This window comes from Rhea pennata, chromosome 2 (assembly GCF_028389875.1).
Source record: "Rhea pennata isolate bPtePen1 chromosome 2, bPtePen1.pri, whole genome shotgun sequence".
In the NCBI taxonomy this organism is placed as follows: domain Eukaryota; kingdom Metazoa; phylum Chordata; class Aves; order Rheiformes; family Rheidae; genus Rhea; species Rhea pennata.
The window spans coordinates 105218042-105794757 of NC_084664.1; the positions used below are offsets into that span (position 1 = coordinate 105218042).

General features: G+C 35.4%; 2 protein-coding genes and 1 non-coding gene across 7 annotated transcripts; 2 read left to right on the forward strand and 1 right to left on the reverse strand.

Moving 5' to 3' along the window:
• Positions 1-5235: 5235 nt before the first annotated feature.
• CCDC102B (coiled-coil domain containing 102B) lies at positions 5236-191836 on the reverse strand. Of its 4 annotated transcripts, XM_062568105.1 has the most exons (6): positions 191798-191836; positions 172452-173066; positions 167078-167298; positions 162334-162442; positions 123426-123471; positions 112392-112430 (listed from the first exon to the last, which is right to left on the reverse strand). In XM_062568105.1, exons 2-6 carry the CDS (start codon positions 173037-173039, stop codon positions 112423-112425), a joined length of 972 nt encoding a protein of 323 aa, XP_062424089.1. In that variant the 5' UTR covers positions 173040-173066; positions 191798-191836; the 3' UTR covers positions 112392-112422. The 4 variants fall into 4 exon arrangements, with proteins under 4 accessions (XP_062424088.1, XP_062424089.1, XP_062424090.1 ...); XM_062568104.1 differs by lacking the exons at positions 112392-112430; positions 123426-123471 and adding an exon at positions 5236-5390; XM_062568106.1 differs by lacking the exons at positions 112392-112430; positions 123426-123471 and adding an exon at positions 120089-120157.
• TRNAI-AAU (transfer RNA isoleucine (anticodon AAU)) lies at positions 180956-181029 on the forward strand. Its single transcript has one exon. It is a non-coding gene; the product is annotated as a tRNA-Ile (tRNA).
• Positions 191837-224074: 32238 nt separating the features above from the next.
• TMX3 (thioredoxin related transmembrane protein 3) lies at positions 224075-253634 on the forward strand. 2 transcript variants are annotated; one of them, XM_062570070.1, is made up of 16 exons: positions 224075-224144; positions 224376-224433; positions 228417-228456; positions 229713-229836; positions 232264-232309; positions 233170-233250; positions 234249-234348; positions 234589-234666; positions 237297-237363; positions 239240-239338; positions 241341-241398; positions 242312-242365; positions 242692-242748; positions 247159-247288; positions 249601-249669; positions 250624-253634. In XM_062570070.1, exons 1-16 carry the CDS (start codon positions 224087-224089, stop codon positions 250888-250890), a joined length of 1386 nt encoding a protein of 461 aa, XP_062426054.1. In that variant the 5' UTR covers positions 224075-224086; the 3' UTR covers positions 250891-253634. The 2 variants fall into 2 exon arrangements, with proteins under 2 accessions (XP_062426054.1, XP_062426055.1); XM_062570071.1 differs by lacking the exons at positions 241341-241398; positions 247159-247288; positions 249601-249669; positions 250624-253634 and having other exon boundaries at positions 242692-242716.
• Positions 253635-576716: the final 323082 nt, after the last annotated feature.

Sequence of the window (576716 nt, forward strand, 5' to 3'; positions counted from 1 at the left end):
GAAATCAGTTTCCCTCAACAATTCCAGCAGAAGCTATGCCATTTAGAATAAAATATGTATTTATTCAAGATTTTATATATGCCTGACTATAGAGTATTTTTAGTTATAAATTACAGAGAAAAACATAACATTTTATTGAACATATTTATACTGGAGTTAAATGAATTTGCAAGAAAATTCTGAAACTAGAAAAAATAGTGTCATCACATAGTATAATCTGTTCTTTAACCTGTGGATGATATCTAGGTTATACAAAGTACTTGTATTTTATGTATTATTTGTCATAGAAACCCATAACATGTTCTTTGGAAACAATTTACAATGTAATTTAGTAGTTAAAAATTAGATAAGCTTTTCCAATGGTTGTATCACCCTGTACTCTCACTTTTCATTGCCAATTAAAGCAATGAATAATGGCATTGGAAACTGCTCTTATGAGCCGTAGAGAACAATATTAATTTTGATCACTTTGAAACAGTTCAATATACTGCAGCACAGCTAGGATTGTATTTAATAATTTACATATCCCAGAGAGAATTGACACAATGGTTTATAAGAGATAATAACTATAGAATGATACTAACACAAATCTATTTTGTTTAATTAATTAAGGCAATGGAGGAGGTTGGCTCTGACTTGTGTTTTATCTGTTGTTCAAATGAGTCCATAAACAAATGTTTTACTATTGGCAAGTACACACTGCAGAAATAGAATCTGATCAATGATCAGTTATGCCTAAGTATATATAAGTGATTTAAATTAGAAAACAAATCGTTGCTCCATTAAATGTTATAAACTGTTATAAACTGTTTGAACTCCCTAGTCCACTCAATATGATTATTAACAATATGAGAGTCAATACTTAATGAGAGTAAAGGCACAGAATTAGCATTCAGCAAGGGAAAAACAAAATATGTGATTAATCATGCAATTTTGTAGTCTTGCATCAAAGAACGGGTGGGATTTTTGCTTTTTTTTAATGTGAACATTTCAAAATATGTATCTGAGATATGTCAATAAACAGTTGAGATGCTGTGTATCTTTATTTTTGTTTATTTTGTTTTTGTTTTTGTTTTTCTTTTTAAGGGCAGACATGAATGAAATCTGGCCTGCCCCTTTATTTTGACTTCTAATTACTTTTCTTAGAGAGTTACCATGGCACTAACTAACTACTCGACATCATTTTTTTTTTTGAGAGAGATTTCCTCAGTTTCATTGAGCTCTAATCAATGCCTGTAGGGCATTAGGGAACTACTACAATAACCTTCAGAAATACGTTAACATTTTAAAACGCTCAAAGCTGTACCTCTTAAATTCGTACTATTTGTTCCTAACAACATAGTGCAACATGTAATGTGAAGCTATGTACAGTGTTGGATGTCACATCCATTTATATTCTTATTGATTATCCGTCTGGAAAAACTGTGTTTATTCATTGACAGAAATATAGTGCATTGTGCTTGCATTGTAGCACTGTGTTAAGATAATGAGATTAACAAATCCACTGTTATCTTCTGATGTGTTCACTGATCGACTGAATGCAAATACATCTTTATTTTAGAATCTCCTGTGAGAGAAAAAAAACCCCCAAAGCCTAAATGCTAAACAGCATAGCTTAGTTTATCCTTTTCATAGCTGCATTTTTCCCTTTCAAATGTTAATAACCTAATGAATTATTATATCCAATGGCAGCATAAGCATTCGTTCATAGCCTTTTTCTAACTATGATCAATTGGCTTCTGAAATGGCATTGATTGGAAAATATTCTATTTATAATTAAAGCAGTCAGATCACATACACACTCTAATATGCTTATATTTGTTGAACATTTTAAGAATATCACTTAAAATAAAATGGTTGATCATTTTGTTTTAGATATCTTGAGATGACCCCTCAACCGAGATGGGATTTAGACGTGAAAGTCGTGGAGGCAGTAAAATTTGGGACACAAAGAAGTAGAGATTTCAGAAGGAAAAAGTCACAATGTGTAATTAAACTCCGAGAGTTCCCAGCCCACAAACAGAAAGCTCAGGTTGTTCCTCACATGCTCTTCATATTCATTCTGTTCTGTTTATGAGGTGAATTGTAGAGTAAGAAAACATTGTTTTGGCATGTGTCTTGGAAAGTGTTTACAAAGGTGCTGTAGAGGGAGGCTGAGAATATATTTCAAAAAATACTAGCATTGAGCTTTTACCTCAGTGCTTTACCTAGGAAGGAGGATATATAATACAGTGTTAACGACTCTTTCCCTGTCAGCGGCCAGATGATGACTAGACCACATGAATCATACCGCTTCATTCTTTTCTATCTTTCTGACCCCTTGAACGCTTTTGTACATACATGAAATAATTGCCACATTGGTACTACAGTAGTAAATAATATGTAACAGAACTTGCTAGTTGTGGAGATTATTTGTGTATCTTTCTATTACTGTGCTGATGATCTGTTTGTAAAAACGATTCACATACAACAAATGATATTTATGTTAAATATTACTGCTATTTAGCTGTTAAAATGAATAACATGAAGCAACAGGTTTTGTAAAGTTTTTCTAGGGAAATTCCCATCTTAAGGCATCACTCATCTCGTTCTCTTTACAAAATAAAGCTGAACAGCACAATAGTTTGTGGCCAGACTTAGGGTTGGGAGTTCTCCCTACTCTTTTGTATCTATTCTAGGTGGCCTTAAACAAGTCATTCTTCTTCTAGACAAATCTGTTTGTCTTCATTTCCCAGCAGTTAAATGAGAAAGGGAATATCAGAAATGGGATAGGAGTACTGAGACATAGCAAGTATTACAGAGATATATTTAAGAACAGGAGATATTCTAGCATTATGATGAAAATGTCATAAATTAACATTTTCTGACATTCCCGGTTACAGTCAGGTCAATCACACGTCATCATCTTTTGACTTACTTTCAAGTCAAAACATTACGTGTTTTTCTTACACATTTGGAGTTATAGAGATGGAATGACAGAATCCTAGTTTCTCCAGTAACTTATACAGGTATTTGACTTCATTTTTTATCCAAAGATATTATTGTAGGTTGAAAAGAGCTCCCGGACCTTAAACAGATTCTGCCCAATTACTGAAACCATAGGGCTTTATCTCTAAAAACCACATATTTCTACACCTTGTCAGAGAATTAAAAAATAATAATAATAATAAAAAAACTCTCTAAAGCCTATAAGATACAAGGCTTTATCAGCAAGCTTGTTGTGTGACATGACTGTGTTTTTACAGGCCTTCATAGTAACCATAGTAGCACATTTGGCTGTTAAAGCATTTGAAAATCAATAATTATTCACCTTCCATTTCTATTGTGCACACTGACATTTTCAATACTGCTGTGTTGCATGCTGGGGTGTGATGAAGATGCTGGCATAGTAAAAGTAGATGCAGCTTTAGAGAAAGTCCGTGTCTCATTTCACAATATCAGGAACAAGGGTGGAGCTGATCTTGTTTGTATCATATAAAGCTCTGAACTAGTAAGCTAAGAAAGGGAGGATAAGAAAGGAAGTTTGGATTTTAAAAGTAACTACTGTGAATCCTTGGTCATTTTCAGTTACCACAAATTTTAAATGTGTAATCTGTGCCTGAAAAGTAATTGCCTCACAGTATTTCTGCACCTTGTTGACAAACTTGTATCAGCTACAGATGCCAGAGCTACTACTGAAGTTCCCTCACCACGCACCCCTTACCTCCCCTGAGTGATAATGTCTGTGATGAGCAGGCTGGCATTTGTAAATACAAAAAAAGATTAGGAACCTAACATTGACCATACTAGATCAAAAAAAGAGATCACTCTTGTTCAACATCCAGCCTCCAGCAGTGGCCAAAAGCAGGTGCTCAGAGGGGACCATCAGAACAGGTAAAGCCTCCTGGTTGATACCAGCCTCCAACCATTTGCACTTCAGGGAATTCATGGGCAAAATGCAATTCCTATGTAATTAGTACCCATTAACACTTTTTTTTCTTGTGAATTTACCCAATCTGCTTTTAAACCTATGCAAATTTTAACTATTCACAGGCTGTCTTCAGAAAGACTCCCATGACTTGGTTACCAGTTGTGCAGATAATCATTTCTTTTTGTAGAGTCTTATACAAATTCCAAGAAAAGATCAAGAGGAATGCATAGGGTCTATGAAGCAGGCTTAAAAGGAGCATGCAACGTTTTAACAAAAGGAAAAATATTGTTGGATTTAACTACAAACTAGAATCCTCTTAGAAGTTTTAAGGGACATAAAGTAAGAAGGACACAAGTGTGTGGCTGAGCTGTCAAAGTTCACAGAATGCTTGTGAAACAGAATCTATATTTACTCATTAATGGCTCTATATGGCAACCAATCCAACAGAGCATGTCTGGTTTGACAACTGAAAGTCGCTGGTATTTTTTTAAGTCAAGATTTTTTAAAGGAGAGATACCTAAAACTCTCAATATCTGCTTTTTGGGGTTGTCTTAATATATTCATTTTGCTTCCTATGTGACATTTACATTTTTTACACAGATAATTAAGATAATTATCTTATTCTAGACTTGAATCTAATTCAAATAAAAATGATACAGGCATCAGGATAAACTTGAGATGAATTATTTCTATGTATTCCTATTTAGTCATGAGTATAAGAGACACAGACAGAAGGTGGACTTTTTAATCTAAATGTATAAATAATAATATTTGGATCTTTTTAATATAAGAACCTCTTTAAATGTTAGAATTTTTTATGAAAGAAAGGAACTATCCCTATGTCAGTCTGGTAGATCTGTGAAACAGAGAACCAGAGTTACTTGCTCTGCAACAAGCAGACAAGCAAACAAGCAAGTAGTCTCCCTCCCTCCAAATTCCTTCCCCTCTTTCTCCCTTCCCCCCGCCCCCCAGGCACTAAAGCAAGGAACAGCGCATTGATTTTCACCTCAGAATCACTTTCTTCCCAGGACAGAATTTGAACTGTCTGCCTTTTACTGTGTAGATTTTAAATAAATTTTTTCTTCCCAGAGATAAAATATAGGCCACATTGAAGTCCACCTTTTGCCTTAGAAGTCAGTAATTAAGATAACTGGAAAGGAAGAATAGACATCTGCTGACTAAAATTCTTGGTACACACTGACTTTAGCATATTTTCTTTGATTTTTACTAAAAATAAGAATCTAAAATAAAAATAATACATATAGTATTTATATACATATAAGTCTGGCATGTACTTCCTCATGGTAATTTTCTGAAGCCTTTAAGTCCTTTGATCCTTTTCATTACCGTTTGTCTTGTCATGGTAGAGATCAGATAATCTCTGTCGTCTTCACTCACTGTCTTGGTGGAGTCTCCAGCAACATACAAGGAACTTTGTCTGGTCCCAAATCCTGAGTTCACTTCCTTTTATCTCTGTATTCTGAAATGAATGTTTTTAAAAGTGTGACCAGAGTACTAAGTATTTTAAATTTAAAACAACTGCAGATCAAATTTCTTCTGAGAAAACAAGTTTTGTAATCCATCAATAATAGACCACTAGAATTTAGATGATGCAGAATTTTTCGGTAGTGTCAGCTTTAAAGTACACACTGGATTCTTTTTCAACTGATTTTTTAATAAAGAAAAAAAAAGATAGCGTTTTAGAGCAATTACTTGGAATTGTCTTTCACAGTGAGGAGCAGGCTATCTTTGCTCACTTAGTTTCTGATGACTAGGAGCCATTATTTATTGACTGACAGTTCTGAACTGCACTACTACTGCTATTCAAGATACATTTAAAGCACTCACATACAACTCATGAGCCTTTTTTTATTGGAAGAAAGGCCTACAGAGAATAGTGAAAAAGATCAAAGATATTTCAAATCTCTCTTTTGACAGAATTCCAGTCACTAGTCCAGCATAAAGACTTCATATTATACTAACAGCAGGAGGGAAAGATTATTTACAAAAATGTAGTCATCATAAAAATCACCATTAAAGCATAACCATGACAATACTATATTGGTTTTGATAAATCTTTCTATGATAAATCATGCTTTCAATAATAACGTGCAGCAGAGCAAGAGCAACATTCAAGTTGGGCACCAGAACAGAGCTAATAACCTCTCCAGAATTCAGAGTACAGTGACCTGATACCCAACAGCTCTGCATGGAGCAACACAGATTTATCAAGGTTTATGAGCTCAAACACTGCCTAAAGGTAGCTACACTACAAACTGATCCCAGAAGACTTCATATAAGTGCTATATGTGATTTAATACCTGACAGACCTGACAGACCTGAGCTGTTTTGGTATATTACTAGCTCCTGTCTCACTCAGGGTTAACTGAAAACTTCCTGTGCTTTAAATTTAAGGACATGCATCTTCAATTCTATCCATGGCATCTCTGTATTTTCATTGAAATCCTGCTGCAAGCCTATTCCACTGCTACAAAGCACAATTCCTATGTTTCTTGCCTTTCTTTAGGCTGATTTTCAAATAGGTTTTCTGAAAGGGAATTTTAAAAAATCTTTTATTCAGTCTTAAGTCTGGGAACCTAAAAGTCTTGGGAGAAATGTCTGAACAACATGGCACAGAGCCTGAGAGTTTTAACAAAGCTCTGGAGCGTGGAGACCCCAGATACTTCTGGGTGCCTGTCACCATATTCCCAGCAGCGTGAATGGGACAGGCAAGCTATTACGCGTACACATGTCTAATAGAATATGTCTATCATTTGGAAGGCTAGATAGCCCACTGATTTTCTTAGAAAAGCTCAGCATCACTTGTCAAAATCACTCTTGGTTAAGTGAGCTGTTAGGGTATAAAAGCTTTTGAGCTAACAGTGTGATTGCTGAGAGTGTCAGAGACCCCATGATGCTACTGTCTACTGATGAACTTGTTCACTAAGTAGTACAGATGCAGCCACATTTCCACGCTCTAAATCAGTTGAAACCAACAGGTCGGCAAATTCCGCGCTGTAATTGGATACACAAGAGTAGCCTGATAAAAAGGTTTTTTGTTGTTACTGGCTTTCACTGGACATTTTTTTGAAAGAGGCGGTTGTTTCCTTTTCAATTACTTTAATTTGATGATTTTCTCTAATAACTTTACCTTATTGAAAATTCTAAGCAAGCTCTATTAACAATTCATTCTTATTACAAATTTTTATGAATATATTAGTAAAAATGTCATTAATTGTGTCTTTCTTTTCCATTCATGTTGCAAAAAAAGATTAATTTAAAAATATTAAACTACACACTACAATATTATAAAATTAGCAACTGAAAAAAGTTTTTTTTTTAATAAACTAAAATATCTAAAATATATTAATCATAAGTCATACATATGGGCTTAAATTTTATCTTGTTCTCATAGGAATATATATATAGTACATTTTCAAGATCAATCAAGCTACTTTAAAAATATTTCTTACTTAAACATTTTAGAAACATTTAATATGGTCTAATGTCTGCATAATAAAAGAGAGAGTTTCAATGTGAATGTTTTATTTCATGACCAAATTAATATAATCACACATACCATGGACTCTTAGTAAAAACAGTACTTGAATACTTAGAATGGTAAACTTTGAGTAATAATAGACAAGAACATAAACTTATTAGAAATCACTAGCATATAGACAATCTTATTTAAAAGACTAGTCACCATCTGCAATGAATCACAATACACAGTGTCTATTGACAAGCTAATGTATAAGAACTTCATCTCATTTCCACACTTGCTCACAGCGATCCACAAATATCTTCTACAAGAATTCCTAAGGTCACCACTTTCTTTAAGAGAATTTTTACCAAGGTATACCTGAAGTATAAATACAGAGATGTCAAAAGCGTTTGGCTCTTGTCTATTTACAAGATATAATTCTTCTGAAGTAGTTCTGCACTTCCATGACTTCAATATCTATATTACGTAATGACAGCAGTAATGACCTATTTAAGTGTGAACGTTTATAGAACATGTGTTAATATGCTCCAGATAACAGTTAATTCCTGATGGAGTGATGCTGCAACAAAGCCAAAACACTTACTCTGGAAGTCTCTGCACAATGCCACAACCCAAAATCAGATTCTTGTTATTGTTATTGCCAGTATACAACATTGAAAAATTTAAATAAATAATAAAAAAGATCTATGCTAAGGTCGATCTTAATTCTTAGAAGAATTAGTAATATCAGCTTTTCTACCACGAGTTAAAAAGAGCAGAAGACTGGATAATAAATGGCCTCCTCATTTTATTTCCTTAGACTTTGAAAATAATTGGGATCATCTAACGCATCTTTGCCCCACCTGAGTCCTTATAGGGGGCCGAAGCAGAAAACCAGTTCAGGAACTTCTCCATGTCAGTATGCCAATGCAAGTAGCCTCAAAAAAAAAAAAAAAAAAAAAAAAAAAAAAAAAGATAGGTTCTTTTTATATACCCAGCACAATTATTAGTGGGACATAAGGAATTACAGAACTACAGAAATGCAAAAAAGCAAGGAGGGTCCTTGGCCTTACAGAGGCTGAGGCAACAGTGCCACAGGTCTCCCTACACAGTATCAAAAAATACTGAAACACTACCTTGAGTTCATCTAAGCATTTATGGCAGATCTAGTAAAAGTTGTAGCTTATGAGAAAGATGCGTTTTCAGAGATGCCAATGAATGAAGATGAGAAATCCTAGTGCAGTTTAATATTCATATTTCTAAAGTTAATATTTCTAATTTTCAGCAAAGTTTCTGTAAATGTGTTGAATCTTGTCTGGTTTGTTCCAGTCAGCTACTATCCACAAATCTTTTTCTGTTTAAACAGAACAAGGGAACTGACTATCTTGTATGTGGCAAATGCACCAAGTTTGTCCCTTTGTCCTTTTCCATGGATGCCGTCACGTGAAACACATTGTTCGCTACAGCTCTGGATAAATCTGATTAAAAAACAAAACCAAAATAAAACCAAGAAAAAAAAAAGCACCCTGTTTCTCCCTTATAGGTCCAATTTAAAAATGAAATGAAAATTTGCTATAAGTTAAGCCAGGGAAATAATCTTTCCCTCTGCAAATCTGCACCAACTGCCCTTGGCATCCAGCAAGGGAGGGGCAAGTAGCTGTTGTGGGGTAGCACTTAGGGACACCTTGACAGCCGGAGCCGAAGTGGGAAGACCTTTGCTTCCACCTCAGGTGTGCCAGAGGCCCCTGGGGGCAGGTGGAGAACCGAACCGGTGGCCCAAGCCCTCCTCCTGGCTGCTGCTGCTGCGGCTGCCTTAGCAGCTTGCTAGGACAGTGCCCAGAGTGAGTCGAAACCCCCTGGCACGTGGAAGGACTATACAGCAGTGCTCCAGATTTTTACCAAGCAGGGACCAAAGCTGTGGGAAGCCTGCTAATAATAATAATTGCAATATACAACTGCACTAGAAAGAGTGGTGAAAACGAAGAGGCAAAACAAAATGCGTATGTTTTGAGCTCCAGATAAACAAGCAAAATGTTTCAAAGCTGTTTGCCTGGCAGTAGATGGATAGAAAGTGCTATCAAAGTCAGCCAACACAAGCATGGAAATACACAGGCATATAAACAGGCAGCATACCATATGTCCACCAACATCCAGTACAATAGGAACATTAAGAAAGCCATTAAGATAGTGTCCCCATTGTGCCCAGGTATACAATAACATATGGTACATTTCCTGCTTAACTGTGCATTTCCTTGCTTTTGTTGTATAGCATCACTAATTTTGAGCTCAATTAGTATAGTTTGGATGTGAATTTCTCTGCAGAATATTTTCTAATTCTTTGCTACTGCTTAAAATCAATCTTTTATAGTGCAAGTGCATAAGAAGCATTAATATAGGGTAGGATTTTATTTCCCAAATTTAAATTAAATGGGATACCTAGATGGAATTATTTCAATGTAGCTACACACAATATATAAACTATTATTGTCTTCTTATTAAAGTCCTCATGCAATTTACTATAATGTTGCTACCGAGAAACATTACAAGGTTATTGTTGGTTTTAATCAGTGCAGACTTCCCAAGGACAGGAACTCCAATAGATATGGGTACTTCTCAGAGGTGTAGATTAGAGGTAAAATAGGAAGGGACTAATGTGCCAGTGTGAATGGAAATATAACAAGAAGAGCATATTGACCATATAGATATGAAGGCCCAGCTGAACCTGAGGACAACAGAGGGAGACCAGGATTATGAAAATTAGAGAGATCTCAAAGAGAAACTGAGAATTCTTCAGACAAAACAAATTTCTTTAAAAAATTCTAATAACCCAATGCATGTCTAAGTGGTTGTATGTCTGTTCCAAAGAAATATCACAGAAAATATTTTCATTTCACATGTTTGCACCTCTTTTTGTGACTGACTAACCAGGGAATTTCTGTGAATTGGTGAGATATTGAAGAGGTCGCTGTGGTAGGTGAAAAACAGCTTAGATTATGAACACTGACAGGCAGCAGATAACTGGCTGTATGTGTATGTGTGGGTGAATGTTTGAAACTGAACTTTTGAACCCTCAAACAGAAGTCTGCTACTTGCAAGCTGCAACTGATGGGATCTGCATTTAAATCTTGGTAAGAGCTGGACCAGGGGCACCTCCTGAATTCTCCAATTAATGATGAGACATGAGGCAAAGAACAATGGTTAGGAGGATGCTCATCCATTCTGCTTCCGCACGCAGCCCACTCAGATTCAGGAAACTGAGACCTTGGGAGGTCAGCAAGAAGAAGGTGAAGCTCCCAGCCGGAGGAAAGATCCTGGAAAAGGGGAGGCATCCTGCAAACCAGGGAGATGCATGGAGACAAACTCTGGGGGATGCCAAGGACCTTGGCCACCAATGCTCAAGGCTGGCAGCTATGAGCAGCAGCACAGATGAATGGGATCAACGTGAATTTCTGCTCCACCTTCCTGAAGCAGCAGTGACCTCCTTGCTGGGAAAGGGATACCTAGTGAATGCAGTACTTCAGGGAAGTGAGTCAGGGAGTGTGTGAGATCATCGAGTAAAAGCTCTAATCTGGTGGTTTCTAAATAAACCTCAGCACCCAGATCCACAGTGGGTTAACATTTATTCTGTCTTGCCTGTGACATTGGCACTATTCATGACTGTTTGGGAAATTGTATACAGTTCATGTAGAAGTGTGTGCGGAGAAGGAAGGGGTCTCAGGTATGAAGCCAAATTAGAATGAAGAAAGGAAATCACTGCAAGATTTAGTTAGTATCTTCACTAGTGTAAACTATGTTTCAGTTTTAGACATTTATCAATGTCTAAAAATATTTAATGCTCTGAATGGTGTTAGAGGTTCATCTCCAGATTATAGTAACATAAATTTATGTCAACTTCTTATTTATTTAGAACACATTTGCCCTTTAATATTAAGGGACTGCACAGACCATGAGTAAACATATGCATAGCAAACTAGGTTTCACACCTTTACAAGACAGAAATCTCCTAGACTCTGAGTAAACTCATTCCTTGGAACTTATGAACAAATTATACATATTTTTTAATTTTGTTAAAAGGATTTGATTTTGCTTAAATTATATCTCCTTTAAGTATTAAAATACTCTTCTCAAAATGAATTTCCCTAGTATATTTCTGGGTACCATGTATTACTATAGAACCCCTGAAATTTACTGAACAATTACATTTAATATTTTAAATAGGGCAAAAAATTTGAGTTACTTGTAGTACAGCAAGCAAGGAACAATACTTTGTAAGTTAATCAATGCTGTCATACAGATCAGAATCTGACATTAAGATTTCTGGATATCAAATAATTTAAGTTGTTTAGCAAATACTGTAAGTGTGGCAGAAGATATGTTGTACATGTTATTATACAAACATTATACAGTGAGTAAGTAACAGAGGACTCCTTCAAATGACCGTTCATAAATTCGGTATTGTTAACAGTTACAAAAAGAAGAATCATGCATATTTACAATATAACAATTTGTTCTCGCACATAATAAGAATTAAGCTAGCCTTTAAAACATCTGGTTTTGCTTAAATTATTTTTCCTTCTCAAATAATCACATATCTCTGCTCAGCTGACTTTGCATAATAACTTTATTCTTCAATTGTACCTTTTACAATCTGATCATACTAGGGCATGGCATGCTCAAATAGAATAGCTTTTATGAAGAAAATATTTCTTTCCAGCTACATGATCGAGGAAAAAACTGTCCATCTCCAACAAAACAGACACAATAAGAAATGAATACTTCTAACTCTTAGTGAATTGCCAGTAACTTTTCAGCTTTCCTGGCTTTGTTTTTTATAATATTCTGAGCCCGTTGGAATGAACCAGAATATCCATACCATTAGTTTTACAGTGCAAGAACACAAAAGCAGGTATATTTTTCACAATGTGCCTGAAGATGCTTTTTTTTGTGTGTTTGTGTGTGTCCATCTCTGCTTATCACTATCTCATGTGCCTATAAATATGTATTCCTTCCCTATTACAATAAGAGAAATCAAAATGTTCTTTAGCATGAAGAAAGCATGCCTTCCTTAGCCAGTTAAGGCTAAGTTCAAATTGTTTCTGCATTATTCTCTTCAAGTCATTGTGTTTGACATTCATATTGCAAGCACTCAAAATTTAAATATCTCTAAAAGCAAAAATTTAAAAAGAGATGTCAGAAATATTGATTAGTCATGAATACATAATACAATCAACATGCTATTACTTTTTTTACTACAGTCGTATTAAAAAAGAAAAAAAATGTATTTTTTTATCTAAATGGCTTACTTATAGTTAAGAAAAACAGTCTAAAGTCTACCTGAGAAATATAGTGTAGGAGTCATTTGTTTAACATGCTATAATAGCTCTTTACAAAATGGCTCCTGATTTCTGAACGTAATAGGAACAGTTCTTCCAGATCCTAACAAGCAGATAATACCAAGAATACTTACAATCTCTTCCTTTGGGTTTTAAAAAAGTGAGAGTTGCATGAAAGATTTTTTGCATTTTTTTTAACACTTGAGAATGAGGGTGTGAAAGTATGCTTGGCACAAGCTATTTTTTCTTTCCCCTTTATACATTAAGATTCACTTTCAGCAGTAATATTTTTACCTACATAATCTTCCGGCCAATAAAAAGCATGATCATTTTCCTTCCCAGTAATTACATGGTTGCCAGATTCAATTTTGTTCCATTTACCATTTCAGAATTCTTAACTTTTAACAGTTGCTCAATATGCATCTTCATTACTTTCCCTTTTACTTCTCCCAGGTATAAAAGTGTTCAGCTCTGTAGCAGATATTAACTTTTTGTCCCTTATCCACTTCCAATTCCCCCTCTGAATTTGTCTGGAAATTGTGTGGACTAGCTCGAGAATCATGTCATGTACCTTCTTCGCTATGTACTGCTTTTTCACATTGAAGATTTTTTGTTTTGTTTTGTTTTCTGTATCAGGAAAACACTGTACTTCACTAATGTTTAAATGGAAAACAAAGTTCTCTTCAAAATAAGAAAAAAAAGTACACTCAACAAAATAAACCTTTTGATTTCTGAAGAAAGCACTTACTATACTGCAATATCATTCAACATTATGCCTCCTAGAGGCACTACTTCTCGAAATTGCTTTATAGTCACTGAACAAAAATTATATGAGAGTTCTGGGATGCACTATATTCTGCGATGCACCATATTCTGCCTTGGCCCTCTGCCCATAACCCACTGCTCATCTCTGTCAATATTAAACTCTGATATCTCTTGAACCGGCTCGAGTAGAAACAAATACCACGCATCACTGCAGGACTGTGATTAGGAACTTTGCAATGGTGAACACATTTATTTTGAAACTCGTACGGCTGAGAGATAAAATGTGAATGTGCACATTACAATTACTTATTCTGCCCTCTTCCATTCCTCCAAGCTCCAAATACTGACACGATAGCAGCTACTGTCTCACAAACTGTTAGAGGTAGCACACAGCTGCAGAATTGTCTGACTGGAAGTTTGGCTTTCAAATATCACAAAGTGCCAATTTCTTAACTCTGTGGTTTGCAAGGTTTTGACTGTTGAAATCCTGTGGGAGTTGAAGCGGAAAAAAAATGGTGATGGCAACCTGATGATGTTAAAGTTTCATTATCTTAAGACCTACCATGTCTGATAAAAAAGCACAAGTGCTCTCAGGGCCAGTAAAACTATCCAGGTATGTGAACAGCAGGGAAAAAGCAGTGATCCTAAATGACAGTAAAGCAGTCAAAAAAAAAAAAAAAAAAAAAAAAAAAAAAAAAAAAAGTAAAGCAATTAAAGACAAGAGGTAAAATACTGTTAGATAGAAGATAGAGTGCTTTTTCTTTCTTCTTTTCCTTGCTCATTTTTTGCAACATTATCTTTTTACTTACATATATTAGAACAACAAATCAGTATTTCCCAAATATCAAATATAATTTTGATTTCATATTGAAACAAAATGGATGTCTTCTAAGATTTTCAATAATAAAAGATTTCTGAAGTTTTCCACACCTCAATTACATTTGTACCTACTTCTCAATACAGTCAAGAGTAGTCCACCTTGCATTTATAAACTCCTTTAAAAAATCTAATTTTAGTGTTTTATGAATGGATTTTCAAGTGTATCTTAATGGATAGGTATTTTTATACACTTTATAGATTGCTCAGATGTTATTTAACTGCAAGTCATTCATCACAATTTATGGTTGATACTCATTAAGTCCAACTAGCTGCATAATCTCTGGTTCTGGTTGTGGTAATACCAGAATTCAAGCTGGCTATGTTTCTACAGTTCATTCTTCCTGCATACCCCTAGCATCTATTGTAACAGCTGAGAGTACATCCTTGCTTAGTACTTCTCTTGCCCTTCTTGAAGATAGGAGTGACATTTGCTTTCTTCCAGTTACCAAGACCTTTCAAAGACCATTGACTATGACCTCGTAATGACATCAGCCAGGTCCTTCAGCATTCGTGATGTATCCCATCAGGTCTCACAGACTTCTGTGTGTCAAGTTTGTTTCTATCCCGATCCTCCTCTACCAGTTGTTAGTTTTCTTTGCTCCAGACTTTCCCATAGATCTCAGGGGCCTGGGATTCCTGAAGACAAAACTTATCAGTAAAGACTAAGGTAAAGAAGATGCTGACTGCCTCAGCCTTGTCCATGCCCTCTGTCACCATGTGTACAGCAGGCACACATTTTCCCTCAGCTTTCATTTGCAGCTGATATACTTGCAGAAGCCTTACTTGTTGCCCTTCATGTCCATCACCAGATTCAACTCCATGTGAACTTTAGCTTTCTTAACCCCACTCCTGCGCTGTCAGACAGTGTCCCTATATTCCTATATTTGGGTCACCAAATTCTTCCACCTTCTGTGTGCTTCCTTTTTGTGTTTCAGTTTAGTCAGGAGCTCATTGTTCATCTATGCAAGCCTCCTGTTTTTGCTTGATTTCCTGCACACTGAAATAGATCATTTCTGACGATAGAGGAAGTGATCTTTGAAAAATCAACTTGCTCTCCCGGACCTCCTTCTTTTCTCCAGGACCGTCACCCATGAGATTCTTCAAGCAGGTCCCTGCACAGGCCAAAGACTCCTCTTCTGAAGCCCAGGGCTGGAATCTTACTATTTGCCTTGTTCCTCCCTCTCAGGATCCTGAATTCCAGCACCTTGTGGCCACTGTGGCAGGAGGAAGGTTGCCCCCAAGCTTCACATCCGTAACCAGTTATTGTCTGTTTTTAAGTATGAGGTCCAGTAGAACACCTCCTCTCATTGGCTCCTTGATCACTTGTGTCAGGAATTTATCATCAGTGAACTCTGGAAATCTAGATTCCTTGTATGCTGTTGTGTTGCTGCTCCACAAGTATCAGTGGTTAAAGTCCACCAGGAGGATCAGGCGCTGAGGGTTCTTCTAGTTGTCTGAAGAAGGCCTCAACTTCTTCTTTCTGATCAGGTGGTCACTAGTAGATGTCTGCCACAACATTGCCCATAATGATCTGTCCTCTAACCCTGACCAATAAGCCCTCAGCTGGCTCATCATCCATCCCCAGACAGAGCTCCAAGCTGCTCTCTCATGTAAAAGGCAACCTCCTTTCTTTGCAGTCCTGGCCTGTCCTTCTTAAAAAGCCTGCATCCATCCATTACAGCACTTCAGTTGTGTGAACTATCCCATCATGGCTGTGATCTGGATGATGTGGTAGCTCTGTAACTGCACACAGAACTCTGCTCCTGTCGATTTCCTATGCTGCGTGTGCTGGTGCATAGGCACTTTATATGGATATCCAGTCATGCTGTTTCCAGTAAGGGTGTGAGAGCTTCCCTCAAAATGCTGTCCTCATCGTACTTCTTTATTTGTGTACATATGCTTGGCACGCGATCTTTTCCACTCTGTTTTGTTGTTTTCACGGTGTTTCCTGTCTGTGTCATCTCATACCTTTCATTTGCCAATTTGGGCCACACACTCGTTTGTTTGTGGGTCATCCTCTCCCTCCCATGTCATTCTCTTCTCAACATGCCACCTTGCTGGCAAAATGTTTTTGACTCATTTGATCAGGAGGATCCTGTCTCTTCTCAGCAGTCCATAGTTGTCATAGAGTACTCCATGGTCATAGAAATGGAATCCCTGCTGTCAGCTAATTGTTGACCCATAGGATCCATAAACTCCTCATTGAGCCCTTTGGCTTTATCATTAGAACTGAGAAAAAAAATCACTTGGTCCACCATGCCCTTGACCACTGCCTACAGAGCCATGTAGTCACATTTGATAAACTTTAGATCTATGCTGGCCCTCCCGTTGGTGCGCACATGGAACGAGCACCAGGGAGTAAGCAAGGGCTTGACAAGACTCACCAGCCTTTCCACAATGTCCCAAACCTGAGGCCCTGGCACACAGGAAACATCCCCAAACAACAAGTCAGGTTCGCAGATGGGGGGCTTCATTCCTCACATCAGGGATTCACCTAGTACTGTCACTCACTGCCTTCTCCTGTGCTCTTGTGGCCAAGAAGGCCAATGGTATCCCAGGGTGCATTAGGAAGAGTGTTTCCAACAGGCTAAGGGAGGTCCTACCCCTTTACTCAATCCTGGTGAGGTCACATCTGGAGTACTGTGTCCAGTTCTGGGCTCCCCAGTACAAGAGAGACATGGAGCTACTGCAGAGAGTCCAGTGTAGGGCTACAAAGATGATCAGAAGGCTGGAGCACCTGCCCTATGAGGAACTACTGCGAGAGCTAGGTCTCTTCAGCCTGGGGAAGAGAAGACTGAGGGGGGATCTTATCAATGTGTATAAGTACCTGAAGGGAGGGTGTCAAGGAGGTGGGGCTGGACTCTTTTCAGTGATGCCATTTGACAGGACTAGAGGCAACAGGCACAAACTGAACCACAGGAAGTTCCACCTGAATATGATGAAGAATTTCTTTCCTATGAGGGTGAGGGTGTGAGGGGGGACTAGATGACCTCCAGATGTCCCTTCCAACCTCAACCATTCTGTGATTCTGTGCAACTGTGAGCTGGGCTGGCTGCTCCGGGAGTGCTGGGCACTGTGCTCGGAAGGACATCACTGCCACTGCTGCACATGGTGACCTTGCTCGCAGGGTCCCTGTGTGAGCTCCTGTGTGCCCTTCTGTGCTAGCTGCTCTCCTGTCGCCTGCCTGTGTTGTACTCTCCTCTCAGTTCAGTATTGCCTAATTCTCATGCTACAGGCTTTGCTGTGCTGGATGCCATGCTCATCTTGTCCACTGCCCTAACTCTCATTCATGTCTCTCTTACCCTTCTCCTCTTCAAGCCAGAGAGTTCAAGGACCTTTATTCTCTCCTTGAAAAGCAAGTTGTCTGTCCTCTTGATCCATTCGAAAGCTGGCATATAAACACACCCTTTTACTATGTATTTATGCTCAAATGTTAAAAAAAAAAGCTTTTATATGTTAGGATGGAATATCAGTAGTTCAAATTATGTGTAATCTAAAGGTTAATTTCATCTGTCCTTTGAAAGCTTATTTTTAACTTTTAGTGAAATAAAGTTTTTTATACTTTAACATTCTCACTTTTAGTATCAAGTACAGAAATCTTGTATTGTTTCTTTTTCTTCTTGATAGATTAGTTTTATTACTGTCAAGATTCTCTCTTCTTCTCACTGTCCCAGTTGTTTCTGTACAATTCTTTGGTACTTTGTATCTCTAAATCCTCTGCTACTTCCAAAGACTAGATCTATCACACTATCTTTAGATGCCTGAAAACCTCTACTTTTAAGAATATTGATGCAATGCAAAAAAAAATGATGTTTATCATTTTCTCTATGGAGTATAAAATTATTAGAATATTGCATTGGCATGCTATGAATTTTTTTTTGAACAGAAACAGAATCAGGCTTTTTGTTATCTTGTTAATATAATGGATTCAGTATATTCTTTTTATTTCCAGAAAATCATAGTAAGTGGTTTAGTGTTCTGTTGGGATCAGAAGTAAAAAAATCTGTCTGAGAAAATTTTCTACTTGCTAGATGTTCTTAGATTTTGGGAGTTTTTATGGGATTTTATAGAAGTTACAGTCTCCACATAATCATTAGTAAATTTTTCAAGAAAAAAGCAAATGACGCCACTATAGAATAAGGAGAATTCAAATGTATGTACATGATCTTTTCTAAATTTTAGAAAAATAAACAAAAAAAATAGAGTGAAAAAAATGTTCTGTACATCATATGGTTCTAAACTCTACATATGTAGATGCTAGATTTGATGCACACTGCACAAGTCTAATTCCACTGACATCATAAACTGATATAAGAACAGTATTAGATAATGTAACAAGAGACTGTAATTAGATAATGTAATTAGAGAATGTAAGCTTTCTTTTTTAAATCTTTCCTCTTTAAAACCTATATTTAAAAACAATATACAAGTAATATTAATAAAGACAGCTAAATGCAGACTTTTATAATTTTTCATTTTGGCGCAGGTTTCAGTTGAGAACTTTTCTGGCAACTGTCACTGCATTGGGAAAGGAAAGAGCAGCTCCACTAAGGAACCTTGTCTATCTTCAGAATAAGCACTGAAAGTCTCTTTGAGAAAAATAGGCTTGTACTCTCCAGGTCTGAGGTGCTGCTTGGCGTTACAGATTTTAAGACAGAGGGAAAAATACATCCCCAGAACATCCTTCCTATAGATTTCTTTAGATTTGAACCTAAGAAAACTATGAACCTCTGAACACCACTTGTGTTCAATTTTTGTAGTTAAAAATATATGTCTGTGTAATTATGGTGTACCATAATGATTAGAAAAAAAAATACATAACTTTTTTACCCATAAATGTAGAAAGAACTAGAAAATGTGCAGTAATTGGAGCTGTGAATAGACCCAAAAAATAATTTTGCACGTGGATGTGCACAAGATGGATCTTAATTGGGCATGATGATGTAGAAAAGAATAATCTTTTGTTGCTTTGGACTTCATCTTTTGAAAACAAAGGAAATATGAACTAACAACTTGGGTGCATAATGACATAATTTTTATTTTATAATTATATTCTATGATATTCTAAAATCTCTTTCAGATCCTTCATAGATTCCTATAAAGTTAATAAAGAAATTGTGCAAAATTTCCAATTTTATATTACACCTGCAGCCTTTCACATTCTTTGCTATATGATTTGAGAATGGCCATATATACTTACAAGAATCTTTTTTACTAATTATGAAAGTAACTCTATGCATACAGCTAATTAAATCCCATGTACATTTATATGCAAATTGGATTTGGATTTTGGACAGCTGGCAGGCTGCCCAATAGGTAATCAAAATTGAAAAACTTGTCTATTGCTGACCTAATGTAGCAAAAGAAGAATTTTAAGAAGATGCTATAACTAATGAAAAGGAAGAAAAAGTTAACTTGTGATATTCTGACAAAACTGGTAAACTTCCGTTAAAAAGTTACACACAGAGAATATTTATGGAAGAATTATTTCCCATTAGTCTGTATTATGTAGCAGAATAAAGATGTTCAGATTGGGCTTTTATGCCAAATCCAGAAAATACTATCAAAAAATGTAACAAAAAAGTTTGTAGTGAAGAAAAAAACCCAAACTAAACTGAAATGGAAAGAGAAACTAACGAATCCTTTAAAAACAGCCTATAAATATGTTAGTTACAGGTCAGTTGGAGGTCAGTGGGGAAAGTGAACCAATATTCAAAGAGAGAGAGAGAGAGAAAAAGGAGTCATACAGGAATAGCTAACTTCTGATTAATTAAAGATAAGCATGTCCTAATAATCTCAAGGCAGGACTAGAAGAAAAAAAAGACTTCTGAATTATTCCAATTTTAAAACTAATTGACTCTTTAGTTACCCTTTTTTCAGTAAGAACCACATGTTGCTGTCTGCCTGGGGTGGGAGGAAAGGCGTTAATTATGCAGAATTTGAAAAGAGCTAAGAAAATGTAACAGTCAGAAAAAAAAAAGAAAATCAGATGTAAGAAAATTAGATGTCTGGAATTATTAAGAAAGGAATAGAGAACACAACAGGCACATCATTTTGTACCTGTACTAAGCTAAAAAGTGACCACATATTCATATTGAATTCATTTCCTATATCTGAAAGGTGATTATGTAAAATAGGAAAAGGTGCACAGAAGTCCATATAAAATAGGAAAAGGTGCATTTAAATGTATAAATACATTTAAACAAAGGTACAGAATGGCTTCCACAGGAGGGATGACTGAACACATGTCAGGAGGGATATGATGGGGTGAACAGGAACTCATCACAGGCTCTTGCAATAAGGGAAATAGGAACATCAGATTAAAGCTGAAGGAGACAGATTCAATGAAAATAAAGAGTAGCTTTTAGCAGAACATGTAATTAAATCTTGAGATTTCTTAGGCTGTTACTAAAGCTTTATATAAGTTTAGAAAGCTATCAAACAAATTATTCAAAGAAAATGCCGTATAAGGCTGATAAGACACTGTCTCTGACTGAGGAGTCTTTGACCCTGATTTTCCTAGAATTGGGCACAGTATTCCTGGGAAGGATGTCTGCATGTCTGCTTTGCTCTTACAGTCTAGCACAAATTCACTTTTGTCCATCACTAGAAACAGGATAACAATTTAGATGGACTTTTAATATGTCCTGATGGGCTATTTTAATGTTATGCTCTTTAATGTAATAAGCACACAGAAAAATACTTGAAATTAAGATTTTTCAAATCCTGATTTATCATTGCAGCAAAAGAATTACAAATGCAAAATGTAAAATGCTCTCTGCTCAGAGACTTCTAGGATTTGGCGTAATTTTTGCTTCAGATGTTTTATTTTTCCAAATACATTTAAAACATACCTACTTACTGACTGGGGAGAAGTTTGCAAGCTGGATGATCAGCCACATAAGCCTGGGTTTCTGTTTTAGACAAAATCAGTACCAATGTCTTAAAGTGCAGGAGAAGAGAGCACCCAGTTCAGTCTTTCATATTTCAGATTACCTTTTGTCTCTATTCTATAAAACCAAGTGGTATTGGGCATACATTATGACTTCAAGTATAAGATTAAGACGCAGTTTCACCTTTGGAAATAATGGGGCTATCTTCATTATTTTGCCTTCCAATGCTAATTGTTCTCATTAACTTAATTAACTTAAGTCATTCAGACAGCTATAAGGTATTTTATTTTGCTTTCTGAGATGAAGTCTGGCCTAGTAAAATGTCAAAGTAACATCTTCATATTTCTCACTTACAAATTAAAATATGTTAAAATAGCCCTGGACTCCAATAAAGCTGCACCTCATTAAAATACGTAATACTAGAAGCATCACAACTCTCTTGCACTTTTGCCATGTGCACTCTCATACAACATAGTTCATTTGACACAAAATTTGCAGGATTGCTTTTCCAGCTCTACACTTTACCATCATTCAATCAGAAGATGATAGTTCATTTTTCATATCTTACAGAACAAACTTTAGCTGCAAGCTTCGTCTTTAAAAGGGGCCATGACACTGGAAGGTGGAAATAGATCATCTAGGTACTTATGAAAATAATCAATCATTAAAATGACAGGTTTCTAGGACCTTATGCAAAGTGCAGTATTGCTTACAAATCCTAGCAGTTGGTCATACATCACTTCTCCAATTAGTGTAACTTTTTCATACTGTTTTCCACATTCTCACTTCTCTATTATGTCTGTGTTGTAGCTGTGTCAATGAAATTATTATTTTTTCTTAATTCATGTACTTGCAACAAAGGATAAGTTTTTGGGTATTTCGTTTCTGATTAGAACTATTACTTTCTCATCTAGCTCTCAAATGCAATTTTTTTTTGTGCTTCTGAGTAAATGCAAAATTTGTTTATTTAAAATTAGAATTCAACGTAGATTATATTTTTAAAATTAACTTTTTGTTTCTTAAATTAAATGAGCTATGTGATTTCATGAAAACAATGGAAAGCAAACAATTTTGGCTAAAATTATGAATTGTACAGCTTCTAAATTATTCTAAATATTGATCATCTTATTTCTTCATTTTTAGGCCATTGACAACACACAAAGAAGTTTTACCGAAAAGTAATTTTATTACAGCTACTATTGTGATGGGGAAATACCACAGTGTGACACATTTGTTCAATTTTTATTGTGTGAAAAATATAGATGAATATTGATTTTTAATGGTGATTACTACTGTGATCTATGATGATGCTTCAAAAATCTTCCATGCTTTTTTGCTTGCTGCTATGTCTTTAAACTTACTTCCTATGTGGGCAAGCAGGCTACTCAGAAGCTTCTTTCAAGAAAAATAATTGATATTTATATATAAATTTATATACATATTTTTTTTTCCATGTGCCAGTAAACGCATATCATAGCAGAAGGCTTTCCAGTATGGACTTGATGGATGATAGACACATTACCCCAGAAGAGTGTATGCAATGTAAGTCTTCACCTTTTGGAAATATTGTTGAAGGAAAATACTCACAAAAATACTGCAGATAACTATGTAAAAACTAGAAGAAAGTCTCTCTTCTGGTTTCCAGAATAAAATATATCTGAAATATGCACTGAGAAGTGATAAGCACATCTAAAAGATTTAATTAAAGCTCTCGGGAATAAAGAAAAGAGCTACTGACACAGAAACTGTCATGACAAATTGTCTGTGGAAGGATCTTTACGACCAGAAAATGCACAGTTGACTACAGAACATGTTTTAAAACTCTTATTGAAGACAATTAGCTAATCTGAGCCTTGATACATATTCATAATATTCGGTATGAGGTCACTCACTGTGATATGTTCAGAAAAGCTGAATTTAAAAATGATTTGTAAAAAGAAGCACTTTCATTCATAATTGATAGGTAACCAGGGTAGATCTTAAAATTTTTTTTATGTTACATTTGAAAATTATAATTTTTAGTATTAGCAGTAGAGCACTTGGCTGGTTAATTACCAAGTTAATAATTCCATTAATCATTCTACAAATGATATTTGTATTTAGTGACAGAACAATTTCAGGAAAGATCAATGACTCATTTTAAGAACAATTATGGTAATATTCTGCCTTTTCTGAATCCTATATTTTACAAAGTCATCCATTACTTCTCGTTAGCTCTCAGAATGATATCCATTGTTTATCTCTACTCTTTATAATAACCATTGAGCAAATTCAATCCCATGGAAAAAAATGAGTTATTCCTATTGATCAGGAGCTCATGCAAAAAAGTAAAAATCACATATTGAATGTAATTGCTTGTTCTCTTTAAAATATTAGCGATTTTACAAATACACTAATGACCTAATCACTTATAAATAGTAAAGCAAAATAAAGAGGATCCACTTGTGTATGGTGCGTATGTACTGCTTTCTCCCTTCCCCCCACTATCTCTCTCCCCCTGCTTATAGAAAGATGTCAAAAAGTCTGTGATTAGAGGGGTTTATATTCAGATAAGATAAAAAATGTGTCCAGAAGAAGATACTGTAACAAAACATTCTCTGTAGCCAAGTAGATGAGCATACAAATATTACAGATATCGGAGATAATTAGCATAACAGAATAATATCCTCGTATATTAAATTTATCTAAACTCAAAGAAGTGATGTGTGTGTAGTACACACTACAGTATTAAAAAAAAAAAAAAAAAACAGATTTGGATAATCAGATTCCTGAATCTTTATTCTAAAATAGAAAGTTACCTCTGCGCTGAAATAGCTCATGTGCTAAATAAAATATTTATTTTAGTTCTTTTAATCCCACATAATAAAAAGCTACTATTCTTCAAAAAAGATGGAGATACTGACTAGCTTAATAGCTTAATCAGATCAGTCATTCTGAAAAGTCAAGTTCATCTTTGGCTCCTCCCATGCTCTTGGAAGCAATAGACTGCTCCTGACCCATTTCGGTTTTAAATCAAATTCCTAATTTGTACCAGACACAAAAAATAGACCAAGACAAAACTCTCCACAACCATACTGAGGAAAGGGAAAAGACAGTATTGCAAAAGCCACCCTCCCTCAACACGGTGCAGGGGCAGGAAGAGTGAAAAAGTTGAGTGGTGGAGGAAAACTATCAGGGAAATGTAAGACTTATGGATATACCATCCTATTGTTTATTGATACAAAATCTATAAAGGTTGCAAAATCAAAAACTGGAAAGGCTAGAAAAGCCAGAATTAAGGTCCCTGGAATTTTGGTACACCCTTCTGTTTTACACTCTTACATCCATGGTTTAGGATTATTTCCCCTTTTCCACGTGTCCTGCTAAATGCCCTTCCTTTTCCCGCTTTCCTTCTTTTCCACTCCCTTCTGTCAGTTGCTTCTTTTTCCCTTCTTATTTTGCATCCATATCGAACTCCTCCATTTGGCATTGTGTCAGCTTCGGCTCCGCTCTTCTTTGCCAGATGAGGTTGGCAGGGGCTGGAAAAGTCTGCATGGCAAAGTCTGCCCCATCCCATGTCCCACATCCTGCATCCGGTATTTGCTTCCACACTTCATCTGCTGCTGGCAGGAGCACATGCAGTAAAAGATGTATTAATTACCTTGTCCCTCAGGACTGATGCACACGGAGAACATGTAGAATCAATGAAGAATTTAGCTCTAGTAAAGCTCTGTTGAATATAGGGAAGAAATATCTAAAGGCTTCAGCAGCATGGTCAGGTTTTCATGGGAAAGGCAAGATATATGCCTGACAGCAGAAAAATCATTCAGAAATTATTTTATCAGATGTAAAACTGTTTTTTCCCCTGATTTCTTTCTTGGAGATTGCCAAGCCATTTATGTCAGCTCAATGCACGCACACACACACACACACGCACACATGCACACACGCACACACAAAAGACAAAAGGTTTGAACTGTTAAGGACAACCTTACTTCTCATTATTGGAACCAGGTGCAATGGCTGTTATAAGGATAAGCTGTTTCGTAAGCACACCAGTACAAAAATAATGTTTTTTTCTTTATACAAGCAGCAGTAGGATAATTTGAAAATAGAATAGTCTACCTTATATGTGTCTGATCCATCCAGCACTCTGAATATCAAGATTTGTCTCTCCTGTTGTCTACGAGCTTTTCATTCATGCTATCCTGCTACTCTTTTCAACATTTATGAGTACAGTTTTACTGATGTCGACAGGGGACTTGTGCAACTCTCTTTGTTACCAGGAAGTTCCTTTCTAATCTACTAAACACAGAGATAAAACTGTACTCCTCACACAGCTGTATTTTTCATTAATTTTAGAGAACTGCAGGTTTCTTAATAGCCTCTGTGGTTTCCTCTGGCTTAAAGTCTAAAGTGATCAAAGGACATGAAAATCTTGGCATCCTTCCTGTGTGACTTGCAGGAGAGGAGGACATGAAGCTATGACATCCTTTCCAGCGTGTAATAAAAATCACTGTTATATGGTCACTGATGAAATTAGAAGGGAAAGCACTGAGACAATGGCAATGTTGATTCATGGATTTCAAAGGAAAGAAACAGATCTTGAAAGGGAAAGCTCAGCATTTTCTTCCTGATCCTGTTCTAAAAACAAATCCGCAATCTGAAATATAACCTTCCACGTTTATATTCTATATTGTATCACAGCACGCTTTTGGGCACCATTCAAATTCATTTTAGTTTTATTTGGTTTGGTTCACTTTGTTTTCCTTCTTTCTCTGCCATTGCCTACTACCTATAAGTACATTGGAAATACACTAGAAGAACAGCTTGTGAGAAAGCAGCATCGAAGGACAAATGAGTCAAGAGGCTGAAGTTCAAAAGGGATGAGACTGAAAGATGGGCCAATCAAAGTGGCGTGGACTTGCCAGCAAGCTGCTGAACTCTCAGTCAAAACTAACCAACTAAAAATGATGACGTGTTTGAGGAAGAGCACTCTGGTGCAAATGAGGTGGGAGAAAGTATGGGATGATTTGGCTCTCTTTTTCCTCTAGGTTCTAATTGGCAGTAATAATACTATTGTAGCAATTTAAATGAACACAGCACATTGAGAAGGTATCAATTTAATCTCTTTTCTTAAACTACAGAATAAACTCTAGAGATAGCACTAAGGGAAAATGTATAAAGCTGAAGATACATGCGTCTTCCAGAAAAATTGTCTGGTTTTCCTCCACCATTTTAAGTTTTAATATACTTTTACTGAATTTTTCAGAAGACATTCACCAGGACAGAAATCTGGGGATAGCAATAGGGCTATGTGGAAAAGAGTTGACAGCAATCTGTGCTGCCTGTACACATTCTGTATTCACCTTAGTGAATTAGTAACAGGCAAACATGCTGGTTGTAGTCATAACAATGTTGCCTAAAAGACAAATGTCACTGTTGAAGACTTGAGATCTATGGTTAGTAACAACAAGGCACTCTAAAATACTTGATCCTCTATATTAAAATGGTGTCTCTCAGCTTTAGGTCTAGGACTGTGCTTATAGAAATTATTATCAAATAATATGGCTTTCACGCCATAGTTTCAGCTGTTCTATGCAAAAGTGAATTTATATCAGTTGAAACAGGATGACTCTTACCACCACGGTTAGTGTGGTCCCTTCCCAATCGTAACTCTTCTGACTCTTTCTGAGACTTATTTTCTTTCTGCGCTGAATGCAGATGTCACTAAGTGCTGGTACAAAGCCGAGCACCATCGCAGTGTGGAAGAGGAAGCACACACTACAACAGGAACGATTTTTGGTGCCTGCACAGGTGCTCGTAGAGTGTGCATGGTGGGATGGAAAGGGGGATGCTCACCAGCTAAAAAGCATCAATACTGCTACGGAGTTAAAATAAACTTAAAATTAATAAACTAATTAAAACTTATAATTCAAAAGTTGAACATAAGCTTTCTATCCCCTGAAAACTAAAGCTTAAAAAAATCCCACCATAGGATTTAGGAGGTTTAGACATCCTTCCCAAATGCTTTGTTTGCATATGCTGACTCAGTCTTGTTATCCACGCAAATGTCCGATCTCTTTTAAGTCTTGCTATTGCATTTGACAGTTTATCCTTCAGCATCAGCTCTGCCACATGCTTGAAAAATGCCTCCTGGTGATGTAAGCCTGCAAACTATAACACCAACATCTGTTGTTTACAACATAGGTTAGATGTCATTAAGATACTAGAAACTCAGTGAATAGCATTATATGATATAGCTTTATTCTTTAGTTCTACATTGATATGAACGTGTTCCAGAAAGTGATTTTTGCATTCCTGATACCAAGGCTTTGCTACTAAAATGTGATCCTTGTTCTTATAATTATTATTTCGCTCCTTGTTCATTTTATCCTCTGTTGTACAGCTGTATTAACACTGGAATGCTTATGCCATTCCGTCATGTTTCTCCAGGTACTTTGAGCTTCTATTTTTAATGTAGATGTTTCAACAACTCCAGACTATGTCCATTATTCACAGTTGCTGTGTTGCAAATGACAACAGCTATCATCTAAGTTGAAATCCAAGCAAAACCACAAAATCCTAAACAGCAACAAATAACAATTTAGAGACATTATGGGTCTTAATCTCTGGACAGAAATGCTGTTACTTCTCACACTGCTTCTATGTTCATGAAAATGCCACTTCTTACTGTTTGAGAATACAGGATTAAATTACTTTATAACACACCCCAGAATGATGTCTGTGTGCCCTCACTACAGTGAAGTAGTACTTTGACATTTCATTCTATAAAAAACAAGCAAAGGATGGCTACATTCAGGACTGATAAGTGCTGAGATACAGTACATAGCATAAACCACTCTTCTATAATTTCTGTGGGGGCAGCCCTACAGTGCTCAGCCAGCATTCTCCTGCTCTTTCTGCATTACAGCTTGCTGTTCCCTCACACATATACTTCTCACCTACCAGATACAACATACAGTAGCCTGTTTGTAGTGTTTGTTTGCTTGCTTTTTCCTTTGCTGAACTCTATAATGCTATTTAATGTCTGCTTGTTCCAGCTGAGTATTTTCAAATATGTCCAGAAAAGCACTGTCTACCCTACAGTCCTTTTACATCAAGTGTAACTGGCTATGTCATTAATGGAGGCTAGGAGTAAGATCAAATTCTGAATATGGAAAACAATTCCTTTTTCATCGCTAATGCATTAGATGCTAATTAATGTAGACAAAAGTTTAGGATAATTAGAATAAAGGGACTGTAGTCAAAACAGACAAAACTGGAAGCAAACTACCACCATTCAGCAGACAAAATTGCATCTCCATATCCTACAACTCTACATTTGTGTACCTATACAGAAGTTGTATCTCTTCTCTAGTTTGTGGAGGATTTTTAGCACAGTTCAAAATTGCTGCTGCATTTTGATAGATGCATCTATTTTGGACAGGTTCCTAATTTATTTTTGTCTTCTATGAATCAATTGCAAATTTTAATAACTCAGTCCTATTAATTTTCTGGTGGAATAAGTACAAGCAAATACATTAAAAAATACAGAAGTGTATTGATTTCAGAATACGAGCTCGTTCTAAATTTTTAAAATAAGATTGTTAGAGTCCTACTGTGCCAAGCTACAAAATGGCAGAAGCAGGTGATGAGCGTGGCTTTTCCGCTAACAACTTTAAGACAACTCATTTTCCTTCATGTGCTTTCTTTTCTTTTGTCTGAGATGGGAAGAAGAAAGGATTATTTTCTCAGTTTGTCTTCAGTCCAGAAGATTTTTACAGAGGGTGTGAACATTTTTTTATTAACACTGCTTATAGCAGTCTGCCTGCAGCTGCAATAAAAGACCAAAAGACCCTTCACTGAAGAAAGGAAAATTTCAAAGGAGATATAAGAAAATTAGTCTCAAATACTAGCAGTGGTCATATCAATTCTATTTATAATTGTTAATATCCTAGCCAATAGAACCTGTTTAGTTTTACAAATATAATTGCACAGTAAGTGTGACATGAAACTTCAGTGTATGCTCTGGGGAAAGACACAGCAAGGAAAAAAGGGTCACTAAGAACGAAGAAACACGCAGGGAGGGCACCATGGAGACCCCCAAATGCTTTCAAAGATGAATTCCCAGACCCAGAAAAGTATTTGCACAACATAAAGGTAGTATAACAAAAATAAGTTAACAGAGACTAGCTGAGATGGTGGTGGAGGAACAGGGCAAAAAGTGGACAAAGCTTTTCTAGGATCCCAGTATGATCAGGAAGAAACAAATAATGAATGAGACTTTGCTGTCAAGGTTTATTCTCACACCCTAGGAGCAGTGCTGTTGTTGAACCAGTGCAATGAACTTAAAACAAAATGGGCTCCCGTGGGAAGCTGGATTTTTTTGTTTTGTTTTGTTTTGTTTTTTAAAGACAAGAAGCAGAATAGTAAAATATGTGTTGGAAAGCTGAGGGCTCTGGCATCCAAACTGACATTAGAGGTTTTAAAGACATGATTAGTTGCAGAGCACATGACTGCAGTGTACAGGACAAACAGTACAGATTCTGCAGAGTGACAGCCCTGCACATAATGTTTCCATATAAAACTGCACAGTCAGAGGAAAGGCAATTTGGTGCAAGCTCACAGGCTTCACTTAGCACATAAGAGACAGAGCACATATGGACCAAACTAAAATGCAGATATCATGACCACATGAATAAGGAGAGCAACAAGGAAAAGAAAGAAAATATCTGGCATATAGACAACTTGCAGTGAACAGGGTAAAAAATTGGAAGCCATTCTTGTCCCAGTAGAGGTTTTCCTCCTTTCTGGAAACTATAGTCACAAAAATTGGAATATGTGTAGAGTGACTTAACATAAGATGAATGATATACAGGAACTATGGAAGAAAACTAAGCACTATTCAGCAGACAAAATTGCATCTCCATATCCTACAACTTTACATTTGTGTATCTATACAGAATTTATTTCTCTTTTCTCGATTGTGAAGGATATTTTGCACAGCTCCAGACTGGTGCTGCATATGATCAGATAAGACTTCCCCTAAAACACTGACCACTGGGGACTTGACACAGAGATGCCCGAGTAGTTCTACTATGCCAGTTGTGTTTGTAAATAATGGATATGGATATGGTCTAATGAGGTTTATGATTTGAACAATATTTTCCCCTTCCACGCTTAGCTGAAACTTGGGGAACCTTAAGGCAGATAATACAAAGAGAACCAGTGTAGCAGTTAAAAATTAGAGATTCTGAAGAATGAAGAAAACAGTAAGACTTGCTCCATGTGGAGCAGAAAAAGACTCCCCGGCGCTCTGTACAGCTGCCGGAGTCAATGTGGACATATAAAGGGGGAGCAGGGAGAGAAAGAGCTCTTGGCTGTGCTTTTTTTGCACGGCCTGTTTCACCAGTTTGTCTTCGGCCATACAGCAGATGTGCAGTCTGAGCCGCGGCTATGAGAATATATCATGAGGACGGCGCAGCTGAACGTCGTGCCCATCTAACTGCAGCCAGCTAGGGCAGAGCTAGCTCCGTAAGGTGCGAATAAGGCACAGCCCCGGGAAAGCAGCACTGCTGCCAGATCCAGTAACCAATTTCAGAGCACCCACAGACCAAAAGAATCAGACAGTATTTCTAAAATATAGGAACGTTAAAAAAAAAAAAAAAAAAAAAAAAAAAGGTGCCATACCTGCTTGAGAAGCCAAACTTAAACTGTACACGGATCTGAGATAGGCGCTCACCGTGACACTGTACTTTGTGTGATGCTCAGAAAGTGCCCGGTGATGCTACTTTCTGCCCGCCCAGTCTCTGAACGTGTATGGATCAGAATATAATAATATAATAAAGTCAAGTAATAAAAGTAAGGTTTTAATATACCATATTCGTCACTTCTGTACTTGTTTTCTCTTTCAACAGTTAATTTATGCAATGACGCATGGACCTGGAATAAAGGTCTGCATTAAACACAAGGCACATAGATCTTGCAGTGACACAGTTAGTAAAGGAATATGCAAGAACAGATTGATTATAAAGCACTAACATGTTAACAGTTCCATTGTATGATCATATCTATTATGGAAAAATGTTAACGAGTAATTACATTTATGTACTATTTTCCTCATAGCTTATCAGTTCCATGCAATTGTAAATATAATTTAGACAATTTTCTCAGAGAAATATTCTCTGAGATACATTTAGTTTAGCCTCCAGGGATTTAGTTTATGTACACTTGTTATATATCTGTAGAAAAATCTAAAATGAATGATGTCTCATCAAGATTAATTAAAGAAACTTTAATAAGCAAGAGCTCCTTTCAACAGGTTTCACACTGCAGCTAACACATTATTGATTTAGAAGACAGCTATTTAAAGATTTACCCACATATTGCCATGGAGGACTTGGAATAGTTCATGTCACAATTAAAGGAATACAAAAATGTTCTGATAATTTGAAGAGAAATATTGTTGGAAAACTACTGACAGTGCAATGGCCAAGAATCATTAACAATCTGGTACTTATTTTTGAACAGGTGTACAATTTAATTATGAAAGCCAATGGGCAATATTAATGCCAATTTCAGAGAAGCAGAACACTGCTGGAGCTTCTGAGCCAACAAGTGAATAAATATCTCATTTCAGTCAGACAATCTAGGATAATCAGGGGTAGTCAACAGTCCTATGGAAAATACTGCAGGCAAGAAAAAAAAAATGGTACTCTGTGGTAAAAATAAGCAGTACTTGTCATACCAACACATTCCTGCCAGAGTGTTTTGCCCTTCATTAGCCCATGAGACAATTCCAGATCTCATGCAGAATTACAAAGGGCAAGATCTAAACAGAAAAGATGCAAGCAATTACTACACGCAATTATTTGGATCCTTTCCCCTTTTTATTTAATTATATTAAATGATGTGCTTCTACAAATTTTGATTTAGAATAGTTTCTTCAGGAAATCAAATATATGATCCTAGTAAAGTATTTTAATTAATTGAATTTTTTTGCATTATACAAAATATATTTTTGTTTAATTCCAGTACAAATTCTGTTAGTATTCTTGGACAATATTAATAACAAAAAGAAGTATTCCCTTTGTAATATTAAAAAATGAATAAGAATTTTAAATTATTTCTTCTGGAAAAGAAGATCTCATTCTAACAGATTCTTCCATCCCAACTTTTTTAAGTTTCTAAAATTTCAAAATTATTGTATTCATAAATACACATTGCTTACAAATAATCTTATTCTGATTTTTTTATATGAAATTTAAAGACAAAAAGAACCTACTCTAGTCTACACTCATATATCAAAATCTAAAACCACTGTTTGTTAAGAGAATAATTTAGCTTTCTTATTCATGTCCACAGTACTGAAATAAATTTTTGTCCAGGGGTTCTGAAATGAAGAATTTTCCTCAAATTTCCCTTGGTCAAATTTTATAGTCATTTGTACCAGAAAGCCTTACTGGTATTTTGGGTGTCTTATAGCATGAGAATAACCTTAATTTGCTCCTTTTGCCAGACTGTGATATTTATATCTGCAATATGCATAAAACATACAAAAAATTGAAGTTAAATTTAAATAAATTGAATCTAAAAGTCTTTTCTGGATTTTTCTACTTAACATGAAATATAAAGCCTGTGGCATTTAGTGCATGGGTGAGGTGCAATGAGTTTCAGTAACCAGCCGTGCCAGTGGCTCTACGTAGGTCAGTGTTCTGCGACCTGCGGAGGAAGCGTTACGTAGTCTGCGGAGTTAGGTACGCGCTGATTTACAGCCTGCTCCTCCTGCTGCTGCTGCCACAGTTGGAAAAAGCAGTATTGAGGCTGGTGACCCCTTTCCTTAAAAAGGAAAGGAGGGAAAGAGAGGGAATGGGGGGATAAAAAACAGAGGGGAAAGAGGGGAAGAGGAAGGAAGGGGGAAGAGAGCAAAGGAGTGGGAAGATAGCAAGAAAAAGGAGATAAGAATGAGAGAGAGGAAAACAGAAAGAGTGTGAGAGAGAGCATAAGAGAGAGATAGAAATGAGCTATTGGCAGTTTTATCCTAGCACCTCTCCATTTTTGTAATCTTATTTTTATCTGGCCGAAGTAGGACTTTCAGGACACTGAAAATACAGTTATCCCCTAAATCTTTGGCTGGAGCACCTCCATCCCTTGTAATTTATGTAGTGAGTGTGAAACATACTGCATCATGAATATACTGCTCTTCTAATTAAAAAAAAAATCTTTAAAAAGTATTTAAGCAGATGCTTGTTTTAACAGTATCACATACTACTCATTAAAAAAAAAAATAATTCTGTGCACTATACCATCAAGATATTTCTAGAAACTTTAGATGACAACTGGCAGATTAAAGAACAAAGGATTTTTAAGTGTGCCAAGGGTTTTGTTATCTTAAGCTGCTTTTCTTAAGAGATGCAAATTTTCCTAAATAACTGAGAGATAGTTTGTAATCTCTGTATAACACAGTGTGCTAGAATGGTCCTTAACTATGAACTAACCCTTATTTGCTCCTTACATGGAGCAAAAAACTTTCTGGTAGAAGTTTGTTACTCTTTTTCCATTAATGAATAACTCAGGTGGATAAGTGCACAGAGAGGTGCAGAAAACAAAGTAAAACCTCTAAACAGGTTAGCAAAGAATCTAAATTATATTTGAATCATTTTTTCCATAATATATGATACGCAGGACTTACTTTACTCTCATATTTCAGAAAAATGCATTATTCTCTTAAATTGCTGAGCTGCTAAGAAATATAAACTTCAAGCAACAACACTGTGATTGTCTCCTAAACTCGAGATAGCATTACTATAATTTTTAAACACATTTTTTTCGTACACAACAATTGTGCTAATAATAGGACCCTACACATACCTATGCTTTATAAGAAAAACAGATATTTTGGAGAGAGAGAGAGAGGAAAAAAAAAAAAAAAAAAAAAAAAAAAGACCAGGCTATTTCCATTACTACCCAGTTATTGTTTATATGAAAACAGAGAGACTACACCCATTAAGTACTATTAAGTTGATGAGTTCAGCAAAGTCTGATCTATCAAAAAAGCACAAATCCTGCTCTTTCTACCCTTTCCTTCCCCAATCACTTAATATCTACTGCAATTTAATATTCCATCAGACATAGCCTATGTGCTCTGGGTACCTTACATTTCTTGACTATTCTAATCTCTATGAATTCATTTGGCAATATGCAAAAGACAGTAAAATCCAGCCTAAGCATCTCTTTATATAGACTATTCTGTAAGTAACTTCATAAGTTGCTTAATTGCAATGTTTCTTTCTTTTGTAGAGTGGCTGTGACTACTTTTTAACCTTTGTGTTTCCCAATGTAATTTGTGTGCTATAGTGAAGTCTGTTCAAAATGTTTTTTTAAGCTTGAATAAGGACTTGTTTGCAGATTTTCTTTGGGTTTCTACAGACTCTCAAATGAATCCTGACTTTCTTCAATGGCTCTTTTTAAAAGGGTTTACCTCTAGCTTTAATCTTTAGGTCAAGAACTTATCACACTGATTATTCATATTAGTCCTGATTACAAATTCAAATAAGCAATTAGAAAGTTTTTTGGGAGCATAAGCCACGTCATAAGGTGAAGTCAATAGCAGAAGTAAGTTAAGGTGCCTGCAACATGCTCTTGTTTCGTCTTATAAGGTAAAACAACACAACAAATACAAAAACCTATTTCTGTGGTGTGATGCAAATATACTTCAACAACATTAGAAATAAAAAAAGTTGGGGTTTTGTTGCTGCTCTTTCTGCTATGTAAAAACTAACAAAACAGATGTGAAACAAAGCCAGCAGTCCAGCTAATCCAAAACGTTTAGCTCTGAAGAAGGCATTCTCAACTATAACAACTTAATTAGCCAGTCTTGCAGTTTAATATGTAAACACAGCTATTATAGTAGAATAGAAGAAAGAAAGTAAATAAACCCAAAGCTCAGCCTTCTCACTCAACAGGCTGAGTGGTGTCACTCCTGACAGTAATTATATGGTGCTCTGTTACAGACAGAATACAAATGCAAATAAATTTGCATTTAGTTGATATTTGTCAAATATAAAGAAAACAAAAGAAAACAAAAAAAAGCAACCATAATTTTGAACCATACACTTTAATCATTGTTTACGTTACACATTTGCAGTTCATATTAATTTTAAAGAACTGCATAGATTCCCATTCAGCAAAATTCTAATTTTTTAAAAAGTAAAATAATTGTATGTATGCATGTACATATATACATATACATATACCTTGATAGTGTACAAGCATACCTAGTGACCTCCAGCATACAAATGTGCATCACTCTGGAGCTTATAAAATAGTAGTGGAAAATCACAAGGACCTAAGTCAATGCTAACTGAAAATGCAAGAATAACTGATTTTTTTTGCAAGTCACAAAACTACCTGCCCACTGTCTGAGAGTCTTTAATGTGTACATACGATATTATAGTCCAAGAGAGCTAAAGATTTGACTGTTCATGTCTGAAATTACACTTTTTTATATTCTCATGGATTTTCTGTTTGTCCAAACTGTTACCTCTGTATCAGGACTAGGAAAACCATTGCTACTTTCTGATGAGACTGTGTATCCGTACTATGTGATACCTGGTGGGGATGGTCCATGTTGTAACTTTTGGTGCCTAGAACAATACTACTGTGTTAAGCAGGATACAAATAAGTAACTAACAAGGTCTTGGAAATCTGTGAGAAAGAACAGCGGTTGGTCACATATAGATTCTGCGGCTTCCAGCCACAGAATAACCATGAGAAGCAGTCGACATGAAGGTCAGAAGTTGAAGAGTAATGAAATAGCCACCCCCAAAGTCAAATGTGGCCCCCGAAATGAGTCTGCACGCGTGCGCAGTATCATAGCCCAGTTATGCAACTGGGGAGGAGTTGGGCTAGACTCCCCGCACTTGTTGGCCCCAGGTGCCGGGACTCCCGCCTACTGCGAGTAATCATAAATGCCAGAGTTTTTCCAAAGGAGAAGAGGCTGCTACACAGCAGAGGACCACGTTGCCTCCTCGGGGATGCCCGGAAAGATCGTGCCTGCTGACTCTCATTGTGCAGACGATCGGGACAAGCATTGAGGTGGTCCTTCTCGAGATTACCATCGGTCTGTTTGTAAGCATCTCCTAATAAACTGCTTGCTACTGTAGAGTGTTTGCATGTGTGTGTGAGTTTGTACTGGCTTGCCAAACTGGACGTTTGGCCCCCAGGAATCTAACTGGAACAGACTTCCACAGAAAACATATGTTAAAAAAAAAAAAAAGAAAAAAAGATACAAAAGCTTACTATATTGTGAATGTTTAAGAAATCTCTTTAGCTGTTGGAACAGAATGAAAACTATGACAAGGTTAATCTATGTTATAGGTAAGACCTATCCAAATGAATTACATCATCTTATCTAATTTTAGGATGTACACTGAATGCACGTAATCTAATGCTGAAGGATATATCATCTTGTATTCCTATAACACGGTCTGTAGGGAGTGAGCCTTGAGTTCCTAAAAACCTCTAGCCATTGATCGTTCTGAAATCTGTGCACATTTTAAAACATGGTGTCATTTGCAACGCAGCTCAGATGTAATATGAAGACCATGTTTTTAATAGCCATAACTATGAATGCCTGATAATTATTAAGTATACTTTCCTTCTTCCATCATCTAATTTCCTACTGGTGACAGGACAGAAACCACTCAGTTCATTTTTAGGTCAGTAACTCTGAAATCGAAAGCTCAGGAGCTGAATTACCTCTTGCCCACATATCAATCAAAATTAATCAGAGGCAAAAATTGTTGATAGATTTGACCATTTAAATGATATGAAAGCACTTGGCCTGTATAGCAAGTTTTTCCACATGTAATCTATTACTTTTTTCTTTACATCTTATGCAAGTATCACCAATATTATTTTTCTAATGGCTAAAATGAAGGGGGTTTGAAGATGTACTGCTTTAAGAAAAGGTGCGAAACGGAAAGGGAGACCACAATTTAATCATCATTCACTAAAGAGAGGTTACGGGCTGGAATGTGATGCATTTCTTATCAGTTCCCACTCACAGTATTCCTTTATCTACAAAAAATCATGCTGGCAACTAATTTATGCACTACATCCAAACTTCTGACCAAATGGCTATTATAGAATATCAGTGTAAGAAAAAAGCTTCTCTTTATTTATTCTATTGATTTCCTGCCAAATATATCCACTGAAGTAGAGCAGGTTTAAAAATAAACATGTACCTTTTTTTTATGATTCAAAAATACCACCAGTGAGCATTTATGATATTTGCAACATTATTACAACCACATTTTACAAAATAAGACATCTTCTGTACTGGAATTATCACTGAATATGATTCAGCCAAAAGGAAATGTTCTCATAGAACAGAGGGCGGAGATATGCTCTGAAGCAGGGGCTCCAATATCTGCTTTTCAGTTTTATAGCTAGAATAGCAAAGTGCTAATCTGAGTAAATCAAAGCAAGAACCCAGTCTGTGGTCTCCTGATGGGTATGGTAATCACTGGTACATAGGAAAACATAAGAAATTTCAGAGAAAATTTTTTGTAGGAACAGATGTCTTTAGTCCATAATATTGAACACAAAATTCAGTGAAAAACTTCCTTCCAGATCTCTTTGTAAAGATATAACTCTTATCTGACTAAAGTTGTGGTGTGAATAACATGATTGGCAAGAATATGCTATACAACAATGAACCTATGTCTACTGTAATCCTGTCTGAGATGGTTATTAACAGATTATTTTTGATTAGCAGTATTATTTATCTCAGACAGTGTATTTAGTCATACCTACTTCTAACCTGGGAAACAGTCCATAATACTTTTTTTGTTAGTGGTGTTAAATGAAAATGCTTGCACTTTTTCTAAAAGACCTAATCTTGGACTAGGGTTTAGTGGGCAAATCAAATTCTCACTTTCCTTGAGCTAGTTAATCTACATTTTTGAGGTGCATTTTTATTCTTTGACCTATGAACAATTTCTCAGTACTTTTAGCTATGAACTGATATACTAAAATGCAACACCGTGAAAAAGTAGGTTATTCTAACTCCCCTTATAAATTCAGGGTGATGGAATCCCTTCATCAATCCTTTTTTCAATTCACACAGAGAAATCATAGTCTTCACATTAGTGGCTACCTTAATGAGATGAAGAGTTGGGGTGGAAAAAGAAGGATTTCCCCTCACCTAGAGAGTTGGACATAATGTAGGAAAGACAGTGACTTCAGGATGCAGTGTAATAAAAAATAAATTGGAACTTAATTGTAATAGAAAGAACCATCTGAAAAATGATATAGTCAATATTTTGCTTGTCCTCTGATACAGGTGCTTCCACATTAGATTTCCGTGTTAGAAAACTGTTAGCAATCTTATGCAGGGATACAATTAACACTGCGAGGCTAAATCTCCTATTCAATCAATACACAACATAACACTGAATCTGTTTAATATGTTCAAATATCATTCTGGTATCTGTTTTTCCCTGCCTCCTCCCAGAAGGCTAACTAGAAGATACTAGAAAATGCTTGTAGGTTTTCCTTTCATAGTCTTTCAACTTTCTCCACTTTGCAAGTGCAAACACTCAGTCTGAATTATTTAGATGACTGCCTGTGTTATAAATTAGAACTGCCAGAGGAAAGTAAGGTTATCAAGCTATGAATAAGATAGTAGTGTTGAAATATCTAGCTGGATGTAATATTTGGATGTCAGGTCTTCTCTACAGAAATGGATTGTTTTGAATATGAATATTGCTTAGTGGAAAAAAATGTATAGAACAGTTCCAATTTATTATTCATATAAGCCATGAAACACCATGTAACAGACCTTTTTTATTAGTATGAATTCTCATTAGACTACAAAATATACCTATGCACAAGCTCCACCAATTCCTGACTGACGGAAAAAAATGGGAAAAAATTATGTACTCTATTTTACTTTTATTTGACTGTGTATATCTCAGGTTCTTCTTCTCAGCAAGAATTTCCACCAGTCCAAATTTCATGCCATTACTTTATGTTCTGTGTATAGTCCCCACCTTGTGCTGTGCATTGTTCATTAAGTCATTAACTTTTATGTCAAAGAAATACAAAGAATAGCAATGGGACCTCAATTAGATGTATATCATGTCCAGGTACTACATATCTAGATAAAAAGATTCTGTTTCTGTTCTCTGAAAATCTACAGGCCTAGTTTTGCTCAAAGAGTACAAGTGGATTTTGCAATTGTTGCAAAGTATAAAACTCTGGAAACTACATATTCAGAGATTGCTCTTTTGAATTTTCACTTCAAGAAAGACGACCTTGGTCGAAATCTGGCCCTATTGAACTCAATGACTTCAAAAGAAAAAGATTTCAGCCTCTATTTTAACAGAATTGATATTTCCCCATTAACTTGTCTTTCTTTCCTCAGGCTGGCAACTGGAACAAAAAATGTTCTTTTCATAACTCAAAATGCCTACATTCCCTACTTCCATTGATAAAAGACCCTTTTTTTTTTTTTTTTTTTTTTTTTTTTTGAATCCTACATTTGCATTTAAATTGCTGCTGTGGAATATGGGAAACACATTACTATTTAACTTTTTTCTTTTATTAAAAACTTGTACTATCAATATTCAATTAGTGTGTTTCTTTCAGTATTAGCACAGCAGTACAGTGAGTTAATTAGTCATTTTAATAAAATGTGACTGTTCCTTAAAAGATAATTATTAAGTGGAAAATTATGGCTTATCAGCAAAATAGTAGCTTTTCCTCCTGAAAATAATTTTAATACTGATTTGTCTCTATAAAAGATCATTATATGCCTTTAATTTTCTCATATTTTTCCTTTGTTGTAATTTTTATGCTAAAATTGGACTTTTTTTTTTCCAAATTACTTTTTATGGTGTATTAAGAATTCTTAAGAGAAATAGTATTTTTACTTCAAAATTATGTATGCTCATTGAATGCTGATGTGAACACGTAGATTCAGCTTTATGAAACAACACAACTTACCTAAATTACCAGGTCAGTGCATGTATTAAGTGGACATTTTTTTATCTTTCCAGTTCCTCACAAAACTTTACATGTGGGCTAGATCAATCATTAGCTATTCTGATGAAAATTGTCTAGCATTAGGAAGGATCAACAGTTCAATAACAAATTCAAATTCCTCTGAAAATATGGCTGAGTGTTTTCCTTTCTTAATACTTATGTTTACAGGATTCCTTTTGTGCATCTTTTTAAAAAGTGAGGTAGGGAAAAACTATGACAATACTGAACAAATCATCACTGTTGCCATTTTCGTTTGCTCATCCTTAGTTTTATTGTAAATCTTACAGTTAGAGTATTAATATTCTAAAAATAGTTATTGGTTATTTTATGCTTGTATGAAGCAAGAAATCATTACTAAATAATAAAATACATATCTTGTTGACATAACCAAATTCCTTCCTCTCTTTACATTGCTTAGATTCTACTATATTCACAGTCTGAAAAAGAAAAGGAATAAATTAAAAAAAGAAAAAAGATAGTTATTCTATCAAATAACTGCCTTTGCCTTTTTACTTTAATTTTAAGAAAGACGTTTTAGAACTTCAATACCATCATTTTAATGATATTCCTTCTTTTTTTATTCCTATCTTTTTCCCTAAAAAAAGCATTTTTCCTCTTTTTTTTCATTATTTTTTGTCTCCGGCATTTTCAGAAAGGACATCCACATCCACTTGCTGACAAACACTGGTACAAACAAAACTCATGATCATTTTGTTGTAAAATGAGCTAAGATATAAAATGTAAAGCCTAGTCAGTTCACTTGGCTTTAGAAAGTGACCATATTTGCCAACCAGGTTGGCCATAAAGGTAGACCTACAAACCCTACCATCCCCAACCTCATTACTAACCAGGTAACAGGGGTGGAAGACAACGTAATCTACAAAAGACAGAATATATCTGACAAATGTATATATTCTTCTATATTCCATATTTTGCAATAACAAAATGGGATACAGCAAGATTTCAATGTAGCTAAAACATAGTTTATTATTCTTATAAAGAGGTTTAAAAATTGTGCTAAAATCAAAACATTTTAAATACGTAAAATGTGGTTCACTCCTCTCTACCATAAGAGTGTCAGCATTGTCTACTGACCAGATTATTACCTTGTAAACAGATTCTCTCAGCCTAGCCATGATTTTTTTTTCTTTAATACAAATGAGAGTTACATGTTAAATTGTTCATTTTTATCTATTTGCTCAACATAAAACATAGCTAGACCAACCAAAAACCATTTTTAATGTATTGATTTTTTAAAAGATTAAGATGCATCAATAATTTAATTATAACCTAGCAATAGCTTGACATAAAGAGAAAATTTAATAATTTTACTGATGCTGTAATAAATTCCAAGCTTACAGAATATTTAGGTTTTTCAATATCTAGCTCTTACAGCATGCTTTCCTTATGGAAATTTAAATAAAAATGCTAAAGCAATACTGAAAACTAATCTTTCCTGAACTATGAAAATATTTAAAGAAAAGAACATTATGTTATATGCCTTCTTAGTTCTAGCCAAAAGAAATTTGTTAATTTGCTTAACAGTAAGTATTAAGAAATCTTAGACACTATTCACAAAGTAAACAGAAGAAATTTTTTAAAAGGATCCTTTATGACCGGATGAGAAGAACAGATGGTAGGTGTGTACAGATGCTACTGAAGGCAGATGACGACTGCTCAGTTCAGGTCTTGAAGTAAACAATAATCTAATTACTGGCAATGGATTGTCATTATAATGAGAGTAAACAGTAAAATAAAACTGAAGCATATTCATTTTCAGGAGCAGATGCATGCTCTAATCAAGCTAAACAATACTAATTATTATATGTAAATTTGGATAGCATCAAGATATGACAAACTATAAATGGAATTGTTAGGATAACAGTTACAAAAAAAATTCCTCCCTTGATGTGCAGACAGGCAAAGATGCCATATGTTACAAAGAAAGGGCACAAAAATGTATAAATCAGAAAAGGCCCACATAAAGTAATAGGCATGACTATGGTATGGTGATATTCTAATGGGTGTGCTTACATATGAATAGGAAATATATACTTTTGGTAAAGAGGACTGAAACAAGAATATCTGCCAGGAAAGAAGAGTGGAAAATTAATTTAATAACATCATGAATTAATCTATCACAGCATATCATTCTGGTGTATTTTTACAAAGCAAATAAACCACAAAGACTCAGAGAGGTATTTTACACAGAGTAGTTACTGAAAGGGTTGTATTTGAAGTCTTTCCTCTACTATTTCTTTTAATCTTTCTTTTATTAACTAAAAAAACTAGAGAAAAATTTTAGACCAATATTAATAAATTGTTTCTAGCTAACTAATCTCACAATGGGTCAGTGCCCATTGCTTCTCTTGATAAAAACACAAAGAAGAAAATATTACCATTTTAAAAAATTAAAAAGTATAAAAGAAGACCATTTAAAGAATCACTGTAAGAAAGAGAAGTTTTTCTTCTCTTCTTTCTAGCTAAGTATAAATGTTAGGATCAAGATTGATGACGTTACTAGCCACAGCACGATCCAAAAACTGTATTAGATTTCCAGATGAAACACAGAAGATATGTAACACATTAGTTACAAAGCATTTAAAAATTTTATTTCAGAAATAAGACAATAGATATATCTGAAAAGGATATGTCATTTATAATTGTGCTTGTCCAGTTCAGAAAGACTACTTAAAGATGATGGTAAAATTAAAGGAAAAACTGTCTCTCAAATTTCTTCCTCAGGATACATAGCCCAAGAATTTAAGTGTATATTTGAATCTTTGATTTTATGACTTGTAATAATAAAGACTGTCACAAGTCTTTTACAGATGTTTAACATACCTCTGAAAGGTATGAAATTTAGTAGAGCACAGTAAAGAGATTTATATTATTGATAGATCTGAATGCTGTCAACGGCATCCTCTGTTAGTGAACAGTATAAAATTCCTATTCAAAATTTGCAGGAAACGGCATCTCCAAAAAGGATGAACAACAGTGTAAGGGAAGTTACAGGTCAGCAGAATAGTTAAAATAAAACTGTGGATTGATCACTTTACCTGAACTTCCAATTAATGTAGATGAAGGGAATAATGCAATCCTGGATACATACATACATACATACATACATACATACATACATATATATATATAAAGTGGGAGAAGTCATTTTTAGATAAGCAACTTTTAACTTAATAATTATTGGAATATTATCTCCATTTCTGATATTAGGATCACAACTAGGATGTTGAAAATTGGAGAACATACATAAGAGAGTCAAGAAAATGACTGGAGTATTTGGAAGGACTCAAGGAACAAAAATCAAAGGGCTGAAATGATTTATAATCTATAAGAATGTATGAACAGAAATGTGACTGTAGAAATGTTTTCAGTCAGGAAGATGAAGATACAACATGATATATCACTCATTGCAAGCTGCAATCTGACAAATTTGAAAGAAAATGTAGCTTTTTAATCAATAAGGTAATTTATCTCAGGAATAATTGGTAAAATTTGTTGAAAATTCATCAGTTTTTGATATTTATTTTTTCTTAATGAAGATTCACTTTTCTAAAGCATGAGTTAATTTTCAGAAGCTGTATGGCATACACTTTGCAGCTTTCATTGATTTCAGCCATTTCATTCTAGCCCTACAACCAAAGGAAAAAATACGAACATCATCCTATGAGTTAAGTCTTTAAACCATAGTCCATTAAATTTATAAGTTCTTTAAAAGTTTGAAAATATAAGTCTCATCCTTGCTTCTAACTCAGAACAGGCCACATGTGAGCCTCCATCTGCAAGTTCCAGGCCAACTTTGTGTACAAAGCTTATTAAAAGTACTACCCAGAGAGAGATACTTTCCTTCCTTTTCCCTCTAGGATGAAATAACCCCATGCACCAGTACAGGCTGGGGGCTGACCTGCTGCAAAGCAGCCCTGTAGAGAAGGACCTGCGAGTGCTGGTGGATGACAAGTTTAACCATGGGCCAGCAGTGTGCCCTTGTGACCAGGAAGGCCGATGGTCTCCTGGGGTGCATCAGGAAGAGTGTTGCCAGCAGGTTGAGGGAGGTGATCCTGCCCCTCTACTCAGACCTGGGGAGGCCTCATCTCAAGTCCTGTGTCCAGTTCTGAGCTCCTCAGTACAAGAAAGACATGGAGCTACTGGAGAGAGTCCAGTGAAGGGCTACAAAGATGATCAGAGGGCTGGAGCATCTGCCCTGTGAGGAACAGCTGTGAGAGCTGGGCCTCTTCAGCCTGGGGAAGAGAAGACTGAGGGGGGATCTTGTCAATGTGTATAAGCACCTGAAGGGAGGGTGTCAAGGGGACGGGGACAAACTCTTTTCAGTTGTCCTGTGTGACAGGACAAGAGGCAATGGGCAGAAATTGGACAACATGAAGTTCTGCCTGACCGTGAGGAGGAATTTCTTCCCCGTGAGAGTGACAGAGCACTGGACCAGGTTGCCCAGAGAGGTTGTGGAGTCTCCTTCTCTGGAGATATTCAAAACCCACCTGGACGTGATCCTGTCCAACATGCTCTAGGCAACCCTGCCTGAGCAGGGAGGTTGGACTAGATGATCTCCAGAGGTCCCTTCCAGCCTTACCGATTCTGTGATTCTATGATTCATCTTTTGGAATAAATGTGAGATAAAAACGGAATATCATAAGGCCATGAATAAATGTTGCACAATTGAACTAGTATTTCTTTTAAAAACCCTTCTTCCATATTCATGGAAGTAGTATAAGCAGAATGGACAAGAGAAGGAAAAATCTTGCTTTGAATGATGCCTCTGTTGCATTTTCTCCATTAATTTGCCACGCTTTAACTGACAGCAGCTATTGGCATAAAAATATAGCTAAGTATTACGTCAATCTCCTATCACTGTTTAATTCCCCATTTCTAAAAGCACCCATGCTTCTGAAAAATGAATACTATGTCATCCAGTTCTTTATTTTAGGCATCTCAGTAATAGCTTCTCATATTAATTTTGAATGTCAGTCTCTAATGAAGGGCAACTACTTTAAAATGGAAGAGTAAATATGTTTAGCTACGAAATTCATTTAACCATTTTGCAGATGGAACATTTAGGCTTGGATCACAGGGAAAGAGTGCTGCAGTAAGCATCCATGGTTTGGTCAGCTGCAAAAATGATGCATGTTCGTTATGACTACAAGGTAATTGTTCTGTTTGGAAGATAAAGACTAATTTTTCTTTTCCCCTTGAGAGACTAATTCACTTTCATATGAGCCAAGAAGCTATATTGACCATAGATCAGTCTTGATCATGATATTATATATCTACCATCTTGCTTCAGCTTTAGTCCCTGCACATACACATCTTTCTCCTTTCCTCAGTGTTACAGATAAATATCTTCCTCTACTTCTCTGACTGTAACAGAAACAGTGTTAGTCCGAACCCCAAAAAGTGCCAGCATCAGATACCAGTTTTGAACAGTTTCTTATATTAAAGAGAACTTCTTATTTTACTCTCACATATTATGTAAATAGCAGAGTTGTCTCTTTCATTTTCTCAAAGATTTTCCTTCACCTTATAGGACTGGGCCTTGAAGCCCAACTCTAATTTATGCTTTCAATATTTTCAACAATCAATAGTTGCCATAATTAATGCCAATGAGAAAAAAGTTTATCAGAAATTTTATATAAAAGTTAAATAAATGCTCTTAGAAAATAAAATAAAGCATTATAAGAAGACATAAGTGGATTGAAAACCAAAGAAAAAATGAAAACAAAACCCATCACACTTGGGGATTGGACTACAATTGACACAGTTTAAGGTAGTTCCTAAGCTAGGATAAAAACACATTACTCTGACTAACCCAATGGCATTATGCTTGTTTAAACCAGATATGAATTTGGTCATTTGTCTTTTACCACTTTCCCATCTTTCAGTTTCCTCTTAAAAACTGAGCTTTGCTATATTACCACAGCAACTGTTGTAAATAGGTAGGTAGTTAGCATGTGAAAAGCAGACTTTGCTTGTCCCCTCAGACAATATTCTACCTCTCATTTTTTATCAGTAGTTAGCTTCCTGTCAGACGCTTGGTGTATGTCACGTTTAGGACAGGGACTGTCTCATGTAAAATTCCAATGAAACAGGTCATCTAGAGAAGCTGTGGAATCGTTGTTGGAGATATTCAGACACCGACTGGATATGGCACTGAATAACCAGGTCCATCTCTGAGGAGATAACCCCCTGCTTTGAGCACTGGGTTAGATAAGATACCTTCTACAGGTCTCCGCCAAACTAGGTTACTCCACATTTCTAAAATGGTATTGAACCTTGTCTAAAACATTCAAGACTGACTAAAACCCAAAATTTATTTTTTCAGCTTTTCCTTCTGCTAAAAAAGTAATGATCGTTAATATTTGGAAAATACAGCATCTTCACTTTTTTATCAAAGGTTTTAATTTCAAATAAGACACAATATTTGACTCTACAACTAGGAATGTTACGTATGGTTCATACATTCATTATTTTCCTGTGCACATAACCAGACAATCTGACTCAGACTACAGGCTTTTAATGGTCTGATTTGAGCAAATATATTAGATTGATATTAAAAGAGAAGATTATTTGGATGATCATCTGCAGCTTAGTTATTGCTACAGATTTTAGCTTACGTATGATGATGTTTGTAGGTTGAGACTCCAACAGTATCAGATTTGAGCCAAAATTTATCAGTCAAAATTAACTGTATTTGAACAATCCTGAAAACGTAATTTGATTATCTAAAATATACATGAGTTTCAGAACTTAAATTGTCTTGTTTATAAATTTCTGAAGGAGAGAGGATTTAGATTTTCAAAACCACAAAGCATGAACATGAATTTGCTTAAATAACATTTGTAAGTTACTGTGAATAACCAGATCTTCTTTTGTGCGAACTTAAAATCTGTACTATCTTTTAATAAATTTGTTAAGACTTGAAAAAACAGCAATAGAAACAGGATTTAAATAGAAAAAAGGTGACATATAATTTCAATAAGAGACAATGATCTTCTTTCAAAATCCTCCCAAAATTGTAGCCTTTTTTCGCCTCTCAAACCTTTAACCTAGAATGATTATTTAATTGTCAGTGTCTACACAAAAAAAGTCTCTGGACAATTTTTATTAAAAAAAAAAGATATGGAAACACTGATCATTCATCTTGATCAGTGGACGATTAAGTGAAAGGGACAACTTGCATGAATAGGTATCATTCAATATGTAGGAGTTCACAATTTAGTCTCAGAGATGTAATATACAGAGCATGGGACAATCTAAACAATCCCTTTTAGAACAGAATTGCATCTAAGATATTTACCCAGATAATGGCAACTGTAATGGGATTTTCTCAAAATTGCTCTGCTAGCATGCCCTCACATGTCATATATTCTGATAAGAGCACTAGCCCTAGGCTCCCTGCTGAGACTGCTAAGAAAAAAAAAAGTTGGCAAATCGAATTACAGATTTTATGGGTTAACTATTTGCCCAGAAGAAAAAAAAGTAGTTGATTTCAAAGCATTTTACATTACAATGTAAACATCTATCTGATGTTATTTTTATTACAAAAAAGGACATTTTGGTTACTGTCGTCAAATATGGATGAAGAAATGCTAATGAAAAATATTAATATACAACTGAGCAGAATGAAGGAACCAGAGTCTGTTTTTTTTGACTAACTGTGAAAAGGCAGAAATGGAGATATGCTCAGATAATAATGTTGTTTCCTGGGGGAAGATGAACATAAATATATGTATGTGTGTATACATATATATGTGTGTGTGTGTGTGTGTGTGTGTGTGTGTATTGCTCATGAATTTAGTTTTGCATCTTTGTTTAGAAGATATGCTTAGAGGGTGTTTTGTATCAAAACAGTCAAATGCAAGGTACACTACCTATCATAAATGAGAATAGCCCATTGCAAGATTAAGAGTGATGAATGCTGAAATAAAAAGGAAAAGGAAAATAGAGATCAAAAGATACCTGTTGCTCTCTGAAAGAGAACAGATCAAAGTGTAAGATTGGATTGTTCAGGTTGGGGAATAAAAAGGTGTAGCAAAAAAAAAAAAAAAAAAAAAAAAAAAAGTAAATGAAGGATTTGGAAGAAGAGGAAATGGGAACTATTTGGTGTTAAACAGAAGTGTTAAATAAAAGTCAGGAAAATACTCTCTCATGAGGAAGTGAAAATGAACATGCTATACATGAAGGAAGCAAGCTAATACAAGCCAAATAAAAGGACTGTTAAGAAATAAGTTTGAATTATCCATGTTTCCATGTACCGGCCCTGAACTTGTATCCTAAAATGGTATTTCTAGTTTGATTCCAGGTTGCACATAATGTCTGGATCCAATTAGTCGAATATAAAACCACTAGAATTTGGGGTGTTTAGAAGAAATGATGAACGAGGCTCTTCAGAAAAGGAAAATACTGATAAACAAGACTATTTTATGTAGTAACAGCAAAATACAGAAGCTATAACAAAGAGAAATACAATTAAAATTTCTATTACTGCACATAAACCATGGATCTACAGGTTTATACTGCCAAAATTTGTAGAGGCATAAAGCTGTGTACTGGAATAGACATGGTTTTCAAAGCAGTTAGAAACATTTTATCCTCACTAAATAGACACAAACAAAAAATTTAATTTATCAGTGAACTAAGAATCTGATGCAGTGAATTCTCTGGACTAAAAATCCACTTTTTGGAAACATTGTATCCTAGCACAAAGGAAAGCAAAAAACATAGATAACCGAGCTTTACCATATAGAACAAATACTGAACTTGAAAGTTCACAAGAGAAAGAGCAGTATGAACTTGCAAAAGTTTAGAAATATTTTGTTCAAATGGTTATGCCATAAAGGGCACAGCACCATTCGCTCTCTATGCAATGAGCAGATCTACATGAAACTAATGATCTACAAAAATTGAGGTTGGCAAGCTAAGATACTGTGAACAAGAGCTGAGCCTAAGCAATTAAATCCACAGTTTTTAATGCTTTATGAAGGATGTCCTTAAAAAAAAAAAGTGATAATCCTAAAGTAGAGATCGTAGAGATCAATACTACAAGAAGGGAATAACTTCCTCCCACCCTAAACTCTCCATAGGTTAAATAACCAATACTCAGATATAACAGTGGTGACTGTAGTCTATTTATTGTGAGGACTTTCATTGTAAGTCAAAAGCACCCTAAAATATACTAAAATCATTATATAACTCTGTATTATCAGTTTATGTCAAACCAGTTGTCACTAAAATGAACCAGTAAGCATTATTAAGAATGCGAAGTACACATGAAGAACCTTTAATTAGGCAAGGCTAATAAATGGGAGAGTGTATGAGGTTATCAAAAACAATTAGAATAGCTATTTGCAAATGCAAATTTTAATTCTGAGAAGTTTAATTAAAAATAGGATTTTCCCCCTTATCTTTTATAATTCACAAAAGGAGATCATAAAATACTAACTGATCCACACCTCTTTTCTTGAGCAGGAAATGATTCTTCAGTGGCAATTCATTACTCTTACAGGTTTGGAAAACATATACTGCTCTTAGGGATGTCTGGAAGAACAGCGTTTGCATACACACAGATAAATAATTCTGAGGTTAGAGCTCTGGTTAGAGCTTTAGATTCAATTCCTTCTCTTCCTAAACACATTTGAACCCACATTTCCCCCCTAATGGAAGTCTAATCTACAAAGTAATTGTCTTAAATCCATTGACTGTGTAGCACTGCAGTTCTGTTCTAAGTGATTAAGTTAAAATACAATGCAAGAGTAAACAAGACTTTCAAGACTGCTCATCTAAGAAGGAAGAATCTTTGACTCCATTTGTCATGACAAGGATTGTCTCATTTTTTTCAATAATTTATTATTTGATTTAAATATAAACAAACAAACATGGGTAAGGAATTTCAAGTCTCTGCTTTTCCCAGAAGGATCTATTATAAATAGTTGTGATATTAAGAGGAGTATCATTTTCTTCTTAATAGACTGAAATGTATCTACTAAACCAAGTGCTTTACATAGTTTGATGCAAATTAGATTAATTTGGTGAAAATTAGAACTGAGCATCTATTCTGATAAGCTTTTTTTACTCAAAATACCCCTAATAAGAAAATTACTAGTAACAGCAGATACTATGACTCAGTAAATTAAGTTCTTTAATGACATAATCTAGGGAAAAAAATATAAATGAATTCCGTGGTTAACATGGACACAACATATATGAACCTTATGTTTCTCCAAGAGCTTCCAGAATAATTCTGCATTTTCTCAGACAGAACTGTCCATGAGTTTTACATGAGTGATGAGTTCTACTCAAGAAGAGTAAAAAGAATCAGACCATTCATACTGATCAGAAATATTTCACTGGGAGTACTTAAAGGATTTTCTGAATCAGTAACAGTGCCTTACGATATACATACTTTAAAAAACTGCATTTATCCAAAGCTGGTTCCAACTGGAAACCATTACATGTAAATGAAATGCGTATTTTCTACAAATTATGATGAAAAATAATATATACACTACTGATGAAAATAATCATACATTTTTATTAGGTATTGTTCACATTATTGTATGCGCTTTAAGTGGATATTTTGCCCTATATCACTTACAAGTGTTGGGTATTTTCTTTTATATACTATTTTCTACTTATAGGAAATTCATAAATCTTCACAATTCTTCTTTAACCTTCACAAACACATTATTTTAAATGATGATTAAATAAGAAAGCCTTTGGCCTTGGAATGATTCTGAGAAAAACTATGCTGAATCAAGGCAATATCTTTATGTGGACTTGTCCTGTTTACATCAGTGGGTTTATTCTTTTTGTAAGCTGTGTACTCTACCAAAAGTTCTCAAAAATAAATATTCTAATAGAAAAGCTGCAGAACTTTATGGAAAAAGTACAATATCAAGTGCAAAGGTCACTTTATCCATACATTAACATTTAGTTCTAATAATTATATTAAAGTCCCAGACAAAAAAGAGTTTCAAGATATTGTCATTTGTAAATTTATTTTTTCCAAGCCAGAACACCTGTATAAAATCTTTGTAACTCGTGAGAACACTGCTTTTCCAAAGCTGCCAAAGAAAATATAGCATTTGCAGGACCACATATATGAAAAGATTGTGGATGTAGAACAAAAAGTGAATATAAGTTTAGAAAACCACAGAAATGGTTCAGCTTGATCATTGTGTTACTGTATAGTTCATGGAAACATATCACAATCTAAAGCCATGAGGTTCTGAAATGTTTTTCTTCATGCAATTCTCCTAACAGAAGTATGAAAATACTTTGATATATAAAAGATGATGAAATAATGAAAGGAGTTCAAAAAAGGGTATATATTAACGATTTTAGGGAACATGAAATGTTCTTATTATCAGCCTCAGTAGTGCTAATGTAAGTGCTACCTAACTGCAACAATGAATTCAAATCATTTTGTTATATTTTAGAAAAAGTAATTAAGATTTAATGTACAACCTGATTATTCATTCATGAGGCTTGATTAAGTCTAATTATTATTTTAATTCCTTTGTGACATAATGAACTCTGGCAGTAGACCATGGAGTTTTTTAGACACTCTTTGCAGCTAATTCAAGCAATAAAATTGGAATAAAGTTTATATTTTTTTTTAAAAAAAACAAACCCCTAACATAGTAACAAATTGATAGAAATGGGAATTTCTTTCTTGCTAAGATTTCTGATGGCCTTGCTAGTTATAAATCTATGTCTGCAGACATTCAGGTTTGTAACAAATATTTTATAGAATTCCTATACCTACATCTTCTCAACCTATGCCCATCTAGCAAACACAGTTTGACATTTTGAAGATCAAACATATTCAGTTAAAATCTTCTGTTTTTTTTCTAGTTTTAAAGTCCAAACTAGGAAAGACAAACTATTCAGTACTCTCATTGTAATAGTTTCTATCCTCACATCAGCATCCACAGGCTCCTAAGAGAGTGCTGCTTGAGCAACGAGAAATTTGTTTGAATGTATATCAGTTTCATTTTCTGAACCTTTTGTTTCTTATTATTCTGCTCCATTTCTTTGTCCGAATTTTTAATGAGTGATCTTACTGTGTATATGGTTTCCCATTTTAATAAAACCAAAGAATGGCAGTATGTCCCCTCCTTTCACTAGAAGTCTAGTTCCAACTGGAGATTGGCTGTAGAAGGTTAAAGACATGTTCTAATACTTACACTAAATTTAAAAATTTTCTCTGTCAGGATTAGTAAAATGACATTTGCTTAACAATTCCATCTTTAAGATCATATCTGTGAGCAGATTCAGAATGAATACAAAAGTTAAAGGACACAGGAAAGTCCATAGCTTTCAAATATTCCAATACATAGTACTATTCTAAGCTAGAACAGGTTAGTTCCCTTATTGAAATGTAGCTCTATACATCTGAAACTCAGCTACTTGTATTTTGGTTTCATATGCTACATAAATGTCACACAAGTAGATATTTTATATAATGAGAAGAATGAAGCACTCAGAATTGACTAGAAAAATCATTAACATAAAATCTGTTTTCACTGAAGCATTTCGTATTTTACTGGAGAAATTGAACATTATTTCATTATCAACTATCCAAATAGCTATTTTAGCAGCTTCTTTGTAAAACATTTCCAAATTTCTACAAAATGATTTAAAAGTAAATCATTATATGTAAGTATTGTATGTAGGTTCACATGAACACCTTCCTTCTTATCCTCCCTCACTCCAGATAGTCTTGAAACCTCAGAATTTTCTCACAGAAATTGAGTAACATCAGTAAAAAAGTAATCTTTAAGCATGTCTTGATTTTGTCTTCTAAAATTTCTGGTTTCATTTTACAAGTCCAAATTCTTGTCAATGAAAACAAAAATATTTGAAAACTGATTCAAAATCTCACAGCAACTGTTCATCGCGATTTGAGGATAGAAAACAAATCACATAAGAGCAAGACTAGAAAGTATGTGGAACACAGTAAGTTCAACAGTTTGGGTTTCACCTTAAAATTTAATACAGTTCAAATAGCTGTATGGACAGGATTTAAAAAGTGGAAACCGAAATATATAAAAACAGAGGAGTAACAGGGTAAGAGAGTAAGAGTATATCAATGCTAATAGCAGATTATATTGAAGTTCAGAGTTATCTCACAGAGGAAGAAGCACACTAGTCAGTGCTCACAGGTGTATTTCATGGGCTCTGACCCTGAGCTCAAGGAAGAAAAATACTCCAGCACACACTTAAAAATATATAAATGGTTGGCTATTGTAGCACAGGCTAGTTGGCAACACAGTGCCTTAATGAGAAAATGGGAATGCAGGTGTTTATGGATGATTTACTGCCAGCATCCTTTCTAAAATGAGATAAAATGTCCGGAGAGATACACAGTCTACTCCCTGACCTTGCTGAGATTTGTCATATGAGCAACAGCAGATTCTTAAAGGATACAAATAACATATTTATGATTTACTTGACCTTATTTAATAGAAAAATGGTTAGCTAGTGTTATTGTCCTTTCCTGTGAATAAAAGTACCCTGGAAAGTTAGTAGGACCATAAAGTACTGAGAAATGTTGATACATGAAATCCATAGCTTAGTTAGTATTACAAAGAAGACCTTTGAATTAGGTCAGCAAAAAGTAAATCTAATCTTTGAACAGGTTTATTTCCTTATTATTTAGTCAAGAGAACAGAGTTATAGAAAACAAAGAACATATGGAAAATTTATCCATAGGGAGACACTGAGGTAATATGTAACATTCTCAGCTAGCTCATCCATCCTTTTTAGATTCATTGCAAAACTGATATCACAATAGAGTTATTGTTGCAAATGTAATACAGATTTAACTAGTATTATAATTTGTATTTATTTTAGTGCAAGGCTGGGACCCTCAGTTATATTTTTATAACTCAAGTTGAAAAGTCACTCAAAATATTTTTGTGTTCTTTGTATAAATTGTAGTCAGTCTATATTGTATCAAGATACACAGATTAATCATAAGATATATTGCTAAGTATCTTCTGTAACTGCCCAGAAAACTGTATATATAAGATTTTAACCATTGTGCTTTAATAATATGACCACGAGGGATTAGAACTATAGCAAGATTTGCTCAAAATCTTTGCACAAAATTTGCACATTTTTATTAGCTTTTTCCCTGAGGCATTTTGAACTGTTTTTTTGACTCTCTACTCAAACATCAAAGTTCAAAAATCAGTACCTCTTATTACATGTAATGTTACTTCTCCAGCACAACACAAAATACAGCAGATAGTATTAATAGTGCCTATTTTTGTCTTCAGGTGACCATGAAGATGTTACACTACAAACATTGCAGACACAGATTTTTCTCTTTCCATGTTTAAGAATACACATGGAGTGAACTATCTGAATGCTTGGTTAGCATTTGCTTCCAAAATGACTGGTCCCAAACTCACAAAAATCAGCAAGAACATCAGAGTTCAGATCTTCAGGGACCCCTGTTTTGATACGTATTTTATGTACTGGTAGAGCTATTTGAATACTGATATCTGGATGTGGTACCAGGGTAACCTGTTTTTGAGAACATCAGCAATTTCCCTTTTACATTATCTAACATTTTGTAACATCGAAATTTCATGAAGTTATTCCCATGATATCAAAAGACCTCTGATAATTTGTTGTCTGTTCTAAAATGAACAAACAAGCAAACCCCGAGCAAATGAAACTCGAAGGCAGGATGGGGAGTTACTGCCTACGTGCTGGCAGAACGAAATCATCATGGAATTGGAGGAACCAGCAAGCTACCACGCAAAATGGAAAGGCCTTAGTGACCGTGTAAGAGCACTGGCAACGAATGCTGTAAGACAGCACATCGCCTTTCCTTCTCCTTTGACAGGAAAAATGGCATTTGGGGAAAAAGAGAGAGAGAGAGAGAAAGAGAAGGAAAGGGGGAAGTTAGGGAGAGAGAAAGAAAGAGACTGAGAAAGTAGTTGGCTGCAATAGCTCTCTTTGTCCCTGAGATAACAATTAAGAAATTGAAATTTAGATTAGCCATCAACAATAAAATGTAGAGACATTCTGAGAGAAACTTTGCACTAAATATTTTAGAATCTGGTTCTAAGCAGTGGTTTAATTTTTAGCATTGATTTGGGAAAGTACTTATTTTATTACAAACACTTCATTTAACTGTAATTATCACAACTTCAGTGATTTTAAAGCTCTCAGGAACATTTTTAACCTGAAGTGCTAAAATGTATTCAACTCTTCAACAGGTAATTAAAAAAGCATTTTGTTCTGTGTCTGAGTCTGCTTAACCTCTGCCTGCATTATCGACTGTAGATTAAGGAAAGCTCCATATGTTTTTTTCTCCAATACAATATATTTTTATAATACATTACTTCTAATATTTATAGTATAGTTCTGATGAAGAAATAAGTATTGAAAAATAAATTTCAAATAAGAATGCATTCCTTTGAAGATCCAAGTTATTTCTAACATTTTTATAGAACTGTATAAGTCTCAAATATCTCCAGTAACTGATAACTAGCTCAGTAAAATGCTATGGACTTTAAATATGGAAAATTATATTAAAAATAGCAACTACTGCCTTGTATCAATGTTTCTACATTTTAACATTACATTCTGAAGAAAGAGTCTCTTGTATATGGCATTATACAAATATTTTGAAATTATCTCAAATATTTATTTTTTCTCTCTTCAAGTTCTCAAAAAAGATCTATGTAGGAATATTTATTTATCTACAAAACAATGCAGCTGTAATAAACATTATGGCAAAATAAGGAAGGTAGATTATCTACTGACTGCCCTTTTTATCTGTTTTGTTAAGCAAATTATTTGGAACAAGGACCAGGATCACCATTTCTATGCTATACCTCCATTGAAATAAACAAACTCGTATTCATTTTCATCAGGCTCCTGGGAGAAGGAGAGAAATATACTGTTTAGATTCTTACACTACATATTACTCAGATATTCTAATTAAAAACAAATACCAAATTATTTTAAAATTTCATTCAAGTTTCATTCAAAATTTACTTCATTTTGCTCATTACCTCCAAACTGTCCACATATACAATGGCATAAATTCTATCCCATTTGTATGAAATATTTTTATTTAATATATTCTTGAATAGTCTTTTTTTTTTTTTTTTTTTTTTTTTTAGAAGAAGAATTACAAATGACTTTAAATCCCTAGTGCCCTAAATGTTACCGATGTTACAGAAGTGGAATAAAGAATATTCCATAATCTAAAAAGGCTGGAATCTAAAATAAAGAGACACAGAGGAGACACATGGGGGAAAGAAAAGATCCAGAGAACTGATTTATACACTGCAAAATCAGAGGCAGAGAACAGCATGTAAATCTCACAAATCCTACTCACACTAGCAGATTGGCAACCAAGAGTAATGGCATTCATGTCACCTAAAGGGAAAATATATGAATATATTTTATCCAACAGGCATATATAACTATACATAATGAGGGACTGAAAGAGAATTATATTAACATTAATACACTTTTTGTATGTAAATCTATTTCTTTTTCTAAATCATGATGCTTCAGATGACTCTTTCGAAGTCATATAGCTTGAAAGAAACTGAGATCTTCTTTTACCTAAAATCAAAGCAACTCCAAGGGAGGCTTTTTTTTTTTTTTTTTTTAGTTTTATGCAGATTTTAGGAGCTCAGACACTCTTCAGTACAACCCTAATATAAAGATCTGTCAGATTTGGATATCAAAAGACACACTTATCACAGACACATTGATTCACATTTTTCCTGGAAAGCTGAAATTTATTTTTCTAGACAACCCTACAAAGAGCCACCAATCTTAAAATATCGGCAATGAACAAACTACAGAAGAAGAAGGTAATGAGCACATCCATCTACATCCTAACTGTCTAAAGACTAACCTATGAACACCCTATGTCAATAGAAAGTTTCTTCGACTGAAACTGAAATGGAGAGTTTCTCCAGCTGAAACCAGTGGAGGAAGATGTTTACTTAGGACTTTAAGATTAGTCTTTTTGTGCAAAAGTAGGGCAAAAATTGGCATAGCAACATTGTCCATAACAGTTTTTCACCTTAAACTGAAGCTATTATTCTACTAAGTCTAGCAGACATTAAAAATCCTTTTTGAAGGATTTTTGAAAGCATTTGAAATATTCCTTAATTTATTATTTAAATGCTATATAATTCTAAATATAAAACACAATAACTGAAGAAAGATCAGCCCAAAGCAGTATGACATTTTCAGCATTAATAAATATCTTGAACTGGTTGGCAGTCTGGGAATAAATTTAAAAATTCAAAATTCTTGAATGTATAGATGGTTGCACATGAGCGTTGAACACAGTGCTTGACATGCAATTATGGGTACAATGCAACATAACTAACATTATACAAACTGTATGAAAAATACTACTTTATGAAAAAAAAGTACTTAACACCTACTGGAAGGGACTATTCTGAAGCTGTGAACAAAGACTGAGATGAACATGTAGAGAAAAAAATCCGTGTATTACAATAGCTACTTAGTGGTCTGTGACAATTAATGTCTTAAATTTATTTACTGTATGATAGGACTTCATGAATCTATTTATGTAACTTAACATTAGTGGTAAACCTTAATTTTGACCCTGGTTGTTCTACTGATACTCAGTAACACTTGTCACACAGAAAACTGCATCTTGATGCAAAAGTATCAGTATTTCAGATGAAAAATATCCTAAAAAATGTCCTGAAATATTTTTTTCCTGTGTTCTCTGTTACTTAAATAAAAATTTTTAATAGACTATAATGTGTTCTATTTACAATCGTTCCTTTTCTTGAAACTGAATTTCTCTTATATGATCACAAAATTTTTATGTTAGACCATTAGGTTTTTAGAGCATGTAATGACTGATTTATGAGCGTTAATCAATTAAAAAAAAAGGAAAAATTATGAAACATATACCCATTTTCATTCAGATGTTCATAGAAAAAGAAATGCACCTTGAGTATTTCATATACATGTATTTGATAAAAACAGTGGATAGATACACTGTAAAATAAATACACAGCAACATGGCATTAGGAGTGTTTTTAAAAGTATGTTTTTAGATTCAAAATAACCAAGGATACAGAAAAATAGCTGGTCATTAAAAGTTCATGGAATCAAACCACTCCAGCAGTGGCCCAAATTTTTACTGCAACCCTGCATTTTCAAATACAATCCCATCTGCTGCCATGGATAGAGAGGTCTCCCATGCGGTCTGGAGCTTTTCCAATACCTGCAGATTCTGCCAGAAGTACACCACAACCCCACAAAGACTTCTGCCTATTTTACTGTAAAAATTAACACTTTCTTGGTTTATTAAATCCATGAGCTTTTAATCATCCTAAAAAATAACACCACTAAACAGCAAGAACATTGCTGTTTAAGAGCCTAACTATTTCTACCACCAGTTTCTGTAGTGTGGCTGGCAGCAGGGACATTAACAAACCTCACACGGCCAGCTGCCCTGTGTTTACTATAGTAAGGGCAAGATACCAAAAGAACATTTATAAATAGAGTTTTTCTTTTGCTTTAACGCATTGCTAATTGTCTCTCTAATAAAGGAGCTTCCATTAGTAAGGCTTAAGCCTTAGGAGATCTATAGCATTTAGACTTTCTTAAAGCTGCAAAGTACATAAATATCCTGTTAGAAAGAAAAGACCAGCTGTTGATTTTATTGTGTCATAAAAATATTTGTATTACCACGACACTGTGCTATTTCCCTGACCTTTCACTGCCTACTGTGCTGAACATCCATCTCTGTCAAAAACATGCTATCATGTTTATTGGTATAATCTGGCATTACAAGGCTAACGTTTGGTATATAGATATTTCACCAAAAAATTAAAACATTCCACTGAAAAATATGGCAACTGACCAATACAGTGTATCCAATAAGACTGAAATTAATTTCAAGTGTGATAACAGAAAGGATAGCAAATTTTTGACTGATTTGGAAAGCTTATATAATGTTATTAAACATATCAAAACTATGTTTATACAATGAAAGTATACTACAGTAAACTTAATATAGTGACTAGGTGTACTGCTGTGGCAATTCAGGGCAGTTAGCTCAGTCCTAGCATCAGCTATAACCTGTAGGAGAAATAGGTCTGTGCAGACTTATGTTTGCTCCTGCACAAAGCTGAGTCAAATAATTTGCTGAAGAGGCTGTTTGCAGCTCATTATATTTCTTTGCCAGGATGTTATTCCAGAACATAATCATTCTAATGAACATCCAGAAAAATTAAAAATTTTCTATTACCTTATAGTGGCATAGCTTTAGTATTATTTATCATTTTATTACATCCAGCTGTTTGGGAATCACTGCTCTCAATTTAGCTTAGGATACCTTTGAGGTGGTACTCTATGTTGAGCAGCAAATGCAAACCCACTGTTATCTGGGTTAATTTGAGGGGACACACTTTCAAAGACAGATTTTTCAATTATCATCTTCCAGGTCAACTTTCTTTCAATTAGACTTTTTAGTGCCATACAGTTTATTATGGATGCCAAGTATTGCTATCCATACCACATATTTTAATTCTTTCTGAGAACAACCAGGCACAACATATACAGGCACAGCAGGCATAACTACAGCTCAATTGCCTGTTCAAAATTTCTTTCCCTCATGAAGTTCCCTCCCCAAGAGCTTGATTTTTTTCTTTCAGCAACACCACCCTTTTCTGTACTTCCTCTTAACATTCTCACAACTGACCATGAAAATAGCTTTTTTGGTTTGAAACACTGATGCAGAATAGCAATATAAAATAATAAAAACCACTCACTTTTACTATTAAAGGTATTGTTGTAAACTTGAAGCTAATTAATGTATATATAGTACATCTTCTTTTAATTTATCTATTTTAAAATTATCATCCAGGTATCCTTCACATGTTTTTAAAATAAGTAAGCTGAATTTGTTGATTGTCTTTTACTGCTGTCTGCTCACTCAGAGATTACTGTAGCTTTTGAATCTGGTTTTCTGAATCGTCATACTGAAAACAAAAAAAATATGGTTTTCAAATATCTTTACTTGGATGTTGCCTATAATGGAAAGTAACATCCAATAATATTTGAAACTGTTCTCTACATATATTCATATATATTTAACTTTCACTTTTTAAAATGTTTAACTTTGAAGAGTAACATTCTCCATTCGACATCTTAAACTAAAATTGTCAGATTTTATTATATGTATATCACTGTACTGTATATTCCAGGCTATACACAGAAATCCCATTTTCTTACTTACCTTGAAATTCTTCCATTAAAACGTTATGTGACACTTTATGGACAATAAGACATTACATACAACTTTCCCCTAATCATAGACAAGGACATTTCTTTATCTTAATGTATTTCTCCCATTCGTGTGTCACCACCAATAAAACACACATCACAAAACTGGAAAAGCAATATAGTACAAAGATGGTTTTAAAATAAGCCATATATAGCTTTCAATTCAGAACTGTAATTTGAGCCCTATGAAACCTGTGAAACCTTTGCGATGAAAATGATAATGGACGAAATTCTTCTTTTTGAACGGGGGGGGATGGAGGGGGGGAATGATAAATAAACAACTGATATAAGACCAGCATTTTCATAAAAGTTTTTCCAAATATATTTCTTCTGAGCCTGACTGCATTTCTGTGTCCCACTGCTCTGTGTACTTGTAGAAAAGAGATGAACGTACCACATGCTCATTTTCTGCAATGCCCCCTCCCCAAATCCCAACACTGATTTTATTTATTTATTTCTCTTTGTAAATAAATAAGCAAACACCCAGCCAAATCTTATGTTAAAATTTAACATCCAGTACAAATAACTGTGAAAAGTAAGATCTGATCTGCCTCTAAGGAGTTAAAACATGGCCATATCTTTTTGCCATTATTCTGTATTTCTCTACAATCTCTAGCAAGCAGGTTACCATCCAGTTACACTGGTCTAGATTCCGATTTCATCCTCCAAATTCCCTCATCCTCCTCCATTTTTTTTTTTTTTTTTTTTTTTTTTTTTACAATTCACATTTGACTGTCTCAGAACAGGCAGCAAAGGGCAGGAATTAAGTCTTTTGCCAAGTTATTTCTTAAACTTATTTTATGTGCTGTTAGAAACTGATACATATCCACCATTTAACCGTAAAACTCCAAGATGGGACTGAAAACAGGTCAAATTTGATTTCCCTGTAAGGAATTCACACCAGCTAATCACATACTAAAACATAACCAAAGTTGTCTTTCCATAAAGCTTGTATTCCTTGTAACTTGATCAAAACCTAAATAACATGTTCCAAAACAACTCCCCCATTCCCCCTTGCTAAAAACAAACCCTTGGGTAAGCACACAGATGACCCCATAGACAGATGTGTTTACTGTGGCAGAATAACAAAACACCTTGATTTTAAGGCTGACCAAGCACCAGAGAGAGCTGGGCAAAGTCTTCCAGATACATATTTTTAAATTGGTTTCACATGGATTTAAGCTAAAGCTTAACAAAATAACAGGAAGACTTCCCTAACTCATTGCTCTTTCTTCCAAATTCTCCTCACTTACTTTAATATCATGAATTTCACGCAATTTTATTGTAATATTTTGTAGTTTTGCCACTCTAAAAACTATCAGACTTCCAACAAAGTACCCCCCAAAACCTTGAGGCTTGACATCATAAACCAGCAAAAATTTATATTTATTACTGTAACCAAATTTAAACATGGTTTTAAGTACCTTTCTAGGACCGTTTCTTTTTCTTAAGAATTAAGGATATATACTTGTAGTGTCATTATTCAATTTAAGAAAATGCTGAGGGCTATCTATTCTATTGTATACGTAAAAATTCTATTCATATTAATCCAGTTACACACAGATGAAGGGAAAACGCCCGAATCTGTGATTAATGGTAAATGAATCTTCTTGTACTATATTAAAAATTAAAGGAAAGCAAAACAAGAGGAGTTTTCTCCCTAAATTTTAACAGCAGGGCTTTCAGCCAGCAGACATACAGAGCGGTGGTAACTATGTGTGTATTTCCTTATCATGTGACCAATATGTACCAATTTAGAATAATGTGACCCAGTCTTCTTGCTTTTCAGAGCTGTGGTCAGTCCAATGATTTTGAATTACCATAGGCTAAACTTTCAGGATGGATATTTCAAGGGTATCTTCTTCTTCTTCTTCTTCTTCTTCTTCTTCTTCTTCTTCTTCTTCTTCTTCTTCTTCTTCTTCTTCTTCTTCTTCTCTTTCTCTTCTCTTCTCTTCTTTTTTCTTTTCTTCTTTTCTTTTCTTTTCTTTTCTTTTCTTTTCTTTTCTTTTCTTTTCTTTTCTTTTCTTTTCTTTTCTTTTCTTTTCTTTTCCTTTCCTTTCCTTTCCTTTCCTTTCCTTTCCTTTCCTTTCCTTTCCTTTCCTTTCCTTTCCTTTCCTTTCTTTTCTTTCCTTTTCTTTTCTTTTCTTTTCTTTTCTTTTCTTTTCTTTTCTTTTCTTTTCTTTTCTTTTCTTTTCTTTTCTTTTCTTTTCTTTTCTTTTCTTTTCTTTTCTTTTTTTCTTAACCTTCTAGACCTGGATTTTCTATGTACCATACCATGTTGTTGTTATTAAGTGCCACTTAGAAAAGTTGCAACAGATCCTTGATGTCTTGGACCTATTTTCCTTGAAACATAGACATTAACAAGCCAATAACTTGTTTATGAGTAAGTCTAATTCCGATGTTCATTTTTCCTTTCTAAAGGACAAATCTTTGACCTGTCTTGACTATCTTTGAAACAATTGCTACCTACAAATTTACATATTGTAACCTTATCTTATTATGTGAAGAGTTCGTTCTGTTCCAAAAATTGTAATCAACCTGTAACTAAAGAACACCACTGAAGATCTCATATTTTAAGGGTGAAATATTTTTTTCTTTCATTATTTTGTATTTCAAAGAGGAAATTTATTAGAGCACAGTGAAACCTTTTCCCCATTTTTGAAATGAAGTCCAAAGCCATTAAAAAACTGATTTAGCACAACAATATTCAAATCCTGTTGTTCACAAAATAATTTGATAAAACATGTTCACAGTCATCACTGTGTAAGATGATGTACTGGGTAGATGTAATTCAGTCCTTCTGGTTGGCTCTTTCCTATTCTGCTTAGCCTGTGACTAAGGATTTGCGTACTCTAAGTCTGCTGGTTAAATCCAAATTGATTAAGTTTAACTGGGTTAGTGTTTCAGGATATTTTAAAGAGAAATATGAGTGGTTAAAATTAAGTAATGTAAATTTTCAAAACAGCTAGCTCCATTTGTTATCATGGCACTTCTTAGAGACGGTTAGGATGCTCACATGCCTGGTAGGAGACTTCTGCTTTGGATATTATTTAAGTGAATGTTTCTGTATGTACGCAAAGTGAGCAATAAGTAAGCAGCTTATCCATTAAGCATATTATTTTTAGGAATGACTGTGGGTTTTTTGTGAATTTGTGATCAGGATAACATGTGGCAAACAGAGTTTATAAGTGACCGGTTTTAAAATAAGAACTTCATACTTCAATATTTGTTTTGATGAAATGTCAAAATAAAATTGTCATCAATTACAAGTTTTGAAAAAAATCTCATTGGAAACGGAACCAAAACCACTCGATATATCTAAATTAAAAATATTCCACTTTAGTTTGCTAAACTGACATGAAATTAGATATATCAAATCAATTCAAATATTGTTTTTCTGGATTGGTACTCAATAGTAGCTTAGTCTCATGGTCTCATTAGGCAGATTTTATCTCCTACTGAGTATTACATGAGACAAACTTACGCTACAGGAGATATGATTCAGCCATGAAGTGTGATCCATATTGGAAAAGTTACTTGAAATACTGTTTTAAGTGGAAAGAAAATTTATATTACTGTTCAGTTTTCATTCCAATAGCTAGCAAATAAAATTATTTTGTATACAAAATGGTATTTTAAAAAAGTTATCTTTTAAAAAATGAATTTCAGTTTAACAAACTGTACTGCACAACTTCCAGATCTATTTTTGCATTCTTACGACTCCATAGTGCAAAGCTTTCAATCACTGCAATTATATCGTACTCCTGAGTGATCAGTGACAGTTAAAATGTCTGTTTTACAGATACTTGAGTACCTTGGAAAGAAGAATGAAATAATATACTGTCAGCTGTAAGGTAAATGACACTGACGTTTTGGATAAAATTTCATCCCAAGAGTTTATCAGGACAGTTACTTCTAACTTTGCAGTCTTGTTTTGTGTATTTCTCTTTGATCAAAATCCGAATGCAGTCGTTCAGTGACATAACTCTTTTGTTCCCCAGTTGACTCATTGGTTTGAAAGACAGGAGCTTAAAGTAGTCTGTCACTCCGAGAAAACGAACTGAGAAGAATAAACATATCTTGTCTTTAGGAATTTTGCACATGATTGCTTAAGAAAATAAATTTCCAAAATGATCTTCTAAATTTCAGAAGCAATTCTTGATTTTTTTTTCCCTTTGATTAGAGCTGGCAGATTCTTACTCTCCCTGTGGAGAAAGTCAGTATTTTCAGGGAAGGGCAGACCTTTCAAATAACAATGAGCTTTTAGGAGCTGTCCTACCAACCTTCTATACAGCCAGCTGACAAGATCACTAAGTGTCAGCTTTCATTAATTTCGTTTACATCCATCTTACTAAATCCTTTCAGTTTTGTTGTTGGAAAATGTCATAGGATCCAATCTCAAAAAATTAATTAAAGTATCTTTTCTAGAAAATTATATGTGAAATAGATATAATTTAGAGGTGCAAAGAAAAAAATCAACAAAAGTATAAAAATATTTTTAGAAATATGAAGCACATATATCTTTCTGGTGAAAAGATGCTGGTAGGTCACCAGTTGAAAGTGCTCTAGCTGACTATTATCTTTGCTCTTGAGTGAGCTTTGCCTCTCTTCTTGCAAGTGTTCGGTCTATTCCTTTCTGCTTAAATAAGATTAAGCAGATTGTGTAAGCCTGTCTTATTTATGCACAGTCAGAATGAGATAAAACAGGCTTTTTGTCCAGTATTTGTACAAATGGAATGGATATAATGCCTACTGGAAATCTAGGGAATGTTTCTTATCAGATTATTGAAATTATTCATGAAATTGCACTTGTTTACCAAGCTGTGAGATGTAAACACTCCAGAACTGTATTTAACAGGACACTGAAAATGGATGTGAAAAGATACTAAGCAGATTTACTTTCTTCCCACAGGTGGAAGGCACACAGAATTCATTGTGTTTTGCACTATGTAACGTAGTGTTCTCTGACCTCATTTCCTAGTAGAGAACATTTTGGCCAAATCTGAAAAATTCCTGCATACTGAGTGTTAAAAAATGCTGAGCATCCATTAACGATATACATTATTTCTGCACACAACTATTAGTTAGTTAATACTAATTAACAAATTGTCTCATTAATTAACTCTTCCTGTATTATTTATGTGCATTTTCTAGGGCTAATCTGTGAGTCATTGTTTTCATGAGAGAATCATATCCTGATAATATGGTCCATTATCACAGCCTGACAGAAATAAGAGTTATGGAAGAGCTAGGATGAGAGCATACTAGTAATACTATGAGGAAAGCAGTTTTCTACAAGAGATTGAAGAAAACAGAAGAGATTCACTGCTAATAATAAAAAGAATGTAAAACTTCTTATTTGAAGAGTCAAAAACAATTAACAGGAAGTGTGAATAGGAGAGAGAAAAAGGAATCGTTTGTACTGTTTTCTCAGAAAAATGAAAATAACTTATCTGAAAGGAAAGCAAATAACAAACATGGGCAGTCCAGATTATAAAATAGAGATATTTTTTCCAAAAGCATTCATAACAATGTTTGAGACTTTAATAGTATGAAATTTAACAGACTCAGAATGGGGAGAGCATAAAGCAAATTTAGTGTAAAAAGTTTGATGAGCTCCTATATCGTGTATGGATGAAATGGACAAGTCTTGAGTTTAAAATACCATATGTGTTCACCTTCATCTCTCAGATTATCTCCTATGGATATACCAAGGTGATTCATCTGCCTCACCAAGTCCACCTGAATGCTAATGACAGTAACTAGTGACACTAGTGACACTGGCTAGCTCCTGGTGGTCAATCATTCCCTTCGCTTGAGTTTCCAGAGATCAAGCAAGTCCCTTCGACACATAATGCAGGTCAGGAATGTCGCTGTATACAAAGTACAGCAAATATAGCTCATTTCGTCCAAAGCATATCTGTGCTATTTCCTATATATTCTGTTCACTCTGGAATAACATTATCATCATATCTGGGAGGATCCAGCTAACTATCATTTCAGCAAGTTTACTGTGAACAAAAGCCACAAAAATGAGCCATGTTAACCTAATCCCTAAGAAATAATAAAACACGTCCCAGCCAGATGGTTTAGTCACAGTAAAGGAGTCAAGAGAATAGAGCTCTTTAAAAGCAGAGTAATTAAGAAAGCTAAAGATATGTAACTGTCTTTTCTAATCATGACCTCTGAAATCCCTGAAGTTATGTTGTGAATTTCTGAGCAGTTACAGATAAATGGGTTCAAGCTGTCTTCTTTTATTAATGCTGCACATAACTCAATTTCTTAATAAACTGAATCTTCAGCTGTAAAGAAAGGAACATAATCACTCTTGATAGCTCCATGCAAACACATGTAGAACTACACAAATTTATACCGATTATATCAATGAAATATAAAGGTTAAACTTGCGAATTTTGTGGGGCTATTTTACTTTTTTAATAATGGAGGGTGTTAGGGTGGTCAGAAGAGCTAAAAAAATATATAAACAGATAGAAACTGGAAAAGCTGATTAGTAACTAGTAATTAATTAATAGTGAATAATTACTAGTGCCTAGTAATTAATAGTCACTAATTAATTATTGATAATTATTAATTATTGGAATCTTATTGTCCCTGGATTTAATTTAAAGCTAAAGTTGTATCTGTAGCCAAATAGTAAAGACTAAATAGTAAAAACCTCAAACTAGTTTCAGTATCCTAATGTTTGTAAAAAATCTGCTGCCAGCATGTGAAGTGAAACTTCTTTTTTGATACTGAAAAGAAAGATTAGAGGAGGAGCAGTGAGAATTCTTCAAGGGATTTTGAAAAGGACATTTCAAAGATAATGTTAATAGCTATGAGATCAAGGCTCTCAGTAAGTCTACGTAGTTCTAGACTGATTTGTAATCAATAGAATTGCTTATTTTGGCAAGTACTTTGTTACCACATATAAATGTTTGTTTTTCTGCACATATATATGTTCATTTCCTGTGATTTCATTTCTGTAACAGATTTATTGTGGAAATTATGTTCCCATCATACTTTAGCCCAGAACTTATGACTGCATTTTTTTATCTTGCATCTGATATTTCTGACTGCAATCAAGAAAGGAGTAAAACAATCCAGCAGTAATGCATTTTGGAAGAGATTAATAAAAAATGTAAATATTTTTCCAGATTAAATAAGTGTCACTTGGTGGCAAGATGATTTATTTGAGTTTCTCTGCAAAGTACACTATCTTTAATTCATTTTGATTGTGAGTGATGGCTATTACAGTGATAATATTTTTGATGACATTATATATACAAAGGTCCCAAAGAGACTTTAATATCCTAAGAGTATAACAAAATTTGATTCAGATCCTCAAGACCTGCACTGTGTTAGGTTGTCTGTAAATGGATTTTTAGCATAATGTGAATCTGTTGTATTGCTATAAACAAAAAATTCTGTTTAACTATAGAAAAATATTATCCTAATATCCCATACAACAGAAACACAGGCTCCTCAGGAAGGAAGGCCACACAGCATTGGAATAAATGAAGAATACTGCATTGAATTCCCTATTTAGAAATAGGCCAGAGTAACACCAGACAAATTCTCCTTTCTGTTAAAGTCATAAAATCTCACTAAAACCAATGGGAAGAATTTGACTCAAAACTGGTTAAACCCTTTGAGCTATAGGAACTAATAACTGCAAATGGTTGGATGTGTGCCTCTTCTACATAAGGAGTAATGTTCTCTCACTGTCAAAACATCCAATATATTATCTTTAAACAATTGACCTACACAAGTCTTTCCAGTCTTCTAAACAGTAAGAAATTTCTATTATCAGAACAAATATCTTAGGAAATCACCTGTCATATTTGGGGCAGGGAGGAGAAATCAGGCAGGCATCACATCTGCAATGCTCTGTATCTTAGATTGGTAACAGTTTGAAGTGTGTGTGAGAATTAAAATTCTGAAAGAAAATTTATTTCTGACTTTTTTGTCCCGTAGTTTGGAGCCAGTTTGAACTGTACTTCATAAAACCCCAGTACATCATAAAAGGTTTGGCAAAAGAAATATATGCAATTACCTCTATTTAAAGGATGTCAATCTGAAGCACAGGGAAGGGAGGTGACTTGCTTGACATCATAACTCCTCAGCGGTAAAAACAGAATGACAATGCAAGGTTTTTAAGCCTTAATTCAGTGCTCTACCTATGCATAGTAATGCCTTCCATGATGTGAAATATTTCTTATAAGATTTTATGACATTTATCTAAACATCATTTAAAGAAAAAGTTGACTTAATCTTAGTTTTAATGTATCTCTGAAATTTCTCCTTCATCTTAGAATTCTTATCTTCAGCTCTGTCCAGCCTCCTTTAAAAGACTCATGGTTCAACAAATACAGGATGGGTTTTAATTCCAAGTGGAGAAAAGTGGCCATCTCATAGAAAAGCCTTTTGCAAGGAAAATTACTATGCTTTTTCCATATTAGAGCTGCTTAGACCATGATAGCAGGTTTATATTAAACCTTTATCCACCCAACCATAAAAACAAAATCTAAAATCCTGCATACACAACAGCACACTATTACATATACCTGAATAATGTTTGTGTTTGAAATGCTTGAGGGACTTGACACACTATACCATAGTGGATATATATTAAAATAGTCTGCCTTATGGCAACTGCTGAACGCAGATAAATGTATTGAAACATTTTAAGAGTAATATTAACAAAAATCTATAATGGATGTAAAGTTGTAATGTCCTTTAAGTCAGTGAAAAATATGTAAATCTGTGAGAATTATATATTAGATCTTGAAAAGCATACTCAGGGATATGATGCTAAATACATGACATTATTCCTTGAAGTATGAAAGACATTAATTCCTATTTTCAGTAAAAGCTGCTATTGAACAGAAACATTGTAGAGCTCGCCTCCTGTAGATGAGGCTGCTACCACCACCAGTCCTGAACCCGGCCCCCATGAAGAGCAGCAGGCACATCCTGAAGTCCAAGTCTGCAACAGTAACAGGTCTGCCAGGTCTGCGGATCATGTTATGTGGTTTATCACCATCGTCTATTGGTCTTCTTCCATGAGCAGCACGTCTAAGTCCTGCTTGCTTCCCTTGGTCCCCAGCTGTCAAACAGTCTCATTTCTGCTTGGACATCCTGGTCACTGGATTTTCTAAGGGTAGGTAAATAGGATGCTGGATATGAGTTTGCTCCATTTCTCCACAGGATTTTCCATTCAACAGGGAAACATCTGAGCTCTTGGTGAGTTCCTACTGTGGTTCTCTGAACTTGTGAATGGTGAGTCTGGGGCACGCTACCTCCACCCATGCTGCAGGCCAAAAGAATTTGTGTATCTTTAGCTTTTGCTCTCTTGTATATCTTTGGGAGCCATTATATCTAGCAAACAAACTGTGTAATCATTATCAAAGTTTGAAAAGCATGAGTCATGATCTGCCTAACAGAAGTATTATTATCTCATTTGCAACTGGAAGCCCCGAGGCTCCAACTTTGTGCCACTTATCAGTCTGAAGGCACTCTATTATGTCAGTTGTTTCTGTGTTGCTGCACACTATACTGTTCTGAAATGAATCATTAATTACTGATACCTTTGCAGTGGAGTTATTATTTATTTTACTTTTTGTATTTCATTCTGTGATGCTCATACCTCAAAACACAAGCATTCCATTGATTTGGTCTTCACACAAGACAGTTGAATAAGAAAAAATTTCTACATACTTCTAGTCTAAAATGAGTATTAATCAGTTTTAATATAGTGATGGGTTATTTTAGGTATACAGCTGGTTCTAACTCTCACCTGTTATTCTGTCACTTTCAAATCTCTCATGATTCATTGTTATCTGCTCCATCAAAAGAGAGGGTTGTATTTATCTAACCCTGTTTGTCATTCTTTCCCCTACACTGAAGATAGATCAGGTAAATGAACAAGACTTCCTGAAAAGAGCTGATGATTTTCAAGAATTTTCTGTTCATTCTATTGCACATTATCCACAAGTCTGCTTTGGTTACAAATCTTCCCCACAAAATTTTTCTTGTCCATTTACCACTTGAGTGACATCAACAAAAATATTTAAAATAGACTAATGTCTGATATATGACTGTAGACTATATCAACACTGCTTAAAATTTTCATATATTTTAACATAAGAGAATATCCTATACATACCTTTGGTAACTAATTTACATATCAGGACTTCTACATATCATACATATATTTCAACCTGTATTCTAGAATATACAGAGCAGAACTTGCTCAAGTTTGTGAATGAACACATAAGAAACCCCCATTTCTCGTAGTTCTTCCAGACAGTAGTCTCTTTAGAGAAATTTTAATCTAGATTTAATTAAATGATTTAAAGTGGCATGCCTAGTTCATGAAAACTACAGTTATTTAAAAGACAAGTAGATTTGATAGAAATTAAAATGAATAGGTACTTAAAAATAAATTACAAAATATCGTTAAAGAGAAGATAAAGTGTGTAGGAGATAAAAAATGAGGCCCTTTACCACAGTGAGAAGTAGAATTGGATCAAAAGCAGGCAAATACAGCAAGGAAAGAAAAACAGTCATAGTATTCAAAGTTTTGTCTGCTTTTCAATGAAAGGTTAACAAGCTTTTTTCTTGAAATGTTTCCAGTGATCATCAAATTGAAAAGCCATTATGACAAGTAGCTAATCTTCAAAAAGAAAAGCCACAAATCAGTTTAATGATTGCAACTTGGGCAAACGCAGGAGCTGTGAAAGGGCATTTGAAAAGAAATGGCTGAAAGGGAATGTTCTGTTATTCATTCTCCAACCAGCTGGAGTACATAACTCATCGATGAGATTTCAGAACAAGATATAACTCGCAAGTGAATATTTCTGAGATGATCCACTCTCTTTTCTTGTATGATTTTTATATAATGAGATAATGATCACTGTATATGTAGACTCTGGTTGGGATCTCAGTAAACACAAAACTAAACCAACATCTAGAACCATGCTATATTTGCTGTGTTCTTCCTGTCCAAGTTGGAGCAACCAGTCATGGCTGATCGCTTCTCATCTTCATCTGGGACTGTCAAGGGAACACAACTCCTTTCTCACATGCTTTTCTCTTCAGAGGATGTAAGAAGTTATCTGAGAAGCTAATTTAAGAGCTACATTATATCTACAAAATAAAACTTCAGAGCTGTAATTCCTTCATAGTACACCTCTTCTTTCTGTTTTATATATGAATTTAAATACACAATTTTGCTCTGTATTGCGTGATGATTTCTTCGTCTTGTGAAGCACTCAAAGGAGTCTGCCAAACACAGTAGATGTTTAACATTCTGGCCATGGTTCTAGTAGATGTAATTTACCTTAAAGCCCACCTTTTGCACAAAAAAAAAGAAAAATAATAAACAGAAAAAAGTGTTTATACAGTTTAATTAGCTCAATTAGTGGCACATTTCCCCAAGCACTACTGTGAGTTTAGAGAAATAATGTTTATTGTCACATAGTTGGTGAGGGATCTTTGTCAGATTTATAAGTTTATTTTTAGTCTCTACTAATCTAAGATGCAAGTTAGATCACAAAATCACCACCAAAACCAGACATTTTCCAGCTAACAACTAAACAGGTCCCCCTTAACAACTTGATCAAGTTGTAATATGAAATGCAGGCAGTAGAAGAAAAACTTAACTGATTCACACACTTTTTATCCTCTCTTTCGAAAAAGAAAATGGCTTGCAGACTAAGTTTTGACTGTAGAACATAAAACATGGTATATCATTGATGGGAGAGAGTAGCTGAGTCAAGAGGATTTGACTACTACTCCACAGCACCACTTAGGCTAGTAGCATTTGATCAGAAATGTCGTGTGTTCAGAAGAGAAACAGAGTTCAGGAAGAACCGCTTCCTTCTGCTCAGGTGAAAAAGCTCCTGTAAGAAGTTATGGGAAGCTTGTCTTGGAAAGATTCTTGGAAGCATGAGGCTTTGGCTAGCTGGAGATAAAAAAGTGAGTTCATTGGAGGTTAACTTCCAAATGTAGCTTTTCATATTTTTTTCACTTGTTTGAGTGAAATAGAGAAAAAATGATTTTATTCTAGTTGTGCAAATACAAACTAACCTAGCAATTATATATTTTTGCCATGTTTACTGTTTCTTAAGATAGATAATTCTTAACTGCAGTTCAATTTAGTGCAATTTATGCTATCTGCTTATCCTGATAGTAGAAGTTCCCTGCTACTTTATAATACAAAGTAGGGAGGCATAATATGCAATAGACAGATGGAAGCATTGAAGGGAGATGGAAAAATGGCAGTAATCTACCATACACAAACCTTTTTTTTTTTTTTTTTTTTTTTTTTTATCTACAAACAATTTTGGGAAGAAAATTGTCCTATATATGACACTTGTCTGATGAATTAATAATTTATATTAACACCTGCAGGCTACTACTAAAAGCACAAAACACAATATTAGATGCAATGTCTAAAACAAAGATGTGTGAAAATACACTGCCTGATGTAGCAAGACAGGCACTGTTTAGCTGTAGAACAAGCCAAGGAAAGAGTTGACAAACCATGAAATATCAGCCTACACCTAGACAACCCGCACAAAGCAGATTCTGAAAGGGAAGAACTAGGATTAAATTGATTGTTTACGTATATATTGCTCTGTACTTAGGCTGCACCTTTTCAAGTAAAGAAACATATTTTATCCCCAAATGTAGTACATCAGTTTTCATGCTTTTGCCTACTGAACATAGTTCTTAAATGAGCTTAGTTCTTAAAATATCATGAGAATGATATCTTGAGCAACACTCCAGGGAAGAGCATACATTCTTTAGTGGAAGTAGGAACTAACAGTAAAAAATAGACAGCCTGCATTTACATCCTGCATTCCAGGGTTGTCTGAAGTTTATCAAATTAAGCAAACCTTATGAACACTATTCAGAACCCAGACTGAATATGTCCCTAGAAGAACATGAAAACATTAAGCCCAGATTTCACGACAGAAGACCGACCGGATATGGCCAGTCATCCCCTGGATGTTCACCACAGAAGACAGTGTCAAAAATAAGTCAATTTGCAAGCTCTCCTAAGGACTTGGTAATTACGCTATAACTAAATATTCTTCTCATACAAAAGTACAACTACAATTTCTGTCTATCTACTGTCCCAACAATACAGAAAGATGGAAGGAAACCAAAACAATAGAAGTAGAAATAAAAAAGAATGGAAAAAAAAAAAGAGTGCTAATTCTCTTGGCTGAGATGACTTTCATCAGATCCAGAGCAAAGTCATGAAATTCTCCTCAACCAAATGGAACTGCTATCTTATTTCAGGATAATGGCTATACTCTATCTTCTTCAGTGAGAGAAAAATAGTTTCAAACCTAAATTTAGTATGCAAATTCACTGATAAGAAAGAAGAAAAACACTGCAAGTTTTTACTCTTTAAAGCTGAAACCTATGAGCCTTATAATTTGTTTTGGAAAAAAAAAGAAGAAAAAGGGAAGGATTTTTAACTGAGTAAAAACTAAGTTTTAAAAGACTCTCTCTTACCTCTTTATATACAGCTTAAATCTGTTGCTGCATATCTCCTAGATAGATTTCAAATCAGTTCATGTCAGTACTTGAACTGTATCCTTGAGCATGCCATATATGTGCTTCGCAAGAATAATTTAGTGGGCAAAAAGAAATCTCTCTACATACTTTCTGTTGAACATTTCTTCTTGAAAAAAATCAAAGTAATAGCCATAAGATTTAAACAGTGATGAGGCAGAAAGCTGTCCACAAAGCCAGCTATCTATGAAAAGCCTTTCTTTTGATTGTATGTTTTAGTTAGCCATACTCATAGGAAAGTCTTCAAAAGATTCACGTAGGTATTCCAAGGCCAAGAGCAAATTTCTGACTGTCACATCATACTTGCTATACAAGTCTCTGCTATAGCTGTTAGTACAAGTACAGACTTGGTTACTATGTTAAAATGAAAGTTAACCATAACACAAAGCCAACATATGGTCATTTTTTTTATTCGGTTAAAGAGAGAAGAGATAAAACTATTATAACAAGTAATGAAAATGAGCAAGTCTATTTATACGAGAAATATCACTTTAAAATAAGTCTGACTATAAGACATTTCAAGAACTGTTGAAGAGGGAGGGACACACTTTTCAAAATCCATCTTTTCCTCTAGGGTAATCTGTATGCTTTGAGACAGAGTTGCAAGCTTTTCCCAAAAGTGTAAATGTAATTTAGAGAATTAAACAAAAACAACAACCAGAACAAATCTTTAACAGTTTAGAGTTTTTTATTTGAATTACTTTAGAATTTCCTCAGTTCAGTCATCAGTGTGGAGTCCTGTACATTCCAATATGGATTTTCAACAAAATAACCTTTACAACACAAATCCTTCAATTAAACTAAATATTTTATTTCTCAGATCTAAGTAGGCTATTAGCAAAGAGAAGAGGAAAATTATGGGTCTGTGTCTCTTGTAATGCCAGATGAGATTTCTGTGCATAATCCCTCCAGGTACATTTTACCGCATCCTGCAGAAGTCTTTGAAAAAAAATTATTGTTAAAGGTCTAATTCCTCTCTTTCCCACAATGGATCATCAAGAAAGCATCCCTGAAATCAGATCTTAGTATATCCTATTTTCCACCTATAGATTTACTGTTCTTGTCTCTCTGCCTTTTAGTTCCTATACAATTTCCACTGTGGTATCCTTCTTTCTTTGTTTTTTCCTTTACCATTCTATCTGCCAGTTTTCAAATACAATGCAAAAAGGCCTGATTTCAGCAAAATTGAACACACTAAAGATAATGTTTAAGAGTATTTCCTGTCATTGAAAGATTTATATCTGTTCAGCAGCTTCAGTCAAGGCACAAGTCTTTCTGCATCATTACTTGTATATTACAATCCTAAAATACATGTGATAGGCTGAACCTACCCTCGACATTTCGTTCTTAAATTTTTTGTTTAAATAAAAACATTCACAAAATATTTAACACAAAAAAAAAAAATATGGAGCCATGCTAATTTCTAAAATAATTACATAAATAACACCCCCCTATTATTTTCTCACTGAGAGGAGAGACCACAAGCTGTCATAGACATCACAGACCAAATGAGAATTATAGAAGAAAACGAACTAATAAAGCAGTGGCCTGCAACAACCCTGCAGTATTATGAAAATAGAATTGTTGACAGATTTTATTTTCTTGACAGAATCAAATAGTTTTCTGCAGAAAAAATCCCTTTATTCCTAACCAGCTCCATACAATGTTTTGGGGCTAAACATGCTGTTTGTAAATAATTGCTATTTCTTACTTTTTGCTCAGTGTGTACTCTAGCTGCACACGCACATTTTTATAGGGAAGGAAATATTTGATCTAAATCTTAAAAGGAGCATGTTTTTCTTCTCTGCTGAGGAAAATACAGTTCTAAATACATCACAAAGACGGCCATCCTTACATAATTGTCATCTATTTCACCACATGATTAGAAGCTAAATACTTATAACCAGAAGAGGAAGGCAAAACATGCTGCATTGTACAGGAAGATACTATAATACTATACTATATACTATAAAAATAGTATATATACTATATACTAATACTATAATCATGGGCTTTACCCATAGATATTTTATCAGAAACAACGCAATATTACTATTTCCAGCAATTTCTAGAGCTGTACATGCACATAATTTCACAGAAAAAATTTAAGTGCTACATACTGTTACTGCACATTTACTTTACTTAAGAAGTACAGCAAATCTAAGAAAATGAAGCAGTTCATCCTTGAAATGGGAAAGAGGAGTTTATAATCACTGAGGATAACATCTGGAATCCCTCTCACCCCAGAAAAACCATCATCAGTTCAATGTCCTAAACAGTATATTAAATAATGAGAAAATCTTATAGCAGCTCAGATTGCTGCATTAATCTACATAAATCAGATTGAATATTAACTGTGTGTCTATCATGTATTGAAATATCCCTTCAAAATCTGCTTGGTTAGGCTAGAGCTGTATAAATGAACTCCTAAGAGTTCCAGTGAAAAATAATATGATCATATCATAAAATAAAAAAGAGTAGAGTCAGAAGGACTGAGAACTTTCCATTTTCCTATGGGTTTCAAAATAAAAATAATTAAATTTCCCATTTCACCTGAACACACGAGATAACTTCCTGGCAACAGAACATAGAAAACAACAAACTACTTCTGTGGTGTGTTAAAGGCATATTACTTGTAATTGTACAAACAGAATTCTTTTGTGCAATGTACATTAACATTCAGTATACCATAGTTAAGTGCTACCTGAAGAAGAACATATTAGCATTTAGTCTTTTCCATTTATTTCTACCACTCAGGTTTAAGCTAAAAAGAAAGTCTTCATACTTTTGCTAAATCAATGATAAGCTGCTTCATCAGGGGAATAGAAAGTGAGTGTAAATTTGATAATTCATCTAAAAATACAAGATATCGCTCTCCCTTTTAAACAGGACTTTTTGTAATAAGCTATAAAATAACATATTACTCCGCTACTGGAAGCATTTGTCTTTTGTCTTATGATCCCAGAAAGATGATCAGAAGAAGACTCTGTTACTAAGCATCCGGAAATTTAGTAGGAAATAACCACTCCACTGCAGTTCCACTATTGAACTTGAAATCTGCTGTTCACTCAACAAAAATGTTTCAAGATGAGTTGCAGCTGTAGAAAACCCCTCTTCAGTACCAAAACTTGCATACTGTAATAAAGAAAGTTAAATGGTTTTGTAGCAATTCCCTATATAATCCTTTGCTGACCCTTCTGGCAGGCGTGCCAACTAATTTTAGAATCACAGAAGGGTTGGGGTTGGCAGGGATTTCCTGAGATCATCTGGTCCAACCCCTGCTCTAGCAGGGTCAGCCAGGGTAGGTTGCCCAGGACCACGTCCAGCTGGGTTTTGAATATCTCCAAGGATATTCCACAACCTCTCTGGGCAACGTGCTCCGGTGTTTGATTACCCTTACAGAAAAAGTTTCTTCTTTTATTTAAGTGGAAATGATTCTTCCCTTTGTAACTACTGGACCTTAATCAGGATGGGTCTGATGTTGTGCCTGCCTAGTAAAAACTGAACTGATTAACTTCATTTTAAATAAGCAGCTGACTTGTCAACTCACCAGGATTGTGTGGGTAGCATTGTGACCTGGAGTGAAAATTTTAATTTGGTCCCCAATAAGATTAATTCTGTCTTAAAATATTTTTTCCTGAATTTATCCATTGTATATTATCCATCCTTTACAAACTATATTGTTGCTTCTTTAGTTTAATGCACAGCAAATAAGGAGGAGCTCAGCAATAAAGTGCTTCAGCAAAATGCAGTTATGACAACAAGGAGATGAAAAACAAAAAGAAATCCCCCACATGTAACAATTCTCATATTACTCAATATGGTTGTTTTATTTTTAATGGGTGATCCATATAAATTAATAGTATCTTACCTTTTTTCATAACTTTTATTTGAAACTTCTTGCTCATTACCTGTGCAATATATTACACTTTTTATAAAACTAAATTATGTTTCTTAAGAAATGAAAGCTGATTTTAGAGATGCAACTTCTGTGAAGCTTTCCTTCACAGAATGAAAACACATCAAACAGATGTTGTGGAAGTGCTGCAGAAACAGAATTTTCAGCTAAGAACGGGACACTGCTGTAGCTGCATTTTATGGTTGCTATTTATTTTTTCAGCCGTTACTGATAAAAATATAGGTACATATGGTTCGTATAAAAAATGCCAATTTTGTAGAAAACCTCCTGTCTGTATTCCTATCTATTATGCAGTCAGTGTCTTCTCTCTAGAAAGATAATCCTACTGTCTGCATCTGGAAAGTTAGTGATACTTGCTACGCAACCAAGATTTTTGTGTAACTTGTAGTCTGTGGCAGGTAAAGTTGCTAGCAGTTGAAAGTGTGCAGCAAATTTGCAAGAGAGCTCTTGCTCTCTTGTTCAGGCAGAAGTGAGATTCAGATCAAGAGTGTGGGAGATAGTAAATAATGAAGCTACAGTGCAAATTTCAGTTATTCCAGCTACACTGAAGAGGAATTTAAGTTTTAAAACAAGCCTATATTTATACTAAGAATCCAATTAAAAAAAAAAAAAAAAAAAAAGCATCTCTCACTGCCATCCTGTACCTGCCTACTAATCTTATCTTTTCTTTGAGATCTGTTTGTTTGACTCTCCTCTTTGGGTGTGCTTCACTCTCAGAAAGCCAGACAAAAATGAAAATCTTTCAGAAAAAAGCTCAAGGAAAAAAGCTGCTTATTCTCCATGCTGAGCCAGAACTTTTTCAGCCCCTTCTCCCTCCCCTTGCAATTGAGTTTTCACATATTGTGTTATTTTACAGAGGTCATATTGATTGCCTGATATGAAAATGTTCATCATCATACACTTCTATGCAACAAAGAAATCTCAGAGGAGAATGTTAGGGAGAGGTCATCTCTACCCTATATTACTAGGTCATCTGGCTACGTCTACAGAAGAGTTTTTATTTGTAATAGATTTTAAAATGTAACTAGTGATTAGTGTCTACCCCTTTCCATGCATTCAGAAGAGGAGGAGGAATATATGTTGTCCATGCACTTCTGGAGGAAGAGTCATATTCAAAATGAGATGTGATAATATAAGTTCAAATATTTTACAGAGAAGGGGAAGCACAACTATTTTCATGAACTAAGAACATTTTAGTCAGAAAAAGCCTTTCAGTCTGAGATTGGTGAGAAAGCATTTTTGATACTGGCCTATTTTCAAAGAAGACAGAGTAAACGGAAGAACACATATACTTTCACATACAGTTTTAAATGCAAAGACAAATCTCATAATGCCTCTTTTGAAACAAGTATAAAATTAACCATTGATGATAATCTTAAACCTAAATTTAGACAAACTGCTAAAAATGATTTACAATTACAGTTAAGACCTTAAAAAAGGTCTGTTGCTTATGCTCAGCACTATTCTCTAGATATCAAACTTTAGCTAACTCACATTTCATTAGCAATTTCAGTTTATAACTCTTTTAGTCCCCTTCAAAGTAAATTATTCTGGGAACGGAGCAATAATCAACTTCTTATAATCTATGCTAATAGGAGTGTCAAAACTAAGCTATTCACTTTAAAATACATATTACTCTTTTACTGTAACACAATATGGTATTTTGAAAATTTTCTTGTCCTGGTCTCACTGACATTTTACAAAACATAATAAAAAAATTGGAAATATTTGTGTGTATATAAATAAATGTGTGTATATAAAAAAAAATGTATATACACAGAGCAAAGAGGAGAGATAGAGGGAGGGAATGAGGGAGGAAAATATGTGGATATACTTTAAGAAAGAACACTCTATATCCAATTGATTAACCGACTCTAGTCTAAATTCAGAATATAATTCTTAATCCGTCATTTACAATACATATCATTTTGCAATGTTAATAGTATTGATTTTTGATATGCAAGTCATCTCCTTCAGACAAAATATTATACTAGTCACTTCAAATTTGATCTACCTCATCTGCTGACTGGTTCAGCTCCCTTTCTAAGTCTTCCACACGAATTCTCAATATTTTAACTTCAGTTTCATACCGTTCTGCTTTTAAGTTTGCATGTACCAGTTCTGTTACTTTTTCTTGACACTCCTTTTTCAGTTTGATGTAAGTGCACTGTAGATTTTGGAGCTCCTTTTAAATAAGAACAGAAAAAATACAACTGAGACCCTAAGACCTTGTCTATAGATATGACAAGAAATCTCACCATTGCTGGGGAAAAAAAGCATTATAACACTTTCCAGTATATGTGAACAAAAATGTTGTAAAATGGCATAGAACTGAAATATATATTAAGTCTTTTTTTTTTCTTTAAATAAAAATCCTATATCTGGCCAAATTTGCTATGTCATCAGGGTTCCTTGGATGAGACTTTCAGAGACAGATAAGAAAAAAAAGGAAAAAGAAAGAAAGAAAGAAAAAAAGCTGTAAAAGCAGCCTTCTAAAAGAAAGTGTGTTTTGACTGCAAGATATTAAAAAAAATACAATTTTATTTATTCTAACAAGTACATTTCGTATCTGAGATGTGGTCAACAGCAGAGATTATTTGGAAAAAAGAAGGGGCTTTAAAAAAAAGACCACACAGACTTATTTACGGCTGGTGTAACTTGTCAAAGTTCGCTGAATACTTTATCTTGACATGGTTATTATTCTGTTCCCAGTACTGATAAAAAAAAGAATAGTTCTTTCAGCAAAAAGATTACAGAACTGTCTAGCTATCACTACCATCCTTGCGTTTTCCTACCAATCCTGGGCACAGTCTGCCATTCCCTGCTACCTACTAGTGTAGAACATGAACATTGAGACAATAACATGTCTCCCCTGTGATAAAAGTAAAGGTATCATTTGGTCAGAAATCTTAAAAATCAGTGAAGGTGGGGAAATGACACTTTTTTTGGTTCCTAAAGCTAGGGTGTGTAACCAACTTTTATAAGAGACAAAAAAACCCAACTGCACACAAAAGCGATTTTTCTGGGAACAAAAAGGTCATCTTATTTTTTTTTAACTCAACCTGGCACTTGGACTTCCAGCACCATTACGCTATGATAGGAGCAAAAGGAAGAGACAAATTAAACTGAAATTAAAATCTGAAACTTCTTCATAAGCTGTAAAGTTGCGCTACAGTTAGCAGCTGTGACCATACTGTTGATTCTTCTTAGTACGGAGAAAAATCACATTAGTGATTACAGAAATAATTCCCATCTCTACTATCTATTACTGTAATTTTCAGCTTCTGTAGTTCTTAAATGCTCAACAATATGTTTGAATGGCATTTTCAATGACTGAATTGAATGAAATTTGTTATGAGCCTCTATGCAGAATGAGCTAGTCATTTCTAGGCCTTGCACACCCATACTTCATCCACCATGTTTATGTTGCATGTGTGGCTTGTTGGATAACAGAAACTTTGAGACATCCACTTCAGGATGAAATGAACTGTATCCTAAAAGAGCCCTTTCTGCTAAATTAAGGTGAAATGAGTTTCATCATTTGCATGTAAAGTTATATGTAAAGCCTGAGTTGCATTCCTGTAGGCATAGAACTTGTAGGCAGAAAAATGTTTTAAATATTCCTATTCAGTTTCCGTAGCTATTATTATTATGGTGTAACATAGCCACCAGTGTTACCAAATACACTCTCTGCTTTTAAATCAATTGCTCTGTTATCAGCCCGCATTCAGAAGACTAAGAATTATGCAACTCAATCTCCTTTCAGAGCTAATAAAGCATAAACAATTTGCTCTATTTCAGAGAGCCTCAGATAGACATTTATCGCTAATTTTCAATTAACTAGTAACACTAATTAGAACTCTCCTTCTATTTAGTATTAGCAACAGTTAACTCCCCTGTCCGCAATGTGTAAAGCATTGCCAGTAAAAATGGCCTGAAATAGTTTAAAAATATTAACTTGAAATAGGCTAGTGCATCCAAGATTTTTAAAGTTAAGATTCACTTCAGACGCTTGCAAATATTTATGTCTAATTCTCTGACAGAACCAGAATGCACTTGAGAGATAGCAGTGCCTGTAAAAAGCCAGGAGAGCTGTGCACTAGAATCTATCATATGAAGTTATGATTAAGTAAGACCTCTTGCAGCAAATTAGCAAACAAAATTTCAGGCAGTGAATTCTGAATGTTAACAGAAACATAATTAAAAAAATATTGTTTTGTCTCCCTTATATATGTATTTATCTTTTGCATATCAGATTAGGTGATATAAACAGAAGCGTTAATATATCTGAAACAGCTGACAGCCTTTTTGGAAAAATCTGCTTTATATTCCATATCAATTGGTCTAAGAATACTGACCAGATGAGAACAGTTGTTTTTACTTTTGAAGTGAACGAAACATGGATTTTATAGCTTCTATGAACTTTAAGAGCTCTTGAAGAATCACAGGAATTTAATGACCTAAAAATCAATCTCAGTTCCCCAAAGGATCATCAGTTCCCCAAAAAGCATCCATAAATGGACATTTTATTTCTTATTCAGGTTCTTCTCTAAACATCTTCACTCAGAGACAGATAAACAAAATTTCATTAATAGCTAGCACACTGTTTACTTTTGGAGTGGCTGAAGAAAAAGGCATTTTTAAAGGGTGATAGTAGTCAACTTCTACTCTGTAAGTCAAATTTGTAAAAGAAGGAACATGGAGAGTGAAGCATTGGCATGCAGTGCAATGAGACTATTTATCCACACTAGAATACTTCAGCCCTACACATATATGGAAATATAATCATGTTAAAAGTGACAGAAGAAGGAAACAGAAGTGATCTTTCAATATGGCTCCAATTTCCATTTGGTAATTACAACAACACATTTTGCAGTACAGTACCATAAGTTTTGTCAAGGCCTTGTGCTCTGCTCTGGCATGTGGAGTATACTAGGCATACCAAATAACTGCAAAAATGTTACCTTTTGCTACCTTCTTTTGCTTCTTCTTTTGCTGCCTTCCCTAGGTGCGGGATGCAATCATATCCATTTAGGTTATAAGATATTGAACAGTCGCGATAGTCTGAAGATCTGCATATATTCTAATATTTCTAATACGCATTTGCCAAGAAAAAAAACAACTATTTACTTGAAATGGTAACACATTGATTAATCCTAGAACTTTTATCCATCTTACCTATCAGAGAAGCCAACAGAAAAAGAATCTCATTACAGATAAAGCATGAAGTGCAGGATGCCTGTGTGTAAAAAAGCAAGAAGTCTTGCAGTGAAGCTAACACTTGCTCAGCAAAAAAATAAAATCTAACCAGCAACAACATTTGGCTGCTATTTACACTTACGTTAATTACTTACAACTCTCCACTGCACAAGAAAGGGTTACAAGGACCTCTGTCAGGCAATGAAGGAAGGAAAAGGCTGCATATGCACATGAAAGAAAGACAGAGAGACAGAGAGAGAAGGAACTACAGAGGACTAAAACAATAAGGTCTGCACTGCAGTATGCACATGCTAGAGTAAAGTAATTTCGTTTGGAACTGTGCAACTCTTCATCAAAGTGAAAATTTGTACACAGTGGGCTGGTGAATACATTCCATCTAAATTCAAGTCAATCTGAAAGTAAAAGATGGCAAAAAAATCAGCTTTAATAGCTGAGCACCACTGCATTTAGCTGTAATGTTTGAAGAAGCTGGTGCTATCTCTGACCCCCATGGTCTTGCTCATCTCTTAGTTTATATCCCTGCAACAGAATCAGAAAGAAGAAATGTACATCTATTTGACTCCTCCAATTCATAATTTAGTTGTTAATTAAGTTGGTGTGATTTTGAAGTTTCACACTAGTTTGTGAACTTAAAGGATTCAGATAGATGCACCTCTTGGCCACCGGCACTACAGTAGGCAGTAGTATCTTCTAGGAGGCAAGACAGCACAGGCATGCTAAACTCACACAGTGTCACTGAAAAACATCAATGCTTGGATTATTTCTCCTGACTCTACAGAGCTCTTATCATTCCTGTTACAATGGAGATTTATATGGGTTCCCATACTGTATTTTTTTTTTTTCCTCTTTCAGAGGACTCCTCCAGGAATCATGATTATAACATGCACTTTCTGGTACCACAGAATTTTTTAACTAATGTAGAGATTTTTTTTTTTTTCAGACAGCTAGGAGAGTGAATTTGATATGCTGTGGTTCTACAGGGCTGAACATCGTGGGCCACTGTTCCCTGATTGACAGCTTAGCTATTACAGCACTGAAAATAAATACTTATGTGGAAGTACACCTTTGTCTCCTTACTCTGCAGTTATCAGTTGACCTTTTAGCTTATTTATTATAAAGAAATTATTAATAAATGCTCTAATAGGAATAGAAAATAGAAAATATGATAGAAATGAAAATACAATAGAAAATAGAAAACTGACAATAACTATTCTAGCTATAATTGCATCCACCAGATGAAAGGATAATAAAATTAGGTGACAGCTGTCACTACTCATGAAATATCATTCCATAATGAAGTTAACTTTCATGAATTTTAAATATAACGTTCTGCATTTATTAACTAAATAACCATTCCTCCTCCAAGATGTAGTAGCAGCTTTATTTGCTGTTGCAAGATGTGGTAAATCATGAAAGGAGTAGGAGAAAGAGGAGCCTTCTTTGCGGTTCAGAGGAGTCGTACTTTGACATTAGTTTCTTTTTTGGTCAACTCAGAAACTACTTCAAATTAATGGAGTGGCAGAGGTTTGGAATCAACCTTACTTTAACCAATTACCCAAAGTATTTTTATAGTCAATTTTCAGAGAGTGATTCAGAGCAGGGAGAGAGCTATTAGAATAGCAAGCTATATTGGGAGCTGGATTATTTTGGGTTTGTCTTAATGATATATACAGACATTACACTGTTGAGATTTAAATCTTCAACACCTATTACTAGATCCAACAGAATTTTTCCATGTTCTTCTTCCTTGCCCACGCTGCTCTCCTTCCAGGTGTTAACTATGTCATATAATGCATTTTTGCATTTGATCTTATTCCCATCCATATCTTTTCTCCCTTACATTTTGGATAATATTTGGTAGCTTTTAACTGCTATCACTTAAAAGCCGAATAAAGTATAGGCAATGTCACAGCAAATTTAAATCACCGTCATCTATAAATCTAGTCTATATAAAGATTCTTTTTTGTTGTGATAAGATTAGGAACAAAGCTTTCCCTTTGGATAAAAGCTATGGTATGCAATTACCTTTCCTTAACAAAAAAGATATTCTAATATTGTTTTTAGGGTTTGGGAATAGACAATAAAACTGTAAGTATGCAAATTTATAATGGTAATACAGTTTCACTAAATTAGAAAAGAATATATAGGAGCAGGCCAAGTTGGACCCTCTAACAAAAAAGGCTATTTTAGAGAGATGTGATTTAATTTCTTCCTGATTTGGGCTTTTTTGAATGACTCGATCATGTCAGCCCCACATGACTAAAGGAGTGTCATTTGCAGTTACAAATAGTACAATTATGCTATTTTTAAAGAGAACCTGTTTGCAGATAAATAATTATTTTTTATTTGACAATTGCACTAGAATCACCCCCCCAAAAGTGAGTCCTGTTTGACTGCATTGTGGTGGCAGGCTTGTTACACTCCAGATGGCTTTAACGTGGGCATATAAAGGAATGATTTCCTTCCATGGAAACAAGCTGACTCAAGTGCAAAATTTACTAATACAATAATCAAAACTGTTATCTGAAAAAGAGTTAGACACATCAATCAGAGGTCAAAAAGAAGCACGTAACAGGAATGAGTAACAACAGCAGACAATGCATTATGCTGAGTACTAAAATAAGCCTGGTGTCTTTGGACTCAGCCTAATCATATTTACACCTCAGTTTCAGCCAAGAACACTGGCACACAAAAACTTCATTAAGAGACTAAGTCTCTGAAGAGACTTCATTAAGCCCTTTTTAATCAAACTGTCTCTTATCATTATTAGTTTTGTTTATATTAAAAAATTACATTTCTTCCTTTGTTATCTCAATTTAGAAAACCTACAGCAAGACTTTCATAAAATCAGCATGATAAGTTGTTCTACTCAGCCCTGGTGAGGCCTCATCTCGAGTACTGTGTCCAGTTCTGGGCTCCCCAGGATCAGAGGGCTGGAGCACCTGCCCTGTGAGGAACGGCTGTGAGAGCTGGGCCTCTTCAGCCTGGGGAAGAGAAGACTGAGGGGGGATCTTATCAATGTGTACAAGTACCTGAAGGGAGGGTGTCAAGGGGATGGGGACAAACTCTTTTCAGTTGTCCCCTGTGACAGGACAAGAGGCAATGGGCAGAAATTGAAGCACAGGAAGTTCCGCCTGAGCGTGAGGGGGAATTTCTTCCCTGTGAGAGTGACGGAGCACTGGAACAGGTTGCCCAGAGAGGCTGTGGAGTCTCCTTCTCTGGAGATCTTCAAAACCCACCTGGACATGATCCTGTCTACCATGCTCTAGGTGACTCTGCTGAGCAGGGAAGTTGGACTAGATGATCTCCAGAGGTCCCTTCCAACCTTACCGATTCTATGATTCTGTGAAGTCAAGAGAGCTACCCACTAAAAAGTAATAGCATACAAGCCATTATCAAAAACTACTTTAAAGAAAAGTTCTATTTAGTCTAACTTTCAGTTCATGCTTTGTAGAACTTAAGAACTTAACCTCAAGGAGGTTTCTAAAGTATATTTTATTAATAAATGAAAGAGATCACTCTGAAAGAGATCCTGCTACTTGGCAGTTGCAGAAAGAGAACAACTATGTAAAACTGAAATTCCTGTAGGAAAAGGGGAACAGAGGAGAGAGTCAAATGAGACCACTAATTTATATCCAGTTCCTAAATGCCAATTAGTTCTTAAATCACTGCATTGCAATATAGAATGTGTACCTGTATTAAATAAGGTTTGTTTTTAGGGAGTTATTATTTATGTCTTACTTCTTAAAAGCATTTTCCTTTATTCAAGGAATGCGACTATTATATACAGTATAAGAATATTTACAACATATCTCTCGGTAATTATTTATTTGCTATTTTACTGTTTTTTGTAATCTTCTATGGTGCTTGGTCCTTCTACTCTGACCCCAATTTATTTACAGATGTTTATAATTTAATATTCTCTCATCTTTGTTTCTCTACAGATTAAAAGAAACTGCCAAGTCATTGTTAATCTTCAATTAAATTTCTTTCACTCCCACCACTGGATGCTTTTAGTTCTGCTGCCAGCTGCACTATTTCTATTACATGATTAACCAGTGAGACTTAGGTAAGAATATACAGCATTTCTAGCAGGATAGCCTGAATTACTTATTATGATGTTATTTATTGATACAGAAATTGTTCATAGTAGTTCAATGCCTCAGCTGCCACATCACATCTGTTTTTTATTTTTTTCCTTTTTTTTAAGATCTTTTCTCACAGTCGGAACTTCTAGTTTAGACGCAACATAGTATTCTGTCCCCCTTCTCACTTACAGCTTTGATTCTCTGTTCAGAATATCACGTATCATTCAAAATGAATTCTTCAATGAAATTCAGGTTTTAAAGAACTACTGTATTTAAGAACCTACCTTTTAAACATACTTTCTAGAGCTTTATTACACAGAAAGTTCATTTAAACTCTAATCTATTTAAACTCCAAAAGAAGTATAAACTGTAGTTTAAATTTTACTGTCAAAAATCTTTTGGGATATAGTAGGACTTCACCAGTGGATTTTAATTTTCCAGATCCTAAACTGTCCCCTAATTATTATTATAACTTTTGTCCTCTGAACACTCATTTCAGCATTTTACTACTTTGGAAGAAATACATTTGGTGTGGGTTTTGAAGTCACAAAATGGTTCAGGACATCATCTCATCACTAAGGTGTGCGGTTCTGTACGTGTGGTGCGGTAGTATGCTCTTGTGAAGTAAAATGCTCTTATGAGCAAACCACAAAAGATGTGGTCCAAATAGAAGACAGCAAAATTGTTAAGAGTCAGTAACCTACAATCTCATTGTAAAGGAACTTATACACTTTCTTTGTATGAGGGCAGCTCATTCAGTTTCCTCAGACATTTCATTTACCAGCTTGTGGAATCAAGCTTGAACACTAATTTCAGTATTATGAAAATTAATGTTACTGCTATACATACACTGCATACTGCTATACACAGCATCCTAGTTGCTAGTGATATCTGCTAATAATACCAACCAGGTATGCAAAGCATTACCCAAACTGCCACTGATTGCCGTATCCATAAATCTATTCACAAAGAAATGTCAAATCATGTTTTTCTTGGTTGCTTCACCAGCAATTAGAAATTATGTAGACTTTATTTATAACAGTTTTTAATTTTCAACTTTTCACTTTTCTTTGGGGTTAAAAAATCAGAATATACAGGAATCTGAAAAAGTAAATCAGTTCATGTTTCCTTTTTTTCATTACCTTCTCTAATGCTTCATAAAATGTAACTTACACGAGTAGGAATCTGATTTTCAAGGTATTTCTACATTCATTGAGCAGTAATATTTTAGGACTACTTTACTCCCACAGATGACTGCCTAATGCCCAAAGAGGCCATACAAAAAGTGTACAAGCTGATAAAGATAGTGGTAGTCTACAAACACGTCTGTTTTTTTGCCTTGAAAACTGGTACTGAATGGATTTTCCTATACTGGTATTCTGAGATCACTCTCTGTAGATAAAATTAATTGCTCATAGTGTTAGCACTATTTCACCTACTTGCTTTTGTGCTTTGAAAGGAAATTTTTTTCAACTCCCACCTTTAGTTAAAATAATGAGCCAGTTGTCCATATAATCTTGAACACATTCTTACATTTTGTTTTGATCTTTATGATACATCACTGTATGTTTAGGAAATAGGTGTGTATTCCCTAGCAAACAATAATCTTTGTTTTGCTCTGCAAACCATTTGGATGTTGATATTATTATATAATCTCTACATTGAACTTGTACATGCTGGAGTAATCAGGAATCAGTTATTATACTAATAATCAAGGCTCAAAGTTGTTTATTTCCTACTCTGATGATTTCTTGAATGAAGAAAACTGGGGAATGGGTGGGCAGAAGTTAAAATACAAATTAAAATACTAACTGATTAGAGGAGAGGGGAGGGGACCAGACCTTGAATACCCAAGCAGGCTGGTGGAGGTTAGGTGAGTGGGAAAAGGAACATAGCAATAGACTGCAGCCTTAATCATAGAAAAAGAGAGATGTCACAGGATATTTGAGATTGGAAAGAAAAAAAGACTTAAGAATTAAGTTGCATTCCTGACTCTTGAGGATCCCTGCATAATAAGCAGTGAAGCAGGGTCTTGTAGGATTGGAACTGTGGAAAATTGTTCTAATCACAGAGATTTTGTGGGAGGCAGAATACGAAGGAGATTGTCAACATTAGTCTACGGGCCAGGGAAAATGGGACCATTAGGTCCTGCTTTCATTAAGGGATAATCAAGTCTGCACCTATTACATTTTATTTATCACACTGAGGAAAGCTTGAACAAACAAACTTCCCTTTCCCCACTATTTGGCAAGATAACAAGTGAGCAGGAAATAGCCTTCTTCACCTTAGAGTTAATCCCTGTGGTTTTTCATACCAAGTAATTTCTCTCAAATGCTGATAAAATGGATGTAATACCATGGTAAGAGTTTAATTATCTTCTCAGATAAACTAAGGTAGCCGTTTGCTGTTTAAGTCCTTGTAAGATCATTTTCATACCTTCCATTTGGCTGCTTACATAAATTGCACAAATTTATTTTGCTTTAGTTTTCTAATATACCATTTATAATATTGTATAGTATATTAGACAAAACACTAACACAATACACGTAGGAGGTCAGAGCATACAGAAATGACTAGCTTTATCAAACTAGTTAATCTAATAGCTATTGTTCATTTTAGAGGGGGGAAAACACCACAGAAATATGTGAATACCTGCTATAAATTTTCACTAGTTTATGAAAACTTTTGTTATGTCTAGAGAATCCCCAGCAATCTAAAATGAAATGGCCTACCTCTGAGGTACTATTAGGATAAGAATAACTTACAGAATAAGCTTTGCATGACATGCAGAATCAATCATTTTTACTATTATAACCTAGACAAATTCCCATTAGAAACTATGCTACACTTACAAGCATCTATTTTAAATTTTTATATACTTGGTGTGCCCAATATAGCAGTACTGTGTCTCAAATTACTTTTGTAAATCTAATTGATTTAATAAATTCACATTTAAATTGCTATTCAATTACTTACTCTTCTCTTCAGCAATTTTACAATCTTGAGCATATAGCAGAACGAGAATATAATTAGAAGGCTTATTCATTAAAGAAATACTTGTCTGCTGGTAGGTCACCTAGGTTTTTCCTCAAGACATTCAAGCTACTTCTCTGTTAAAAAAAAGTATTATGGAAAACTAGAAAAGCATAAATATTTGATAATACACAGGAGGGGAAATACCTTGCCATAGAGTGGGCATGAGGAATTTATATATTTATATATCATACAAATATATGTATACATTACAAACTCGTTCATAATGTTTACTAAGTGTATATCCATGAGCTAAATATACATTTTTTCAATTTATTTTATTTTCTTTGATATTTTGCAGCTTTAAAAGGGTGACAGCTTCCATACAGTTGTATATATGAATGATATGTAATTAAAATCAAACTGCAAAGTTCATCTGCATGTATATATACAACATTGAAAGGTAAAGCTATTCACAGCCATGTATGCATCTTCCAAAACTATTTAAAAGACAAAAAAGAGTGTGCCAATCACATGGAAATGATCACAACACAATGAAGAAAATACTTGTATATTTGTATTTTAAACTTCTCTCCAGTGTCCTACACTCACAGTCTCTAAAAGCCCTAAAAGCAGTAATTTTAGCCCATAATAAATTAACTAAGTAGGAAAGTATCATCCAATCTGATTGATGAGAAATCTGAAGTAGAGGTTTACTACCTGTCTTCTTCAAGCCTGTACAACACTGAATATACAGCTCAGATCTATTAATCATTAGGACAGTACTTTGATCAAGACCACCACATACTCTTTATTATCAAGAAACTTGTTTCATCTTGAAGCTGCAATAAATCTTGCTCATGTGAGATGTTAGATCTCTGAGGAGAGCCAGACTGTCTCTTCCCTGCAAGCAAACTTAACCAGCAGTCTGCTTGCTTTGCACTTCCAGCTTCCTTATCAGCATCGGTTGGAGCGGTTTCCTGAACAACAACTGCTATCGAAAGTAAATGCCGAGAGAGAAACACTGGCCTTAGTCCTGCCTACCGGGCTAAGCAGACTGCTCCACAGAACAGCCTGGCTGTGTGCATAGGTGGTGGATAAGCTACCTGAGCCGTCTGTGCACCTCTGGGTTCTTCAAATCCCTAGCACTATACGTGTCTATATATCCATCCATGTGGATCACTGAACTTCTGTTCAACATGGCAGGTTTTGCTGGTAAAGGTAGTACTACAGCAACAAGTCAACTTTTATTAGACCATCTAATTTAGCTGGGAAAAAAAAAAAAAAAAAAAAAAAAAAAAAAAAAAAGCTGCCAGTTGCAGAACTTTCTTTAGAATTTCTTTTCTTAAGTGATCATGATATTAGCATATAGCTCTTAATCCATCATGGCTATTTACTACACTTTTTTCCCTCCTAACACATATGTTGGCTAAAGGAAAAACTTCGTAGTGTAGAATTAGCAGTTCAGTAAGATCAGGTAATTTAACTATTTAATTAACTAATTAATTAATTTTTTGCAATTTGACCTCAGGTGAGCTTATGCTGTTATTGTATGTTATATTTGTGATGAAATATGAGGAAGCAGAAGCCCATCTGAAGAAACAATGACATAGTGGAGAAATCTGAATGACAGGGCTTATCTTGAATTTTCAGTAAAGTTTGAGTATTACATATCCTACTCTTATAGATGTCCATATACAGATAAGGACTTGATAGCCTTTTCTACATTCGACTTTTTGCATTTTGTTTATTATAATAGAATCTTTATGGTGCTCAAAGATTTAAGATCAGATTCAAAAAGAATCATAAATAGAAGATGATTTTTCTCCTTATCTATGAAAGTAACACTTTAATTTAGGACATATTGAATTCACTAAGTGTATTTACTTTCAACAGGATCAACTCAAAAGAAAAAAAAGCCCCAAAATAAGAGTTCAACGAATTCATCACAATCTTTCTTGTGAAATACAGACTAATAAAGATTATCAAAATATTTTGTTGGAGTTTTCCCAAGATATTTTAATCCTACAAACCAGTTATTTAGCATAGATCCTGATTTGTTTACGCTAATAAATAAAATAAAAATTAAAGCAAATTTCACTTTTGTATAAATAAACCTGCTTAGGAGTATTAAGAACTTTTGAGGTTTGAATCACTTCATAAACAGTACAGAAGTTTAGAAAAGGTCTATATTTTAGGCAGCAACAGATTTAATGCCATAGTTTTTGAGATACTTTGAACAAAGCTTTATGCTTGCATCATACCTGACTTCTGCACAAAGCTTTAATACCATAAATCTACTCCAGAAAGTGAAAGAAGGGTTCAAGGGTTTCAAACACGACTATAAGAAAAAGCTTTATCTTCAGTGTTATTAGTTACCTTGACATTTTGATGAACTTTTTCCCTCCCACCTCCTGGCCAAACAAGTTAAACTTTTGTATTGCCATATCTGACTGTTAGATAAATCTTACAAAAGGATTACTGAGGCAATGAGGAATGATTCTTCTGTTCTATAGAATCTGAATTGGGTTATACCCATCCATCATCTGCATGCATCTTTAGGTTTACACACTGACATTGGGCTCCAGCTGGACTACTTGCAAATGGGATACCACTTTATTAGCATTTTTGTTTCCCTGGAAGTTGCTATATTTGATTAATAATAGTACACTCTTATCTTACATAGTATATCTCTGATATACGAAAACAGAGTAGGTTGACACTTTTGAATGTAATCTTCTTTACAGAAAATAGTTTTAAAAACCTGGCAATTTAGTGGGTTTTAGTCTTGATGACACATCAAAGAAAGATGAGTTTCGTTTCCAGAAAGAACATGTCACCCATACCCACATGCGTACTTTGCAGGCTAGGTTCCCTACTCCAACCCTTTCCCAAACAGAAAATAATTAGGCCGAAAAGTTAAGAAGGATCTTAAAAAGATTCTGAAAATGTCAGCATCATCTTCATCCCTGACATCCTTCATTGACTCTTACTACCCTGACGAACAAAAAATGATCTTGAAGTGTTATGAAGATGATAATTTCCTATTTTGAATAATTAAAAAATTGAGTGAATTATAAAATCTCAAATTACCAACTCCTACAATTTTTTTCTTTAAAACAGGGAGCCAAGAGCTTAAACAGAGAAAAGCATTGTGGTGCCATATCAGAAACAGTCATTCAACCAGATTGGACTCAAACTGCTAAGTCATTTTAGGTCAAAACAAAACATTTTAATCATCACTCAACAGATTGATTAGCAGTCAGCAGAGACCGAGAAACTTAGTGATCTTTTTTCCTTGAAACACTGTTCAGTAATTGGACTCCCTCTCATTTTACAAGTCCATCAATCATGAGAACCATGACAAATTCTCATTTTCATTTCCTCTCACATAGAAGGTGTCACACCGCTATATTCTGCTGAGCTTTGGCCAGGTGAACCTTACCAGGTGTGAACGTATGGGCAGCAGCAGACACAGCGACATACAAGGGTTAGCGCTTCGGTGGCCGGAGCCTGAACACCCGGCGCCGCGCCGCTGGCGTGCCCTTGTCAGCCGCGGCTTACCCCACGGGAGAGAAGGGGCAAGCAGAGGCAGGAAAAAGTGCTCCCCGCTGCTTTTTGGCTCTCGAGCAAGTGCCGGGCAAGCGCCGGGCCCTTCTGAAGTTCAGCCCTGCCGCTGCAGTCTGTGGCTTTGTCAGATACATCTCCAACTTGACTGTTTCCACAGCAACCAGCTAAACGAAAGAAACTGTTGATATTCCACTGCTGGCTGCTGCCAAGAAAATGTTAGTCCATTACACATTTCTCTATTCTGCCCACATCTCAAGCCTAATTGGCTGAGGTTACAAGGAACTTTTGGTGTTACAAGAGCTGTTTGCCTTGGCTGACTCCTCACGTAGTCGTCACCCAAGAGCAGGCGCTGGAGAAGAAGGCTCTGCCGTGCACCGCGTTAGAGTCCAACACATCCCCTTTCTTCACGCAAGCGTTAAAGGGTGTTTGGAACAAGTGGCTCATGTCTCCCTGCTCAGCCGTGGTGTGTACAGTAAAGTAATTGCTGCGGATACAGTTCTCGTGTAACCCACCTAGGCAGGGCACCTGCAAATCCACAGGCTGCCACGTGGTGAAGCAAAGCGTGACGCACTCCCTCCCTTTCAACGGCACCCGTACCCGCTCCACGTAAATGAAACATTTCTGGTTGACTGGGAACTTTATGAAACACGAGGGGATAAAAACAGGCTCTGCACTAGTCAAGGTACAAAGTAACGGTTATACTAACTTATTATTTTTACACAGCCATTTCAGAGACCAAATACAGTTCAGTAAATAGTGGAATTAGTCTGTTCTCCTATGTGCGATTTGTTCTTCAACCTCCCTCATCTCTCACAGGACACATACTGGTAACAGACACTACATACTGTGACCAACGCAGAATTTATGTGCAGTGCTGACTGGCTGGTCAGCTGCTGCCACAGATAACAGATAACACTAAAATCTTGCTTTTTTTTCACTCTTTTTTTTTTCCTTCTCACAGTGAGGAGCAGGAAGAAAAATGAACTTGAGTCTTTTTCCTCTATCAGATAGGGCAATTTTCACAAAGCCTGCAGAAACTCAGTTATCACAAAACATTTATCATTTGATTTAAACATGTGAGTGTTATTCATTAGTAGGCTCCAAAGTTATTGGAAGGAAAGCACTGACATGTGTAGCCTTACTGTTATTCTTTTGAACAAATGAGGATACAGCTAATAAAAATCTTGGGAAATTGTTCAAGTGATGCAAATGTACCTGGGCAGCAGTTTCTAAGGCTAGGATAGAGAAGGACAAGTGTTCATGGTGAAAACTGTAGAAGAAGAACAGATCAATTTCTTTTCTTGCAGGAGGGTCATGCCAAGTAACTAGCTGTTAAGTAGCTATAGCCAAAAAGATTATTTATAACCAGACTGACTGAGCCAGCTGTTAGTAGGGCAGTATTCAGGTTCTCACAACTCATATGATGATATCTTTCACTTTTGCTAATCTGTTCAGCTCTTTGTTGTACAGCTCCTCCGGTCGGAGGACACTTCTGTGTCATGAAAGACAGCTGGGTGCTCTGAGTGACACCTGAAAATGTCTACGGAGCTGTCTCTGAATGGCACTCATTTTAAATACCCAGAGGAGATGACCTCACGGTCCTGTCTGCATTTATTTTCATATTATAGACAGGTTGATATTCTCTCCTTGTTCTTTGACAGTAGTTAGCTACTTAGCTGTAGAATATTTTTCAAGATGGGTAATATACCTTTAATGTTCACAGCACAGTTTAGATTCTTTTCCAGCTTTCATATTTCTACATTTCATAAGGACTGAAAAATGTTTTAGAATGTGAATATGGCTTTTAAGAGCTCATTTTCTCCATGCTAATCCAATAGGTTGCTTAATTTTTCAGCTTCATTTCCTCCTCTTTAAATAGAAAACTTTGCCATATTATCAAAGTTTAGGTATTCTCAGCATGATCGATGTGCAGAATCACACCGATTTCGGTATATTTCTTATAAACTAAAAACCACAGGGTTGGAGTTTTACCAAGCTCTACTTACTTTTATAACTCACTCTGAGTACATAAGTACTTTTTTTTAGTTCAAAGTTGTGGAAAATAAGGAGATATCTATTATAAATTAAATGCAATTAAAGATCAAGATAAAAATTAGTCCTTTTGCTTAAGAGAATTTGTATTAGTGGAGGCTTGCCAAACAAAGTTTAGGTAAAAAACAAAGTTACATAATGCATTTTTTTTACTAGCAACAAGCAAAGCATTAAAAATTTCATCTTTAAAGGTTCAGTTGGCCTTAACATACTAAAAGAAAATGTTACTTCCTCTTCTGTGAAAGGTCTAGGCCAACATAACATGCTGTGATAATAAAATTAATTCCTTTTTTAGTAGAACAATCTTATTTTCAGGGAATTTTACAGAGACAAGTCACAGCTTTAAGAAATATTTTGCTATTCAGTGCACAGGAACATTTTGAACTTGAATTTCTAGAAGAGTCATCTGATACATCAGTCTTTAAATTAAAGCTCAAAATTGGGACATAGAAAATATTTTGGTCTCAGTTTATGAAAATCTGTACTGCCTCATTTTTTTACAGCTTCTGTAATTTCAAATGACTCCAACTTTAAGTTTCTTAGCCATTTCTTGAGGCTTTCAATGGATACACTTGTCCTAACATGAATCTATATTTGACCATCTTGTGAAATGCATCTAGTAAACAACAGGACTCTGTAACCACTTAAATTAGAAGGCAAAACATTTCCATAAAACAACATCTCCTGAAGATGAAACTTCAAATCCCTGAATTGTATGCAGCTTGCATGTTTAAAGTAGATGGTTTTGGGACCAATAATTTTGAAAAAGCAAGGAAAGATTCTGAAATTTAGAATTGGAGTCTCTTATTCATTGAAAGGAAAACTTCTCCAATATTTTTTTCATATTATTTACCATAATAGTTATAATTTCTATTCAGGAATTCCTTTTGCAAAATTATTCAGCAGACTTAATTGTTTAGGTCAAAAAATTCACAGAAGACATGGAAAGTCTAAATCTAATTTATTGAAATATGTACTGAAATACATTTAAATGTTTTAGAGATGAAAATTTAGTTTAATTAAAAATTCTTAAAAATAAGGTTATACTTTTCCTGACTTCTTTCTTACTTTGGAATAACTTAATATTGAACATACATAAGCCAAATGTTCACACCAGAAGATCCTCTGATCTTTCACCTATATTTCACCCTATTTTGTCGCTTTAAGTGACAGTAGCACTTAGAGAAGAATCATACAGGTTAAAAATTTTCCACCCCATAATAGGGACTGTAGCAGAGGTTGAAGCTACCTACAAAACTAAAAGTTTAAAACTTATTTTTTTTAATTAGTTTAAAAAATCAGTGTCTTGTAAAGACCTGCTGAATTTATTGAATTACGTATGTTATAGTATATCAACTGCAAAGCAAGACAAGAATCTTTTTCTACTTTACTTTTATTCCTATTATATTCATAGCAGGCTATTCTTTGCAGCTTTCTATGTTTCCCATATTCTATTTCCCAGCCATAGTTGCCCGACTGTGTAAATGTAAATCAAGTGTAGCTCCCACAAAATACAGAAAACTAAACAAATCTCAAATTTAAACTTTACTAGTGTGAGTGTTGTTTTAAATTCTTATTCAGATGTATCTTGGAGCTACAGTAAACATAGAAAATCTTGCAGTTCCTTTGACACTGCTTATCCAATATCATAAATTCTATTTCTATCATTTTTTGCTGATTAAGATCAAATTCTGAACAACATTTAACTAAATATTTTAACTTTCACTTATATCCCCTAAGCTCCCTATATTCATATTTTGGGTAGAAGTAAACTTTATTTGGCAATCAGTTTTACGAGATATAGATATTCAGCCAGCAGAATTTGAGAAATTTGAAATTTGGTACACTGAAAGATTAAGTTGTGCTGAATGAGTGATTTACTTGAAATACAGCATACAAATCCCTTTTGATCCATTAGAAAAGGCCGTTGATTCACTTTTACAGAAGGAAGTGCATGAAGGACTTAAAAATTCCTAAGGCTTAGTTCAGCACTGCTTTTTTGAAGAACAACCTCATTAATGACTTCCAAAGAATGTTTTTCAGCAATACCTTCAACAAGACCAGTCTGCGTGAGACACAGAGGAGACATACAATTGCAGAGTTCAGCAGACTGGGAGTCCTCTTCGGCTTCAAAGATCTGCAGGAGTCTGGAGACACCTCTGCAATACTGTGTCTTTCAAGTTACACAATCCTCTCTTCAATCCTCAGCTCCAAATGAGCTACGACACAAGTGGTTCCTCTAACTATAGCAGTAAGTCTGACAAAAAGCCTAAGCAAGGCCATCTACAAAGATGACAATGCTGTGTCAGGGTGCACAACATCATCCCCTACTGAATAAGGAGAGAAGGGTGAGAAGAAAAGGGTAAACTGCTTACTCCAAACAATAGAGCTGCTGCCTTGCAGACCCCAGATTTCTGGGATGCCCTTTGTGAAGGACATGGACTTGAAGTAGTATCTGACACTTTGTCTTCTCACCTGGTTTGTCTCCACTCCAAAATTTAATATGGCATGAGGAATTCAAATCATCCTCGAATTGTACCAATAAAAATCACTTGGGATTACAGTCTTGGTCTCTATATTTTGAACTTGGGAAGAAAATTAACAATATTAACTGTATTTTGAAGTATATAATACATGGAGAAATACCATGCTGACATATAGCTATACTGAGTGCTATACGTTATGTATAGAAGAGTTTAATACATTGATATGGATTTAATCATATGAGGTAGCACTACATATACTAAAAGAATAGAATAATCCTCTATGAACAAAAGAAACAATCTCTTCTTTATTATAAGATGATCTACGTTTTCTGGGTACAGTGTTTTTCAAGTGAAATCTTAAAATGCAAGTTGTTTGCAACCACTTAAAAAAATAGACAAAATATCAGAAATTGTTCCATTAAATAAAAATAGGAAATTACTACAGCACTTAACAGATGATGTATATAGTTTAAATTATACGCACTCTGTCATCCAGATGAAAACTTACTAGCTTGTAAACAAGTCTGTGAGAAGTTCTTGTCAAATGGGCTGTTGATTCTTATTACTGCATGCAAGTAAATTTCACTGGACATGTAAACAAATTGCACTTAACGGTACGCTGACACTAAATTCAGAGAAAGTGTTTTCAAGCATTTGCAACCCCAAGAATTTTAATCAACAGATTAAACAGAGAGGAAAATACTGTTTGCTATTGAGAGACTTCCTTTTTTTTATATATTAATAAATGAAAGAGCATTTGAGAATAAAAATTCCCAAAGTATAATTTATACATTACTTTATTGAATTTATCTTCAATTTATGAGTTTTTATATTTTGTTTCATTAATATTCTTTATATTCTTAAATATGATAACCTAGGCAACTCAGTAAACTGGTAACTAGATTGCCACAATGGCTTCCAAAATACTGCTTTGTTAAGAGGATACCTAAACTTGGGATTCCAGAACTCCACCTAATGACACCTACCGAGGCAGAAACAAAATCTTGGGGCCTCCAAAAAGAAATTCAAAAGCTCAAGTCATTGAATCAGAAGATCCTTTACAAACAGATAATTCAAAACATTGGGTGGGATCTAGGTTTCCAAGTGTGACTCCCTATCTCTAAATAACATAAGACACTGGAAATACGAAAACACTGATCTAGTTTTCGTTTTACCATGGGAAGCATTTGTTTTGAAAATAGTACATTATCTTGCCTTTCAAAAGTATAGTAGTATCATAAAGGTAACACTGAATTCTCTTTGATATGACTGCTATGTGGAGACTTATACTCAATTTTAGAAGTACCATCTTATTTTATCTATTTTAATTCAAAAACTTTAGATACAGGAAAAATAGTGCAGTTCTCCAAATTATGTCATATTGGTGCCATGCAGATATTTATGGCAAATACTGTTGCAACCTTCTTCTAATACCTCTGGTTGAGGACTGCTGTTGCTGTCATGCTTACTCAGGAGCAGACAAACAATAGTGAATTTTTAGAGTATTGTACAAAAATGACTGCAAATAGTTCATTTACTGATGTAACTTATGTGCAACCCTCTTACAATGCTTTATAATCCTCCAGAGCAGTGCTAAGTGGTATACAATACAGTGTCTCAAAACCTTCCATACTTACCAATTGTCAGCTTAGCTGGTGCAATAAATCAAAACCATATATAATCACATAGTTTAATACTTTCAGTACACCGAATCTTTTCTCCAAGCTACCATTAATTACTTTTAATAAAATGATTTCTGATAACTCCCATAGACACTGTCAACACTAATAATAGATTTGTCAAAAAGAACAAAAAAAATTACAATAAATATATACTCCACTCTTTGGAATGGAAAAATTATTTATTCAGTCTGATACCCTCAATGTGCAGAAACAAGAGTAAGAAATTGATGCTACAAATCTTTCCTTAAAATAAAATCTCTTAACAGATCCACAAATGGATGTTAAGTTCTCGTATACCACAGAGAGTTCTAAGGTTAAAATGTTTGAAGCTGAGTCAAAAGAGGCCGCCTGTATTAACTCTATTTTAGTAAATATATCTAGATGGGGATTGAATTCAAACTAAAACTCTCTTGACTTTGTATCTGACTTTTGCTAAACAAGGGCAGGTCTCTGCAGGTGTAAAATGTCAAGTAGAAATTCTGTTTGTGAGGTATGCAGTGTACATTATATAGTGGCCAAGTTTACCAGTGTAAACATTCTAAAATTAGGAGTCCCTTTCCCATTAAAAAAAATCACACAACCATTATGATTCATTTGTTCAGCAAATCTCTAGAATTGTTGCCAACAATTGCTACAGGATGATAAGGAGAAACAACAGAAATTTGTATGTAATCATTCAAATCACAAAAACAGAAAATAAAAGCCATCACCAATCATAGCTTTCAAGATTGAAGTACAGAAGTTTATGGTGGTATAGTGATCTAGACATGCAAGGGTGAAACTGGTATAATTTGTCTGGTTGTTAATTAAAATATGACCTAAATCACAGCATTGAGTTAGTTCTACCCACAGGAGAGGATGGAGTATCAGGCATCTAGATTTTCAAGTTAAGAGAATTATTGTCCTCCCACTACTCAGGAGACGTAAAGAACTGCTGGTATATTAGTTCCAAGAATACTCAGCTTTATGGAATCAGAGAGAAAAAGAGGGAAAGTGTCTGCAATTGCTACAACCCTCTACTCCTAAAATACTTAATACTGCAAATAGAAAACTAAATGCAGATAGCAACTAAATACTATTTTAAAACTTTTTAATATGTATACACTTGGATTACAATCTTCTTTTCTTGATCTTCTTATGCTGATAAATGAAAATGTAAATATGATTCGACTGTTTCAAATCATTCAAAGTCATTAGAACAGGACTGAAAAATAAAGGTAAAGGTGTTTTGTTAAATTGTTATTTTTTTTTCTCTTCTGTATGTATTGGTCAGCACTCATGAGACAGATCTTTTAAGGTCCTTTTCACCTTTGCCTCAGCCACAGTCTGAAAATACCACCCCTTAATACTTAATGTCTCTGTATGAAATCCATGCCAAGTCCAGGACTACTAAGGTAAGCACAACGAGAGTTCACATTTATGAATGAAAATGTGAATGAAGTAAAAAGAAATTCCAAAGACATACTAGAGGCTTTTAATCATGAATAGTTGCTCAAGAAATGTTTTAATAGTCAATAACTTCTACATTGTTGGTTAGAAATCCTTCTATCATTTTTTCTTATGTCTTTAGGGATAAATAAAAATATAAAAATAATTAGGAACCTTCTGATCCTCCTATTTATTCTGTATTAAAGTAACTACACCTTTCTATCTGTGTGAGTTTCCTAATTCTAAACATATTCATTGGATTTGCCTAAAATTGAAGAAGGCCAATGAAAGACAAGAGTGAAAAGGAATTCAGAAGAAGCAGTTTTAAAGTTTTAAATGCCAGTCCAGTGTCTGTAAGAGTGTAGGTGGACTATTTGTTGTAGAAGAAGAAAAAATAAGAATCTACAGCTTCCAAATCAGCAAAAGTGGAAGTCCTCCCAGGAATGATTTATATTTCCTTATGCTGCTTTTTATCTTTGAAGCCAGATAGGTCAAAGCTGACAACTGAATTCTCTTCTCAGTCCAGAACAACACTAGGCTTTTTCTTTATCTTGCATTATGATCATAAACTGAATTATTCCATTATAAAAGCACTTCTGTGGCCCAGTGAGTCCCCCTCTCTACTTCGAAGCCAATCAGAAGAATTCACATGCTTCTTTCAGGTATCAGCTGAACCACTTCCTGTCTTTTATATATCACAATTTGATCAGATTCTGCTGGGATGTGGCATTTGAGGCCAATGGTTTAACTCAGTTGGTTAGAGTGTAGTGCTGCTAATGCCAAGGTTGCGGGATCAATCCCTGTATGGGCTACTTGTTTGAGGGTTGGACTAGATGATCTCCAGACATCCCTTCCAACCTTACCATTCTATGATTGTATAAACAACTACGTATGGATTTACAATGAGCTCACTTAAAAAAAAACAAAAAAAAAAAACCAAAAAAACTTTGACTCAGTTCTTCGTGTTCCTTATTTTCAAACCCTTTGTAGCTAGGGAAGAGACACATAGTGTCAGCTGTATGTTAGCTATATTTTACATATAGAGTCAGCTTTGTTTTGCCCTCACAGTAAAAGTAGGGAAGGTAAAAAATGAGAAAGGCAGATTGTTCCACTGAAGAGCTATTTAGTTTCACAATATACCTCTCTTCCCTTTACTCCTCTTAAATGAAAAAAAAAAAAAAAAAAAAGAAAAAAGAAAGAAAAAAGAAAAAATTGTCATCGAGTAAACCTGTACAATACCATGCCTTTCCAACTTTTAAAAAGTAGGAGTGAATATATGCTGATAAATGGTTTTCCATCTGCATTTTATATTGAGCTATATTTTTACCTTATTTATTCAAAAATTAAATTTTTGTCAATATATTTCTCCCAAATACTCTTAAGCTGGTGAAAAGGAACTGGTCTGCAGTCACATTTTAGCTGGAAACCAATGTAGAAAGAGCAAATAAAAATACAGTGTTTGAAAACATACAAAGATAACTCCAAGCAGATTCAAGACTGAGAAGAAACCTTCATCATCAATAGATTACTCCTCCATACAAAGAACTCAGGATGCAGATAACTTACTGTAATACTACTCCCATACCATCACTCCTGAGGAAGACTAGAACCATTGACCTTAGATACTACTGCAATACGAGAATGATGAACAAAACATAAGGGAAAAAAAAAGGTGGAAAAATTAAGTAGTTTTGGAATAACAAATTTAATTTTATTACTATTGAAGCTTTTCTATATTAATTAGCTATTTCAACCTGCAAATGTTAGTGTCATTGTAACTGAGCTAGTAGCAGTAATTATATGTTTTGACTGGATTATTAAGATTTTAATGAAACTAACAGTAAATTCTTGGCTTTGCATGTAAGGTGTGTTCCTTTCTGCCCTTAAAGTTTCAAGCTTTATGCTCCTTTTGATAGTATAAAGTAGTGCAGAGCATATAGATAGTTAAATGGAAATGAGAGTTTCTGAGTAAATGCAGCTCCTCAAGTAGTGAAATCACTATGTTCATCTCCTTGCCTACTGTTCCTACACCACATACAACTAGACTTATTCCTTTAAGATAAAACTGTTCATTTGTTCTGTGATATATAGGAAATAAAAAGTGTGATCAGGCATTTTAAAGAAGTGATTATTTTTTACCCCAGAAAAAAAAAGTGTGTGCTGTCATCAAACTAACTCACGCTCTTTTGCAATTCTTGCCTCCAAGGAATAGCTGAATAAGGTCTACAATTTCTGCAGTAAAGCTATGAGTACGTTTTTTTAAGAGATGGTATTTCCTTCACATTTATTTTAAAATGCAATGTTCAAAACATAGGCAAGATGATGAATAGTTTATATAAAAATATGCAAAGGTTTTAAGCTAAGGCACTATTCTGACTCCTATCAAAAAAATATCAGTAGCTTTTGGATGGTAGGTCTTTAGATGTGTGTTATCTGCCAGAGGTATTATAGGCTAAATGTGGATGAGCTTCCTTGGTTAGTGCCAGCAACATATGCATCTCCTAAATGTCAGCATTTCTTCATTATGAAATCCCTTTTCCTCCTCTTTTCTTTCTTTGTTTTATTCTGATACAGCTACCACCTCACAGTATTTATCATGGGCCCAATACGGTATCATTTACTCATAGTTTTAAGAACCAAATCTTAAAGACAGTAAGTTAATTTTCTTTTAAGTATGTGACACAATAGCACTTAACTCATGATTTCATGATGGTGTCAATGCCATTACCACAATAAAACAAAAATGTGGATCAGTATTCTAGGGAAACGGCATATTTTTCTTTCTAGATTCAATTTTCCTTTTCTAGCAAGACAGATGTTCTTCTTCAGACCTTGAAGTAGATGCATGCTATCTAAACACATACTAGAAGTTGTTACTTTAGCTATTCTATTGCTTATTGATAGAATTTAAAGCAGAAAAAACACCACCAGTAGTAACATTCCTTCCCTGGCTTCTGCCCCTCCTAAATAGAAGAAGAAAACTAGAGAAATGTTTATGCAAAATTTATTGTTGTGAATCAATGAGAAAGTGAAGTTTGAAAGTGAATGTCCTCATTAGCTTTACTAAAAAGACCCACATATAGTGCACAGGTAAAGAAACTTTTTTGGATGGATGGATGTTCTATTTATTAAGCTAATAATAAACTCCCCTGGGAATGGGAGAAGTGTATGCATAATACTTTGGACTACTTTCAATTAATAAGCAAGCAGAAAATGTGGAATTCAGTATCAAAGATCTCAGTTGTACTGCACTTGGTAATTGATAAGCACCTGTACAATAACAGAAACTGCATCTGCATTTCAACAGCCGCATTTTGTTTTTGTATTCAGTTTGAACAACCTTAAATTTATAATTAAATGAAAATTTTAGGGATATCATTAACATTTAACACTAACAAATAGAAATACCTTCAACATTTAATGAAACATGAAATTTACTCGACTTTATTGTTAGGTACCTTATTTGTGAGCAAAGTATTCATTTAGATGTGAGAAAAGAAAATAAAAACCACCATTGACTGCAGTCAGCTCCAGCTATGAATATCTAGCAGTACATAGATGCCACCACTGCTGCATCAGTGCCAGAGCTGGTGCTGATGCTGGAACAGCTATCACAACTGCATGTGCCAGCTCAGAAACCTTTAAGAGGAAAACACTGGAAGAGCTGTCACACATCTCCACGCTTTGTTCCTGCTGGCTATGGCTTGGCCTGTAGGGTAGTAAACGGGGGTGCAGCATGCTCTGGTCATTTGTTTGATACAGCTCCCAGCTCATCCCTCCTGCCAGAGAGCTGCTGCAAGAACATGCCTGACTTGATCACAGCTTGCTGAAGGAGACCCCTTCACAAGTGTCCTTTGCTGGCATCTTTGACATCCTATCAGCAACGCAAGCAGTCCAGACAAGGCAGACCAATCAAGAGTAATACTTGTCTTTCCTGATGCTTTTCAGGGTATAAACATTTTGACATTAATCCTTCCAAGAAGATTCAGGTGATTACCGCTCACTGCAGAATCATGTGCTATTGTGGTGATTAGCCTCTTTCATATTTCTAGAACGGGAGAAAAATTGACAGACCTGCTTGGCATGGCAGACCTGATCACACACCTTCTGCTTTACCCCAGTCTTCTTATTTTAAAATGCAAAGGAATACTTTGGATAAATATAGAAAAGGTGCATTTCATGACAACCCCAAAGAATAGGAAGAGAAGGGATTTAAAGAACAATGTAAAATATTATAAGGGGACAAAAATTGGGGTTGTTTCTCTTTTTCTCTATCGTCAGGAGCGGAAGCAGTCTTAAGATGGTAAGTGCCTGAAATGAAACACTGATGTGCACCTAAGATTAGATTATGGAAAAGAAGGAGCTCTCCTGAAAAGATGACTTTTCAAATATACTTGAGTGATAAGAAACAGCAATAATATTTCAAGATTTTTAAAAATAAGACAAATTTTATATCAGAAGAATTACTAAATAGGAAAAAAAGAAGATTTGTTAGACTTTCAAATATAAACTCTAGAGAGAAAAAGTAGATATAGTTTTTATTATTATGCAAGGGGAATTTCAATTTTGCTTTTCAAAAAAACTTGATGTGTACATACATGGAACAGCATGGAGTAACTATGGCAATTCTAGTGCTTCCAGAGAACAGAACTGATTTAATTACAACTGCTAAATTAGGCTAATTTCATCAATATTTTAAATTTTCATTATGTTAGAGTTTAAACATAAAACTTATATAAACTGAACTGATAGCTGAGACACTATCCTTTTATTCATGAGGAGCATGGAACTTCTGGCATACTGGAAAAGGGTTTTCCAGAGTTTAGGATAGAATTATTCTTTAAATAGGTAGAAATTCAATTTTATATAAAAATGAAGGTTCATGTCCTATTTAACTGATAATGTACAAATTTACTGGTCTCTTATGCCTTTAGTTTGGCTTTGTTAAGATGGAATTTGCTAGAATTATTATACTAGCAATCATCAAAAGCTATTCTGTCCACACTGCAAAATGACATATTACTACAGCATTAACAGAATGTTACCACAAACATTATTGATTTAGATCAATAAAATAGTATTATTTTACCTCTGAATTTATTGTAATGGAGTACTAGTAAACAGAACTCCACAGTCCCTCTGCAGTCATCTTTAATCATACAAAGAGATGGTACTTAGAGATGGATCTTAGGTTTGCTATTGAAACCATATGTTATGCCAATAAAACAGCAGATGGAATATATATTCCTGAATAAAAATGAATATAGGAATCCTGGTCCACCTCCAGACCATAATAAAAACTTATTCTAAAGTTTGTGGTTCTATATCTGACAAAAATTTACTATTAGAAGCAGATGTCCAATTAGAAATAGGTAATGACATTTTTTCCACAAACAAAAATGCTGTATATATTCTATAGTTTGGTCTGTTTACTGCTTAGATTATTCTATCAACATAAAGAACTAAAATTATTTAAGTAGATGCTTTAAACAGGCAAGTAATGTTTGTTTTTAAGCAAAGCAATAATTTTTAAATCTGTTCTTAAAAGATTAAAGGGGGAAAAAAAATAAAGAAAGAATGCATACGCGTACCTTGCCTATGTAGCATTAACTCTAGCAGGATTACTAAGACAGCTTTCAGCTCCTAACTATAGTATCTGGAAGCAAGACTGCACTAAAAATGAAGGAATGTAACAACAGTCAGAAGCTCAACGCACCATATGAAAGGAAAGGAAGGAAAAAATGCAAAATTGCTCCAAGAAGCATCCACTCAGCACATCACTGTAAGTACTTCTGGGGAGTCTCATGAAACCGACTACATTCATTTCTCAAGGTCTGTTCTGTGACTTATGATTTGGTGCCATTAACTAAGAGCTACTTATATTTAAGATTACAGAATGATGCTAGAGAAGTAATTCAAATCATCTATTGTATCATAGCCAGCCATTTCTTGAGCGTGTGGGAAAACCACATGAGAAACATCTGTCTTTTTCATTATTTCTCTCTCCTATTGTCATTGGTCTCAGGAGGTCACAGAGATCTCTAGTATTCAGCAATATGTATGTGTGTCCTGTTTAGCACGTGAGTACAGAAAGTCAATGTTTCCAAGAAGTCAGTGGTGGTTATGAGGTGCACAGATAGCATGAGCACTTTCAGGAAAGCTAATACATTTTGCTCATCCCAAATCTACTGTGTATGATCAGGTCAATGGTGCAGAGCATCTGAAATACAACATCTGCATTTCCCCAAATCATGGCTTCAGTGCACTGCTCCTGTGAAGCTGGCCTGCATAATGGTCCTGCAGATGTTCAGTCATGAAAATTTCCAATTTTCCAATTTTGTAATTTCATTGCTTTTACTTTGAAAAAGACAGCCCTCAAACATGTCTAAACAAAACCTTTGATTCCATGTGAATATAATTTTCAGTAATGCAGGGGAAAAGGAACGGAATATATATATGTGTGTATATATATATATGTATATATATATACACATACATACAAATATATGTATGTATGTGTGCATGTATGCATGTGTGCATATCTCTAAAGGTCCCTGAATAAATGAGTGCCTTAGCCTATTGTGACAATAGAATTTTCATTTGTTTCATTGTTTGTTATTGCTTTTCCTTGGTTTTAATGCAGCTGCAAGGAATTTTGTGCTACACCTTGAGCTAGATGATATCACATTGACAAAACATTAGTTTTCCACAGTATAGTTGTATAACTACAGTCCTTCTGTAAGTACAGGTATACATTGCCTATAAATCTAAGGCATTCCAGTTAGGTCCAGTTCAATTCACAGACTCCACAGAACTGCTGCATATTTAACACATTTAAAAGTTAAAGCCAACCTTGCCCTATAAATTACCTTACTGAATTGGGTAGATAAAATCATACATTTTTCCTAAATACACAGTAGAATATTATATTAGTACATTAGATTATTATATTCATACTTGCTCCTTAAACTTTTCTTTCCTTTTGATCCACAATATTTGACTATATTTGTCAACTGAGAGCTACCCTGTGCCACTGTAACATCAAATTTTGATGTTTAGTTAGTTTGTTTGCTTATGAACAACAGATCTCTGCAGTAATCCCCACAGAAATGCCACCTGGTTCAAGGGATCAGGAGAAAGAAAGAATGCTGTATAATTCTTACAGAGTTCCTGAAAGCTATTCAGTTAGTACAGTGTGATGGAAAGAATTTACAATAAGCAGTCTTTAGAGCACATGTAAAGCCTTATTGCAGGGTAATGCACCAACCGCTATGTTATTTCAGATCTTGGAAGAAGAATATACGAAGCATTATTCTTCTGTGAAATCACCCAGAAGGTACCTCTAATGCGCTTGTCACGAAACCAGTGAGCACTTTTGTCAGCTCTCTGAAGCAATTATCTGAGGACTATTCTCAAGTAGAATAATTTTCCTGTCAACTTTGGTTGGTGTCACCAAGGGAGTTACAGATAGGGTGGCAGCAGGTTAGGGTAAATAGGTAGGGAGACACAACACAGTGACAAAGTAAAAGGGTTCAAGACAGCCATTTTATGGCATTATCCTTGGTTTCTGAGGGCTACATATGGGAAGGGCCAGCTGTTTCAAAAGTTCCTGGCTAGTACATATGCTTTCCCAACATTTCTCGTATGTAGTTTTGCTATCTAATCAACATGTAAGGGATCAGAAATCATCTTTTCCCAGACTAGAAAGGTCCATTTTTCCACTCCAGAATGAGGATCCTGTCTGTTTTCTTTGATTCTCTTTTATCTAACCATTTCCTACCACATTCATGATCATGATCTCCTTTGCTTTTATAACTACTGCTGTAGCAAAGGTCTTAAACTGACTGATCCTACACTATTTTTGAGTTTGTGCCTTACAGATACTTACTATATGTTGGCTACAAATTATGGGAATTATCTTATGATCTTTTTATGGAAAGTTTTTAAAAACAAATATAAAGACATTTTCATGCTGGAGTCACTCACAGAGGAAAAAAAATAAAAACTTGAAAACTTATAATTCAATTGATGTACATACCCCTCTCTTTTGCTCTAATAAACTCATAAATAAGATTAAAGGAACTTTTTCCCTAGGTATTTCTACCATAAGTATAAATAGTATAAATCAATGAACCTGAGAGACAAAAAGATATATGTATGTTTAAAATCTGTATAAAATGACTGACATCAATGTTGTGGCAAACACTGGTCCAATAGATATTTGAATATGGTAAATAATATGCAAATGTGCTAATGGGAAATAGTCTAATTAAGAATAAATAATAAACAATATATTTCACTTGTGCAAATAAGACATACAGCTATATAGGACACTGGATGATTTTGAATTTGAAAGATATCCAGCATGCACAGATTGTGGCGGTTTCAGATCATGAAGACTGGAAACTACTCTGTATTCTTTATTTCTTAATTTTTGTTCTGTTCTGTTCTGTCTGAAATGAAATGTGGTCGTAAGCCACAGATACTGATAACCAGAACACAAAACATAGCAAAAATAATAATGGTAAATCAGTTTTTCTTTCTTTGGAGATTCTCTACAGCTTATTTTCATATTATCCATAATTTGTGTATAAAAGATAATACATGACTAACCAGTGCATAAAAGGTCTCTACAAAAGTAAATCTGCTTGCAAATCCAATGATTTATTTAATATCATTTAAAAATAAATCCCCCAAATAAGCAAAAGGTATATGAACACATAATTTCAAGAACGGAAAATCTGAATGAAACATTATATTTACATTGGGACATATTAGAAAATGCCACCTTATTTTAAGTGACATTTCTAAAAAATAAATTTGGCAGATTTTATAAAATGCACATCCTGTTTCTCTAGAGTCAAACCAAGCAAACACTCTAGAACAAGGGAAATTCCTTTGGCCTACCATATCGTTTAAGACAAAGTCTTATAATTTTGCTAATAATTAAAAGGATATAAAATACTAGAACACTTACATACATGCCTAAGTTAGACTCTATCAGCATACTTTCACTAGTCCAAAAACACAGTTTACTGTCTCATACACAAAGTACGTTTTTAAAAATCTTTTCAGATTTTATAATGTATCTCCTGTTAAAAGATACATATATTGTACAGAATAAGGAATTACACAATATCTTTAAGGGTTTTTTTTCAGAGCTCTTAAACAGCATCTCTCAAAATAAAATTCTGTGCTTCATGATTCTGCTATCACACTATTTTACTGCTTGGAATGGTAACAAAACAAATTCAGGTTAATGTACTTGAATTTTGGAACATGCAATGAATTGGCAGATTCAAACTTTCCTTGCAGTTCCCAACTATTATGAAACATGTTTGTTTATATTTATATATAATGTTGTACAGATATACAGGACATAGCAGGGCAGATTGCTTTCTCTGTCATTCATATTAAATGTTTTAACTTAAAGAAAAAAAGTACTTGTGTTTTACCCTTGAAACAAAAACTATTCTGTTATAATTATATACCTTTCGTTTTGGAACAGTCCTAATGATAAGAATAATGATAAGAATAATGATAAGGCACATCTGCAACACGTTGTACATTTCCAAAACCCTAACTGTTTCATTTCCACAAAACAGCCCAGCTGTGCTTTGCAATTGTTTTTACCAACTTATTTTACTTTATCATTTAAATATATGAACACATCTTTAGAAGGTACCAGGATGAATATGCCTGTTCAGAAAATTATAGAAGGCAGCGTGGCACATATTTTAATATTTCACAATATTATGTAGGTCAGAGCATCATATCTAAGGTCTGGAGGCAAATATTTTTTTTGTTAAGAAGGAAAATAGACTTTCTTTTCAAGGAGCATAAATGGGATTTGAAACTGCTACAGTCATTGCTCCTCATAAACCCAAGTTTCACAACTTGTGTTTGATTGGCATTTGACCTTGAGCGTTTCATACTCATGAGACTGATTTGTTCTTATGAAATTTAATATAGGAATATCCTGGACTACTTCATTTAACATGTCTGTGAGGATTTCATGCATTGTTCAACAGAGCTAACTTTTCTGCATCATGAAGCCAGCAAGCATCACACACTGAAACACCTCCTTGCAAACCTCCTGTGAACTGTCATCATATATTTGGATCACCAGTAATTAATCCCTGATAAGCTGAATTTCTTGATCTGTAAGATTTCCAAAATATAAATACTTGCAAAAAAATGTTTGTTTCCAGGTAAGAAATAACTAGAATAGTGAAGAATAGGCCTAGGAAATCAAATAATGTGGTTTCTAATCCTTTGTTATCTAATTAGTACCTCTAACTCTCTGTTACCTACCTAATAATTTATTTATTACAATTAAATGCAATAAATTAGTGAGATGTAGTCAAAATAGCTTCAGACCATACAACTTAATTAACATATGTATTTCTTCTATTTCAGATAATACATAAATTCTTCAAAAAACTGTAAAGATTCAGGCTTTTAATAATTTTCAATTTACTTGATCTTTAGTGTTAGCAACATAATCTTTCAGTTTTACTGAAGAAGTCATTATTCATTGAAAAAAGAAACAGTTTGGAAGGTAAAAATCTTGTGAAATGGTTTGAAAACAGAAAAGATGAGAAGAGTCAAACCAGGTTTTGAGGGAAATTTTTCTTTTCATTCAAAATACAGTATTTTTTTTTTAGTCTAACTTGCTTTCCCTCCTCCTCCTCTTTACGTCTCCTGTTGCAAATACACTCCTCGCCAAATCACCTTGGGAATCTTTAGCACTATGGTCCAGATTTTCACTATTTTCCTGCAAAACAATAACAGAATCAGAAAGGTCCTCTACAAAATTAAAGTTCTGTTAATAAATTGTCAATGGTCTTACTGTTCAGTTACTTCTGTTTGCCTAACATCTGGGATATTCTTATTTATTCACTCATTAGAATTTATTCTTTCTTATGTAACTAAAGGCCAAATGAAAATTCAGATCATGTTTATACTACTATGAAGTAACTAAGGATAATGTAGCTAGGGAAATACCAGTTAAGCAACCTTCCGGTAAAAAAAGAAATCATTTATTATCAGTATTTAGAATAATATTGACCTGTTGGATTTGCATGGGTAGATTTGATTTATGAGCTTGTAGCCTCACACTTTATATATATATATAAATCATAAATCTCAAAACAATCTAGAACCATCCATCTTTCTGCATATATAAAAAAGTATACATATACCTCACCTCCCTTAATCAATAATGTTTGTTCTGTAATCATCTAGTGATTTTCAGGTATTTGCAGTGAACTAAGGGCATAGAGTTTTGTCAATTCCTTGAATATTATCACCATCATTTAACTTGTATTGAATGTTAATTATTTCTGAGAACAAAATATGAATTTTGTTCTCTTCAGTACTTATGAATATCCATAAGAGAAGTGATTCCATATTCATATATGACTACAGATATATTTCTCTTAAGTAGAAAGAAAGCAGGGCAAACATTTTGAGTATTGTATTTTTTAGGATGAACTAGGAGCTGGATGAATCCACAAATGCAGGAATAACAAAAGGACATTGCTATATGTGCCTACAACTTTGATCTTGCCTCATAGGTAGACTTGGACAAATTGCTTTCTTCCAGCTATGTTCTATAAGAGTTTCTGCAATACTTACGACAAATACCTTGAAGTTACACACTATTAGCATGCTTCAGTAAATCACTATAAAACCCAGTTACAATCCATTATCAGCAGATATCAACTATCAATGAATCAACAGCTATACTATAAAGCATTTTGGCTGTCTACAAAGGACATCATGAAAACTGTACGTTAACCTTTCACATTTTGTTGTGCAGTTTTATCTTCTATGCATCAAAATAACACACTTTGTTTTTATTGAATAAAACATATCTGAAGTAGACAACAATTCTTAATAGTTATAGCTACTGCTGTATCACAGATGTGGCAAATCAGGCCTATTTTAAGATAATCCATCATCGATCGTTTTGTTTTACGCTTCAGAACAACACCAAAATCCATGTGTATTACTTAGACTTCTTCCTAAACAAAGACTTTAATCTCCAGGTGCTAAAAATGACATTAAGATGAATCAAGTTTAATAAAATGGAACTTGCCTATCAAAGTCATTTTCATCTTTGTTACAACAAAATTCTAGAAACATTCCACTCTACAGTATTCATAACTCTATAGATTGTAATATCATTGGAACATATTTCAGTGTTCTTCTATATGATAATTGCAGTAAAGTCTTCTGGACTCTTCAGAACCTCATTAATACGGCTTCTTCTTCTTCTTTTTTTTCTGTTAATTTCAGTCTACTTTTCTTTTTCTAAGAGTATTGAATCAACACATGTGCAAGCATCCAAAAATATCCATTTAAGTTACTTCCTACCTAAATATTATCATTTTATTAATGTTTCAGATAAATAATGAAACAAGAAAATGAAGCAAATATGTTACTGGAGGGGAGGAAGAAAAAGTAAAGAGGAGAAATCACAAAATGATGTTTCTTCATTTCAGATGTCAAGCCAATGGTCACAATTTCTTCCATTTAGATGTTCATTTAGGATGCAGCTCCAAACTCAATGCATCAATGAGAAGTAAATCTGCAGTTTAAATAACTCTAAAATTTCCATCAATTTAAAACAACATTCTAGGTTTGATTTGACTAATTAGCAAGGACCATTCAACTGTATTCTGGGTATATCATGCACCAAAAGGGACTAATTTCCTGAATATCATTAAGCACATTAGCAGGCATTTTACCTTAACCACAGCACCTCAAAACTGAAAAAGCTTTATTGCATAGTAATATATGCAGCATATGATACTTTAAGTTCTGAATCAAATGCTATTTCAGTAACTGGCTGCAAATTTAGTGTTTCTGTGTATTTAATTGATCTAGTGCTCAGTAACAGATACAATTCCCCCACTTTCTTGCAGAGTAGAGGAGAAAGAGAGCTAAATAGTTTTCTTGGAATCCGAAAAGGAGTCATATATGTCCACAGAGTAGGCAAGGGTCTACGGCTAGTTTTGTTGATATCAAGACAAGCTGCAAGTTGTATTACAGCTTACTATTGATTAAATGACTCTTGATGACTAGGTTTCATGTCAATATTTCATTTTTTTTTCTATTGGGAAGGAAGAGAGAAGAGGAGAAAAGGAAAAAGATAAAAGTGTAGACAGTATGACAAACGCATCATTATAAAAGTAACCCTCAGCTCAAGCTATATTGGATTTATTGTGAACAGACAAGTTAACAGATGTTTCCTCTTCTATTCCTACAGTTTGTCTCAAGACAAGAGTAGTATTAAGAATTCCAGCAGAGTTTTAGATAACCTTCAGAACTAGTCAAATAATCAATATTTTGTTTCAAGCAAAGGGAATCATGGAACTGCTGACCACCATCAGCAAAGTACTCAGGTTCTATTTATTGTGCTAAAAATGTGCTTATTCTTGTGTCCTTTGCGGTATAAACTACACAAGGTAATTCTTTAATAGCCTACTATGGGAGAAAAAGTCTGTACAGACCATTTTGTGTATAATTTAGAACTCACAGTCTTATGGTGCTCATAGGCAGCAACTATGGCAAAGGTCTAGCGGGTTAGACTCTATTCAAACAGGTAATGTGATCAAGTCTTTATCCAACAGAGATGTCAGTCTAACAAAACTCTTGTGATTACTTGCACTCAATTTTTTAAATATAGTCATCTTCCAAATACAAGGAGAGTGCATGGTCTCTATCATAAAAAGCTTTGCAGTCTAAGACCCAGTTACAGCAAAGATTTATCTATTTTCTTCATCTTAAATAAGCTGTCAAGATTATCAAATATTTTCTGTTCTTTGAATGACTGCTCAGAGGCTAGTCTAGGGGTGACCTTCCGAGCTTGTCACCTTCCCAGCTTTCAGGATGAGGTGTACTCTGAAGCCATGTCCTCTCACCCTGGAAAAGAAGATAACTATGCAAGCCAAAAGGTTACTCAGCTGATGGGTGGCCCAGGACTGTTTGGAGTGCTCTGTTGTTTGGCCTAAATAATGCCTCAGAGACATATCTTTCCACCTAAGGAAACAGCTTCTGCCTTTTTATATTTTCTTGTTAATGCCACAGAATTGGCCTATAGTTACGGTACCTAAAGCACATTATTAATAATGATTTCTAGATATTGTAAACTGACTTGTGGCAAGAGATGAGTGAGGTAAAATATACACATTCTCTCTTTTCATTTCTTTTTAATAATGTTATGCAAATTAATCAACATTCTTAAACAAAACAAAACAAAAAAGCCTCAGACATTAGCCACAATGAAGGATTGATTAAGGAATCCAAAAAGCAAGAAAATAAAAATGAATCGTATAGTGGTCCTGTGGTCCATGTGGTCCTCTAACAGTCCTCTGCACCTATGAGTTTAACTAGAATTGCATGGATGAAGTAACTCCAACACTAACAGAAATGAGCATAAAAGGCACAGATTAGACCAAAATCAAAAAGAGTTCTGAGTAGATCACTCTTGCTATATCCTAGCAAGAAACATAAGAAACATTACGAGGTTTTACATGGAAACATACCTTTTACATAAAAATTGTATAAAAGCCATAAAGAAGGAGAGGGCAGTTTCAGAGAGAATTGCCCAGTTCCTCACGGTCTCCTCAGTGAACAGAGCAACCCAAGATCATAGAATCATAGAATCAGTAAGGTTGGAAGAGACCTCTGGAGATCATCTAGTCCAACCTCCAGACAGCTGCCCTGAAAGCAACAAGGAGCAAAGCAAGACAAAACACAGGTTATTTCAGGCACCTAGCGCTGGTTGTTTAAAAAATGGAAATTTCCAGAGTTGCAAAGAAATATAATAAACCACTGTTCACACCTGTGAGTACGCATATTTAAGTGGAAAACAGCAAAAGAAAAGTCCCTCTTTCTTTTTCCTAGGGTGTCAAAAGAAGTCCAAAAAACAATCCTGAAGCATTCATTCCTGATTTAGCTATTCTTTACTGTTTTAAATGAGAATTTATCAACAACTAGAGATGAATTTGAAAGTCTGCTACTTCAAAGAAATTGTTTTACACAAGTCAGGAGTTAATTAGAAGAACTCCATTCAGCTACTCAATAACTCTAAGAAGTATGTTACCGACTCCTTTATGTATCCCAGGAAATACCAGTGGGACACTGAGACAAGATTACAAATAGTCTGCACAAAGCCAAAGTTTCTGCCTAACTCAAAAGATTAAATGCTGAAACTGTCAATTTTGAATTTAAAAGACAGAAACTTGAATTGAGCATCAGTAGACTTTGATATATACATTTCCCCTTTATCAAGTGACAACTTAATCGTGAGATTGTTTATGACAAAAAAAAAAAAAAAAAAGAAGAAGAAGAAGAAGAAAATTTCTGATCTTCTAGAATCATCGGTAATGTGAGGGACATATCTTAGAAGCGAACAAAACTGTGGGAAAAAGCAGAATTAAAAAAAAATCTCAAGTCTACTTTTATCACAGATATTAGAGAATAGTCTGAAAATCCAGTTCAAAAAGGGAAAAAACTTAACTCCATTTCTCATTCATATATTATGGTGTACAGTCTAGTGTATTTAATTTTCCAAAGGGAATCATACAAGATATTATAAGTCATAACTATATAAAAGAATTAGTAATTGAAATTGAAAGGAAGCTGCAAAAAATATGAAATTAAATATTGTAGCAGGCAGTTCCAAGAATATACAAAGAAAAGTTTGGAGGTTTGGGGAAATTTTGTCTATCAGAAAATGTACAGGCAACAAATATATTTGGCTTGTCTAACTATTGCAGTAGACAGTTACCAAAAATGAAGGCATACAAATTTGAAGTGGTTTGCAAAAGAGAGAAATAGTGCTGGAGCCTTTTTTTATATGGGATACATCACAAGATCTGTCTCAAACTGAACTGAAAATAGAAGATGTTGTTAAACAAACTGACAAAATGGATAGTGACAGATCCCTAGAAACAGAGATTAGTCATTCAAGATTTCAAAAGGACTAGAAAATAGATAACATGATAACAATTATTAAAATGTTTCAGCGGCAGATCCAGATAAAGAAACCTGATATCAGGAAAAATGATATTCTGAATTAAAAGTATGTTTGCACAGGGACAAATAAGATGTATTGAGGAAGTGTAAAAACAAGCTTTATGCAAAAAAACTTATAATGCCTTATAATGCCTTATAATGCCTTATCAAACTTATAATGCCTTATAAATCTATTACATTTCTCTGAAGGAGTCAGTAAGCTCAGATAAAATCTATATGAAGGGCTGGGTAAAAAGGTGTGATTGGCCTTCAAAAAGGCTTTCCACAGTGATTCTGACGGAAACTAGGCTGAGATGGAAAAGAGGAAATGCACTCATAACGGTGGAATACTTAGTTATTAAATAAGGAGGGGGAAGAAAAAGAGAAAGAGGAATAAATGAGCTTTCCTACCAATTGTAGGAAATAGATAGATACCCACAGGGAACCACACATGCTTCAAAATTGTTAGGAAGCTACCTATATGCCAAAGGACACAAAATTTACTGCTGATATAAAGGTATTAAAGGTAAGAAGGCAATAGGATCAACCAAGGTGCATCACAGAAAGACAGAATACATAGTGAATGATGAAATTTAACATACAAAATATAAAGCAATGCAAATCAAAATACAGTTCTGATCTTACTGATACATTTGCAGCTCTGAGTCCACCACTGTCACTTGACATCTTACAGTTATAATAGGCTTTTTAATTTAAAAATAGCAAGGTTTTTTGTTTTTAATTGTGAACAGCAGTGCAAAAGTAAAGGTTAAGAATTATTAAGAGAAGAATAGTAAGCAAAACAGAAAATGTAAATACACCACTAGAATATTGTATATTTCTCTTTTTACTGTCACACACAAACATTTATCCAGTTAGAACTAGAAAGACATAGAATAAATTGATTGCAAGGGGAATTGCTGATATATGAAAAACTAGGATATATTCGTCGGAGGGAGAAAGGAAACATCAAAACACTGAATAGGAATATAGGGTGCTGGGGTAGATGGAGAGGATGATTATGGAACTAAGTTCATTTTCTCTGCCCAGAAAATCAAATGAAACTGCAGGTGCAGGTTTAAAGCAAACAAAATCAAGATGTCTTCACTCAATGCAGAGTTAAACTCAGAAGTTTTCAAGAAAGGCCATGGTAAATGATTGATGTTTACATGTGTTCAAATAGTGAACAAGTGTACATATGAGAAATTCAGATGAAGTGAATTATTCAGTATACTGAATACTCTACTGAAGAAATATTCAGTAAGAGGTATTGAAGCAGAAGAAATAACACTCTCATTCAGGAACCTTGTATGCCTCCCATGCCATAGACTGGTAAGAAGTCAGGAGAGTACTCTGGAAAATACTTTTGCCTTGTTCTTAATAGTCTTAATACCCATTTTTGGTCAATATCAGAAGTAAGGTACAGGACTAGATGAATATTTGATCAGATGTCATGCAAATAGTCTTATGTTGCACTCAGCTAAAATAAAGAGGGTAGCTAACACTTACAGGCAAGCTTCCCAACTGTCTGGAAAATACTTAGGGAAAAAAAGTGCAATAAAGTTGAGAAATTAGAATCTTTTTCTTGATCAGAAAGGTTTTTCCTTTTCTTTTCTTACTTTTTCACTTGGTCATTGTATCTTGAAAAGCTGTGTAGAAAAATGAAGGAAAAAAGAAACATAGTATTACAGTATTTATTTCACACAATTTGTAGGAAAGAAGAGCCCAAATGTATTCTGAACTGTGAAAAAACTCTTATTGTTATAAATATGTAATTTATTACTTAATGAAAACATCTTTAATGATTTTATTGAAACTTTGCACTTTGTAAGCAGCTATCACCAGAAGGAAGGTGTGGGTGGTGATAGTCAGATAGTCATCAATTTGTTATACATTTAAATGGAAGACAACAGTGAGAAAATGAATGTTAAAAAAAAAAAAAAATCTAACTAGTTTTCCCAATGACTTTGTCTCATGACTGAAGTCAACTTGTTCAAGAGAACAACTTGGTCTCCTCCAACTAGACCTTCTTTACTTGTATAATAAGAGTTCATCCCTTATTAAACTATCATATGTTATACCTTTATGCTAATGTGCTTATGCTGCTCAATTTATTTCATGAAAGCTACAGAGCAATAATAAATGTGTACCTTCAGTAAAATCAAATTCTTGTCCTAGTTAAGAAAAAAGACAATAGAGAATATTTGATCATAGACATCAGCAGAAAATTTACTTCTTCCTCTTCTATATCAAATGTATAAAATGTGAAAGTCAAACTTTGATACAGTTTTTGCAAGTTTTATTACTGCAACTTATGGACTTGGATGAAAATTTGAAGAGTGCCAATACTAACAGTGAACTTGGAAAAACTTAAAATTAGGTCAGTAGTCACATGCAGTGACTTTTTTAATCTGTAACTTGTCTTTCGTTGTCAAATGCTTCATCTCAGGAATTCTGGATTAAATATTGCAGGAACTGGAAGGTGAGGAAAGCAAAGAGTGTTGAGTATTGATAGTATTATTTTTGCTTTTATTCAATATCAACATAATTAGCTAGAGGAAATGAATACATCTGTAATATTCCTTTTTTATTTGGTTTAGCTCTACTGTCTAGTGAGTTTTCCAAGGGCTTGAAATGAGTGTTTCAACGGAAATGCAATTAAAAACTGTATAAAACAATAGCATCCCAAATGCTAACTCTAACAAAACATATTGCATTTTAAAAGTCTACTGAAGGAGGAAATTGTGCAGCCACTACTGCCTAACCAACACAATAACACCACTCTCTCCCTCCCCTCCCCGAGGCTTGCACTGAAAAAAAAAAGATAATTCTCTGCTGGGTGAGCAATATTAAAATGAAGTATCACAGTATTTAACAACAGTGCCACAATTATGTCCTTTTTTTAGCTTTATTCTGCTGGAGAGTAAAAAAATAAATTTAAAATTCAAACTGAGAGATCTGCAACACAAAACCAGGAATGAAACACATGGCAATTAGTATAAACCATTAGGACTTAAATTTCTCCCACATCATGCAGGCAAACTATAAAATCATATCTGCGCCCCGTGGTGCCTTGTCCGAACCCCTCTGAGGGGTCCCATGCATTCAGATAACAGGGCAGACAGATCCCACCCCATGATCACTGCTGATGGGGTAACAGTTTGCAACTCCTTTTGCATTTCACTGTGTTCATGTAGCAAGTCAGAGCAGCATCAGTCAGTAAGTAGATCACAGCGGTCGGCGCAGAGGCCCATGCACAAACACCCCAGAGTTTTCCTGCAGCCCCAGATTTGCCTGTGCCCGCGGCCAATGGTCCCGGTGGCCTGAGGCTGTCCAAATCCTGAGCATCGCTGCAGCCCGTTGCACCACTTATGCCCTGGAACGACAGCAGTGACCAGCCGAAGCATGGCTTCCCAAACAGGCTCTGTCGAGGGAGTTACGCGTGCACCCAATTCAAGTGGAGATAGTTGGGGAATTTGCCTTAAAACCACCGTTATTGCTTTCAACTAAAATGTTATCAGCCAAAATGTGTATTAAAGTAACAGAAGCACTTGTCACCCTATCTCATTCCACTTATTTTTCTCAATCACTTGATAAATTTTATTTCACAACTGTAATTGTAAATACTTTTTTTAGCTAATAACTTATTATATGTTGGTATGGAGCTTAGTGAAATAAGGCTACATAACATTAACTCAATTAAATAGCAAATGGTCGCTACAAAAAAGCTTGACCAAATATTTTCTTAAAAATCGTTATAGATCAATAAACTTTAAAATGATCCAAATGTTTCTGGCAATAATAAAAAATAATATGAATAATCTTTTAACTACTTATAGTACAGTATATTTTACATTATTTTTCTTAGTAAAAGAAAAAAAACATTTAATGCCTGATTTGCCAAAACTGTAACTTCATAAAAAATAGTATTTGAGATAAATAAAATATCAAATTTAAATGTGTGTTACTAAAATATGATATAATCTAGCACAGTGTGATCCCATGGCATTATAGGGAAATAGTAGTAACCTAGAAACCTAGGTTTCTAGTAAGAAAGCAGACACTGGAGACAGAGTTCTGATATGTTCAACAGTCTTAAAAAGGTCTATTTCTAAGTAGGGATGAAAACTAGCCAATGATATTTTTCCTCAAATCATGAAGAAATGCATCCTTATATTACCACAAGTTTAAAACAATGATCTTTGCAATTTCCTTTCCTTGGAATTTTTCAAATATCCCTGAACTTACAATTCTTTTTTTCCTTCCAGTTAACATACTCAATACTTCGATCACTTTGAACATCTTCGTCACACATTCGTACACTAAGACAGATTATAATACACATACTTTGGTAGTCTGTTTCAAACAGTTGCTTAATATACAGAGCAAGAAAGAAAAAGACAAAATATTGATAAATCTGGAAACGAGTGATATTACTACTTGCTTAGTGATTAACTTTGTTTTTCTAAAAGTAATACTGTTTGATCACAGTAATTTACTTCAACACTTGACTTTCTCCATGCAGGCAGGATGCTCTTAAAGATCTAATCTATACAAAGAGAAAGAAAGGCTGAGAATTCTTGAAAAATTTTTTTTTAATGGACTCAATATCTATATACTTTTGCACCCTAAGCAGCCAATTTGGGTGACTTTTCTGTTCTCCTCTCCTCTCCCACCCCCTTCCTGGTTTTGACTTGTCAGCCTCAGCAGAAGAGTATCGTTATCGTTATCATTTGCCTTCTGGATTCTGAAGGCAAAGACTACAAATCCAAGCTCTGCAGAGCTAAGCAACATGCAGCAAGAAGCTAGAGCTGGACCCTACCTTGCAGGCAGGCAACAAATGTACGCTCTGGAGTAACATTATTTGCAGAACAGTACTCCATGTTGAGATAAGAAGGAGAAGAGGAGAACTGGAAAATGCTTAAAGAACAGAACAGTGAGGACTCCTCAAAATAGAGAATGGAGTATGACCAGAACAACTGGCATCTGACCGGAAATCACTTAGAGAAACAGAGAAAAATGTGGCATCAGTTAGCATTACATAATAATGAATCTGTATAACCAGAAATATATTGATAAGATGAGAACAGAAGTAACTTCGAAGTAATTGCATAACTGTAAAATACAGCAGTTAAATTTTAAAAAAGGCCTGGATATAAGAATATAGACAACCAATGTTCAAATCCTATGGGTACTTAAAGTCTATGTAATATTTATGCTGAACAATCTTGTTAAAAGAAGTGCATCCCCCAAAAGAGGGAGAAGACTGCAAATAATAATTTTACTGGTATGAAGAAAATATTAATCTGGCTGTGGTGCAGTGATACACATCATCTTGCCCTTTAATATGAGATAAATCTAGTCTTAGAAATATTGCCATGTGCTTCCCCTGAACACTCCTAATCAATAAAATGAAGGCTCTAGAGGTGAAAGCTATAGAAATAGAAGATGAACTAAGTAATATGTCCGTAGTTTTCCAATTAAATCATTAGTCTCATTCAATATAACTCTGTGTAGTAAAAGACTGTAGATGTAAAAAATCTGTATTTCCATGCATCATGACATTTGTAAAGAATCTAAAAGTAAAATTTTTGTGAATGTTTCACTTTCTACTAGCTTTTCCACTCGGAACAGACATAACAGTTCTACTGAATAAGAAATAGCAGTTTTTTTAACAATTCACTTTTCTTCTCACAAGCTCTTTAGGGTCAGAAGGCATGGGAAAGGTGCTCCAACTACTTACTAAAAGTGGTCCCCTCTGCTCTCTTTGCAGCCATGAGCCAGGAGCCCTAGAGACAGTGAGAAAATATGTTTAGGTCACTGGTAGGCTCTGGCTAAAAATTCTGTCTCCCTTTTTCCCTCTTCTCTGGAGGTATTTTCTCTGATCCATATAGGTTGTCTGAATGCATCGTACCCATTCCCTAGCACTGGCTTTTACTACCTTCATTACCTTCTCCAGTTCAGCCTGGAGAAGAGGAGGCTTTGGGAGCTAATAGTGACCTTCTCAAGCCTATGAGGAGGCTATCAAGAAGATGGCCTCAGTGTTACAAGATGAGATGTCAAAAGACAAGAGAAATAAATTGAAACAAGAGACATTCTAACTGGATGAAAGGAAAAACTCTTTCACTCTCAGGACAAGCCATCCATCTGTGGAACAGAGAGGCTATGTTGCCCAGAGAGGTGGTGCAGTCTAAAACTTGGAGGTCTTCTTCAAGACTCTGTGGGTTAATGCCCTGAGCAACCAGGTCTGATCTCACTGTTGACCCTGCCATGAGCAGGAGATTGGGCTAGAGACCCCCTGAGGCCTCTTCCAGCCTGAATTGTTCTGTGATTCCATGACTTGCAGTTCATGTGAATTGTAGAGGAAAACATCTGCAAATAAATCACCCAAAGACTAGGTTACGAACTGATGTTAATTGCTGTCAGTACAGCAGATGATGGTTTACATAATTCTACCTATTATTAAAATATCTTTTTAAAAATTTTTATTTTCTCATTTAAACCAAAGATTGCCAAATAGCCAACAGTTTTGAAAACAAACTTATCCTAAAAGCACAAGCAGTGAAGAGATGGACACCACCTGTAACATCCTGTGTGCATTTACTGATTTTTCTTTTGCTTTCATTAATACAGTTTCCATAATCCTAATGGAAGTGGGAACTTCTGGATTACTAAACTATTGATATGGGAAAACATAAAATGAAGGAAATACCCACATCTAAGAGAGTCTCTGAATAATTTATCACATCATTGTTTTTACCAAAAGACTAAGGGTTACAAGCATATGGATCTTTAGAGAACTAAGAAATAACAAATAAGGCTCTTTCCTTCCATTCTCTCCTAAGAAGTCATCAGTAAGACAGAGAAATGACTTGTCTCTCAGCTTCTCTGCTTTGGTCTTCATCAGGATCCTCAGCTACCAAAGCTTACTTCTCTCCTCTCCTGTCCCTCCAGGCTTTCCTTCATGAGATCCTTTCAACTGTCTTCTTCATTTTTGCTCCCTAGTCTTCTCCTCAGTCTTCCCATTTCCCTTTGCACCTTACCTCATCCTTTTCTCAGTCTTGCCATTCCCCCCCTGCACCTATCAAAAAGGAAAAGAATCTTCTTTCTGTTTCTATACCCTACAGAACAACCAAAAGAACGAGACAGGAGCACATAAAAGCCTTCACGTGGTGAGGCTAAGGGCAATCCCCTTCAAGTTTCATTGTTTCCTGGAAAACTACCTGAGTTCTCCATGGTTCACACAACTGAACTGCTTGAACACAATTGAATTGCTTGAACTTCAAAAGAAAATGAAAAAAAAAAAAAAAAAAAAAAGAGAGATTCAGTTTTTCATTAGTTGCAGCTTTACAACAGTACAACAGTAAAGCATAGGTCACATTTTAAAAGAGTCACTGGTAGCCAAATCTTATTTCTCTCCCTATTATTTGTGGAACAACAGTCTTTTAAAAAGTCAATACAAGATTTTTTTTAAATAACACTGGGACTGACCTAACTTCAACCTGACAGTGTCAGAGTCCGCTTTTTATTCATAAGAAGATGTAATGTAAGCACATTTTAGTTACAGTCTGTTCATGTTTTTGAAAGACAATAATGAATACTTGTTAAACTAAACTTCTAAATCGAGTCTTCAGTACCAGAGGCCACTCTCCTAATAATCAGAGAAAGCATTTTTAGATTTCATGCTACACTGTTTCTTGAGTTTGCAATTATTAGTCTTACAGGAAATACTGTCCTTTATGATCAAATTTAACATGTTATTGCCTTTATTAAGGATAATCAAATTTTGTTAATTCACTAATCTAATCCAAAAATAGGAGGAATTAAATGAGGTATCAACAAAAAGCCATGTTCTTAACTGATAGAACACTATCATCTCAGTGTAGATTTTATTTATTCTTCAGAGACTACTGCAGAGAGGTTATATCAAGGATGCATCAAATATTCTTCAGATTTCAAAAGAAAACAAAATGATTTTTGCAGACACTTATCAGGTACTAAGAGATACTGTCAGAAGATTATTATTAACAGGTAATTATTATTAACAGGTTATTATTATTAATAAGTACCTATTGGAAGATTAAAACTGATTAGAACAGCTTAAAACTTGTGAAAGTGTGAGATTCCAATTATTTCAGCTGTGAAAAAAAGACAGGAAGAGAAAAATATTAATATACAAAAGTTAAAATACTGTTGACTTGGCAACCTTCAGTTCTGTGAAAACTAGAGTCAGTCTTTTGATAAAAATATAGGGACTGATGACAGCGGAAGGCACTTTTTTTCTGAAGAAACAGGAGGCCTGAGCCAACGAGGCATTAGAGTCAGAAGTGTGCTTTTACAGTCATTCATTACTTTTATTTTAAAATCCGTGGGGACAAATAATGTAAAGCAACTGAAATGAAGGAGAGAGGACGAAGGTGTTATAGTATCAGAGAAATTTGATTTAGAAGTCATTAATTGTAGCAACGTGATTATCTAGCTAAACCAAATAATAAACCTACCTGTTTTCCACCTTACTTCTAATCAAACAAAACCAATTAAAAAGTTCAGAAACACATTAAGGACAATGTATCCTGGTGGATTAATAATGGCATATGGAATTTTCTATTTCTAGTTCTCTAAGGCTCTTGTCCTGTTAATGTCCCATTAATTGACAGGAAATGTTCTCAATAATAAAACTAAACAACTGCAAAGCACTTGTAACTAAAGTCCAGCCCTGCAAGTAAGCATGTGGGGTCGCAATGATGCCCTTGTGTTAAAGAGTCTCTACAGAAGTGCAAAAAACAGCTCATACAGGTTAAATTGCAGAGTCATAGCCAGACTGCAGTTCTTACTGGCAAATCAATTCAGCAGTGTTGAAGCCTGGTTCATGCAAAAGAGTAATACAGGGCACGTTAGACCCCTTTCTCTGTGCACAATGAAACCTGCTTTTTAGTTTGCCTGGTCTATGGCGATTTTGTAGAAGTTCTGTGATTTAACAGACTCCAAGGAAGGATCAAAAATTTATTGTGTAGAATGTTAAATTAAAACATTTATCAGCTCTAAATAAAACCAGTAAATGGCAAAAATTGATAAATTGAGAAAAGCTGTCCAATCTTACATTTAATTATTTTTACATCTCACCTTGTGCAGTTACACTGAGTCAGCTGCTCCTCTTTTCTTCAGAGACAATCATATCTTCAAGAGAAAACAGCTTATGTATGTGGGAGAACTAATAAAAGAAGCTGAATCACATTTCCTCTGAAAAGTCAATCAGCTTTCCAACTGAGGCTGAACTTCAGCCAGATAAGAAAAGGATAAGTATATTCTAGTCTTTCATCTAGTTAAAGATAGATCAGTCCTTGGTAAAGGTCTTCCAAAGCAAAAGTAGACATTAACAATGAGTCACAAAATTTTATCTTCTTCATATTACTTCATCATATTTTATACTATTGGAGTTTTCCTAAATAATGGGCAAAATGGGCTCATTTGTTACTCCAGGGGATGAAAGGCCGGAGAAAATATGAAACAATAGGCATAACAGTTTATATTCACTTAGAGGCATGAATCAAAATGCAAGTAAGCAAGGAAAGAAAATCATTAACCGTCAATATCTTATTAAAGAAAAATCTGTGAGGATTTCTCCAGAAAATATTTCAAATGTCAGAGGATAAATAGCCTTTCAAAATATATGTATTGTATTAGGGGAAAAAAAAGTCATTTAATTTGTTTATTAATTCCCATTTTCTTGGATTAATTAGGGGAAAGAAAGGGAGACAAACATGGCAACAGAACAACTTAAATACCCATCGATTTGCTTACTTTCTTCTTGATTTCAATATAGTTTTCCTGTATGTCACTCTACAAAGTTAAAAAGGCTCATTCAGATTTTCAGAGGAAAGTAGAAATGATTTGTGAGTGTCTCTCATAAGGACAAAATCATACTTGATAAGAAATTACAAGTGACTATTTTCTAACAATTATCATAGATTTCATAGATTTATTCCAGGTATTTCCTTAGTAAGCATTCTAAAAATGAGAAACAAGAGAATTTTTCCAAAGAATGCTCAATGCCATCTACTAATACATAAACTTATTCTGTAACAAATAATGGCAACATACATTACTTAATGTAGATAGTAATAAGTTAATAAATGAAGTATACCTAGAGTTATTTATCAGAAATAAAGTGTTGCAGAGAATTCATCAAGAGATTTCCAGTGGACCATACGTAGCTACTAATTTGATAAACATTTAATGAAAAAGGTTAAGGTTCTGGTAATTCCACTTTTGAGCTTGTTTGAGCTGTCCATTATACTTTGAGAGAGAAAATTATTACTGGAAATTATTGTGAAGCTATGGTAACAGAGAGACGTACAAATCCTTGGGAGACAAACTACCGCAAAAAGCTAGCCTGACCATTTGAAAATAGTCAGAATGCAGTTACCTAAGCACTTAAGTAGGAGGAAAAAAATACTTCACAATTTATCAGGTTGCTTCTTCCTTCCTGAAGACTGAGTTATTTAGAAAAAAGAGACAGGTAGAAAAAAAGAAGAAAGAAAAAGAAAGAAAAAAAGAAGTAACAAGAGGTGCTTCTTTCTCCACAAGTTTCATCTTCTCATAATGAAGACCAGTGTAAGACAAATGGCAGTGCTGATGTTTCAGTTTCTGTGTGTAAATTAACCCCCAACCATGAGCTGCTCCGTTTGAAAATGAGGTCCTTGATATTCAGTCTTACATTATGCAGCTTTATGAACTGGGCACTTTATGAACAAAAGTTGCACCAAAATATTAAAGTAAAACCTTGGAAATAAATGGGAAAGCAAAGATAACGGCATTGCAAGAAAATAACAACGTGATTAGTAAGTTCATTAGAGCCATCTCTAAATTCTGCATCTAAGCCAATTCACAGAAATACAAAGCATGAGTAAACAACTAGTTCACATAGAAAAATCAATTATCAGGGAGTTAAAAACTGGATTATATTTAAAGGCATTTTATTCTACCAACAAAAGATAATTCCTCAGACTGTTATCACCATATTTACAGAGCAGATTTGCTCCTCTAATAAACTTCCCAATCAACTAAATAAAAAATTTAGGTGTAAGACTTTAAATATTTCTGGTCCAAAACACAGAATTCCTACACTGAATTTTCTGGTCTTAAGACGACTATATGTATTCGGAAGTTTTATACACTATTGGAGGGTAGCAATTGGAAAGAACTCTGAATCCATTCTTAAAACTAAAATATGTCTTTGATCTAATGCTAGGTAAATTAGCATGCAAAAAAGAAAGGAATATATTCCTTTCATGCTCTGCACCATCTTGGCAGCCTAACTGGGAACCAATTTTAACTTTTCAAACCATTACACTATTCATCAGTTATCTTTACATTAGAGACTTGTTCTTGTATGAAAATACTTTATACAACTATCGTTTTTTGTTTTTGTTTTTGTTTTTTCTTCCCATCTGGGTAGAGTAAGATGTAACAGTGTGAAAGGCCCACGTATTTCAAGCTCAAGTTCCTTTACAGTCTTTAGAGGTTACTTACCAAACTCTCTGGTATGTGATAAACACCTATACTAAGATTAATTAGGAAATTAAAGTAGGATGATTTGCACCTTAATGTTTTCTCCATGTTGCTCCTAGTGATAGAAAGAGTCTAAACAGCTAACTCCGGTGCTCAAGTCAATGTTGTATGCTCACATGTTCCTAAAGCCATCTTTAAAACTCTAACGAATTCATGTACACCAACTGGAAAAAGAAGGGGTCATACAGCTCTATTGCAACCACATTTTGTTTCTCAAATTAAGCAGATTTAAAGTTATTAAAACAGTTTACTGCACTACAACCACAAAAACTGTATTTTATATAGTATACAACATACAGGCATAATGTCTTATGAGCACATGTGAAAGATAATCCTAAATTCTTACAGAGCATCTGCCAAAAGACTTGACTCAAATTTTCTAAGCCAGAAAATTCACTTTTTCACAGTAGTGACACTAATCAATACTAATACATTCTTGGCTGACTTCAGGTAGAGAAAAATCACAAAGCCATCCAAGATTGAATTTCAGGCAGGCAATTAAACACCTAAGCCAGGTGACTACTAAGCCAGGATTTGAAGTAAAAGATACATTTTCTTATCTATGTGTCTGTAAAATTTCAATGCGTTGCACCCAAGATGTCTACAAACTCCAATAATAAATCTAAATACTTGATATACCATATGCATAAGGCTCTCTAGAAAATTCACAAAAAATATACTAAAAAAGTGTAAAGTCATTAATAGACAAGCTTAGTAACATTGATTTTAGTATAACTCATTGCCTTGCAAAGTAATAGAAGTTCTATTTTCTGAAATATTCCATTGGCTAGTTTTCAGAGCATTAGTAACCATGACTGGCTTGCTGTTCATTAGAGTTCTTCCAATCTATATCTTATGCTTATTTCAAATGACACCTTTCACATAATGCTCTCAAAGGAAGTATTGGCTTCCCCTTCCCTCTTTGAGAAAATGGGCAAAGCGTGATGCTGGATTCCAGCCTTCGGATTTCTATTCAGGCCACCAACCATGTATGACTTGACTGAAGTGACTCTGTCACTTCCAGGTAAAAAGATCAACTTTTTCTTGAGTGGATAGAACTCATCTCTAATGTGTGCACAATGAATTCTAAATCAGATCATGCCACAGATCTCCCGTCAGGGCCCTGAGCACACTCTGCAGCCTCTCTGGGCAGCCTGTTCCACTGCTCAATCACAGTAAATAAGCTCTTTTATGTTCAAGTGGAATTTCCTATGTTTCAGTTTGTCCTCATTGCCTCTCATCCTGTCACTGGCCACCACTGTGAAAAATCTGGCCCTATCGTCTTCTCATCTTTCCATTAGATATTTATAGACATTTATAAGAATGCCCCCTGAAATTTCTCTTCTCCGAGCTAAACAGCCCCAGCTCTTTAAGCCTCTCCTCATATGAGATGCTCCAGTTCCTAAATCATCTCTGTGGCCTTTTGCTGGACTTACCCCAATAAATCTGTCTTTCTTGTCCTAGGAGTCCAGAATTGGACCCAGCACTCCAGATGTGTCCTCACCAGAGCTGAGGAGGGGCGAAGAATCACCTTCCTCGACCTACTGACAATGTTCTCCTAATGCAGCCCAGGATTATTTTGCTCTTCTTTGCTGCAAGGGTGCTTCTCTGGCTCATGTTCAACTTGGTGTCCACCAGGATTTCTAGATTCTTCTCTGCAAAGCTGCTCCCCAGCTATGCTCTCCAGCTCCAGTATGTAGTGGTGCCTGAGGCTGTTCCTCTGAGTCCAGGACTCTGCATTTCCTTTTGCTGAACTTCATGAAGTTCCTTTCTGCCCATTTCTCCATGCCTATCAAGAGCCCTCTGAATGGCAAGACAAACATCTGGTGTATAAGCCACAATTTTTTATCATATCCAGACTTAATGAGAGTGCAGTCAGTCCCATCATCCAGGTCATTAATGAAGATATCACTGGTGAGATAATCTCTCATCTTTGATTCTTGTCTAAGCTACAGTGCAGCCATGCCTGCACCTGGCCACATATCCCACTAATCTGGCCCGGGACACTGACCACGATGGACTTGGTTTCCCAGACCTGCCACATCACTGTGGACTTGTCCAATGACCTGCAGCCTTCACCACTATCACCTGTGCTGCTCTGCTCACCTCTTTTGAGGAAGACTGTGGGACTGGACCCTGGCTGGTGACACCACTGCCTCTGCCTTGCTACTCCCTGGCAATTCCCTCAAACATACACGTCTCTCATAATATATAAGCAAATGAATGATGTGTGTTGAAGTTAGTAAGCACAGACCTTTGAGTAAAATGTTTAACAGCTTGTGTTAAGATTGAAAAAAAACAACAAAGACATTTCAGAAAGATAAATTAGGCTTTTAGGTTCCATTAAGAATTAATACTTTTAAAATATTGATAAATAATCCCCAAAGTGCTGATTTTACAGAATATAGAAGCACAGAACAGTGTGACATCATTTACTCAAATTTGCTTTTGCATGTTACATATTTGCATTCAAAACAAAAAGGCAGGAGAGATTCATAAAAAAGTAATATAGATTGCAACAAACAGTTTTGATTTCCCTGTTCACATTATGAGCAACACAGACATTCCCAAACCAACTAAACAGTTTCATTTTTCTATATAAATACTCCTTCACATTTTAGTATTTATTTTGAATCAAATAAAATTAATGATGTGTCTAAGATCATGCATTTTAACTCATTTAGTGGAAAACTGAAGTATTCCTGTTAAGTAGGACAGAAAGGAGATTTATTTATATAAATATGAAAATAAGTAACAAAAGCATCGGGAACATTTTTGCTAATTCGTCCTTCTAAAGTAGGGAAAGATGAACATATATATCTTCATAGTCATTTAAAAATATTGTTTTACATGACTGTGAATTGTTATGTTCTATCTTAACAGGTAATTTAATTATGTTACAACATTCTTTAAGAATGATGCTTCTGACCTACAGAACTCAGTACAAGTAAGGGTAGATAATAGCAATTATAGAAGAACAATTCAAGTATAAAGGATAAATGTTTGCTATCTGCTGTCTAGACTTCACAGAATAAAATCTAATCAAAGATAACCTTGGCATCAGCCCTAATATTTTGTTTAATCATATTTTCAAAACAATTTGAATAACACTGCAGCAGTACAGGTAGTTACATTACCCACTACTGCATGGTTCAGATACAATATGTCTTTCCTGTGCAAGCTCAGCTACTTGTTCAATGAATTTGCTTCACACTTTTGACTCAGTTAGGAACTAAAGCACATCTTAATGGCTCATGATAGAAACAACAGTATGATCATTACAAAGAAATAATGTCTCAGAAAACTTGCAAATATGCTATATTGCTACAGCTTTTAGAAGTGTGTTTGAGTATATAGAAATGAAAGCCCTAAATATTAGCTGAATCAATTTCAGTGATGCATATTAATTTCTTTAAATAAATAAATACAAATTTAAAGTTATAATGTTATATTCTCTTGCTGTTCACCTTGATTCAAAGATGAAATACAGATATGCATGGCAGAAGTGCCTCATTCAAGAACTGTGTTACTGTTTTGCTAAAGAAAGCCCAACTTCCAGGACTGCGTTTTTAAGAGAGTGAGATTCATACAGAACACACAAAGACTTTGGAATGTAGTCCAGACCTCTTCAGCCCACTTTCATACATTGTAAGAAGGATCTTTTTATAATTCAATGTTTTAGCTTCCATAGAAGATTAAATGCAATGTTAGGCATTAACTCAGATTTTTGAGAACACACTAAATTCATGAAAAAACAAGCAAAACAAAACAAAACAAAAAAAAGTTTCAGGGATCTGTTTCCCTCTGGAATCAAGGCTGAAGTAAAAACTGAAACAAACAAAAAACAAACCAACTAACATGCTTGTGCTGATGGGCTCCGCAGACTACTTCATAACGAGTGACTTAGCGAGGGACCTATTACCCCTCGCTGCTCTAGAAGGCACCTGTGGGCTCTCATCACCTACTCCGTGCTATATGCAGTTTGAAAAGGCTGAAAATTAATTGTGCAAATACAGCTTGCACAGACCTGCCTTCCTTTCTACTCCACAGTCAGAGAAAAGAAGCTTTTGAGACCTAATTCAGCCGGATGAGGAACATAATTAGCAACTTCTATTGTACTTCTTTCTCCATAAGAAAGTTGAGCAAGAAAATGGAAATGTAACACAGGGCAAACATCCAAGAAGTCTTAGGTGTTTTGAAACCTGTAATAGAATTTCTTTATATATAAATACACGCACACACACACGTACTATAAATATACACACATACACACACACATGCATCTTTCTGTGTTTCTTTAAAGGATATCTGTCATTTTGATTTCTTTTATTGCATGGAAAAAAAAAAAAAAAAAAAACCACGCCACTTATCTATTGCTGCTTTAAAGTCTATTCTCTCCTTTGAGTGCATGTGAACTGCGTATATTTGGGGCCAAAACCACTTCACAGGAATAGTAAAAAATTTTTCATTTTGAAGATTTTTATTACTGAAACTTTAATTTTGAAAATAAAAAGATTGAAGGAATAACTGTGATCCTTACTCACATCTACAGCAAAAATAATTTCAGGAGATTTTTCACATAAAAGATCTACAGTCACATGTGTACAGAAAATAAACATTTTTGATGATCTCAGACAGAACTTTAGGAGTTTTATTATTTCCAAAGGTGTTGAAAAGCTAAGAAACACTATTTGCAATTCCATGTTATATATATATATATATATATTTTTTTTTAAATCAGAAATATGAGTATTCAAATATGAGTATTTTCTCTCCAGAAAATTTCTTTATATACTCAGGTTGAATTTAACTTTTCAATAGAAAGACCAAAACAATGGTGGAAGCATAGAGTGAGGTCAAAGGGTTGTAAGTGATGTGGGTAATTGTTAAGGTGAACAGTGGAAGTACAGTTCAGTGTACTGATGTTTTGAAGCTGGATAATTATGTCCCAGAGCTAACCTACACCTTTTTATGACTAACATCATAAAAGACAGAGATGCTGAGAACAAGAAGCACAGAAAAAGGAAATGTTCCTGATACAGTTCATTAGCAGAAAAATCTTGAGGTTATAATTCTATTTAAGACAATGTAAGAGTGGTTGAGCTCAGAAACTTGTATTGAAGCAAGGTTTTCTCCCTGCCTTCAGTCAAGGGAGGACAGAGCAGGATGAAGGGCAATATGTAACCTGCCTACCCATTTTTAGTGGGAGTGATGAGAGCAGAAAAAGGATGATGAGATGGAAGAGTCTGGACATATTTCCAGATTGAAAGTGAAAAATGGAATAAAACCCAACACATACCCCTCAGGAGTATGGTGGATTAAGAAAATAGTGTTCTTTTAGTAGTTTTTTTTACCATAGGTTTTGTTAATTTTCCTAAAAAACTATAGACAAAATTAGGAAAGTGTATTTAAAGATCTGTGATCTAAAACGCTCAACAAGTAGCATTAAAATACAGATAAATAGGAAAACAAATATTATAATTAAAATGTTGTTTTGATTTGATCTGATACAGACTGACAATGATATTAGAAATAAAAAATGCCAAGAAAACTAGAAATCTCCTTAGTAAAAGGTTTTATTTTTACAAAACTGGCACTTTTTAACAACAACTTTTCATCAGAAAGATTCTCCAAAAACATTTAACAAGAAATTTATTCATGCAGGATGCTTCACATTACATTCAAGGCTTTTTGCAGAAGAGAATTGACTAATAGTTTCTACAAACCGGGGGGAAAAAGAATCAATAATAGTTTGTTTATTTGCAATCTGAACCTTCTATAATCTCACTGAAACTTTTAACTTCTATTGTTATCTGTCTACATACTGATAATCTACAAGCAAACCTAATATGCCTTAGAGACTTTTGACCCAAAGAGGCAGGAATTCTTGCTTAAACTAATAAAAAGGAGTCTCAGGCAGCCTGAGTCAATATTCCCAGAACATCTGTTTTCACCTTGCACAGATCAACAATGAAAACACAAAATCAATATATTTTAAATAACTTTACAGGTTAGGAGGGTTTTTTTTTGTTTTGTTTTGTTTTAAGTATCTAAAGCAGGAGGACTGCATACACGTTTTAAAGATTTTTGTTATCTTCATTTTATACTGCATTGAGGGTATTTGCCCTCATCTAGGCCACAAATTACTCTATAAACTTGAAGCAAGAATTAGCTTGAATTGGAAATTAAATAAGTCACAGGTTGATTACAAAATAAATTAGTGATCATGTCATCTACCTAAAAATCTACAGAAATAGATATAAAGCATCCTAAAGAGATCTTATGGAACTTTTTCCCCACACAATTCTACAGTTACTTACACAATGCAGCACAAGAAAGCACTTTGTTTCTGAAGCAAATATTCCATTTCTGTAACACACACAGGACTATTATCTTTCAAAAAGTCAACACTTTTAAGGGTCTTTTCAAGCCAGAGCCCAGAACTTCAACCATTTTGCTGTTATACCAACAATATTCCAGAGTTATTATACAGTCATAAGAAATATTAGGGCAGAGAAACTGCCATTTTTTTGTAAGAATTTTGTGATTTATGAGTTGTCATTGACTTTTAAAGTATGTTAGTATTTTTCTATCTTCTCAGAATATACATAATACTTTGAATTTCTGATTTTTTGTTGCAGCTGCAAGAATGAATGACAAAGTGTTATCCACTTGAATTTGGCAAGCGGATGGATTGGATCAAGTGAATTAGAAATAAGTTATGCCTGAGGAGTGCACCGCTTAGTGAAAGTGTCGAGTTCCTTCATTACCAGGAGAGGTTTGTGCAACATGGTTACAATTTGTCACAGGGTTACAATGCTGGACTCCGAAGCTCTTGAAGCAATAGTCTGAATGGAATGGCATCAAACTATTAAACCTAAAAATACTCTCTCTGCACAATTTGGAGAAGCTCTTTAATTGGGAACTTAAGAAAAACCTGATCCAAGTAAAGACATCTTCAAAGAGACATTATATCCAAGCAGAAAAGATCAGGTAGATAGCTGAATCTGATTCCCTCAAATACCTTTCAGTTTTAGGTCACAAAGTCTACAGACCATTAACTCAGTGTAATGATAGTCTTTACAGAACATTTCTTAATATAATAATTTAAAAAAAAAAGCCACAATATTATAAAAAGACATCAGGAAATACTGAGCTCATCAAAAATATTTTAAGCCCCTGAAATTTTCTTTTTGGAGCCCTAAGTGTACAAACAGGTTCTAACTGCCCTGACCAGCTCTTAACCATCTTTCTCTATGATTTTGCTCTACAACATCTTCCACTCAACCCATCATCCCTGGAGGTGTTTTGCTGCCTGTGCTCAAGGCCTGTAGCTGTAACCTGGGCTGAGACTCCTGTGAAAACATCTGACCTAAGAGAAAGAGCATGGAGGAGCCTCACCTGGTGCCACTGCCCTTCAACTCAGGAGCTGTATCTGAGCTCGGGCTCTCATCCCTGCCTCAGCCACACTGTCACTGTGCAGCGCCTGGCTCCTGCCCTGCTGTCCCAGCTCTGTCATCTTGGTTTGATTCCTTGAACTTGCTTCATCTCTGGGGACTTGTCCTGTGATGGCCAGGCTGGTGGCTGACCCTGGCCACTGTCACCAGCCCAGCTCTGCTCTTGCTAGGACTATGGCCTCATGTCGGGGAGGTCCCTGCCCTGCTGCTTTGCAGCTGCTTTCGGCTCCTGGGTCACATCCCCTTCTGGAGCAGACCACTCCTGCTCCTCCCTGCCAGGCCTGTAGTAAAACTCCCAGAACTTCTCCTGAAGGAGACCATGTCCCACACTACTACACAAGGTTATAGTTTGCCCTATGGGTGAAGTCCACGTGAAGAAAATCAGTGCGAAAAAGAATGCTAGATTGCCTTACAAATGAAATTCACTACTTTTACATTTTTTTCATTTAAAATTTAATTCTGTGCATTTTTTTAACATTTTAATTGATTGATGAAAATGCATTAAAATGCTGTAACTATGAAAAAATTCTGATCCTAGGGACACTTTTGAATGTAGGCAAGATTCCCAAAGTTTCTTCCAAAAAAGAAAAAGAAAATATACTGTCTGGGATTTTGAATTTAATTTTCCTGCAACATAATGCTTTCCTTACAGAGAGAGGTTTAACTGTTATCTAGCATAGTAATTCTCTCTCTCTATATATATGTGTGTGTATATATATATATACACACACACACACTATATATGTATACACACACACACACACACAAAAAATCTGAACTAAAACTAAATTCTGAACCGAAACTAAAACTAAAACTAAAACTAAAAAAAAAAAAAAAAAAAAAAAAAAAAAAAAAAAAAAAAAAGATCTTGTCTTGTCACAGGGAAAAAAATGTCATTTGGAGGAAATCTATCAGAAATGAGTGTCTAAAAATTACTGAATGTGAGAAGAATTTAAAGACACTCCATTTTTTGATCTGTTTATTTATATACTACTTATTTGTCTTAGGAAACACGTATCATGAATATGGCAATAATGAAAGAGTGCTGTTCCAATACCTTTTGCTTCACACGCTAATGCTTTTTAAGAAGATCTAGTTTGGAATTCAGTTTATTTAGGAACTCTGAATACTCTTCAGGTTTATTTCTAAACCATACAGACTGTGTTAAAGTAGAGCTAGATGCACTGGTCTTGCTTTGTTTTTATATAACTTCATATTCTTGATAAAATATCATATAGTTTGAAATCCATTTAAATGATAGGATACATACAGGAATGTCAACAAAGGACTTTGTCATGCTTTGACAGGCCAAGATTTTTTTTGTATACCTTAGTACTAGAATGTCTGAACTACTTAGCTGTTTCCTAATTTATCTTTCCTGCGGTAGAGCTTCCATATGCTTATTTTGCAGATGGAAACTGGAGTCTGCACAGCTAAAAATTAAAACCAAAACTCAGCCATAATCCATTGAAATATTCAGTATATTCCTAGACCTCTATTTATCATAAATGTCTTGATTCTAAGTATTTTATCATATCATTTTCTTTAGTCAAATTTTACATATCAGGGGTTATTAAAAATATGATTTTGAATTGCCAATAGCCATCCTAGAATCTAGATTCTAATATCAACAAATTTAATCTAGCAATTTTTGTGCAACTGCAGGCTTATTTTTTCCTTAGAGATGATGATCATTCCATTTCACTGCATCCCTCCCCTTAAGAGAAGCATAGAGGAAGTGTTAAGGAAGAAAGACTTCATGTAAGCTAGGTACTCTTTTCTGCCAAATGGAGAAAGAATACTGTGGTCTTGGTTACCTGTAATATGTGGAGGTATATTAGTTCTCACTTATTTTTCTACTGTTAGGCTTTCTATTTCATTTTCAGTTCATTTTATTTGGTTTGAAATTTCTACCACTACAAGAGCTTGGAGACATCTGGAAAAGCTCCTGGTTCTGAAAGAAAATCCACCAGCTGCCTGCTCCCAAGCCCTGCAGTGCTGTGCACAGGTTGCTGGCAAAGCTCTTACTATGTGTGACAGTAGGCAGCTTTGCAATGACTATTTACAGTATGTGTGGCTGTCTCTAGATATTTTTCCTCTTTCATCCAAACAAACAAAAAAGAAAACAATCAAAGACTACCAAAATCCATAGCATTCCTTCCACTGGAAAAGGGAAGAAAAATGTTGGCCACCTTCTTATTTGACAAGTACCTCAAGTAACAATTCAATATAAGAAAAAAAAAAATTTTTGCTCTGCTCTTTTTCTTATGGTAAGCAAGTCTGCCAAGAACACCATTTAGTCCAACAGAAGCTATATTGAATGCATGATAAATGTTATTGTTTCTGACAGCATCCTGAGACACCAAGCCTTGCAACAAATTGAACTTTTTAATGAATGTTTATATTCACAACAATGTATGCATCTGAGCTCCAGCATTTTTAGTAATCAAATATTTCTTCCTTTCCTTCCTGTACTACTCAAATGTTTGAGGGTTCTGCAAGCAGATATTTCTGCACTACGTTAAAATCAAAAGAAAAGTTGCTGATTTATTGGCATTTATTTTCCTCTTCTCCATCTGCTCATAAAGAAAAACTCTCTTGTGTGTACAATTAATTTACCGCCACTAATGATTGGTGCAGGAGTCTGTTGTCCACAGACACATAAAACTTGTATGCTGAAACTGCACAATAATCACAGTGTGATGCTTGCAGAGGGATATGAATGGGTTCAAGAAAAGGAAAAATGCCCAGGGCATGGGAATTACCCTTCTCTTATCTCACAAGTTTTTCTTTATATGTTGATTCTGGCATTGATTTTATTGGATTATTTCAAGTTCATTTTGATGTAGACTATGTATTATGTTATTACTCACTTTATCTCTCAAATGTAGCATCTGCATGGATTGCTGAATGCATTTGATGGAACCCCGCTTAAATTAATGATTTTTTTTATAAAGAAGTAGTTTAACTTTGAGTAGCTATTGTTCAGGAGAATTTGATATGCATTCAAGGAAAACCATTTTTGTTAATGAGTATCAGAGAAAATTTACCACAATGCCTGTCCAAAATTCTACTTTCACCAATTACCTGAAAATAACTAGAAGTCTTACATTAACTATTTTTACCTATCTAGTCTCTTGAGACCTGTAAAGAGAACATTAACATAATATGCCCTCATTTTTATTGTAAATCTATGAAGGGCTCGTGTTTTGTCTGGATTATTTTAACCAAGAAAAATATTCATATTTTTCAGATGGGAAAAGATAGGAATATATCCACATGTCCCAGTTGACAAAGTTATTAATGCATATGAAAAATAAATGATGCTTTTTATTATCTTTTAGAACTGAACTTTTATACCCTCAGCAAGTTGCCTCAGTTGAAGAGGCAAACCTCATATGTTATTAGTCCAGAAAAACATTTGTCTTTGTCATTTGTATCAGCTAAGTCACAGACAAAACAGATTCCAAAGTCTGATGTATATAAGAAAGCATACTTGGTTATTATGAGCACGAAAACATCTTGCACATGAACATTAAATTAGTAAAAACAATAAAATCTAACCATGGTTATCCCCAGCCACCTTGTAATATAAAACAGAACATACAGCCTTATCTCAACGTTCTTAAAGTTGCTCATGGTAGAGCTTGGTCTCATGCTGACTAATATTAATATTGAAATATTGTAACACAATTCCCAGTTGGAGATCTCTCAGATTATATACATATTTACAGTCAAAAAGGTTGCAAGCCATGTATTTGCTTACATTGCATTTTATCACCTATATTAATGCTGACTGAATTTCTAAGTAGCCTAGATGAAATAATCACTGTAAGTACACTCTATAGCATGGAGCCGAAACATTCTGTTTAAAATCTCTATTCCTCGGTATTTTTTCCCCCTTTTTCAAAGTGTCTATATTTTACTCTTCTCTTTATCTTGCATTTTTGTCTCTGCATAAGACATAAAATGATGTCACAAATAATTATTACAAAAATAATTTTGTCTCTGCTTTTAAAAGTTTAGTGCTACAAGAATGAATTTGTATTATTCATAATTAATGTCTGTGATTTGCACAAATTCAGAGACCAAGCAGTATGAACATAGCCACATTATTTACAAGAAGAAAGTTTATCTTACTTAATAGATCAATTAAATGTAGTACCTTAAATGTAATATAGTTTGTCAGTCACCAGAAAGTATTCTATTATGTAATAATGCCCTATAAAGAGAAAATATGTATATATAAATATATCAAAGTCTGGCAACAAAAAAAGATCTGTTTGAAAGTGTTTAAGGATTAGTACAAATGGTTATAATTTTAATCTCATGTATGTAATTCCATGATTTTTCAATAAACTATCATCTCTGATATGCTATCAAGATGTCAACACCTGCTCCACTCTTAAGACTCCACTAATCATCATTGAGGAAATGTTCGAGCTGTTCCATATTTGGAAGAATTCTGCTATTTATTATACATGGCAGAGAGATTATTTTACAGCCTACAAAAGCCTGTCAGACAAGGAAGAAAAATCTCCACAGTACTTCAGCTGTGGAACATGGTGTTACGTGGCCAGCAGCAGTGCATGGACCTGCTCTACCAGGCATCAGGCTCTCTGTTTCCTTGGCACAGCCAGGTTCATAGCTTCCCTTGTACTTCTCTTTCAGATCTTTCCACTATTTTCCATTGTGCTCTACTAGTTTCTGCTCTTGCTCCCTACAATAATCTCATTTTTCCTTCATCTCCTTTAAGGAGAGAACTTTCTGCTCAAACCTCATGTCAAACCACATTCTGGATGTCATCTCCAGACATATGGAGGAAAAGAAGGTGATCAGGAGTAGTCAGCATGGATTCACCAAGGGGAAATCCTGCTTAAACAATCTGATGGCCATCTATGATGGAATGACTGGCTGAGTAGATGAGGGGAGAGCAGTGGACATTGTGTACCTCGACTTCAGCAAGGCTTTTGATACTGTCTCCCAGAACATCCTCCTAGAGAAGCTCAGGAAGTGTGGGTTAGACGAGTGGACAGTGAGGCGGATTGAGAATTGGCTGAAAGGCAGAGCTCAGAGGGTCGTCATCAGTGGTGTGGAGTCTAGCTGGAGGCCTATGGCTAGTGGCATCCCCCAGAGCTCAGTACTGGGTCCCATCCTGTTCAACTTCTTCATCAGTGACCTGGATGAGGGGACAGAGTGCCTCCTCAGCAAGTTTGCTGATGATACCAAGCTGGGAGGAGTGGCTGACACACCTGAGGGCTGTGCTGCCATTCAGAGAGACCTGGACAGGCTGGAGAGTTGGGCAGAGAGGAACCTCATGAGGTTCAACAAGGGCAAGTGCAGAGTCCTGCAACTAGGGAAAAATAACCCTAGGTACCAGTGTAAGCTGGGAACTGACCTTCTGGAGAGCAGCTCTGCAGAGAGGACCTAGGAGTGCTGGCAGATGACAGACTGACCATGAGCCAGCAATGTGCCCTAGTGGCCAGGAAGGCCAACGGTATCCTGGGGTGCATTAGGAAGAGTGTTGCCAGCAGGTGGAGGGAAGTGATCCTGCCCCTCTACTCAGCCCTAGTGAAGCCTCATCTCAAGTACTGTGTCCAGTTCTGGGCTCCCCAGTACAAGAGAGACAGGGAGCTACTGCAGAGAGTCCAGTGTAGGGCTATAAAGATGATTAGAGGGCTGAAGCACCTGCCCTATGAGGAACGGCTGCGAGAGCTGGGCCTCTTCAGCCTGGGGAAGAGAAGACTGAGGGGGGATCTTATCAATGTGTACAAGTACCTGAAGGGAGGGTGTCAAGGGGACTGGGACAAACTCTTTTCAGTTGCCCCGTGTGACAGGACAAGAGGCAATGGACAGAAATTGAAGCACAGGAAGTTGCACCTGACCGTGAGGGGGAATTTCTTCACTGTGAGAGTGACAGAGCACTAGAACAGGTTGCCCAGAGAGGTTGTGGAGTCTCCTTCTCTGGAGATCTTCAAGGCCCGCCTGGACACAACCCTGTCTAACATGTTCTAGGTGACCCTGCTGAGCAGGGAGGTTGGACTAGAAGGTCTCCAGAGGTCCCTTCCAACCCTACTGATTCTATGATTCTGTGATTCTACTTGAGCCTCAGTTTAAAATCTAAATGATAAGATGTGGCCTCAGCAGTGTTGAGTAGAGCGGAAGGATCAATGATCTTCCTAATGCAGCCCAGGATGCTGTTGACCTTCTTTGCCACAGGGACACGTTACTGGCTTAAGACTGATTTGCCGTCTGGTAAGACCCTCTAGGTCCTTCTCTGCAAAGCTACTCTCCAGTCGGGTAGTCTCCAGTCTGTACTGGTCCATGGGTTTTTCCTCCCCTCTTGGCATTTTCCTTTGCTGAACTTCATGATGTTCCTCTCTGCCCATTTCTCCAACCTGACAGGGAGACAGGTTCATTCACTCTGAATGGAAGCATAACCACCTGGTGTATTAACTAGTCCTCCCAGTTTTGTATCATCTTCAAACTTGCCAAGGCCGTCTTATCACCCAGGTCACTAAAGACAGCATTGGCCCCAGTATCCACCCTGGGATACACCTGACTCCCAGCAAGACTTTATGCTACTGAGTACAACCCTTCAAGCCCAGTAGTTCAGCTAGTTTTCAGTCCTCACTGTCCACTTATCTAGTCCATACTTCATCAGTTTGTCTGTGAGGATATTGCAGACAGTGTCAAAAGCCTTACTAAAGTCAAGATAAACATCTGCTGCTTTTCCCTTGTCCACTGAGCCAGTCATCTCATTGTAGAAGGCTGCATTGTAGAAGGCATTGTAGAAGAATAATCATGCATTATTTAGGCATGATTTCCCATTTGTAAATCCATACTGACTACTCCCAATCACCTTCTTGTCCTTCAAGTGTTTGTAAATGTTTTCCAAGATTTGCTTGACCACCTTCCCAGGGATTAAGATGAGGTTGATTGATCTGCAGTTTGCCAGATCCTCCTTCTTACTCTTCTTGAAGATAGAAGTGACATTTGCTTTTTTCCAGTCCTCACAAACCCTCTAATAGCCAAGATCTTCTAAAGAGAGTCAAAAGTAGTTTCAACAATGACACCAGCCAGCTCCCTTACAAGTACATCCTGTCAGGTCCCATGGACTTGTGTATGTCAACTATGTTTAAATGCTTCATAGCATATCCTTCTCCACTCAGGATATGAATTCCTTGCTCCAGACTTCCCTTTGGTCCCAGGGGCCTCAGATCCCTAAAGGCAAATCAAAGCCAGTAAATGCCTTCTTTGCCTTGATCTTATATACCTCTGCATTTTCCATATTATTTGTCACCAGGTCCCCTTTCCATTCAGTAGTGGACTCATATTTTCTCTTCTTTTTGCAGCTAGTACAATGGCAGAAATCTCTCTTGTTACTTTTCACAACCCTCGCCAAATTCATCCCTAGTTGGGTTCTGGCTTTCTTTGCAAACTCACCTATTTTCCTGCTGGGTCACCCACCTAACCCTTCTTCCACATCTTTTATGTTTATTAGTTGTTTAAGGCAGATAATTCAGAAAACAAGATATGTGTCACAGTCAAGGTACTGTCCTGATTGCTGTAATGTGAATTAGTCTGTATCAGCAGATGTTTGCCTAGCTTTCCATTTGTAACTAGTACGGACTTCCCTTTCTTGCAAGTCCTCACTATCAGGCTATTACTAGGAAGAAAACACAGCATTCATCACTCAAAGGGAACTATCTTCCTCTTTTCCTCCAGTCTCTCCACCAATTCAGTCAAGTTCTAGAGATCTTTTTGAAACAATGAAAGTTATTCAGCTTAAAAGAATCCAGGAAGATTTGGTTATGTCATAATGTCGTGTGCTCACTGCTGACTAAGTTATTAGTGAAACACACCTCTGCAAATGGGGCATACAGCCAGCAATGCTATCAAAGTTTCAGAAATTATTTTTATTCCTATTAGTGTATAATAGGAATGCAACTAAATCTGATACAGCTAAATTTGTCTGCATTCGCTATATTGCTTATCTGGACAAAATCCAAAATAAGCAGTGCATCTTTCTTTACAGAGATCCATTATACGGTTTGCCTAGAGAATGAGAAAACTTTTGCCAAGATGTAAGATCATCAATAGAATATTTCTCTTTAATAGAATTTCAAATATACATTGCTGAGTTACAGTTTGTTGCTTGTCACATGTAAGAAATTTATGTGGCTGTATGAAAAGAAAACATTCTTAAGGATCTTGAAGATTTACACAATTATTATTGTATTATATTGCATAATATAGCAGTAGATAAGTGTATTTTATATACATTTTTATTTTCATTATTGAGGAATCTAGGGTCTTGAAGACATATGCAGGATGTCACTGTGCTCTGGTATGTACAAAAAGTATGTGTAGGAGGAAGTGGGGAATGCCATTTATCTCAAGAATCTTATAATCAAAGCACAAGGAGGAGGAGCATCAGAAGACAATAGTGATCAGTGTGACAGGCATTCATTTCATTGTTTCTTTGAAGAATATATTTAAGAAATGTCAAAATACAAAGGCAACTGGAAAATGATTTTCATTTCTAAGCTACATTCGGCTCCCAAACTACAAGGTGAGAAAGCATCCAAAACCAATTTTCACTAATGTGGTACAAGGATTTGTTTCTTTAAAATTTCAGCATATATAGACTGTATTCAATCATTATTTTTAAAAATACATTAGACTGCATCCTAGGTAGAATCACTGCCCCTATACGCAATATCTAGATATCTAAATTAGAAGAAAGATAATGAATCTCTAGAAGATGTTTGAGTTCCAGTCCTCCAGTTCACTTGAGCCTTTAAAATTTCTACTAGTATTTTTGGAAAAAACCTCTATACTATTTCTTTTTATATACACCAAACAAATATGTGTGTATACACACACACACACACATATGTTCTTATTAAATATATATATATATATATATATTTTATAACCGTATTGCATTTTTGTCTCACAAAGATGTGATATGGCCATAAAATCAACTGGCTTGCCTACATAAAATTGTATATGTGTACATGTAGGTAAGCCAGTTGATTTTACGGCCATATTGCATTTTTGTCTCCAGTAGATGTATTGAAAGATTTTAGTTGAAGATAAAGTAGAGGATATCTTATCAAAGACAATTCCCCATCTCCCTTTGTTCATTCTGTAAATAGCAACTTCTTCTCATTTTACTCTTATCACATTTTGCTCTATGTTTCTCTTTTCAGACAGTGTTCAAACATATTGCCCTCCCACTTCTTGGACTTGGCTATAATTAAAAAGTAGTACTTGTATAGCAACTACATCGAAGGTCATATTGATCTTAATCTGCTGAGCTACAAAGATGTTATACTAGTTTGCTATGGTGACGTCTCAGCAACTTTTACTGCATGATTTACGAACATCCTTTTTTTCTACTGGTCTTTCAGGCCATTATTAACTTTCTGATTGGGATCAATTCTAGACTACTTCTTCCTCACACCAGATACTTCTAAAAGCTTTCCCAGTTCCTGGAAACTGTTCAAAAATAACAAGTGCCAAACACTTTCCATCCTTATCTTGCGCATTTATACAAATCTGAAGACGCTGATCCTCAGAGTAGCTCCTCACAGTAGAAACCTGAAGTCTGAATTGCCAAGGCACAAGAGAGTACTCCTTCAAGACAATACTTACATATCTGCATAAATGCAAAACACAACAGAATTTGGTGATAAAGCTCATAGTTTAATTTTAGGGCTCCTCTAAAGTGTCCTTTGACATGCAAGTTATTTATTGACTAATGACACACACATTCAAGGGCTTTCCTTAATTAGAAACATATAAACTGAACCTAAATTATAGCCATGTTTTGTGTATATAGGGCATCTTTTTAAAATCCTTTTTAAAGTAAGTTCTTCAAATTATCTTTCTTTATGTTTACAAAAACACTGATGTTTGGGCATGAAAAAGTTTTTAAATAATGAATTTACAATGTAAATCTTTTGAACGTCATTACTGTGGTATATAGTTCATTCAAAATTTCTCATCTCAAATTCTGAAATAACCTTACATAAATCTGTCATGTACAATACATCTATCTGATATATTTCTAAATACAAGTGATATTTAAGATGAGATTAATATGATTTAATTTTCAAACTACATTTATTTTTTTTTTACCTAAAGATGAATATAATAATTATAGTTCTAACCAAGAATAATCTAAATAAATGTTATATATGGGTTTAGATGAACTTATTTGTTCATCTTGTTCAATGTTTTCATTAATGACTGGAGGAAGGGACAGAGTGCCTCTTCAGCAAGTTTGCTTATGCTACCAAGCTGGAAAGAGGGGCTGATACACCTGAGAGGTGTACTGCCATTCAGAGAGACCTGGACTGGCTGGAGAGTTGGGTGGAAAGGAACCTCGTGAAGTTCAACAAGGGCAAGTGCGGGGTCCTGCATCTAGGGAGGAATAACCCCATGCACCAGGACAGGTTGAGGGTGGACTTGCTGGAAAGCAGCTCTGCAGAGAAGGACCTGGGTGTCCTGGTAGAGAACAAGTTTAACCATGAGGCAGCAAAGTGCCCTTGAGGCCAGGAAGGCCAATGGCATCCTGGAGTACACTAGGAAGAGGGTCATCATCAGGTTGAGGGAGGTGATGCTGCCCCTCTACTCAGCCCTAGTGAAGCCTCATCTCAAGTACTGTGTCCAGTTCTGGGCTCCCCAGTACAAGAGAGATATGAAGCTGCTGGAGAGAGTCCAGCGTAGGGCTACGAAGATGATCAGAGGGCTGGAGCATCTGCCCTGTGAGGAACGGCTGTGAGAGCTGGGCCTGTTTAGCCTGGGGAAGAGAAGACTGTCAGGGGATCTTAACAATCTCTTAAGGAGGGGGTGTCAAGAGGAGGTGGCCAAACTCTTTTCAGTGGTGCCCAGCAATAGGATAAGAAGCAACAAGCACGAATTGAACCACAGGAAGTTCCATCTGAATAGGAGGAGGAATTTCTTTCCTGTGAGAGTGACAGAGCACTGGACCAGGTTGCCCAGAGAGGTTGTGGAGTCTTCTTCTCTGGAGATACTGAAAGCCTGCCTGGATGTGATCCTGTCTAACGTGCTCTAGGTAACTCTGCTTCAATGGGGGGGGGGGGGGGGGGTTGGACTAGATGATCTCCAGAGGTCCCTTCCAACCTCAGCCATTCTGTGATTCAGTGATCCCGTGTGACTTTGTGTAAAGTGTACTCTACATCTCAGTCAAGAAAAGAATCAGCATTTTAGCTACTCCTTTGAAAGTACCTCTTGAAATTCATAAAGAACTCATATCAACCAAAACATTCACATAGCAGCTTTTGCTACTATGCAAGGAGAGTCCAACTCCTTTTTTAGGGAGGTAAACAATAAAAATATACGTGTTAACAAGCAGCTGATCTAGAAAACATACCTGAAATTAATTTCTTGAAAATCATACCTTAATTTTTGTTTTTCACAGATGAGCAAGTGAAAACTGGAACTCTTGATATTCACACCAAAAGGAGTTTTTTTTGTTTGTTTGCTTTACAAACATTACCATGCTTTTCTTATAGCTGATTGGATTATGGCAGAACACAGCAGGCATGGCAGCGGTGGCAGTGGTGATAGATTAAACAAGCTGTGTTAAAAAACATATGTAAATGGCAAGGATTGTTTTAGGCATAGGGATTATAGCAATTATTTCTCCTAAATTTAATTTTAAATCTCAAAGGGTAGCTGCTTTGGAACATTCTTAACTAAAAGATCTGAAACAAAGCATGAGCTTTCATCCCTTAATTTGCCTCAGTAACATCTTAGCTTTATGAAAAAACAAAAAGTTCGTTCACTGATTCCTCGCTGTGCTGTCAAGGTTCCATATTAGACATTCTGGTTTACATTTCAAAAGAGAGTGGAACAGGCCTCTGCTGAGAGCAACTTTTTCTCTTTTTTTAAAAAAAATGACACTTGAAAACTGGTAATAAAATGTGCTTATTTCCCTTGTTAACCAAGTATTGTTGAAACAACAGACTGAGGTTTCTCAGTTTCATGATCTGAAGTTGGCCTACTTCTGCTGTTAGTGCTGGGGGCTGTGGCTGGGGTTTTTTTTGTTTGCCTTTTTTTTTTTTAAACATAATTCTACACCTTACAGAGCTAAATCTGACTAGCACAAAGCCTTCCCACAATCAAGATGAAGGACAGGTAGATTTGTCAGCTAATATTCCTATAGAAATACACACTGACAGTATAAATAGATTTTTATTCTATGCAAAAAGTATCATAAATGGTCAAACTATAATTTAATCTTAACTCTAAAACAGTGATACTTTATCCTTTTAATTTCAATTTTGTACTGGTGAACAGCATAGAAATCTAATTGTAAGGCCAGCCCACTGGAGAGGCTGCCTCACTTTCCTTCCAGTAGTTATCCATTGTTGTGTATTTACTAATGCGCATAAACTAATTCATCCAGTGGAAGAAGCCGTGAGCTAATCTAATAACTGCTGCAGAGTGAAAAGAAAATAATCTTACTCAAAAATCACAGGGATTTGTCACAAGAAGATGAGTATAGGCAATCAGAAAATCATCTAAAAATCCCAATGCAATAAATTGTTTTTTTTTTTTGAAAGTTTTATTTGTTAATTAAGGGTAATCGATAAAAAAAATCTTTTTCTTTCCATCTGATTCCTAACCTGACCTTCCATGCTGATTGTAGTTCCTTATATTGCTGACTTGAGTCAAACACGTAGATAAATTAGGGACCATAAGAAAATAATATATATTTTTGTATATACATATATATATATACACACACACACACATACATATATATATATATGTATATATACTGGTTAGCATGACAAGAAACTGTCACTATAAGTTCAAATTCTGATCAGTTTCAGGAGTTTCCTAGTTTGTATCTGTAGGATAAGCTGCAGATCAGAACATTGTTCAACCTAACTTAACAGAAATTAGATCTATTTCTTAAATGTGTTTTTTTCTCATAACTACCTAATAACTTTCTTGTAACTATGTAAAATTGTTTCAATTTACAGTACACTTTCCAAAATAACTGTTAATGAATCAGGCCAACAATACATCAAAACTGACAGCAAAAGTCAAAGCACATTACAAATTTATTTCAAGTCAGTGATGTGAGATCACTTTTATCTTACAAATGATAAAGATTGTTGACTTTGCAGATTAATAGGTAAGTGATGTTGGGAACAGGATGGTTTGCTCTAATTGCTGATGCCTAAAAATAAATACTGTATTACAAGAATAGTAATTACTAGATAGTGTGAAGCCAAGGTAGAGTTTATAGTCATTACTTTCCTATAGGCAAAAAAATCCATATCAAAACATTTAACAAAAACTTTCAAGTCTCATCTGGCATGTATTAAATTCTGAGGAAAATAAAGATTGCATCCAAGCTGTTTGATTAATTCAGGAGGAGAATATTATACTGAAGTTATTTAAACAACAGGAGACTTATGCCATAACGTATGCCATACACTCGGATGCTAAAATTGCCATATTCTACTGTGCTAAACTTTCTCCCTAGAGCCTATGCTAACAGGGACAGACGAAGTCAATATTTAAGTTTACTTCCTCTTCCTACCCTACCATCAGATCAATAGGAGGCAAGGAATACAGGAGCTGACCTTTTTCAAAGAAATTGTAGTGTTATGGTGCTTAGATTGTGGATGAATATGGCATAGGACATTGCCACCACATGCGTTTCGTCTCAGCACGTGAGCCTGGAATATACAGATTTAATCTAGATAAGTGATCTAAGTAAGTAAATACATAATCTTATTTCTATAATTCAATGGTCAGGTGGTAGGTGTCTTTAGAAACGGGTTCGCAATTTTCATTATACACAGCACTTCCATTTTATCTGGAATGTACCAATAATGATCCATTATCTTGGCATTATCAAGTTACAAAAGTCCCTGAAGACTCTTCTGGCATAATTTCTATCACCTATTAACAGACACTCAGTTCAAATTAGAAGCTGATCCAAAGTTCACTGACACCAACAGATTTCTCATTGACTTCAGGACATTTTAAATTGCTCGTTGTTTTTTTTTCTCAAAGAAAAATGTGGTATTCTACTGATGTAAACAAAGAAAGACTTTGACTGTATCCAAACAAAATATTCATTATTTTTCCCTGTGATTGAATCCTTTGTCTTAATTAGAATCTGAAAACACAATGCTACAGCTCAAAGGCACTTATTTCAAAGCCAGTCAGTTCTCTACCTTAAGCATGTAAACAAAAAAGGCAAATTTCTATTACACATTAAGCAGAGAGGGGAAAAAATAAAAAAGGAAGGAAAGGAAAAAAAAAAAAAAAAAAAAAAGCATAAGGCTTTTCCCTTCCTCCCTCCCATACTTTGTTCCAGAAGTGATACAATTCTCCTGTGCATGCCAGAGCTGAGTGATAACAAAATTCCTTTTCAACGACCACAATGGAAACACTAATCCTGACTTTTTTCCTACACTCATGAAAGTTGAGAAGTGAAATTATTTAACCATCTTTAAAGGTGTATGAATTGGAACTGTACACTAGGTGAGAGGCTTGAAGAGACACTAGTTCTAAAACCCAATGTTTAAGTACTATCTTCATTTCATAGATCCTGATAAGACTTTTAGATGGAGAAAATGAATTTCAGTTCTTCCAGATTTTCTGTTCAAAGGTAGGCAAAAAGCTGATATAGTCCATCTACTATATAGTCAACCTATGCAGTAGTAGCTTTCACAAGACTTCATGACTTCATAGACTTATGATTCAACATAGACAGTGATCCTGGCAGTCCTGCTCTGTCTGCAATAGCAACTGTTAACACGTTAAAAAGTGTTAGACCCTGGGTAAGTAAAGTACCACTTACGCACATTTTATTAACAGAGAGAGTTATCATTAAGAGGCCAAGAATTGAGCTATATACTGTGAAAAGAGCTTGCAAGGATTATTTTCCATGGAAAAAAATCTGAGAGGTATGAACCTGGTTATATCTTTTCATGAAAAGAAAAGCTTTTTATATATTAGAAAGACCAAGTATTTATCATGCCTAGAAAAGTAAAAGTAATTTATTTTCGAAAATTAAGAAAGAGAAGATCTAAGACTATTTTCGTGATTAAAAAACCCATAAAACAATTGGATGTTTTTTTAAATAAATAAGATATTCTGTTCTGTAACTGGATAAGGATGGACAAAATGCAGCAGCAATATGAAGTACAAAATATTTCTGTCTTTAATCCAATGGCTTCAGCATGCCAGACATTAAATATTTATACTGAGTTTATTTTTTTTACATTCTATGATTTGTTATATTGAATTCATTATCTTAAAAAAAAAAAAAAACCTAAAACTTTGCTTATTTTCCCCCAAGCTGATTTTATGCAAATGAATAACAAGTGGCCTTACTGGCAGGAATATTTACTGGAGCAAAAAACTAAGTGAATATTAAAATATAATCCTGAAAGGCAAATTCTGACTATATAAACATATTTCACCTATCAGATTTTTTTTAAAAAAAAACACTTAAAAAGGAACCCAGAGCTCTACCTACTGCACATAATTCATTTCTAATACAGAATCATATAGAGCTGACAATACCAATACACTGTGAAGAAGTGCTTTAGTCATTGGATTGTACTTTTCGAGAGATCTAAGCTATCCAAAATTATTCTTGTTAAATAAGCTAACCCTTAGGAAAAATATTGCTTCAGTTACCTATACAGATGTACCACTCTCAAAATACCGAGTATACCATATCGTAATTGTTTCCCCTCTTGTCTTCAAAACACTTCCTCACCACTTTATATTTACTGTTGATGGCAGACCAACAAATGATGCAGCTTTGACTTGGTAGAGTATATATGTATATACTTTGGCTTTCTTGTATATATGTATGCATATGTAAATATACGCATATGTATAAATTATATATGTTTCATCACAGAAATAAGTGTAAATTTTCAGTGTAATACTGAGGACTGTTCTTTTTAGCTTTTGATCTTTCTGTTTTAACAGAATACAGTTATGTAGAAAGAATTCTGGTCTTGATATGTTTTTTTTTTTTTTTTTCACTGCCAATGATGCAATCATTTACAAATGTGGAAAATAATAATAATTATGTTCCTGGATGACAAACTTAGTAGCAGTTTACTCGCAATTTTCACACATGGAAAGGCCTGTACAAAGGGTAAGGTGTGCATGGAAGCCAGTTGTTCAAATTTGTTGACAAATTTTGTCAAACTGTAGAAAGTCTTTTTCAAATTTAGAAAGGCACTTCCTGCTATCAAAATATAAGACATTCTGGAAAGGTAAATCACAAGTTTTAATACTGAAAATGCTGCAGACAATGACTTTAGGATAATAATCTTACAATAATTGAGAAAAAATGAGGAAAGAAAAAAACTAATATTCTCTGCATTATTCTTTCAGGTTGTCCAAATGAAATCTAATCTTAAAAAGTACAGTTTAAATTTCTTGTTAGAAAATATGGGAAAAAAAGTCAATGAACCAAATGGACACTTTCCGAATCACATTTGTAGGAAAACAGGCAACAACAAGAGTACAGAATATTGACCTTATGTGCCCTCAGAAATTATACTTTATGGTGTACGGGAAGAATATTCACATTAAGTTAAAATTTCAAGAATTAGTCTCTGACAACACTAAAGAGGAACTTCTGATATCTATTTAAGAAATCTGTCAGATTTTTTTAAGTGAGACTGGAAAGTATAATTTCTGCTCTTCTACACAAGATTTCTTGCATAAGCACCAGTTCATTTTTTCCCCTCATTTAGGCAAGAGAAGAAGAGACGAGAAGGAAACACGTATATCTGAAGTAATTTTTAAAGTACTTTTATCAAACCAGAAGTCAGATGGGTAGTAACTGCATCATCCCATTTCACTAATATCTGAAAATCACACTGGCCTCTCCAACAGATCAAGGATTAACCTCAGAAAGGAACATGCCAAATTCTAGATCTAGATAATAGATCTAGATCTAGATCTAAAAATAACCACATTTTAACACAAGGAAATTAATATTATTGTATTTATCATTCTATAAGGTCATTTGAGGTCATAATTAATCCAGACAACATTTTCAGAAAAGTGGCTAAAGATGTATTAAAACTCAGCCTTTCAGGATTCTACTGTCTTTATAAAATCTACTGGCTTTATAAAGATTCCTTTAGCTCACTCAAACAGATTACCACTTGTTTTGCGATCTATAAAATGATCAAAATTCTTATTTTCAGATCTATGATATGCAGTTATTCTATGATAGTTATTCAGATATACAGTATTTCTGTCCATCTTAGATTAGGAGTAAATAGAACAATCCAGAGTAGCTAGTATAGCCATTAAAGATATCATTTTATATCTAATAATGATTATGCTTTCTGTAGGAGTTACGAGACAAGGAGGATGGTTTGAAGGAGGTCAGAATCTGGAAGATGGTAGATAAACACACATAGTAGGCCATCTAAATTTTTTTTATGATTATCATAATAGCACTATTTCTATTTTAGGCATACATTATGTGACTGAAAATGGCAACTACAGCATCTTCACCCTATAGGGTAATTTCAGAATAAAGATTTCTGGAAAGGTAGAAATATGCAGAATTTCAATTTAGCAAGAACTAGCTGATGAACAATCTGAATCTCCAAAAATGCTGTTGCATTATGAACACCATATAAATATCTAAACTAAGATGTAGAAGATGTGATTTGTCCGGAAGTGTTACTTGATACAGTGGCATTTCTTCCACCTTGAAAAATACCAGGAGGGTACTGTTACAGTTCTCCTAAAAAATCAATGATGTGCTTTAGTAACTACTGCATATAAATAAATAATACCATAGCCATAAACTATAGTGTACAAGCTATCTATATACTGAGAGAGAACAGCAAACACTTTTCTTAAAGGATGTTTAAAGATATTTATTTGGCTCTGGTACTAGTGCAAAACCCACAGCAGCGCTGACTTAGCTTCCACGCTGTGCAGAAAAAGAACAGAGGCGGAGCAGGATTTCTACCTGGCTCCTCAGGTGCCTCTGCCTGAAGGTCCAGAAAGCTGCTTACCCTGTATACCCTATCAACTCAGAATACTCCTTTCGGTATTGATGGTTCCACAGCCTTTAAATATGATTTCTTGTAGTGTTTGCCTCAAATCCCTCTAAAGCGGCTAATAATTTCCTTCATTTATTTTCAGCCCACTAAAGAATCTAGAGTGCGTGTGCTCTCCCCACTGCAGCCGTCAGAGAATGGCTTGGAACAGCGTGGAGGTCACTGCCTAGGCACTGCATTTGTAAGTCTACAGTGCACACCAGTGGCAAATAGCAGCACATGCATGCTCTTCACTGCTTTTAGTATAATGTAGCATCGCTTTGTAAATATGCCGTTTTATCTGACTTTTAAGCCACCAGAGAAGTTTGTCCTTCAGAAATGATAAAGATAGCTGTAAAAGGTTGAGGAAGACTCACACTGTGTGTAAACAATAATGTTTTACAGTGCGTGTTATAGTATTAAACAAGAACTCAAAACCACAAAACTTTAAGAGTCTTGAATCTTGTTTACACATTTCAGTGTTTAGGGAGCTCCTGGCATGTTGCCCTGATACTTGCGATGTTTAAAGAAGAATCCAAAGATTTAACTAATCAGAATCTGATACACTTTTTGTACTAAATAATTTCAGGATGTGAAAGTAGTTAATAAATACCTAAGCTAACAAAAGCTGCATCTCACAAAACTTTATAGCCCATATCCAGGAATGATTATTGACAGTCAACTAGTAACACTGTCAATGTCAAAATTTTCATATTCTCCAGAAAGTGTAACAAAGGTTCCTAATCCACCATGTAAAGTTTACTTTAGAAACAGACACAGCTAATGGCAACCCCCTTTACTTATTCAGTGGTTTCACAGACTTGATCTTTGCCTTTCTGTATATTCTGGTGCAAACACAACAATGCAGAACATTTACATGGAGCAAAATGGAATGTTTACATGGAGAAATAATTTCCCCCTTCCTAAAGATAAGAAAATATTTTACAACTGTGAAGTGGTTAATTCTAATCTGTGTGAAAAGCAAGGTAAAAAATGTATTAAATGATTCAGTATCCCACTAAGACCTGCATGCTCTTCTAGAAGTCAAACTGAAGACTCTGAACTAAACAGTACACACAAAACCAGTTTTTAATAGATAAGAAATGCAAACACATAAATATTAGCTTAAGATGTTATCCTGTGGACCAAATACACTGCAACAAGGTCATAATCAAGTCTCTCCCAAAGCCCCAGAACTAGCTAACTAACTAACGATTCTCTGTAACTGATGCATTGTTAAGGCAGTTCAAAACAACTAATGAGATCGACTCCAGGTAGGGTAGTACATTTTTCCTACAAAGAAACAAAAACGTAATGAAGAGAAGCTCCATTTTTATTCCTCCTTTTTCCCTAGGAAAACATTTGGTGAATATAAAATCTCAATTCACTAGATGTCTAAAGCAAGCCAAGGCAAACAATTTTAACAAGCTAGTCAGCCAAGCAGGATAACATTAAGCCCCAGTCTGGAGTGAGAAAGTAATCTGTTTAAGTAGGATAGCCAGCGAGGATTTGGTTTGAATCTGTTCTAATGAAGGAATACTTGAAATTAAGGAAGGGACAGAGAAAGCTAAAAAAAAAAAAAAAAAAAAAAAAAAAAAAAAAAAAAAAAAAAAAGAGGTCTGATTAACCTCAGAGAAACAAAGAAAATCCTGTGCAGTTGCAAAACACAGGATGTTTCACTGCTTGCATATTAAGGAACAGTGCTATCATTCAGGATTTGAATTATAAGCCTTTTAGTGTCTGTGTTAACTTCTTATTTTGCTATTAAGAGGGAGAGAAGAAATTTTATAACAGTGAAAGAAAAGACTGATTTCAATGTTAATGCAACTTCCTGTTGTAACTGTTAAATAACCTCGTTTAGGACTCTGAACAGGACAAATTCAATGCTACAGTCACACATAAAAAACACTTTGTGTTTGCAAAAACTACTCAAACATCATATAGTCACTTTTTGTAGTGAACTCAATAAACTGGAAACTTATTTACAGTTTCCAACTTTATGTAGAATAAATAAATCTATTTTTAAAAAATTATTTTTAAAAGATGATTGATCAAGAGTATTGAAGTTTTCCATTTTATTTAGTTTAAGATGTGGAGTCAACCATTCTAAAAACAGAAAGTAATTAGTTGCTTGGAGCACTAATACTCAGATCTTGGCAGTTCTGAATCTTTTAACATTACATAAAATCTTTCAATCTTCTAAAACTAGCAGAGCTAACTAGCACTAAAAATGATTAAATTAGCAGTGTCACTGACACTGGCAAACCACTTTTTCACCCCACATTCCCAATGGAGTTCTCAAGTGATCTACCCAAAGAAATAAAGGATTTTACTTTGTGCAGAAAGCCTAAAAACAAAGGTACTGATTAATTTGTTTTACAAATCTCTTTATGAGTTAATCTTACAACAGTGTATATGAACCAGATTCCATGCTTAGACAAGTCTCACAAGAAATTGTGAGCAAGATTGTTATTGATGGTGGAAGGCATTTACGTTTCTTCACAAAGGTTGAACTTGGCAGCTGTGAACTTCAGCAGGACAATGAATCTGAAGGTAGCCAACACTCGTGAGAACAGCATGTTCCACGTGCAGTTACTCTATGAATAGCTGTACTAATGTTGCTTAACAAGTCTATAAGAACAATAAACTGCTGAAAGTTATATTTACAGTCATAACTGATAGAACTTTGTGAATAATCAACTTTCTGCTTTAGTATGTATGGAAAGAAATTGAAAACATTTTGGTTAGGCCATTTTGTATCAAGCCAAAATGCAATGTCATCTACATGAAGCTAAACATGTTACTCCCTTCTGGAGAAAAAAAAAAAAAAAACAAATAACTAAAAATCAGATGGGCTTTGGTTGCTTTTCTCCTCTTCTACTCTTTTCCTTAAATTCCTCTTTCAAAGTATTGGTCAGCCTTGAAATCAGACAGCTTGACTTTTCCAAAATATAAAACTGAAAAGCACGACACTAACATTAGTCCTAATCATCATTTAGTTGCCAACTTCCAACAGCAACTGAAATTTGGTTAGGAAAAACATATATTTATTTTTTGCAGAGAAGTGATTCGTTTCTTCCAGCTGACACCTGATACCTTTAAGAAATGAAGATTCCACACACAAGTCTCTACTCTTACCTTCTTCAAGTTGAAGAGCTTCTGCTGTGTAACTGTGCCCACTGGTAAAGACAGCAAGAAATTTTATCAAAGAATGCATAGATTCCATGGTGAAAACCTATAGATCACACTGGAATCAGTAAAAACAAATGGCATGCACAAGCAGAGAATGAATACATAGCACTCTACTTGAGCATGAAATTTATAAAATTGTGGCCTATCACTTAAAATTTGTTGCCTAGTTCTGTCTGCATTTTCCCATATTTTCCTTTCAAGCTGTTCTCAAGCAAGGTAAGTCTCTCCATCAAGAAGCCTATATGGAGTTCCAACTCCATTTCTCAACAGAAACACACTGGGTTACTCCTTCCTCTCCCCCTCAAAGTTTGTGTATTGCAATAGAGGAAGAATTTTGACTTACAGAAAACCAGACAAACACAAGTAATTTCATTCAGATTAATCAGATTCAACAAGACCAGTGCTTTCCTGTAATTTAAAAACAAGATGCAACAGTCTTACAGAACTGAGAAAACATACAGAATGCCCAAAATATCACCTTCTGTGAATAATTAAAAACACACATTCATTGCACCACATATTTTAAAAAATTATATCCATGTTTTGATGCAAACTAATCATTTCCATTCTGAACATTCCCAAAATATTTGTGTGTCTGCATGCAGATATACAAAAATTGGAAACTATTAGTCTCCACCTCCTTTCACAACTTTTTTTTTTTCTTATTTTTGTTCTCTTTCTGCTGGCAATGACATAGTTCATTTCTTAAACAAAACTTAAAGGCAAAATAATTAACTAATAAGATGACAAGGTAAGAATCTTTCTCCATTGGGGAGAATTATGACAAGCTAAAATCCTACTTAATGAGCAAGCTGAAAATAAAGGACAAAAATCTAAAGGAACTCAAGTATGACAGATAAACAAACATCCATGGCAACAAAACAACATCTATGAAAATTAAGTTTCATTTACGTGTTCATCCTCCTAGAAGTTTCATACATGCAACAAGTCTCCGGTAACTTTAAGATGATTGGTAGATATGAAGCTTTTCATTTTGACAAGGTTTTCCAGTTTGTAACTGGAACTTGAAATTTAAGAAACTGTCGTCTTTTCCAAAATAAGAAAAGAAAGCTAACTAATTTTCCTGGATTATTCCAAGTCTAGGATGTTAAATTTATAGGATTTTTTAAATTCTGTGTCTATTTTTAGTTATATAAATATACATTTTGCAATCCATTGAAACAAGAGGTTCTCAATACTTTTTTCTGAAAGCTAAATCCCAAAAGATGCAACATAGATTTTTTGTCTTCTGCTCATGAAATCTGATTGAAATGAACACCACCTTCACCATTTCTTCACATGTAGGCAATGTTCCTAAATTCCTCCTTTGTACCCTGACCTTCTTTAAAAAAATATATTGCTTTCTGGCATCAGAACTACTCCATGAGTTCCCTGCTCAGCCAAGTCAGTCTCCTAACACATCTGCTTGCTTTCACATGTAATGAGAGTATTATCCCTTCTTGCACTTGGAGGATGCTATCTTTGCCAGCTTTGGTGAATTCCTTTGCTGCCTCCTATGGACTAGTAGCCTAGTCCACCTATTAATTTCCTGACTAACACAATGTCCCTCTCCTAAAGTCCAGAGTCAGTACTCCATTTCAGCTTTCTCACCTCCCTCAGGACATGAACTACACTATTTCAAAGCCACTACCAACAAAGATGTTATCAGTCATCATGTCTCCAGTAAGTTCCTATGTATCAGTCAACAGCAGATCCAGCTATGTATTACCACTGACTGGACCATCAAATACCTACAGCAAGAAATTACTCTTGACAGCCTCCCAAAATCCCTTTGACCATTCACATCCATGAATACCCTTCTAGTAGATGTCAGGGAGGCTGCAGTCCCACAATGTCACTTTTACTGATCTCTCCTCTGACCCTGAGCCACAAGTTTTTAATCAGACCATCACCCATCCCACAGAGGAGCTCCACTGACCTGAGGGAAACCTCCATCTCCTCCTCTGCTCTTCCAGGCCCTCCTGCCCTTCCTCCAGAGCTTATATTGGTCCTTCGTAGTACGCCAGTTGTTCAAGCTGGCCATTGTATCTTACTTCAACAATATTATGCTTATTGTACTTTTGTGACTGTGCAGAGCTTTAGTTCTTCCTGCTTGTTTCCCAAGATGTGGGCATTTGTGTACCAACACTTGAGAAAGGTCTCCCTCTGTCTTGTTTTATCATTCCTGAAGTCTCTTGTTCCCATCACCTTGAAGTTTCCACCCCGACTGCCACTTTACTGTCATCTCCTATGCCCCATCATGGTAACAAGTTTCCAGCCTTCCCCACCATTGGACACCCCATTTACCCCCTCCACTGACCACAGTCTCCAGCTGCCCCTCCTGCTCTGTTTCTGGGCTCTGATTTCTCTTTGGTCTCTGTGAAGATCCTGTCAATCTGTCTTTGCCTTTTTGAGTACCGTGTGGTCTGCACACCTCTGCAACGGGGCAGCACGGTGCCCCAGCTGGGGCATGCTGCTACCAACAAGGACAATGCCTCCCAGCCCAGCCCTGGTGGGTCCCAGTGCTTTGTTATACCGTGGGGCACTGTCCTGGGGTCCTGGTCCCCTGCCCAGGAGTGGACACCTCACAGAGGAGGGCAGTGACAGCAGGAGGAGCTCCCTGTCCACTCCCAGCACCATAGTGGTAAACAGTTGGGCAGGGAAAGACTGTTACCCAATGGTGTTTTAGAGATGGAGGGTGCAGGTAGCTGGTGCTGCCCATCACCCCTGGCCGGGCATCCCAGGTCTTCATGCCCAGTGAACAGGTCAGGGAGGAGAAGGAGCAGCAGTGGATGAGCAGCTCAGGGATTACAGGGAGATCTCAACCTGTACATGTTCCTAGGCCCTCAACAGGTGCATCTACGGGTCCTGAGAGAGCAGTCCTTGCAGGCCACCCTCTATCGTTTTTGAAACGAGAACAGGAGAGGTCCCTGACAGCTGGACAAAGGCAAATGTTTTGATTACCTATAAAAAGTGCTGAAAAGATAATTTAGGGAACCACTGGTTTGTCTGCCTCACTTTGGTCCTTGGGAAAATCGTGGAGCAAGTTCTGCCACAAAACACTTCTGGGCACATGAATGAGGAAGTAATTAGAAAAGAGTTAGCATGCATTTACCAACAATAAATCATGCCTGATTGCCTTCTGTATTAAAATGCCAGGATTTCATACGAGACATAAATTTTCTTGATTTTAGTAAGCCTTTCTCCCACAATACTCTTGTATCCAAGTTAGGACATTACATTCCTGTTTAACATCTTTATCACTGACCTGGAGAAGGGGACCAAGTGCACTCTCAAGCTTTAAGATGACACTAGACTGAGGGGAACAATGAATGCACTTGAGGACAGGGCTGACATCCAGAGGGATAACTAGGCAACCTCAAAGAAAAGAATGACAGAAACCTTATGCAAGTCAGTAATGATAAAGTCCAGCACCTGAGGAGGAAGAGCCCCTTGCAACAACTGAGGCTGGGAACTGACTGGCTAGGAGGCAGCTCTGCTGGAAAGGCTCTGGGGTCCTGGGAGGGAGCGAGCTGAGCATGCTCCAGCATGCAGCAAACATGACCAACAGCAACTTGGACTGTTTTCATAGAAACAGAGTCTATTGACTAACAGACTGACGGAAGGGATTATTCTCCTCTCCTCAGCACTTTTTAGACTACATCCAGAATACAGTGTTCAGTTTTGGGCCCATAGTGTAGGAAACACATGAATAAATTGGACCAAGTTCAGCAGAAGGCCGCCAAGATGGTCAGAGACTGGAACACTTGCTCTGTGGGGAGAGGCTGAGGGAATAGGGCTTGTTCAGCCTGAGATAGCTTTGGAGATCCCTAATAGCAGCCCCACAGCAGGAGGTAACATTGCTATTGGGGTGACAAGGCCAGGCCTTCACAATGGCGCAAGCTTGTACGATGACAGACAACAGGCATAGGCTGGAACAAGAGAGGTTCTGACTGGATATGTGGAAAAACTTTTCCACCATCAGAAGAGGCAAGAGTAGAACAGGTTGCTCAGAGAGGCTGTGCAGTTTCTGTCCTTAGAGGTTTTCAAGATCTGACTGAGTAAAAGCCCTGAACAATCAGATCTGACCTCAAAGCTGACCCTGCTTTGAGCAGGAGATTGCGCTACAGACATCCTGAGATACCTTTCAACCTAAAGTATCCTATGATCCTATAGAAAACACTGTTTTCAAATAAATTTAGTCTTCATTACCCAAAATAAACTTGGGTAAATAGTTGCTTTATCATTTTCCTGAGTGCCAGATAAGATAAGATTTTATTCTTGGTAAGGTAGAGGAATTTCATGTGTTAATGAGATATTGCCATCATACCTGTTTCAGACTTTCCTGTCTGGATTGTTTTAGTTCTTCATATTTCCATTTCCAAAGAGATAAATCATTTTCAATCTTTTCCACTTCTTTTTCCAGAAACACATTCATTCTGAAAAAAAAAAAAAATATTCATAATTTTTATGCATTTTAACAATCAGCATCTTTTTGTAGATGATGACTGATACATGATTTTAAATTTCCTTTTCATAATTTCAGTTCTGTTTTGCTGCCTTTATCATCTGTACATTTTTTAATTAAAAGCCTACTTGATATAATTATTCCAAGAGATTTACCAAAAATAAAACTGAAGAGAGCAAAGAAATCCAGTAGTATAGAATAGACTTAAAATGAAATTTGAAAATGGACTTCAATCAGTTACTGATTTAGATAGCCTAGTATATGGTATCAATAGCAGAGATTCTCAGAGAAAAAAGTGCTGTATCACTGTTATCTAGGCACATGCAAAGGATTCTGATCATATACATATGAGAAACTATATACAGTGCATAGACAGTACTGAACAGAAATCAAATAATATCTACTTTAGATGTAAGAAAATTTTTAAATGCTTGCATATTCTCTTGCCATTTAAAAAATAATCGCTGCTCAAGGAAAATACTATAAATGCTTTAGAAAACTGGACTATTAAGCTCAGAAGTACTACATCCCATTAAAGTGCCAGCTTCAAGTATTTGCTTCTGGAATATCAACTTATTTCTGTGTTCATAGCTGACACTATTAGCCAAGTTCCAAAGATAAGAATGAACTTCTCATAATTTATACCCTACTGCCATAAATTCATTTCACATTTGTATAATGTGTATGCATTATTTTGCAATCAAGTAACAAAACAGAACTGTAAACATAATTATAAAGAAAAAGTAATTTTAATTACAAATAAAAGCTTTCAAGTAATAGTTCTGATGCTTGAATGAAATCAGATCACAGTATAAAATAAAATTCCTGAATATTCCATTGACTGTAAACATCAATACAGGAATAAAGCATATAAAATCAGGACCCTGAAGAAATCTAAAGTCTAACACTGGCAGTAAACTATTATATGGCACAGATGTTAGGTTAATAGGATTTGTCAGCCTTTTGACAGAGGATATTTTTGCCAGATTGACTAAAACTACATTTTGAGGATATTTGTTTTAAAATCCACAATAGTATTGTTAACTTTAAGGAATTAAACCAAAGGGTATTTGTGTGATTTGTGTCTGGGGCATGCATATGCAGCATAAGGCAGGCTTGTGCAGAGATACTAGTTACCAGTGAGTGAGCTGCTCAGTTCCTGGGAGCAACATTAGCTACACTAATGAAGCAATCCAGTTGAGTGAAATATCTTGTTGTTATCTGTTCTTTTACAATTAAACCAAATAATCTTGAATCAGAGATTTTATTTTTTTCTGCATTTATACAGCACATACCAAAATTTATTTCAATAAACACCTATGGTTTCCTTAATATTACATAAAATAAACACCATCACTGGCAAAGTGAAATGGATCAAGATGACTTCTGTTATGTGTAGAGAACTTAAGATATACAAGTGAACATTTTTCTTCTAAAAACTAATGAGATTTCTTGGAAGAAAGGCTTCATGACTATATTGGAAAATAGAAGAATTAATAAGAAAGATATTTAATAGAATGGAAAGTGAAAGCATGAAAGATAATACTTTAAAAAATAGTTTACTGAAGTAGCTGTACTGAACACAGTGTTAAGACTTGGTCTAATTTAAAAAGGAAAAGTGGATTGTCCAGAATGTGGTTCTTAGGCAGAAGATACTACTTTTATTTTGTATTACAGTAGAATGTACACATCTTAAATGAAATCAGGTCTCTCCAATGCTACTAAAGGCAAGACATCATTCTGACTGCATAAAGCCAACTGTCTAAATAAATGTTAAAAACACAGACAAATAAAGGGAAAAGAAATATAGCAGAGATCACTGAAGCAGCTTACTAATATGTAAGCAAAGGACCAGGATCAGAGCATTTTTAATAGGTCTTTTGACCGTCTATTTTAACTCTTTGTCAGCTAGCTTAATCTACCCATTCAGCCCTAAGCAATGCTTCTTGGGTATCATCAGCTACCAATTTGGTTGATGCACTGTTGATTTTGGACCAAAGAAGAAAGGCTTGTAAGTTCAGAGTAGAGCAAATTAAAATCTTGAAACTGCAAGACATTTAAATGAGAACAGTGATCCAAAGGGTGATTAGAGGAAGACATTTGAATGAGAACAGTGATCCAAAAGGTAATTAAAGGTAGCCATTTTAGGAAAATGATTCTTTAAAGTACTGAATAACTCACAAGATCTTTAATTCTCATTCATGTAAATATAACCTCAAATGGGTACTTGATATAAGACGTCTGTATCTGGTAGAGCATTTTCGTATGTAATTTTACATTGTGAACCCAATCAAGTTCTTCAAAAATCAAAACACACACTTTGAGGTCTTTTTTTCCTAAGACTCCTCTCTTTTTGTGTGTAGCAAATTCTGATCCCTGGCATAAGATATTTTGGTATTACTAAAACTCGAAAAAGAACGTAAAAAGTGCCGATCCTGTCACAGTGAAGAAGCGTAACATGTTATGGAGAGGCTAGTTAAGTTACTAGGGACACGTCCCAACCATAGCTCTGCATAAGCTAGCTTGAGTCAGGAAATATTGTAACCACAGTTCTGGAGTACTGCACGCAAACCAATAAACTCTGGGGAGAGGTCCTGCTCCGAATGAGCAAAATCATACTGACTGCCAAGGTAACCTTCAGCCTAGGGGTTCAAGCTGTCTGTAATCCAAGCTTGCTTTGATGCAGTACAGCTGTGTGTCCTTGGCTCAAGCTTACTGAGAAAATTGCTAAGTTATTGCTAAGAAGCTGTGAGAAAATACTTAGGCAGGAGTCATGCAAGATAAGAAAAGTAAAAATGCAAACAGAGGTGAGATTGCTGTGATAGTGGTTATTAGCAGCTCAAGGATTCAGCAGCAAAAATACTGATGTAAACAAGTATAAAAGCCTAAGAGAAAAACTGGGAATTAGAAGATGGCAACTCAGCAGAATCAGGGCTCAGCCTGTTCCCATGAACACTGGAGACCAACCCTTGTGGAGCTGGCTGATGACATTGGCCTGGCCAGCAAAGATTCATAGGCTGTCTCAGGGCAAAGGAGACTATGTTAATGCTTATCCTACTGACATTTGTTCTAGCTATCTATTGTATGCACTGCCAGAAAGAATTGCTTCATACTTTTTAAGTTGTGCATATTCTGCTTACAGAATATTTTCTCTTTGTGCACAGGAAATGTTGCCCAAATGAAGTGACCTAAAGAGGGAGTTGTTACACCATGGCCTGCTTTTATGTGAAAATCACTGCTCTGTGTGGATTTACTGTCTGAGATTGGCACTGACATATGTTGCATATTCTAGAAACACCCCAGTTTTTACATATTTCAGTAAAGTTAATACCATGATGGAGAACAGTCAGTATGTGTCTAAGCATAAGTACCCTAAAGATTCCAAACAGAGGAAAATGGATATGTGAGACACCAGTCTCTAACTCACAGGAAATACTATGACAAGCTTCAGATTTAAGCATTCTAGGATTTTTGCTTCTACAAAAAACTAAATTTTTAGTAGATTAGAACATATTTTGGTCATCTGCTGCAATATAATTCAAATATAGAGTTATTGTATATTTTCTATAGCTCGCTAACTATATAACACAATACAGTAAACACTAGCTAGGAATTTAAAGGTTATTTATTTATTTATTTTGCTTCGGGCTTTCACTATCTATAGGACAACTGTGAAAAAAAAATGATAGAAAAAAAATGCTTCGTCATAGCCTACCATTAAGACTTTCTGAAGTAAAGCTATTGTTGCAATATAGGAAATTTTTTTCTTGTACTAATTCTGATTCTGAAGTCACAGCCCACAGTGCCTGAAGCCTCTTACTGCTTCATCCACCACGTAATACCTGTTTCCTTGCAAAGTCTTCCTGGTGTGACTCAGTCTTGCTCTGTACTGGTCATATATAGTAAAGATCAAGGAATTCCTACCCAGGCAGAGACTATAACAAAGCATAGCATATATGCAGAGTATATACCATGTAATCGACATATGACTTCTGTTAGGTCACAAAATATATATTTACTACTTCTATGAGTTAAATTTGATTAATATTGCATAATATATGTTATTCCAGCTTTAAATTATCTACTTTTGATATAAGCCTTACTACAAGTTAATATGTTAATATTTTTAACATTTTGCATCAGCATTCATGCACTTTTCATTCAAAAATGCCCTTCAACATTCTACAGCTATATTTTTTACCAGCACAGGCTTCTCAAGAGTCTATGACATTTAATATTATGCACAAGACACTCCAATAACTGAGTATACCAGCTATCAGCTATGATTGCACTAATATCAAATTGCTTGCAAGTATCACCTGTTAATTAACTGTACATTCTTAACTCTTCTATATGGAGTTCGTCTTTAGAAAATGACAAAACATACTAAGGAAAATAAAAAACACATATATATTATTGTGAAATCTTCCTTATACTGAATTTTCCCTATACATTACTTCAGCAAAGCCTTGTTAATGGCAAATAATGTTTAGAGGAACATATGAGCTGTAAATGCAAAACATGACAAACATCTATTTTAGCAAGTGCCTTAAAAATGTTTTTTTTTAATAGTGATTTCTCCAGGGAGGATGTATTTTGCACTTACTCTCTTTCCTTCTGTAAGATTTTCTGCAGTTCAGCCAAATGCAGATGCAAGACAGAAACATGTATTAAATCATTTTCCGATGTCTTAGCTATATTGTCCAGCTTTTTGGGGGGTTCCTCCAAATCAATCCTGGAAACTCCTTTGGGAAAAGAATCAGGAAGCTTTGGAGTAATTTTTTTATTTTGATTGCTTCTTAAAGCTTCTTTGACTACCTCCACATCCTGAGAAAACAGAAAAATATGACATCTGAGAAAAGCATAAATGAAAGAGATAAGTTTTCAAGGCCTACCATAGCTCTTCCAAACATTTAAGTCATGGAGGGGGGGAAGGTACTAAATAATCTTCTGTACTTGCATAGGATGCAGATAGAATGTAATGCTATTGACTGCAGAAGAGCCATTTAATTTGGAGTGATCTTCTCTGGGGTCTTGAAAAGAAACACATTTACTGAGTCTTGGTCTTTTAAGAGACTTGTACTGACATCCCTCACATACTGTGCTAGAACAAGGCCTATATCCCAAGATATTTCTAAAGCATCTTTGCTAAACAAACGGATACCAGTCATCATTTGGCTAAATAGACCCATAAAATAAACAAAACCAAGAGTACAATTTATATGTCTAGATTGAGAAAGCTCTAGATAAAAACTCTTAAAAACCTCTAAAAACTCTCAGCATCTAATCTAAATCATTTTGAAACCACCAACAGACCTAAGTCCAAGGTCCTTGGACTCAAGTCCAAGTTTTGTACAAGGATCAATTGAAATTGAGGAACACATTTCACACCCTCCAGGATGAGGAGGAGCTGGGCATGGCTTCAAGGGAAGCAAATGGGCCAACAGACCCTGTGCCTTGCAGGAACACCTGGAAGAAGCGGCAAGTGATTGCTGTGGGTGACTCTCTGCTGTACGGGACAGAGGTACCTATTGGCCAGCATGACCTCTTGCTTAGAGACATTTGCTTCCTGCCAGGATCTCGAATACGAGACGTCATTGAAAGACTGCCAAGGCTTGTCCATATGTCAGACTATTACCCCCTGCTGCTCTTCTGTGTGGACATTAACGATACTAAGTGCAAATTGGAAACCATCAAACAGGATTTCAAAGATCTGGGGGTGGTGTCAAGGGTCTGGGAGCCCAGGCCATTTTCTCTTCAATCCTGCCAGTGAGAGGAAAGGATGGGAGGAGGAGGAGACAGATTTTCCAAGTTAATAATTGGCTGTGCCGCTGGTGTTGGCAACAGGGTTTTGGTTTCTGTGACCATGGGACCCTGTTTGAAGATCAACAGCTGATGGGGAGAGATGAGTTCCACTTCACTAAGCAGGGCATGCACATCTTTGCCAACAGCTTGGCCAGCCTGGTAAAGAGGGCTTTAAACTAGGAAAGATGTGAGAAGGGGAGAGTCAGAGAGACAGGTTAGTCAGTAAAATGCTGCTCAGGTCGGGATGCCTCCAAAGCATGCATAGAGCTGGGGAAGTGCATATGGGACAAGACTATGGAGAATCTTCTTACACCTCTCCTGGGAAATTTGCATGCTTGATTACCTCTCTGAAATGCCTGTACACCAATGCATGCAGCCTGGGGAATAAATAGGAAGAATTAGAAATCTGTGTGCCACTGTGGAGCAGTGATCTCATTGCAACTACAAAGACATGGCGGGATAGCTCACATGACTGGAACACTGTCATGGATGGCTACGTGCTTTTTAGGAAAGACAGGCCAGGAAGCTGAGGTGCTGGAGTTACTCTATGTGAGAGAGCAACTGGAATGTATGGAGCTCTGCCTAGAGGTGGATGAAAAACAAGTCGAGAGCTGATGGGTAAGGATTAAAGGGCAGTCTAACATAGATGATGCTGTTGTGGGTGTCTACTACAGGCCACCTGATCAGGAAGAGGAAATCAATGAGGCCTTCCGCAGACAGGATCACAAGCCGTAGTTGTCATCGGAGACTTCAGCCACTGTGATATCTGCTGGAAATACAACGCAGCTAGGCCTACTTGGAGGAATCCCATGGGTTAGGGAAGGGAGGCCCAAGAGAGCTGGTTAATATTCAAACATCCCTTCCTCCAAGCTGAAGAGCATTGCATCCCAAGGAGAAAGTCCATCAAAGGGGGCAGGAGACCTGCACTGATGAGCAAAGAGCTCCTGGCAAAACTCAGACAGAAGAAGAAAGTACACAGAATGTGGAAGAAGGGACAGGCCACTTGGGAGGAATATAGGAATGTTGCCAGAGTATGCAGAGATGCTACCAGGAAGGCTAAGGCCCATTTGAAATTAAATCTGGCAAGGGATATCAAGAACAACAAGAAGGGCTTCTTCGAATACATCAGTAGCAAGAGGAAGACTAGGAAGACTAGTAGCAAGAGGAAAACGTGGCCCTGCTGCTGAACAGGGTGGGTGCCCTGGTGACAAAGGATACAAAGAAAGCAGAGTTACTGAATACCTTCTTTGTTTCAGTCTTTACTAACGGTAGCCTTCAGGAATCCAGAGCCTTAAAGTCTAGAGAAAGGAAAACTGGAGAAAGGAAGATTCTGTCAAGGTAGATTGGATTAGAGATCATTTAGGCAAACCTGACACCTACAAAATCATGGGTCCTGATGGGATGCACCTATGAGTGCTGAGAGAACTGACAGATATCATTGCCAGATCACTCTCCATCATCTTGGAAAGGTCACGGAGAGCTGGAGAGGTGCCTGAGAGCTGGAAGAAAGTCAGTGTTACTCCAGGCTTCAAAAAGAGCAAGGAGGAGGACCCAGGCAACTACAGTCAGCCTCACCTCCATCCCTGGAAAGGTGATGGAACAACTCATCCTCGATGTCATCTCTAAGCATGTGGAGGGAAAGAAGGTGATCAGGAGTAGTCAGCATGGATTCATTCACCAAGGGGAAATCATGCTTAACCAACCTGATAGCCCTCTACAATGGAATGACTGGCTGGGGAGATGAGGGGAGAGCAGTGGATGTTCTCTACCTTGACTTCAGCAAGGCTTTCAACACTGTCTCCCATAACATCCTCCTAGGCAATTTCAGGAAGTGTGGGTTAGATGAGTGGACAGTGAAGTGGATTGAGAACTGGTTGAAAGGCAGAGCTCAGATACAGAGTCTAGTTGGAGGCCTGTAGCTAACGGTGTCTGCCTTGGGTCAGTACCGAGTCCAGTCTTATTAAGCTTATTCATCAATGACTAGATGAAGGGACAGAGAGCCTCCTCAGTAAGTTTGCTGATGACACCAAACTGAGAGGAGTGGCTGATACACCTGAGGGCTGTGCTGTCATTCAGAGAGACCTGGACAGGCTGGAGAGCTGGGCAGAGAGAAACCTCCTGAGGTTCAACAAGGGCAAGTGGAGAGTCCTGCACCTAGGGAGGAATAACCCCATGCACCAGTACAAGCTGGGGGCTGACCTGCTGGAAAGTAGCTCTGCGAAGAAGGACCTGGGAGTGCTGGATGACAAGCTGACCATGAGCCATCAGTGTGCCCTTGAGGCCAAGAAGGCCAATGGCATCCTGAAGTGCATTAGGCAGAGTGATACTTCTCCTCTACTCAGCCCTGCTGAGGCCATATCTGGAGCACTGTGCTCAGTTCTGGGCTCCCCAGTACAAGAGAGACATGGCACTACTGAAGAGAGTCCAGCACAGGACTATGAAGATGCTTAGGGGACTGGAGCGTCTCTCTTGTAAGGAAAGGCTGCAAGAGCTGGGCCTGTTTAGCCTGGGGAAGACTGAGAGGGGATCTTATCAATAAGTATCTGAAGGGAGGGTGTCAAGGGGATTGGGCCAGACTCTGCTCAGTGGTGCCCTGCAACAGGACAAGAGACAACAGGCACAAACTGAACCACAGGAAGTTCCGCCTGAATATGAAGGAAAATTTATTTACTGTGAGGGTGACGGAGCACTGGACCAGGTTGCCCAGAGAGGTTGTGGAGTCTCCTTCTCTGGATATATTCAAGGCCCCCCTGGAAGTGACCCAGTGCAATGTGCTCTAGGTGACCCTGTTTGAACAGGGTGGGGGGCTGGACTAGATGATCTCCAGAGGTCCCTTCCAACCTTACCAATTCTGTGATCAACGTTATTTGCTTAACAAACCAATCTGAGTTCTCTTTTAGAAACTAAAAGGAACAGAAATGTCTATTTTCAGGATTCAAAAAAACAGAAGATATAAGGGAAAATAGAAAAAATCTTTTAAAATATAATATATCCTTAATAATAAGAAGACAGAACATCTCCTATAAACAATAATTACCATTAGAAATACAGTTAGGTTTTATTGCTGCTGGATAATCATTTTAGTTTAAAAACTAATCACATTTTATTGCATTACCAATGTAGTTTCATGTCACTCTTCTGAGTTTTTAGAATAATGCCTCAAATTATGCCAAAAATAGAAAAATCTAACAAAGAAAAAGTCTGGTTTACATTCATATATTTTTAAAGAAAATACTTCTAAAAGTAATGGTTGCTATGGTGCTTTTCTTTTTATCTAACACATAGTGCAAGAAAGATATTTTTTGCCAAATTTACTCTCAAATACTGGTACTATTTTTTTCCAGTATTCACAAGAACATAGTGTAATATGTGTGCATTACAGAGGAGTGAATATTATGAATATAATACATTCAGATCTAAGGTCTTGATGATTCTTGTTCAACTGAAATCAAACTGATAATTTTTTGAATTTCTAGTGACTTCTTTCTGTCAGACAAATAGCAAAATAGTTTCTAGATGAAGTTATTTGTGGTGGCTATATAATACATGCCACAGTATAGAATTTGAAGTGGTAAAACAAGAACAGATGTTTCCATTTTGATGACCATAATTGTGTTTTGTGTAGACCTAAGAACTGTATTAAACCTTGTCCATACTTGCTTATTTACTTTAGTAAAATTTAGTAAATTGCTCTCATTGACAAATAAAAATCTTGCTACATTGTGGAAGAATTTGCTTCATTCTTCCTTTCATTTCAGAGACTGCACTGAGGGAAAAATAAAGATTTTTTTAGACCTCAAGAACCTATGTTGCTTTTCTGGAGATATGAAGGTACACAAGATAGGGAGAACTCAGATTACAGTGGTGGTCTGTTACACTAAAATATGAAGGATAACAATCAGAATAATATTGTAAGTCATTGGAGATAACAGCCTGTCTCTGTTACTTAAATGTTTAGTCACAGTTGAGGGGTATGAATTGTTTTCCTTGTTTCTCTATATTAGAAGCATTAGGGGGAAAAGTTTTTTGTTTTTTTTTCATTTGCTTGCTTTTGTTTTTGTTTGCTATGAACTAGATCATGTAGTATTTTGGTCAAAATCCTTGAAAAATTCCATTCTAGATACACATCATAATCTCCTGTTTCTCCATGAACTAGAAAAGTCCTCATTCTTTACCTTCATTGTGTCTTCTGGAATCTCCTTGGTTTTGCTCATATCTTTCACAGATTCTTGTTCCAAGGATATTAACTGATTTAGGTCTTCTTTTATATACAGCATTTCTGAACAACTGGATTCTTTTTTCCGAGAAATGATGTTTTTCAAATTCTCCTTCTCACTCACTAAATCCTGATTTATCTTTTTCAGTGTACTCAGCTCTTTCACAACCATCTCTAATTTGATTCTCAACTGTCTTGCTTCTTCTCGGGCTTTATTTCTTTCTGCTCTAACTTTACTCCATTTCTCCCTCCAGTCAGCAGTACAATCTGACCACCAACGCATGGTCTTCTCCATTTGGGCAGCTCTAGCTTTGACCTCTTCCAGTTCCTGAATTCTTATTGCTTCATATATTTCCCAGTTACTGCTGTTATTTATATACACACATGGGTAATGAGATGAATATGGGTAGAAACTTTGAGATGGGAGATTTGAATTACACAGATAGCTAGCTGGTTGGCTACCTCCAGCTAATTTACAAGGTTGTCTTGGTTGGGTCCTAAAAATCTGTGTCTCTTCAGTTAGTTTCTGAGCAGAATCAAGATTCATCTTTTGATTCTTAGTCTAATTTCACTCCTAGAAAAGACAAAGACAATTAATTCAGTTTCTTCAGTTAAACTGTGTTATATAAATAATCTCAAGCAGTGGTTTATTATACTATTATAATAATGATATAGTATTATTAATATTACTGTTAGGTGTTTCAGAAATATGCTTCATCAACAAGAAATATTTATTAAGATCTATTTTATGTAATACATAAGCATAAACAGACATATTTATTGACTAGGAATTCTTAGGAAAGGAAATGCCATTAAGAATTTTCTTTCTTCAAGGCAAGATTGACTTGAACTAATGTATATTTTAGAAGTCTAGTAAGAGAAGAGTATTTACTTAGAACCATAACCACTGATTCCCTTTCCTTCTTTCCAAAGTTATAGAGCTCCTTACTAAGTGAAACTTACATTTATAACTTACAATAAGTAAGAAAAATAACGACTGGCCTTTGGGTTTTGCATGTATTTCAGAAAAAAAAAATCAAGTATTTTTGTAGTGGACTTTACTTAGCTGTATTCATTCCAGAAACAGCCCAGGAATTGTATTCCCAAGTTATTCTCAAAAGGCTATCATTATCCTGATGTACAGTATTACTTGTATTATTTGTACAGTCTACAACTCAATGATCTGGCTCTGCTAGTGAATCTTGTTGCATTTTTTTATTATTATTATTTGTCTACTGCCACTTATTTCCCCAGAGGGAAAAAAAACAACAAAAAAAAAAAACAACTCATAAATTGCTTTCCCACCCCAGTGCTGAGAAAATGGATATATGGACAGGCTGCACAGACTAATCACTTATGTTTTCTTCTTTTTTTTTCTTTAGTATCTTGCTTTGCTAGCAGAAGAGTAAGTAGTTTAAAGCAAATGTAATTCCTCCAATATACCAACATCCAGCTTTAAAAACTATGTATGTTTATATGTTATGGTGATTAGTGTTAACACTTGTGTTTGAAATGTAGAGGCCAATAACATAAATATCAAAAAGTAGTTTTGACATTATGATACAGTCTCGTTTTATTTACTGATAGCTGAATAGAAGTTTTTTGCAGTTCCTGGCTCCCCATTAGATACAGCAAACATTTTGCCCAGCTGTTTTCAGCTTTTCAATGTTTTCCTGGACATCTATTTGCTATTCATTACAGGCTTCTGGAGAACTGTTATAGTAAGTATCGATATGATAGAAGGAAAAGGACAGATGTTGCCTCTAACTCCTTTCATTATTGCTGTCTAGTGTAGCACTGCACCAGCCCCACAACTACATTACACAGATGCAACACAGCTGCTGCCAAAGCTTGGTCAAAGTTGAGGCTTTCTCTAGTTGCCCGACCTATTTCCAGAACTTTCGTTTGAATAAAAATAATCCAAAATACCCAAGTATTCCTACCCTTGATTTTGAATGAGGCCCATTACAGCCAAAGTAATTAAATATTAAACTGTCACAATAGGTTATTATTTAAATTTTTGATTTGTGGCAATAGCTGTGTTTCCTAGAGCTTCAATAGCAATAATAATTTAAAAAAATCAGTAAATTTTGTATATGGTAAAATTGGTGAATTTTTAAGTAGTACAACAGCTTTGCCATACAATTTTTGCTTCTGCCCAAGACGGAGTAGACAATAGACAGAGATACTCATTACTTTTTTTATATTCTGTAGGCTTTTTTGTGGATTTTTCTAGTTGCTGAAGAAGAGAAGACAGACTCTTGCAAAGTATACAGTTTACAAATATTTTAAAATCTATAAAGTCAGAGAGAAAAAAAAAGATGAAAGTAATTTGCTTTAGCTGAAATTTCAGAAGACCTGAGAAGAGAATAAAATCTTAATGTAACACAAAAGCCTGTTGCAGTGGTTGCACTACTGGTTTAAGCCAATCTAACCATGAGGTGCTACCAGAAAGAGTGGTCTCCTCCATCATGAACCTCTTCCCCTCCCCGTGTTGAGTTAGCTCTAGCGGTCTTGAGCTTGGGACCCTGCCAGATAGGCCAATCTTGCTAGCCCAACTTAAAGCTGATAATATTTGAAGTAGGGTTGTATGATTCGCCTAGTTTTTAAACTGAGTACAATTTTATGATCGATTAAAGTTTTCCTGCACATTTAATCCTGGATAGTTGTTCCTAATTTTGCACCTGACCTTGAAAAGAAAAATAAAGATCAAAAGACATCTTCCCCCTCCAGAAAACATTGGCCCAGTCTGAGATGGTAAGGAATAGGAAACAGTTATTTGTCTTAACTACCCTATGTCCTTTCCTGAAAAGCTAAACAAAATGTTATTAGAAATCCCCTACAAGACTGTAAGAGGACAAACTATGCCTTTCTTTCTTTCTTTTTTTCTTTTTTTTTTTTTTTTAATAAGACTTAGATCTCTGCATAATCCATTTCAGTGCGTATCTGTTCCATGATAAAAACATAAAATACTATGAATTTTTGTTTGGAAAAATGAAAAAATAACTATGAATATTGGTACTTCTACAAAGTCATTTCTCCCGTGTGACAATTTTTACATTCCCAATGACTTCATTTGCAAATTTGAAATAGTAAATATGTCTATATTTCCCCATCTGTAAAATGAGGATAATTTGCCTCATTTAGTGTTAGTGAAAGGCATTGCCTGAAGAATTAAGTATTTTACTGCTAGTTGTGGATTTCTTTTCAAATAGAAGAACAGTTCTGTAAAGTCAACACCAAAGCCCCTTGAACCCATAACTGCTCTATTGGAAATATAGTTTTGAAATATCTTGGTGTTTCATTATGTGGAAACACATCTAAGCTTTCTTTGAACAGGTAAACTGTTTCTACTCTGTTACACACATAAAAATTGGTACCTTTCACTGCTTCTGACCAAATTGTCTCCTTGTGCCTCTTTGCACACAGTGTGGACAATCAAGTATTATCACTGAAGCATAGAAGAAATGTTACAGCCAGATTTTCACAAATTAAAGAATAAAAAAGGGAATTAGAGCCCATGATTCACTGCAGGCTTTCAGAACTTTATTTATTTTTTTTTTTTCATCCTTGGGATTTCTCTCAGACAATTTAACTTAGAAGATTTAAAAACAAAAGAAATATTTTATAATTTAACATTACATTTAACATAAGAGTGATCATGAATATACAGAATATGTGAAGCATGATTCATTAATTATTTTAATTTTATTAACTAAATTATAAACCCAAAGAAAATGAATCACACTGCCATTTTTACTTTGCAGAATTTACATTTCATTTTACACTGAAACGTCCAAAGGTCTTCCAGATACAGTCCTGGCTTCACTGAAGTAAAAGGGTGTTTTTCCATAACGGAAGTAAGGCTTTTCTGCTTTGCACAAGTGCTATACGTTAAGGGCCAAAAGGGATGTCCCTTTTGGTAGCATCACCAAACTGCATTCAATGTATGTAGTTTGTAGAATTGTGTAAGTGATAGCCAGGGTTAATACAATTACAGAGAGTAACAGATAATTACTCTCATATATACAAGAGTACATATGAAAAACTATCCATACATGTAATACAATAATACATTTTAAAACAAATGTTCAATTCTTGTTTGAATATTATAAGAAACTGAAATAGAAGAGAATGCATTTCAGTAATGGCTAGAGCAGATTTCTCCCCTGTGGAGAAAAGGCATGGGAAGGATTGATTTTTCAGCTAGAGTGAGTTTTTGGCTGAAAACTTCCTTTCTTGGCAAACCACTGTGGTATGTCAGGGTGATCCATTACAGAGACCCTAGCTGGGAAAGTCAGCCTGTAAGACCACGTGAATGAAAGTAGATGAGCTACTTTTGAAACTGCCATATATCATTGTGATGATAATTCCAGATTTTTTTTTTTTAAGTTTTATATAAGAATCCTCTAGATTGGACCTTTGCACATTGAAATTTTCTGCAGATATTTCTCAAAAGCATTTTCATTTAATCAGAAGCTAATAACTTCCTGAGAGTGTTAAAAGATAAGGCCAATAGCATCAAGGATGAATATTCCCATGCAGTTGGTTTAATATCCACGCCATGTAGAGCAACTTTGATAAAAGTGACAAGAGTTCTATTTCAGTTGTGAACAATAAAGATTTTTCCTTGAATCTATTTGAAAAGAAGTAGACTAAAACACTATTCCTGATATGAAAAAAAAAAAAATAAAATGCAAAAAAACCCCCCTCTTTGCTGATTATTAAAAAGGTGCCTTAAACTGTACTACCTCATGACTTCCCAGGGATGATCAGGATACTTTTTGATTGATGATTTACATCAATCTGATCTTTCACGTACTTGAAAATATTGCACTGACTAAATAAGAACCAGAAAATTTAATTGAACTCAATTGTGACCCCATAATTTTTTACTGAATTCTTGAACGTTCCTATTGCTGTGGTAATGCTTTCAAATATTTTCTTTTCTCTGCTGTATGATTTTTTAAATAGACAAATATTTCTTACTGAAACATTACATATCTATGCTGAATTTTGGTGATGTCATGTAGATGAGAGTTTTCAGTCTGTGGTCCATAGATTTCTGGGGAATCACGAGTAATTTCCAAGGTACCTGTAAAAGATAACTAAAAGAAGAAAGCTAACTCTTAAATTAGTCCACACGTGTGGACTTCTAAACATTGCAAATTTTCTGAATTTGAAAATTCATTAGAAAAATAGATATAGCTCATTGAAAAGTTGCTAGTTTGAGTTAGCAGCAGCAGACTGACTGGGAAAGCATGGAGCTCAGTGAGCATAAGCTACTTAGCAAGAAGAACACTGCTATAATTGGATAGAAAGGTAAGAAGATAAGGTTGAGAAAGTAGATGAAAGTGGGATTTTCTTTCCAGCGAAACCATTCCTGCTCTGCACCAATATTTCCATCTCTCTAACAGATACTTGATCTGGGGTGAGCAGTAACACAGAATCCCTTTTTAAAATAAGTGCACACAAAATACAGGAAGCAAAATTCATTGCATCATGTGAGTGGGGGTAGGAATAGTGGGAGAGCAAGAGCGAGCAAGTGAGAGAGAGATCTGATGCAGACAGCTGGCAAACACTGTAAGAAGTATGAGTAAAACTCTATTTCATTACGTTATGACTCTTGCTTATTTTCCTAGGAATCATAAACAATAGCGAGAAAAAGAGCTCTTGATTTATTAATATAGACTGAACATAGGCAAAAAGAAATGTATTGACATTTGCTGACACAGTTAACAAAATCAGCAGGAAGAAGAGGAATTATTGCAGTTCCCCCATGTTAACTGCAGCTTTTTGAACCTGGGTTTTTTAGTGAATTCAGTAGCTGGGCCAGCAACTTGAGAGTAAGATTTCAGCAGCCTTTTACTAATTACATGATTCTGAAAGTCCTTGGTTATGTGTGTCTCAGTTATGAAGAGCTCGGCCAAACATTTTTTAAAGGAAGTCTCTGTCATTACAGAAAATGTTCATTTCAGATGAAGCCAGTCAATTTTCTTTTGTCTATAACAGTAATAGGACAAAATGAACCATTAAAACTGCACATCCACTTCTGAAAGTATTACTGGAAAGTCAGAACTTTCCTCAATAGTGCTACAGTTGTTAAGAAAGGAAAATAATAAATAAAAGGAGCAGTTAATATCTCTCACTAAAGGAGCTGGAAAAGTATATGAACAATTTAAATCCAGGAAAAATTCATATATGGTTTGGAAATGTCATCATCTTCAGAGATTTTGAATGGTTTGAGCTAGTTCTTCGATTTAACACATTAAATTTCAAAGAGTTAGGAATTATTTTATGACTGTTGAAGTCCTTAACCCTTAAAGAATCTCATATATTTTGGACATAAATGATAGTGGAATAAGCAGATTCAGCAGCATGTATGTTTAGATGCTTTGCATTTTTTGTTCTATGCTATTAAAAAACATAATTTCCTGTCACAGGAATTACAGTAATTTATGCAACACAATTCTTCCTCCTTTCATCCAAAAAGAATAAACATTTTTTCCTCCATGTTTTTCATAAGGACTTATTTGATTTAATACTAACAATTTGCTATATTATATTATATATTATATATTATATATTATTACACAATATGGATCTCTCTATCTGTCAAACTTGATCTTCATCTTATACTTAGTCCTAAAGACGTGGACATATGCAGATAATCATTTATTTGCACAAGAAAGGTCTGATCACGCTCTCTCAACAAGCTGAGAAAATTGTTATTTTAGAACAGAAACGAGAAGATGATTTCAAGACTTCTGAAATGCACAGCCAAATAGCATTTGTTTGCTTTTTCCATAGCTATAAAACATCACATTAACAAATTAAAAAGTATACCATATGGTTTGTTTTCTCCAAACATTATATTCCCTGCATGTGTCATAACTAAAAATCAACCAAAAAAGTCCCCCCAAAAAGAGATAATTTATTTCTGTCATAAGTTATCTGATCATTTTTTTCTGTTTATACTTCTTTAGTCATATTCCTTTTAATGTCAAAATATCAACAAAAATCAAATGCAAATACCATTGTATTTACTCTTTTCTGTCAACTAAAAGCACTTATACAGTGAAAACCATAAAAATAAAGTTCTGTATCTGACTTCAGGTAGAGAAGCACTTCAGTACAGAAACACTGTGTAGAGGTTTCTCAAGTATGTCTTAGAGAGCTGTGACCAACCAGTAACGCCTACAATGGAAGGAGCTCAGAGGAGATAGCTGGCAAGGCGGTGGCAGTGAGGCTCGGGAACGTGGAGGATGCAGCTCGTTAATCACAGCTGTTGCACAGAGAACTGATTTCATCTTAATGCATAAGGGGATGAGAGAGTGGCCTTTGAGATAAGGAGCCATGGCCCTTAACTGGTCCAGGTGCAAATGTTTCTTCCAGAGTTGATCAAAAGCATGTGAACATCTCCCTAAGATTAGCCAGACCAGCATGAGGGAAGTGTGTAAGTGTCTTAGCCCCGCACAGAGTATAAAACTTGAACAAAGGAATCTGAAAAAGAGCAAGGGGCTGGAGCTGGCATCAGCTCACCTATTCCTTCCTGGGGACGTCCAGCATCGTGGCAGTGAGTGTATTACAGAGATCAGTAATGGCAATCGCATTTGTATTGTGATTGAACTGTGCAAGCATACACGTGTACTGTGATTTCAGTATATTGCTGGAACACTCTGCTATATCAAAAATCCTGAGTTACATCAAATATCTCCAAAGTAAACTTTTCTATTCAACACTGTACTCTTCATGTGTGTGAAATATGTAGAAAGTACCAGACTCTGACAAGCCACAAATACACTTCATTAATGTCCTGACACACAAAATAAAAGTTACGCTAACTCAACTTCCTTCTATAACCTAGCCACAATCTGAACTTTTGAAAGTTAAGCTTTAGGCTCGACAATTTTTTTTTAAGTTCAAAGTTGCTTTCGAAATGGATTAGGCTTTAAGCTCAGACTTTTTAATCAAGCAAACAAAAAAGATAAAAATGAAGGGAAATAAACCCAAAACAATTAGACCGGCTGGGGAGAAAGGATAAAGACAGTGAAGTCTTACACATTTTATATGAATCTGGCCAAATAAAAAGTTTTAGGAAAACTGAATATCACTATTTTCCTTGTTATTTTGTCAATAGTATAAACACATTTGCATGTGTATGCACATGTGCATATACGCACTTCTAAGCTGATCATTACTCGATTACGGGAAGGAATAATATGATGGAGAGAGAGAGAAGGCAAAGAAAAGACCTAAGACCTACACTGCAGTTTGGCATTTTGTTAAAAAATTGACAAGCGAAGTTTGTCAAGTGAGCCTAAAAGTTAAAATAGAGACAGTAACTTCAGGAAAATGGGAGTTCTGTGGGCTTAATTGTATTTTGCTAGGGTGGTATGTGCTGCAGGAGACTACATGTGGGTTTAAATCCCAAATCATAGTTTAAATCCTAAATTGCTCATGGGCCGGTTAGCTCAGTTGGTTAGAGCGTGGTGCTAATAACGCCAAGGTCACGGGTTCGATCCCCGTACGGGCCACTTGTTTGGGGGTTGGACTAGATGATCTCCAGAGGTCCCTTCCAACCTTACCAGTTTTATGATTCTTAAAGACTAGTAGTGTTTGGGGAATCCATATGACATAACAAAAGGTGGTCGCAGATATTCCACTTTCCCTACAATGGAAACTCATTTTTTCTGACCAGGCCTATTGCAGAGGCACATAGAAGTAAGGAAATTTCCCCAAATGCAGGCATTATTAAATATAGAGGCATTTGGCCTCTATAATATTGAGACAATGGAGCAGATTATTACTTATAATATACAATATTGAAAACTAAGATTGTTCTTTGCTTTGTTCTTCATGTAGTTGGTGGATGTATTTTAAAAGTTCAAGAATCAATTGGTTAGAACAAAGTTCTGAAACATGAATATATTCACATGAAAAGCATATATATTATTTTCAATCAAGATATTGATATATTCTTCCTATCAGAAACAGTCACTATTCTAGTTACATTAGGAAATGAATTTGAAAAAAAGAAATTACCTGGAAGATAATTTGCTCAGAGTTTGATACTTTTATGAGATTACATTTACAGTGCTTCTGTAATAGATATGAGGGTCTAAAACACACACATCAAATATGTTTTGGAGATAAATGTAATCATAACATTTCTTGAGATACAAACCCTGATTGTATATTAGCAACACAAAATAAACCTATGTAACATTTCAACTTCTATTATTGCAAGTCTCTTTGCTCCTCATTTCCAGAAAATAAAGTATTGATATAGAAAGAAAAAGTTTGCTCTTCCAGTAAGCTGCAGAAAGCAAGCAAAGCTCAAAAGAACACCTACACCTCACATACCAGATAAAACTTTGATCTGTAAATTAGTTTCAAGTATTTAAAGCTTGTCAACTTTATGAATCAAGCAGCAGCTTGTGAGATAGACCCTCTTAGCTATATATGAGCAAGAGGTTTAGAAAAATTAAGTCCAAAGGTTAAATTCAACTAGCTTTTGAAAATAAAGAGTATTACATTATTTTTCATGTAATTTTCTTGAGAGCAGGTGGTGAAAACAGATTGTTTGTCTAGACTGGCAAGATGAATCCCTGTGACAGATTATTCTTTTCCAACTTCAGATGTTTTTCTTCCTTTCTCTTGAAGGAAGATCTATAGCTGATACCTAATATGCATGATTCTCAAGGAAGCATTTGGCTCCTTAGGGAGATGAGGCCACAAAATCTGCTTCTCTTCCTCAGCATCTCTCTCTAAGCTAATTCAAATAGAAACAAGCTAACAATTTTATTTCCACTATGGTGTTCCCCAGTATAGTAAGGTGGAGAGGCGCAGCTGTAAGGAACCAGGAAAGAGAAGAAAGAAGAATGTGTATAAATCCAGTTTTATTCAACTAAGCCTGTTCCTCCAAAACTGTGGGCATGCCTCTGCCTGTGACTGTATGTGAAGAAAATGGTATAAAAGATATCTGAACAGTCCGCGATACATCTTATATTAGAACCATTTTTTTTGAAACTATTACCTTATAACTACCTTTTTGGTTATGATTTCTGTAAATAGAGGTGTTAGATATTTCTCTCAATATATGAAAATTTTCTGTGAAATAGAGTGGAAGTTTTGTATACTGACAAAAGAATTGACCATGTAAGTGAAACTAGCATTGAAAAAAAAATGCTTACAAAGAATCTCCCCCACTCACACGTACTTTAAAAGAAAAAATGAAAAGGACCACCTAGGTAACCAGATTTTATACTTATAAGTTGCAACAAGATATGAGGTGATAGCATAGATATAGATAGATAGATAGATAGAACCTATTTAAAGTAGGATCTAACAACAAAGTACATAATACTACATTCTTTGGAAACTAAAACATTGTCTTAAGGTAGATCAGAAAGGTATCATAATGCTTCCCATTCAGTACTTTGTAAAATATTTAATACAGAATACTATCCTGATTCTAAAAGAAGGTGGCTGGATAGAAACTCTAATGTGTATCCCTTTCAGGAGAAAGGCATTGTTTCAGAAGTGTTATCACACACCAGAAAAATCCACATACAGATTTTGAAAATGCCCAGAGATTCACACAATCGGAACTGAAAACTCGGCCTTCATTAGACCCTAAAAAACTAGTCTCCTAGGACAATATATTTTCGTAAAATAAGTGGAAAAAAAATTTTTCTTAAAAGCAACAATCTTGTCACAGTATCTCTTACATTACTATTGCCAGCTGTCTTGTTAGATGCACTTACAATAATGAAAAACTGTAATTCTCTTTGCAAAAATATGCACCAGAACAAACCATATCTACTTCTCTGTGGTCTTATGTACTGCCTTCCCTTTCATCATTTTTTCCATATCTAAATATCTATTTTACGGTAAAATCCTGTCCACCATTTTGGTTTCTTTTCAAGCACGAGTATATTTTTGTATTGTATTATACATAAATACGTATTATTCATAAAAAAAAGAAAAATTGGAAGGTAGTAATAGATTACAGTAAATTTAAAGACTAAAATTTTTTTTGTTTGGGGGGGTGGCTTTCTGGCTGCCATTTCCGGTAAATTGTAAGCAGTTTGGTATTTCTTCTTCAAGAATATTATATGCTTATTGTAGTCTAGGTTTGCTGATTAATACAAATCATTATACATTGTAAATATCTTCTAAGATCTTTTACATGGGCAAGTTGATATTTCTTCATGTGTCTTTGAAGTTGTATTCAAATCCTTTAGGGTTAAATATGGGTAACATAAATATTTGCATATACAGATGTTGTCTTTTCCTGCCCATAAGGCCAAAAGGCAACAAGAACAACAGTTTGAAGTACTTTTATAAATATAATAATATAAATATCAAAAAGCTTTCTTCCAAGAATGTTTTTGTTTGATTACAAACCTTCAAATTATCAAATATAATTTCTAAAGACTTGAGCCTATAGTATTGATATTCATTTCTCAGCCACCAAACTTGAACGATTTAGTTGTAATATTAGATTAACCATGAAAACAGGAAAAAAAATATTCCCAGATAATGAACAGTCTCAAGAAGAACCAAGTATTAAGGAGAAGCCAAGACAAGCTTAACCCAATTCACTAGCCAGCTATGGCTTTTAAGACATAACAATTTGGCTAGCTGGCCCTCCCTTGCACTTTTTATTGACTATCACTTCTTATTGGAGTATGATCAAGAGGCTAGTACAAAAGCTAGTGTAAACTTCTGGAATAAATAGCTAGCCAGATTATCTGAGCTCAATCGTAGTTTCATTGAGTCTATGCATAAAAGCCTAACCTGCTCTTTGCTACTCACTTGTAAAATCTATAAACACATAAGCTCAGGACAATTTAATAATCTGTTACTTTGTAAAATAGTGTGTACTGTTGAAGCAATATGTTTATGTAATCTCATGCTCTTGAAAAGATATTTTTCTTACAGTATCAGTTTCCAGTACGATGCCATCAGTACTGAGAAAAAGTTTAGATAGCTTGAATATCTGTAGGTGCATGGACTATTAGATCAAACAGATTAAAGACTTCTTCTATCTCCAATCTCTAGATTTTGTTTTCATAATATCTAAAATATATGGAAAAAATAAAATAGATCTTCCAACCTTAAACATGTTCCATTTCCTCAAAAGCATCTCTGGAAGTCTTGGTTACAGTTTATTAGTTGCAGAAGGATTTGCTTTTTGCTCCTCTTAATTAGAACTCTCATTTCAAAAAAGTATTGTCATTATGACCAAATATGAAATCTCCTGGATATGAAATTCTCAGCAAACTATTTACCAAGAGTTATGCCAGAAGCTCAGTCACTGAATTTTTAATTGTAGTTATATTAGTCAAACGGTAACGTCTGGAGAAAAAAAATCAACCAAACAAAGAAACAAACAAAAGAACCCCAAACCCTGCATGTGTAACAATTCGGACCTCTAATTTTAACACTAGCGTATTTGCAGCTTAGCTTGTATAGGTTTCCATTCTACATGACAGCAAATCTAGATTTGGAGGGCTTCCCATCTTTACAGTTTGACTAACTAGTGTGTCACCTTGGGTGACCTATCATTTGAAAAGGTAACTCAAGATCAGCCTTCCACATAAAGAGTTGCAAATGCATAGCTAAACCTCTCCAGTTATTACATTCGTAACATTGAAGATCGTTTGAGTGAGTTAAATGATCTAGAAACCTGAGTCAACTATCACAAAGGCTGGACTGGTGCTGAAGATGTTTAGGGTAGATAATACTGAGCACACAAGAGAACACTTGGTATGAACAAAAATATGAATCTATCAGAGCTGTCTATAGGTTTTTCCTGTGTTGCTATGATCTGGCAATATGAGTAGAGTCAGGAACCTTCCTTAAATGTCAGATATTTGATGCAGAACAGCTCTTAACAATCTCACCCTTATTCACCTGTAAAACAGAACCAAAAATTAAACCTGGATCTGCCACTCAAATTGCAGGGTTAACATTCTCCTCCCCTTGATTCTTACTCTTCAGTCCCTAGTTCAGTAACCCAACTACTGTAACTCACCCGCACCTACAGATTTAATGAGCTGCTGTTAAAACACAGTCTAATCCTGTAGGAAGAAGAATGGAAGAAAAGAAAAGAAACCAGAAAACACTCCCCACCCCCCCACACACATGAAAAACACCTTTTCAACAAGGAACAACCCATCAGTACACCTTTGTACCTTAAGACTACCTTTTTAAAAAAATAACAACAGCAATGAAGTTCTTGTTATCCCAGACTGTCTTTTCAGCCATGAAAATATATTCAACTGAAGAGCTAGATACCACTAATGTCTCCTCCAGAAACTGAGTCCAATTGCAATCACTTTGAAGATACTCAAATAAAAATATGGAGCCCATCACATTATATTTCATCAGCTAACTGAGAAATTAAAGGTTACACACCTGTAACAGTTTAAGATGTTTGCATGTACTTAAAAAGAATTATTTCTTTCCATTTCAGATAATGTTATTCAAGGAAAAAGATGGGTACTATTATTACAGTGCTGTTTTCTTCCTTTCCTTTCTCTGCTTCCTCTCATCCCCCGCAAAAACCCAACATCGTTACACTAACAAATCTCCTTTGAACCAAAAGGTCTATTAGCAAATGAATTTCTCTTTTAAACTAAGGTGCCTTCATACAAATAAATTTGTATCAGTTAAAGGACTAGCAAAATTAGGCATCTCCTGATTAGCGTAGAGAGATTTTTTAGAACGATAGTAATCTATTTCCAAGTTTGAAAGAGGTAATTACTTGTGTGGAATAGAGTTTGGATTAATTTTCAATATTCAGTTAACATCAGTTCAGTATATTGAAACTATTTTTTTAATGCTTATGGTTAAAGATGCATATTAACATCTACTGCGATTTACAAAAATACCTAGGCACCTTGCTCTTAAGATAATGAGATTCACTCTTAGTCAAGTTCAAAGGTTTCTGAGTTTTTCCTCAGCAGCTCCACAGCTGATGCAAATCCTAACCCAACACTAGTTAGTTAAAATCCTCATGGAGTGTGACAAACTTATTTTACCCTACACTAAAATAGATAGTAGTGCTAAAGGAGTCATAGCCCCTTCTCTGAGACCAGAAGGCTAAGCCAGTACCTCCTGAAACTGCTCAACTTCAGCTGCAACTGCAACAACACTCGATTACACCATCCGCAGCTCAGCCAGTACACACATGCACTGTCATGGTTATACAGGCCTTTGACACAACCCACAAGAGCACCTTTTGTGCCTTTTCCCAGAGCTTCCTAGGAAGAAGGAAGACTCCAGAAATGTACAGGAGTGATACTGGAGACGAGCATCATCAATGAGACCAGGTCTGCCTTTGGGCATGTTGTTCATAATCTGTTTTAGAAGTTTTTTTTAAATTCACAATCGCTAAAGCCAGTAAGTGAAAATCAAAGAACAAAGTAAAGCTAAAAGCTTTTTGTTCAGCTATTCATTTCCAGCCAGAAAAATTGTTAGTGAATTTAAAAATAATTAAATAAATAATCGGTAAATAAGCTTATGGGAAACTATTCAGACCAAAGGTATTATATCACATCAGATTTTCAATCAAGTTCCTTTCCCAGCCATTACTACCATTAGCATCCTACTATAGTGCTTTGAAAAACAAAACAAAACCAAAAAAAAAACACAAAACAAAAGAAACCCACATACTTTATTGGTCTTGTGAGAGCCTCTGCAAGTTTTATTGGGTACAGCTATAGTTTAAGATGCTCAGCTACTCCCAAATGGTGCTCAGCACTTCAAATAAGATCAGGATTTGGTCACGTTTTCAGAAATAGAGTTTGGGCTGTAGGTTAGGTCAGCTAGCTCTTTTTAATTTCAAAAGGAAGTCGAAAAAGACAATTGAAGACAAAGGACTATCATATTGAACAGCACTTTACTCAAAAAGAATTAAGTCAGAAAAAAGTTTTAAAACATGTTCATCTATATTCTACATTAGAGGTCATCTAAATGTACAGAGAAGTTTTGTCATTTAAACAAAAAGCATCACTGAATTTATTTTCTGGACTGTATGCCACATTTCTATACTTTTCCACTCATTGGAAAGTTTCTTTAAGCTCGGTTACTTTTGTTTACATTTTTTTTCCTTGTACACTGAACATTGCAGCGAGTTTCTGTGTTTTCAGTAGGTGAAGATGTAAAGCAGTGTCCATTAAATGCTCTAAAAAATTTTTTTTTCTGACTCTGCTCAGATTGAGAAAGTCTTCAGAGTTTCAAAATCTTGCTAACATCTTAAAATTATATGCTTTCTAATATTAGAGATTAAAAAAGTCTTGATACAATGATTTATGATCTTTTTCCTTTCAAAACATGACCTGCTTTCAAAAGCAACTCCATAACATTGGGTGTTGGGAAAATTAATCACAGATAATCAGACATACTGTTTCATTGAAAGACATAAAATATTCTGAAACATTCCTACTTGTCTACATACGTGGGTGGGGAAATTGTTTGTTTCCAGATTGACTCTGAGTGGTGTTTCAAATAAAAATTGTTGTGTCTTAATAAATGTTAGAATGTTTTATTTTCCCTATGTCAGAGTCTATCGCTTTGGCATATATGCCTACTCTGAAATAGTTTTATCAGAATTAACAGAATTTTGTTGCATAGAGATGCAATCAGTTGTATCAGAACAGCTGTAGAAGCCAAATCATCTCCAATTCTACAATTCTTTAAAGAACTTTTGGTAAGAAGAGATTACTTCTTGGATATTTATATGTAATTATTTTTAATTAATTACATTAAATCTTATATATTTCAATTTTTCAAGGTTTCCCTTGTGATACTATTGCTCCAAGGTAGTAGCCTATGATGATTCCATCTCCACTAAGTCTTCTTTGAGGGAAATGTGCTTCAGATATGACTTATACTGTCACTTCAGTGGGCCTATTCGACCACTTCATCCCTGGCATTCCTCCGGCAATGTGACTGGTATTAAATAAAAATGGATTTGGCATAAGATGTTTCTCATTTAACCCAAAGTAAATCACATCTAGATTACTCAAGTCAGTGTGAGCAGAGAATCAGGCTGTTTAAGGAAGGGTTATTTTTACAGTAAATCAGTCAAGGAAAAATTACTGTATTGATCAACAAGGAAACAGGAGTAGAAGTGTACTGTGCTAAGAGATCTGCATCTTCAGATTACTGTAATATATCTGAATACCAATATTATATAGTTTATATATATTAATACACCTTATGTGATGTCAGCTATATAAAAAGCCATCTCACTAACATAATCATGTGATACCTCCCTAAAGTCACAGAAAGAACGAGATTCTAACTACTTAGAAAATAAAAGACTAGCAAAGGTTCCTGCAAGCAGAACAGACCATTAATTACAAGAAAAGTGTTCTCTTGGAGCCAGTTTACCTAGTATGTTTGTTACATAGACGCTTACGTGCAGACATATCTGTAACTGCAATAAGGATCTCCTGTTTCAGCAATGCAAAAAAGTCTGTGGTATTAAAGCAACGCTTGTAAATGGGATAAACGATCAGATTTCAAATGTCATTGCAACTCAATGAATTCAGTAGAGTGCAAGTTTCAGGAATGTGAAAGAAAGTGAAGCATAAGAACAAGGAACTTGAAGAATTAATATCCAGCCATCAAAGGTGATGGAATTTGAGAATCTATAGAAATATCTCCTAGGAAAACAAAACACACAGACTTCCATAACTCTCTAAACACTTCGAAATTGAAGGTCTTTGATTGTGATGTTAGTCAAGAATTTGTTGTTCTCTTTTCCCTGATTTTACTGCAACATAGTTTAATATAAATGCAAATAAAGTACTTATCTATGTTTCCATGGAACTTCTCTTAAAAAAATGTTTCCAAATGAAGTTTGCTTGGATAACCCCATCACAGAAAGAAAACTGCCTTTAGACCCGCTGGTAACTACTTATGAGTTGGGTCACATTTATGGAGTTCACAGTACTCCACAATCAAACCCATAGCTTTTTCAATTACAGAAGTGATAATAATGACATTAGTAACAGCAGCCTTCACATCTATATAAGCCATTTGCAGGAATAGGAGGAAATAGTTCCTACCTCTAGGAAGCTGAATTTCACTTTCCACTCCATGAACTTTGCATTGCACATACACGGATCCTTGCAACAGGAAAGTTTTTGCCTGGCTGATGTTTTTTTTCCTCTTTTATACCCAATGCTAATAAAAGCTCTACTGATGGACAGTAGAGCATGTCTACTAAATAATCTGGAAGGCTCGTACTCACCACAGTGTCCTGTATTCCTTTTGTTAATGCTGGAGTCTCCAAAGGTTTTTTTGCATTCTTTGATGCCAAGAAATGTGTGGATGCAAATGATGTTGGGATGAATTCAAACCCAACAATGAAAAGTTGCACCATATACTTCAGAATACATGCTGTATATACATGGTTACAGAGAAGATCAGTGTAGCGCGAAGGTTAGTGTGAGGCTTTACCCTTGGAATTCTGCTAATATTTTATTTGTAACCACTGTAGTTATTTCTTCATTTATTAGCATTTGATTAGAAAAAGACATATAGGTGGAAAGCAGTATTTAAATACACTAGAAGTTCTTTCTCCTGATAGAAAATTGCATTAGTTCTCCATAAAGTATACATCTGTCAATTATTCTTTGGATTAAAAAAAAAAAGTCTTTTTTTTTTTTTAATTGTGACTACCTACCTTATAAAAAGTGATTCAGAACATGAAACTTCATTTTTTTTTGTTTGTTAAAAGTTGCATTTACTAGAGGAATAATAAAAAATAATACGGAACTATCAATTAAAGTAGAATAATGACTGTTAAACTTTTCAATCTACAATTTATTCAACTAGTAGAAAAATAAATTAGCATTATTTAAATAATACAAAGATCTAGCCCCATTGGTGCTGACACCAATAACAATGCTTTAAGCAAGCTCATTACCTGCTGCTCTAAGGTTTTCATTTCCTGATAAATTTCTTTTTTCAGATTTACTTGAAGTTAAAAAGTAATGTAATAGTTTATATTTAAGGAGAAAGAGTGGTCTGAATTCAAAGCAGGCTATACACACACATACAAAAATGAAAGATCTGTTCTTTCACTTCTTTCACTCACAAGATTTTTTTTGTAGACTTTGCTAGGATGTTTCATGATATAAAGAGGTATGACCAGTTCTACTAATGATATCTCATATCTTAACCAAAGACTTTTTATCTTCAGTATACTATACAAATGATTGCATTTAAAGACTTCAAAATGTAAATATTCTAACATAAATAATCTAGAACAAAACCTTAGATTACAGTAACAGTATTATTTCTATCAGAATCTGTGGTGGATCACACAGTGGTGATAATCACTGCAAACTAAGACAGATAAAACACACACAACTGGATATTCAGTGGAAGGCCTGTTAGTACTATCTAGTATGGGCATTTATTAAACTAATCAGCATCATTTTGGAAACTTGGCTCTTGGATCTCACTGTTATGGATCAGCCATATACACTCATACCATCTGGAATGTTAGATATTTAGTTTATCATAGTTTGAAAGACTTTGTCCAGTATCAACAAATCATAGCATCAATCATAGCATTTTCATTGCATTAAAATAATGTCATATAGCTAAGAACACATCTTTCCTTTTTTCTTATCCCAGTAGATATTTTCTGAAGAAAATTAGGATCATAAATCTCATTAGTGGAATTTCTGAAAACAAACGTTGAGGAAACACCGCTTTCTAATAACAAAATGCAATGTGAACAGCAGCAAACTAATAACAGTATTCTTATGACATGTATGTTTTTAATACCAAATGATTAAAAATTACCAAAGCTTACCATCCTATCCAATTGCAGAATAACTCCACATCACGATTTGAAAAAGTTATCAACATGAAAACAGTATAAACAGTGTAACAAATATTCCACATTTTTATTAACTTCTAAATCAAAAATAAGAAATAATCATTTTTAAAAAACTGATACTATGAAAATTTTAAAATCTTATCTGGTTATGGTAAAAAGTATCTTCATACATCTGAAAAACAAGCAATGTTAGTAGCATGTTAGCATAACCATTACACAGTGATAGTGAAAAAGACAGAACAGAAAAGTCTAGCTAAATCTTACTTAGTTACATACTTAAAATATTATTTGTTTTCTGATCTTCAGTACTTTTCCTAGGTATTTCAAATTGTTTCTTTCCTCCTATCAGCAAGATAGTAACTCACACTCTGTCCTAAAAGAAAAACAGAAAACTTAGATAGTAAACCTACAGGCTTAAGACCCCTTACCCTCTGGGCTTGCTGGGCTGCTCTTGCTTCTCAGTGTTACAGACATATGTATAAACAACAGAATTTCCTGCTTCTTTTTCTCATCTGCACAGTACTGGGACTTGGCCAACTGGATTGTTTACAGCATTAAGGCCGCTCCACAGTAACTTGAAAAAGATTCCCATTGGTCAGGCTTTATCAAAACCAAAACCACATCATTTTTCCTTTATGTACAAGTTACTTATCCAAAATAAAAGATTTAGCCTTATTGTTCTTCATTAAGTATTGCTTTCTTGGTTTTTATTTCTCCTTCCCTTTCTAAACTGAAAATTATGGCCCCAATCCCCCAAATATTATGTATAAGCTTAAACTAATTATTCTAATACAAATAGTTAGGCAAATATACAAGTCTTTTCCAAGCTGGGTGGACATATATGCCACTACTTGCATTTATGCACATCTCCTCAGTTTTAAATATGCTGTAATAAGATTGTTTTCCTTTCCATGTCACTATATGTCATCTCACTAATACATGCCTTTTCACAATTAATTGAGAAATTAGCCAGAGCCTTTTGAATATTATTACAAAATAATTGTAAAATTTTAGATTACCAGCAATATGAAACTTTAAAAAGCTTATTTCTGGAAAATTAAATATTTTTTTATATATAAAAAAATAAAGTAATAGCATTAAAATAAAAGGTAAGCATTGTTTCTACAATGAATTCTACAAAAAAAATGTAGAAATATTTTTGTAACTGACATGTGACAAAGCTGACATGACACCACTATACTGGGAATGATATTACATTTGACGAGGCCAAAAACGTCACAGCTGATATAATGTGCAATAGTATTGAAAAACAAAGTAATCAGTATTCTGTAATTGTATTTATTTATTTATAATTCCTATATCATGGTCTCAGACTGAAAAGTCAAGGTTCCTTACTAACAGTTTTAAAGAACATGGCTCCACTTCTCTACCAACATCCCATCACCTTTTAACAGTAGTACAGCAGGGTAGTCCTTTCTTGATGGATAGTAGCTTGGCTGCAGGACATTTAAATTGGCGGGTTGGGGGGCCTGATTTTTTTTATTGTTTATTTGTTTGTTTTTAATAAAAGAACAAGCAAACTCTCTCACAAATATATGGATATTATTTGTCTTCAATGACTCACAAAATATATACAACTAATTATATAACAACTACGATTATTCCATAAAAAACGTGAACAAACTAGACACTTCTATGAAAAATACACGCCTGCAGTTATCATACTCAAAAAACCCACATCCCAAACAACAAAATAATAAGGCAACCTTATACATCTTCCCTGCTTCCTCTAGCAGCTACAAATATCTCTCCCCCCCACCCCCGAATGCTCTTTGGATACATTCCATTATCCCTAATGTAGGAAATCAATTAACATTTTTGAAATCTAGTTACTTACAAGTCATAAAGTATCTTACACATTATTCCTTTGTAGCTAATCACATTTCCACCTCTTTGTGCGATACAGACCTAACTTTCTGCAATTCTTCATTTACTACAATCTCTGAACGCATCCAAGAAGCCTGGTTCCATAGCCCATACCCAGAGAAATTCTCATCAATTTGTACAGAAAGTAGTATATTCATTTTCTCTTACAGGAAGCTGAAACTTTAAGCCTAAAAATATCTTCACAAGAGAAGATTCCTAACAGAGATTTTGTCTTTTAAAAATCTTTAAAAGCTTCAATATGCTACAGTGAAGGAAGGAGCACTACTGAAAATGCTGCTTAGTATATATATTGAATTCTTCACCACAGATGCCCAACTCCAAAAGTCCCCCTTTCAGTTCTTTTCACCAGGCTGTCCATAAAAGGAGCAAGTAAACATTCCCTCTCCCCATACAGCAGTGTCATTAACCTTACTTTTTGTGTAGGAAAAACTTACTTTCCAAGGAAAAAGCACAGAAGAGTTATGCATAGTGGACCAATCGCAAAGTTAGAATGAAAACTCAGGTCCCATTCATTATGCTTTGCAGTACTGCCCGATCCTTAGAGGAATCTCAATTTTATCCCAGTGTAAAATATACAGTCACATTTTTATCAACTTTGACAACAGGATCAGATAGCACATATATATGTATATATATATGTATACATTTAAATAAGTCTGGGGATTGTAATGCCTCATGACAAACTCAGCACCACTAAATGAAGGGAGTAAGGTACATGAAATGCGTATATTGCTAGATTTGATAAACAGTTCAAGTGTTTATTGAGAAATAAGTAGACTGGTCACGTATTTTCAAGTTTGCACTTGAAATTATACATATTCCTACACCTCCTGCTCAATCTGATTTGGCCTTCTGGCCTTACTTTTAGGTCTATCACCAGTAATTACAAAGCACGCGTTGCCAACATGCAAGCTCATGAACACAGGAACTTCACACAAGGAGGTAAACTGTCTTCTAGAAAACCCAGGCACATAAACAGTTCTTAGGAAGTTGAAATAGTTATTCACTCACCAAGGGAAGAAGACCTTAGTCATTGTTTGTAGACTATTCATACCGACAAAATGCAACAGTAAACAGTGTAGGCAACATTGATAATCGGGAACACGTGTTTTGGTACATGGCATTAACTGTCATCCAGACCGTTGTTTCCCTGACTAGCGTGGGATGCACTCCCTTAGAGCACGTCTGAACTCTGGAAACTGTGTCAGACCTGCTTCTTCAAGAGCCACAGAGGAGCATTAACACAATGTGAAAGCAAAGCTTCAAATTGTTTAATGGCAAGAGCCACCCCTTTGGGATTATGAAGGAAAAGGCCAGGATCACAGAGCCAATGAGAAAGACGAAATCATTCGTCTCAGAGAAGAAAGTTAGAGCAAGCCTCCCTCAAAACAGAGAGGTCAACAATATTTACTGTATTAATGTAATTTCTCTGGCAGATATAAGAAATTAAGTTGCAATGCTGTTCTTTAATACAAGTAAAATCAAAACATTTCAAGCTCACACAGCAATAAATTGAAGCATTCACATTAATTAGATTAGAAAACAAGAAAAGGGTATGAAGCCCTAGAATTGTAATCTTCTGAAAATAATCTCTGAAATACTCTCAGCAAAAATATAAATAAATAATCCAGCTCTCTTTTGTTGGGACTTGTTTTTAACCTTACTATAATTTCCTATTATTCTAGATCATTTCATACAAGTGAAGCAAGCAGCATCACAATATATTTTTGAAAGTAAGGGCAGAAGGTTATCCTTTACTCTGTCTCAACTCTAGATACATTCCCTTAGAAGAAAAGTAGGAGGCAGCTTGGCAATAATAAGCACCTTGCCCCTTCTCTTCCCCATGCCTTAAAGATGTCATACCATTTTATATCCAGTCCCTGAAGTAGCAGAAAAGCCCAAAGCTACTTAACAAAATGCAGGCCTGTAAAGTTATAACTAGTTACAAAAGAGATAAGTCAACTAGTCCGTACGGAACAATATGGTACAATTCTGTTTGACTGACACATAGATTAGGAAGAAGACATGATCAATGTCATCTTTTTCCAGAACTTCTGTCTAAAATTATAGTTTCAATACAGGAATAACTTTTCAACTTTTTTTTTTTCTTCCAGGTTCTAGCATATACCAAACATGCAAGCATAACACATGATTTACGTGAGAAATGGAAATAACTAAGCTTGGGTTTACAGCTTTTCAATTCAGCAGTATTATTTTGGCATTGCTTCTTGATAATGCTAACCTAAAAATACAAGTAATAATCTTTGAGAACAGTAATTCTCATAAAGATATTTATGACAAAGTCTTGAAAACAGGCAACAGTAGTTTTCACACAGGAATTAATTTTCCTTGCATAAATAGCACTATTTATGCATTTAACACCTTACCTCTCATACTTATTTTTTTAAAATACAGAGAAAAACATATAAACATCAATATCTTGATAAGAACTCCAACAGTTTTTTTCTACTATAAACATAAAGCATAACAGAAGGAAAATTTTCCAGACTAGTACCTTACTCTCCTCAGCTTATTAGTCCAGTTCTCTAAGTTCACCTGTGCATGTTAAATCAATTTTCACAAGATAATCCTACTATCTGGATGGATTATATGCATATGCAAGACATATAGGCTAAGTTTCAGAATTTGTTGGACTTTCAAATCAGTCTAAAAAGAAACAGAACTTAAAGAGATCTCTATGTCACCCATCTACTATTTTTTTTTCCAGAAAAGACAGAGGAGCAGTTTAAATTCTTTTTAAGAATTAAACCTCGCTATTCTTTGTTTCACCAAAAATTATCTGATGTTCTGTTTTCAGAGTGAGAAGAAATAAGGTGTGCCCAATATTAAGTTCACCTAATTCATAATTTAACATAGCTCTACCACTTGCATGCAGCAATAAAAGCAGGCAAAATAAAGGTTAGTATAACTTGTACAGTTTATAAAAACCTAATCCTCAAAACTTTGCTGTGATCACTTATGATACAGAGAAAGTACTAAATAAATTCAGACCAAAATAATCCTGGAAACAATGCAGCTGGTGACAGCTTTTTGTGGATCTAATACTTTCCATTGGTGGTGGTGGTGGTGGTGATGGGGAACACTTAAGCAGTATTGGAAAAATATTTATGCCTGTTTAATTTTGATTAAATCCATTCAACTAAATTGATTGCAGTGAGAAAAAAAAGTGTCAATCTGCTATAAAGACCCATGAATTGAATAAATTAGTATAGAACAATATTAACTTTGTTTAGTAAGAAAATCTGTCTAAACAAATACTTTGTTAATACGTTGTGGAGAACTTTGAAAACTGAGAGCAATTCTTCAATATTAAAAATTTATCTCAGTTTAAACTTCTCTAAGCATGTTCATCAGTTAAATTCAAGTATTTTAAACAGCTATAGACAATTTATGTTTTAAAGGTCTAGGCTGCTGAAGGAAGTTTTTTTTTTTTTTTTTTTTTTTTTTGCTATGAAAAGTGATATAGTAAAAACTGCATACTACATTTGACTAGCATTAAGCTAATCAATACTTCACACACTGTATAGCAAAGTTGCAAAAAAATTATTTTCATTCCTGAAGCTACACTTAGAATAAGCTTTACTCCCTGTAGTTTATCATTACAAGATTTCTAGTGTTAGTTACCAGTGTTTCTCATAGCAATAAAATAATAATTTAGGATCTAATCCTAATTCATAAAATTTTACTCAGATATTCTGAAACTGAGTGACAGAACATGCACAAATATAATGTTTACATGGCATTTCATTTTTTGGTTCAAGAAATTCCTTATTCTGACATAAGCTAGGAGCAACTCCCCATTATGTCTCCGTTGTAGACTTGAAGTAAATTAACTGTCAGTGTCCTATTGCAACTACAGAAGTTGAGTCAACACCTCCACCTTCAAATCACCTAACTGAATCTCATCTCCTAGTCTTTCCCCATGCCTGTTTAGGATAGTAAAATCCAGGCTGAGAAGTCAAGAAGGTTCTCTTCATTATTTTTACTATATTTTTCATTTACTTCGGGAACACCAAGCCTTTATCACTTCCATGCTTAAACTCATTTTGAAATAAATGCTAATTTGAGTCTTAATTACTAAACTATTGTGGTTATATTCTTACAATTTTTCTTTAAGAAAACAGACTTTTTTTCAGAGTTTCAAAGATCAATACAATATCAAATCAAACTTTTACCATCCTTAGTGAAAATTAACAGATCTATTACCTGAAACTGGATTACTCATACATAAATACACTCCAACAGGCATCAACTTAGCACTTTCCATACATTATAAATAACTCAGCAAAACAGTTTCCAAAGTCTCAAGATAAATCTTATTTATAAATCTTATTTAAAATTTCTGGTCTATCTGGCAGAGAAAAGAGTAATGTAACTCCATAATTTATACTTATGAGTACTTTCACAGTTGAAATAACTTATTACTATCAAAATGGTAGTAATGCTCTTTCAAAGCTGGAACCTGATTTTGAACCTGATTTGTGAACCTGATTTTTTTCTGTAGTTTCTTTTTTTTTTTTTCTAGTCCAAAACCAAGATGCATATCAGTTGTATTTGGATAGTGAAAGTTAGTGTCTTAGCACTACTGTAGGTAAACAGTAGTTGGAGACACCATAAAAACACACATGAATTTAAGACTCTGCTCCAAGGTCTTGTGATGACTTCAATTATCTTCATCCAGGTTCAAACCAAAATTAGAACCTAGATCACATTTATATGGAGAAAGTCAGGCATGAGATAGTTGTTCAAAAGCAACAATCCACACAGGTCTGCACAGAAATGAATTAGTATGAGATGAACATAATTTATTTTTTCATATACAAATGATTCTAGCAGGAATGAAATTCATTTTTCTTTCTGCAATATTCTTTACTCACGTCTATTATGCACCTATAAACCACGGTCAAAAAGCAATTTCTTTGGATAATTCATTAGCCAATTTTAGTTAAGAAGTTAGTTCTCTGTTGGCAGCCTTGTGAGAAACAAAAATCTCTTCTTGCAAGCTTCTCCTCAACTATTTTTTAAACTATTTTTGCTGTAAAAATTCATCATAGCTTCAAAACAAACATCATTAATAACTTAAGACTATTATATACAGCATAAAACAGTACCATTAAGAGATATCTGAACTACTTACAATAATATCACTGACAGACAAAAAGGAAAGAGAGAAAAAAAAAGACTTAGTCTAGGTGGAGTGTCTTTAAAGTTTCAGGGAAAATTATTTTTCAGTTATGATAGAGGGAAGGGTACATGTGGATGTACTTGAATGTTGCAAACAAGCTGGAAGTATTATGCCATATTATACCCTAAAAGTGATTGTAAAAAGGGTTGACATTAATCTAAATGCGTTAATCTTTATTATAGTTTAAAAATATTTCCTTACTAATGCACTTGACACAATGTATCTGGCTTTTTCTGTGTTATCTCAGTCTGCTCTACTAACACTTCAAAGTTTACCTGTCATCTGTAGTCTGAACAGATGAATACTCATAAAGGCATCTCACAACTGAAGGTCAAGATCATTGTGAATCTCTCGCATCCAAAATAACCATATTTCTTGGAACAAATCCTTTATACCAGCACTCTTCCACATAATATTCCCTCAGCAACAAGCCTCTTAGTAAATTAAGCCATTCTAACTGCATCCTTAAGAGCCCTAAAGCTAACACGTGACTAGTAACAAGTGACTGCTATGGGCTGGTCTGAGAATAATATCTATTTCTATTCTAGAAATTATTAGAATTGCTCCTTAGTTGATTGAATATTGTTTTCAACAGTTATGTTCAAATAAGTATCAAGAGAAATCCTGAGTCCAGTTGGGGGTCATAATGGGGTCAGGGTCTTTTGGACTTTGTCTTTTATAACTGGGTAGTAAAGACTGATGTGCATTTCTGTAGCACAAGAAAATATATTTACCTTATCAGTATACACTTTCTTTACATTTCAGCTTCTCCACTTTCTTCAGTAACATGATTTTGCCAAGCTCAGCCTTATACAGCTTCAAAGCATCCTCTCACTAATGAATTTGCATGATCTGTTTCATTCTGTCTGGCCATCATACCTAAGCCCAGAATGCCCAGCAGAAACGAAACAGTGTACTTCCTTGACATCCAAGACCCCACCAGAGAGAGGACAAAGGTATACTTTCTACACTGTTTTAATTTGGATTGACCCAAGATGATGGCTATCTTTTCTTCTGAGAAATAAGACAACGACAGGAAAGTAAGAGAGCAGCAGGAAAACTATTCTGTAATTTTTTCTTGTATTAATGCAATTCAGACAGATGATGTGAGCAGCTGCAAGAGTCAGTTTCAAAAATCTAAAGTATTAATGACTTAATCCGTAATTATAATATCTGGAATAGTTAAATAGAGGTGCTAAGTCTATAGACTAAAAGAGTGAAAGGTGGTTAAAAAAAAAAAGGAAAATGCAAAATCTTAAGAACAAAAAATGATCAAATAACATTAAGGTATTATAACTTCTTACAATACATAATAATTTACCATAATGAAAAGAATCTGTGACAACAGGAGTGCCTTATTGATTACAAGTCAAAACTGTGCGAATGTTTATGGCTTTCAAGCTAAAATAGATAAATTAAAATGTAGTGTATTGTGAAGAGATGATGACTTCAGGTAAAGCAGAAATCACAAGAAAGTGTTAATTTTGCCTAATGTATGTGGCATTTACAAAAGCAACTATAGTCCTGCTCTGAGAACGTAGGACCTAATACTCTTTTCATGAATTCTTGTGCCACACTAAAGAAACAGTGCTACTTTCAGGTAAAGTGTTCTCAGTACTTGCTTTTGCAGATGGCAATAAGAATCACTACTGCTTAAGGTAAGCAGGTCCAAGGTCCACAAGTTTCCTTTAAGCTAAAAATATCTTTGGCAACCCTGAATTTGAACAGTTTAGCTGTTAGAGCCTCATGACTAGAAAAACAGATTTAAAAGATAGCTCTTTTCTTCCCCCACCAGCCTTTTTTTTGTATGTACATATTTCCTACAGTGGAGTTTCTTCTATAAGTGTGTTTTATTCCAATCTATTGAGGTTATTCTGAAGAGGTTAACTGATTAGTTTGAATTATTAGTTTAAATTTTAGCCATGTCTTTAGTCACAAAGAAATGCAGTGTTATGTTACATAAATCATGACAAAATTATCTCTACAATACATTAAAAAATATATTAATACATATAACTGGATTTTTTTAGTTAACATGAATTTTACGGTTTGGCTAATATGTATCCTATTTAATATGAAAGTAAAATTAGATAAAAACTGAGGTTTGTTGAGACACCAAATGAAACTGGCCACCAGCTGAGTTTTCATCAGGTTTAAACCTCCTAGTTTATTAATAATTACACTAGGGATGCACCTGGCTCATTACATTGATTCTGTTGCTGCCAATACATAGTATTTTTCATTGCCATTCCTTAGGGTTATGTATGTGAACAAATGGAGGACGAGTAAGACAGAAATAAATTAAATCAATCAAAAAGATTCATAATCATGACTGTTGCAGGAAACACTAATGTACTTTCATACTCAAAAAGCACTCATGAAATGGGACAAACACCTCATCTTTGACATGAACTTTTTCTCCCTTAATTGATTTCCTTGATTATTTCCATATGCTCAGCAGCCAGTTGTCTCTGACACACACAATGCCTTTACCAAATGGTAAGTCCTAAGAGGAGACATGTCACAGGTGATTTAAAATCAACTACATGCTTTTGGCTTTAATCTGCTTCTTGACATGCACCCAGATCTGACATCTGGCTAGTAAACCATGATTTCTGCTCTGTAAATTTGTATTATAAATTTAAATGCAATTATAATTTGATATATCAATCCTTGGTTATTAATCTTTCCAGTTTCAACATCAGATATGGTTGGAGTTCACATCCTCCACATGCATGGGTGGCTTATACCCTGCAAGGCCAAGTTAAACATTTTCTGTACTAAAGTTATAAGGTGCCTCTTTCAGAGCAATTTTTCTCCTCTTACTTTATCTTATCTACCTTCCAAAGTTTATAGTTCTGAGGATTATGTGGAACTGGCTGCACAGGATTTAATTAGCAAACAGAAAGTTGGGGAAAGGGAAAAAAAATGCCTTTAGCAGATTATACCCTGCAGACCTCTAATTTTCATGTATGATGCTGCTCAGTGGTTGATAACACCTGCAGTGTTATTAGCTTTTATTGCATTTCCCTCTGCGGTTGTCACTGCACAGCTGTGGGGAGATGTAGCCAATTGTAGATCCTTTCTGGCAGGAGGATCCCAAACCTACCAAAGATGTCTGGGATGAGTGCCTAGCACTTGATTTTTCCAGAGTGACAGAAAACATTCCAATCCTCTCTCTTTCACCTAATACTCTTAGCTTACTCTTGCCCAGAAAAACAAAACAAAACAAAAAAAACAAACAAACAAAAAAAACCCCACAACATATTACAAATCAAATTGAGGAGATACTTGTCAGAATTTCCTATTCCTAAGATTAATTCCACAGTTTCTTAATATAAGGCTGAGCACATGGTTAGTTTATGCTTCTATTGTTTACTACATTATTTTCGCCAATATTACACTAGAGGTATAAATAAAACCTTTTCTTTGTTAGAAGATGACTCAGTTTGACTGAAACCAGAAGGAATATTTATAAGATCCTTTTAACTTCTAATTGAGGTTTAAAAGTAGAAAGGATGCGAGTAAAAAATGTCATCATAACCATAAAGGAATCAGTCACCCAGTGCCAGCAGCTGAAATTGGAAAACTAAGATCGCTTTCTAGTTTGTCAAGATGACAAACTCCTCTACACTTGAGGAAAGTGGATAATGTATAGAATCAAAAAAGTGGTGATAGTTTGCTCCTGCCTTTCCTAAGTGTAATAATTTTAAAGTTCTGAGACATTGACCAATTTTGCCAGCGAGATTTCCTGTTCAAGTTCTCCTCAAAGCTTCATTAGATACATGATGACCTGAAGATAATAACAAGTCTTTTGTGAGACATATCTTAGAAAAACTTGCCCAAATTATTTTTTCTGTGCAAAATCTTTTCTTTTTTTGTAAAAGTTTCTAGTAGAAGACTTGACTTGTTCATATATTGTCTTTTTTATTCAATATTTGTGTGTTTTATGTATTTTTTTAAATATCCATGATGTATCCATTGCCATACTGACATAACCAAGTACATGAAGAAATTAAGGTTCGCAGAAGTCAACAGAATACAACTAAGAAGGAAAATATGTGATCTAATAGGCTTAAGGTTATAACCAAGCTCACATAATGTATTTCCTGAAGCAACAAAGTTAGAAGTTATTTTTATATCTTCCCCTCCCACCTCTACCCCAGCATGAGCCTATAACAATGTTTAAGCCCAGATATTTTCATGCTTAAAAAAAAAAAATCTAGACTAGAGGAAATTGAAAGTTTTAAGAGAACATACAATGAAACAGTTTAAAGAGTATTTGTTATCTACATGCAAACATATTGAAATCAAGAAAATCTTTGCTTAAGTAAAATCTTCCGAATATACTACAATAAAAATAATTTCCAAGTCTGCATAGCTGAACTGTAATGATTTATGAAAAACACACAGAATATTTTGAGAATATTTTTGTAAATTAAACTCTTTTCTTGTCTATACTTCTTTATTTTGTTTCTTCTGAAGGTGACCAAACAACCTCTAGGAAACACTGGTCCTTGCACCTGGAACAATAATTATATTGCAGAAGTTATCATCTATAAGTCTAATAAACTTTAAAACTATATATTCAGATTCTGATAAAGAAATTGGCTCTAGTTACATGAGCCAAATCATGGCTTCTGCCACTGTGGCAAAAAAAAAAAAAAAAAAAAAGAGGAGAGATGTTGCAAATGGAAAAATTCCTAGCTTCCAAGTAAAACTGACTTCAAATAATTTCCTCAAAAACTATTCTTAAAGGCATATGCCATTTATATTCATTTACTTTGGGGTTTTATAATTTTTATCAGCAGTAAAAATGTTCTGGGATAATCCTCAGCGTATGTAATATCATTGCAAACATACGAGAAACATCAATTCTGCCAGCTTTTTGAAGACTGGACACACAAGCATTAGTGTTTTCAGATGCTTTTTTGCTCATTTATATGTCTATATTCTGGGAGGGATTTATGTTTCTAGGCAGTTAGGAACATATTCGATGTTAACTTTGCTCCATGTGGCTTCTGGGTTGTAAAAGATTAGATCAGCTCCTATATCAGTTTTACTAAGACTTTGTATAGTTTAGATAAGAGTCTTCAACAGTAGGTTATTCTGATCGGACCTGATTACTGAAACAGTGGATACTGCAGGCACTTGTGCTTATGAATAACTTGTCTGAAATAAAGGGTACCCATGAAATACTGATAAACAGTTAAATAACTTCATAAATTACTTATCCATAATAGTGTTGGCAAGATTTGACTTAAATTATTAACAAATAGTATTTTGCTGTTCTGTGGGACACAATGTATCTTACATATTGCAAGTCAGGCGATAGCATCCCCATTCAGCTCTACAGTATGATTATATAAGCTTTTTCTTTCGTCAGAAAAAGCTTAAAATCAAATAACACGTAGAAAATACAGCAGGAGTCTTACCTCATTAATTTCCAGAAACAAATGCTGTGGCCAGACACACAAACAGCCTTATTCACTGAATTCCACCCAGCCTGGAGCTGCCATGAGATCTGCATAATAATTTAACCTGTACTTAAAGACTCTTACAAGGTCTATTGTAAAGCACAATACTTATTGGAACAACTTTGCTAGATTTTTGGCTGAAGCTTATCATACCTACATATAAAAGCAGTTCTGAGTTCTTACATTTCCTTCTACAGATCTCACAAAGAAAAAAAAAGAAAATTCTATAGAGCAGATCCCTAAAAAAGCAAAAGTATCATTACTGCTATCTTTCTATAGAGAAACTGAATAGAGATTTATTTGACTATATAACACCTACCAGCATTTCAGTGGCAGAACTATGAAAAAAAAAAAGTTAAACTAATTTAAAAAACAGTGGCCCAACTCCCATCAGTGGGGAAGTGGCCCCAAGTCTACATTACCTTCTTCATGGTTAATCTAGTCTTTGAATTGAGCTATACTAACATAGTTATTACGGGATTGCAACCTTTCTTTGGGACATGCTATGTCTTCAAGAAGAGCTCTACATTTCACTGTTAATACTCGCTTAACACAGTTTCTTGCAAGGTGTCAGGACACCACAGGATCCAGGAGCCCATGTGGGCAGCAGCTCCTGGTGCAATAGAGCTGGTCCCTCTGTCCCAAGTGAGTGGGACAGCTGGAGGTGGACTGAGGCTGGGCAGGGGCAGAGCTGGAGCTGGGCTGAGCAGGAGATGGGGGAGGCTGCAGGTGGGGCTCCCCTATCTGTGCCCCTGGGGGCCTCACACAAGGCCTAACTAACTGGTGCCTTGTGTTTTTTTCTCTTCAGTCAATATTGGATATTTAAAAACAAATCAATATAAAGCACAGATGTACAACAGAAACCAATATCTGACTGTTTCCCATATCTGATCTTGCTTTTGTTGTTTTCTTGGTTTATCTACCAATAATTTTCTCTCAGTAACTGTTCCTAAATATTTGTTTTGTAACCTTCTGCTAAGTGGTTCAGCTGTCTGTGATCCAAGCCTAGTTCAGTACAGTGCCTCTGTGTGACCTTGGCTCAACTGTACTGAGAACATTCTTAAGTGTCAGAAAACATGTGAACTGAAATCACGTAGGATAAGAAAAATAAAAACAGATGGAGGCATGACTGTTGAAACAGCAACAGTAAACAGTCTTAGAATTTAAGAAGAAAAGTACTGATAAAAAAAGATATAAAACTTTACCTTCTCACCAGCCCTGGGCAAATGGAAGACAGTAATTCAGCACCATCAAGGACCAGCCCACTTCAAGAAGCAGCAGAGGCTGGCCTTTCCACAACTTACACTTTGCCTGGTGAGCAAAGATTTATCTGGCCTTGAGGGGTGGTGAACACATTAAAACTTGGCCTAGGAGCTTGCTAGTCTGAGCTGTTCATCACAAGTATTATCTAAAAAGTGCCCCTTTCTGATGCTTCAGTAGTGCATACCCTGTTACAGGATCTCTGCACACAGTGAAAACTGCCTAAATGAAGTTCAATGAAGAGGAGGGTTCACAGCTTCTGAAAGAAGATGACATGTCCATGGTACAGTTAGTGAAATGTTTTCTTGTCCTAAGACAGCTTGGACTTAAAACATTAGTTACCCCAAAAGAGACTTTTAACAACCAGTAGGCTGTTAAACATACAAGAACATCCAGGAAAAATATACAGGAAACATTTAGAAGGGAAGAAATAAATGCATTTAATATTGCTTTATGCAGTCATCTCAAAATTCAAAATTAAAGTGATTAGAAAAGCAAAGATTCGTTTTCAAAATAGTCCTTTTTAGCACTTAACTCCTCCCCACCCTTTTCTTTCCACCTATGGAATGTTAATTGAAAACAACACTTTCGCATCAACAGTTTTGTGGCAGATACTATGCATTTTCAATGAAAAAAGTTTTGCTGAAAATTGCTGCCTGATTCTGTATATTTGGATTTAGTGAAGGTCTTCCATTAAAATGGAAGGAATGCATGATAACTCTAGAAATTGGAAGCTTCCAGAAACCAAGTATTCACCTAAAACATCATGGAAGAATGCAGAGAAACTAATTTTCAATTACTGGCAGCAATGCTTTCTATGTTAGCAGTCAATAAAGCTCATAGAAATCATCAAGCATTGACAGAAACAATCCTAATGAACTCTAGTTAAGAAACTCCTGAAACATTCTGGAAGTGTAAAGATTCTCAGAATATTTTAATCCTTGCAAATTTATGTGAACAAACTATCTTCCTCCACTGGAACAGAGAAGTTGCAATGACTGTGACTTTTCAGAAAGAAAGTTTCTGATGTAGTAGGATATTAAATTAAATATGACTGGTAATGCTGGAATGACCTGGAATGCTGTCATGGATGGCTATGTGCTTTTTAGGAAAGACAGGCCAGGAAGCTGAGGTGCTGGAGTTACTCTTTATGTGAGAGAGCAACTGGAATGTATGGAGCTCTGCCTAGAGGTGGATGAAAAACAAGTCGAGAGCTTATGGGTAAGGATTAAAGAGCAGTCTAACATAGATGATGCTGTTGTGGGTGTCTACTACAGGCCACCTGATCAGGAAGAGGAAATCAATGAGGCCTTCCACAGACAGGATCAAAAGCCCTAGTTGTCATTGGAGACTTCAGCCACTGTGATATCTGCTGGAAAGACAACGCAGCTAGGCCTACTTGGAGGAATCCCATGGGTTAGGGAAGGGAGGCCCAAGAGAGCTGGTTAATATTCAAACATCCCTTCCTCCAAGCTGAAGAGCATTGCATCCCAAGGAGAAAGTCCATCAAAGGGGGCAGGAGACCTGCACTGATGAGCAAAGAGCTCCTGGCAAAACTCAGACAGAAGAAGAAAGTACACAGAATGTGGAAGAGGGGACAGGCCACTTGGGAGGAATATAGGAATGTTGCCAGAGTATGCAGAGATGCTACCAGGAAGGCTAAGGCCCATTTGAAATTAAATCTGGCAATGGACATCAAGAACAACAAGAAGGGCTTCTTCGAATACATCAGTAGCAAGAGGAAGACTAGGGAAAACGTGGCCCTGCTGCTGAACAGGATGGGTGCCCTGGTGACAAAGGATACAGAGAAAGCATTTTTACTGAATGCCTTCTTTGCTGTAGTCTTTATGCCAGCTAATGTCATGCCTCAGGAATCCCAGAATCTGGAGGCAAGAGAGAAAGTCTGGAGAAAGGAAAACTTTCCCTTGCTCAAGGAGGATTGAGTTAGAGATCATTTGGGCAAGCTTGATAGCCACAAATCCATGGGTCCTGATGGGATGCACCTATGAGTGCTGAGAGAACTGACAGATGTCATTGCCAGATCACTCTCCATCATCTTGGAAAGGTCATGGAGAACTGGAGAGGTGCCTGAGGACTAGAAGAAAGCCAGTGTTACTCCAGGCTTCAAAAAGAGCAAGGAGGAGGACCCAGGCAACTACAGTCCAGTCAGCCTCACCTCCATCCCTGGAAAGATGATGGAACAGCTCATCCTTGATGTCATCTCTAAGCATGTGGAGGGAAAGAAGGCGATCAGGAGTAGTCCACATGGATTCATTCACCAAGGGGAAATCATGCTTAACCAACCTGATAGCCCTCTACAATGGAATGACTGGCTGGGGAGATGAGGGGAGAGCAGTGGATGTTCTCTACCTTGACTTCAGCAAGGCTTTCAACACTGTCTCCCATAACATCCTCCTAGGCAATCTCAGGAAGTGTGTGTTAGACGAGTGGACAGTGAGGTAGATTGAGAACTGGTTGAAAGGCAGAGCTCAGAGGGTCATCATCAGAGACATGGAGTCTAGTTGGAAATGTCTGTAGCTAATGGTGTCTGCTCGGGGTCAGTACCGAGTCCAGTCTTGTTCAAATTTTTCATCAGTGACCTGGATGAAGGGACAGAGCATCTCCAGCAAGTTTGCTGATGATACCAAACTGAGAGGAGTGATTGATACACCTGAGGGCTGTGCTGTCATTCAGAGAGACCTGGACAGGCTGGAGAGTTGGGCAGAGAGAAACCTCCTGAGGTTCAACAAGGGCAAGTGCAGGGTCCTGCACCTAGGGAGGAATAACTCCATGCACCAGTACAGGCTGGGGGCTGACCTGCTGGAAAGCAGCTCTGCAGAGAAGGACGTGGGAGTGCTGGTGGATGACAAGCTGACCATGAGCCATCAGTGTGCCCTTGTGGCCAAGAAGGACAATGGCATCCAGGGGTGCATTAGGAAGAGTGTTGCCAGCAGGTCGAGGGAGGTCATCCTGTCCCTCTTCTCAGTCCTGATGAGGACACATCTGGAGCACTGTGTCCAGTTCTGGGCTCCCCAGTGCAAGAGAGACATGGCACTACCGAAGAGATTCCAGTGTAGGGCTACAAAGATGCTTAGGGGACTGGAGTGTCTCTCTTATGAGGAAAAACTGAGGAAGCTGGGCCTCTTTAGCCTGGAAAAGAGAAGACTGTCAGGGGATCTTATTAATGTCTATAAATACCTTACTGGAGGGTGTCAAGAGAATCGGGCCCGATTCTTTTCATTGGTGCCAGGTGACAGGACAAGAGCAAAGGGCACAAACTCAAACACAGCAAATTCCACCTGAATATGAGGAAAAACTTCCGTACTGTGAGGGTAAGAAAGCACTGGACCAAGTTTCCCAGAAAGGTTGTGGAGTCTCCTTCTCTGGAGAGATTCAAAACCTGCCTGGACATGATCCTGTGCAATATTCTCTAGGCAACCCTGCTTGAGCAGAGGGGTTAGACTAGATGATCTCCAGAGGTCACTTCCAACCTCAACCATTCTGTGATTCTGTGACTCCAGACTTTATGTGGAACATCCCTGTCATATTTTACTTTGTATTTATAGATATTTCAAATTTACCCATATTGTAATATGAAGTATAATGTTGAAACTATTTTTTATAAAGACAGATATTATTACAAAGTAATGGTGTTAAGTTGTACTTTATACAATAATATCTGGAGGAATTTAATAGCTTGGATATGGGATTGACAGAAATTACTATAACCACCTCATGTAATGTATCAACTTCTTGCAGATACCCTTTTTACTGTAGCAGAGATTAAACTCTTTAATTTTCTTTTTCTTATTGATATTAGTATAATATCAATGTCTATGAATCATACATAATATTAGCTTATTTAACTTTTATGGTAATATCTTGAACAATACAAATGTTCATTTGTGGGACTTCTGAATGAAGGGGAACATTAATTAGATCTCACAATGCCCATGCAATAATGACATATATTAGGTGTCTTTTCAGACCAAGTTAATGGTTTCAGACCATACAATGCTAAGTCATTAAATTAATGTTACATAGGAATTAAATGACAGATAGCAAGATTTCAGAATGCTAGTTTCTTTCAGATTACGATTTTTGAAAAGAATGTACAGAAATTCAATTTTTACATATAGGTGAAAAACAAAGTGCCAAAACAAGCAAGTAATTCTGGGAATTATTTTATATGTATATTTTTAAATTTAGACAATATTGTATGCCTGCTTACTAGAACATAACGTTTGCAAATGAATACAAGCAAAATATTTTCTCACGCGTATGACCGAGTGAAGCACACAAGAAGACTCCTCAAAAATATTTTTACTAGGTATCTCATGAAATCCCTTATTATGTTAGCTCCTCCAGTTACTCCTGCTAACAATACTTACAGGATACTGACATGTCTACACTAGTTTGTGCCAACCCAAGCAAACTGTAACTTGCTGCAATTTACAGTCTCAAGATGTTGACAGACTGGTTTACAAGCCAACAAAACACTACTTTCTTTTGCAGCTTCAGAGTCCCAAAGGAGGACACAGAGTTCTGTGAAAATCAGTGAGATGTTGGAAAGCCTGCGTTAAGCTGTTAGTTACAAAGATGCTGGCCATCATTCAGGAGGGATATCACAGACCTAACTTTAACAAAACATCTGGCAACAAGGCTGGGTTTTTACAAAGACTGAAAAAAGTAAGCAGAGAAAGAAAGTTTTTATTAGAACTTCAATCTCACATCCAGCTGTATGTCATTTTTGTGCAGTACTAGTTATGTGAAACAATAATATTTGGTTTGTATATACTGTATTATTTATCTAATTTCTATATTTTGTGCAGATATTTTACTGCCAAAAGGAATGTCTCCTTTTGAAATTCTGGTGCTTTGGGCAGCATTTACAACATTATTTTGTAATTATACTTCTTTAAATTATCTGAGGTTCTAATCATAAAACAAACAAATCCTGAAGTTGCTATTAAAACCGTTGTCTGGGAAATGCTGAATGTATACATGTGCAATTGTGTCTCATATGACAAAAAAGGTAGATATTTTGTCATTTTTAGTTGTTATTCCAGAAAAATAAATTGTATTTTTGAACCACGGGAGAACAAGCCTCTGACCGTGGGGAGACTACAAACTCAGGAAGGAGCACAGGTGCATAGTGCAGCACTCGCTGTCTACTACAGAAAAAGGCTGACTCTTAAACTCACAATAGTCTTAAGTGCACTTAGATGTTTAAAATATCAAGAAAGATCTCTGTAGATTCTGTTACATTCTTCAATTCAAACAGAACAACTACATTTGCACTCTGCCGCCTAATCTATACCAGCAAGCTGCTCCAGTTTAAGCCCTTTTTAAAAGTACCATCACTCGAAGAAAGAAAAATGCTATTATCCTTAAAATAAATATACTTACTTTTAAAAGTAAGTATTTAAAATAATATATCATTGATCCTTGTTATTATTATAATTACTACTATTATCAATACTTTTTAAGCCTGAAGGATAACTGGAAAAAATCCGGAAATGAAAAAGAAGAAAAATCATCATGACATGACATAATCCCTTGAGTTAACCTTCCTAGCCCAGGAAATTTACCCTAAACCAAAAGAGGAAAATTTTGTCAAGGGGCAGGATAGTTTTTTGCTTGAGGCTGGCTACTTCTAGAATTCTCCCTTAACTTTTCTTCTGTCGGAAAAATTCCATAAGTAAATTCAGGAACTAACTTCACATTAAGCTTAAACTACTTTAATTCTTCCTTCCTTTAAACTTCCTTTCCTAGCTCCCAGGTCTAGACAAGCTTTCAAATTTCAAATTTCAAAAGTAGTAATCTTTCATACTACTACAAAGCAAGGAAAAAAACACCAAACTCTCCAAGACAAAAGAATACAGGGTGTATAAAGCTAGCGTGTGTGTATTTTTATTTCTGCAGTACATGGGATGGTTTGTTTTTCTTCCTCTCTGCTCTCCACAAAGAAAATAATGTTGCGATGAATAGCAAAGGCTTCATAAATTTCCCCAGAATTTCATGTTGTCCAGAAGCCACAGCAGAGCAGATGCTTTCGATGCAGTGGAGACACATTCCGAAGTCTTGGGCATGATCACGGCTCGATTTCTGGACACACTTCGACTTGGTCAAAACTACTGCACATACGCGGGTGAATATTGAGTCCAAATCTTCTGGGAACTATCCAAATTTCTGTCAAACCCTGCACACCCACCAGCCATGCCGGTCCCTGCCCCCCGGCTCCCCCCGCCCAGCCCCGGCCCCACCGCGGCCCAGCCTGGGGTTGCAGTCACTGCCCCGTGACGCCGCGGCGGTGCCGGCTCTGGCTCCAGCTCCAGCTCCGGCTCCGGGACCCCCGGCCCCATGGCGGTGCCCGATGCCCCCGGGGCAATTCTCTATGTCCTGTGTGCAAATGTAACATTGTCCGAGTCCTATATAACAGAGCACAGTAACTATCTTTCAGAAGAAGGCAACTTTTCTTATGTTGAAAGTAGACAGATATACACTATAGAAATCATAATAGTTACTAGCTAAAGATTTCTTTTTTCCCTTTTTTTAATACAATGTCTGCTTTTTATCACAGCAGGGCAGCAATTACATTAGCACCCCTACAATCTACGTGCATCCTGCAGGCTCTACAAATAGCAATTTCTGCAGATGTTTGCTATTATCCATAATTTAGAAACTATTTCACCAAAGAAAAAAAATCCTGGGAAATAATCATCCTCTTTGTCAAAGGGCCCTTGAAGAAGCAAGAATGTCAGCATCATTGCAACAAATTAAAATCTGCTTACATCTTCATCTAAAACAATATAAGATTGTTCTTATTAACCACAAGAAAGGCTTAAAAAAAAAAGAAAAAAAACTATGGAAGCAATTTAGAGCCCATGCTACAATTTGATTTTAAAATCCTCTTTGGTCTCTTACTTATTCAAAAGGAGGAAAAAGAAAATAGTTAAGTACCCAGTGACATGTGGATGTGTACAACTTCAAAGTAACAAACCAATCCATTCAAATTCAAGAAAGGTAGGTGGTCAGCGTTTATATAGTGATGCACAACTTGCATAAATTAAATGAGATTATTCTTGTGTGGCTAATGAGATCTACAAATATTATAATTGCAATAGTCATAATTAAGAAATTATTTTACCTTTATTTACTCTGAAACTGCAAAATAATTTTCCATCTTAAATCATAGAAAATTCTAACCTTACAGTTGCCATAGAAAGAATAAACATGTTACATAACAGCTGTAATCACAAATTAACCTAATTTCTTCTGCAGCTATTTCACAGTGATTAGTTGTAAATGTATTTTCCATATATATGAAATACATGGACTAGCAGGAGAAAAGATCAGATTTTTCACAGAATCAGGATAATAATTTATAGTAAATTATTTAAATAAATTAAATTTGAAAACTTCTTATTTACAGTTGTTTCCAGCAAAATATTTCTGTCCATTTATCCTTTTTATTACTGGCAAATTATCTCTATGCAATTTCTAGTCTCTACATTCCAACCAGACAGTTAATTATGAATAGTAATTGATTGCTTTGCCAAGTAGGATCAAGTAATGTGAAAACTTGAGCTCTAAAATGAAACTTCTTTGTTATATTTTAATTTTATTTTATGTCAATAGCTGTGATATGCATTTAATTTCATTTTCTGATGACTAATTTTGAAAATTAGTCAGATAAAATAATTGAAAATTATAAATATTTTTAAGCAAATTGATTAAAAATGAAAAGCACTAATATTGCATTATTCACCCTATTATAGTCTTTAATATTCAGATAATTAAAAATACTAAAGCTAACTGCTCAATTTTAGATACATACCTAATTTTTTCAGAAATAAATTTTATAAAAGATTATTATTAACTTGACTCCTCTTATGCAATGAAAATTAAGTAATAAATAGTAAAATAGAATATTTCATGCAAACCCCCATTCATGGAGTTAGTCAAGGTAACCCTGTCCAGCTACCTGACTCATCCCTAGGCAATGGCTAGACTCTTTCTAAGTACTCTGCACTGGGCCAAATTTGTTTCTATTCAGACTCACAACACTGTGATTTGTGAGGGACACACACAAGGTACAATTAACAGAGGCAGTCAGCAGACCCAGCAGTTTTGCAAACCGGGTCACTTCAAGCGTATGTACTCAAGAAAGGAAGTGCCGTGAGGACAGCATTACAGGGGAAGCTCTCATACCTTTTCTGGGAACTCAGCATGCTGGATGCCCACATGAAGTGCCCGAGCACTGACACATGCAGCATGGGGAACAGACAGGAGGAATTAGAGCTCTGAGTACAGTGGCATGGCTGAGGTGTCATTGGGATCACAGAGTCCTAGTGGGATAACTCACATGACTCGTGCTGAAATGGATGATACAGGCTCTTCAGAAAGGACAGGCTGGGGTGGCATGGAAAGAGAGTTGCCCATCATGTGAGAGAGCAGCAGGGATGCATGAAGCTCTGTCTGGGGATGGATGAGAGCTTATGGGTCAGGATTAGAGGGCAGATCAACATGGGTAATGTTGTGGTGGTGTTCTGATACTGACCACGTATCAGAAAAAAGAAGTTGTTGAGGTCTTATTCAGACAACTGGAAGAAGCCTCATGTTTGTGAGCCCTGGTCTTCCTGGGAGACTTTAACTACACTGATATCAGTGAAGGGGCAACAGAGTGGGGCATAAGCAAGCCAGGAGGTTTGGAAAAGTATTTCTGAAAGAGTAACAATGACAGCTTTCTGAAACTGATAGTCAAGTAGCTTATGAGCATAGAGGGTCTCTCCTGGACCTCACTCTTACAAACACAGAAGATATAGTCAGGGATATGAAGTTTGGAGGCAACCTTGGCTACTGTGACCATGACATGGATGACGCCCCTAGCCTTGGGCCTTCAGTCCCTGCCTGAGCCTTGTCATAGGTGTACTTGTCTTTAGCTCTGCAATAGCTGTGCCTCTGCCCAGCCATGGGCTCCACTGATCCAGACCCAATCCATGGGCTGACTGCCTGGCATAGCCTTGCCCCAGGCCTATCACCACAGAGGTGCCCAGTGCCTGGGAATTGCTCCCTTTTTGGGGGCGGTGGGATGGGCTCTGGCTGGTGAGGCCTGCTCTGGCACCACGGGAAGCCCCTGCCCATGCAGGGCATTCCCTGACAGTTAGCTCAGGCCTTCTTAAATCCTGAGCTGAGCACCATGGAGCCTGGCCCACAGCTGGGCAGGGCCTTTCCCCTACCATCCCTGAGGGATTATCTTGGCCTTGAGCTCCAATCTCCCCACACAGCCTATCTTCTCTCCAGGCCCAGGCTCCTGATTGAAGCCCTGGTCTCCAGGGCTCTCCCAGGGTGGCTTGGACCCTTCTCTCCAAGCCTGCTTAACCTCCAGAGATGATTAGGAGGTGACTTGAACATCCCCATCTTTACCCCAAGCCCACCCAGCTTCTAGAGCTCTCCCTAGGCAAACAGAACCCCCTGACCCAAGTTCCTCCTAGACATGTCTCTTTTTAAGGTCCTTGCCCCAGCTCTCTATCCCCCAGATACAGCCCATGGACAAACCACAACGATTAAACCACTCCACCAGTCCTGTTAGAGTCCAGATCTTTGTGAGGGGCGAGGACAACACCTTGCTGCAGGGTGAGGCCTTTGGCAGGGCCCTCAGAGGACTTAGAGGCCTTGACCAGCCTCATCTGGGGTGTCCTTCCACAAACCCTGTGCATGGGCCCAAATCAACAGGCTGAAGGCCCAAGGACCAACATTCAAACAGCATAGCTCAGACCAAACATGAAGGCCCAGGTCTGAGCTATGCTGTTTGAATGCTGGGCCTTGGGCCTTCAGCTTGCTGATCCAGACCCTGATCTATGAGCCAGCTTCGCAGCTGGATCTCAGACCTGACTCATCACCACAAGTTTGTCTGGTCACCTGGATTCGTAGTTGACTCCAGCTGCCATCCCCAGGCCTGCCTTTCCTGGGTGTGGTAGGATACGGCCCCGACTGGTGAGGTCCTTGCTCTGCTGGCTGTACTATTGTGCTTGGCTCCTGGCTACCTGTCTTAGGGAGCATATGACCCTTGCTACTCTGAGACATTCATCTCCTTTTCCAGGAAAGTGATGGAATAACTAACCTTGGAAACAATTTCCAAACATATGAAGCACAAGAAGGTGTTTGGGAGTAATCAGCATGGATTTATGAAGGAGAAATTATCCCTGACCAACCAGATAGCCTTCATGAAGAAATGACTGGCCCAATGGACAAAGGAAGAGCAGTAGATGTTGTTTACCTTGACTTTAGTAAGGCTTTTGATGCTGTCTCCTAAAGCTTCCTCATTGTCAAACTGATGAAGTATGGGCCAGATGAGCAGAAGATGAGGAGGACTGAGAATGGCTAAACTACTAGGCTTGAAGAGTTGTGATCAGCAGCATAATGTCTAGCCTGGAACAAGTCAGTAGTGGTGTCCCCAGGGAGTCTATAGCAGGTCCAATACTGTTCAATCTCCTCATTAATGACCTGGGTCATGGGATAGAGAGCACCCTCAGCAAGTATGCAGATGATACAAAACTGGGGGAAGTGGTTAATAGACCAGGTGGCAAGTATTGCCATTCAGAGTGACTTGTACAGGAGAAAAAGGCAGAGAGGAACCTCACAAAATTCAGTAAAAGGGAATGCCAGGTCTTACGCCTCAGAATAAACAACCCCATGAGCCAGTAAAGGCTGGAAAGGAGCTCTGCAGAGAAAGATGTGGTCGTCTGGTGGACAAGTTGGCCATGAGTTAAGAATGTGCTCTTGTGGCAAGGAAGGCCAATAGCATTACGAAGAGTGATGCCAGCAGATCAAGGGAGGTGGTTGGCCCTGGTGAGGCCACATCTAGAACACTAGGTCCAGTTCTGGGCTCCCCAGGACAAGGAAGGAATGGATTTGCTGGAGTAAGCCCAGAAAAAGGTCACAAATGAGGTTAAAGGACTGGAACATTTGTCATACAAGCAGAGCCTGAGAAAGCTGGGACTGTTCTGCCTCTAGCCGAAAATGCTGATGTGGGGAGGGTGAGGGGGAACTTACCAATTTGTATAAATGCCTGATGGGAGGGAGCAAAGAAAAGAGAGCCAGACTTTTCCCAGTGGTACCAGTGATGGGACAAAAAGAAATGGGCACTATCTGAAATACAGGAAATTTAATTTAAACAGAAGAAACTCTTTGACTGTGAGGGTGACCAAACATTGGAATGGGTTGCCCAAGAGGTTGTGGAGTCTCCTTCCTTGGAGATATTCAAAACCCGCCTGGACACAGCCCCGAGCCACCTGCTGTTCCTGCTCTTAGCAGAGGGGCTAGACTAGATGATTTCCAGAGGTCCCTTCCAACCTGAATGACTCTGTGATACTATGATCAGCAACACTAACAATTATCAGAAATAAGTTTTCCCCCAAAAAGGCTGATTGGCAAAAAGATTTTGGTGTTTTTAAGTTTGAGGAAGAAGTTGAATGACGGATGTTGCCTCAAATATAGCATCAAGAGGGATAATATATTCTGCATATTCTCTGAATAAAATATATATATACATATATATTTGAAAACAAATGGATCAATGTTGGTGACCCTTGAAGGTCAGCTTGAAACTTTAGCAGGTGGTATTAGGATAGTATCTCTTTTTCCTGGATTAAAGGTTTAAAGACTAGAGATCCCAATATACCTATAGGCTCTGCTTTCTCTCCTGAGCTAGCACTGTCTTTAAAAGAAACTTACCAAGAAATTTTCAGTTCAGAGAAAGTCATCTCCAACCACATGCTACTTTGCAAGAGAAATATGCCTATTCAGTAGATGCAATTTATCCTTGGAAATACATTCATATACATAAAACTTACAGAATGCTATTCTGTTCCAGTTGTTTCAGGATCTGTCATAATTATATTTGTGTATTAGAATTAAAGCTTGTAATATTGTTCTTTAACAAGTAATCACAGCTTTCATAACTCCATTATGTCAGCTACTGACATAACTGAAAATCCTGAAATGAAAGATCATACCTCAACTTACTGAAGCTAAGAACAATGACCCTTTTTGTGTGTGAGCTACAACCTAATGGGAAAGTGTATCTTAGTTTAACTCAGTTATCTGGTGTGGGTTTAGAGGGAATAGAGTTTGTAAGTCATTGATTCCATACTACTTGGAGTCATTCCTAAATGGCAATAATGTAAGCTTACTCTCTGATCATGAAACATGCACAGTTCTGTCAAGTTAAAGAAATTTCTTGCCAAATGAGTACATGTAAATTCCCAAAACATTATCTTTTTGGCTGCAGCTGCCTTAGTCTGCTAAAGAACACCAAAACCTACAAATGCACATATTCAGTTTTCTAGAGCAGTTCTAAAACTCATCAAAAAAGTATTGGGAATCTTTGTGCTAGTTACTCTGAATCAAGTCTTTAAGGTTTCACTAATAATTTGGTCTGCATATTATTTCAAGCTTTTGCGTGTCTGCTGCCCCAAACTACAAGGTTTCTATTTGGCAGGCAGCATCTGCTGCACTCTTAAGAATAGCTCTAAATTCTTCTGACCACACTATTATTAGTATGTTTTTACTTAAATTACACCATCAACTGTGTGAATTACCATTAATTCAGAGCATATTTTCTTTTGTTTTCTTGTTCTTTCCTCTTATGAATATTTTTTTGCTAAAAAATGTGGCTAAGTTGGGGAAAAATAGTGTTGAATAATTCTTCCCATTTGCTGTATATCCCTCAAAATACCATGAATTTGTTCTTGCTCCTAAGTCAGTGACTGACAAGTTTCCTGGATGCCAGAAGAAGAGTGAAAATTAACTTTAAACACAAATCTTGCATGAAATAGCTCCCTGGAGTTTCAGAAGTGCAAACCGTATACATTTCTTTCGCATGAAATATTCCCTTGGAGTTTCAAACTATATCAAATTAATGTTGCAACACTCAGAAAAATCACTGCATTAAGCAAAACAACTTCAGATGTGATAACCACTCTTCAGCTGAAGCATAGCAATTGTTAGTATTGCATGAGTCATTTCAGAGCATCTGTAAACTTTTTTTTTTTTTTTAAATGCATCAATTAACTCTTAAAGACTGTAAAATGACACCATGGACATGGGTCTGAAAGTTGCCAAATTTAGAAAAATCAGAAACATACTTAAAAAAAAAAACCTGCAATGCAAATTTTGCTTTGTTAAGCTAAAACTGTAAAACATTTTAAAATTAAATTAGAACAATTCTATTTTTCCTATTTTTTGAAGAGAAAAATGCTAATTTTAGCTGAGAAAAATCACTCTGGAGTAAAGTATAAATAGCATTTAAAACGGAAGCATTTTAAGTATCCGTCCATATTATAAGAGTTGGTAAGAATTTTCTGCCTTTTACCTAAAAAAATGAAGATGATTGTGTTTGGGCGATACTGCCAGTCCATCCGTGAGTAGTTGCTGGCCGCTCTGTCCACCTGCATTGTGAGGAGGTCATGAATCTGCTGGAGCTGCACAAATATGTCCCTAGCTGGGGGTACGTGTCAAGCAGCAAGTGTGGCAGGGTTACTATGGGAACAGAAACTATAGGCAGTGAAGAAAGGAATCCACAGTCTTGTTTTTGTAGGCAAACTCTGCCGCTAGAGGAGGGTGACCCAGTGATCCTGGAAGAAGTGCTGTAATGCCAGAGACATTGCTATAGGATCTGATTCATGCTTTCTTTCTGCCTGTAGATCTGGGTGTGGTGTGAAAAGGTATCCAACATTAGTATGCTGTGTAATTACAGTGTGATTACCTAATATTTATAATAATCTTGTATATATATATATATATATACATTTCTATATAGAGAGAAATTCTTCTATGGTAGCAGAACTTTTTGTTCTGTAGCGATTTTTTCTGTCTTTCTAGTGTAAAAATCATTTCCTCTTTCGATTTTTTCTGTCTTTCTAGTGTAAAAATCATTTCCTCTTTTTTTTAATTATATACTCCTGTGTAGCTATAGACTAAACTGGTTTTAGTGTAACTTTCTGGTCATGATTTTAGACTCTTAGAATAGAGAAGATGGAAACAAAATATGAAAACAGAATACTAATTATTTAGCATGAAATTTTGCAGCAAATATATTTTTACTTCATTAGCCTTTAATGTGTCCAAATCTCTCCTTCATATATATATGGAAGGGATAGAGAAGACTCAAGAGAAATATCAACGAGAATCAATATCCAGTATATACTGGTTATTATACTGGATAAAACAGTAGCAGAATCTAGGAGGGACTAAATATAAGCTATATATTATAAATGATAAAGTAAACTTTAAGGTAAACCCAGATAAAAAATAAAAATGCTATTTCTGTAAATATACTCAAATACCACCAGATGTCTCTCGAATAAAAGGAATATAAAAACGTTTTTTAAATTCCCTTCACTCCCACAAAAAATGCTCTCAGACACAATTCAAACTGTTACAAAAACTAAAGTTATGTATAAAGGTGGTATGTTAATACAAAATCAGCCAAATTCTGCTGCCTGTGTCAATAGCATTAATGCTATCAAAATCAAGATTTTAAGTCAGATTCTACTTCATGTTGTACTGCACAAAATTTGCACAATGTTCTCATGGAAAGCAGGCCAAAAACACAACGTTCAAAAGATGTGTAACTGTCTATTCTTCCTTATTCAACAGGAAACATTTGATAACAAGGTTATCACTACAAATTAAACTCAGATTAGTAACAATCAGATTAGTGAATTAGTTTATTTTATGAAACACACCTATAGGTATATGGGAAAGTATTGATACAGTTAGAGTGGTACAAGCCATAACAGATGTAATTAAAAAAAAAAAAAAAAGATATTTTGTATCTGTACAGCTGATTCCTGTAATAGAATAGAAATATACAATGGTAATATAAACTTTTTATAGCATCATAATTTTGCATATTATTTATGATAAAATATACTGAATGATAAAATTATTGCAATCCTTTTGTTATAGTAGTACTTTCATTACACATGAAGACAAACACTTTCTGTAGCTATGAGAACATACTTAGGGGAACATATGTGTTTTCTAAATTGTGAAAATACGAAACACGAACGTAATATCCTCCTGTTTGTTCATACATCTGCACTTATCACTTCCAAATTACAGTACATAGCCTACCTTCTGCTTTGTTGCTATGGTCAATTAGGTTTATGTCAAAAGACACCTGAGCAGTATTTAGATTTTTGTTTTACATACCATGTCTTTTTGACAGCAGTTCTTAACTGTGAGGAATGTAATCTTAACTATTTGATAAAAAGTAAATAACAACTAGGTGAATATTCTCAAAATACAAAACATTTGTACATTACTGAGGAAAAAATGATTTTTTTTAATATTTTCATGAAGAGTAACTTTTTGCTTTAAAACTAATTATGGGACTATTCCTATTAAAATTAAAATATTTATTTTTCTAAACATTTTTGATTTAATGTAACTGTCGTGAAAACATGAATAGCTGGAAAATATTTTGTTTAAAAGCTTTGTATAAATGCTCAGAAATGGCATACAGTAAACTTTGATTTTACACAAATTTCATGTGCAAGTATAATTGTAATACATACATACTAATAATAGTAATATAATGCTATTATAATTGTAATATAGTAAATATATTTAGTAAACAAAGTCAAAATACAGTAAAATGTATATAAGTAACAAAAATATACACAAATATATTATCTAAAGACTCTACTGGTAGCAATAGAAGAAACATGAACTTCTTGATTTGCCTTCTAATATCTAATGTAGCTCAAAAACTTAACCATCTCAAAATGCTATGATAATTTATGCCTCTTTTCTTGTTTAAACTCTCTTCATTTTGCTTTTTCCATCTCTATACACTTCTAGTCTGATCCTCTGCTATGACCTTTCATGACTAGCTGAACAGATCTAGAAAGCCTTCTTTAGCATTATGCCACTGCTCTACCATTATCTCAATATGTGTGTTCATAGTATACTAATAAGGATGTGCTGAAAGAACTTTAGTATCCTAAGTACTTTACTTATGCCTGGATGTATTCAAAGAAATGCTGATATTCTGTTTACAGCTTTAACAAAATCCACACATGCCAGTAAAAATAGGTTCATGCTGCACTATTTAATTAAATACTTAATGTCCAAGATAGTTACCAACAAGTCCCTTTACCTGCACGACACAGGGCAACCAGAGCAGACAACCTGCACAGATTGAAAGTATCTGCAGCAAAAGAGTACTGTAAAGCAGCCTTCAGCAGGCTAAAAGGCAAAGGTTGCCTTTGATGATCCTTCCTATCCACCAGATTCAAAAAAGAACCATCTAGGGCAGCAGGATCATTGAATCTTACACTTCCGTATTTCAGGGAGCCTTTTCCCATGACACTTTGTTGCTTGTCTTCAGGATAAGGACTGTCTTATTTGTATATCACATTTTGGGCAGTAAACCTGAACTATAAATTGTGTAGAAAATATATATAGTATAATGTTTTGTATGTGTGTGTACATAACTATTTATATAACTGTTTACACAGAAACAAATCTACAATGATTCCTTTAATTTCAAAATAATCTAGTTCAATAATAGTGTACATACTTCCAGAAGAATTTGGCTCTCAAAATGCAAGTTAGAAAAATCATATTACACCATTTGCGGTCAGAACAAAAAAAGGTGACAAACAGGAGTTAAAGGATGTTCAAGTATCTTTCATCAAATCTATAGTAAAACACCACCAAATGTTCATCTTAAAAATTACTTAAAGCAAACTGCATTATCTGTATAAAAGACCAGGATTACATTAATTTATCAGTTATTTCACTATTCGCATTTTCTTCTGCATGGATTTTGCACTAAAAGATTGATGGGGTAAATTCTTTCCATTGTCTCAGTCTAGACAGCAGCTAGATTAGGATCAAAACAAATGCCAGTTTTCATTTGGCCAGGCATGCACTAACATTGCTTAGCTAACAATGATATATAGAAAATGAAATATAATGGCACAGGAATTCTACATATTCAGAGAGTAATTTTCATAGTTTATTCAATACAGATGCTTGTGATTTTTTTTTTCATGAAAGTCTTATTAAAATGTATGATGCGGCATAGTGCTTCTAACAAACTTGTTAAGATTATGTCTGACACAGGTCAGCCAGAAACTTTGGAATTCTAATGTGAGCTATGATGTACCCTCTCAGGTCAAGACCTACTTCTCAGGCAGTAAACCCATTATTACATGGTAATTGGCCTTTCAAAAGGGCTGGACAATCCTGTGGATGGTTCAGTAAGTCCTTACTGAAGTCAATGTAAACATCTACTGCTCTGTCCTCATCTACTCACACTGTCATCTCATCAAAGGCTATCAGGCTGGTTAAGTAAAATCTTCCTTTTATAAATCCATGCTTACTACTCCCAATCACCTTCCTGTCCTTCACGTGTCTGAAAATGCTTTCCAGAATTAGTTGCTCTACCAGGTTCCCAGGAATCGAGCTGATGCTGACCAGCCTGCAATTCCCTTGAGCTTCCTTTTTGCCCTTCTTGAAGACAGGGGTGACGTTTGCTCTCTTCCAGTCCTCTGGAACCTCTCCTGATCGCCCTGAGCTTTCAAAGATAATCAGCAGTGGCCCTGCAATGACACTGGCTGGCTCCCTCAGCACTGATGGGTGCCTCCCATCACGGCCTATGGACTTGTGCATGTCCAGTTTGTTTAAGCGCTTCCTAACCTGATCCCTCTCCACCAAGGGTAAGTCTTCACTGCTCTAGACTTCCCCTCTGCTCTCAGGGGCTTGGGATTCCTGCGGGCTCATCTTCAGTAAAGACCCACACTGTGAAGTAGTCCAGTACCTCTTTTATATATCTTCTGTCACAAAGACCTGAAAGATTTGCATATACAGCTCAGAAAAGTAACTCCTGCATGGGAGAGAATGCCACATGTAAGAAGTTACACAGAACAAGGCAAAACTGTGAAGAAACAGATGAAAAATTAGCTCTAAAGCCTGCTCAATAGATTTTCTTAGCAGAATTACTCACTCTTCCAGAATACGTAAATCTCTACTGAAAGAAAGACAAGCTAGTTGAAGATAGGAAAAACTAAGACAGGGAAAGTTTCACAGAAAGAGAAAATAAGCAAGAATGTTACTGGCACTGAGGAGAAAGTGAACTTGTGTTTTTTCCATGAATGTGCGTGAACATTTGCTGACCCCAAAATAAGCCGTAGGTGATGAGACTGTACCGATCACAGACAGCTGGCAACAAGCTAGTTGGCACAGATTTTTCAGCTGAGACGGCATCAAATGACCCACTTATCAAGGGATCAGAAAATTAATGTTAGTTAGGCTTCCAGCTCTGGAAACTCCAGGGCCAACCGCACGGGGAGACTGCAGTCCCAGATTTCTTCAGATGGCTCTGCGGAGATGCACCCTGCGGACCAGGCAGAGGCCTCTCTCCTACTCTGCACCCTACTGCTACTGAAGTCAGAAACCCGGGAGAGTCTTGAAATACTTGAAAGCCAGCACTCAGGCGCCCCAGGCCTTTGCACTCCCCCAAATGCACCTGCTCCAGGCTCAGAGGCTCCCTTCGGAGAGGCAGGAACCGACCGCCCCCCCTAGCCAGCGGGCCAGCGCGCGCCTGCGGCCTCACGCCACGTCCAGGCGCTCCCGCCAGCCCCGGTCGGCGCACGCACCCGCCGGCGAGGAAACCGGCCCTGGCGCTGCGCCTCGAGGCCGGACGCCAAGGGCGCGGGAGCCCGCGGAACCCGCCGCGCCCCGCCGCGGCCGCCGGGCGGGGCCCTCCGCGCCTGCGCAGTGCGGAGACGCCGGCGCCGCGGCGCCGCTTCGCCTTCCCCTTCCGGCCGCGCCGCGCTCCTGTCAACATGGCAGCGGCGGGCGGGCAGCGGTGGCAGCAGCAGCAGATGCTCCTCGGGGCGGCAGGTAGCGGCCGCGCGGCGGCCGCGGGAGCCATGCGGAGCGCCGGGGAGGGGGAAGCGCTGTGTGGGGCGGGGGGAGGCGGCGCGGCGCGGCGGCCCCCGGGGCGGGAGCGCAGCGAGCCTGTGAGGGGGAAGCGGGGGCGGCTGAGAGCGGCGGGGCGGGCGCGGTTGCCCGCAGGCGGGCAGCTCGTTTGGGGGAGCACCCGGCCTCACTGCGGCCTTTTCCTCCGCTTAGCAGTGGTTGCGCTGGTTCTGGCGTCGGATGCGGTTTTTGTGGAGGATCTAGATGAATCGTAAGTACTGGAGGGTGCCCTCCTTTGCTACTTTCTTACTGTTTTTCTTTAGGGGAGGGAGAAAGCTGAAACCCAAAGCTTTGTGCAGTGTGTAGTTGTCTAGAAAACCAAGCTGAAAAAGTTTTTTTTTTTCTTTTGTCTCAGCAGAAGTTGTAGAAAGATTGTGATGTGTTAAGTAGCTGTCATGAATTAAGCTAAGAAACACCTTAATTTTGCAGTTGTTTAAAGCTATTGTCACTGACTTTTACCAAAATTTTGTTGTACTTTAAATATATTTGTGGGTTGATCCTGATCCAAAATAAAGGTGACTGTGTTTAACCCAGATATTTATTTGTGTTTGCTGTGAAGCTGCTGCAGGGCTGTAGGGTAGAAGTCTATTCACATGTGGCCAGGAACAGAAGAGAAAAGAAGTGACTTTCTGTTTTCAGTGGCAGGACTAGTGCATGGCTGCTTGGAGCCATAAACATGCATGAATGCATAGAAAAAAAATCTGACAAATTTAACCTTAAAACTATTGAGCTGTTGAAATTGGTAGTTCTGCCCTGAACCTGATTGTGCTCTGTACTTGTAGCAATTGCATGGAGATGTACTTGCTGTTCTCACAAAATGTAACTTTCCAAAAATGAAAATAACTTTTTCAGGCAAAGCAACAAGCTGATCTAAAGCAAACTGCCTCCACAAAGCAGCATGATTATTAGAATTGAAGTGGAAGTGTAGAAAATATTTGCATGAGAGGCGACCAGAAGGCATTCAATTGCTATTTCATGATAAATTTAAGCCAGTATAAGTCTGTGTTTTTATAAGGATTCAGTCCATGATAAATTGCTTCATAGAGTTGAACAGTCAGAAAGCATTTGTTTTTTCTTTAACATTCTACTTACTCAGCAAGAGCAGATAATTCTAGGATCAATTTGAGGGGCAGTGAAAGTACAAGGGAGGGAACATATTATCAGGTATATTGAAAGGAGAAACCTCAGCATCTCTAATTTGTGTTGGCTTTGCAAAGGTTGTTTTTGATCCATGCCCAATATTTTCCAAGACTGAAGATGAAAAGACCAAATGAATAAAATAAAACTCCAAATGAATAAAACTTGTGCTCCTACATCATTTTTCCACAGTTGTAAGTCTAAATGTAATTATTGCTTGGAATGAAAAAAAATAATTCTGTAGTCATGGAACTTCTGCTAGAAGGAAATTCTGTTGTAGAATGCTTTACTCTTTAAACTACCAGACTATACAGGTGTCTTCATTTGCATTTGGGAATATAAAGTAAGTAGTGAATTGTTCCTAATAATCTTTAGTTTTATCTCATTGGCAGATACCATAATTTTATGGATTTTTTGCTGTTACACGAAGCTTTGAGTTTTATTTGAATTAGGTTAGTTGCAAACTATCCTACTAGGACAAATTGAAGGTTCCTGTACCAAGTTTACAGAATATGAGGAAACAAGTAGCTGAGAAGAAGTAACAAAGATGACGGTTACCCAACATCGCCCAGTTCAGCCACAGAAGAGAGGCAAAACGAGAGCTGTGGTTTTTGTTGGCGTAGGTTGTTATAACTGCTTGCTGCCTGAAATCTATATTTGTACTGCAGTCTTTACTGAGCTGTGGCAATTTGCTAAGCAAACATAAGAGTAATCTGAAAAAAAAATGTAAATATTTCTCTGTCTGGTGAAGTAGTGGCTCAACACAGGGTCAGAGAAGCATCATAGCTGGTGGAAAGGGAATGAGCAGAGGGATTGGAAGCAGTGCTTGGGTTGGCTTAGGTTTCCTTGGAATTGTGACTAAGGTCTTTTGTTCTGCTTCATGCTGGTTTCTTTTAACAGTTAAGTGGAGTGCATAGATTAAATGGAGGTTGGGTCAACATTTGATCACATAATGCTCCGTGTTGAGAGGTGTATGTTTTTGACACAAATGGTTTTAATTCAAGGATATATAACTACAGATAAACAACTGCAGATGTTGGAGTTGTGGAAGTGCTGATAGAAATCAGTAAGGCTTTCATGAGAAATTTAATTGACAGATTGTAACTTCATAATAGCTATATAGTACTCTGTTTTCTAGATTGAGCTGAGATAGTTATGGTTTTGTCAAACTTCATATTTTAGTCTCTGTGGAAGTTGATCTTTTAGCAAAATAGGTGCTCTTAAGTCTGTTATACAGCTTATGTGGTATCTTTATGAAAATATTTGGTCCAATGAATGTGTTGACAAAGTTACTGAATTCCATTAGAATGCATTGTCTTCAAACATTTCCTTTCCTTCCCTGTTTTTTCTTGCTGTCTGCTAGTTCTCTAAACAAGACTTTAGACTGCCCTTCAGTGCTTTAATGTTCTTTACAATCTCCTAGTAATACTCGGGCAGGTGTGATAGAGCATTTCCTTCTAAATCCTTATTGTGTGAACCAAATATGATATTCTAAATTCAAATACAGCCAAGATCTGATGATTCAATAGCTGTTTTTACTTCTTGCATCATAATCAATTATTTGTCTTTATAATTGGAAATGAGCTAGAGCTTTATTAGAATTCACAAGAGATGATGGACTAACTAGTTCTTTCGTTAGCTCTGTAATGCTAGAGTGGTAAATCTATTTTTAGTGAGGTTGTAGAACAAGAAGTTGTTTGCCTTAAAAATACTACTTTTTAGTAGCTGTTTTGTATTAGTCATTGCATTTTTTTTTATAAGTATTGCAACTTCAGTGTGGTATCAAAAAGACAAAGGTAAGGGAAGAACGGAGTTGAATTTACAAGTGAAATGCAGCAATTTTAAGTTTCAAACACTCATCTTTGTGATTAGATTATTAGTGATTTTTTTCTTCTAGGCAGATATATAAATAAAATATAACGTTCTGTGATTCTGCTGTCTATGAGCCACTTGTAGTCATGCTACATCTTGGGAAATGTTGAGTCAGGTTATCCCTTCTATTATTTGGATCTTAGCTCTATAATGTAGGCCACATACTTACTTAATTACATATAAGCCTCTCTTTCCATTAAAGACTTGGCAAACTCTCTGCAGAAGTATTGCAATAACAACTTTGTACAATGTATTATATAGTATTTGACATTGCTTCAAGTTCTAGCCATTTTTATTACGGTTTATCTTTTTCAGAAAGAAATGAACCTTGCATGAAAATTCTGATTTATTTAATTCACAACTTAGGACTAGTTAAGTAATGAAATAATATGTATAATCTTGTGGTACTTAATTGAATGTGTAACCAACATTCCAAGAGGTACCAAGGAACTTTCATATTTCACTCTGTTTTTATTTTAGAATATAGCAGTTTTAGCATCTACTGACAGACTTGCAGTTAGTAAAGCTAGCCATTTTTTAAGTTGCCATTGCTGTAGTATTAAGAGTAGTCAATAGTACTAGTGTATTTGTTCAACACTTACTTTCCAGTAGTATTCTGTGTTATTTTTATAAAAAGCATAAACTAAAACACCTATAGTAGTCGAATCTGAAGTAAATTGAACTAAAATTAATTTTAACATTAAAAATAATTCACACTTAACGTACATTCACTGAAGTGCTAAGCTTAACAGTGGTATAAATCCGTGCTCTAGGAGAACGTATTAGTTGGTCTATAAAAATGCTAGGTTTTCTGAATGGTCCTCAGCATACAGTATTAATGTAACTAAAATAACTAAAAATAAATACTTTTCCCCTTAGATTATTTATCTTGATCAAACAGTTCTATGAATTTGTAGTGGGTCATTTGTATTGGTAGGTGGCTGTAGAAACCTAATATGGTACAACTGCACATGTAGTGTGATGAGCAGGTTCAATCTTAGTAACTAAAATTAGTATCTTTTCTTCTCTCTTCTCCTTCCCCACTCCTCCAAAAAATAAAACAGAGAAATCTAATAGCTATAGTTTTATACCAACTTAATTGAAGAAACACTTTTACTTTTTCACAATCAAAATTCATGTATGTATTTTCAGATATATCATGTATATTTTTTTTCCCCTTCTTAGGTTTAAAGAAAACCGTAAAGATGATATTTGGCTTGTAGATGTGAGTATGTGAGAAAAATGTGAAGATTTTCAGCTGATTTCAAACCAAGCTAGTAGAAATCAAAACACAAAATGTACTATATGCTGCACTGTAGTAAGGCTGCTTAATCATTTGGAAAATCGTTTGTGCATAGTGCAAAAAAATGACATGATGTTAGTTTTGTTGACAATATGGATAAACAATCTGTATTGTTCATGATGAAACAGGAATCAGGTTTAGTACTGAGTATAAGATTCACCTTATGTTTTAGAGAAGCAGATTATCTCTAACACTTGAGGGGGTGGTAGCTTTCATTCATTTTTTTTTTAATTCTCTAGTTATATCTACTGACTTGTGTGCATATAAAAACATGTTGTTTGATTTTGAAGTGCTAAATGTCTAGGCCTCTTTTACTTTTCTAACACAATTGGAGAGATTCATTGCTCTTTAGTTCAGAGGCAAAGCATTACTAAAATAATTGAGCTTGTTTAGAAATGAGAAAATTCTCAGCTCACCCAAATCTGAACCATAGCTCCAAAGTAGTATAATTAAGACTTGTGGTTATTCAGTGGAGAAATTGACATATACTGTTTTAGAATTAATCAGTAGTGTATAGGAAGACAGAATCCAATTTTGCCAGGTTATGACCTGATCTTGATATACCAAAATACTGATACCTTCCTTATTAATGTCACTGATGTGTTGCAGCAAGACCATTGATAGGCAGAAAGATGGAGAGGATTGGAGGCTCCCACCTGTTTAGTTTCTGAGAAAATGGGATTGGTGAAATTTCACAATATGCCTGTATAAGAATAATGTTTGAAAAACTGAATTCTAGAGGGCATCTTGGAGAAAAAAAATATATATATATTTCACTTACTTTCAAATAATAGTGTTCTCCTAATAGGAAAAAAATCCATATTCAGGAATATGAACTTCTTTGCTAAGATTGATTGTCATCTCTTCTCATAATAAAGGGAAGTGTTCTGTATTTTTTTTTATGTTGCTACACAATCTATTTTAAATAAGAAATGGCATATTAGTACAGCAATTGAATGAATTAATTTTAGACTTCTGTTTTCATTATTAAAAATAGCATCAAATCATAAAAGCTCAGTTTGCCACTCCAGCTAAGTAATTTGGATTTTTATTAAGTCTTGTGAATAAAGAAAAGCACACTTGGAAAATAACTCTTGTTTACATGTTTGAGAGTTCAAATTAACATTTGTCTTTCCCTCTCTTTTTCTTTATTTAAATCCAATCTACGTGCTGATCAGTTTTATGCTCCTTGGTGTGGCCACTGCAAAAAATTGGAACCTGTGTGGAATGAAGTTGGTATAGAAATGAAAAACATGGGCTCTCCAGTAAAAGTTGGGAAGATGGATGCAACTTCCTTTTCTAGTAAGTGTGGTTTGATTGGGGAAAATTTCATGTCCTGAGCTTTAAAACTTGTTTTATAGTTACTCTTCTGTTCTTTATCATATAAACAAATATATTAAAGTAGTCACTAGGGAAGCATCTCTTCAGGGTTATGTTCCCTTTAAAAGTAATAGCAGGCTATAGTGTGAATTTTTTTTCTTGCTTGTTCCTGCTTTCATGTTGGGGATTCTTTCTGACAAATGGAAGATAAATGCTTTTCAAAGATACGACTTTTGATAGGCTTTTTTGAATAGTTTTGTACAAGTATCTTTACATAGCACTTCTATTGACAGCATCTAATCTAACAACTCAATTTTTTTTACTCCATTGTATTACTGTTGGACAAGTATTTGTGTTTTTACTGTTACTCTTTTCAGGTAATTAGTCCTTAAGATACTACATCAAAAGCTTGCTGAAATCAGTGAAGTCATTACATCAGTGTTAAGGCAGCTTCTTGCAATTTTCTCTATATGTCTTCTTGAAGAACCAATCTCAGATGTTTAAACACTTTGAGGTTCATTTTTGATGATACCTTTTTCATATTTGTTAATTCTCAAGGATATTTTAAGAAAAAAAGCTTCATGTATTCGAAGAAGAAGTTGAGTAGACGTAAGATAGTTGTATGCGTAATACTATTGTAGTATTAATGTACTGGTTTATTTTCATTTCACTTTAATTTGTCTTGAACCAGGAGGATATTTAAAAGGGCAAGGCTGAGGGAGATAATGTAACGTCATTAATCAGTACTTATTAAAGCTGGGTATAAAGGTTTATTACTCTTGCGCAAGATATGCAGAATATTTTTCTGTGATGTTCCGCTTTCTCCTTGTTTACATGTAACAACAGAAGTTTGGTCTTTCAAGATCAAAATGCTGTTGTCTCAACTGTCAATTTAGTGTATGTAACTTATTCTTTAAAAACACATAAATTTCACCTTGTGTGGTTCATGTTGAAGGTGCTTGCTAAAGTTGTGATACCAGTTGAATTTTCATGTGGGTTTGTCTTAAATTCACTGACTGTGATCGGAACAGGAATGCATTACTCTTGGGGCTATTGTAATTGCTGTTTTGTTTCTTTATTGTGTTCTTCATATCAACAAGCTAAAGCTGTAATGTAAATAAGTCCACTTCCATGATATCGAGAGGATTTTAGTAAGTAGATGGGATGTAAAATATTGATATCTTCATAGTCTGCAGTTGTCAAGGCATTCCTCACTGTGCTTAAAGGCTGTACAAGGAGAAATAAACTGCCTATCAACAGCTCTTGTGATTGAGTGTTCTAATACATGTTTTAGTACATTCTAGTTTTTCTAAATACAGATATGAGAGGACAGGATCAGAATCAAATTAAGCCTAGTTTGTATTTCTTAGATCAGTATCATTTGAATAAGATACTGGTAGGTGGATTTGATTTGTGTATGTAGCTTTGTGCAATTAAGTTTTTGACTTGGCAGAGCCTTGCATACAAATCCTCTCACATCTGCTGCTCTAGAAAGTGGTTGATAGCTTCAAAATGTTTGTCTTAAAAGTACTGAATTCTGGTGAATTATGAGAGTGGGAATCTGTTTTCTTTTTATTTATTTATTAACCAGTGAACTGCACAGGCGTTGTCTGAATTTAAAATTGGAAATTTTTAGCTTTTAAAAAAAGATCAATTGTTTTAACTTCTGTAAAACAATTAACAGTTTAAGGTGGAGATTGCTGCGCTGACAATGAGAAGGAAGATTGCAAATCTTACTCCCTCAAATGAGAGGAGTAAGACGTAAACTCTTAAACATCCAGTGTGCTATAGAGCTGTGGATAAATTGATGGGCATATGTGAAGGGAGAGTGGGAAGTTCTATAATTGTCTCACTCTCTACTGCTTTAGTAAGCAGCAGGTAAGTAACTGATTGCCTAGAAAGAGTGGCCCTCTACAGAGTACAATTGCCAGATTGACTTTTCTGTAACTGCTGTGGCTTAATATTGCATTTCTGTGTCCTTAACCATTACTGTAGCTTAGGTGTTTATTAAATTGTCTCTTGTTGATAGATCTCTTAAGCATTAATATTACAAATTCTACATCCATTATGCTTTTCTTGCATCAGCTATTTCCAGACAGTAGTTTGTACTACCTATTAAATGCATAATACCTTTTGGTGGAAACTGACCTAACGTGTCAATTTAGTGGACTCTTACGCTGTTTAACTTTTACCATTCAATTTGAGAGCCTGCTGTATGCAGAGAGAAGCCCAAGGTTTAGAGGTATATCTTAATAATAGTAACTTCTGAAAAGAAGTGAAATAATTCATACTGAGCTAAGTAGTAGGTTTTTCATTAGTTTGTGGCTTGAATAGTAAACTGTCTTTAAACCTTAGGCTAGAAGAGCAAGAGAGACTTGGTTCACTTTAGCATTAATAAATGTCTTTCAGGTATTGCATCTGAATTTGGAGTGCGAGGTTATCCAACAATTAAGCTGTAAGTTGATACTTGTTAAATTATTTGCTTTCCTACCAGTGATCTCATGTGGTTAAAAAGGAGAGGAAAAAAAAAAAAAGTATAGATGATGTCAAAATAAATAAATGAATAAAAATAATAAAAAAAAATTTACAGACAATGTCTTTGATTTCTGCTGGACTATCTTTTTGCTTTGGAATCCTTTGTTTCTAATTAAGACACTTGCTAATACTGAAATTTTAAACAAAGGCAGGTTAGCAAGTTTAGAATTAAACTTTTGATTTTTTTTTCTAATGCAACTTTGTTAAATATATGTATATATATTTATTGTTAAAAGGAATTTCATGTACAAAATGATGCCTTGAGAGCAGTTCAGGCACTAAATGCATACCTGAGTCTTTGAGCTAAGTTTCGGGAGTTGCTGAGTACATGTTATTATTTTTAATTACCTCTCTTTTCTCTTTGCTGTTCCTGAAAATCTTGTGTAAATGAGACTAGTGATTACTGTATAGGGCAAATTGTAAGAGCAGTTGTTTGTCAAGGAATTTGTCTTTTTTTTTATTTCACTAAGTTAGAAAAATCAGTGAAGGATAAAATTTCTAGGAAAACAGAAGTAGGTAGCAGTTTTGTATGGACTTGCTCATAATATTTGTGCATAGTTCAATTTAAGCTCATGTTAAATAAAATACTAGTAATTTTGACCACTACTTACTGTGAATGTACTGTTTTGCCAGCAGATTATTATTTTAGCAAAAAGTATTCATAATATATAATAGACTTTCTCTACAGATGTATGTTTAGTTTGTTGCACTTCTTAAATATATATGTCATCTTAATATTTTTTTTTCTTTCTGTTTTTTTTGCTTATCCCCTCTGTTCAGCTTAAAAGGTGATTTGGCGTACAACTATAGAGGACCTAGAACCAAAGATGATATAATTGAATTTGCTAATAGAGTAGCAGGGTAAGTATGCACTTCCATTAGACTATTTCTGGTGACTTAAAACTTTATTAGGATTTTTTTTTTAAAGCTGAACTGAAAGTAAAAGAAAGATGGGCTTGAAATAGATTCCAAGATTAGAACCAACATTAGATTAAAGAAGACAAACTAGTTTCATGCGAATGTGATGCTTAATTGGCAGGCAGAAGGCATACAGAGAGTAATTGGTCAGAAATCCTTGTTTCCAGTGCAAGAACCAGCGATTTTCGAATGACGTTAGAAACTCACTGGAGCCAGAAGAAAAGAACACCAACTCAAATATTGCATAATATAAAACAGTGCTAAGCAGAATTTATTTAATAATCCAAGTTTTCTTACAAATTTGTTTAACATACCCTTGAAACTTGAAAGATATGGCAGTTTGACAGAATTGTTCGCAGCAATTTCCATTTACTTTATCTTCCTTCCCAACAGTGGCCCATGGCCTCAAAACTTATAGATTGATAATTGGTAATCTTTGAGGAGGAAAAAAGTTCAGATTTCTTTTTTTCATCCTTAAGAAGCATTCATAAGGATGCGTAAAAATTAATTATTGTTCCGAACTCTTGTAGTCTAGGAATAGCATTGATCTCTAATAACTTACAAAAAATTTATAAGAATATTTATTTCTAAGACCACATTCCCCAAGGGCTGTGCCTGCATTCAGAAACTCCTTTCTCAGATGATTTTACAGTGGGTAAATGGCTTGCATATTTAGTAGACCATAACAGTATTTTGTACTAAGATATGAATTTTATTAAAGGGTGCTACTTGAGGAGAAATTCTTGAGTTTATTTTGGGTGAGATTTTTTTTTTTTTAATTGTAACTTAAATAATAAATTGCAAATTCAAATTAATATACTTTGGGGAATTGTAACAAACCTGTATGGTTTGTTCCTGAAGATCTTTATTTGGATTTTTGCAGCTTGTAGAAGAAACTGAGACTTTTTTCTTTTTCTTTTTTTTCTTTCCTACCCTCCCAGACCTCTAATCAGACCACTTCCTAGCCAGCATATGTTCGAGCATGTGCAAAAGAGACATCCTGTACTTTTCGTGTATGTTGGTGGGGAATCTCCTTTAAAGGTTTGAAACTTGATTAAATAAAGTTATTTCTTTTGACTCTTCACAGATATAGTTTAAAATACATCTTTTAAAACAGGTGAGAAAGTAATAGTTGAAAGACTGAAGAAAGTACACATATTGTAATAAATTCTTATCTTTATAATTACTGAATTGTTTTTACAGTCTTTTGTTATAACATAAGGTTTCCATTGACTTGTACTAAAAGTTGAGATGTTTAAAAAAATGTTTATATTTTTGCAGGAAAAATACATTGAAGTTGCTTCAGAACTAATTGTTTATACATACTTTTTTTCTGCCTCAGAAGATGTACTATCTGAGGTAAGATGTTTCAGCTCCTACTGTTTCTACTGATGTGGCATAATCCACATTTATATCTCTGTAGATAGAGATCTATCTGTTTTTGGAAAGAACATTGACAAATCCCAAACTAATTACATTGAAATGTTTGATATTCACGTCTGTAATGGGTAAAGAGTACAAACTGAACTTAGGTTATGGTATAGTCTTTTACTATCTAATTTGATGAAACTTTTCATAACTGGTAGTATATTAGCCTCTAGTCATCTTAGAAGTGGAACAAATAACTTGTCTGCACTGCGCATTTGCTGTGGATTTAAACTGTTATTACTGTTACTACTTCGGCCAAATGTTTTGTTCAGTCAAATTAATAAAATGGTAGAAACTTAAATAGAAGATATGCAGAACTTATCCTACTAGTTAGGGACATCAGTGGAAAGGTTAGCTCTTTGTACCTTGTGTAATGCAGCTGATCAAAACACCAGTCTGCCCTGGGATCAAGTAATCCAGTTTACTAGCTGCAGAATCCCACACTTGCTCTTTGGGGTGTCCTGTAATAAGGAAATCATTCGCAGTAAATCACAAGGGTGGAAAAAGTTGCCAGTGCTATTTTTAAGCCATTATTGCCTAAGTGCTGAAGTAAAATAGGCTTTCTAATTTCTTTTCTCCAAGTGGGACCTGAGTCTGCTGACACATGACTTTGAAAATGTTCTTTTGGAGTTGGTGGAGTGAGAGCTAGCGTAACTTTTTTTGTGATGCGCTTGCATTTTTTGGATGCAGCCAGACTTTTCCCAGTGGTGCCAAATGATAGAATGAGAGGCAGTAGGCACAAATGTACATATGGGAAGTTCCATCTGAAGATAAGGAAAAATTTCTTTACTGTGAAGGTAACAGAGCACTGGAACATGTTCCCCAGAGAGGTTGTGGAGTCTCCATCCTTGTAGATGCTCAAAAGCCATCTGGACAGGGTCCTAGGCAACGTGCTGTAGGTGACCCTGCTTGAGCAGGGAGGTTGGACTAGATGATCTCCAGAGGTCCCTTCCAACCTCCGTTCTGTTTCTGTGATTTTTTTTTTTTTCTACATCTTGACAAGTAGAACTGACCTCACTATAAATAGTGTATTATTAGATTTCCAAAAGCTTTGTGTTAAAAACTTCCTTCATTTAAATATTCCTGTTGAAGTATGTGGAGGCTATCCCAGCTGACTGAGAAAAGTAACATTCACTTGCACACTGGAAAGTGTAAAGCCTGGAGCTGTTTGAGATTTTGTGATCATGGTGATACAAGCAGTAGCTGTTTATATCTTGTGGGGGAAAAAACTTATGTTGCTATGACTCAGATAGTGATCATTTGCAATATTCTGTGGAGAGCAGCAAGAAGATATTATGAAAACACTGGTTATAATGAAGTTTCATGTGACAAGGTGTAGAGTATCAGATCTGTTTTGCCATCTTAGATAATCTTGTCCCAGGTTTCAGGCATCTTTTGCAAACTATGCTCTGCATGGACTGGTCTGCCCTTCAAAAGATGCTAAACTGCTTGCTGAGGAAATAGAAGAATTAAAACATCATTCAGAATTACCTACTTCTTTCTCATTAATATGAACTGTTACATTATGAACCTGTTGCTTTCACATTTTTTTCTGAGAAAGATAATGCAGAATGATTACAGAAAGCATGTCAATTGGAAAAATGTTCACAATACTGTTCTTATTTTTCCCCAACACATTAATAAATTAGAGAATTCAGCCAATAGTGTCAACAAAACTAAACTTCCCACACGTTCTTTTCTTAACTATATATTTTTTAAAATTCTAACCAAGAGCGTTAGCAAGCAGAAAGGAGATAACAGAAGTTATACATAGCAGGACTGTTTTTTTCAGTGGCTTTCTGAAACCATGAGATGACGGAAATTATACATGGCAGGATTGTATTTTTTTTTCCAGTGGCTTTCTGAAACCATGAGATGACTTTTTTTTTTTTTTTTTTAATTTTTTTAAGTTGCAAAGCGAAGGTTTCTACATCTTGTACTTTTTATAAAAGTATGCTGATGACCAATTAAATCCTAATATTATGTTTAGGATGATAATACGTACATTTGCTCTGTTTACCTAAATCAGGGCTGTTTGCAGCCTTGTGCTGAATGAGAGTGTCAGTATATTTTCATCAGCCTGAAGCACAGGAAATAGCACAGATTTACAGTGGTGCACATGATCAATATTACTCTTTTACTCCACAATATTATTGAGTGTTCATTTAGTAGAAATAACTGCAGATGTATTACAAGTACATTGACAACAGCACAAATTAGGAGTAGAGAATAATACAAGAATGAAGAAACCTTCAAATTCTTTCTTCTGTATAGACAGAAGAAAGTTTGATAAGCCAATCTTCATGTTAGTGCAGATAAGAGTAAAAATACTGCATGATACAGTCTGTGATACTTACCTATCAAAAGATAGGTTTTCCATTGTGTTAATTCTTGATATTGTAGAGGCAAATAAATTTATTTTTATAAAAGGAGACCAATAATGTTTAAATGTACTTCAAGATATTTCACTGTGAACTAGCTATACACATTTTAAGATTTCTTTCTTTGTCTAAAAATTTTCTAATCATGCATGGTTTAACTGAAAAACTCCTCTCTTTCAGTATGTGACATTGCCTGAATTGCCTGCTGTTGTGGTCTTCAAAGATGGAACTTACTTTGTATATGATGGTATGTAAAAGTGTACATCACCTTCAGACAAGATACTGAAAGCATATAAGAGAAGCCAAAACCAGAACATGTGGGATTCTTTGACAGTCAAGTTGGGTGTGGTGGGATAGTAAGTAACAGTCTCTTAAGGAATAGAGAAGAATTGAATAGACCTTAGGTATTTAATGCCGTTCTGCATTTTCTTATGGAACAAAAAAATGCATTAGAAAGAGAATCATTTCTTAGCGATAATGAAATAGAAGCGATAATTTATTATTTTTTAACAGCTTTTCACATTACTGCTTCACTGACATTAATGTACCTATAAAAGTTTTCTTTCACCCCTTACCCAAATCCAATCCTTAATACAAAAAATAGATGAAAATCATTACTGAAGTGGAGTTGCACATCAAAATCAGCTCTGCAGAAATCCAGATACAGTGAACAACTTTCCTCTCTGATAGATGAGTTTACAGTTCCAAACAGTTAAATCAGATTTTTTTCTAACAGTTTTTCTACCTAAACATGACATAGCTCTCTTGAAGTTATCTGGACTTTTCAGATGTGTCCAGTTTGAGGTATTTGTGCTTTGGAATGATTCCTTAGTACAGCAAATCTTCCTTCAGAAACGTGAAGGAGAAAGAAACTGATCATCTTCTATTCCCAGTATTAAAAATTAGAGGGACATAATTGACAGAATTGAGCATGTGCAACTTTCTCACTTGTTACGTGTATTTTGGTAGTGGGAAAGGATCAGACAACATGACATCTCCATAGGTAACTGATGGTGCATACTATGCATACACAGAACAGTTGATCTTTCAGTCTGTTTCTTTTCCTTCCAGAAAAAATATCTCTCTCAAAAAAAGGTAAAGGGGATAAAGACTATAGACACTGGAACAGTCCATATGCAGTTGAAGCTGGATAAACTATTTTGAGTGGTGGTGTTTAGCTTGCAAACTATAGAATGGCCACCTGAGAGCAGTAGCATTTCTTAATATTGCTGTAAAGCAGTACATTTACCTTTTATAAAAAAGCATATGCGTGGAATAAAGTACTTGTATGTTCTGTATACTATATTATATGCATACACGCACATACTTAAATCTATATATGTACATACCATGAGTTAGTTTATAGATGCAGCACTTATTTACAAGTACATCTAGTTTTGATTTAATCTTTACAGATACATCCAGTCTGACATACATGTATTAAATAAAGGTTTTCATTTCTGATTTGAAACTTGAATTTGAAAATGTATTGCTCAGAAAACTATTCTGCTTTTTTCATTGCACAAGCGTGCACACAGACACACATTTTTCCTATTTACTTGTGATTAAGATTTAATGATATGGGTTAGAATTAGATCTTTTCAGGTTGCAACAATTAGCAGTTGAAATCATAGCATTCAGTATAACTGATTCGGAATGATATATGCAAGTACTTATTTATATTCACACTGACATTGATGCATCTACTTTTCTTGATCTTTTGTTTTGTTTAAGAACTTTCACCAGTATTGCTTTCTGTGTTTTTGCATCTCTTTTTTTCTTAAACTTGAACGCTCTTAAACATAGGGATTAAAACTGTTTTTTTCTGCAGTGGGTCACAGATGTCTCTTAGAACAGTGTTATGTTTACCCTTGATTTGAGCGGAACAAAAAGTATTAAACCAGCTTTTCCTACCCAGCTGCTATAATATACGTGCCTTTAGTTAACAATATAAAGTGCTGTCAAAAATTCTGAAGCTGAAGATAAATGTGTTCATGCGATCTCACATTTTCATCTAAAGTACTGGAAATATTTACGAAAAGGAAGGGAGGTAGTTCTGTTCGCTTGCTTGTTTTTAAAGACAAGATGTGTGTTTAATCTTCAGCATTATTTAATTTTTTTAGAGTATGAAGATGGTGATCTGTCATCCTGGATAAACAGAGAAAGATTTCAAGGTTATCTTAATGTAGATGGCTTTACGTTGTACGAACTTGGAGATACGGGTGAGAAGCTGCTGCCATTGAATTCTTCTGCATTTTTTAAACACTAACCAAAATGAAAGATTATTGAAAACATATTTTTAAACCTCAAAGTTAGTTAATCTGATAAGGTTGATGGTGTCTTTTGTTGTTTGAAGTTTGTGGGACTTTTTTATTGATTTGTGACATCATCCAAAGCTACAGTAATCCTTTCTTTGCAACATGCAACTTTGTCTAGTCCTGTAAGAGTCACAAAAAATGAGTGAAACTTTTAACATATTATTTTTACTACCTTAATTAAAGTCCTCAAATGTCTACAAGGAAAAGGAATTTTTCAGCTGATTTTAGGAGTTTAAATGTGATGCTTAGATATGTTTAATGGTTTCAGATATCTTTAGAAAGGGTATGATGAAGAAAGAAGAACGTGTGACAAAGTCACATGCTTTAGTTTGTTCTAATAAAATTTTACAGTCAAAACTTCACAGCCAAGTGAATTCTGGCAAATGACTTATCTACTTCTGAGGTGCACATGTAAAAAAAAAAAGCAAAAAAGTGTTGAGTTTTGTGGAGCAAAGCACATTACAATCTACTTTCCATTTAAAAAGATAGGAGCTGAAATATTTTAGTCAGTGCAACGTTGACTTCTTTCAGGTATTCAGGATGAAATGTGTAGTCTTACATTTTTGTGAAGGTAATACTATTATACATGTCCTTTAAAATATATTTACAGAACTGCTGTTAAAAATTGTTTAAATGTAGCTGATCTCTTACTGTTCCATTTTTGTCTCCCAGTTCCTTGAATTACCCAAAAAAACTTACTTCAGTAATGTGAGAGAGATGCTACCATTTCTTTTCAATATCTTTATATGTAATTATATGTAATTACGCAGTCTCTGGAATTCATCAACTTTTTCCTTCTCAATCTAAAAAGTAGTTGGAAAAAGTCATGTTGTCTCCTGGTGTATTTACTATGTAGTGTTTTAGAGCCTGGAAGAAAACAAAAAGTGAGGCTTAAAGTACGGAAGGAGGCGAAAACTTAAAGAAGGTTGAGTGAATTAGTGTTCTTACCCTCAAAACTTTTAAGTTTTACTCAAACAAGGCAATGTTGATGCAGTCAACATTATGTTATTTGTGAGCTTCTGTTCTCAAGTGGAATGCTCCCTCTGGCATGGTGATAAGGAGGCACCGAGCAATGGATTGGCTTGGTGGGAAGTGAGTCATGGAGTCTAAGGAGACTTAACAAAATGCTTTTCTGAACTGTAGAGGCATTACTTAATGCAGCTGCCCACTACACTGTGGAAAGATCTGCTTATTTAACTAAAGCTGAATGACTTGGAAAGTATTTGGTCAGCATTTGTAACATATTTTGATCTGGTTCACCTTAGAAGGCATTTATTTTCTTCATGACCTAAACTTCATGAACTGAATCCTGAAAAGATCAGTATATTCCAATGTTTGCTCTTCGTTACGTTCTTTGAGATTGCTTGATAAATCTGTGTGCAGGATCTTAAAAAAGCTAAGCTTCTCTGAAGGAGGACTGAACTAAGAAGTTGTCTTTCTGATTTAATGAATTCTTGTCTCTGCCACTAAATTCTTACCTTTTCTTCCTGTAAGAACACTACTCCAAATTTTTAAGAATATTGAACAAAAATAGAAGGCGATGAATCAACACAGTTGTGGTTTGATCACTTTGGACTAGTTTGTAATTGCCATTATATAATAGTTTTTCATTCCATCATATTTATGTATGTGTAAATACACAGCTTAAATAGAGAACTGTGTATTTTGTCTTTTTTCTTCCATGCTTCTCATAGAATACTAAAGATGTTGCATTAAGCCACGTATTAATTTCAGTATTTTAAGAAAATAGGAACTTAATTAAGAAAAGGAGATTATTTGCCATCCAGGTTGCTTAATACTTGAAATTAATTCCTGTTTGATCTTCCAGATTAGAAGTATTTTCCATAAGAGAATGTGTGTATATTTTTTTTTTAATGATTTTAAAGTATTTTATTTGTTATTTTAGGAAAACTCGTGGCTATTGCAGTCATTGATGATAAAAACTCTTCAGTGGAACATACTAGGTACAGAAATGAGTATTGGTGGCACTATGAGAAAAATATGTTGGTATGGCAGAAGACTTTATTGGCTTATAGAATTTTGGAAATTTCGTGAAACTTTTTAACTATTCAGAAATTGATAGATTAAATGGAAGGTTTTAACTTATGAATGATCTCCAAATTAGGACTTCAACCTGACTTCAACCTATTGACTTTACTCAGTATGTGGCTGTATAGTCCATGTGAGTTTTCAGTGAGAGTTTGATTGTAGTTTCTCTATCACTTTTCTCGCTCTTGTCATTTATGAGACACAGGAGGAAATAAGCATCTTTGATCTTTGTGACAGTAATTGAATTGCTTATTTTAAAGCTATTTTGTTACCTTTTAATACAGAAAAGAGTGCTTGAGCTCAGACAACTGAGATAAACTTAATAGGCTTATACAAAAGATTATTCTTCAGTTCAGTTGTGTTAAAATTAATTTGATGCCTACCTGTTTTAGTTATTTGTGGAACTTGTATTCAAAGCAGTTATTTTCAACTGGGTCAGAAATTGCTGAAGAGATTGGAAAAACACTTCTCTGACTCCCTTTCTGACTGCATATGTCCATCAGCTAAGAACATATTGTTCAAGTTCCATGTATATTATTTTTCTATTTCTGTGTCTTTTTTTTATTCAAGAGCACAATGCTGTATTTTCAGAAAAAAATAGATGGATTGAGGCAGCCTGTCTGTCTTTCTCTCAGATTGAGGCTAAATAGTTAGATAGCCTTTCAACGTCAAGAAACCAAGCAAGGTAACAGGGTGTTTTGTGTTAGGGGAACTAGGAAATTGCTGATGAGATGCTAGTTCCTGCTTATTACAGAAATCTAAATGTCTTTTGGATTTTGGTGGAATATACCCTGCATATCAATGTTACTTTTTTTTCTTCTCCTTCAGATTAAAATCTATTATTCAGGAAGTTGCTAGAGATTATCAGGACCATTTTCACAGGTATGTATATGGTGGTGCTACAGCATCTTAAACTGGACAACTTTCTAAGACAGACTTTTGACATAAAAATAATGTTATGGTATTTGCTTTGTTGTTAATATGCTAATGTTAATGATACCATTTCATTCATTCATAAAACAATTTCGTCAGTCATGTTTTCGAAGACTACCTGTTCTCTGAGCTGGTCAGTTTTTCAAAATATACTGTGTATTCAGCGAATGCTGTTGTCTTCACTTGTAAGAAAAATATTTAAGGAAAAACTTTTGATACTGAAACTTACTTTGTTTTTTGATTCATGGTTGTGCTTTTCACTGTATCTCTGCCAGGGATTTCCAATTTGGCCATATGGATGGAAATGATTACATTAATAGCTTACTAATGGAGTAAGTAAATTTATTTGAGTATTATTTATCTATCTTCCTGTACTTGTCACTAATTGTATTTAAATAAAGCAAACCTTCTGAAGAATTCCTGTATAAATTACTTCAGTTTGTACAGAAAATATTAATAATACTTATGTATTATCTATGTTTGTATTCATTTCTGGAGAGACATGTTTTATTCTTATTGGCAGATATCTAAGACTACTCATTGCAAGTGGCTGTTACTTCATTAGCCATGTTTTCTCAGGAAAGTTTAGTGATTACCTGAGGTCTGATAAGAGAACTTTGTAAGAACAGAGGTAGATATCAATCAGTATTTTAAAGAGTGATTTTGGAGAGGAGAGGATAAGTTAATTAATAGATGCCTTAAACTCCTGATTTCACCATGAATTTGAATGTTAAAATGCACAGAAATATGCTTCTGTGTAGAACTATAAAATACATAGATGTCATCTGCACTTGATGCAAAAAAGTAATACTTTCCAAAAAATTTTAAGTTGTTTAACAAAATGCCTAACATCTGCCCTTATTGTGATCCTTATTAAAAAAATACATAATTAAATATTTAGTTGCTTGGCATTTGCAGTTGACTACTTGTTCTCTTCTGTCCTCAAGGAAGGGAGAAATGGGAATAAGTATGCCAGCCCTGTAAGGGGAGAATTGATCAAATCCCTCTCCTGGGGATCCTGAGGCTCTGCACTAGTATGCACTACCTGTGTTAGACATTATCTGTGTTGCACAGTATCTGTTCCCTCATATTTGGCCTTGCAGCTGTCATGCTTGCTAAATCTAAGACTGCAGGAAAACTTCAAGGTCAGCCTAACTAATTCAGATAGATTTGCAAATGCACTCTAAAACTGTGCAAGTGTTTGTGCTGCTAAAAGTCCTGGGAACTTCATCACGGCACTGGAGGTACTATGTCTGTGTTCCTGTGGACATACATGTAGATTAATATCTGAATACAAGTAGTTTGAAAATGACTATGTTGCAATTGAAGTTAAACAGTGTGATTGAGCTCATGATTGAGCTAATGAGGAACCTCATGAGGTTCAACAAGGGCAAGTGCAGAGTCCTGCACCTAGGAAAAAATAACCCTAGGCACCAGTACAAGCTGGGGGCTGATCTACTGGAAAGCAGCTCTGCAGAGAAGGACCTCGGAGTGCTGGTGGATGACAGACTGACCATGAGCCAGCAATGTGCCCTTGTGGCCAGGAAGGCCAATGGCAGCCTGGGGTGCATTAGGAAGAATGTTGCCAGCAGGTCGAGGGAGGTGATCCTGCCCCTCTATTCAGCCCTGGGGAGGCCTCGTCTCGAGTCCTGCGTCCAGTTCTGGGCTCCCCAGTCCAAGAGAGACATGGAGCTACTGGAGAGAGTGCAGCGTAGGGCTACAAAGATGATCAGAGGGCTGGAGCACCTGCCCTATGAGGAACGGCTGCGAGAGCTGGGCCTCTTCAGCCTGGGGAAGAGAAGACTGAGGGGGGATCTTATCAATGTGTACAAGTACCTGAAGGGAGGGTGTCAAGGGGATGGGGACAAACTCTTTTCAGTTGTCCCGTGTGACAGGAGCAGAGGCAATGGGCAGCAATTGAAGCACAGGAAGTTCTGCCTGACCGTGAGGGGGAATTTCTTCCCTGTGAGAGTGACGGAGCACTGGACCAGGTTGCCCCGAGAGGCTGTGGAGTCTCCTTCTCTGGAGATACTCAAAACCCTCCTGGACATGACCCTGTCTAACATGCTCTAGGTGACCCTGCTGAGCCAGGAGGTTGGACTAGATGATCTCCAGAGGTCCCTTCCAACCTTACCGATTCTACGATTCTATGATTTTTATAGCTGTCAAAAGTGGGACGCTCCTTACTTAATTATTGCCTGTTTTGTGTAGCCTCTTATAATTGTCTGATTGTATACGGAGCTGTTTGAGCCTGTTTACCTGGCAGAATTTGGCTAGGTAAGTAGGGAAGTTACTTTGCTAATTTATCAGAAAATTAAATGTCTTCCTATGTATTCTACTGAATACAGGAACTGATGTATAAAGAAGGGAGACAGGAGGATGAGATCCCTAGAAGGGAGGAAAAGGAGGAGAAGACAAAACTGGCATTTACAGCAGCAGTGATCTTGTAGCAATTACCACATCTGCTTTGTTTAATGTCACTCTCCAAAATGCCTGATTTTATAATTTGTAATATATAGCAATTTCTGTTAAGCTAGTCACAGGCTTTAGCTTTATTTTATAAACAAAAATTATATGTTTCCAGGATGAGTAGAAATCAGCAAAATATATTCAGTAATACAGGTAGGAGTTCTTCTGGTTACTTGAGTAATTTGAGTAAAACTGTATTGTCAGTGCTTCGGCTTTCCACTAGCTGGCAGCAGCTGGAAACGAGCAAAACAGCCTCTTGCAAAGTGAGAAATCTATTGCAGTGTGTATATGTATGCATATTTTTATATATATTTTATATATATATGTTTTAAATGTAGTAAATACACATGAGAACAAATTCTACTTCTCACACAATAAAACAGTGTATAATTCATGGAGACGGTTATGTTAGTTCTTGACAGAAATACACTTACGGACTTGGCTATAACTAAAACAAGTTATCATTTAACTGGCTTCAGCAGTGGAGGAACATGCTTTTGTTAGTTTAAAAATGATATTACCTAAAGCTGTGTGTAAAAAGCAAAAAAAAAATGTATCTTACTGAAAGAAAGGATATATTTTTGTGGAAGCTAGGGTATTTAACATCATTAGCAGCATTGGAAATTGAAGTCTTGGTCTCTCTGAACTGTTACTTCTTCAGCTCTTAGAAGAAACAAATATTTTCATGAATCTTTGTATAGCATATAAATTTTTTAAGTGGAGTTCATCTTTTGGTAGCTCTGCAGAAAGTTGAGAAGACCTCAGTTGCCATACTGCTAAATGCAATTCAAACCCTATTTGGTGTACGTGGGGAGTTAAACTGCTGAACATTAATTTCCTTTCCATATTCTTGTTTAATTGCAAGTAATACAACTTGTTCTGTTTTGGCTAGGATGAGAGATTTTGGCCAAATGTTGATAAGTTGTTAGTAGGCACTTGCACAAACACCTGACTTGGTCTGACTCCTGCCCTGTCTTGTTTCTTCCTAACAAGTAGAGAATATAAATGTCTAGAGAAAAGTTGTATTTGAACAAAAAAAAAAAAAAATCTTGCAAGCTTTCATTGCTGAAGAAAAAATCCAATTGAAAGGATTAAATTATTTTGTTATTTCTCTAGTTTCTCTATTTTTTGAGATGCACCATGCTTTCAACTTAAGAATTTGGTCTGCACAGCAGATCCACAGAAAGATTTTCTAAACTCCAAAGAAGCTGAATACTTCAGTATTACAGTGAAGTATTAAAATTTTATATTTACAGTTTTGAATTGAAATTTTAAATACCAGAAAATTTTGAATCATTTTTATTGCTTTAAGAAATATAGCCTTGAATGATTACTTATAATAAGTATTTTAATGAAATAATTGATTATGGGCTGATTGCCACAGTTAAGGTTAACATCATAAATATTAGATATGTGCAGTGTGCATGAATGTGTCACTATTGGACAAGAGTGAAAATTAGAAAAATGAAGTTTTCAGTGCTTTTACTGTGAAGGAAAGACACCTAATGTCTGAGTACATTATTAATAGTTCTGTAGAAAATTGGCAAAGGGTGCAGAAGACTTTTTAATGTATTTTAGATCTTGTTTGTGGATCAATGTACTTGTGCAGTAATAAATTTTTCTAAACCAGCTCTGTGGAGTTGGTGCAGCTTTGAGCTGTAAATTGGATTATCTCAAGAGTCATTTCCAACCTAAATTTTCTTGTTTCTGTGACCCTAAACAATGCTTATGCATGTAAAGTTCAGCTAATGAATGACAGTTTAAAAACTACTTGTAGATCATGTACTGCTTCTAAAAGGGATGTAGTAAAACTTCTATTGGTATCTTATCTTTTTGCCTGAATAGGTAGAGTTTAATTGATAAAGCTGATCAGTTGGACCTTGGCTGTATAGAATTGCATTTTTGGATTATAGTTTGCCTTTGTGCAGTAAAGCACTTCATGTGTGTACTAATACTGTATTTCAAATAGCTACTATCTGAGATGTTTTACTAATTGTCAAATCACAAGGTACCTGATTTGCACAGTATAGGTATGTAAAGTGCACTAAGCTTCAGAAATTTAACTGACACAGATATGAAGGAAAAAATGTTAATGAAAAATATTCTTGCACCATTAAGATGATTCTTTTCTCCTTCTCTTCTGCCACAACTGCTTTTTTAGGAGCACATATGAAGATTACTGGATACACTTTTAAACAATGTAGGAGACATTTGAATTGCAATGTTTTATGAAGTATTTCTCTAAATATCTAACACTTGTTTTATATTTTCAGTGACTTGACAATCCCCACTATTGTAGTATTGAATACCTCCAATCAGCAGTATTTTTTACCGGATAAGCACATCGAGAACACAGAAGACATGGTTCAATTTATTAACAATATCTTGGATGGTACAGCTGAAGTAAGTCTTCAGTGTGACTTGGAATATATTGGTTGGTGTTTATTTTCTTAGATATTAAAGATATTAATATGATTAGCCTAAATTGCTATCCAGTGTGCATTATCTTTCTGTCTCTCATGATGTGTTGTCAGTGAATGCTGTGATTCTTGAGGCATGCCTTTGCTCACAGCTCTGATTTCAGAAACTATGAGAAAGTAACTCTTTTTCTGCATGTAGCTTAATGTTAGCTAGTAAATTTTTTTAGTTAGTTTTATTCTTTTCCTGGTTTGCTTTAAATGCAGTTATTTAAAATTGCAATTTAATCTCTCGCTTAGAGTAACTCCACTCTTTCTTTAACGGTATTCTTTCTTTTCAGCAGTGAACTAATAAATCCGGTGGCTTGATGAATGATAGGTTCAGATTCAAAAAACCAATCATATATTTACATTGCATGTTTCAGACAGATATGAGGCTACCTCTCTTTCTGCTCTAAACCTAAAAATGAGCTGTCTTTTGTTACAGCGCAACAAACTTGATAAATCTATCTGGAATTGATGGGTTGGACACATTTACCCTTGACAAAACAAATACGTGTTTGTTTATGCCCTCCCTCAGTGTACTGTAAGATGGGCAGAGAGCTGTGTTGTGTGGATGAGGAACAACACCGTGGATCAGAACTTTCCTTTGTACTTAGAGCGCAGGAGGGCTTTACAAAAAAGGGAGGCAATGCTAGCAATCACTCCAGCGGCCTTTGAGAGAAGCATGGGTTGGAATGTTTGGTTTGAGCCGCGAAGTACTTTATACTGAATGTTTACAATGGTAGCTGAATCACAGATTATATTCCAGCAGCGATTTTAGGTGGTCAAGTAGCAATAAGAAAGACTAGATTATTTCAGTCATATGGGATAATTTATTTAATCTGACAAATTTATGTAGCATAACACAATAGTGATCTGTTTAACACAATAGTGATCTGTTTATTATTTATGACTTACTGGTTTTGCTTCCAGTTGAAAGACAAAAGGTGTTCCTGTAACTTGGTGATTCTTTGTTCTACAGTTCTCACTTCTTCAATGCTCATTTCTTTTTATTGTGTTTTAAAATTCTAAATTGTTATTAATATCTGTTAATCTGTATTTAGATATCTTCATTGAAACACCAAGTTAAATTGATTTCTATCTGCTTTTTAACTTTAAGAAATTCTGTTTTTGTGATGCTTTGCATTTTTTTGCAGTATCACTCATCCAGTTGTACTTTTTGTTTACAGAATTTCAATTAGAATGACTAAAGGGCTGTCTGGATTCACATTTCTGTCTATCTCAGCGCTCTCATAAATACAAAATATAATATGTGATGCCATTTAAGCTAAATAGAGCCTATGTATATATAAAATGACATTATTTTTTTTTTTTTTAATGACATTACATTTAGGCCCAAGAAATTGTGTAGCTGTTAAGGAATGGCAATCTTTTAAATAACTAGGTAAAGAAGGAAGGGAGTATAGACTTTGTGAATCGTAGTGAAATTTCTGGGGTGTTTAATGGTTTTTCCCCACCACCATCACCACTTCCGCCTCTTCCTTGATAGATTTTTGGATTATTCACCTTGACTTTCATGTTTCCTTTGTGATTCAAGGTAGTTTTCTTCAAGTCTGTCTAATCTTTATAGACTTCTTGGGTAGTTTGGGGGATTTTGGTCAGGTTCAAGTGTTGATAAGTTGACTTCCTCATAAGAGTAGCTTTTCAGTTCGTTTATTCCTCTGGCAACTCGAACCAGTGAAGACTGCGCCTGTTCAACAGACAAATTGCCTTTGGATTCCCGTAATATTTCAAAGGCTTTTCTAAATCAGGTGATGACCTGATTTAGGCTATAGGCTGTAGCTGTTCAGCACAAGCTTTGTTTATTACAACTACATATCCTCTTGTTATTCAGTTCTTAAATTTTCCTAACAGCTGCAGTCATTGTTTTTAAATAGATGTCCATCAACTGAAGGAAAATTTAGGAGACCTCTTCACAATTTTTGAATTTTTACAACTGGACATGTGGTAGTTTCTGTTAGTGTTTCTCTATGGTAAAAGATGGTAAAGATTACCAATTCACTGTTAAAGTTGGCATTAATTGCTTTAAAAAGTTTGAGAGGAATTTTTTGGCAACTAATTAAATGCTTGTCTGTGTTTGAGAAGTTGGAGTCTCTGAGCATCATGAGATGTAAGAATAATTACTTTTAATTTCCTTCTAAAGGGACTTAAGATTGCAAGGTCTGAAGAATGAACTTTTGGCATCATAACTGAAAACTGTCAACAGTTTTGACATGGTTCCATTTGAAATTTCAGGCACAGGGTGGTGATGGTGTTCTGCAACGAATCAAGAGAATAATCTATGACGCCAAGTCCACTGTAGTTGTGAGTTTCTTTTTTCTTTTTTTTTCTTAAATAAGATAGTAACCTTGCCAGTCAAAACGCAAACCTGTTCAGAGGATTTAGAAGCGCTTTTATACAAGGTTTTGACTTCGGTTTTCTTTAGATTAGTAGATATGGTAGATTTAAGCCTAATGAACCTGTCTTGATTAAAGCTTTAAATAATATATTCGAGTATATGTATAGTCAAAATCACAGTCAGTCTCCTCTTCATTTTTACTCCTTTCCTGTTTTAAAATTGACATATATTTTAAGTGATAGAACAGGGAAAATTCAAAATCTTTTTCTTAACACTTTAACTTATCTTTAACTGAAACTGATAACATTCTCAGAATGCAAAAGTGCTATGGTTTCAGTCTAGTGAGGGCATAAGCAAATTATTTAGTGCAATTTTAAAAAGATTTAACTATGCTTAAAAGAATTTTATTTGGAAGACTTAAACCAATTTCTTCACTTGTTCTAGACAAACAAAGAATTTCCACAATGAGTTTAAGTTGAAACTTGCATGTTTATGTATATGTGGCTTACAGACTTGTATGAATATGCTGCTTTCAGCCTTCAGTTTCTAAAAACCAAAAGTCTGTCTTTATCTACTGTAAAACCTATAGCATACAGTTTAATAGAAAGCTCTAATAGAGTAGTTTTGATGCCTTATGATGACTCAAATTAATAACATTTCAATTCTCGTTTGTGTAGATCAAAATTATTATTACTTTAATGCTGTTAGAGCAATTATTTTCAAACTTAATGGCACATTATCATTCCCCATTCCAGTGGAGCACTTTAATATTTGAAGTTATGAGACTTTTTATAAACTTGACATGGGGATAATATGATGATTCCTACTCCCTGTGTCTGAACAGAAGTCATGAGAAATTGTGTGGCAACTTTGTGTATTTACTAGAAGAGTTTTTGACTTCAGTTTTTTTACTTCAACAGTCTGTGTTCAAGAGTTCACCGCTTCTGGGATGCTTTCTTTTTGGGTTGCCTTTGGGAGTCATCAGCATTATGTGCTATGGAATCTGCACAGCTGATACAGATGGAGGGATAGATGACAGTGAGGCAACTAAAAAGGAAAATGATGATCAGGAGTTCACAGATGAAGGCAGCGAGGAAGAACAAGAAGGGGAAAAGAATGAAAAATGCACAGAACTTTCAGATGGAGAGCTTAAACAGAAAAACATATTAGAAAAGAAAAAAGACTAAATTGTTTAGCAGAAGAATTCTCTAGAATTTCCAAATAGACTTGTTTATTGAAGGTAGTCATTTATTGATGATCTTCATGAAAGAGGACCTTTCTGTCTGTATTATGGTAGTTTTGATTTGCATGTATTCAACTGTTTTCAGGTATTGTCAAGGGAAAAAAAAAGAAATTGGAAGTTCTCTCAATTGTCTGTAATAGATCATCAAAAAGCAGTGTAAAGAGCGGGTATGACTATGCTATTTTTTGAAAAGTTTTGTGGATTGTACATTAAAACAGTGAAATAAAGATGATAATATTTGACTTTAGTTTACATGATGAACATAATAATACCTTGCTAAACACTCTGTAAAATTAATGCTGGAAACCAAGAAAGATTGAGATCTATAAAGTCTTTAAGAAGCTGATAGCTAAGACAGCTTAGAGTTTTCCAAAAAGTCACTTATTTTACTGGTTGCACATTATTTTGGAAGAAATACTTTTTTTTTAATTTTATATAAAGTTAAAAGTAAATTGTTATGAATTAGAAGACTTGTATTGCTTTAATATATTTACTGGCAGTTAATGTCTACTTGATAGAGAGAATATGGGAGTTATATGTTAAAATACCTTTACTAGAGCTTTATGCAGTTAGAAATTACTGGAGAGCTATGTTGTAAACTTCTCTTTAGAACAGGATTATCTGTTAAATTTTTTTGTGTAAGTACACGCATTTTTAATGCAAATCATATTATCTTAACATTTTCTGAATCCACAGTGCAATTTGATGAACGAAGACTTAAAAATAAGCACCTGTTAAGTGTTTTGCATAAATCTAATGACAAACTATTTTGAATGGTGAAAACTTGTTTACAATGTTAGAGTCAGATTGTTACATATCTTTGAGGTTGTTGATGCTGATATTTTTGAGACTGTTACCTACAGAGTTAGTGGAGCATAACCTTAACATTCATAGGAAGAAGGGTGTTTTGTCTGTGTAATGCATTTTCACTATAGTCATAAAAGTCATTTTTAGTACAACTCTGTGACTGTGAAAAGGGCTGACTTGTCTCCAGGATTAAAATCTTCAAGGAAAAGCTGTAAGGAACCTTTTGGTGTTGATGCCATGGAGAGTGCCATAGGAGGGTAGAAAAGAAAAAAGCTTGTGTTGCTTCTCTGTATCCATGGACCTTTTTTTGTTGTTTTTAATATACAGATTTTTCTTGTCATCTGTATATTGCAGTTTGATCACATAAGAAATTACAGTGTAGCACAAAATTAAATAATGTTAAATATGACTGTAGGTAAACCTGAATATCTTTTAAGTTGGTGTAAAACTTTTGATGATATAAATCCTAAATGGGAAAGATGTACCTTTTCTTTTTAGGAAAAATTACAAAATTTTATTCTGTTTAAGTAGTTTGGTAAGAGTTGGCTTCATGTTGCAGTGCATAGTACAGTAAGTAGATGCCTCACTTCAGAGATACTTGTTATCAAGTAGTGTAAACTTAAGTCTGAGGAGATCAGGAAATTTTTTCAGAAAAACTCCTGTCTGAATTAGTCCAACTTTTTTCCTTTGAGGAGGAGAGGAGAGAATGAGGCTACAAAATATTGAATAGCAGGTATCTGATGTGGCTTTTCTTCCTTTTTGTTTTCTTTTTTTTTCCCTTTGTGATTTACCTTTTTTCATTTTTTGCCATAGTAAATTTGCTTAGTTGGTTGTAAATAGGTACTTGAGTTTTCTTGCTTATTATTATTATTATTATTTCTTTAGATCTGCAAAATACTTTAAGATATAGTTTTAGCGTATCTTTGAAGAGTGAGAAGCTTAAATGTGCTTAGAAACTTCTTTTAACATTACATAGATGCACTTAAGTTATGTGGTAAAAAAAAAGAAAATCAATGACAAGCCTGTAAATTTCTTTGGATTCAGTGCAATTCCGTGTGAATAGTCAACATGTAGAACTATTAAGGAGGTAAGATGTTAATTTATCTGTAATTTGCCTCTCTTAATAAGGTCTCAAGGACAAATCAGTTTCTTATTTAATTTTGGGTCAGTCTGAACCTGCAGCTTTTGACTTTCTATAAAACTGAAGTGGTCTCTGGAATGCTGCCTTTCATTATATTGTATTTTATTAAAAAAAAAAAAAAAAAGAGACTTCTAAATTCTGAATTTTGCTGCACTACAAAGAACTGTTTCAACTGCAAGCCTCCATTTTTTGTAGTTATTTATGTTTGTATTTTGACTGTAAAGTCAAAAGAGCCAAGTACCTTGCTGAGAAATCTTCTGAGGCGTGGACCTGAAAATGGTAAATACTGAGACACAGATCACACTGGGATCTGCTACAACTGCAATATTTAACTACAACTGTAATATTTAACTGATAGACTTATGAAAAAGTATGTCATGTCACTTCTGAATTTTAGTATCAATCGGATGTGTACAAAATGGTTGAAAATCAAACTTGAAATGTACTGCCATTTTCAACAAATCTGTCTCCTAGCTATGTTTATCAAAGAATAGGGGAGAAGAAAATCCTAAGTCATATACTGGATCTGAAAAGTGGTAAGAACTTAAGGGATTTACTTTGATTTTTGGAAATAATTTAGAATGCTATCTGAGCAGAATGTGGCATTTTATTTTTTCTTGGATCTCTAAAGGTTTCTTAAAGCAACTTCACTGTAATAAATTCTTTGAGTTCACAAAATAATGCTGCTTTTTGGAGTCAAGTGTAAGCCTTTTTTTCTGTAATAAAAACATTGAAAAGAACTTCTTTCCATTGTTCAGTTTATTCTGTGTTGAGTTTAGATACAACGTATTTTGTAGAAGGGAGTATTTCCTGGCACTTTTGTTATAAACATACTTTAGACCCAGAATCACTCACTACAGAAATGTAGCTTGTAACCTTTCAAAAGAGTTTATCCCATCTGATACTTGTCTTCAATATATTGAAAATATGCTCTAGATGTTAGAGTTAATAACTAAGTTATTTAGCAAGTGTTCTAACAGTGTTGAAATCAATTGCAGCATTTCTGAAAAATAAATTTAAAATACTTGTTCTTTCCCTTAACAGTTCCTCAGATTCCTACAGGGATTTCTATATCTAACAGAACCTGAGGGTTACTTTTCTTTTTCTCTTTGAGTATCTTCCTTTTTGAAAGAACTTTTAATTTTGAGTAGTCTTGACTGTTGCACGTATATATATATATATATATATATATATATACTTACTGCTTCAGTATTTGTCTAGGATGTTTTAACAGATACTGTCCACACAGTGGTGCTCACTGCTTAAAGTATGGAATGCTTACTTTATGGTGGATCTGATGTATTGAAGACCTCGCAGAAGCACTCAATTTTCATGAAATGTTTAAGTAAAATGTTTTGCTTGCTCTCTTTTGGTCCAAAATTAATTTAACTGTTTCCTCTTTTGCCAGCATGTTTGAAGAAAAAAGAGTTTTACTTGAAGGAGTTGGAAAATGCGGAGTTCTTCCAATGAAAATGAAAATCTCAAGTCAGTGAGCAGAGTGCAAAACTAGAACATACTTCCCCAAAACTGTTAAAATCTCATGAGATTACAGACATTTTAGGCTGTCTGAATCTGCAGCAGACTGGCTTCATCTCTTAAATCTTTTCAAAGAGCATAGCAGCTTTCTGCTGGTCTGTTCTAATCACTGAATACATTACCAGTAGATTGCAACATACCAACCTGTCACGTTTTATCGGTGTAACCAACGGAGACATTTCTGATGATCTTTTGTTGCAATGCTTTGTTGAACTCTTATTTTTGTAGTCTGCCTATTCAGTGTAGGCATTCCCAAAACAAGTTTCATTATCTGCTTTCTGAAATTTTAACCCTTTCTTGCTTTATTGCTGCTTTCCTATATTTCAATTTACTGAGATACAGCACCACTCTTGCAGGGGATGTGAACGGTCCTGTTACTAGCAAATTTCATTCTGCATATACACCAACGAATGCAGGAATATTTCCAGTTGTTTAGCAAGGATAAATTGTTGAAAACTATTTTACATATGAGGGACATTTTTAAATGGAATATTGTTGCTTTTAATAGTAAAACCTTGAAAAAAAAATCTGAACTTCTGACAAGTAGCAAAGAAACCTTTAAGAAGATTACTAATGACAACATTCAGCCTTCTGGCTGAATTCTCTTCAAGTTTAGATTGGAGGAAAGAGAAAATTATTTTCATCACTGACTTAAATGTGTTATTTTACAGCTCATTTGTGATGAAAATGGAGTATTACTTCTCTGGTGTGTCCTGTCGCTTTGTTTTTCTTGCATCAGTTCAGGTACTTGGCAGTCACTGTTGCTAGGTTGACATGGCCCTTGGCTGCATTAATGACTGACAAGACCTGAATGATGGGTAGTTTTCTGCTGTCTTGAGTTAAGAGTTCATTGAAAGCTCTGCAAGTAAGGCTGACACATGAAGGGAACAAAAATTCCCTTCCTGCCTCCTTTAGGCAGGAGAAATGGGAAGGAAGGGAATGGAGTACAGTTGCCTGTTCTCGTCCTTGTGTTATTCTTTGATACAACTGAGTTGTGCTTAAGAGACTGGTTATCTTCAAAGCTAGTGGGAAAGAAATCCTCTATCTCCGTTACTTGACAGAAAGCCTTTGGCTGGATAAGGTCACCTGACATAGGAGGGGTAACATTACTACCCAATCTCATACTTAGAGATTATACCTTTTTAAAATATATATATATATATATATAAGAAGTTTCTCAGCAAAAACGGTTACCACGGATCACTCACAAGAACATACCTTAATGTTCTTCACTTGGCTGAGGGGGGACCCCAAATTCTGTTTCATCATTTCTTCCTGCACCATTACTATAAGGGAATGGTGAGTATGTTTAAATATCATGTCTGGCAAAGGTGGCAACTTGAAGTCCTAATGCTTTTCAGGAATTAAGATTTATCAATAGTGTGGAGTTTTTATTTGCATCTTGAATAATTCTTTCAAAAAAAAATGCAATAGTCACTCTAATTTTATTCTTGTTACCTGAGCAGTAAATGTTGACTGTCAGTCCAAAGCAGAAAATACACTCTTGATAGACCGTAATAACTTTAAGTGACTTGATTTTAAATGAAACAAATACTTTGCAAGTGGATTAAAAGCTTAGATACTAAAGTCAAATTTGTGTAATCCACTTCCATTTTTTTTTCCACCTCTTTTAGCAATTAGTCATTTTTGGCCTGGAACCAACTTTATTTATTTATTTATTTTAACATTACACTTCTCTAACAGGATTTTTCTGAATATGCTGACAGTACAGAATAGGAAAAAATTGAAATGCAAATTAGTGTTTTACATGACCACTGGCTAATTAAGTTTCTTTTTCCCCATTGCTTTCTTAAAATATCTGTCTCTTTCGTCTTGCTTTTACACATCCAAACACTTCAGCCTTTGCCTGTCAATTCTTGTTGGATCACTGACTTAGCTCCCTTATACGCTGTTGTTCTTAGGTCAGTGCTAAAAATTATTAGACAAGATTTTCTAAAAACAGACTCTGCACTAAATGTAAGCTTTTATTTAGAATCTGTCAAAATATCAATGTTTGTATGAGACATTTTTGAAGATACTTTTTGTCAGCAACATTTATCTTATAGTCTGAGTGCCTTGTACCTACCCTCAGAGTACCAAACATTGTTGCAAAACAGATCATTTGGTAGAGGTGATTCTGTGGCAGACTCCTCCTCAAGCAGAGGAAGATATCTAGATAATCTGTATAGAAACCTATGTCTTTTGGGAAAAGAAATCCCTGCTGAAGTAAGAGATTTCCTTTTATCTATGGTGGGAGAAAGCTAGAGCTTCCTTGTCCTCACTCACTACAAAATTTATGTTTTTGGATACTTTACAGAGATAATGGGAGAAATATTTATTGGCCTAGACGTTCCCTCGCAATGCATTAGTTGTTCCTGAGTTGGAGAAAGACTTCAACAGACGATCACTAAATAGCTACGTCTGAGTTTCAATGGAGAAAATGGTTATAAGTTATGCTGTATCTTCATGCAAAATTATGCTTCATACAAAGAAAAGCACTTGCATTACATTTTGAGATAGCAATACTATGGTACATATCTTCCCACTCTTTTATTCTTTAAAAATACATATTTTAAAAAGCTTGTGCAGAAGGAATACATACTTTTATTTTTCATAGCTTACTTATGAAATTCCAAAATACTTCAGTTACATCTCAAATGGCATGAGTTACAATAGATAATGAAGGATATCGCAGTGTTAACTACTTGAACTTTTCTCCAATACTGGGAGATGTTCTGTGAAGTAGGAAGTATAAAGAGACTTTCAAAGTGGATTGAAGGAGAAGTATTTTCTACAGGGTAAACACAAGCTTTGTTCTGTGCCTCTGACAGACAGCTGTACCACAATTTGAAAAACAAACAGTGATATGGATCTTTGTTAGGCTGAGAGCTTCTCATACAGTATTGTTATGATTTAAAATAAGAGCATTTCTGAGAGAGTGGGAGCAAGTAATACTTGATTTTTTTAGAAAAGATTTTAAGCATAGGTGTGAATCTTGACCCCAGCATAGTATATTTATATTTTTACATTTTCCATCATGCTTTTTTGCTATAATTTAAGTGGTTGTCAAGAGAAAAGCTGTCAGTGCATTCAAGTGAAATCATTTGCTGTTTCAGTTTTCTCTGAGCACCTGGAATTCAAGTCTAAGCAGGAGCACAGTATTCCCTCAATGGGCCATAACTGTCTGTCAGCTTGTCAGTGGAGAGCTTGGTGGCACAACGCTTGTCAGAAATGTAGATGCTAAGCCGTGCCAGACCTCCAGCTGCTCACCTAGCTTTGCAAAGTCTCTGACAACATATAGAAAGCTAGTCAAATGTGTTATCTGTTAGCTAATGGAGAATTATTAGGCATAATTTAATCCTAAGAAACAAGCTGCAGGCCTTCTTTCAATACTGTAAATAGTGATTGAGGCAGTAGGAAATTTTTCTTAGTGACATCCATAGCTGTCACATGCAGAAGGTGTAATCTTGGCTAGAAATATGTAGCAAGTCTCAGAGACATGAAGTTCACAACGAGGGATAAAGGCATGACGATCTAAGCAACAATATTCCTTGTATTAAATCACAGTTTGTCTAGAAAGAGTTATAATGGAAGTATGTAATAAAATAATGACGCCTGTAACATTCACACTCAAATAATACACTAATCTATTGTGCCAGTCTTCTTAAAAGAGCTTATAAATCTGAAGTTATGTTGGGAGATTACGCACAATGTTAGTAATAAAAAGTGAAAAGTTTCCATAACTTTCTGTAACTTCCCTGTCAGTTCTATTCTAAAATCTTCTTTTTAGAAGAATTGTCACAGTGCAGATCCTTGTTGTGAGCTACTATGGTCAGACTCTACCATCAGTCTCTTCCTCCATGTCATTTGCCACAACCAAAGAGTGGGTAGCCACAGTTGTTTTTAGAAAATACTGAAAATTCGCCAGAACGAAAAGGAGCATGAAAAGTTGCAGTAGCAGAGATTTCAGGAGCCTCAGCTTTGGCACTGTGTTACTCAGGGTAGTTTAAATGAGACTGCCAGGCTGAGGACACAGGAAAAAAGATCCTTTTTAAACCCTGCAGGCGTGATGACGTATCATGAGGAGAGGAATACGTGAGCCATGGAGGTGAGCAGGCGTACGAGCCTCCGGGGTGCGTCTGCGCAGGCCCAGGCAAGCCGACCTGAAGCTGGGATAAGGGTGCTCCATCTTAGGGACAGTGAGTTCAGGGTTATAGATGTAGGTTGAACTGTCTTTGGGCAGACAACTTGCTCCGTCATGTTTAAATTAGTAGTGTACACATACCACGGAGTATTAAGTTCAGTTTCTGGCCGTCTTCCTTTGACATGAAGTGCAGTTTTAGGCAAATTACTTAGACCATAGTTTCATTATGCTCCACTTTAATGACAGTGCTGGCTTGAGGAGTTTCCCTGCTAAGGGCTTTGTACACTGCCCTTCAAGTTGTAACCATATAAGCTGTTGGTAAAGCAGTACCATAAATGAGTAAACAAACTGATCCAGGTGAAAATAACTTTGAACAGAACAGCATGCTTGACTATGAGACATGAACAAGGATTGGAAGCAGCAGAAGAGTGGGAAACATTCAGGGAGAGTTTTACGATATGCTGGCTGTGTTCACTTAAGTATTTGATTCTTTGCTTACTTCCTTCATAAAGCAAAGGTGACTTGGCTGAAACTCAAGAGTAAAGAAACTGCATTGCTATTCCATGCTTTCTTTTTCAGAAATGTAGTAATCCGTTGTAATGCATCGTGACCTCTGCTTGCTAAGAGACAGTTAAAATGGAAGTTGGAAAATCTGAGTCTTGATGTGTTAGGCAAGATGCACCTTGCACAGAATGTAGCTAGATGAGAGTGGGAGGCATGCACGTCTCAAAAATATAACTGTGGGCAATCGCTGTCAGAGTGATAGGATGAGTCACTGGGTTATACACTTGTAGATAAGTTCTGCTTTGCAGTTCTGCAAGTACATTTAAAACCTCAGTATGCTTCGTGTCCAAGTCTAAACTCAGCAATCCTTTGCATTTGCCTGACTGCCTATGCAAATGATTGAGAAACAAGAGCTGCATTACAAAAACGAACATAGTTTCAGACTTGAGTTTTAGGAGAGAAATCAATGTCTCATACATAGAGAGAGGTAACCACATAAAATTTAGACTAATTACCCTGGTGTATAGCAATTGCAAAATTTTGGTGGAAATTTCTATATCAGAATCAGAGCTTTGTAAGGTGGATAGATATAAGAACTGCTACAAGAGAAGGTCAAAGAAAAATCCCCAAATCTTCTACAGTGCATTATTTTGGAAGCACTTTTCCCAAGTTAGATGAGAACATTGTGGTTATGACCTTGAAGAAACACTTCTTCAGATATAGTACTTAATACTATATATATATCATGTCCCTAGAGAGAAAAGCAAGCAGCACCTTTGACCAGCAGTGGCCAGAATGTATGCTGACTCAAGTGACAGCCTTGACCGCTCCTCTTGGCTGAAAAAACTGCTTGCCTCAACCAGTTATTCATTTGCCTACTATGATGATTTATTAATTTTGTTTCATTTTTCTCTTTTCCCCTTTCTTTAATTTTCATTTTCTCTTTTCCTTTTATCTTGTCTTACTCTTTCGTTGTCATCTCAGATTCTTCTTCCCTCTTCCAAGCTTTTTTGATTTCCCTTTCTTTCCCTCCTTTTTTCTCACTTTTTATTTCCTCATCTATGTTGGCATTCAGAAATGTACAGAAAATATCAGACGACAACGAAACAGTCTGTAATTTAAAAGTCTTTATTCAGGCCTCTCAGGCTGCGTTTGATAATGATGATGTTTCCTTAGTGATCCAATGTGCTGAATACGTAGTTTTTATTTATTTATTTTTATTATTAGTTTGGACTACCTGAAAAGAAATTAATAGGATATTTTCTTACTAAGACATGAGTAAAGATTATTCCAGGTAATTTGCACTTTATGGATTCAGAATTTATCATATTTATATGCAGTACGTGAAATGGCTTGTCTTTCTACCTTGCTCTGGAATGCTATTACATTTCACTCCCAGACTTAGAAGATCATAATATACAAAAGAATTATCGATTTGCCTTTTTAGAATATTTTCTATAGCTAGTGAAGAACTTAAGACATCCTTTGAATACAAGCCATGCAGATGAGCAGTTACTGATTAACTTTGTCTTGACCTCAGATCATAAACACAGTGTAGCGAATTATTTCTTTCCCTCTAACCGATTATTAATTTCTGTGATTAAAATACTATAGATACAAACTTATCTACTACTCATATTGATCATATAGACAATCCTGGGATCAGCCATTGCTTTCTAAGTTAATTAGAACATGGATGCAAAGCGTATATTTCTCAGATTGAAAAAACATTCCTTTTTTTTTTTTTTTTTTTCTTCCAGAGGGCTTTTCTTCCTTCCTTCATTCTGTTTTTTTAGTTTTGAGTGAAATCTGGAGATGGCAGGTGTTAATATGATCTAGAAGTGGGTCATCTTAATGTAATGGCACAAAGTCTGTGGAAAACAAAATGGTTACTGGCAAAGAACAGCTTACCTTGTACTCTTGGCAAAACAGTTTTAACTGAGTATAATTAATATTACTTTTTTCAGAATGTCATTATGCTTTCTGATTCTTGTCCAGCCAAGGTTATTCAGCTGAAACATTTTACTCCTTCCCTTTCTTTATTAATGTATCAACATAGAAACAAACCAGTGGGATCTGTACAACAGATAATCCATGTGGGTAACACCCTTAATGAAAATATTTAAATGTGCTTGTTTAAGACATCTACAGTGTTTCTGTAACATTCACAAAAATAATTTAAGATTAATGTAAATATTATTCTGCTCAAGCATGAGCTAGCATCTCTATGGTTTCTTCAAAGCTTTCTACCACCCTAGTGTGTTACCTTTTTGCAGATTTTTCTTTTTGTGAATTGTTTGTTTGTCAATGGTATTATGTTAGCACACTGCTAGTTGTGCAAGTTCTAAATTTCTGTGTTGCCTACAGAAATGGAACAGCAATAATGATGATCCTGCAAACTACCTCTATTATACAATGTAACTCGAAAATAATAAGAATTAAAAGTTAATTTACACGTATTTATTAAAGCTTTGGTATTAACACTGCTAGTTAGTGCCATTTCTGGCTAAATAGATATCCGTGTCTGCTACAGTCAGCTGAAACAGTCGATTGTATGGGGCCAAAATAATGTGTGCTTAGATCTCCCATAAAAAATGTGTTAGCCTGGGTTAGCAGCACTATAGTGGATTTGAACGCCGATTTATTTGCATGGTCTCTGGAGGTGAAAGACTAAAGTAAAACTTACTTTAAAAGATGCAGAGATTGTTCAAAGCAGTATAACCTCTCACTGCCAACTCTCTAAAACACAGCTTATGAGGTTTAAGAAAGAGAATTTTAAGGTAATTACATATGGTATAGTGCTTTTGGGTTCCACTGATTAACAGGTTGTTCAGCACTTTTATGCTGTTCTATAGTAATTTTCTGGAATGATAAATGATGCGCATTTATAATTTTATAGACACTATGTATCTGCACAGTCACCATCAAACTTCTTTATAAAGACTGTGTAAATATATAAACCAAATTGTTCTTACAACTAAGAATCCCAGTGAGAGACAAGATCTAAAACTTCTATATAAATTTTTTATCATTAATAATATGACCATTAATAATTGGTCACATGTTGTTATTATTAGACATCGATACTAAGTATGCTTGTTTGAATTAACACTTATCTTCTCAGTTCCGTGTATTCACACATAAAGAAGGATTAAAAGGATTGTTTAATTATCCTTTCTTTACTTTGTCTGAGATAAGAAAAAAACACTAATGTATAAGAAGGGAAAAAGATTATGACTGTCAATTGTCAGCTGTTTGCATAATTTTTTAACAGCGTGCAATTCAATTACTAGGGAGGTTAATAGGGAAAATGTACATTGTCTTTCCTGACAAATAGAATTAAAGTACTATGGGTGGCCTATTGTTTCCATAAAATGAAGTTCTTTGTTAAAATATAAAACTCTGCAGTTTCACAGAAAAATAAAAAGAGTATCTCTAAAGTAACTGTATGCATTATAAATAAAATTGAGATAATTTTGGACAGTTCCTTGTGGAAACAGGCTATGGAATTTAATTGAGATTTCAAGTCTTAATCTTCCAGCAGTACCTCTTCTTTAATATGGTAATATTAGTAAATGCCAGATCTCTGAATCAAACTCAATGTGTTAAATGTGGAATGTTAATTAACAGCCTAATCCAGTCCTTTTAGAGCAATACCGCTGAAAATGTCTGAAATACAATTACGTATTTAGAAATACTTCAATGGAAAAAAAATGCATAGTTTTTTTTTTCAAAGATTTTTTCAAATGCATAATCATTTTTACTTTTATTCCTTTAATATATTCTTTCTATAAATGTTCTGACATGTGTCCCTCATGGTCCCAGCCTGAATGGGACTGAATGGTAAGTGCTTTGTAACTCATCAATTACAACTGACTAATAAAACCCCAAAGTAGATTTGAATGCTTTATATTTGAAAATAATTGGTCTGTGCAATTTTAAATTCTAACATATACATTTGAAAAAAAGATATTTGACAGTAAAAATCTAGTAATCAAAAGAGAGAATACATTTCTACAATGAATCATGAGTCTAGTTTGCCTCTAAGATAGTTTGATGCATGATGTGTTTAACTGCCAGAGGTTTAAGTTAAAGTTGTAATACTAGTTGTAGGTCTAAGTTATATACTGCGAATCATTTCATTTTTTTTTATATAGGCAAATTTTAAAAAATGCTCTGATTATCCTCTTGCTTTTGAGTAATCCAAAGTAATACCTAACAATAGTCAAGTAATGATTGCGTATATTGAAAATGTACCTAAAATGGTGATTTTGCAGGAAAATTACTCTGCTGCGATGTTCTGGGTGGTCTTACAAGATGCTGATGATGCTAGAATTTCAAAATCAACTCTCTCCCAAAAAACTAAAAAAGCAGACCAATCCTAATCTTTTAAATGGATATGACTACTGTAAATGAATGCGTTTGTCTTTACTCTTATTTAATTCCTACATATGTTATTTTTCTCCAATCTAGTATACACTTTAATTGTTTTTCTTTAGGTTAGACACAAATGAGGCAGGAAAATGGAGGATTTTCTTTAGCTATGTATTAGTTTCAATATCTTTCTTCTTATAGCTCTCAACTCAGCTGTAGTCTGTGAATATGTACATTTCTAATAAAAAGATGTGTGTGCTGAAGCATTAGAGTATTTCTAATGTGATCCATCATGTAATTGTCACATAACTGAATTTCTGGGGCCCTTAAGTTATATCACAACTAAAATGCAACAATGTTAGATCTGCCTACTAGCAGCACTTTTATTCTTCAAGAAAATGGAGTGCTGCTTATTTTGTACGCATTTTTCCAACAGTACTTTCTATTTCCTTTTCTGGGAACTCAGTTCAGCAATATATAAGAGTTTTGAGCTAAGGTTCTTTACAAGAAAGAGGAAGGCCACATGTAAAGGACGCTAATACTCTCAGTGGCTAAGGTGAGTGAATGCTATTCATATATCATGCTTTACCACTTACCTTTTATTTGTCTGTATCATGCTTATAATACATAAGGGTTAGATATTTTAGTAGTCTGACCATGAGGTGTTTATGATTTTCCTCTAAGAATTGCTGGAAATGTAATAAAAACATATTTACAGTAGTTCTTTTGTTTTAATTAAACTTTCTATTCTAATGCTAATTCTCTGTGCATGATTTCACTAATGAAAAAACTCAAAGGTTTGATGATGCACTTACTATTGTTATCATTACTCCACGTTTTCAGCTACTTTTTTGAAATTAATAGTAAAGATTTAACATATAAAACATAATATATGATATATGGTTATCCACAGGAAGAGAAATGGTTAAATATATATATATACTGTCATGAAGACACACCAGTTTTCAGATCCAGATTTGCTCTAATATTTTTCTAGATTTGAAGCTCTTTAATGTCTTAATGAAAGCAATGGCATTTCAGTATAAATGTGTAACCTGTTCTGCAAGAGTAATTTGTTGGCCATGGCAAATGGCAACTGTTAGATAGAAATGCTCTTGAGGTGCTGCTAGTCTTGCTCTTCCTGTGCATGAGGCTTTTAGTGTTCACTATTACTTACAGCTAAACAGGAATATCCATTTAATTACAATTTTGTATGTCAAACATCAAACATATTAAATATATATTTATATGTGTGTATGTGTGTGTCTCTGCTTATTGTGTTGGGATTAAACCATGCTCTGTGTGTTATTAGCTTGCTTCTCGCATTTGATGCTGGTTGTAACTAAGGTATTTGTAAATCTTGCATAATGCCTTGATATGTTATAACTCTAATTGTGTCATTTCTTTTGTAACTTTTTTGTCACAAAACTGTTTTTTGTTTAAATTATATTACTGTGGAGTGTTATCAGTTTTTGTATCATGAGTCTGATATCATAATGTTGGAATTTCTTCAAAGTGAGAAATAACATGCTTCAGAAATATGTACTAACCTGCTTCATCACTGTGGGTTATGAAATATAATGTGTTACTTTGTGTCCTGACATGTCCATGGTTTGTATGTAGTAAGCTGGTTAACAAATGCAAAATTTGAAATATGTAATTGCTTGCAGGATAGAAAACAGATGCTTGGAAGGGGAATCATCTGGAATAGATTTAACATCAAGTATTTGTTTTTTAAAAAAAATCACAGTATTTGGAAAAGAAGGGAGTTTAATTAAATAGTATTATCTCAGTCCTGCTCTCCTTTCTCCTTACAATTTTTATCAATCTTTCTTTCTATGCCCAGGTGTCCTATATTCTGAAAAAAATATTTTCTAAGCAAGTTCTAAATTAGCTGTAGAAGAAGACAATTTTTTTCATTGGACTCTGCTGATTCATTAAAATAAAACTGTTCACTGAAGTACACTGTATTTGATTTTAAAAAGATAGAGAGATGTTTATTTAACTAATGTTATGATTTTCATTGAAATGGTGGAATGGAGGCAACTTTGCTGTAAGGTTCTAAGACCTTGGCATACCTAAGACCTCACATACCTAGGATTAGGAAGATAAGAATTAAAGTTACACAAACACTACTTGGTCTGAAGAGCCTTTTCCTATACCCCTGGAAGCTGGCTATCATAAGTCCCAGTCTTAATTAAAAAAAATAATTAAAAATAATATAAAGAACTCTGAAACTATGTAGATATATGGCTACTTTTTGTATAAACTATCTTTCACTTTCTTTGTAAAAAGAACATCTTTCTTCACTATCCCACATAAGGATAGTCTAGCATAAAGATGTTTTCCCAGATAAAAAGGGGAGAGTAGAAATGAGAGATTTGTCTTTAGTTATTACCAATGATAAAGAACAAGATGTCTTAGCTGTACTTACTTTCTTCTCTAAAGAAGTACAAAGAATTTTGAAGTTTGCCTCCTCATGCTTTTTCTTCTAAAGAAAGTTGAAAGAATTTATAACTAGTGTGCAATGCTGATGGCAGTTCTACCCACACCAGTTGCAGTTTTCCTTTTATTGCTTTACTATTTGTATGATCAGTAGCTGGAAAGAAAAAAATGTTTCCATAAGCATACAAGACATCCAGGCTCATATCCCTAATTACTATGCTTTGGAAAGATGACAGCGCATTTCACAGTGTAATTATTGCTCAGCTAGATATGTGCTTATAAAAAAAGAGCTTATTTCAGATTATGTAGGATGTTAGGATGGCATTCTCTAATGTATGGTGTTTGAAACCAGCAAAGAATAGACTTGATACATTTATTGGTTTCCAAGCATAGCAAAATTTTTGCAATAAGTCCTTTGAATATTTACTTTCTATGCAGGGACAATGAGAAGCTTGATATTTGAAAAGAAACAAAGCTTTGTTTTAAAATATAACTGAAAGCAGGTTTAGACAAAGACATTACTGAAGACAACTAGATTATCTTAAAGGATAGGAGCCCAAGGTTATGGCTACTGTAACTTCAACCTGTAGAGAATCCATACTTGTGTGTAGAAAATTAGCTCAGAGCACTTTGTCCTTAAAATTTAGTCCTAGCTGACTAGATAAACTGGAAAGTCCGCTTGAAATATGTGATCCCTGGGTGTGTTGATGTCTCCATGCTTATTTTCGTGATGTGATTAAGTTGTTGTTCCACTTTTTTCCTGAGTTAATAAAGAATTCCCACTGTTCTGATACTGAAGTGCCAGGAAGGAAGTGAGCTGGATGGTCTTTTTATCTGCATGTCCACTGAAATTTGGGAAATTTGTGCACTTCAAAATTTATTAAAATCAATATAAAAAGAGTAACTCAAAGCCAAATCTTAATATGGAATGTGTCATCACAAATTGCTTTTCTTTTTTTTCCCTCCTCTCCTCTCCTCTCCTCTCCTCTCCTCTCCTCTCCTCTCCTCTCCTCTCCTCTCCTCTCCTGTCCTTTTTTCTCCTCTTTCCTCTTTCCTCTTTCCTCTTTCCTCTTTTCTCTTCTCTTCTCTTCTCTTCTCTTCTCTTCTCTTCTCTTCTCTTCTCTTCTTTATTATTTCATTTATTTCGTTAAAATAGCTAGATGCACAAACAATTCAGCCTTCATGAATTCTTGCTCAGATGCATTAGGTGATGAAGCAGCCTAAGTACAATGGGGAACAGAATTTACCCAATCATAATTGGCCCAATTTCTACTGTTCTTGGTATAAAAGAAAATATTCAGAAAGTATATTCAGTCCTATGCTATTTTTCTGTGACGTATTATAGAATTTCATTAAAAGTTGCAAAAGCAGATCATCAATACCAATTCTCAGGAAAACACCCCCACCCCCAGCATTGTTAAATTAAGTGTTATAATATTATAGCAAGTATTATAGTATTGCTAAGTTAAGATTTTTGTTTTTTGCTAAGACTAGGACAAGAGGCAAAGGGCACAAACTGGAACATAGGAAGTTCCACCTGAACGCGAGGGGGAATTTCTTTTCTGTGAGAGTGACAGAGCACTGGACCAGGTTGCCCAGAGAGGTTGTGGAGTCTCCTTCTCTGGAGATATTCAAAACCTGCCTGGATGTGATCTTGTTTAACATATTCTAGGTGACTGTGCTTCAGCTGGGAGGTTGGACTAGATGATCTGCAGAGGTCCCTACCAACCTCAACCATTCTGTGATTCTGTGACTAGTACCTTACTTTTGTCTTATTGCAGATTATGAACATATCTGAAATTCTGTTCAGTGTGCATAATGTCATAATCTACTGCATCCTTCTAAAAATAGCTATCTACTTTTGAATTATCTACGATGTTTTGATAGACAAATTGATGATGACTCAAAAATAACTTCCCAATACCTTGCCAAAAAACATTTGGCCAAAACTCTTACACTGTTTGTACTACAGCTTTTCTGTGTGTAACAGTTGTTGAATAACAGCTATATTTTGAACTTAAGGTGAGCTAAGGTAGTTCCTTTTGTTCTGTGTCTTTTTATTATGAAGATAGTAATCTATAGCTTTCTAGAATTTATATAGCTCTTGTAGAATAGGTTAATTAGTGTTTTGCTTAGTAAAACATCATAAATACAAACTGAAATGTTTACCAGAAACTATTTAAGAAGAGTTAAAATCCTGTGAAATAGTCTTGTTAAATCTAATTGTGGCCACTATATCTTAAGGTGCTAAATGACGTGAAGGATCATCTTGGCAAAAGGCAGAGATGTCAAGGAAAGTCAGGATTTTTTTTTTTTTTTTTTCCCAAGTAAAGAAAGTCTGCTGACTTAGGAACTGGTAGTATATTTGAAAAGGTGGATAAGGACCTTCAAAGCAGTGTTTACACTTCGGTTTGTGTAGTCGTGTTTGTAGAAGAGTTGGAAGCCTTTGCTGCCTCATTCTGAGATGATGTTTGCATACTATGCTTCTTCTATAGGACCTGGAAGCATTGACTGCTTTAGGCTGAGCCTCTCTCTCCAGCTGTCTGTCTGTTAGGCCTTCCCTGTATTTTGACCTGTTTTTAAATGATGCCGTTGGTATATGAGCTGAACTTCCAGTCCCACCATTCCTTGTGACACAGCAACAAGTACAAGGCAAAAAACAAAACAAAACAAAACAAAAAAAACAAAAAACAAAAAACAAAAAAACAAAAAAACATGAGACGAGCAGAAATTGAGCTGTAAGACCAGTCAAAAGGGCGCTGGAGCCTGTTACTCTTAAAACCTATCCAGCAAGTTGCAGCCATTTCCAACAGCAGCAAGCAGTAGTCATCTCTTTGCCTTGCACTGGTGCCTGCCCTCATCTAAACCCACAAGTCCAGTTCCCCATCCCTCTTTGACCCCTTTCATTCTACATACTGTGCTTATTTTGTTGAAAACTGAGTTATATGTGGCTCACAAAAATCTTTTGCTAATCTGCTACTATTTGGAAGGCGCTGAAAGCTGAGGCAAACGTTGTTAGAGCAATGTCATTACCTGACATTTCCAGCAAATGTGATAGTTTTCCTGCCCAAACATGCTACCTAATTGTTCCTGAATGAGCAGAGAAATCACCAGCTGTCAGGCTGATATTTAAAAATAAAATAAAATAAGCTTACAAACTAGTTTGAATGTATTTATTTCTTCTCCCAAAAATCTTTGTAGCCTTGGAGACAAGTAAGATATGTTTCATTCAAGAAGGTGTACGTCTGTGTAGACTAAAAACGAATTTCTGTTTTGCATCTCTGATCCATAAGGTCTTCCTTACTCTTTGCCTTCCACAGCATCCTACAACAATGCCTTCTATCTATCTGTCTATCTATTCTATCTATTCTATCTATCTATCTATCACTACTTGGGGCTGTTACTCTTCTGTTCTGATGGAGACTTGTACCTAGGGATGTTGCCTTATACTCTTTTAAAAAGAAATTGTAAATGGACATTGAAGAGAAAGTTGAACTCTTAAATTAAAGAACAGACTAGGAGCCAACTTGCATTTTTCAAGACAGTCCAGAACCTTGTATGATCCAATCCAGTAAATACACTTCTCTGTCTCATTCTTTCAACCTGCACTGATCAAACTAAATCTGTTTCTCATTAGCACTGCACGTCCACATAAAAGATCCATAGCATCTGCTCCACTACTTGGGCAGTTAGACCAGTGGGCGGTAATCACAGGAGGGGGGATTTATAGGTTTTCATGTGTGGGAAAGTTACTGTTCAGTGAGCTAAGGTTTGATTTTACAGTAAAACTAGCTACTTACATTAGTTCTCTGAGCAGACAAACTTTATTAGTGTATGGTGTGAGTGGCTTATTCTACTCTGTTTTTAAAACAGTTGTGAACAGACTCATTTGAAAGTGAGCTTAGTGTTCAGAGTAGTTTATCTTGTGAATAATTGAACTATAAATTTGCATTTCAGTTTGTGCCTTTCTTTATAGCCAAACTGGATGTTTCTTTCTCCATGGGAAATGGAAAAATCATTTAATTTCACTGCAGAAATCAAGCAATTTATGCAATATTTATCATTTTATTTATTAAGCTAACCCTGTCTCTCTCTTTTCCACATTTGGTATGGGTATTAAAGTACATGAAAATGTACCTATTTAAAAAAAGGGGGGAGACAGCCTATCAAGTAGAGGTGAGGTACAGAAGTAAGGCCTATCTTGTGATTCAGACTAGCATTTTAGCCAGGTTCTGTTCTAAATACAGTGACAGTATACCTTAAGCACAAAATATGTTCTTGCTTACTCTTATGTGGTGCATGCATAACAAATTGTTATAGTTTGACCTTTCTGTATTCTGCATGCTCTGTGATATTACTGGTGTGTATTTTCTCACTAGCAATGTGGATACTGGGCAAAAAACCCAGCCTATCAAATAGAGTGAAAAATAAATTTGCAAAGCTAATGTGAACATAATGTAAGGGAGAGAGACAAGAGAGCAAACAACTCCAACAGAACACCAGGTGAGTCCCCTGAGCCACCTGGACGGGAGCCACCATGGAGGAGTTCTTGGTTTCGTTGTATGAAAACTGGTGGTTCTGTTGTTTCAGAAACCACCTATAATTACTTAATTCAACTAATTTCCTCCAGCTGCTAGAAGGACAAAGCTGCCACATACTCCTTAAAACATAAGTTTTCTCATTTAAGGTTTCATTTGAAGTGTTTCTTTGTCCTAATTCATCTGTAAATAGGGTGTTGTAATACTTGCTTATGCTCAACAGAGCAGTTGCCAGAGCTTTCAGGTTCTTTAATGAAAGGCACCCTCACTGCAGTTGATTTATGAATTTTAAGAAACTTCTGGGTGTGTTCTGTGACAGAGTTCACATTAGTGCCATACTTTTACTCCTGTAATATGAAGCTCTGAGTGTCTGATGTACTAAATATGGATTCCTAACAAATGTGTGCTTATTTTAGGTTTAACCTATGGCATCTATTTTACACATACATACATGCACACATACATACAGGCATATATGTGTATATATATATGTATATATTTATATATATATACACACACACATACACACACACACACGCATATTCCTGAATTCTTGGGAGCAGATAGTGATGCTAGAAATGATTACCTCCAATATCCCAATATATTCCAATATGCATTTTACTCCATTAATTGTCATAATATTTGTATAATTTAAAGATCACTAGGAAGATGAACTGCATATCTAATAATCAAAGGAATATAATTATCAGACCAAATGCAAAAATAGGAACTTTAGGGCTGTTTATTGATTGACATGGGTATAGTTGAGCAGCTTTTTTTTTTTTTTTTTTTTTTTTTTTTTTTTTGACAGTGTAGTTACCCCAACAACCCACTAGATGACATTTTCACTGAAATACCTTAATCAGAATCCATGTATATTCTGATTCTTTTCCTAACTCCTGTTGAGTTGTCATATTGTGCTTTTTCCTGAGAGGATTCTTTGGATGCTTGGCTACTGAGGCTTGTATATTGTTCCTGGATATATTAGTAATGATGTGGAATTTCATCAGTGAAGGATATATTAGTAATGATGTGGAATTTCATCAGTGAATTTATGGATATTATTTCTGTGACTGTGATGGCCTGTTCTTCAATTCTAGCCCACTCGTGCTGGCATAATAGGCAATTTAAAGATATGAAGATTTCCAAGCCTTAGCAGGCACATTGACTTTATCAATGCTCAGCATAGGTCAGTCTACCACAATGCAAGTCCACAGTCCCCAAAATAATTTTTAAAGTAATATAAAACGTAAACGTAACCAGTACAATTGTAAGTAGCAACTACTCTATAAATTAAAAAAAAACAACTAACCAACCAAATGAAAAAAAACTCTCTAAACTGTTACTGTGTAGATATTTATATTGTAAAGACCAAAGCCAAGGTATTTGAAGAAAGTTAATAGCATAAATTTTTTAAGTGCCTAACTCTTAAATTTGTTATTTTGCAGATTTTTAGGCTAAAAATGGCATATTGGCTTCTCTATATATTTCAGGGGACTTTTGGATATACAAGTAAGATACTTCAGTAACATGGAGAGGATTGCTAGTGCGAACAGTGAGTGAGGTGTTCAGGAAAGAGATGGAGGTAAGGAGGTAAAACACCCCAAATTTGGACTACAAGACTGTCAGTCTTATCTGGGGCCCTAGTGGTCAGGCAGAGATGGAAACTGTTTCTATCCAGGAACCTCAGCTCTTCTAGAGGTCAGCAATGGCCATGTCGATCGTCTGGATAGGCGATAAACTGACAGGCAAATCTGTATACTGAACCATATGACTTTTTGGGTTCAGCCTCACTCTTCCCTTGGGTTTCCTGGCCCTTCCTTAGCACAGTTGCCCTGGTGGGTACCTGGGCTACTTGCTTCCAGCTCATTTGAAGCAGGGCTTGGAAGGCAACAGAAATAAGAATAGACTAAGTACACCCAGAGAACTGGTGTGCTATGATTTTCTAGCCTGTTTCAGGTTCTTGCTTTAGGCACGCGGGGCCTGAGCGAGAGTACCAACCAGTCTGTTAGCTGTGAGCTGGCCACAGCGATGGGATGGCTATGCACATACCGATAGGCAGAAACATGAGTATGCGGGAGACTGCTCTGGGACCAGCGATCTACATCGTGATCTTGCAGAGACAGATGGGCATCAAAGCAGCTTCCAGCTAAGCAAAAATACTTACTAAAGTCAATGACTCATGTGCATACAGAAGGTGTTCAGCTTCTGATTCAGACCTTTATTATTCTAAACTCTTAATTAAGTCTCTTTGAACCCACAGGTGCAGCCACTTACTGATGCTTATTTATTTTCTTTTATTTGTCATAAGCTTTCATTTGCTAAAATCTTTTAGGCAGCTTATTGAACTTGCAGGGTATTTGCAGGGATTTTCATTAACATATTCTTGGAAACTGTGACCAGTTTTGCTAATTTTCCATTTATAAGGCTAGGACTGCCATATTGCTACCTGAAAAGTCCCATCAAGATCAGACTGGCAGGTAAAAGATTATTATTAAATACCTATGTTATCTGAATTTTAGTAGAGGCATATATCTGTGAATAGATCTCAGATGGATGATTAGACCACTATCATTTCTATTTTATAAGTTGATTTAAAGCTCATTATGTTGTTATGGCTGCATTATGTTATATTTTAACTAAATGTTTGTTTAGTATTATTTTTCATTTTCCAGTGAGTAGTTTTTCATAGTCAAAGGATAAATAATAAGAAAAAGAAATTTGATATTGCAATACCATTTTTAGATATGTGCTTTTCTATGAAAAAATGAATTAAATATTTGCAATTCACATATATTTTCATGACTAATAATTAGCCAAATATTTTCAAGTTTCAAATGTGAACATACTGAATATTATGTTCACTTCCATATACATCAGTCACACTGCTTTTTTTTAAACGCTTTTGCAAAACTGCTCCTGATGTTTTTTGTTTTTTTGTTTTTTTTTTTTCCTCTGCTATAATTTTGGTGGAAAGCTATTTCAGAATAGTTAAGCTATTAAACTAAGTTATTTCACTATTAGTTAAATTGTTTCCTTTTATGGTTTCTTAAAGAACTAATTGGAAGCCAGGTGAATTTCTCTAACTATATTGGCATTATACTGGAATCCTAATCATTAAATTATAATTGTTTACACTCTTTCTGTATTAATGAATGATTTTTCTGTTTGTATAAAAAGACTCTAAAAGCAAACAAAATTATCTAAATTAGAATAACTTCTGTTGGAGGGAAGTTAAGTTGGATATGATGTAAAGCAAAACGCTTTTTCCAAGAATAAGAGACAACTGTTGCAAATCTCTGTTCTGATTTTTGGTAAAGGAAATTTGGGCCTGTCTCTCTTATAAGCAAGTTGGTGTCCTCATCACTGAGTGAGTTAGCGCACAAAAAGAATTCTCCTGAAGTTGTTGTGTTTTGTTTATTAAAGATGTCCAGAACCTAAATAAAGCAAAACATTTTGTGTCAAAATATGAAGGGTGCTTTTTGTTTTTTGTTTTTCTTTTTTGTTCACAGAAATTGTCACAAAAACAACATTAATGTTGAGAGGAGGGAGAAGGAGTAAGCTAACTAGCTAAGAAATTGGTTATGTCTTATGTCCTCTCATGTAAATGCACATAAAGTATAAATTATAAATTATTTTTGTAATTTTTAAGTTAATTTTTTTTTTACTTGAAAAAACAGTATATTTCTTCTGTTTATTTTATGACTTATGCTGGGAAAATTTGTAATTGTTTATTACATTCTGACTTACCCTTAAGTAGATGGTGCTACACAGATTTTCTGAAAACTGGTGTTTCTGCTTGTTGCAGTAAAGATGCCCATTGATGGGCAGACTGAAGTAGTCTAAATTCTGCTCAGGCCCTGGGACTAGTGTTCTTTATCATCTTCCTATAGGCTGTCAAAGATGTCTAGCCAGAAGGAAACAGTAGGTGGTGGAATATATGGGAACTTTAAATGACTGAAAATATTTACTTTCACCGAAAAGTGTGGTCTTAAAATTTATTCATCGTGGTCTTAAAATCTTTTTGAAACTGGCAGAGCTTGGGGACATTAAGGGCACTATGCTACAGGTGAAGTACCAAGAACTCTCCCTCCCTTCAGCCACAGGACTCTCCCTAATAACACTGCAAGTTAAAATGAATCATTTATGAGCATCAGTAGACACATGGGTGGGACCTCTTTGTAAACTGGCATTTTGTTGATGCAATATGTGTGACAGCCTTTTAGTTCTGAATATAAATATTACAGAGAAGAAATGAGGTTGGTTCACAGAGGAGATCGGCCAGACCTTGCAGTGCATCTTGCTGAGAAGCAGGTAGCTCTACCAGCGGTGTGCTCGAGAGACTGGTATATGTAGAAGAAAAATGGAAGGTGAGTGCTTTGAAACTTTATTGCTTGAGTCAGGGCTGAACACTGAGGTAGTAAACTAGTCAGCTGTAAGAACATAAGCGAAAATATACATATTGCTGTGTGGATTTGAGCCTGGACATTATTTCTGTGGTTTAGATTTTCTTATTTATTAGTCAGAAAGATTTTAAAAGAAAAGAAGGAGAGGGCTACAGAGAAGAAAGCTGATTCTGAGAATGACAAAAAGCGTGCGAAACAATGTTTCTAGCACTGACTACAAAGTTTTAGTTTTCAGTATTCCCATGCTAGAAGCAGTTATTTACTACTGGAAATGTGAAGTAATCTTTCCGGAATGAAGGCAAAGTGGGTATTGATTAAAAAAAAAAAAATAGTGACTGGTATTGGAGGCTGAGTTTCTATCAGTGGAAAAAACCCCATCGGAGATACGAAACTGATTAGCTTTCAGTATTTTCTCTGGGTGGCCCTTCCTTAAGAAAGCAATTGTTACTTTTTTGTGATCCAGCTATGATGATTAAGGCTGATAGCTAAGCTGTGGGTTGACTTTAGAGAACTACCCTGAGAAACATGTAATATCTCAACTCCTTGCTGTTCCAGTTCAGCTGGATTGAGTGGATGTATGGTTGTTGTTTGGGTTTATGAACTCCTCCAGAGGACAGGTAAAAATGTGTCAGGTTCTTTCGATGTTCTTTACCACTGGAACTCCTCGCCTGTGCTAGGAATGGCCCTAATCCTTCTTACCAGCACACGTTGCATTATGATTGACAACTGTCATTAAGATATGAGATTTTCAGTTCCACTTTCTTACTCTTTCCATTCAACAAGTACGATACCTTCATCAGCAGTAATAATGATGTCAAGCCTGCCCTATTTTTGGTTGTCATTGATGGTGGTGCATATTTTTAACATGGGTAACACCTACTTCTGTGTTTCTCTCTACTGATCTCTGCTAAAGAGCTGACTCATTTATTCATTAACAAATTAAAATGCCTAGGTGAAAAGGAAAATGATTTGGATTTGAAGAAGCAATTAGAGAAAAAGGTGTGTGGGAGGTGTTCCACTGCACCCCCCTGGCTCACTTCAGTAATAATTCACTTCCAGGATGTGATCCTGGGAACATCATTGCTTTGAGTGAGAACTGCCCATGTCCCATGGGCTTTAGCAATGAATCTTCTTTTCTGTGGATTCATCCTAAGTTCCAGATAGGAAACATTACTTTCCGCTACATACTGTCCTTCTATCCCCAAATTAATGCCAGTATAGTTAGAGAAATTCCAGTTTGATGGTTCTGTAGGCTTAGCAGAACCAGATGTAACCCTTCAAAATTAAAATAATATGCAAGACTTTGAAGTACCATTAGCCTGATTTCCAAAACTGCTGGGTATTTGCAACTCCCATTATCTTCAATTAGAGTGAAGTACTTTTAAAAAGCATGAGTTGTATGTAAATAAGTAAAAATAGGTGTTGCCACCCATGCTTCTGGCACCAGGAACATAATTACCCCTGTGAAATGGCTGATAGCCAGGCAGGATGTCTGAAGGTATCATCTCAGATTTTTATCTAGCTAATCATAGTTATTGGGACAGCTTATCATCATTTAAAAAATATATATATATAATTCACGAATGTTTCCTTCTCCATCAAGTTACTTAAAGATGTCTCAGTTTGGGTAATAAACGGATGTCTCCAAGCCTTTTATAGTTTTTGGAAATGTAGATCTAGACACTTACATTTACATGCACATATGTATTTAACAGTATTTACATTTCTTTTTGATATTTGTTCACATCTAATTTTCTATGATTCCCTTGAAGTGAGTGCTGTTTAATCCTTCAGACCCATCCATTTGTTATCAAATCTTTTATTTACTCGATTTGCTTTATTATTATTTTATTATCTATATAAATATCAACTCTCAACAGATAGCATGTGAAAAAATGTTGCTGTTTACCTGTGGTTTAGAAGTAATTATATCTGTAGACAATGTGCTGTAATTTGGAGGTGATATTACAATACAAAATCAAATTTTCAAGTAGAGATATTAATATCATCCCTTGGCATTGGTTATGCATAAAACAAGAAAGCACTATATAAAAGCTGTGAAACTTGTAACACAGCTTTATAAATCAAAACATTATGCAAGTTTCTACCTGCAAGCTAAGGAAGAGGTGGACTTCTAAGGATACTTTTATGGATGTGTGTCTTGTCTTATTATATAGTTTCTTAGTATTGCTGAAGTTTAAATCAGCACTTGAATGAACTTTTCAAAATGATTATCTTTGTCTTTCATCTTTATCCCCTGCTTCACATAATCTTGACTCAGCTAATGATGTGGACTCAATTATCTGTTTCTCCTCCTTGTTCATTTCTTAATTCTGCAGTCATTGAGCTGGGAGATATTAACCTGAACTGTCCTGCCAACTGCCAGTGCCATAATACCCATTTCTTCGGACCTGATAGACAGATAATAAGGAGAGGCCAAGCCTTCAACTTCTATGTTCAGTTCCAAAATCGGGACTGGGATGATGCTGCGGACCAGATCTTTTTCACCGTGGAGACAGGTAGTCACTCCCAAACTCTCTGTAGTCTTTCCCACTCCTTTGCTGGTAAGTAATATTTCCCACAGTCTTTCATGATAAATAGTATCTATCCATTCATCAGCTGTGCCCCTAACTTGGGCATTGCTTCTGCCACATGCAGCATTTTCATCCTGTTGCGAAAGTGAAGAAGGGAACCACCCTTGGGAGCTTTGCATTGCAAATGACTGCTAAGCAAATCACATGTCTTTCACATGCGCTTTATTCAGCCAGATTGAAGTTGTGCTTATTTTCCTGTAAAGGCCTCAAACCCTGTAAGTCGAATGAGACGAAATGCACCTTCCCAATGGGCAGATGTCTAGATCAAACCTGCTGGAGTGCTTCTTACAAAACTCATCAGCCAAAATGCATCAATATCAGTGTGTTTCCTCCCTCCAATGCCTGCATTGGCCGCTACATTTTCAATATGCAAATCACATCTTGTGGTCATACATACCAGCGGTGTCTTGGAGAGTTTTATCTCCTTTTTAACCCCTGGTGTGCAGGTAAGAACTCTAGTGAACTCTGGTGGTTTTAAGAAAAATGTTAGTGATGAGTAAAAATGTTGAAGAATGTATTACTTGGGTGGTAAGTAGGTGGTCATAAAAATCATGAGAAACAGAGGAATTTGATCTTTTCTATTTTTTTTTCTTCCTTCTGTGATTTCAAGACTGACTCAATTAAGTGTTTTAATTTTGTTTCTTAGTGTAGTAGTGACATAGGGGGTTTTTTGGTTTTGTTTTTTTTTCCCACTTATAGAATGTCTTTCTTTTGAGTGAACGATATTACCATGAAATACTGTAGTACAAATATGAATGTAATTCTGTAGCTTTGGTTCTGGTCTTAATTGCAAACATAGAGTTTGTAGGACCCTTGTCAAAGTCATTATATAGCAAATATTCCCATATGCAGTAATTTTGGTCAGGTCAAAATTAGATACATAACTTTAAACACATAATGTTTGACCCAAAACTATTTAGTGTGAAGATAAATTGAAACCACATTTGAATAAATGTGCTAGAGCTAGGAGAGATTTAATAAAGACAGTATTAAGCTGTGAGCAGAAATTAATTATCCATGAACATTTAGAGAGCTAGCACCTTTACACATGTTTAAGAGCATATATTTAAGAAAGATAGGAAAAGAAATATAGGATGAGAAAAATAGAAGACTTAGAAGTGCTGAAAATACGCATATCATCTAACTGATAGCTTTGCCTCTTTTTTAGATGACTCTGTATATATGGACAATCAAGCCCACAGAGAAGAATATGTTCTAAATGAACATGGGATACTGTACGAAGGGGTTCACAAGCATATTACCTCTAGACCATGGCACTTTGGACAGGTACATTTTGCAGATTTCTTCAGAAGTAGTCATCCTTTTTTGTAAATAAATGAAGTTATAGTAACATAAGTTTATTACACATTTCTTCAGAAATTTATCCTATAGTATGAAGTGTAAAAGCTCTCTTAGGACCAGTTCAGACTATGCATGCACAGCAAGAAATCATTGAAATTCTCACAGTAGCACAAACAAGTAGAAGGTAGTTTTCTGTAACTGAGTTGAGGAAACTGCAGAGTATTCTTGGAAAACTGAAGTATATTATGTTTCTGAAGGAAAATGATCCCAATGGTGAAACATAAGAAAAAACCCCTAATTTTTAAAGAGATCCTGTTTTGTCTGCCTTCAAGTAGACAGACAAAATCAAGCAGACTATTAGTAGTTGGGATTAAAAAAAAGTGAAAAGAAGGGGGAGAGCTGCACAGACTACACTACTGAAAAGAAAGGAACTTTCAGAATACCATGAGACCTGTGTTAACTTTTTTTTTTTTTTTTTTTTTTTTTTTTTTTTTTAAGTTTGAAGATGGGATTCTGGATATTTGCTTGAAGGTTCTAGACATGGGTGCAAGTTACCATCATGGCTCTGATCGAGACCTTTGCTGGCGCAATGATCCTGTGCATGTCAGCATGGTGGTGAACCACATGGTAAGATCTAACAGTGTGTGACCTCTGCATAGACGGGTCACACTGCATTATATTATACAAGAATAAATTGCACTGTAATCTAACACAATCTTAATAACAGGATAAAACTTTTCTGTGCTCAGTTTCACAGGAAAACATAATTCATCATGCAGATTTCTGGTGGTGTTGTCATATGCTTAAGAAGAGGATATAGTCAGGTGCTTAGAAGTGTTGTTTTTCTTTTCTCATTCTAGATAAGTAGCCATAACACTAACAGTATCATGAAGATTCCAGAAAACAATGATTACCTGAAAGGAACTAAGCCATTTGCCTGGAATGGAAGTATTCCGATTCTTCAGCAGTGGTACAATGGCAGATGTAGACCAGTCAGATATGGATACTGTGGGTCTCTTGCTGCAGTAATGTGCACAGGTATGATACCTCCATCTGTGCTCATGTAATTATCCTAAAGGGAAGAAAGAAAACTAAGATCAAAACCCTCTTATGCTAAAAAGTACTATAAGCATATTATTCATAAGCATTTTGCTACAAAACAACTGGAATATTTTGCCTTGTTACAATATTACATGGCTTCCTGGCGTAGTGTATATCAACCTATCATTTTCCCATATGGAATGAAAAGCAAGAAGAAAACTAGTACTGTCTTCTCTCTGAGCCTTATACCACGTAGTTCTTAATACTGTAGCTTTTTAAAAAATGCAAGGCAAGCACAGCATCATGGAGGCAGAATTTTGTGCTTTGAGTGAGCTTTGGGAGATGAGTAGAAATAGCAAGTTACGAACAGGAATGAGATATCTAGTATTGTCTTCTCCAAAATGTAAGAACAGCATGCTACTCTCTTATTTTACTGGAATAGAGGAGATAATAGTGAACTAAACTATATAGACAAAAAATTTGAATGCCAAAGTTATACAGTTTGTTGATCCTGTTCTGCACTGAAGAAAATTAAACTGATATTCTATAAATGAATCTATATACACTACACTGTTTACAAAACATTGAGTAGAGATTTGTGACTGTTGTTTTATTAATTCAGGATCAGGATCATTATTTCTAAACCTACAAAGGATCATCTAATTGGCTTTGTAAGCTGGAAGGGTAAGAAGCCATTCATTTCTGATAGGTTCTTTCCACATTACATTTCAATTACTCAAAAGGAGTCTGAAAGAAAGAGGCATTGCATCTCAAATATTGCCATCCTATCCATATTTTGTGTTTAATTATTGAAAATTAGGATACATGAGAATTATTTATAAAATAAATAAAAGGCTTGCTTGATTAATTCATTTCTATAATAACTCATGAATATTTTTTCCTTACAGTGATGAGGTGTTTGGGCATTCCAAGTCGTGTTGTCACAAACTTCTGTTTCCCATGCTCAACTGAGAATCCCCTGGGAATCAATGAGACTTTTGACTGTACTGGAAAAATCCTGTGTGGTAAAGATAAACTATGGTAAATAAGAAATAAATAGTAAACTTCTCTAGTTTTGCCAAAAATGATGAATGATGGAAAGACTAGAATAAATCTGCCTGTTCAGTGTATCTATTTTCTTGGTGCAGCAAGGCTGTTTAGTTTTCTAATAATACTTTTTTAAAAAATGTGATTACTTAAGAGGTAGTCTGCTCAGTCTACATTTCCTAAAAATTTCAACAGACTCCTGAGGGTTGATCCTGCCTGCTTATCCTTCTCAGATGAAACAAGGTCATCCATTTTAGAGTAGCTCCAAAAATATTAAGTATTAAAATATTAAGGTCATAAAATGCAAGGAAAAATTTATCATAGAATATCATCATTATCCTCAGTCATAAATACTTGGTTGATAATTATGTGATCTTTCTGATTTTCCCTATCACAGATTGCTTCATTGCTAGCAAACTTTCAACTCGTGTTCACATTATCACTAATCATGGAAGAATTTCTTGTTATTACATAGTTCCTGTATGTTCATAGTTTCACTGCACTAGAGTTTTGTATGCAAGTCTCATCTCGGAGTGTTTTTAATGATTTTTTTTGCAGCTCTTCATATTTTAGAAAGATGAGCAGAAAACACTTAAAACTTTTGCTAAGCCAATAAAAGACAACTAAGACAATATGCGATTTCTCTCTGAAAAATCAGGAGAGACATGCTAGAAAAGGAAAGAGCTATTTAACCAAAAATTACATTTTGACATGTTACCAACTGAGAAAGTTAGGCTGAAAGAAAACTGTCCAACACTGAGGTGTGCAGGCTTCTAGAATATACTTAGAGGATGAATGATAAAACAAAACAAACAACCCCTGTCCCCAAACTCCTTTACCAATATTAAGGCAGAGACTGTTTTGTGAAAAGGTTGTCTCTAATATGATTTTGCTCCGTAGGAAGGCACTGAACTTGACTCAAGAGATGCCTTTAATATTATGTTTCTCCATCCTACAGGCGATACCACTGCTGGAACGAGTCTTGGATGGCCCGCAGAGACCTAAATCAATGTTGCGGTGACTGGCAGTGTCTGGATCCCACTCCCTTGGAAACAGGCAGAGGCAAGTAAGACTTTTTTTTCTGTCTGTTACTGTTTTCCTAAGCTTCTTTTGCTCAGTTTCTGTAATTCTCAGGTTATATCCTATCATAAAAATTTTATTTCCATCTGACTTAGGTTCAGCTTGCAGTGGTCCTACATGGATTCGAAGCATCAGAGAAGGAGAAGTGGATTTGGACTATGATGGTCACCACCTGTTTTCCCGGCTAAATTCAAACTACATTGGCTGGCTTTCCCAAAACAATGGCCAAAAAACAAAGCTTTTCTGTGACACTTGGCCATGTGGACAACATCTGACCACTAAGAGTGTTGGCAGTGACCAGTGTGAAGATGTCACTGGGACTTACAAGTATGAACAAGGTATGATGAAAAGTCATTAAATGGGTTAAGAGAAACGTGAAATGCTAATCTTACAAAATTATCAACAAATGTAACCTATCCTATATTAAAATGAATAGAACAATCTAAAGTTGCCTTTTTTTGAGGAAGAGGAATGTGTTTTGAGTTCAAACAGGAACTTGATAATTAACCTAAGCATATTTAGATGAATCAAACAAAACAAATAGCCTAGTTATTACTTCCATTTATTACCCCTCTTCCTGTGTACACATTTTGGTCTCCCCTGTGTACTGATTAAAATATTAGGAAATTTTTAGATTATCTAAAAACCTTAAATTCTTTTAAACTCTGGATTAACTCTTCCCCATTGCTTCTTGTACCAGGTCTGTCAGGAAATACACTCACGTACTAAATTCTTGTATTACTAGGATATCCTGCTGTTATTATTTCTGGGCTACTGATTAATGGTTTTCATCTTTCTGTAGTAGGGAGGAGTTTAACCAGCAAAATTGCCTAGAAGAGTGTAGAGTGGATCAGAGCTGTGAAAGTGCAAGTTCTGCTTTTCTGGAAAAAACAACAACAATAAATTTGGGTATCTTAATGTTAATGGTGTATTTTGCCTTCTGAGAGACATGATAGCACTCTAACCCTTATATTTTGAATTTTATACTAATTATACATTTTGAGATTTACATTTCAATTCTGAAATTTAACTAATGAAAATAAAATATATATTATGATCTTTTTGAAATATTTATTTTCAATATTCTTATACATTCAGACTAGCATGTTTTATAATTCTATTAGCTGGTGGATTTGTTTTACATGAAGCCACTAGGTTAGGTTTCAGGAAGGAGGAGGAAAAAATCATCTTCAGTATTTAGGTAGATGTGACTACCTCTGTTAATTGTCTTATGTCTTCCTCAATAGGTTCTCTGAAAAGCAAGGAGGCCTATTACAGGGCTTACAGAAGAATTCACCCAGGGTACTGTAATGCTTCCAACTGTCATATAGATCGAGAGCTATCATCTCTCCGTAACCCATTCCTGAGTGACTCTGGTGTTAACATGAGGCTGAAGATGGCTAACTGCCCTATGTACGGTGAAGATGTCCAACTGCACTGGTTGCTTGAAAATTTGCGTAGTGAACCCCAAAATCTAAATTTTAATTTGTGTGCACAAATAATAACATACAATGGTGGCCCAATGGATCAATTTTGGAAAGACAAGGTGAATGTCAACTTGGGTCCAAGGGAAGGTAAGAAAGGTGGATTTATCTAATGCATTTTGATTCACTTTTCAGGAGATGGCTTTTTTTTTAGGACTAAGGTTAGTGAAGACCTGTTAGTATCGGTGGGAAGTGAAATGAATATAATGTTCAGTTTGACAGCTGAACTCCCTTCAGGGAGGTCATTCAAAAATAAATAGGGTATCATTACTGCATGTTTTCTAACAAGTCATCCGTACCCTTTGCTTGCTCAAGATTTAGAGTTCATAGTGATCACTTCAAAACTTATCTTTGCTAAAATTTCTACTATGAATTCTATTCTGAATACAAAGATAGTTACAGCTAGTTGTTCGAAAAACAATTTATTTCCTTTAGCCGGATGATGTTAACCCCATGTAAAACACTTATTTTGACCACTAAGGTGATTATTTTTCAGACATACTATATAATGAGAACTGCAAAGGTTTCACATCATGAATACTTATTTTCATGATTAATATAATTTCATTGAAGAAAAAAGAATCCTTTACTTAAATTATATCACTATTAATAAGAAATTTCATATTTGATTTTCACATTCTGTTTTTCCAAACTTTAATTCACCTAGGTTTGGATTATTGCTTTAAGAATTACAGTAAAATGAAAGCTTCAAAAATTTAAATAAAAAAAAGAGCTTTCTCTTAAATGTGCTGATGTGGTTATAGTCATTGAAAGTATCACCTTAAGCCAGGAAACATCATATCTGTTTTGAGTGTCATTGCATTGTAAGGGCCTGTTAAACCTTTAGGGGGAGGAAAGAGGGTATATATCACCCCAAAACATCAGAATAATAATTAAAATTTGTTTTGCAGTGAAAAAAATTCCGCTGTGTATCTCATATAGTCAATATGGACCTCATCTCTGTGATCACAACACTATGAAAGTGGTTGCTGTCTCAGATCCAGAGTGTGGAGATGTTCTGATGGTGAGCAGGGATATTGTGATCAACAGGCCACCTGTTATTGTGAAGGTAAAGAACTATAAAAACAGACTTTATGATATAAGAAACAAACTTCAGGACTCTTGTTGGCCACTGCCTAGCTGTAGTCCGTAAAATATGCAACTCTAACAAGATCAGTGTGATTTTAAATATAGAACAATAGATTTTGACCTATACAGATTATTGACGTAAAACATGAATATGAATATCCTCTCTCTTTTCCTTTCATTTGTTTACTTCAAAGCTAATTGTGAGGGTTGCAAAAATTTTATTTTTATTATTTTTGACTAGCTATTAAGCCAACCCAGGCTGAAAATACCATGCACTGCAGAGATCTCCTTCTGCAATCCTCTCCAGGAAGATATGAAGAACTGCATAATGACTTTAGAAGGCTGTGGTTTATTCAAAGAACCAATGACCATTGAGTAAGTTCAATGACTATTTAGATGGAGATAATATTTGGGGTTGATTAAAGGCTGTAAGGTCAGAGTGAGTTTTGAAGAAGACAGTTCTAGTATTCTGGGTGTTGAGAAGCTGAAGAGGACTGTGTGCCCCTTGTTACTCTGAAACTCTCCTACCTTTTCACTCTTCTTGAAACTGATGGATCATTTACAGCTGGCAAGACACACTGATTCTCCATTTTACTTAAGATATAATTAAAGTGTATTTTTTTCAAATTTCTATCTGAAGGGAAATACATAGTTTCCTTGGCAAGAAATTCTGGCTGGGTCCCTGAATCCTTGTAATCTTACTGAATTTATAATAGAATTCCTCTATATAGCCATGAACATTAGAAATTATAAAAAGATAATGAAAAATAGCAATGTGCATTCTAAGCTCATAACATGTTAATCACAGCAAACTGAAAACTTCAAGGATGCAATAGCATCCTAGAAAAGGTAGCTGATCATTAAGGTGCGTTGCTGTCCTTCATGACAAGGAAAACTGATAGAAGCTGGACTAGTTTTGAGGGGAAGCACTTTCTTAAGAGTTTTTTCCTGCTGAGTGATAATAAGGTGCCACAAAGCTCCCTCATAAAACTTAGACAATTGAAAATGGGAAGCAATAAATATATTTATGAGTTAAATGTACTATATTATTGAAGAATTTAAGAAATTGTTATGACCAGAGAATATCTTGATGAAGTTTCCAAATGCTAACTGTAAAGTACAAAAATTATATAGAATTTACTATAGGATAGTAGAATTTTCCATGGGTAGAAATAACATGTCCTTTTGCAGAAGGAAATTGTTATTATGTTTTTCGTGACACTGATTTTTTGGGGAGGTAAGAAGCAACAAAGCTGTCATAACAAACAGTCTCTGAAAATGTCATAGCAAATCAAACCTAATAATATGTATCAACTTCTAGTGCTTCAGGACTATGAGCTATGTAGGGCGGAGGAGCACCCTAATTTTTTCTTTCTGTTCATTCAGCTTGGGAACATTGGCTTCCAATCAACAAGCACGAACCGTTGTGGAGTTTACACCTTACAGGCTTGGTAAACACCAGCTCCTAGCCAACTTTGGGTGCCACAAGTTTGCCTACTGCAAGGGGAGTGCCAGCGCTGAAGTGTGTAACCCTGTGGGCCAGAACGGCACGCTCCCCCTGAACCAGAACGGATCTCTCCACGTTTGTGAGAACGGGTCTCTCCCAGCCAACAGCTCTGCCTCTGTCCCTGCAGGGGACCCCGGGATGCAGTCCATGTGTGAATATATGTGCATCCCAGTGTGCAACCCCAACTGCAAAGCAGGGGGTCCACCTGTGTACGACTTTGTGTACATCCCTGCAGGCCATCCCTTATGTAACACCATTCTCAACCCAGGCTTCAGTCCAAACGACAATCTTGGTTTTGATTCTGGGTGTGATCCTGGCTTCCGGGTTGTGTGCGAGACCGGGCCTCCCCCTACCTGTGTCCCGATGACTCCTACTGTGTATGGCTCTATGTCTGTCCCGGCAGCCAACCCTGTGTGCACCCCAATGCCTCATGTGATGTTTGAGTCGGGGCCTGGCTCTGCACAGCCGCCCAGAGGAGGACCAATGTCTTATTCGGTGTCAGTCCCAGCAAATAACGCAGTGAGTGCTCTGCTAAATCACTTTATGGCTGGCTCCAGCCCCAGTCCAGCATCCCATCCAGTCCCTACCAGCGTGTCTGCTTCTCCATCCCACCCCGTGTGCTCTCCAGTATCTCACTCTGTGCCACCACCAACAGCCCCTTCCACACCTACTGCCTCCTTCTCCCATGTCTGTAGCTCCACACCCTCTCCAACATCTCAGCCTGCTGCAAGTGGCTCCATGGCCACTCTACCATCTCAACCTGTGTGTGGCCCAGTAGCCCACGCCGGGTGCTCTCCAGGCCCTTGCCCAGGGGCTGCCCCAGTGCCCCTTGTTGCACGCAGCTCTACTCCAGCGCTGCACCTGGGCAACGCCTCCATGTCCCGTTCAGCATGTGCCCCAGCCCCTCGCCCTGTGGGACCTCCTGCAGCCCACTCGCTGTGCTCCCCAGCCTCCACCTCCGTGCAAGCTGTAGCAGCAAGCTCTCTGGCCTCTCGCCTGGAGGATGTGTCAACAAGCTGTTCCGTGTGCCCCCTGACCTCACGTCCTTCGGGAGCTGCAACAGCCTGGTCTGTGTGCGCCCCGGCGTCCCGCCCTGCGTCGCGGGCCGTGTGCGCCCCGGCGTCCCGCTCCCTGTGCGGCTCGCAGTGGGGTCCCTCGTGCAATGCCGTCTCGCGCCCGGCCTCGCGCTCCACCTGGGCTCCTGCACCTCGGTTGGCATGGGGCACCACGGGGCGCTCTGCGTATACCCCTCTGCCCCGCACTGCGTACAGCGCGCTCTCACGTCCTGATCGCAATGCCCTGTCCCGCTCCTCCTATAGTAACACCTGGTCTCGCTCTGCGTATACCACCCTGTCCCACTCTACCTCTCCATCAGCTTATGCCACCCTTCCTCGCTCAAGGTCCCGTGCTTCGTACACCCCCCTGTCTCACTCGGGGTCCCGCATGACCTGCAACCCGGGTAAGAGCACTCTCACCTACTCTAAACGCAAATTGGTGTAATCAAGAGTAACCTGAGAAAAGCCAAACCAAGTGAATTAAATCTGTGTGCATATGCTTTGAAAAAGGTCAGATGTAGGGTAATGGAGAACAGCATGTATAGTCCTGAGTATTTATCCACGCATTTGAGATGTGCCAGAAAGCAGACTGCTATCCAGCGATCGAAAGATGCATTTGATATAATAGTTGTATGTCCTGAGACACAATATGGTGTTAGTGAGAAATGGACACGCTCCCCGCGGAGCCATCGTGACGATAGTGGCACAGCGCAGGTAATCAGATTTACTTGCTCAGTCAAGCTGTTTTTTATAAATGATGTTCTTTCACTCTCTTTTCTCTTGATTTCTTGCAATGCATATATCTCAGCTCTCCCTGGGCTACAGCACTTGTAGCAAATCTCTCGCTCTACACGAAATGTGCTGTCCTTGGGATTCTTCAAAGAAATGGTAACAGACCTCCCTCACATCTTGCCTAACAGACATCGGGCCCCTGAGTATTGATATTGTTCTGGTTCAGGCCAGTTCTGTGTGCACTCATATTTTCTTAGTTCTGATGTAATGAAAATTGTGGAGGTCACAGAGTAAGCTAAATCATTACAAATCAACCACTTTTTTTTAAAAAAAGGCAGTTGCAATAAATTTGGTACTACTACTTCTGAGGTATTACAGTTCCAGTATATGGAATCCAAAGGTCAAATTAGAAAAGCTGCAAAACTCAATGGATGTTTAAAGCCAAATTTTTGGCATTTGTAGTAGCTGGATATGTTTTTTTTTTGGGGGGGGAAAAAATCTAATTCCAATTCTACTCCTTTGTGATTCAATATAGCTGACACTTTTGTCACCACGCTTGAGCTAGAGAAGGAAGTCAGATGGCATCCTTTCTTTCTGCACCTCTGCCCCCGACAACTTCAGCTGACAGTTATGAAGGTGAATGGAAATGTTCCATAGTTTCTTCAGTTAGTTAGTTAATTTCAATACTAATTTTCCACAATTTTTAGGAATCTGAATCATATATTGATATAATGGAACTGTTCCCAAGTTATGCCTCTTCTGTGTTTGTCTCTTACAAGAGTTTTGGACTTGCTGACACACTTCCCGCCATCTCCATTATTTTCCTCTAGCACTCCATTATTTTTAGTAGAAGTTGTTAATGGGGTTTTGTGGTAAAGTAATTTTGCTGGTGCTGCAGAATCTTTGGTAATGTAGCAATGGTATTTCAATAGCATCACTGTTTCGTGTCTCTGTACATTGTGATGAGGTTGAGAAACATTCTGGGGAGTCTGAAAAAATGTGCTGTCAGACAGTATCTGTGAATGTGCTGATTATGTCTATTAAATACTAAGTCTCAATATGGTAGAAGAAATCTTTGCCTGGATAATTGTAGTTGAGTGGTCATGATTGTGTTTTTTTTCTTCCCCCTCCCCACCAGTTTTAATAGTCTATATAGGGTATTTGCTGACAACTTATTTGCTTGACTGACAATAAAAATAGGAGTTTGAAAACGCTGTAATTCTGCTTTTTTTCTTGCACTGCCTCTTCAAAGGTGGGAAACAATCTCCGTGGATGCTCTGGAATGTAAAATCTTCCCTCCACTCCTTTTCTATTCTCTTTCCGTGTCTTTAAGGACTGAAATCGAAGCTTCAAAATATGAAATCTATAGATTTCCCCTAACTTTAGAACCTACCATATCTGAAATAATACCCCATCTTGTATTTATTAGAAAAATTATGCTATCTTCTTTCCCCTTAATGAAGCTTTCCACTTACAGATGCCACATGAGTTTTTTTCCCCCTGCTTTCACGGTCTGCAAAAGTCACAAACTACAGAAATGCCAAACTGAACAAAGCACTCTGCTGAGTGATAGGGGAAAAGATGTAAAAGAAGACAAACCGTTTTTTAAGGAAGTGTTAATAGTACGCGGTAACTACATCATTACTAAATAACGCTTCACATTTCTTCTCCTTACTGTGGAGTTACTTCTCTGATTTTCCGTGTTTCTGAGAATGATCATGAAGCCAGAAGCTCCACAGGTTTTGTCACAACTTATTAATAGTAATGGAAATATACAGTATGTGTGTAAACATTACTTCCCAACTCTTTGTGTAATACATGTTGTGTATATATTCCCTCCATACCATAGCAAGTCCCTTATAAATAGAGCTTTGGAGAACCATAGAAATCCTTTGAAGATTACAATGATCTTAATACTAAAGAAATAATCTAGAGTGTGTTGTCACGTACGTGACAGCAAGAATGAAACATAGCATGAAAATACGAGTACCAGAATTTATTTTTGTGCATGGAACTGATTTTTTTTTTTCCTTTTTTAAGAGAGAAGAAAGAATCTGTTATGTGATAATTTCTAGTTCTTATCCTTAACAATCCATTAGACTTTTAAAAATCTTTTTCTCTGATGAGAAATTATGAAGACATAGCTGAAAGTTAACTGTTTCAAACTTTAAATGTTTAGGTTTATGCTTCTTTTGAGTCTTGCTGGAGACATACCATAAATGCAATATGCCTGAGTGAAATGCGATTTATTTTTATAAAATTCATTGCCTGCAAGAAAAATACTAAAATTTATGACTCAATTTATAGATTTATAGTCTTCCTGGATAATCTTGTTAAAACTTTTAAATTCTTTGTCTTGCACTACATGTTATGTTAGGTAATATTTATATCTATATACTCATTTATATGGCGTAATTTTCTGACTCTGTGACTAACTTCAGAACAAAAACTTTGTGCAGGAGACCAATGTCAGACTGAAAAGAGGAAGTATTCCTAGCCCAAAGATCTACTACAGTGTATATGAGCATCTGAGCTGTTGTTACTATTTTGTTGCTTGTTTATAGTAATATTTAAACCCTATTAATATATTTGTTTAGATTTTAAATCTATTTGTTTCTGATATGCTATCTGGACACACCTGTCCAACTTTTCAACTAACAGTATTTTCCTGTTCTGCTCTCCTAAGAACATTCATTGATAAATATGAATCAGTTGCAGAAATTAGTAAAATGAAATACTACCTAGAAAAAAAGAACATACGTGAAAAGGAGAGAAAGTCTTTATAATGTAAAGGAAATTCAACATTATACATAGTTTCTTTTTAGAAAATCTTTTTCTCTTCCAGAATTCTCTTATTTTCTGATTTCTTTTTCTGAATATCCTATCCTCAAGTTTTATGAAAGTTATGATAGCATTTCATATGTTATCATTAAACTAATTAGGAATAGAGGAATTTTGGTGTTTGGGATAAATAATATGAGGAATTCCTTACTCTTTTAATGTACTGAAGGACCTAATCCATCATGTGCAGCAGTCTCTGGGTCTAGAGTTCAGACAGTGGATATTAACCCTGACTTATAAATGCTCTATAATCCTGGCTGTGCTTAATGTAGCTGCTTCATCTTCTAATTTTTGCTTATCTTCTAATTCCATTTTGACCTTTTTGGCCTTCATCCCTTATTCATGAAGGTAGAATGATTAGAATAGCTGGAGGCTGCTCAAATGCTAATATCAAAATTGCTACAGCAGCTTTCAGTGCGTGTTTCAGAGCCTCTAATAGGCAATATCATCTTCAGAGCACAAACATTATAAAGTAGAGAGGATACTGAGGTTTTTGTAATGATCTTATTTCTTTCCTTTAGGTGATCTGAGTCTATTATACAAGAGCATAAATCATTAGGGGTCCCAACCGCACATTAGCTGAATATTAACATACGCACTTTTCTGCATCGCTGACTGAGGCCATTTGCCAAGGACAATACCAGTGCAGAAGGAATGATAAACAGGATTTATTGAGATCTGGTATAACTTCACAGAGAAACTTAACATTCTCTTTTAAAACTAGGTACAAAGTTTATTCAAAGACCATGGACCAGAGCCAGATAAGATGTAGGAGCCTTAACTGGTAAACAAAGCAAAAATTGTGCCCCAAGTTATAATTCTGAAGATTTTATGACTGACACTGCTTAGTCCTGGCACAATCCAAACTCTTCAAGAACCTCATTGTCTCCTTAAAAAGTCCTTGGGTGCCTAGATTTAAGTTCTCAAAGGTATAGATTTGTGTCCCGATGGATTTGTTTCTCAGTCTGAGCAGGACTGCTCCTGATGTGTTCCTAACTACTCTTGAATCAGATCAAGATCCAGAAAGTAGGTCTTTCCAGTCTGAATTTTCTTAGCAGCATAATCCTCAGAATCAAGATGGTCAAAATATATATAATACAAGTCTATCTACAAAACTTTGAAGCGCCCTTCATCATTTGTATTTTTCCTAATGTTAATGTTTGTCTATAGATTTACGTAAAATATAGAAAGGGTTCTAAGTTACATCCAAAAATCTAGGATTTGTATACACAGCTAAGTGCCTTATCCCCAAAACTTATTTTCCTTCAGTATCATTGTCTTCCTCAACTGCAGTTTAGCTGCAGTACAAGGAGCTCATCTTTCTATTCATTACTATGAATTGGACAAAAAGACGGGCAAACAGCAGATCACTCTATCTGTCCCAGGAGGGCAATTCTGGGGAGGAAAGATACATTGATCTCTAGTAAGCAAGAAAAAGAATTGAATGGGAAACTACTTATTGAGTTGATGTTCCAGGCAGTAGGGGATGATTCTATTTTGAAATAAAAGTTTTGGCCTTCGTTCTGCTGATTTCAAAGGGGTGGATGTTGCTATTGCTCTGAATGATGTGTGTAATCCTCACAGCATAAAGATTTTACATGCGCCTGTTTACTTAGTATTTTCTTCTTGGCTGTCTCTAGGCAGCTGAATACAAAATATCCTGGCTGGCTGCCAGCGATTACTGGCTCACAGAATCACAGAATGGTTGAGGTTTGGAAGGGACCTCTGGAGATCATCTAGTCCAACCCCCCTGCTCAAGCAGACTCACCTAGAGCATGTTGGACAGGGTCACGTCCAGGCAGACTTTGAATATCTCCAGAGAAGGAGACTCCACAACCTCTCTGGGCAACCTGGTCCAGTGCTCTGTCCCCATCATAGGAAAGAAGCTTTTCCTCATATTCAGACGGAACTTCCTGTGCTGCAATTTGTGCCCATCACCTCTTGTCCAGTCTTGTCCAGTGGTGTTTCTGTACACCACTGAAAAGAGTTCAGTCCCATTCTCTTGACACCCTCCCTTAAAGTATTTGTATGCACTGATAAGATCTCCACTCGGTCTTCTCTTCTCTGGGCTCCTGGTCTGAGGCACTGACACTTGCCATCCACATAAGCATCACATTCTGGATTTATTTTAAAGGGAAATGACTGAGTAAGAGGGAAGACTATTACACATTAGGTGCTACAATGATTCTGTAGAAGTGCTTTTTACCAAAGCAAGCAAACAAAAAGGTCTTTCTTTCTTCTCTCTCTCTCTTTTTTTTTTTCAAAAAGACCTTGACTGCTGAGAAGGAGTTTCCTAGCCAATTCTTCTGATACTTGCTGGAATTAAATCATTTCCTTAATCCCAATAAAATGCACTCTCCAGAAATGCAAACAATAAGTCAATATGATTTTTGTGGTGGAGAAAAGGAAGAAGTCACTTTTTGGGGGTTCCTCCAGGTCTTATATTTTGAGATCACTCGGCTCTTCATACTCTACCAAATGAAATTCACAGAAGGAAGTTCATCCAAATCTGTCACTGTGGACTGACTTAAATGCTTTTCCTCATATGCCAGAACAACTCTGAACTGATGAAGCGATCATTTTAAGAGGATGGCAACCATCTCAGTGTCTGAAAGGGATTTTGTGCCAATAAAGAATGAAAGAGGTGAGGGCTTTCAAGTCAATGTAAGTGTTCATATGAATAAAATAATATGTATAAAAAAGTGTAAACACCCTTCTGTCATAAATGCATTTATTTTTCAGATACTTTATTTCAAAACTTGGCCTATACACTGCTGGTTAGCAAGAAGTTGTCACCTAGCTTTAGTTTGTAAAGATGTAAAGTTTCTGAGTTATTTTCAGATGCAATATTTAGTTTCTCTATCTTAGCTGATTGAGTTCTCTAAAACTGAGAATGGGAAATAATTCTGCAAACCTTCCCTCAGGAATTGCCTTGCATGGTCTGATTCTTTTTACAGTTAAAAAAAAAAAAAGAAAGAAAAGAAAAAAAAAAAGAAAGAAAAGGATTTCCACCTGCATAAAATGTAAAACTCAGTAGCAGATTGTTACTTATGTAAAAATCTCATAGCAGCCGTCTGTAGTCACCCCGTTAATTCAGAAGAGTCTCATTCATTTACAGAAGATTAGTGAGTGCCTTCAGCTCCATGGGACCCTCCCCACTTCCATGGCAAAATGATGAACACGCCCAGATATCATGGACAGAGAGGTGTTGTATCTAGAGAACAGGCAGGCTTTGGGGATAATTACTTAGAGTTATTTGGGAATCTGTAGCCTAGGTCAAGTGGTAGAAGTATTAAATAGTTTATATTCATATTATTTTGGTTAGATAGAAGAGATAAGTAACATTAATTTTTATTTGTGGTCTGATTATTTGTTGTTTTAGTAGAACAAACTCAAACGATTTAAATGAGGTAGAACAATAGTACTAACAGTATTAATAAAAGTAACAAAAGAAAGCAACTGAATGCATGGATGCTGCCTTTCTTTCAAAGCTTATAATTTATTGATAAAGTTTCTATTAAAAAACTATTTCTCTCAGTGTGGTCTTGAATTTTAAAATAAATTATAATTGGATAGTTTTTACTGTAATTCAGGTTATGATAGGGCTAAGGTGTTGATGGTTTTCCTTTCACATATATACAGACGCATATATAGAGGTACCTATTTTCTCAGTTATTGTATTTTAAGTGGATTAAAGGGAGTATTAGTTTTAGGAGCTAAAATCTCTTGAATAGAAATTTTTAAAAGCTAGAAAATTATCTAAGGCAAATGTAATTTGTATTTCAAATGTCAAGATGCATTTGCCAAACATTTATGAGAGCAGAATATGACCAGGTTTTTGTCAAAAATTATTAAAGTACAAATTGCAGCTAACAGAGCTCTAATGTTATTCTGGAAAAAAAAAAAAAAAAAACCACCCTTCTGCCTTAATGAGTGGTCTGAGTATTGTCTCATTATTTGGCACAATGTTGTGTTTGATTAAAAGATAATGAGATCTAGGCAAATAACTAGTTGGATACTATTGCTTTTATGTACAATTGGCCAACTGTTGAGTTCCTTTTACAAATCAATTACAAACTTATGTTAATTATGCGTAAGTAATATTATGCTTAAGTAAGATGTAAGCAAAGATAATGCTTACAATCTATGTTACTGGGACTGAAAGGTGTGTGTGACTGTATTTCAATAACTGCTTAAGTTTGACTGAACAGGTCCTGCAAGACCTATGCAACTATTCATCCCATAGTTTAATAAATCCTTAATAAATCACACTTAATAAAGTGTGAATGCTATGCCCGAATGATAGAAGAGAGAGTGAAGCAAGAGCATTTTAATTCTAAAACATATGCCTCAGATATTAAAATAAATAAATAAATAAATAAGTTTCATGACGTTGGATTGGAAGAAAATGGTGATTTGTTTTTGTTTATATATAGATGATTATAAAACACACTGTACTGTGAAATTTTATGGCACAAAGTCTGATTGTTTCAGATGGAAAAAATTACAAAGGAGAAAGAAGGTAAGGTAAGCACTTGTGCATTATTATTCTACTCTAACTAGAAAACACTCTTACTGTTGATTGAGAAGGGACTTGGGAGACAGGACTTATATATATGTGTGTGTGCGTATTATATATGTATATATGTATTTACCTTTAAAATGTTTTGAGGAATGGTACAATAATATAAACGTATTTAGTGTTTAAGTGTAAAAGACCTGAAAATTAAGCCTCATCAAAACATTAATGTAGGCTATCCAGAAGAAATTAGTTGACCTCTTGTCACAGATATTCCTATTCCAAGATTAGAATATAATAATGCTAAATAGCCTCTTTTAATGTAGATTTTTTCCGAAACATTATCATTCAGTTCCTATGGCTGATATATTGTGGATACTCTTGAAAGACTACATATTCGGACTGAAAATACTTGATTTACCTTTAAGAAAGTCTGCTCATGCTCTTTGGAGACTTTAAAACTTTGCTATTTTCTCCTAGAGGCCGTATTGCCAAATACTCCTTTGGCAATCTATTGTTATTTCAGATTTGGTGTCATGTGGAGTGTCATGAGGAACAAAGCTATTGACATTTAAAATCTTGTTGGGTATCCTTCTTTCATATTCTTTCATAGCTATTTCATGGCTGAATACAGCTCCTACAGATGTTGATGTTCAGCATCCCGTGGGATTCAGTAGGGCAGGAAGAAACCTGTGGGATTGTGCAGGATGAGCTCAGTGTGTTATGAAGGCAGTACTAAGCCATATTAATAATGCTTAAGCACTTAAATAATTGTGTTCTGAGTGTAATATTCACTGCTTACATTTCACCATATATCTTTTTTTTTTCATTAGCAATACATCATCTTTTTCATTAGCAATATATCAGGTACATAACAAGCATTTATTATAGTCTCTCTCTGGGCTCGAATTATCTTTCAGAATGAAAATATGCTTGATATATTGACACAAAAATATATTAATTACTGACAAAATCCCCAGAAATTTGGGATAATGTAGAGCTTTGGCAAAGAGATGTTAGCATCCCTACCTCAAATAAATTTTCATCCTTGATATGTGCCTGTGCAGAATAAATATCAGTCATAGCCATACTCATTATCAAATATTGAGAAAGCCAATGTGCCTCAAATATGCATAGCAGACTTTCTGAAAGAAAGAATTAGAGATATAATAACAATAAATTGTTTTTATACTTGAACTATACAAATATTTTATAGTTGAAAAATGTGCAGTTATCTGGTTAAAAGGCAGAAGTTCTTAATTTTTTTCCCTTTTCCCTCCAGAACTTTGTTCTATAATAATAATTAGGCTTTTCAACTATGAATCAGTTATTCTGTTAGTAGTAGTAGTACTGTTGTTGTTATTATTATTTTATTGTTATTAATGATCTGGTAGGTTAGGCCCCGCCTGACGTACAGGAGAGAGAACTTACAGAAATTGGCAAGAATCAGGTAGACAGATTGCATCATTTCTGACTTTTTAGTGATTTAGTTCCCAGGACCCAACCCAACTTATATTGTATCCAGTAGCGGTTAAGATATATTATAATGATAATGATAATATAATAATACTACTAATAAAAACAAACAACAAAAAGAACCCAAACAGCAGCAACAACAGCAAAGAACAGAAAAGGATTTCAGAGTGGAGACAGGAAAACAGGGCTCCTCTGATCCCAGGTCAATCCCTAAACATTTGGTTACTGGGCCATGTTCATTGTCACTTCATAGCTCAGACAATTTCATGGCTCTTGAATGTCTCTCATTTGAGGAGCAGAGTTTCAGACTGAGAGGTTAAGGGTATGCCACACGAAACATTCTGTAATGAAGTTCTACATCATTCTTCTGGCTAAGGATACTTCCACCTCCTGTGAGAATTTGCTAACCAATAACCGACTATATAAAAAAACTAACACCATCTCCTCCTCCTCAAAGGAAAACAGTAGCTGTATTTCAAAGGAAGATCAACCCTGTCAGGGCCAAGTGTGCTGAAGAATGCTTAGCTTGCGGATCTTGACCTGGTTTTGGCATGAGCCAGCTGCTTACATTGCTCAGGTATTGCAAGAGTGGGACATGCCCAGAAATGTGACTATAAGGTCACCCTGATGACCTTAAAAAAAAAAAAAAAAAAAAAAAAAGACATGTATGGAATTTCAGCACCTCAAAGATTAAGTCCTTAGAGTTGTGAATGCAGCTGCCTGAATTTGTCAATGTCTCACGTTAAGAGTTTAAATCCACAGTTGAATTCATCTTTAATTCAGAAACAAAACAAAACAAAACAACAAAAAAACAAACAATGCCAAGGATAATTCCTATGGCAGAAGATACCTGGATCTGCCTTATTGCTTATGCTGGAACCAGAAGCTGAACTGCAAGTTAATTAACTTTTCCCTGTACAAAATCTTCCAGCTGTTCTGCTTTTTTAAAACTTTGAAATGGCAAGCAGGCCACATGGTTCACTTTTTTTTTTTTTTTTTTTTTTTTTAATTTCAAATTTCATTGGTTTACTTTAAGACAGGTTATATTTTCTTTGTTTTAAGTGGCATTGTACTTTTTGTGGCTTATAACTCTTTGGAGTACACAGGACTGACTGAAAGATGAAGTCAGAGTTTCATATTAGGTTAAATCTTCATAAGGTAGCCCTGCTACTAATTGGGAAATATTTTTTTGGGGGGGGGGGGGCCTCAAAATGCTTTCATTTGTGCTGTCAAAGAAAAACTTCAACCAACCAACCAACCAACCAACCAAACCCCAGGCAGCTGAGCTCGGTTCCTTGAACAAACACCAAGTTGGAAGAGGAAAATGTGGAGTGCCTTTTCCTTTTTTTCTCTTTTTCTTTCTGGCCAAGTTAGCATGTCCCAAATCACTTCCCTTAGGTAGTTCCTTGTACAGATGCATGCCTGCATGTGTCTGCAGTTATGGATGGAGGAATAAACATCTAGAAATGAGGGGGTGGCGGGATGACTCTTGGGTGATTGTGCTGGCTTGTGTCTTACTAAACTGACTGTGAAACTGCAGTGTAAAGATATTCCATTTAAACATGATCGTAAGGATCTGCCTCAAGAACTTTGCTGAGGTCTACCATAGTAACATGTAAAAACATGCATAGTAAAGGAATTCAGTTATATAAACATAGTTATCTCTACAATTGTCCTGAAATTATTTATTTCTGATGGGATTTTGTCAATAGCCACATATATCTGAAAAGATGAACGAAATGAATTTTAGTAGGAAAATAAGTGAACTTTCTGTTGCCTCAGAATATTATAACTTTAATAAAACTTCTCATTCAAAGTTGGAGCTTTAATTTTTTGCAGCAGGACACATATGAAATTAGAAACTGTCCATCTTCCTTAGATCATTCTGCTGATAGTGCCTAATCTGTGCTCTGGAGATTTTAAGGAGTGTTTACCTTCTTAGCATCTATCTGAACGTTCCTCTTAGTCTGACTCACTTTCTTGGTTTTTAGTTGAATAGTTTAGGAGATTTATTCACAAAAATTGAGGACAAAGCTCTATCCTTCCTTCCTCAAAGAGATATGAGCAAGAGTTTTCATTGCAAATGTGCTTATGTAATTATAAGTTTACACACCCATTTTACTGTGAAGAATGTATAAAAACATCAAAGAATGTTCCTCAGAAATGCTTAGTTTTTCAGTGCACAAGTAAATAGAATAATCTGAATGCCTTTTCTAGTGAAATAAGATGTATAAAGCAAGGGAGAATGAGAAGTATTTACAAATGTTTATTTCAGTAAGAAGTCTGACTCACTTGATTAACATTTGCAACCTTTTTTTAAAAAAAAACAGTATAAGAAAACTTTAATTCTCAGAACATTTAAGAAAAGACTTTTTTGTGAATGTCTTTGTCATTAAGAATTTAGTTTAGATGTTTGAACCTTTACAGAATTCTACCTCTGCTTCATAAAAATTACAGTCATCCAGTGTGGGAAAAAATGATGTTTAACTAAGTCAAATGAAGAGTACATGTAGCAGGAAGCTAAAAATGACTCATAAAACAAATTATTTTATGGAAACATATTCATGCAACTCTGAGATTAAAAAAAAGAAAAGAAAAAAGGAAAGAAATTAATCAACTGTTTTATTTTATTTTATCTATCTGTCTATCCATTATTTTCTGTTCCAAGTAGACCTGTATTGGGAAGTTAGAATCTGGAGCTACCTCCTGAGGAGTCTGCCAACTTTGCTGCCTTCTACAGAAACTTCTGCGAGTACAGTTTGTATAGATCATACTTTGTGCTTCTTGGCTCCAGAAGCTGTTTCTATGTAACATTGCAAATAACGCAAGTGAATAGAAATTTATAAAGCAGAACAGTTGGTGCTGAGGAGCCTCATGTATTATGCACTTCAAATATGTATTTCAAGAGTGTGCATTAGTGGGTAGTGCTTTTCTGTGTTAGTTCACCCAAAGGAATATTATTCACGTGTCCTGAGACTACTTTGCAAAATAAACCAAAGTTCTTAACGGAGATTTGAGATTAGCTTCAGAAGCACATCTCTAATCCATAATAAAAGTGTAGTGGAAATGCACCCAAAATACTGCTAAACGTGTGCTGTATGCACCACACAGTGACCTTGCTGCATTGGGTTCACTATTGAGCAATGCATTCACTATGGCCTCGGTGTGCAGTCAGCTGGGGGACTTTTTGCCCATATGCATTTTCATTGTTACTTTTACGTCATGTTAAAATATTAGGTTGTGAAATATATCTTTCCATGAATATTTTCTAGGTTCTTCCTTTGCATGCGATTGCAGAAGCAATTGTTTGTGGCTGCTTGGAGCGGCACGATTTTTCACTGTCGATTCTTTGCATAGCAGACTATGCTGTGCTGTCCTGTCAGCATGTCATTGAGAAATGCTACAAACATATTCATTCACCAGCTGAAAACACTGCGCATACCACGCATTGAATTCATATTCTGGTAAAGGAATACGATTTTAGTCAAGTTCGGGGCCTGCTGATCAGAATAGGTCCTGAGCCACACAAAGCACTTACTGTAAGATTTTTGTCAGGATTAATTCCTTACTCTAACTGCTTTTAACAGAATCTGAAGTAATCTCAGTGTTTCATACCTACAACAGCTTGGCACAAACCTAAAGAAAAAATAAATAAAATTTAGAGCAGTTCAAACCTATGCAATTAGATCAAGAAATTATAAAGTGCAAAGATCAGATATCTGAGTCACCGAGAACTCTGTTCCAACACATACAAAAAGCTGTGCCAAAATCCCCTCCCTGATCTTCCAGTAAGATTTCTCCAGACAGAGCTGCCATTAACATTACTTTCTCAGGCAAGTTCATGAGCATCAGGAAGTACAGGGTGTAGCATCACCTGAAATAGTTTCATTTTGTGGATGTGACATATGTGAAGAGTCTTCTATTTTGGAGTGTAAGTACCACTGAGGAGAGACTGTGGTAACTGAGTTGAGTCACCAAGCAGGAGAGCAGCAATAGCTGCAGAGAAACTCAAGCCTGAAACATGTCCTGTTAGAGTGTGATGTACTGCCAACAGAAGGTGAAGTTGGAAGTATGGTGGAGAGAAAAGTGTAGTAAACAAGCTATTGGCTCATTTTTGCCTCTCCGTATATAATGGCAAAATCTATATCCAGTCCTAGCAAAGTAGTCTCCATATTTATCATGTTCATTCTTGATTTACTATTTCAGCCTAAAAAGAATATGCATTTTAAGGTACATTGTGGTACATAGCAGTACATTATGGGCAAGCATGTAATTGTGTGAAAACATGTTTTACAGTTAATGGAGTAAAATGGAACTGATATACCTACAAAAATTATGTGATTTACTGTAGGTTTTTTTATCTGGCAGTTGAAATTAATCTTTCTCCATGAAATCAGTGATAGAGTAAAAAGGTGCGGAGGAAACAAACAGTTATTAATCCCAAAGCACAGTGAGAGACTGGACAGGCATTGGCATAACAGTTATTAAGCTACAACAGAGGGGAGAGTAGCTGCTTAAGCTGCTTGTAGCCAAGGTGCTTAGCAGAGCGTGCGGAGAGGGTGATAAGAAACCAATGAAACCTAAAGCACCAGGGAAGACCGGAAACAGGATGACATGACAGCAGGTAATGACTGGGAAGGGGAAAGAAAACAATGAAACAAATGATGTGTTTGAAGCATAAAATGAAGCCAAGGACTGTTTCACATTCTCTGCTAGCGGACTACAGGTGTGTTGTTAGAACCTGGTATTTTTTACAGAAAGAAAGAGTAGGAACTGTAGCAGGAGGGACTGAGTCAGCAAGAGGATTGCTAACAAGGGGCTGGAGGGACCAGGGATCCAGTTGGGAGCTCTGGAACTGGCTTGTGTCTTGCATGATCCACATGCAATCTGTACATGTCCATTTTGTGGCACTATAGGTCAGCTTTATTTTACAAATACACACTAATATTGAAAAGTAGCTTCTCCTAATAAACACACAGAATTTAATCTTTCAGGTTTTCTGATAATAAAAAAAAATGTAAACCTGATTTTAATGGAAGCTTAGCCAAGTCTGTTAGCTGATATCAAAAAGATTTATTGAGTTTTGTAACTGACAGATATCTCCAAATGTCAGTGGGTAAACATATAGCTTTCTAATACCAAAAACTTGCAACTCTCTTTTCTATAATTTTGCTCCTTAAATGTCCTCTTCCTCTGAGGAAAGAACAGGTCAAACTTGCTTCTGCAGCCTTTTTCTTCTGAATTCTTCATCTTGTCATCCTGATGATGACAGAAAGGAAAAGAATGGTTGAGTTGGGTCAAGGAGTGTGTAAGGCATCAGAACAAATGGGTTTTTACCACTTATACCATATTTAGATGTCTAACTGCCCAGTGCGGAGGAGGGAACACAACACATTCCTCCTGATGCTGGTTCAAAGTAGGAGCTTTTTGCCTCTACTGGCTGCATATTAACTTACGCAACTAGGTTAGGTGGTAAGCCATACTCTTCCCTCTTTAATGTTTATCTGTGTTCTAGTCTTGCAGAGCTGGTAGTGCAGTCTTCCATTTTACTTTTATATTCTTAAAACATTTAATTAACTCTCCCCCTCAAAAAGTCTTCTGGGAACCTGTCACAGCTGCCTGATGCTCACAGCAGAACTGCACTGCAGTTTAGAACAGTTTAGGTTTGATTGCTATAGCTCATGCCAGTTGGCAGCAAGCAAGGGATCATTCACTAGTCAGAGAGAAACTGAATGCCGTGCTTTTATTTTTTTTCCCCGATATACTTCCAGTATTATCTGTGCATCTGCTGTAGTGATGAGGTCAAATGTGTTATTTTGCATCTGCTAAGACTCCCCTTTTGCTGAGGGCACTCACAGCTGCTTAATCAACTGATTTCTAGCCCCATGCAGCTAGACCAGTCAAATACTGTGGAATAAACAACAGCATCTGCTCAGCTGTTTATTCAATGTTTAGTTTAGTTTTCCAAAGAAAGATAGTGCTAATGTTTGGTGGTTTGGGATTTATGCACATTTTATATTAGTGGGATTATTTGGTGGAACAGTATAGTTATGAGTAGAATTGAAATGACTAGTTAGCGAATGTGAAATGTGGTGTTTTATGATACTGTGGTTTGTGGAAGTCTTAATAGAGCCTGTAAGTTAGAGTTTTGACTCCTTTGGCTGTAGTATATAATGTAGTATGGCAAGCAAGTGTTGCTGTATCTGGTTCAGAAACCTGAATCATCTTTGTACAGAGGGGGGAAAGCTTAGCTCTGGAAAACATTCAGCTTTCCAGGACACAGAGTTCAGCTATATACTGAAGAGTTAAAACTCTGAAGGCGATTAAAAGTCCCTATGCTGCAAATGTATTAAACATATATAATTTATTGGCATTGGCCTTGGTAAATAGCCACATGGTATTTATACATCCGAGAATGTAATTTAGACTGCACTTCCCAAGTTCTTAGGCCAAACATCACATAATACCCTTTACAAGGCTAACCCCAGGGATGTCATGAGCTAAAGTGGAAAGTAAATCAGCACATATTTGACAGCCGTTGTAGTGAATCTTGGTCTTATCGTTATCATGACAGTAACTTTCCTGAAGTCAAGAGGGCTTCCCCACTTGCTTTGCCCATTTGTGTACCAAATTCTCTTCTGAATTTCACTTTATCTGCTCACATGTCACTTCCCTCTCAGTGTTGCCCTTGCTGCTAGAGGGCACTCCACACTTTTAAGCTCTCTTTTTAACAGAACATGCAAATCCCTCATTTCACCTGAATCATCACTGAGATTTTACAGATTTTTTTCCCCCTGTTACACTGCTATTTGAGCAGTGGCCTACCTATTGCTAGGCCACATATGTATCCGTATTGTATAGTGATGTGATTTCTCTAAAAGACTGAGGAGTAGATGAGATATGCTATTGAATGGTTTTGATAAGACAGGGTGGACAAAATTATGCTTGTGCAAGGATATGAGTAGATGAAGGTCCTTTCTGCCTGCCAATCATTAGAAAAATGTTAACCTTTTGTACAGTTTTGGATGATCTATGACATTTCTTTTATTGTTGCCTCCATTGATTCTACAGGCCGTTCTCTTCATAGCTTTTCAAAGGCAGAAAAAAATAATTCCCCCAGTGAAGTGGAGATATGGACTCCTATTGTCATTTAAGTTTTTGCTCCTACATTTTCTTCTCTTTCTTTTACTCTCCACTTCTACTTTGCAATCTGAAAACAAGTCTCCCTGCTGTTGGAGAAGTGACAAAGCTAACTTTTGTACTAGCTGTCCCTCTGTCTGGCATAAAAGTAGAAAGGGAAGGGAGCAGTCTGGAAGTAGACTAGGAAAAGTCCAAAATGAAGCTGAGCTCTGGAACTCCTGAAGACAGCTACCTCTGTGCATTTCTTATTCACACAGAAAAGGAGGAGCTTTAGGTCACAAAACTACAGATGATATTCTGTGATAGTGCGGAAATTTAAAGCTTCTTATTTTGAAATCTAAGAGAGGTCTGTGTTTTGATTTAAAAAGGAGCAGGATCTAAAAACCAGCTAGCACAAGTAGGTGGCAGTAGACACATTCATATAATCACATAAATGATCAAACACACTGCAATACTATGTATTTTTCTATCCATTAAGTAGTAAGGTTGAATATATAGGCATAATGAAATTATTGTAGACGAACATGTTTTACATTACATGTAAAACAAAACATGTAATGTTTTACATTAGTAAAACAGATCAGCAATGCTGCATCACTTTGAAGATAAAAACCACTGTGACTTTTTGGTTAGTATTAAAGATGCTGGCAAGCCTCAGTGTTTAGCTATTAGGTCTGGATATCGAGGAGCTCCAAAAATCATTTAAATTATATATAGAATTGTTCAGTCACTGGGGTCTGGCTTAGCCATTTTTACCTCTGCAGAAGGAGGACTTGTTTATGAAGGTTTGAGTTTGAAATCCAGACTCAACATTTTCTTCTTTTCATAGTGAGTGGCTAGCCCTGAGCTTTTAGCTCAGGAACATCAATAAAAGAAATACCAGATATGTAGCATTTTCACTTAAAAATGGTACACAAAAGCAAACCCATTAGTTTAGAGCCATTCATCCAAGCTATAAATGAGCACATTCTTAAAAATTATTTTTTATTACAAGTTTATGAAATCTTAATAGTTTATAAGCTTGCTTTCCTCTCATTTTAGAACTTGCCTTTTTCTTCTTAGGTATATATTTTTTCTGAGGTGCAGGGTGAACTATGCAAAAGAAGGCACTCAGATGACTCCATTTTTTTTTTTAAAAAAGAAAGATTTCTGAATTTATGTTCACTTCAGAATTTGATGTCTACACACAAGTAAATGCTTAGTGTATAGACAAGTTATACTTAAGATACTAGTATTTGTAGTAAAGCAGAGGCACAGAAATAATTTTTTTTTCTTTCATTTCTTTCATTCTATTTTTTTAAAGTGTTTATTCAAAGATTATTAAATGCATAGAAGTTTTCTAGAATGAAGTTGTAATAAAAAAGGAAGAAAGAGACCAAATATGGCAATAAAAAGAGTAAAGGAGAAGCAAATGTAAAACCATCTGCCAGCCGAGTTTGCCAAAATGCCAGATGCTGCCTCTAGTAGATGCTTCCATTGCTTTGGCAGCTGGATGGTTCTTTGTAATGAGGTGAAACTTTTGACAGTCACTGCATTTTCTGACTCTGTGTGTGTGCGTGTGTGTGTTTGCTTTAACTGTGATGATTTCTGCAGGAATCAAGCTTCAGCAGAAACCACTTCATGACAAGTACATAGGTACAAGCATTTGAGAAAATAAAGCACAAAGAGGGGAAAAAAATGTATTATGCATTATTTGTAATCCACTTCAGAAGGTTTCTGTCATTTGTGTATATTTATAGTAAGTTTCTATGGTAGATGTATGTAACATGTTGCTGTGTCTCTCTAAACAATGGGGTTAAGACAAATAAAATATGGAATACCTTTTAGCAGGCAGGCAGAGAACAAAATTAAATAAAATACACTATTTCCTTCATTTGATTTATCTAAAAAAAGTCAGAGGAATAGAATTTGGCAGAAAAACAATTAAATATTCTGCCTGGATTGAATAACAAGGAAAAAAAGAAAAATAAACCTTATAAAATAAATAATTGCACCCTTCGAAAATATTAAAAGCTGAACAACAAACACTATTCCAAGTAAATTTTTTTACTTTAAAGAAGGAAAAAAAACCTATGTATTCCATGAGCTCCTCTCACAATTTTCCTATTACTGTCAAAACATGGGCCTAGAAGATATTTAAATACCATGAGAACAGATACCATTGCATAGTTGTGAAGCATAAAGATAAGTAAAACAGCAAAAACTAGTGCTGAAGCATATTAAATATACCACTATTCAATTTTGCACCTTAAATTTTCACAAGCCCTTCTGGACCTCCAAATATGCTTATGTACTAATTAACTTTAAACATAAAACTATGTTTCATAAGTTGAGAAACATAAATCTGTAACATTAGTTGTTTGAAAATCTTTGTTTTAACATTTATCACATGAGTTTGTGGTAAACCTAAATGTGATTATGCTATAAACTTGAGCTGAAAAATATTAACTATTAAAAAAATTCTCCATCATTCATTGAAAGTAATACACTAACTTTAAACTTTATCTGAATTGGGAATAGTCAGTTAAGGCACCTAACTGGGCAGAGAGAGAACACAATATTCCTCCGTATGGTGATTTTCTTTTCTTTTCTTTTCTTTTCTTTTCTTTTCTTTTCTTTTCTTTTCTTTTCTTTTCTTTTCTTTTCTTTTCTTTTCTTTTCTTTTCTTTTCTTTTCTTTTCTTTTTTCTTTTCTTTTCCTTTTCCTTTTTCTTTTCTTTTCTTTTCTTTTCTTTTCTTTTCTTTTCTTTTCTTTTCTTTTCTTTTCTTTTCTTTTTTCTTTTCTTTTCTTTTCCTTTTTCTTTTCTTTTCTTTTCTTTTTTCTTTTCTTTTCCTTTTTCTTTTCTTTTCTTTTCTTTTTTCTTTTCTTTTCCTTTTTCTTTTCTTTTCTTTTCTTTTCTTTCTTTCTTTCCTTTTTTTTTTTTTTCCCCGAAATTTCAAAGATAAACCAGGCTTTATGAAACCCAGCCATGTAGGTGCTCAGGAAGCCTGAGAAGGGAATTATGAATTTCCCTACTGCCATATGGATGAGGAATCAGATCCTGGATTATTGTTGTTATCGCTAAAAACACTTGCAAAAGCTCCCTGAAAATAGCACTGCAGAGACAGAAAGCCTTTCAAGTGCTCTTTCCACTTGCATTTTGCAAGATCTTGCACACCAAATAAAAAGCAGCTCTATTATTTCTTCCTCAGAATGACTTAAGTTGGGCTGCCAAAGTCGTGCGTTAGAAAAAAAAAACATGAGCAAGAGGTGGGGGCAGGAGGCAGCTACTATTAAAAATGAGTAGTGTGATTCTCTGTGTATGTGTGTGTGTCATGATTTTTACCTGTTCTCAGTTTTGTTTTTCCTTGGATTTTGGGTAAAAAGTAGCTGGCACAGAATGCGTGCCCGCCTCCCCGCCTCCTTGCCACCCCTAAAGGGAATTTATATTCCCAAGCAGATCTTCTGACTTGTCAGCTTTTTTGCCCTGTTTACACTGAATGCTGACGGGTGACTGCTCAGCTTTGTTAATCACACTCTAGGTAGAAAGTGAAGCCTTTAACTTGTGCAGAAGCAGGGGACACATTATCATAAATGCGGCGTTACATCCAAAATGCAGAACTTGAACTCGGTTTAAGGCAGCTAAGTGTCTATTAATGGAGACCTGGACGACCAGAGTAAACCCTAAGAATGAGGAAATCAGTGGGGGATGTGAGAGAATTTCCCTGCTGGATGGCTGCAGACCTTCAGGCAGGGTACCCTTACCTCACCTGTGCCTCTGGAGATAAAATACACTCTATCTCCAGAAATATGGAATGACTCTAGCTCAGGGCAGCCAAGAGGAAGGACAACTGTTAAGAAAGTTGTAATTAAAACATCTGCAATTTGTGTTACGACAATTAAAGGGCAAAAGTGGCATGTTAGGTTTGAAAGCAAAATTACAGTGGAGTCCGTCAGCTGGTCATTTAATAAACGAGGATGACTTGTACTGTCTGTCAGCAGGATGGCACAAGCCTCTTAGTGCAGGCGTTTTTACACTCTACGAACCATCTGTGGATAAATGAGCCTTTTCAAAACAGCACGTCAAAGAATGATCCTGAAAAGAGTCCATTTTAGAAGTTATGTACCAAAAGATCACACCAATATGCTTCCATAACCAAGTTTATTTTTTGTGTTGGTCATATCTGGAGAATGCCTGGCTGGGATCTTGAAGGCTTAGGTACTTCAGTCAGTTCTTTTTTGCTCAGTACATTGCATGTGATGCTGTGATTAAAGAGCAGTAGTTTGGCAAACAGGAGTCTGAGCACTTCTGTGGTGCATTGTACCTTGAAAAGCCACCTTGTTCCTTCAAGGCTCAAACACTTATAACAGTAACGTTTCCCTCAGGAGCAGTCCAAAGTAAATTCAGTACAGGGTAACTTGCTTCCTTCAACCACAGGGTAAGAGAAAGCCCTAAAGTTATGCTCAGTTCTGATATTCTTTCTCTTTCACCCCTTTCCCCGTGGTTTCTGTATAGTTCCTTCCCTCTCAGATCAGATATCTGTTACTAAGGAGGCTCATCAGCATTTCTTTTTTTTTCCAAAGAAATCCAATTCTTCCAAACTCAGCAATGTACCCTGGCAGCAAGGTATAGGATTTCCTTTGTCTCTTTGTTTGTTTTTCTACTTCTGTGTTACTATTCAGATGTCTTTTGTCTTCTTGGATAAGGAAACAAGCACATACATTACACTGAACTACACTGTACAACATAAATGATTGATTAGCTTTTAAAATATTTCTCCAGAGAGGATTTTTGCAGAGTGTGTTCTTCTCTGTACACACAACCCCCCACCCTGTGCAGTAACTGAGTCCCTATCAATGCAAAATAAAAAAGTTAAGAGACAAAAAATAAATTCATGCAGTGAAACCTGAAATTTCAGAGGAAATCTAGGGAGCACGGTGGCTGAAGCTCTACCTAGATTAGGCATTGGGTGGTCCTGTGGAGAGGCCAGTGGCAGACGGTGTGCCTGTCTCAGGCAACATTTTACTCCCTAATCATTTTCATGCTGCTATATATCACCAAATCCATTTCTTTATTTCTTCTCAAAGAAATCAATAAATAATAATAAATAATTACCAAAGTATGTTTCTCCCCTTTTATGCCTGGGCAGCTGAATGGACTCTCACAGCTGAAGGCTTCACCTTTTCACTCAAGGTATAAGGCTCAAGTGAAACACCGTTTCTAGAGGAAGTAATCTTTTCAGTCTTATTGCTCTGCTCTTGTGGGTGTTGTATTAGCTTCTTCTCTTCAATTATTTAGTAAGTGTATAAGTTATTGTCAGGAGTTTGGACACTTGCTTGCTATGTATTTCTTATGAAAACCTCTAGTTTCTGATCCCTTCAGTAACTGGCTCTAAAAGTTAAGATGTTTAAATACCGAGGTAAGAGATCAATCTATCTTCGAGGTTGTATATGCCAAATGGAGTTTATTAATGGTGTCATGATAATCCAAAGCAACACCTCTAATCTTGGCCTACACGGGCAAAAGTATAGCATCCTGCTTAAAAAAATGGTGCAACTAATCCCCATGTTCACGGTCAAGACAGATACATGAAGGCAAAAAGGGAAATCTTTTCAAGCCTACTGGGAAAGATTATTCACAAAAAAATTGTTCAAGAATATTGAATGTAAGAATACATTCTTACATGCAGAAGAAAGATTGGCACTGAAATCGGTCGTAATTACTAGAATTAATTGGCAGCTTAAACATAATGTAGAGGTAGATTTACAATGTAACAATACATATTTACTGTTTATGTAGTAAACCCTGCAGTTTTAGTCTTTATTGATGTATTAAATGAAGTTTTCTATTGATAACTGTTTTAGGTCTGTGATTAACAACAGACTGCATATATGGGTATACAGCACTTGATGTGGAACTTGGCTGTGTTTTTGTAAGGACTACTAATTTGAAGGGGCTCAGTTAATTATTTTCCTATGGTTTTACTCCTCTGGAATATGTCCTGTTGTTTATATACATCTTTGGAGGTCAGTTGAGTTTTATATAAATATTTCTTAAAGCTATGAGAAGTCATTTCTGGGCTGAGGTTGATTGTTATTGCATGGACTGATCTGTGCTAGCTTTGTGCAGTCAGCTGTACTGGTCATATCTGGCAGGGTGAGGGCTGCGGGGGCTACGGGGAACCCTGCGCAGGTCACAGCTGGCTCCGATGCCGATGGGAAAAGCCCATCAGATGCTTACGCTGCAGCCCCTCGGGGAGCCCCCACACTTGGTAAAGCTTCAGAGAGCTGCAGCCCTGGGGAGAGAGGACATGGTGGGGACTCGTGAGACTCTTGGAAGAAGGCACCCCATGCTGGACACCACTGAGGGATCCACCAGCCTGGGGGTGACCTGTGAGAACAGCCTAGTTAAGCTTTGTTATTTTTTATAAGCTATGTCCCCATAAAAATGTAGCCTGCACCATTTTTTTGAGAAGTACTACACTTCAACACTCATCAGCATTTTTTTGTGTTGCTGTAACTGGCCCAGACCCAGTACTGCCAGCCCAGTGCCTCTGACAGAGCAGAGACAGCCGATCACTGCTCTGTCTGATTAACTCAACAGATGTTTCACTCTCCAGAAAAACCGTGTTATGCCATAATCCTCTCATCATCCTTTTTTTTTTCTTTTCTTTCTTTCTTTTCTTCTCTCTCTCTCTCTTTTTTTTTTTTTTTTTTTTTTTTTTTTTTAATCTTTCACCACTCAGCTTATTTCCTCTGGCCTGTCTTACTGTTTCCTGTCATCTCAATTCTCTTCTCTACCAGCAGATTTCTTCCCCTTCATCTATACAGCCATGCCAGCAGTCATGTCCCTTCCATTCCCACCTTTCCCAGCTTTACTGCCAGTTAGTCTCTCTTGCTTGCAGTAATGATGGCAATGCTTTTTGCTAAATTACCTTCAGTCTCAATCCTTTCAGCTCCTCAGACAGTTCAAATGCTCCTTAGCTGAAAATGGGAAAGGTACATCTCATCATGAGCCATTCAACAGCTGCTGAACCTGTTTTTAAATCATTTGTCTTGCTTCTTACTCCCTCTGCTTCTCTCCTTCTTTTTGTTTGTCTGTAGGAACCTCTGTGATTTATCAAGCGATAAAGGCAGAAATTGCACTCTTATACCTTTACTGGTGCCCCTGTATTGGTACCCATGGGTAAACTGGTAGGGTATTAGTACATAAGATACCAGCCAATTAATGATGTGGAATGGGAAAAAGACATGCAACATGGACGAAGAGGAGGTGCCACTGTGCCTGGAGGAAATAAGGATTTTATCTCTGCTTAGTTACTTAGCATTAATACAGGTGTTCTTGGACAAACTCTTGCTGCTGCAGCCAGATCCTGGGAAGTGCTGAGTTCCTGCAAGCAGTGGCAGTGCATAGTGCCTAATGCTCCTTAACCAGCTGAACCTTCATCCCATCTGTGCATTGATTACCATCTGCAGCTAAAGAATTTCATTTTGGATTACCTCCATGGTTGGTCTGGTTTCCACTTCCTGCTCTTCTCTTCTTCTGAGCAATAATTACCCTATGAGCAATTTTTAAAATGGGTGATATGATTTTTCTCTGTCCTCTCCCCCCACCTTTTACTTTTTAAAATTTCCCTGCTCAAATACACTCAGCAATAGGATTCTGAACTTTCCCAGCCTGAATTATCCACACATGCTAGGAAAAAAAGCCACAGAAAGATGGCAGTGCTGTCATTGCACATACTTGTTTCACAAGTCAGTAGCATCAGCTCCTTTAAAGGCGTCTGGACCCAGCGGCCTCTGTGCTAGTAAAACAAATTAAGGCAGAGCGGCATGCTTCCACCGCGGTGTCAGGGGGAGGGAGACGGGCGAAGACGGCAGTCTTCTCTGAGGCTGCTTTCACGAAGCATCTGCTGAAAAACCTGCTTATGCACTGAGATATAAACCTTGCTTTCCACCAAGGCAGTAAGAGCTTTTTGGTGCAAAGGTCCTGAGCCCTCTCCTGATGTCAATTTAAAGAGACAGCTGATTACCCACAAAGTGAAAAATAATGTGGCATTATTCCCTGAGGTATAAACTCTGATAGCAGTCAGAAGAGGGGGAGAGTCGGAGGCTACTGTATAATGGAGGGAGCGCAGCGCTGGCAGTGGTGGAGATGAAGCGAAGTTGACAGGAGTCTCGTTTTGGAGCTGCCTGCCCTGACGCAGCGTGGGTTGCTCCCAGTCTCCATCTCAGCTGTCACTTGCCTTCTCCTCCCTTCAGCAGGCGGTTCTGAGCCTCTCTCTCCTCTCCATGCTCTCCTCCACTTCGACCCCCGATTCCCTATCCCGATCCCTAAATTAGCACTCTAGTGCTTACTCCGTTTCATTTTAAAATGTGCAAAAAACAAGCTCCAAGGTTCGTCATTATTTCATGGCCATGTGTTCTCCATTAGCTTAAGAAGACAGACAGTTTTACTGCTGCCTTCCGTTCCCTTTTCAGTGTTTCTTGCTTTCTCCCTCTTCGGCTCCCCATATCTTTCAATGTCAGTACTTTATAAATTATGAACCACATTCTTGTTGCAAGAAACATAGTTACTGCTTATCTTCTGGCCTGGCATTGAGAAGCCGTATATAAGGAAATGATTGTGAAGAGAAGAAAATCTGAGGATTGTTATAGAAAGACAAAGATACAAAAAATAGGCCCCTTAAAAATACTACTGTCTCTGCCGTCCTCCTCACCTCAACTCTGTAACAAATATTCTCTCTGGTACTTCTTCCCTAGTAAGTAAATTTCTCTGTGACATATTCAGGACACAACAGGAAATTTTTGAGAGGCTATTTATTATTGTTAACTGAAGACTTTCGTGTTGATAATTAAAAAAAAAGGAAAAACCTCAAGAATTCTATGAAACACTGTCAACTGTGACAGTCTCATACCCTGTACTTACCACAGTCATTAGCATGCCTACCTATCGATCTGCCTTTTTGCCAACAGATAAATGCTGATATTCTTCTACATATAACAGGACATTTAAGCAGAAGCAGGCTATTATAGTTATATTTAATTTAGGACCATTGTGTATCCATGACTGCAGCTTTTTGCACAAGCCCCTTTAAGGTGGAGGTCTCTTGTGGTTTAATGTTGTAGATCTGTGCTGTACAACGTATGAAAAAAAGAATAATATTCCACTTATTTTGTATGTCATTACTATAGACAGATGGATTGCAGTACTGAAAAGAAGTAGTTTTCACATCACCCTGTCAGTAAACACACATTTTATTGCAATTGTCCTACACAAGTTGCACGTTGTTATTTGATCATGTCAAAGTAGGTATAAAGTAAACTCTGGCTTAAGAAAATGCATAAGAATGTGGGAGTTTGATGAGACCGGAACCACTACCTGCCTTAAAATTTCATACAGACAATCCATACGTTTTTTTCTATTTTTATTTTGGAGCTCTTTAGCCTGCCAGTTTTATTCAGTTATAAGCCTGAGTTAATGGTCTTGCATATTCTTTGCTGTCAGTCATAAATGGTAAACAGAGGCTAATAATAATAATTTTGCCTTCCTGTAGTTCCTCTGAACCCTTAAAAGAGTTCACATTTTGCCCTGGCATTCTCAGTTCTTGTGCTGTATTGAGAGAGCATGCAAGGAAGGGTTGTTATTAGTATGCTGTAATTTTTGTTGTCTTCCATCTCTGTATTTGGTAGGGAAGCTTCCTTCTCCAGTGTTGCCAAGGGGAGATTTTGACCTCCCTGATCATTCTCTTGCCCCTTATAGCCAGAGTTCTCATTAAGTCTCTAATATTTTTATTCCTGAAGCATCTTGGTGTTGCTGGAAGCATATCAATTGCTAACACAACACCTTTAAAATAAATTCAGTATTAAATAAACATCTGTTCATTAAGCCTGTAGCTCTCTCCATGAAGTTTGGTAGCAGATGCTGATGCTGATAATGATACAGACTGTTTGACAGGCAGCTTAGATACTAATAGATTGTATTACTGATGAATATGAATGCTTTATAAAAGTACATGTAGAAATAAACTCTTTACTTCTCTCTGAAATAAAATGAATGCTATCTGCCAGAGGACTGAGAAATAAAATGAATGCTATCTGCCAGAGGACTGAAAATTTTTGATTTAAAATAATGTTGAGATCCAAACTACTGATACTTGAGCCAGCTTGAATTCTGCAAGTGTTCTAACATTTCTTGAGCCTTTTATTTTCAAATGTGAATGCCTACAAAATAAGGATTTTATTAAAGAGGAATGAAATTGCAGAAACAAAGGTAGGAAGTTTATTTTTTATGATAATAATGGGCTGTCCAGATAAACTTGCAGCTGCTATAAGTCTCTTGAAAAAGGCTGATACGAGATGAGAAGACTAGATAAGTTTATATAAATGCCCAAAGTGAACTCCTGAACTTTTGAGGACTGATTGGTATCTCCACAGCAAGTGTTTTGTATGTGCTAAAATTCCTGCATGATTGGGAATGGCTTTACTGAGATCTTTACTTCTAAGATTTTTCTTCATATGTGTTGAATGGTCCAGTTTTCTAAGGGAGTAGTGCTCCTAAACCAAGACTTACATCAGTCTAAGCTTGCAGCTGTCACAAGTTTGGTCCTCAGATCTCAGAGTCAGTGTTTTTCAGTTGTTCCTACTGCAATGCAGCTTTTGCTTCACACATCTTCCTCCCTAGCTAGTAATAGCAACAGTCATCACCTTGGTTTGCAATTTTTTGCCATTGGCAAGAAAGACAGTCAAGCCTATTAACAAGCACAGCTCCTTAGTCTGACTACTTCTAGGGGCAGCCCTGAAGACATTAGATGTCTAAAATCCCATTTCCACACATGAAGCTAAGACCAGCTTCACCTTAAGAAAGAAGAAAGAAGATACAACAAGTAAACATTATTTTACACACTGGGAGCTACTAGCAGCTAAGAAACTAAGCTCTATGGCATAGTTCTCACATGGACCTTGCCTCACATGGACCTTGCATAAGAGCCTGTAAAAAAAGAAAAGGAATAGATATTTATATTTCCTAGTGAAGGAAGATCACCATTGTATCCCAACAGGTCCATTTAGATTGGACTTGTGCTCTTCAGGCATGATATTCAAGCATGATTGTGGAAATAATATGGAGAGTAAGGTGGACAAATTTCCTGACAGTGTAAAGTTTTCAAAGAACAAAACATGAAAGCCATCTATGAGAAACTGCAGAAGGACTTCCTGAACAACCTGGTGGCAAAACACCAGTAGAAATTTGGTGTAGATGAATGTAACATGATGTACACAGAAACATCCCTCCTCCCTTCAATTCTAACTTTACTTATTCAGTGATGCAACTTAACCAGCAATTCAGGAATGATATTGTGGAATTGTAATATATAGTGCTGTGAAAATGTTATATGAACTCTGTGCCCAAAAGCAATTGAAAACAGATAGGATATTAGAAATGTTTAAGAAGAGAGACAAAAAAGAAAACATCCCTATGCCTTTATTTAAAACTACAGTACACCAACATCTGCTGTACTCTATGCTGTTCTTGTTTTTTCTCCTCAAAAATATCATAGCTTCAAAAGGTACATGGAAGGGCAGTAAGAATGAGCAAAGGTATCAAACAGCTTCAAGTGAACCCTTACTAAAAATATTCTTCCCAAGGCATTCCCTGTTGGCTTCTCTCAGGGACAGGATACCGGGCTAGATGGACCTCTGATGTGACCTCACACGGCAAATCTTTGTTTCTGCTGAAACTTTGTTTTCTGTCATGGAGGAACAGTATAGTAGCAGGGAAAACTGCAAAATTAAATTCTGTTGAAACACAATATCCACCAGCGCTGCTTTCCTTTGAGGAAGTGCTGCTCTCCTTTAATGACCAAGATGTGAGAGTACGTAAGGGTGTAAGAAAACCCAGATGAAGCACCTCCTCATCATCAGGGGTTCAAACCCACACCTTCTACCTGTAAGGGAAATTCCTTCCAGATAGCCTGGAATTAAACCTATCCTCCAAATAAATACTTAATCTGATTTTGAGTAGCATTTGATCAGTTGTTCTGATTAGTAAGTAGAGTGATAAAATAGGAGTGAGGCAAAAGCAATTCAGTTTGTGCACCTGAGAATGCTGCAGTGATGAAACGTGGTGTGGTGCACAGGACAGAGGAGAGTTTTGCTTTGTAAGCACAATCCTGATACAAATTACATGCTGATAGGGGTGTATTTTCTCAGAATCTAATTCTCAACCCCGTTAAGTGAGCAGAATAGTCATGAGTTGGAGATTTACAAACCTTCCCTGTTATTTATGTAATGTTTACACTACAGTTGGAAGACTCATTTGGGATCAAACCTCTATTGCCCTTGGATGCTGGACAAGTACTTCTGAACCCCTGCCACATTTACAGACGTTTACAGATAAAAGCATTTCTCTGTTGGATCAGATTATGATCTATCTAAATTTGTGGCCATTTCCTGACGAGGATGGTGAAAGTAAGAGCTTTGGACAAGAACACAATAAATTGGGTAGCTGGAGGTCATGCATGTATATTTGGGAAGACATTATAAAAAATAAGAATTTAATTCTGATGCAATTCTAACAGTAATGTCACTTTCAATGATAAATAGACCTTTTTCTTTTTGTTTAGAGATCAAAAATGATTTCAATGCTTTTTCCAAAAAGTTACTCCCCTGTTATCACTAAAAAAGACTTTCACACCAATTAATTTCATCTTTAATCCTTCTTTTACATCTCAAAAATAACTTCATGGTTATCTTTTCTGTTGTTTTCTCCTAAAATGTTCATTAATAATTTTGCAACTGCACTACCCAGCCTAAAAAGAAAAGTGAGCATTTTTTAGTGCTTATTGTGTTCATCCTTAGGTTTCTCAGCACATTATATGAAGAAAAGGAGGGCAAATAATACCTTGGAGAGGTTTTGTTGTTTCTAAACTTTTTGAAAGGCTTCCCATGATAGGCAGCCAACTATTCTGCCTACTTTTTACTTGATACTAATCTTTTCTTTAGGGGTGTAGAATGGCTGACAAAATAATGTGGTCTTCTCAGTTTTGATATCAGCAGAGAAATAGACACATCTGGATGAGGTGACTAAAACATTTTTCCATTAATATGTGCTTTAAATACCCAGAGAATTTTAATTGTTCTTTAATAATAGTTTTGTAAGAGCTGTATTCTTCTCTCAAGTTTCTCCTTAACTGAAGCATTAGCTTTCTCCTCACTGTATAACCAAATACCAAGCACAATGTATAGACTTAAAACCCTTTAAAAGCTTTATTTTATTTAACATAGCACAAAATATATATTCAACTAAGGAACTTCTCCTAATCCTGAATATTTTTCTTATTCTTTGTTTCAATACACAGAGTTAAGACAAAAATTGCCATTTAACTAAACCTTAATAAGCTAGATTTTTTTTAGTCTTTCTAAAGCAAAATGCTTTAGAAGCATTTTAGATGCTCCTAAAATTAAAATGTATTTTGACTTTCCAGGATAGACCTATATATATTATTACAGATTAAAGATAGATTATCTGATATTTCTAGGTATTTGTGTATATTCATACTTGGTTTTCTCTAAATATGGTAATTACTGGTTTCTGCAAACTATTCTGAATTCCTTTAGACTGCACTCTGTCTCAGGGAATGTAAAAATCCTTTGTATGATGTCCTGTAAAAAGTTTAGTAATTGTACCAGCCTCATGCACAAGTAGAAACAAGTGTTTTATGCTAATAACTGAGATATTCCCTGAGAATTACAGAATTTTTGAAATCAGTAAGTAAACAGACACTGTAAAATCCCTGAAAATGAAAAATGAGAATAAAGCAATATGAAAAGTACTTTTTCAACTTTTATTTATGTTTACTAATAAGAAATACATTTTTATTAGTGTTTATACTATTTCCACATAAATCTGTTTACAGTGAAGTTTGTTCCCATACTGAATACAAATTTTAAACACTCTGAAGAATAAAACAATTCAATTAAAATTTGGAGTAAGAAAACTTATAAAAGTATTAAGGTAATTTGTAACATATTTTGCAAAACAAATCTTCTCTACCTGTTTCAGTAACAATTTCTAACTCTTTCCTTTTTTATGAACATTTGTAAAATGTCCAGCTCTACTACAGAAACAATTTTCTTGGAATGAAGATTTATATATGCCTTAAACTAGCATTTACATTACAAGTCAGAATGTGAAGTCCTTTGAAGTCCTTTGTAGTGCTGAAGTCGTACTACAATTTGGAAAGAGAAGATACTTAACTGAGAGATTTTTAATATGATATGAAATGATAGAAAGAGAGGATGAAGTAACTTGCCATATTCTTTGCGCACTTGCTTTAATTTAGCCTGTTGGTCATTTACCTTTAACTCTATCCAATTTCTCTTTCAAGTGAGTCCCTAAAGGAGTGAGGAAAGATGGCTTTACTGTACGTAATTCATTCTTGTCTAGATAAAGGGAATATACTGCTATATATATTCTTTTTTTAAATTCCAGGCACTCTATTTCCTTTGTTGTCATTTTTTCCCTCTGTACTTGTGTGATTGGACTTGGATCTGGGAAGACAAAAATCCTGCTGCCTTTGTGTGTCATCTCTTTCTTCTTTCTCACTGTTGTTAATACTTTATCTTGCTTCTGAAGATTAGATATCATTGCAGTCATTGTGATTTTACCATTCTAGACAGTTTGTTTACTCCCACTGGGTATTTTTTAACTTATCTCTTTAAAGAAGAGTCTTTCTTTTCACTACAGTCAAGCACAAGAGACAGTAAAGAATACTCCATAAAACTGAATGCTCAAGTCCAAGTTCAACTAAGTGTCTCAGGAAAAGTAAAATTTTAACTTCTAATTTTAAGATGATTTAGCTTGTTTTTTCCAATTATTTAATTACTGTATTCATATTTAATATAATTATGCTTTTCTTAAAGTTTAAAATCTTTAAGCACAGCGTAATTGTGATACTTCAGCACTTCCTAACTACAAAATATAATGTATTCTTATTCAGGACAACATTAGGTTGTATAGTCATGTAAAGACGCATACAACAGAGAATTCTGTGCATAACAAATAGCTTAAAAAAATCCTGATTCCTACTAAGCTTCAGTGACATTCTCATGATATCAAGGTCTCTATTTTATCTCTTTTCTCCTTATAGTTTTTTTTTATTATTATTATTTGCATTCATTTATACCTTTTATAGCAAAATTGTGCCCTATAACCTGTCAATCTTCTGGTAATGTCTTGTTTGGAAAATCACTTCTAAATATGGCATTATAATTCACAAAAAGATGATATCTAGAAAGCCCAAAAATGCACCTCACTTTTCCATTACATGTTACATATTGAATGAGTATGATGGCATAAATACATTAAAAATAAATATGAACCAAATGCTGCTGAATATTATGGGGTACTTGCTTGGAGTCTACTCAGACATCCTAACAAGGCAGTCAGTTTCTCAGGGGAAACTGAAAAGTAGAAATGTGAAACAGGTGTTTTGTACAAGCTCTTCTCTTAGAGACATACAGGAACTAAGATTTTTTTGGTTTAGTAACAGTCTGATGGAGTTGTTTTAATTGCAGATTAGGAAATATTCTTTCAAAATTTAAAACATATACTTAGTAAAACATTGAGTCAACTGAAATATTTGATCCTGTGTTCTATTGTCTTTTAATAAATATGATGTATTTTATAATATTGATTAAAATAAAATTTGAAATAAGATGTCTTTTTTCAGAGAAACAAGAAAAATCAAACTATTCCACTCCAGTAGGGTTGAAAAGAACTTGCTGTTTACAAATCATGTCTTCACAGGTATATATTTCTGACAAAAAAGCTTCTTAGAAATGATTTTTTACCATGTCTACTGATCAGTTTTTCCCAGTAAATGGAAATATCATGTAACAGCAATTAGCTATGGCATATTTAATTTTAAACACTATAAGCTTTTACCATATTTTACCAGGTTTAGAAGATGTCCCTGTGTAATTTTCCTTATGTTTCATATAGCAAGATACTTTTAAAAACTAAAGATTGTTTTTGCATACTCAAGAGTTTATATCAGACAGGTAATAACTGGAATTAAGTACAGCATCCATTATTTAAATGCACTGCAGATGCTGTGGTATATAAATAAATAGTTTTAATGAAAATCCTAATTGTATTTCTTTACTAGTTAAATTCAATGAGATATAAGTGCACAACATGAATGAAAGAAAATGATATGAGGAAAAATTGAATCAAAAGGGAAGAATTATTTTAGTTAAACTGTAATACTTAAAATTATTTTTTTCAGGTTTGTTTGTAGGACAGATAATAAAATAGAGATTATATAGCAAGTATTCAATCTAAGCTGATTTGAAGCCTCTCATCTTTCTCCCAACTCTTTGTTTCTCCTTTTTTTCTGTATCATCCCAAATCTGCGCATCTTGGATGGATGCCCAGACTGGCAACAGCTCCCGAAAAATTTCTGCATAGCCACAACACCTTAATGGAGAAACTGAAAAGCTCAGGAGACTGCTTGACACACCTGTGACTAACACATATTTTATTTTGTGACTTGTAGCTTCTTTAGATGCTTCAGTAATGAGTTACGTATATATCAGAATATATTTTTGGAAATAAGTCTCCAACACATACTGCCTTACACTTTACCTTTGAGCTGACGGATCTGTATTGATTTTTTGGCCTCTATGTTTATTTTTCTGTTTTCTTTCTTTTCCTCCTAATACTTATGGCTTGCTTTGTGGAAGATGGCCATACTTTTTGGACCCTAAATATGTTTTGTAGGCGTTAGTACCTCCTGAAGATATTCCTTTAATAATGACATATAGTAAAGATGGTTATTAGACCTCTCTCCACTAGTCCTTGAACTTTGCTGCAGTCTGTCAGATCTCTTGATTTCAGGTTTTGAAATCAATGGATAGAAATCTGGTATGCTAGCAAAAATAGCAACTATTGCAGTAACAGGTTTGTCACGAGTTTGATCCTCCTTAGGGCATTTAACTAAAGAACCAAAACTTTCAGGGGCTGATATCTTTTGTAATTTAGAAACAAAAATGATACATGAAACACACTGTCAAAAAAAGCACTTTAATTGTGTTAATATCCTTTACGGTATTTTTTTTAACACACTACATTTAAATCCATATGTTTTTTGCTTATGAAATTAAGGGTTTTTTTCTAAATAAAAATAGTGAGGAAAAAGATGTTAGGCCTGATTTTATTTTAGTTTATGTTGCGTTATAAATTTCTCCGGCTTAAGTTTCTCCTAGATTATTCCTACACCAAATTGTAATCTTTGCATTTAATTTAATGTCAGGCTTTGAAATTATCTTGAATTTATCTTGGGCAGAAAGATATCAACAGAAGATAAAAAGAAAGTTACTAATGGAACATTAAAGGCACAGAAATTTTGAATTTGAATGGATTTAGTATTCACGAAGGATTGACTTAGAGATCACAGTGCAGGACAGTTGATTGTGAAAGTATTTATAGTGGTTTTAGACAAAGGCTGTTTTGACTAATTCTGATAATACATTACATCTCTTTTTGGTCACTTTTGTTTTCCTTCCTTTTTAAATTATTTTTCTGAACATTGAAAATATTATCTAGTGTTATATCGCTTCTGTACTGGCTCCAATTTCATTCTTCCCTGTTTCACAATAGTTTTTCAAAAATATTTCCTAACATGATCAGATTTATACTTAGCTTTACAGATACCTCCCCCAAAAATAACATTATAATAAAGCACTATATTTCAGATCACTTAAAGAGTGAAATGTCAAAAAAAATTAAGCATGATATGAACACAGAAGTTCACCATTTTATTTTCCCTATATTGGGAAACAAGGTGTTCCTGCAACTACCACTACTGTCATCATCTGTCTGAAGGACTTCTTCTTTGATATAACAGTACTGTATTCAGGAATAGAACTCACTTTGGGAGAAAAATCTATTCTACTACCTATTGTTATAAGTTATCCAAGCCATTTGATAATCCAAGCCATGAATTTCCCCTCCATTACTCTCAGAAGTGGTAATCTTTCAGAATCTCACAGTCTTTAGTAATTAACAAAGTGAATTTTATTTAAAATATTAGATCACTGGAGTTATTCCACTCATGTAAAGGTCATACAGTCATGTAGTTAAACCCTTGGAGCAACTAAAAAACCTAAATGTTTAAAGTTCTATTTTCCTGAAGAAGAAAAGAATGAATATAGTTTTTAATCAGCTGCTCATCTGGAGACTGTGCCATCTCAAAACTATTTACTTCTTCTTGATTCTGAATTCCTTAGCAGGTCCAAAAGATGAAAAAATAAGGAATATGGAGTATCTGTTGATAAAGATGCTCTAATTAACTTTGATTTCAGAGAAGGTGTACAGTGAAATTCACATTACTTCATGGCGGTCTTTTAGAAAAAGAATAACTCTGTTTACAGGCTCTGCTGTAGAGAGCCAAACTGATTTCACGTCTTCAGTGATGCTATTCTCCATTTCTATCTTTTCAGACAAAACACACACAAACCACATAGCTGAGTCTGTTCAGCTCCAGATCAGTGGCTACAATAACACACAACTGCTTTAAGCAGGAGAGATACTTAGAGGCTGCTGTTTAAGTGCTGCCTGTACCTACATGACATTTAAGTGCAATTTTTTCCATTGTGTGGAAAGGAGGGCAACACACAGGGTTATGATACTTCCACCAGAGGGTTGCAGAGTTTTACATGAGTGAATTATGGTGAGAAAACAATAAAGAAAAAGAAATATGCTCAGTTTATTATGAAATATCCATCGATTATTATGTCCTAATTATTTAAGTTTGGAAATCAAGAGGTAAAATGGGATATTCCTTGAGATATCAATTTTCAAAGAACTTTTTGGTACCTGCTAACTAGAAAACTGTACATTTAGAAAAAAAATGAATCTATTAATCATGAATTATAAATTTATTCTTTTTAATATCTGGCTATGTAGGAAAAACAAAACAAAAATCTTTCATCTGAACAATGTAGTGTGTCATAACATTTCTTTGAGTGTTATGGCATCTGGGTGCTCTATATATTAATATCAAGGTTTTTTTTAATCTATGTGTATAATGTACAATTAATAAATTCCATTTTTTCCTACATATTGATTTTCATACCAACACTGCATGTATAATCCAGCTGTTTGTTAAGACTAGTAGAATATAAGTCCATCAGTGAATTCTTCTCTCCCTGTCAGTGGCTCATCACCAGTAAGATTGATTTACTAATTTACTTCTATTATGAGTCTCTCATATATATGTATATACTTATTACTTACAGCTTTGGAAGCTCCTCAGTTTTACATTTAATAATTAAAATAGCTGTGAGACTGGACAAGTGTTATGATCCTCTTAAAAATGTAGATTTCTACTTATTTTGTTGGTTTCTTTCCCCCCTCCCTTTTTTTAGAATAATGCTGTTATTGTTAGTTACAGCAGGAAGTTATTTACAGAACTGCACTGGAATTGGGCCGATAAGATTGAATCTTTGTCTCTTTTTTTTGGCTGGACATCTGCTGGTCATTAACAACCAAACATTGTGATGGCTTATTCATCTGTGCTGATATGGCACAAAGGATTTTGCCACCTGTTCGATTTTTATTCACTGCTTAAAAAATATATTTAGAAGAGCTTGTGATTTAAATACGAAGAGCATCATATCAGAATGTGTGGTTCAGTTAGGTGGAGCTTGCAAAATGTGCTAAATTCTGTAATTCTGAATCTCATGAAGTTTCTTTCCTCGGTTAAGATTTACTTGCAGTTTTTCAGACGGGTATATTTATTTATAGGCACTGAACACTGTGCTGAGCATGGACAGCTGAAATTTTCCTCTCTGGCCTTTGAAGGTGTGCATGTTTAGAGTTAGAGGGATCCCCCCAGCTTCAGCTCTACTGCTGATGACCTATAAGGTGGCACTGATCACTCACTATTGATCTGAAACCATGAGTGCTGGCACATTGAACATAATGAAGGGATAAATCCACCGCTAAATGTTGAGAAACTGCAGTTAGAGAGCTGATCTGTCTATGCTACCTGTATAGGGAGTAGAACAAGTGGGTTTACATCATATCACAAATGTAATTCAAGAACTTATAATATATATCCAATATATCTTACTTACTTAGGTAGTGAAATTCCATTATAAATTTTTAGAATCCATTGAATTTTGGTGTTACACTTAACGCCTAAATTTCTTCGGTTGCTAATAGAGGTGGATACCTTTGAAAACGTTCAGAAGGAGAGCCTGGCCATCTTGGTTTAGGTTTCCAAAATAAGGGGATAATCTCACAGAAGATAATGTTCCTTTGCAACTGACATTAATCAATAGAAGCTAGAAGTGGTTAATGTTCACTTCAAATAGATTTGGACCTTGGTGTGTAAATATCATTTAAAATGTAGCAGATCTAACGGAGATGAGACCTTTGATCTCTTGTGCATAAAAATAAGATGTTGCCAGTCTGTTTAAAGTTGTCGTTACCTGAAGTGCCTAGCATCAGAAAGACCAGTGGTTTGGGATAGCCACTGCATATGACCTTTTGATAAGGCAGAAGAACATTATGTCTGTTGTAAATAAATAGAGCATGTGATACTTTTTATCAATTAAACATATTTATAGCTGTGAGATCACTGACAAGGTAGCACTTATTTATGTGAGGAACTGTGACATAAATGAAGACTGATAAATGAAGATTTCTAGATACATTCTTTAATAAAAAAAAGAAAAAGAAAAAAAAAGAAGCCCCTCACAAAACTCTGGAATAAATTCAGAAGCATACCGATTCTACAGTAGGATCTCACTTCAGCCAAATATTAATAGTAATAAATTTATTTTCAGCTTTTATTTTGGTATGGGAGGTAAGGACAATGAAAATCTCAATTAGACAGACCAAAATGTTTTCACTCATTTTGGAGGGGTTCTTTTTTTAGTTTCTATACATGCTTACAGAAATTCCTTATAGACACAGTGAAACAGCTTAAAGGCTTAGAGCCTATGATGGTTTAGATAGCTATTATCCATTTTAGAAACTCTGATGTGCACATATACATATATATATAATAGCACTTCTACACCTATGGAATGTAAATTACATCTAAAAATTGGAATGGCTTCAGTTGTTGGAAATTTGTGTGTGTGCAGGTTTCTGATTGTGTTTTGGACTGTTTATAATCGCAGAATCGTTGGAAAAATTAAATTGAAAAGGGTGTCTGGAGACAAACTCCTGCTTAAAGCAAGGCTAGCTTGTAAGGTCAGGGTGCTCAGGACCATCCCTGCTCAATGTGTGATTTCAAGATTGCCTTTCTTGATACTAAATGAAATACCTCAACAATTTATTATGAGCTTTGCAAAAAGCTGTTCTAAAAGTAGAAAGAAGGCTTGTTGGCTGGCTAAGATTTCTTTGTTTTTAATTAATTTTGTTACCACACTAAATAAACAAAAGAATTATTAATTTATTAAGACAGAACCATATTGTTATGGCCAGTAATGAGCGCCCTCTAGATAGCAGCATTCTACAACAACTGAGAAATCACATTACAAAGTCATTAAGAAGTAGAGTTCATTAAGTATATTCCAAATTTTGGTTAACTCAGTCTAATGTATGACAGAAATGTATCTTTACATCCAGCGTCCTAAAGATTCATTTTCATGCCATCACACTGTCCTTCAAACAGTATTGCTAGTATGCTAATAGGACACCTTAGATGTATGTGGATAGTTCTGATCACTCCACAGAACTGCATGAAACATATATTTCAAAGTATTGAGTTTATCATCCTGGAGTTAGATTTAATTTTCTCTTCTCACTAACCCACAGAAAGAACCATCTATTTATTTAGCTTGAGAACACAGAGATGTTACAAGGCATTCAGTGTTGAGTCATGACAATTTCCAGCTTGGTTCTTTTTGGAAAAAAGAAAAAAAAAGATATATTCACTTGAAATAATGTTTAATTAACTGGTAAGTGAAATAAAATATAAAGAAAAGAAAAAAAACCTAAGACATCAAACAAACATTTTTCTTGGGAGTGACTAGTGACTAGTTTATAAGATTTTTTGATATCTGTAATGAGATGGTATTCCTAAGGAAATATGGCACAAGATATCCTCTCTCCATGACCCCTATCTTATTAATCCAACAGCAGGTGTGATTTTTAATGTAAGCACTTAGCTGAAAGTAATAATTGAAATACATGAGAACTGGATCTGCCTTTCCAGAAGATGGATTTATACTATTGTAAGCATAGTAACATGATTGTGGTCAGTCTGGAGGTAAGACAGTGGCACTTACGTGTCCTTATCTAAGGCCACATGATTTTCAAATCCATGCTCCTGATTTTGTGAACATTTGTATTTGAATATCTTTATTCACTGGAGTAGCCACACTCAATTAATTTTGCTCTCTCTAAGCAGAGTCCCTCATATGTATATTTTTTTTCTAATTTGGTTTATATTTATTATATTTGCAAATCTTAAGAGTTGATATTAAACCTTCTAATTGATCGTGGGCTCAGAAGACTGAGTACTATGGCTTAGCTCAAATTTTCACTACAATGATTAAAAAACCCTACACCTTTTTAAAGAAAAAAATCAGTATAGAGTTTAGTTGGAAAAGTACGAACTTCAGGAATACAACTCTGCAGATTTGGTTGGGCTTCCATACCAGCATATATTTAACGTGGATTCCATTTGAGATATTGTGAGATGGCTCCTACGTGGTGTGCTTGAATGATAAAAGTATAGGCTGTAACAGATTATGCTTCTCTTAACAACCGCAGTTCATTGTACCCAGCAGTTCAGAAATAATTGAATTCTATTGGGTGGTGCCATAACTTAATAATGAAAAAGTATTTCAATGTATTTTGTAACTATAAATATACTCTTATATAATTTCAATTCCAGTATGTCTGCAGAACTTGATTCACTAATCACATATAAATGCACATTATCCTGGTCTTACAGGACATTAACATCTTTAAAGAGGACCTGGCATATATGATGACAAATTTAGTCCTGTCTAAAGCCTTACTACACCATATCTCTGTCTGATAACTCACAAGAAATTTTTCTTTGATTTTGTTTCTCTCTTTTTTTTTTTTTTTTTTTTTTGGGGGGGGGGAGATACTCCCTAGTATCTTGTTAAATACAATGCTAACAGAAGAAGTAATAAAATATTTTGGATGTTATAGCCACTATTGATAATTTTGAGTCCATGTACAATGCTTGAATTAACAAATATATACAAGATATGACTATTATTTTCATTTTCAAAGATATTGGCAAAGATGTAGGATTGTTTCCTCAGAAGCAGACCAGCACATCCATTGTCTATTTGAAAATAAAGCTAGTATAATGGAAGTAACTGTTAACCACAACTTCAGGGGACATTTGTGTTTAAACACTGCTGCCTTTTTATATAATTGTTTTGACTTTTCCTCAGAAAATTCACTTTTAGTATCTACTTAAAAATGTGCTCAGCTGAAGCGTGAAAGAAATACTTTTTCTGACATTAAAAATATGTTTATTCTGAAGTATGCAGCAGAAGAAGGCATTAGTTCAGGCTTATTAATGAAACCATTTAGTGAATGAATTTACCCACTTCAGAGTTCCTCAAGACATTAGTGGAATAATCTCATGAGTAGGTTAGTTACAAGTATCTGTAATATTGGACCTTGCTGTTTGTATCTCTCATACCCAAAAGAAGAAGACAAAAAATGCTTACAAAAACAAGGAAATGTGATTTTTGTTCTAAAGTACTCTGGGACAGTCTTGGGCACCTCTGCTCCCTGACACTATTTTTAACTCATTAAAATATCCCTCAAAAACTAGATATCATCCTGGTTGTGATGATATCAGCCTTTACATGGCTATATTGTCCCTTGTACAGCAAAACTGCAAATACCAAAAAAGGTTATTTTTAAAAAATACGATAGGTTGATATAAGGTTAATTCCTACATTAATCTATATGTAACCAATGTAACCAACTTCCATATTAGGCTGATTGAATTCTGTTTTCCTTGCAAGTACTCAAGCTGATCAGTCAAATCCTGTTAGAAAATAAAATTTTAGCCATAAGGAGATTCACAGCATCTAGATTAATATTCTGATCTAGATTACTGTCTAGACTGGCCACTTTCTCCACTGATAATGTTGAGAGTCTTCTTTGATTTTTATTATTTTAAATTTTGTTTAAATTTTGTTAATAACACCTCATCCTTCCAAGACTGATATTAAGGCAAATGCTACCCTAGAGAGTGGGCATCTGTGGGATGGGAGTTCACCTGTGGGAGCTGCAGAAGTTCAGGGGAAGGCCTTAGTTTGTTCCTCCTGTGCAGGACAAGTACCATTTTCTTAAAATAATATGGCTTTTAAGAAAATCTATTAAGGATTCCCACAAAACTTTTCCTTCTCCTGAGCTCCCTTTCACAGATGAAGGGAGGGATTCAAAAGTCAGGAGAACCTTAGAAAGGGGGGTTCTGATTACTAATTTTCTGTTTTTGCTGTGATTACAACTTTTTAGTTTATGGATTTAAACACCAGGAGGGTCAAATTTTACTGGAACTATCTTTATTTGAAGCTCTCATGCCTTAAAGTAGCATTTTTGTGGTTCTTAAGAGTTGCTTATCTGTGCGAGTTTTTCATCTGCTAAACAAATCATACTTATTCTGCTGTCATGACAGCACATTATCAATACTACACAGAGTTGCTGGCATTTACTATTTTGAAAATTAGTTTAGAAGTGCCTGTGGTGTTTCTCAGTGGAGTTGTTGTCAATAAAAGAGTTAGCAGTGATGACATTTAGATATCTATAAAACCCACTACCTTTCAATAAGATGAGATTGTAATCAAAAGAAACCTCTGTGTATTAAACACAATGTGCGTCTCATTAGTTATGTACTGAAAAAGCCTCATTATTTCATAATGTATCTTCTATCATTTGATTTTGTGTTCAGAATCTATGACTAGCTGCCAAAACCTTTCATTAGCTAAATGAACCATGACAGAAAGTAGATCATCTACACATATTGGTAATCATTTATGCAATGTGAAGTGTGGCACGTCCCTGAATCACAGTGTCGTTACGTGACTTCTCCTTATCAGTTCTGATTTGGAAGGCTGTTGCAAATGCCGAACTCTAGGTAATTCTCTGATTACTTTCAACATATGGGACATCAAGTCTCATTACAGGTTCACTCTGTTGAGAAGGGGAGGGAAGAATGAGTGTTTTTTTGATAACTCTGCTTAGAGATGGTTTTTCTGTGCTCTGGGGACAACTTGGATTAACTAAGATCGTTGGGTGTAAAGATGAAGCTCTGTGGTCCTCAAATGCAGCAAGCAATCTGTCCTAGCAATGCATTCAGGCAGAGGCCAGTCTATTCCTCCTGAATATGTGAAAGATCAGTAGTAGGGGACAAGAACCAAATAAAAGCACAGTCAGAGCATCAGTAGTATCTCCAGAGAAAGAAAGAATGGCAGAATGATCAAGATTAAATAGCAAAGATTACAGAGCTTCTAGGGAACTGTCTTCACTGGCATTTAGCTAATACTTTACCATCTTAATCTCTGGCCGTGTAAACATTTGCTAGTGTCTTCTGTTGTCGAGGTAAGCGGGTGTCTTTCATTGCTGCCATTTGTTCAGATTTGAAAGAGATATCATTGCAGTCTGCTTTCTTCATCCTTACTAAAGTCTCAGGTGTTGCATCACCTCTCTAAAGAGTGTATGTAGGCAAGACAAGAGAACCACAGTCTTGTACTTCCCTCTTTAACTGATGAAAGCCTTGCAGTAGTAATGGATATTTAAGATGCAAATATTTTTGGTATGGTTTGTGGGTTTACGTTGATTGTATTTGTAATTAATCATTCCCAGATTAATGTTTATTTCTTATATGATCATTACTTTTATACCATAGTATATGTAAGTGTTCTAGAGCCCACACTTAAATTTTTCAGATACTTTCTATAAACAGCTACTTTCAGTTCCTTGCAACATTGTTTAAGTTTAACCAATTTAAGCAGAAATTGTCTATAATCAATTTCTGTCCCAAGTAGAGTTTTTAGCAATGTTTCAGATAAAATGACTTTACTATTTCTGAGAACTTGATTAGAGAAATGTATTATTATATCCATACTGGAAAAAAAAGTTTCCGTTTCTATGTGTCTATGTCTTCTATGTTTTTTCACTTGAAATTAAGTATTATGTGAAATATCGGGAATATGCTTTCCCCAACTTCAGTCACTTTATAAATGATATAAAAATTATCTATTTGCAAACATAGAGTTTTATTAATATTTTACTAAATAATATAAAAGTATAATTTTACAAATGTTAATAGGACTGTGGCAGATGTACATGATATTAGCAGGGTTTTTTTCTTCCCGACTTTTTATTTGGTTGTTCCTCTAAGCTGTTATTGCCTAAGTTTTGGGAAAAAGAACTGAGAAGACTCTTGTCTCCTGTTATCAGAACATGTGCTGTTGGTAGTCAGGGAGCACGGAGAAGAAGAGAACATACATGCTGTAGAGAAAGTGTAACATGTACAGGCAGACTGGAAGGGAACAAGAGGAAAAAGTTGCAAGATCAACAGTTGGGATGTAAACAGGGCAAATAGCAGGACTACAATATGAATCTGGAAGAGGCTGAGAATGGATAGGACAAAAAGTAAGCAGAGCAAGTGCAAAAGATGGAATTGAAGAAGGGTGTAACCATCTGTGAGAGCAGATGTCAGAGAAAAGAATAAGGAGAAAGGGTAATGTGGCTCTTTGGGATAGACCGAATGGTTGTTGATCACTTCAGAAAATTCTTCAAACTCAGAAATGAAAGCAAGACTCCTCCATATCTATACTTTTCTGCTGCTAGCACATATCTGTGAAATGTGATGATGAGATTTATGTCTCATACAATTTTATGTGAGAGTCTATGGAGAGATAAAAGCTTACTGCTGCTACTAGTTATTCTATTAACCTGATGGAGTTCTGTTCTGTAGAAGCAAAAGGCTGACGGGCTGTATATAACTGCCATTTTTTTTTTTTTTTTAATATAGGGAAACTATACTAGAAATAAATAAGAAATTTAGGCTATGAAAAAAGAACATCATTAATTTAGTAAATCTCATTTTGCAAAAAAATTCCTTAAAAAGATGATCTGTGAAGTCAGTTTTATTTGCTTGATTAGGTAACTTTGCTTTATTAAGCAAACATAATTTGCTTAATTTTATGATCAAATACTATTTTTTTGTAAATATCTCTGTGTAATTCAATGTACAGTAGAAAATATTTTGGGGCCAAATTCACACATTTAGTGACAGAACCTATTTTATGACTCATGCTCAGTTGCTACAGAAGTATACATTATATAATATACTATTATTATTAAACATCTGCTATACAATTGAAGGAGCAGAAAGTGAGGTCTCATTGTTAACATTTGATTTTGTTTCTCTTTTTCCCTGTCCTTTCCAAGATGATGGCTGCTCAGTTCATGTAAACTAACTGATTTTCTAACTTTTCAACAGGAGACACCTAGATTCAGTTTGCAGAACTGTTGCATTAATGTAGCTACATATCAAATAAGTACAAGTGCCAAGTTCTCTGAACTATCAGGTCCCGAGCATTACCAACTATGTACCCTGAATTCCTAGATATTTTAAATTATTTTCTTTTCAATTTCTTTTTGACTCAAATTCTGATTTATATAGCCTGGAATTTAATCTCACTGTAGTGCTGTAAAGAGAAACGTATTAATGCTTGTAAAATGGCTAGCTTATTGGTAAGGATATGATAGAAATATGTCTGAAGAAATTAATAAATTAATGTTCACTTCAGAGTTCATATACTATGTTTAATTAGTCTAGAGCTACATATAAAAACATAGTAAAACAATATTGAATGATTAAATAAAAATAGCAGATGTGAAAAAAAACAATTTAGGCTACATTTGAAAAAAGCTATAAAATATATGAATGTAAGAGGTCTAGCCATTTGAGTTTTGACAATTCCTAAATAACTAAATTTTGATCCTTAGGTTATTTTTTACACATTTTTGCAATTAGTTTTAATATTGCTTCAAAATTTGGATTCCTATTCTGGCTACTTGGAATGAAGGAGTCTGAGATTGCTGCAGCTTGCAGTTCCTATGAGTAACACATTTAGCTCACTGTTTCTGTCGTTTTCTAGTCTAGTCAGCAGATCCTTTTTCTTCCTTTTCTGGTTTAACCATTTCACAGTAAAACCAGTTGATGTGTACAGATAACTGGGAGAGATTATTCCTTTAAACCTAGACCTCACAGTATGTACTAGAAATATTAAATGATCTAGCTGCATCATTTGCTTCAGTATTATGGAAATACCAGGATACCAGGATTAGACTTGACATACTTGTGTTGAAAGTATGCTGCCTGGGTCATTCCTGCCGCAGTGTTGCAGCAGATGCACTGACTCAATGGGTATGAGGTTATTTGTTACTTCTCTAAAATATTGAAGTAGTGATACTCAATTATGGCCATCTGATATCTCAAAGTTTAAGTCTCTGTTGCATTTAATACTCTAAATTTAAGACATTAGGATTGTTAACACGTACCACTATAAAAGCATCATTAATTAAACGACATAGGGAAGGTTCTTGTCTCTTAGCAACAGAGAAGTGTACTATAAAAAAATTGTACCAGTTCCTCTATAATTGATTTTTACAGGGGAGGGGTAGAAAAGGTTCACCGAGAACTTTTTCACAGCAGAACAATGTTTTCTTTGCAATAAAAATAGCTTTACTGCAAAAACTTGATATTATAACATATCAGCATGCAGTTTTGCTATTTCTCTCTCACAGTTCCTAGGTCTGAGGCTTTTTTCTACAGTGGAATAAGCTGCATAATATCATTAACAGATGGTGGCAATTTTTTTTTTTTTTTTTTAGTAGAAAATATAATGAAAAACATAAATGGTGTTGTTTTGATGGTGCTGAATTCTTAGCAACATGTGCCGTAAGAGTAGTTCTCTGCTAGGAACACTTAAAATTTTGTCATGGGGATCTTTTTTATGCGAGAGCTACATAAAGCAACCCTATTGCCCTCCAAGCACTAACCTTGCAAGTATTTATATGCTTCTAGACTTACCAGCTTCTAGACTTACCATTGGTTTGCAAGTGAGTAACATTGAGTGGAGTCACAGATCTCTGCATAGCCAGGACCTCAATTTCAGAGCTTTACTTTCTCTTTCCCTTTTCAGCAATAATGCATGTTTTTCATAAAAGTTTATAGAAGAGCCCCTTTCTAGCCTGGTATATTGATGTCACAAGTTTGATTAAAATGCCATAGAATGCTTTCCAGTGAATGTTGGCTAGATCTAATACTGCGGGCCTAATTAGTGTCAGATCATTTTTTGAATTCAGTAAGTTGCTTTAGGTCCGTGTCGCTTCATCTTCTGCTTCCTGCCCCATTTGTGGCACTTCCTTGCCACACTCGGACTTCTCCCCACCTCCTTACTGCTACCAGTCCTCCTGAAGCCTTGTGGCTTCTATAGTCTTCTTCCTCCTTCATAGTTTTTGTCAATCCTTCTTCCACCAGAATTTAGATTAAAGCTCTACCAAAATAGATGTCAGGAACTAGAAATACACTACCTTCTTTTCTTCTTTCTCTTCTGTTTTCCCATGGTGAGTATATTACAAAGTTGTTTTCCTTTCTAGATGACAACATAACCATTGTGTTTCAAAACGAGTATATATTGGATGCATTACATTTTTACTTTTATTTTGCTACTGTATTCTGAGTTACCTGATATTGAGAGGAAATGAAGACCAAGTCAGTACTTGTGATCTCCAAATGTACTGGGTATTACTTTCTGATTCCCCAAAGATTAATTGCAAATCTGCAGAGAAATGGAAGTTTCTAATCTGAGCTATCTTTTCTGAGGCTGTATTAATGATGTAGTCTAGTGTGCTTCCTGTCACCTATAGTGTATTACGGGACCATCTCCATTTCTCACTTTAAAAAATGCTACAGCAGTTATCATGTTATATCTTATCTAGGCCAGAGACTACCAGCATTACTTTTTCATTTGTAGGAATTTACTTTCTCTGTTACAAATTACTTCTATGTCTGTGTTGGTTACCTATAAGATACTACTACATTATTGCTTAAAAAAAAGAAAAAAAAAAAAGAAAGAAAAAACTCTGTGTGCTGATTTTTGAAATCATCTAAATTCTAGTCATTTTGGTAATTTACATATTACAAATTTACTACACTAGTATTCTGGGTAATTATTAGGTTCTATCACTCTATTACTTTTCCTTAATCATAGAATAATAGGAGGTATGTATGTACGTGTTACTGTGACAGGTTTGGGGAAAGAAAAATATCCTCTGAAGTTGTTTGGTCTTACTGAATTGAAAAGAGCCATGATTAGGTTTTAATTTAATTTTTATCCATATCTATGTCAATTTAAAAGTTATTTCTACCAGAATAATGATTTAATTTGGATTTATTGGAGCTATTATCCCCTTTGGCAAATTTATTTTTCATTTTTTCTAAAATGTACAGTACATTGAGATATTGAAAGTATGTTTGAAAATGCATCTTAGAAGAGACATTACATTTTTTATATCTGATGATATCTAAAAAGCTCACTATCTTACAGACTTCAGGGCAGTTCCATTTCATTTTTTCTTAATTCCAACATGACCTAGTTTTATTGTTTAGCTTGTTTTTATTTTTTTATTTTAAAGCCTCTTTAGGCACTTAAGGTTGTTGTCTTCAGAGATACTGCATGCAAAGCAAACTTGGCTCATTTTAGACACAGTTGCAACTAATTTTATGACTTGTGTTGGGTCCATCTTATGGTGTTTACATATTAAAGGTACCAGTCTCAGCCACTGACAGGAACTGTTTTGCATCCGCATTGCTGTAGGATTGCCTATTCTGTAAGGCACCATCCAACATTCATTATACTGGGGCCGCATCCAGACGGTACCTGTTTCATAATCTTTTCAAAGTTAACAGAGAATATTGGAATAAAATGTATGAGTTGTACAGAATGCAATTCCACCTATAGTGTTTTTGAGCCACTCACAGGCCTCTCCAGCCTCCTCCTCCTCTGACTGTGAAACAGTAGGTACCATATGAGACCACATCCAAATTAGTCAGCTAATCTTTTCAGAACTCACTGCAGAAACATATTTCCTCCTTCTGCTGGACCACTAAAACGGCCATGGGCAAGACACTTGTGTCTTCTTTAACTGCATACTCTTCCAACTAGGCCAGACCCATACCCATTTCATCTTGATGGATATTCATATAATCAAAGCAGCACAGCCCCCACTGTAGCCATATCCATGTGAGTGTTGATGTATGCCATGTATTAGAGTCCAATACTCTCTGACCAGGTTCTTGTCGATATCTTGTAGACGTCTTGTCTACACGTGTAGCATGTAATATTTAATATCAAAATTTACTTTTTTGAAGATATTTGATTTTACTTGGGGTTAATGATTTAGCAGAGTGATACAACAATATACTACAATCACAATATAAACATAAGTTATACTTAGCAAAATACAGTAATTGCAATAGACAGTTCAATCACAATACCAGTGTGATTTCCATTACCAGCCTCTATAATATCCTCACTGTCAGGACTCTAGCTGTCCCAAATTGCTGAGAAGGAATACGTGGGTTGAAACTAGCTCAAACCCATTGCTCTCTTTGAAATGTTTTTGCTAGTTGTTCAGGTTTTATACTCATTGTGTATATACTTCCCCCCGCCTCCCCACCCCCATGCTGGTCTGACCAATCTTAGGGAGACATTCACACTCTTTTGATGACTTCAGGGAGAAATATTTACCCCAGTTGATCAACACAACTGAGGTGTGGTCAGTTGATCCACTCAGCTGACACAGATGTTTATCTAAAACAAAGGCCATCCTCGTGGCCCCTTTGCGTTGAAATAAAGTCAGCTTTCCGTACAACAGCTGGGGTTAATGCATCGCACCCTACGTTATTCCTGAGCTTCATGGGCACCTCACTCTTGCCTGTTTCCTCCAAGCCTTCATCCATAGCATGGGTTTTATTCATCAGTCACACCATCACGCCAGTGAGAATTGTCATACAGGCCTCTTGCATCCCCCTCCTGCATCTACGAGACTGACACAGAACGAGAAATGTTATCTGAAAAAGGCTACAAATGAGGGATTTATCTCACAGAGCACTTATTAGGACAAAGAACTTACACCTCTGCTGCCCACACCTCCTGAACTGAGACCTGCATGCCTGGGCTTGAGTGTTTATCCAGGCTCCAGAGAGTCTTTCGACATATTCACTCATTTGGTCATGGCCATGCCACAGCACGTCAATTATAACTGGAAAAAGTATATATTAATGAAAACAGATACAAGTGCCTGGATCTGCAAAATGGACATTTCTGATGTTATGACACTGGATTAACACCTATGAAAAAAATAGTATACAAGAATTCAGTTTTGCTTATAGACATGTATAACATTAGACTTCCTTATGAGAATTTGTAGTTTTTCCTTCAACCACACAACAAAAAATTATGACATTTCTCAAAGTAGAAAGAGCTGATTTAAATCTCAGAGTACATTTACTCTATGTTACAAAAAATCCACAGTTCAATAATTCCAGTTGCTTTAATGTAGGTACACTCAGTTTCTCAGATACGTAGCTCTCCACGATCTTCATGATCCTCTGCTCTTGAGGCACCAGATAAGGTGCCTTTTGTTTCCTTGCTTTCTATCAAGATTGCACATAAATGTCTTTGACTCCTACCTACTGTTTGTTCTCTGATTATAGTATACTGTCTGTTGCTCATACTCACAGATATTTTCACCGTAGAACTTTACAGGATTTGTTGTTCTTGAATGTACTTTATTCTTCTGAAAGGAAAGGAATCACATCAAACTTCTAGTACATTTGGGTTTACGTAAATATTGTAATTTAAAAATGTATAATAACCTTGACTAGTGATAATCAGTTTTAATTTCCCTGTGCATTCCAAAGTGTGAATGACAGTTTTCAGTAATTTCTGCTACTTGCAAAAATGTTTTTCTTTATGTTTTATTGCATAAAATATAACCCTTCCACGATTCCTTCAAAAAATATCCACAAATGATATGATTACCAAGATTTTCTTTACTTTATTCAACTGTCTTCAAAGAATCACAGACATAACTAAATGTTTCATTCTGTCCCCTGATTTATAGTAAAGAAGCCTTAGACTGCCATATACAAATTATATACTATTGATGCTGAAGAGTGTTTATGTTCCATGTAATAATTAGATGTGAAAGTACCATCTTATTTTCACTACATTTATGAATTTAATTCTAGTAATAAACAAAAATACTCCTGCAAGTATTTATTATACAACGGACTGCTTAAATGATGAATTTTCTGTCAGTTGTTTAGACTTAGATGGCATTCAGCATTGATCTAGTAATTTATGTTTTCATTAAACATGAAAGTGCATATTCAAGAGAATATATCAAAGAGAAAAAGATTCATATATTCATAAAAAATATTGCAAGAGGCAGAATAAGTGTGCACAAAATAGATGGTTTCCAAGATAAAAACTGAAAGATTTTTCTCATATGATCAATGTTTTCAGTGAGATTTCTGAAAAACAGTAGATTCAATTTTTAACTATGATTGTGTTTTTTTAATAAAGTGCAATTTAGAAAGTTACACTTCTCTTGATTAAAAAGCAGACTGGTATGTGTAAATTCGATCTTTCAAATATGTGCAATACAATTTAGAGGAAATTTTTTTGAGCTTTATTTTCATTTGCTTACTTCTGTTTTATGTAATTGCTATTCATGCTGTATGTTTGGTCATCTAAGGCATTGTTTCTGTTCTTTGAGTAGATGAGTTTTTAAATATGACAATAACAAGTTATGTTTGTGAATCATAATTTCTGCATTCTGAAACTTTCCTGACTTACTAACATTTTCTGAAATACCAAGAAAACATCTAGAGAAGAATTATTGCCACTATAGTGAAGTTATTTTCTGAATTATAAGAATATTATGAGGCAGAAGAACTAACAAAGTCACTGTAAAAAAAGCATAAAACTACAAATCCCAGAGATATCTGTCAGATCAAGAAAAAACAAAATATAAGGAGTCAAAGTTGTTGTTTTTTTTTTTCCTAGACAGTAAAACTTCTTATACTTTCAATTTGGGTACTAGATTAAAAAATAATAGCCATTTTTCAAGAGAAGTGAATTTTAACTAAATTTCATTTCTTCTAACACGCTGGATCATTTTTCACAAGATGGCAGGACTCGGTGACTTCTGAAAAATAAATGGTAAAGAAACAGAAAACATGATCATAATAATAATTATGACCTTTTCATATATGTTATTTTCCTTCTGCTATTCTATTGATTTTTTACTGTTCTGTAACAAAAGAAAATACAGATATTTTTTGCCTCTTAAATATCAGTCTACAAGAGGGAATTCTGGACTGCGATGAGGATCTATGTGTATGTGGTAGCAGATGAACTTATAAGCAGTTGTAGCAAAGAGAGTTCCCCCTTTGTAAATTCTGAATGCAGTGCTGTCAAAAAGAAAACATATGCTTGAATTTAGGTGAAACTACAGAATAGAAAAGAAGCTATATTATGAAATATAATAGACAGAAATGAATAATCTATATTCTGATTGACTAATTATTAAAGCATTCTGATTCTGCTGTTTTTCTCTCTTAAATCAACTTGTTATCTATTATAATCCAACTTAATTACTCCTCATGTATGTCAATAGTACAGGGAGAGCCCATGATCTCCTTGAAACCATTTCTACTTTTTTTGTTTGTTTTGTTTTATTTATATATGTCTTGTTGAATCTTATAGAATTCAAATTAACTCTTGGATGTTTAGTAAGAGAACTAAATCTAGACTACATACCAGAACTTTGATTTCCCTTTTCCCTAGTATACAGACAATCGTTCACTTTAAGATAAGGAAAATTAGTATTTCTGATTGTGGTTATGAAGACAATATGAAGTATATGGAAAATACAGTTCATATATAATCTGACCACCAATGAATACTGCTGAAATATGACCAGAAAGCCCTTGGATAGGTTACTCTAGAGCATTAACACACAGTGACATTGCTAATGAGCTATTCTATTGAGAAAAGCATGTGATGAATGTTAATATTGAAAATCTAACTCTCAAATGTCCTTTACTGTGAGGCATTTTTTATCACTAGATTTCATCTATGCCTCTTACAGTATTTAACATAATGTACAATAGTTGAATGCTTTAGGTCTGTTTTTATTAGGGGCAAAGCAGCATAGCTTAGATGAAATGAGGCACCAATTTATAAAAGCTGAGTGTTTAGCTTAGTGTTAACTTTGCTCAGATTGTTTGTGGAAATACAGGAGAAGATGGTAAGATGATATGTGATTTTTTTCTTTTTTAATTATTCTCTAATGGTAATGCATTACCTACACTGCATTTATGGGCAGCACCTGAAAAAAAGCCATTGTTTCTTGCTAATTAGTACGGACTGGCTGGTGTTCACATTGCTTGGCATTACTGCTCTTGAAACAGACTTTTTGCATCCACACTGCAGAGCCCTTAGGCTAGATCTTCTCTGGGCCCTGTCTGATCTCATTGTGGTCCAGAGACATTATTATCTTTTTGTGTTTTTTTTTTCCAGTTAATAAAAAAATGAGGTATTTGAGTTGTAGCCTACCAAAAGCTTCTTTAGAACATGAAGTCATACATCTGTCCTCATTTGTGTTTAATTCAGCTACTTTCAATGTCATATTTTTTCTCATCTATTATTATCAATGTCATATTTTTTCTCGTCTATTATTACTGAAAAATTGACTGAAACTGAGTGTCTGCTTGTGAGCAAGCTTGTGCAATTCAAATCTGTGCTTCTTAGATATGGTATTACCGCTGACTGCTGGTGAAGTCTAACTGTTGAATTAAAATTTAATTAAAATCTCAGATTTTAATTTTTCCCCCTTTTCCCCAAATTTTTATGTGATTAAAAAATATAAAATAATATGAAAGGAATAAGAAATCAGTAGAATATTTTTTTGAATTTGCCTTTATCAGTTGGTTCCATTAAAAAAGGTGATGACCATGTACTCTACGGACAGGCTCTTTCCCGGTTTTAATAGAATGCATGAAGAAAGAATAAATATGTGTCTGTATTAATCTCCTAAAAAATGACACTGTAAGCTGTCTCTCCTTAAGGACATGTAGAAACCAAGTCTTTGCATTCATATAATTATATTTTTAGCTTTGATAACTACAAATCTGATGTTTTATTTAATTGTTTTGGAATTTTAGGAAGACCAGCTAACTACTGGTTTTATTTACTTTTAGTTTTCAAAAAGAGTTTCTGGCAGCTTTTTGAAATGATCATTAAAGAGCACTGAATAACCTGGCTTCTCATAGAGTAAAAATGGCTTTGAGAAGTAGTGGATAGGGCATGGTCAGAAACTGAACTGGACCACAGAGAACATTTTAACCGATCTTTTTCACCTGAATGCTTTTCTTACTGACACACACTAGCACTTGAACACAAATGGTATTTGCTGTATGAGGTTGTGGGATGCAACAACAGATGACAGTTGAAATAGAATCCATATCTGGTCTTTAAAAATATACATAGTACACAGAACAGGGTTTGAGTTTTTTCCTTTTTTGACCATAATAAACATTTACAGATTCAAGTATACATTCTTTTGCATAAAAATATTAATGTTCAGAAAGTCAGCTTTGAAAAACTAATCTTTTATAATGTTTTAAATAATGTTCTGTATGATTTTATGTAATGTCAAATAAAAATATAATGGGGGATGTAGCGGGAGGCAACAGTTGAAAGATAGGCTCAGAAGACTGAATTGTATTGTAACTTGGAATTGCCAAGTTACTGCCTCTATAAAAAAAAAGACAGTATCCTATTTCTCTAAAATACTGTTTGGTGAGACCTTCATTTTATTTTCTTAAATTGGAATTTAAAAAATACAGGATTATGATGAAATTCAAAGTATACTTTGTGCATTAGAAAACATTAATCTCTACTGTCAAATTTGCTTGTAGAAAATCGATCTACTTGCAAATGTTTGTTATTAACAAAGAATAAATTTATTCTTAGATTCTGTGCCAAGTCCTCCTGTCTCTTGCAGTGGAATGGATGCATGAATCAAAAGTATGAAATACATATCTTTGAATATGAAGATGAGCTTTATAGGTATTTACTTTCAGAACAGAAGAGTCTGCCTTTTCTCAAATGCTATTATTTCCACTTTTGAGAAATCTGATAGGATCTTAGAGGCTACATAAAGTACTCATAGGCTTACAGCAACAGGAACTCTGTAGGTTCGGAAGGTCAAACACAATGAGGACAACGAGGAGAGATGGAGCTTCCCCAGGAAATTTTCTCTCACGTGCTGTGCCTGCATTTAGAAAATGTGTTTTGTGGGCAGGAGATTTGTCTGACTAACTTCAATCCTTCAAACATACATAACCATTACTTTTTAAAAGATAATAAAAGTAGATGAGAATTTCATGCATGTTGACACATATTTTTAAATAAGTCAGTTACCCTGTCCCCCCCAAAACATGAAAGTGCCATGAAATGCTTTCAAACATCAGTCTGTGAAAATAACAAGTCCATGTCATTTATCATTATTTACAGAGGACAAAAGTTAATGTTACAGTGGATTATATGACATTGCAGATATAATTTGCTGTTGTTACTTTTTCTAAATTAATCTCTATCTATCCTTTCTTCAGCTCTTCATTTGCCTGCGTGCCAGTCACATAGAAACATAGACTGATTGAAGTGGGAAGAGACCACCGGAGATCAGCTGGTCCAATGCCTCTACTCAGAGCAGGGCCAACTATACCAGCTCAGGGCCATATCCAGTTCAGTTTTGACTGTCTCCAGGGATGGAGACCCCACATCTTCTCTGGGTAACTTATTGCAGTGCTAGACCACCCACACAATGAAACAATATTTTCTTATGTTTGGATGGAATTTCCCATATTTCACTTTGTGTCCAGTGTCTCACACCCTGTCACTGGGTACCACTGAGAAAAGCCTGGCTCCATCTTATTTGCACCCTCCTGTCAGGTATTTATAAGCATTGATAAGATCTGCCCCGAACCTTCTCTTGTCCTGGCTGAACAGTCCCATCTCTCTCAGCCTCTCCTCATCTGACAGACACTCCAATCTCCTAATCATTTGCTAGCTATCTAAAAACACATCTAAACAAACCCTAAGTCCAGAATCAATACCAGAGAAATAAGATAATCTATTCATGCAGCCATTTCAAGAACTAAAATAATGGAAAAATGTTATTCTGCTGATGACTGCTAAAAATCCTACTGAAATATTTTTCAAACTAAAGAATATGAATAACATGGATTAACTAACTAATTCCAAAGCAAATGAGATTATTGCCACATATCTCAAAAATATATATTCCATTAATGCTATGACATGGTTAAAGAGAATGAGTTATATTTACCTCTCTTTAATTTAGTTATCTACATGAATGCAAATTCAATAATGTAGCTTGTACACAGTGTTTTTTTCTAGTTTGTTGATGTTAAGTAACAATGTTTTCAACAGAAAGAGAGAGAGAGAGAGAGAGAGAGAGAAACAGTTTTCCTCACAAGACCAGAGAGAACTATCATTAGGAAGACATTATTTATTGTTAATTATTGTTAGGAAGGTATTATTTTTTATGAAGTTCTTTTAGTCCTACTGGACATACTGAAGGAAATATAGAACAGCAATGAGCACTTTTCCTCACAACTTTTTAATTTTTAGTAGAATCATATTCCTCTCTTTTCTGTTTTATGGACAAAATATGAAATAATAACCAAAACAGTACTGCTGAACTCAATCACTTCTCTGTACTTTTTTTCCTAAACCTCTTACATTTTTGTTGCTCTCCTCTAGACTTTTCTCAACTTCTCTAGATTTTTCTTCAAGTAGCTGCCACAACCCTGCTGAGTTTGTGCCTGATCAGAGCAGAACAAAGACTTCCCCCTGCCTGCCATTCGTTGCACCCACAGATGCTTTCCTGCAATGCTGCTACCTCCCTGTTTGTGCTTTGGTTTACACCTCCTACCTCCCATAGAGTACTATATATTTTGTTGAGTATCATCACATTGATTACTGTGCTATGGATCAAGATCACTTTGAATTCTGATTCTGTCTTCTACTCTGGGCTGCAAATATTCTATTCCATCATCAAAGTTGTTAATAATATCCTAAACAGAACCAGTGTAAGGCAAGATTGATGTAAGATTGCTTATGAAAAGTTCTCAGGGTAAGGTATCGAAGTTCACTTGAGGTTCTTCCTCCTGGTGAGTAAACTGGATAATATTTTGAAACAGAACTTGTAAATATCTTTAGTTTGACCTTATTTATATTGAAGAGCCAAAGCCTTATTTGGAGTCAATACTGCTGTTTTCTCCTTTGTGGTGCAATTAAAAGGATAAAGTGAAAAACTTTCATCTCAGATGAACCAAATTTTGGGATGTAATATCAATGCATCTGTGAAGTGTACTTAAGGTATGTATTCAAAGGCATGAGCATTATTTCAAAGGGATTAATTACAATGGCCAATAACCATTTGATTTATCATTGTATTTACCCATGAGCAGTATTGGAATAAATAAAAAATAAAAGTTTTATTTATGTTCAGTGTGTGTAGTAATCAGTATGTAAGGGGTTGTATATGTACTGTCTGAATTCCTCCATTGAAATTGTTGAGTAAGAATCATATTTCCATTTTACTACATCCAGAAATACCATTTTCCAGCTGAACAGCTTGGGAAACAGATTGCTTATATCAACATCCTATTTATAGTAAAATGCCTGGCGCAGGATTTGTATCTGACTTACCAAAGCCTTCTAGAACTTTTGTTTATCTACATTGGCCTTGGTCCACACTTTAAACAAATTATTTCATTTTTTAATTTTGCCTTTAATGATATTTTATAAACATATATATCCTTCTAAATAAGTGGAGCAATGGTAATGAAGAGCAGATCAATTTATTGGTTTTCTTATGCATTTGAGACATGAAATGGCAAAGGTGATAGTGTGTTTGGAAAATGTCTACAGACATTACCACTGAAAAAGCGCAGCAATTCCTGCTTCAATTTCTTATCACAGATTAATTGCGGAGTCTATCCTATTCATGTTGATTATTTCTTCAGCATTAACCCTTTTTTAACTGAGTTTCAAATATTCTGCAGATTTTCCTGGTATAACATAGTAGGTATTTACCTATCCAACAGAAATGAAGTATTTTCAGCATTTTAGCATCTGTACAAAATGTCTTAGCAACAAAGGAATAAGAAATCAGTTTGATGTTTCATTAGTTTCTGTGCTCAGGTTGCACAAAATCATTGTATAAACATAAACATACAGAAAATACTGGCAGTAAAATCTGACAAGTCTGGTGAGAAGTAGACTCAACTCCTTACTGAAAGTAGAAAAATCTATGCTCTTCTGCTGTATGTTATCTCTTAGGAGGCCTTCTATGAAATTTACACAACTACTTCTACTTTTGTCTTTGGGTTTTTTTATCTGTGTTTTTTTATTTTATTTTATTTTATTTTGGATTACCATATGATTTTATGTGTCTAAATCAATGACTGACAAGTATCAAAAAGCTTCTAAAAGTCTGACTCTAAAATCTTTTAAGTAGAAAGCCTCTGTTCAACAGCATCATGCACAAATCATTTTAGAGACTACTGTCTAAGCTTATTTCAGAAGAAAGAGTATTAACATTGTAAAGTCACAAATCAAAATTTCAGCTGATGATGATATAAAATATGGCTTCTTTGTGCCAATATCCAGTGAAATAGTTACTGACAGGGGCTGAAGATATAAATAAGTTTGTGGTGAGTACTCTGATCATCAGATGAAGATTATAACCATATTAGGAAAAGAAAAAAAAATGGTTTTGTCATTGATTCAAATAAGTACTTCACACTGAAGAGATTGTTGTCAGGTGATGGTAATGAGGTGACTGTCTGAGGAGGCAAAAGCTCCAAGGAGATAAACACAAGGGTGAAAAGTACACAGATGATGAATCTAAGAGCATACATGAATTACCCACAAGAAATGGTGAAGTCTTGAAGTATGTTGGTATGCTTCATAGACTGGTGAATTTAATTTCCCTGTTTCCAGGAGAATTATTTGATATTATGACCATTTTTTGCAAATGGTAAACCAAGGAGAGACAGAAAGTGAAAGTATCCATTGACTTGGACTGTCTAATTTGAATAATCTGAAGACTGATTTACAAAATTCTTGACAATTTATGGCATTTTTTTTTCCTCAGTGCATGAAGAATATGTACTTCAGGGCCTCAGCTTCAGCATCCACAACATATAGAAGCATAGAATACCAGGCACCCAGGAAAAGTTTGATTTTAGGTTACTATCTCAATAATACAGCAGTTCTGTGCCAGATCTAGAAGAAAAAAAAAAAAAAAAAGAAAATATATTCTTCTCCATGGCAGTACTTAATTTACTAATGTTCAAAACCAGTGTTTCATTTCTTGTAATCTCTGCTTTAATCCATATACTTTTACCACCTTTGGTGACAAATTATTCAACCTCAAAGCACTGTCCAATCTGTGAACTGAATGAAGAATCAGTCATGGCTTGTGGAAAATTAGTATATGAGCTCATAAAGATGGAGGAGGAATAGGCACAGGACACTTAATTTTGATTGTACATGCAAAGCATTGGGCATAAGTTTCTAATACTCAATTCATTTAAATTGGTGTGTACCGGAGCTTCCAAATTCAAGCTCACATCTCTTCATAGTCTCTCTAGCACGCATGCAATCAAACACATTTTTCTATGATGAAAGCCATTTTGAAAAAAGAAAAGGTTATTGCCATTTTTTAACATCTTTTCTAATAGGGTAATTCTGCTGCTAGGTAGGTAATAATTTAAATCAGCTTCATTAGTAAAGTAATAGGTTCTAACAACCTTTCCAAACTACTTGTATGGGCACAAAAGGATGACTCATACCATACCTCCAATTGTCTAAGGATGTTGCTGATGTACTTGCCATAAACTTTACATTCCTTTCATTGATTTGATGGAGCATGTCTAAAACGACAGCGGCATAGCAGATGCGTTTGAGCACCATCAGTGATATAATTAAATAAAACAAATCATGTTAATTGGTTGGACATTAATTTTTTAGGTATCTCAGGACAAGGTATCTCAAGGTAGCGGTAGACTAGCCCTATCTCCAGTGTTAACTGAAAAAATATAAGGGATTTTTATTTTTCCTGCCATTTTTGGATAGGGCAATACTTTGGCACACAATAATCAAATCTTCCTACTGATTTCAAAGGACAAAGGTCCAGCCATTTTTGTCAGAAGATATAAATTATTTTTCCATTATGAAGTATTTCTGTTCCATGATTTGTTTGAAGAAAAAGATCCATCTACATGTTTTCTCCTTTTCTGCAAAAGAACTTTGGAAATTTATTAAGAATTTATTTTAACCTGGAGTGTATTTACACACACATTCACTATCTTTACTCTATGTTTCTCGGTGAATTTGGTTTTCATCTGAATACTTTTGTCCAAATGAAAATTCAGTTTTACTGTATTTTATGGGTGTCACAATACAGAATCAATTTAGTGACAGTTTATTTATTTATTTATTTATTTCCAGGAACATAGAGACAAAGAGAATGAAGTTTGGAGCTGTGTTCTAAATGGCAAAAGATTGAAATTCTGTCTGTGAAATCTACTGAATATGATGATTTTTCTCAATTTTCTCTTTTGGGCCATTTGTTAAATACCCATTCATCACAATTATTATCATCATGAAATGAATGGCTGTTTTGCAGGTGTACAAGTTGCAGAAAGTCTCTGAGAGTGCACTGAAATTAATAGAAACAATTCCATCAAAATTTTAATTTGAAAAAGATGTTCTCTTATTGCTCTTCCTATTATATCACAGACTGAACCATAAAAAAAAAAAAAAAAAAAAAAAAAAAAAAGCTCCTGAAACATGTATCCCATTCTTTATGGGAAATTTTGGCACTGCTTGCAAGAGGATATCTACATCCTTGCCTTCATTCAGTACACAGACAACAAGCTTTTCCACTTTCTCTTCATCCATGTTTAACAGTCTTAATCTTGAAGTAAGTCTTCCTTGGCTTCAACAGATGGATTTTGCTCACCAGCTTAACAAGAGAAGACATTAACTTACCCCACACAGAAGGATAATGGATAGCACTTACTGTCTTTCTTCTTACATTTCTTGGCTATTTGGAGTATCTGATGAGCCCATAAATGCAATAGCACTTAGAGGAGATACTGCAATTCTGTTTTAATTAAACTACCATTCTAAAAATATTTTACAGTTCATATGATGACCCCCTGCTCTCTCATACACTATAAGGAGAGACTTGTCTCTTCATTTCCTTATTTCCTTGTTTTTGCAAGTTTAAATTAGCTTCATAGTGTTATGTCTATGTTTTCTCCATTTTTCCGTGAGTTTCCTTAATTATGCGAGAAAGGACTGACCTCTTGCTGTTCTGCATGCATCCAATCCACCAAGAGCAGGAGGAAATCTGCCTATGGTAAACATTACTTCATGCTGGTTTGCATCTTCCTTTCAACTAGGAAAGACACCACATAAGCAAACAGCTGTTTATTTAAGTAGAGAATGAGTGTATAGCATTCACTTTACATACACATTGCGTCATTGGGTCCTGTTATACAATAATATAGAATTTAGAGTTGTATACTGTATCTATTTTCTATTCTAGTCAATTTTATTCAAATATAGTTACTTTTTCTTTGCATTTTTAAAATTAAAAACAACAATTTGCCATATTTCTCCCACTGAGATTTGTTGAAGTATGTTTCATGTGCAGTTATATTATTCAATGTATTTTTGAAACCCAAGAAAAAATACTTCATAGAAGTCCTCAGAAGCTGAGGAGTAACAATATTATAGCTCAGAATAAATCTGCTAGAGTAGTATATACTAATGGTAACACACTTAAAATTTTGTGTCCCATTCTATAGCTTTGTAGGGTGGTAATTTGTGATTGGTAGATATCATGGTACATAACTGTCTTTCACAAGTGTTCATATGGATTACTGACATTTAGCTCAGCTTATATCATTACATTGTAGTAAATAAAATAGCCGATCCATTTGTAATTAATGGTAGGACTCTGAATTGCACTTATTGCATAAGCAGCAGCAAAATGGAAATGATGGGTAAAAGACAAGACTTGCGGTGTGACCAAGTTCTGGCTCTCGGGTACACTCCAACTGTCTCGCTGTGTGTGACTAAGGGTATGGGGGCATCCGCAAGATACTCAGGAAAATCCGTCTGAGCTTTGACGGACTACTTGGCTGAACTGCAGCTGCTGCAGAATAGAGTATGGACTGGAAAGAGTTCAGGGAACAGTTTTTTGGTTTTCTGTTTTCTGCTGGTTAGAGACTATTTTGGACATAGTTTTGGAATCTTAAAAGGAAAAAAAAATATAAGTTAGAAATTTCATTAAATATTGCAAATACTGTGGGAAAACACAAATGGAAATGGTCTGTTAACTCCTAAAAGGTTATATGGCCATAAGTATATCTTGGAAACTGATATGGATTTTTTCTAAAATGTTGTAGGATCTCTTTTTGCTCTAGGGTTTTTGGAAAATAATAAATCAGACAAAGCATCTACAGAAGGACTTAAGTTCTTAACTTTCTCTGCACCTGCAAATGGATAACTATTTGAACAAATAAATAAATCAATCAATCAAAAAGGAAAATCCATTTAAAATGCCAGCTCGGTAAGACATATTTCACACAGTTACTAGCATGGAAATATTTTCTAAAATAGAGTTAAACTTTAAAAAAATGCTTTATATTTGTACTTTCTTTGCCTTCATATTGATCTCAGTGGGAGGATTTGAATGCTCAGCAGGCACATAATTCTGAATATAGCGGTCCGACTCTAAGAGCAAATGTGACATTTTTGTCCTTTATTTTTATCTCAGATTTTTGCTCCACTTGACTCCAATTTTAACACCTTTGTCCCTTTCTTTCATCCATATATGATCAGTAACAGCTTTCAAGCTCCCGGCTTTAATGAAGAACTTTTAAGAGTTGGTACATGATATTCATAAACATGTTTTCATCTTGTTCCATTTTTTCAGTCATAATACACAGTATGAGAACACAAAAATCTACAAGGTAGAAAGAGTCAATAATATCTAGCTGCATAAGTGACTTTTGTTTGACAATTTTTCTGAAGACTTGAGGGATATATAAATATACAGCAGACAAATAGGATCCACAGGGACCCCTTTAAGATCTTTATGAATATTTGAAAGGGCATCTGGATCCATGGCTACACAGGGCAATCAATTGCTATGAATTTTTATTTCCCCAAGCACTCAAAAGGAATGGCATGACAGGTATGTATTATCAGCAAGCTTCATTTAAAGAAACATGGAGCTTATTTTGGTAGGACCAGGGGAGACACAAAAAGTCACCCGTAAGTAACCTCATTTAAATTGAGGCTGGCAAAGCTGCTTATATAATTACTGCAATTATTGTAAAACTGAATGCTTCCTATTATTTTAGATGCTGTATAGTCTTTTTTGAATTCCAGCAGTGCTTCTTTGGAAATTTGAAAAGCAGTCTCAGGAGCCTGCAGAAATGCATAATGAAAAGAAACCTTTTCATGAGAATTGAAGATCAAATTAGAAACTGGGATTTTGAAGGTGTCCTTCCTTCTTTCTACAGAGATTAGTTTTCAAGGCATTTTGAGGGAGAAGAGTTCAGGCCTTAACAGTCTCCAAGTATTTTAAAATTAAATATTTTGTCAGAGACAATTTAAAATGTGATGCGTCACTGGAAATCCCATTGTCATTGTATTGCCATTCACTTATGCATCTCATTTATGGTATGCATATGATAAGCTGAAATACATAAACATTAACTCACTTAGAATTGCAATAAACCTATGAAAGGAGGCAATGTTGTATTCATTTAAACTAAACAATAGCCCAAGATGCCTTCTATCTGCCTATGTTTTTTGGAAGTCTGCTCAGGTCCAAAATGCTGTTCTTAACAAAAGGAACTATGTAGAAGGAACTATGACTAGGAGACTGAAAGGAAGTATCTATATTATAGCAATATGGTTAGCCTATATATCACAGAAAACTGTGGAACACCTATGTGGGTACCAAACAACATATATCACCATAAACATATACATGTAGCTTGCTTATTTGAAATCTTAAATTCACTCTGACAAATCTAGGTATTGAATCAGCCATGACATTACTGTCTCCATAAATGGAGAATGATGAAAGACCTGAGGCAGAAAGTGCCATAGTTATTTCGAGAGTTATTCTAAGACATTTGCTCCTTAGTTTTGCCTGTTAGCTCAAATTTTTGTAAAAATTTATATAAATTATATAATTTTTTTTCTAATGAGTATAATTCAAAACATATGGCTAGTGTATAAGTCGCCAATAGTATAAAATGGTGGTTAGTTTAAGAAGCCAATAGGCAGGGATTACATGTTTGATAAAATGTATGCTTTGTGATTATTCAGGGTCCAGCGGGCATAATCCCTCTTATCTGAAAAATGTAGAGTTTTCCTGAACACTGGTCTTAGAGAGAACTGCGTTTTTGTCATAGCATTTCTTATACAGAGATAACTGGCCAAAAGAGGTAGAGAATCCATTATAAGCTCACAGAATCTCTCAAGGCTCGTATGTCACAGCTTAATTCCTCATCTGCTTCCTCAAATCAATTCTAGAGGCACTCTTTCTATAAAAATAATAATTGTAAAATATCCTTGAAGTTAAAAATTTGAAACATACAAATCAGTGATTTTGATTTAAGTGGGGAAGAAGACTTGGCTTGCCAGTTATAATTTCCAAATATTGAATACTGAAGTGTCACCTCAAGCTATTTTTGGTCTACAATTAGCCATTAGGAGATTGTCAGCCTGTGTACACATGAAAATCTATTCCAATAGTCAAATATAACTGGCTCAGAGGTCTTCCTGATTAAATGACAATTGAATTAAAGAAAAAAAAGAAAGTATCAACTAAGATAATGTTTAAATACTGTTTTTCTAATTTATTTTAATTAAATCATGTATAAATTACATTGGGTTTTTAGCTTTGCATTTTTTTAACAAAAAAAGATTAAAATATTGAATACAAACCCTCTTATATTTATGTAATATAAATATTTCTCAGTTAAATGCTACAGATTTGTTGTTTGTAGATGCATAATTTATGGTTTCAGTGGCTAATGGGTGTACAGCATAAGCTACTTATTGCTGTTTATTTCTAAGAATGTTTGCTGATGGACTAGATACTTTGCCTCAGTTTGTTAATAGTGCCCCACTGGCTAGAGTTTCTTATTTTGAGTACATGACTATACAAATTACAAGAATACTCAGAACACTTTATTCTCACACCTCTCTTTAGCTATGTGAATTTCTTTTTGAGGAAATTATATGAGTAAAATTATGAATGTGTAATTATATAGCTACAAGTTTTTGTAAGGGTTGGGTATTAAGCCATGTCATTTTGCTGAGGCCATTGGCATTCCAGCATACAGGATCAGACTTACTTCTAGTGCCACAAGTTCTTTCTCAAGAATAGTAGAATTTCTTTCAGAATTTCTTGCATTAACTTGATAAATTACCTTGCAGTCTACAAATCATTTACTAGGTAATATTATTATTTTTTTCTTTTTTAAAGTATGTTGAAATATAATTCTGTCTGAATGGCCCCCATCTTGAATAACAATCATAGATCAGATTCTGTTTCACTAGATGTGGGTATAGTAAATTTAAATTTTCCCATCTCAGGATGGAAGATACAAGATAATCCTTATGCTTGCCTGTAGTTTTTAAATGAGACAAAACACTTCAAGGAAACTGCAAAAACCAAGACATCTACAAGATATTTATTAAGAATATTTGGGAGTGGAGGTTGAGATAAAAGCCTCTGCTAGCATCCTATCTATATAAGATGCTGAGATGTTTCCCTTCATCACCATAGTCTTGAGCCTCCAGCAGGATAAAGAGGATGGTCAGAGGTTTCCTATATCCAGGTAGTACCTCATCCCTTAGCTCACTTTTATTTTCCCCTGTGCTGTGGGATACAGTTTTTTAAAAAATATTTCATGTTTAATTGTGCAAGAACACATAGTCTGTGGTAGAGAGAGTCTTTCTGTGAGAAGATTTCCAGCTCCCATCCAAAAATCATATTTCAGTGTTTGAAGTGGGAGTCTACCCTCACAGGCTGTACGGCCTAATTTTCAGAAAAGTTTGTCAATAAACCACAGATTTTGAATTGAGGTGATAACACTTAAATCAGTGTTATTAGTGCATGAATTCAGGTACGTTCATCTGAATAATATGACCTCTAAATATACCTTCTAAGGTTGTCATTTGTCTTCCTTTTGCCTATACTTGTTAAAAACCCCAAAATGTGTAAAATAATGAAAATATTTCCACTTGTTACCCAACCCCCTTCTGCTGACGGTTCATTAAACATTGGTTCAAGATATATCTTTTGCAATGCAAATTGCTTTCACTTCAGTGAATTCTGTTGTCTATAAAAAATATTGTGATAGTAATTCAGAGAATGCAAATAGACATCCAGAGAATGCAAGGAAATTACACTGGATTTTGTTCAGATTTTTTCCCAGTATTTCTTTAATTCTGATAGATGGTTTTCTAGTTGAAAGCAGTTGAAGAGTGCTGTAAATGCTCTGATCTAAGTTCCCAAGGAAGTATGGCATGTTAACATCAGAGCTGGGAATGATTTGACCACCTTTGTTTTCATTATGGGCCAACACAGTCATTTGTACGGGAATTCAACTACTACTTTTTCCCTTTGAATTCCTCTATACTCTTCTTCTCTCTATGCAGTTGGCAACTTTCTGTCTCTTTCACTCTGTCATTTTCAGATCCTTGCTTTGTGCTTCTTATTTTGTATTTAATCTATCATTAAAGTTTAACGTCAACCCATAATAACCCTTTATTATCAGTAATATTGAAAATTCTTGTCAATGACTTACATTCCCGTATTGCAATCACTTTGAATGGGCAGAATGTGACTCTGAGGCTGCAGCGAAATCTTATGCTAAAGAGGTGACTAATGAATTGTGTTTATTTCAGCTAGTGCAATTTGTGAGCACTGAACTCTTATCTGTATCTAGCATTCAGGCTCCAGAACAGTATTCACAGATACGGTTCCCAGAAAGAGAAGAGTTTCAAGATAATTAATATGAATAGCGCTAGTAAAAAAACAGCGCTATTTCACAGAGAAAAAGACAGTCATATTTCTCACCACTTCCAATATTCACACCGAGCAAGGCTACAAGCTGACCGCGGACTGAAAGTGGGCACCGCAAGAGCTTTCTCCCTCAGACCTGCCTGCAGGCTGGCGACTCCGCTCTCGCACTGCGCCCTTCGCCCGCCCTGCCTTCACGTCTTCGCAGGGCTGATTTGATTCTCTTTCAGTATTCTCAACACTTAGGCTCTCTATTGATCCCTTTGCTGTTCATCCTTTTCTCACAGAAATTTCCTTAATGCTCTCTTCAAAATGAGAACATTCACGTCAAGGATACCGCTCTACTCTGAAGGATTTGGAGCAAAGGCACCTTATGGTAAAATATACTTGTATATAGTGGTTTTTTTTTTTTTTTTTTTTTTTTTTTTTCCAATAGAGTACCCTATTTGCTGAAAATATTACACGACAGTATACTAACAGGCATTCTGAATAGTGACTTCTTCACTACAAAAGTCAAATGTATTAGTACTTTAGAGACTGCTAGTGCCTAAATGACACATATTTAAGGATATCCTGGCTCAAATTATCAACCACAATTCATAATTGTCAACACCTTTTGCATAAATGTGTAATAGACTGAGAAACTCAGATGCAAGGAATGCCAGAAAGAAAAAAAAAAACCACAGTAATATCCAGCTCAGGTGAATGATCAAGCCTCCTTTTAAGTATAATGTCATGGCTACATGCAAACATGGAAACAAAGTCATCAGTTTAATCCACAATCTGACTGCATTGTATACTAATATAAAATTACTACACTGAGATGACCAATGTTTTTTTTTTTCCTTCTTTGAATATTCCTTATTTAGATTTTTTTTTAAATATTCATTCATTTGGTGAAGACAGATGTCTAACAAACATGATAAAATTCTGCCTATGGGATTATCATCTCACTGCTTCTTTACTTATGTAAGCAAGATAAAGGCTCTTTGCTATCTCCTTGTGCAAATAAGGACTTAAATAAATAGGTCCCACCTGTCCTAGCAATTAGCATTCCAGAGGAAACTAGTGTAGCGGTGATGAATGAGGGAAGGAGCTCAAAGCCGAGCTGATAGATTTAAATAAATTTGCAGCCCATAAGAAAGGGAGAAGAATAAATTCAGACTTATTTTTAGGGAGGAAATTCCTCAAAACTTAGTAGGAGCATAGCATGTTTGCTAGGTATACAAGTGAGTTGGTTGTTAAACACTGGGATGGGTAACATTGCATCATTGCATGTCTTACTGGGATACAGAGCGTTTTTCTTTTTTTTTTTTTTTTTTTTTTATTCCCCCCCCCTTTTTTTTTTCCTCCTTACTCATCAGGTGGACATGTTCTCTCTTTTATTTAAACTGAGAGCAGAGAAATGTTGTACCAACGTGACTGTGATACTAAATAGTCCTGTCTGTCAGGAAACTAAACAGACTTAAATGTCTGTGCCTGCTTTCAGTTCTTTTCCACATTTGAGCATTCCTTAGAAATAATTCAGTCATTCAAGACCTTGAAAATCCCTCTCCTGAAAATAATCCCCCCCCCCCTTTTTTTTCTTTCTTTCCACAACAGGTTCTTTCTCCGGCTTCAAAACGGTGTTTTGCTTCTCATATACCTTACTGTGTCCCCTTTCTCCTTAAAATAATTAATGAGACACCTCCTCTTCTACAGGTCTACTCTCCTTCTGCAGGTGGTCCTCAGATTATCCCTGTCAACTGTCCAAAGTCTGTGCTGTACAAGACTCTTAGGAATCCCCTTGGAATACACTGAGGGAAAAAGAAAAAAAAAATGGTTTGCTTTGCATGATAGCCATCTTTTTATCTGTGCCTGTCCTGATACAATGGACAAGTAACAAAGGTGAGCAACCTTCTGCTGTTAGTTCTGTTCTTAGTGCAATATTTTCCCTGTCATTCTTTCCTGATTTTTGTCTTAAATGAGAAGAAAGAGACAGCAGAGAAGAAATATGCAAAGAGCTACTCTTGATCGGTACTGATAGGCAGCAAGGATCTCAGTGCCAAACCTTATTTGTAAACTCTACGTAGACAAATTATGCAAATAAGAAGTGTATGTGTGTGAGTGTGTACATATAAATATACATGTATATTTTATATATATATATATGTATATATATATATATAAGAAGAGGATGATGATGGGAATGAAGAAGCAAGAGAGAGAAAATTTAATAATGATAATATCATCATTAACCTATTTTATTTTATATATCCCACTAACAGAAGCTGAGTGACTACAATCCAAGGTGAAATATTATCCAAATCAGTGAAGTTTTGGATAATCCCTCCTCCTATTATGCTCTTTTTTTTCTTTCCTGATCCACAAAGGAATGTTATATCTTGGTGTATTTATTACACTTGTAATTGTATTGAAGTTACTGTTTGTTTATAATTAGTCTGTAATAAACATGTAATCTAAGAGAAAATAACCAGTTCTGTTACAAACCATTAATTTTCATGGACAAAAGTTGACACTATACAGATATAATTTGCAAATCTAATGCAAGCTTTTTTTTTTCTCCATCCCCCTGCCCTGGTTCTGTCTTATTTATAAGTGTCTTGGTTGAATTAATAAATAAATAAAAGCTGAAATCTTTCATTTTAATTAGCATAAAATTGCATTTGTATAGCAATGTTTAGCAAAGAGATCTGAGGTGCTGTCAGATGGAGGATTAACACTGAAACAAAGATCTGAATAAATACATGGTATTTCAAACCAAATTCACTAAACACACATGGGATCACATTTCCAGATGAGGCTCTTGCATTTAATATGAGATAGTACAACCCTGCTGTTTGGACTGTGATAAATTGTTCACTGTGTGTCTGCTGGGACATAAGACGACAGGATATTATTCTTAACCCCAGAACTGTCAAGCTTGATTATTTTCTAAGAAGCTTGACAGCTTTGGGATTAAAAAAAGGAAGTGTGTATAAGGAGGAGGGAAAGAAAAAGGAGAATAGGGGAACATTCTGCAGGTGTTTCTCATATTCCTATTGGAAATAATGCAGAGCATGTGAAATTACATTTTTTTAAAAAATAGAAAATAAATCTAAGAAAATGGCATTGGCCATAGAAACTCATGGCTTTTACCATTAATGTCATACGTCTGCAAAAGTGAGTCATCAAGAGGGCAGTGGCTCATCTGCAGCAGAGGTGATGCAAGAAGCACCTGTACGGGCCGTGAGCTCCCAGACCTGATGGGAGCTGATGGGTCCCTGGTGCCTGCTGGCCCCAGTAGCAGAGCACCTCAGGGGAGCGGAGGGGGCTGACACCGGTGTGCTGGGCGGGGAGCAAGACAGCAGCCTGGTTGGGATCCTGTGATTACGGCATGGTTTGACCTCGCGTGCCTGCAGCCTTGTCCCGGTGCCACATGTGACCAGGCTGTGCAACACCATGAGAACAGTTGGAACTGGCCAAACTCCATTTTTCCAAGTCTCTGCTAGCAGGCTGGCTCAGCATTTTTTAATATAATATTGAAGGATGTGTGTTTGAACCATTATTTTTTCTCATGACACAAAATTGAAAATGCTGGCAACCTTCCTGAAAAGACAGTGCCAGCCCCTTTCCTCCAGATCTGCTTTCTAGTTTGTGTTCATGTCAGGGAAGCAAGCTTTTCCACTGCTTCTTGCTTCTCGGTGATTTCTGTTGGCTGTTACAGTTGTCAGGAAAGTGAAAGTTTACTGAGGACTTTTAGTGCTGTGTGCCAAAATATATGAGGAATTTAAGTTTACTGTCAACTGAGGCTGAATAGAGAGCTCAACAGAATAGCAGGCAGCAAAAGGACCTTCAGAAGTCAGTAGGAAGATGAGGGAAAGAGAAATTAGGATTTTATCAAGCAGGAAAAAGAAAAGACTAAATAATTACAAATACTGGGAAGATTCTTTGAATTTTATTACAGATGAGGGTATTGAGGCACCTGTTGGATAGATGTCCCAGATCTACTGCCATGTTGGGAGATCCAAATCCACATTTAATCCTGAAAAGCAATAGGGTTGGGCAAACATTTTTGCTAAATTTGTTTGCTTTTCAGTAACAACCCACCTTTACCTATTCATTTCTTGACTTTTATCATAGTTACTTGTCATAACATAACAATGTTTTAGTAGAGATCTTTGTTGTCAGAGAATTATACTGTAGACTAATCAAGTTTTCTCAAAATACTTAATTGGATTATAGTTGCTCGACATTGAAGAAAAGACTTCTCATCTCTAATGTAGCTGAGCAAACGTTTCTTTTCTTTTCAATGAGTAAGAATCACAGTACGGTTAAGCTATATCTCTCTCTACTCTAGAGCTTCTAAGAAAAGAGCAATCCAAATAGTGCTGTAAAATAATAAAAATAAATGAAGTATAAACCCAGCATAATTTAGAGAAAAACCTGTATGAAAATATTAAGAGTACATTGGAAATGTTATCAGTTGGTGAAGGAGGTCCCTGGTAACATCTGCTGTTCTGCATCACTGCTCTGGTCCAGGAAAGGATGCCCATACAAAAAGGGAAACCAAGTGTGAGCCTCGAGTGAGACCTGTAAAGGAGAAAGGGATTATGAAGATTTTCAGATACATACACAGCAAACACCAGGAAACACTGTCCGAGTAATAACATTTCAGGATATGACCAAAATTTTCATTTAATTTTTGAAATAGATATTTTTATTTGTTAACGTTTTCCACAAAGAGAATGGTGTAACACCCGTTCAGCCTTTGCTTCTCCTGAGCTGGCCAGGCTGACAAGGTGCCTTTGGCTTTGGGTGGAGGGGAGAGATACTCAGCCTGAAGAGATCACCCAGCCTTCCCTTCTACTTGCCTATGCAGAATGCATAACTTTACCAGATAATTCTAAGCTTAGTATTTCTGCTGCAGCAATAGGATATTTACGAGGAAGATGCAGTGTTCTGAATTAAAGAGTTCAAGCAACAAAGAATCCTTTAGACACCTAAACAGATTTCTTCATTGGAAAAATAAAACCCAGTAGAAAGCTGTGCTCTGTTTCTTAGCTTTGAGGGATTCAGAGGTTTAATGGATGTCCAGTTTTATTTTTTCAGACACTTGTTAAACCATGGTTCTGTAGTGCTTACAGAAGACAAGTTAGGCACCTTGGAGAGTAGGTAAGGGCTTTTATATTGCTATTCCTTTCACTGAGTGAAAAGACTCAAAGTCTGATCAGACTCTCAAGAATATTACTATTTTCCAACATTGTTCTAAACAGCTCTAGCATTGAAAAACTGCAAAGCAGAAAAATATAATTTGACATTACACTAATTTTCACAGAGGAAAGGTACCTTTGAATTTTCTGATGAGAACTGATATAGATTTAACTTAGTAAAGGGCTCTTTGAAAATCATAAGTACTATAATTATTATGATTTTTAAAAACCTCTTTAGCACTGTTCAGAACAAAGGAAAGTAAAATTATACATACCTGCAGGCTAATTTAGGTGTAGAAAATAGGCGTGATGATTAATACTGGAATTATTGTGTACCTCGGTGAACCTTAGCTTTATATATGGTGTATTTTACACTGTGAGTAGGGCAAATGATTCTCTACAGCTTTTTTTTTCTTTTTTCTTTTTTTTTTTTTGTGTGTGTGTGTGTGTGTGTGTGTGTGTGTGTGTGTGTAGTTTTGAAGTCCCAGTAGTTGATGAGGTATTTTCTCTTCCAGATTTCAGAAAGTAGAAGTGATTGAGAAGGTCTTGAGGCTTTGAAAAACATTCCCATGTCACAATATTTGTGTCTTGTAAAATTCCATACTGTCATGGTACACTATAGCAATCTAATCAGCAGAGGATGATGGTTCTTGGGTGCTAAAGTCCGCCAAGCCCACAGAATAAAATGTAGGGATAAAAGGAGGACCACCTTTCATTCCCACAAAACTTTGCTGCATGGTCAGCTGATATATATTTGAACAAAAATGAAATGTATCACTACTACTGAGAGATGGCGTGCTTTGCTTCAGAACTCAGTTATTTTAATTTCACCTTTCCTTTACAAAACCAGAATTTTAGTTCATGAAAATTATCTTGCCTTTTTCCAAAAGAAAAAAAAAACAAAAAAAACAAACAAAAAAAAAAAAAAAACAACAACCCCCTAAATCTCCCAAGCAGCCAAATTGCTGCATTTATGCCTCAAGGAGACAACTGTTGAAAACAGCTGCTCTTACTGCAGGTTTCTATTTCATAGCTGGGGTTCCTCAATGCTCTGATAAGGATTGTAATGAAAATCCCAAGAAGACTGGAAGCAAACAAAATCAGGATTCTAGATCCTGGATTGTGTGTGTAGGTCACACACTTCAGATTGATTTTACTTTAAGAATTAACAGAACTGGCAAGAGTATTATGATTCTGAAAAATTCAAGTATTAATAGGCTGGGGAGCATTAGAGAACTGTGGTCTACTGCTACAGATTTTCCAGGCCATTTTGGCTCTGAACGCTGGAGATTGGAGTCAGATTTTTTTTCCACATTTTAGGGAGAGCAGCCAGGAGATCAGCTTCAGATCTGAAGAGGAGGTGTCTTTTGAGAGTGGTCTGAATCTGACCTCAGTTTCTCTTTCCTTCTTTTTCTTTCCCATTCTTTTGCTTATCACTCTTTTGCTCTCATTTTTTGCTCCTTTTTAAGCCATGTAAGCACTTCTGGCTTATAAAAGAAGGATATGATTAAAAAGTAATGGTTATTTTGTTTGTATGCTACATCAGAAATTCTGGTTTTATAGTTTTATGTGGTTTTATAAAGTCTAGTTTATACAGTGTTACAATATTTAAGCCTAAAAAGGCTTAAAAGAAATTAATAAAATAACCTTTAATGTAGATTTACTTTTTTACTTTTTCTTTTTCTTTTTTTTTAATTTAAGCTTCACCATATCTTATCCTTAGTGCACTGGAGATAAACAGCAATGGCATTAATTTTACTCTTGTGTGAATGATGTTGGCAGCAAAGATATTCCTTATTATGTTATCATATCTATTTCAATGGGAAAAAAATAAAATATCAAAATGATACTTTTCTTCAAATACAATATAAGACATATGCTTTAGCAAAGGATTAAAACTCAGGAAGGAGGAGCAGGATTTTCATTTTTGCTTAAGAGAACAGTTATTTGAAGTTCATTGAATATGTATCTGACTGAGCAGAGAATGAGGCAAGATACAGAAGATGTCTGATTCATGCAGTGTAATAAATCTATGACAGTTATGAGCAGTGAAAAACATAGGATTATAATGGAAATGCCCAGCACAAAATCAAGATGCCAGGAACATTATTAATCAAGACCATAAGCAACATTAAGAGAAGAAATTATTTAAATTAAATGAGCAGTTACTAAATAAGAGAAACTGCAATGTTCAGTTATGAGCTTAAGTTTGACCTACCTGCTGTTACTGAAAATTGGGTAGATAAGTTCGTGTCATCTGCATATTAAAATAATTGTTTATAATCTCTTTAAGAAGGATTGAGTGGGCAAAAGGATTGGGGGGAGGCCCTTAGAGTGAAAAATTGACAGTGTGTGTTTCCAGGACACAGAGAACTCAGAAATAAAGGATACTGAAAGGTTATGGATCTATTTCTTAACACAGGACACTCAAGACAGGTCACTAGTGTGTAGACACTACATCTACTACAGCTCATCAAATCCTGCTAAAGAAAGTAACAGTCACCTCCCTAAGTGCTCATTTGTAACATGTACGAGTGGGAAAAGCTGCATTATTGTTGAGGCTTCAGTCTGTGTTGCCTGCTTAGCACCTCTGACTTAAAGTGCTGTATCAGCTGCTGAACTTGGAGATGGGATTTTCCAGATTTCACAGTATAAAATGGCATTGGTCTGTATTTTAAAACAATAAAGTTTTTTCACACAACTATAAACTTTCATTTGCTTAGTCTCAGATGATAATGACTTGATTGCATACATTGTGTACGCAGGTAACAGAGACAAAACCAGAAATGTATATTTTTGGTACTTCAAGAGATAAAAATAGTAGGATGCAAATCATCTAGGAGATGAAGTTGAAATGAAGAAATAATAATAATAATGGAGAATTATTTAATAGCACTAGTTAAACAGAAAAACCGCAATCTCATGTTAAAAGGTATCTGTACTGGCTTTAAAAAATGGCTTAACTTTAAGGAGAAGAGAGCAAAGAATTAAAAAGAAACTTAAAGCAATACATGAAAAAAGAAAGGTGATAACAATGGCTATACACTAGATATCATAATGCAAAAAAAAAAAAAAACTGGCAAAGGATTTTAAGTACTCAAAGGAGATATGTGGCATGGTCAATTAAGGTCTGTGAGAATGGCTATCTAATTTAAATTTATTCTGTTTCAGTGTTCTAATTCAGTTCTATTTCAAGTTTAATGGGAATGCTCAATAGATTTTGGATCATTAGTAGAAATGGTAGAGGTATAAATTTGCCAATAACATAGAAAATACAGAGTTACATATTTTATGATGGGCAAATTTGCAGCGAATATATTCATATTAATGATAGTGCTAGTGATAAAAAAGTACTTTTTGTCCCAGAATTAAAATAATATAATGTCAGGAGTAAGCGCTAAAGCTGTTTTCCTGAATCTGCAGGTCAGTTGATATATATGTATATGTATGTGTGTTTACACGTATTTATTAATATCAGATTTTTAAAATAAATTGTTTTGGAATTATTCGGATCATTTGAGGAGGTTCTAATAAGTTGTGGAAGAATGAAGACATTTGAAAAAAAACTAAAACTGTATACATATATACATATATCCAAAATTTTGAAACTTTGGAGAGGAATACTCTATCCCACAAACCTGTCAGTGGGACAGTGATGATACACAAAGTAATGAGATGACTATCAAGGGATTAAGTTAACAAAGAATTAAGGAGAAAAGCATAATTAATGCTAGTCAAATGGTTTTACATAAAATAAGTCTTCTAAAACTGACTTGATATCTTGATTATATGAATTCATGTAGGTAGATGTTAAAAAAGTGGTAAATACATAGAGACTTCTGTAAAATATTAATGCTACATTACATTTTGATTTGGAAAATGTAATGATACAGAACAACAAAGTCATGTACATATCACTTGAATTAAAAACTGTTGAAAAATTAGAAGATAAGTACTATAATGTAAATTCAGAAGTGCGACCATTGATTATTATATTTGAAGCACAGTATCTGAGGACTCACATCCTGATTCTGACCACAAATTTAAAAAAGATACAAAATAACTGATAAAAGATTGCAAGTGACTCAAAGTATGCTACCTCAAATAATGAAGAGGACTAACAGAAAATAAACTTTGTGAATTGGGCATAAACATATAGTATGCACAGTACAAGCTAGAAATATGGTCATACATTTAGGATACAGGCGTGCCCATATTCATTTTTAATTCTTAGATTTACTGTCGCCATAGTCATTTTACAACTTGTTCATTTCTGTCATGAGCAGCCTGCCCTTCTCTCATACCTTCCTCTCATGCCCTTTCCCTTTCCCATTCCCTTTCCTTTTTTTTCTCTCTTCTCATTTGCCTCATGCACCTGCTACTGGAATATGAGTTTTCATTCTGCAGCCCATATTTTTATAAAGTGTGCAAGAAGTCAAGAGACAGAGATTTCAGAGATGAATGATCAACACATTGGAAAATGTCTTGCAATGAGTGCCTAGCAAGCTGGATTGATTTAGGATTACCTAAAGGAAGATTAAGAAGAATTTTGCATTAAGGATATAAATATTTTCATGAGGAGTATGTAAGAATATCATCAGTCTATCAGATAAAAGTTTAATTTAATAGCCAGAAGTCAAAATGAAAACATTTTAGACAAGAAAAATATATATTTCGCTCTCTCCCTCATTATTTATTTATTTCATCAAAATTTGCATTAAGCCTTTAAACTACTGGAGCAATTTATTCAGGATTGTGGTGGGTTTAGTCACCATCACACATTTTAAGTCGATATTGGCATTTTGTTCAAAAAGATATACTCCAGTTAAACTATATACATTGGAACTGGAGCAGGAATTAACTCAAAGTTTTCCTGTGGCCTGTATTATTCAGGTAGTGAAAAAAAGATGAAGGTGACAGTGCCTTCTGGCTGCGTAATTTATTGAATCTATTAGTTTTGGCAGTTCTCTTTATTTCAGTTGTAGGCTTCAGGGAATTTGAAAGGGCCAAAGGGAGTTAAATTTTGGCTTCCATTAACTTTCAGTGTGAAGCCTGTCTTACATGCCTTATTCTACTTTGAAATTCATAGCTACCCTTTACATACAGCTGTCACACTTTTACTTCCTAAAATTGACTTTTACAGTTAGAAGGTGATTTTGAAAACAGCCCAAATGAGAAATGTCTATAACATGGAAGCACTGGAAGTACTTAGGCTCTTTGGAAAAAATTGCCCTATAACTTGATCTACTTATTTCTGTTACTCCTGCTGTGTATTTCCCACATAGGATATTAATTAAGGACTTACAACATGTCATTAAGATGAAATAACAGAATTACTTGATATAAAGTGCTAAAGGTATTGTAAATAATAATGTGTGTTTATGAGTAGACAGCAATATAAGTTATACATTTTACAATTTTTTAGAAAGGTAATTTTTTTTTTTCAAATATGGAACTTTCATGTTTGGATCAACCATTATACTGTAAAAGATTGTATTAAAAAATAATTTAGAATAATATTAGAGGGTTTTAGCTTCAGGTAACCTTTTGATGTCTGAGTATCATCTATCTTTCTAAAGAAAAGTAGCATTTGGTTGATATCACTGATTCTTATGGAACTGGAATAATGCTTTCCTTTGAGCTTCTTAGTGACAATATTTCTAACGGTTTTGCTCCAGCTTTCTGTCTTTTATGGAAAATTGGAAAAATGGTCTATCTCCTTTTTCTGTAAAACTTTCAAAACTTTGAAAGAGAAGGTAATCCTAATGCTGACGTAATACAAAGTATAAAAGCAACTGCCAAAGTGTTCAAGATCAAGGAGACAGCTGCAAAAAAGCTTTAGAGCTTCAATGTATGTGAAGAGGAAAAAGCTTCTCTTAATCTGTCATGAAAGCTCTTTTGTAGTAGCAAGTAATATGATGAACAAAACCGAGAACTAAGAATTACAACAAAGTATACTTCTGGTTTTGAGTCGCCAAAAATCAGCTTCATTTTAACTGAAAGGCTAGTGTGTGTGCAGCCGTACTGTGCAATGGGGGGAAAAAAAGAAAAAAAAATCAGAATTTGGCCTATTGTATTTTGGGCTAGATTTCACTCTTACTCTTGAAAAACAGTATGTTGTTTCAGCTATCCTGTTGATGTAGTAAGCTAATTCATTTCAGCATATTCATGTCTGAACATCCAGTCAGACTCCTGATCCAGGATCCACTGTATTTGATGATTAAAAATACTTTAAAGAAAAATGACCAGCTCTTAAAAGAAATAATAAATATTTGGGAAGGAAATGGAGAAAGAGAATCTTAAAGGGTATCACAAAACTGGTGTAACTCTGGAGTAGCTCTGGACAAAGTTACCAGGTTTGAAGCCTTTTCTAAAAGTTATAAAGAAATGGAAGTATCAATTATAGTAATCAACTCTCTTGATCATCTAATGACTTTATTAACTTCTATGCCTGCTTTCAAGTAACACCTGTATTGTGCAATTCCCGTATTAATTCAAGTGACTCAATTTTTGAAGCCCGCTGTTCATTTCTGACAATTTTGCCCAGTCTTTTACTTGCTGTGATATAAAAGCATAGCATTAACAATGAACATCTCAATCTATGAAGTACAGAATGTTATGCTGAATATTTAACTAGCAGTTATCTACTGTATGTCACTGTATTCTTAATATTTCTCTAAGCAATTAGGATTTTTTTTGTGTGTTTATAAAATGAATCTGTTTTTCACTGCACTTTCCATTTGTATCAGAGGCTTTTTCTATTAATCTTATGTGTTGTTAGTACTTTTTCTGTACATTTTGGCAATGTTGATTTAATTTTTTGATAGAGCCCTTTATATGTATCCTGAGACATAGTTGTTAGTAATTTGCATCAGGAAGTCAGGACTGAATGCCCAGATATAAAGTCAAAAGACAAATTAGGTCCTTGGTACATGGCCTTAGAAAGATAGGTGGATGCTTTATTCACAAATGTGGATACAAGCTCTTACTTTGTGAAACTATTTACGCACTTTCGTGACAGATTTCTGTAATTCTACCAGAAAAGCAGTCATAAAACAACAAATAGTGCACAGACAGCAATTGGATAGCTTCTTAAAATTAGTTTTGATAGAAGACACAAACTCGAAGTCCCCAGGAAAGAATCCAAAATGACTGACTGCTTACAAACGAATGCATATGATTCAGGTCTAAGTGTAACAAAAAAAAAAAAAAAATATATATATATATATACACAACTTATCATAAAAATTAATTGGCATTATTATAGTGGGGAGACAGTCTATTCCAAAGATGTCTTTTATAAGTTTTACTGAGTATTTTTGGCTAATAGCTTGTAGTGGAATAGGATATAACTTCATAAAATTTCATTATGATTCTCCTCTAGGATGGGCACTCTGTTTCCGAGTTAGATAACTAATTCCTCAATTCATATAAATATACTACAAATTACTTCTTGCCCTTGGCTGATAGAAAATACAGATTCCATGGATTTCTTCAATTTATTGACTACATAAAAGTAAGCAAAATCTAGATAAAATATTATATTCTTCAACTCTCAAATGTACAGAAATATTTGTAACAGCATTGTGCTAAGGAATAAACTACTTGTAAAGACCGATTTTTATACAAGAATGTACTAAATTATTAATAACCATTTTAGAGGAATATTTAGATTGTTCCTAAAACTCCTGCTGTTTCAAGTACTTGAGTAAAATAAATCTATATCTGCTAATTGGCTTCCTTTTTTTCCTTGCCCCTTAGCTTTGTTGCCATATTGAATTCTTTTCAGTTTTATTTATAGCTGTGACTATAGTAAAACAATGCTACACTATATTTGCATCTTCAGCAGAAGACTTTTGTAAAAATTAATAAGAGACAATGATTCTGACTAGGAAGGATAATCTGATATTTTGTAGGAAATCTTTCAGTATAAATTCAGTATGAATTATTTCAAGATATATTCATGCACATTGTTGTGGCAAACTAAGGAAAAAGATCTAGCCTGAAATCATTTCCTATGGTCTGTAAATGTTAATTATGCCGCAACTGAGTGTCACAGACAAGATGGAGAATCTAGGCAAAAGATACAAGAAAGGAGTAGTCAGAAAGCATGTATTAGAGAGACAAAGATGAATGAGTGGGAATCGATCAGACAGAATTATTATCCGCATAAAATAAAAAGTGATTGGAATATGCTGCTCCGTTTATCACACGCTACACCTGCAGGCAGGTTTCTATGGAAAAGCTTGTACTTCTTTATTGAGAGGATTTAAATTTAAATTCTCAAGTCAATAGTTTTCCAGCATTAAATTTACTTTCAGCTAAATGAAACACATTTTATTTTCCTTTTTTATTTAAGAGTTAAAGGTGGAAAGGTTAAAGATACAAATGTCAAGAACTTGTCTAAACTATGTGAGGGGCAATTAGGACAGCTTAGCCAAAAAATATTCTTTTTCATTGCATTTTTCCCCAAAGATGGTGCGATAAAAGCCATTTCTCTAATAAATATCAGGAAAGTGAACCGTACTTCGTTCCCCTTCCTGTCTGTGAATAATACAGATGGATAATACCTTCTCTACAAAAGAACAGATCTGAGAGAGGCTAAGGCCAGCAAAAATTGTTTGTATCTCCTTGCAAACAGAATATTCATGTTATTACTGTATGTGTAAAGAACAACTGTTCTGTAGTTGAATGATCTAGTGAAGCTGTGAGAGACAGTATTTGAATATGAAAGACTGTACTGAAGAAGAAAGCAGAAGAATTTTTAGACTAAAGCAGTAGATGGGGAATCTGGAGAGCAATCTATCACAGGAGTCTCTCCTTCTTACCCAGCGATGTCCAGGTGTCAAGGAAGTGCTGATAAAATTCTCTAACCAGGACTGTCTGCGTTGAATCTCCACACTTTCTAGGAGCCTTCAGTCTTTGAGACCTGGTAGATCAAAGGATGGGACGGGCTAGGATACTATCTGGAATATCATTTAGGACTTTCTTATGAACATTGATGGAACTTGGCTTACAGAAACCATGATCTATATATTTCAGAGAAAACCATCATGGCTCTGAGCATCTTGTCCACCTGATTCATATGTTTATATCATTTACTATAAAAATAATGAGAATCAGCCATTCAAAACCCTCAAAACAGTTTTCATATTTTGTCAGGATGCTGAGCATTCTCTGCTGCTTGATTGATACGGCAGGGTGACCTAGTCATAATAGAGAGATTTAGTTAATTGGGTATTATGATCAGTACCTGAATGGCATTTAGTTACTGGTCTTTTATTTGATTGTGTACAAATAAAATATACATGTGTGTACAGGAGAGACAGACATCTCAGACTAAACTTAAACATGACTGTGAATAACCTATAGCTTGGGAATTAGTTTTCTTTAAAATGTTATGAGTTTTTAATTTTCCCTCCAAAAATCATTTTCTGCAGCCAGACCAATATTCTGAAGCCAAAACATCTGATATCAGAGGAGTGCTATTAAGGGCTTTTTTTACACTTTTTGACATTAGATAGTGAAAGACTATTGCCCCTCATCATATGGCAGGTTTGAGATTGGGGCAGTAAATATTGCACTTGACTAGCAGATAGTACTGAAAAGGAGGCTAGAAGGCCGTTAAGATGAAAGATGGATTGGTGACTAAGGTGCTGCTGTTGGTCCTGAAGGCTCTTAAATGAGTACATAACATTTCATTTTTTTTTTTTTTTTTGCTAAGTATACTTACATTCAACACTTTTCAGAGCAAGCTGTGGAAATGATAAAGTGGACAGGTGGTGCAACTTCCTAAACCCTATGCTGTCTTGAATAAGACACTTGTCAAGGATTGTTTGTTGCTGTTAGGATTAGGAGGAGAATGGCAATAATCATAAGAGTAGCTGGCACCAATAAAATGTTGTTGTTGAGTGCTCCATAATAATGATTTTCATGAAACAGCCTTAACGTATCTCCCTACTGAGTTACAGAAGTTTAATAGTCACCCTAAATTATCTGCAAACACATAAATGATGCTGAAGCTACTACATTTTTCATCTGAAAATGGAAGTCCCTTAGCAACTGCTTAGCTTTGTCTAAATATGGCACATCAGTGTTTTTCTTTTTTTTTTTTCTTTTTTTTTGTTATCCTCTAAGAGTGAGAATCTGCCTGCAGAGCACAGATTACTACCTTAACTCATAAAATCAATTAAGAGCTTTCTTTTCTTGTCAGTAGCTATACTATACACAATAGATTTTGAAAATCTCTCGGATTTCTACTTTCTTGTTTCTAAACATTACTACTCACATTCAAGCAATCTTGGAGTCTTCAAAAGTCTCGTATTACTTTGCATTATTTTTGAAATTAACTCCTTCCTGAATTTTCAGAGTAAACAAGGCACACATATGCTACAGACACAACATATACTAACCAGCTTTGTATTGTATTAACTTGACCATAACTGTTTGTCTAAGTTCCATCTACTGAATCAGATGTGGGAGGTTTTTTTACTTGCTACTGATATCAGTTCGTTTCCTACTGCCCTGACTCCAAATTGCTCCTCAGCAGGCAATAATTTGCTGATATTTCCTCTATTTGACACTGGTCATGGAAAAGTAACATTGAAGCACACCATGTGGCCACCTAATACTGGCTTAGAGGATCTTTCTGAACACACAAGGTCCTTTTGGAAATCTTTTGTCCTTTTTCAATTTATATGATATCTGCAGTCATGGGCTTTGTCACAGATCTAAATGATTTTTTTTTTCCCTGCAATTGTCTACCCAACAGGAGAAATGCTGAGCGGTGACAGGAAGAACAGTTCTTTGTTTCCTAGCTGTAATACTTTGTTGTCTAATACAGGCCAAAGGAATGTCAAAATGAAATTAAATTCTAAATACTGAGGTGTAGATGCATGGTGGAAGGATTTGGGAAACATCACCTCCTTCTCCTGCCCTTGAGATATCTTGGTATTTTAAGACGTGTGTTTCCACAGTTTTGATAAGTAGATTATACACATATGCTGGTATTCTAGATATCACTTATTTGACAGTGTATTAGTATACTTAAATAATATAGAAAGTTAATTCAATACGTAGACCCTATCAGTTATGTGCTATTCAGTTTATGTATATTGAGTAAAATTTTTGTATTCTCAGTAATGTATTTTTAGGGTGTGAGTGGGCTTCCTCCTTGAACAAGTAATACTTATTTGTTCCTCCAAAAAAAGTACATGCACGTTAATGTCAAATTAGATCATAGAATCACCAGTCAAAATAAGGCAGAAGCAGAGGTGGTTTGGAAGTTGGTCAATTTTTAGGTTACTTTAGTTCATGTCAATTTAAATCATAGAATCAGTAAGGTTGGAAGGGACCTCTGGAGATCATCTAGTCCAACCTCCCTGCTCAGAAGGGTCACCTAGAGCATGTTAGACAGGGTTGTGTCCAGGCGGGCCTTGAAGATCTCCAGAGAAGGAGACGTTCAACTCTGTTTGTAGAAATTAATATTTATCTTAGAAACACTGAATAATCATAAAGCCTGAATAGTCATACAAGAGCTGTGAGCTCTTTTTCAAGCTATAGGGCAAACTGCAGGGGAAATGGCACAGAATGATGTGGCCTGTGCCTCTCATTGAATTTCTGGTTGGTTGGATACACCAGCGTTAGAGATAAAGAGTATGATAGAGTCACAAATAATTTTTATATCCTAGGGTTATTTTAATGAATAGAAAAGCTGTTTTAGGTTATCTTAGAGCTTTCATATTTTTCTCTCTATATATATCCTTTCTTTAGTAGAATGAATTGTTAGTGGATTATCTACCTTCAAAGAGAGAAGTAAAATGAAAAGTAGTACTGATTTATTGAATATACTGGATACCAGTACACAAAATATACATGTGGATTTATTGAATATACTGGATACCAGTACACAAAATATATATGTGTTATGGAATGATAAATTTTAGTAGGACAATTTCAAATGACAAACTACATATACATGCATATATCTAGACATATAAAACCATATTATTAATTTAGTACTTGTGATTAGTATGTTGGATTCAGTCATATCAAACTCATTATCCTTTCTCTTTTCAGTAATTCTACCCTGATAGCCACCAAATTCAATAGTTCAAATCGGTGTGCTGAGAAGCCTCATTGTGTCATATATGTAATAAACAAAAAGATCTTTTTTTAACATTAACCTCTAAAAAAACCAAAATAAACTAATGTTAATTCTTACTTATTTTTATATTTCCATGGATAATTTTAAAAGTGCTGTGTCTTCTTAGTGTAAGCACACTCAGAGGTAATACAGCACGTCAGGAAAAACAGTGCATGAAGGATATACTCTTTCAGCAAATTGAGAAAATAAGTTTAGATAGCATTAGCAAACAGAAAGTAAAAAAGGCAATCCAGAGGGAGCACATCAGCAGGACAAAATGTTAAACTATGTTGATAAATTGTATTGCACAAAGTAAAGCAAAAAGAAACAGTGAATAAAGAAGGATATTGTATTTACTGATCCGGGTGTCTTCAGAGTCCTGAATTTTCATTTTAATGATCCATTTGTGAATCCACTTGAGTCCACCAGAAATTTGTAGTTGAATACATGATACACCACCTCTTTTGCTTTCATTTGGGATGCAGGTTCCTTGGGCATACTGATTCTGTGTTTGGCTACTCCTGAATTAGCTATACAAGATAATAATGAATATATCTAGGGAAATTGGATTTATGCACTTATGCTAAATATAGTACCATTAAAATTAAAGAGATTACTCACATGAGCAAAATTAGACATGCATTTAAGTGTGGCCAAGAATAGTTAAAGTTAATTTTAGTTTTATTGTTTAATGCTGTGTTTATAAAGATGAAAGGGCTTATACCTTTAGGATAAAATCCTTTTATCTATAAAGGATGCAATCTGTTTAAATTTTTATGAAGTAAATGTTTCCATTGGCTCCTTTAGGACTTTTTTCATTGAATATTAGCACTCATTCTAATGCCTTTATGAAAGAGGGTCCTAATCTGTAAATTGCTGCTTCCTGTGGTCAATAAAAATGTTTGATTTTCGCCCTACAGAATACTCTGCTTCTTATCTTATTTAAGAGTTGGATAACTCCTAAATTAAATGTGTCACAGATAATTTCTCCATAACAGGCATTTTCTGAGAGCAGAAAATGATGTAGTATCCAACACTAGTAAACAGTATGCTTGTCTCATGGGAGATACTTCTTATTAGCAATCAGGAGAGAGAGATGTATTTTTAACTGAAATATTCTCTTTTATCCTAGGAATTCTTCAACTGAACACTTTTTACTGGTTACAGGAGACTTTATATTGATTGCTTTGCACTGATCTGAGTTGTATGGAGCTCCAGAGAACCATTACTTTCCATATCATAAAATACAATATGGTATACTTCAGTTTTACTTGCAAAGTTTGTTGCAGTTTGAAACAAGGCTGTGTATCTAGATTCATCATAATGCAGTTTCTTAATTTGTATATTTTTGTTTTTATTTTGTATTTCTTATTTTCATAAACATGGCAAATTCTTGAAATACTAAGACACACTTCCATAAGTGATTCATGAAAAGATTGGAAGCTTAGAAAACAAAATAGTAGGTAGACATCAATTTTGTTAAAAAGGAAGAGTTTTTAGGAGTTTGTTATATTTTACTGGCAAGTCCTTGCATGTGCCAATAGAAATATTTCTTTCTTTCTTAAATATTCATGTGTTTCTTAACTACAGTATCTAAAATACAAAACAACAAAGTATGTAGAGGGGCTTTTGAAACACAGAAAGGAGCTACAGAGCCTTTTAAAAATGTTCATAGGATAATTGTAGAAAAACATTACCCAGAAAGAAAACAGAAGATTGCATATTATGATTCACCCAGCAATCTTCTTTTCCTTAGATCAAAGAAAATATTTTGAGGAGAGAAATCTAAATTAGGAGCTCATAAAAATATTTCTGACATAGTAAACAATGTGATAGTTGTACTATCATTTCATTTATATAGCACCATTCAATTTTTTCCAAGTGCCTTTCAGACCTAGTTAGCACCGTTCTCATGATACAGAAACATTGACTAGCAAGGTGATGGTTTATGTAAAGAATATATGTGCCTTGGCTATGCTTAGGTCCCCTGAATGCGAGATTGATTGTGTTCCAAAGAGCTAACGTCTCTAAGAGACTGAAAGCAGAGACAGGACGTATCTGAGTTACATTAACATCAGCGAACTCCATTGGTGCAGTCTATTGCTTCAGCCCTCGGCACAACTGCTAGGGGAGAACTACTCCTGCTGAAATGTGGAAACTCCTTTACAGTTGGGGGTAGAATTGTCCTTCTGCTTTTCTAATGTGTACTGCTATGGCAAATCTGTTGTGCTTGCATTTCACCTGTCTAACACAGCTTCCATCAGTCCTAATTTTCTTCACACCATACCTCTCTCACAATCCACAGCAACTCTTCTGAGTGAGAAATTCTTCCTTAATGACCATAACAGAGTAGTATTTTCAGTGCAAAGTTATGTAACACATCAAAACTGAGAGTTTGAGGACAGTGTAGCGTAAGCAGAATTTAATATGAAATTAAATCAAGCGTTGTACTGATTATGTTACCCATTTGCATATCTGATTCAATAAGCTGCCTTCATTTTTAACATACTGGAGCTCATGAACAATTTTCACCCTTCTTCAGTGATGTACAGTGCAATGGCTTATTGGCTTATGCCAGACAACTAACTAGTCAAATTAGTAAGCTACATTATCATATATTCCAGATAGGACATATTTTGCAAAGCAAGCAAATAAACTACTTAGGAAATATTTATCAGATGGAAAAAGTATTATTGCTTAGGGGACAAGTTAGGTCTTCTTTAAAGTCCATTTATTTGTAAACTGGAATTTTTGAAGAACTGTGCGGGCTGTCTTGAGAAATACAGTTGCTTCTCCACTTGAAAAAACTACTCTGATGTACCAAAATGACTTCACCTGTGTCTTATGACTCAATCTTGACTTCAGTAAGACTTAGAGACCCAAAAGAGTATATATGAGTCTCTATAAACTTTAGTCCTAGTGGCTTATCAGCAATAGGAGCTTGAAACTCAAGGTTGAAATTATAAGGATAGACAAAAATGTTGATTAAGGTTATATTTAAAAAATCATTGGAAAGTATGTTGATATACCTTTATACCTTTTAGCATTTTATCTGCTAATTCCAGGAAGAGATTAGAGTATTCATCTAGGAAATAGGAAATTTAAATAGAGTTCCATCTTCTGCTAGGGAAGACTTGAGCTGCATCTTCAAAATGACTCTAGTGAACTGTGGAACAATTCTAGTGATTTCAGTGACTATTTATATATTTTGTATATAAAGATTTATTCCAAACAGAAAAAAAGCTCTGCTGAGCTATGAAGCGGTCTCTGAAGCTATCTTGAGGGTGTTTATTCTGCTCAGTGAACATACTTTATTGTTACACATATGAAGGGGATAGCCATGGAATAAATTAAATTTAGCAAGTATTTAGCTTTTATTTATCCTCATTTTTCATCCTTCACTAATCCGCTTCCTTCAGAGTAGGTAGATAAGATGCTCTCTTGAACATCCTTGTTTTAACTTTCTCTTTGACATAGGACAGTATATGAACTTAAATTTAGGCTTTTTAGATCTTGGATGAGTATCTTAACTCTTTGTGAGAGTTGCTGTTCCTGTGAGATTTATCAATGAGAGGAAAACGAGTAAATTATTAGATGAAGGAGGGATTGCTCCTCCTCCCCAATTTTGTGCATTTTTTTTTAATAGAAGCCCAAAGTCTATTTGTTTAGACTCCTTCATAACACACAACATGTTTCTTTCAGACAAAAATCAGTGAAAGAGGAGGCGTTTCACCCAGAAAAAATGCACATAAATAAATGTAGATTTAACTGATTTTTTGTTTGTTTTGTTGTTGTTATTGTTTTGAGTGCCTTTGTTTCAATGCAATTTCAGAAGCCAGATTGAAAAATCGATTGAATACTGATTATTCATTATTTGACTTGCACATCGCAGCATGGAAAGAAAGCGTATGTGCCTAAGAATACCTCCCCCAAAGAACTGTTTGATGCTCTTTACAAGTTGACAAAAGTTAGACATAGGTCTATGGGAGACGGTTTGGTGGGCAGAGAGGTGAGGAGACGTACATGATGAATACAATTTGTCTCATGGCTATTCTTATGATGCATACAAGAAAATGTATTCACTGAGCACAGTAAACTGCAGTCACCGCTGCAACATTACTTTTGCAACAGCTGTTAAATAGTGCACAACAACGTAGCAGTAACACACAACTGCTTTAGTGGCAAAATATTCCCTTTGCTATTAGGAAACCATGCAGAGAGATAATAATAAAGGGTACAATGTAATTAGGATTGAGTACATGAAGTACAGAGCATCCAGATGAAAATATGCTATGAGACATATAATGACTGAAATGGCCAGGACATCAATTTCCATAAAAGAGCAGCTCTGGCTGTGATTTTCTTAAAAAAATGGGAAGAGCTCTTAAAAAGTTCTTGTGTAAAGCAGTTAAAACAGGTCTGTGTTTAAAATTATGCAATAGTAAGGTTTGCAAAACTAAGTAGGAGTTTTAACTTCGAAAGCTTAAATTTTCAAATCAGTCTAAATTTCAAAGGATTTATTAGCTTCTTTCAGAAATACATTTGTAACACTAGGCAGAGGTTGACATCTACTTACTGTCCCTATACTGGAAATTCCTTTCCTTTGACATTCCTTGTCTCTGAGGCTTAGATTTACAAGCAACAAGACATTGCTACACAGCATTTTTTAAACTCATAAAACATCCTTTGAGGAGAAACTAATATATTAATCTAAGGTTTGTGCTTTCAAGTGGACTTTCATCCTCAGCTTTATGTTTCTTTTCATCATTTCAGGGTTAGCATTTGACCTTGCTTTTTTGGAACGTGAATCAGGACTGTATTGATACATATTGCCTAGAAGATAATTGTCTAATTCATCATTAAGAATACAATTATAAAATAAAATTATATTGCTGTCACAGAGTATAAAATAAGTAGGTGTTATCAATGTTAAATGTCAATCAGGATGGAAATGGCTTTGCATTCATCTTACTGTAACAAACCAGACGTCAGGAAAAACAGTACACTCATGAAATTCCAGGGAGCACAATAGCTCAAGGGGAAAAAGTTATTTCTGGCAAGTGTTTAATAAGGAACCCTTCCAGGCATGTAGAACCGACTTAATAAAACAGGAATTTGAGCTATTAATTACACTTATTTGCAAAAAGTAAAGTGAAATAGTCTATTTAGAGTGTCACCATTACTTTCTTGTCTCTGCTGCTTTTTTATTTAAATGCCACTTCATCATCATCTTCATACTCTTTAGCTTCCTGAAAGCATTATATTTCTCTGAAAAAGTCTGGTTAGGAATAAGTGAAAAAAATATGCTGATTAAGCTATTAAGTAATTGAAAGACAGAACCTTTCCTGGCTGTGGAAAAGCTAGCAATCACTTAAGCATAATGACAACAGCAAATTTGTTCATGTATGTGGTGTGGGTACACACCACATTTTTGTTAATGAGCATTTGTTAACACAGTTTTGTTAACACATTTTTGTTAATGTGGAAGCCATAAACTTGACTTTTTGAATTTGGTGTTAATTAGAAACTAAAAGCCACAAATAAATCTGATAATAGATGGTAAAGATGAGTTTGGATTTTGAAATGAAAGAAGGGGATAGTTGTGGTTCAGGATATCTCTATATTAATAAGCAGTGTGGAGCAATAGGAGTAAAGCTGTACAATGAAGCAGTTGGTGCTGAGAATCCACAGTCCATACTATACATGTTGGGAATTTTGCTTCAGGGAAGATACACTCTGGTCTTTTGGACTGAGCATTTAGTAGCAGCCAAAGCACAATTAAGTTCATTTCTTGAGTGCATCTTCCAATTCATTTCCATCTGAAGGGAATCCTGTTTATACGCTGTGAGATTGATCACTGATGTGAATGCAAGAGCAGGAGGTTCATGTCAAAAGTATATTCCTGATGTGAATTAAAATGCTCAGGTAGATGAAGGCTCAGAGTAGCATCTGCTTTCTAATCAGCTGCTGCAGCAGGTTGGCTATTTGCTTCCTTTCTACTGTGTGGACTGGCAGGAGTGTGGGATACCTAACAGCAACCCAAATGAAGTAATGCTTTCCCTGCTACTGAGTGATTAAGTAAATGATTATGATAATCCAAATGCTATCTGCAAAACTGAGTGGAATTTGCCAAGCAGCTTTAGCTGGAAAAAATCTTTAGGATTAAATTTTGGGACTTCTCACAGTAACCCCATGATGGGAACAGCTGAGTTCAATTTCTACTTATTGATGAGAAGATTTGAACCTGTGCTTTTCAAAAGCATTTCACAATCATCAAGTAAAAGAATATTATCATTCCCACCTTTGAAATATTTCTACTCCACATACGTTTTTAAACGTTCACCAGAATAAAGGTGTTTCATGTTTTGTAGATAGAGTCTTGAGGCAAACATTTTAGTGCTGGGTAGAGTTTCTGTCTAGCCTTATAGTAGAGAATGAATGTGTAAACCCTTTTATCCACCAAACTGAAGGAGGTATGTAGAGTTAACAAGAGGTATAATTGCTCTACATCACTGATATGAGGACTTTTTTCTTCCTTAGGTTTTTTTTTTTTTTTCTGCTTTCCCCTTTCTTTGTCATGTCCCAGTTCACAGTCATTTCTGCATTTCCTACACATATCTGGACCTATTTGCCCGCTTCTTTCTTTTTCATATCCGTAATGTTAGTCTATTTTGAGAAACAAGAAGAAAGTTCTTACCTGGTATTGCAATTGTAAAAAGGCAATAATTTCTTATTTTAAGAGGTGTTGAAGGACACATTCTGTATATCAGTGGATAAGAAACTTGATTTGGGCTTGGGAGATGCAGCTTTCTATTACAGATTCCACTGTTGGCCCAAATATGATCTTGGATAAATCATGTCATGACCTGTCATGACCCATCATCATTTGTCTGCAGCCCCTTCTAGCAAATACTTGTGACATGTATACAGTTATTAACTTGTATGGCCTTTTAGACAGCATTGTAATGTGCATATTGGAAGGGAAAAGTTGGGCAGGGGAATGGTGGTAAAGTATATTATGCTGCACTGAACATATTAAGAGTCCTTTCTTATTTGTTTCAGAAAGTGCCTATTGGTGGAATTACTCAGAAAAGGTAGCAGTGCAATTGTAACTCGTACATATTGTCAATCAAGATGCTTAAACATGACACGACTTTTTTTCTTTGGTAAGCTTATCTGATGCCTCAGTAAGTGTTCTTCCCTGCCCCAGTCTGGAAGAAAAAGAAAAAGGAAACAAAGACCAGAAAAAAGACAAGAAAGAAGAAAGAAAGAGAGGTCATTCAGTGTAATCAAAGCTACTGATTAGTTAGCATTCAAGCATTTGAATGTAGAACAGTGAGAATCTTTAGAACATTTTATCATAAATATTGCTTTTTGTGGAGCAAGAGTCAAAGAAAAAATAATCTTAGCTAATTATGGACAACTTTGCTTAATCATTCACAGCGAGACATTCTTCCTAATAGTCGCACTGTGTGTGACCCTGTCAATCTGTCAGTCACTTTAATGATTATCAGACCTGCCCTTTCGTGCTGCTTGACACTCAGCCAATCAGCTTGCTCAACCTGATGGCGATATTTCTGTTTGCAGATGCTGGCTATCATTCATTAATAATAATAATAGTAAAAGTAATAATTTGTACTATCAGCAGCCAGCCTGTCTCCTTTTTAACTATAATTTGAAATCTAATGATGATGAGAGTAGATGTATTCACAGCTTCGTGGTGCAGTTTCTCACTCTGACACCGAATGATCAAAATCAAATCAAAAAGTATAAGCTGTTCACGTGAAGATCTGAGTATGTTTCAGACATTACTTCATGCTCATAAACATATGATATATGTTTGCATTTTATTCAGAAATTGAAGATGCATATAGACAAGGGACATTATCTGTGAGTGTTGAATAGTTACATCACTTCTCATTTTTTTCTGGCAGATGATAAAAATAAGTTTCTACGTTCTTTTTTGTATTTGTACTTGAAGTCTGTTATGTAATCAAAGAAAAAATAGTCCAATGGAACATTAAATTTGGCAGGGATATTATTGTAAAGCTGGCTTAGTTAATATTTTTTTCCAGATATGACGAATAATCAGATAAGGAGTTAATTGATACAGAACTTCAGAAAGACAGCATTAGAGACATCCACAGTCATTCTGGTCCTTCTTTCAAGTGCATGTTGCATTTAGACATCAGCCTTTCCTAACATTACATTTATGTTCACTCATTTTTTTGACATAGTTTTGCATATTTGACAGAGCTGAAATGATAAAACTTGTAAATATTTTTGCAGTCTTAGAACCATACCCATCTTTTCAGTTAATGAACTAACTTCCTTTGCAGACTTATATTTGAATAGTTTCTCCATTATTAGTAAAAAAGACATTAAAATATGTTTTTAATGAAATATTTCCATAACTTTACAGTACTGAACTGTCTCAAGCTTTAAGTATTCTCAGATACTTTTCATGATGAATTATATTTGACATCTAGAGGATATGCTGTTTTCAAGGCTCTTAGCCAATGTAAACTACCTCTGCAATATACTAGTACACTTTTATGTTTTTTGTTTAATATTTTTGAGTTTCTCATACACTGTCAGGAATGGGAAATGGATCTCTACCATGACATTGATGAGCTGAATTATTTCACGCAGCAAAGCAGCAGCTTAGTTTTCTTCCATAACTTGGGTTCAAAAATGAGCTTACTTCTAATTTTGTTAAAGTAACTAAAGCAGTTTAAGATGTTTGCATGGCATCACTCCACCATCAGAATTATGCACGACACATGGGAAAAATAGCTAGTGCCAGCAGATAGCAGTAACATGCAGGGACTTGCCTCCCATGCATTTTCCATCACAGAGGGAAAAGAAGCTAAGAAAGAAACTGTAAGATGTTTGTCTGATGAAAGCCTGCATTCAGCTGTGTTTTTAAATATCATAATTTCAGGATTTATTTTATTGCACATACATTACTTCTAAAGATCTAAAGTTTTTAGAAAGTAAATTATTTTCCAATTTTCTATTGTTACTATTTAAAAGAATGGCAAAAAAAATGTAGTTTTGCATCAGTAGTACTATTTTGAGGAAACCCCTCTCCAAATCTATCTTAATCTTTGAAGTTGTGTTTGTGGAATGAATTAAGATTTCAGGAGAGGGACTTTAAAATGAAAACTTCAATTAAGGGACCACCATTTTATAATCTAGAAAAAAAATGTATATATCCAGCAATCTACTGATTTTTTTTTGCCTTAATGACACCAAAGCAAAACAAACTAGAAAGCAATAATAATCTTTAAACTAATCTAGAAGCAAACTGAGATGATCAATAGTTAATGCTATTTGAAATTATTACATGCTGCAACAAGAGGATAGACACTCTGAATTTACACAAGTTATTTTAATCCAAAATAGGTATTATCAGCACCGTGAGTCAATCGGAATCATTTTACAGCATCTGAGAAGTTACATCAAAAAAAGTATAAGGAACATATCCACCCATATAACTGAGGAAGCTTTAGGCTTCTGGATCAGAGTCACCTATGTGAATGTAAGAGTTTGTAAGAATGCACAATACAGTTTATTTAGTATTAACTTTACATTTTACCTCTTAACCATGCTTCCTAGTTAAATCTCTAGTTTGGGTGCTCCATGCAATAGGTAATTATCATTTATTAAAGTGAAGAGCTATAAAGATGAAAACTTCTTCCTGCAGAGATGAGGACAGGTATGTTACTAAATCAGCAGATTCCATACATATAATACGACTTAATGACAAGATTATTATAAAATGGAGTAAGAAATGCATTTGAAGAGACATGGAATTAAAATAGTGGGACTTGCTCAAATTAGCCTTCTGATGATGCTCATTTACAGCATCACCATGATATTGGTGAGTCATTAATGAAATGAAAATTAATATTACTTTTATTCTTTCATTTATTCTAAATTAGCATTAAAAATAAATGAATGCAAAATCAGCATTCTCTAACTTATGATTTAGACTTCACTGCACTCATGGACAGCTGTTAATTTTGTGTGTGCAGGAGTAAGAACACTTAGAGAAAATCTACTTTCACTTTCCGTTATTGTTTTTAATGATACAGAATTAAACCTTTCCACATTTTCTAGTGCTGAAAGATATTTGATGAAAATGAGCTCATGTTTTTTTTGTATTGTGCAAGTTCTCAGACTGATTGTCCAATGAGGATGCTATTTTGTGGCATCATTTTTTGTATGTCATCTCAATATCAGAATTATGCAAACATCTGAATGGGACTTACCCCTCCCCACACACACACATACACAAAACCCCCAACTAACTAACATATCAGTCTCTGCACAGATCTGATTCTAGAACCTTTCTTTCAGGGCTAATGGATCCTTTAGTGTCTTAAATAAATTTTCCTAACTTACGCAGAGTATTTGAAGAGAAGATATAGAAATATGGTTTGTTTACTCAAGAGAAATTAGTTTTTTTGGTTGTAAGGAGCTAGTAAGCTATATAAAGAGTATGAAATCAGTGAGGAGTGGAAGGCATAGTAATTCTTTTGGGGTCACAGATTCATATATTCGAAGTTAAATAAAAGGTGAATCTTTCGGTGTTTGACAGACTGAAGCAGGCTCTCCTATATGCAGTCTTTCGAAATTGGAGAATTTGTCTGCATCTAAAAGTGCACTTTGTGAAAAATAATACCTGACATTACTGGATTTTTAGATAATAAGGACAAAAGAGACAATTACCATTGTCCGATCTTGTACATAGCACTTTGGTCCACAATTTCTATTTGGAACTTTAGCAACATTTCTCAGGCATGCAACTATTTGAGAATTCATGGATGATGCAATTCTTTTGATGGGGAGAGATGAGACACTAATTTTTAATGAAAACCTTCAAAAATAGTTGTTGATTTAATCTCTCATAACACAGGAAAACTTCCAAGTACAGAATTGACACGGCCACATGGATCCACCTCTCCTTAATTAAGTAGGAGGTCAGGGAAAATTTAACATTTGATAATGGTGATGTAAAACTTGTAATTTGTTTTTCCCTGGCAGAGAATAATACAGAAAAAGGAAAAGAAGAGACACTTATTTCATCATTCTGGAGCAAACCACTGCAGCTATTTTAAATTTATGGGAGGCCTTATTTTTTGCCTTTTTGTTTTGCTTTTTTGGTCTAGCTTCTGAGAACAAATTTTGCAGCTGTAAGAAAGCAGGTGAGAACTAGGTGATGTGAAAAGCTACAGCTGTGTGGCCCTACATTTTCATTCTTTCCTTCCTCTAGTTGTCTAAGAAGAAAGTATGGTCTCCAATTGACAAGTCTTCTGCTGTTGGTTCTTAACTCAAATGTAGTTACAAGGTAATATTTTCATTGTGCTGTTTGTGTCCTCAGATTGCCCTCTTATGAGCAAGCTTTGTGGTATAAAGAGATACTTGATTTTTGTTGTTATTGTTACTGGTTAAAAGTCAGGTTGATGAAAAGAACTTAATCTGAATGCTATAACTGATAAGCTGATACGTCCTATAAATGTATTTCCTTTCTTTCCAATGCTGAACAGTTGTGTATGTGGTAGGGTTTTTCTTTTATTATTATTATTATTTTAATAAGTGCGTTATTAAACAGGGGGAGGCTGTTTGGATTATTCTGTTTTCTTACAGTTTCTTAGTGCTCAAACTGATACCAGCAGTGCCTTGTTTTCTGTTCTAGAGAGATAACCACGATATCTCAGAGTTACAGACTCTTGCAAATGAGGTTATTCACCAATCTTTCTGCTTAAGTTTTGTGCCTGTAAAGCAAAGAATTGAATGTTCAGCGGGCCAGGTGGGCTGCTATGGTAGTTTTTAAGGTTAGGCTGGTTGTGTAAGGTGAAGAAACTCTGGGTCCCATTTGCTCTGCTGGCTTCTTCGTCTCCCACCTACGTTTCGCTTGAATGGGTGCTGTAACTACTGCAGTCCCGGAGTAGGACTTCCTCCTATTCTCTTTTGTTCTGATTAATGAATCTCGATTTTTTTTTTTTTTTTTTTAATAAATGTATCCCTATTCCTCTTGGTGGTGGAGGGAAAGCATTTCCTCTCTCTGAGGGGAACACAAAACACAAGTGTTCTGTTTTGCTGAGATTTTTTTTTCTTTTCTCCTTAGGGCAAGTTTCAATATTTAGTTATGTATCCTAGGGGGAAAAACAGTTTGTTTTTTATTTTTTTTAACCTATTCAAATACTGTTTTGCTTTTAAGTCTGTGAGATAGTATTTTTACTTGAGGTTCTTGTAGAGCAAAGTTCTTTGTTACATATGTTTGACTGTTTTATAGCAGAAGGCTGCCAATCACTTTGATCTAAAAGGAAGAATAGTTCCCAAAGTCATTTTGCTTGGATTTATTTACAGTCATCTGATCTGAACGATTTCTAGTTTTCATAAAACCAGCAATCTTTTGTTGCTACAGCTGTTATTTGCTATACAGGTCCAATATAAACATAGCGATGATATAAAGGGCTCCAGAAACCCTTTGGAAGACTGAATGATTTGAAATGTGTATATATATACTTTCCTGCTGAGATCATTCTTAAAGTGTAATTCAAAGGCCTCAAGAAATATTTTTATTGTCAGTCCCTTCTCATTCCGAAATATGCATCTATTTATACCACAAACTCTAAGTCTGTGATGTAGCATAATTCTATACAGAATGTGTATAGTCTTTATATATTTCTTATATTTTATAGTTCTGTAGCTTTCTTTTAGCCATATATATTTTTTAAAATAAAGCTACAAAAAATTGGAGATGTAAAGTTAAATGTGTTAAATGCTTTGAAATATAGCATAGCTAAATCCTATCCAATACAATAAATATATTAAACATCTTTAAGTTTTTTGGAAAAAACTTTGATGGAAGAATAACCCACTGACCACTAAGCTGATACAAAAATGACTTGCTTTGTAAAACAGCACTGACTGTGCTGTTATATCAATCTGAACAAATGCTGTAAACCATCTTTAAATGCTGTAATTTTTCACTTGAAATTAAGTTTTTGGCAGTTGCATCACAGATCATATTGTGAGTATGTAAAAAAAGTAGAATTAATTTTTTTATCAGCAAAGATTTTTTTTAATTTTTTTTGAAGTTTAATAACTTTTCAAAATTAGAACTATAATTTTGATTCGTAAGTTCTCTGCAAAACTCAACTTTTTTTTTTTTTTTTTTTTTTTTTGACTTAGTTTGCTTAGGATTTCCTTACTATTATAATGTTGTTTGTAAAGAGTTAAGAAATATTCTTGAAAGTGATAAGGAAAATAACATCTAAAAGCCTACTTAGGTTTATGCAGAAATCAGGAAAAACTAGATTCCACTGTGATTTGCACTATACACAAAAGGAGAGGAAAAATGATAATCTGTGGTAGACAAAATGTGTTGTCTGGTTGGCTGTAATTTTCTCTCCTCCTCAATGGAGATTCCTACCTCTCCTCCCCCCCCCCCCCAAAAAAAAAAAAAAAAAAAGGCTTTTCAAAGCTTTGAAGCTTTCTCTTTCACCAAAATCTATGTATTCCTTTTGGTGACATTTTTTTAAATCTTTTGGGTGATGAAAGGAATTCTTGTAGAAATCTATACATTTATTTCCATAGCTGTAAAGAAAGCAATCCTCCCCCCCCCCCCAAAAAAAAGCAACCCCAAAAGACCCACAGAGATTCCAAAGAGGATTTGCATAAAGCATAACAACAACAAAAAGAAAAACCCACCCAGCAATCCTTTATCGTGGTAAATATTAGTCTTGGTTATCTTCAAACTGCAGGATTCTAAAAGCTTGATATTTCTGTTATTCATACTCATAATGAAAACCACAATCTTGTGTTAAAGAGCTTGACATACAAGTATAAATATAACACAAGAAACAACTGAAGGAAGACTGTCTTGGGTTAACCACGGCTATATTATTTGCAAATTGTGTGTGCTTTTTGGGGTGTGTATTCAAAAGAAGGGGAGGGTGTTGGGGGGTGCTTTATTTTTATTTTTTTTTTTTTACTTAAGAGCGCAGAGTGCTATGTGTACAGCAGAGGCCTTGCTGAATGGGGGCCAAAAGACCCGAAAGCCCTTGCAGGCTGCTGCGCGCAAGCACTCGCCCCGGCGCGTTCCTAACCCAGAGCTCCCCTCAAGGAGAGCGAGCGAGGGTGCAGGGTAGCTGTCCCTCCCTGCGGATGATCTGGTGTGGGGGGTCTGATGGAAGCTGTGACAACTCCTGATCTAGCAGGCGGCTGTGATCCCAACGCCTGCTGCTATCTGCACAGATAGATCTAGAGTCGCAGGCACAGGTAATCAAACTGAGATCTGTTATAAATGTACCCGTGCTTATCTTCTTTGTCTTGTGCTTCTTTTTTAGATATGACCTTCCAAAATTTCTTCTTAATCCTTTAAAAGTAAATAAATAAATAGACTACAGTGGTGCACAATTGCTAATTCAACTTGGAAGTGAACCTGAAGAGATTTTCATGGAGTGTGTGTCAAAACAAATTCTAGAACACAGAAAAAGCATTAACAGTAATTATATATAGCATTTCTTCTATTTCCTTTAAGCATTTGCCTAATTACTTTTTTGTTGCTAATGGCCAGTACTCAACCTTTTTTATCTTTAATTTCCATAAGATCATGCTGTTTTCTATTATCCCTGATTTCCTAATAATGTAGACATTGTCATAGTAATCAAATGACTGACTGGAATGCTGCCATGGATGGATCTGTGCTTTTTAGGAAAGACAGGCCAGGAAGGCGAGGTGGTGGATCTGCTCTTTATGTGAGAGAGCACCTGGAATGCATCGAGCTCTGCCTGGGGGTAGAGGAGGAGGAGGCAGTGAGAGCTTATGGGTGAAGATCAAAGGGCAGGGGGGACACTGTTGCGGGTGTCTACTACAGGCCACCTGACCAGGAAGAGAAAGTTGATGATGCCTTCTACAGACAGCTGGAGGCAGCCTCATGATCACAGGCCCTGGTTCTCATGGGGGACTTCGACCACCCTGACATCTGATGGAAGGACAACACAGCAAGGCACAAGCAGTCCAGGAGGCTCCTGCAATGCATTGATGATAACTTCTTGTTGCAAATCTCAAAAGATCTTCAAGGCCCACCTGGACGCAATTCTGTCTAACGTGCTTGAGCAGGGAGATTGGACTAGATGATCTCCAGAGGTCCCTTCCAACCTTACTGATTCTATGATTCTGTGATTTTATGACCTGGCCCTGATTAATGCCTTGCCAGATTCTTCCAAGAGTGGATGAAGACTGCTGGAAAAAAGTAGCTTGCCTTTTCTAAGCAGTATATTTGAGGGCTTTGCTAGACTACAAGCATCAGGATGAAACAAGCTGGGTGCCTGTAACAAAGCAGGTTCTGCAGGAGTCTGCTCGCACATGGGTATGTGAAATTCTTCTAGGCAGGGCAGAAATGATCTCTTGTGATAGAACAGGTTACTGTCTCTTTCTGCTTTCTATTGCTATCTATTTATTTCCTCACCATGACAACCTGTTCCAGTGCTCCATCACTCTCACAGGGAAGAAATTCCCCCTCACGGTCAGGCAGACCTGCCTGTGCTTCAATTTCTGCCCATTGCCTCTTGTCCTGTCACATGGGACAACTGAAAAGAGTTTGTCCCTGTCCCCCTGACACCCTCCCTTCAGGTACTTGTACACATTGATAAGATCCCCCCTCAGCCTTCTCTTCCCCAGGCTGAAGAGGCCCAGCTCTTGCAGCCGTTCCTCATAGGGCAGGTGCTCCAGCCCTCTGATCATCTTCGTAGCCCTACGCTGGACTCTCTCCAGTAGCTCCTCTTTTACTGGGGAGCCCAGAACTGGACGCAGTACTGGAGATGAAGCCTCCCCAGGTCTGAGTAGAGGGGCAGGATCACCTCCCTCGACCTGCTGGCAACACTCTTCCTAATACACCCCAGGAGACCATTGTCCTTCTTGGCCACAAGGGCATATTGCTGGTTCATGGTCAGCTTGTCATCCTATAGCACTCCCAGGTCCTTCTCTGCAGAGCTGCTCTCCAGCAGGTCAGCCCCCAGCTTGTACTGGTGCCTGGGGTTATTTTTCCCTAGGTGCAGGACTCTGCACTTGCCCCTGATGAACCTCAGGAACCTCTCTGGCCAACTCTCCAGCCTGTCCAGGTCTCTGTGAAGGGCAGCACAGCCCCCAGACTCCACGCCACTGATGATGACCCCGTGAGCTCTGCCTTTCAGCCAGTTCTCAAGCCACCTCACTGTCTGCTCATCTAACGCACGCTGCCAGAGCTTCTCTAGGAGGATGTTATGGGAGACGGTGTCAAAAGCCTTGCTGAAGTCAAGGTACACAACGTCCACTGCTGTGCCCTCATGTACCAGTCATCAGCCAGTCATTCCATCATAGAAGGCTCTCAGATTGGTTAAGCAGAATTTCCTCTTGGTGAATCCATGCTGGCTACTCCTGATCACCTTCTTTTCCTCCATATGTCTGGAGATGACATCCAGAAGGAGCTGTTCCATCAGCTTTCCAGGGATGGAGGTGAGGCTGACTGGCATATAGTTGCCTGGGTCCTCCTCCTTGCCCTTCTTGAAGCCTGGAGTGATACTGGCTTTCTTCCAGTCCTCAGGCACCTCTCCAGTTCTCCAGGACCTTTCCAAGATGATGGAGAGCAACTTGGCAACAACATCCACCAGCTCCCTCAGGACCCATGGATGCATCCCATCCGGGCCCATGGATTTGTGGATGTCTAGCCTGCCCAGAAGCTCTCTAATTCTTTCCTCCTCAACCAAAGGAAAGTCTTCCCTTCTCCAGACTTTCTCCCTCATGTCCAGGGTGCAGGATGTCTGAGGGCTGCCCTTAGCAGTGAAGACTGAAGCAAAGAAGGCATTCAGTAATTCTGCCTTCTCTGTATCCCTTGTCACCGGGGTCCTCGCCCTATTCGATAGTGGGCAGAAGTTACTGCAGGAGGTACAAATGGGGTCTTGGGAAAGAGGACATTTCTGCTGCACACTACAAGCAAAGGGGATGGGAACTGGCGATTGGCTTGAACTTGGGTGTCTTGAGAGCATTTCTAGGATGGAAGAAAATGTCTACAAGGGCGGAGAAGATGATATTTGGGCCAAAGGAAGGCAATGCTGAATATGATGGCCCCATGGCTAAAAGAGTTCAATAAAGGCTGAGGCAGAGGATAAAGATAGACTGGAAGCACTGAGGCAAACACGAGGCTTAGAGGATGCAGTGAGGGGTGGGAGCTGTCACAGGCAACTTGCTCGAGCTAACTTATTAGCTCTGTGTTTCCCAGATGCTCACTCGTGTCTGTTAGCAGTTGTGATTGTCTTGCTCAGAAGCAGTGATCTACCTCGTACGCTGGGTTGTGCTGGCCTCTGTCTCTGCCAGAATCCCTCTCTCTCAAATCCTTGAGATTTTTGCATCTGAAAATGGAGAGCGACATCAGGGCTCAGGTTATCTCTTGGAGCTTGAGGGACATTCTGGTGTTCGGGTCTTGTCTTCTCATCTCCAGCTATTTACTGAGGTACCATTTAAAAAAAACAGCCACAGATGTTGTTAGCTGTAACCTAAATGATTTGACATTTCAACATTTGACATTTGGTGTGGCTTTATGTGTTATTTTAGTCTTTCCTGAAACTCTCAAGATACCTGTCATATTTATACAGAAAGCACAGAACCAAAGCATTAAGCAAGAGCTCTTAGTCCATAAGTGGGATTTGCCTGATAGTTTTTGTGGTTGGAAATGGAGTTCACTCTCCCTGCCTGAAACAAGGTTTCCAAAAGAAACCCTATGTTTGTTTCCCTTCATCTGTGATTACAAACTACTTTAAAAATAGAAATAATTCTTATTTCTAGAAAAAAAGCAAGTTTCACTTTTTTAGATCTACTTTGATAGAGTATAGCATGACATGGATGAGAGAATTAGGATCTGACTGTCTTGTGGTTAAGTTCGTAACAAAGTTTTCCTTGTTTTTCTTTTAAGATTTTGCGTATTTTGGTCTTGCATCAGTTCTATAGTCAGTTAACAAAAATCTTTGGTAAGACTCTTGCATTTGCAATAGATCTATTTAGATCACTCTAATCTATAAATAGATCTAATATATTTAGATTTCTTCCTTGTGTATGAAATGCAGGTATTTTCTTATAGTTCTAAAACTATCTTTTACTAAAATTAATCTTTCAGTGGCTTTTACTACAGGTTATTTTTCATCAAATGATAGTTGATTTAAATGATCAGCAGGGGGTTGGCTGAGCCACATTTCACACAGTCATTATTAAAAGTTGCATCTGAGAGGGCAGGGATATGATTTACAATTTTTTATTCCTGACTGTGTTTTAAGGTGAATGATTGTTACTGCTGTATTTTCAAGATTCAGTTTAAAGTGAAGCCTCCTAAACAGTTGCATTGGCACAGATGAGATATGATATATTATGAGAAAGGAGGTGAGGTTGAGCTATTGGGGGTGGTTGCCAAATCAGCTTTGTCATAGAACAAAATGTTCATGTAACAGCTTGAGTTATCTGGCATTCACAGGGCTTTCTTTCTTCCCAAATGCCTCTTTGGAAATTTAGAAAATGTGATTTTGAGTTTGATTCCCTATATCCACTTTATACCACTGTTCTCTATTGTTGGACTAAACTTCTGATGTCCTCCTTTTACAAGGAATTGGGGCTAATTTAGTGCCATTAGGAGGGCAGCTATCCTGCTAGAGTTTGTCTAGCTAGAATTTGGGTCTTAGGGTTTCTAAGTTATGCTCTAAGCACATGAATTGGCCTGAACATTTCACAAGATGTGTAGATATAACATCTTTCAAACTATGAGAAATTGGCATTAGGGATCATTTCTAAAGTAAGATTCAGTTTCATTTCCTTTGTTTTTCAGGATTATGCTTTTTTTTATATATATCATCTGCCAGATATTTTGGACTTTCTAGATGTGTTTTCTAGCTTTCTTTTTTTTTCCTTTTTATAGAACTTTTTGTCTTCAATACTTCCCCTCCCCTACAACTTTAAATCATATCTTTCTATTCCTGTTAGTTTTGTGATGGAGGAGCCTCAGCAGATCTATAAGCTATGATAATTTTTGTTGCTCTATGCTGTCTATCTGAAAGACCCAATTCATTGTTAGTGGTTAGAAATTCGTTAGAAAAGGAGGTCTCAGACCATGGTGAGTATGATTTCTTTCTACTCAAGTTGGTGATTTTTTTTCCTTGGGGAAAAAAAGGAAGTCACCGCTTAAGCTTTGTCTTTTTTTCAGTATAGTGTTTATTTTTTTTTCTCTCTCCAAACCTTGAACCTCGGCTTTTACTGACCAAGTAAAAATAGAAGAAAAGAACTTTTTAAGGAAGGGTAAATAAGATAAAACTCAAAACTTACATCACTGGCAGCAAATTCAAGACTGTGTGTGTGACAAAAACATGTGAGTAGAAAGATCTGTTTTGAAGGTTAGAGTTTCTTATGTGATGTCAATGGGCATCACTTTAAGATACTACTGAGTGTAAACACGGCAAAATGAGTTGCTTGTTACTTCTTTGTTTTGGCTGTGACTGTAAACAAGAGTGGAAAGAATCACATACAGTATATTGGTTGTGAAATGATGTTTACTATATACTGGGTGTGAAAAGGCTTTATTCTATATCATTTAGTCATGCCTGGTTCAAAGACATGCAATGAGTAGAAATAATGATTTCACAATAAAGCTTTCTGTCATCAAGCATATCAGACACTCAGAGGTCAAGGAGCTACGTAGGGAAGTGGGAGAAAAATCAAGCTAAAACTATATTTTCTTGGGTCAGCAATTATATCACATCTCTTATCTGGCTGAGGTATCATTTTTGGCTAAAGCAGCAAAATGTCATGTGTGCTGTGAAATGGAATATGCAACTGAAGGAGAGAAGAAATATGAAATGAATATGAAGTGACCTGGAAATATATGAAAGCAGAGGGTTTAAAAAGAAAGAAATGCTGAAACATCTGCTGTCTTTGTAATTTAGTAGATACTTTGTTTTGTGGATCATTCAAATTCTGATTGTTGTAGTCTTCTCTAATGTATACCAGTAGCTGAAATAGTGAATAAGTATTTGTGAAATGTCAGCTTGCTTTCTATTTAAAATAAGGCTCCTTTTATGTTTCCTCAGCTGTTGCTAGATTTAATAACTCTACCAGATGTCACATTTAAATTGCATTTCAATTTTTAAGGCTTTGAAAGACATCAGAGCAGAGGCAGTCTTTAGAATTTCAGAGGCTATGCTGCAGTTTCTTAGTTATCTGACTTCAAAATTATAAAATCCTTAACATTTCTGAAAAATAAAGAAGATTATATATACAAATAAGTTGTAAACAGGCTGCAGTGTACTAGATAAAACTACATGAAACGTTATTTCCTTTGCAGATACGAAAAGGATGCAAACAGTTGGATCTAGTTTCCAAACAACAACAGGAGAATGTTTCTCTGGCATTTCAGTACTGGTAGTCAAGCTAAATACCATAAAAACATGGTTAAGTTAAGGCTTTGGAAATAGCTAGAGTGTTTGGTACTTCTTATGGGGTGAGGTAGGGGGAGTATCATGCCAAGCTGTCAGTAGTTCTCCGTCATTCAAACTCCCATTGAACATGATGGGAACTGGATCAGGACACCACTCTATATGACAGAACTTCAATTATTGATAGTTTTAAAGGAGTAAAGGATTTTGTTTGTTTGTTTGTTTTGTTGGTTATGAAATATTTCTGGTAAAAACAAATATGTGTTTTTAGTGGTACAAGCTAATTTCTGCTAGGAGAAAATGATTGTAATTTAAGATTGTAAAGGAAAATCACTATTGAGCTGGAAAAGTTTGTTAGTTACTGTATTTTCCATTTTAGTTTTACCTGAATGTCCCCCTTCTTGAAGATAATTCTGTGAATACAATGGAATCAAGTATTCTCAGTTGACTGCTGATTTTGTTTTCCTCTGTTCTTTCCTTATGAATTATATTTTTCCTCAAAATAGTTCTACTTTATGGATGAAGATGGGATTTTTTTTCTAATGATGAAAGAAAAATAGTACAATACTAGAAATGTAATTTTTGCTATTTATGTATGTGTTGTGAAATTTATCTTGTTTCATAGTCCACCTCAGCTAACTTCAGCTCTCATAGTGGTAAAAAGATGTGGTTCAGTCTTCCTAACTTGGCCATCTGTTACTTCCTCTATTTATACGTTCTGTTACATCAGATAAGCCAATATGTTGAGGCCACTGAAAATTATACATATACACTCACATCCCTACATTTTTAAAATAGGCATATTTATCACAGTTGAATTTCAGCTGAATCAGCAAATTGATCCAATTTATCCCATGGCCTCACAGTCACCAGAGCTGAAGCAAAGCAAGGAAGGAAGGGAAAATTATCCCTCAACTCCTGAGAGGTTTGGAGTCAGCGCGAGCCAACTGCGAGACTATGTCATCGGGGAGGGGAAGCAAATAAGTCAGCTAGTAGAAATGAGCAAAATGCTAATTCTTAGTGCTATAAACACTGCCTGTGCCAGAGGTGAGCTACTGATGAACATTAAGGTCTTTAATCCTTGTTCTAGGTAAACTTGCCAAAAGGATCTCTCTGCACTCTGTGGAAGTCCATTAAACTGACAAAGTTCTGAATGACGAATAGTTTTGTCTTGGTGCAGAATTTAACCATAAAAATACAAAATAATATACCTGGAGAGTGAAGTTATCATTTTATTTGAACTAAATTTTACCATTAATATCAGCAAAGCGAGGTTTTCATCTTTTCTCTCTATTTTAACTTGTTTGCAGAATAAAACCACTTGAAACAGTATCATACAGTGTGGTGGGAAGGGGACAGAGTACTGTCTCGGTTATGTTTTTCAAAACAACCTTCTTGAATTTCCCACCGAACTTCAAAACTAGAAAAGAGTTACCAAGTTTTGCTTTCCTCTGATTAAATGGATGTGTACCGTTTAGATGTGCAACACTGAGCTCATCACCCAGAGCTCAGAGTGGGAGCCTAGGCCACAGTCTGCATCATCCTCCAGCAGTACTCTGTGACAGGCTGGAATGGTTGTACTGCAAAAGTGATTAAACACAGGAACCTAGAGAGACTGCCTCATATAAATACCTATATTTTAAATATCTAAAGTTAGATGAGATTAACCCACTCTCTATAAAAATTAGTGATATCATTTCACACAGTATGAAACTTTTTCCATATTCATGCCCTTTGAAAACATTGTAATTGCACTTAAGATACATATTTTGAAAGGTCCATAATTTTAAAATTTAGCATATTATACAAACGTAGTAGTCAGTCACAAATTAAATCAATCTGACTTGTAGTAGTAATCCTACAGCAAGTTCTTTCTAGTCACCGTAGAAGTGTTAAAAGCTGCAGGTCATAGCTGGAGAACAATGAAATATTTTGCTTTTCCACCAGTGTAAAAGCATTTTCTCTAAAAGTCAGATTGATTTGACTGCTTGATTGATTGCTGTAGGATTACTACTACAAGTTTTTAATTGATGCTAGTTCATTATTGTGTAAGAAGTTGTATGTGTATGGCACAAGCATGCTAGAAGACAAGTCTGGAGCTGATGTGATAAACTTCATTTTATCAGAATTCAAAGGCATAGTAGTGGTTGAGCTTCTGAGCACCTAGCTCCTCAGATTTCAGCAGCTACAACAGTTGTGGAATATTTTAGATACATTGTGGGATATTTTAGATTATAAGAAATCTCGCATTGTGACTACTTGCAACATTATTCAGATAAAACTTTTAAATTGTGATTAAGTCTTGAAAAAGGACATTTTTATTATCTCATTCTGTAATTTCAGTATCATATATGAACACATACTAAAATTAGCTTGTGTTTAGACTGTATTTTTGATTCCAACATCTGATAGACAAACACTTTAAATGAGCAAGTATGTAACAGCATTTAGTAGCATACAAAGAAAATACTATTTTTAATTTGTTTGCTGTGAAAGAGCATTTTTTTTTCTCATGTTGGATTTCCTTCACTAAGAAGCTAGAATATCCTTCTAATAATCTATATTATTTTTAATAAAAATCTATTTTTTTCTCTGCAAGTTTATGCTGTCGTTCTTGAACTGCACCTTATGCTGCATAATATTTTGTCTGTAATGAAATTCTGTTTTGCTACAACTGTATTTTTTCCAACTGTTTCTGCTGCTTTAAAAATCCTATTTCCTGTGCATGCTCCTGACTTTATGATGAATCATATATATACTTTGCATTGAAAGTACAAGCCATGAAACAGTGTTTCCATCTGTGTTCTGCCTTTGTGCGAATAAAAAATTACAAATTATTGGAAGATATTATCAGAGGAAAGGTTTGTGAGCCATATTCTTCCAACATGTACAGTACAGGCAACATGGTCAAATGGGGACCTTAATGTTTTTCTGCATGTTTTACAGTTTTTGCAGCCTACTCCTAGGCATCTCTAGTCTGTGGATGTTGATGCAATGTTACTATCTGCATATTTTTGATAACAATGTTTCTGTCCATGCAGAGTATAAATCTGCAAGGGTTAAAGTCCAAAGGCGAGTAACAATAGAGCTTCATCAGTAATAAATAGCTAAGGGGATCTGTACAAATACTAATGTCTTGATACTCCACTGAATTTGAAGAGTCTTTTTTTTTTTTTTTTTTTTTTTTTGTCATCATCATCATCATCATTACTAATCAACTGGATTATCAACATGTGTTGAAACATGTCAGAGCTATCTCGACGCACCAAAGAGGAAGCAGGTCCAATGATAATTTTGATATTTTGCCCCCTCCCCTCCTGCTTTTTTTGTTTGTTTGTTACAGATATATTGCCCTTCATTATTCTTAACTAGAAGAAATATAAGACATTTCCTTCTGATTGGTTAGAGAGATAACTAAGTCAACATATTTAAGATGGAGGGAGAAAACAAACATTCATTAGATATTTATAGCTCTGCATACACACTGTATACTCCATTCACACACACATCAGCATTGCTGCAGTACCCTTCAGACAGAAACAGAACTTACACGACACACCTAGCCACTAAGATATCCTTAGGTTTTTCCTTGCTTTTTATTGCAATCTTTGGAAATATTCTGTATAACTCTCTGTTTCATGCTGTCTCTGAAACTGAAGATCATCAAAAGTCTATCAAGAAGCATACTTCTGAGTCACAATATTGTTTGACAGGTCTGGAGGGCTTTGCAATCCTACAAGCTGTTTTTCCAGGAAATGAAGGACAGCTATGTCTGAGGAATTATAATAGAAATCATGCAGTAGCTGCAGCCTTACAGACATCTACTCAGCATATCCATAGCTTCTAGGCCCTACACTTGTATGGAATAAAGAATAAACAATTTTGATAGGTAAGTTGGAACAGATCCATCTCTAAAATTTCTAGCCATATGTTACAGTTGTAGATAGTAAGCCTGATACTTTTTTTAATATTTATTTAACTGGCCTAATATCTTGATATAGATATATTTACTGGCTTGATTCTAACATTGTACGTCTCTCCACATGAAAACGTATTCCACTGAGCTGGTCATATGAACAAAGAGAATGGAATTTCCCCTTCAATGTTTCTTAAGAGCAATTAAATACATGAAATTATAGTTCACCTAAAATTAAAAGCATGTGCAACATGTTTCTTAGGGTAAATATAAAATGATTGGGATAGCTGAGTGGGCTTGTAGTATTCATTTCCTAGACACTAATACATCTCTAGGAAGATCAGCAAAATGTCGGAAAACTGAAAAATCCTGGAGACATAATCACTGGAGAGCTGAGCTTTGAGAGGAAAATAAATTTAGGATGATTTAGCAATAAACAGAAAATAGTTCAATATCTCATCGCTTATGTGGTCTCCTCTGCCTGCATATATCCCTATTTTCCCTTCTGGCTTGTAGCTGAATCAAGCTTCCTGGATAGGGACTAGTTTACATGTTAGTGCTTATTGCAGCAGACCTCTTGTTGCGAGTGGAACTCCTTCTTCTGATGCCAAGAAATGAATACAACTTTAGCATCTGAGTTAAGGGAAATAGTACAATAAATCAGCAAATCATTGTTGCAGCTGAAAACTTATGAGCAGGTAAGGATCAATTTAAATAATAATAATGCAGGCCAGGTAAAGGTGGGGGAGAAATCAATGAGAAGGAAATATATATGCAAGTTCCCTCCAGCAAAGCAGATGTATATGAGGTTCTGTGTACCCATCTCCCAAACATCTAACAGGAGCAGCAGGAGGAAAAAATATCTGACTCAAAACTGCATGCTAATTTTGCTCTTCTGGCACTGGCTTTTCCATTCTGTCATCTCTGGTGCAGTATTGGCTGGAAAGATCATGTAATTTTGTCACACAGTGTTTTAGCCATGTGGATGTCTTTACTATGCTTCAGGACCTCACAGTAAAAGGTGGAAAGAATTGTCACAATTATTAACTATAAACTTTTATTGTTAAAGAGGGAGGAGAAAGTAAAGACAAAACTACAAAATTAAAGAATGAGGTGTTTAAGCTTGTTTACACAGTTGCAAAAACCTAACTTTGGAATTATACAAAATAGGTTGTAAGTTTATAATATATTTAAAATTTAATGAATGATGTGCATGCAAACAAATATAAGTAATGACGTGTACATGAGCAAATATATGTCCTTTAAAACAAAAACATATTCAAGGTATAACCTCAAGACAAGCTGTTCTATGAGGATCAGGAACCTTAAATCTAAACTAAATTCATGCTTGTATCTTAAGATCAGTCTAAGTAATTTTTGTATTTAATGGTAGAAGCTGTTTGTGATGTCAATTGCAATAGCATTTTATTATCATTTATAAAAACACAAAAAAGAAATCCTTTTATTTTTTTTCCAACTTCACACTATGGTCTTCCCTCATGACAATGATTCTTACAGATGTCTCATCATGTAGAAACAATATTGAACACTTACTGGTTTTTTGCCTTGTGTTTTGTTGTCCTTTGTTCTCTATTTTTACGTGTCTGACTGCTACTGATATGGACAAATAAAATGAGCTTTAAAGTTGAATAAAAAAGAGAGGGAGAAACACGATACTCTGTTTAGAAGCTTTTAAAAACTTTTCTTAATAGCATCTTGGGCTTAAATGTATTTGAAATTTATCCTCATGACTCCATAATGGTCTAGTCTTTATATTGTATTTTTTTGGGGGGGGAAATGTTGTCTACTTGGTGTGTACTTGGCTATTTATAATAGTTTGTTCTATGACCAGATATTTCCATATCAGCTCTGTAGCTAGAGTTCTTAATTTTCATTTTATCTAATCCATTTTCTGAAATTTGCTTATGTTTCATCACAGATTAATAGGAATAGAAATTCTTTTGTAAGGAGGTACAAATGATTTATTAGGTAGAGTTCCAACTCATTATTTTCTTTACATTTGATTTTGAAAGGCAGATTTTAAATTTCAGTAATAATTTACATTTCAAAAATATTTTTAAAAATACTGCCTCACTCGTGCATGCACATACATGCTCTCCCTGTCTCTCTCTCCTTTCAACAGTCTTAGATAAGCCATTTTTGAGTTTTGGTATGGAAACTGCTTAGCTATTGCCAGATGATACAGAATATCTGTCTCAATAGGGACTTTATTTCAGCTATTTTCTTGTTTTAAATTAGTAACTAATCTGGTACTATCACTGTAATCTATGTTGCTCTGTTAACGATTGCCATTAGGTAGTTATTACATTGCGAGTTTTCTTTTAGATAAAAACATGTACAGCTGTATCAAGTTGAAGAATATTCTGCAGTTTGTGTTTCTGAACTGAAAAATGAGTTGCATGTGCATTGCTATCTGTAGTTTATAATCAAGGCTTTTAGTAGTAATGGTGCTGTAGGCATAGCAATGAAATATAAGCAGGCTTTCAAAAAACCTAGTGAAAATCTCTGTTCCTTCATTTGTACTTTAACAAGGTGAGTGACACATGCAGGTTGTTACGGAGGGGGAGGAGAGCAAAGAACCAACCATCTGAGAGTGTCTTATTTCTTTGTCAGCATGTGATTTCTTTTACTCTTTCTTTATTTTTTTCTTCTCTTTATAAGACATTTAATATACACATAACTGTTTACATTGATCCTGTCTCCTCTTCCCCACTGCAACAATGAGGAGCTTTTTCAAAGCTGTTTGGGAATAAGCTCTGGAAAGAGGCATAGTATGGTCACGGATGATGATGTTTAGAATTTAATATATTTGGGATTTGAGTCAATGAGTGTGTTTGGGGGTGTGTGTGGGGGGTTGTTTTTTGTTTTCCTTCTTCCTCTTCCTTGTGAAGCTTGTAGCAAAATTTGAGTATTCAAATGCTGAATAATAAGGTTGTCACTATTTTGAAGACATTCAAGGTGCAAGCCATCCCTCTAGCCTGCTATGCGCACAGTGGTTAACACCTGTTAACTAGCTGAACTCACAAGCTGAATTCCAAGGTGTAAAACACCTTACCAACTTAATGGATGTTTGAAAATGATACGAAAATGATGAAACATCCCAAACGTTTAACAGCGTTGTCCATTTTATGATCACTCATAACCAGCCATTTCCTGAGTGCATTTTTCTGTTTCTCCAGATTACATCTGGAGATCACTGTAAATTTGTTTGCAAATTCAAATTCACTTTTAAAGTACCCTTACACAAACATTTGTCTCAGAAGACTTGGTTAATTGACTGAGTATTCTCTGAATACCCTACTAGGTAGTTTACATTTTGAGTTAGTTTGTCTAATTTGGCTTCAATTTTTTGTGTTGTCAGTTCAATTTCCAGCCCTTACTCTTTTCAGCTATTGACTGTTATCTTCACTTTATTTCAACATTCTCCAAACCTCAGAATCAATGCACAATACTGAACTTTTCACAAATTCAGTAAGCCATTGATTGTTTTCCATTAGTATGTGCTCAAATATGAAAAAACTGAACTTGCTTATTGCCTAACTTTTAAGTCACTTCATTATGCAATTTAAAACTAAAAATTTCAACAATTCAGCAATATTTCAACACTTTTGTTCTCTCTTTCTTTATTTTTATTTACTTATTTACTTTTCCAAGTAAAAAGTTGTCAGCTATAGGAAATACCTGATTCTCCCCATTATTCTATCTTGGTAAAAACCCAATTATATAATAAGAAAAGAAATAGCAAGGAGGTGAGATTTTTATTGTTCAAGTTAGATAAACATAAAAGCAAGATTACAGCTACATGGTGTGTCCTATGGCTCAGTGGGGTTAGTCATAGTTAAACAAGGACCAGAACAAACATAAAGCAGATGAAAGAATCAAACCACTTTCTGCTCTAACAGCTGCTATTTGATAGCTTGAGCAAATCTCATGTTCAGGAGGGTTTTCACCATAAATGGCATATTTGCAAAGCAAGTGATTTAGGAAACTTCTACATCCACCTTGTTTCCGACCTAACCTGTGGTAAAGTGATGAAGAGAGAAGTGATCCCTATTTCACTCACTGTAGTGGCAACAGGAATGACAGTTAAAGTAGTTGTGCTGTAGTCTGTTTTCAAGGCACTAGTGTCCCTCACTTATCAATCTCATCACCAGAAGCTAAAACTACTGGTGCTGAACTGGGAAAAGCTTTGATCTATGTTTTTCCTCCCATGGATAACACCTCAGACAGCTTTTAAGCTACATATATATATATATCTACACACATATACATATATGTGTGTGTAGATATATATATAGATATAGATATAGATATATATATGTATATATATATTTTGTCCACACGTGGCTCTCTTAATCTTTCTCAACTCGGAAAGCAAATATCCTGCTTTTGTGTTGAAGATTTTCAGTTTAGAGTTCCATCAGGGCAGACTTTTCTCATTGCGAACAAATTGGAGGTTCAGGCCCCCTCCATGCTGAGTTTGGTAGAGTTTAGTAGATGGAGGACTCACTGAAGAAGCAGATGCGCTGAGCATTCATTAAACTGGAAAAGGCACCTTGCTGTTTGTGAAAGAGTGGGGAAAGGTACACCTGTGTTACCCTCAAGAAATGTAAGAACTGGAAGGAGAATATAGTCCTGACAGCTCATCTAGGTTTTCCTGAAGTGTCAGCATCCCTCTTGTGACCGTGATCCCAGCTGGAATTAATTTTCTGAGGCAGATAAAAAAAAAAACAAACAAAAAACAAACAAACAAACAAAAAAAAACAACACTGTCTTGCCTTTCTAATGCAGGCTACTTCAGATTTTTCCTGCCCTTACCTGCATTTGAAGAGAGCAGAAGGTATTTGCAAAGCTCCTGTGTGAGTACAAAGTCTTTGGTGACAAAAGCTTGAAATAAATTTTTTAAGAACGTGTTTAGATAACATTACTTGATTTGTGCTGTGATCTTTCAGTGTTCATCTGCACATTGCTGCTTCTGAGCATGCTCTTGTGTATGATAAGTCAGATATTGTCTCGAGTAACTTCACTGATAGTAAAATCATTGGGGTGTTACATTAAGGATGAATTTGACCCAGCATCTCACCCAGCAGAGCACAGAGCAGCCTGTACTCAAACTGCATTCTCTATTTTGCTTTCCTCATATGTGCCTTGCTCAGTAAGTACTTCTTGTCAGCTAATATACCTTTGCAGCTCTATTTATTTCACAATCCTTGGCATTTTCTCATCAAAACATGCAGTTAAATATTGAACAGTGAAGAGACTCATTTTTTTAACTTTTTTTTTTCCCTCTAAAAAGATAGTGGAAAAATACTTATTTCATTGGAAGGCAACACAGTGTAGTGACTAAGTAGTATTCCAATGATTATATCTGAACCAATCCAAGCATGGCCATACATTAGCTTTTAAATCAGATTAGGCTTATACCGTGTGCTGAAGGTCATCAGTATATTGCTAACTGCATTAACAAATGCCTAATTCACTTTTTAGAAGGGAAGGGAGTTGGTTCTCACTCATTTTATTTTCGTTTTACAGAAATAAGAAACTGAAATTTGGGGAGAGAAAAAACATTTTAAATATAAACACTTACAGTTTTCTAAGATTTCATGTTTTATCATCCAGAAAGTGGAAGTGTGTATATATATTTAATTATAATATTCTTTAAGGGTATTATGCCAGTCTATCAGCTGGTTGCACATCCCTCCATCTCGGCTGGTAGTGCTCTATCAGTGTGGATGCCAATATCCTGGAAGGATGTGACTGCTAGTACATGTGAAATGGCCCTCTTTTTATTATTTCTCTGCTATTACTTAGCTCAGAGTTCCAGCGTGCATTCAGTCCGTCTCCTGACAGCATGAATTTCCAATGTAACAGCTCGTGCTGTGGACTGAGCCTAAAGGAAGCAGTTCTGGAGTAAGTCATTTGGTCAACGTGTGTACGCGTGAAGGTAGGCGCTCCTCGTACTTGCGTCTGTTCCTTCAGAAAGCACGTACTCAGCTGACTTGAGCTCTAACAGTGATTACTTACATCACCTATGAGCATCACACACAAAAGCCTCACAGAAGTTGAACAAATGACTAGTTCCAGTACGTATTCTTCCTCAAAAAAGCTCGATCAAGTCGGTCAGTCCTTCGGATTGGATTGTTTTAGCTACTGGACCTTTTTTGGCTCTGTTCTTTCCATCCTGCTCAATTCTTTGAGTTTACAGGGTCCCCGTTTTACAGTCTGTGTGAGGTGCTTGTTAGTATGCTAGGAACACAGATCTTCCTTTTAGGTCTTTTTCTCATCTATTTCTTAGCCCTCCTCTGGCCAGATGAGATAGATGTGTATTGGTGACTTTTACTAGGTCTGGATATAGTTTAGAGGTAGATTCCAATACAGAGATGGATGCCTGAAGGTATTCTTTCTGCTTATTTTCCTAGTTTTTCATTCAAGCAGTAGGACCGTATTGGACCAAAAATGTCTTTCATTTGGAGCTCTTGCTCTATAATCCCAATATATTTTTCCTGAATTATGGACAGCTGTAGTTTATCAGCTTCTGTAGGACTTCATTAAATATTTACCATCTTGCTTATCAAAATTCAAAAAATAAATAATAAAATATACACCATTCTGCAATCAATGTTTTATTATTTTGTTTGGAGAAGCAATATGTTGTTCCTTAAAATATGTAATATATTAATTCCATTTTCATATAATTATCTGCAGTTTACCTCTATTTGGCGTACTTCTCTTTGTAGAAGAGAAATATATATATTGTTTTACAAGAACAAATTAAAATTATCTAGTTAAGGACAAATAACTTCATTAGTCTTAGAGGAGGTTATTTGAACTGATGGCAGAATCATCAGTTGCTTTTAAGAGTTTTTAAGAGCTTCTGTTCCTGATGCCCCTTTTCCTATCCCCTTTCTTTCCTTGATACCGAAGTGACTGAAGATTAAAGAGGTAACAATAAATAATTTTTATATGCCACTGTATCATTCAAATTTAAATATAATATTTGTTTTTATATATCCAATACTGATTTGAGCTTTTTTTGGTGGATTTTACTGCAGTATTATTAAAAAAAAAGGGGGGAGAGGAGAGCTATATGTCTAATCTTTTTAGCCAAGATGCTTGATTGTGTTAATAGTTTTTAGTGTTCGAGTAAATAATTTGTCTAGTCAAAAGTAGTATCAGCTAATAACATGTTTAAAAAGCATCAGATCTACTGTCTCAGTAGCTATTTCTATTCCTACATACTCTAGCTTTCAGTTAATGGCTATATACAAAAATAACTGAGTAACCTAACTTTTCACTCGTAAGTAGTTCATAAAAGATTAAGTTACTAAAGCATTTATGCATAAGTAATATATTGTTATATAAAAGATAAAGAGGTTATATAAAAACAGTGGGCTATTACAGTGTAACACCTAATCCCGTGGTTGCAACTCCCAGAGAACATAATACCCATTCCTAGAATATATGTATAATAACGATTAATATTCTATTAAACCATCTGCAACCTATATGCAAATGATGCCTTACTTCAAAGTGTGACCTGGATTAATGTTTGAGTAAAGAAAGTGAATCCCTTATTATATAATAATATAAGTCTTTGAGGTTCCTCTTCCCTCCTCACCCTGCTCAACTTGCATGATGCTGAAAACATATGCGGATATGAGAATTTAAAAAGTTGTGTCCTGCTGATACAGTTTTTAGGTTGCTTTCCATGACAGCATTTAATAACATAGCACATGGAACCTAAGAGCGAAGGAACGCTTGTCTAACAGCTTATGTGCTCGTTCGTGTAACGATTGGTATTCGTGCTGCTGTTTCTACCTCTGATTTTTAAAGATTTCAGACAAAGTAGACAGTGAAGTCTAAGACTCCCTGGCTTCATGCAAATAAATAAATAAATACATAAATAAGTAAAAGGTTGACAGGAACTGGGAGAATTGAGGTTCAGACTGGCTGGGCTTATATTATCCTACAGTACAAAATGCACCTTTAGTTTGCTTTCATACTCATCACACATTTGACCTTGTTTTCTAACTTGAATATTTTATAGACTCAGTTTTTAGAACAACAAATGCTTAGTCCTTAAAGAAAATGGGTATGTTTTATCTTAGAGAAGCATAAATGGGAAATTTAAGAGAAAACACAAACTTTGCTTTCTGTTTTTAGTATAGGAAGGTTAACCTAATTCCTTGTGCCACTTAGCTCTCCACCTTCATGTGAGGTTTTAAAGGAATTTTAGCATTTTTATTCTACCATAATAAATTAGCTCACCACCTTCTACGTTTGATGTGTCCTCATTTACTTCAAGATTGATCCTCTCGAACACTTCGAGCAACACCGTTTCTACACTTCTCGTTAAGGCTACGCTCATGTCTGCTCTGCCTGTGCAGTGCAGAGTAATAGTGTAGAAAATGCAACAGTAGAGTTTTAAGTGACAAGTTTTGCCCTCAAAATGTGAAGGGCCACTAGTAACTGTGACTAGTATTGATACATGTGGCTTAGGTTACTTCTTACATTGTAAAAATTCAGATCTCTAAATTCAATGAGTGCTGGAGTGTTTTTGTTCTGTTTGTTTTGGTTTTAAGGCTATTTTCATCCATTTTGTGTGTCTACATGTTTTGTAAGAGGTAGAGTGTTCTTGTAGTACTGCCTTAATTTCTTTAGTCGTCTTGGTTTTATTCTTTTGTTTTTTGTTTTCGCTTTGAGTGACAGAACAGTTCAGACTTACAAATACAATATTGAAAAGATCTGCCTTTGTACTGAAGTCTAGCCATGGGCTGTCTGGAGAACATTATACACATTATACAGTCAACAACATCACTTCATCAAGTTTCATCTTAAAAGCATTTTTGGGGGGTACTATTAGCATCATTACTCTCTTTTGCAAACTTACAAGAGTTCTACTGAAAACCTAAATTTATTCATAGGCAATTCATGCACTTTTGTTATTGTACTAGCATTGTGCTTTACTTAAATTGTTTTTTTCCCCTGCAGCCTTTGTTTTCTCATTAGATGCATTAATAAAACAGTAATCACATTCCCTGTTTGTATTTTTACTGGACTAAGAAAGGAAGGTTTTTAGTTCCTTGGAGAAGTAGGTTCTTGATTCTCCTGATTATTCCATTAACTGTTTTTTATATATATATATTTTAAATATTTATACAAACAACTAAAAAAAAAAAAAAAAAAAAAACCACTCCACCCCCTTGGAAGTAATAGATCACCTTTTAATCTGTCTGTACTTCCTTCTCCACACACACGCTTCTTTTTTTTCCCTTGCTTCTGTAGCTGCTTGTACCACAGAGATTACATTGAGTTTCTGAATGGCTTCAAGTCACAGCTCTACAGGTATTTTCTCTCCTGTCCCCAATAATGCTAACTTTCCTGGTTTTAGAAATGCAGTCTCTGGTAGAGTGTTCCCTTCCCTCGCTATTAAGGCAATCTGCAAATTGCTAATGGTATGCATTGTTCCCTATAATAATATTAAACATACTATAAAATTATTGTCTAATTTTTCTTTTTAAAGGGGAGGATTAAGAGTGGATGATAAAGCTGTTTTTCTTTCCCTCCTCACAGCTCCATATAATAACAGAAAGCTAAAATAACTTATAATCACTGAATTTTATATAAGCACTTATTTTTAAAAATAAGATCTTTCCAATTTTCACAAAAAGCCATAAAGCTGTATCATGGGTGAATAAAAGAATTGAGTATAGTGAAGGAATCTGAAGAAAATCTACAATTTTAGTACAATATCTTACTGGGTTATAAATAAAATGTCCTTATCTATAAGTATCATAAGCATGTGTCTAGTGAGACTTTTTTTAATGGTCTCTGCTGGTTTATAATTTATACAGTCTGACATTAGTGTAAGAAAGTGCCATAGTAGCAAATTTTAACAAGGAAAGGAGGAAAAGTTAAGCTGCAAAATATGCATAATAAAGAGTCTTTTTCCTAGTCTCAGAAAATTTATATTCATGACTAAATTTATTTCTAATAAATTATGCACAACTTTTTATGAAGTTAGTAAAAATATGAGCCATATTGCTGTAGATGTGGTAGTAGCAGCAGTTGTTTGGCAACAGATTCCACAGACCACTCTATTTTTATTTTCTTCTGATATAGTTAAAGCATTTATTTCCGTTCTAAGTTGATTTTTAACTTTATCTTAATATCTTAAACATATTTTTTTCCTGATAGCTCTCCTTTTTTGTTTGTTCCTTTCAAATATTTAAGCTGCTGAAGTGATCTCAAACATATCTCATAAATAAAGCAAGTTGATCAGCTTTAAAACAAAACAAAACAAAACAAGGTAGTGGTGGTAGGGAAATGAGTTTCATCCCAGCACCTTCTTTTCATACTAGGGATTTCTTTCTTTTTTCTTTTTCTTTTTCTTTTTCTTTTTTTTCCCTTTCCTTTCAGAGTTGTCTAATTCTCTCTTGATTATTTAGGAACTGGTGTCTATCCTTTAGATGATTAAGGACAAATATATACCTTTTTTTTATCTGAATGACATTCAAAAATGTATTGCTAGATCATACAAAAACAGTCTACACAGATATACCCTCTGAATAATCTCAAAGTCTGATGGAGAAATAAAGTGATGGCCTTACCTGCTCAAGGCCATTCACCTTTACAACGGGCCCACTGTTTGAATCTTTTATTCCATTTAATTTTCAAAGAAGTCTTTCTAATAGCTTTAGCTATTCCAAAGAGTTACTTTCCAACATCTACTTTTCTGTTTCACAAAATATTTTATATCACTACTTCAGGAACAGAAGAGTAATATATTCTGGATCATGCTATATCAGCTTTAAAAAGTATGTTTCATGAAGGCAAAAGTAGCAGCGACCCTTACTGTTGAGAGGTTTTTACAGTTGGTTTTTCAGGTTGCCAGGCAGACGACAGCACTGCATTTCAGAAGTGGTTCTTCCCCTGCTCACTTCTCTGGTTAAATTTGCTAGGATAGAAGCCATACTGCTTGAACTGAGGTTTGGTTGCTGTGGTTGAAGATGCTGGATTTTTTTTTTTTTTTTTTTTTTTGTCTTGTAATTAAACATCTCACAATGGGTTGTAGAAATGACACTGATGTAGATGGAACATGTGACTGGGGCATGGAAAATAACTCTTAAAAATAACATCAGGCAGTGTCCTCTATTCTAAATTTCTGGTTATTTGGGGGCAAGTGCTAACTTATGCTGAGCAGGGATGGTGTTGCTAACATTATTATTTTAAAAACTCAAACACGTGAAGTAGAGCTTTGCAATAATATATGTTGACTGCCACCAGGGAACAAAAATACTTTGAATGTTCTGTAGTTTTTCCTTTTCCATTTTTTTTTTTAATTCAGATCCAATTTCTTTTATGCAGAGGCAATAATTTCAGCATTGAAGTGAAGGAGTTTTCTTGCCTTGTCCAGTTCTGAACAGTTGCTGAGAACTAGTTCAGCATTACTAAAGGGAAATTATATGTAAAAAAAGTAATCTGAGATGTATCCATTTTTCTAGGGTTAATGTTGCTGTCTGTACAGAATTAAATATATAATTATGTATGAACAGCAAAAGGGAAGCAATGCTGCATTTTAATTTAAAATGTAAAAAACCCCACCCACTGAATATGCAAATAAGCATAAATAAAAATGAGAGATGTACTAAACAATTTTTGGCTATACAGAGTGAAGATTAAGTATTACTAGGGAAAACAGGAGAAGGAAAGCAGGGAGGGGAAAGAACGTGGAAAAGAAAAGACAACGTGGAAGGGAAATCCTTAGAAATTTTCGATGAATTTTCAGCCAGTGTTTTACACTAAGATAAATATCTGTGAGGAGAGAGCCCAGCCAAAGCCTGTCAAACTGAGAGGCCTGGCAAGAGTGAGCGCTCATCACTTGGGCTCTGCAAGGCTTTAGGACAGAACCGTGCACAGCACATCCCTGTGTTTTTACTGTAACTGGATAGATCCTGGACTTTTTTGGTAATAGTATTGGTAGCCAAAACAGTTGTGATATGCTGCCTGCTCAGGCACTGGCTCCTGTGTATTATGGAGCATTTTTTTTCCATCTGATGAACAGTAATGTGATTTTCCCCTAGAGCAGAAACAAATGGTGTCATTTCCGCTGGAGGAAAGAAAACAATCACTGCAGCTGACCACCTTCTGCTCGGAGGAGATACCCTGTGAAATTTCATCCCGTTTTTACTTTCATTCTGTTATTTGCAATTACACTAGAAAAATGTGTGTATATATTTTTCCCCTTTCTTAGCAGATATAAATAAGAGCAAAAAAAGGTTGAAAGTGATAAGAAAAGTCTCCTAAAAGAAAAATGATGAGGTAAAGAGGTTGTGAATTTAGGAATTCAGGGTTTGATTCAGGAAGTGCAAAATATCCTAGTACTATAATTTTGATGCAAGAGGGAAAAACTTATAGTATCATCATATTGGATCAGCATCAATATAGATATGCGTTTTCTCTATGTAAAGTTAAATTAATAACATGGTTTCCACAACAAGTGGGAATAAACAATGTTATTTTCAAGATGGTATTTAGCAAAGTTTCTTCAGCCTTATTAACATCTTTTATCCTTATGTTGCTCCCACACTATTTTCATATGCTAGTTTTACAAAGGGATCTTAAAATCTGAAGGCAAGTATCTTAAAAGATCAGAGTCAGAAATGTGATTCGGTGCATCTCAACTGTTTGAGGAGAAAAAAGTGCCTAGTCTCAAAGCAGTGGTCCTGATATCTGGGCATAATTGAGAAAGGTCATGGTGACATATTTCTACTGAGAAGGGATTCATATTGGAAAAGTTTATGGTTCAAACAGTTCTCAAAATTTTTGTAATACTAACTTATAGGAAAATAAAGCAAAACAAGTAATTTATGTGAATAAATGGGCTATGGTAAAGGAAGAAAAATCCCTTTGGATCAATATCACATCCCAGTTCAAACAGTATTTGATGCTTGAGGTATCAGAGAAGTAACTCAACATAGCTTCATCTTTCACATCAACATATTACATCAATTTAAAACCCACGGGTCAATGTGGTGAATGTGCAGATGGAGCAAATGGAGCTGAAGAGGAGGGAACAGTTTATTTTTTTCCTTCCTTCTATCCCTTTCTTATCCCTACGCTTACTGTAGTACTGAGTAATATGTTCAACACAGAGCTGTCACTTATCTCAGATATTTTCATTCAATTGCATGTCTCAACATACACTTTTTTTCATAAATCCTCAAGATAATAATTCCTTTCTTTGTCAGATTAGTTCTAATGTGTATCCCATATTTCTCCTTCCTTAAGTTTTCTTAGTGAGAAGATAGCCTCTTTTATAGGAAATAGGTTTAAATTTATTTCTACCATAGGCATTTCAGGAATGGAAACATTATATAATTTTGAAAAGTGCTTAAGCATTTAAGAGGACCTGAACATCTGAGTCAGGTCCCATTAAGAAACACGATTGCTGAAGGCATTTTAAGTACTTACTGTCTAAGTAACTCTGCATATTTGTTTCTCAGTTCCTTAGATCTCATCTGTAACATGAATATAACAGTATTTTCAAGGTATTAGAAGAGAAAATAAATGAAGATGATGATGTGGTGCCATACATAGGAAAAAATATACATATATATAAATGTATATTATATTTTACACATACATACATACACACACTTTTTTTTCTAAAAGATCCTTTTCCATTCTGTGCTGCCTTTAGGAATGATCTCAGTTAGTGCACTCTTTACATAGTCTGAAGAATCTATAATGAGCCTTCCAGCTAGGAGCCATAAAGCTTATGCCCCATTTGCCTAAAATAAGTTGCAGTGCAAGAGTCACTTGCAAGAGGTATAGAATGTACTCCAGTATATGCAGTTGGGTATGCACAATGAAACCTGATTTTAACTTTCTATTTTTAGAACATTTCAATAGTCAGGAATTCTACAATCAAATTGGAATTAATTAAGAAGCAGTAACTCCACTAAATTTAGTAAGATTACACCAGTATGAAATTCTTTTTCAGTAAGCTCAGAATAATCAGCTAAACGTGTGTGAGTAGAAGTTTCAGCAGGCTTATAGATAACAAACAGCCTATGGAAGGAAAAGGAATGTAGGAAAGCCTGTCCTTTTCAAATTTCTTTTTTTTTTTTTTTTTTTTTTCCTCCTCCTCCTTACTAGTTATAACACTTCCTTAATTTTGAAGGAATGGGTTTTGTTTGTTTGTTTTTTTGGTTATAGCTCTCTGATTTTTCACACACTAAAGACTTTCTTGCAGTTTTCGTGTCACAACAAGGAGACTAGTCTGAGTTGACCTTTTCCAGAGCAAACTGAGGAGCGAATATAAACTGAATATCAAGAAACTTCAAGAGACCCATTACAAAATGCTTGGTAGATTAATGTAGTTAAATTGTAGCCTGTCATTTAAAACTCACTTTCTTTAATCACCAATTTACTTGGATCAGTCTGGTTCAGAGAGTTTAAAATTATATCTTTCAAAGATCATGAGTTTCAAGAGACCAAAAATACAGATGGAAGGAAAATGGCATTTAGGATTAAAAATGTTTGCTCATAATTGTGAGTGAATAACAATTGTTAATTGAATTTCATTTGATTAGCTCCAAAATATTTACATTTAGAATATTGATTTTTATTGGTTGTGACGATAATCTGCCCTAGCATTGTGGAGATTTCTTTGACAAGCAGTGAGGTATGCCGCAAGAAGGAAACTGTTCAACTTTTTTGAAACTAAGAAATTGTTTGGGGAACTAAGAAACAACAAAAAGAACTCAAGTCCCACAAAAGTTAGCAAATTAGGTCTGCTGTTTAAAAAGAATAAAAATTAAATAACGCTTCATAATACTCAAAACAATATTTAACTGTGAAATTCTCAAGCATAAAAAATAGTTAAAACTAGGTTTCATTTACTGTGTTTAAAGATTTAAAATGATAGAGATGAACACCTTGAATAAGTAATGAGAACCAGCAGCATGATATGCAGTTACCTAAAACATTTTAAATGCTTTAAATGAAAAGGCATTTTTTGCTATGTTATTTGACCATCTTCAACATAATACAGTGGCAATATGTAATGCATTAGTAACATATAAATACTAATTTCTTATTTAAAAAAGATTATTTTTTGTAACATATATATATATTAAATTTTTGTAAAAAAAATAAAGACTAAATTTTCACACAAAAATATAAATTAAAGCAACTTTATAAGTATCAATGAGGGTACTGTTATCAATAATAGTATCAATTAATCACACACAGCTTGAGAGAAGTAAATAATTAGGAGGAAGGTAATTTGAGTTGAGTAGCACTACTCCCACACAAAAATAAAAACAACAACAGCAAAAAAAACCAAATACCCACACTTCCTTTCTTCAAAGTTTGCTTGAAGGTCATTTATTTCCTTTAGTTCACTAAATTTATGCAAAATTCAAATCAAGTTATTTCTTGATACAATAAGTTTTAACTTCTGACTGAGAAAAATCAAAATTACATATTCAGAGATCAAACTGGAACTTGGTTACCACAATGCAAGCAGTTTAGAATAATCCACAGGAGGAAGCAGATTCTTCAGTAAAAGCTGAAGAATTAACTTTTATGGTTAAAATTGCTATGTGCCTGTCTAGTAGGAGTAGCAAGAATGTACTCTCAGGTTGGATGGAGACTCCAAATGGAACACACTTGTCTCACTGAGTTTCCCCATGGTTTTGCATAGCATTTGTAACACCCTGTCACACAGCTTCCTGTCCTTTGTGAACAAAATTCTGGGATACTAGCTTATTTTGGTGTCTGGGTTTATTTTTTCATTTCTTTAATGGCCAGTGCTCTCATTCCTTCCTATATTTCTTTCATAGATGCTTGACAGCAAAGTAACTCCAGGTAGTGAATGACTTCACGTCAACTTAACTGTTCAAAGATTGTGCCCAGACAGGTAGACAGCTGAACGGTGTAACCTGGGAAGTGACGTTCTCCACATAAGCTATGATCTACCCACGTTACGCTGTGCAGGTGCCATGAGAACTTGCTGAAAACTTAGTTGCAAGACTGCGAATTGGAATGATGATGGTAACTTTATTAGAAATTCTTAGAGGAGTTTCATATAACAATATTGTTACTGCAGATGATTACTATAATGCTGTTTTTGTAGGAATGAGTGTAAACTTTTACTGCTAGTAATTGGTGAGGTTATGATACGTGTATTTATTAATGATGTTATAATTCTGTTTCATTCTCGGTACAAACTAAGGAATACATGCTCCAAGTAAATGCTTGTAGTCTAAGAACTTAAAAATTTTCATCCCCTGATGGAAGGGTACTATTTATATGCTTATTTTGGATGACATTGCATATATAATACTTTTTACTCAAATGATAAAACTAAGCTTTATTAATTTATAGACCAAGTTCTGACTTAGTAGTACTATTATAATGTAGCATTGATTTGACTTCAAAGCAAAGAAAGGAAGCAGGCAATGACCCTAGCTGAAGGCATCTAAAAATGCACTTAAGTTGGAAGGATGGTACCTTTGATTAGAGAAATTTCAGCTCACAACATCAAGATCCTATTATAATGTCTTTTCTTCTATCCATTCCCTGTGAAACCCTGCCTAAGCTTGCAGAACAATGTATGTTTTACCGTTTCTCTAAGGAAGATGCAAATTTGCTTTGGAAGAGTCAGAATTTGTATACTGGGACTCTCCCAGAAACATTTTCTTTCCCGTGCTTGCACGGTTTTGGCTTTAAGGAGCCAAGAGATGCTTTGAAGGCTGGTACCTTCCCCAGAACAATGACCATTCTAAGGACCCAGCCCACAGGGCTTGGCAGAGTCTTGTTTCTCTGCAGCTAGAAGGAAGAATGTTTTGGTGTTTGTTTACAGTGATAATTATTGATACAGACGAGAAGTCTGGCTTTCTCCTGAAGGAGTTCCTGATTGCAGCCTCGTTTGTTCAACTCTCGCTCTCCAGACTTTTTCCGCTCCTGTATTAGGAGCAGCCACCACTCCTCATCCATCTAGCATGCTTCATTCATCTAGCAAGCCTGGTCCCACTATGGATGCAGTGCACAGTGGGTGTAGTAATTTGGGGTGCCTGCTCCTCCTCTGCACTCCTCTGTTCCTGGGCAAGCAGCATTTAATGCAGGAAAGCTACTTTCCCCTGCAAGCAGGGAAAGCTACTTGACTGTTTTTGATCCCCCTTTCTGGGGTCAGGAGGATGTTGATGTGGCAGGCAGGGGAGCCTCTGGAGCCAGTGTCTCTTCTTTTGGGTTATCAAGTGTCTTAGGCCTGAGGGATTAGTGAAGCGGTCACTATATCCCATAGGTCGGTCCACAGGCAAGTTGCTGGGTTTCTTTTTGTTGTTTTTGTTTTTTGAATACTCCTTGCACAGAGAATATCAGCAGTTACTACTTCCCAAGGTGAGAAAAGTGTTTTAAAGATTACAGGAAATTGATATTTCAGACGGTTATGCAAAATGTTGACTGTAGATGACACAAAGAACTTGTCTTAACACTACAGTACCATTACCAGTAGAAGCAAAAATGCTAGTATCCTTTTTCTTATTATTAAATTGGCCTCCCATTACCAAAATGTACTGTATGGTTTTAGTAGAAACCTACAGCATTAGGACACCTACATTAAACTTGACTGAGTTTCCAGTTTTCAAAGACAACTCTAACTGAATCAACTTTTGGCAATCTGCTTTATTCTATTCACTGTCAATCTTTTGCCCTCCCCATCCTGCCCCCTAAAAGTTGAGATCAGTATGATAAATGGTGGCCAGGAAGGTGGGGATGAGTATGGGGGAAGCAGGGGAAAAGAAAGGCTAAACTTCTAGTTTCATAAATATTTGGATTACTTATTAATCTGCTCTTGTAAATAACTACTTCTAAATGCAAATGTATTTAAAAGGAAAAATTTGTTTGTCTTGCACAAATAACTGGAAGTGTAAACCCAAAACAAGGTGGAATTCAACACGGAATATAAAATATTCCAAGCCAATCCTTACTATAAATGATTGACTTTAAGCTTTTAGGTGCAATTACAAATCAATTTATATATGTATGTGTGTGTGTGTGTGTGTGTACATAGTAGCCAGTGTTGGATTTTTTTTTTAATTAAAACTTTCTTATCAGAATTATTGGAATAAAAACAGTCTATAAAATCTTGAACCTATTCAAGCAAAAACCTATTAGGACTCCTAAAGTTATTTTTTACATCATGTTTGAATGATCTTAAGCCTGGAGCAGTCTAGTGCACCTTGTGTAAACTCTGTGTAAAGTATTTTACTAATATTGTTGTTATTCATGCATATGCAGAGTAATCAAGCATGTGTAAGGCTACTGGAGTGAATGGCATTGATCCTAGGATGAGGCCAGCACTTCTGGGCAAAGTCTCAGTAAAAGGTACTGCCTCACAACTGAGGCATGAAACCTATGTGTAAGTGTTTCTGGTCCATGTTGGATCAAAGTCAAACAGGTTAAGTAACTGCTTAACCCTGTCTGTATGAGTCTGAGCTCAAGCTGACTAAAAATGTGCAGTCACAGTTTAAGAAATTATTTTTTTCTTGCTTGCCAGTTACATCAGACGGGAGGTATTTGGTTGCTAGGATTTCTGAATATCTTTCATTGTATTTTGGGACTTGTTTAAATGAAAATGATATCTGTATCTCTCTATATATATTTTAGAAAATCCTCTCAAGGAATTTAAAAGTGAGCTAAATAAGGTTATTCTCCAATACCATGAAAAGTTTACCAGCCCCTCTTCTCTACTAGAATGTATTTTTTCACAATACCTCCCATATACCTCCCTTTAGTTCTTGAATCCATGTTCTCTAAAAGACAAAAATTTACAACCTGTCCTTACCACAATTCAAACCAGTGCAGAAGGTACCACTTTTTGTAATTGGTAGGGAATTTTGTAGAAAAATGTTCAGTATGTATACTTTCATTGATAATCTGTGTCCAGATCAGTGTTTAAGGTTCTTACTTGCAAATGCTTTGGAGAACTGAAAGTACTAATTTATGATAACTGTCTGATATTTTATTAGATAATTTTGAAATTATCCTGTCCTAAATATTACATACTCTTATTTCTGAGAAAAGAAGTGGTGCATTTGGCTACTAGTAATTTTAATTAACTTCAAGTCCAACAGATAGGCTTGAAGAGCTTTTAGTAGTGGTTTAAGCTCAGCTTGCTGTAAAGTAGTTTCTGCAAAATTGTGCCCAAGCTGGTTTGTGATGGATTTACCATATGAATTGAGATGTCTTTCTGATGTCTTGATTATCTGGATTAGGAGACAAGCATACTGTTTCTGTGATATTAACCATGATTGAATTTACTAGAGAAAGCATTGGAGTTTATGGTCAATTTGCTGAGTAGCCTTCTTCTTCTTCTTCTCTCTTTTTTTTTTCCTATCTTTGCGTTATTCTAAAAAAAATATATTCTAAATATTATAAAATAGTCTAAAAATGAGTGCTTGGACTAAGTAACTTCTTTCAGACCATTTAAAAATAATTTCTTTCTATGAGCTATATTTTCATAGTTTAATTTAGCTTTTGATTTTTCCTTCTTTGTATTTTCATTTGAAAATGATCTTTAAAGTGTGTTGAGAAATGTCATTTGTCTTTGCCTGTGCTCATTTAATTATTCAAAAGTTAAATTTTAATCCAAGTGCTAGAAGTCTTCAGTGGTTCGAATTTCAGCTAATAGCAAGTTTTGTGTTAATGGGGTAGTGGTGGAGAATCAGTTTTCAGTTTCATTTAAATATTCTCTTCTTGTTTGCACCCTGTTGCTCCTTTTGAGATAGCCATAATTTAAATAATTGATTCAATGAAAAAAAAATCCAGCAGAGTAAAGCTTAACAGTCTATTCCAAAAAGGTCAGATACCAATTACTGTAATTTTGCATAAAATGAAATGAGAAAGCCTTCCCCTTTCTCTCCCAGGGAAAAAAATGTTAGGATAATTAGAATTCTCATGGGGCTTTTTTCAATCAATAAATGTTTCAGTGAATGATTGCAGCACTAGGATTGAAAAGCATTGTACTCTCTCCTGCAATTATAATAATCAAAGAAAACCTGGATCTGATGGGAAAGGGGGGAGGAGAGGTGGAAGGAAAGAGGGTCGGTACAAGAAAGTGAGAGGGGAATGGTTTATCTAGTTTATCCCATGCAGAAGATGGATTTGTGCTTTTGTGTGCGTTATTGTTAGCAATACTAGTGATTTTGTTTTTCAGTAATGTACTATAGCTTTTCTGTGTTTTTTTTTTTTTAAAAAAAACTCCTTTCTCTTATTTGCATTTATGGTTTCACATTTCCAAAGTATTTTTAATACGGTTTGACAGGCTCGCTCTACCTAGTTCCGCTGCCTGAAATGTAAATGGCAGCTAAATATGTTTGGTAAACTTTATTCCACTTTAATCCTTCATGCCATCTGAGCCCAGCGACGCAGCACAAGGCAGTGCCATCTGGAGACAATGGAGCAAGCTCTGAGGAGCCAAGTTATTTCGATATCAAAAGTCATCTAGCCATGCTAGCATGGCAACCTGCCTGGGCTCATTAGCCTGCTAAGTGTGGCTTTTCAGGTAGAGCGCTGCGCTGACACAGCCACGCTACCTCCAGCGTGCAAACTGTTTTCTGTGCCTCTGCGCAGCACTGCATTAAAGTGCAGAAGAAGCTCTGTGCTGACACCTGAGTTGAGGACAGCCTCCACCAAGCCACTGCCCTCTGGCAGCTCCCCGGGGACCCCGCCAGGCGGGAAGCCGAGCTTGCTCGCCTTTCCGCTCCTTTCATTCGGGGCAGCTGGGTTCACCTGCCAGCCCCCTCCGCCAACCCCTTCTCCTGGCCGCCGGCTCCGCTGCTGCCCCTTCTGCCTAGAAACCTTCACGGGAGTTTGGCCGGTTAAGGCACCTTGCTTTGCACACGAGAAGCACGGGCAGACAGATTTGTGGGAGGCTGCTAAGTAAAACACACCTAGAGAATGGCCTGCAATGTGATTTTTGGGGCTAGCTAAGGGTAACCTGCAGGTCCGGGTAAAGAGCACTCCTCTTCACGTCTGCCGTGTATGCATTTAACAGAAGAAAAATCTGTCTATCTTATCCATTGCCCTACATAAATAGTAGCATAAATAGTATAAAAGTGTTTTCTTTTCCCCCCTACTCTTCAAAATAAGTGAGTCATCACTCTAGGAAGAGTGGTTGGTTTTTTTTCAATCTTTTAAAAATTTTTTTTAAATTTTTCCTTAACTGAATTTCCTTTGATCGCTGGGCATAAATTAACTTATGAAAGTTATCTGGAGCAATCTGAGAACATGCAATGTCTTTCAATTATTTTATAAGGATTTTGTTCTGGTCTTTAGGTACTTAGTTGTGCTCATCTCGGTTTTTCTCTTTAGTCTTTTCCTTCTTGCTACATAAATCTCCACGGTTTTGACCACTATTCATATCTTTGGGGTTTGTAGGGGAGAGAGAGAAAGTTGCTGATTTGGCAACTTATGGTATCGCTCATTGAATGTACCTACACTTTTGGAAAGTCTGAGAGGCCATCTTCTAATTTATACATAACTTCTGTTTTAAACTAAGAACTTTCTGTAGTCAGCCAACTGTTTCTATCTACTTTTAATAATGTACTTTTTTTTTTTTTTTTTTTTTTTTTTTTAGTCTTTAGTGCTCCTTTTGGTTTTTTTTACTGATATTTTCCTTCTTTACTGATTAATCAAATCACATTTTTCCCCCTTTTTCATTATTTCTGGGTAGCTAACAGCTCTGTTTAAAGAGAAAAACGTTTAAAGATCGAGTACTGATATTTATTATTAGTTTTCCACTGACTGCAAGAAACCTTATGGAAATCAGTGGGACAATATTCATTTACACCAGCTACTCCTCATAACATTTTTTTTTCTTTTTAATGTGGACTTTGCATTAACTTCTTTATTTGTAAAACTGTATCACTGGTAAATAGCAGAATTTGAAAAATGGATTTGGTCAATAATCTTCAGCCTGGAAACAAAATTTTGCAATTCTTACAAAAGCAAAACATATACATTAAATACAGGATCCCATTCTGAATTGTCCATTTTTGGCAAAGGTTTAACTCTTGATTGAAAGACACTGAGTGAACAGGTGAAACTGCTAATGTGTGTGAAGCCTCAATTAGTTGAAGGCCTGTGCACGCTGCTGGCCTCCAGGGCCATGGGTTTATTGTAGTAGTTTGGGGTTTATTGCAAGTAATTTTGCCCAGGGGGATTTTCCTCCCTCCCTGCCTCCCACCTTGTGTTTTCCGTAACTCATATATCAGAATTGAGCTTACCTATAACATTTTTTTCTTTACTTATATCTAGATCTTAGAAAATTTTATAGTATGTTTCATTTTAGGGTTGATACTCACTTAACTTTTTATTATGGCAGCGGGGGAGGGGAGGGGAGGAAAAGGAATAAGAAAGGAAACAAAATGCCCCGTGTATTGACAGTGATAGGAATAAAAACTAGAATGAAAATAGCTTTTGAAGGATGATGAGATGAGTCTTTTCTGTCTTATGAGACTGATCCCTGTAGCACCTGTGACCTAATCTAAGTTTTGGTAAAAGAGGTTTCAAGAATTGCTTTATGTGACATAATAAATGCATTTGTACAAACTGATTAGTGTAAAAGACATTAAAACAAAGGATTAGGAACCTTTTTCCTGAGGATCACTCTCTCTACCCACCCTCCAAAATATATATGTGTATATTTTTCATTAAATTACTGGTCAGATTGCAAGGTATTTTTTTTTCTATGTATTTTACACATTTTTTTTTCTAGTTTAACTTCTGAGCCTGTCTTTTAGGGTTGCAGGGTAGCCTCTAGAATGAGAGAAAAGCAAAGATACCAGATATTGGAGATAGGGGATATTATGTCTCTGATTGTTTTAGATGATCAGTTTAGTCTCTGAAGTATCATTTACAACACACCAGTGCAGCAACATTAGTTAGCTATTTCAAAGACATTTTATGGCAATTTATTGTCTGTCTTATTTTTTTTCCTAAAGATAATACTTCTATTTTTTCCTCCCAGAAGTACAAACATTAATTAATAAGGATGTTATGAGTGATTCCAATCTCCTCCTTTTTTATTTTTTTTTAATTTTATTTTAAATCAGAGAACCTATAAGTAAAACTCAGATCTAAAAGGATTTTGCAATGAAAGGGGTAAACATAACTGGCTATTTTCACCAGGGATAATCCAGAATAAAAATGAAACAACCCACACCTCAAACATTTGGGGATGAATTGTACCTGATAACCCTCATTATTTTAGCTGACATAGAGCAGATACTGCTGATGGAAAATTGTTCCTTAAAAGACACTGTAAGTTATGTTAGAGACAAGTGGTCAGGAAACTTCTAAGAAATAAATATATATTGGTCTTGATCAAAGACCAGCTTTATGCCTGTGTCCAGCGGCCCTTTTCCTGCATTCTGAATTGTCTATATCATAATTCATTACTGATGTTATAAAACAGTTCTTGAAATCTAATCCTCTGAAATGCTAATCTTCTCTTGCAATTCTGTTTCAAGAGGGAGATCAGGGCATTTCAGAAATTTCTAAGAGGGAATAGAGTTGAAAGCTGCAAACTCTACAAAATCCAGTAAAGTTTCATAAATATTTAGAGCTTTATATAATGCTTGCCATCAATAGATTTCAAAGGTTTTGTTTGTATTTATTAGTGTCATTATTCTGTTAAGAAAGACTGAGCCTCAAGGAAAGGGTATGGGTCTAACTAAATAACGCATTTCATTCCAAGCTCCAATCTCGAAAGTTTCCTGTTAGTCTGACTAGCTCTAAAGACAGCTGGAATACTTCTAAAGATGAGACCTCACATCTAATCCCTTTTGTCCAAATGCAAGAATGTGTAAGGGATGATTTGATACCTTCTCTTTCCAGCAATGGATGCTGCTAATGAAGTTCACCCATCGTACAGGGAATGGCCATTTCTTCTTCACGTTTAAATACTTCTTGACATGTGTATGTGGGAGCTACCCCCCCCTTTTTTTTTGTCACTATATTTCAAGATATTTTCCCTCTTCTACTTTTTAAAAGAAAATAATTCTAAATTATAAAAGCTACTACAAATTTCCATTATTCTATGATCTGATTACCTTTCAGTATCAGAATCCACAACCCCATTGATGCTCAACGATAGCTTATAAAGATAGCATATGCTTCTCGCTTTCAAGTACCAGCTTGCTGAAACATAAATAGAACTGTTATTTTTCTTACAACCAACCTCATTCAAATACATACTTTTTTTATAGTGATATGTTTGGTGTAGGTGTAACTTAAACATTCACTACTAGTGATACTGGAAATCTGTTTTAAGGAAGTAAATCTACAAAAATCATTGCAGTTTGAAACAACACACATCAGCTTGCATATCCAAATGCGGTGTGATTGAGCTTGCCTGCAAGTAAAGTGCCAATAATGAGTTCCTGCCATAGACTTCAATTTAGTCATTTATTAAGCATAAAGAAACTGTCCTGTATTCTAAAAAAAAAAAAAAAAAAAAAAAAAAAAAAAAAAAAATCATTTTCTGACCTCCCATCCTGGACTCTCTAGACTCTGTAGAAAGTAACCTTTCACTAATGAGGCATTTTTTCCCTCTATTTTTCCTCTCTTCTACTTAATGTGTGATATTTCTGAGAAAGAAAGAAAGATGATTTGCAGAATGCAGCCTTTTTCTTTTCACCTAAAGGTAGAAAAAAACTTAGAGGTTTAATGTTTTACAAAATGTCTTCAACGCTAATTAGACCTGCTGCCTTTAAAATCCTAAAAAAACCTTATTCACTGTCGTTGAGGTAGAATCATTTTTTTTTCCAGTGATATTTCATTTCCTACATTATTTCTAAATTTATCCTGAATTGCTGGTGTCATGGTGAGTGCATGATGATACCATGAAAAATGCATAATTCTGTCAATTTTTTCAGAAAATTAAGAATATATAGGAACCTTTTGCTTGAAAACCAAAGTTGTGAACAAGTATATTTGTGGGGAATGAGGAGAAGAAAAAATGGTGTGCTCTTCTGCAGTCTAGAAATTACTTAAAAGCTTTGTTGCAGAGAGACTTTTTTGCTGGAGACTACATAAAAATATGTAGTGGCAAATACTTGTATTCAGTTTTGTAACTTCAAATCCTCTTAGTTCACCAGTATTTCCAGTTCTACTTGCACAGACAGGCTCTAAATGCAACAGGATATTTGGACCCCCATTAGGCCTCCATGAGTTACAGAAGTGGTTAATTACTTTAAGTACTGAACTCATTAGTTTTGGTGCAGAGTCCTGTGAACATGACTAAACCTCCCCGAGGACCTAAAGTCCTCACATGCTGTTTTGTTGTAAATCAGAGATTACAAATGTGTCTGTAGCTACCCTGAGGATTTTTGCTTTGTATTTCAGTAATGAGGAGGTATACCTCAGGCTAGTAAGGTGGGTGGACTGATCTCATCAGAGATGCTCAGAATTACTAGGTATTAAGTATGTTGTGAACCAGGCCTCTGGTGATTTTGAAAATGCAATGTGATACTATAAGATGCTGTGATGCTGCACACTGCGAAGTTGCAATAACTACTGTCCTCCTCTGATACATGTATTTTTATAATCTTCCTACATTTAAAATGTTGTCACTTACCATGATGTTACATATTATTCCACCTAAATCAACCAAAGAAACTCTTCCAAGATGAAACCTTGTTCTTTTCAATACAGATGGGTATAGCTACCTGTATTTAGTTATAGGATATCTTTTGCCATCTTTAGTATTACTTCATTTGATCCTAGTGTCCAAAAAATGACTAGCTATGATGTAAAAGAATGTGTTAGCAGGTAATTGATGTTGTAATATGTGATCCATTGTAGCTGTACGTGTCATAGGGGTTATGATCCCCCCCCCAAACATAAAGTCTTATGCTTCTGAAAACAGGAGTTATAAGGACTTCTGCAGTGCAATTGGAGGTGAGCTTCCAGGTGAAATTTTGCCTGATATAAAAGAAAGTAGTTTTATTTAGTTTGTTTAGTTGGGTGTTTTTTAAATCCTAGACTGTCTCTTGGGATCCCTGATCTTTGTCCATGGTGGAATAGGTCTGAGACATATCGTGTGGATTTGTACACTGTAATATGATTATCTGGAAAAACAGAATTACAGGATGGGATGTTTGCTCATTTTTGGGGTGGGTGATTGTTTTGTTTTCTTTTTTTTTCAAAAAGTTTGACAATAACTAGCAGGTATTATATTTTATTTCATATTCAGGGTAAGGAGATGCCACATATGGTTATTTATATCTATAATTTTTGCTTTTTTGAAGATTCTACTTTTATTTATAGATAACTGAAGGATAGCACATGTATGCTGTGTCCTCTTCATAATGAGTTGTAAAAAATTTTTTTTTATTTCTTATAATCAGTTGAAATCTGAAAGCGAAACCATAGAACTGTATTTAAGAACTCTCTGCTTTTGTAGTTTGAAAGTAAATAAAACCTTAGAGAAGCGTGTGAGCTTACTTCTGTGTCTGTTGCAATATGGATGTTCAAGATCCTTAGCTCTTTGCCATTTCTAATTCAGCAGGATGTGCAGAATCATGATGGATCATTCAAGCACTGGCCACTCTTTTGTGTATGTGTCTTGTTCATTGTATTGAAATTCAGTTACTGCAGTCAAGAATTGGATATGTAATATGTCAGCATACAGATGAACCATATGATGATGAACAGTGGATTTTAAATTCCCTAAATAAGATGAAGGAGTGAAATCTTCCTGGCTTGTGCTCATTAATTGATACTTATCAATCCCATACAAAAGACTGCACTGCATGTGGTCTTTCTGACCACAGTGTAATTTGTCTTATTGTTTAGAGAAGAGATACAGTAGACCCTTACATGTCCAGGAATGAACTGCAAATGATTTGTTTGGGCTGCGTATATGAAACAAATGGTATCCAGGTACTACAGGAATTGTGCTATTCAGTTCAGTCAAAATGAAGCTGAACAATAAGAATATTCTTTTGCTCAGAATGCAATTATTATTTTCTTCTTTATCAAAATAGTTTAAGCTAATGAAAGCACATTGATGGTGACAATATGAGACAATCAGTTAACATCATGTTTGTTGAACACTTCAGTCTTACATGAGATTATATATATATAAAAAAATATATAAAATGTATATGTAAATGTATATATATTTATATATTTTAATTGTTTCATGGTAACTTGGGAGCTTTATTCGTGGTCCAGGCAAAACAGCTACTGTACACCAATGGATTGCCCATGCCAGCAGTCAGTCACTGGTTATCAGCAACCCACAGAGTTCTCACCTGAACAGCTTTTAAACTATTTTTCCTGCTTGCTTCTTGTAAGGATCCACATATTCTTGGCAGTCGTGCTGTGGCAGAGAGGTCAATACGTCATCTCCTAGTCCTGCTTCGCCTGCCTTTCTATGAGGAAAAGGAAAATTGAAACAAAAACTAAAAGCTTTGGTGCAGGGGAATCCTTCGACTGCTTCTGAGGGGAAGGGAAGGGAAGGGAGGGGAATCTTCTCTTCTCTCCAAACTCCGATAATCCTAGAAGGTTATATATTGTATTGAAAACACTTCTATTTTTGAAGGCTTAGCTGCTCATACTTTAACCCACAGTTAGATCTAGAAAATACTGGCGATCAAGTAAAAGTTCTGGAGTCAATGGCTCTGCCCCTGAGTAATGGGGATATCAGCATCACATGTATCCTAGTTTTCTTTCTCTGAGTCAATGAAGCTTGTGCTCTTTCTGCATAGCTGTGTGGCTTCTTCAGGCTTCTTCCATTGGCTCTTGCTCATTTCAAGTTTGATTGAAGGCACTTCAACTGAGGTATGAACCATCTCAGATGGAGAAAAAAGGTTTGCAACAGAGCTGCTTGCATCTTGGGTAAATATTCCAATGTGTAGGGCCAATCTTACATGTTCTCATGAGCTGTATCCAGAAGAGGAAAAAATTCTAAATGTTTAAAAAAAAAAAAAGAAAAAAAAGAAAAAAGCAAAGCTCAGAAGTCCTACAATGACACAACTTGACTTTAAAAAAACAAAAACAAAAAAAAAACAACAAAAAAGTTCCAAATGATAAAAGGTAATTTTATCCCAATTGTAAAGATTCTTTCCATGATGAAGCAAGGTTAAGTGTTATTATGAAGCAAAAATAATCCCATATCACTTGGAAATAAACAAAAAAAATCATTATGAAAAATGAATAGTTTTCTATTTATATATACATATGTGTGTACACACACACATTTATGTATATAAGACCAGTAATGTGTTTGTATATACATTTACATGTGTAATATGTATGCTTACATATATGTGTAAGTATAACTACTTCCTTTAAAGTCTGCAAACAATATTATAAGAGGCATAAATTAAGGAATCTTTGTTCTGCTCTAAAGGCAATGAGAATAGTTTGTGTAAATGTGTCTATCTGTATGTCTGTCAAGTATGTCTATAAAAGCTGCAAGGTAAAGCCTTCGCTTTTCCTATGTGTTGTTCCATTTTTGTTTGGCATACCTTACCATTATTTTGTAACACTTTCCCTACTGGTTACAATATCAGGCTAAACTTTGTCCATATGAAATTTATATAAATTGTTAAGTATGTCTGAAATTTGAAAGTGGGGGGAAGGGAGAAAGCATTCCTTTTGCTGATCTTTGTTCCTGAAATTAAATAAATTTTATGCTTAAGTAAAGTGAATTAAGTATTTCACAAATTCTTGTAATTGGTGTACTAAACAATTGAAACAGAACATTTGCAAAGAGATTTTCAGTATCATAAGTGGCTAGACCCACAGCTGGACAATAATCCAAACAATGGCTGCAGGCTGCTGACTTGGAATTGTTTTATGTCCATGTCAGTTCTAGTGGGAGATGCTTTCTTTTATTTTCATATTCTTCTATATGTTACTTTTCTTAGCCCTAGTCCTAATGGAGTGATATGCTTCTCATCTAGAAAGCTGTTACAGTTCTGCAGCTTGTGGCTGTATCATCCTGCAAGACTGCAAGAAAAAGACATAGACCATTGATTGTGTTAATCCCAGATGTACCTTCCTAATTATTTCTAACCACATAATATAATTGTTCATAAAGTTACCATATAAAATCAAGTTTGTTTCCGAGGAGGCTATATAAAACTATGAAGTAATAACTGTGTAGCTTCTGTAACTTGTAGTTTTAATAGTAGGTGAAGATATATGCTAAATGAATGATACTATTTCATCAAATACATACACTGTCATCACCATATTGATTGATGTATATTTTTAGTTACAGTCTCTTTGAAGTAAATAGGTTTAGCTGATAGTGGGGGAGGAATGGGATGGAAACCAGATATGTTAAACAAACTTATTTGGAGTTTTCCAAAAGTTACTTTTAACTGCTATGCCAGATTCTGTTCCCATAATGGAGAATGAACATCTGGGTGTTCTGCCTCACGTGCTCCAGCTCAGGAGTTATCATGCTAGAAGATGGGATGGGAAGTGCAGCTCCAGGGCATGTTGGTGCCCCCTCCTCCCCTGAGATTCAGAGAAAGGATTTGATTTGCAGTTTTCAGCTCTTATCTGCTGAGTTTGGGGACTGTGGACTCTCTCTCAGCTTCTTCAAAAAGCAGATACTTTGTTTGCTTTTCATTGTCTTGAAACCCACATACAAATCTGTATTCTATGGTCTCATAGAACATAACTGAGAGGTACTGGCAGGCTAAGTGAGTGCTTTTTGTGCTTAAAAATAGTTTGCAAAATCATCTAAATTGCTGCTGAAATGGACACCAGCAGAGCTAACTTAAGAGAAACCACCCTGAATGGAAAAATATGGTCCTGATGCTTTTTACAGGGACTGAATTCAGAGAAGGCGTGATGAAAGGTGGAATCGTAAGCAGCTCCCTTTTCCCGTTGATGCGAGTGGAGGACAGTCAGAAGTCTGATCTCTAGATCAGCAACAACAGCAAATTCAAAGGCAAGGCAGAATACCTTTTGGAGAAAATGTTGTTTATGTTCAAGAGAAATTTGTTGTTAAGGTTAATAAATGAACTAGACCTTAATGATGAAAAGGTGCAATTGAACTTGATAAATACCTGAATACTACTCAGTTATTTAATGTTTTATTTCACCTTTTTTTTATTATTGAATCTGCTTCTTTAAGTGATAGTCTTTGGCAGTCAAATTGATTTTTATAGTGCATCATCAATAACGTGGTACTTTCAGCTGAGCAGGGAAGGGAGGGGGAAGTAAAGAAATCCCACTGTAAATGTAAGTCTTCTTTAATGATTCCCTTTCCACTCAGATCCTAAGACACAATTAATGGCTACATTGTCTCTTTGCCTCTTATGGAGAGAAAACAGGGCATATACTGACAAGTCCCATGTCTTCTCTGGGAAATGACTTGAATTTGGGGGCTAGAGACTGTGCAACACAGAATTATTATCAGCATCTTGGTTTATGAACTGCAGAAGCAGTCCATAGAGTAGTCTGAAAAAGATACTAATAGCTCCAACCTTAAACAAGAAAACAGATCTATCTAGATTGAAAAAGCATTGGTTTTAATCTATCTGGCCCTGTAGGCAGTACTAAGAAGAAGCATCCTATCTGGGTGCAGCAAGCGAAACAGTCTGGGTTTATAGTGATTCAGATTGCACTGCAGTTTTGGTTTACTGGTGCAAAACTTGCTTTGTTGAGTCAAACCACCATAACTGTAATCAATAACAATAAGATGGAAGCTTTATATAATTTAAACAAATTTTTATTGACAAAGAAAAGCAGTGTTTACGAAGAATAATCTTCCTAACAGTTTCAAGAAGCTGGTCCTACAGTCTTTTAGAAATGTCACACTAATATTTAGTGAATGGCAATGTGAGCAGATTATTCTTCTAGAGTGTAAACCTGATGCATGCTATGCTGAGTTAATGAATCCATACACAACCTAAAGAAGCGAAGGAAATCACTCAGTTTGAGTTGATGAGTTAGATGCCAACAGATTTGAATTATATTGACATCATCAGTGGAACAGCTGATAAGTAAGTTCATGCCATCATCCTCCGTCACTGGAAATTGTCTGTAAGCTTTTGTAAGGAGGAAATATTCCATGTTGTTTTTCCTTCTCTTAATGGCAGAGCTGTTTTATGGTTGATATAAAGTGAAACTACAGTCTAAGTCAATACGCGTGCAGTAGTACCGGCAGTGCTTTGCATTAGTTCCGTGAAATGTAAAACCGGGTTTATACTAGAGACTATGGATATGATAATTATGAACTTTTACTCAGATATTCATATTCATGTCTTCTGTAAATGTCACTGCTGATGAATAAAGTTCATAATTACTAATATTATTGTAAGCATATGATATTTAAGCGCTGAGCCATGCATTTTTGTCCCCTTGTGTTGTAGGCTCCAGGCCTACAACAGTTAATTTAGTGCTCCAGTTCAATTCCTGGTATAACAATTGCTGTCCTAATTGCCCTCCAACACTTCTCCTTGTATAAATTTCTTTATTACACTTAATAATTGTAATATGAATTAAAAAAAAAAACAATTTGAAACAAGGATTTTGAAGCATTTGGAGTGTGAAATATGAAAGACTTCTGAGAGCACATAATGTACTTATGCAGATTAAACCAGTTCTCAGAGGGATTCTTGTAAGTTAAAAGACATGTAGTGATAAAATTTAAAGGGCTTTGCAGTCCTTTTCAAATTAAATTTGAATTACTTTTAAACTTTAAATGCCCCTATTTTGTTTTACTTTTCTAGAAGTTTACCTATCTCATATGCTATCTAAATTGTATTTTTTCCTTCAAGATACAATACATGAAGAATTAGACTTTTTATTTTCAGGTGAAATAACTTTGGGATTTGCATTACTTGAAGATTAATGACCCTTGCTATTTGCTTTCATTTAATTGCTCTAACCACAATATAGCTTGGTATTTATGCTATTAGTGTTGCTGTTTTTTCTCGCTTTCCATACTAATCTAATAATATGGCAGGAGATCTATACTGCAATAAAATACTGAAATATAGCATTACTGTTTCTGTAGCTAAAAGAAAGGTGCAATGTTTTGCCCTTAACTGACTGATTTAGACACTTTTTTTATGTAGAATGAAGGAAGAGGAAAATAACTGCAATTTTGCATATCATGTTTATTTAGAAGTTGTTTTATGTTATCAATATACAATGTGTTAGAAGTGTTGAAATACTTGAGTGATTTGGAGGATGTACAAAACAAGGTTCTTTCATAGAAGATTACAATTTTTGTGTTACTATTTGAATATATGAAAATCTGAAGTCTTAAAATATTTTGGTTTACTCATATTTAGAAATTGGCAGTCATGTTAGTATCTTCGTCATGGAATATCTTCTATAAGGTTTTCTTCCCATTATATTTGTCCCACCACACTGTTTTCTAGCTCAATGTTAAGAATTATTCTCAGAAGATATTTAAGAAAAAATCATTTTACTTAATATTATTTGAAAGAAAGCTAGGAACCGTCATGATGCTTGTCTATAGCTAGCCAGATTTTGATAATGGAGGACTTGCCGTTCTAATAGCCAAAAACCACTGGACGCAAAAGTTGAAGTCCTGTCTCACTTTTTGCAATTCAGGACATTATAGCAAGATTGGAACGTGATTATGGGTACAGGATATTTTCCTCTCTACTGGTATCTTAACAACATCTTCCTATATGAACGTCATAAATAGGTTTGCCCACCTCTTCATGTATTACCCTCATTGAGAGAGAGGACCCCCATGCCTAGCAGACCTTTTATCTTATACTGTCTTCCCCATGGCAGCACTTATGTAGCTGACATGACTCAGGTCTCTCTAACCCTGTAGGAAAAAAATGTAATAGTCATGATGGAGATCATTGCAGAGAAGTACTGTTTTATTTCTATAAGCAGCTAGGTTCTAAATATAAAGAAATTATTATTTGCTTGCATATTCTTGAATAAAACAATGAACCAAAATTTCTATGTATTAATAGCGCTGTGCATAACACACTTCTGCTGGTGAATGAATGAACTAAAAAAGATAAAAAAACTTAGGAGAAAAGTCTGGCTGATATGCTGTCTTAAGCTTTCCAAAGATAAATTTTTGAAATTGGAAAGTAGTTTATAGGGAAAATTATTCCTGCTATTATAAACAGAATGATGAGTAGAAAGGTTGCTAATTTTTGAAACAGAAATAGATATACAGATAAAATAATATCAGATTTGTAATATCAAACAGTTGTCAGCTTGTTCTTGTCAGTGTGATATGATTATGTGTGATCTAATTTTTTTTAATCTTTTTTTTTTTCCCTGAGCTAATTCCAAAAGTGGCACTGGCATTAGTTTCCTAAAGACTAGGATGCCACCCTAAGCATATTTTGAATTTCCTAGTAAAATAAATAAATTTCAGTTATTAGAATTTTTGTCTTTTGCTTTCAGAAGCTTTTTTTTTTTTTTTTTTTTTTTTAGAATTCTTGAAGTGAAAGTCTGCATTGTACAGTTACTAGCATTATTAATGTACTTCATAGTACTAGGTATTATTATATAATTAATGGATTAGTGGAATATATTTTGAAGGTCCAAGTATGTGTACTGCATTATTTACTAACCTGTTGTTGTAATAGTAGTAGTAGTAATGGTAATAAGGTCATCTTGCCAGTCACTAAAGGATATCCAAGCACAGTTAGAATTTATATAATTGTTTTTTTTTTTTTTTCTTTATATTCTTGACAAGGAGAGGCGTAGCTTGAAGAAGGGCTGAAACATGCAGCAGGCAATCTGAGTAAAGAGGATTCAGCATAGGTCTTTATTTATTTACTCATGTTTTTTCTCCTCCTCTCATTGGAATTTGCCTCTGTTCTGTAATATGTGAAATCAGCAATATTAAACTATCTCTAGTAAAGAAATGATTGCCAACAGTTGTTTAAACATGTGCTCTTTCTTCCTGCCTCCTGGAGAGGGGGGAAAAAAAGTGATTAAGAAAGTAGCTGATGCTCATCTGATGTTACCTGGCTGTGTACTAAATTGAATTGAGTGCTCTGCCTGCTCTTCTAAGAAGCAAGATCAGCAACCAACTTAACATCTTAAATATCTACAGACACATAGAATAAAGGCCACTCTTATTAGTACTACAAAATGAAGTAAGTATTTAATATCAAACTTGCATGCCTATATGTGAGACCCATGTATTCTAGCATCTCTGTGTATACAGGTGAAGCATAAAAACTATGAGTTTGGGTCCAAGTAACTAAAAACGTGGAAGGAATTAGAAGAACCTTCTGGTGGTGATACACAATTTATTTCATAGGATTTCCTTTTGTCACTGCGCAGTAACACACTGTCAACAAAAGCAACAAAAGGGTTGTAATGACTTATCTGCTTAGTCATATTACTCGATATGAACATCTCTGGAGCTACAGAAGACAAGATGTGCTGTGCAGAGCTTCTGCTTCAGATGTTAGTTCTTAAAAAGAACAAGCTAAACCTAAGAGGGGAAAGATATTTCTTATTCTGAATACCGATGCAAACATCTGACTTAAAAGTTTTGTCTCAATTAGAATGCAGTTTGCACTGGTTCTGCTTATCCTCTTAGGGTTAGTAGTGATGTCGCTTTACTGGTGTAACTCTCCAAAAAGGCTGATGCAGCTCAGGCTTAGCTCAGTTGGTTAGAGCATGGTGCTGTTAATCTAAAGGCTGTGGGTTCAATCCCCATATAGGACTCCACTGAGAACTGGACTACATGACCTCCAAAAGTCCCTTCCAACCTTCCCATCCTATGAAAAGACTAGAAAATGAAACCTGGTTGTACTAAGCTAATTGTCATTATTAAGTGTTTTTGTTTGTGAGTTGCTATTTGCCTTTTTCCTCCTGTGAATGAAGCTTGTAGTGTAAGCTTCAGGCAGCTAAGAGAGATGTGCAGAATAATAGATCCTAATGTGAAAAATGGCTCTGCTGCACTGAGAATCTAACCAGGAAAGAAGAAAAAGGAACTATAAAGCTTTGAATTTAAATGCTTTCCAGGTGCAACTTTCGTAAAGAAAAGAAGAAATCTATTTTGAATCTAAAGTCTTGTTCTGTCCTCCTTTTTTTCTTTTTTGGGGGGTAGGGGAAGGGGAGATTCTTTGATAAAGTTTTCTTTTTGCTCATTCTGTTTAATTCAGATATCCAGTTCAACGCTGCTTTCACATTACTCTGTCTCTGTGAACCTGGTCTTGCGCCTTTCTTAATCCCTTTAAATTAATTCATATTCATAAATGTTCCTCATATATGAGTGATTTTTTCTACACAAGACTATGTCCATTTTTTTGTAGAATTACATCATGTACCTTTGAAGAAAGTGAAGTGATGGATGCTTTTCTTCTTGACTTCATCTCTATCTACCATCTGCATAACACAGTGTGAGGTAGTTTTAGTTCTAATTAGTCTACCTAGATAGAGTATAGACTGTTTCTTCTGCCTCAGAGTAAATACTGAAATTATGTGCGGTTTGTATTCCACTGTGCCATATTTTAGAACATCTATTAAGCTTTTGTACATCTAGAACATTATTTCCTTTTCAAAAAAAGACAAAAATAAGAAGAAAAAAAAAGATTTTTTTTTCTTTCTTTGTAGTAGATTTCTCAGCTGTGAAAATCTCTGAAAATATACATGTGAATGTACAGGTCAGCATCAATTTTATATAGTTGTGCTTGTTTTTCCTAGAATAAGAGGGGTAAGACTTGCAGCCTATTGTAGAGTGGGTGTGAAGTCAACTGTGTGTTTATTTTGTATATTCTTAACTCCTCAAGGTGGGTTTTAAGAAACTGAGAGCTAATAGGATTTTGAATGAATAAGATTAGACGGTGGTATATTTGTTTAAATAGGATTTGTGATATAAAACCTATGGTTTTATGAGTTGTGTTACATGAATGTAAATGGAGGTGGACTTGGGGGGAATGGGTTGAATGCATGTGTCCACTTCCCCCTCCACACACTCACACACACACAAAAAAAAGATTAAAACAACTGTGTTTGGCTGTAAAAGAACAAAAGAAAATTAAGCCCTGGATTTTTTTTATTTTCCTTTTTTTTGGATGATGCTTGGATTGTGAAAAAAAATGTTTGCCAAGAACACTGAAATATTAAAAAGCAGCTTGCCTCAAACTCTGCTTAATGACATTAGCATCATTGCTTCTAAGGTGGCATGCAGCCATGTCCATTACTGATCTGCAGTGTGCTTCCATAGGAGTTTGGATATTGATCAACCATCTCATAATGAGTTAGTAGAACAAAATATGTACGGGATAAATAGAATCTGTGCTGAGTCTTGAGACCTACAGATGGAGCAGCAGTACTCACAAGGAATTGGGTTTGTAATATAATGAAGATGTAGTACGAGCATTTTTGGAATAAATTTTTGTTTATACTGAATCCTGTGGAGAAAGCATATTAGTGATATCACAGGTAGGAAAATTAAATATTTATTTGGACTCATAAAAAATCATATCCACAATATGTTACTGTGCCTATTTATTCCTTGTTGAAGATGGATAAAACTAGAATTCAGACAAACACCTCAAGGCTTGCATTCAGTCAACTAATTGGGAGGTCTGCTTTGTAGATTTACTGCCACACTTTAGCATTCTGACTAAGTAATCCTACTTTTGAATTCTTATGATTTTTCTCTTTACCTCTCCCTGTATAAATGCTGCCGTTGTTCAGCCGTATTGGAAGGTGCTGTGAACAGGCTCCTTAAGATAGCAATGCAGGTGGTTACGGCTGACCACATGTATTTTTCCTCTCCCCTTTGTTTACTTTTACCCCCTAACTCATTTTCTAAAATGCCTAATCAGCGTGGGAAGGGGCGGGGGGGGGGGGGGGGAGGGGAGGAGGAGAGAGAAAGGAAAAAATGTGTGTGTGCATGTACATGTACATATTCAAAAATCCAAAAAAGACCCATAATCACCTGTGATCTGAGTTAAGTTACTTGAAGCAACTACTGCCCCCTTGGACAGTTTCTCAAGCTTTCAAAATCTTTATTAGGATTTCTAGTTACCTGAAACTTTTGTCCAATTATAATTGCATTGATTTCAGTGTTTCACTCAATATCAAGATATATTGGACCTCACAGCAAATATTGACCTTGTCTTGGCTTAGTCAATGGCTGACTTTCAGCTCAGTGAATCATAATAGTTAACCAGGATTTGGTCTGCATAGATTCTCTAGATTTTTTTGTTTGTTTGTTTTGTTAGAGGATTTGAAAAGCCCTTTTCTGCTGACTGGATCTGCTCTTAGAAGATCTAAAAGAGGCAAAAGTGAATACCATTATTCATGGAAAAAATGGTGCACTTTGATAACAGAATATTTTTGCTTTTTACTCACATTTTAGAAAAGCTAAATGCAGAACAGCAAGGAAAACTTTAAATTTTAGAAATGCTATGACATGTTAGTGTCAAGATTCACATACAGACCGATTTTGGGGGTCGAGGAGAAGAGAGCATTTGCAGTACCAACTGATAGCTTTGGCAGCTCCCCAAGTCCCTGCTGCTTGGAGCTGGGGAGAGAGCTGCGACCTCATTTCACTGCTTGCTTTCAGTGGGTCTTCCCTCTCCTTCCCTCTGGTCGGGCACAGGTCAGCTCTTTGATTGGAGCTAAGAATAGCTAGCAAAAGGCATGTTATCCCTCTCTGCATGTGCAACTGGGTATGTTTTCTGAAGTTCCAACTTCTTGAAATGAGTTCTTCTCTAATTTTTTTTTGAAATAAATATGGATGAATAAATATTTTTTTTTCTTAAACTTTGCAGGTGACGCTGTTTTTTTTGTTGAACCCTTTGCCACTGTGATCAACATTGTGACTGTTTCTGAACAGTTATTTTGTAGAGGAAGGATATGAAGGTAAGAGACAGCCAAACCACTATAGGCGAGTAAACATCAGTGTGATTGATTGTCTCTGTGGCTTGCTGATTAACAATTTGTCTCCCACTGAGTCCTTGCGGTAAATATGAGAAAAATATTAAAACCTTCATATATAGAATTGTCAGAGTATTCGATAGAATGGTTTTTTTTTCTCCTTTACAGTAAATACTATTGAAGAACATGCATGCACACACACATGTGCACGCACATGTATAGCTAACTTTCAATCCTTTTTCAGATATTGCTTTCTGATGTGCTACAGATTACATTTTCTAGAAGTTTCTCAATTGCAGGACTGTCTTGGCTAAAGCTCCAGTAGTTAATATGTGTGACAATTATAGCAGTGGTATTTTAGGTTTGTAGTAGACAGTAATCCTGGAGCTGGACTCTGTTACGTGTTCTTTGGTTTTTTTTTAAGTTGGGAGGCAAAACCTAACAAAAAAATGCCCTAGATGATGGTGCCTAAGTAAGTACAACTGAATGAGATGGAGATAAAATTGTGTCAGTGTGTGACAAAAATAGAGAAGGAAATTGGGCAGTGATGTATCAGTCTTATTTTCTTCCTTGAGAAGGAGAAGGGCTTATGGGTTAAAGACGGACAGAAGATTGACTGAGCTGCTTGATTTTTCACAACTCTGTATTTTCCCTAACTGGTTTGTGAGAAAAATTGTGACAGTCTGAAAAAAAGTGTTAGATTGTAAATTCACAACCAGCTGGAAAACTGAAGGGGAGAAGTAATGATTGATTTGTTGTCAAAATGAGGACTGGAAGTACCAACTTAGCTGTGATTCTGCAGGGGTTTGGCCCTGCAGGGAGGGATGCACGGTTCTGAGTATGTGTGAGAATAACCCACGTATAAGTAAAAGGATGAAACACAGCTGGCTTAGATGTAGCCTTCAACAAGGAATAGAGGGGGTAAAGTAATTCATGAACTGTGTTTTAGTTGCATCACATAGCAATAGTGATGCTATTGCTAAAAGGGCAGATAGTGTTATGGGCTGCATAAATAAGCAGAGCTTGTGTGATATAAGAAATATTCTTACCAACTGACTCAGTAATGGTTTATGGCTTGGCTGTAACACTGGGACCAATTTAAGCTAAGTCTATCTCAAGGAACATGTGGACCAGTTAGAGTCCCAAAGAGACCAATAAGGATGACTGAAAATCTGGAAATAATGACCCAAGAAGAAAGACTGAAGTAACTGAGGCTGTCTACAGAAGAGATGCCTATGAAGAAAAACATAATAATACATTTTTATACCTAAAAGATTTCTGCAGAAGATGGGAGGTAATCTGTTCTTTGCATTCTATTTATTTATGGTATAAAAGTACCATATTTAAACCACAGTAAAGGCTGATTCAGTTCTTTTGTTCAAGAAAAATTTCCAACACTAGAGTAGACTCTTCCCTCCATGACTTCCTCCTCCTCCCCGCCAGGTTTTTAAGAAAAAATTAAGTGGAATTACCTTGGATAGATGAGATAATTCACAGCTAATTTTTTGGATCTGGTTTTCTATAGATCTGCAGTCATAAATGTCATACTCTTAGAAGGTGCTATGAAGATTGTTACATAGGCACTGGGAGCAAAAAGATTTGTTGGGGGAGAGTGGGAAGAAGGAGGAAAAAAAAAACAAAAACAAAAAACCCTCTGACATGGCTGAAAAATTAGTGAAAAACAAGTGTTTGCAATGGTTAATCTTAGGATGAATGCAAACTTGGTTTACGGTATCTTCTGGAAACTTGTTTCTAACTTTCATTTTAATGTTTAAAATCTCAGACAGCAAGTCTAAAAATCACATAATCTGTTTGGTAACTACTGTATCTTTTCCAACTGAGTTCCAACTCAGCTGTGGAACTGCAAAGAATAAGGATGAATTAGTCTGTCTTTTACTGCCAGAAAACACCTTGCTTTAGAAAACAGTAATCAGCTCAGTAAATTCTAAAATGGTTTTTCATTGCAGATGTTCAGACTCTACTGTCAACCTTTACTTAAAGAACAGTTTTATAGCTGTTTTATTATCACCACTTAAAAAAAAAAAAAAAGAAAAAAGAAAAACTGTGTAATTGGAATGTTGACCCATGTAATTTGTGTTCTTCTGGTTTAAAAAGGCTGTATCTTAACAATTTATTCAATTTGACATTAACTTTACATTTTTTAAATGAATTTGGTCATAATTTTTCATTCATTTGCAAATATAGTTATCATATCAAACCAAAAAGCAGGTTTGAGACATCAAACCCATGATCATTCCTCTAAACTCCTTGCCACTGCTGCCAGACATGCCTAGTGGAGACAAGGGATGACCTTTCTTTTGGAATTATTTCTGCACAAAATCTGGAGTGCCAAAATGTACTTTTCATCTGGTGTTTATCTTGGCAGTTGCTAGTTTATTTTATAAATCTTATTTTAAAGAATATGTCTACATGAATTTCATGTACATTTCTACATGAAGGGTAGTACTCCTCAAAGTAATACAGTTTCTAGTAGCAAGAATAGAATCACAGAATTCCCGTAATAAATTCAACTACTTTTCAAAGGAAAGTTCTGGAATATATATTTGAAGCATTTCCATGGCATACTGCCATAGGGAGCCCATTTTGCCCCGTAGTCTCAGGGTTACCCTTCACTGCCTGGATTTCTAAATATTGTCCAATGTAATATACACATTTTTTTTTCCATTTCTGATGACAGAATGTGATCACAAGCAGAGCTAGTGTCTTCAATGGATGCAATGGGAAAATGTTTTAAGTGTGATTTTTTTTTTTTTTTTTTTTTTTTTAGTGCATCATGCTTTAAATCATCACATTTCCAAGATCTTGAACTCCTCTAATTATTTTATGGAAGATATTTTTGCAGTGTGTTTTGTTGCATCATTCAGACATTGGTAAAAGCCAAGGTCAACTTCATATACCACCTGAGAGTGTATTATTCAGTGCTACATAACAAGAGTGTTGGCACAGCTGAAAACACTTCCAATGGTTTTTATAAGATTTACTTAAAAATAATAAAAGCTCCATACACACTTAAGATAACTCATTTCAGAAATGAGTGTCATCTTCAGCTCTTTGTGCTGTTGGCTGTGAGCGTAATTTCCCTAATCCTGCTCCCATCCATAGAGAAGGTAGGCAAAAGTGGTTAAGCAGCTCTTTTAAACTTGAGGTCGCTGGTCTAGAAATGCCGTAATAAAGCTTGTGATCTGCTATTAATGTTTCATTTGGTAAGGTACTGAGGATATAGTATGCCTAGTTAAAGCCAACTCAACAATTCCCAAATTTACCCTTTTGCTAGTCCCATAACTCTGTACTCAAACATCAAAATGTTTTTGAATTTATGAAGTCTCCCTTGAGCCTCTGCCTGAAGCTAAATTGTTCCAGCTCTCTCAACCTCTTCTCATATGAGAGATACTGTAGTCCCTTCATCCTCTTTGTGGCCCTTTGATAGACTTCTTTCAAGAAAGACTTGGACTTACTATATTGAGGAGCCCAGAAGAAGACCCTGCACTCCAGGTGTGTTGCACTAGGACCAGACCTCCAGGTCTGCCAGCTGCTCTTCAGCCACTTGACCCCCGTCCTAGTGCATGGGAATGTTCCTCCCCAGGTGCAGGACCTTGCATTTCCCTTTGTTGAACTTCCTAAGGTTCCTGTTGACCCATTTACTTGGTCTGTCAATGTTGTATGTTTATGGTATTGGTTTGTATGCTCCCTTTCCTCAAGATTTTTGGATCTTATTTAGCTAATTTGTTGATTTTTGTTTGTTATTATTATTATTACTGCATTTTTGACCTGATTTTCTGCACAGTTTTCTGTTATATTTTAAGAATTGCCATGTATCTGCAATTTTACTGACATGACTTTGTTTTGGTTGAAGGAGCTTATATTCTCTGGATAGATGTGTTTATTGACTGCATTTTATGATGCATGTTGTATGCTATCTTTGCTGTTTTCTAAGCTTATTTTTTTACTTCAAAGCAAATTTATTTTCTGGGCTGACTTGCTGAGCTTGCTGCTGTCAAACATTGCTGTGTTGTTTTGTTCATCACTGAATTCTCTGAGGCCTCAATGTTGCATTACTGTATTTACATCTCAGTATAATATCTTTTGTTACTGGTTTCTTGGATCATTTGCCAGGAATTTCATTCAAATAAATCTTTGATACTGAAGCCAATATATTTTTTAGTATAACCGGGCTTTTGTTGCTGAATTCACTTACAAAGCTCTGTAGAAAATTCCTCTTTGGATCATGCAGCTGGTAGTGTTATGTAACTACTGTTAATGATTTCTTTTTATTTTTTTTAATTGAATACATGCTTTACTTTCCCACCCCCCATACACCTATTTGAAAATATGAGTTATCTAATTATTTCACCATTACAAATGGAACACCAAAATAAGAGGCTACAGAATTGTGTTGAAATCGTAATATAAGTGGCATTTTGCCTTTCTGTAGGGCTTCTATTATGACTTCTTTCAGACTAGATGCTGTTTTCTTCAAAATTTGTGGCTCCTAGGTTGATGAAAATCTCACTAAAAGTTTCAAGTCTTCTTCTAGTTGTCTTATATTTAAATATAATAGTTTTGCTTATATACTATCAAATAAGCTCTAGCTCATCACTATTTAACATGGAGTGTATGGGCATTTAATGTGTTTTTTGTTTTGTTTTAAACCTGTGGATGAAAATGGTGGTTTGAAATGTGAATGTTGATCTTGTAGCTATTACAGCGCATCAAAATTGTTAATCGAGTCATTCTATTAAACCTACTTGTGTGTTCTTAATCTCATTATTTGTGTGCAAGCAAAGTAATAGGAACTGTTAATGTTAGAGAAATATGGCGATGTCCCGTTAAACATTGGCTAAGTTTATTCAGATACCACTGTCTAGCTATGCTAGCTAGGAAGGCTATTTTGCCTACTTCTTTCCTACAGAAGACAATGGTACTTTGAACATATTGTTTGCAGTGTGTAAGCTGCTTTATTTAAGGCTTTATAAAGTGTTTTTCCTTCACTGTTTTGTTTGTTTCAAGCAGCCTTTCAAACGGATCATTGTGTCCTGTTGTATACAGGACACAAAATGTTTAGTTTGTTTGGTCAAACATAAAATTTCTAATTCTAGATAACTATCTGAAATCTACTTTCATCTTTCCTCATGAAATAGGTTTTCCAGCTGAGCCCCTTTCTCTCTCTTACCTGTGAATGTAAGCTGTGAGCACTAAGTTGTTATAAAAGGAATGAGTTTGCAAGTTCGTATGTCTAGGTGTCTTGAAAAGGGATTTTCTTGACATAAATGACCAGAGCCTCTCGTATGTTAGTGAGGCATTTGGTGGAAAGGCTGACTGGATTGGGCTCTACCAAGGATTAAGTAGTCTCTGCCTGTTCTCTAGATGCTCAACGTATTTGGCTCAGACCATAGAAAGTGCAGCAGTTCTCAGCAGACTCTATCTAGGCTTCTAAAGGGCTTAACATCAAAATGATGAGATAAAGCTCATCTGGATTCAGTCTACAGGCAAGAACAGAATTTTTGGCTACCTGTGACAGAGTTCAGTTGAACTGTGCTTCTTACTTTTCTGTGTTTTATTTTTATGTTTTCAGTTAATAAGAAGTATAACAGGAATGTATGTGTATAAACTCAGACTGTAAAGATGAAGACTTGATCCTGAATCATTTTACTACTGTTACAGGAAAATACATGCAAAAGGTTTTCTGTACTTTTTGGGAGTAAGCTAAGGTATACGTTCCCAAAGAGATTTTTATGCTAATATTAAGACACTGCAGAAAATAGCTTCTTTTTTTTAATCCAAGAACCTCCTATGATCACAAATAATGTTGTGGATGTAAGAAATGGAAACAGAAGTACTCAGTTCTTACAGATTAATTTGGGGGATTTGATGATACTGTAATAAGAGTGATGCACGCAATGCCTAACTGATCTGATGAGATGCCATCTGTCTGTCACTTAGATGTTCTAATTCAGCTGGAGTTGCTCCCGAGGTGCTGCATTTTCACTTCAGGTTCAGCAGCAAATTTCATCTCTGAAGGAAAAAGCTGTGTACCTCTCTTCAAGAGTCAGTTCTTTTACTGAGTTTCTTGATATTCTAAATGCTGTTGATATGAGAGCCTCATTCTGTAAACCATTTGGAACATACGTGATACTTGTGACATGGTATCAGTATCAAAATTCATACGTTGCAAGTGGTCCAGATGGACCAAAGACTGTGAACTGCAGTGGTCAGATTCTGAACTAAAAAAGTGAGAGAAGCTGATTTTTTTTTTTTTTTTAAAAAAGCTATTTACTGGAAAGGATGCCACTTTTTTCTGTGCTCCAGAACCAGTGTCACTTCTGTTTCTCAAGTGCATAGAATAACATAAATGAGTATCACTGGAACAGGTTGCCCAGAGAGGAGCTCCTTCTCTGGAGATAATTCAAAGCCCACCTGGATGCAACCCTGTCTAACATGCTCCAGGTGACCTTGCTTGAACAGGCAGGTTGGACTAGATGATCTCCAGAGCTCCTTTCCAACCTTACTGATTTTATGGTTCTATGATTCTGAATTGCTTTTATAACCATTAAAGTAACCAGCTAATTCTTGAACTACTAAAACCAAGGTGGAATTTTCATTCCTTGCTGCCAGGTGACGAAGGTGAAATGCAAAAAGAGAAACCTATGGACTGAAAGATGGTTGCTGTATCTCAGGCCTATGGGCATTGAGTGGTAGTAAATTCTTGGGGCAACTGTCCTGGGCTCAGTCATCATTACTAGTAAACTGGAACTGTTCCCAGCAGGGCCAATTAGTACTTTTCCGGAACTGTTTAGCATTATTCAGGAGCTGGCATGTGATCACGTGCATTTTGTTTGTTTTTCTCACCATGACCTTCATCCTCAGCCTTTGCTACTACCTGACTATATTTTCCCTTGCATTGTTTTTCTCTCTTCTCATCTTACATATTATTTTCCACTCATTCTTATGTATTGTATCTCCAAAGTATTTCCTGTCTTCAGAAGACGAGTAAGTGCAGGCTAATATGATGTTTGCTGTTTCAACATTGCCATGTGTAGCATCTAATTTTTCAACTTGTCCTGTATAGCTTGTAAACTCCACGTAGAAGGTATGATTTGCTTCCCAGTATTTGCATAATGGATCTCTGCTTCAGTCAGGTCTGAAGGAAGTCCTGTAATGAAAGTGATTAATAATAAGTATACAGTGCAAGTTGTTAACTGCTAATTATGCAGAATAATAATAAAACTGCCTTTGCACGTCCAGATTCAGTGTCTGCATTTGTTTAAATTTAGTAAGCATTATAAAAGCTGTAAAGTGTTCTTGATTCGCATTTCAGAACGGTGAGAAAGTATAAGAAGGGGTTCTTAGAAGTGCAAATTTCTTTAGTGTCTCTCTTTATCAGGGATGTTCTTGGATTACAGAATTGAACTTGATTCTCTAAAGAAGTAAAGTAGAACATAGAGTGATTTACTTCCTTTAGGAAGTTTTAGACAATTTGAATAGTCTAATAGTCTATTTGAATAGTCTAATTTGAATATATATATATATTTGCCACTATTCAGATACAACATTACAAACCTATTTTGTCAGTCTTTTGGGATACCTCAGAACTTTCAAAATTGTATTTAATACCAGAAAACCTCAACCTATTTCATGGTACAAATCAGTTCTTTTATTATTGTATTCATGTGATCTATGGGTACATATGTATTATGAGAAAGGATATGCACTGCTGTCTTTTATTACTACATTTGTAACTGTGTTTATCCATGCCTATTACCATTATATAACATTTTTTTTAAAGGAGTGAATTGAAATGATCTTTATCTGTATCTGACCTGAATTTATTCTTCCCTAGAAAATGTGTTGTTGCTCTGTTAGAATGGTTTCATCAATGGCTGCAGCAAAAGCTATTACCTGAATTACATTTCAAGGACATAATTGAACTGAAAAAAATGTGGAGTCTTTCTCCACATTTGGGAAGGGGATGATTTCTAACAATTCAAAAAATTTTGTTAGTTGTCAAAATGTCCTTGCTGCTTGAACTCCTGAATAAAGATTTGAGATACTTTGTAGTTTAAAAAGATTTTATAATGAAGTACTATTAGTTTTGGCAGCTGGCAAAATATTTTTTAAGAGACCTATTAGATACTTTCATTTTGTCCTCTGGTCTTTAATTTTGTCCCATCTTTCTGTTTTTTTACTTGATGATTATAAGCACCTTGAAGGACCATAGTATTTTTCTTTCTTGGTTCTGTAACTGGAGCTCAGCATAATTTGATTAGCATGTCAAAGCTAACTCCAAATTTGCTCATGATATTAGCAAAAAATTGAAGGCTGCTTTTATGTCTGCAAAAAGCCATTTTTCTTTTAAGTACTATATAGAAATTCTTAAAAAAATGAGGAAAGATAACTAAATGTTAAGAAGTCTCAGCTGTGAAGAGTCAGAAATAAATTTTTGAATGAGCTCTCTCTGCACAGCAGAGCTCAGTCCCTTCTGGAATTTAATATCCCATTCCTATGCCATTAGAAACTGACTTTCAAACAAGTAATGATATGTGGTACAGATAAACTACTCAAGATTGGTTTCATATTTGATAGGTATTCAAGACCATACTTAGTAACTATATAGATAACTTTTTTTAAAGTCTGCTTACATGGTTTAGAAATGATGAATGCTGTGATGACTCCAGTGTTTAACTTTGTTTATGTAGTGATGAGGTAAGTATTCACGGAGTGTAATAAGAGTATGTATACTTATCTCAGTCTGAAAGGTTTATATTGCTTCCTGTGTACCACTTGAAAAAAAATAGCATTAAAGATTGATATCCAAGTTTTCATTCATTTTGTGGCGCTTCAGGTTAAGGAATGAATTTATATTACTTTTCTCAGAGGAAAGTCATGGAAGATGTTATGTGTATATTGCTAGTTTCTCTTTTTTCCAGCTTGTAGTAGATCTTTCAAGTTCTGATGCATTTAGTTGTCATTTATGCCTTATGGAATAAAGCAAATAGGTTGTTGTAGAATTCATAGTTATCCTTGTACAATTATTTTCAACTCTTCTTTTTCTTTAACAACAAAATTCTTTGCTGTACTATTCTTATCACTTGTTTAAGGGCTTTACCTGTTAACCATAAGAGTTATCAGATATCAGGACAGCATCTTAGAGCAATTAGCTATTTTCATAGACAGCAATCATGGCCATGTTGTGCTTCCTATTAGTACCATTTCTTCTGAAATGGATGTTGATAATATGTACACTGAGAGGGGCCCTGTTGCCAAATTTAGCATTTGTTGTGTGGTTTCATAATAGTATTCAGCTTTTATATGCTCTTCGTGGCTGTAGAGACATGCAGCGTTCCCCTGCAAAAGGGGGCAAAAGATCTGGTGGTTGCTTATCAATGTTAGCACCTTTTCCTCAGACAACTAGTTTAAGGATTATGTAACTTCTAGCTTTTTGTTTTGTTCTGTTTTTCCCACTAATAGCTCACTTTCACAGTTAGTGGTCGTCATATGTCTACAGGAATGAATATTGGAATTCCAATTCCATTACCATCCAATTCTAATGCCATCCATCCAAAAAAATGACAAACAGATTACATGATGTTTTTTTCAGGATAAAAATTTTCAGGAGAAACTTTTTCTTAGGGAGATACTTCTTTCTGAGGAGCACGTCACGTAATTGGAGCCTATTGTAATATAGAGATATCCAGCATGTATTCAGATTCCCTGGGTTTCATTCAGCTTAGGAAATAGAGTTGTTCTGGTTGGTGAGAACAGATTCACTTGTGTATTCAAATTTGTATAACTAGATCTATATTAATATGAGCTGTCCCATGGTAAATAAGTTCAACTGCTAAGTTATGAGATTTATGCAACTATTAGATATAGGAGAGACTTGGAAGGATCAGCCACATTTGGGCTACATCCAAAAAGATAATATTTGGGACATTTTTGTGATGGGCTTTACCCAGTTTACATTGTTTTGACTAAGAATTGTTTTTAGCACAATGTTTGGTTGTTGTGGGTAGTTCTGCACATGAAATGTACCTATTTGTGCTTCAGTGCTTGTGGATTTGTTTATTTGTTTTTTGCTCTTTTACTTGCCAAAGTCTCTCAATAACAAATCTGATTTTGTTATTGCAATTTGTTATTGCTTTCATTGAAATGCATTGTTTTGGAGCTGGTACATCAAAACCTTATTATAAATCACTAAGAGGCTTAGTAAAACTCAGAATAAGCTTGTTTTTATAAGCGCAGTAACAGTCTTTTCCTCCTTGATATATATCAACTTGAGATGGATAGATTTAGTATGGTAATTAAACTAATTAAACCTCAACCAATTAAGAAATATTATTCATTTTTATTTTAGCAAATTAACATGTTTTTTGACTTTTTTATAAATGTCATTACATAAAAATATAATTAATGATCTGATTACAGGGCAATTATTTTGATTGAAATCCTCTTGCCAGAAGCCTCTATCTTGAGACAGAGGAACTTTAAATTAAACAGCACATCTCTTCATTAAGCAGCATAGAGCCTTAGCAGAATTCTCAAAACCTTTAATACATATGTGCCATAAACAGGACCGGTATGAGGCCTCCATTCAGAAGACAATTGTAATTTGCTAACACTGATTGCTTATACAGGTTAGCAGTTTTACCCTATAATAGAAAATGAGTTTTCAGAATTTGGCAGCTACCTTGCATCTTCAATCAAGATTCAATGGTAATGGCTTCAGCGCAGTAGAATAGCGAATAGGACAATGTCTCTGTCTCTAGAAGCTGACTCATTTGTCATCTGATTTTGTAAGATTGCCAGTAATGCTTTCAGAGCCAAAATGGCTTGTTCTGCTTCTCTTCCTTTCCCCTCCCCCTTATGCCCTAGCAGTCTTTAGACATTAAGAGCGGAAGAGTAATAGCTGTATTTGTAGTTCAGAGTACACTGATGACAAATTGTAACCTTTAAGAGTTCCTGGTTATTGTAACAGCTAGGCTGTATTTTAATATAGAGAGGAAACAGAAATACCTACCTCTCATGGGAAGAGGATAGACACACTTTGCCAAATGCACTTCATGTACAACGATAGGCACATCTGCTGTCTTCCACAGTATTGTCTAATATGCTACAGAGCTAAGTTGTTTTTTCCCCAATCTGCAGATCAATCTTGAGAGAAGATTATCTTTGTGAGTCACTCTCTGAATTTGCAAACTTGAATGCTAACAGTCATGCACAAATGGAAATGAAAATGATCGCTTAGACAGAAATAGAGTGCGAGTACTAATGCACTACAGACAAATTCAGTTCATTGCAGTTGCAGCCACTGCTTAATAGACTCGTATGTGTATTATTTCTTACCTTTTGAAGACTGTTAGACATGGTTATATTTACTAAGTATTGTGAATTACTCATCTTTGTAACGAAAATTGTTCTGGAATAGTCCATTTTTTAGAGAATCACTAGGGCAGCATAATGAATAGCATAATTCACAAGACAAGTCTGGATATCAGTGAGAATGTGCTTGTATGAGGGCAAGAAGGATGATTCATACTTCATTCATCCACAATTGCATTTGATTTTGGAAAGGGTGGTGTATTTGATTTTAATTATTTTCCTCAGGACACAATGTGATATCACTGTAAGAGAAAGTCTTTAGGTAATACCTGCTGATGTCCAAGTGGGAATAAAGTGAACTTTTCTTAAAAAAATGGCTATTTGAAGTTGTCCTAATAATTGTCACAATTTCACAAAAATTCTCAGAAAATCCTTCAGCCTCTTCTTAGATAAATATACTGCAAAGATGTGTTTACTTTTACTGTAGTAGAACTCATGATACTTAGTTCATTATATGCAAATAATTAAATACTACTCTTAGAATAGAATATCACCAGTAAAATAGTAAATACACACTGTTTTTGCAGCACTAAAGAAAATGCATCATGATCTATAAAATAAATACCATTTTAGTTTGCTCAAAAGCAATTGCTTTCTGTCAAGAAACTTAAGCGATGTCTTTGGCAACACTTTGTCTTTCAGAATGAGACTGGTCTAGTTTAGTTCTATCAACTCTTGCCATTCTGGCATGTGTCAAATTTACTCTGAAATCTGAAGACACTGTCATGCTGCCAAGCATAATTAGTGACACCAGAATAGGTAAAATCATGCTTTATGAACTTAGTTGCTGTTAATATTGCTAATATTGGTGCAAGCTCAGTTCAAGAGACGCAATTTCAAATCTTTGCAGAAATAGAGATCATCTGAAAGGTCTCTGTAGGTCATAATCTTCCTTGATTTCAAAGAAATGTCAAAACGATTGAATTGCAATCTTTCAAAAGAGCACTTCAGACAAATAAGAAGCTGCCGAAGGGCTGGGCTTGATGGATAAACATTATATTTGTTGGATTTCACTGCTGCAGACACAATTATGGGAAATTGGCTTTTCAAAGCAAGCAAAGCTTTCACAAGCTAAGTTTAGATGACTCAACTCTAATAACTTATATGGAAAGAACATTACTGAAAAAAAGAACTTTGAAAAAGTTGTTTAAATGTCATATAGAAAAATGTATATTTAATTCTTTAAAAAATTAGGAGGCAAGCTTAGCAAATTTGTTAAAATATTTGTCTTGCGTGACTGACTGTGTGAACCAAATAATGAAATAAAAAAAAATGAAAATTCTGAGGATCAGGAATTTGTCCTGGTTGTGGGTTTGCATCTAACACATGATGGAGGTTTTGGCCCGTAATAGGGGCTCTTATGCACTGCATGAATGCATAAAAATGATAACACAGTGTTGTATTTGTCTCTAATAGCTATTTAGCTGTGGCCATTATAATACCAAGTCAATGCTTCAGATCACTGACCGAAATCTTGTATAAAAATTATAATAAGGAGCTATTATTGTTACCATAATACAAGTTATAGTGCATGAGTCTGTCACATTCTGACTTCTGGACCCTTGACTTCGACTTTAACTTATTTTCATCTTAATGCCACCATCATAGTGGGTAAGTAACACTTAGATATCTATCATTTCTATATAAGCATCATTTCTATATATTAGATCTGTTGATATGTTCAGTAATGCAATTTCAACTCCCCTTTTCCTTAAGTACATCTCCAAAAGTTGAAATAGGCTTTTTTTTTTTTTTTTTTTTTTTTTTTTTTTTTTAATAATTTACTACCTTCTATCAATTGTTATTTAATCTACTTTCACTGCAGAAAGTGGATTTAGGTAGTACCTTAGACAACTGTGTTTCAGATTCAAAATAGCATGCTTCTAAAGGAAATTACAGTGTTCACAAAAACTGTTTCATAGCCAGTTACGTTGACAAAATAGTTCCCCTATGTATCACTCTTCCTACTTAAAAATGAGCTTAAGCCAAAACCAGATGTTCTTCATCCATTTGTTGATCTTGCTTAGGAAAAGAGACAGCTGTTTATACCAGAGCTGAGATAGATAAAGAGTTGGAAAATATCCATGAACTGCTGGCATTTGCAACTTTAATTTCACAGAGTCATTAATGATTGTGTATTGAATGATAGAAAGTGGTGGCTTTATTTATCTAGAACTGTGTAATTAAGGTAAAAGTGAGATTACCTGTCCAGAGCTTTTTGTGTATGGGATTGTCCTCATCTATTTTGTATTCTCTTAAGATTCTGAAGGTAGGAAATACTTCTAATTTTTTGCTTTTATTTTGCTTTTTTTGGTCAATATTTCCTTTTATGCAAGTGAATGTGTAATGTAACATGATGAACCTGTTCTAGATGACATTGTGATTTTGAACTTTTGATGTACTTATAATGGTGGCTTTTGAAAACTACTGCCATTTTAGTAAACTAAAAAGGCATGATGCTGTGGTTAATAATAATCTTTATTTTTTATCATAATCCCTAACATGGTCTTGTCATGAGCTAATTAAAATTATCCTAGATGATTACCAGGCACAATTTGTGTGGGGTTTGTTAGACACTGAGCTAGGCGACCTGTCCTTCAACTGAGACTAGAAGCAGGTGTGCTGTGAGAAACAGAACAAGAATGCAGAATATGAGCCAAGCAGATAACCGTGGTGTCTGCTTGTGAGAAAATTGTATCAAGGGGCATAACCAATCGCGTTAGTAGCTGGAGCGCGTGCTTGTCGCTGTATACCCAATCACTGCGCTGTGTATGTCGCGTGCACAACTCGTGCTTGCTGAATCGATATATATATTTTGCCTTCTGATATGGATAAACGTCTTCTGATCAGAACCTATCAGGAGTCCGTGAAATGAATCCCTTCAAATCTGGGATGTGCACAGGTCAAGAGAGGGCAGAATGGACAAGGCCGCCTTGCTTTGAAGGGGAAAGGGTGTTTGATACGTGTGTGTGTGTGTGTGAGCTGCACCATACTATTTGCTATTTACTCCAGAAAACAGGCCTCGGCCGCCTTTATTTACAAGTATGGACACGGCTTTTCACATGGGCGGTCCAGCCTGTCTGAGGGAGGTGAACGATGCCGTTTTGATGCAAGGTACGCCATAAGTCGCAGCAGTGAAGAGCCTCTGGGAAAAGGCCAGGGCTGCGGTAGCCTTGTGCCCCTTGTCAAAAATAAGGAGGATGCTGATGGTGAGTCTGAGCCGTGTGATGAGTCGTACAGCCCTGTGACGGTTTCTGTCGTGTTCTTTGCCTAAGCTGCCAGAAGAGCTGATGTGTATCTGTGCACTTGTATCAGCTAACACGCCGATGATGCTGGTGTTTTTTAGGACTCAGTTGTGGTCTTGTTTTTGTTGTTGGAAGAGACGGGAGTGAGCCTGGAATGCCTTAGGAATCAGTAAGAAGAAATGGGAGTAACAGGATCATTGTTTTATTTTTTTCAATATATTTTCACATTTATCTCTTTATTCTCAATGGTAGTGAAGGAAACATGCTTTAACAATTACAATCTTTTATTAGCTAGTGGTGATATTTGTGTTATAGTACAAAGCCTTCTTCCAGGTGCATTTTCTATAGACATAATTTCGAGATTTACTTTTTTTCTGCCTTAGAATCAGATAAATATGTTGATTTTAATTATTAATGTATATATTTTTCATGGCAAAATGTATTATCTTTGTTTTATAAGTGGCCTGTGATACTTCATAGTAGACAGGAATTTCATTGCAGACTGTAACCAAAACATAATACAAAAAACCCATATTGTATTTTAAAACCTCATAAATTCAAAGGAAAAAAGTATAAAAATACTTGCTCAACCTTTCACTAATGAAATGACAGTTTACTGGGAAATGAACAAAAGATTGAGGCTGAATAATAATGGGATGTATATTAAACGTTCTGATCTACTTTGGAAAGTTTGTATTAGTAAATATTATGTGCAGTTATTTTTTTTTTTTTAATGCATCTTTGAAACAAGGATGAAATCATGACCCATTTGAAACTGGGGAAATACGGCCATGATTATACCTTCAGTATTCTTCAAATGTGTTCCTTTAAAAGCATGCAATGGACTTTCTCTCTCTTCTCCTAGTTACCTATTGTTTTTATGTAAGTTATTTCAATTTTATTCCCGTTACTATAAAAAAAAGATATATAAAGATACATATTTATCTAGGTTTTTTTTGCAGGTGAGTAATCTGAAATCTCAGAGCAGCAACAGTGTTTGCTTACTCAGTTGCATATCAGAAAACAAATAATTCATTTTAAGAATGAAATGCATCACAACTCGTATCTGAATATTTTTGTTGTCTCATTTTGCATAACAATAGCTACGAATATAGTAGGCTCTTCTGCACACACACAGACGTATTCTTAGATTAAAACTTTTTTGCAGTGATAAATTGACAAGAGAAAACAATAAAATGAGTCCTGCAGTTTTCATTACTCTTTCTTATGTGTCAAGGGATAGACTGTGGCGTGTTGCAGAGCTGCATTACCATTGGAGCAAAGCTAAAGCGAATGCTGCAGCTAGTTTACAGGACATACGTTAAGATGCACTCTTTTGTCTTTAAGCAACAGTCTGTCTTCCCTGATACTGAAGGAGGACATCATCTCTCATGCCAAAGTATCCTCTTAAGGGAAGCACGCCCATGGATGTACCTGGATGAGGACTTATCTTTGTTTCAGGCTGCCATTGTGGAAACTGCATGATGGAGAGAAAAGTTTCAAGCATAATGTATTATTCCTCACAGTTTTCCACAAAATCATGAGAGAATTAAACTATCCCAATAAACTACTGCATTTTCGTCAGTTGTATGATTAATACTGTGTCAACCTCCATTTCAATTGAAACAGTTAGGAGACAATAATACTCTAGATTTTGAAAAATTATTGATATTTCAACAGCAATAAGACCTCACCATTTAGAATGTGAAGTGATCCCTTTTATATTTAAGATCAAGAAGATAGTACATCATCTGATCAACTTTTTCACTTATCAGTTGGAGATGGCAGAAATACTGTTCTATACATTGAAACAGAGGTGAGACTCTTTAGAATGGGTTAGCAGTATTGCCATGAATTTATGAAGGGATGTTTTTGAAAGATGAAATGGAGACTGTTGCTTAGCAGTTACAGATGGAAACAACAAGCTCATAATTGTGTTTAGTGGATCTGCGCATTGACAGAATGTTATTTGAGTCTAAAATGAGTTTGATTCTAAGAGCTGAAGACTTTTTTGCTGTTGAATGTTTGCTTTTTCAAAGTTAGGAAAACATACTTTGGAAGGGAAATTTTGGACTAAAACTTTGAGCGCCTTTTAGTTTATGCACAGATGGCAGATTAATGAAATTGGGACTAATTTTGCTCACAAAATATAGATTTGTGTCTGATTTTTGCTTTACTATCTGAAGAGCTACTTGCTGGAATAATTCTCTGTGAACAGTAATTACATTCAGTGCTGTGCTCACGAGGCGAGTAAGGTGTCTGCATCCAAACCACAGTCTGAAATGAGAACAAGTTAGGCAGCATATGTCCATTTTTACATCAACAAGTTGCATGTAATATTGTTAATTAAACCACAACTGTCTCTTTTTTAAGAGCTAATGGATGAATCTTTACAAGCTAGAAAATAGAGAATAAAATCAAGATCTCTAAGATGTACTAATCTTTAATTTTCTACCATAACAGTATCTCTTGGGTAAGCAACAGCCTTAGAAGAGCTTGTGCGGGAGTCGGTTTGCTTTCTGTGGTTGCTGAGCTGGTCTGAACACCTGCTCTGCTGGGCATGCAGCTTCAAATAGCGTTTAATGATCACCCTCAGTATTTATAACAAAAGCAGAACAAAAGCCCTAAACTGAGAAAATAAATGCATCTCCAGTGAACTTGAATGTTGATCTGAGAACTAGAAGGAAACATAGTTCTCCAACATTAAATAAAAATGACTTTCACTGAACTTGAGGAAGACAACTTGTCTCCAGTTCCGTGGCCTGGGAAGTAATAAGGGGAGAAAGCTGGCTATTGTTTTGCTGCAACTTGCAAGGGAAAGCTGATTCAGGAATGAACAGCAGGCAGAGCACAGCAAGCAAGAAAAGCCTTTCTCAGAAGTGCCACTTGCAAGAAGGCTGTATTGTACTCTATGTAAGCTTTTTGGCTTTGCAGTCACTGAGCACAAAAGTGGCAACACCCAGATAGAAAACCTAAGTAAGACCCAGCCTGAAGAGTAAATCCCCCCCCCCCCCCCAAAAAAAAAAAAAAAAAAAAGGCGGGGGGAACTACTAGTCACACAGGGTGATCTCCTTACCATATGCCAGGTTGTGAATTTGTGCAAAATAGAGAAATTCTACCGATTTCCATACCACAGTGCCATTCACAGCACGGAGACCCTGTTCTTTGTTTGCACTGTCAGTTTCTGTAGTTAATCCAAGATTTTTGTTTGAACCTGATTTTTACATCAGGTTTACATCAACATCTCTTGAGAAAATGGGTGTCACTGTTGTTGTTTTCTCACAGTGAAAGGCCTTGAACAGGAGTGGCTCAGAGCTGGAGAGAGTCTGTCAGAGAAGCAGCTCAGGGATAGAAAATATTTGTTGCACTATTAAATTATCTTCAAAATAATTTACATTCATTGAGTTTGACTATCTTGATTTGTATCACAAAACACTTGCCTTTATCTTATGAATATTTAGATTGCTTAGGTGTAGTTTGGGCAAAACATTTTTAAGAGTGAAAGTATTTTTTTAATAGATTTTTTAAAGATATTTTTTAAAGAGTAAAAGTCCCTCTCCAAAAAAAAAAATCGATATATAAACTTGAAAACTATGATGCTAATATAATTCTTGCTATATAGTTTTAATTGCAGCACTTATTTATGTTGGGGTGGTATTGAGTGATATATTAAAAAGTAGGTGCAAAAGGAGGCTCAATTCATGTAACAAAATCAATTACGTATGATCTGAAAGCTTTTAAGTATGTTAATTCAGCAAATTAATGGTTAGGTTTTTTAGTCAGAATTTTCTTAGCATGTTTGACTTTTGTTAGTGACCTTTCAAAGGGGGAGGGAAGAAAAAAAAAAAAAAAAAAAACAAACCCCAAAAGATTTTGTTCAAGGTGGAAAACAGAGTTGTTATAAATCTCTGCTGGCTCTGGTAGTATGTATTTCAGATCTCATTAATTAAATGCCTTCAGCAAAACCAGTTTGCCTTGCTGGAGTTTCTGCTAGTCTGTCTTAAACATCAGCAACAGAGAGGCAAAACCCCTGGGTGTTTTGCGCTGCTGCTGCCTGCAGACTGTGTGCTGCACTGTGGTTAGGGCACCGTTGCACTGCACGGTACCATCTGCTTGAAAGTGCAGGGGAGCTGCTGAACGCTGTCCTGAGGTTCATGCCGTAAAAACAGTGAATAGGAGCTCATTAGCCTACAGCAGCTCCCGTTGTAATCACATTATATTCATGCAGAGAAAATTGCCTGCCCATACAGTAAGCCCTATGTACTGCTTAACGTTGTTTAGATGCTTCCTGCAGTTTCTGCAACGTGGAGCTCTTCAATTGTTTTCACTGTAGGAGAAATAGTTTGGGGCATTTTTCTATTCAAACACCATTGTGCAATGTCTAATGGGAGTTAGAACTTCAGAGAAACTGAAATGGAGAGGAGTTTCTTTGCTTTCTCACTTGATCCTGGTTTTGGTTAGTAGAATAATTTTCTCTGAGGAAAAGGTAAATAGTCTTGGTAAAAAGAGAAAAGCAATATATCATATATTAATAAAACAATCTTACATTTTGGAAAATCAAATGAAATAAGATTATAAACTTTATGAAATTTACTCCACTACTAGTATTTTCTTGCATAGAATAATTCTTGTACTAAAAAATGGTTTGACTGAGATGATTTGGGTAAAAATAGAGAAGCAAATTATTCTCTATGATGTTTGTTCACATTTGTATGAAAAAATAATTACCATGCAACCTGCACTCCAGTTTATTCTAGACAGGAGGGTTAATATGCTTCTCTCCTGCCCTTTCTATTTCAGTTATGATTAAATTGGGATGCATGAAAGCTCTTATAATTGTGCAGAATCAAATATGGTGGTGATGGTGGTGATATATTAAATTTGCAAGTATTGTCATTTTGCCTGCTGATAGGCTCATCCTTAACAATGCATTCAGATGTTTAACAGCTGTCTTTGCCTTAAAGGATTTTTATTTAATTTTTCTGTTTTATTAGTGAAGGTGGTTAGACAGAGAGAACTCCTGACCTTCCTAGAGTGAGAAGCAGTGTTTGTTATTTGAACTAAACTGTAGTGATCTGATTACAATGTAGTCTTTCTTTTGTTTAGTTTTGAGCTCTTAAAGTAAGAGCTTCGGGCTCTTACTGTACTTCACATGAGTTAATTGTCCCAAACTCCATCCTTTTCCTGCAGTGTTACTTGGGAAGAACAACAAACAAAAACAAACCCCTTCTTCAGCCCCAGTGTTTTCCCACCTCTGCATGTTTCTCTCCCTAATTTTGCTTGCTTTCACTCTGTCTTCGCAGCATTTCCCACCTAGTCCATGTTATAGTCATACAGTTCCTCACTGCAAACATTTCTGGAGAGTGAATGAAGATTTGCTGGAAACAGTTTGGGAAGTTGGAAGAATCTTCTCCCAGCCAGCCAAGATGTGTGTATAGGGCTCCTTTGCAGGGATATTGGAGCAAGAGCAGAGGGGAGAAACCTGTGTTTCTGTTAAAAGCCACTGTCATGTACTTTATTTGAAGTAAAACCAATAATACTTATCTACTCACGAAATTTAAAATTTATGTGCAAGTTTAATATCTAAAGTATGAGTCTCTTGGAAGACCTGTTGTTTTCTTAAATTCCTTAATTTTGCCACAGAATAAGAAAGTGAACCTACTTTATCTTATATTTGCTGTGGGGAAAAATATTTAAGAGATTCCACACTATTTTAAGATTTTCTATAAAAGAAAAAAATCATATTCTTTGACTTGCCTATGAAAGTGGAATTTTGGACTGTTATAGGGTATTTCCAAGTAATTTTAACTATTAGTAAATGCTTTTCTAGTTAATTTTGTGTTTGTTTTAGATGAAAGTATTATGTGTAGTCATCAATGAGAGAAATATCATCTGAGTTACTACTTTAACAAGATAAAAGTAAAAACATCTTGTGTTTCCTAAGTGTTCATTCCCTAACTTATTTATTTTATTTTAAAAGATAGACTCTTAAAAGCACTGTTCATTAGAATTGTTTATATTCCCAACTTGGCTAATTACAATATAAAAACATTGACTACAGGTAAAGACAGAGCAAGCCATAAATAGTTAAATATTTGGAAGTAAATATACATTTTTATTTAATGCTTAAATACTTTCTAATCCTATCTATTTTTATTAAATTTTTGAAATTGCTATAGTCATCACTTATGGATATACATGTTAATCATGATTATATGATAAATGGGAATGTGCCTTTTATTCACCATGTAATTAAAGAAATCATTATAATCTCACAAAATATGCTTAATAACAATTTAAACTCTTGAAGACTTAATTGTAAATGCCAATGGACTAAATGTGATTTAAGTGTGGCCAAGAGAACTTGAATACTTCAGAGAGACTTTTTTTTTTGAGTTTGTTTTTTTTTTTTTCTGGTATAGGTATACTTTCAATTGTTTAATAAGCTCTGTTGTCCCGATTCTTCCTGTGTTTTGAGAGTGTTTCGGTGGGCTTTCTAGGGAAATCTGTAGAACAGATATGTTCAGAAAGAATTGATATATGGCGCTTGCCCCCTCCCCTCTCCCAAAGCACTGCAAACAGTATGAACTGCCCTCTGTTTCCAGTTGTTTTCAATGCAGGAATATGTCAAAAGTGTGGATTTGTAGTGATATATGGAAAGACGGCTGCGAGGGCCTTAGAGATCAGTTCACCTTAGAACTCCGCACTTAATTCAGTTTTATGTTGGTTTTTGAGGAGTCTGTTTCATGAATAAAATTTTGAATTCTGCTCGCATCCTCTACACTGTTTTTGGTTCCTTTCATCTTGGTGCCCTCAGAAAATTTTGAGAGGGAATTTGGTGTTCCATCATCTGAATCATTAATCAGTAAGATGGACTTGGAGTGGGAGGTGACCAGGATGACTTTCTGCAGACCCCTCTCAGAACAACCATCCACTCGACAGTGAACGATTTCTGAGGTCAGCTGCCTTCCAAGGAGAGGGGGATTACATCCTTACATCTGTACATTGTCTTTATGATGAATTAATTCGGATGCATCTTTCCTGATTACCTTGAAGAGTGCTCAAAGTATTATAGAATAAAGATATATAAAGATATATACTAACTATAAAGTTAGTATATACTAACTTTTATTTATTTATTTGTTTATTTATTATCCAAGCTAGCTCTTGGTTATGTTTATCTGCAAGAATTTTTATAGTGCAGCTATACTGTCTTTTTACTTTTCTTGTATATTAGTGTTTCAGATTACTGTTCACTTTACAAGATTTATTTTTCTGTTTTTATCTTGGCTATCAAATTTATTTACAAATTGAGAAGTGATCTTTTTATTTTACTCCCTTTAGTTTATATCTTGCTTATTCCAGTCTCCTTTTTATAGTTTTTTTTTTTTTTTCCTTCTTTTTTCTTTTCCCCTTCCCTGCATTTTGTTTTCCAGGTCAAGTCAGTTCATGGATAGAAAACTGAAATCTTTTCCTGTTCCCAGCAAGGTTGTTTTATTATTATTATGTAGTCATGCAGTTTTGTACAACCAGCTCTAAATTGAATTATTTTCCAGATGGTTCTCTTATCTTTATGCTTTAGATAAAATTAAACCATCAGAGTACTGAATGACCTCTGCAACTTCATATTTTTGTTCTCCTTCTTAGTTTTGAAGCAATTTATTTATCAGTTATGATGTCCAGTGTTTTATCCATGAAGCTTTTAAGCTTATTAGAAACCTGCCATCTGGAATGGTATATTAACAAAAGCTTCTCTGATAAATCAGTTATAATTATAACTCCCATTTATTTGTGTGTATACTTAAGCATATAATTCTTCTCAACAAGGTTTAGGAGTCAACTTAGATCTTATTCTTTCAAAAATGATTTGCTACTTCTAATATTAAAAATTTTTCCTTTTCCTTTTAATAAAACTTTAGTTTGTTTTCATGCTGGGTTTAATAATCCTGAAATAATCTGATGATGAATATGTTACTTAAGCAGAAATTGATCTTTCAGTCAACATATATATCCAGTGAGTTAAAAATTGAGCAGGAGGAGGAGGTGTTATATGTAATCTCAGCAAGAGCAAGAGATGATATATCTGGAAGGATAAATGTTGGTCTTGATTTCTGTGTCATAGAAACATGTTAGACACATTCTGAGCAAGCAGCACCAGTTGCTGTTAAGTACATGACATATCTCACCTGTATTTTCAGGAGCTTAGAACTTTGATAAGGTGTAAGTGATTAAGTGTAATAAAACTCTGCTTTCCTTCAGGCTGAATTTATGGCAACAACAATATATATCTTTTTTTCTTTTCTCCCAAGTATTTTTCAAATGGAAAAAGTTAACATTGTTCAAAATGCATTTTCATTTAAATTCATATTAAGAATATCAAATATCTTATCCCACAGTGCTGTGTGCAAATAGTATAGGATGGAAAGGGAGAGGCCACACTATTGCAGTAAGACTGCATCATGAAAGATATAAATATATATCTTTATATAATAGACATAATAATACAACAATATATATTTATCTTGCATGATGCAGTAACATTCAGAAATACTCAGATTTGCTCATAACAGCACTAATACCTCTACAGATTCTAGGGTAGCATTGCTCAAAGATGATAAACCCATAGTTTGGAAACCAAATAACCTTATTAATGTTGAATTGAACCTAGTCTAATGTGTTGACACAGACTTTTTTTTCCTCGCTCTAGTTCTGGAAAGAGTTTGGAAAGCTTTGTGTTGTGTAAAGTAGCTGTATCTTACATGTCTTGCAATTCAACTCGTGTTGATAGCAAAAGACAATGGACATCAGCTGGGGATCAGCATGGTGCCCTACTGCTTCTCCTCTGAGTCTGTCCACAAAATGCTCCTGCAAAAGTTAACTCTGGGTGACTGGGAGTATGCTGGGTTAAAACTTTGCATCTTCAAGACCGAATTGTTGACTGAAGCATTTTCAAATGCTCCAGCATTTTCAGATTTCCTTCTTGTTTTAGGCATTGAAGGAAGAACACATGTTTATGCCTAAGTATTTCATCAAATGTTTGATTTTACTCAAAAAAAAAAAAAAAAAAGTCTTTGCATATACAGAAGCAGTCGAGGGAAAAGAAAAAACAAGAATTCTTTATATTCAAACCCAATTTATAAGTAAACTATATCAAACGTGTTTTTTAATATTTTAATGGTATCATGAATTAAGCAGGAATTTAATCATTTTATCAGCATTAATCAGCATTATCTATATAGGTTATTTATAAGATTATTTTTCAGAATATTCTATTAATAAAATTTATATCTTAATTTTTGATGTTAAATATCCTAGGGTATTCATCTTTTAATCGTTTTCTAGTTAATGTGTTACGGAGCTGACACAGCTATTTCTTAGCTAAACACAGCTCTTTTTTTTTTGTTTGTTTGTTTTTGTTTTTTTTTTTTTTGTTTTGGAAAGAGTTTGGAAAGCTTTGTGTTGTGTAAAGTAGCTGTAGGGTTTTTTCCAATACCGTCTGATCTCTGGCATTCTGCATGCTGTGTTTCAGCTGAGAAAATATCTGTTTTTACCAGCTATTTTACCATAGTAAAATTTTGTTTACCAGTTCAATAATCAAAAAGTGTTTCAAAGCTGAGGGATCTATTTTTGGTCTGATTGAAAAGTTATTAGCATATTTTTAAAAGATCATGTTGTAGTTTCAGATTAGTTTCTCATGATTCCAAAGCAGCCCCCAAATTTATTGGATTTCTGTTAGAACTTACAGAAATTTTTTCCATCTTCTGGCAAACTTGAAGTTTCAGCCAGTCTTTGATTGCATGATAAAGGGCACAAAAGCTGTAGTACTGGACTTGTATTCCTGCAGAATTCCTCGACCTCTGAGGAAATGTTGAGAAATATTCAGATTAATTGATACCTCTACTCTAGTAGATAAAAGCCATAGCATTCAGATGATTTCAGTTCTTCAGGTTATGAAGCTGAGGGTCACTTTAATATACATGTAAGTGATGCTTAAACATCAGGATTGTGTGTATATATATATATATATATATATGTATATATATATATAAAACCTCTCTATATTTATTTTTCAATGATAAATAAAGTTATTTTTTCTTATTCTTTTTCTTATTCTCAGGATCCTTTGCATTAGTCACGAGATCAGAGTCAAAACTGTGTAACACGTAGCCAGCTGAAGATGGATAAGCTCTCCACTTGTCTGAGCCTGTCAGAGTGCTCCTTTGAACAAAAGGCAGGAGCAGCATGTGAAAGTCATCGTTTCTTAGCTTACATAGATTCTAGTGTGGTCATATGGACTTCAAAAAAATGATACGGTTTGTAAAATGAACTGCGTTGATACATCTGTAGATTTTTCACAGATTTTATATTTAGATTTTTAAGTTGAATATTGGTTTTGTGTTTATATAATATATATATGTATAGAAAGAGACTTCATCTTTTTTCTTAACTGCTTGTAGATTTTTCTTTTTAAAAATGTTCATCTGATGAGCTATATTTGTGACACAGATATTTAGAAGAAAAAAAATCTGAGGCTTTAGTTGCAGATGTTTTTCAGTTTTACAGGGCCCATGTGAACCCGCTCCGTGTGGTTTACAAACCCAATGCTGAAGAATTAAAATAACATTAAAGAGACAGACAGACAGATACATGGAAGAGTCTGTGAGGGAAATAAATACTTTCATATCCAAAGCTAAGTATGATGTTAAAAAGTGCTTTTTAAAACGCTATCAAGGCAGGAATACCCCCAGTTGCCTTGATCCTCTTACTAAGATTTTTCAGTTTCATTCAGTGATTATAGCTATGCATTCAGTGATTCAGCTACCCATTTTGTCTAGAAAGGTTCAGTGCCTACTTCTTTTCCATTTTGTTTTCAATTTTTTGTTCATAAGAAATGCTGAAAATGTTTTAAAAAACAAACATATTTACTGTCAACTAGAATTCTTCTTAAATAATTATCAGGTTCATTCAAAATTCTTAATTTCTGAGTGATCAATAACTCTAAAAATAACTGGAAATTACTAAAATAATGCTACTACCTCTTACTTATGCATCACTTTTCTTATCCTATCTTTCCTAGGTAGGTTATACTAAAGATACTAGAATTTTATGGGTAATTTACTAGGTAATTATGTCTAAAATTTCCTTTTTTATAGCAAATATATAAGGTGTTTGTTTATTTTTTTTGATAAGTCAACATATCCTTGTTGCTATTCTTAATTTCTGTCAACTAATTCACTTCCCTCTGAATCCCTCTCTCAGTACCCCTCATTCGATGAAACTTCTCTGTGTAAAACAGCACCCAGTTTAGCAGGTCTTTTTTCATGTATGAGCCACTCTGGATGCTCTGATTATTGAATGCTAATATTTCATTAAATCTGCAGAGCTATTTGGAGACAAGTCCAGCAGCACTCATAATCACTGCACCAACTATGGTATCCTATGAAAATATAGAACAGCCACCAACTCAGAACTGGTAGAGATAGATGAAGTCCTAGCAATTAAGAGTTCCCTGTCTTTCCTCCCTTAAATTTGAACCACTCCATGGCACTGGGAATACTTGTTTTTCACTTTGTCCTTCTCAGACAGATTGTTTAGCATCTGGTAGTATCTTTTAGTCAAAATGTTAGATACTGTAATGAAATCAAATTACTCTGTTGGATAAGAAATCTCTGTCAATCATATGATAGTTGAAATATTTAGAAACTATTGTCCTGGAAGGAATCAGAAATGTTTTATGAGCTGCATGCATATTATTGAAATCCAGTTTGTATACAATAGAGGGTAGCAGCACAGATTCTATCAGCCAACTTCACATATCAAGCAAACGCCTCTTATACAAAGTCATCCAATGATATTTATAATTTTCATCTGTAGTAATAAGATGTTTGCCCAAAATACAGCAAAAGCTCCACATTGATAGCAGGTATGATTCTTGTACTAAATAATTCAGTAAAATACATGACACTGTTCTCCAGCTTTCTATTAAACCTCTTTTTTTTTCTTTCTTTTCTTTTCTTTTTGGTTTAGAGGTGGCTGTCAGTGGCAAATCAAATGCATAATGAGATAGATTTAATTGAAATTCGGTTGTTCATTCTGTGAAGCCTGCCATCTCCATCTGATTTATATTTTTCTGGATGCAGACACACTTTCACAAAAAAATGTTTGTGCCAAGTGAATGTTTCTGAGAGTCCATTAGCAATATAATACAATCTGAATCCTCCTGTCACAGTGTTGGTTTTCCTGCTAACTTTACTGAAACCATATTTCATCCCTAAATGCATAGTTGAACGTCTTCACATAATGAAGACAGACCAGAGATCTTGCTTCATCTACAGAGAAATATTTATAAGTGACTAATCAATGACCTTCAAGCATCCGTTAGTGCTTTAAAGGTTTAAAGAAACATATATATGTATAGATAGATGTATCTATAGGTAGACTGATATTGTTCTGCCACACGTGTGCCTGTGTGAGTGTATGTGTATATGTTTACCTCACATATCATTAATATATATTATTTACAATTTTAAAGTCTAAATATTATTAAGGCCAATGTATGTATCTCAACAGCCCTCTTTCAGAACAGAGTGGTTTAACTGGCCTTACAGTAGAAGGGGCACAGATGTTACCATTTGAACTCATTAATACTGATACTCCCTAGAGTAGGTCGCAGGGTTCGTCTCCTTTCCAGGCAACAGCTTTGATTTCCCTTTACATATTCTTCCTTCCTATGAATTACTTTCCTTCTAGATTAGAGCAACTTTTGCTCTAATGTAATTGGTTATAGCCACATCTCTTGCTAACATACTGCTGAAGATATCTCCGTTGATTAAATGATCGAAGAAGGGATGGTAGGGTATACTCTGAGGTATGATACTGTTGTTCCTGCTATGCTATGCTATACTGAAAAGTCCGCATCATTGTCTCTCCTCCTATATACTAACAACTGTGATGTATTAGTAGGAATTCAGTAGGTCTGAGTAGCTATAGAGTACTTTGCTGCAAAGGTCTTAAGATAAAATGTACTAAAATGGCGTATCTACCTCAAAATTAACAATATATTGAAAAATTTAAAAGTTATTAACTTGCTTAACTAAAATTCCAATATTTGCCTCATATCCCTAATGAAATATGTACTATAATGTAATGTACATTACTACATGTAATCTACATTACTATTTTAGTAATGTAGATCACATTCATGATCATGATCATGTGAGCTCATCATTACTATTTTAGTAATGTAGATCAACATACATTATATCATTAGATTTTTAAGCTAAAACCCTGCTTTAGAATTCTACTGATTTGATTAGAGCTTTTTGCCAATTATAAAATAAAAACTATAGCAAAACCCAAGGTTAGTTCCAGCACAGAGAAAATTGGGTGTATGTTTCTCCAGCCAGAGTAATTCACCTTTGGTGGCATGCTGAACAAGAGAGTGCCTCTGTGCCACCGAGGTCCCCAGCTCCTGAGTAACCGTATGGATACCCTCAAGTGGCGTTCGTTAGCCCTGAACAGACTTGTGCCTTTTGTAGTGATTTGAACTCTGTCTTGCTGTCTGGTTTCAAATAGATGTCTTCTGAGGCAGTGTGCCTGGTGGGAAGGTTCGTTGTGGCTGGCCAGACCAAATAATCTAGCACTGAACTGCAAAGATTAGACTGTAAAGAGTCTGAGGGTGCCTGAGGGGCACGGTGTCCAAAGGGGCTCTGCCCCTGAGGCATTAGGGCAGGGCTCGCCTTTCTACGCGTGATCACAGCATGCGTGATTTCCTCATCATGAGAGCTAGAAGCATAGGAGAAAATCAAAGATTTTGGCTGACGCACACTTCAGGCAAACAGTTCTTAATATTTTTATGTTTTGATGTTCTGTGCTTTAACTAGCAACTGTGTCTAACCATATATTCCAGGGCCTTTTTGAATGAGACTTTGAATAGCTAGATTTCATATTTTGTGAAAATTACTTCAAGTTTTTTTAGTACCAGTTTCAACCAACTCTATTAAAGAACCGTTCATGTGACTATCTTTAGTTGGATCTGAAAGTAATCACAAACTTATTTATGTAGATTAGTATAGACTTCATTATATAGGTCTAGTGAGACCTAGTGTTTTATCTTTGTGTTGGTCAACTGAATTTTAAAGCCTGGATTATCTACTCTCTTTGGAAAACTTATGATCTGGAAAAAAGTAACTTCACTAAACTTTATTGAATAAATAAAACCAAAGTGCTTCTCCTATTAAAAATAATATTGAGGCCCTCATATGAGGTCAGCCAAACTATACTGTAACTTGTATTTTTGATGGGAGAGAAATAAAAAATACATGCAAAACCAATTTGATGTATCTTGTTTTTAAAGGACCTTAAAATTTAATTTATGTACTTTTGAAGGATACTTCCCCTATTGACAATAACATGAACATTGAGATGACTGCCCATTTATTACAGAGGTTAAAAGAAATTCAATTTCACCATTAATTTAGAACAAGTCTCTTTCAGTAACAATGTTTCTCTTTTTCCACTGAATTATGAAGATTTATGTGAAATACTTTTCCGAGAAGAGCTACTGTTCACTAGGGATTAGGCTGAGCTCAAGAAAGTACATTTAATCTAGGACTGCAGGTTTAACTTGAATAAGATTGATGTAGTCCAATGTCCACTAGATACGAACCGAGAGCATGAAGACAATTTCCCTCAGAAGTGGTAGGAGTGCACCTGGGAACTGTAAACCCTGTACTACTGCAGCAGCTAATATTCCCTAGCCGAAGGGAAAACACAGCAGTTGCCCTATTACTGGAACAAATCCTCCATGGTGGTTCCTTTGCAGATAGTAGATCAATTCCAATGATCAGCATCATGTTGTTTAGTCACCGAATGCCTTCAGAGAACGCACACCTTTGTCCTCTAGAAAGAATACTATGAGGAACCAGTGAAAAGCTTATCTTAAGTAGCATGGAAAGGTTGAGATGCCTCCTCTAAATTTAGAATGGCAGGTTCTGCTTGGAAATAGTTGCTGCAGCAGTGGACTCCTGCTTACTTTCCAGGAGGCATCTCAGCTTTATGTTGATGATGTGGAGATTCCTGTCTGAAACTTCTCTGGCAAGCATGCTTTCTCTCTGCAAAAACCAGGGGACAGAAGCAAAGTCCATTTGGAATGGAGAGAGAGAGAGCCAGGGAGAACACACTGACCTGAAATCTAATTTTTATATTCTTGTGTGCTTTCTGCTCATATTCCTTCATTCTTTGACTCAGCATACCCCTTGACCAATGCTAAAAGGTGAAATAAAGAGAAGAGCAACTAGTATAAGCCTTTTAGGGCCTTTCCATCTCCATGCACTCATCCAGCATCCTGTTCATGCCAATGCACTATGCTATCTTCACAAACACTGTTTCTGCTTTGTCCAAAGAACATTCTACTGTATTGTTGCCAGTAGATCTATTGCAGATACATATTTTTATAATTTCCAAAGTAAAACTGTCAGGATTTTATTAGGAAAGAGATGAACATCTTAGCCTGCTGTGCAAATCACTAGATATGCTTTTCTAGATGTAAATTACCCTCCATCTCAATAAGATAATTTATTTAGTGATAACTGTGTCTCTGCAAGAAACAAAATAATAAAGTATAGAATTAACATAGATAACTTCAAACATAGTAGGTTAAATGGATATTGCAAATATGTTGAGATATTTCAGAAGATATTAATAAATTGCAGGTCAGTTCACCACAGGATATTGATATAGGAACAAGAATAGCTCTTTTTGTTGGAAAAAATTCTATTATGTGTAAGCACAAATCTCCATTTGATTTGGAGCAAAAAATACAGAGAGGGTCATTAACAGCTCTAGAAATGTGCAGTACTGAGCTGAATAGTTAGAAGTTATGTTTAGTTGGGTTCAGAAGATGAGAAATGATGAATGTTCAGAATGTCATATTTGAATTCAACTAACATCTTGAAAGGCTTTGTTTTTGGTAAGCACAGTATTAAAGAGTTGCTTCAAGTATTTTAGACTTTTTTAAAGCGTGAAGTGAAAAACAGATATGTGATACAATTTTCAGCTGCTGAGCCCATTGATGAAATAGGGGCAGTAATGATGACCAGCAATTTTTATTTAAAGACCATATTAAAAATAGGAGGGCAGACTTTATAGGACTAAACCTTCAGATGAGATACTAGAGATCCCAATTTGAGGGACAAATTGCTCTCCAGAACAAAGTAAATCATAAAAGTCATGATTTACTTCAATTCAAAACCTCTCTCAGGCATTTCTGACTGACTTGTACTGAGCTCCCTGCTCCATGTGATACTTCTTATTAGATAATGCAAAATCCCCCAGTACGTTACACACAGAGGTTTGATACCTCTTCCGGGAGTTGTTGCAGGCTTGGAGAGTTACATGTTTAAGGACCTACTGAATTCCATTTGGTTATTCTTAAAATACAGGAGACTAACTTTTAGATCCAGTATACTGGCTACTTACCATCTCCATGTCAGAGATGAGCCTTGTTTCTCCTCGGTGTCCTCTTCGCCAAGCTGCTGCTGGTTCCATCATCTGCAGAACTGCCGTCAGAGACTGTAAGACATTCACTGAACACGATTGCCCATGGACTATATGAAGCTGTTTGGACAATTTGATTTCCAAGTGAACAAGCACTTGTAATCATTTTGTGTCAGTGGTAAATCATCACCCATTCACATATCCCTCACTTGTAACTAGTCTAAGCTTTCTGAAATATTTTTTAGCATTTTTTAAAAAATACAAATACTGAATGGCTTTTTAAATATTATTTAATTACTCAGATAGTGTTTTTTTTTGTTTGTTTGTTTGTTTTTTTTTTTTTTTTTTCCAGTTTCATAAGGTATCCAGCTAGCAGCATTCACTCCAGGCTGGTTAAGCTGCTGCTTTAGCCAGGTGCTAGCCGACATTGCCAATACAAGCGTCTCAGGGATGAAGCTACATTTTTCGGAAGTGCACTTGAATTTTAATTTCTGAGAATGTCTCCTTGGGGGCTTTGGCAGTGCTGTTCTCTTTATGATTCTGTTGGCCTTGACCCAAGTTCTTTCAATCTTTGGTCAGTTTGATCTGACAAAGAGCATTTTCACCATTTCCTCCTCTTTAAGATATATGTAATCTATTGGAATTATGGATTTCCTAGTAGACTACACACACAATCGTGAACACACGAGTGTGACATTGCTGTGATGTGATGACTTTTATGTGTTTCCAGCTGTTATTGTTTTTGAGGTAATTAAATAGTTGCACGTGCAAATTGTTGGGTGTGGGGTTTTCCTTTCTCATATTTGTACTTAATGCTTCTTTTTTCCTTGTGTACGCAACAGTATATTATTACCTAAGTATTACTTTCTTAGGCTTTTAACAAGTCAAGTTTGGTGTGTGAAGAGGGCATATAAATTGCTATAATTTAGCAGATCAAGCTCTCTCTTTTTAATGAAATGGCTTGTTCTAGGATTTAATCTCTCTTCTGTGAAATACTGAAATAAATTATGACCTACTTATTGAGAGTAACAAATGAGTTTTTGGAAATGTCTTTTATATATTATTATCTACATAGCTCTTTGTAGGTGCACTTTACATCTTCTACTGAACTTTTCAAACTTTTATAAATCAGAAGAACCTTTATTTTCTCTACTTCTTTCAAACAAAAATAACTACAGGAAGAAACATGTGAGACTTCAAATTAAGTTAAGCTTGTTTTCTTATGTTTTCAGAAAAAAATAATCTAAGCCTTTCATTGTGATAATAAAGGTCTCTTTTGATAACTTAAGATACTTTTTAATAAAATGTATTCTTTATTACATATTCTTAACATAATATACTTCAGTGCTTTGTAATTCTGTTTTTGTGGAAATAACTCAGATGTGGAACAGCAGGTTAAAAATACTTATTGCCATTACCCATCTGACCTTTTGAGTTCTGCATGGGCATCTCTCATCACCCATCAAACCTGTGTATGAATCAGGAACCTGACAGTTAGTTTTTTTCTTATATCTTTGATCTGCATTAGTTTTTTTTACTAGCTCATCCTTCCTTAGCTGATTGACTCAGATTTCATATCCTGCAACAGATTTACCTTTCAGATTATAATAGTTTATAGTGAACACAGAGAATCAAGATACTACTTTTAGCCAAAGAAAATAATAAATATAAAACAAATGATAAACACTTAATAGATGTATATATGTCCTGTCTTTAATAATAACTTTAGTAGACTTGATTCAAAATATTTGAAGTATTTGCTGGAGCTGAAGTATCTTTCCTGAGAAAGCTCTCCAGATCCCTGTCCTTCATTAAACTGTAGGAATGTGGACAAGAAAATACTCTATTTTCTAGCTTCACAGGCAGAATCAAACATAACAAACTATATTTGAGAAGATGTTAATTTTTTTTCATTAAAATGTAAAGAAGGAGATTCCATATCCACCCTAGGTAAGCTGAATTACTATTCTAAAATAGGGAAAATTTCCTATTTCAAATTTCAAATCCAATTCTTTAAGACTCTGTCCTTATGTAGTCCTTTCCAAAGGGCTTTAGCAAAGATTAAACAAAATTTAATATTGGCAGAGAGGCAGATTAGGCTTCTCATAAAATCCCAGGCTTTGAGATTTAGACAATATTATCTTCTGTACAAGATACTCTCATCAGAGATGTGGAACAGTTGTGCTAGATTATAAGCATACATGATAAAATATATTTTCATTACATTCTTTATTATATTAAAGGTAAAGCAGTTCCCGTGGTTCCAGTGGAAAAATGCTGAAGAACAATTTTATAATTTGTGTATGTATATATAGAAATAAAACATATTTTTTCTGTGTGTGTTAACTTTCTAGAATAATCTATTTTACCTAAGTAAAGGACATTTCCTCCAACTACAATTTCAACTATTGTTTCTTTCTAGTATAATTGATATGATACTGTCTGCCAATTTGTATGGTCTTCAGAAGTGTCTGAATATAGTCTTTGGTCTATAAATGTTGCAAACTTGTTGAAGAAAACTCAGATGTTTAATATCTTAGTTGTGGAGATCTGTAGTTGGTAATATTACTGGAATCAATTTTGCTTTAAGCAGTGTACTGAATCACCTGATTTGGAGGGACATAGAATCTTCAGATTATCAGTGATAATATTAGCTCAGATGTCTACACATATCATTTTCTCTTTTCTAGGTAAGAATGATTTGACTGAATCTGATTATAACATTATTCTACATCCACTTGTAATTGATGTTCTATGAAAATCCAATTGTATAACAATCAGATGTGCAGATGCTACAAATATCTGACCTATGAATAACCTTCCTAACTCCTCAAATCAAGTTAGCTGTAGTTATGTTAAGTTCTTCAGGTTGATTAGGTTCTTATATTTATAATAATATTGTGATTGTATTATTGTCATGGCTGCAATAATTTTAAAACTTGGTCATGGCTGATGCCATGACAGAGCTTCATTCTAGCTAAATAAAGGAGCAACTAAGACCCTTTGGTGCAGTGGTTGTGGAATCAATAGCAGTTACCATCCCACATAAAAGTTGGGGTGAGAATTAATGGACCTAGTGTGTGGATGAGTAGTGAATACAACTGGAAAAAATAAGATTTTGACAGATTGCAACAACATATAGCCACAGATTAGTGCCAGAAAGCCAGCAGGCACCAAAAGGAGTGTTAGAGAGCTTGATGTTCAATAGCAGTTTGCAAGATTGGCTTTTAGCTTCTCTTGTAGCCAAATGATGCCTTCCTGGCATCCAGGCAGTTCCTGCTAGCCATGAAACTGTGTCTGCTGGTGCCCCAAATAACAGCAAGTAGTTAGTATGGTAAAATATGCAGTAAGATTATGGCTTTTTTTGCCTTTTTTCCCTCAGCTGCCTGGCCTTATTGATACCACATGGGGACATTGGCAGTAGAGGTCTATCGTGTACCTTGTTTACCTTAGAACCCACATCTCATACTGAGGGTTGAATAAAAAATGCTCTGAAAGTGAACCAAACCTGTGTACTGGGTAAAACTATTGCCATAGGAACGTTGTTCAGCCTATACAGAAAAGTTGTGTAGTGAAATTAAAAAAAAAAAAAAAAACAAAATTGGGGTTACAATGGTTGAACATTGCCTGGATTCTATTGCTGTTAAGTTGCTGTGTGATGCTAGGCAAATTATATAAATGAGATGTCTGCAGCTAGTCACTAATGTCTTCCACACTTCTAATTATGGAACTTAGGGCCTGAAATGCATGAATAATTGAGCTGTTTTAGGCTCTGTGCTATGAACATAAGTCTTCTGTGTTGTCGAGATATATTTGAAAAATCAAGCGGCTCAAATATGTGGACATGTTCAAAAATTTTTGTTTTAATGTCAGCTCCTGATACATTAAATAGGGATAATAATTAAATAATAATGCTTGGAAGTAACATTTATCTCAGGTGGGAATTGTGGCGATAAATACTATGGTAGGAGAACCATAGAAAGCCCCATGAGAAAATTAATAAATCTGTATTCAGTACAGAGTTTGGGTAATGTGCAGTAAATAATGCATGGATCAATGCAGAGAATGTTAAAAATAAAGCAATACTGAATAGCTACACTGTCAGTGGGCACTATCCATCCTACAAAATGAACTAGGCAGGGGCAGTAGGTTGGTAACACTGTTCAATTGTTGAATTGAAACCTGCATTATTACCCACTGAAAGTAACAGGTAGACCTTCTGGCATTTTATGACTACTTTTCAGAGTTAATTATGTTTTTAAACATACATATATATATATATATATATGTATATATATATATTATGCACATAAAAAGGAAGATAGTTATGTTCTAGTTGTGCTAAAGTATGTATTTAGGAATAAGAGCACATTACTTGCAGTAGCTAAGTGCATATTCCAGTTCTCAGAAGTGGCAGCTTAGTATGTTTTTAATTCATTGGATCACAGTTGATTAACTTATGACAAGACTTTCCAAAGAGATTTATAGTTAAGAAGATGAAGTGAGGCATCAAGATACTCTGATTCAGTATAAATGTTTTATATTTCCATGTTCCTATTTTCAGAGATTGCTTTACATATGGCAAAGAAATGTTCTTTCAAAATATACAATAGAGCAGTTCTTGTGGATTTTTATTTTAAACAATGGCTCACTTACCAAGTTTGTTTTCATCTACAAAGACATTTTTCAGAAGAGCTGTGTATAACCATGCGACAAGCTTTTTGTGTGTGAAAATATTGACCATGTGGAAAATGCATAGAGAGGGTCATGAGTATGTTACCTTTTTGTTCGATTGTTTTTTCATCCTAACATATGCAAGAGTTTGCTATCTGTGGACTATTTCCTTAGTCTTAATCAAAAAATTGAATTCCTTTAATTATTTTTTTCCATATTTCTGTGTTCTGTTTTGATGTAGAAGTATCTTTATTTGATTGTTTTCTATTGTAGTATGCTGTGTAGAAGATAAAATTTAGATAACCGTATTTTGCAGAATAACACAATAGTCGATCTGTCCCAGTTTTGTAGAAAGAGCAGACTAGTCTTTCAATTACAAATTACGTGAAAGTACGTTGCCTTTTTTTATTAGTAGTATTAAAGAGTGGTTTGTTTACGTGGGCAGATACTCAGGAGGTATGTTTAGGGCCTCACTTCGATTGCTTCATGAATGTGTTGTAGCGTTCAGGGGCAGGAGGAAGGGAGGAGAAAAGAACAAAATAGGGATCCTGCAATGAAAGAGTCTCTCACAACCTGAATAAAGATAGAGGAAAGGGGAAATTGTCATGGGCCTCTTCTGGACTTGATAGGGCACCATGAAAGCAGAAGGGAAATGTTAATACAAATGTGACTGTGCCTCAGGAATCTTGCTGCAGGTCCAAGTTTCATGTGTTACCTGACAAAAGTCAACCAATGTTTTTGGCAAAGATTACCCCTGTCAAGGCAATAGTAGTAGACTGTGGCTGGCTTATAGATTGTGATGGTATTAGCTCCATATTAGCATGGGCATTTTGATTTTGTTTTTTGCCTAAGCAGTTTGAGAGACAGGCACAACCCACAGAGGTGTCTCCAGTTCAGTTGTTTCAAACACAAGTTAAAATCTGTGCTTTCTATGCATTTTCTTTAAATTGTTAGTTGTATTCTTTTTCCCTTGCAGCTGGGAAACCTTTCAAAGTGGAATAGCTTTAAATGAGCCACGTGTATTTTGCATACTATAATAATCAAATCTCCTCCACTTACTCTGTTACACAGAGTGGTGATTCTTGTTTTCTGTTTAACTTGTTTTGTACATGGAAAGACATCTTTCAACAATAATAAAGAATATTTCATGTATATTTTAAATATGGACCATATATTTGCATATGGCTTGGGCTTAAGGAGTTCTTTCCTGGTAATATTTTTAAAGAAAAAATGAGCTCTTTCGTTGCATATAAATTGATGAATTAATTTTTTTGACATTTCTAATTTACAACAGTTCAGGTATAAAGACACAGAATCTGAATGTCTTTTTCTTTCTACTCTTGAATCTACATAAAGATTAATCTCCTATCTAAGTAATGCTGAGTTATCAATCATTCAAGCTGCTAAATGTCAAAGGCAAAGAACACACTGTACAATAAGACTGAACTCTTTGTTGTAAAGAAAAGGTATTCTATTTCTCAGAGAAAAGAAGAAAATATCTTAATTATTTTAATCATATTTACTTGAAAAATGTTAAGGCTAGAAAATTTCCCTGACATTTTAAACTATGTTAGGTTGTTGAAAAAACTTATTTTAAGAAAGACTGAAAAAAATTCAATTGTATTCTTGAAACTGGGCAAAGAGGAAAGCAGTCTGATGCATAATGAGAGGCAGGCATTAAAATAGGAGACTGCTAAGAGTGGTGATTCAGAGAGGCTATCTTTGAGATAACAGAAGAGTCAGAAGGCATAAGGCCAGAGGATAAAATACTTCAAGCTTTCTTTATCTGTAAAGCATTCAAAAATGTGGGAAATTTTCATTCCTCACCCTCCACCCCCTTCTCACTCTGCTGTGCCTGGTTAATACAGTTAAAATGATGTTTAATTTGGGAAAAATCGGTGCTCTCAGGTGCTTGCACTTTCTGTTACTTAGAAGATGAGATCAGAGCTAGTGGAGCCCTCAGTGCACTGACCTGTTGATTGCCTAAGATCAAATGCTTTCTTGGTTCAGAACTAAGAAAGAAATATATCCTCCTTTAGTTCAACATGTATTTTAAGCTAATACTATTGAAGTTCTGAACCCTTGAATGAAATGTGTGTGTGTGTGTGTGTGTGTGTGTGTGTGTGTCTATATGTATTTATATATGAATTCTTAGCTTAAAGGCTTTTAATTTATTTGTTGACATGACAAATCCTTTTCTGGCAGTCACTGGAGAGGGACCTTGACTGGTATTGTTCTGTTTATCATATTCCTCAAAGTTTTAATGCGGCTGAAATAAAACTTGCATTGAAGGACATCTCGGGCAAAAAATCATTGTTTTTGTTCAAGAGACTAGTGCTGTTTGCATTGTTTACTGTCAAAATTTGAACACAAAAAGTTGCTTTTATTTTCTAGTTGATCACTTTTTCTCTGATTGTCTTTGCCCTTCAAAGTAAGAGAATACAAATTTAAAGAAAGAAACCTTTGAAAGAAAGTTGACCTTTCTACTAACTTGAATGAATGAAAGAGTCTAGGAATTAGGATAACTATCTGTCTAACCATGAGGAAGTTTTACTGGTAGCAGAGATCTTTCAGCTCTCTATAACTGTTAAATTGCATGCAGTGTGAGATGCTATATGTAAAATGCATAACAGATATATTATTATTTTTCCCAGATACTCATCACTAGTTGGGTTTTTTTTTAGCTGAAGTTTTTCAGTGACAAATAGTATATATTTAATATTAGTTTATTTACTACTACTGAGTATTTTGAGATCTATTGGCTTTGGATGCTTTTATTTCCCCCTAGAAAATGGGAAGGAGGGGAAATGAAAGGAGGAGAGAATTGTCTTTTATTATTCAATAATTAGTATTCATACCAGCTATAAAACAGAAGCAAGTTTTAAGGATTATTTTGACCTTATTATAAATAAAGAGTAAGCTAAATATTTCAAAATGACAGCTAAGAGACTGTATACTTATTCTGAAATTAATTTTCTGTAACAGATCACTGTAATCAGAAAATGCATGTTAGTCACTATCTGTTTGCAAATGCATCCTTCATATTTGTGCAGAGCTGTGACAAGTGGAAATGCAGGTGTAGCTATATGTACACTTGCTTTCAGAAGGATAATGTGATTTACATTAATTCTCATAACAATATCAATGTTTCCCAGAGTTATTTTCTGTGAGAAATATATCTTATTCTGCTGATACAGTTGCAATACAGACAGGACTCTTTATTAAAATAGTCAAGCATAAATCCAACCAAATGAAACGTGAATCATCAGAAGAAAAAAATCATTCAAAAATAACTTTTAAGCATGATACTCTAAATCCAAAATACTTTAGTATTATGCTAATTAGTAAAAGGATTTTACAGATACATTTTCTTTTACTGCCAGCTTTTATGAAATGGGTTAGTGTTGCCTAGACTGCTCTCCCTTTGGGCTCTTCAGCCTTATTTTGTTCAGTGCATCTAGTCAGAATATAAAATATCCTGAAGTGTTGTATTATTTTCAACTACATTGGATTCCTAGGCAGGTAACTAATTTGAACTGTAGTCAGCGATATACTGAAAATGGTAACACCGGTCACTGTGGCCTCTATTTTGCTTGTACCATGGGACAAATCTAGAATTATATTTTTAGAGTTACACCATATTTATTGAATGTTTCTAAGACTAGACTGGGTCCAGTATTTTTGAGGGTAGCCACTGGAAATTGTAAACCTCACCAATTTTGTACTTCATTTCAAAACAAAACAAAACAAAAAAGTATGTATACTTTCATGCCTAAAAAGGTTGGTATATTGTAGACTACCAGAGTGATGCTGTTTTTTGCTGCTATTTTTTGTCCTATTCTCAAAGCAGATAAAGCAGATAGATAGAAAAGAGGACAGACAACTCACAAAGATGCTGTGGGGGAAGATGATGTCAGTAGCAGCATTGTAGTTTACAAGAGTGAGGGATACCACACTGTGGAAGATAAAGGGATCACTTACACTCGTAGTACTTGATTTAATTCCAGCTTTTGCAGAGTTTCAGAAATGCTGTCAGACTGAAAAGGTTGAGTGACAATGCAATTGATATCTATAGAGATAAGATGAATTTTACATCTGCAGTGCAAGAAAATATTTATATTTAGAAATGTGTTTATTTCACTGAGGTGATGGAAGAGACTTGGATAACATGAGAGTAAAAGCTTGTTTACAATAAAACAGGCAAACAACCCCCCCCTCCAAAAACATAACAAAGAAAGATAGAAATTTTCAGAGCACTTCAGTGTGTGAAAGCAAAGACAAGTTAATTATATATTTCCCGTTCTTCAGGAGCCAAATGCAAAATATTCACTTTCTTTTTTAGGGCTTCATCAACTCTTCTTTGACTATTCTGCTGTTTTGTCCTATTCTCTGGGCAAATAATATGCGTAGAAAGTAGTACAGACTACTGTAATGTAAAGTACAGTACTGTAAGTGCTGTAAAATCTTCCTGCTTTGCACATTATGCATGTGTCTTTGTTCATTTCCATACTCTTCTGCACAAACCTGCAAGCTGCACGTTTCTGTCTATCCAACATCTTACTAATATTGTCCTATGTATGCAAAAGTAGCCTATATTGATCGCTACATGAGATATAAACAAGAATTGGCTGTTTAAATTTGAAGAGTTCTATGTACTTGCAGAATATATGCTGTGTTCTGTCCTTTCGTTTACTTTTTTAATGGTACTGAATATTGGAGGCAGACCTCCTTCAGAGCAAGTAAAAAACAGGAGTTAGTAATCCAAAGCTGACTTTATATACCCTCTGTTCTTTTATGAATTTTCAATTTTTAAGTAAAATCTGGGACTAAGTCTAGTGGAAACTTGAACCCACCCTGAAAGTGACTCCTCTGGTCTTAAACATTCTTATTTAAAATGACCGGATCTATAATAAGGATTGACGTTAAACTCAGCAGTTAATGGGTTATATAATTTCTAAATGCCTCACAGCTAGTGGGTTTGATAGTAGCTCCATTAGACCTTGGATTACAGCTTAGAATAGATTATTTACTTTTAAGAGCCCTAGAAATATGTTGAAGATTGAACTTCATGATCATCTAGGAGCCAAAAAAAGAAGCTGATGTGGCTTTCAGTGGGCAGAATAAGGACTATTCTTTATAGCTGAACTGTTTGCTTTCATGTAGGCTTTCATATCTTGCCATGCCTTTTCTTTGTTTGCTTCTATTTTATTACTTAAATTCTGATAGGAGTGTGAAATACAGTTTATAGGATAAATAGTGTTAGGAATAAATAATTTAAAATGTTGGAGAAATTTCATTTAAATAATTGATGTTATATCAGAAAAGAACTATGCTAGTGGATTCCCATTTTTCTAGAGGAACAGCTAGCATCTCTAAAGAGGTGAGTATTTTTCAGTGCACTTTAGTGAGTCACTTAATTTTATCACATTTTCATTTTGTCACTAATAACATTACCTGAAAAAAAGCTGAAATGAAAGCTGGTAGAATGGCACAGGTAGGTGGTAGTTACAATTCTGTGCACCTGAGTTAGCAGAAACAAAGGAAAAATAGAAGATGGTAACTTCAACTAGCGAAAAAACAATGCATCATTGTTAATACTTCAGAAAGACTCTTCTGTGGAAAAAGCTGACTTTATTATTTGTCTGGTGTGTGCACTGTTAATAAATTCTGTCTGGTGAATTGCTTTGTTGCTATTGTATGAACTAAGGTGATGGTGGGGGACTATGAAAGATGAGCTCTTAAAAGTTGTTTACCTTGACTTTAGCAAGACTTTTTACATGATCTTTTACAGCATCCTTGTATCTAAGTTGGGAAGTAACAATCTGGAGCGATGAAATATAGGATAGGTGAAAAACTGGTAGGACTGAGCTCAGCAGGTTGTGATTAATGGTTCATGCTCTGCCTACAGGTCAGTAACAAGCACAGTACCTCCAGGGTCTCTCTTGGGAGCTATCCTGTTTCATACCTTTATCAGTGACCTGCAGGAGGAGGCAAAATGTGCTGTCACCAAGTTCAAGGATGACATCAAATCAGGAGGAGAAGTTGATAGGCTTGGGAGAGGGCTTCTATTCAGAAAGATATTGATGCATACACAATTAAAATTGATGATGATAACTAGAAAATAAGATGCACTGATCTAATTTCTTCCCTCTTATTTAATTACTTCTGAAAATTATTCAAATTATTCAAATATTAAAATTCTCATATCCCTCTCACCTGACTATGAATCAGGTATGTAGGCACCTTACTTACTTCAGTATATAACATGAATAGGTGACTTGAGTCCACTATCATCCTTTGAAGAAAGAAAATGCTGAAACTTTGTGATTTGTGTTATACAATAACTTGTATTTGCTGAAAATTTTCAAGTACTTCGATTTTAAATTTGCAGTGAGCATTTTCAAAGATCAATTTGTCAAACAAGTACTGAATTAATTAGCACACTGTGATGACCAATTCTTTTCCTCATTTGCAAAGCAGAGAAAGCATAAAAAATAAGCAGAGTTGTTTCTACAAGGTAATACATAGAAGCCTTTCACCTTTTTCTACTGTTTCATGACTGGCGTATGCCAATTTATCAATAGGTTGCTGATGGAAAGAGCTTGCTTACCCTTACATTCTCATTCTTTTCTCTTGCTCCTTTCCTTCTCATGCACGTTTCTCCCTTAAGATTGTGAGTTCATATTCTAGCAGTTATGTGCCCACCTAATGAGGTCAGCTTGTAGATCTTTCAGAGGTGATTGTTCTCTTTTTGGTACTGTTAGAGCTGGAGTAAAAAACACTATAGCTTTAGCATGGATTATGCAATTTGAAGACTCTCTTCCTTGAAGGAGGAACTTATTGCAGGAAGGGTTTGAAGGAGACACGAAGAACACTGCTGATACTGTAACATCTCCATAAATAGTTATGTTAAGTGGGAGCAAGTCTAATCTTAGAAAAAAGGTATTTCTGCTACATCATTATTGGCATGATGTCTTAAATATAGAATTAGCTTAAGGAAAAAAAAGGGCACTGGAGAAACTGTTAAAATGTCTTCCTTTTCAAGCCAGATACTATTCTCTGTCAAAAAACAAGCAACTCCTCCCTGGCATATTGAAGCAGCTGTAGCTATTGCAGCACTGACTGTGGAATGAGAATGTTTACCATGCTTCTGCATTCTGCATAGGGGTCAGTGGTGCCCAGAGGTCCCATTCAGATCATATATGGATCTCATGAAAGCAATACAAATAATTTACACAGCCTTGTGGAGCAAGAATTTGGCCTTATTTGGGGGGAAAATTGCCAGTTTACATCAAAATGCACCTACTGGAAAAGCACACTTCAGGTGGAAGGATGATTGTTAAGGATGCTACAAGTCAGATAAGCATTATGAACTGTGCAAAGACATAACTTTACAGCATCTAAGTAAACAACTCTTACTTCTGAAGCAGTCTCTTATATGAAAATGGAATATAAAAGAATCTGATGAGCTGTAACTCCATCACAAACCAATTTAATTAAATTATAATCCTCTTTATTTTTAATCTATTTCTGACATAGAATTTATTTCTGATGATCTTTAGTAGGCATTTTTTCTTTGTTTTGTCCCTTTCTCTGTCCTCCTACTAGCTTTTTGCTCTAAATATCAAGGATTTTTTTCATAAATGTTACACTGCTGGAAAAGTGTTCCAACTGGTTTAATTAGTGTCCAGTATAATGCGATAAAATTTAGCTTTCAATTAGTCATCAGGGTCAAACACTGTTCTCTTGAGCGTGGAGAATAAAAATTCAATACTTTAATCTCTTTATTAAAAGATTCCCTTGGGTTTCAGAAGCAGATTAAAAATTATGCTATCAAAGATAGTGAGTCTGCAAATGTGCCTTTGTAACTAACTCTAAAAGGCTGGGAATATATTCAGTATTGTAGGAAACAAAATGAAGAGGGGTGGTGGGGGGAAATAGCACCATTAGAAAACTGCTTGATCCGGGATTATTGCAAATGGAAATAATGAACACTTGTCCTTCTAGAAAGAAGCTTTTGTATATAAAATTTGTTGACTGTCTTTTTTTTTGAAAAAAAAAAGTGTAAGAATTGTTTGTTCTGCTCACATCTGGTCTCTGGAACAGATACTCATTAAGCATATGTTCTAGTAAGAACTAAAGGACAAATGTTGTAGTATTTATTGTCTAACGTCAAAATACATAACTGTCATGTTAGGGTCTTCTTCCTCTAGTTCTAATCCTATATATATAAAACAATTGTAGTTTGAAGGAGAAGGGAAAAAAAAAGACACAATAGGTTAGAAGAGCAGCTATTTATTGCAAGCTACTATATACGGTTCAGTTTCACACTTTTTCCTTTTCACAGTGTGTTTGCCTTCCTATATAAGCCAGTGCCTCTTGTGAATTTGTTTATGTATTCTAACACCCTCTCTCAGAACATATTTTTTTCCTTGGGGGTTGTATGGACATGTTTGTTCAAATTCTTCACATTTAGGTATTTCGTAGATAGCATTGCATGAGAGATGGGGCTAGAATGTGGTCTGCAGGTGTCCAGTTTCCCCAGCTATTTAGTGTTTATCAATCTGTATCAATCATGGGTTAATTAATGCAGTGACAGGATAGGTAACTGTAGAACTTTTAATATATGCCTACCTCAATGGATGGCTGTAATGTAAAAACAGCCTGTTCTATTATTTACACATATATGAATGGAAATGTGTGTGTGTGTTTTTGTATGTACTTAGATATGGGTATCTTGGTGGTTATATTAAGCTGTATAAAGATCTTATGATTAAGATCTGCATATAATGTTGACTTAAATATGGTTTTTGTTTTTGCTTTTGTTTTTAATCTCTGGAAAACCTCTCCTTTTAATAGTTGCACAGTCTCTGTCACACAGAACTAACTGAAATCTTAATTTGGCATAATTGCCTTTGCATAAGGGTCCTAAAACTAGTTTTTCACAATCAGGGCTATAGGGAATCTAGATCCTTTCTTTCTCATGTAACATCAGTGGGAGCAGAGGAAGGGCATGGGAAAGCTTGGGATGAAATATTGCTAGGTAAGGAAACAAGGTTGTTGAAGATACCTTTTACTTTCTTTCTGGTGGTAGATGGGAATATCTTCATATCCTGAAAGGAATTGAGGATTCTTCTGATTAGGAGAGAGAAGATATTTTATAGTTCCACCTATAAAATTCATTCAGTAATCCATTCTGGCTCCATGATCACAAGGCAAATTTCATAACCAATATGGACTGTATAAAGACCCATGAAAGATAATTTTTATGTTGTGCCTATATAGGTTTCTCTTCCCTTTTTTTTTCCCCCAAGGGGATATTAAGTCTTTCTTTTCGTTGCTTGCAGAAATTAGAAAGTGAAATAATTAAATCCTTTATAAGAAAGAGTTGTAGAGGTGCAATATTATACTACGGATAATAAATCACATGTCAATAACTTTTTATAATTTATAAGGAAGACCATGTTTTAGAAAAAACTCTTCATATAGGATGTTATGTGCTAAAAGAAATACTTTGTAGAATCTGTTGTTTGAAGATTTTAAATGAAAAATAGCAATTTAGGTATTTAAAATTGCTTAAATAATTTTCCTAGCTTCATTTAGGATGCTAATATTATTGTAATGAAAGAGGTTTTAATATGTCCTTGTTTCAGCAAGCTCAACAGTAAGTTATTGTCAAACATTCTACATGTAACGATAGTAGATACAACATTTAAATAGTTAAAAATGCATCAAACAGTTAAAATACACCTTCCTATCTCAAAATAAAGAGTAACTAAATGACTTTCATTTTTATTGCATTTTTGTAACTTATTGTAGAATCATAGAATCAGTAAAGTTGGAAGGGACCTCTGGAGATCATCTGGTCCAACCTCCCCACTCCGCAGGGTCACCTAGAGCATGTTAGACAGGGTTGCATCCAGGTGGGCCTTGATACATGCCAGAAACACTTCCAATACTAAGGTTGTTATATTTGCTAAACTCAATGTAAAAATATATGACTCAGATCAAGGACAAGAAATTACACCTGTCAGCAGTCTAACTTTGTCCATTGTTGTAGCTTACAGATTAAAAAAAAAAAAAAAAAAAAAAAAAAAAGAAGAAGGAGAAGAAGAAGAAAAAAAGGCTGGAGTATTGCTGACCAAAACATAGAGAGACCAAAAATACATACAGAGACATATAGAGACCAAAACAAAGGAAGTGTAATTTTAAAGAAGTAAAGTAATATGACTGAGGAAAGAGTAGCAGCCAAACCCCTTACCCTTGAGACACAGCAACCCAAACCAATAAAATACAGTTTTGGATTAATGCCAAATAAAATAATAAAAATAATGAAATGACAGGGTCAGCTCTTCACATTTTTTGGTTCCTCTAGGGTGCCTTAACACCACTTACGTCTGCTCTTTAGCTTGCGTGTGAGGGCTACTGATCTATAGATCAGTGAAATACCTGGAAAATGAAGAAATCTCCGTGGATGGCTGATTTGTGCTGGAAGATTCCAGAAAAAGTATAGCTGGAACAGCGTAAGAAAAGATTTTCTAGAAAAGATTGGAGTTATACTGTATATTGATTGTAGAAAAAGTCACATGGAATATGACAGTATTACAGGAGTCTGAAATAATTAATTGAATTAGTATGGAATAACTTAGTATTTCTCAAAATACAATTACCAGAAGTATCAAATGAAGGTATCAAATCATGCATTTAAAAAGAATACTAAAAGGTACTTTTCCCAGTTTATTGTTCATGTGTTGAATCATTTTGGCATTGCTGATGCCAAATTTCTACTTATTTTCTGTAAATATTTCATAGAAATTCATAAGGGAATAAAAAAAAAACCTTTAAAAGAAATTAAATATAAAAAAAGAAAACAACACAGAAAGTCCACGAAGTGCATAGTTCTTGGAGGTAGACGAATATACCAAAGGGAAGACTGCTGATATATTTCTCAGCATCCACCAGCATACCTTGAAACTGCTTTTTTACCCCAAGCTGCAACTATTTTTTTCTGTTCTGTATTTCATGTCTTACTCTATCCCATCTATCATCACAGATTAGTACTGGTGATCAATATCAATATCCTCTTCCAAGATCCTTTTGCTCCTGTATAAACTCCTGGAGGCATTTGTAACTCTGCTTTAATTTCACCATCTGGTGGTGGTTCTATCCAGCCAGCCATTCGGCACTCACGTTTGTAGCTATAGGCCTGCAGAGAGGAATGCTGACGTTTCAGGTTTCTTGTTTCTGGTTTGTTATCAGCAGTGCCAGGTAGGCCGAACTCATGTGAAGAGAAGGGAAGACCCCACCTCGATGTGCTCCGATGTCTTCACAGAGCAACATGTTACTGGGTTGTCCTCTTCTTTAGTTTCAGCTAGATCAAACAGTAAAATCCAGCAAGACTAGAAATGCATAAAAGATAAAACTACATGTAAAAGATCTGTCATTAGTCATTCAGATATTAAACAACGAAAGAATATTCTCCTCGATTTCTGTTTTTAGATGGCGTACTACACGTCATATAACATGGCAGCGCTGGAAACATCTGCTTAATAACAGAATGTGTGTAATGAAGGGAGTCCTGCACAAGCAGAAAGTTGAAGTATTTTAACCTATCTCCTTTGCAATGCCCTTTCTTCATTGTGTTCTCTTCTTGAACAGGATTTTACCACCTTAAAGTCACAGAGGAAGTATTCAAAACACATCAGAGATGTAGGGAGCGCTCTTTTTATCAGTTGACTCCCTTGAGGAACCCCAAGTCCCTCTGAGCTGCAGTAGAAAGCGAGAGGCATCGTCATAACCAGTGGTCGTTTGCATTAATGTTCCTGGAACTCCACAGTATGCTTTCTTCAACACTTTTCTTCTGTACCTCCCTGCTTAAATAACATAACTGTAATATGCCTACATTGCTTCAAGAGAAAACATTTGGTAAGTTCAGAGGCAAGCAAGTGTTCACTAGTCAGTACAGTGTACCTTAGCATACAAATAAATACACAAATGTTTCCTTTCAACTACATAAACTATAGAAGTCAATGATTACCCTTAACTGACAGTTAATCTGGACAAACAAAAGGAAGTGTGAAGAAAACCCCTCTAGCCTTCTTTTAATTTCTTGAAGTTACTGAACCCATGGATCTTTTCTTGCTGTGTTACAGTGAGACCTATGTTGTCACTGTTTATTTTGAAGAAGATAAATTATTTGGTTTGGAATATAAGTTATTAAATGAGAAGAAATAAATCATGCTGCCTGAATCTCTTTCTCTCCCACAAAGACCTGTGGAGGGAATGGTGATATAAGTAATAATATATGCTGGGAGAAGCTGATCTTTAATAAACTAGATGCTTTCCACAGTGTTATACTGTACAGCTTTTGCTTTATTTTCCTCTCTCCTTGTGAAATTTTATTTGAGATGTGAGGCTTCTAGTCAAGAAATAGTCACACAGTGATACATGGACTGTAGAAATGTACAGTATTTGTCATAATTATAGAATCATAGAATGATAAGGTTGGAAGGGACCTCTGCAGGTCATCTAGTCCAACCCTCAGCGTAGCCCATATGGGGGCTGAACCCGTGACCTTGGCATTAGCAGCACCACGCTCTAACCAACTGGGCTAAACCTGCCCCCCTATCTCTAAGTGTGTTTATATGTGTGTAATTATATAATTTTACTAATCTAAGATCTAAGAAACTATAAAAATAGTGTGAGTTATAAAGAAATAAAGCTGTGTTAGGTTAAAACAGAATTAAGTGAAGATGTGTGTCATATTGCATTGTTTCATTCAGGTTTATTTATTTATTAACTTTAAATAGTTGCTACATTTCAAATGGAAGTAGCTTTCTACTCAGGAAGTTCTTGTTTGCTATGCCATCATTTAAATAGTTATGATCAGCTTGAAGTACAGCTTAAATTAAAAAGTAGTCTTTCAGAAATGACACCTAGAAAATGTAGTCTATTATTTTGTGTATTCTTTGCACTTGAAATGCTTGTACAAAAAATTCAGGAAATAGCCTGAGGAAACAATCAAGGGAATGATTCATACATGCAGAAAGCTAAGAGAGTAGAAGATAAAAGTTCATATCCATCAATCATTTATATTAAAAGAAGTACATACCTAAATTGTCATATTCAGGGCACCATAATCACAGGTATTCATGTGATGGATGTTTTTTGCCTAGAGCATCTCTTTTATGCCATGTGACCATGAGTCAGTGCCTTATAGAAAGCTTCAGATCTTTAAAATACAGGTAGCTGAACTAAAGGCATTATTTGCTTTTGTTCAGCTTAGTTGTTCATGCAGTTCTTACAGCAATGTTAAAAAACACCCAAATATTGCTATATACAGTGGTACTTGTGCATTGTGGGGTTAAAAGTAAATAAGTGGAGTTATAGTCTCACCGCACAATTAAATCAGGAGACCAAGTGGCGTGTAATCATCAGGCAAAAGTTAAACTATTAATTTCAGATTTTGAAGTCATAATAACCTGAATGACCTAGATGTAGATTTTTTTTTCTTTAGAGTATTGTCGATATTACACAAAGAAAGAGAAAGTAACAATTCTGAAGTATCTTTATTAAGAACATCACGTCAGCAGCTCTTTTCTGTGTCAGGATGATGTGAATATGGAGATTTTCTTTGCTTATGCTTACTGGTTAATCCTTCTTCATGAAAAAAATTACTACTGAAATTGAAAATATCCTTTGGAATCTCTCACTGATAAACTGATGAAAATGAAAGGTGTATTGCAGTATGCACCAGTAAAAAATGATGCCTCCTTTGGAAACATAGGTTAGAGTTGCCATCCAGAAAATGGTCTGGTCCCCTCCTTTTTAAGGAATTCAGTCCCAGGAAGGCCAGGGGAGAACTTTTTTTTCCTTTTGAAGTCACTCAGTTTCTATATATCAAACCCAGAACAAGATAAATTGACTGTGTTCCTAATTGATTTTATACTCTGTTACAGGTACTTCTCAAAGTATGTTTGATGTTTTAGAAGGCTGGTTAGCACCCACAAATTGTAAAAAAAAAAAAAATATGAAATCAAAAGTAGAATAAGAAATAGTAATATAGAGACAGGTCAGTTGAAGACATTCTGAAAATTTTGCCAATGGCATATTCAAATATAGTGATGAGATCAGAAGCTGCTATAGGCAAAAACGTTGTATTACTTTTATATATATATATATATAATGCTTTTGTAAATGTAGTTATAGCATTATTTTTGTTTATTTTTTATAAAGCTGCTATCATATATTTTCAGTTGTGCTAGACTACTTTATGGCACTTTGTAGGAGCTTTATGTGATATATCTTCTTGCTCTTAAGTCTGACTATGATCTGACATTGAACTTGGATTCCAGTTTTGAAGTGGATCTTGATTTTAGTGCAAGATAAGACCAGATAAGCCCCAGAGGTCCTTTTCAATCTGTTCTGTCCTGGAACAGGGTCAAAATTAGTAAGTCCATAAGGAACAGTGGACCTAACTAGTTTAACTTATCAATTTTAAAATACACTAGCCTTCATGCTTTAGCTTAGCTAGTAACTTTCAGGAGTACTTCTGGATGAAAACTGACTTGCACAGAGCCAGTCCAAGTATTGGACTGCATTTCCCTGAGCTTCTGCTCCAGAGGAAAATAGGCTTTTAGACACCGTTATGTATGAGTTTGCCTCTGTAAACTGGAGATAGGACGTCTCAAGTCACATGGATATTATGTACTTGTTGGTATTTATAAAATAGTACACAAACTTCATGGAGGGTCATCATCAAGATTATCTAAGAGGAAGGTAAAAAAATGCTCGGTACCTGGTTTGAATGACGTATATTATTTAAGATGAAAGACAGGGAAGATACTAAGAGGATAAAATTGAATATTTAGTACACTGAGTCAGGGACTTCACTGCAAAAATAACATATTGTAAGTGGGATTGTAATGGAACTGCACAAGAAATATGACTTAAGGTACACAAGAAATGAAGACAGGATCTGCTGCTCATGTAAATTAGTGGAATAGCCCTTTTTTAATTCATACTTAAAAGCAAGGGTCTAACTGTTTGCCTCATTCTTTATTAATACAGTTGAACAAATTTCTGGCCCGGATACATTTACAACACTTTTTCCATACTTTCATCCCTCACTTGTAATTAACCTATAGGAAAAAATATTTTTATCACGTGTGTTCTGAGAAATAATAAAAATATCCCATATGTTCCCAATGTTCCCAGGTAGAACTTTTTTCTTCTTTTTTTTTTCTTCTTCCCTTTCTTCTTTCAGCCTTAATAGGTAGTATAATCTATAAACCTCATAAAATTACATTTTTTTTCTGGCCAGTACTATCTGTCTGTACTCCATATTACATTTTTTGTTGTTGTTCCTGTTCTACTTGTGCCTTAGCTACCATCTTTTTTTTCAATGTACTTCTTTATTTTCTCTTATTTTGTATTGTTTGTCTCAGCATTGTTTTAAGTATTTCTACCTTGATACTTTAGTTCAGAGTAAGGGTATGAATTTGGAGTGGATTTCCTTGATACTTAACCCTCTTAGGTTTATATCTTGGAGTAATCTTGAAGAGTGCAAACTGATTTTTTTCCAGATGGAACTAAACTAAAAAATGTACTGTCTCCGCTGATGGACATTTAGTCCATAGGACCACACTGAAGCTAGTCTGAAGTAACTACTTGCCCCCATCACCAACCCCAGCATGAGTGTAGGGTGATGACAGTGGGCCATGAACACCAACTTTTTGTTTTCACAATCTGCCCCTATTTGGCCACACTACTTATTGGTGTAGCCCTAGTCTATTGAGAACTAATGTTAGTCAGTGAAAAATAGCCCTTCTACCATCTCAACGGTGGTAATTGCCTTTCTTAGTTAAACCATGACTATGACGGTGGAGAAAGAGGAAAGGAATAAAAGTGGTCCAATAGAAGGTACTGTTCTGGGTTCTGACAAAGAGGCCACTGACTTTTATGGCTGGTGCTTTTCTTCAGGTTTGGCAATAAATTAGAAATCTATATTTCTCAATGCTCTGTTTCCTCTAGGGAAAAAGAGATTATTCATTATTTCTTTCCTCCAAAGACAACATGAGCATGTAAGTTTGAGGTGTCTTTCCCTTCTTCTTCCTTTCTTTCTTTTCTTTTCTTTTCTTTTCTTTTCTTTTCTTTTCTTTTCTTTTCTTTTCTTTTTTTTTTGTGTGTGTGTGTGTGTGTGTGTGTGTGTGTGTGTGTAACTTTCTTAGTTACCCTTATGGATGGTCCCTCTTCCACTTCTGTGCAAACCAAGTGGCTACAAAATGAAACTGGTCTGATGTTCCTACATTGGGAAATCAAAGCCCCATGATGTTGAGGTGGCCAGCTCTCAGATGGTAAATGCAGAAAATCTTGAAGATCGACTGTTTATTTCACTATGAAACCTAATAATTTATTCTTTGTTATACTTGGAAGAATTTCTTAATGTCCCTATTTTCAGAAATTGAGTACACAAACAGAGAGCTTCCTATCTTCTGTTCACTGAGTGGAAGAGGTGTTTGTTTTCATTTCCATTCCTGCTTTCAGTATATGTCTTGGTTTCTCACACTGTATAAATTAAGTATAATTAAATCAAATTTCTGGAGTGGTTGCACTTTGAAATGTCCAAATATCATTATGGATTGATTTTTATACTCACTGTAGCAACCATGCTAAAATGGATTATTTGATGTTTATAATTAAATGTAATTCATACTTACATTGTATATTCATTCTTCAGACACTAATAACATTGTGTCTTTATTGCTTCCTCTGTTTACAGTGCAAACTTGTGCTGAGAGATTTTCAGGACTTTTTCTACGAATGTATTCGTCTTCAACAAATGTCTTTCTTACTGAGTGACTGAGTAGGAGTAGTCCAAGTAAAAGCAGCACCAATCTGAAAGATTGTGGGGCAGATAGGAAAGTGGAAGGAAACAGTGATGTTGGTTTGTCACATGATGAAGGAGTAAGCAAACAGCAGCAATCCAGAAGAGATTGGCTCCACTTTTTTCCTGATACACCTGTGCTTCAAGCTCAGTCAGTTTCAGAATACAGAGAGCAACCAGTGACTAAAAATAGGGCTTAGTGTAATGGATTGGTCAGCAGGCAAGTTTAAATGTCTTTGAACCTATTTGAACAGACAGCTTTGAGGAAACCAAATCGACTTGTCTAATGTCTGGATAGAGACAGCTTGCTCTGCATGATACTAATATTCCAGGAAGAAAAATGATGGTTTTGCTTCATTTGAACTGTATTTGATTGCATTTGTTATATTTGAACTGTGCATGTATCTATTATAATAGAATAACATCCCTGTGTATATGAAACCCCTGGAGGAATTGTATGTGGAAACTGAATTGAAGACCTCTGGATTACAAAGCATAAAGATTTTCTGGTGAAACCACCCTTTAGGTCAGAATAGCATGTCTGCTATTACTGTCATATACAGAGGCTAGCTCCTAGTGGGAGATGACAAAGCTACACATTGTTTTGTGGATACACAATTGCCCTTAAGCATATGGTCTTTCTGCCAGTGTTCAAGGAAGCTCAGCTTGACAGATAATTAGAAACTTTTGGATGAAGTCTCTGCTCCTCAGGCAAAGTAATCATAAAGGTGGTGAATTAACAGCAACAACAGAACATCTTGGGTAAAGAAATAAGGAATTTAAATAAGGTTCCTTCTGAAACTGTTCATCTACTCTGCATTAAAGTGAATTTTAGTGAAGTAATATATGCTTAGCTAAAGATTTTAATACTAGGAATTTTCATACCATACAAAGGAGAAATGTGCCTCTTTCCTTTTGAAAAGCAATAGTTCTCCATTTATTGAGAGAATAGTGTCCAGAGAAAGTTGGTGTCAGCAGTGCCAAATAGCCAGAGATATGCCAAGTTTTTTTCACGATGAATGTTTTTTAATTCATTAGTTGTTTAGAAGATTAATTTCTGCGTGTGTATGTATGTACACCCAGACACGCAAGTTTTAAAAACAGAAGTAGTTTCTCTTGTCAGAATTCTTATAATAAAAACTCATGACTGCTGAAAAGCTGTATCTCTTAATATTACTCCTTTTCCTGATATTTCTGTGCCTCTAGTGAGACAATTCACAAAGAATTTCATAGAATAGTAAGGTTGGAAGGGACCTCTGGAGATCATCTAGTCCAGCCCTCAGTGTAGCCCATACAGGAATCGAACCTGCAACCTTGGCATCAGCAGCACCACACACTAACCAACTAAGCTAAACCTGCCCCCAGTGAAGTGATGCAATGATTCAAATGAGTTTTCTGAGTACATATTATATAAGTTAATTCTCTTTTAATTTATTGTTTCATTATTTAATTAATTATTCCAGGTAATAATTAATGGCAGAATGTGCCATACCAGTATTTTCTATGCAGATAACTAAAGTATCTGTCATAACCACTCTGCCCCTGTAAATACAGCCAATGGAAATGGAATTTCCCAGCCTAGCCATGATTCTGCAGTAACATGTCTGTATGGCTTCCAATCCAAAGCTGTCTCACAACCCGCTGACTATATTAGTCGCATGGTTTATAATATTGCTTCTGAAGTTTAGCTTAAGAGCCCTTTCCAAAAATGCAGTCACTTCACCTCACATTCCTACTCCTTGTAGGGTTTGTTTTGTTGTTTTCTTTGTTTGCTTTTACTTTTTCTTGATTCTGCATCCTAACTCATCTTTATTATTATTATTATTATTTTTCCCCCCTAAGGAAGTTTTCTCCAGCAACATGATGTGCTGTTATTTCCATAAAGATTACTTGCTGTTGGACTGACTGATAATATAATTACAAGTAACTCTATATTATTGTTGTGTAGAAGTGAAAAGAAGGGCTGAAAAACTTGCGCAGAGAGCTAACAAGAAGAGGTAGCATTATGCAGTTATTCAGACTGATAACTTCAAAATACTCCATAAACGTAGTTAACAGCTTTTGAGAATTGCCATTTCATTGGATCATTTCTAAATATTGTTAATTATATCTACTGTGCACTTAAAAGCTTTCTTTTGCCTTCCAGAATCATAAAATCTCCAGCCAAATGAAGAGCTAACACTAAAGCTCTTAATGAAGATATGCTTCAAGGACTGAGAAAAAGTCTCAATTTCCAAAGAACAAAAGAAATCCAATTTATTAATGCATCTCTAAGATATGTGGATTCTTATCAACCAGGGTTTTTTCCTCCGAAATTAAAGTTTATCAGTATATTTCGAAGAGTAGTATTGTGAAAATTGATCTTATGTCTTCAACCACTCTGGAAATGTTGTAGAATTTTATATAATTCTTATTGCAGTTAATTATGTTTTCCCTTTGGAAAGAACTTTACAACCATTATATCCTAACATAGTAACTTTTATGTGGAAAACCAAACAGGACGGAACTTAGATTGATAAAAAGTTAAAAGCACTAATAAAAGATGACTAGAAATTTTGTTTAAAGTATGAATCGTGTATATGTCTGGTTACCTGGAACAAAATGGAGATAAGATGATACTATAACCATTTTTTATTTGGAAATACTAGTATTAGCAATGTTTTTTTTTTCTCTGAAATGCAATTGAACAATATCAGAACTTCAGTCTGATTTTTGAAGAAAATAGCATCTTTTCAGAAAAATGATATTTTGACAACGTCTCCTTTCAGAGTATTGAAATTTTCTTAGGTTAAAAGGTAAACTTGAAATATTCTAATGTGCGTTTGATCAAAACCCTTCAAGATAACAAGAATGTTTCCTGAATGGAAGTGTTTGTGTTGTTTGGTGGTTATTGTTATTGTTTTGCTTGTTTGTTTATTATTAAAGAGAGTGCAGGGTAGGAAGGGATGAGTTTTATTTTCTCAGAAAAGTTAAATGTCATAGAATTGTCCCTACTTAGAAAGAGCCATTACAGAGACAGATGTTTGTTGTAAGAAATAATGATATAATGGATACTCTTCTGTTTAAATAACAGATGCCTCTTCAAACTCGAGCTCACTGGTAGCTTTTGACAGACATAAATATTGAGTGATAGTAATGACTCTGAGTGATATCTGGAACTCATGTTTTTAAAGGATTTACTATATTGTGGTTAAAATAAATGCACTAAAATAGAAGTTGAGCAGTAGAGAAACTGTTGTTTTGTACAATACTTTCTTCTGTGTTCCTGCTGGCTTTCTGTTTTGCAGTAGCAACTCTGTTCAGAGCATCAGATCCAAACATATCCAGGGCTGGGACCTACTCGGTATCCAAATGAAACTTGTTCTTAAGGTGCAAAATGTCTTGGGACAAACATAATCAACATATCCTTGCTTAAACCTGAAGCAAAGATTCTGATTTGGAACGTCCCTTCAGTATAAAGAAGTATGGTACAATAAAGTATCCTATACCTACTACTCACTTCCTTTCCTACCCTTACCTGCTTTCTCTCTCTCTCTCTCTCTCTCTCTCTCTCTCTCTTTTAATTCCTCTTAAAACAAAAAGAGAAAATAAACAGTAGCAAACCCCTGATTGCTTAATGTGAGTGACTTCTCATCAGTGCTGTAATCTTGCTCTAATGCTCTGCTTCTGCTGCTGCTAACAGAGGTAACCAATGTTTTATAATGAAAAACCTTGTTTTCAGTTTCTTACAATGTCATAGGAAAGAATGAAGGCAATGCTGTTACAATGTGTAATAGGAAGAATTATCTCCTCTTTGCTGAAGAGCAGAAATCTGGAATTCATCAGAAAGATGCCTTTCTGCCAAAGCACTTCTTACCGTTACCAAAGCACTCATATTTACTTCCTAAATGGCTAAAACATACACAGATGAAATTCTGATCACTCCACTTGCAATCAGCTGGCCTCCTCTGTCACACCTCTGGTTGCAGTCTACGCTACCCTTTCAAATGAGCATATTCCAGCCTAAGTGAAGCATATGTCTACGAGCAATGGCCTGGGCTATGACTAGGCTTGTGGATAGAGAACCTGTGTGTCTCTGTGCCATTACAAACCTTACTCCCATATTGCTTGAATGCAAAGTGGAGGGAAAACTGCTTGGCTTAAAATGTGCAGTTGGAAAAAGTAAACTTTAAAGAGATGTATGAAGGAGTGAATACTATAACAGAAACCTTGATGGCCTAGTTGGAAGGTGAACAGAGGCTGATGAGAAAGGAAGAATACGTCCTTGATGCTTTTAATAGGCATTTCCTCAGCCAGTTAAGGGAGAACTACTTCTGAGCAATGCAGAGAACAGTATCTGCCAGTGATTTTGATGCTGTGCTAATAAATGCAAAGGAAGAGACTATAAGAAATTTGTGTTTACTCTGACTTTGCTATGACTTCAATAAGCAAGGCCTTGCTTGCGATCTAAATAGCTGCTTATTAACTGAATTTTGTCCATTTTATGACTTAAGCAAATTGGGATTCCTAGTGGCAAGAAGATGTGAAATAATGCATTTAATGATATAGTTTCAAGACTAGGTCTTGTCTCCTTCATATCAATGTACTTTAAGTCCTGAATATGAAATCTTACTTAAGCTTTCTCTGGAGAAAAGGTAAAAACATGCAACTCGGAAGTAGAGAGGACAAGAATTATAATTTGATTTCACAGTGAACAGGGTTATTTTGTTTTTTTTGTTTTTTTTTTTTTTTGTTTGTTTGTTTTTTATAAGATGATTGTTTTACTCTTTCAGCAGTTTATGAATCCTCCAAGAAAAAAATAGATGCACTGTATGTCAGCTGTGCCCTTGTTATATTTAGTGAGACAGCTCAGAAATATTGGTCTTCATATGACAGCCAAAATAAGCATTGGTATCACTGTATTAAAATGCTGTTTATTGATTTCTTGTAGGATATAAGTTTCTCCTTTGAAATGTATCATTTTATTAAATATTCCTTGGTCGGAAAGCTTCCTAGCGTGGCCCATCTTAGAGTGCAATTTCATGACTGCTTGCATGTATAATCTGAGTGAAAAGTGGTATGAAAACTACGTCAGTTCCCTGACCTGGATGTTTTATAGTTGTGCAAACAATTGTAGTAAGACAGATACTGGTTCTTTTGAAGACAGCCTTCATTGTCTCCCAATCAGCAAGTCATCCCAGACCTAGCTTCTGCCCTGCTGTGTAAACAAAAGACCTTCTCTATTCCCAGCACAGCACACTTCAATTACATCATGCAGTAGTGTTGGTGTTGGTCCACAAAGGGAATGGTAGCCTTTTAAAATTAGCAATAAAATGCAGCTTATCTTTCCAAACTTTGCATTTTTAGAAGTCTTTCTGAGCCCTACTGAAGGTTAACCTTTGAGGCTTCAGCTGAGAAAGTATGCATGTGGGGAATACTACTTAAAGGATGCTGACTCCTTCCTGTGGTGGAGGACTCCACCAAGAGAATGTGTAGAAGTGGGCTGCCTACTCGAGGTCAGTGAGGGATTAATTTTGAGGTTTGCAGGCAGAAGCAATGAGGCCTTGGATATGTTCCAGGAAATTTGAAATGACAGAAGACCAGAAAGAGATTAGTTTACTCTAAACTCTAGGATTAGCTAAAGCTTAAAACTCTAGGTACTTTGTGTAGCTAAAGACAACAGCTGTTTCTGCTTCTCCTGTGCAATTCAATCTTGCTCACTTTATCCACTTGTTGTATTCTTCCAGCCCAATCCCTTCCCTCTTCTCTGCTCTGGTGGACTGTGAGGCACAGTGGAGGGTGATAGTTCCCAGAAATCAGACAGCAGAGTGAATGACTTAGGTAACTAGTAGTCCTTCTGGACTGGCCCCCCTTTTTTTTAATTAAAAGATTTTTAGATTCCTGAAACAAACCTTTAGCTCTAAGTGCTAGATTAAATTGAAATACTTGTACAGTTTGCTTTCATTGCAGTTACTCCAGCTCTTCCTGATTATTTGAAAAAACCCACACACATACAAATAAAAAAACACCCTCTACCCACCTTTTTTCCTGCACTTGCTCATGTCTAGAGGTATTTGTTGTCCTTGTTTCTTTTTCTGTTGAGTTGTGGGAATCTTCCCCACTCGCTATTTTTAAAAGTATTCTTTAAGTCTATTGCATAGACTTATTGCATATAACACCTTTCAACTACATGCATTTTACTGTGATACTCGCCACCTTCTCTTCTCCTCTCCCCACATACTCTGTCAAGATTTCTTGTTGCAGTTTACATTATTATTTCCATTCATTCATATGTCATTTTTTTTTTCTTTTTTCCTCCTAATATGTGTCAGGGCTTGCAATGTTAAATTTGTTTAGATAGGAAATCCTTTTGTGGGGAAAATTGTGGGAGTTGCAGGGAAGGAATCATAGAATCATAGAATTGGTAAGGTTGGAAGGGACCTCTGGAGATCATCTAGTCCAACCTCCCTGCTCAGCAGGGTCACCTAGAGCATGTTAGACAGGGTTGCATCCAGGCAGGCCTTGAAGATCTCCAGAGAAGGAGACTCCACAATCTCTCTGGGCAACCTGGTCCAGTGCTCTGTCACGCTCACAGGGAGGAAATTCCCCCTCACAGTCAGGCGGAACTTCCTGTGCTTCTATTTCTGCCCATTGCCTCTTGTCCTGTCACACAGGACAACTGAAAAGAGTTTGTGCCCGTCCCCTTGACACCCTCCCTTCAGGTACTTAGACACATTGATAAGATCCCCCCTCAGTCTTCTCTTCCCCAGGCTGAAGAGGCCCAGCTCTCGCAGCCGTTCCTCAGAGGGCAGATGCTCCAGCCCTCTGATCATCTTGGTAGCCCTAAGAAAGGTCAGACCTGGAGTAGAGGGCTTTTGCAGAGCACTAAGGAAAGGTGGGGAGATGCTGATTTATTAGGACTGGAGCGAGCTGAAGTCTAGCTGTATTTAAAAAATCGTCTTAGCCACCAAAAATCAGTAACCGCATGTGAACTACTAAGAAGTAGAAATGTTCAGTGAACCAAGCACACAGAAAGGGTTATCTGTTGCCAGCCAGTGGCTCTGCTTCAAGGCACAGAACTGCTTGTCATTGTAGACACACGAGCAGGTGCTATTGGCTGCTCTAGCGCTGGAAGATGCAATTTTGCTGCCCTTTGCTCCCCAGCTTCTTCTGGGCACTGTGGACATGGGAAGTTGTGTCTTCCTGAAGGTTGGTCTCAAGTCCAGCCTTTGTAAGTCTCTCTCCAGCATCCCGCTCTGCGCCTGCCGAGGAAGTGCTCGAGGGGACTGGAAAGCTCCTGGTGAATGGCTTTGAGCGAGAGGCAGTCGGCAGCGCTGCCAAACGGCACAGGTGGCACCAGCCTGAACCCGTCAGATTTAGAAAGAGCTGTGCTTGGCAGGAGCAGGTGCTGAGCTGGAGGGGACTCTGTGTCAGATTCAATTTACTGGATGATCTGGCTCCACAGATATTCAGCGTAGATGCTTGTTCCTGCTTAATGTTAAGTAGCTGAACAAACACAGTAGAAGAGCCCCGCAAAGTGTTAAATAGCTGCTGAAAAACACAAATTCTTGAAATCTCCAAGAGCTTGCTTGACAAGTGCAGGAAAAACGTTTTTATTCATATCCTAATGTATCTAATCCGTATAGGATGTCAAAAGACCACTCTTTCTGAATTACTCAGAAGTATGCCAGTCTCTTCAGTGCCTTTGTATATACTTCCAAAAAATCAGTTCTTGTACAAAATTTTAAGGACAAACTTAAAAACCAGGAGCTTGGAACAAGCTACCTCCTAGATTTTTAAAAATAATTTTGTCCAACTGCTAAAAGCTTTTGAATATCCTTATATTTGTGCAGCTCTGTAGTTTATTTTTGAAAGAGTAAACCAGGATTGAAGAACTGAATAAATGCATTGTGGCCTCTATCTTCTTTCAAGCTTCCGTTTCATAGTAATTTAATCTGTTTATTTTAAAATTGTAGAGGTTTATTTAAATTAAAAAAGAAATGTACCTATGCTTAGTAAAGCAACACCAGCAAGCTGTGAATATTCTGTCAGCCTCGTATGGCTTAAGTTCATCTCAGTGTAAGCTACCATGTGCTTATTGTATGAATAGTTTTTAAAATGTTTAGGGTTACCATATCATAGCATGGTACCAAAGATATTTTTTTTTCAGTTTAATACTTTCCAGCAGATATTCAGTCTGACTCAGAAGCAAAGTCTACTCTCAAGTCCACTATAAGTTAATCTTTCTGAAAAACTCTGACTCTTGTTCATTTTGAAATACTTATTCTCTCCTCTGGTTATCCTTTCAGTAACCTATGTACTGCTAAGACTGAGAGGTCAAATCCTGACAATCATTTTTGAAGTATGTAGTTTGAGGTATCTGCTGTTGTTTTGTTAGTGATTTGAGTTGTAGCAACCAGATACTGCATATGAAGTATATTCCATCTGTTATATCAGTCGGGAAACTTTCAATGTTACAGATATGCTGGAATACATCTTCCCATGTTGGTCTTAAGATTACAATGATTGTATTCAAAATACTTTATGATATTTATAAAATATATGTTCCCAGACTATTCACTGCAATCAAAATAGCAGTTTTTCCTGCTCCCAGCCATTGTAATACTTCTAAATGATAAAGTCTTTCAATACTTGAGGTGGATTTTTTTTGCAGTTCATGTGGTGCAGGCATTCTGTTTCGACCTCTGGTTTCCCTGTGCCACTTCTCAGATCACTCCCATTGCTGCTATAGCTCCACTCCTGCCTGCAAGGGAAATAAAGAAAACATATCCTAAGTTTGGCTAGAAAAAACAGAGTAAGGTAACACAGCTAACTTGATTATAGCTCTGAGCAGTGTCAGAACCCCAGGACACTTTGCTCATAAATAAAATATCTTTACATGAAAATATTTGAATATTCAGGAGATAATACTAGTGCTGCAATGATGAAAAACTTGTGCTGATGCTTCCAGCCCTCGGAAGAGACTTAGGCAAGAGAAAGTATTTAGTTTCTTAGTTGCATATCTTTTATAAAAGAACAATAGTAGGAATGTATTAAATTGAATTCCATATTTATTTGCCTCACCATGTAGTGAGCAAGTTCAGCTTAAACACCACAGCTGGGAATTTTGATTACAATTGAATAATAAAGATTTTTTTCATAAAAAATGTAATATTTTTAAAACATAAAAAATTTCATAAAATAAATCAAAGAAGAAGAATCCATATTTGTTGGAAATATTCCAAGTAAATTCAACTATTTTTTCATGGTTCTCTGCAATAGCTGAGAATTAATAATGAGAGTTTTTTGGAATGAAATGCAAAGTCACGTAACTGTATGACTAAAAAAGGAATCAAGAATCAGCAACAAGAGCTTATCCTGTCCTGTTCTACATTTAAAAATTGTCTGTGGGGAAGAATAACGAAGAGAAGGACAGTAAAAAATTTAGCAGAGTTAAGTATATAAAATTGGGCTATTTGAAAGTTTTATCTCGTTTTAAGAGAATCATTTTTACAATTTTTGCAGTAGTCTTAAAGATAGTTGCAATATGTAGAAATTCTGAAATAGAATAGAATTGAATAGAATAGAATTCTCTAACAGAGTAAAGTAGAATCCAAACGTAGTAGTCTGACTTCATTGTTTTTGTGAAAACAGATTCTTAGTTCATTGTCCACAACACATCTCTCATTTCTGCCAGCAACACTACATGCTTGGCTGTTTTATCCATTACATGTCTATTTAACACTTCAGATAATCCTAATTAAGGAAAATTGACAGATATATTTCCATTGTTGTCAGGATTGCTGTCCAATCCCTTAAATCTGGGAGTCTGATAGTCTGTAAATGGCTGTTGAAATTGTAATAGTTGAGTTATCAGCTTTTTCTATGCTTCTAGAAATATTAGCATGGTTTGTATTAAGAAAAAAGCTAATCTCTGGACTCATTACTGAATTCACCTGCAACATTAGGAAGTAACATATAGTGGTAAAGCTATTTTTAGAAACAGTGGTCAAGTTTACATGACATGTATGTAATTTCAAGGAGCATTTAGGCTTCCTCCCCCACTGTTATGTATGCAGATGCTAACTTGTCAGAGATTTCTACACAGTCATATTTCTCTGGATAATTATTTAGAAATGCATTCTTAGTAATGGAAGAAACATTTCCTGTAGCCTTCTTGCAAAGTGCCAATTTTTTTTTTTATATATATTCTCTTGTTTCCTTTCTGATTATGCTTTAGAAAAATCGGTAGTCACAATCTAAGTTGAAATGTAAGACCAGCTAATTGAAAATTAGTGCTTAGTAGAAGAACTTGGCTAGTGGTAGAACTAACCTGTTTAGTTTTGGAGAAATAAAATTTATTTGGCCATTGGGAGTAAGATATCTTTCATAATTTCCTCACTAGAGTGTATTCTGGTCACTGACAGTTAATTGTCTTTGCAGTTTTCTATAGAAGGCTTGCAAGCTCGATATACAGGATAGGAAAGTTTCTTCCCTCGATAATCCTACTGTCATTGAACCTTACTACTGTTCTGTGGGCAATACCACCAGTCAGAGCAGTCTATCACTTCATGAAGATGCTGTCATGTCTGACTGGCATGGGGAGGAAGTGGTGAAAAAGCTAGCAGTAGTCTGCCTGTTGTTTTAGGAGGTCAGTGAACACATATTTTCAAGTAATTTTTTTTAAGAAAAACACTATTAAAAAGCTAGATGTATATTTATGTTTTTACAGAAAATATTTCAAGAAAATACTACTACTCTTTATAAATTCATGAGTTATTAAACACAGGAACTTTTGTTTCTCAACATATCAAAATCTTTAAATCAAAAAAATATCAAAATAAATTCAGATGCATTTTTCAGTGATCTGGATCTCTGAAAATATACTACTTTTTAGCTTAAATTTAATATCATGCTTATTATTATATTTCAAGGTTAAAATGATATTCATCTTATGGTAAAATTAAGATGCATGAAAAATATTAATACTGTAGCTATGAAATATTAAAATTTGCTCTCTCGAGACCTGGAGCAAATATTTCATCGGATGATAATTCTTTTGATTAACTGTTCAGATAATTTAGTTATCCACCTATAAGGTTTTTTCACTAGATAGCTTTCTCTAACCATGAATATCTTCCTAGAGGCTCTATGAATGAAGGACATTTGGTACTGTGGGCTTTTATTCTAACCCTACATATTAAAACTGATCCAATCTAAGGATGCACTCTGATGGACCAGTAGATATTACTTACCTTGATAGATCTGAACCTTGCACACAAACAGCTGGTTTGGCACAGGAATCATTAATAATGATATCATAGTAGTAGTTTTTATTTTGAAATCTCCTTAGAAAAAAAAAAAAAATCTAATCTCTTACCCATCCAATATCTTGTTGTGTTCCACATAACTACTATATCACTATAGTTTTCTTTTTTTCTCAAATATTTCACTTTTACAGCATACTGTAAAAAATGTATGTGTATATACATACACTTACATGCATTTATAAACATATATATAAATATGTATATACATATATATATATATACACATATAGCTTGTTCAAAAAGTTGAACATGAATAGCATGAAGAGGAGGTTATTTTAAAATGCCTGAAACTTGACACTACTAGGTGAATACTTACAAAGGTTCTCTTCTGAAGGATTTGTTAGCATATAGTTCCTTGCTTATCACAGGGCTTGAGAGTCATCCCTAAGGAAATTCACTTCAAGTAAATTGTTAATGTGCTGCAGATATTATCATGCATGAATATGCATACTTCATGGACGCTTGAGATGCTGATTCTTTAAAATGGGGTTTACAATGCTGTCAAAGGGATAAATAATCACGTAAAGCTACACATTACTTTTAGACAGTTTAATATTCGATCATATTTTGCTTTCTTTTTATTAAATCTGTTAAATCACTAAAATATTCTCATATTATGAATAATATGTGTAGCTGTGACAGCAAAGGTGTTGGTTTCAAAAAAAGCTTAGGAGCTTCCAAAAGAACTGAATATACCAAAATCTATGACACCTGGTAATTCATTCATTAATACTACATGTTAATAAGACCTGATTCGTTTCATGTTAAGCTGTTCTGAAAATGATTCTCATGTATTTTTATTAGATCATGCTGCAGTAACTGATTCAGCAGACATCATGAGGTAATGGAGAAGGGTGAGAGCTGATCAAAGCTCTAACTGTCTGGTTTAAACTTACTAACTTTAAAATCTTCCATCTCACTGCTTCCTTTGGGAAGACAGAAATGGTCCTTGGAAGGTGTTAGAGTAGTTGTAAGTCAAGGAGCATCCTTTTTCCAGTGCCTCTGCTCTTTTTCAGACAGTGGAAGCTATGGGATGAAACTCTAGTTACTTTGTGGAAGCAAGAAATGTTATTTTGCAGAGCCACAGAGTCATGTGCCTTTCTTTTCCTGTGCTCTCAGGAGCGTTGTCATGAAGTCAGCTGAAAATGATAGAGCTTTGGACACCCATCTAGAGGTTCCCCGAGGACCTTGCTACTGTCAAGGGTAAGAGTTCAATGTAAAAAAAAAAAAAAAAAAAAAAAAAAAAAAAAAAAAAAGATTCACTATTGTCCTCTTTTACAAGTAATATTTTATTTGACACTAGTGTAATAAGGGCCTGTTACGTCTTAGAAATGTCTTTCTTGGGGTTTCTCATCTTTGCCACACTAGAAGAGAAAGAGTTCTCTTTCAAGATTTTCCAGAGGATGTGGCGTTATGTAGTTATCATCTCTGATGTCAGTTGTTGCTGAAGATATTCTCTACTTTGTTGCTTATAGGATTGTCATTTCTTGTTGCCTATATATCCAGCTTCTTGTTTTCAGAAAAACAACAACAAAAAAAGAAGTCATAACTTAGCCTCTACCATTTCTCAAACTGGTTGAAACTGATCAGCAGGTTAAGGAGAGATGTATGTACACATATGCATGTAGCTACTTCTTTAAAGTCAAGGCTAAAAATGATTTGGGATCAAACTTACCAAAAGAAAAAAAATCACAAAAAAAGAAACCCTGTGATCCTAGTTAATAGCAACTACTAGCAGTATGTATAGAATTTTGAAATCTCAGACTTGTGTTCTTGGATTTGAGATCCAAGTTTCATTGAAAGTCCAAATGGAATAGATTTTTCATTTTATCTTCCAAAGGTACTCCTTTTTTCAAGCAGTTTTCAATGACCATATCTCAAGAGATGTTCTGACAGAATGTAGTTAACTAAAAATTCTCAAAAGTCTATTTCTACTTCTCAGCCTAAAATAGTAAACAATGAAGAAAAAAATTCAAGAATAAAATCAAGAAAAAAATCAAGAAAAAATATTTTTTATGGGGAAATACTTAAAATCTTTGATTTGGCTTTCTTCCTTGAGCAACAAATATGCCAAAACTCTAACTGCTTTGACATATGACTTATGACAACTGAGGGATCATTGTTTTACATTGTCCTTAATACCTTAAAGGAAAAAAAAAAAAAAAAAAAAAAAAAAAAACTCCAAAATTACACAGTTTGCTTTGTACTATATAATAATACACTAAAGCTTCCATGATAAGATCTTAATAGAAGGCAAGAGGCAAATATTAACAAAAATGAAGATACTGTGTCTTAAGTGCAATATTTTTGCTCCATGATCATGCAGAAAATCAGGTACAGAAATTAGGAGTTCCAAATTTTCTGTGTTTTCTCTTTATTTAAAGATTTTTTTGATTGAAAAATGTAGAAGTAAGTAACTATAGAATCAGCCATTTACATCTTCCTAATAAATTAAGAGATAAGGTGAAAGAATAAGTGAAGAACAACCTGCCAAGATGTCCTGAGACGAGAATGGTATAGTCAGGAGGAAGCACCTTCATTACAAGCATCATTACCTCTGGCATGCACACCTTCAGTAAATGTTTAATCTGGAAAAAAGGCTTGGGACTAATATTTTATACTCTCTTCTAACCCATGCTTATCTGAGTTTAACAGTTCATGTGATTGTTGGAGAGCAATGATTTTCTATTGGAGCCAGACTTGGACTCATGTGAACAAGTGACCTGGCTGTTTGTCTTCTGCACTTGGACAAAATAGAGCCAACCTTTTCTGTTTACCAAATATAGAAATGCTAAGTACTTATAAAGTAAAACAAGTTGTAATTAACACTATTTACCAAAATCAGCCTCATTTCAATTTATAGATTTGTTTGGAATTGTGTTATTGACATTATTTTTTGCATAGCAGTACTTGCAATTTCCTTGCTAATTAACTCCCATTTCTTAAAAGCAATCACTTATGCTAAGAGAGGAAATCCTTGTTTTTACAAAAAGCTTCTGCTAGTAGAGGTGATTTCCTGAATGTGATATATAGAGAGTCATTTCATTGCTTTTTATGGCTGGTCTTATAGAAGATAATTGCATTGACACAGGAAATATAAAGAAAGCATTCTAATTGTTGAAAGAAGGAAATGATAGCTCTACTAATCTTGGGATGAAAGTATGGAATAGCAATTAGGGCACTAACTCAGGAAGCTTGTGTTTTATTCTCAGCTTGGCCACATTTTTCTCTTCACCGATTTTCTTTGTTTTCTTATGTGAGCTTCAAGCTTTTTGGATGAAGTGATGTTCGTTATGTACAAGATCACTTAAAAAATTCTCAGTGAGAATTTTTAGATACTAACAATGCTGACTGCCTCTTGCTTTCCTTTCTTTATTAATATAAAAAGACAAAAATAAGTTTTAATAAAAGTCTTGTGTAACTATATATTAGTGTTTTTATGTTTGGAAAAGAATTATTTAATTTCTTTAATTTATTTCTATACATTATGTTCACCACCTGGTGCTTTTGCACATATTCTAGTAACATATTATTTATAGAGTGTATAAATATGTTTTATTCCTGAGAAAAATGTTATGTCGATTTTCAGTTAAGTTTTGGGAGTGGACAATCTGTCACAAAGAACAAAAGAATTTTCACTCATCTTTATAGATTGAATAAGTATATCCTAAAAGCAGGTCTGCTCCATGAAAACAAAATATTAGCACGCAGTAGAGTATTAAGAGATAATTTAATTTTATTGAAAAAATAGCCGGCTGTTAGTGATATGAACTGCATCACAGACACTGATTTTATTAGTAATGTATATAACTAATCAACATTGTAAATATTAGTCTGTATTATGTGTTCAATTTTGGGACCCCAATACAATAAATATTAAGTGGAGGGAGTTCAGTGGAAGAAGTCCAAGATGGTCGAGGGCTGGAGCAGTTGCCTCGTGAGGAGAGACTGAGTGCTGGGGCTTGTTCAGCCTGGAGCACAGGTGGCTTTGGGGGCACCCAACAGCTCTTCCCAGAGTTAGATGGTAGGAGGAAGAGCGACAGTACTCATAAACTGAAACAAGAGGGGTTCAGACTGGCTACAAGGAGAAACACTTTCTCTGTGCAGAAGGCTCAACAATGGAAGATGTTGTCCAAACATGTTGCGCAGTCTTTGTTCTTGAAGGTTTTCAAGATTAGGCTGGGCCAAGTCCTAAACTTCAAATCTGACCTCAGAGCTGACCCTGCTGTGAGCAGGAGGCTGGACTAGAGACCTCCCGAGGTTCTTAACACCTTGAATTATTGTATTGTATTGACTTTAGAATATACTCTGTCTCCATATCACTTCCTGTCCAGCTGATAACTTCAACTTTTACCCTATTACTGACATACAAAATATTTGAAATTCATCTATTTCTTTCTTTATTTCAATATGACTATTGAATTACTTTCTAAACTTTCTAATACTGGTAGCATTGCAGAACTAAGCCAGCAACTGTATTAGGAAATAATTCTGTCTTTGAAGAGAGAATTTCATAGAACAAACAAAACTGGATGGAGCAAGGAGTGGGAATACTTTGGATACGCAGCTGTGAGTTACAGTCATTTTGCAACTTATCCCTTAAATAATGCACTTGAAATATTTTTGTGTTACAGTGTTTCTGTATGGACCAAGAATCAGGATACAATTGTAACATTGTAGAAAAATAGGGATTTGAATTTTTACCCTGTTCTGTCGCAGATTCTGTATCTATATCCAGGTCTTTCCTGCCTTTCTTTGTTCCCATCTAAGTTCATATCTGCTAGTGCTGGCAACAATGAGCATGAAGGACAGTGTTATCACCTTACTTTTTGGAAAAAGAGTGTGCGCCTTGTGTCTCACCTCTGTCATTTCTCAGCATCAGTTCATTCCATCTTTCCTCTTGCACCATGATATATTGCACCCTAACCATTTTAGTTGAGTATAAAACTTGGGTTTTTCAGTAGTTAATACCTTCCTTGAAGAAGTGCATTTAAACTATATAGGATACTTTAAATGGACATTTGAAATGCTGCCTAGAATAGAAGTTATTTACAGAAGCATTGTCCATAAAAGTCATATGTGTAAATATATATACCTACACATACATATGTACAGACATATTTGTACATGTGTGTACATATCTATATATATATATATATATATAGATATATAGCCAAGCAAAGTTTGTTTTTTTTGCAAAAGTATAATTTTATCACTGTCCATTTAATTAACAAACCTTACTCAAATTAACCTCTTTTGAGTTGCTACTCATCTGTTTCTGAAGTTGGTTTTCTGATGATGAAAAATTAAATTTGTTTGACACTGTACTTATCCTGGACTGTAAACAGCCATAAGAAAAAAAAAAGAATGTTTTTTATTCCTCTCTTCCTCACTGACAGGTGGAGTACCTGTACCTGAACTTTGGTAGACTCTGAACTCAGTTATTAGATTTATGTTTTTATTTTGTACATTGAAACACATTAATTTAAGACAGAACATATACTTAACAACAACAAAATGAATATTTATCAGATTTCTTTTTGGTATAGATAGGACTCAAACTTAGAGCTCAATTTTTTAAAATCTTTTCTAGATTTGTTGTCTTCAGGTGTGGTTTTCCTCTCTGCATGTGAGATTTCTAGGCTTCTTTGCAGGACTGTGCATTGTTTATTACTAAGATGAAAGCAAAATGTTTCATCAGGAACAAGCCCTATGTCCCTTCGATTTCTTAAATCTGCAGTAACTTCTATTTGTGTTATAATCCTTCTTCTCCCACATCAATTAAGTGGCTTTTATATCAATTTTTATGAAGTCATATGTGAGCTTGTGAAGAGACGAGAAAGTTTTAACTGAATGTGTAGTCTGTATGTTATATTTAAATTCTATTATTAATTTCGTGTAAGGTCTTTACTGCTTAAAGTACATAACTTCAGTTTTAGTTTCAAGATATACTCACTGCCAATAATTTTCAGTGTCAAGAATGCTATTAACATCAGATATTTCATTCTTACATTGAGCATGTGCTTTACTATTGAAAATGTAAGACTTCAGTAGATCAAGTTTCCATCTGTGGCTGTGCTTCAGAATTTCTGTATGATTTTATGCAAGCCTTGCAACCTTTCTGTGACTCCATTCTTTCTTAACAGAATAGAGTACTTGAAAGTCATGAGGATTAAGTCAAATTGCCATAGCCATGCTATTTGTGAAAGCTGTAGGATGTTATAATCTTTCCAAGCTTCTGCAAAAATGGATCCACATGGAATTCTACCTAAGCACAACAGGGTTAAGAGATGTTTCAAAGTCTGGTAAATTACATATTATCCTTGTGGCTGTTGCATATCTTGTCAACTCTGATTTAAGGGTATATGAATAAAAGGAAGCTACACAAAGAAATGAACTCTGTCAGGTAGAACATTTGGAAGCATTCTCAGACAGAAATCCTGAATTTAGGACACAATCAATGCCTTTTTTATGCAATATGATTTTAGAATGTGTATATGATACATTTAGGAATTCGTATCAGTAGTGCTCACTATTTGATAATTTTATTTTCTCACACTGAAAAGCTATGCTTTACATTTAATTTAAAGTGTGTGTGGAACTATATGAAATTGATGACTGTTTAAAAACAAATCTGAAAAAAATAAATAAAAAATTATTTGTTTCCCCTAAAATAATTTAGATAAAATGGGAAAATGTAAAGCTTTATCTATCTCAAATAGCATTATTTTTCTGTGAATTTACCCTATCTTTAGAGTTCCTGATGTTTCTGAACATAGCATTCAGATATGAAAACTAAGGTATGTAATCTGTAATTTCACTTTCAGGCATACCTGTGTATGCCTGAAATACACAACTTCATGTCAGAAAAAGTCATCAAAAATGATTATTACATTGGCATAAACATGTTTTAGTGAACTCCATTTTAAATCCCTGTGAACCCAATGGGAGAGAGAGAGCTTACTTCATTTTTCTCAGTTCTGTAAATTTGAGTACAAAACTCTTTCATATACACTCACCATTATCTTATTTTACTTCATAGTGTTCCATTCCCAAACACTATTTCAAATTCTGATTTTTTCTTATATTCTAACCCTGGAAGATCTATATCTTTGGTTACGCCCATGTTAGTTATTCACAGCTGTTAGAGTGCTTTGATCTTTGATATAGGAACACATAAAATTATAACTACATTTTTATAAAGCTTTTTTTTTTTTTTTTTTTTTTTTTTTTTAAGACTGGGATACAGATGCAACTGGGATGATATGGTACAACTAGTAATAAACTGCAACATCATTTTATAAGAAATATTTTCATCTACTTTAGTTATCAGTGGACTTTTCCCTGAAAAATGCCTGTTGCAGAAGAAAAAGAAATCTTTCTGAGAATATCTTTGTCCAAGCTAAAGCTGTTATGATTTTTTTTATATAAAGTCATTTCTTCTATTTTGAATCTTTTGTATAAAGAGACTGTTACTGAAAAATGGAATCATTATTTCTTGTCTTTCAATAAACACACATGCAGAGCGCTTCTTGTTTTACAACTAAACCTCAACTGTACTCCAGCAGTGTCTGTTTTGTGCTTTCAAAGATAATTTGCCTCTGTTAGGCATATATGCTGCTTGATCTTTTTCCTTACCCTGTGCTCTTCTTCCCTCTCTATTGTAATCCTGGCACTTTTCACCTATCTCCTTTTTTTTTTTTTTTTTTTTTTTTTGAGCTTTTTTCTTTCACAGTGTGCATGATAATCTGACTCAGCTTTTTTTTTTTGTGTGTGTGTGTGTGTGTGTGTGTGTGTGTGTGTGTGTGTGTTAGTGTATGCAGCCTGTCTTGTGTTTGGAGTGCTTTTTAGAAGAAAGTTTCATTCCAGAGCTAGCGTAGCATAGCTCTTACTCAATCTTAATTTGTATAAAGGGGCCTTCTTGAGCTATAGAATTAAAATAGGTCATTTTCCTTCTTCTCCATCTTTCTTTTTTCTTTTTACCTATCTTTAAACAAGACAGAACTTCCATAATATTCTTTAATTTACATATCCCAGAATATCCTTTTTTTATTCTATCTGCTTTCTAGATGTAAAGAAACAACACATTATTGTTCAGTCTTTCATCTCTTCAGTGACAACTGCTGCCATTTTAACACCTCCAGTAAACTACTAAGTTAAATTAGAACTTGTTTTGTATAATTAGTGATAATGCAGTTATCAGTATAAATCTATAATGGCTATGCTCCTGCTGCTTACTTCCTCTTACACAAATCAAACAAAATTAGAGAAATATGAAAGAACTGCACTTATTTCATACATCAGTTATTAACATCAAGACTGCCTCCAAGACATGTTTGTGCACTTTTGAGTTTTGTTTTACTGAATACCTTTAGCACGGAAACTAATTATCACATCAAACACCATAATAATTTGCAGAAATATTGCATAAACTTTACAAAGATGTTTTGCATTACTACATACAAATTATTTTTTATCGACAGCTGGTCAATACAACCTGCAACAAACTGATGAATTGCTAAATGTGTTAACATTTAAGTTAGATCTTTGCTGCCCATGTTGAGATGTAGTTACTCAGCTTTAAAATCACTGGAAATGAATTTTAAGAATTGTCATTTTTTAGGTATGACTAGGTTCAATTATTAAATTGAATTTGTTTTCATACGCACTGTTCCATTTTTAATCGGGGAAGGTTCAAATTCTATTACAGATCAGAAAAAGAGATATTTTAAGAAGAGTACCTACTGAGTGAGTAATCTCTAAGGGCCATCAGTAACTTTACTGAAGTACTTCTGTTTTAATATTAGCTAGAAACATAAGCATTCAATGGTCCTTTTGTGCATTTTTCTGTTTAAATTGTAGCCTTCAGTGTAATCAAGCATACACCATCTCAAGCTTCCAAGAGATGCAGCTTCAGTAGCAGTCTTTATTTCTAGACCTGTTTAACTGTTCTGCAAATCAAAGAATCATATTTCCCATTATTAGTAAGTCTAAGTGTGTGTTTTGAATAAACCTAATGACTGATTTGACAAGACAAAAGAAAAACACCAATGTGAGTATTGTGGAAGAGGGGCAGTTGTTCAGTTGCCTTAGAGAATGTCTTCTTTTATAAACAACGCTAATGAGACAGGGTGAAAATTAAATGTGTTGAACTGTTGGGTTTTGTCACTTAATGCAAATATTACATGAGTGAAAAATGCAGGTACAGTTAAAAATAAAAGTCATATAGTCTTTGTTTAAAAATAGTTTATTTACTTTTGTTCAGTTCCTAAAGACAACACTAGTTCAGTTTGGAGGCTCTATTATATAAGTATTTGCTATAGGAATCACAACTGAATAGCTTTCTCGAGGTGAGAGTGTAGGCGCTTGTCTTTTTTATAACCTGTTGACATAAAACTTACTCGGAAGCAAATAATTTGGGCCTCAGTTGAAAAACAAGAAAAACAAACAGCAAGTACACAGTGTAAAATATCTTTCAAGAATTCTTTGAAATAGCTAATGTTTCTTAAGAGTGTGAAAGATTGTTTTAGTCCATAAACATCAGCCCATGTTATGATATGCATTTGAACATAAACAGCTCTAATGCTTTCTAGTTGATTGGAGCCTTTCCTCTCTCTTGCCCGCTGATGGCTACAATCCAAGCACAAGATGCTCTTGTTCTGAGTCGTATTTCCTGCTCAGAGGTACTACTCCTTGTTCTGGGGTGCTGTGGTGCCAGATAGATGTTGGTACCTCAGCCGTCTGCCACCTCAGTGCAGCAGAGCAATAATATTCAGATTTTTACTGAGGCTCTTGGTGGGGTTGGACTCAGGGTCCCTCAGATGAGAGCTATCTTCTGAAAAATATTTATGTTTTGATGATAGCTCTTCTTCAGTAGTGTAAACTAGCAGACTGTAATAAATTCTGGTTTCTAACATGGAAAGTGTTATATCAAGGAAAGAGACACTAACACTGAATTTCTAACGCAAAGCATTTGTGTTCATCCAACTATTTTCCGTCTAAATTACTTTTACTGATGACCTATTTTAGTTTCATGTTTCCTGCTCTTAAATGTCCATGCTTTTGGGAGTCTACAGAGAGAGCTTGAGCTTTAATAGATAGTCAGGTGATGTATCTACTGAAAATATTGCTGCTAGAAATATCATTCTCTCACTTACAGTTTCGGAGAAAGTCAGTACACAATACCCTGACTTCATTCTAAATGTAATTTCACACTCTCCAGCTCTTATTCATTGTTTTTTGTATTAACTTTAGATAAGATATGAACACAAGCCGCAGGCAGATTGTTTTCCCCCAGATTTTTACCTCTGGATGTAGTTTACTACGGTTAATAAAAGCTAAATGGTAGAACAAATCATTGTATGTCTGTCTGCTATTGGGTCATTGGAGGTTTCTTAGCATTTAGCTTTTCCCCATCGTATGCTTCTGAAGCATTTCTTCAGAAGAATTTCTGCTCTCTTCTCACAATGCAGAGTGAGTTTGAGCAGAATAGTGAAATGTCAGAGACAGACCCGAAAACCTCCTGTGATGGATGTAGGTGTCAGGTGGGAAGGCTATTCGTGCCCTGTGGTTGCTAGGGGACAGCATGACACCTTTTCATGCATGGGGTTGTAAAGGACTTTTCCATTATATGGAGCTACAGAGAAGAGGAAAAGTTTGCTGCCCTTTCGGTGAGCACGGAAGACTCATGAGGAGCCTCTTGCACTATTGAGGAGTCTGTTTTGCAGCCTCACATAGCCTCCCCCTTTTGGAGGGCATCACTTCTTCTTTTCTAGAATGATATTTTCTGTATCAGTTAATATTTTAATGAAATACAAACTTTAGGAAGTTTAGGAACAACCTTTTTGTTCGTATCCTGCAAGAACCTTCAGAGAAGTCATTAATGCAATTGTACAAACCACTTACTTCATGTAACAACATTATATATTCAAATTTTATGAAAAAAATAGTGTTGTGTATTGTCATCTTCCTGTTTGTATTAGACAGCTATTTAAATCTTCCTTTACTGGTTATTTGTAGTTGTATTATAGTTGCAGCATTTTCTTTTCTAGTTATTCTCTGAGCACTCTTATTATTGCAGCCAAGAATTACTGTTTTATGGGAACACAGAACTGGAGAGAACCTTCTGAGGAAGTCTTCAACAGCAAAATTATAAATATTTTTTATAAACTGATCAGGTTCCAAATTAAAAATAAGCTTTTTGGCCCCATTGCTTCTAAATGGAAGCTGACGCAGATACTCTCTATTTTTTATTAAAACGTGCAATTCCCAACCCAACTTGCTCATGTTTTTTCCCATGTGTTTTTCTGCTGCCTTCAAGCATAATTAAGTGTTTTATACCCCCGTTTCCTGTCCCCAATCTTCTTTATAAGGAATAATCATATCTCCTTTGCCAAACTCTTGGTTTATCACCATGTGAAAAATAGGGCCTTGTCTGAGCTAGCCAGAGGCCTGTACCAGTTGCCTCTGTCATCAGGGATTGCTAGCCAGAATATGAGAGATTGACACAACTATACAGCTTGCAATACTCCACTAGCATATTTAAAACTCGCCCGTATATATCTTCATGGCACCTCTTTCAGCTAGTGGGATGTCCCCTCCATATTTTCACAGTCATTTCAACTTGCTGCTGTCATTGATTGCTCACCGCAGCCCTCCTTTGGCCTGTCTCAGGAAAAGACAAAGCAGGATCATCTGTTTTAGACAAGTGTGTGCTTTTTGGCTCAGCCATCTCGCCTGAGTGTCCCACTGCCTTGGACTGCATCAGTCTTGTCTCCCTGCCTCTGTGAAGGGAAGCAGCCTAGAACAATATTTGACTTTTTCAGCGGGGAGTGCAAGGGCAGCACATTGTAACCTCCTAAACGAGTACGTGTTTGTTATTCACCTTAGCTTTTTTCCAAGTGTTTTAAAAAATAAGATTTTTAGGTAATTTAATTGTATTTAATTTGACCTGACAGTTCATTTTTACCTTCTCCCTAGCCAAAAATGAAAAGGAATAGCACAGAAACTTTTCCAATAGCAAATCAGAATGCTACTGCAGATCCGCTACTGCTGAGGATCTGGGATTCACGTGAATGCAAAACCAGCAAAATTAATCTGGATCTGGAAAGTAAGTTTAAAAAATATTTTATATAATTCCAATATCTAGGTATTTTTCTCAGTTATTTCTGTCTGGATTAAAGTTTAAATTATTTTTTAATATTCTTCATAAGAAAATGTGGTATTGACAGTATGGTAGTAGCAAACTGTTAAGGAGTGAAAGCTGAAGGATTTCATTTTTATTAAAGTATTGTAAAGCTAGCTTAATTAATAGATTAAACTTCAGGATTCCTATGCAAAGCACTTGTAGTCCAGAGTCTGAGCTGATATTTAAAAGCTGACTGAAGCATCTTGCTTATTAAGGATTTTGGGCTATGAGTTCTGAATAGAAGCAAAATATACATTAAAGAACAGCAAGGAAGAGTAATTGATGTTGTATCTGTGAGGTTGTATCTGTGTATTTATTAGGTTATTTCAAGAACTAAAGCCAAGATTCTCCCTTGTGATATGACTATGGGTATCAGGTAGCACTTTGAGATTTAGGAAGCATCACCACTGAAGAGGCTGAATTAATCACCTGGTTGTTATGGGAACCACAATTCTGAACTTATTGGTAATTTTCATTATTAACAGTACATCACACTTGAGATTGCTGGGGGGGTTTGCAATTATTTGATCTTTTAATAAAAAAATGAAGTAAAGAAGAAATGGGAGGGACTAGTATTTTTCTAACTTCCCTTGTTAGCATATCTCATTAGCGGACCACATTCTCTTTTGCCATAGCACACACTGTCCCAAAGTGCTCGAGAACTGAAGCTAAAAGAACCACAATGGCAAGTAGGAGGTCTACATCAGAAGGAAGGAGAAAAATCAATATGTAATTCTACAAGAGATCCTGGGCAGGGTGCAGGGAGGGAGACTCTAAAAACTTGGAGTTTTCAGAAGAGATCTGAAAAGAACATTTTATGAATTCTTCTCTGAAGCTCAGTCAAAATATGTCTAACTTACTTGATAGGACTTTCTCACCATAATGCCTTAAAATAATTCTCTCTTCTTGTCATTAATGTATTCTTCCTAATGTCTAACTTAAACTGCTCTTACAGGTAATCAGTTCTGACTGGTCATTATGGGTAGGATACCTTCTTCTCTTTGAAGCAACTTTGTTTGAAGACTGTGCCTTTGTCTTGCTTTCTAAAACAAATCAGAATTTCTTTCTAACTTTTCTCACAAAACATCTCTTCAAAACTGCTTACTACTGTATCTTCTGCCTATCCAAATGTTTACATTCTTCTTAAAATTTAATGCCCCACAGTGATTGTAGAAATTTGTTGAAAACTCATAAGTCATGATTAATGTGAAACAATTACTTCCTGTGTCTATAATAACAGTTATGTGATTTAGAATCATTCACTGTTTGTGTTATGCATTTTTTTTTGGCAGCATCATCCTTTTAGTAGTATTAGTAATCTTTCAGTAGTGATTTCCCATTTAATGTTTCACCATTCTCTTTCTTCACCTTCCCCTGTTTTCAAGGACATTAATTTATATACATATTTTGGTGTTGATATCCCTGTACTGGCCCTCCTTACTTGTGTTATTACAGAGTAGTATGAAGAACTGAATCAGAAAGAATGGCTCTACCTCAGAATGAGACCCATCTTCACTAGAACTCTAAAATCCTATCTAAAAATCTTTCTTTGTCATTCTATCTCAGTAGAAAAACACCGTGGTGATGGTGTAACCAGTTGTTACAAGCAACAATTTTCCGTAGTTTTTGTTTGTTTTGTTTTGTTTTTTAACAGAATAATTAATTAGTGCTGAAATACTTACTGTCCACTCCTACAAAATTTTCAGTTGAGGACATATTAAACTGAAAAGCATTGGAAACCATTACTGGAATCAGAAACTGATCTAGAATTTTAAAATTAACCTTACCAAGATGATTATTTTTGATCCAGGTGAACTCAGGGCTCCTATGCATCCCTTTCCCTAGTTCTGGAGCACAGCTGGAAGAACAGAACAAACAGAAACAAGCAGCTAGGACTTCACAATCTCTTAAGCTGAAATAGATACTGAAGGAAATCTGTGCAGCTAAACCTGAATGTAACACTTCTGTGCTTGTGTTCCCTGAACTTAGAATGAAGAAGTTTTTCTGAAACCAGTAAATTATCAAGATTATTCTAGTTCCATTCCCCAGGGATATCTGGCTGTCAAAGCCATGTATCAGGACAAGCCAATCTGTTACTGATATTATCAGCTCTGCTGATATTCCTTCACAAAAGAGTGTTTAATTTAATAAACAGGATAGTTTATAATTTCTGGCTCAAGAATTCCCTTGTCTATGGATTAATGGAGTTGCAAGAGATTACCAGAAGAAAAGAGAAAAGATTCTTCTCTGTATCATCCTCTATTAGCCACTGTCAGAAAAAGGATAGTGGCTGAATAAATCTTTGATGCTATCTAACACTCATTTATCTGCAGGGAAAATGTAAAAATCTTGCCAAAATACTGTCTGAAGAGTGACCTCTCAGGATTAAGTTAATACCAAAGAAATGTCAATATATTTAATGCAAATCACAGGCTGCTAGAAAAAGGAACAAAATAGCCCCATTTGCCACTTACAGTGGGAAATCTCTAGAAATATCATTGTAATATTTATGGATTGGCTAGCTTCTGGAGAGTAATTCATTAGTCAGCAATTAGTACCTGTTCAAACTGTAATTTATAATGCAGTGCAACCATGACTGAACCTTTCCTCAAACTAAGCAAATATTCTCTTTCAAAATTATCTACATGTCAAAATGAAGATGAAGATTAAAATGGAGACATTTTTGGAAGAATGCTTCACAATATGATTAAACATAAATGGGTAAAAAGTAATGAGAATTTGGGGAGCAAGGCTATGGAAGTGTCAAAAAAATCCATAAATGATGGTAAAAACAGGCTCTGAAAATAGAGAGTTTTAATGTCATATTGCTGGTTTTTAACACAGGGACTCGGGCTGGGGAAAGGCCAAGAGGTTTTTTTGTTTTTTGGTTTTTTTTTTTTTTTTTTTTGGCTGTCCCAAGTGGAATAAAAGTACCTTGCTGATATAGGGACAAAGTGAATAGGGGCAAAGGGAATAGTTCAAATACACAAGCATCAGAAATGCCTGTGCAAATGTAATAGAGTAGGCATTGCCACCTATTGACTAAAGTATACAACAGCAATATATCCAGAAAATGAGAGGGATTAAGTAGTAGCATTAGATGCAAAATGTTAAATTCAGAGACTCTTACTTAAAGAATGCATCCTGGTAATTGTTGTTTGCTGTTTATCTTTGATTGCAATAGGAATGTAGGAATGCATCCGTAATTTTGATGGTGGCCAAGATTTTTTTTTTTTTTTTTTTCATTTAGGATTTTTTGGTATTGTTTATTTTTCATCTACTAGACTTTTTTCACTTGTGGACCAGACAGCTCAGAGGGTTGTTCTGGAGATAATGGAAGCTATTTTCTGTAGGCTGCTTGATCTGACTTGCTCTCGGTCAGTAGGACAGTGACAGCCGCTAGTTAGTTATGACCTGGTGGCAGCTTAGCAAACTCTACAGAATTAGTTGATAGTCTCCTGGTAGCAGACAGGTTTTAAGCTCCTGAGAGTTCATAATCACTGGAACTGTCTTCGAAATATCAGCCAAAGAGTGTAGTTGCAGATTGACAGGAAATAACCTGCTATCTTGACTCTCTCTGAACGTGAGAGGGGAGACAGGTGGCGATTGTTTGCTACTGCAAAAAAAATAAAATAAAAATAAAAATAAAGAAAAATAAAACCTCCTGTGATATTTCTGTATTGTAGAAGAATAATTGTGATAAATGCAGAATGTTATTTTTTTCAGGGAAAAATTAAGAAATCTGATATTCTTCCTCTATTTACATTTTACTTATCACTGTCAAAGAAAGAAGAATTTTATTCAATAAGCGTTGCATGTAGAAACCACTGAATTCATTTATATTTGAATGCTCATATTTTGTTTTCAAGTATAGGATTTTTATAGCGGTAAAATGACAGCTGTACTGAAGTTGATCTGAAGTCATAAGTAAGTTCTTGACATAAGAGACAGCATATCTTTACAAGTTCACTAATGTTAAAATGAGAGCAGGTAAAATGTGAGATATTGATCCCTTTCTTTGACTTTCTAGATTTCAGTTCTATTGAGGCAGTCTCCTTTCTGCAGTCAGACAATGACCCATGTAAGATAGACAGATAATTTACTGTGTAGGAATCAAACTATGCTACGTTTTTCCACTGACAATGCTGAAGGTTCTACATATTCTATAGAAATGTGAGTCAAATGAAGAATTTGAATACACATGTGGAAAGAGAATGAGCAATTACACAAAATATGCCTTGAATAGAGTGCTTTCAAAAAAGATACATTCTAAAGGAAATATGTAAAAATACAGTTATTTATGCCATGGCTCATAGAAATTTTTCTGTGGAGGTGTTTTAGAGAACATAACATTTTTTTCCCACAAAAAAGTGAAAACCTTCATCAAAAACTTGAAAATTCAAAGTTGTTATTCTTTTCAAAACAAACAATGTATTTTTGTTTTGTTTTGTTAGTGACAGGCTGTATGGATGTGGGAAGGAATTTGTTTTTCTTTTTTAAATTTCTGTCTGATATTACATATGATCCTGACTCTGAAAAATCTTGTTTTCTCAGTGTTTTTCTCTATAGAATGAAGAAATGGCTTTAATTTTGTAAGAAAGAAGAGTAAAAGCCAAAGAAAGAAGGCAACTACTGAAGCTCAAGTCTTGCAAACATTTAAGTTTTTTTCTTATATCAGACATGGTCTGTAAGTCCTTTGAAGAACAAAGCCTAAATGTCAATATATGGAAAGGGCAAAAGTGATTCTACAAAAAGTGTGGTCAAATATGAAGTAACCTAATTCATTGCCTACAAGAAATAGAGGACAAAAGCCCTCTTAATAAATATTTGCTAGTCATAGTAACCATGTAATAAATTCTTTTTTTTTAAAGCTAGACTTAAATCTATTGTCAGGACTATTAACAAAGCTTTCAACAAATATATGAAAATTCAAAATGAAGGCTAAATTATTAAACTATTAATAATAACTACTTATTGTGGTATTCATTATCATCTTCCTTAGTGCATAAACATTGTTAACTATTTAATGCATCATTAAAAGACCAACTGTCTGGTAATTAATGATGTAATTTGAAATGAGCTACATGATAATACATTATTTCTTCATAAGTATCTTCAATCTTCATTGTACCCTTAATAATCAAGTAATGCCCACTGAATGCATAAGCATTAAATCACAAGTCTACGTGAAAAAAAATACTATTAGTTAAATGAATTATAAAATAGAAGGAGCTACAAAATGATATTTTACAATAATCTTGTTCTATCTCTTTCTAATCTGTCCTTTTTAAATTGGATATCCCCTAAACACATTTTGGTAGGTCGAGATGAGCATTTGTATTACTTTTGAGTTTAAGAGATTCTTTCCTTAGCCTCTGACTTACAGAAGTTTAAGAGGGAACATTTTTTCTTTCCTTTTTTGCCATGTATTTTTCTTCTGTCCAGAATGGCCTTGAAAAGGGATGTCTTTTTTTCTGAAGTATTGTAGATTACAGTATCAGGGTTCTCTAAAAACCTCATGTGGAGAGCCATGTGGACAGCATTGACAGCTCTAGGATGTTATTGGACTGCCAGCTGCTCTTCGTGCCTTTCTTACTGGCATGTTGTTTTGCTCTCAGTGGGAAAGGACTTGCAGCAAGAAGCAAAGAAGTGTTTCAACCATGTTTTTTAAATCCATTCTAATTGCTTTTTTTGTTCCTCATATTTTTTTTTTTTTTTTTTTTTTACTAGCTCTCTTCTGGCAGAACACTATAATTAGTGGCAACTGTCTTCTGACCTTCTTCATCTTGTTTGAACTGGTATTAATGCAGGTATTAAACAAGGCTCAATAAGACAGCAGCATTTTAGGGTGCAAATACACCTTGACAAAATACTTGTGATTTCATGGTCTATAAACTTTTTTATGGGATATGCTTTAACAAACATTATTTATAGAAAAATATAGTCTACCATTTCCCTCTTTCTGCACCTTTTCTTTGCCAATAAATCTGAGATTTTTTGCCACATATTGATAATATGACCAAGGCCCGGTATGGAGCCTACAAAATAGGAGATTTCCTCTAGAAAAGGTAGCCATTCTAATGTAGGCTTTCACATAAGATTTTTTTCCTTAACGTTACTTAAGACTTTTTAAATGTATTTACTTCAAACAAATGCATTTGATATTTTTTTTATCATCGTTTCATGAAGAAAGACTAGTCTAATCTAGTCTACTATCAATGTACATTACAAATTTACAGCAGAGTGAAGATTTGGAGTGACTAACATTGTGGACCACAGCAAGAAGGGGGAAATTATGTAAATATTATCAGCATTTTTGAAGTCACTTAATACCAAAAAAACTTCCTAGGAGAGTATCTCAACAGGTTCTATCATAAAATTCTGATTTTAATTATAAAAACATAAACATAACTATGCCCTAGGGCTAAACAAGCATTCACTATTTGTAAGCGAATGTGAATGTCCTTTGACATTCCAGCTGCAATTGTTTCTTCTTTGCCAACCAGATGCAGAGGATAATTTAAAAGAGAGGAAAATGTATCCTACATTTTTTTTTTTTGTAATACAGTGAAGATTGAAGAAGATTAAATACCAAAAATTTGTCAATCAGTGGCAAAACACTTTCTTGACAAAACTGATTGTTTTTGACAAACCTTTCAAAACTTGTCTGCTCATACATTAACTGTTATGGCTGTCTGAAGACATATAGAAGCCATATAAATTGGAGTAACTCCATGTTTGTATATCTGAGAAAAGCGTTGTGCAGGAAAAAATAAAATAAAATAATAATAATAAAAAAAAAAACAGTTGAGGGGTTGAGGGGAGCAGCGCTAATCTAAGTGTCTGGAAGACTCTGGACTTTGTGGTAAGTTTTTGAGAACAATATTTTGTCTTTTAGCTAGGACATTTACTAAATGTTTGTTCAAAAGAGTGTCCTTTTAAGCCAGAAGATGTGGTATTTGTTGTGCTTCAGATGCTCCTGACTCAGAATCATTGGTTTATCTTAGGACTTGAACTGATATTGTAAAATTGGAATTAAGTTATTTTATGCTTAGATAAACATAGAGAAACTCAAACTGACAAGGGACACTAGAATTCTGAGACTATGCATATGACCTTCAAACTTGCAGAGCTGGGAAAAAAAGACTGGAACTGGAGATTAAATCAGCCATGGTGACTGCTCTGAGCAGCCTGTGCTCTTTCCCTGACCTGCTAAGTTTTAAATCAGAAGTAGTAGTCTTGATCTCAGGCTTGATGTGTAAGTACTCTGGAAAGAAATCATTAAGTCAAAAAATCTTTTCTCAGTCCTTTTTTAAACAAAATAGAGCTGCAACTAAAGTTGGCAAGTATGGGCCAGATATTCCCTGAAACTCTCACCCAAATTGTGCCATGCAGGATGCTTTGCTTGGAAGTACGTGAGTGAAGGCTTGAATTTTATAGCAAAGTGTCCAGGCCCCCAAGGGTGAGAGCAGGTCTGTGTTGAGGAAGCACAGCAAGATTTTTGGAGGTTAAACAGCAATGTTGGAGGTTAAACAGCAATGGAGTAAGACAAGAGGTAAGGTAGCTCCTTATCTGCCTCTTCTCCTATTTGTTCTTTTACTCTGTGATATTTTAGTGCTGGTCACTACAGTTCAGCACTGATATGCCTGTATTTTAAGGTCATAGCCTTCTAACTTTACGGTAAAGTGCTTGAGATTGATGTAGAATATTGTTCTTATAAGAAGATGTTTGTAATTTGATATGTCCAGGTGAGCAAATTGCAAGGAAACTTTCACTGATATTTTGTCACAGAGAGAGAAATGCAAAAAGGAGTTGGGGGAAAGTGTGGAAGATGTGAGAAAGAAGTTCATATATCAAAATATATGAACCTTGTGGGCAAATATAGTTCACTACAGCTGTTACAGACCAGGTTTTGTTGTTTCTGCATTTGACTGACCACTTTTCATCCTTCTTGACTTTTTGGTTTGCGTATTATAAATAATATTTAGATCTCTATGCTAAGAAGCACACTCTTAACCTAAAAAAAAAAAATCTTTCTCTCATGAGTATTTATTAGATGGTTTTAAGTTTTGCTAAGGAACTGAATTTTGAGATATCTGAAGTGCCTGATTTGTTTCCATTACAAATTTAATTGATTTATTATAGTACAGCTTTTTTTAGTGAATGGAAGAAAATGACTGAGAAAAAGTTATTTACTGTCAATTACAAAGTCTGAGTAACCTCACTGGTAACTCACACATCTAATGAAGTCCCCAAAGTAGTAGAACATTATATTAAAATTGGCATCTGCTTGTACTGTTTTTTTTTTTCTGTTCTACCCTTCAAATTAAAAATACAAAAGCACAGATGAATCCAATGAATTAAAAATAAGCTGCTCATTTGAGTCAGAATACAGTTCCAATAGGTAATAAATTTCAAGAATAATTAAATAAAAATTTTGTTCCAATTTAAAACTTTAAGAATATACTTTGTGTCACATGTTTTTGATGTTTATGTGATATCTTAATTCGAGGTGCTGTCATATTAATCCGCCAAACACTTTCTTAGAGGTAAAGCAAAAAAACAATGATTGCTTATAGAAATGTACTTTGCTTTCCTATTCTTTGTTCCATTTAATTGTTTTTGTTATTATTTGTCTGTGATATTAACTATTCTTTGGTGTAATAAATTATTTCTCATCAGCAATGAAACCTTATGCATAAGACTCTGATTGTCTCAGTTGCAAGAAGGAAAGAAAAACATTTGATAGTTTATTTATTTATTTATTTCCCCTGGAGCTAGATTAATTCTTAGCTATAAATTTCAGTAGCGTAGAAACAGGGAGGGATCCTGTTCCATCTTAAAAAAATAAAAAAGCCAGAGCCTGTCTTGATTTCAGAGGTCACATCAGTGCTGGTTTCACTCAACTTTTTTATAGTCTCTGGTCCCAGAAGAACAGGAATCTGCATGAGAATATTAAATTAGGAAGATAAAAAGCAAGGGTAAGTCTTGGTCTGTAAGTAAGCCTACAACTTACTAGTAGGCTATGGATTATTAAGGCATATTCTTGACTGATGAAAATGCACAGAACTAAACGCATCAGTGTAGCTTAAATAGGAGTAATCTGTGCCTTATAATTTAAGGAATAGTCACCTTTGCAACCTGACACAGAACGATCCACTTGGCATATGTTTTATTCTTATTTGTGGGATTTGAGCACATTATAATAGGTTATTAATATATAATGAAAAGATAGTACAATATTTTAAGAATAAGAATGATTTAAATTTGGTTGTACTTGGAGAAGTAGTATATACAGCCCACAAATAGCTTTACATTTTAGGCTATTGTTCAACTATAAACCTGAGTCAAGACTAAACCTAGTGCAAGACTGAGCTCAAAACTCAGGAACTATTCTCAAAATAGCAGGAATTCTGTGAGTTTCATAGAATTACACTTGTCTGACCTCATCTGAACCTAGAAAATAAACTTCTTATGAAAGCTAGATGTAATCTTGGATCAAACTTATGACTTGAATCACAGTTCATCTTCTCTGTTCTTGAAATTGTACTGTTTAAATACGAGATGCACATTCTGGACTAAATGCAAAACTTAAACTTTCAGTTACTTAATTTATTCATTTATTTAATGTGAAGGTCATTTGTTTCAGTAAAAAAAACATGAAGGTGAGAAATGTGCCATCATTACATATGGGATATTAAATTCCTGGGCCATGATAATAAAGATAGATAGAATCTTTGAAGAGCAGGAAACACACCCATTTGTTTGTCACCAAGTCTGAGTTTATTCCATTGGCTTGCAAGTTTTGGAAGATTTGCCTGTATATGAAAACATGGCTTTGGCTAGGCATTTTTCTCCTAATATGTTCAAGAGAGGCACATAAGAGGTAAACAAGCCGAAGGTGTTTGGAGGTGCTGCAGTTGTGTATTTGCTAATTAATAAACTACCTGAACAGTGCTCTTCTTGTTTTTATTTGTAAAATTCTGAAGTCATATCTTATACATAAGACTTAGAGCTTTTGGATCACATTTCCTTCAATTTGGAAAAGTCAAAAGTTAAACAGAGGAAGACCCATGGAAAAATACCAACAGAATAAATTACAAAGTTGGATTTAGGCAAATACAGAGGTTGTGGTTCTATAAAACATGTGTAAATATTTTATTTGGTTTGGAATCTTTGATTTTTTCAGGAAAAAAAATGAAACTTAAGTTTTTGAGCTTTGCACACAGAACCCTCTTAAGGAAATTTTAGTACAAAAGGCGGAGGAAAGAAGCAATCCTTTTTACCCTAGAATGGATACAAATAAAAGTGGAGCACAATAAATGCATTTAAAATATTGAGTGGGGTGTGAAAGACAGACTGGAAAGAATAACTTAAGGAAAGGGAAGTACGGTAGTTTCTTTATCTCTGGAGATTTTTTTTTTTAATTAAGATTGATTTAAAAGATGTTATTATTCAAAAAAGCTGTGCAAAATTATTGAGAGCTTCATACTGCAGAAAGCCTAGATGATTATAATGGCCCCTTCTAGCTTTAAAAATCTGTGCTCATGAACAAAGAGGAAAATTTTCAAAGGTGCAAGCCTCATTTATTGTCATTTAGCTGTATAAAAATGCCAAAGAGAGTCATTGAGACTAAGAATTTAGATTAAAATTAAAAAAAATAGATTTAACATTTATATGAATCTCAGCAGCACCAAGAATTATACATAAAGTTAATAATAAGAAGGAAATGTGAAGCCTTAGAAACACATTTACATCTTGAAATACAACTATCTGAGCCCAGAAAAAGAATAAATTTAGAGAGCTGGATATATTTATTCTTTGCCTTGAAAAGCAGCCAAAGAGCAGTGACTAGCAATCTCGAGGAAGCTATGCATATATGTGTTTGTGTAAAAAAAGAGAGAGAATGATTCAAGGATATTACAGGCATCTTAAAGTTATTTCTTTATGAATAGAGAGCCAAGCAATGCCAATGACAAGACCCTAGCTCTGATTAACCTTGACTCTTTGCCAGGGAATTCATATGTTCTTAATGCAAAATTGTTCCATTCATCAGATTAAAAATGCAGTAACTGTTGCCTAACCCCCACTCTTGTGATTTTAGGCAAGCTAATTAGAGTCTAATAACAATACAATTTGATAGGGTGAAATATTTAATTAGCCAAAAAAAAAGCCTCTTTAGTCCAATTTACGTGACAGCATATTTAAAGTCTTAAATAAAGGGGGTAAAAAATGGCATCATTAAAAAGAGAAGCTTCAAATATGATACAAACATTCCAAAATAATCCATAATAAATCAAAACTTTAAACGTTGCATGGGAGAATGCTTTAGAGTGTCAGACGTGTTTTCTTTTTCCTTGAAAGAGCAGCCAATGAAAAGCAAGTGACAACTTGCAGTAAGACCAGTACCTCAGAGTATCAGTACTCCAAAGGCGCCAGTGCTTTGATGTGTAGCTGCTTCTTTGAGGGAGAACCGAAATGGAGAACAGTGCCCTGCAGGGAAAACGGAAATAAAATCTAAAGCTTTCAGAACACATCTTTTCCCTGTCTGATGTGCCCTCCCAAGGTATTCTTTCCATCACTTGTTGTCACTGCATCAATTTTTGGTGACTTTCTGAGTCATAACAAACTTCACAAAGCTTCCCTGAAGAAAGGCCTCCTGACCGAGGCCACCCAAGGGCTTCTATCTGATGCTCTGGAAAACAGGGGGAACGAAGCAGAGAGGCAACGCTTCTCCAGCCACTCTTCAGAGCTGAGCCTGCGGGAACACAGGGCCAGTGGTGAACAGAAAACAAAGCAGGTGCCTGCTTGGCATATGGCATGGAAGGAAAGCATCAATATTTCTTACTTTCTTCCCTCAGTTCTTCAATATTGACTGTTTCAGCAGACCGGTGTCTTTAGATTATTGTCCGACTTCAGTTTGCAGCTGAGTTGCTCTGCATTCAAAATGAGTGGTCTTGTAGACTGAAATAAAGAGAATCAATTTATCTGGATATTGATGGTTTACCATGCAGATAGAAATGAAACATTTTATTTCATTATTGTGTTTTGATCATAAATTTCCTTGGCGTTAATAATTGTAAATTTTTTTTAACCAAACATTTTATGAATTTCCCAATCTTAAAGAGCTTGATTTATTTCACCAGAAAATTTCTCATTATATCATATTTTTTAGATTTTTCCAGGTGAATTTTTATTTCAGATTTATTGGGATGACAGTGATGGAGATATATTTTCACAAAGTAGGGAACACTTGGAAAAAATATTTCTAGGAGATTATATTTGGTTCTATAAAAAGTGCATATGCTTATTCTTAAAAAGTATCAAACTTATTCTCAAAATAAATAGTACACTTATAAAGTGGGCAGTGAGTAGACGAACATTTTGGGGAACTGTGGTCATATAAAGTGAATGGAATGAAGCTGTGAAGGAAGCTGTGAGGAGCATAGCAGTTGGCTCAAGAGAAGTTCTTTGAGAACTTTTTGATCACAAGAACATTTGTCTTTTTAAACTGAATAACAACTGAATATAAGTTTTAATGCATTAATTAATTGGTCTGAAATATATTTACATTTCATGCTGTTGTATTGACACAGGTAAGACTTTTACAAGAAGTTTTTTATTTTAAGCTGCTTTGACTTAGCTAAGGTACTTGTCCGGTCATAGTGACCCTATGAGGATGATAATGTAGAAGTTATAGAATAAGATACTCTAGTTACATTTGAAGGAACTCAGTTTCAGAATTTTCCCAAGATATCTACCTTCTCACATGAATTTGGTCATCTTGTTCGTTCAAGGTAATATGAGTGAAGGAGAGCTGATAAAAATCACAGCAAGATTTTGCTTTACAGAACTGTTTCTATTACAGTAATGAAAGATAAAATGCTCTATCCTTCTTATTTTTTCTGCTTAATAATCCTGAGAACATGGTGTTGTTTCATGATCATTTCAGCTACTGCTTATTTGATCCCACTGTGAACCAGCTCGGGAAGCTGAACAGTAAGAGAAACCAGAAAAGAAAAAGTGAATAATTTTCTGCTGTGCTAGGTTCTTGAACAACAATCAGATGTGCACCAGAGCAAGAGAAAAGACAAGACCATATATTTTCCATAATAATTCTAATATGACTGCTCAGTCAAACATAACTAAAGTAACAAGCATTAAATGGACCTTAAGTATTCTGACGGCCAACTGCTGAGTCTGTCTTTGGGCAGGGGTGATTGATGAGCTTTTAAAAGGGAACTGTTGCACATTTAACATCAAGACAAAGTTGTTTATGCTATCCCGTCCATTTTATTTACCTAGAGTTTATTATTTATTATTAGTCAATATTAAACAAAGTTTAACTCCTGGCATGGACTCAGTATACCAAAACAGAATCCAGCATGAGAAAAAGAAACCAGTAGGAGAGAGATGGTTTTGGTGAAGAACAAGGTACAAAAAGCAATATGGAAAACTTGTTCAACTGTTAATTAAAAAAAAAAAAAAAAAAAAAAAAAAAAGGTGATTTCCTCATATTTCGCTTCAGTAGAAAGGCAATTCTTTTTGTTTGGTTGGTTTGGTTTTTCTTCTTCGTAGTATCAAATCAAGTGCTATTTCTTAGTATCAAGTGCTAAGAAATATAGAATCATAGACTCAAAGAATCATAGAATCATAGAATTGGTAAGGTTGGAAGGGACCTCTGGAGATCATCTAGTCCAACCTCCCTGCTCAAGCAGGGTCACCTAGAGCATGGTAGACAAGGTTACATCCAGACGGGCCTTGAAGATCTCCAGAGAAGGAGACTCCACAATCTCTCTGGGCAACCTGTTCCAGTGCTCCGTCACTCTCACAGGGAAGAAATTCCCCCTCACGGTCAGGCGGAACTTCCTGTGCTTCAGTTTCTGCCCATTGCCTCTTGTCCTGTCACATGGGACAACTGAAAAGAGCTTGTCCCCGTCCCCTTGACACCCTCCCTTCAGGTACTCAGACACATTGATAAGATCCTCCCTCAGTCTCCTCCTTCCCAGGCTGAAGAGGCCCAGCTCTCGCAGTCATTCCTCAGAGGGCAGATGCTCCAGCCCTCTGATCCTCTTCGTAGCCCTTCGCTGGACTCTCTCCAGTAGCTCCATGTCTCTCTTGTACTAGGGAGCCCAGAACTGAATGCAGTGCTTGAGATGAGGCCTCAGCAGGGCTGAGTAGAGGAGCAGGATCACCTCCCTCGACCTGCTGGCAACACTCTTCCTAATACACCCCAGGAGCCCATTGGCTTTCCTGCACAAGGGCACATTGCTGGCTCGTGGTCAACTTGTCATCCAGCAGCACTCCCAGGTCCTCAAGTATTACTGGAGGAAGGCACATGTATTTTCCTTGGCTAATATTTTTTTCATTATGGAAACTTAAAAATAAGTTCAACTTAAGGGATTTCCTGTGTGTCTAGACTTTAAAACAGAAATTTTTGAATGCTATCAGAATAAGTACTCTATTAAATAAACTGGCTATTGAAGTTAAACTGTTTTTGGTTTAGGGGCTCTCATAAAGCAAACATTACATTTGGATTTCTGTGTTCGTCTGCTACATGGTAGAGATACATAACCTTGAATGGGAGGAGTATATCATGCATGAGATGAAATTAAATTGGCATCTTGGCCTTAATTGATTCATATTTGATCCACCTGAACAATGAGTGGTTTGCTTCAGAATGTCCTATATTTTACATGAAAGAAGTAAGCCTAACTTAAACCTACTCATGTGCTTTGTCCTTGTTTAAAAAATTATTTTTTTTAAAAAAAAGTCCTACATTTTAAGTTACTTTTACATGTGTCACTGTGAAATAATTCTCAGAATACTCGCTGACAGCTTGTGTATATCTTTAACTGCAGTGAGAAGTAAATAGATTTAAGAGAGACTAAAACTGTGTAGTTAACTTTAGGTGTTCTAAGCCTGTTATTTTCTTCTTTTTTATTTATTTTTTTTCAAATAGTTCTATGTACCTTGCTTGCAAATGATGAGAGATTTTTTTTTGAATTTAATGATAAGAGTAAAACTTTAATTATTGGGGTTTACTTAGATTCTTGGGATCAGGATATGTATGTAGAAAGAATCTGGAAAAATATTTGTGTAATTTTCTGTAGTAAAAAGATGAATTTATTGTTTTTCAGAGATGACAGTGATTAAGGTACTTTCCCTTCCCACTCATTATTCTGCCTGCCTCCTCAAATAAATATACACATGGAAAGACAGAAAATGTTGTTACATGAGTAATATTTTCTTATTAGGGTTACTTTTTCCTAGCAATCTGCTAGGATTAGTTTGTTTTTTAAGAAGAATTCTGAAACTTACTTTGGATTAGCAGCAGTAGTTGTAGGTGACTCAATAAAGACTACATAAACTTAAAGGAATATCACAGACCATTAGGATATGAAGCGGAATGACGAAAGATAGATGATACAAAAGGCGGCTGAGCTGCACTCGTTACTCAAAATCCCATTCTACCAGTTCATGTTGTACTGTGGAATGAGAAACATATTTTTTCTTGTTTTTTGGTGTTTAAAGGATAAACTGCTTAAGGTAAATTAGAGGCTGGTGTGTACACTCAAGATTCCTACATTATTTCAATATGTGCAAGAGAATGGTGTCAGCTTTTTCACTTTTGCATGTGAAATTCAGAAATCCATCCATATCCAGGAATTTGGAACGTCACCAAAATTCTAGAGGCTATCATCTGAAATGGCTTATATATGCCTACTTAATTTATTTCACTACCTGGAAGTAGAAGTGTGTTAGCTGAGACAATGCAAGTTAATTATATTCCATTGTTACAGGTATCATAGGATGGTATCAATGAAATTATACACAATGAAATTGAGATGTTTGTATATTCCTCATCTCTGTTCCCTTCCTGCAGGGAAAAGCGTGATCAGTAGCACAATCACCTCCCTTGGACAACAGTTTGACATAGATTTACTGTTTTTCTTTTTCTCCCCACAATATTTTTGAGCGACTCAGCTCCTTTCATCTTTTGAAAGACTTTGTCTATGTCCTTGTTCAAATACAGCTAGTCATGTTACTGGAGCACTTCAATTTCAGGAGACTTCTTTTTCTATTCCCATAATTTAGAAATGCAATAAATCCCAACAAATAAAGATCTTCAAGGTTGTAAATGTTACAGCTTCATTAAGCTGCATTTTTGAAGTTAGGGAAAGCTGTTCTGTAATAGTGTTATGTATCCTATGATGTTTCTAAGCCTATCAAAAGATTTGAAAACCAGATTGAAGGATAGATAATTTTTTTTTTTCATGAAGTTCCATTTTTTCATCTTTCTTTCATGTGTTCTTTATCTCTAACAGCAGGTCTAATCCCGGTGTTTTATTTCTGGACAGGATGATATTTGAACAGTTACCTTCAAACACTTCGCACAAATGATTTTCTAGATGGGAGATTTGAGAGCCAGGGCTTTGGTAGCTCTGGCTACCATTTCTTAAACATTCCGCCTGTCCTTCTGCCTATCTATACCAACACACACGTAAACTCCCCGTCATCAGCTGTAAATCTCATCACACTCCTGGCTCTTTTAAGGCACTCAGATCATCAGTTCCAAATGAAAAAGGTGCATACGTTTCACTAGGATTTTGTTGCTTGCTAAAGCACATTTTTTTACCCTAATATTCATCCATTTGCATATTTTGGTGCTTAATGGGGTAAAATGACGCAGAAATAACAAGGATGCTGTTGTCATGGCTTAGACATGAGATTTGCTCAGTTCTTAACTGCAGAGCAGTTGTGAGATGCCCCCTTTACCTGTTTTGTTTTTGATTTTTTGTTATTTAATTGCAAACAAAATCTGTCTGTAAAAGCAGTTAATGTAAAATCAGTAGAAACATATTTGACTTAAGATGATGTTTGAAGCATATCATGCCAATTCTGCATTGTATTTTAAATCCATACTTCTTGTACTGTAGTTCACACTGGCTACTAATCCCCCTTCCCTCTGCTTTTTTTTTTTCTCTTCTAAGAAGCTGAGAGAAGTGCATGACACAGTTTTTACAGTTAAAACATTTTTACCTAGAAAAATATCAATTTTAGAAGTTCGGATTTCTGCTTAAATAATCATTTATTGCAATGGTGGGAAAACTCTCTATCCTACCTAAACTGACACTCATTTCGTACAGTAGGACTGACATTGTTAACAGAGTTTGAAATTAAGCATATGTGTATTTCTGCCACATGAAGCTATTATATTTGTATTTTGTTTATCTAAGGCATAGACAAATAATTTGGACTTAATGGATTTGGAAAAAATTGAAAGTCTTGTGTAAATAATCTTTTCTAGGTGGCTTCTGGCAAAGGTTCCCTGGTTTAACTAAGAATTGTTTTAGGGGTTGTGTGTTTGTGTGATGTATGAATCCATACAGGAAAAAAGAATCTTCCCAGTTTACATGTAAAAATGGTCGCAAGCTAAAAGGGCCCTTAATCTCACATATTTCTTTCTTAATTTGCTACAATCCTCTCTTCAAAGTAAGCTAGACAAAGTATTGGGGGGAAAAATTTGTGAAGAGACGAGAAGAGAGAAGGTGTAGCATGCATTACTTCCTAAGGGCAAGCCATCATGCAGAGAACTGTATTGCTCTCATTTTAAGGTCTTCTGCGAGAGCAGTATTAGTCTTGACAGGGTTTTCCTTTCTGTCTCATTAGAAATAGAGCACACCTGTTGAGATGCAGGGTTTCACATCTTATAATTCTCTCCTATAGGGAGGGAATGAAAAAGATTTCATCAAATTGAAGATCTGCGGAGAATAAGTTTTGTGAAACTGGTCTCCCTACTGTTAAAGGCAGTGCTGGCAGCAAAGCAATGTTATTCCACTTGCCTTTCTTCAAGGGAAAGGCCTCGTTGTTAGGGATGGAGTGGTACTGAGGAGTTCCACCTATTTCCATGCTTCTGGTGCTACCCTACCATCCAAGTAGGGCTACAGCCTGCCCTGCCTGCGTGGCTGCCTTCCCTCTCCCCTCCCTCCCTCTTCCTTAATCTGTTCCTCTATCATGCTTTCTTAAGTGCCTGCTGCTTGATTCTTGCTGGACATGCAGCATTTATCCCAATTACAAATTAAACATGCTGGCAACAATGTTTTCTTGGCTATTTACTAGACAGTAGAACAATGTTTGCTGATATTGAGAAATCCCCACTGATGTGGAAGGGTCAGACCTTCAAATGAATGTTTATCATAAAACTTTGCCTTCACAACTACAAGAACAGTAAGAATTTTAAATGCATCTTTTATACGGACTGCATATTTCTGACTTACTGCTCTGAAAAGTACAAAGATCCTCTTGTCTGGGGGTGGCAGAGTAGATAAGGAATGCTTTTTATATACATGTGTGTATGTGTGTGTATATATATATATATATATTTATATATATATATATATAAATCTTGCAGTTTAGGGGAAAAGGACACATTTATCTTTGCATTAAAAAGACTGTATGTGCTGGTTTTGATCCCTTTGCCTTCAGAGGACTTCTCTTTTTTTTTTTTTTAATCTTGCATTTTGCATTTTTACATTCAAATATTCAGGATACTCCATGCCTGATGTGCAAGACAGTGAGATGCTGCTGGAGCACTGACTGGGGCTGCTGCATGAATCTCCAATATCAGCTGATAGCCTCTGTTTCAGGGTACCTCCCACCCCCTGTAGACCAGCATTGTGCTTAGGAACAGTGTAGAAAAGTACTGCCTCCTGGCCTTGGGACAAGACTTATTGGGAAAATCTGGAGTCGGTCATATAACTAAATCACTACATTAATACCTACCTATATGTCTGTAAACCAACCTCTATCCCATTGATATACTAAAGCTCTCTATTCCTTCACTGAAGGCCCATTATGCAACTAAAGTCAAAGAATTTATCAAAATAATCTGTTTAAAATATTTCCTTTCTAGGCTATGAAAAACAAATACATGCTTCCAGCTACTCTTATCAAGAATACTTTAAAATAATGAAAAGGGATTGGAATGCCATTGGGTAAAGTTGCATGGTCATCTAGTTCACGAAGTCTAAGACAAGCTGTGAGAGCTCTGAATTACCAAAATGTGCAAAGAGAAAAACATTCTTTCGGATGCTTTTTCTCTGCTCATCTAGTCTAGTCCCAAAGGCAGGAATGGGTTTGTCCCTTGTTCAAGGTATTTGTCTGGAGGGTGGCACTTTTTTGATGGTAAAGCAAAATGCTGAAATTCTTGATTATTCTTTTCCTTCCATGTTTTTACACCTTTGACAACTTTTGTTATGTGGCAAAGCATCACAGTCTTTAGGACTAAAAATAACACTTATTTCTAAGATAACAGGTCTAAATCTCTGCCAGGCAGTCTCTCATCATTCGTAGTACCAAGTTGCATCTATTAAAAACACGCTTATCTTTTTAAAAGTTAAGTAAGTGAGCTTGTTTTTTTCCTTTTCACCTTTCTGCCTTCTATTCACCTTTCTACCTTCAAGTATTTCTTCCCATGAATTTTGCACAATGCTTTGTTTCGTGTCAGGCAAGATTTCATTTAACAACAATTACAAGTGTTACAAGACTTCCAGTTTGGGAGCAGCTAAACATGTGAACTGTTGGGTAGGAAGACTTGCTGTTTGGTAATCAGCAGGATTTCACTGACAAATGAGAGTTTAGTTGATATATATTTCCACGGACTTTAGGTGTACTAAAAGGTGTAATTATAATGTTTCCCTGTGCAAACTAACTATTTATATAACTGAATATATAGTTATATTGATATAACTATATATAACAATATAACTAAACTATTTGCTGCAATCTGTTTAATACAAGAGAATACCAGGCTATATTTTATTTTTACCTCTAATGCTTAATTTTCTGATGAGTAAAGATCCTTGACCTAAAAAGATATCTTGAGTTCATCCCTCAAATGTGACTTAGATGGTTGAAAAGCATGGTTACATTTACAAGCTAAAAAGACTATTTCTTCTGTAGCAATTAAAGTTCTTTGTCCCCTAAATCAGGATCAGTATCAGGAACATCTCCCCCAGCATGATTTTGCTTTTTTTTTTTTTTTTTTTTTTTTTTAATTTGATTTATTTATTTATTTAAGAGTATTGGTGTAGAATAATGCTAATATTAAAAGCTTCGTGTTTTTTTTTTTTTTTTTTTTTTTGTTTTTATTACGGAAAAAATGATTGCTTGCTAAGATAACAGGCCAAAAAACTCCTAAAAGTTATAAATTATTCTAAAAATGGCAAAATGAAATTCCTCTTTTCTGTTCATTCAGTTTCACCCACTTTCACTGGAGAATATTCCAAGTGATTCACGTTGTAAAGCTTGTGGGGAGAGAGCAGGTGAATCCTATCAGAAAACTGACAAGCCGTTTGTCCAGACAGAATGCCTGTCAGGCCAAGTTTGTCTAATCACTGACATTCTGGATCAAGAATGTGATAGGTAGTGATTGATGCATGATCTCCACATTCATTTCTCATTCTACTAGGTGAGCCAACGACTTGTCAGTGTGAGAAAATAAGCACATTGTAGGATAAGATGCTGGTCCTTCAAACAAGCAGCAAGGATTTGTCTGTCACCTGTGGCAAGTTTAGTCTTTAGGAAGCTAAGTGGGATATTCCCAGCTGGCAGAATTATCTGCAAATTTCAAGGTAGTAACAGACCCTTCTAAGAACTTAAGTTGATTTTATATTAATCATCATTTTCATTTTCAGCAAAATATTTCTTAAGGGAATTTATGTGGAAATAAGCTACATGCTGAAGTAGAAAGGTTTTTGCAAAAATTGTTTGAATGGCCATAGTAACTTAGCTGGATTCTGGAGTTCCTGTCTGAAAAACCAAATCCAAAGGATAAAGGATGAAGTAACACTTTCAGTCCAGGATGTGGTTGTACTGTGTTAAATCTCTGAGGGATAGAGGCATAATATGAAATAAGTTTGAGAAATCTGGATTCAGATTGATTACTTGCAAGTTTTCTGGGACTAGAACCTCTTTTTGAGACAGGCAAAGACAGTAGACTTAAATTTGTTACTATGATTAGTGGTTGCTCATTTCAAAGAGTTTCTGAAAACCTTCTTTCTCAAAGTCAGCTATATAATCTTAGTAGTTTGTTGAAAATTCTTTCATTTTCCATGTAGCATGGCAATTAAAGAGATTATTTTAGAACACAGAGAATAGTTGTTGGTGATTCATGTCGTAAAATAAACATTTTACTGAGAAAAGTACTACACAAAACTGCCTGTTACACAAATAACTTGAATCTTGTTTTCTCTAGATAAAAGAAACATATTTTTGTCTGATTTTTGATAAAATGAGTAAAAAGTAAGGACTAATGAAACAACAATCTTTTAATGATGCTTCAGTATATTTAATAGAAGATAAGACAAACTTGTTTTACTTCATATGCACGCACAAATGCATATACCTATACTATACAGATTTTTTTAATACTTTAAAATAGAAAATAAAATAAATAATCCTGGAAAGATGCAACAAATACATTTAATACTAGAATCTGTTACTTTTTTTTTTTGTTGTTGTTATATGCATACCTTTTCTAGTTCTAGTTGCAGGTATAGATTTCAAAGCCATTGTAGATTTCAAGTTCACTGTTACTGTCAAACTGCTTGCGTGAATAATGTCTTCAAATGTGTATGTATGCTGCTAGGCCCAACGGTTCTAGTCTGATGGAAATATTCAACATAGTATTTAGATGAAAACTTTTATTTTGATATATTTTTCATAGGAACACAATGAAAGGTTAAAACTTTTCCCAGTGCTCATTTTTTTCTCCCCAAAACACAGGACATGCCATCAAAAGAAGAGTAGCTAGAAGGACTGACTGCATGCTGATTTTCACCTAGTTGGTGAAGGGAAACATACAATTCCCAGTCAGATTTTGCAAGCAATTAGAAACTTAATTTCTCTGCTTCGTTTTCTAGAGTTTTTCTATTAAATATCTATAGGTCTTACAAACTTCCTTAGAGTTAGACCAAAACGGTTCCCAGAAGGGAATCACTTTCTCTAATATTTACCCTACAATGACATAAAATATTTCACTTGAAAATTGAAAAAAAAAAAGAAAGAAAAATAAAACTTTCTCCTTTCAAGAAGAAAACATTTTTTTTTTCTACTTTCTCTGATTTCCAAAATGTGTTTTGTATCTTGAGTTCTATTTGTTGTCAGCTGGCAGAGAAATTCATAGACTATTCTTCATATTTGTGGTATTCTCAGTAGAGTGGATTCTCTGAGTAGTATTTCGCTGCTGCTTCTGAATATTATTGTGGGTCAGAAGGTAAAAGGTGACAATGTCACCTGGCGTGCTTCCCAGCGTCCTGGCAAGTGGTGCATCTGTTCACAGAGGCCTTGCTTTCCAAAGCCTATTTCAACAGAATAGGCTTGGCTAAATCTGAACATAGGAGAGGAACTGACTCTGCTTAGGCAAAATATTTAAGGAACGCATCACCTCTCCTTTCCTGAGAGGCTTTTCTGATTTCCAGGCACTTCGTTTGGCTGTCTCGTCTAGAATGCGTCTCGTTCTTGGTCTTACTTTAAAAATATTTTTATAGTGCTTGGAATTAATTTTATTTGAGAAGTTTAAGCCTCACATTTTTTTAAAGTTATACGGAGGAAAAAGTCCCTTGAGAAGCTTTCTCTGATTTAGTGTTTGTATTTCCTGGCAGATACTACCCTTTAGGCTGTTAGTACTAATGCCTTTCCAAGGCTGTGTCTTCCTCATTTTCCTAATGCTTTGGTAAACATAGTTAGATAGTATATTTGTCTAAGACCATTCTCTGAGGGTAGCCAAGTCTTGCCAATAGCACAGCACATTTTCATAAGAATTGTTACATTTTTGAATAACAAATAAAGATCCAGGGAAACTGAAAACAATGATAACTGGGACTGAAAAACAAACCGAGTTTTGTCTACATCTGTTCAGTGAATACCTCACCTTCTTTCTATCAATGCTAACTCAGTTATCCTTGTAATGTTTTCATGTTGTTTTTGTTCTGTTATTTTTGCAATTTATATTTTAAAACATTTCTTGAAACTGTGATATCTCCCCCACCAACCCCTGTGCAGTTTCCCTGTTTGTGTTCGTCCTGAGCGCTGGGTTAAGCATTGCATCAGGGTTGTTGTGTGTCAGTCTAGCATTAGGCCCTCTACTGAAGAAGGAGTTTGGATTCCTGTGCTGGGCTGCGCTGTCGTAAGCACAGGGCGACATAACGTGCTTCTCCTGTGTACCATCAGACTGTCGGAAACCTGTTTTGCACAGCAAAGTCCTCGCGCTTTTCGTGGAGCAGCAGTAGATGTAGATTCTAAATGTAGATTTTAGAAGACAATGTCAATGTACTACCAGCACTTTTTTTTTCCAATTTAGGGTATGGATTTTTTTTCTTTGTTCTACATTACAAGGTTTTTACACAAAAAGCAAAAGCTTAAGATGTGTCACTATGTCTCATTTTATTTTATTGCAAAAGGCAGTTTGTTATATAAGAACTAGAATATCATACTTTCTAAAGCTACTTTGCAGAACATTTCTAAAAAGCTTTTGCAGAGAGTTCAGACTGAATAAGGAAAATATTTGAAAAGTTTCCATCAAAATTGTGTTTAGTTTTACTTTTCCACATTATGAAGGCTATGATGTCACATTTCTTAAAGACAAAAGTAAATATGAATGTCGGTGTTGTTCAGCAGGATTTTTTCTAGTTTTATCTGTTTATTTAAAAACATTACACTTCTAAATCAAAAGCAGGACTTCCTTTGAGTATTTTTTCGAGATAATCTAAAAGTTTAGGTAGCTCAAAAACAACTTTTTAAATGTAAGAAGGAACTGCTTTTAGTTGTTAATCCCAGTTGAAAAAAAATAGAAATAAATTTTTTAATTTAATTTTAAGAAATAAAAAAATCTGTTTATTTTTCCTTCATAGAATGGGAATTTCATTTCCCCTGACAGTTGTAATTTTCAGCTTTTGAAGTCAGCTATTTTCTGTGGTTTTAATGTGATGATTTGCATGAATACATTTTTGTGAGTGGAAATAACATAGCACATGTATGAATATAGCAACATTGACAAAATGAGCCTACTTTTTAGGATATTTAAATAATGGCAAAATTGTTCTGTTTTTCCTACATTAAAATTAGTACAAAGCATTGTAATGTTTTCCAGGACAGCAAAATTGATCAGATTTGAGTCAATTTGGTTTCCTCTTTGAATTATTTAACTGAGTTGATGGCATAGCATAATTTGGTAAAATATTTTGGTAATAGGAAAATTTTACTTTATAGCTTCATGGCTAAAAAAAAATACCTGTCAATAATCTTTCAACTTCTATTGAGAATTTTGCAGAGGTCTGCATTATTTAACCTGAAGGCTATTTTTCTTCTTCTCTCCCTTCAGACCACATTTCTGCAATGCAATTTCCCGTTCTTCAGTCTTTTCACCTACCTACCTTTTCAAGGGTTTCAACTAATACCTTTTTTGAAAGACATTTCGGTGATGTGTACATCACAGCTCAAGCTGTTTGTGCACACCGGGTGTGTACAAGATACAGCATTCTTGAGAGGCAGGTAACATATTACCTCTGTTTCACAGATCAAGATATTCATAGATACTACTTCAGAATCTACAGAAGTAGCTATAACATTTGGATCCCTTTTTTGCATGCTGTACCATCACCTCAAGCTGGTATTCAGAAGGCAATGGTTGTGACACACGTATCTTCTAAGAACTGGGCTCGATATGGCTCTATCACAGTGAAATATTGCAACAACAGTCCAATATATGAAGCAGAAAAATGGTTTTGCATGCTTACACATAATACATACACACCCATACACAAATATTTCTGAATTGATCTTAAACATGCTCAAATGTAGTCTGATGAGAGCCTCAGTCCCGTCTGTAGCCTCTTGATCCCACTGGAGTCTTGCAGACTGGACTTAAGACTTCCATAATGAAACTGATGATGATATTTAAAATACTGAACTAATTAAAATAACTGCCAGTCAGGCAGAATATAATCTTATACTGCTGAGAGGTAGTTGAGCTGAACTATAACATGCCTCATTTGATTCTTTTGACAAAATGATTTGTAGATACTAGTTTCATGTGACGGAGCAGTCCTATGGCTGCTCTAACTACACTGGCTTGTTCCCCTTTCTTAATCTTCACCCCCCAAAAAAAAAGGAGAGAGAAATTTTTTTTCTGAAAAAGATTGCATAGAATTTGTTTTTAAGCCAAGTCCAAAGCTTATGATCAGCTTTTCTCTATTCATTGTTTCATCAGAAAATTAATTAGTAATAAAGTCCTTCTATATAGCTAGGCCAATGTCTGTTTTTAACATATTTTAGTACATGTGTTGAATTTGAATGGAAGTGCTTATATGCATAAAACTAATACATATTTACTGAGTCAGGAGATAACAGCATTAATGTGACAAGTGTAATAAATTAATTACTTTAATTTGTTTACGAAAAATAATCTGTAATGTAGAAAAGGGAGTGTTTTTGGCTCAAACACAAAAAATCTTTTTACCTTTAAGTTAATTTCTATAAGTAAGTTTTCACTATAGGGGAGAATTTCTTACTAAGAGTATACTTATATAATCTTTATTACTTCACTTAATATTTAAATTACTAGAGTTCTTTTTATAATTAAATAACTTTACGATGATTTTACTGGTAAAGGACAAATGTATAATTAATGAAATATTCCTAACTCTAATACCTCTAAATCTGTGCAAATACATACAACAATGTGCCACATAACAACATGCCTCGTGACAACATATAACAATGTAGCCACATAACAAGACACAATATGCATAAATTCATCTAAAATAAATCTAAAATCTTTGCAGTGCAAGCCAATTCAAGCTGTAATATGACTTACAGCTAAAACTTGGGGAAAAAAAAACTAATAAAAATTTAAAGGCAAAATTGCGATCAAAAATGTTGATTCTTTGCTGCCTTAAGCAATCTAGATATCTAGATATCTAGATATTGCTTATCAATTCTGGAAGGGTACATCTGTATCAACAGTAGAACCTAAACTGTGAAATTCACTCTATTAAGACCAGAAAGATTAAAGACCTTCTTTCTCAGGACTACAAACAAAACTGATTTTTCGGTGTGGCAGTTTTCTCTCAGTAAGTAATTCACACAAATGTACATTAACATTCCAGCATCTTACCCAGTCTCCCAATGAGCTAATCAAGCACACTCTCTCCAGCAGGCTGGGAAAAAGAAAATGTATGCTTGTAGATAATAGGAATGTTCTTGGAGTGATGGTGCTGTATGCATAACCAAGTACTGAAAGCCCTTGACTATAAATTGTTCATTGGGATTGTCTGGAAGGCTTTTTGTGATTTATTAGTGTAAAACACATTTGTAGCTGTCTGACCTCATGGAGGGTTCAATACCTGGAGCACAGAAAATGCCAGCATTGTGAGTTTAAGAAAGGAGAAATACTTAACAAGAATGGCTAGGGTCTAGAAGGCAGGCAATGGTGGGGGAAGGGGAGAAAAGTAAGGTCTAAGAATTGGCAATAATGGCTAAATTCTGTCTATTCATTAGTTCTGATAAATCAAGGGAGATTTCTTTCTCTTAGATACAAGGCTTGAAATACTTCATTTCCTGGTCTAACGCCTAATTCTAGTGTGGCATTAGTGTTCCATACATCAGCACAGTGAAAATTGACTGCTGAAAGCAAAATCAGTTTCTTCTCTCCTGCAGTCTTTCTTCCTGCATCTAGGAAAGCTTTTAGATAGATCCTAATGCCTCAATTCTTTTGCCTCATGACCCCCTCCAGCCAGTGCAAGGACTGATTGTCCCTCACTGTGTTTTGACCTCATTCTCTACCTGTTCGAAGGCTGTGGTCCCTCTGGGGAAGTTCCGCTATGCATTAAGGTAATTAATTTGATTGTGCAGGTGTTAGCATGTTTGCACATACATCTCCATGTCTAGTAGCTGGGTGGTTTTGAAAAGACCTGATTTAGTATCAGAAAAGTATTAGGATTTTTTTTTTTAATTAAAAAAATGCAAGGATTAGTACTTCAACTTGATTATTAGCAGATTAGTTAGGCAACTGAGTGGAGCATGAGAAGAGCAAGAAGGGTTGCTAGTTGAGCAAGCAGCTTTTTGCAAGTATAAGATAGTGTGAACTAGCTGAGAGGGATATTCATTAACACTGAAATCTGTGTCATCTGAAGAGATCAAATGAGCTTCTTACTTTTACATATTCTACAACTGGAGGAGTCACTCTAGTGGTTATTATAGTAGCTATTTAAAGGAAAGTTCTTAGTTACTAAATTCTGAGGTTTCAAAATACAGCTATGGATTGTAATTTGAATCTTTTACAATATTAATGTTTCTTATATCACTTACAAAAAGGTATGTTATATGTAAAATATAAAAATACTAATCATAGAATCAGTAAGGTTGGAAGGGACCTCTGGAGATCATCTGGTCCAACCCCTCTGCTCAGCAGGGTCACCTAGAGCAGGTTAAACAGGGTTGCATCAAGGCAGGCCTTGAAGACCTCCAGAGGAGACTCCGCAACCTCTCTGGGCAACCTGGTCCAGTGCTCCGTCACTCTCACAGGGAAGAAATTCCCCCTCACAGTCAGGCGGAACTTCCTGTGCTTCAGTTTCTGCCCATTGCCTCTTGTCCAACTTGTCCAACAACTGAAAAGAGTTTGTCCCCGTCCCCTTGACACCCTCCCTTCAGGTACTTGTACACATTGATAAGATCCCCCCTCAGTCTTCTCTTCCCCAGGCTGAAGAGGCCCAGCTCTCGCAGCCGTTCCTCATAGGGCAGATGCTCCAGCCCTCTGATCATCTTCATAGCCCTACGCTGGACTCTCTCCAGTAGCTCCATGTCTCTGTTGTAATAACATTTTCTTAGAGGGTAGTGATATTTTTGGAAGGTGTAGCTATAACCACGATCTCCTTTCTGCTCTGTCATGCAATAAATCTTTGTTTCTTCATCCTTTCGCTCTTCCTAGAGCTTTGGAATTTCTCCCTGGAGGTTTTTAACCATGGCAGAGGCTGCAGTGCAACAGGACATCAAGGAAGCTCACATTTCTTCTCCTTTCTTCACCTTTCTTTCTCCTTTCATTAAAGAACGGGAAACTTTAACTTACAAGCGCAACAGCTTTTCAGCTCTGCTAAGGAGAATGTAAAGAAACCATGACTTACCATCAGCCCTAATCTCCTCCCTACTATGTAGTGGAAAGACTATGTAGTTGCAATTTTTGAGAGTTCACAGTAGTGCATGCTGCAGTCAGTAAAGTAGAGCATATTGGTGTCTAATATTTAGCTGGCATCACATAGTCCCAGAACAGGGTCACCTAGAGCCAGTTGCCTAGGACTGTGTCCACTTGGGTTTTTTAATATCTCCAAGGATGGACACTCTTCAACCTCTCTAGGCAACCTGTCCTAGCGTTCAAGTACCCTCACAATAAAGTGTTTTCTTGTATTTATGTGTTTGTATGACTACTTGAAGTTTTGATTTTACACATTATTAGTGTATTATTACTCACTGCAATGTAAGCTGTACTGTAACAGGAGTACCACCTTTTCGTAGGCAAGATTAAGTTTTTCAGTGCTTGATGGAGGAGGGAACATGACCACAAAACTGCTCCTTTGTCACATTTCACTCTCCCAGATACTACTCAAAAAGAATCATTTATTGTTCTTAACTTGACACTGCCACAGTACTGATGTGTTGTTCTTCTTGTTCTACCTCTAGCAGTCATGGGGTGCTCTGCTGTGGACTATCATAACAGGACCTCCATGATAGTTGTTTCTGCCAATTCTTCTTGTGCAGGAGCAGCTTATGTCAGTTTATTAGCCAAACTGTTTCATGCTTATTCATAACTTCTTGGTCCTCACAACTGCTTACATACTAATTTTTTTAATGGCATAAAAATGCTACTAAAGGACACTAAAACTCTATACTGCTAATCAACATTACATACTAGAAAAAGAGACCATAGGCAGAGAACAAGGCCAGATATGCAGTGAACCTGATGACCAGTTTTTCTGAGTAATGAGAAGGATATATATATATGTGTGTGTGTATATATATATATATATATGTATATGTATATGTATATATGTATGTATGTATTTTGTCAGCACTGATGAGCAAAAGGAAACTTATTTTAGCATAAAAAAAAAAGGTATTTTAAAACAGCACAACCACCTAGCAAATTTTCAATATGCAAAACAATTCCAGTTTTCTATAACTCTTCTCTATATTTTTCTCATGAGAGAAGGCTATGAAATTGAAATACACTCTGCTTACATTCTCCAAATATTAATATGTCTGAAGAGAAAATACGATAGTCCTGAGTATTTTGTTTTAAGAAGAATCATGCTTCATGCTCTTCTATACGGGGCATTCTTTGTTGTTTTTGTCTATCTTTTTAAATTTTGAAGTAAGCTTACTTTCAATATTGTAAGTATGCCAAAGCTAACAGAAATAAATTTGCAATTAGTAAACATATTTTTATAATATATGTGAATCTATTTTCAACTGAAAAGATTTCTGATTTTCTTCCCTTTTTCAAATGTACTGTCTTTTGACAAATTTTGTTGAAAATTTAACAGGTTTTTGCAAAAAACAAATTACTTAGAAAAAATATGTATATATGTGCTTTAAAAATACTGAGACTTTTTACTAGCAGAGTCGAAGTAATTGACTGTATTCATGCTTTTATCCATTGTAAATGCAAGATACAAGTCTGTGAAAGCAGACTTTCACAGTGGTTTCAGTTATATTTCAAATAAGAAGCACTACTGTGTTAATCTGAGGAAATTACATAATTACATCTTGCTGTTTAATCGTAAAATAGGATTTCTCTCTTTTGATGATAGTCAAATAGAGTTTAGCTTACTTCCAGGTGCTTATGAAAAGAGGACAGAAATGGCTTCACATAAACTTCTATAGAATCAATAGCTTTTCAGTTCCCCAATCAAGTTGCCTGTATGATATCCTCCTACATGATCAGTTTTTAATTAAAAAAAGAAAAATAGAACCCAAATGTCATGATATGAAGCAGTAAACAATAGCAAAGGAATAGCTGCACTTAGGTCATGTTTGATATGTAACATTTCTTCATGGCATCAACAGTGACAAACAGTTCTCTCTTAAATGCCTTTCTGAGCACCAGATATCCAAGGAATCTAATCCATACATATGAATATATATGCATATATATATATCTTAGTTTTGTCATAGCAAATTGTGCTCAGTTGTTGATTGTCCTTAACAAACTTTTGCAGAAGCTTGCACTCTGTTGCCACTCTCTTAACAAAAGCGGTATCATGCAAGGCGTTGTAAAAAGACAGCTAGTAAGAACAAAAATATAGTAAGCCAATAAAACATAGTGAGTCAGTTTCTATGAAAGATCCCAGTTATGTGGAGGTCAGATTTTTTTACTTGCTGTAATATGCAATTTTGCAACAAATTGACCCTAAAATTCTATACATAGAAAGAGTGTCTATTTAACTGCATGAAATTGTAGGTATGTTCTTTATTGTTACTTCTGAGCTCTGTGGTAAGATGCTGAAGACATTTATATATGAAGACATGATATATGTATATTTTTTAATATATATGTATGTATGTTTTATAAAATGTATTTTATGTATAATTTTAGCCTGTGCAATTCAGGATCTGTTTTCCGCTTATAATCTGCATTTGGATAAATTAGTTCCCTTTATTAACTTCCATACAGGCTTAATGTAAAAGTTCTAGCATCAGTCTGTGAGATTTTAGACAATGAGTGTGACATGAATTACTGAAGATGGTTAACCTTCTGTAGGTCATGCAAAACAGTTTACTGTGTTCAAGAATTTATTCATGACGTACCTTATTCACTCATGGGTTGATCTTGCTTCCAATTTATGCCAGCAGGGAGGGAGGGAGAAAGATGAGTAACAACTGACCTTCAGTGATGCAGTTTCAAGGTATAGTCTTTTGTGTTTGTTGCTGTGTCTAGAATGAACTGTTAAAACACAGATATACTGTGAATATACTGTTTTATATAAAAGGAAAAGACATTTTAACCAAACTATGCTTTTGACTGGTGTAATAGTACTTGAGGAGGTGTGGACCAGAACAGTGAATCATCTCACATCTTTAAACACCAGACACTATTTTAACTATCTGTAAATGACCAAACATAAAGAAGCCCAAGTATTCTTTTACATTTGTTTATTGCAGTTCCCACCTGCATTTCTTATTGTGGACATATCCCATCCCACACACTATTACAATATTCAAAATATTTCTTAGGCTATTTTCCTGAGATGACCAGAAGAGAAAAGATCATCCTGTGACACAGTGAAATAGTGGATCTTGGTTTCAAATGCTTGTCTATTCAGTGCAGAGTCGAACATGATTTTATGTCATTACCAGAGACTGATGGTGTCGACAACTTTGGATTAATGCTTTAAAGGAATATTAATGTTGGTGCAGTTTGTTGTGTCTGAAAAAAAGACTGAAAAAACTGCTACTTCTCTGTTGTTAGTTATCAGATCTTGCAGAAGATCCAGGAACTGTGGAAGTCCTTCTAGTACCCAGCATCATAATGAGTTGTAGGTGTCATCAGAAACCTGCTCTCCAGCTGTTCAGCTTTCATTTCTTTTGTAATCTTCATTTCAGGGTTATCAATCTACTGCTTTTGAAAGGCACATGTCCATTTACATAATTAAAATCAGAGAAGTAACATTTCAAAATTAACAATGTTTTCCTTTCTATATCAGTAGAAATCAGGTTTAGTGCAACTAAAGTCAGTACAGTTACAGTGGAATAAGATTGATCTCCATGAGAACATGATCAGTCCTTATTTTGATTTGCTTGATGGATGTCAGCGTTACCTTGTATCCTTTGTCTTTGGATTTAACTGAAGAGGATAAAGCAATTCATAAAATTCTTGGTTTTGGTCTCAGTTATTAAAATGCTTAGAGATGTGTTTTGATAGGGTTTAATATTAGGAGAATGTCTACTATGTCTCTTTCTCTGGCAAAGAAGGAGTCCTGAAATTATTACTGAGAAATTATCTCAACAATTGGTATCATATTATTTTGTATGTATGTCAGCTATCCTAACTTCTTTCTCCATGAAGATAACAACACCTCTCTCTGAGATTATATTCTATACATCTATACATCTTGAAAAACAAAAAGCTTATATAAATTCCTCCTATGTATCTTCGATATTTCATGTAATTAGATCCTAACATTTGCTTGGAATATCTTTACATAAATGAGATTTAAAAAAAATAAAATATAAGCTACTAAGCCATTTTCACTCATTTGGATTTACAATTATTCTGCCAGTCTTACCAGCTACTGAAGACTGATTCTTTCTTTTCATCCTAGAGGTACATTAGGGCTGATCTTGTTAAAATCAGCTACTAATAAAACAGAGTGTGAGTTTGTATTTTATTCTTTAATCAGTGTAATCTATATTTGTGACCCTACCCAGGATTTTGCAAAATATACTTTTTATTTTATAGGAAAGGTAGATAGAAACTAAGTCTCTTAGTAGATCTTGTCTGGTTAATGTATGTTAATAACCTCTGAATTAGTTATTAAATTGGAAAATCAGTGTCCACAGCACACACTTCTTCACATAAAAGAGATCCCAGCCTCTTTCTGACTGATTAATTTGACCAATTTGGCAGTGCCCTACTAATGTAATAATGGCAAAGCATCAGGTAATGCTTTGGGGAGTCAAAAACTATTGTAAATTATTTCACATGGCATAGTATTTGGGCATCCAATTAGAGTTAATCCAGCAAGCTGAAGGGCAGTTTAAAAACAGTGTAATTGACACTCACCCTACAGTATCATAGTTTTTCTAGTTCCAACTAACTATCCATTTATTACTCAACAAAGTGCAGAATAGGCTTAGTAATTCAAAATGTAATTGGTTTTCAGAGAACAAAGAAGGAGGAAGAACTGGGAAGGTTTACCACGCACATGCTAATGTGTTGTCCTCTGTGTATGCAGATGCACAGCTTAGTAAAGCTTGACACCAGAAACCTCATAGCCCTTGCATTAATGTGTTAATAAAAATTTATGTTTTCATATGTTAGACCATATTCCAAGATAAATAAGATTTATTCTGTTTGGTTTGGAGATGCATGCTTTCTGTTTAAAAGACCAAAAAATAAAAAAAAAAGTTTAAAAATGATTTATTTCTAGGCAATTCAGCATGGAATTGTTTGGACTCTGCATTTTCTCCCAGTTTTTCCTAAATTGCTTTTTCAGCTAATAATCTTTCATGAGCTACTGAAGTTCTTCAAAACAGGCTATTCCGAGATTTCCTTTTGTGTCCTCTTTAAAATTTTAAGATAACTAAGCTTTCTTTGAAGACAAGATAATATAAAAACAGAAACAACTTAGATTTTGTCACAATATTCTCTTTCAAGTAAACATTTTTAACTCCTGGAACAGTACACATACTTACTACATACACTTCCAATTCTTTAAATCCTTGAATTCTCCTTGGGAACTGTCTAGCTCACTTATGTAGGATGGTTTTTATGGTCCATTCCTCCATTGGCAGGCCTTTTTTTCCTCTTAAAATTGTTTGAGCAGAATCAGTCCAGATGTTGCTTTGTGGATGTCAAACACAATCAATACTTTAGCTCACTGCAGAGATCTTTCTTTCTCTCTCTCTCTTCTTTTTCTTTTTCTTTTTTTTTTCTTTTTTTTTTTTTTTTTTTTTTTGCTAAGAGTAGTGATTTGCTTTATTAATTTGGAACTAAAAGATCAGATGGCATAGAGAGAGGAAATTGAGAAATACCATGAGTAGGAGAAAAGCTTTCAGGAGTATTGTTTTTAAATATGAGAACTGGAAAGAATATGTTCATGGATTCTGAGGCAGCAGTGAAAGTGACCTGTGAAACAGAGGGCAAAAATAGATTATAGGATGCAGAAACTGCTGGAGTACATTGTCCTTGAGTGGCTACCTGACAGGAGTTATTTATGAATGAAATATTGGCAGGTAGAGTTCATGGAAAAATAGATCTGAGAACTAAAAATGCACATAGAAGAGATGATGGAAGCCAGAAAAGAATTCTAACACATGATAGGAAGATGAGTTATTTGTTCAATCTATGCTCTTAAAATTTACTGAGAAAGTGGAGCTGGAGGGCAAACTCTTAGATGAGAAAGGATGGCCCACTGAAGTATGTGATCACACGAGTAAGTCTGAGGGGGGGGGGGGAAGCAAATGGAGGACAAATGAAATTACAAAAGAAGAAGGAAGAGATACTTCTCTGGAGAGTGTGTAGGGAAAATTCTCGATCAGAAGGTGGAGAGCTAAGGAGCAAGAATAAATTAACTACACTCATGGGTGACGATGATGACAGTAATAATGAGAGTAGACCATGAGACAAATCAGGAAGATAATCAGCAACTGCCAAAATATCAGTTAAGATTGTTCTTTTACCTGAGAAGATTTGAAAGATTTGTGTCAAACCTAACAGAGACTTCTGTAATCAGGGACTTCTCTTTTAAGAAAAATCAGTATTTCCCCAGAGCAGTCCTGGCAAATAGAAAAATGCTGACTGCCAAGGTAGAGCACCCAAAGTAGAATTTAGGTTGGAAATACACATTTAAAATGGAATTAATCATGTAGGCTATAAAATTTGTCCTAAAGTAATGGAAGGGAGAAGGTAGTAGTTATGAACAGAACACTGGGTATAGAAGGGTTTCTTCTCTTCAAAAGGACCAAAATATTATTACAAGGGATAGAGTAATGTCATTTATCCAGTCTATTAGAAAGCTTCTGAATCAGATCTGGATATGAATAGAGATCTTTTAACAGTTACTGGTTGTTTTTGTAGGCAGTATACAACTGAGACAAAATCAGCTAATGGAGAAAAATAATAATGGCATGATTCAGTGTTTTTTGAATGTGAAACTTAATATTTTTTCCTGCACACCAGCAAGAAGTAATTCCTTTTTTAGATTTTATTTTAGCAGAAATATTGTAAAAACATTATTAAAAAATGTTTTAGAAAACAATGGTATGATCACGAGCTCTTTCAGTTTTAACTCTACCAGTATGCCTACAGGATACAGTTGCCATCTTTCAGCATACAAATCTATACTTCCTATTTGATGATGATCTCTTAGCATCAAAAGAAATCATGTCTAAAGAAGATAACAGTCTCATTATTTCTTGTGAAGTATATTTTTATTAAAAATGGAACCTTTCAGCCATGTATACTCCAGATTTGATATCTCTTCCTTATCCACAATGACAATGTTTTGTCGTAACAACTAGGTACAGAGGACTACTCAACGTTTAGTAACAAACTCCTCTCTGAAAAAAGGACATATATAATAATTCAAAAGTAATGCTTAAATTACGAGGTATTTGACACAAAGAGTGCTCCCTCAAATTGTTCTATTCAGATATTTTAAATGATGATGCTATATTAACAAGGTTAGGTGAAATAAGAACACAGTTGAAAGTATTTATGGTCTGATATTTTAGCTTGAATCCATAGCAATTTTATTTAAGGAAAATGGAACAAGAATGAAATAAAAGATTACACAAGGCTTTTCTACTTCCCCTGAGCATCAGGGACTGTGCATCCAGGCATATAAAAACTAATAGAAAGAGAGAAAGAAAGAGAGAGAGAAGGAAAGACAAGGCAAAGAACGAAGGGAAAAAAAGAAAGAAAAACAGTGAAAGAAAGGGAAGGAAAAAGAAAAAAATAAAAAAAAATCAGATGCTCAGAAGAGGAAAACAATTATAAAGTACATTTGTGTTTCATTCTACAAACCACTGACATTATACTCTGCTTTTCATCTTTTGAACGTTGCCTGTCAACCTGTCTAGATGGAAAATGTCTTTTCCACAAATCCAGTATTCACTGTCTGTGATGTTTAAGGCCTTTTTCAGTAAATTTGAAAATCTTGACTAAAATTTTCGCAAGAGGACCCAGGAATCTAATATGGGAGTGTCAGGTTCTAGCTATCACTCAGTATCTGTGGTTGAATATCTCATTTTCCTCATCCCCCCACTCCCTACAAATAAAATGGTAATCTTGGTCCTTCAATGAAAGACCAACTGCCTTCAATGAAAGACCTTCAGTCCTTCAATGAAAGACCAACTGCCTTCACCTTAAAGAGAGAATTCAGGTCAGAGAATCTCAGCTTGCCTTGCTGCAGTTTTCAGTCAGGAGTCTGAGGACAGGAGTTCTGAGCAGCAGAACACTTAACAAGTTCACTGTCTGAATCCTACTCCAAGACATCTATTTTTCATTAGGAAGTTTCTGCTGAGGTCTAGGTTCCACTTTAGGAGGTCAATGTTTAGTGCTTATTGCTGAAAGATTTCATTTTAGGAAATGTAAACCAAGGGGATTGTAAATCAAATGCAAATCCCATCCAATAGCAATTGGACGTGATGTTTTTTTCCTCCTGTTTTTTGGAAAGTACAGCTGTATGATTTGGGACTATTGCTCTAGTGTCTGAGTTTTTTGACTTTGTTGGCCATGATGGCTCTCTCTACTGTTTGGCAACTGAGTGTGAAAGTATTCCTTTGTTTCCTGTGCTAGCCTTGGACCATTTTTTTAATATGAATTATCAATTTTATTTTATATATATATATATATATATATATATATATACACACACATGAATGTATATATACACACACACGTATATACATGTTGAGGTAGTTGATACATACGTATCAATTCATCTAAAACATTGACTGCATTTATCTTACAGCAACAACAAGGTTTTCTTTGGCTAGTTAGGCTTAGGAATAAAAACATATACACTGGATTTGAATGACACACAGAATAGTACACATAGTTCTACATTCAGACTCTGAAATTAAAAATATACATATGTATATATAGACATATGTTTGTGTGAATGTGTTTATAGCACCTAAAAAACTATTCAATTCTCTAAGTATTTAATGTGAAAGAAGTATCCTTAGGTAAGATATTTTCTGCAAAAATAATCTGTCCATTAAAAAAAAGAAATCCTAAAATATTAATTCTTTATTTATGACATGACACAAAAAAGTGAGCTATACTAAGTTTTTTCATGATAATACATTGATTTCTTTTCTTGCTCATAATAAAGGTCATATTGCATAAATACTATCATTTTTAATCACTCTGAATGGACTATGTGGGATATTTGATGACCTACATGATCTGTGTTTTTTTAAAAAATGCAACAGTTTTAAGAGATTGTGATTACATACTTTCTTCAAATTATGGAAACTAGAAGATTCAGCAATTGGACAGTTTCATCCTACTGACTGATTTTAAGGTTTTGTTATTTGTGTTATGGGGATTTTATTCTTTTTTAATTTTTTTTTGGTCACAGAGGCTCCCTTTTAACTTCCATGTTTTTCACCATAAGGCATTTTAATGACTTCAGGTTTTATGTTAGTTAGAACCAAGGATCATCTTCACTCTGAATGGCTTTTGTGCCCTTTCATTTGGTTGGTTCACACAGACATCACCGAGAGGCTACAATGAATCACTCTGACTCATTACCTCCAAGTAATAGGTTAAGCCTTTTTGCAGTTTCATCTGGCTGCAGATGCGATTTGAAACTTTTTCATAGTATATTCTAAACTTGAGCTGACAAGAGTTTAAAATCAGAATAAAGGCCCCTTTTATTGAGATGACTAATTTTGTACTCAACAAAATGAGGAGTGTAGGCTTGGGTGTGGGGAGGGGAGCTTTTAAAAGGGATGGGAAAAGTATATTAAGACATGGTACCATCAAAATAAAGATTCAGTGCTTGAAACTGTGTTCTGTGCTTACTACTCTGATGGATTCTGTAATGAATTTGGCCACATAGATCCAGCTTACTTTAATTTTTCATCTTAAAATGAAAACCACACATTATAACATGATTTATTATAAAAGTTATTCTGCTGTCTTAAATGAGTTTCACAAAAATGGTTAATTTCAAGTAGCCTAACAGTCATAGAAATTAAAAGTACAGTCTGGAAGGTCTCTAGAAGTCACCGTGTGTGTGTGTGTGTGTGTGTGTGTGTGTGTGTCCCTGTGTGTCACTCTTTCTACATGTGTGTAAATTCAATGTGAAAGTTTAAAGATTTAACATTCTAGGTCAAATTAAAACATCTGGCCCTACAATGATTAACCATGTTAACATGGTAAAACTGTGCTGAAGCTAAAATTGAAGCCCAAACTCTTTTGCTAGCAATGAAATACAGACATAAGACAGTGTAAAGAGATACAGAACCAAAAGGTCAAAAATATATATTTTGGGTGGAAAATCTTGTCTTAGGTCAGGGTTGCATATCCTTACATCCCTGGCCAGATTTTAGGTTCAGAGTAGATCTGTTTTCATGTATGACAATTAATTAACCTCTTTTGCACTTTCAGACTCTAAAATGAGTCCTCCCTCAGGCAATTGACTAAAAGAGTGATTGTTAACTGTATATTTTGGTTGGAATAGGTATAATTTAACAAACAGATTTATTCATCTATATTTTTCATTCAATTATATTTTCGTATCATATATAACTATGCATCTTCAGAGGAAAATGAATGTTTTCTTTTTTTTTTCTTGTTTTTTTCCTGTTTTCTTTTTTTTTGGGGGGTGGTGGTGGTGGTAAGGTTTTCTTATGCATTATAGAAACCATAGGAAATCTTCAGTAGGATACTTCTTCCTAAATCAAGTTCAAGATAAATTTATACTTTGAGGTTTGAAAACTGGTGACCTTGTTAACATTATTAAAATTAATGCTGCTGAATGTGAAACTCATATATGTAATATCCATTTCATCTGAAACATATTTGACTAGAATCTATGAAAGTGAATTCCACAGGTTAATCACACAGTGCATTTCAAAAAAGTGTATTTCACTTACTGTTTTTTAATTTCTTTTTTTTTCATGCTGAGATTATCAATCTGAAAGTACTCTTAGTATTTTCTTAAATTTCTCTAAAGAATCAGCAGTTAAACACTGACAAGCTGTACTAGAAGATTTTTATGATTTATGATTACCATGATTTGTAAGCATTTAAGTTTGCTTATTTGGCTGATTATTGATAGCATTGAATAAGCAGTTTGACAGCAACTTGTTTTTCTTGCTGAAAATGCAAGCATCATGAATGGTCTAGTAGAGCATTCACAAAGCAATGTAAAGGGTATAGGAAGAAATACTAAATCTGTACCAACACTAGGAGTAGCCTAAGTGTCAGAAGCAGCAACTAACTGAAATAAATCCATAGGGGAGAAAAATAGAACAAAATTAGGTAGAAATCTTTCCCAATGCATCTAGGGGCCTGATTCTACTTATAAAAATGGATATCTGGAAAAAACGAGAGTGGTTTTACTGTGAGTGATTCTAACTGGAAACCTAAACATATACTCAGATAATGAGAATTTCTTGTAAGAATCTACTGTGGACTAACAAATCATAAAGTCTTTTCATGAAGAAACAGAGAAAGCAGAATGCGAAGGGATGGCTAAGTGCAAAGACGGGCTAACATTTGTGGTGGGGGAATACTGTAACAGAGTAGTTACAAAAGTATATATCTAGGATAGAAAAGAGATAATGCACATGAAAAAAAGTCAGAAGACTTAAGGAAATCAGGCATTTTTTCTTAACATCTTTCAGAGGTTTCCTCTATATCGTCCTTGAAAATCTCTTAAAATGTCCAATGTCTTAATTTTGTACCTGTGACACAGAGACATTTCTTACCTGCAGTCAAAAGAGTGGTCAGATATTACTGTGAAACAAGTCTGAATAAAAACTGAGATTTGAACCAAGAGACCCAAGAGTTAACTTAATATCCTAGACATCATTCAGCCAGCAGCTTCTGTTGCATACATTCAAGTATACTTCCTACTCTCACACTTAAAATTTCATTCTGCACTTGTAAACCTTCCAAACAATTTTTTAGCTGAAATCAATCAATGCTTCCAAAAATTCCATTTTTATAAATCATTACCCCCCCCAAAAGAAATTTTCCTCCTTAAGTCTCCAATGCACATGAGGTATATCGAAAACCTTGTATCAATCAAAAAATGATATGTAGTCCCAAATAAGGGCTAAAATTTCCTCTCAGTATTCCCTACATAGAAATTACCTGACCTGCAACACTCCTGCCACTGTTGTATAAGTGCTACTGTGAATGGGATTAGCTGATTGTAAAAAAAACAAGCTGTGTTTTTTGATGTGGATAAACATCCCAAAGAGACAAGTTTCAGATCACAAACTTGTTTTTACTTGCGAACTGACAGATATCGTCCTGCATTGTCTCAAAGGTGAAAAATCAAAAGTTGTTAGCCACTAGCTCTTTGGACATGAGATTTTAAAAACCTGCATGAAGATAAAGTGTATGAAACATAGGATAATTTACCATTGTTTACTGTTTTCTATAGTCTTCAGATTTTGATGCACATATTATTTACAGTGGAACGCCAGTCCCTGCAGCCCGTATGAATCATCCCTTTATATGTAAGAGTATTCTTCTTAAGTGACATATGCTGCAGCTGAATATTTTGTAATGAAGTAATTCTAAAAAGATTATTTAATGTCACGCAAATTGATAGGCAATTTGCAGAGCTTTTATGAGAGAATATCTCTAAAGCAGATGAGACAGAAAAAGCTTTTCTACCAGGTCAGGCTGGTGAGATGTCTTGCATTCAATTTTATACAATGTGCCTCAATACTGATATTAAAAATTGTTGTGGAAGAAGAGTCAAATTTAATGTCTACATTGGTTATGTCTGAAGCAATATCTGCGTAATGTATTAACATATAGATTTCAGGCAGAATAGACCAAGGATTAATTCAGGATTTTTATTTTGAATAGTATGAACAGCTCTTTCCATGTAAATGGAAAAATAAACAAAAACATTTTTTTTGTTAGAAAGCTTAGAAATTTTGTATATCTACAGATGACATGAAAGCTTTGAATTGCTTTGTAGGGTTTTCATAGTGTGCCGCGTGAAGCACAAGCTGATCACATGAAAAGTGAATGTTGTGCATGCCATTTTTTTGACTAGATACATTCATAATATGTCTTTTGAGCTACATGTGCAGAAGAGAAAGAAATAGGGTTACAGTTCCAGTATTCATACCCTTTTCTAGAGATGTTCTGTAAATCTGGAAATATCACTCCTGATCTATCTTCTACCTCCTAATTTGAGGCTCTGATTAAAACTCATCTTTGTAGGCAGAACTTATTAATGATCACACTTCACTTTTTGTCCCCCAAAGAATTTTTCTTTAAAGTAAAAGCAGAATGATAATGAAGAGGCTTTTTTACTGTCTGACATTCAGAAAGTTAAACATTTGCATTACTTATTGAGATACATTTTTGTCTTTGTTATTTTAAAGTGTTAAATTGTTGATAATTCCTTTATTAGTTGTCTTATTAGGTAGGAGTTCCTCTGGTCTAACGCCCCTAAACACTGAAGAGAGCAAGGTATCCAGAGAGAACAGGTGTATATGTTTCACTTAAGCATCTATGCTCCTGCCTTACAAATTTTCTCTTTATAATCTGTCACTTGATCTAGCACCTGATCAAATCAGGTGAGATAATCCTGTGCCTGAGCTCCACATTTACAATATTTCTGGAATGACTACATGATAAAATAAACAAAAAAGTCTAAAAAAATATTATTTCTTACTGATGAGACTGAAATAATCCTGGAAATAACAAGATTTGAGGATCTTACCAGCCATAACTCATTCACATGACTGTAATTTTAATTTTAATTGATTTTTCTACACTGCAAGGTGGCTGTGTTTGCTGCATGTCATTCTTCAAGAAGTGAAATGAAAAATATATCAGTGAACTCAATATCTAGGGAGGGAGGAGAAAAGTGGTTATTTCCATGATGTAGAATAGGTTGAGAAAGCTAGAAGATACTGGTCTTTCTGTGAAATGTTACTCAATGGGAATAAGGTTGATTTACTGTGACCTGAGCTTCATTTACTTAATTATGCTTCCAACCATCTTTGAGTATATCTAGATGTAATAATTTAAATGATTTCAGAGTTTTTTTTTTTTTAAAAAAAGTTTTTCAATTTTGTTTTTTTTTTTTGTTGTTGTTGTTATTCTATGGATAAAACTTCCCTTACCCTTTCGAACAAGAAAAGAAATCAGTAGGCTCACAAAGGAAACCTAGGCAGTGTGCCCAGAACAGTCCCAATGTGTTTTGTTCTGCCTTAGGTTATTGGGAAGTCTAACTGACTCTGAGGCCATAGTTACAAGGATATTCTCCAACTTCATAATGTATTCACTTTAAAAAGGAAGGCAAAGACTCCTAGACCTAATCTATTTTGTAGAGCAAGATCACTAGCTCAAGAGAACTAGGTTGAAATAAATCTTAAAATTAAATTTTATTATCAAGACCTTGAAAAATTTTTTCCGTTTATTTGACTTTTTATTAATTAGCATGTTGTTTATTAAATGTTGATTACATTAGTGATAGTCACAAAATTGTACAATAATGTACTTATGTACCTTTAAATACAAACCATAATGTTAAATTCTAAGTTCTTGTCATTTTTCTACTACAAAACAGATACTTTTCATAGCCTTTAAAAAAAATTAACATTTAAGCACCTTTTACATTCTTATTTAAAGATTGTACCAGTTAAGGAAGTGTGAAGTCTTATATTTGTGTATTTTATTAAATTTGTCAATTGATATTCAGTTGGTACTTCAGTGCAAGGAATTTGTCCTTTGTTTGCTGTGTTTTTGGTAGAACATAGATATTTTCTGAGTTAAATAGGAATAATGATTTTTATCACAGATACATCATATTTAATGAAAAAATGAAAGATTCCTACATATCAAAGACCCTCTAAAGAAATAAATCAGACTTGGATAGACCCCAATCCTAGAGAGAATATAATGTTGCCTTGAATATAAATTCTTACTTGTTCGACTAAAAGATTTCTTTATAGTTCAAGAGTTTATTCAAATACTACTGCCTGAAATACAGTAACAGATTGTCTTTAGTAGAGCTATGCTGATTTCCATCAGTAGAGGATTTTGAAACACAGTTTATATTTTGGTGGCTTCTGACATCTTTCTTTAAGTGTTTCTTAAACTCAGTTGTTCTTTTCCTCTTTTTTATTTTGCTTTCATTACTGATGCTCATTGTGCTTTTCTGTGTTAATGCTTGTGCATCAGGTGCTAGAACTTGATTGCCTTTCCACCCAAGGGGAAGAAAAAAAGCAAATAAACAAAAAATACTCAAATCACTCAAAGCAATTGGAAAAATTAACTTTAGATCAGCTTCTGAAAAGTAGTGTAATATTCTTCTAGACATTACTAGACATCTAGACATATAGACCGATACTATACAAATGACATAATTGTGCAAAATTTTTATTTTAAATTAAAGGCTGAAGTATGAGAATCAAGTCAAAAAGATTAAGAAAAATAAGTACTTGGATAATTTGGTAAAATTGAAAGCCTTAATATTGCTTAACATGGTTATTCTTCAATCTTCCCTGTATCAGCAGTGTGGAATTGCTACTAACATGCTACATCAGCACAGTCATCTATGCAACAGGTAAGTTAGTTAGCCAACTAGTTAGCCCATCATCACTATATTGTACCAGCTTGACAGTAATCTGTGACAGTGGCTAGTTAGAATCAATAGTTTGAATTCAGAAGACTAATCATCAGGACTTCATCCATTATCACACATTTATTTCTTCTATTTGCACAGGCTCACACTTGGTTACCACTAAAACTGTGATTAAGAAATGTAGAAAATAGAGTAGGAGAGAATAGATTGCAACGTTTGTAATGCCTAACACAAAAGTAGAATTTTTAAAGAAATGTTGGAATGGGTATAACAAAATATTTTAGTAAAGTGTATAGATCTGAAATCAAGAAAAAATCCTAGATCTTCATGTATTTTAAACAGCTATATTCCAATCACTTTAAACAAAGATAAAACAGTTTAAACAAATAACAACTATTGAAGTTTGCAAATTCCTACTGTAAAGTATGACATTTCTGCATGAATGCGGAAATATGCTTGCATTTATTTTGTCTGGAAAAAACAGTGCCAGACAAGTCTGCTTTTCAAATACAAATACCATATTTTTTCTTCAAATAATGCAAATGGGTTTTGAAGCATATTCTCAGGAAATTAGAACTATAAATACCAATCCTCCACTTAAAAGAAGAAGAAGAAGAAGAAGGGGAAAAAAAAAAGGATTTTAGAAGGATTATATCTAGGCCCCCCTCCTGTTTATTAAGCACAAAAAAAGGGAGGGGAGAAATTTTTGCCTTTTCGGACAATTCCTAGCTGAGAAAGAGAGAGAACCCTAAACAGCTTGGCAAAAGGATTGCCTTTTTTGACTATAATTCCTTAAAATCAGAAATACCAGTTGTGTGTCTCCAACCTGGATAATATAACTTAAGGTATTTTAATCTCCTAAGGTGAATTTGCATGATGATCCTAGTGGACTGTAAGAAACATTCAGCTTTTCAACTGTTGTTCTTTTTATGAGTAATAAAAATTTGTAGAAAGAGGAAAAAGAAAACTCTTTTCCTTAAAGCATATTCTGCTCTTTCCCTGCAAGGATAAAGTACATGAGAATAAATCAGAAAGGAAAAGGAAATACTGTTTAGTCTTAGCTTTTAAATGTGTTGTGATTAGTTGTTTTCTGTGTGCTATTGTTGCATATTCTTATCTCGGAGATGTTTAATTAAGGACTTTTCTCCCTTTCCCATAAATCAGTGATCAAAAGAATTGATCATTTTAATATCTCCTATGGACAAAACAGCCCTAAAGATTTTAAAATCAAGTTTTTATAATCTTGCTAGTTTATGTTTAGCTTCCCTCTTCTCAAAGAGGCCTCCTAGCCTGAAACAGAAGGAAATGAAGAGTGTATTTGATTTGGTAAGTCCAGATTGTTCCCATCTTGGACTGGATAAAAAAGTACTTGAACATCAGAAAGGAGGAACAGTAATTTGTGTTTTCCCTGCTACATTTACTTAATTTGGAGTGATTTGAGCTCATATTACTTAATGAAGAAATGTTTGGGGTCTTCTGTTGGTCTGTTCTGATTAGTGTTATCTAATGTTCTGTCATTATCTTACAGAGGGGGAAAAATATCTCTGAACGCACCATCGAAACCCAAAAAAAGGTGAGATGGCCTCCTCATATGCTGTCTTTAGAGATGAACTCCTACTTTTGAATGTGGGCTTCATTACCCTAATGAGGTATACAGCAACCAGACAAAGCTGGCGTGCAACAAGATAAACTAGACATAGAGTATAATCTAAGAGTTCTTTTTAACCAAATGAGGCACAGCTGAAGAGTTACGGAAGTGCAGTACAGAAGTGGGGAGCATTGTTGGTCTTTCTTGTAGCAGAGAAATGTGAAAGCAGAATGTTCTATTGTGATTGAGGGGGCACGAGTTTATTAGATCTAATTTTGATCTAATTTCCTCCACTGTTCCAACTATTGCTGTGTGCTATGTTTGCATCCAGCTTTACTCTGAATTTCACTCTGACTACTGTACAAGCTACCTTGTTATGTGGGACAGCTGGCACAGAAACCCACACAAAAACTGTTTTTTGCTTTTTAAAATTCTAACTTACTTAACCCATGAATAAAGGAGAAGATAATCATAGAATCATAGAATCAGTAAGGTTGAAGGGACCTCTGGAGATCATCTAGTCCAACCTCCCGACTCAGCAGGGTCACCTAGAGCCTGTTAGACAGGGTTGCATCCAGGCAGGCCTTGAAGATCTCCAGAGAAGGAGACTCCACAACCTCTCTGGGCAACCTGTTCCGGTGCTCCGTCACTCTCACAGGGAAGAAATTCCCCTCACGGTCAAGTGGAACTTCCTGTGCTTCAATTTCTGCCCATTGCCTCTTGTCCTGTCACACGGGAAAACTGAAAAGAGTTTGTCCCGGTCCCCTTGACACCCTCCCTTCAGGTACTTGTACACATTGATAAGATCCCCCCTCAGTCTTCTCTTTCCCCAGGCTGAAGAGGCCCAGCTCTCGCAGTCGTTCCTCAGATGGCAGATGCTCCAGCCCTCTGATCCTCTTTGTAGTCCTATGCTGGACTCTCTCCAGTAGCTCCATGTCCCTCTTGTACTGGGGAGCCCAGAACTGAATGCAGTACTCGAGATGAGGCCTCAGCAGGGCTGAGGAGAGGTGCAGAATCACCTCCCTCGACCTGCTGGCAACACTCTTCCTAATGCACCCCAGGAGACCATTGGCCTTCTTGGCCACAAGGGCACGTTGCTGGCTCATGGTCAACCTGTCATCCGCCAGCACTCCCAGGTCCTTCTCTGCAGAGCTGCTCTCCAGAAGGTCAGCCCCCACGTTCTACTAGTGCCAAGGGTTATTTTTCCCTAGGTGTAGGACTCTGCACTTGCCCCTGTTGAACCTCAGGAGGTTCCTCTCCGCCCAGCTCTCCAGCCTGTCCAGGTCTCCCTGAATGGCAGCACAGCCTTTTGGTGTATCAGGCACTCCTCCCAGCTTTGTATCATCAGCAAACTTGCTGAGAGGCACTCTGACCCTTTATCCAGTGGATGAATAAGCTGAACAAGACTGGACCCAGCGCTGAGCCCTGGGGGACACCACTAGCCACAGGCCTCCAACTAGACTCCATGCCACTGATGGCGACCCTCTGAGCTCTGACTTTCAGCCAGTGCTCAGTCCACCTCACTGTCCGCTCGTCTAACCCACACTTCCAGAGCTTATCTAGGAGGATGTTATGGGGGACAGTGTCAAAAGCCTTGCTGAAGTCAAGGCAGACAACGTCCACTGCTCTCACCTTGTCTACCCAGCCAGTCATTCCACCATAGGAGGCTATTGGATTGTTTAAGCAGGATTTACCCTCGGTGAATCCGTGCTGGCTACTCCTGATCACCTTCTTTTCCTCCATATGCCTCCATATGGAATTGAGTCTGGCAAGGGATGTCAAGGACAACAGGAAGGGCTTCTGCAAATACATCAGCAGCAAGAGGAGGACTAGGGAAAACATGGGCCCGTTACTGAATGGGGTGGGGGCCCTGGTGATAACGGATACAGAGAAGGCAGAATTACTGAATGCCTTCTTTGCTTCAGTCTTCACTGCTAAGGGCAGCCCTCAGGAATCATGCAGCCTGGATGTGAGGGAGAAAGTCTAGAGAAGGGAAGACTTTCCTTTGGTTGAGGAGGAAAGGATTAGAGACCTTCTGGGCAGGCCTGACACCCACAAATCCATGGGCCCAGATGGGAGGCACCCACGGGTACTGAGGGAGCTGGCAGATGTTGTTGCCAAGCCACTCTCCATCATCTTGGAAAGGTCCTGGAGAACTGGAGAGGTGCCTGAGGATGGGAAGAAAGCCAGTGTCACTCCAGGCTTCAAGAAGGGCAAGGAGGAGCACCCAGGCAACTCTAGGCCGTTCAGCATCACCTCCATCCCTGGAAAGCTGATGGAACAGCTCCTTCTGGATGTCATCTCCAGGCATATGGAGGAAAAGAAGGTGATCAGGAGTAGCCAGCACGGATTCACCGAGGGTAAATCCTGCTTAAACAATCCAATAGCCTCCTATGGTGGAATGACTGGCTGGGTAGACAAGGTGAGAGCAGTGGACGTTGTCTGCCTTGACTTCAGCAAGGCTTTTGACACTGTCCCCCATAACATCCTCCTAGATAAGCTCTGGAAGTGTGGGTTAGACGAGCGGACAGTGAGGTGGACTGAGCACTGGCTGAAAGTCAGAGCTCAGAGGGTCGCCATCAGTGGCATGGAGTCTAGTTGGAGGCCTGTGGCTAGTGGTGTCCCCCAGGGCTCAGCGCTGGGTCCAGTCTTGTTCAGCTTATTCATCCACTGGATAAAGGGTCAGAGTGCCTCTCAGCAAGTTTGCTGATGATACAAAGCTGGGAGGAGTGCCTGATACACCAAAAGGCTGTGCTGCCATTCAGGGAGACCTGGACAGGCTGGAGAGCTGGGCGGAGAGGAACCTCCTGAGGTTCAACAGGGGCAAGTGCAGAGTCCTACACCTAGGGAAAAATAACCCTTGGCACTAGTAGAACGTGGGGGCTGACCTTCTGGAGAGCAGCTCTGCAGAGAAGGACCTGGGAGTGCTGGCGGATGACAGGTTGACCATGAGCCAGCAACGTGCCCTTGTGGCCAAGAAGGCCAATGGTCTCCTGGGGTGCATTAGGAAGAGTGTTGCCAGCAGGTCGAGGGAGGTGATTCTGCACCTCTCCTCAGCCCTGCTGAGGCCTCATCTCGAGTACTGCATTCAGTTCTGGGCTCCCCAGTACAAGAGGGACATGGAGCTACTGGAGAGAGTCCAGCATAGGACTACAAAGAGGATCAGAGGGCTGGAGCATCTGCCATCTGAGGAACGACTGCGAGAGCTGGGCCTCTTCAGCCTGGGGAAAGAGAAGACTGACAGGGCATTTCATCTTAAAGAAGGGTGTCAAGGTGACAAACTCTTATCAGTGGTGCTAAACGGCAAGATAGAAGGCAATGGGCACAAATTGAAACACAGGAGGTTCCATCCAGGTATAAGGAAAAACTTTCCTATGAGGATGACTCCAGAGCACTGGAAAAGGTTGCCCAGAGAGGTTGTGGAGTCCTGGAGACTCTGGAGATATTCAAAACCCACCTGCATGTGATCCTGTCTAACATGCTCTAGGTGACCCTGCTTGAGCAGAGGGTTGGACTAGATGATCTCCAGAGGTCCCTTCCGATCTCAACCATTCTGTGTGATTTGGAGATTCTGTGGTTCAGGGTTTACTTGTATGTTTATCTAGACAAGGTTAGGAGTAACAGAAGATAAAATGTTGTTGCTGCAATTGATATGGCTTGTCACAGTTTTATTAAATGAGAAAAAAACACAGCACAAGAATTTGTATTGTATTTTTTACTGTTTTTTAATTAATGGTAAATTACTTTAAGAATGCCTTTTTTATATATATTGACAGTGCAGAAATGCAGAGATAAATGACATAAGTATGCACTTTATGCATATGGGTAGATACATATAGGTACATGACAATAGCTCTACTTATCCACAGATTTTAAAGTATTAAAGAAAGGAAAATATCATGCCTATTTTAGATAAGAGAATACATAATAATAAGTGGTTAAACAGCAAGAGGTAATTTCTAAAGTTGCAACAGCTCATAGTTAGCATGCTCTTTCATCTGCTTTTCTCAATAACCACTATTACATTTGTACTAGAGGAGTTACTGGGCAAGTCTGTATTAGTGATGTTTAGTCACTAAATTAGTAGATTAGTAAGAGTAGCAGTTGAAGTACCCTGTGAGCATCATCAGTGAGCACAAAATAATTTCACAGATCTGAAGCAGTCATCAAGTGATAGTTTTGAACATTTTTTTATATACTATTCTAGACATTTCTTTGGTAAAGGTGTTTGGCAGCTATACTTACAAAATTTTGAGAGATACAACACCTTGCTAATTGTCCAAATCCTCTCAGTTCTTCATGTAAGAACTTACTAATTGCAATAACCACTGAATTCAGGGAACTATCAACTTACTTTAGTCTGTTTCTCATTTTCTATGACTTTTTTTTTTTTAATTCTTCATCTAATATCATCTCTCTTTTTTTGCCTTCCTATTCTCTGCTTCTTCACTTTCTACAAAACATTGTACAGATTTTTTCTTCCATTTTCTTCTTCTTCTTCTTTTTTTTTTTTTTTTTTTTTTTTTTTAATTTCCCTATTAGGCTTTCACTTTTCTAGCATGTTTCTTTCCTCTAGCTTTTTGTTCTTTTTCAGTCTACCTTATTGTCTGCCTACTGAAGGTCTGGATATATGACAGAGACAGGGGAATAGGACTTGCAGTTTCTCAGCCAAGTGTTTAAAAAATGTTTGTTTATCTTTTAGATGATCTCTCTTTTTTGGATGGATAATTTTCTGATTCGGTTCATCTTAAAACCTGAAATCAAATGTACCAGTCTGGAAGAACTGAATTCTGAGATAGTGGTATAGCAACTGGAGTTATTACTCCATTTGCTTGTAAGGGATATCATCACATATCTAAAGCAATCTGGTTTATTAAACTTAACTTGTTATGAAAAAATATGTTTTTTTTCCTACTATAACTGATAAATAAGAGAAGTCTTCTTAAAAAGGTTAAAATGTAGGCTTTAATGTTCACAGAGTGTTTTTTGACGTTTTTTCTTTCCAAAACAAGAGGTTGGAGGAGATAGAAGTTCATGAAGATTTTATCTCTCTCTTTTTTTACTTAAAAAGTTCCCTCCTCACAGTGAGATTTAGCATAACAAATCTTATTTACTTCTATCATAAGTCAAAAAAAAAAAAAAAAAAGATAGTACCAACTTTCTCCTTCTGCTTTTGAGTTTTTCCTAAGCATTCTTCCAAATTGTAGTACATCACAATTTTTGATAGGTAAGATTTCAAGCCTAGGTCAAACATTTTTCAATAAGATGTCAAAAAATTGTTAATACATGATCTTAGGAGAAAGTTAATGTTAGAGTTTATGAATATTTCATTGCTAGTTCTTGTTCCTCTTTTATAAAAAAGTGAAGTACGTTTTATTTCAAGTGTTATATTTAAAAGCCATGCGTTTTAAAATAAACAGAATAAATCAGCATAGACAATCAATGGAACTCTAGGCTTTCTCCCTCTCCTAATCCTAACAGTATTCCTAATCTCAGGTGTGGCATGAACCTGAGCCCTTCAGCCCCATACCTGGCCTAAGAAAAGGAAGCTGTCCTGGGAGTAATCTTGGTGCAGCTCAGCATTTTGTTTGGCATGCCTTTGGCAGCACCACTCCATGTACGCAGACTTCTAGGCTTTCCCTCTCTCCTAACCCTAACCCCAACCCTAACCCTACCACTAATCTCAGATGTGACCTGAACACAAGCCGATCACCCCATATCTGTCTTAAAAAATTAGGTTGCCCTGGGGGCAACTTTGAAACAACCCTGCATTTCTTTTCGCATGCGCTTTACAACCCGTCTCCACCTGGGGCTCCAGGCTTTCTCTCTCTCCTAACTCTAACACTAACTGTAGCCCTAGCCCCAGCCCTCAGCTCAGGTGGGGCCTGAATTTGATGCCACAAGACCCATTTGTAGCGGAGAGGCAAAGGTTGTCCTGGGATCAACTGTGAGGCAGCTCCACATTTTCTCTGGCACGCTTTTTTGCAGCCCCACTCCCCGTGGGGCTCTGGGACTTTATCTCTTATCCAGAACCCTAACTGTCACCTACCTTTGTACCTCTAGTTTCCAGTGTGGCCTGAACCTGAGCCCATCAGCACCATATTTGACCTAAAAGACAAAGTTGTGCTGGGAGCAAGGTTAGTGCAGCCCAGCATCTCCTTTGACATGCCCTTTGCAGCCCCACTCCAGCTGGGGCTCTAGGTTTTCTCTTTCCTAACTCTAGCTCTGACCTTATTCTAATCATATATATAGTCTAAATTTGAACCCTTTAGGCCTATAGCTGTTTTAAAAGAAATTTTGGACAGGTAGAACTGATGGAAGACAGCCGTTTTGCATTTCCTCTTTTTTTTCCTCTGTGAATAATTAAAGTAACTTGTATATGCATGAAAATGACAATGCTCTGAACTCTGAAAATGTTCTCTATTTCTTTCTCAAGCAAAATAAGAAGCAGTGATTGTCAAACTGAATAACAAAAAAAAAAAAAAAATCTTTCTGCAGTACATTGCCCACATTTTAATTTCCTTTTCTTAATTCAAGATGAAAATCTTTAGGTAAAAAGTATCATATTTGGTATTGTTTTCTTGTGCACATCTCTCTGTGTGCTTGCAGGTTTGTTTCCTACAGGGTGTACCATGTCAGCAGTGTTTTATTTCTCAAGCCTTTCTTTTGGTGTTTAGGGTTACAGTTGCGAGGTATCTTCCTTTCTCCACAAGCTTTTTTTGGCAGCCAATTCAGGAAGCTGAAGAAAAGAGAGGAAAGAAGAACTATGGCTGAGAAAGGGTGTTTTATACACTGTTGGGCATAAGCTATTGTGCTTAAAGAGCACAGGAGAAGTTCCTGGTCTTTATATTCGAATGTCTAAAATTTCAGGTTAAATGTGCTTTCAAAAAGCAGATTGGGGGGTGTGTGTGATAAAGTCTTAAGAGCTGAATTTTTTATGGTTTAGAGATTTACCAAGGAAATTATTTCACAGAGTTGCTGTCACCTTGACCTGTTCTCCAAATTTCCCACTGAAAATTGTAAAATTATACATATGTCCCCACAAAAGTTAATAGCATACGGAGGACAGAGAAAGCTATTGTGCTTTGTATTGAATAGGCTTTTTGAGGACATTCAACAAAATCAAACACTTAAAACATTTGAGTTTTCTTTTTTCTGTGATTCATTCCATGAACTTGATTTACCATCCACTAAAGAACTGTCTGTGTTCAGGACGTACAAAAATCCTGTTATGCTAAATTGCTTTCAATGTCTCCTTTTTGCAGATGACAATAGTTAAGAATAATTGACAAAATTTGTACTAGAGAGAGAGAGAAAAGGAAAACTATAATTTAACAAAGCAAAACTTAAAATTGAAGGATTAGCAATATCTACTTAAAGAATAAAAAAAAGAAAATTGAGTACAAAAACTTACACGTGTAAAAATATATATTCTGATATTTGCTATAAATTAATATTAATTTAAAATTTTGACTTGGGTCACTAATTCAACTCATAAATAAATTAGCTACTGTAAATAAAAAATCATCATTTTTAAGCACACCTTACAGAAGTTTTTTATTTGTATGAATTATTTCTGTAATACTTTCCCTATTTTTGACAAAGATATGTGAGTCATGGCTTAGCAGCTGCTAGAGGTCTAGGCTGACTTTTTAATGGCAGCCACCAAATATATTGTGTTTAAAACCCCTGGGAAGGATGAGGAGTGGGAAAATTCCCTTTGTAGAGCTATCACTGAGCTGCTAAATTACTTGTTCAATTGAGAAGGAGGAAAAAAACCAGTTCCTGAGGTTTAAAAAATGTATTTATGGATCAACATGAAAATGTTCTGGCCAAAAAATAGGATTATTTTTTTTTCTTGGCAGATGAAAAGAAAAAAAAAAAGCTTATTTCACAGCGTAAAAGCTGTTTCACAGAGTGCTGCTCGATATGCAGTTGTTTTTCAGCCTCGGCAGCTTCAGTGCCCACTCCATGTGGGCTTATATTTGTGGCAAGTTGGCAGTGTGTTAAGTTGCAATATATGGGCTTTGATGTCTGAAATTAGCCTCTTACCTGCACTTCCTCATATTAGCTCTTTCAGTATATTTTCCATATGTGTTATCTGTCACATAAATAACGTTCTGCTGCTGTTAGATGCTCTGGGGTATGCAAAGATTTGAAAATTTTTGTCCGTCTCTAATTCTCAGGTATGGAGCCCCATAAAACTTAACACTGCAGATAAAGCTAATTTTAAATCAGCAATGGAAGAAAGGAAATTTCTCAATGCCTGTAACATAGGTAGCTTAGAGATAAGAGACACAAAATGGTATGAGCATGAGAAGGAGCATGCAGTCTGAAACACCTGGCTGCTCTGAGATTGATCATCTAGAATTTCTAGATGTTTCTAGGATTTATAAATGTTTTTATAAATGAATCTTTATTAAATGAAGACTGTACTCTTCCCCATGTAATGGATCGTAGAAAATATTGTATTTATTTGCATTAAGGACTAGAAGAAATAAAGGGAGAGGGGGGGAAGATTTCTGGAGAATTCCTGTTACCCAGCTGCACTGTTAGGTAACCTGAAACATGCATCTGAAATTCAGTCCGAATGCATGGCAGGGCAGGCTTTGAAGAATTTTCTGTTATTCTCCCTTTCCATTTTCTCCTTGTCTTAATGATGTGATCAATGTTGTACTCCATAAGGTATAAAAATAAAATGCAGAAGGGGTTAAATTTGATAGATGTGGGACAGACTTAGAAGCAGCAATTTAAAGGTGTTTTGTGTGAATGGAATATGGCGTGCAATAAATATCTCATATTACATAATTATAATGGGCTCAGTAGAACCACTGTGATGCAGAAACATGTCTTCCTCTGTCCCCTTCTCTGCACCCTTTAGCAAGCTTTGGGCATCTTCTGTTTTTTTGTCCATATACTATGAGAATAAGACCAAACTACCATCTAAATAGCTGGAATGATTGCTCATGGCTTTTTTTTTAGTCTAGTTAGACTAAAAAAGCTTACATACAGCTCAGTCCCTTATCTCATTCTGCTAATTAAAAGAGTTACTTCTCTCATTAAAATTAATTGGAGAACACACAAGCTTTCACTTACAAACAAATTTTATTTCATAAACTTTTACCTTGAGGTGAAAAATAAATGGAATTAAACATTTGGGGTTACTTTCCTTGCAACAGAGATATTCTTAGAGCTGTATTTGTGTGGCAGATACTTCCAGAAAAATCTCTGAAGGTGCTGAAGAATGTCTCCCTCCCCCCCCCCCCCCCCCCCCCCGAGAGTCGTTTATATTTAGGTCCAGAGATGAGAATTTCCTCCTCCATGTAATCAACCATAGGCACTAGATGTTTAATACTAGCAAGTATATTTGATTTGCCCTACTGTTTTCTTAATTTCATTGCATTATCATTTGTTTTTAGAAATATACATATATATACACACATATTTATATAAGTATACACACATACATACTATTTATGGTGCCTCAATTTACAGCTTTTCATTAGGCTACGATTTGAACGATTCATATACTTTTAATCTTTCATTAAACTAAAATCCTGGAATAAAAAAGCTAGATTTTAATTTGTTTAGTATAATCACAAGTTTCAGAGGGAATTATAGTTGAAATCATAGCCTAATACATCCATAGGTTCTATTTATACATCTATAATGCTAAAACTTCAAATCTAAACTAAAAAGACTTCCTTCAAAATTGTGAACTATCAGTAGTGTATGAATTAGGAACATCTAAGATACCTTTTTCCGAACTATACTTTCAGTTCAATGCTAAATATTTTTTTTTTCCTCAATAAGGTACATCTTAATTTAGGCTTTACTTACTTTATTTTTGAAAATATCAAGAATGTAAGAAGGAAAACAAAGGCTTGGATTAAATAAAGAATTCTTAAATTGTAGTAGAATTGATACCTACAAATGATTTCTGAACCTGTAACTATTTTATTTTCTGATAATAAATACTGCAACAATCTAGGTTGGCAAGTAGGCTTAAACAGCAACAAAAAAGCAATTTTATATCAATGTTTAGGCTACTATTAAAGGATTTCAGTAACTGGTTCAAATTTCAAAGATATTGGTTGTCCATGCATAACCAATCCAATCAGCATCAAAGAGGGATAGTGATTTTTTTGTTTTAGATCTCTAAGGAAAAAAAAAATCTTGAAACTCCAGAACCCAAAGAGCAATGAAAAAAGACAATGTTTATGTTTAATATATTTCCTAGAAAATCATTGATTTTTTTGCAAATCTCCAACTGAGAAAATCAAAATGAAATGTTAATTTCTAGCTCATTTATCTAGTCTGTTCACATAAGCAAAATGTTTTGGTTTGTTGAAATGTCTTGAAACTTGACTCTGGCACACGTCATTATCTAGCTATCTTTACGTATGTTGTATGTACATATATTCTGAAAACTGGGACGATAATTTCCACTTCTTGCATACAGCTTATATTCCTTAATTAGAACTTTTCTCAGAATGCACAGAATGTTATATGATGTAGTAATTTTCATGGTATAAAGATATGTTGCATTAATTTTGAAATTAAAGCTTTGTATGAAAGTCAATTTAGATCCACACAATATCAAAATGTTTAGACTCCACAGAAAATGTACATTTATAGTATTTCATAACCGAAACATTTTTGGAATTTCTGTTCAATAAAGAGTTTCTATATCAAATAGTTGTTAAAAAAGTGGAATCTGAATTTGTCTCAGCAGGGGTGGAATTCCAAAAGGAGGGAAATGGTTTTCTGATAAACTCTAGCTTTAAGTAGTCATTTTAGCTAACTAAACATTGACCTTTAAGTCACCAGCTAGAGACCGTAGGAAAAGAAGAGTAAGAGGTAATATAATCTATTAAACTATTATAACAAACTGATAGACAGTATAAAGAAGATAAGAGGTAATTAGCATAGCTTCAGTAATTATAGTGCAATAGGAAAATCAAATTTTCCATAAAAGCTAAATGCAACTATGAATAGGGGTGTCAGGATGCGGATAGGTGTGCAGTTTCTAAAATCAGTCATTCAGAACTGCAGGTTCTCATGTTATTTATATTCATTTCCAGTTTCAGAATGACTGGAGAGCAAACAAACTAAAATAATATGTTTTAAATATTCAAATTTCAGTTTAAGATTCAAATTTAAATCTTAGTCTAATTTCTTATATTTGTGATTTGTTTTCAGTTCAGTTTTCTTCAGCTGATGAAATAGCAATATATAAAAGTTTTGCTGAAAAACAGAGTCCTCTTTCTAAACAAAACAGCAATATTAATCTATAGGTGTGCTGTGCCATAGAATGGCTAATCTGGCTGTGGAAACCAGAGACAGATATCAGGTGATGTCATATATGTGCTCTGTATGATCAGGCTATTTTTTTTGGCTTAACACCAGCCTGACTGCACGCGCCCTAGTGCTCCCAGTGACGTTACTGGTTGAAACCCTGTGAGCCCTAGTGCAGCTGTCCTAACAGCTGATAAATTTACACTGAAAAGGATTATGTTAAGTAGAAGAATGATTAGATGCATACTCAGATGATCCAGGAGGATCCTCAAGGATTGTCATTTGCAGGTTTGATGTTCCTTGAGGTCCACCCCTGTGGAAAAAAAGCTTTTTCTTCTACTACGATTTACATTTTTATTATGGAAGATGTTGCAAAAATGCCTTTACTCCAGGCATCCAAGTTCAGTTGGCCTACCTTATTGGCTAGTATTATATTTTCTGGTAAATAAAGGGTGCAAAAATTGCAATCTTATGACTTTTCTGATTGACTTTTTTTTTGCTGCCTGATCATATGCAGGACTATTATTGAACAATTTCATTTTACAATTAATTATTTTATTTTCTAAAAGATAGGGGCCTTTTGACACTTAAAATTGACACAAAAGATATAGGTAGAAAAATATCAGAACAAGCCATCCGAAGTCTCATAAACAAGGATTAGATTTACCAGTCTGAAAAATGGCAGTGTTTCTAATTTTTAGTTAGCAGTTCTTTGTTTAAAATATTATCATTAGACATTATAAAATACTAGATTTTGGAAACCTAGTTTTATACTCCTTTACTTGAATGTACCTCTTCTACATTTAAAAGACTTTTCTAATCACTGCTCTATAATATATAGCTTATGGAAGTCTCTCGATCTGTCCTGCTGATACTGCTCCATTTCGAACATTTGCTTAAACACTGTTTTCATGAGAGAATTTTATCCCAGTGCTTAGGGCACTTGCCTGACCACTCAAGATCTCACTTTGATTTAAGCACAGGATAGAGACAGAATAATTTATCTCCTCATGCAGAGGATAGTTTGTAATCTGAGCCTTGTACAGGCTAAATGTCAGGAGCAACACTATTCGCATTTCAACAGTGCAAAATTTAAATTTCCCATTTCTTCTCCCTCTATTTCCATATTGCACTTATATTCCTCATCTCCTCTTTTTTAGTTAATTATTTTATTTTCCTCATGATTCCTATTTCAAGCAGTATTTCTCAAATTTACTCTATTGTTTCCTTAGGTTTTGGCAGATGCACTATCCCCTTACCCCATCTGTCTCTTCCCAGATGCTCACTTCACCCAGCTCTGGTTTAAGGTATTTAAAATAAATAAATACAAAATTAAATGTCTTTGCCAAATTTTCTAATAATGATCCTGGCCCCATCTGCTCTTCTGTACTCACCAGATGCCCAGTCCTGTGCTGCTTTTTGTTTTCTGAATTGACTCTGATGATAAATTAAGAGAAAGAACTCCATTTTGAAACAAATACCTGTTGTTCTAGAGCTTCATTAATCTATTTTCTTTCCAGTACCAAGATAAATGGGCAAAGGCTAGGGGAACTTATTCCTTCTCACAGTGGCTCAGCTCAGTATGTGGGAAATGGTGGCTATAATACCTACAGAAAAGGGGAACAGAATAGCAGACCCTCTGTGCTTTTCTCAAGATACTCTTTTCTGATTGCTGCCTGCTTTCAGTTCACTTTTTACCTGACATGCATGTGTGCAGTAAGCAAGAAAGCCTGGCTTTGCAACCCAGGTCACCAGGCTATATATTTATGGCTATATACGTACTCAAAGGAATAAGAATTAAAAATAAATCCTGAAAGACTAGGCCTCCACCATTATTTTCTCTGCTTTGGAGCACTCTTGAGTTATGATATGCTGTGTGGCCAGCTCTTTTATTTCAAAATCACATTGCTTTGCTTTCAAAGAATACTTTGTAGGAAATTTCTTGCTTTCTTTCCTTCTTTCTCTTTTCTTTCTTTCTTTCTTTCCTTCTTTCTTTCTTTTCTTTCTTTCTCTCTCCCTCTCTTTCTCTCTTTCCTTTCTCCTATAGTGAAGCATTTGTAGATGAGGTAGACTTACAAATCAAAATCTCCTGGAATAAACACATTGCTTAAATCTAACCAGAACACTTACTAACATTCAGGATTGATATTTTACAGCACTTCAAAAATGATAAGAATTTCTGTACAAAGTAGGTGCGAGGACAATTAAGAAAGGCAGAGGATAATTGTGGTTGACAGGCTTTGGAAATCCAACACTTAACTTTTTAAATTAACTTAAAGTTATGGTCTCATAAAATGTCTCTTGTACAAAGAATAATATAGGTTGCTCAAGGGAAGCTCCATCAAAGAAAGTGAAATAGATCTGCTCAGCTGTTCATTTTATAAAAATATTTACCAGAAATATGTTTATCTTAAAGAATATATAATGTACTTAATTATGAAAGTGTAACAAGTGTATTTATGTATGAATTAGTAGTTCTGAGTCATTTACTATTAATAAACAGTTAGCAAAGAGAAAGAACAAACTTTTTTTTCTTTTTCTTTCTTTTTTTTTTTTTTTTTTTTTAGTTTAGTTTTAATGTTGCACACATATTTCCTAAACTTCATGGAGGTAAAAGAAGGGAGGAGGTGTGAAGATAGAAATCACCTGTATGCTTCTTTCTTTCTTTCTTCTTTTTTTTAACATAGTCATATTCCTTCTTTTTCAGTGCCATAAAGTTTCAAAGGTCGAGAGCAGAGATTATTTTTAAGCATTTCTTTCAGAAGAGGGACAGGACCAGCTAAGTAGAAGTATTTTTGGACACATCTCAGTGTTCTTTAATTTTTTTCTAAGATTATTAAGATTGCAATTTAGTAATCATTTGGGGAAATTTTGGAAGGATGCTAGTGTAACTTACTTAAAATGCCTTTGTATCTCAAAAAGGTCAAAACTAAACTTTCTTCCCTCCTCTTGGTGATTCCCCTAAAGGTCATGCTCTTACTGATGATCTTGCTGCTGTTCTGCTTGGCATGCTTTACTAAAACCAAGGAATCACTCTATCAATCGTAGGCTGAAAAAATTAATAGCAGCACAAAAGAATGTTATGGTTTAAAAGTAAAATATAAATGTATTTTATATTTATATATAAAGGAGCTTAAGCTGGAGCAATGGCATTTCACGAATTGTTTTTCTGGCTGTAACAGATTATCCCAGTTGAGAACAGTTGGCACATCTTTGTTATGCATATTGTTGGCTCTCATGAGAACAGCAATAAAGAAAGTTTCTGTAATGACTATTTATATTAATATATGGACACTAGCTTTTGCCAAACAAGCTTTTTCACTTAGATGTCTAATTAGTAGAGGTTTTTTTCTGTTGTTGTTTTCTCAGCCATTCCAGCAGCCATTTGAGAATGCTAATCCTTACTATTAGCTGCCAAATGCTGAAGGTCTTCCACATATTTGACAAACAAATCAGATTTAATATCATCAGTGAAATGATGCAAACAATTTGTCCCTTTATGAAGGGTAGTTATAGCCATTGTGTTTTGATGGTATCACTAGCTAGAAATATTATTTCATGCCAGAAATCTTAAAAACCCATTATAAAATATATTATTGGCTTACCAACGTTAAAATGTCTTAAAATTGTTTTATATCATCTTAAAATGTGCACTTTGCCACAGTTTTAAAAAATTAGATGTCACCATATATTAGAAGTTTTTGTTAAGTTCAGGGTCCTTTGTGAGAGTTCATAATGATGCTTATTATGATATTGATAAATAGATCAGAATTATAGAGCTGATAGTAACTGTCTCTATCGTTATTACTTTCCCTCACCCCACCCCAGCAATTCAACTTTTGAACAATTTTCATTTACCAGGCCAGGGCCAGCTGTGGCAGGCTTAGTTCTGAACAGGACATTGGTACCAGGTTGCTTACGTGCGATAACCTGCCAATCAATACCTGCAGCAGCAGAACAGGTCGTGCTGCAAGTACAGGGCAGTGATCCAGGCTGTCAATTCTGACAAACAGGTTAGGGCAAATAGATCTGGAGGAAAAAAACAACGTGTCATAAAGGGCAGTCTGAACAAAATATTGTTTGGAATCCTAATATTCACAGGGCATGAGTAGAGGGTGAAAAACAAGTCTGTTTGCTCTACTGGTGATTAGCTTATGTTAAAATAAACACCAAAGAAATAATCTGAGCCATAACAACTTGAAATGCATTATTCTGAGCTGAATGTTTAAGAATTTCTATTTTAGAATATACTTTAAAATATTCTTAAAAATAATAGAACTACAATAAAGGCTAGATCTTAACTTCACATCTTCATTACAGATTTTAATGAGTAACAGCTTTTTTAGATTACTGATGGTTTGCAGAAAGTGGTTTATTTAGATACCAATATTTCTTAAAATACATACTTTATATAAAACATTTATATTGTATACATACTGTATGTGTAAACTAATGTGCCTGCTATCCTGAACAGATTCTTTAGTTTATTATTATGAATTCCACTTGTAGTAGTGATATTTATGGTCCTGTCCTATGAGTTATATAGACCTGTAGCATCAAAAAGAAGCTAAAATAAGGTCCCTCTATTAGAGATATAATAACAATGTGTGACATGGACTGATGCAGAAAGGGTGCAAACTGCCTTCAGGCTACTGCTCAGCTACAGCTTGGGAAAAGACTACAGGAAAACTCAAAGCTCCAGAATATTAAAGAACTCTAAGAGATGATAAAGAGCAGGTAAAAGAGGATAGCAAAGGTTATTTAGAAGAAGACCTTAGTTTCCCAAGGAGAGCAGGACTGGAATACACAGAGGGACAGAGGCCTAAATTCCATTTCACTATTTCTCTTTAAATGCCAAGAACTAATGAGCCATGATAGTGGGAGATCTGATGTCTGGAGAAAAGGACCGTGAGGATTTCAATTTAGTTTGAATTTTGGGTTACACTGGGGAGGAGTAAAGCCCTAATGGTCTGAAAAGAAAAAAGAGGCAGTAACAGAAGTGCGGATAGGCCCTGGCTTTGGCCACAGAGGGATAATTTGATGGTTAACTAAGCTTTGAACAGAAGTTTCTTGCAAAATGATCAGAATCTGTAGATGAGGCAATGTAAGAGTTTGGTACAAAATTGTCTTTGTAGAAAGTGCAACTTCTGATATTGTCAGATTATTGTTAGCTAATTTCGAACCCGGCATTGATAGAAACTTGGCATGCTTAGCATTTATTCCTTTTCTCATAAAAAGGTTCTTATTTGCTCAATGCCAAAAGGAAAACAATACACTAAGAAGTTAAAGCTAATAGGTTAGGCAAATGTAATTAATGTAATTTAATCATAGTAGCTGTTTGTGTGGTGTGCAATCTAGAATCACAGCCAGTAAATTATTCATTGAATTGTCTAAGAAATACAGAACTTTTTGTTTGTGCCAAGAAGGTCGTATCTAGTAGTTGATCATCAGTTTCTAGTTTGTCAAATCATACATCTATCTCTAGTTCTTGACTGAAATGATTTGTCTATCATCCTTCATTGATAATCTAAGGAGATACTTGCACTTCACAGTATCCACACATTGAGGAAATTAAATTAATCCCTAGACTAGCAATAAACAAGCCTTACTTAAGTCCCGGTAGTGTAACTGCATGACTGTAGCCCAGGCTAATTAATGCACTATGTTGCCTCTGTGTCTGACAGGCCTACCAATTTACTTAGAATCAGTTTGTTTTGCATTGTGTTGAATAGACTTCTCCATGGTTAAAATAAATAGACATTTTTTTCTCTGTGCATCAATTACCTGTAAACATCTGCAGTTGTTGAATTTTTTTTATGAATAATAATTCAACACTCCAAAATGGCCTTTAAAACCCTGTTATAGTACATATCAACTGTCTTAATTTCTTTATCCTATTTAACCTGTATTGTGAAAGAAGTAAGTTGAACTATATTGTTGGCTTCCCAAAACTCTGCTTTCCCTCTTCTTGGAGATAAGTGAAATCTGAGAGGAACAGAGAGAAGTAACATAGAAACCTGCAGACTAAGGAAGCATATAGCATTATTTCCATGGGAGAAGGAAAGAACAGAGTTATTAAGTAAAGCAGATATGTCAGTCAGTTTACATGTTAAATCACTAGTTCAGATGTTTCAGTCAGTCCACATAGTTGAATCACTGCTGTTTTGTTGAACAGGGAGAAATACAATGACTTCCTTCAGGTCCCAGTCCCTGATCACAGATAGCTTCAACTAAGACATAATTAATCAGTTACATAAGCATTTTTCAACTCCAACATTTCTTACATTGACATCAAAGGCAATTTACATTAATCTCTCTCATTTTTCAAAGCTTAGTAGTATCCAGGAATTAGCATATTGAGCTCTGATGCTTTTGAACGTGGCAGGTTCCTGATTGAATTCCATGGCTCTGAGGTAAAAGTGAAATAATGAATCTTTGACTTGCTGAGGAGTACAGCAGGCGAAACAGATGAACAGTACTTTAGAGTGGTAAATTTGATACTGCTGAGCCACTACTGAGCACAAAATCTACTTAAATCTATTCAAAAAATGTAGGGGAAAAAATCCTGTAATAACCTGGGACCTGTACTGACTTGTGTTATGCTATTTTTGAATCAAAAGTGAAATAGCAAGAGAGCTGATTGATAAAAGTTTCTATTCTGTTTCTGATCCCTAATGCTCTTCATCCATATTAAGACATTTCAACTGTTTTTGAATGCCTTAAAATTGTTTTATTTTTTCTACTTTTATCCTTTTATTGTTTTATTTTTTTTAAAAAAAATGTAGTAGTAATTGTTTTTAATGTTCATTTGACCATTAATTTAACTCATCGGTCAGGCCATAGTATTTTTTAGGGTCAGTTGTTGGGCCTTAAGTCACTACCACATATTTTGCTCACTCTTTACATAACTGATCACTGCTTACAAGATGCCTATAGCATAATATAAGGGGGTTAGATGTATTAGTATAAATTTACTATCACATGAAACACCATTATATTTCTTAACATTACTGTCGTAAAGTGTTGATACATGACATATGGCCCGTAAAATGGGCTCTGATAAACCAGGTACATGTGGAACCTATTCTTATTTTAAGCTTTAATATTTGTAGTTATTTGGTTACATAAGATGATCCTCAAAGGCACGGAATATCCTATGTTTTTAACAAATAAGAAACTTTGGCATCAAGGTCAGTACAATCAGATACCTACATGTGGAAAAACATTTCAATTTTTATTAAAAAGACCCCAAGGTTCATAATTATGTTTTTGATCTATTCTAGCAGTTCTCAATGTTGTCTTGGGTCCATTTCAAATGACTATGTTCATCCTTGCAAAGGAAAATATCTTTTCATATGATTATGACCTTACATTTTTGTAACACAAAGTCTTCACACGCAGTAATTTTAAGTGAGACTAGTTCTCTGTAATACATACTGTTGTTGTCTGAGACTTCTGTTTCCTGAAAGGAACTAGAACACATATTTTTGTCAGTGTATATTATTTGAGAATTTTAATATGTCTTCTTAGGCAGTCTTTCTTGATTTTGGGCTTATAGCATCTTTCTTAGAATATTATTCTTCCTATTTTAAAAGTTTAATCAAACAGAGAAGTAAACTTGGAGATGTTGTGACTATTTGCTGAAACTAAAGAAATTTTTCCTTTTCATAAAGTGATGATGCTAATGATGTGATAATTTAATTTTTTAAGGTAAATTTATTCAATTAATCTTAATCTAAATTAAGATTAATCTAAAAGTAACTTGCTAAAAATTAGGAATTTCATGCTGAAGGATGTGGTGAGATCTATAAATCATGGCACTGGGCCACTTAACAGTTCCAAACTGCCCATCATGTACTCTAAAATGAGAAAGAGAGGCTTTCCAGGGAAGCTGCAGAGTTTGATTTGGGAGCTGGTATTGTAGAGAGCAGGAGAAAACCTTTGACATGGTCCAATGGATTGAGCACACCTGGAGCATAAGGACTTGCAATACAAATATCATATAATGTAGTTTTATTCTTTTTTTTTTTTTTTTTTTTCCATCAACAGTGGACCTGAAATTTGTACAAGGAAGAAAACTTTTTTTCAATGTCTTTACTAGAACTTACAATACAATAACTGAATGATGTAGAAGACAAATTTATTTATTTATTTATTTGTAACATTTCCTGAAAGACAAGTGCTCCTCAAATAAGACCTGATGTAAGACTAAATATATTGAAAGAGCAGGCAACAGGACATGATTACTGCGAAAGTAACAAACACATTCATTTAAAAGCTGCAGTATACAGTTCTGAGAGGTTTTTATAAACGAAAGGTGATTACTTTCAGAAATGTTATTTGCAAAACCAGATAGTTATAGCTTTAGCAAAAGTAGCTGTGTATTGTAGAAAAAGAGGCACTAAGTCTTTGGAAGTGGTTACATGAATTAAGCTAAAAAAAAATCTGTATGATGTACTTGGCCTATATGTCACCTTAGCAATAGGAAAATTTAGTTGGCAGAAAAGAAAGGTGCAGCACTATTAAAGTAGAATTTTTATCTAGATGAAACACTCATAATGTTGGGCAGAAGAATCAAGTAGGCTCCATCTTATCTGCTTGACCTCATATCAACAAAATATCACTTGAATAAATAGCTTTGTTTTCACTGTTCAAGCAAATCCTTGTTTTGCTTGTTTTTTTTTTTTTTTTTCTTCTTCACTGTGAACACAAACAAGATGCAGCTGCAAATAGTCCTGCCTTGCCTTAAAATGTAAAGGACATTTATCATTTATTGAATAATTAGTTACGAGAATAACTAAACAATAAAAAAGTGTATTTTTCTTCTTAAAGTTTTACTATTCAGGCAATGATTTATTGACACTATTATACCCTTTGTGGTGCTGACAAAACATATCAGGGCAGTACTTCACACAAAATCTTTCAGTCTTTTACCTCTAAGGGCTTTGGGAGTAGAGAAGTTAATAACCTTCAACTTTTAAAAATGTTGGCTATTCACCAAAAAGCCACATTTTGAAAGCAAGTTAAGTAATTGAAACTCTAGCACTTATATGCAAAAAAATATAAGATCAGCATTTTCCCATATGATAATGCTCCTGCTCAGAACGAAAAGATAAAGGAAATGCTGGCAAGGACTTCCCAAGGGTCTAGAGAGGAGGTTTTGGAAAGGGATATGCTCTTGTGGCTTTCTTCACCACCACTTGTATTCTCTCTCCATTGCTCTCTCTCCATTCTCCCTCTCCCTCTCTCTCTCTTTTTTTAAAGGACTACTTAGTTTTGTTTTAGAAAAAGAGGAAAATAAAGCTTATCCAGAGAACACTTAATTTAGGAAAATATAATAAATCAATTTTTTTCCTCTAATGGAAGACAGTGAAAAATCATTATAACAATATCTGCAGCATGTAATGATTTTCATCTTATAGATTTTCCTCTCCCCCTTCTCCCTCACCCCAATTTTGTAATATCTGTTTTTCCTTCTGATTTTAGATTTTTTTCTGGATCTCTAAATCTCAGGTTAAGTAGGAATATGGTTTCTTGCCCATTATTGATGAGGAATATTTCTGGATTTTGGTACAATTCTGTAGTATATGAACTTTTTGGTGTCATTTTGAATACATCGCATCAAAACTGATCATGTAAAACAAATGTCTTATCCTTCTGTAGAGGATTCTTCTTGGTATTTTAGGTGGGACAGAGGTGAAAATAGATTCTTCCTAATACAGGGGACAGAAGTGGGTAGTATAAAGAAGGACTGAGAATGAGCGAGAATGGATTTGTGTCTCCTAAACAGACAAGCAGAAACTGAAGTACACTCTTTCAGTTCTTCTTATATTGACTCTTTACTTTCCTAGCCTCATATTCTGTAGGAAGGCAGTGACAACCATACCAGGCTTCTCTGCGTACAATGAATGACTGTGAAAGACTGACCTAACAGTTATGAAGAAAAAGTCATGAAACTTGGTTTCCATTGCTATGCACATCAGGACTTGAATTCAGGTCTCCACTTAGGGAAAGTGAGAGCTTTGGCTTACTGATGCCATGCATGTAAAAAGAGTAGAAGAAAATTGTCCTTAAATATCACAGCTGTGCCAGAAAATCCTCTTTGCTGTATGTCTGCAATTTGTGATAGCAAACAAGTACTTAACTGATAGAGGAAGCATATCTGCAGGAATAGGTTATGTCTATACTTGACAGATTAATCCTTGAGCAAAGCTTTTGAATCATAGATTCATCTTTATAAAACATAGCCCCATTTTTTTGGAAAAAGGCAGTGTGAATCAGTGAGCCTTTTGGCTACTTTTACGTATTGACTGTGACCATTTCTTTTGGCAGGGAGGTAAGGAGGGAATGGTTGCTTTTGAAATGCCCATGGGACCTCAGCAGGAGCTGCTGTCTCATACAGAGAATTCGTCTGTAAAAGCTACTTATATAGGCTATTTAAATTTTATTTCCTTCAGACAAATAGGTGGGGTTCATTAAAACAGTACCAGCCAAGCCAAAACTTTAAGATTAAACTGACTCTCCTGAAAAGAATGATTATATTGTACTAGGAATTAAAAGAACCGATGAAGTAATTTTGATTTCGTCAAAAGTTTTGTTTGTTCACCTCAAACTCGTTACACTGTGATTTTTACTTAGAGCAATCTATTTTACCTAGATAAGTATGCCTCCCCCTCCCCCCGGCTTTTCATACAATAAGTCAAATTGTATTTTTATTTGGAGAGGACCACCAGGTGTTTAAATTCCACGTGCTAACTAAGAAACAGGATTCTGATTTGTTAAAGAAAAAAACTTGTCAAGTTGGGCATGGTGATAGAAGGTTTTTCTGTCAAGGTTTCTGTCTTGGTATAATCAATGTAGTGTGTGTAACTTATCGGCAAATGATTTTTGAGCATTTTAAACAACTGTATTTGTGTTTGTGTGTGCATGTGCATTCTAGTTTAGTTCCACCCACAGTTTCTCCCTGCAATGCCAGGAAGTAGAATAACTAGCTGTACCTGGCATACACTGCCTTATAGCAGGAGGGAGTTGGAAGAACCGCATGCGTGCCATCTTCATAGTATTGTGGTGATTTGCAAGGGCATATCGTCTCATGGTAACTTCTAAAGTAGCGCACTGTGGTGACCTTGTATCACATGGTCACTCTTCTCCTTAGACCACAGTGGAAATATCAGCCATGAACCCTCCACTTGACAAATGCACGAGCTCTGTGTACAGGGATTCAAATAAATCTTTCCAACGAACTCAAAATAAACAATGGCATCTTATTTTAAAGGTAATGCCACAGAAAGAAAAAGAAAAATTTTTGGAGAGATGAGAATAAGTTTCATATCTGGGCCTAGTCTAGGGAAA

What these genes read in the sequence shown, in the direction of transcription:
- CCDC102B (XM_062568104.1), bottom strand. Translation starts at nt 173,039, where the DNA reads ATGAATCTTGATTCTGCTCAGAAACTAACTGAAGAGACACAGATTTTT. An exon ending in ATCTTACAGAAGGAAAGAGA is followed by an intron (nt 162,443 to 167,077) that starts GTAAGTGCAAAA and finishes TTTTTTTTTCAG; the next exon opens with AATGAATGTGTTTCTGGAAA. An exon ending in GACAGGAAAGTCTGAAACAG is followed by an intron (nt 5,391 to 162,333) that starts GTATGATGGCAA and finishes CATTCATTTCAG; the next exon opens with AATACAGAGATAAAAGGAAG.
- TMX3 (XM_062570070.1), top strand. Translation starts at nt 224,087, where the DNA reads ATGGCAGCGGCGGGCGGGCAGCGGTGGCAGCAGCAGCAGATGCTCCTC. An exon ending in ATGATATTTGGCTTGTAGAT is followed by an intron (nt 228,457 to 229,712) that starts GTGAGTATGTGA and finishes CGTGCTGATCAG; the next exon opens with TTTTATGCTCCTTGGTGTGG. An exon ending in GGTTATCCAACAATTAAGCT is followed by an intron (nt 232,310 to 233,169) that starts GTAAGTTGATAC and finishes CCCTCTGTTCAG; the next exon opens with CTTAAAAGGTGATTTGGCGT.